Source organism: Marmota monax, unplaced genomic scaffold (assembly GCF_021218885.2).
Source record: "Marmota monax isolate L192 unplaced genomic scaffold, Marmota_monax_Labrador192_F-V1.1 WCK01_AAM20220418_F8-fsc00321, whole genome shotgun sequence".
Taxonomy (NCBI): domain Eukaryota; kingdom Metazoa; phylum Chordata; class Mammalia; order Rodentia; family Sciuridae; genus Marmota; species Marmota monax.
The window spans coordinates 37,579-614,294 of record NW_026694856.1 but is presented as its reverse complement, the minus strand read 5'-3'; the positions used below and the strand labels follow the sequence as shown (position 1 = coordinate 614,294).

The 576,716-nt window shown below is 36.0% G+C and overlaps 4 protein-coding genes, 1 long non-coding RNA gene, 1 other non-coding gene and 2 pseudogenes across 24 annotated transcripts; 3 read left to right on the top strand and 5 right to left on the bottom strand.

Annotated features, from left to right (window-relative positions):
- Nucleotides 1-46,677: 46,677 nt before the first annotated feature.
- Nucleotides 46,678-46,750, bottom strand: Trnat-cgu (transfer RNA threonine (anticodon CGU)). Its single transcript has one exon. It is a non-coding gene; the product is annotated as a tRNA-Thr (tRNA).
- A 43,906-nt stretch (nucleotides 46,751-90,656) lies between these two features.
- LOC124080460 (phosphoglycerate mutase 1-like) lies at nucleotides 90,657-91,392 on the top strand (annotated as a pseudogene).
- Nucleotides 91,393-128,310: 36,918 nt separating this feature from the next.
- Nucleotides 128,311-436,637, top strand: Ppp1r9a (protein phosphatase 1 regulatory subunit 9A). Of its 15 annotated transcripts, XM_058573244.1 has the most exons (23): nucleotides 128,311-128,462; nucleotides 129,161-129,366; nucleotides 130,131-130,245; nucleotides 130,663-132,268; nucleotides 305,618-305,750; nucleotides 313,034-313,154; nucleotides 320,319-320,423; nucleotides 337,560-337,695; nucleotides 342,662-342,727; nucleotides 367,373-367,528; nucleotides 379,068-379,121; nucleotides 381,889-382,118; nucleotides 383,564-383,660; nucleotides 383,765-383,936; nucleotides 398,965-399,122; nucleotides 399,629-399,929; nucleotides 407,675-407,762; nucleotides 407,860-407,943; nucleotides 424,671-424,983; nucleotides 426,870-426,989; nucleotides 427,818-427,841; nucleotides 428,915-429,097; nucleotides 430,456-436,637. In XM_058573244.1, the coding sequence occupies exons 4-23, from the start codon at nucleotides 130,874-130,876 to the stop codon at nucleotides 430,666-430,668; spliced, it is 4,149 nt and encodes a 1,382-aa protein (XP_058429227.1). In that variant the 5' UTR covers nucleotides 128,311-128,462; nucleotides 129,161-129,366; nucleotides 130,131-130,245; nucleotides 130,663-130,873; the 3' UTR covers nucleotides 430,669-436,637. The 15 variants fall into 15 exon arrangements, with proteins under 15 accessions (XP_058429227.1, XP_046282326.1, XP_058429224.1 ...); XM_046426370.2 differs by lacking the exon at nucleotides 130,131-130,245; XM_058573241.1 differs by lacking the exon at nucleotides 130,131-130,245 and having other exon boundaries at nucleotides 130,546-132,268.
- On the bottom strand, nucleotides 296,599-297,140 carry LOC124080464 (small ribosomal subunit protein uS10m-like; annotated as a pseudogene).
- Nucleotides 436,638-438,594: 1,957 nt separating the features above from the next.
- On the bottom strand, nucleotides 438,595-464,239 carry Pon1 (paraoxonase 1). 2 transcript variants are annotated; one of them, XM_046426366.2, is made up of 9 exons: nucleotides 464,108-464,239; nucleotides 458,059-458,129; nucleotides 455,740-455,795; nucleotides 455,190-455,358; nucleotides 451,912-452,038; nucleotides 448,461-448,661; nucleotides 446,361-446,442; nucleotides 442,457-442,585; nucleotides 438,595-439,019 (listed from the first exon to the last, which is right to left on the bottom strand). In XM_046426366.2, exons 1-9 carry the CDS (start codon nucleotides 464,179-464,181, stop codon nucleotides 438,861-438,863), a joined length of 1,068 nt encoding a protein of 355 aa, XP_046282322.1. In that variant the 5' UTR covers nucleotides 464,182-464,239; the 3' UTR covers nucleotides 438,595-438,860. The 2 variants fall into 2 exon arrangements, with proteins under 2 accessions (XP_046282322.1, XP_046282323.1); XM_046426367.2 differs by lacking the exon at nucleotides 442,457-442,585.
- A 19,625-nt stretch (nucleotides 464,240-483,864) lies between these two features.
- On the bottom strand, nucleotides 483,865-518,874 carry Pon3 (paraoxonase 3). 3 transcript variants are annotated; one of them, XM_046426385.2, is made up of 10 exons: nucleotides 518,681-518,874; nucleotides 516,956-517,026; nucleotides 509,287-509,342; nucleotides 505,289-505,454; nucleotides 499,867-499,993; nucleotides 496,492-496,692; nucleotides 495,267-495,348; nucleotides 494,895-495,023; nucleotides 491,895-492,060; nucleotides 483,865-484,395 (listed from the first exon to the last, which is right to left on the bottom strand). In XM_046426385.2, the coding sequence occupies exons 1-9, from the start codon at nucleotides 518,752-518,754 to the stop codon at nucleotides 491,902-491,904; spliced, it is 1,065 nt and encodes a 354-aa protein (XP_046282341.1). In that variant the 5' UTR covers nucleotides 518,755-518,874; the 3' UTR covers nucleotides 483,865-484,395; nucleotides 491,895-491,901. The 3 variants fall into 3 exon arrangements, with proteins under 3 accessions (XP_046282341.1, XP_046282340.1, XP_046282337.1); XM_046426384.2 differs by lacking the exon at nucleotides 483,865-484,395 and adding an exon at nucleotides 486,637-486,863; XM_046426381.2 differs by lacking the exon at nucleotides 483,865-484,395 and having other exon boundaries at nucleotides 491,143-492,060; nucleotides 518,681-518,873.
- A 6,321-nt stretch (nucleotides 518,875-525,195) lies between these two features.
- Nucleotides 525,196-567,406, top strand: LOC124080466 (uncharacterized). Of its 2 annotated transcripts, XR_006847729.2 has the most exons (4): nucleotides 525,197-527,057; nucleotides 527,408-527,544; nucleotides 528,537-528,583; nucleotides 556,864-567,406. It is a non-coding gene; the product is annotated as an uncharacterized LOC124080466 (long non-coding RNA). The 2 variants fall into 2 exon arrangements; XR_009225126.1 differs by having other exon boundaries at nucleotides 525,196-527,544.
- Nucleotides 544,528-574,547, bottom strand: Pon2 (paraoxonase 2). The gene is made up of 9 exons (XM_046426377.2): nucleotides 574,389-574,547; nucleotides 565,188-565,258; nucleotides 556,973-557,028; nucleotides 552,391-552,556; nucleotides 551,736-551,862; nucleotides 549,378-549,578; nucleotides 546,585-546,666; nucleotides 545,764-545,892; nucleotides 544,528-545,152 (listed from the first exon to the last, which is right to left on the bottom strand). Exons 1-9 carry the CDS (start codon nucleotides 574,460-574,462, stop codon nucleotides 544,994-544,996), a joined length of 1,065 nt encoding a protein of 354 aa, XP_046282333.1. The 5' UTR covers nucleotides 574,463-574,547; the 3' UTR covers nucleotides 544,528-544,993.
- Nucleotides 574,548-576,716: the final 2,169 nt, after the last annotated feature.

The following is a 576,716-nucleotide window of genomic DNA, read 5'->3' as shown; positions in this document are numbered from 1 at the left end:
TTAGGGTAATGTTGACTTCATAAAATGAGTTACATTGTGTTTTTTCTAGTTCTTTTTTCTGGAAGACTTTGTATGGAATTGGTATCATTTCTCTATTTACTGTTAAGTACGTTATATCTGGACTTATTGCTTTCTCTTTTGGAAGCTTATTAATTATTGATCAAGTGCCTTAATAAATAAAGACCCACTTGGATTATCTATTTCTATTCATGTGAGTTTGGGTGGTATGTATTCTTCAGCTATTGATCCAGTCCTGATAATTATCAATAAGTGATGACTGTTTTTATTTCCAATGTTGGTGATTTGTATCTTTTCTCAGTTACCCTGGCCAGAGATTTATCAAATGTACTTATTTTATTAAAAAAAAAAAAAAATCTTTGGTTTTGCTGATTTTCTGTATTGTTTTCTTCTTTTCAGTGTCTTTAATTTCTGCTCTCATTTTTAGTTTTTAATGTTTTTAAAAATCAAATCAATTTTTGTAAGTGATACATAACAAATATTTTAAATATTTATGGGGTACCATTGGTATTTTGATATATATATATATAATGTAATATTTAAATCATGTTAAACAAGTATATTTCCTTAATATTTATCATTTATTTGTGGCAAAAACATTCAAAATCCTTTCTTTTAACTTTTTAAACTATATAGTACATTATCATTACCATTATCTATAGTTACCCTGTTGTATAATAGAAGTTCTTACTTCTATCTTACTATAACTTTGTACCCACTGATCAACTCCCGCTATCTTTTCCTTCCCTTTACTCTCCCTAGCCTTGGTAACCATCATTCTCAATTTCAACAAGAGCAGCTTTTTCAGATTCCACATATAAGTGACATCATGCTGTACTTATCTTACTAGGTTTGGCTTATTTCACTTAACATAATGATCTCCAGTTTCAGCAATATTGTTGCAAATGACAGGATCATTCTTTTTCTTATTGAATAGGATTCCATTGGGTATACATACTACATTTCTTACAATCATCAATTGTTGGTTAGGTTATTCACCTTTCTTGATTTTTGTGAATAGTGCTACAATGAACGTGGGTGTGTACATGTCTCTTTGACATACAAATTTCATTTTCTTTGTATATATACAAAGAAGTAGAATAACTGGATCATATGGTCATTTGTGTTTTAAGTTTTTGAGGAACTGCTATAATGGCTCTACTAGTTTATATACCCATCAACAGTATGCAGGTGTTCCCCTTCCTCCATATCCTTGTAAATACTTGTTATCTTGAGTCCTTTTGATAATACCATTCTTACTGAAGTGAGGTAAGAATGTGTTTTCCAGGTTATTTGTTTTGCGGGGGTAAGCGGGGGTTGTTGATTGTTTTGTTTTGTTCTTTGGGGTTTTACTATAGAGTTTTTAGTTCTTTGTATATTCTAGATATCAATTCCTTGTCAGGTGCATAATTTGCAAATATGTTCTACAATTCTATTGGTTGTCTCTTTACTCTTTCTTTCCTTTGCTGTGTCTCATTTTTATATATTTCATTTTTTATTGCTTTGGGCATTCAATGATAATTCCAGTTTTCTTGGACTTGGATCATTACATTTTTTTTTCTTTTATACTATAGGCCTTTAGTCCTTTAAATTTCCTTCTGAGCACTGCTTTTGCTGCATTCCACAAATGTTAAAAAGTTCTATTTTTATTTTTGTTTATTTAAAATATTTTTATAACTTTTTATGAAACATCTTTATTAATCCATGTTATGTATGTATGTTGTTTAACTTCCGAATTTGGGAGGATTTTCTAGCTATCTTTATCCTATTGATTTAATTGAATTCTATTGCAGTGTAAGAGTATGCTTTATGTGATTTCTATTCTTTAAAAAAAAATTAAAGTATGTTTTATGACCCAGATTGTGGTCCACTTTGGTTAATATTTTATATGAGCTCGGGAAGAATGTGTATTTATCTGCTATTAGACAAGAGTGTTCTATAAATGTCAGTCATATCAGGTTGATTTATGGTGCTGCTCTGATCAATTATATTCTTATGGACTTTCAGCCTTCTTAATTTACATAATACCAACTTTCTGTTCATAATGAAGTTTGCAGTAAAATAGTGGATATTTCTTTTTCTCTTTACAGTTCTATCAGTTTTTGTTTCCTCCTGCATTTTGATGACCTGTTGTTGCTGCACACACATTGATTATTAGGTCTTCTTAGGGAATTGACACCTGCACCATTGTGTAATGAATATCTTTTTCTTTTAGCTGTTGATGGACCTTTATTTATTTTTAATTTATTTATATGTGGTGCTGAGAATCAAACCCAGTGCCTCACACATGCAAGGCAAGTGCTCTACCACTGAGCCACAACCCCGGCCCCGTAATGAATATCTTTATTCCTAATAATTTCTTTTCTGAAGTTAGTCTTTTTTTCTTGAAATTAATATTGCTACTGTAGCTTTCTTTTTTTTAGTGTTAATAAACTTTCTCCATTCCTTTACTTCTGTGTCTTTATATTAAAAACAACCTTCTTGTAAGCCACGTATGGATGGGCTTGGGTTTTGGCCACTCTTACAATGTATTAGTTACTGTATTTAAACCTTCCACATTTAAAGTGGTTATTAATATATTTTGGTTAATATCTACCTTGTTTATAACTTTTCTATTTAATGCCCTTGTTTCCCCCTCTGCTTTGTTTTTTCTTCTTCCTTTTTTTCTGGTTTTAATTGAACATTTTATGATTCTGCTTTATCTCATCTTTTAGCAAGATAAATATACTTTTGTAGAAATAATTTAGTAGAGACTCCCTGGAGATTACATTACTAATTTTTAACTAGTGAAATTTTCACCTACAAATAACAAGAGAAAGGAGAAAACAAGCTTCTAGTTTGGGTGAGGCTCAAAAGGTAAGAAATTCCTAAAATTTTAGAAGGATGTTTAAAATTGCTGAGCAAAAGTTGGAGGTATAGCTCAGGGGTAAAGCACTTGCCTCGCTATATGTGACGCCCTGGGTTGCATTCCCAGTAAACAATATTCTGAAAAGCCTAAAGGAATTACAGATTCCTATTATATATTTATCATTTGAAAAGATTTGTCAATGTTTGTTTATCCAGAAAAACTATTCCTTTCCATGTTTCATAATTCAGCAACATAGTTCAGTAACAGACTTCTTTCTATGGAACTTAACCCAAAGGAATTCTTTATATTCCCAAATCACTTTGTACTCTAAAAGATACCAGTCTTCTTCATCTCCTCAAAATCTTTCCTGCAATCATTATTTCTGTAGAAATCTGCATATGCCTTTTTTTCTGGTTCAGCCACAGCAAACTTACAGAGGGCTGTGACCCCGGGCACAACAAATGAAATCATAGACACTTTACCAGAAGGCCTCCACCTCTGAAGTTTCCTCAAAGCACCACAAGTCTTGGTAGTTACTGCCCTCAATATTCTATGTTTTCCCCACCTCTTTGCTTAGTACCTGAAACAGTGAATTTCTTTCTACTTTATTTTCTAGTCATTAGGTCATTCTACAAACACTTCATTCTTCTTTAATTCCACTTTTTGGTTCTTTTTCAAAAATATCATGATGCCATGATTTTGATTTCTAACAATCCCCTCTTATCCAATAGCTTCGTTTTTCAGCATGCAATAACATCTCAAATCTATTTGAAGGAATACATTAAACTTTTTAAAGATCATATTTATTATTCTCTATATTTGCATATCCATTTTAAGTATCTCTCTTTCTTGCTATTTGTTTTTCTCAAAATGCCAGGAAGTTTATTTTTTTGTATTCATCAATGAAGGCCTTGATTCATAAATGCAGGTGTCCTGATCTCTTTGGGCATTTTCTTCTAGGGTTAACTACCCTTCAGAGGGAAGCAGTAATTTATGGGCTCCATCAATGAGGTGGGGAAAAGTTTACAGGAATGTTTCTCACCAGGAGGTAAAGGAAGCAGTTCTGAAGGGCCCATAGGTGAGAAGCAGATAAACAATACACTGCCCACAGTAAAATAAGGAAAGGATCACTGTGGTCCAATTTGTCTCAGCACACAGCTGCGTGGCCTTAATATCGTCTTCATTCCATTCTGAGGGTCACATTTTACCTTTGTACCTTACTTTTCTCAGGAGCTCATGGAGAGTCTTCTTTTTCCATGAGTCAAAAATTCCACTTTAATTCTCCTAGCGGGATTTAGCCAGTGTGCTGCAGAACATTCAGGTTGGGACTGTCCTAACTGTTGCACAATTCTTCAATGGACTGATTCCCTGTTTGGCTGATGGCCAACTCCCAACACCAAGCTGCTGACCCAATGCTTTGCATTCCTCTGAGATTTCTAGCACTCATCCTGCTATCCACTGTATATTTTCAAGAAATTCCTCAAATTCTAAGTATGACAATTACACTCTTGTTTTGTGTCTAGCCCTGCTCTAGATTTGTTCTTTTTCTTCTATCATCCCTGTTTTCTAAAGTGATTTTATGGATGAAGAGAACTCATGTTCATCACCTTGATGTGAGGAGCATTTTGTCTTTCTATCACACAATGGGTGAAGAAATCAATGGGTAAAATTAGAACTATCAAGTTAGTTTAGACTGGATAAAATGAACAAAAATGCACTGGTCTGATTTAAAATGCAGCTTTTTCATTGGTGTATTTGGAATTTGTGTTTATGCCAACAGAGTCTTAGGCATGAGCATCTTTACCATGATATTTTAAAAATGTAAGTTACCATTTAATATTTGTACCATTCATTTCCATATATAAGCTGAAATGTTATTTTCTTAACTCTTTTACAAAAAAAGTCCATTAGCCTAAAAGTATATTTTTTCATTGAAAAATAAAATATTATGTTTATTCTTGAAGTAAATATTAAGTAATGTTTATATTTGTGTATTTTATAAATATTCTATAATAAACATGTATGTAATTAGAAGGAGAAATTTAAAAATAAATGAAGCTGCTTTCATTTAAGTTTGCTGAATAAATGTTATGCCTGTGGTTACACAGAGAAGTAATCACATTTTCAAGTAGCAAATTTAAGATACAGAAAATTTAAAAGCATAAATAGCCTTATATATTGTCAATGTTCCCCAAAGGCTCATTGCTCATGTTTAAAGGTTTGATCCAAATGCAGCAATGTTTAGAGACAGGACTGTTCAGAAGCAATTAGATCATGAGAGCTCTAACCTCATAAATGGATTAATTCATCGATGTATTCATGGCATAATGGACTATTGGGAGGTGGTGGAAACTGTAGGTGAGACCTAGTTAAAGGGAGTGGGTACTTGGGGACATGCACTTTGGGACTATATCTTGTCCTTGGCCCCTTCCTTTCTCTGACATGATATTCTGCCTCACCCCCAGCCCACAGCAATGGGACCAAGCAACTATGGGTGAAAACCTCTAAAACTGTGACAGAAATCCTCCTCTAAGTTGTTTTTCTCAGTTATTTTGTCACAGCAATGGAAAGCTGATTAACACATATATACTGATCATATACAGCTTTTTTTTTCATGTGTACTATAGTAGAACAGGCAAGTTTAAAATTTCATGTATTATTTATTCTCTACTTTTCCTGCTGGCTTAAAAACAACATATTATTGAGATGACTCATAAGAATCTGTGTGAAATAAAACATTACCACTAGAAGTTTTTCCCTCCTTAGATAGCTTAGTACTACTTGGCAATAGTTTACAAAAGCAGAACAAAGTTATAAAAACTATTAGAAACTCATCCTGTCAGCACACTTAAAAGAACTATAAATTTGTTATGACTGTGCAATAAAAGAATCAATGTTAACTATTCATTTAACAATAACATTTATTATGCTGAAGAAATAGTACATCACGAACAGTAAAACCTGAAATGTTTTTTAGTCTTCCAAGGCCTACTGTGGCAAATACAGAGCTCTGTGGACTCCAATATAATTGGGCTAATAATCCCCCCTTTAAATTTTCTATAATATGAAATTATATGCACAAAGATTATTTTATGAAAATATTACAATAATAATATTGACCTTTTTTAATATTTGGAACTTCTATAAAATTGCTTATTTGTCAGGGACATAAAATGGACCAAAATTTGAAAATAATATCAGATATATTTTCCAAATATGGGGAAAAAATGAAGATTACAAAGAATTAACATTTTTATTTGCTACCTAAAAGCAGGCAAAATTTTAAAGTAAGACAAAAGTTTAATATCTTGTTCCTTTAGTGTCACTCTCAGGTCACAGTCACCCAAGTATGATTCTAAGGAAATGATTCTCAAACTTCAAGGTGCATTCAGAATCATCTGAAGGACTTGTTAGATCACAGATTTGTTGGACTCATTCAGGGTTACTGATTCTGTACATCTGGCACGCAGCCTGAGAATGTTCATTTCTAACAAATTCCGAGGTGATACAGATTCTGGTGACTTAGGAATCACAATTTCAAAGCTGCTGATAGGAGAAAATATCTACCTAGACTTAGTAGACATTGTAAAGTAAAGTTCCCAGGCATTAATTTACAGGCTTTCATTTAGCAACAATTGGAGTGATTCCTTCCAGACAAACAGATAACTCAGATAACTGTCCCATCAGTCACTACCAGTTTTGTATCTGACCTAACCATCATATCAAAACATTGGTGTGTGTGTGTGTGTCTGTGTGTGTGTGTTCACATGCATGCACGTATAATGAATTCACAAGTGCTCCTTGAGTTGGTTTTTCATATTCTACTGATTCTCTCGCAAATAAGTGAGTTTGATACCACTTTTTTCCCCATGTTCATGTTATAACAGTCATGATTGTAGTTTGTAAAAATTATACTGTAACATATTTGAGTGATTCATTTTGACTCAATTTTGGTGCTCTTCTGGATATTATATAATTTTAATCACAGAGCATCCAGATAACATCTTTTGATAACATATATTTTAAGTATCTCATTAAATTACTTTGAAATTTCTTTTGGTATTTTAACAAACTTCTGGCCTCAATTTATATGTTTTTTTTTTCATTTTCTTAAAACATTATCAAGAAGTTATATTTCTATAATTTTAACTAGAAATCATTTTCTCTCATTTTCTCTGATGAAACTTATAATCCTTTCCATGATCCATGGAAATATACAAATGACTATGTATGTTCATCATAAAAATAAGGTGGCATCCATTTTAGGTAGATAAAACGAACATATTTTAGCACAGAGAAATAATAACAGAACATGGAAGTCAGGAGTTTATCTGTGCTTCCAGGAATTACATAAACAGATGGGGGATTTATAGTGACTAGTTCCATTCCCAACTTATTAATGATTTCCTGTGAGTCTTGGGGAAACACTAAGCTTATTCATTCTTTTGCATTATTTGCCAAGTATTGTAATATCTATAGGGCTATGATATAGTAATTTATTAAAGATGTAGGCAATGTTAATAAATTAGATGGCCTAGTGAAAAAAAGTACTGTTAAAAATATAAATCTTCTAGGGCTGGGGTTGTGGCTCAGTGGTAGAGTGCTTGCTTTACATGTGTGAGGCGATGGGTTTCAGTCTCAGCACCGCATCTAAATAAATAAAATAAAGGTCTATTGACAACTAAAATAATATATTTTTTAAAAAATATGTAAATCTTCTAAATCATAATGATATTATTCCACATGTTAGGATAATTATTTTTTTAAAAAATTAAAGTGTTGGCAAGGATGTAGGGAAATTAGAACCCTTATACATAGTTGGTAGGAGTGAAAACCAGCATAGCTACTGTGGGAAACAATATGAAGGTTCCTCAAAAAAACTAAACATAATTACTACAGGATCCAGAATTCCCACTTCTGAATGTATATCTGAAAGAACTGGAGTAGGATCTCTAAGAAATATCTGCACACTTGTGTTCATGGCAGTGTTATTCAAAATAATTAAGAAGTGGCTATCAACAGATAAATGAATAAACAAAATGTGGTTTATATATACAATGGATTATTATTTAGCCTTGAAAAGAAAGGAAATTGCTTCACATGCTACAACATGGATGAACCTTGAGGACATTATGCAAAAAAGAAAAATAAGTCAATCACAAAAAGGCACATACTATGTGGTTCTGTGTGTATGAGATATTTAAAGTAGTCAAATTCAGTAAAATCCTGGTTGCCAGGGACTGGGAATAGGGGGAAATGAGGAGTTTTGCTTAATAGGTATAGAATGGGTTTTGCACTATAAAAACATTCTAATATGTACTGCATAACAATGTGAGTATACTTGAAACTTCTGAGCTATACACTGAAAAGCAGTTAATATAGTAATTTCTGTCATTTTTTTTAAACACAATTCAAAGTAGAAAAAAAATGCATCCGTCTTTCTGGATAGAATTAATTTTATGGCTTTATAAAAAGGCAGCCACTGGAGCATGAGCTCAGGCTCACCATAGGATCCCCTGCTCATTGTGTCTCCTTTTTTAGCCTGTTTCGGTCTTAAATGCACCTTGGGGGCATCATTCCTGTGGTTAGGAGCATATTCCCTATTGTGAATAAATACCTAACAGAACCCATAATCAAGAATTCACATTTTTAAGAACACTCATGACAGATTATCAAAAGTGAGCCTTGCTAGAACACAGAAAGGAAAGGAGCAGGAGGGCCCAGGATCTTTGGTGAAGAAATAGCAGGAGTTTCATGGAGCCTGGTTATTTCCCAAAAACCTACTACTACTTAACTCCACACCAGGCCTGCAAAAATATTTTCTCTTCCTATTTCCTGTTGCCCTGGGGAAAGTTGCTGTTGCCATAGAAAAGGGATTCTGTGTGTGTAACCTATGCATTCCTTTCTAGGGGCAGACAAAAGAAACATTGTGAGTGAATTACTTTCACAGCCCTTTAGCTCTGTCCCTCAGCAGGCTCAGTTTTAAGCAGCATTTTTCCCTTTCTCCAAGTTAAACCCCTGATTGACTATTTCTTCTCATTTGCACATCTTCTTTTAATTCAGTGGAGAAACATTATGTTATGATTATTACAAAGGAGCCAGAAGTGCCAATCCATCATGATCAAATCACAGATCTTGTGCTGTGGAACTTATTTCTGGTAGAAACCCTCTTCTTAACTTTGACTTTTTACATATGTATGAAAAAAAAAAGTGATTACCATGGAAACTGGGGAGTAAGGAAGGTGGTAACTTTAACAGAAATGCTTACTTGCTACTGCCAAAGCTGGAATAACAATCTTACATTTACCAGGAGAATACAGGACTTCTTATTGTGCAATTGGCTACTTTTTGTTACCAGGTGCTCCATAACCCTTCAAGTACATTCCCAGTGTGGGAACAATAGTTTCTGTGTTATTGACAGTGGAAAATGTGTGTTGTATTTACATTGCAGTATGAGAATTGGTGGGGGAAAAATTAAATTAAGACAAGACTTATATTAACTTCTGTGTCTACGTCTTTTCTGTCTCTTCTGTGTAAGGCTTTAGAAGGGCATCCTTTTATTTGTAATTAAACATTGAAGTAATCCATTATACAAAATTTGGGGAGCACAATAAAATGTAAATAAGAAAAAAAAAGCCATAAACTCATTATCTTCACTATCAATTTTGGTTAATAATTGGACCTATGTTTTTTCTTAGTGTTTTTTCCCATATATATATATATATATATATATATATATATATATATATATATTTTAACATAGCCATGATTGTTGGTGGTTTTCATGGCAGTTGTAAAAGGAATTGCACACTCCCTGCTTAAATGGTTTGGAAACATGTATAAAGCTGCTTTGTTTAGTTTTTCTTTACCTTTATTCTTCAGCAATAGAGTTTAGCTGAGCCACCAGCCTGTTGCTCTCACTTTTGCCTTAGAATGTTTATTTTCCCTGTTTGACACATAGGTCTTTTGTAACTCTGGAATTTATTGGATGAATAAATACCAACCATATGGGAGGAAACTAAGAAATAGGTTTGGGCCCACAGTGTAGAAGTTTGGATCTATCTGAAAAGTACTCAGGTAAAGGTTGTGGTACTTAAGATGTCAAAATAACATGATGAGGAGATGCAAGTTCTGTGGTTGTACCTTCTCTGAGGGAGGGAAGATTTTCTTTTTTCCTACTTCTGTATTGGCTTCATTGGCTAGGATTTTGTAAGTTAGAACGACAAAAGACAAACTAACAAGAGAAAAATGAAGAAAGTTTATTAACCTGAGTAGCATACATACAGGAGCACTCAGTGATGAGTAACCCAGAGGGCAATTATAGGATCTTAATCAATTTTAGGATGATCAATTTAGAGGTGTGACCAGACAAACAAAAAGGACTTTTGGGTTCCTAGCAGCAAATTGTGGGAAAGTAAATATGTGAGGGGACTGATGGAAGTTAAGGGTGAAGTTAGGGGCTGGGGATGTGGCTCAAGCGGTAGCGCGCTCGACTGGCATGCGTGCAGCCCGGGTTCGATCCTCAGCACCACATACAAACGAAGATGTTGTGTCTGCCAATAACTAAACAATAAATATTAAAAAAAAAAAAGGGTGAAGTTAGTAGGGTTGACCCATTCCCTGGTGCTGTTGCTAGGCTAATTACGGTTTAGAGTTCTCTCCTGCAATTACTTCCCGGTGAAGATAAATTTATGTCAAATAGGACAGCAGACAGCTTTTCTTGGATCCGTTTCTTCATTGTCTTCAGCTCAAAATAATCTGTATGCCAAAGAGGCACACATTAGGGTAGCATATTCTGCACTCCCTTTTCAGTGTTTCTTTTGATACCACCCTGAGTTGTGATTGGCTCTTAAAGAGATGGGGTGGAGGATGTGTGCAACTGAGAATGACAGAAGCCTGGGAAATGCCATAATCAGAGAAAAGATTATTGACTTCTATAAGCTTCCACCAAAATGTACTCTTCATATAAAGACTATCAACGATAACAGCCTTTTTCTCAGGATACTAATACATAGTATTTATTTATTTACTGACTGTGGTATGTCAGGTTTATGACATTTATTATCTCATGAAATCCTCTCAACAGTCCAATAAACTAAGTAGTTATTTTCCTCATTTTAGCAATGAAGAAACCAGGTTACAGAAAAAGTAAATAACTTGCCCAAAGTCAATAGCTTGTTAGTAATAAAGTCAGAATTTGAACGACAGCAATCTGGCTTGAGAGCTCCTGTTTTTAATCATGGGTCCCATCTGGTAGAATCAGATCAATAAACCTTCTGACAACTTCGATTCTTGTCCTCAGTCTTCTGCAAAAACTACTGTTACCAAATGTCAAGCATAAAGAACATTTATCAATATTTAGAGTCTCTTCTCTGAAGAAACTTAAATTCAAACATTTAAAAAATGGAGTTTTTATCATCTGTCATTTGAACGGGACAAAAAGATTATGAATATCTTCAATGGAAAGCAAGGCGCTTGTTTAGCCACACCATCGTCATTACTTGATTCTGTAGGTTCTCTGTAAAATCTGTCTTTGAGCTATCTAATAATTCTTGTAAGTTGTAAGTGACCAAGAGCAATTCATGGATGAATTGTGTGTAGAGGAAATTTAATTGATTTCTCTCTAACTCCCAAGGAATGGGAGTGCTTTACAAGTACTTAAATTCCAGCATATTTACTGCTTATTTATGTGTGACTGGTGAACTTACATTTCAATCACTTATGATATTTATGGCTTCCTCATTAATTAGTGATTTAAATAACAGTCTTTGATGGGTGTCATTTCAAAACTATTTCTGAAATAGTTTCAGTGATTCTTCTTTTTCTGATAAAATATCTCGGTGCAATAATACATTCCTTACTTTAGCAATAATTGGTCTGCACTCGAAATTCAATTGGCTCTGCAGTGGCTTGATGCCTAGTCATATCTCTCCTTCCTTATCTTCCCTGTCTTTAGATATTACTCAGTGACACTGAATAAATAGTTCATCACCTAAAGTTTATACTATATGAAAGTTCAAATTAACAACATTTTACCAATCAAATCCTATCCTCTTATCACACTCACAAAATAATAAATAAACCTGAATGGTCACTAACTTTTATTAAGCAAGCTATTCATAAACTAATTAATAATTGTACTACCCAGCTATTTTTCAAAGCTTTCTTTGATTTATGAACTCACCTTCAAGTTTCTTAAATTCATTGTATTCATTTTTGTATAGTGAATAAGAGAAATGATTACTTCACATTAACATACCCATAATAATATAAATAATGTTTATCTAAAATAGCATTTTAGTACTTTAAATATTTAGAATTTTAATATCTAATAAATTTTAAATCTTAATGACAAATTCAGATTTCTTCCTATTCACTTAAAAATCATGCCGGGCTGAGGTTGTGGCTCAGTGGCAGAGCACTTGCCTTGCACGTGTGAAGCACTGGGTTTGATCCTCAGGGCCACATAAAAATAAATAAACAAAATAAAGATATTTAATAAATAAATAAATAAAATAATAAAAAATAATGCCACTTAATTTCCTTTAAATTATGTAAGACAAAGCCTGCCTTGCTTTATCATATTTTAAAATGAAATGTTTTATTTTGAGACAATTTATGCTAAAAATATATTGAAAGCCAGGCACCATGATGCACACCTCTAATCCAAGCTACTTTGGAGGATGAGATAGGAGGACTGACAATTCATGACCAGCCTGGACAAGATTCTGTCTCAAAATCAAAAAAGGGCTAGAAATGTAACTCCGTTCAATTTGTAGTACCTACCACCAAAAAGAAAAAAAGAAAAAAAACCTTTCAAAATCTTCAAATTTTACCATATTCTTTAAAATTTCAGCCAATTTTTTTTTTAAAAATTGTTGCTATGTAAAATCAAATTTTTGCTGGGTTTTTTTTTGTTTGCACATTGTTTTGTTTTGTCTTTTTTAAAAGAACTCTTTAAAATGATCTCTGATCATTGGTGAAGAATAGTGTTGTATTATAACCATGAAAACAGCAGAACTGTCTGCTTCATAGACTAAGTGGATGAAATTGATTTATCACAGTAATTAACAACATAGAAATCAAGAAGAATAAACTTCTCCTTTGGGCTATGCTACATTACCATTTTGTAAGAATTCCATCAGTGTTTTTCCTTGGTTAGGATCATATTGTGGACAGTAAGTGTATTAACAAATCTCTGGAGCTGTCAACCCATTTTATAAAATGTACAAGCTCAGAAGTTTTTTTGAAATTTATTTATTTGTTCTAATCAGTTATACATGACAGGAGAATGCTGTTCCATTCACTGTACACAAATGGAGCAAATTTTTGACTCCTCTGGTTGTACCCAAAGTAGAGTCACACCATTCGTGCAATCATACAGATACCTAGGGTAATGCTGTCCATCTCATTTCACCATCTTTCCTTCAAAGCCAGTCTCAGCAACTTAGTGAAGCCCATGTCCCCTTCCCCCCACCTTTGCCCCATCCAAAGTTCCCCTATTCATCCCCCACCCTATTATGGATTAGCATCCACTTATCAGAGAAATCATTTGGCCTTTGATTTTTTTTGGGATTGACACTGAAAGCACAGGCAATAAGAAAAAAGTAGATAGGCTAAACTAGATCAAAATTTAAAAATGTGCATCAAAGTACACTATCAGAATGAAAAGATAACCAGGGGAAGGGGAGAAAATATTTACACTTCATCTATCTGGTGAGGGGTTAGTATGCAATTTATAAAGAACTCCTGCAATCAGTAACAAAAATAAAACCTGAATAATGAGCAGACAAAGGACTTGAATAGGCATATTTGTCTAAGTGATATATACAAATGAACAATGAAAAGAGGCTCAATATCACTATTAGGGAAATGCAAGTCAAAAACCACAATGACATACCACTTCACAAGCATTAGAATGGCCATTATTTTTTAAAAAAAATATTATAAGATAAACCAGTGTTGACAAGGACATGCAGAAATTGGAATTTTTGTGCATTGTTGGTACAAATATAAAATGGTGCAGCTGTCATGGAAACTAGTACAGTGGTTACTCAGAATAATTAAACTTAGAATTATCAGATGATCCAGCAATTCCACTTCCAAACAAATTAAAAGCAGGCCTCAAAGAGTATTTTTGTATACCCATGTTCAAAGCAGCAGTATTTACAATAATGTAAAGGTAAAAACAACCCAGGTATCCATCAATGGACTGGCTTATAAACAAATGTGGAATATACGTACAATAAAATATTATCCAGCCTAGCCAGGCATAGTGGTGCAGCCTGTAATCCCAGTGGTTTGGGAGGCTGAGGCAGGAGGATCATGAGTTCAAAGCCAGCCTCAGCAACGTATGAAGCCCTAAGCAACTCAGTGAGACCCTGTCACTGAATTAAAAAATAAAAAAGAACTGGGGATGTGGCTCAATGGTTAAACACCTCTGGATTCAATCCCCAGTACCAAAAAAAATAAAAAAAAAAAAGAAAAGAAATATTATCCAGCCTTAAAATAAAGAAAATTTTGGTATTCTACAACATGGATAAACCTTGAAGACATTATGCTAAGTGAAATAAATCAGTTACAAAAGGACAAATACCATATGATTTCACCTATATGAGCTTCCTAGAGCAGTCAAATTCATAGAGACAGAAAGTAGAATAGCAGATGCTAGGAACCCGGGGAGGTTGTGAGTTATTGTATGAAGGATACAGAACTTCAGATAGAGAATGTGAAAACAATGATGAAGAAGGAGTGCAATGTTGGTGCACAACAATGTGAGTACACCTAATGCCACAGAACTAAATGCTTAAAACCTGGGTGTGGTGGGACACATCCTAATTTCAACTACCTGGGAGGTTGAGGCAGGAGGATCACAAATTCAATGCCAATCTCAGAAAGTTAGCTAGACCCTGTCTCAAAATATAAAATAAGGGCTGGGGTTGTAGCTCAGTAGTAGAGCACTTGCCTAGCATGTCTGAGGCACTAGGTTTGATCCTCAGCATCACATAAAAATAAATAAATAAAATAAAGGTTTTGTGTCCATCTATAAGTTAAAAAAAAAAGAAAGAAAAGAAAAATTAACAAGACTGTAGCATAAAAAATAAACAAGATGTAGCATAGCAGAGTGAACCAATACCACAAAAAATAATATAAAACAAAATCATAAATCTAAAAATGGTTAAATTGCAAATTTTCTGTTATATATATATTACCCCAATGAAAAAATGAGAAAATTCTATCCCAATTTTTTATTCCTGAATTTAGATCTGATCTTGAGGAAACAAAACAAAAAATTATCAGAAAGCACTTGTCATTTAGTTAACACAGGAGCATGGTTACCTATGAGCAATGACTAGTTATAGCTTAATTTCACATAAATGAAAATGAAAACAATATTTTATAATAAAATTAGAAAAAGAAAACAGTTATAAGGAATTTTAGCTTTTATGAAATGATTACTATTTTTAAAAAATAATCAATAACATTATTTACCAGAAGTTACAGAAATTATTCTGTTTATATTCAACATTTCTGTTAAATCTGCAGATTATATAGAAGGTATAAAATTGATCTTGTATTTCTCTTGTTAAAAGCAGACTGTTGCAAGATCAATTTATATTTGAACAAGGAGCAAATAAAATTTTAGTATTCCATTGATTTACTTTTTGGCAGTAAAGAATATTAAAATATTTTTATAAATAAACCCATCAAAATTAAGCAAACTTTGCCATTATTTTAACATATTTCATCTTTTTTACCACACTCAAATATTGTAATTATGGCAAATGAAATTCGTTTTCCTCAAACATTCTACAGCTTTTTATATATACTCAGGTTCATCCCTCACTATATTTTTAATATTCTTGAATAAACTCTAATACTCTAGAACAAATCTATTTGGTTTTCCCCAGCAACCATACCAGACTGCTTCCTGATTGATGAGGGCTGTTTTTCCTTTATCATTTCTCTTATTTCATTTTTTCTTAACTTTTTGTGATTTGTTATATGAACCATTACACAGTTTACTTAGAGAATGTTTCATGATTATTTGAATTATCTTTCTATAATCTTTCTCTTTATCTTAGGTAATAGTCCTTGTTTTGAAGATCTATCCAGTAATGAGAGAGGTGTGTTAAAGTCACCCCGTATTATTGTGTTATGATCTATTTGATTTTTGAAGTTGAAAAGTGTTTGATGTACATAGATGCTCTGTTGTTTGGGGCATAAATATTTATGATTGTTATGTCTTGTTAATATATAATTCCCTTAAGCAGTATAAAATGTCCTTCTTTGTCCATTCTGATTAACTTTGACTTGAAGTCTACTTTATCTGATATGAGGAGGAAACCCTTACTGGTTTACATGATCCATGTGAGTGATATGTTTTTTTTCCATCCTTTCATTTTACGTCTATGGATGTCTTTGCTTATGAGGTGAGTCTCTCGCAGACAGCATATTGTTAGGTATTGTTTTTTAATCCAATCTGTCTTCTGATTGATGAGTTTAGGCCATTAATGTTCAAGGTTATTATTGGGATATGATTTGTTGTCCCAGTCATGTTGGCTTATTTCTAGTTTTAAATTTGAATTAGTTTTTCCTTTTATTTAGTCTAGTTCCTCTCTTTGCTGGTTTCATCTTTTTTTTTTCCACTTTATCTTCATGGAATATTTTGTTGAGAATATTCTGAAGTGCAGGCTTTAGAGTTGCAAATTGTTTTAATTTTTGTTTATCATGGAAGGTTTTTATTTCATCTTCAAATCTGAGGCTTAATTTTTCTGGATATAAGATTCTTGGTTAGCACTCATTTTCTTTCAGCGCTTGGTTTATGTTATTCTAGGACCTCCTAGCTTTGAGGGTCTGGGTAGAGAAATTGGCTGAGATCCGTATTGGTTTTCCCCTATATGTAATCTTATATTTTTCTCTTGCAGCCTATAAGAGTCTATCCTTATTCTGTATGCTAGGCATTTTCATTATAATGTGATTTGATCTGTTATAATTTTGCACATTTGGGGTTCTATAGTCCCCTTATATTTGATTTTCCATTTCATTCTTTAGATTTGGGGAGTTTTCTGATATTATTTCATTGAAAAGATTTTGCATTCCTTTGGATTCTATCTCCATTCCTTCATCTATCCCAATAAATCTTAGACTTTGTCTTTTAATGTTATCCCATAATTCTTAGAAGTTCTGTTCATTGCTTCTTAACATCTATGTGGTCAAATCTATTTTCAAGGTGATATATTTTGTCTTCATTGCCTGAGGTTCTGTCGTCCAAGTGGTCTAGTCTATCGGTGATGCTTTCTATTGAATTTTTAATTTGGTTTATTGTTTCCTTCATTTCAAGGATTTCTGTTTGTTTTTTCAGAATATCTCTTTATTGAAGTGATCTTTTGCTACCTGTATTTTCTCTCTTACATCATCCTTTACTTGTCAGATAAGTTTAACTATGTACATTCTAAACTCCTTCCTTGGCATTTTTTCCACTGTGATGTCAATGGATTCTGACATTAGAGTAATTTGGTTTGCTTTGGGTGATTTGTTCCCCTGCTTTTTCATGTTATTTATGTGTCTACCCATCTAACAGTATGGATCTGAGGTAGTAGAGTTTCTACCCTGTGGACATAGTGTCCCTGAAGTTTTCTAGTACCTTACTGTTCAGGGGGAGACAAATTATAACAAAAACCAATGTAAACAATTTACAGCATTAAACCAAATAATTCCTGCTATGACGTCTACACTGTTAATTATCATAATAAACAGAAATGATGTGATCAGTTATTGCCTATAATAAAAGCAGCAAGTTTGCAAAAGGCTTTACATTTTCAAATAGTGGGCAGATAGAGAACAGAAGTGGTATAGGATGTGATGATTATGAGGGAGGAGGAGAGAAGACAGAAGTAAAAAATTAAAAGAAGAGTGAAAGAGAGAACAATAGAGATTGGCTGTTAGCAGAAGACAAGAGAGAATCAAGGAAAATAGGTAGGACAATATATATATATATACATATATATATATATAGCAAAATTTAAAAAAATAAAAATAAAAGAATACAAAATAAAACTAAAATATACTGATCAAACATCCTAGTTAACAACAAACTAATTTATGTAAAATAACTAGCTTCAAAAATGCTAGAAATGAAAAGAAAATTAAGAAACTGTATAAATGTCTATGTGCCATTAAGGTCACAATTAAACAGTGAAAAAATTTTTTAAAAAAAGAAAGAAAAGAAAAAAATCTTGATGAAAAGTTAAAGAATTCTTTCTGTTGAATTTCAAAATATTCTCAGCTTCTCTTCTCAGCAGTTTTAGGTGGGGTCTTAGGGAGTGTGATGCTCCAACCTCTGGGTTGCTGGAGTGAGAGAGGTAATCCCATAGGCAGAGTTCCTGGAGTCAGGGTCTAGGCTTAGGCAGGCTCCAGGCTCTTCTCTGAATGCTAATTGGTCTGAAGATTTTAAATCGGCACACCTCCAGCGTACAGTACTTGCTGGTCCACGCTAGAAGACTTTATTCCAGCGTTCTCCCCTGAGTTTCACTCATGTTGGGGGAGCCAATTCTTAGTCCCCTACATCACCTGTGGACCCCATGTTTCCTAGTCTCAGGTTCAGTATCCAATCTCTCCTGTCCCCGACTCTCCAAGTTTCTGGTCAGATGCATCTCTCCCAGCCAGTCCTGCAAGCAGTCAGAATGAAGAGGTAGAATTTAGTGGGTTTCTGAGACCAGTTGTCCCCTGTGTAAATCTCTCTCCACATTTGATTTTCTCCTGGTCACATAAGCACAGCCTATGTCATGCAGTGTGTGTTTACTGGGCCAGTATTTCAGGCCAAACATGGATTTGCCAGGAATCAGCTTCCTCAGTTGCCAGCCCACACGCAGCAGCTGCAAAATGATTCCTTCCTTTGTCCTCCACACATCACCTGGAGAGATGGTGGCTTCTTTCCCCATACACAAATATCATGCAGGGAGTCCTTCAGGTTTGTAGGGCAATGTCCTTGGACTCTAAATGCTCCATATTCGGACTTGCCTTGGGCCTCCCAAAAATTTGGGTATTTTTAATTCCCTTATCCCTCTACTATGCTTGTGGAGGGATTCTTTGGGTGGAGCTTCCAGCCTGGCTATGGCAGCAGGTGTGCCACTGATGATTTTTTTCCTTATTTTATTATATCCAACCTCCTGTGTCCTTGGTCTGCTTTGGATGTCCAGTTTTAGTTTCCAGCAAAGTACTCCCACCTTTTTTGTTCACCCACCTTGCAGAGAAGCTGCCTGTCTGCTTTCTGGGTTCATGCCTTGGAGAAGCCAGGGACGGGACCTCCTCTATTCTACCATCTTGGATCTCCAAGTTATAAAATCTAAGGTATTATTAAAAGAAAAATAATGAACATATTTCATATCAACATGTGCAGGATATAACTAGATCCATGTTTAGAAAGGAGTCTCTAGTTTTAAATGTTTATATTATACATGAAGAAACATTCAACACTGTTCTCTTTCCACCTTTGAATCCTAAAAGCAAAAATTAAAACCAAAGAAAACCAAAAGGAAGAAACAATATCAGAGCAAAAATCATTGAAACTGAAAGTAATAATAGAGAAAATTAATATAGCAAAAAAATTGTTCTTTGAAAATATTAATATAATTGATAAACCACTGGATAGAAGACATGATACTTCTGTTCTTCTGGGACATGAAGCAACTTACCAAAGAAAACTCAATATCTCAGTGTTCTAGATAATGTGATTTTGAATTTTAGTGCCAAGACAACTATGGATTTTATGTATTTTCTAATAACTTTATATAAAATTTTTAAGAATGCACAGAAGTTTCTTTATAAACTGCAAATTATGAAGAGGTACATTTTGAACACAGCTCATGAAAAATTATCCAAAACTTTCAAATAAAGAGAAAACAGTCTATTCTCTCAGCATAATTCAATGTTATTAGATCATTATTTAATAAAAATATCTAACTATCACTTTTTATTGTGGGTTACCTTGCTCTTTATTATTTGATTAGAGACCAGACATTTGTGAAATTCATGTTATCATGTAGATTTTTGTGTGGTAGATAAGTCCCAGAATTTTCTTGGGTTTTTTTGTTTACCATAAAGTTCCCAGTTTCAAATAAAACCCAACGATTTTATTCTAATATTACTTTAATTGAGTACTTATAAATATTTCCTCAAAATGCTTTTTGACTTGGCTTTAATCTCTGTGTTAGGAGACAAATCTTCATGAACAGAAGTACTGACTTCTTTTTTCCTGAATGATCTTGTCAACAGTATTTGTATAGCAGCAGCCTTGGAAAGATATACTATTTCCTTCCAGAACAAAGTGCAGTTTGGTTAGAGACTGTGGAAGATATCCATAAGTCTCCCTCCAGATTAGGACTCAAGGATGTTGATTGTGTATATTAAATTTATGGATTATCTAAATTCAGACTTTCTGTCCTGTATTGGTGTCACCCAGTCCTCTGCATAACACTGTGTAGAAGTTATGGCAAAGAACTAGTACCAAATATCCTTATTTTCATGCTGCTTGCTATGCCACAAATAACAAATTTCTTGCTTCTGACCCCAAAGTCTTGAGTCTTCTGCCAGAATCCATGAATCTTTGGCAGGAAACATTTTAGTTTGTAAATACAGTAAAATCTCAGACCCTTCACAGTTCTTATTAGTTTCCTCATTAGTTAAAAATTGACCAAACCCATGGTCATTCTATATTTGTATAAATTGTGTTTCAATTGTGTGTGTGTGTGTGTGTGTTGCGGGGATAGAACCAAGGATCTCATACATGTTAGGTAAGCACTCTGCCTCTGAGCTGTCCCGCTGTTTCAATTATTTGAAAACTATATTTTAACTCAATTGAAGGTCAAACTCTAGGCTAAAAAAGGGGACTTACCTGCTGTCCACAAAGTGAACTTAATGAGCTGATAAAGTATAGGCATGTCTTTTTTAGGATCCTGGAATGATTCCCAAGCAACTATGGGACCTTTCCTCTGTTGACTCTCTGTTTCTCTAGTTTCTATAGTTTTTATTCTTCCTTCCTTTCTTTTTTTTTTCCTTCATTTTGTTTTGCATTCTGGTTCTTTGCCAAGTTTGCTAGTTGGCCTGTGTCATATCTAAGTGGGAGTGGGAGCTAAACTACTTTCTAAAACCAAGGGCAGGGACTGGTGGTCTAATAGGCTGATTTTGACTGCATAGTCAGCTGAGCACCTTATGTGCACAGAATCTCTTTCTGTGAGGACAGTAAATGAATCTTTCTCTCTCCTTCCCCCTACCCTCTCTCTTTCTTTTGTTTTCTCCTGTACTGGGAATTGAACCAAGGACCTCATATGCAAGGCAAGCACTCCACCATTGAGCTACATTCCCAGTCCAAAGGTTTCCTTCTTGATTCCAACAATGATTGGTAATGTTTTCTGGTTTTATTATTTAGTAATTTCTGGAAAGGTGGTGGGGATCTATTCTTTGACAGGTGAGACAACCAAGAATATGGCTTATTTTCTGTTTGCCTATTTGGGTACCATTATTAGGTAAATATTTTTAAGTCCTTTAAAAAGAAGAGCAGTCCTTTGATATCTCGACTGTGGAGTTTTTGTATTTTATATTTACTTTCTCTTGTGCCTAAAGTTTTAGAACTAAGTTTTAGAACTAAGTTTGCAAGCTCTGTGTTTCTATAATTGAGGGAACTCTTTACTTCCTGTTGGGTGATATTAAATATTTTCCTACCTCCAGAAGGAATTAATAAATTAGATAATTAAATTTTATTAAAGAAAAGAGCTCTTCTGGTTGGTTTATCCGAGTTAATAAATTATTTCATAAATCTAATATTCACATAATTGCTAGAAATTAAAGAAACTAAATTTTAATACATGTTAGTCTTACAAAAATTCCTTTTTACAGAAACTTAGTTCAGAATCATTTTTACATAAGAATACAAATCCACGTTATCAAGGTGAAACCTTGGACAAATCGGATAGAATTCATAATTGAAATTTAAATCAGGACTTCTATACTTTGGTTCTGTTGACATCTTAGGCCAGACATTAAAGAATTCAAAACACTAAACTGTTTCAAAAATCATTGCTCATTACATTTTCATTTAAATGCACTTTTTTTTAACCTAAAAAACCTGTGGAAACAAAAATTACTTACTGGACTAATGGAGCTAATGTAGAAAATCTTAAACACTTAAGTCATGAAAAATTAAACTTATATTACCTAAAACACTTTGCTAAAAATTTGTACATAATTTTAATTAGTAAGGGACCACAGTTTTTAAGCTACAATGAAATTACTTCAATTTGTTCAAAGAATTACCAATTTAAGAAATCATTTAACTGATTTTGAGTACAAATAAATATCTGCAATAAAAATATCCAAAATTTGAAAGATTGTGGAATTTTGCCAGAAATGAAGTGCTGAGTTTTTCTTTATATCTAGTAACCACGTCTGTTACTTAAACTCACAGTGAACTTTTCTTCTGAGTCACATTTTGGCAAGGAAAAACATACAAAAGAAACACAAATAATTTAATATTTCCTCTGTCTCTTTTTTTGTTTTGGAAATTTTTAGATTTCTATCTGCACTAGGTATTTCTAAAGTTCACCCATAATGACAGAGCAATATTCATGCACAAAATACTTTCCAGATTCCTATAGAGAACAGAAAAAGGAAGGGAAAGAAGGGGAGAGGAGTCATAAGAGGAACCCAACTCAAGGCGCATATGAAATTATTACTGCAAAAGGCTAATTACCCAAACTGTGCAAGAAGGTTTCAATGAAAGAGGAGCTATTTTTGCGCATACACTCACAAAGAGAAAAAGCTTTACAGCTGATTTAAACAGTCACTAGGGCTTTCGCCATTCCATCAAATCTTATTATTAAAAAGTTGGTACTTAATATTAACACCAAAAAAGGAAACCCTGGGGAGAAAAGGGGAGCGAGATCTCTTATTTTAAAAAAGTGATTTCCCATTTGGACAGACAAGTCAGAGAATCTCCCCCCAAGGTTTTCTTCCCATTTATTCTAATTTCCCTCAAATTATTCATCTTGTTCATATCAGAAATTCCCCACAGTGGCCATAGTTATTCAAATCATTCTTACTGAAGTTAGGTAAGTTATAGAAGTATGCACATGAATGAAGCATGTTTGGTCCCCAGTGCCAAAGAGGACCCAGCAGCAACCTCAACACCTGGGGAGAGTCTGGTCAATTGGCAAATCTTTGTAGCCTTGATGAAATATGCAGCGGTGAGCAACAGAAACTACGTTACCAGATTTGAAAGGTGTTTGAAGACAAAGTGTCCTGTAAGGATGACAGTCTGATGAGACCTTCTGAACCTGTCAGTGCTGGGGGATGCTGGGAGCAGCACTCTCCCTGAGCCTATGCTAACCTTCTCTCCTGTAAACTTTCTCTTAAGGACTCATAGCACAACAAGACCAAAACAGAAAACAGAGCCTATTAATAGCCCATCATTGGCTATTAACAGAGCCAAAATGTTATGTTAATAATGAGGTAGATAATCAAAGGATTCCTACAACAGGAATCCTCTTTCCCAGGAAACAAAATAAGGATGAAGGCGGCAAGGGAAAAGGGAAGTACTGGGGATCAAAATAGAGCAAATGATGGTATAGGCATTCATGAATATGTCAAAATGAACCCCACTACTATGTATAACTATAATGCCCTAACAAAAACATTAAAAAATAAACTCAGTATTAGAGGGTTTCAAAAACTATATTGGACCTCAGACCTGTTATAGGAAGAGACTCCTAAACAGGAGATTCAAGAAGACTCAAAGTAATGTATGGTTTCTGAGCAGAGGGCCTGAGCCATGGCAGCCAGGGGCCTCAATTAGATCTTAAGACCTCCAAGACTGTCAACTTTCAGGTCCCTAAAGTACCATCTGAAAAACCTGTAGACCAAGCAAAGTTAAGTTACCGTAACAAGGTAGAATATCATCTCATGGGTCTTAGTGCTATATCTAAAGGAAGATTTCAAGGAATAATATTTGTAGAACTTATTGAGCTGAAGCTTGTGAAGTATAGGGCAAGTTTTTCATGGAATCAAACTAAATAAAAGAAAATTAGCCAGCAACAGGGGTGCACACCTGTAATCCCAGAGACTCAGAAGGGTGAGGCAGGAGAATCACAAGTTTGAGGCCAACCTCAGCAACTTAGCAAGATTCTCTCAAAAGAAAAAAGAAAAAAAACAAAAAAGCTAGGGGTGTAGCTCAGTGTAAAGAAAGAAAGAAAGGGAAGGGAAGAAAGTTAGAGCTAAAATTTGGATTTTATATGAAATCTATATATGGTTCAAATACTTTTTAAACTTCTAACAAAGCAGCAAGCTATTTAACTGGATGGGACCATAGGTCACCAGCTTATAATATTTGAATTTCTTACATTAAAATCTGATTTTGCTCTGGTTGAGAATTTCAGAATGCTTTTAAGAATCTTTCTTTTTCTCCCCCATATTTCAGGCACAATTACATCTCTAAGCAACAAATCACTTGTCTCCATCAAAAATTCAAGAAAAATTCAAAGAATTGAACAGTGAGGTTCTATTCCCTTGACTACAATTTCATATATTTTTACTATTTGCTCCCCACGAGAAGGGAAGAGAAGTTTATTAGACTTACTGTAACATGGTAGAATATCATCTCATGGGTCTTAGTGCTATATCTGAAGGAAGATTTCAGGGAATAATATTTGTAGAATTTATTGGGTCGAAGCTTGTGAAGTACAGGGCAAGTTTTTCATGGAATCAAACTAAATAAAAGAAAATCAGCCAGCAACAGGGGTACACACCTGTAATCCCAGAGACTCAGAATGCTGAGGCAGGAGAATCACGAGTTTGAGGCCAACCTCGGCAACTTAGGAAATAGAAAGGGAAGGGGAAACTTAGGGGAGGGAAAAGAAAGCAGTGATTCATGTATGTAATCCCAGCAACTCAGAAGGCAACACAGGAGGATGGCAAATTTGGAAGTCAGCCTGGGAGACTTAGCAACACCATGTCTCAAAATAAAATAAAAAGGGTCGGTTATGTAGCTTAGTGGTAAAGTACTTGCCGAGCATGTGTGAGGTCCTGGGTTCAAATCTCAGTACCACAAAGAAAAAAGGAAAGAACCTGAGTGGAATTCTCCAAAGATCAATGATACTTATTTGGAAATAGCTGAGCATTGAAATATGTATGTCATAGGAAATCGTGGCCATATTCAAGGCAGTTGAGGCAAGGAAAAAAATTTAAAGACAAAAATGAGCAGTATTACATAAGATATTATTGCAAAAATAAACCTTGGCCACAAGGATTCATAACCAAAGTGGCATCAGTTTTAGGTTGAACAGATAGTTGCTGACAGATGTTTTTGTAGAAGCACTTTTTGTATAAGGTTGTGGTAGCCTCTTGTAGCCCAGCAGTCTTTTGTATAATCATGAGTAAAGACCCTTACTTCCTTTGGTTAGGATGAACATAAAGCAGCTCCATTTGATTCCAACAACTTGCACAATGGCAAGTAACCAACTATGACAGGCACAAGTTTGATATAATTTGGGATTCATGGACAGAGAAAGGGACTCTGATGAAAAGACTGTGTCAGATAAGCAAGCTCTCCATCTAGGAGAGCCCTCTGTTGTCCTAATAGAAATGTTTATTCAAATGAGCAAACTATTTGCAGGGACAAATTTGGCTTGCAGAAATTCCTTGACTAAACAGTACAATTTACTGTTTTATAGCCTAAATCCTGGGTTAGAGTTCTCAGGAACAAGTATTTGGACCATGATGGCTCCGGAGATCTGAGATTCTCAGAACCTTTTTATTTTGTGGCCTGGGCTATAACTTTCCCAAGGCATACCTGGTAGATACCACTGCCTTAAGATTATGTCCCACATAAAAATCAGTTAATATTTTTAAGAGGAATAATTTTCTTCTGTTGCACCAGAATATATATGCCCTTTCTTTAGAATGGTATTATCCTTTCATTGATCTGGTTACATTTCTGTTTCCATCTTCTTGCAAGATGGGTACTGGTTGCTTTTTAGATGAGAGTTTAAAGAGGCTTTGCCAGAGTTTGGACCTCTGATTCTTTCCACTTTCCTAGACATATAGCCCTTTCAAAGGAAGGAATTTTCTGGTCTACACTTCCTTCACCTATTCCTACTCATATCTAGTAAGAATTCATCAGACTTCCAGGGCCAGTAAGACTATCTTCTGCAGTTATTTCAAGAATCTAGGTTTGAGAAAAATGAGACAGCTTTCCCTTAAGATCCTTTTGAAAAGCAAGTAAGCTGAAGATGTTCCTTCTAAAATAATTGACAAAATAAAATTAAAGATGACAGAATCACTCTGGTCACCCTGTAATATGAGTCATTTTGTTGTTTTAGACCAGAGCAAAAATGTCTTTGCCAGTAGTAATTCTGTGAAACAATTTGAATGGAAGCCTGAAATATATTTGTTACTTTTGCATGTATTATAATAGAGAAATTAAATCCTAAACTTGACTCACTAAATATTAGAAACATTTCTCACACTCATCCCAAAGGACCTTTTAATTTAATAAGACAGGTTAAGAGGCAAATATAGTCAGGTAATACAGATAAATAAAGAGAATGATCATGTTGTACACACAGTGTTAGTAGAAAGATTTATTTATAGCAAAAGCTATAAGGATGCCAGGAATTCAATTATGTATCTTCTAACATTTATAATAACCAAAATTCTAAGTCACAAGTTTCTACTATCCCTAGAAGATAGAATGCAGTATATGATATTATCAAGTCCAAACACTTTTGAATCTAGATAGGAAAATATTTAAATATTTCAGGGGACACAGAAGTGAAAATCCAAAATGGAATGACAAAGCAAGTTGACAACAGTCTTAGTGGGAGCTGTACACTTCTTTTAGAAAACAAAATGCAGACAATTCCTGCTTCATGCAAATAAAATGTCCCTGACAATTAGCACTTGTGCACAAAATTATAAGCAGGACCTGGGCAACTTAGTGAGATCCTGTCTCAAAATCAGATAAAAAGGGCTGGAGATATTACTCAGTGGTAGAGTGCTTGCCTGGCATGTGCAAGGCAATAGGTTCAGTACCTGGTATTACAAAAAAAAAAAAAAAAAAAAAAGTTAACAGGAGCCAAATTTCAATAAACTCATAATATGATAAACATCAACTCAAAGTCTCTAAACAATTTTTTTAAAATACAAAACCCAGTTGCATCTGAGTAACAGTCTATAATGCTAGGATGTGAAATCACTACAAACATCATGTTGTATGCAACAATGCTTTAAGGCCTCTCTACACCGTGGACTCATGAGTCATGTTCCTGTTACTGACTCTAGTATGCTTGTCAAGGCTTCTACACTGACTTTATCATTCTGTCAATTTTATTTGTATCACAACTCAAAGCTTTTCCTAAAAAAAAAAAAAAAAAAAAAAAAAAAAAAATATATATATATATATATATATATATATATATATATATATATATATATTGCATTGAGCTTTAGGGACATAAATATACATTTTTGCCCACATGCATACCAACCTAAAATAATGTATTGAGAAATAAATATGTTTTATGAATTTAGGGGTATTAAAAACCAAGAGGCATCCTGCTGGGAAAATCTTAACTGAAAAAAGAATCAGCTTATGCTTATGTTAGGAAATATGATTTAAATTCATGGACTTGAACTATATGAAATTCTTCCAGCCCCCTCTTAAAGGTACAGTGATTATAAGCAAGACTAAGTTCTAGCCCCTGACTATTGTTATTAAGAATAATTCTAGAAACTGGATGCAATGGCACATGCCTGTAATCTCAGGGGCTGAGATAGTGGGGAGGATAGTGGGGAGTTGTCATTTAATGGGTACAGTTTCAGTTTATAACATGAAAAAGTTCTGGAAATTTTTAGTTACACAAAAATGTGAATATACTTAACATTACTGACTAATACACTGACATGGGAAAGATGGTTAGTTTTATGTTATGTGATTTTTACCACAATAAAAAGGGTAGGGATTATTCAAAAACCTTATCTTTAATGAGTAAGGATCTTTATACCCAAGAAGAATCAAGAGCTATACCCAAAAACTTAAGAAAGTAAAATTTATAGTGTTACTATTTTGCATTAAGGAACCTTGCATATTTGCCACTCTATTTTCTTGTAATTAATTATCTTTTAGTCTTATAATCCCATTTTAGGATTGTACTTACATAATTGACTTATGTTTGTGATATTAAATTCAATTCTTACTAAATTTATGTACATTCTTGAAAATCTAAGATAATTTGAATAAGAGTTAAGTAGTCTGAAAGATTATTTAGTTTAGATGGTCACATTGCTAAAAAGAAAACTGACATTTTAACATAAGATGTTAAATGTAAAAAGAAATTTAATAAACTTAGATGTTGAAGGGGATTTAATAAGATTGTAAAATCTTCCTTTAGAGAGATTATAAAATTTGCTAGACTCTAAAAAATAATTCAAAGACTATAAGATGATTTCAACATTTAAGAAAGAGCCAGGTGTGGTGGCTCCCACTTGTAATCCCAACTGTAGGCCAAGGCAGGAGGATTGAAAGTTCAAGGTCAGCCTGAGCAACTTAACAAGACTGTGTCTCAAAAAGTAAAAAGAACCAGGGATGGTATGACTTGGTGGTAGAGCAACCCTGGGTGCAGCCCCATTACTGAAAACAACAACAAAAAATGGTAAATAAAATATTCATTTTTTAAAAAACCCTAACTACACCTTTATCTCTTCCACACATAAAAGCTGTCCTTGGGAACATCAAAAACTCGCTCTTACACTGATGATGATGATGATGATATTGAAGGTGACAAAGATCTCTCTCTGAACAAATTTTAGACTCCTCTAAACCCTCTCTCAACTAGGCCTCAATCTTGGCCAATAAGGGTTTGAACAAACACTATCAGAGTTTCTAACAACTCAAGGCTGTGTCCCTAGGATGACCTTAACCTTGCTTAGAGCGCCTGCCTGCAAAAACTCAAGACTGCCAAAGAATTTACTGGAGATAAAAAGAACTGTCCCAGCTGACTCCTGAAGACAGGACCCCTGACTCCGGGCCTCTGTGGGAGGATAAGAGCTTGATAGATTTCACATGTGCCCCCTTCTCATTCTGTGATGTTTTCACTTCCCCAACTCCACTGAGCTCCAGCTCATTCCCCTGCCCCCATCATCCCTGCAAAAGGCCCAGTCTTTCCATATGGTAAAAGGTAAGTTCAGTCCATGCTATACTCTTCCTCATGTTGCAATAGTATATTACCGATTAAAATCTGCCCTTGATGGGCACAATGTCACACTCTGCACTCCTGTAATCCCAGGGGCTTGTTTTATTTTGAGACGGAGTCATACTAAGTTGCTCAGGGCCTTACCAAGTTACTGAAGCTGGCTTTGAACTTGTGATAGTACTGGGAATTAAACCCAGGGACTCTTAACCACTGAGCCACATCCCCAGTCCTTCATTAACTTAGTGAGGCCTTGAGCAACTTAGCAAGACCCCATCTCAAAATAAAAAATAAAAAGGGCTGGGGATGTGGCTCAGTGGTTAAGCGTCCCTGGGTTTAATTCCCAGTACTAAAAAAAAAAAAAAAAAAACAAAAACAAAAAAACTGTCCTTACCTCTTTAACTGGTAACCAGCTTTATCTTTGGCAAAGGTAAAGAAGAGGAGAGTTGGGTTGCAACAAGTTAACAAGTAGTTGTTAACAACCACTGACATAGTGTAAGCAAGTCAGGTACCCCATAGAATGAAAACAGAACTACATCCAATGACTGTGGAGAGCTATGGCTAAAAATGTAGATGTAGGGTATTTGTCTCTCTATTTACATTACATTGAATCCCTCCTGGTAATTTTTAACCTCAGAGCCTTTATTCTATTCTTTGTTGTTTAACCAACATACCAGAAGGCAATTTGTGCATTCTGGGGTACGTCTGAAACTGGGGACCAACAATACAAGCAGCCTTGATAATAAGCAGCCTAATTCTCTCTTCTCGGAAGCAGAGTTACTTATAATTTTGCTCAGGTGCAAATGCTGTTTGAAACTGACTCTGTCTCCGACTCTTAAAGATTTTCCCACAATCAAAAATAGATTTTCTTTGCTTTTTAAGTAATCTGCAGAGCACCCTGCTTAGCAACATGTACATTTAATAATTTGGGAGGAAGATAATAAGGATGACCTGGTGTGATACCATTTTAATGAGCCCGTTTCTCTCTGAGTAGGCTCAGGGGTTTGGTACAGATGTGGTGTATTTTTAAGTAAGTCAGAATAACTTATTGATCACACTCTGTGTGTAGATTGCTGTGTTAGTATCACTGACAATTTAAAAGAAGAAAAGAAGGAAAAGACTTGGACTTCAAAGAGTTTCTAAGAGCCTTTTCAGAATATGGAACACTTCTGGGTAAGCAAGGCCAAGGTAACATGCTGCACTCTTGCATCAGCTTCAGGGCACCAGGTTACCCAGCAGAATGAGAGGAAAGGAAATGAGAGCTAGAAGCTGGCTATAAAAATAAAATTTCCTCCAGAGCAAATCTTTGACAACGTTCAAATGGAACCAGAGAAAGCCAAATATACCGCCCCCCAAAGTAGTCACACAAAATATGTCACTCATTTCTAACTAGCCTACCACACCAGCTTCCCCTTGCCAGCATCCTCCAATCAGAGCAGACCTGAAGCATTCTCCTTTGCCCCCACCATAAAGCTTCCTTAGTAGCTGCCTTGGAGTCTCTGCCAAGATATGGTGGCTAACTCCCTTGCTACAGAAAGGTCTGAAGAAATAGCCTTTTAAAATCCTCATTTGGTGGTCTTTAGTTTCCCGTTTTACTGGAGTCCTCACTGAACACATTCGGCACTGCCTTTTCTGTAGACCCCAGCCTTCACTAGGTGCAGTACCAACAGAGGCCCCCTGAGCCTTGCCACTCTGATATGTAAGTCAGCATAGGATCTGAACTCTGCTCTCTTTGAGTTCCTCTGCTATTCTCAGTCTGGTAAGCAGACTTTGTTATTGGTTCCCATTTGTTTGGCTTCATTGATGAGATGAGATCATTCCTTTCGATTGTCTTTTGTGTTTCGGTTTTGTGTTGTACTCTATGAAAGTGACGTTTGTCATAAGAAGGAGAATCACAGGTTGGACACAGGAATAGGCTCTATAAATCTGTTGTTCCATCTGACCTCAAAGACCTGTAAATTTGCAGTTCTTACTGGACAGACATCCATTTGGACACCAAAACCTAGGTGAGTTTTTCCATATGTCTTGATTTTTTTGTCTTGAGAGCTTGGTTTGATTTTTTTTAAAAAGTATTCTCTGGCTTTCTGCCTACAGGGTGTAGGATTAGGGAGGTGGCAGCTGATCATGGTTTCATTTCATGGTCCAGGCCAAGGACCCAAAATGTGAGATGCACAAGGATAACATTTCTATTGATAATTACCAGCTTTCTTGGTGGTGGTGGTGGGGGTCATCTATAGTCATCTATATCTAGATCTCCTCCTTCCTAGGAAAAACTTTCTAACTTAACTCTTGTGCCAGTCTCTCTAAGTGACACGACTTTACCAAAAATGACGTGGGTCTTTGATGACCCCTCTGGGGAACATTTGATATGAACAAAATTATTCATTTGAGAAGCACTTTAGGAAGGAAAGCGAATACTATCTCCAACCCAACTGGCAACATTTCTTGGCTAGTATGCAGAGGCCTGTAAGTGAAATTCTGAATAAAAAATTTCGTCACTAAGAGAGTCTTTGGCCAAAGATAGTGAGCAATTAAGCAAACTCGAGTAAAAATAAACTAGACTTTTTCCCTAGTAAATCTCCCCATTGCTTGTCCTCCAGTTGCATCCTTATATTCAGTTCTCTCTCGTCCCCTTTTATCCTTTTATCTGTCTCCTTCCACACTTCCATACCCCCTTTCTTTTCTTCATTTTGTCCAGACCCTCATCCTTTTACCAACAACTCTACAAAGACCCTGACATACCACTTGATTCAAAAGATCTATTTCTCCCATGAATCAGGTAAGCAAACAACTATGGAATTTAAGCCTTGCAGCCAAGGTGAATTAAAAGCTATTACTATGTATTGTATTTCTCTAAAGATCAGCAGTTATCCACAGAGGAATTTTCAGAATTCTTTTGAGGGTAGGCCTAGGTTACCTGACTAGAGCACATGTTGGTCAGAACCTTAGATGCTAAATCCTGAGTGGCAGAAGTTGATTTGACTAACTAGAAAGAGATCTATGAAATCCCTCTTTAGACAACAAACCTGAAGCTCAGAGAAAAGGCTCAAAAGAGGGCAAAGTCTTCTAAACTCTAAAAGCCATTCCTAGAACATTTAAAACAAATCAAAACAAAACAAAAAAGGACCATAATTGAATTACACAAAGAGAGAAAAGAAGAAACTGCAGGAAATTTTTACACACTAGAAAACACCTCTGACAATATTAGAAAGTTAAAGAAGCAACTGTAACGACAGCCTTTCATCTCCCTTTGTCAATGCAATTAAAACTGAAATTGAGGACACGATTGAAAAAAAAAAATAGAATGGGACCCAGTCTATTATCTAAAGCTATGACACCTGGCAGAATGCTTTGAAAAGAGTTTTGGAACTAAAACCAGACAGAACATGAAGTAACCTGTGGCCCTGCGGATAAAACGGCCAAAGTAGACCATGTCCAACCGATCACCTGTTGACAAGGACACTGTTAGTATTGTAAACTGAAGGGACATAGGGCTAAAGATCATTCTATCTTCCAGAAGAAAAAAACAAAATGAAGAAAACTCCTGCAGTCCCATAATAAGGTGACCCCAAGAAATAGAAAGCACCTAATATCCTGCCTGACCCTTGAACACTCAAGGTGAAAGAACTACAAATAGAGGTGGTCAGCTTCATCAGTTCCTGGTAGATAGGGCTGCCAATTCTTCCATATTAAACTCTTGTCACCCTGGCTCAACCTCTTCCTTGGAGTAAATATAACACAGAAATATATAAAATATCTGTAGACTCCAACCTTCACTAGGTGCAGTACCAACACCTGGGGTTGTGGCTCAGTATTAGAGCTCTTGCCTAGCATGTGTGAGGCACTGGGTTCGATCCTCAGCACCACATAAAAATAAATTAAATAAATGTCTATCAACAACTTAAAAACATTAAAAGATAAATACATAAAATATGGTAGATACTTAAAATATCCCACAGATTTTTTTTTTCTGACTCCTAACCCTTAATACAAACCTTGGGCCCTTGACTGAAAACAGTTCCTTTTGCTATGTGATGTCATCTAGCAAATTGAAAAGGGAAAATACTTACTTTGCAATGGAGTACTAAGATTAAATGCATACTGGAAAGGCTTTGAAGTTCTGGAGAATTCCTCTTCCTAATCAGGTTTTTTTTTTTTTTCTACTCTGGATATGCTTTTGCTTTCTCTATTTCAGATACTTCCAAGATATGGATCATCACGCTGTACCTGGCATGTCATGAGGTAAAGCTTTCACTAACATAAGAAAAATAATTGGGGCAGAAGCTTAAGTTAAATGGGTCCTACCTACCATCATACAAAATTCACTAAAATCCCTGAAAGCAGAAGCAAAGGAAGGGCTCAAATCTATAGTTGAAGTTTTATATTAAAAGTTCTGCACACCAGGTCAGGTAACACTCCCATTCCGCCAATAAAGAAGTCAAACATACATCTATTTATTTATGACCTCAGTCCCAGCAACAAAATTGTTATCCTTTCCTTGCTGGGACCTAACCCAAATATCATACAGTCATTGATTCCGCTTAAAACCACTTGCCTCAGTACAGTGGATCTTTGCTCTAATTTATTTTGTGTGCTTTTAGACCAGGATGGTCAATACATTTTGCCTTTACCTAGGGAGGACAATACTATGTGGACAGCCATATCCCAGGGTTTATTGAAGCCCCCTCCTATATTTCACATGTCCTTAAGCAAGACTTAAAATATCTTAATTTCCCATGTGATTTTTGTCCTGATACAATATGTAGATGATGTCAGACTTTGTTCAGAGAACAAGGAAGCCTGTAAAGTTTCCTACTTACTTGGCCTCAGCCTTAGGAGAAAAGGGACATAAAGTTTCAAAAGATGTTACAATTTTGCCAAAACATAGCTCATTATTTAAGACATGACCTAAGAAGGGGGAAATGCTCACTCTTAAACTCCTAAAGTTTCTCCAAATTTATCCTACAACCCTTACAAAATGGCAGTTAAAAGAATTTCTAAGTTTAACTGGATATTGCAGATATTGGGTGTCAAATCCTTCTGAGTTGGTGATACCTATTTATAAACTGAAAATCTTGCGATACAGTTGGCTATGGAGTTGACTGAACAATCCCCAATCAGTGAAGATTTGCATCTCTAGCCTGCTGTGAATTGGTCAGCCACTCATAAGTGACAGAATGACCAAAGGCAGTGTTGAGAGACTGACTGCATATATCATCAAACAATGGCCAGATCATAAATGCAATCCAACTCTGACCGAAAATTTCTGGAGCAATCATCGCAGAACAATTATAACTTGATCAGTAACTGCAAGTTTTCCTAATTTTTGCCTTGATTTTCAGGATGAACCGAAGAATGTTAAATGATGTCTCTCAGCAGCTAGGTCATATGACGGTTCCATTCTTAATTTCTTGAGGAATCTCCATACCACAAATCAGCCTACCAGAGGGATACAGTCATGTCAATGTTTATAGCAGCACACTTCACAATAATGGACCTTTGGAACCAGCTAGGTGCCCATGAACAGATGAATGGACCAAGAAATGTGATACATACACACAAAAGAGTCTTACTCAGCCACAGAGAAGAGTGAAATCATGACATTTGCAGGTAAATGGCTGAAACCGGAGAACATCAAACTAAGTGAAATAAGCCAGACTCAGAAAGTCAAGGTTCGAATGTTTTTTCTCTTACGCAGAAGCTAGATCAAAATAATGAAAAAGAAAGAAACGAAAAGGGGTGGATGGGATTTCATGAAAATAGAGGACAGATGAATAGAAGAGAGGAAGAGGATTTCTGGGGAGGGAGGAACTGTGGAACGAATCTGACCAAATTTTCCTATGTACATATGTGAATATATCCCAGTAAATTTCACTTTTATGTTTGTCCATAATGCACTAATTTAAAAAAAAAAAACTATAAATAGAAGTTAGATCAGTAAAGTAGGAAAAAGGTAACAGGGGGAGGGATAATGAGAAAAAAAGAGAAAGTACTAGGGACTAAATTGAAGCAAATTTTATTTCATGCTTCTATGCTTATCTCAAAATGAACCCCAGTATTATGTATAACTAAAATAAACTTTAAAAAATGATGGTCCTCTAACCAATCACAAAGCATATCCCATTTCTTTTCTGGTTTTTTTTTTTTTGGGGGGGGGTGGGGAGAGTGTGTACTGGGGATTGCACTCAGGAGCACTCGACCACTGAGCCACATCCCCAGCCCTATTTTGTATTTAATTTAGAGACAGTGTCTCACTGAGTTACTTAGTGCCTCCGTTTTGTTGAGGGTGGCTTTGAACTCGATCCTCCTGCCTTAGCCTCCTGAGCCTCTGGGATTGCAGGCATGTGCCACCCCATTTCTAATTAGCCTGCCTCCAGCTTCTCAAGCCTACAACCTCCAATTGGAGCACACCTGAAGCTGCCCCTTTTTTCACTATAAAACTCTTGCATTTCCTTTCCTTTGGGTCTCTATCTGATGCAAGTCATGGAGCCTAACTTTCTTGCTGTAGCAAATTTTGCTGTTTGTTCTCATTTGTGTTGTCTTTGTTTCTTTCTACATCCTCCATTAAGAATTTTTCCTCTGAAATAATGTTTGCCCCTACCTGTAAATTCTTGAGCACTGCCAGTCATACATAGGCCCAGTGTGAGGATTATGCTACTTAATCCAAACCAGAGGTCAACATATCTCAGTTAAAAGTGCCACTGTCTTACTCTAAAGAAACATATAAACATAGACCACTTATTTGTGCCCAAAATTGCATGGAGACTCTGAGGTTATCCAAAAGGAGGGAGACCTCAATTCAAATACTTTGGGAGCCAAACTGACCACATACTCATCAGCCCTCTTTCTTAGTGAAAGCAGATTATCATCATTTTGTTCTTCAAACTGACCTCTTAAAACTGGCTTTCTCACTCCTAGATATGGATCCTGAGTAGGAAGTTCTCAGTGACTTCATAGTCACTGGATTTTGTTGGTGTTAGTTTCTGGCAGACTCTTTCTGTTTTTAAGGAATTTATTTCTGTTCCTTTTTTCTTTTAGAATTCTAATCAGGAAAGGCTACCAAATTTTACCAAGTGCTTCTTTCATTATTAATTGATACCATCACATGCTTTTGTTTTTTGAAATTGTAAATATATTGATAGATCACCTAGCCGTAATTGCCTTTCTAGTGTACATCCTACTGCCTTGAATAAAATCCCACCCCCAGCATTATTCAAGACCACTTTCTTTCTGGAGACTTGCTTACTATCATTCTGCTCCGCTAGCCTCCCTTATATTCCTCAAAATCAATACACCTTTTTCACTTATTATCTTTGCCAGAAGTGTTCTTTTTCTCGTTCTTCACATCAGACACATCTTGTCCTCTGTATCTCCTTGAACTCACTTTCCCTGCCCAATCTTGTCTAAAGATGATTCTTCCACGAATTCCTCATCTCATCCATCTATTGTCTTTACACCAGATTTTTTAAAAAAATAATTTTCATTGTAGATGGACATAACACCTCCATTTTGTCTTTTTTTTTTTTATTTTAATGTCGTGCTGAGGATCAAACCCATGCTTGTGGACTTGTGATTTGCTTTGGCCTCACACGTGCAGGCAAATGCTCTACCACTGAGCCACTACCCCAACCCCTTTACACCAGATTGTTTTAAAAGCTGCATCTTGCTGTTTCTTGAGGTTTCTTTCGGGGCCAGTGAACTTTTTCCATAAAGAACCTCACAGTAAATGTTTTAGACTCTGTGCACAGAGTCATGCCACTGCTGTGTGAAAACAGACATAAAGCATACATAAACAAATGGATGTGGCCACATTCCAAAAGAACTCTGTTTACAGCCAGCAAGCCAGATCTGCCCCCTAGGCTGGAACTTGCCAACCTTGGTCTATTGTATCCCTTACTCTCTAGCCCAGGAGATGAGAGATTCTATAGCTCTTGTTCACTGTTGCATTCCTCAGTGCCTGTTGAATTAATTGTCTGGTCAATAGTGGTGGTTAATACTTGCTGAAAAACAAATGTGTTATTGACCTGAATTCAGTTAGCTACCTTTTTAATTTGTTTAAAAATTCCAGCATCTATTTTTGCAAATAGATAGTCAGTAGACACTCATTAGTATAGATAATACTAATTTTACAAATAATAATAGTTTTCTTTTTATTTCTGGATGAAATTTTTAGCAATTTGTGATTGTACACGCTTTTGAGGAATTTTTCCATATTTTCCTATATTGTGAATACTTTGAATAACAGAGATTATTCTGATCTTGGGAAGTTAGATAGAACCCAGATCTGAAACTATACAGAGTATCATCTTTTTGATTGTAGATTTTTATAAATGTTTCTATGTACTGAATTTTCTAACTCTCAGGGCAATAATTGTAATGTGTTTTATCAGAAAGCCCCAATTATACCAGATTTTCAGAATTATTTTTACAAAGTAGCTTATCTTTATGATAGATTGCAAAAATGCACACAATTCTTTGCAAGTTTTTCCATTACTAAGAAATGGAAATCTATCTCCTCATTTTTAAAAATTAGAGGTGGACTTGTGATTTGCTTTGGCAGATAGAATGTGACAGAAATGGTGTAATATGAGTTCAGAGCCTGTACTCCAAAAAGATATGTGGTTCTTGCTCTTGCTCAAGGACTCAGGACTCCCATTTGAACACAGTAAGGCAGATAAACAAAGACTGAGAAACCAAGTGGAAAGACACCTCAGTCATCTCATTCCAAGTCAGCTGAGATCTCAAAACCAACCAGCATCAACTGGTCTAACAGCTAATTGCACATCTAGAGTCTGACAAAGACCATGTTCCAATTCAGAACAGAAAAATCATCTGGTTTAATCCTTAAGCCTAAGGATATGGCCAAACTGTTGACAGCGGTTACAGTTTGGATATGAAGTATACCCCCAAAAGCTCCTGTGGTAACACGAGAGCCATAATTTAATTAGTCCATCCTAATTTGAATGAACTAATTGAGTGAAAACTGTGGGTAGGTGAGGTATGGCTGGAGGAAGCCAGATCACTGGGGGTGTGCCCTTGGGGATTATATCTTGGCCCCTCTTGTCACTTCTCCATCTTTCCCTCCCCTTCCTCCCCTCTCCTCTTTTTTTCTCTCTCTCCTCCCCAGCTGCCATGAAATAAGCTACTTTCCTCTGCTCCCTTCTGCCACGATGTTCTGCCTCACCTCCAGCTCGAAGCAATGGAGTCAGCTGACCTTGGACTGAACCTCTGAAAACATGAGCCCCAAATAAACTTTTCCTCCTGTAAGTTGGTCTTCTCAAGGATTTTGGTCACAACAACATAGAGCTGACTAATATATCATCACGTAAATGTGTTTTTTGTAAGCAAATTTCAGTTTGGGAATGGTTTGTTCTACAATAAAAACTAACAAATGTACCCTCTAATTTCAATTTTTACCTCTAACAATTTTCTTCTCCTTTTATATTTTAATTTCCTTGTTTTATTTTTTCTTTCCCCAGTTTGCCAAATTGAATACTTATTTTATTCAACTTAGTATTTCTTTCTCAATGAAGTATCAGGACTTCTGCACGAGGCATTCTCTGCATGAAATAGAGATTGAATTGTATCCTTTCAGGTTTTTATCTGGTATGTTATCTTTTCTATTACTCTCTTGGGGTTTTACATTTCATCTTAAAAATCCTATTCTTGAGATCATCTTAAAGGGTGGTTTTCACTATATAGCAAGTAAGTTTATCCTGTTTTCTTTGTTATTGATTTTAGTTTTTACATTTTAGTGAAAAAGCATACTTGCCAAATTTAGTTTCTTGATTTTTTTAAATATGCTCAGTGTCTGATCAATTTTCATAATGGTCCTATGTGTGTAAGAAAATAAGAAATTTTAGATATGTATAGTGTTTTATATAGGTATAGAATATCATATACATGTATAATTACATTGGTAATCTGTACAAAATCTCTATTCTTTGCTATTTGGTAAACAAATGTTAGTGGTTGTTACACCAATTTTAATTTTATCCAATCACTATAATTACTCTTTGTTGAATACTTTTGAATTCTGGTATATCAATATTAATATCACAGAATATGTGTGTATGTGTGTGTGTGTGTGTGCGTGTGTGTGTGTTTTAATTTCCACTTTCCTAATATATCTTTCTTCCTCCCTTTATTTTACCTCTTGGTTCTTAGTATAAAGATAGATTTTTATTTTTTAAACAAATGTTAGTCTATCTTTTCATGGGAGAATTTAACCAAAAAATTAATGTTCCACCTAAATTATATTTACTCTTTAGCAGACTTTGTTGTAGCTGTCTCCTTTTCCTTCTCCACATTTCTTGTACTCATCTTTAAAAAAAAATGGGTTCCCTCTTTGTAATTTTATTCTGTTATATAGACATATTTTAATAATAGATTTAACCCTCTAGGTGATATACCAAATGAAATTGTGATTATCTTTCTCTGTCATTCTCAGCTTTTCTGATGCTGGAGATTTCTGGCCTCTAAACTAGAAAGCAAAACTGTGGAGATAAGGTATCCACCCAGAGAATATTCCAGGTCTTCAGACCAGTGTGCAAAGAATAGGTTACCATAGGGCCGGGGAGAGGAACTTTCTCCCTCAGAAAGCATCTGCAATGAGAAGGCAGTGTCCAGCCAGCTTGCCGGTTGTTGACCCTCTTCCTGTCAGAGGGCTGTGTGCATTCCCCACTGCTCTGTTCCAGGGCAAAAGGTCAAGCGTTCATTGGCTATGATTAGAGTTGTTTAAATCTTAACATCTGCTTGTAATTAGTATAAATCCTTCCAAGATTCTGATATATGATGAATTCTAATCCTCAGTTTCCAGAGGCATTGCACATATTTTTCTAATTTGTTTTCTTAGATATTTTGTAAGATTTATTGAGAGGGTTTTTTTTTTTTTTTTTTTTTTTGTAGCTATTGAAAAAGTAACACACAATCTTGCCTAAGATTTGGAAAATGCAGAAAGACCCCAAAGATAAAATGCCCTAATCTATCTACATGGAAATAATCACTGTTATCAAATTGTTTTACATATATGTTCCAATTCTGATTTTATATCTATTTTTTTAAAACTAGAGTCAGTGTATTTATAAACTGCTTTTTATTTTTAAACCTATATACCATGAGCATTTTTCATTCAATTAATATTCAGCAAATAATTTTTGTTGCTACTTTAAATTCCATCTAAAATTTCCAGAAAATTATTTTCAAATTTATAAATAGAGTTGTACTGTTATTATTTTCACCTCTTAGTAGTCACTGGGTATGCATATATTTTCTTTCTCATTCTTAAACTTATTTATTTCCTTTTAGTTTGCATTAAATTATGTAGAGACTATTATCTCTTTTTTTATAAACTTGAAAACTTATTTGATGACTTTTAAAAAATATCTTATCTAAAAATCAAATGAGTACGATAAGAAACTCCTATATGCCTATTAGTCAAATTCACCATTATTTACATTTTGCTCCATTTGCTGTGTTACTTTGCATGCATATGTATATGTTCATATATATATATATATATATATAAAGTATATATGGATCTCTACTACTGTTCTACATTCTGCTATTTTTTAATGAGTCATCTATGAGTACATTGAAGATATCATACCTATTTTTCTCTAAACACTTTGGTGTATATTTCCTGGAAAGGATATTTTCCTCCTTAACCATAATATAGTTGTTAAAATTAGGAAGGTAGACATTGGCACACTGGTATAGAATCCATACTCTATATTAAAATCTATTTATATCACAGTCATTTTTATAGCATTGCTTTAATATATTACTTTAATTCTTCTTGAATCTGAAAGAATTCCTTGGCCTTTCTTGACTTTTCTTGACCCTAAAATTGTGAAGAGGGCAGGGCAGTGATTTTATAGAATATGCCTCAATGCAAGTTTGTCTGATCTTTATTCATGATCAGGTTTGTGTTATTCATGTTGGTGCTATTATCACAAAAGTGATGTGGAGCCATTATCAGTGCAAAATATAAGGAGTAATACAAAGTTAGTTGTTTTTTCCAAAGCAGTGATGCTGATTAGCTTTGATCACTCTGGTAACATCTGCAGACTTTCTCCACTTCTGAGTAATTGTTTATCCTTTTGTAATTAACATGTAATTTGACAATTTGAGACTATGTATATATCCTAAATCCCTTGAAACATTTACTTGTTTTAACATTGTTAAATGCTTTTCAAGTCAATCACTCCTTCAAGTCAATACTCTTTCTGTATTAGCATTCTGTAAGGAAGCACGCTAATTCTTTCCCATATACTTATATCTATATGGATTCATGGATTCTTATTGTATTAAATTAGTTATAATCCATTTCTATCGTTATTTCTTTTGATCTCTAACTTATCCTGGAGTTAGCCAGCAAAAGTCCCTTGATGCTGTGTTCTTTTTCTTTAAGTTTCAAATTATATTGCTTTTTCATTAGCTCTGTTAACTATTTCCTGTTTCTAAATTTGTTTTCACATGTCCTCACCAATGTATTGAATTGTGGTTTACAGGAAATTCCTCATGAAATTGCAACCTTTTCCTGAAAGGTATACATCCAAACAACCTTAACTTGTAAAGAAATTTTCTCTATTAGAAAACAGAATTACAAGTGGGGGGGGGGGGAGAAAAAGAATACTTTTTCTATTTACCTATCACTCTTCTCACCAGTCAGTAGATTTTACTGCAGTAGTTTGTAGGAAAGTACCTGTTATTTCTATCTTTAGGTTTCATTTTATGATACAAGAGGAGGACCTCATTAGATTTATTAATGTTCTAATAGGACTTCTTCTGTATCATCCATCACAGACTTGGTTTTCAGCAGCCATTTCACTTTTACTTGCTGTAAGAGTGTGTCTGTAGAGTTTGAGGATTCTCTGTACACTATATGCTTTCATTTGGAAGTGTTAACAGGATCGCCCTTGGACTCCATCAATGTGTCTGGAAGTTATCTCCTCTATGATTTCTATCCCAGGTATATGAGAAGAAAAAGAAGATGAGTCCAGACCTGCTTTGATACATTTGTGAAGAGAATTTCTCTGTTGCTTATCATACTCCTCTTTGTGAATTTTTCTAAGGCTACTTGCATATTTTGGGGGATTCTCTCTTTTGTGGTCTCTATCTTGATTTGCCATGGTGGAGTTTTTGTTAATTAAATGTCATTTGGGATGCTCCTGTTGGTGATTCCGTTGGGCCAGTAATTGTTAGAGATGTGCTCCTATGGAGACTTGCCCAGCAATGCCTCCCACTGCCTGTCTTCCTATATGCTCAGCAGAGGGGGGCAAGGGTTGTGCTCCATGCCTCTGCTCAGGCTCTCTTTTTATCTTTTGATCTGTCTCTAGGATTGTTGAGCATTTGCTTACTTCTGAATAGAATGAAGTAATTCATGCTCATTTCCTAATTTTCCTCCCCCAGGACTGACATCTGGGTTTTCCTAAGGAAACCAGATTTCCTTTAGTGAAAAATAGTACTTAAGATACTAAGATCTGTATGTTACATATGCTCATTGCTATATATATATATATATATATATATATATATATATATATATATATATATATATATATATGTCCTTGCCCCTAATTCCTTTGATAAAGGGACCTGGAAAATCTTTAGAAACTATTTTTATATTTATTTCTATGTCTAACTTAATGAGTTCCAAGTCCAATTCAATACCACAGGCAACATTTGCCTTCTCACCTTTTCAGTATTTTTATGCATATGTTCTGAAGTGAAAATGGGATCCCATTATTCATATTGTTTTGTTTAAAAAATTTTTTAGATGTTGATGGGCCTTTCTTTTATTCATTTATTTATATGCATTGCTGAGAATCAAACCCAGTGCCTCACACATACTAAGCAAATGCTCTACCACTGAGCCAAAACACTATCCCCTCCATATTGTTTCAACTAATTTTATCCAGTCCAGGGAAAGGCATAGATTAGTTTCAAATTTGTTAGTTGGTATCACCAAAAAAAAAAAAAAAAGGTAAGCTTGTTAACAAGAACTTTGTTTATGGGTTGGTTTGTTTTTAAGTAAAATTTATGTACAATAGTTTCTTAAAACTTAAGTCTTCTTTGATGAAATTTGACAAATACATACTTACAATCAACACTCCTAACAAAATAAAGAAAATTTTCATCACCCTAAGAAGTTCCCATATACTCCTTCCCAGATGTAGGAACAAAAGGAAAGGCTGCCCTTCACCCTCTGACTGTTCACTGAATTGAACAGATTAAATAGAAGAAAATATACTTAAGTTTATTATGTGTAGAGAGGCAATTACAAAATGTATTTACCCACTAGCCCAACACAATCCAGGTGTATATATACCTTTTCTATAGAGGAGAGAAGGAATAAAGGACATATATAATTTTTAAAGGGATAATTTAAATTGTTTAGGGAATTCAATGGGCTTAGGGAAAAGTAAGTGGCCTGGGATAAAGTTCATTGATTCAACAGTACAGATACTGGATGGTAAATGTTCCTCTTTGGGATATTAATTGGGACCAAAATGGAAAACCACTAACAGTATACTAGGAAACAAACAGATGAGGATGATGGGAACATGAGGTTAAGAGAATAATTCTATAAAATGGGTCCACTGTGCTGACCCCCACGTGCTTTCTTTTGCAAGAAGCAATTTACCTGCAGCCCTGCCTAGCCTCAGTAGACAGGCTATGTCACAGTCCTTAGCAACCTTTTCACTGCAGAAGAAATGCATGCCCAAATTAAGGTCAATAAGAGGAACCCAAGTCACCCTGAAGGACCAGATCCTGAAACTCTGAGAGGTAAGGGTAGTTCCTCCTAACCATAAATTCTGAAAGAATATATAGTTGAGAATCTAGTTAGAACTAGTCATGGGACTGGGCCAAGGCCAAGGCCATGGCAGTGGGGACTTGAAAGTCTGATGTTACCCTGTTGTCAGTCAAAAGTCAAGAGTTAGGGCTGGGGTTGTGCCTAAGTGGTACAGCGCTTGCCTGGCATGTGTGAGGCACTGGGTTTGATTCTTAGCACCACATAAAAGCAAATAAATAAGTAAAGGTCCATCAACAACTAATAAAAATATTTTTTAAAAAGTCAAAAGGTGGACCTGGGTGGGACTCTCTGGAAACTTATCTGGTATCCCCAATAAAACTGGAGTGCAGGAGAGGCACACTGCCCTCTCCTCTCTGAGAGAACCCACTCTCTCCCTTGAGAGCATCCCTTTCCCTTTTTCTATTCCTTCAATTAACTCATTCTTGTTACTCTGAGCGACTATGTCTGAAATCTTTCTGACTTGATCACAAGAATCTGTGTTTTAAGAGGAGGTCCTTGCAGTGCCTCCCTTTCTTGGAAGGTCCCAGCACTATAACAGTGTGACAAAAGTCTGTCTAGTGTTCAGGTTGCAACTCAGGAAAGGAACCAAAGGTGAGGTCTTCTTTTTCAGCAGGTCTGGACTTTAAGCAGAGAAGGAGACACCAAAGTTAAGCCTCTTCCCGCAACTGCTATTCTCTAAATTCCTTCCATTGAAAATAATCAGCACCCGAGGGTGGCATATTTTGGGTGTTGGACTCCTTCCCTTGTCAAAACTCACATGCAAAAAATACAGGCAAGTATGTTCTGATTTTTTTTTTCTCACCATCTATTTGCTTGATAGAAAACAGCCTAGATGTAGTCCTGCCATACATGCTCTTTTTTATTCAGCTTGTTTAATTCAGCCTATCTGTGAGATTCATTTATGTTGTCATGTATGCCAGTATCAAAAAAAAAAACAAAACAACTTCTGGGTTTATTTACCCTTTTTTTCTTATAATTCAATATTTTCTTTTAATTTCTTTTTTTTTATTGTTGTAGGACTTAATCTTTTTTTTTTAACTGCTTGAATTTAACATTTACTAAATCCACTTTCATTCCTTCCTGCTGCTTCCTTGCTGTGTCAAAAGCATACCCAGAGTTATTGCTATGAATTCTGTCACTGGTTTTCCCTAAGGCTACCTGCTGTATTTGAAAGAGACAAGTATCTTATCTTAGATGTTTTTATTAATACTGTTTGCAAAATACTTTTTAATAACAGTTGCCTCGTGATATTTTGTCCATTCCCACTAAGATTCTACATGGCATTCGCTACCCAACACCAGCACTTATCTCACAACCTGACACATTCATATTCTTCAAAACTCCAGTTTGGAGGCTAAGTGGAATTCTTCAGTTTCTTCTACTTTAATCCAAAACCATCTTATTCCTCACTTGGGAAGGAATTATGATTCAGTTCAGTGTCTACCTTTAATATTGCCCTACCTTTGTCATATCTATTAGAAATTATCTTGTCCATGGCATGCATACATCATTCTTTCCAAGTATTCAGATTCTGAGAAGTTAGTGTGTGGGATAAGCTGAATTTGCTGTGAACAAGGCAGAGACAATCTGATCCAGTACAAAGGGATAAGGTTCTGAAGGGTAAGCCCTCCTCACTAACTAGAAAAGAATAACTCTGAAACAGTCCAAAGAATTGAAGATTGATTCATATATAAATGCATAGGAAGGGAACAGTTTCTGTGAGAACTGTCTCCCTAACCAAGGGCAAAGAGTTTATAAATGCAACTCTAGGGAGTTTCACCAAAAAAGTGGCTAGTCAGCTGAAAGAAGTACTTGGCTTCTTCCTTTAAGATTAGGTGAGTAGAGTGGAGCTCAGTGTACACCAATTTCTGTGACCCAGGTCTGTTTGTGGGTGTTATGACCTGTTGAAAAAATCAGATCCATTAAGTCGAATCAATACGGTACAATTGAGTCAAAATGCAGCAGGCTTTTTTCCTGCTGATTCTGGTCAGTTCTCTAAGAAAATAAAATTGCTCTGATCGCTTCCTAAATTCTATCTGTTCTGTCTCTCAAACCCATGCACCCTTCAAGCTCAGGGTCATTCAGCAAACAAGTCTGTGATTAGAAACTCGGAGCTCAACAACAGTTTTCTTCATGGCTTTGTTCATATTGGAGAGGATTTACAGAGGGGGGCGGCAAATTAGATACTTGAGCTCAAGCATCCCTGTCATCTAAAAAAATGTCATCATGGACATTTTCAACATAATTGAGAAAAGGAGAGATAGTTAACCTATCATTATAAAATCAGGTGCTCTAAGTTAAGTTCTTACCTAAGTCTAGTGTTATTTTCATCTTATATTGATTTTCTTGAATCCCTTGAAACTGATCACTTCTTAGTTATCTTCAGAAATTCAATTCATGTTATAGATGCAACACAGTTTTGTACAGTTCTGATTGTTCCATTGACCCAGTGATTATCTGTTTTGCTTTGTTTGCTATAATTTCCCCATATGTTTGTCACTAATCAAAAAAATGAAATAAACACCTTAATGATATAATTAATTTCTCCTCAGCCCAAACTGTCTTTTTAGAATTTCTCTTTCACTGTGGTGATCAAACAAAAACGGATAAGTTGATTATTATATCTAGGGTATTGCCAATAATAAAGTTATCCATCTAGAATAATCTCCCACTTAAATCAGCAAAACTGTATTTACCCAATAAATGTTCAAATAGAGCTAGTGTAACTTTTATTTATTTATTTTTTTTGTGTGTGGTAATATTGGGAATTGAACCCAGGGCCTTGTGCATACGAGGCAAGCACTCTACCAACTGAGCTATATCCCCAGCCCAGTGTAACAAATTTTTAAGCAAACTCAAAATTGGAACTGAAAGAGGATTTGAAATGAGTAATTCCTTTACATGGAAAAGAATTCCTTTTCTTAATCAAAAGTATGTTTTAAAATCTGAGTTGGAGACATCAACGTAAACTCCTGTTTAGTTTAATATAAATGCATAGATATGTGTGTACACAGTGGTTGGTAAACACACATGTGCTTTTTTGCAAGGTCAGCTGACAGGACCAGAAGCAATAACAACTCAGCAGCAAGGAGGAAACCTAGACCCTAGGTCTTGGTTTCTGATACCATTCTCCAATAAAATCACCAGAGAGAAATGGCTGCTTCTAGGGCTGGCACAGGAAATAGACAAGATGAACATGGATCATTTTGTAGTATCAAAAAGCACAGAAGTACTTAAAATGAAAACAAAAACTCCCCCACATAATGAGGGCAAGTCAAAATGACATGAGCAAACTGAAAGATCTTTCAGTGGTTGAAGCTGTGACAATTTGAGCAATAAAACTAAACAAAGCAAAACAAAAATAGTATTGGTTTATAACACAACATTAAAATAAATATCCATGAGTCCATACTTCCAGAACTCCATGACTAAATATTGAATTTAAAAATGGAGTAGAAGGACAAGTGTGGTGGCACATGCCTATAATTCTAGCAGCATGGGAGCCTGAGGCAGGTGGACCATGAGTTCAAAGTCAGCCTAAACAATGTAGTGAGGCCCTAAGCAACTCAGTGAGACCCTGTATCTAAATAAATACAGTAAGGGGCTGAGAATGTGGCTCAATGATTAAATACCCTTAGGTTCAGTCTCTGATACCAAAAGAAAAAGGCACAGAAGAGACAAATTTCCCATGCATAAGTTTAAATAATTTATATAGATACTCTGCTGTCAAAGAAATGATATAAGAACTCCTCTCTCCTTCTGTGTGGACTGTGCCTAGTAACTTGCTTCTAAGGAATTCATGGGGGTGGGGGATGGAGATGTAACTGCCGGTGGAGAAACTTGGCAAACACACTGCTTCAGCAAGGTAACCAAGGTTAATATCAACAATGATGAGTCATATAAATAGCAAGTCCCCTATGTAAGGTGATGAAAGTGGCAGTTCTCTGTGTTCTTCTTCCAAAACTCGTAATCCCAGTCTAACCATGAAGAAAATATCAAATTCCAGTTAAGAAGTATTCTATTTTAAAAAAAATTCTGACCAGGAACACCTGGGCAGTGTTTAAAACTGCTCATCCAAAACAAATCAAGCCAAGAGGACTATAAGAAGACGGGACAACTAAATTTAATGTGGCATCCTAGATTACATCTTTTTTTTTTTTTTTTTGGTGGGGACAGTACCTAAGATTGATTAGGGGCAGTCAACAACTGAGCCACATCCCCAGCCCTATTTTGTATTTTATTTAGAGGCAGGGTCTCACTGAGCTGCTTAGTGCCTTGCTTTCGCTGAGGCTGGCTTTGAACTCGTGATTCTCCTGCCTAAACTTCTGGGCTCGCTAGGATTACAGGCATGCACCCCTGCACTCAGATGAAATCTTTTAACAGAAATAAGACACTGTCTTAAAACTAAGGAAAACGGAATAATGTGCAGACTTTAGCTAATATATCAATATTAGTTCATTAATTATTAATTATGATAAATAATGTGAGACATCAAGCAGGGAAACCAGGTATGAGGTATAAAAAACTTTGTACTATCATATCAATTTTTCTATAAATCTAAGATTATGTTTTTAAAGTCAGTTTTTTTATATAAAAAGTAAATGTAGAAGAATAAAAAGCTCCAGTGATTTGGGATTATATGTATCAACTATTAACAGTCTAAAGGTCAAGTGTATTAAATTCTCATTTATTATTCTTTCTTTGGTTTTTAGTGGTAACAGCATTCTTTTGATAAAATGATTTAAAGTTATTTACTTTCACTCCCCCAGGCAAAACCTTCCACATATGCCCTTCAATTTGCTATTCTGTAACCTCTTATTGCAATATTTTTAATATAAATTCCTTTTAGAAACAATACATTATAGACTTATGCTTTCAACTTTATGGAGAGAAGGACATTAGTTCTTCCCTTTATAGGTTCAAATAAATCTCACATTCAAACTTCAGATCTCACATATAGTACTTTTATTCTAAAAAGGAAAATGTACCTTGTGCGATAAACAAAATACAGAGCAGTATGCAAACACAGTTGTGAATCTTGTGGACCGAGAGTGACCCTGAAATGAAGGGCTCAAAGCATAGCATGGACAAATTCATCCAGCAATGACTAGTTGATGGCAACAGGGCAAAAAGAAAGTAAGTTATGAAAAATGAACAAAGTACAACATAAATTGAAAATACTCATAAATGCTATGGACAACATTCATAATAAAAGTGTTCACTTTTTTCAGGGTTTCTCACTATGTATAGGAAGATACTTGGGGGCTTTTATATTTTAGTACATTATATTCATATACAGTCAATTCCTGTCTCCCTGCTGTTGGAACATGCATTAAGATCAAGGCCCTTCTCTGACATTAAAATTCTGCACGTCCTGGAAAATTTCTGGGAAAAAAAAATTTCCTCATGCAAGTATATATATTCTGTGATGCTAAGCAGTCGAATTCAAATAGGGAATTTCATTAGATCATGGTAATGTTAGAACTACAGAAAGCAGTCTTGAAATACTAGGGAAAGAAATTAATACTGCTACAGAAAATTGTATCAAATTCTAAGTAGGTGAAAGCCATCCCTGTATGGCATTTCAATATCATATTGGAACATTTTCTAACAGGACTACCTGAGGATTATCTAATTCTCGAGAGGATATACTATTGTTTGATTTACTAGTTATTTTTGATTAAGGGCCAGTTTCTGTGAATTACCTGTCAATGATATAGATTTTTTTCCAGTAGAGGTGCAAATGATTTCTCTCAGAAAAGATAACCTAAAAGATTATAGTTTTATTGCCCTGTAGGATATTAATCAGTTTTGTCTCTTGGTGAGTAAATTTATTTAGCAAGACTTTTCTTTCCTGGCTGACTTAATATAAATCAATCTCAATCTCTCTCTTTCTCAATATCTTTCTCCATCTCTCTCTATAGAAATAGAGAGCTATCTCTACACACATATGCATATATATAGAATATGTATGTGTGTATATAGAGAATATAAGTATACATATGTGTATATTCATATTTACACATGCACATACAAAGTATACCTATAATATAATGTGTGTATATCTCATATGTTCCTAGAGGCACCTAACCATTTTACTGGCACCCTTATTAATAATCAAATGTATCTTTGACACATGTTTATACTACCTTTGTATAAGAGTCATGCTTTAATAAAATGACTCAAAGGTTTTTTACTTGCATTTCCTCAGGTGACACCTTAAGCATGTAATTGTCAACCCTCTAAAACAGGTCATTTAAAAGAGATTTATGCTAAATTGATTGGTTTAGAATGCTACCCAACTGTCCTCATTTATTAATGATTATTAGTAGCACAAGACAGTATCTGTGGGCAATTATCAGTAGTAACAGAACATAAAAATCTTATCTTTTGCAAATTTGAACAGTTTGACTTTCTGATGGGTGAACAAGTTGAATGCCTCATAACCTTTCAAAGCATTTAAGCAGTTTTCAGTTGGAGAAAATGTTTTTTTTATATGTTTACATTTTAGATGAAAACTATTTTACTAATAAAAATCAGTATTTGTTCATCTGCCATCAAACTTCATCCTTAGAGGAATGAATAAATTTCATTCTCTGGATTGTATGTCATATGGAGGGGAATAATAGGACATAATTATTTATCAAGTAATAAATTTTTAATATAATACCTTTTGTGATATGATAACTTCAGGCTATAAGGACATTATATAAATAATTGAAGTAAATAAAACAAAGACAGAATAACTACTACATTAAACTTCATTAAGTAATCCATATGGACAAGTGGTGTTAAGCAAGTAATTTGGCTATTCAGTCAGTTTAAGAATAAAGTGCCACAAATGACAGTCATCTTTGAAACTTCTCTAAATGTAGCTTCTTGGAAAAAATAAAGAAATGTCAGCAAAAGTATCCAGATTGGTGTAACCATTATCAATGAGAAGGCCCTTTATTTAGCAGCCAGCATTTTACAAATAAACGGGTGTGGAAGTATAAATCCTGTCCCAGTAAAAAACCCTTGCTTCTCTTCTCGTATTCATTTGTCAGAATTTTTTACTTAAAGTCTATAATTTTTTTTTTATTTCTGTAATTTATAAATCCCCTTCAAGAGCCAGTAAGTGGTCATTAAAATTTGAATGCAAGACTTAAAATTCTACATCTAGTGCTTTTTCCAATGTTATTTCTGATCCGTGTTAATCAAAACCTTGTTTAATGTTTTCAGGATGGAACAGTATTTTCATTTCCATAGGAATAGGATATGTGCATATATATAAATTCTCAATTATCCATGCCAAGAGAAAACATTAGCATGAAAAAACATAGGCTACCACCACTTGTGAGGTAGGTCCATGTGCTTTTAAAAAAGTGAATGTGTGTTTCCATGTCCATTCATATTTATGTATTTAATAACCAACACTATATAATCTATTCCTGACTATATCCCACATGGTTTTCTGTTCAAAATATTAGTGCCCCCCCTGGAGTCTTTTAATACACACAGATTTAGAAAACTTGGTAGCGGGGGCAGGTTTCTTTTACTGATACACTGTGTTTATAACTAAGGTAAATTGTACTTCTGACCAAAAGGCCAACACACAGAGTTTTGGATTTTTCAGTCAATTTAATAGACATAAAATAGCACTACCATTTAGACAGTATTCAAATATAAATAATAAGAAATAGGAATACTATATATAAAAAAAAGTCATGCGGAAAGGCCCAACAATGCTGGACTGAGGTTTAAGAATTTCGGATTTGAGTAGTGGTCATATTGCATGTATTACGTTAGGAAATCACCTGGGAATGTTTTCCTCAAATGGAAATTCAAGGGCTAGGCTAACTCTAAAAAAAGTCTTTAGTCCTCTTTTATTTCATAAATTCATTTACTCCTCAAAATTTTTTCAAGCATGAAAGATAAATTTCAAATAAAAATATAATTGTTTATTAAAATTAAAACAAGCATCTAAAATTTTAAAAAGTAAAACATAATCATATATTAGTTTTATACTTGCTAAAAAGAACTAAATAACTAAGAAAATGCTTCCTTTATAATACAACTATAAAATCCCGTTATTGGAGAAATGTTCAATTTATTGCAACAATACCTGTAACTACACCAATTGAGACAATCATATATATCTCTTAAACTTGGATTTTATTATTTTTGTCATGTTGACAAAAATGTGACTATAGTAAATACTGAAGATTATAAAACTTTTTAAAATGTCACTTATTTATCTTAAAACATATAAGTTAAAAATCAATATGAATCAACCTTTTAAGTCTCCTTTCCCTGAAAACAAAATTCCTTAAGTATTATCTTCAGGATCATTAATATCAACTAAATGTGCTCTGTCTGAATAATTTGGCACTTTAGCTAAGACCAAAAAAAAAAAAAAAAGTAAATTAAAGAAAGCATGTCTTTCCTATTAGTGTAGACATTTCGGTTTTGTTCCAAGACCCTCTCAAATGTAGCTGAAGTTGGTTTCCATGGTAACTGAAGAATGAGCTCTGATGAGTCTTAAAACAGACAAATAAGAATCTTTGCTTCTTACAAGTGGGCAACAATTTACTTCTTTAATGCTTAATGGAAGACATTTGAATCTATTTTTGTTTGAAACAAAAACTGGAAGGAAGCCAGTTCTGTCGATTACACAAAACCAGAAAGGTAGATATTAGTAAAGTTAAGGTTAGTACAGGATACTACTACATACCCTAGCTGTTATAGCTTTTTTCTAGGTACTTTTTCTAAAAGAAGAATATATTATTATATTAAATATCATATGCTACCAAGAAAAATTTGAAAACTAATTTTCTTAATCCAAACAGGTAAATTACTTGCCATCGTCACTGTTGCCTTTAAATGATTTCTTATACATGGGTTTGATCCCCAGTGTCAGAAAAATAAAAATAAAGATTTCTTATAGAATATAAAATGTGAAGTTGTAGCACTGAAAAAAAAAATCAAAATAGGTGTTTACTTTGCTGTAATTTCTTTTGACAGGGAGGTTAATGGTCAGTACATGAAAGAACAAAACACTTGCAAACTATTGAGTGGAAAAACAGGTAGAGCCTGTCAAAATCAAAACAAAACCCAAAGGCCATGAATTTATAAAAAGAAAATTGGTATTAGTCAAGAAAAAATCATGACCCTACTTGAATATAAACCTGTATAGGAATGATAATAAAAAGATAAATCTACCCTAATCCAAATATAAACAAAAAAGACAGTCAATTCCCTCAAGATGAATCTGTTTCTCTTGGTTATGACCCTGGTTCCCAAGGCAGTGATTATATTTGAGAGTCCCTTGTTACATACCCAAGATCTTGATGACATTCAGTAGAGTCCAAATCAAACAGACCTTTATAAAGGACTATCACACTCTCTACCTGAACCTTAGCAAACCGAACTCCTTTTTCTGCAAAAAAAAAAGATTATTGGAAAATCTGGGTGGAAACTGCCTTTGTTTCAACTGTCCAGAGCAAAACAATTAGAACATGTCTATCTCGTATTTCTTTGCAAACCCTATTTTTTTAGTTTATGAGAAGCATTGTAACAGGCAGGACAGACTCTGCTCACATGGTGTATTTGTGCAGTTCAGAGGATGTGAAGCACTGGTGTTGGGGCCTATAGCAAATGAAAAACTTGGACTTTATTCTCTTATCCCTTTACCAGACACATTAGTGCAGTGTATAAACAGCATAATGGTAAGAGATGGCCCTGTCATAGGAGCATGAGAATATGCAGTAATGAATAGGTCAATTAATACCAAAGCAAAATGGGAATTGAGATTTGGCTTTTAAAGGACATTAGTATTTAAATAAGTTAGATTAAATACATGGAGAACTTACTATGTGCCAGGAATCCTGTGTAAGAAATACAAAGTAGGATCTGAGAACTCTGCACATACCAACTCCACTCACACCCCTGCACCAAAAGATTTGACCAGCCCTAGCATAGGTCCCTTGGGTTATCTCTGTCCATCTCTGGGTTCTTTTCTGAAAAAGCTCAAGGCCGTCAAAAGAATTTACTGCTTTCTGTAGCCAGTACTTGACAATAGGCCCCTGACCCACCCTTTCTTAAAAGAATTTACTAAAAGGTTTACAACTGTAAATCCTTCTGTCTGTCTCTTTGAGATATATATGTTTGTATCTCCTGGAACAGGAAGTCTTCCCTTTGAAATGTCTTCCTCAGGAAAGACACATTCTCTGTCTCCAAGGCTCTGGGAAAGGATTGAATCCTAACTTCAATAATTGCCTGCTGGCCCAGACACAGAAGGCCTAATCACTCTTGCACTGACCAAGCCTCATACCCACTTTTAGTAACTTTTCACTTTCCTCGTCCTATTTAAGCCCTTTCTTGCTCCTTCTTCCTACTCCCCCATTTTCCTTTTAAAATACCTTTTGTACAAATTGGAAGGGAGAACATCTCTTTTTCCTACTACTAATAAAATCTGTTACTGAATAAAATCTATTTTCTTTTTAAAAATTTTTTGTATTTGTTTTAATTAGTTAGACATGGCAGTAAAATGCATTTATGCATTTTGATATATCATACATAGATGGAATATAATTTCTCATTTTTCCGAGTGTACATATTGGTCATGAAGTCACATACATATATACATATAATAATAATGTCTGTTTCATTCTACTATCTTTCCTGTCTCCACATCCCCTCCCCTTCCTTCCCATCAATTCCCTCTACCTAATCTAAGGTAATGCTATTCTTCCCTTGTGCCCTCCTCCTGCCTCCACCTGATTATGAATTAGCATCTGAATATTAGAGAAAACATTTGGCCTTTGGTTTTGTGGGATTGGCTGATTTCACTTAGCATAATATTCTCCAACTCCAACCATTTACTGGCAAATGCCATAATTTCACTCTTCTTTAAAGCTGAGTAATATTCCATTGAGTACTTATACCACATAAACTAATGTCCAGCTTTATCTTTGACAGATCCAAAGAAGTTATTCTATTATGGGAAACAAATATATTCAAAATGCCCATAAAATAAGAATTAAAATACTATGATAGCACATTGATGAGTTAAAGTGAGATTATTTAAAATAAAATCTGCACATGGCTATGAATAATAAAATGGTAATATCTGAGAAGAAGGGAGAGAGCCATTGGACAGAAAAGCAAGTAAATTAGATTTTACTTGAGTTTGACAAGAAGGGAAAGAGCGGGACTTTAATTGAGCTATACACATTTGGATTTGAAGAAAGGAAATAGAATTGAATTTACATTGACATAGATTCATATTACTCCAAAAGATGTAAGCATTATTATAAGCATACCAATAAATTCCACAAGGGGAGACATTTTTTTTTTACTTTTTTTCCAAGTCTCTAACATCAATGAATACAATACGATAGTCTCAACAAATATTAATCAAATTAAAAACTAGATGAAGTCTGGTAGTGCTCACCTGTAATTCTAGCTAAGGAGGATGGCAAATTAAGGCTGATCTAAGCAACTTAGTGAGACCCTATTTCAAGACAAAATTTAAAAAGGGCTGAGATGTAGTTCCGTGGTATGGCACCCCTGAGTTCAATTTCTAGTATCTAAAAATAAAAAGGAGTAGAAGGAAAAGAAAGAATCATTGAAAGACTAAATTTGAGCTAATATGCGATTTATATAAATTGCTTTCCCAACTTTCTGCTCAAAGTCTACACATAATGAAAATCTTATTCCAATATCAATCTAGCTAGGTTCTAAATCTCAAAGTATGTAGACAAATAGCTGAGGCTCCATATTCATAGAGGATAATACTAGGGGGGATGAAGTAAATAAAAATACATGTTATCTTAGTATTAAATAATTATAATTTATTATTAAGAGAATAAATTTTATAAAGATTTGAAAAAAACTTACAAAATAAAATGGAAGAGAATATAGAGACAAAATTGAGAAGATGCTAAATCTAAAACTTAGACAAGCGTTCTCACATGCACAAAATAAATCAGTTTTACGGTTCTTTTTAGGAACAAAAAACTTAAATTTGAATAAAATTTTTCTGAAATACAAGGATAAGATCTGAGATCACATATAAGTTTCACAAAATGAAAAGGAAAAGAATAAACATACAAAGGGAGATGATGCTAGATAGGAAAGTCAGATAACAGAGATTCCAAATATTCCAAATAGATATTCCAAATAGATATTTCTCTAATTAAAAAAAAATTAAGAAAAAAAATAGAAGAAAACATTCCCAAAAGACTTGAAATTTGGGAGTTAAAAAAATTATTATTTAGCAGAAAAATTTTAGGTGAGCATCAAAACAGACATATTCTAGTGTTCAAGGATAAAGAATGTGGTAAATATTCTGACACAAAAAATAGATTGCTTATATTTACATACATATGTACTATTTCAGGTGTTTGTTCCTTTGTAGAAATCCATATTTCAATCTAAAATCCTTTTTATTCTAGCCAAGTGACTCCAGTTAATGTTTCTTATAGTGCTGGCCAGTTGTCTGCTCTCTTCCCAGGACTCTGTACCATGCTAGGCTGTTCGCTGCTCTATGGCAGATCCCTTCATTTGTTTTCTAGTCTTTTTCATCTGTTTCATATTTCTACTGCTGTTTTCAAATTCAGTAATCTATTCTATTGGAGTATCTAATTAACTATAATTCCAATCACTTTACATCTCATCTCAGATATTTGCATTTCTAGAGGTTCACTCAGGTATTATTTTTTAACCATAAAAAATTTCCTTTTTCTCATTATTTCAGCTACTTTTTGGAACATATATAGTGGATTTATAATAGCTGTATAATACCCTTGTCCATTAACTCTATTATCTCTGTCATTTCTTGGTCAGTTGCTGTTTTAGTCAGTTTTTCTCCTACTGTGATCAACAGATAAGAACAATTAGAGGGGGAAAAGTTTTATTTGGGGGCTTACAGTTTCAGAGGTCTCAGTTCATAGTTGGCTGACTCCTTCACTCTGGACCCAAGGTGAGGCAGAACATTGTGGCAAAGAGTGTGCTGGAGGAAAGCATCTCAGGACAGGACACCAGGAATCAGAAGGAGACAGAGAGCACTGTTCAATAAGTACAAAACATATACCCCAAAGCTGCACCTCCCAGGACCTACCTCCTCCAGCCACATTTACTACCCAGTTAATCCCTATCAAGGGATTAATGCACTGATTAAGTGAAGGCTCTCATAATCTGATTATTTCACCTGTAAACATTTTTTCGTTGTTGCACACATGAGTTTTTTGGAGGACACCTAATATCTAAACAACAACTGTTGGCCCTAAGTGGTTTTCCCCTCGATGATGAATTATATATATTCTTGCTTCCTGACATGTCAGGAAATTTTGGTTGAATGCTAGACATTGTTATTTCACATTTTTAAAATATTCCTTTAAAGATCTGAGGGGATGATTTGAGGTGCAATTAAATTACCTATAACAAATTTCATCTTTTTGAGGTTTAATTTTTAAGCTTTATTAGGAAGGGTAGGGAACAGTCTTTAGTAGTAGGACAACTTTTCCCTCCTGAAGAGGCAATGCAATCCATTAGAAAGAAAGTTGACTTGTAAGAGGTTAGAACGTAAAGTAGTCCCACCACTGTGAGCTTCAGGGGTTGCTATGTTCCCCTTTTTTGTTTTTAAATGGGTCTTTCTCAGCTTCAGTGGTTTCCTCACATGAATGTACAAACCTTTATTCAAAGATGACACAGCCACCTGCAGATTTACAGAACTCTTATCTTTTAACAGCCCCATCCTACCCAGCACTCTGAAAATTATAGCTCCCTTCTCCTGGGCTGACTTTCAACTCTCTCTCCTCAACTCAGCTACTGGGCCCTGTGTGGCTTCAGCCTTTCTGTACTAACAAAGATACTAACTAACAAAGTATCTAGAAACTTTTACCAGATAGTGAGCAGTAGGGCTTACCCTTTTTGTTTCTCTACTCTCAAGCATATAGAATAAAATGAACACAGACTCCTAATCGTGAGTTAGTCAGAAAACAGTTAAATGAAATATTTAAAATCTTGAAAGAAAAATTCCATCAAAAATACCATCAAAACTATCTTCCAATAATTAAGACTAATTAGAAGTAATTTTAGGCAAATGAAAGTTAAAAGAATTAATTACCAGAAGACCTGCGTTTAAAAAAAAAAGGTTAAAAATTTCAAACAGGAAATAGGATACCATATGGATCCTGTATGTTCACAAAGAGATGAAAGTTTTCAGAAATGGCAAATTGAAGTACATGAAAAAAACAAACAAGCAAAATGACAGAACTAGAAAGGAAAATTAAAAAGTACACAGAAAATTAAAAAGTACAGAGATTGCAAAACATGCCTTTTCAGTAATTAATAGAATATGTTAAAAAAATCAATAAGTACAAGAGATATATACAACATTATAAACCAAATTGATTTAATTGGCATTTACAGAACACTCCATGCAGCAATAGTAAAATACATATTTTTAAGAATAAATGGATAGAACATTTACTATGTCACTAAGAGAGTTCCTATAAATTACAAATCACATCTTCTGACTATAACAGAATTAAATTAGAAATCAATAATGAAAAGTTTCTAGAATATCCCTAAATATTTGGAAAATAAATAACAGATCACAATAAATATGTTTTTAAAAATTACAATGAAATTAGAAAATATGAAATGAAATTTAAAAATTACAAAATACAACACAATAGAATTTGTAAGATATAACTAAAGCAATTACTTGAAAGACAATTTATAACTCTAAATTCTCACACTAGAGAAAGAAAAACGTCTAAAATCTATTACTCAAGATTTCACATTGAGAAGCTGTAAAAGGAGCTGGGGATTTGGCTCAGGTAGAGTAATTGCCTAACATGCTTGAGGGCGTATATTTAATACACAGTACTTTAAGAAAAAACATTAAACAAAAAAATGAAGCTTAATATAAGTAATAATAATAATCAAAAATAATAAAATAAAAATGAAAACAAAAAATCAATTAAACAAAAATACTGCTCCTAAAAAGACTAATATAGTTGGACTACAGTTAGATTAAACAATAGCAAAAGAAAAAGGTGACTTGAATTGCCAATACCAGGAAAAATGATAGAAATTGCTAATGATACAACAGTCATTAAAAGCATAAGATATTACTTGTAAAATGTGTGGCTGTAATGTTAATAACCTAGATAAAGTGAACAATATTCCTAGAAGAGACAACTATAAAACAGACCCAAGAAGAAATAGAAAAACACAAATGGATGAGGACTTTTCTATTGGAATGACACAAATTTACAAATACAACTCATGAGATCAAATAGCAAAAAAAAAAAAAAAAACCCTACATTTATTAAATAAATGAAATGTCTAATTATATATCTTCCCCCAAAGAAAACTAAACAATACAAAAAGGCAAGAAAAAGAAATAAAAAGTCACATAAATTAGTAAATCTTATATGTAATGACATCTATGTAGAAAATTCTAAGTAATCTATAAAAGTCTATTAAAGTTAAATTAGAAAAAAGTAAAATTAGTAATCTTATAGGAAACAAATCAAGACACATCAATCATATTTCTCTATATGGTAATAAACAAATGAAATATAAAATTTATATCAATATTATTTTAATAATATCTAACAATATGAAATATTAAGAATAAGTTTAGCAAAATAATTGAAAGAAATATAATCAAAAAGCACTAAGCATTGCTGGAAAAAGTCAAAGAGGACATAAATAAATATGTATTTGTTAATGGATAGGAAGACTAAATGTGCTAACCATTTGATTAATAGGTTCAAGGGAATCTATATCACAACTATAGCTAGACTTTTTGTAGACATTGCTAAAGTGATTTTTAAATGTATATAAAAAAGCAAAATATTTTAATAAAAGAATCAAAATATGTTTTTAAATTACAAAGCTTGAGAAATGAAACTATTTGATGTCAATACATCAGAAAGCTGCTGTACATCGGCTTTTGTAGTTACATAGACCAATGAAATTAATAGAATCCAAAACTAAACCCACCCATCTGTTCCTTTGATTAGGGCAAAGGTGCCTAGATAAGTCAGTGAGGAAAACAGTAGTTTTACAATAAACAGAAAATATGAATGCAATATGAATTGAAAGAAAATGTAAAAATTAAAAAATATATCATAACAAAACTTGTGAAATATAACTAAAGCAATTATTGAAAGGCAATTTAGATTTAGAACAATTTGATGTTAATATTAAAAACAAAAACAAGGGGGCTGGGGCTGTAGCTCAGTGGTAGAGTACCTGCCTCATACACATGAGGCATTGGTGGGTTCTGCCATCCTCAGCACCACGTAAAAATAAATAAATAAAGATATTGTGTCCATCTACAACAAACAAACAAACAAACAAACAGACAGACAAAACAAGAACTTGCACCAATAAAAAAAAATAAATTTAAAAAAAAAAACAAGAACTTGGCCCATACTTTACTACATATATAAAAATTAAAATAGATTGTAGTCCTAAACATAAAGGCAAAATTATAAGCTTTTAGAAGAAAATCCTAGTGACTTTGGTATATTTTTATTTAAAAGAACATAATAAAGCATGAACTAAAAAATAAAAAAAATTGACAAGATATACTTAGTATTCAAAATGTTTGCTTGTCAAAACTTTGAAGTAACTTATAGTTTACAAAATTTGCAAACTAAGAAATTAGCCTGCTACATACAGTTCCTTGGACATGGTCATCTAACCCTCCTAGATCTGACCTTTATTCCTCGATGCACCAGAAGCAACACGATCACCATCGACTTATTTACATCAATTCCCTTTGCCCCCAAGTCCCTCAGGAATGAAGCCGATGGGCCTAGATGGTTGCCCCAAAATTCATTGAGTTATATAAGAAAAGAGGAACCAGGAGTTTAAGGAATTTACATCTTTTACCTTGTACAGTAAGCATTGTTTCCCTTCATTTTGGGAGAAGATGTTATCTTTATTACACTGGACAGTCAGCATGCCTGCCCTGTGCTCTAGAGGGAGACATCATCTCTTTCCTCTAAGACTGTTAGCCATACAAGGATCCTTTTTGAAAAAGATAAGTCCAGAGAAACCAGATACAGTGGTATACACCTGAAATCCCAGTGACTCGGCAGCCTGAAGCAGGAGAATTGCAAGTTCAAGGCCAATCTCAGCAACAGCCAGACTCTGTCTCAAAATAAAAATAGAAAGGCCTGGGAGTATAGCTCAGTGGTAAAGTGCCCCTGGGTTCAATCCTCAGTATCAAAAAATGAAAATTTAAAAAGTAAAATAAAAGATTTGTGATAGCAAATATATAACTTTTATTAATAAATAAACCCATAAACCCAATCTATAATCATAAACAATGAACAATAAACTCAATTTAAAAATAAACAATGGGTGGGGATATAGCTGAGAAGTAGAGTGCTTACCTAGTATTTGTAAAGCCTTGGGTTCAATTCCCAGCAGGAAAAAAAAAAAGAAATGAGGTAAAAGAAAGATCTAAATAAATATTTCACACAAAGAAGATATCTGAAGCGATATTAAATTTATGACAATAAGTTCAATAACATTCTATGTCTTCATGGAAATGCAAATTGAAACCATAATTTGTTATTACTTCATATCCACAAAAATGGCTACAAATGAAAACACTACTATCATCAAATGTTAACAGGAATATGGAGCAATAGGAACACTCATATATTGTTGGTAAGAGTACGTAATAGTAAACCATTTTGTCAACGTTTTGGCTGTTTGTAATAACACAAACCATGTGACTTTGTTTAGTATGAGGTATCCCTCCAAAACTCATGTGTAAGACAATGCAAGAAAGTTTAAAGGTGAAATGATTGGGTTAGGATAGTTTTAACCTAATCAGTGCATTAGTCTCCTGATAGGGATTAATTGGGTGATAACTATAATAAGGTAAGGTGAGATAACTGTAGTAAGGTAAGTGGGTCATTGGGACATACTTTTGTGATGAGGAAAGTCTCTCTCTGCTTCCTGATGTTCTGTCCTAAGCTGCTTTCCTCTGCCACACTCTTCCACTCTTCTGCCTAATTCAGGTCCACAGCAATCAAACCAGTCATCTATGGACTGAGACCTCTGAAACCATAGAGCCCCAACGTACTTTTCCTCCTCTAAAATTGTTCTTGTCCGGTCTTTTGGTCATAGCAATGGAAAAGCTAACTAAAATACATGTCCAGTAAAATACTTAACAAAAATAAGACTTCAATGAGAATATGAATAATTATCATACTAGCTAAAATTTGGAAACATGGGGCTGGGGATGTGGCTCAAGCGGTTGCGCGCTCGCCTGGCATGCATGCGGTCCGGGTTCAATCCTCAGCACCACATACAAACAAAGATGTTGTGTCCACCAAAACACTAAAAATAAATATTAAAATTCTCTCTCTCTCAAAAAAATAAAATAAAATAAATAAAATTTGAAAACATCACAAACATCTATTAATAGACAAATTAGTAAATTGTGATATATTCCTACATAGGAGCTGGGAATGTAGCTTAGTGGAAGGGTGCTTGCCTCATATGCTTAAGGCCTTGAGTTCAATTCCCAGTAACTAACACACACACACACACACACACAAATTCCTGTATAGGAATACTATTTGGCCATTAAAATAACAATAATAATACCAATATAACAAACAACATGGATGAATTGTAAAAATATTAGATTAAGCCCAAGAAGCCAGACATAAAAGAAACTGTATTGTTTTAATTTTGCCAAATTCTGAGACAGACAGAATTAATCTATAGGGATAGAAAAGAGATCAATGAATACTCTGGGGATTCAGAGTTTGATTTCAAGAGACTAGGGGATCCTTTTAAAATAACTGAAACACAACTATAATAGAAATTGTGAAAAGAATAAAAATAGGTAAAATAACTTAAACATTTTGAATCTTGATTACAGTGGTACCCAGTGGTATACATTTGTCAAAACACATTAAACTGTAACTTAATATGTATTTTGTTGTATGTAAATTTTATCTATACAGAGTTGATTAAAATAATCTATTTGAAGATATGGTCCATTTACATAAAAATGAATTGAAATAAATTCACAGGCAAAGACATTGTAAAAACAATGTAGTATTAAGATTTTGAATATAGTAAAACAGAATTAAATATAATCAAATCATCTGGTATCTATACAAAATAGCATTGAGGGCTTTTTTGTTCTTTTTGTTTTTTGTTTTAGTTTTTTGTAGTTGTAGATGGACAGAATGCCTTTATTTTATTTGTTCATTTTAATGTGGTGCTGAGGATCGAACCCAGTACCTCATACATGCTAGGCAAGTGTTCTGCCACTGAGCTATAGCTCCAGCCCCAATAGCATTGAGTTATTGTAATTAATATTGGAAAACGCTCAACAGTGCTCAAGGAGGCTCTGTTCCCCTGAACCCTGATATTCAGACTTGCTTATGTCTTAGCATTTCTCTAGGATTGACCTACTCCAGGATGGAGTGGGACAAAGCACATTCACCTGTCACCAAACCAACTTTCTGGTTCCAAGGCTACATCTCTCCATTCAACTAGCAAGAGGACTGTCAGTGCTTTGCTTTTGGGCTTGTCTTCAGCTGCATATTTGAATCCTTGCTTTGCAATAGACCACTCCCTGGCTGCAGACCTCACTCTCCATAGTCACTGGGGACATGGAAAAATTGTTACTTTGTTCATGGGGATGCATCTCAGAAAGTGACAAGGCAATCCTTTTTTTTGGCACCTTCCTCTTTAATCTTTGCTGGGCTTTGCTATTTCACCTATCATGATGTGGGCATTTCTATAAGGCTGTTGCCATGCTGTGGAAGCTATGACCTTTTCGACTTAATGCCTTAAGAACTGGTTGTATGCTCCCTTGTCTCTGCTCTATTATTCCATTCAGCAAACAATAAGGAGGAAATAACAGATAAATCCACTGGCGGACAAGCCTCCTAATCACATAGTTATTTTATAATTTAGTTGTTGAAAAAAGGTTTGAAGAAGTATATCCAATAATTTATGAAACTGAGTTCTGTGTTCTAGTGAGTTAATGAGGTCGTCTTTTAGCTCACAAGACTCAAAGTATAAGTAAAGCTTACATATGAGCTTTTTAAAAATTATTATTATTCATTTATTTGTATGTGGTGCTGAGAATCAAACCCAGGGCCTCACACATGCTAGGCAAGCACTCTACTACTGAGCCACAACCCCAGCCATATATCATCTTTTGCCTTTTAATGTGTCAAACTCTTAAAGAGAATTCAGTTTTATTAATATCAATATATGATCACACATCTGTATTTGTCTTAGGAATAATGGACAAAGGGAACGACTCAATTCATAAGTAAAGACTTTACAAAAAAATTAGACAGTGTTCAATTTTTAGAAACTTTTTTTGTATGTTCAGTTGATACCAGGTACTGATGGTTACATGCCCTAGGAAAATTTAAGATAAGAAGATGCTGAAATCTCAGATTCTAAATCCTGAGAAGGAAAGTGTGGAGAACTTCTGTTTAGAGATGTTCCAGTTAGGGAAGAGGTCTTCCTTGTAGATATATCAGAATATTACAGATTCTAAACAGACTTAACCCTCACATGTGCTTTACTTGTTCTAAAATAATCTGTCTACAAATATAAAACTATAAATAATAAATTATTTTGCCACTGTGGGAATTGCTAGTACAAAAAAATGTATTCTATGAAAATAAAGCACTTTTTAAAACAAAATAAAATTTTATAATAAAAATATTGAAATGAATGATATTAGTAACAGTAAGACAATTCAGTGAGGTAGTTGGATACAAAGTTAATTTTTCAAATTTTGTCTGCTTTGCTATCTAAAGTTTAAAAATGCAACAAAACTCAAAGTAACAATCCAAAAGCAAATGCACTTAGGAAATATAAAAGATAGTGAATATAAAGAGCATATATAAAAATATTTAATAATTCCACTGTGGAATACAAGATATACTTGAAAGACAGTGGAACTTCCCTTCTGATTGACTGTTGCTACATAGCAAACTAAATAGCTTAAAATATTTATCTGTAGATTTCCTGGGATTTAGCTGGCCTTTGAGGAGCAGGGCTATGAAGTTCTACTGCTCCATAGAATTCTTAAGGCTGCCTGGTACTTCTTTATTGTGGTAGCCACGATGGTTCTGCTGTACAGCTCTCTCCCCTTCCTTCTAGCGCTTGAACTAAAGTTGATGTGTTAGTCAGCTTTTTGTCACTATTCTCCAAACATTTTACAAGATAAATTAAAGGTGGAAAGATTTATTTTGTCTCATGGTTTCAGTCCCATTTTTGGCTGGCTCCATCATCCTGGGCCTGAGGCAAGGCAGAACATCATGGTGGAAGGGTGGAAAGGTGGTGGAGGAAAGCTGCCAGCTCATGGCAGCCAAGAAGTGGGGGGCAGGTAAAACAGCAGAGAAGAGCAACCCTTCCAGGGCACACCCCCAGTGACCTATCTCCTCCAGCCACACCCCCACCTGCCTACAGTTACCACCCAGCCATTCCATTCAAACTAGGATGGACTGATTTGGGTTACAGCTCTCAAAATCCAATTGTTTCACCCATGAGTATTCCTGCATTAACACAGGAGCTTTGAGGGGACACCTTATATCCAAACAATAATAATTGTGATGCTGCCTATCAAACTAGGGCTTTGTGCATACTAGGCAAATGTTCTGCACTGAGCTACATCCCCAACCCTATACAAATTCATTGACACTTCTTCCATAAAAAGGAGTCTATGACCCTTCCATTTAAACATGTGAAGCCATTGTAAATGAGCAGAATGTTCAAGAAGAAATACTGTATGACTTCTGAGGCTTCGTTAGCAAGGTCTTTTAAAAAAAGATGTCTCAGTACTTCAGAATGATTATTATTATAGTGCTAAATAAATTTGTTAATTTGCATAATTGTTTGTACACATGTTTTGGTTTGAATGACTAAAATATATCTAATAGTTAACATAATTGTGCTTACCTTTACATTTAAAATTTTGTTTTATGTAAAATCTATAAACAAACAAACAAACAAACAAAAAAAGACAAATAGACTTTTAACTTTGGTTACAAACCTCAGTTTTCAAACCACATGAATCACAATAACTGGGAACAAAAATAAAACAATGGTATCAGAACAGTTTGTTTTCTGGTTATTCTACAAAGAAGTAGTGAGGGCAGCCTAGTGGCTGCACTGTTGATATAAGGCAAAGATAGAGGTGGCTGAAGCTAACAAGTCACTATCCTGGTCAACAAAGTAGGTACACAGAGATAAGTTCATAAAATCCCAGAGGGCTACAGGAGTGGGTGTAGTATGATGGACCTGGAGTTTTCCTCACCTAAACCATCCCCAAAAGTCCTTCATCCTAACAGCCTTAAGAAAGAACTACATTAAGGTTTGAAAATGCAGCCAGTCCACCCACACAGCACAGCTGAATTCACAGCACTATAAGTCAGCTGGCCAGGACATGTGCGAGAACAAATGAGATGAATATTACTAACTAGTATGTTGTACAGAATTAGGGCAGCTGCAAACAGAGCATTCAAAAACAAATTGATACAGACAACACATAAGCAAAGCTTGAAGTAAAACTGCTTAGCAAAAGAATGTGAGGTGAGTGGGCAGAAGTTGACAATAGCAATTGAATTTGCAAAAATTAGAGTAAATATCCTGATTTACCTAGTATGAGCAAGACATGCTGTTGTAAAAATGGAGATTGGGAATGCATGCTAGCATTGAATGTAGAGACTACTGCTTCCCAGGAGGGCAGCATGAAATAGGACTACTTGTTCCTCTAAAACAAAACACAATGATCTGTACACCTTTCTTTATTCTCTTTGCTCAAACTTTTCCTCCAATTTAAAATAACTGCTGCATTCCTGATACCATTATAAGCAAGTCATTACAAGTATTTCCTCTACTTCAGTATCTGACCCAAATCTCTTTTTTTTTTCAAATTATTTATTTATTTATTTATTTTTAATTCTTTCTTTCTTTCTTTCTTTCTTTAGTCATACATGACAGCAGAATGAATTTTAACATATAATACACACATGGAATGTACATACATCAATCATATTGTCAATTCTATTCTGCTGCCCTTCCTATTGACCCAAATCTCCTTGACTCTGCTCCATTTAATCAATCTCTCACATACTCCAACATTTTTTACCAGTTAGTCCTTGTTTGTTGTTGCCGATGGTATTGATGCATAGTTTCCATAATTTTTAATGTTTTTATTAGTGCATTATAGTTATATGTAATAGCAGGGTTAATTTTGACATAATCATACATACATGAAATATAATTTGCTTCATTTCAATTCTCAGAGGGATTCCATTTTATTTATTTATTTAATTTTTTGGTACCAGGGATTGAACCCAGGGGCACTTAACCACTGAACCACATCCCCATCCCATTGTTATATTTTGTTTAGAGACAGTGTCTCACTGAGTTGCTTAGGGCCTCACTAAGTTGCTGAGGCTGGCTTTGAACTCACAATCCTCCTGCCTCAGCCTCCTGAGCCACTGGGATTATAGGCATTCACCACCATGACTGGTGGGATCCCATAATTTTGACAAGACTTTGAACTTCTAGAGGTAAGCATCCAAAGTTCTATTCATCATTCACTATATCCATTGTATTTATTACATAACTCAATACTGGATGTGCTCAAGGATTAATAGTGGCAAACCTTCAGGCATATTTGTGGCACATTTTCAAAGATTGAAATTGTGTTTTTCCAAAGTGAGGTTAAAGACCACCTGCATCAGAAAAACTTCAAGTACGTGTTGGAATGCAGACTCCTGGACTTACCCTAGACCACATTAAACCAGACTCTGAGTAATACTCAGACCAAATTTAAATAAGTTCCTCTGGATGCTTAGGTCTTGTCTAATGAAGAACTACTTCAGGATCTGTTGTGCCCAGAGCCATTTAAGCTACATTTCATGAATAATGAATAGACATCTACCCTGTGCATTAGGCTGTATATAGGACAGGAAAGAAACTTTTAATGATTCTACCATGAAGAAATTGAGGGAGGAGGGAAGGACAATGGTATCCATAATATAATGCAGAATAGGACAAGTGCCATTAAAGATATATATAAAGTATTGTGACAGACTGGAATCTAGATGACCCCCCAAACCAGATAGGAAATTTGGTAAATTCTGAGGTTACTTAAAAGACTCAGAGACTCTTAAATAGAAAGGAATAGTGAAATTTCCAATAGTAACACAAAGTTAGGAGACCAACTTCTGAAGAAAAACGAGCCTACTCTTAATCCAACATAGGTGCTGCCCTCCAAACAGTTGAAATCTGAAGCTAATGCCACCTGAACTATAACCCAGAATGGACTCAGTTCAATTCCTAACTAGGTTGCAGTGATAAATCCCACTCCCTTTTTGCATAATAGGAAAGACAGAACACTTCCTTTCTTTATTAATATAAATGTCAGACTCTGTTAATTTTTATACAAAATTTCTGGCATGTAATAAAAATTCATAAGATAGACATATAAGCAGAAAAGTTTTATTGAAAGTTATAGAAAAAATATAAACAGAAGCATTCTCAAATTGGATCAAGATAACCAATAAACAAAAATTTAAACATAGTTTAAGTAATAAAGAACAAAATATATGCTGTAAAATAATTATTATCATTATTATTATTATTTGAGTGAAGAATTAGACTCTAGAATTGGGTGAAGTGGGGCATGCCTGTAATCCCAGCTACTTGATAGTCTAAGGCAGGAGGATTCCAACTTGGAGTCTAGCCTGGACAACACAGCAAAACCCTGTCTCAAAAAAGAAAAGAATCTATGAAAAGAAGCAAATGTAAATTAGAGAACTGAAAAGCACATTATATAAAATTAATATCTTTCTGGGTGGGTGAATTAGGAGCAACAGAAGATTTGCTAAAGTAGAAAACAGGATTAATAAATGTGAAGACAAGAAAGGGAAAATATGCAAATTAAAGAACAGTGAGGAAAAAAATAATTTGAAGGAACCAAACAAAGAAGGACTTACAGTTTATTTTGTGGGGACCCGAGTGGAAAAAGGAGAGAGCAGTAGAATTGGATAGAAGTAACACTGGACATGGTAATAACTAGGAATTTTCTTAAATTGATGAATAACATAAATCTACAGTTTCTAAAACTGCAGGAAGCACCAAGCAGGATAAATAAAGAACACCACACGTCAGGCACATTACAGTCAAACTGTTAAAAGCACAAAACAAAAACAGACTTTTAAATATACAAAAGAAAATTATCAAGTTATATGTAAGGGAGCCCCACTAGACTAACAGATGACTTCTCAATAAAAATCTTATATGGGCTGAGGTTGTGGCTCAGTGGCAGAGCACTTGCCTAGCACACGTAAGGCACCACAATCTTCTGCACCACATAACAAATAAAATAAAGAAATTCTGTCCATCTACAACTACAAAATTTTTTTTTAAAAAAATTGAAATCTTATAGACCAAGACAGAATAGAAGGATATATTCAAAGTCCTGAAGAAAAAAAAAATTACCAATGTGAATAATATATCCAGCAAAGCTATCCTTTAGAAATTAAGAAATAAAGTCTTTCCAAGATAAGCAAAAACAGTGAATTTATCACCACCAGAACAACATATAAGAAATGTCTAAGAGCCAGGCATGGTAGTGCTCACCTGTAATCCAACTATTGTGGAAGCTTAGGTGGGAAGAGACCAGCTTTGGCAATGTAGCAAGACCCCATCTCAAAAAAAAAAAAAAAAGTTCTATTCTAGAAGTGAACTGAAAGCATAACTATCATCATGAAAACATGTAAAAGTACAAAACTCAATATCAATTATTTATCTTAGAATATGTAGCTTTTAAAAATTAAACATACCAAGCTTCTAAGATATAATGAAGTTAATTTTTATACTGATGAGATTATCTGTATTAAAAATAAACAATTTCTATAATACACCTGTCTAAGCACCATTTTTATTACCTTTTTAAAAAACTAATATTAGTGGATTTTTTTAAGTTGTCAATGGACCTTTATTTTATTTATGTATATGCAGTGCTGAAAGTCGAATCCAGGCAACCATTCTACCACTGAGCCACAGCCCACCCCCATTTTCATTGCTCTTAATTTACATCTATCTACTTTGTAGATTATTAATGATAGATATTTATAGATTATTCTGTAGAGTTATGACATGATGAAGGCACACTCTCTTGAATTTAAACAGAACTTAACAGTAAACAAATAGTAATGTAAATTAAAATACAAAAATGTCAAATTAGCTATTATACTAAATTGCTTTTTTAAAATGTTTTAATTTTTAAAAAAAAAATTTAGTTATAGTTGGGCACAATACCTTTATTGTATTTGTTTCTTTTTATATGGTGCTGAGGATCGAACCCAGCGCCTCACATGTGCTAGGCGAGCGCTTTACTGCTGAGCCACAACCCCAGCCCCAAATGTTTTAATTTGTAAGACATTTATAAAACAGAAAATCAAGCAGCAAAATTTCCTTATTTAGATGTTATATAAAGTTCTCTCAATTGTTGAGTGTTCCTCCAGTATCAAACAAGTATCCAGTCTGTTAGAAGATATCTTGCTTTCATTTGTCAAAAAATTATTATAATATGCTGTTTGTCAGAATAATACTGCTGAGAGCCACAGCCGAGTTGGTATGGCCTCTGGCGTTTTGCCAACAGTATTGGTTGACAGGCGAGGCATTACTATCCGCCTCCGCTGCTACTTTGGAGTTCTCTGGGGATTCCCGGGGATTCCGGAGAGTTCCCCTTGGTTGGGGAAGTGCAGGAGGAGGGATTTCCTTAGGGGATATTTCCAGTTGCTGGTTCCTGGAGGAGCCGCGTGTCCTTTGGCAGATTTCCCGGGAGCGTGTGTGGAGTGTGCTGGTGGAGTTCAGAAAAAAAGTTTGTTCCTGCTTCAGTGGCTCGTGATTTGTGCCCAGCCAGACTGCAGCATAATACACTCTACTGTATCTGCTGCAAGATCATCCTAACCTATGTACAAGTCATTTATATGAAGAGAAAACACAATTATAACAAAAATGGAAACATTTTTCAACTAATAAAAGCATCTACCAGTTGCACAGAGTATCCTGAGATGCAGCTCCCTTGTGTGAGTTTTTAACCTAAATAAATGTACTAGAATGAATCTGAGAGACCTGGCTCCACTCTTCCTCCAGCCTGTCAGTGGTCCTGGACCATTGACACCAAGGTTCTCAAGGCACCAAGGTCCTCACTACATAGCTTCTGGAAAGACAGTAACAAAGCACTGGTGAGGTGTGGCAGTCATGTGAATGCCGGCTCTGCAGGATCTGACTTGGCCACAGTCTGGCTTACCCTGATGCCTACTCATGCAGAGGATGAATTCTCCCTGACTCAGTAACCACTTTAATGACTGTTGCCTTTCAAAGATACAGTTATACAACATGGATGGAACTGGGATGGTTATGTTAAGTGAAATAAGCCAAGCACAGAAAGATAACTATCACATAACCTCACTCAGGCATGGAATACAAAAAAGTTAGATCTCCTAGGAGTTGAGAGTAGAATGGTGATTAGCAGAACTGGGGAAAGGAGATTGGGACCACTGGGAAATGTTGACCAGTGAGTCCTTAGACTACAGATAGATAAGAGTAAGAACAGCTGGTATGCTATGGTATAGCAGGGAAACTATAGGTAACAGTAATGTGCTAATCTACTGTACATTTCAAAAAGCTAGAAGAAAGGATTGTGCAAATTTTTACCATAAAGAAATGAAAAATGAAGGGATAGATAAGTTTAACTGAAACATTATGCAATGTACACATACATTAAAACATTTTACATGATACCCCATAAATAGCTATAATTTTCATGTTTTTATGCACAATTAAAAATTGATTTTTAAAAAGAAATAAAAAGACATGGAAGCCAGCAGTGGGGAAGAGAGAAACCAGATCCTAAGCACATCATTTGATGACCTTTGTTCGGCCCACATCATCTCTGCCTATATTCGAACTTTTCAGTTATTTGAGCCAAATAAAGCTTCATTGTATTCTTTTAAATAATCTATTTTTCTCTGTTTTACATATCCCTTCCATGCCTTAATTAAAACCCAACTCTACCTACTCTTCTAGAAAGCGGAGATTTTTTTCCCCTCTCATTTCATTAAGTTCAGGGTGGGGAGAGGTCTCTCTGGAACAGCATTACATGAACAAAGCAATTCCCTCAACACTACAACACTTTCTCTCGCACCTCATTGCCTTCCAAAATTTTCCACCTGTATATTTTTCATTTCTGCAGCTTAATCTGCAGATGATGATAGGTCTACAAAGTCCAAGTAATTACTCCCGGGACCCTCTAAACATTAGTAAAACAAACTCAATGGGACAATCACAGATGTGTTATCTGGCTTTATTTATATTCCCTTCCCATTTCAAGAAGGCTGAACTCACCCAGCATGACTAGGTGGTTTCTGTTTCATCCCTCCAAAGAAGAAAAAAATCTGTAAGTCTGTCGTGAACATCAAGAAGATGTTAGTAGTTTAGATTTTATTTTCTCCTTTCTATAGCCGCTGAATTGCCAACATGAAAATTTTGTTGTTCATTTTCTTATAATTTAACACCCAGAGAATGAGGAAAGTTGTGGAGGTAGAGACACAAATGCAACTCTGGTCTTGGTGAAACTCAGAAGTTTCTATAGATTTAGGCACTTACATTTGAAAAAACTAGCATCCCACATGCCCAATTTAATAAAAGTTGATGTTGTTTGAAAGTTAAAGTGTCAGAATAAATTTTTCACCAGCCCAAATTTATAATTTCAACAATTTTCTTTTTTCTGTCTTTCTCTTCTTTAAAAAAAAAAAAAAAAAATATATATATATATATATATATATATATATATATATATATATACACACACACACACACACACACAAAATATATGCCTTCATTTCAGTCAATATTTGCTTCAAATATTTTAGAGCTCTAATTTTTGGTGAATATATGTTGACAATTGCTATATCTTCTTCCTGTATTGAAATTTTTATCACTATGAAATGTCTGCCTGTGCCTCTTGGGACAGTTTCTGATGTAATGTCCATTTTGTCTGATAATAAGATAGCCACTTCAGCTCTCTTTTGGTTATTGTATACATAAAAATCTTCTTTCCATCCTTTGACTTTTAATCCACGTGCATCCTTAGATTTCAAATGAACCTCTTACAGACAGCACTGGGTTGGATCCTAGGCTTTTCAGTGTTGTTTCTGTGGTACCAAGGATCACAGACATGTGCCACCTCACCCTACTCTCTCTTTGATACTTGATTCTTTGATTATAATGTGTCTTGATGTGGTTCTTTTAGTTTATTCTCTTTGAAGACTGTTGATCTTGTTGGATTGGTATATCTATGTCTTTCCTCAGGTTTGAAACACTTTTAAGCCACTATTTATTTTAATAATCCTTCTGTGCCCTTTTCTCTTTTCCTTCTGGGGCTAAAACAGTATTTATATTGCTCCATTTGAAAGTTTCCCATACGTCCCCTTCAGCTCATAACAAGATAACTGAGACTGGGTAATGCATAATGAAAAGTAATTTATTTCCTCACAGTTCTGGAGGCTGGGAAACCCATGACCAGAATCTGGCAATGATATTCTTGCTGTGTCAACATATGGTGAAAGTTAAGAGACCAAGAAGGAAACAAACACATTTTTGGAGCCCTCAGGATCTAAACACTCCCTAAAGGTTCTACAACTTAATACTATTAAATGGCATAAATTTCAACATGAGTTTTGGAGGAGATACTATAAATCTTGGACTGGTTTCCTTAATGACTACAAAGTGATTTTAATCAGTCTGTCATTGCTGCAGTCCGGCTGCAGCAAAATAACCGGGGGTGACGAACAACTTGTGTACGTTGATACAGCAGGAGTAGGAGCCCTTTATTGCAGGACAGGAGCAGTATTTATACATTCCACACAGCTTATCTAATTAGCATAAACTAGATACATCAGTCAACCAATAAGGAATCTCCACACTTAATGGCTCGCTTTTGTTACTTCTCAAACCACTCCCTCTGGCATTTTGCCAGGCACCATCCAGACTTGTTTATGAACTCTAACATTCCCCTGGCAAAATGCCAGGTGTTATTTTGACTTGTTTACAGACTCTAACATGTCATTATTTATTTGATATTTCCAAGGGTGAAACAAAGACCTGGAACTTCCTAGTCTACCATCTTGCTGACATTACACTGCCTAAATTAATATTACATGTTTTGTGAGATAGGGATCAAAATCTACTTTTTCTCCATGTTGACTTCTAGTTTTTCTAGCACCATAAATGTTAAAAATATATTTTTCTTCCCATTGAATTTTCTTCATTACTTGCTAAATAAATTGACCATGCACGTATGAATTATATTTCTGACTTTCTAGTCTATTACATAATTCTTCTTGTATATCATTATATGAATATCGAAGTCTTGGCTACTGAGTCTGTATAGTATTAGTTCTCAACTGAGGGCAAATTTTGCCCTTCTGGGTACATTATGCAGTGACTGCAGATATTTTCATTGCTGCAAAAAGTTGGGTGGAAATGCCAGGGATATTATTAAATATCATGCATGCACAGGAAAGCCCCTGCAAAATATTATCTGGCCAAAAATATTAGTGCCAAAGTTGAGATACACTGCTGTCTTAAGGTAATTTCTTTCCAATATAATTTTGTCTATTAACTACCTTTGCCTTTTCCTAAAATTTTAGAATCAACTTGTCAGTTTCTACAAAAATGATTTTTGTTATGATTTGGATTGTATTGACTCTACAAATTAACTTGGAGAGAATTCACATTTAATCAGTAATGGGTATTTTTATTCCTACGCATTATATCTGTATCCCACTTACGTGATATCTTTGTGAGGAAAACATCTGTGAGGTTTGTTATTTTATTTTGTTTAGATTTATTTTTAGAAGTTACCAATGAATCAATCTGGTCGAGTAATTCTGTGTATGGGAAAATTTCAAAGCATACATTTGGATTTTTAAATTACTATAATGATCAGATTGGACTTTTCTCCCAGTCACTTTTGCAACATTATGTTTTACAAGGAATTTTCCTATTTTATCTAAGTTGTTGAATTTATTAAAGTGGTTAATAATATCATTTTTTTATATCTGTAAAATTTGTAATAGTATTTCCTTTTATAACTATTATTAATGTTTAGTCTATTCTCTTTATAATTGGTCTAGCCACTTTATAGACTTTTCAAAACATCAACTTTTGGTTTTATTCATATTACTATGATTTGTCTGTTTTCTATCATATTAATTCTGCTCTGAACTTCATTATTTTATTCCTTCTACATCTTTCAGAACTGATTTGTTTTCCCTTTAGTAGTTTCTAAATCAGGTGTTTTGATCACTGATTGCAAAATTTTCTCATTTTCAATATAAGAATTTAGTACTACACGTTGTACTCTAAATTCTGTTTTATCTATGTCTTAAATATTTTAATATGTTTTCACTATTATTTAGCTTGAAACATATTCTTAAATATTTTAGACTTTTCTTTGTATTCTATGGTTATTTTTTAAATAGCTTCATTGATGTATAATTTGCATACCACAAAAATAATCCCTTCAAGTATGAAAGTGAATGATGTTTAGGAGCTGGGCAACACCACCATAATCTAAATTAAAAATAGTTTTCACTTTTCATCTGTTGGATTACTTTCATTGGTCTTTTGTTCTTTATAATTTCTACATCTCTGATGAGAATTCCCATTTATTTATTCTTTGTAACCATCTTTTCATTATATCCTTGCACATGTTCACATAATGTATACGTAACATATAAACATATACCAATATTATATAACCATTGATGTGGTAAGATAATTTTCTGCTGATTTAAAAATAAGGTCATCTTGATATCATTTTTATTGTGATATGATTTTTCTCTTAACAGTGGATATTCATATTTCTTATCATTTCTATTAGTTTTTATTATGTCCTGGACATTTTCAGGATATGTTATAAAGATTCTAGATTTTGTTATCTTACTTGAAAGATCAATTTTTGCTCTTTCAGACAGCCTAATGCACTTGTAGAAGTTTGATTTTTTCTTTTGTTAAGATGGTTGGCTTTGTTCTTACACTTATGAGAATTCATAGTCCAAGGAAATAATCTTTTATTTTTAAGATGTGTCCATTTCAATGGAAAACATGAAGTGTTTATTAAGCCTCTAACTTTACCTAATTCAAATTTCAAATTCTATCTCCCTTGGAGTGAGTAGAAGCTGAACTTCCTATTCGTCATTTTTAGTCTTTCAATTTTTCCTTTCCAGTAGGTTCTTTAGAATCAAGTTCCATGTTTGTGCTGCTTAATATTGGACCACAGATTTTAAGAAATTTATATACAAATTTGGAGCACTTCATCTGTGATTCTTTTCTTTCTAAGATATCAGCTATCCATTATCCCCTGCTTTATCATCCTGGAGCACAATGCTTTGACCGTAGGAACAATAATTTTTTGCCTATCCTAATAGAGGTCTTATAAATGCCCTCCCAGGAAAAGCCTTACAAATGCATTTCTCACTGAAGAAATTTCTGTACTTTCAAGAATTGATTCTCTTTAGTTTCTAATTACTTCTTCCCTCCAGTTTCTTCCCCAATGGCTCAAATAGTTGTTTTACATATTTTGTCTAACATTTATAGTTCTTATCTAATAAGTTGAATCCAATAAAAGTCATTCTCATTACTAAAATAAGTTGGGTGTTTTTTGTTTTTGTTTTTGTTGTTTTGTTTCTTTGTTTTGTGGTGATAGTGGAAATTGAACTTAAGACCTTCTGCATGCTAAGTATGAACTCCACTCACATGAAGCTATATTCCCAACCCTACAATCAGACTTTTACTGGATTTTTATTCCTAGTTCATACAGAAAAGAAAAATTTTACTAAAATTATTCTAGTTTGGGGGAAATGGTGAAGATTGCTGAAACCCCTATCTAGTAGACTATGCCTAATTTCATTTTCTTTTGATCTGAGCTATAACTACATTGCAGAAAACAGATAGTAATGAAAACAACCTTTTGTTTGTTTGTTTTCCAATACTGAGGACTGAATCCAGAAGCATTCTATCACAGAGCTACATTCTCATCTTTTTTAAAAAAAAAAAAACTTCAATTTTACTTATTTATTTTTAAACAGGATCTTGCTGTGTTATCCAAGCTGGCCTACAACTTGCTATTCTTCTGCCTTAGCCTTGTGAGTCACTGGAATTACAGGTGTGCACCCCGCTCCTTGCTGTATAATTAGTATCATATATAACATAAAACAGATTTTATGGGAGTAGAATTCAATGATTCATTATTCTGAGGATGTTGGCTATTTTTGCATTTATTTAAAATTCATTTCTGATTTTTTATTGTATTTGTTTATATAACTTCTATGAATTCTCCCTTGAACTGACTGTAACATCTTACTATCTTGCAGTTAAAAATATAATTAACATCTTTATATGAGAATTATAATTTTAGCTTTTAAAAAAATATCTTCTAACCCTATTCAAACCATATGTATTAAGCATAATTCACTTTACCATGAAAAAATGTTTTAACAGAGTCACCTTTGAAATGTGGATCACTAAGTATGATACCCTAAATTTAGCTAATGGCTCATAGGTTTAAGCCTCACTCTCACACACAGACACATACATGTGCATCACATACTGAAAAATGTTAAAGTAAATCACCACACAGACCTGAATATATAAATCACTTATGGAAAACAAATGAGGATCTTTTGGTCATTTATCTATTGACCATACAAACATCATTTTACCATCAAATCACTCTTAATTTCAGTGTTATCATCTTAGAAGAAAACCATAATAGATAGCTATTTCACAAAATCCGTGGTTATTATTCACCTTCTTAATAAATAGCCAACAAAAGCATTAGCATCTTGTTATCTTGAATTGTGTGAATTGGTTTGTCAAAGTAGGAGCATAATTGTTTTATTTAGAATAACATTATAAATGAAGCAGATACACAATGTTGTTTCCTTGTAAACAATTTATAGATGGTCTTTTTGATATAATCACAGCCAACTAAATACTGCCTTTTCAGAGAATTTGCTCTCTGAAATCAAAAGAATGTGATAGTTTTCAAATACATTTTAACATGTAAATTTTTATTTGCTCAGTTTATTTTTAGCAAACTAGATTATTTAAGTTAAACGCCCTACCTATCTATATATGAAGAGTAAGGGAAATGAAGGTAAGAACTACTGAAATAATCTGTTAATGTCCACAAACACCTTTATTTCCAGAGGGAATCTCTCTGTCCCAAGAGATAACTATGAATATATTCCCTTTTCCAAAACAAAAAAATAAAAGAAGCAAAAGTATCAATTGAATATGCAACATGACTGAAAAAGAATTCAAAATAATGATCTTAAGGATGATCAGTGACATACAAGAAAATACAGTCAGATAATTAAATGAAAACAGGTAAACAATTCATGATGTAAATGAGAAATTTAAAAAAAGAGATAGATACCGTTAAAAAAATTAAGTAAAATTGTGTTTGTGTTGGGAAAAGTTTGAAGTCCTTTGAAGTGCACAAAAGATTGCTGAGCTCCCTATCTATTTAACTGTGCCTAGTTGTCTGTGCCTTTCATTTTCATGTGATACATATTAAAGTTGTAGAAAACAGACAGTAATGCAAATGGTTTATTTATATAACAATACAAACTGATTTTGTGGGGTAGAATTCATTATTCTATGGATGTCAGTTATTTTTGCATTTATTTAAAACTCATTTCTGCATTTCTGATTACATTTATACATACCTCTTTTATAAATTCTCCCTTGAATTCCCAAATTCTCTCCAAACCAAACTTTTGTAACCAAAGAATACAATTGAGAGTCACAAAAATTGAATAGTCACAGAAGCAGAAGAAAGAATTTCTGAACTTAAAGTCTTTTGAATTAATCCAATCAAATGAAAAAACAACATATAAGAGAAAAAAAAAAGCCTAAAGGACCTATGGAGCACAATTAAATTTTTAAAAAATCATATTATGTGAATTTTAGAGAAAGAAGAGATGGAAAGGCACAAAAAGAATGCTTACTGACATAATAGCTAAAAATTCTCAAGTCTGACAAAAGATAATGGATAGCCATATTTGTGAAGTTGAGAAAAGCTCAATTAAACTTACCCTGAAAAGATCCTTTGCATAACACATTCTAATCAAGCTGCCAAAAACCAACAAAAAATTCTAAAAACAAACAAACAAACAAAATCAAGTCAAATGTAAGAGAATTCCCAATATACTAACAAAAGATTTCTCAGCAGAAACATTGCAAACAAAAAGAGAATAAAATTGAATACAGAGTGCTAAAAGAAGCAAAATGCTATCAAAGAATACTATACACCCAACATAGCTATGTTTCAGAAATTAAGAAGAAGCCAGGTATGGTAGCATATGCCTGTAGTCCCAGCTACTCAGGAGGCTGAGGCAGAAGGATCATTTGAGCCCAAAGGCTCAAGGTCAGACTGGGCAACAAAGCAAAACCTGTCTCTGAAAGAGATAAACAACTAGGACTGGGGATGTAGCTCAGTGATAAAGTGAAAAGGGAAATAAAATATTTCTGAGACAAGCCAAAATGGAGAGATTCATCACTACTAGACTGTCCTTATAAGAAATGCTTAAAGGAATCCTACTTATAGAAATAAAAGGATAATAAAATCACAAGTACAAAAGCATTATCAACTCACTGGTAGATTAGATACACAAATGGAAAAGAGAAAGGAATAAAACTTTATCACTACAAAAAAACAAAAAACAAAATACTCCAGTGCCCAAGGATTAACAAGAGAGGAAGAAATGAACACAGCATACACAAGACAGAAAATAACATGACAGGAAAAGCTTATTGCCTATCAATCATAACCTTGAATGTAAATGCATTGAATTCCCTAAGTAAAACATACAGATTGGCTGAATAGATTAAGAAAAACAAGACCCAACTATAAATTGGCTGCAAGAAACTCTGTCTTAAACAGTTAAGACAGTTAACATAGACAATGTATATGTATGACATATATATAATATATATATGGAGACATAATAACATATATATGGAGGGATACACACACATATATATCCATCTAATTCATATAATTCACAATTATATGAATCAGATATTATTAATATTATTAGATCTAAAGAGACAAAATTCAATTTAACAATACTTGGAAACTTCAAAACCCACTTACATCAATGGACATAATTTAAATAAAAATCCACAACAACAACAACAAAACACATCAACGTTCAACTACACAGACCAAATGAACCTTGCAGAATATTTCTTTTTTTTTCTATATTTTTATTGGTGCATTATAGTTGTACATAGTGGTAAGATTCATTGTCACATACTCATACATGCATACAATATAAAAATACAATTTGGCCAATTTTATTCTTCAGTACTTCCCTTTTCCCTACCCTCCTCCCTACCCTGTATCCCTTTATTCTACTGATATCTCTTCAATTTTCATAAGACCCTCACAACACGTTTTTTTCACCTTTCTCCTCTCTAGCTTCCACATATGGGAAAAATCACAGGACACTTGACTTTCTGAGTTTGGCTTATTTTGCTTAACATAATGGTCTCTAGTTCCCTTCTCCCACAAATGACATAATTTTATTCTTCTTTATGACTAATTAAAACTCTATTGTGTATATATACCACATTTTCTTTATCCATTCATTCATTGATGAACATATACACTGGTTCCATAGTTTGACTATTGTGAATTATGCTGCTGTAAACATGAGGGTATGTATGTATTGCAATAGCATGATGATTTTCATTGTTTTGGATAACCAAGGAGTGGTATAGTTGAGTTATATGGTAGTTCCATTTCTAGTCTTTTGAGAGATCTTCATGTTGATTCCCATATGGGTTGGACTAATTTACAATCCCACCAACACTTTAAAAGTATTCCTTTTTCTCTGTATTCTCTCCAGCATTGTTTATATTCTAATGGCTATCATTCTGAACAGAGCATGATGAAATCTCAGGGTACCATTCATTGATATACGTTTTCCTACTTGCTAATGATGTTGAACATTTTTATATTTATTGGGCATCTTATTTCTTCTTTTGAGAAGCATCTGTTTAGTTCATTTGCCATTTTATTGTTTTTGTTTGTTTGTTTGGCAGGGGGAGTGTTAAGTTTTTTGAGTTCTCTATATATTCCAAATATTAACCCTCTGTCAAAAGAGAAGCTAGCAAATATTTTCTCCCATTCTGTTGCTTCGTTTTCTTAGTTGTTTCTCTTGCTGTGCAGAAACTTTTAAATTTGATTCCATCTCAGTTATTAACTCTTGGCATATTTCCTGAGCTTTTAGGGGTTCCATGGAGAAAATCATTACTTGTGCCTGTATGTTGCAGTGTTGACCCTACATTTTCTTCTAAGAGTTGCATAGTTTCTGATCTAATTTTTAGATCTCAGTTCCATTATGAGTTGACTTTTGTGCAGGGCAAGAGGTAAGGATCTAGTCTTATTCATCTAGAAATGAATAATCAGTTTCCCAATACCATTTTTTAAAAGCCCATCTTTTCTCCACTGTATGTTTTTGGCATCTTGTCTAGGATCAGATGATTATGTCTATGTGAGTTTGTATTTTATTCTGAACCATCGGTCTATGTGTCTGCTTTTATACAAGTACCAGGCAGTTTTTGTTACCACATCTCTGTAATATAATTTGAAGTCAGGTCATATGTGTTTAGAAATCTATCCATTTCTTCTAGGTTTTCTGATTAATCAAAGTATAAGTTTTCAAAATAGTCTCTAATGATCTTCTGGCTTTCTATGATGACTTCTCCTTTTTCATCTAATCTTATCCATTTGGATATTGGTTAGTTTGGATAAGAACTTATTAATCTTGTTTATCTTTACACAGAACCAATATTTCATTTCATTGATCCTTTGCACTTTTAAAACTCTCCATTTCATTGAATTTGGCCCTGATCTTAATTACTTCCTTCCTTCTATTGGTTTTGGAATTGGTTTGTTCTCATTTATCAAGATCCTTGAGATGCATCATCAGATTGATTGAAGGGGACGATCTTCATTATTTTCTTTTGTAGGCACTACTATAATCTTTCCTCTTAGAATCTCCTTCATAGTGTTCTGGAGGTTTTGGCATATTGTATCACTATTCTTGTTTCATTCAATTAATTTTCAAGATTTCTTCCTTATTTCTTCTGTCAGCCATTCATTATGCAAAAGTGTGTTGTTCAATCTTTATGTGTTTTGTATTATTTCTATAGGGTTTTGTGATGTTGGTTGCTAATTTTATTTCATTTTGATTCAATAATATGCAAGAAATCATTTCAATTTTCTTTATTTTGTAAGAGCTGCTTTGTGACCTAAAGTATCATATATTTTGGAGAATATTCCATGAGCCACTGAGAAGAATGTGTATTTGGCATTGTTTTTCTTTTTTCTTTTTCATGTATTTATATGTGTAAAATGAGTATATTTAAGACATTTAAATTATTGGGAGTGTATCATGAAAAAACAGTGTTTCAACACCTCATAACAAAACATGGAAAATTATGCATGCATAGCTGTTATATAGATGACATCCTTAATACCTGGACTTGGAATCTACTCTGCTAAAATCATCATAGAATCTTTTAATTATTGCTAAACTGTAACACTGGGGAAAATCTAATTTTGTTGTATGTACCAAGTATTGTATAAACACTGAAAGTATATTCTGCCTTTTCGAAAAGCTTTATATAATACACAGTTACATATGTATATTTTCAAGTTCGTAGAGTAAATTTGTTGGAAACTATCTATGTTCCTGGTCATCTCCTGTGTTTTTTTTATTTTTAAATTTTATTTATTCTAATTAGTTATATATGACAGCAGAATGCAATTCAATTCATATTAAACAAATAAAGCACAATTTTTCTGGTTGAATACAAAGTAGAGTCACACCATTTGGTTTTTCATACATGTACTTAGGGTAATGATGTTCATCTCATTACACTGTCTTTCCTTTCCCCCCTTTCCCCTCCCTACCATTTACCCTATCTAAATTTTGTCTATTCCTCACATGCTCCCTCTCCATCCCCATTATGAATCAGCATTCTTATACCAGAGAAGACATTTGGCATATGGTTTTTGAGGATTGGCTTACTTCAGTCAGCATTGTATTCTCCAACTCCATCTAATTACCTGCAAATGCCATAAGTTTATTCTCTTTTAATGCTGAGTATTATTTTTATATATTTGTTAATGGTTTGTATATCTTCTTCTGAGAAGTGGCTGTTCAGTTCCTTAGCCCCTTTATTGATTGGGTTATTTGGGTTTTGTTTTTTTGGTTTTTTTTTTGTTTGTTTGTTTTGTTTTTTTTTTGGTGTTTAGCTTTTTTAGTTCTTTATATATCCTAGAGATTAGTGCTCTATCTGATGTGAAAGTGGTAAAAATTTGTTCCGAAATTATATGTTCTCTATTCACCTCACTGATTATTTCTTTTGCTGAGAAGTAGATTTTTAGTTTGAATCCATACCATTTATTGATTCTTGATTTTAATTGTTGCGCTATAGGAGTCTTATTAAGGAAGTCGGGGCCTAATCTGACACGAAGGAGATCTGGGCCAACTTTTTCTTCTAATAGGTGCAGTGTCTCCAATTTGTAGGTCCTTCATCTACTTTGAGTTTTGTACATGGTGAGAGATATGGATTTAATTTCATTTTGTTGCATATGGATTTTCAGTTTTCCCAGCACCATTTGTTGAAGAGGCTTTCTTTTCTCTAATGTATGTTTTTAGTGCCTTTGTCTAATATAAGATAACTGTAATTATGTGGGTTAGTCTCTGTGTCTTCTATTCTGTACCATTGGTCTACAAGTCTATTTTGATGCCAATAGCATGCTGTTTTTGTTACTATTGTTCTGTAGTATACTTTAAGGTCTGGTATAGTGATGCCACCTGCTTCACTCTTCTTGCTAAGGATAGCTTTAGCTATTCTGAGTCTTTTATTTTTCCAGATGAATTTCATAAATGCTTTTTCTATTTCTATGAGGAATATCATTGGGATTTTGATTGGAATTGCATTAAATCTGTATAGTGATTTTAGTAGTATGGTCATTTTGACAGTATTAATTCTGCCTGTATAAGAACAAGGGAGATCTTTCCATATTCTAAGGTCTTCTTTAATTTATTTCTTTAGCATTCTGTATTTTTAGTTGTATAGGTCTGTCACCTCTTTCGTTAAGTTGATTCCGAAGGATTTTATTTTTTTTCAAGGCTATTGTAAATGGGGTAGTTTTTCTCATTTCCCTTTCAGAGGATTTCTCACTGATATACAGAAATGCCTTTGATTTATGGATGTTGATTTTATATCCAGCTATTTTGCTGAATTCATTTATTAGTTCTAGACGTTTTCTGGTGGAATTTTTTGGGTCTTCTAAGTATAGAACCATATCTTGGGCAAATTGTGCTAGTTTGGGTTCTTCTTTTCCTATCCATTTCCCTTTAATTTCTTTCATCTGCCTAATTGCTCTGGCCAGTGTTTCAAGAACTGTGTTAAACAGAAGTGGTAAAAGAGGGCATCCCTGTCTCATTCAAGTTTTTAGAGGGAATGTTTTCAATTTTTCTCCATTTATAATGATGTTGGCCTGGGACTTTGCATAGATAGCTTTTATGATATTGAGATATATTCCTATTATCCCTAGTTTTTCTAGTGTTTTGAACACGAAGTGCTGCTGTATTTTGTTGAATGCTTTTTCTGCGTCTATTGAGATGATTTTATGGTTCTCATCTTTAAGTCTATTTATGTGATGAATTACATTTATTGATTTCCATATGTTGAACTTACCTTGTATCCCTGGGATGAACCCCACTTGATCGTGGTACACTACCTTTTTGATACCTTTTTGTATTCTATATGCCAAAATTTTACTGAGAATTTTTGTATCTATGCTCATTAGATATATTGGTCTGAAGTTTTCTTTCTTTGATGTGTCTTTGCCTGGTTTTGGAAACAGGGTAATATTGGCCTCATAGAATGAGTTTGGAAGTGCTCCCTTTTTTTTCATTTCATGAAACAATTTGAAGAGTATTGGTATTAGTTCTTCTTTAAAGGTCTTGTAGAACTTGGCTGTGTATCCATCCAGTCCTGGGCTTTTCTTAATTGGTAGATTTCTGATGGTGTCTTCTATTTCATTGCTTGAAACTGATCTGTTTAAATTGTGTATATCATCCTGATTCAATTTGGGCAAATCATATGACTCTAGAAATTTGTTGGTGCCTTCAATATTTTCTATTTTATTGGAGTACAAGTTTTCAAAATCATTTCTAATTATCTTCTGTTTTTCTATAGTGTCTGTCATGATATTTCCTTTTTCATCATGCATTTTAGTAATTTGAGTTCTCTCTCTCCTCTTCATTAGCATGGCTAGGGGTTTATCAATTTTATTTATTTTTTCAAAGAACCAACTTTTGGTTTTGTCAATTTTTAAAATTATTTCTTTTGTTTTAATTTTATTGATTTCAGCTCTGATTTTAATTATTTTCTGTCTTCTACTGCTTTGGGTACTGATTTGTTCATCTTTTTCTAGGGCTTTGAGATGTAATGTTAGGTCATTTATTTGTTAACTTTTTCTTCTTTTAAGGAAAACCCTCCATGCAATGAATTTTCCTCTAATACTTCCTTCATAGTGTCCCAGAGATTCATATACATTGTATCTGTGTTCTCATTCACCTCTAAGAATTTTTAATTTACTCCTTTTGCAACCCGTTGTTCATTCAGTAGCATATTATTTAGTCTCCAGATGTTGGAATAGCTTTTATTTTTTATTTTATCATTGATTTAATTCAATTATGATCTGATAGAATTCAGGGTAGTATCTCTACTTTTTTGTATTTGCTAAGAGTTACTTTGTGGCATAATATGTGGTGTATTTTAGAGAAGCCAGAATCCATCCATGTGCTGCTGAGAAGAAAGTATATTCACTAGTTTATGGATGGAATATTTTATATATGTCAGTTGAGTCTAAATTATTCATTGTTTTATTGAGTTCTATAGTTTCTTTGTTCAGCTTTTGTTTGACAGATCTATCTAGTGATGAAAAACGTGTGTTAAAGTCACCCAGAATTATTATGTTGTGGTCTATTTGACTCTTCAACTTGAAAAGAGTTTGTTTGATGAACATAGATGCCCATTGTTTGGGGCTTATATATTTATAATTGTTATGTCTTGTTGATGTATGATTCCCTGGAGCAGTATGTAGTATCCTTCTTTATCCCTTTAGTTAACTTTGGCTTGAAGTCTACTTTATTTTATGTGAGGATGGAGACCCCTGCTTGTTTCCACAGTCCATGTGAGTGGCATGTATTTTCCCAACCTTTTACCTTCAGTCTGTGGATGTCTTTTTCTATGAGAAGAGTCTCTTGGAGGCAGAATATTGTTGGGTCTTTTTTTTTTTTAATCCAATCTGCCGGTCTATGTATTTTGATTGGTGAGTTTAGGCCATTAACATTCAGGGTTATTATTGAGACATGATTTGTATTTCCAGACATTCTTGTTTATTTTTGGTATTTAACTGACTTGGTTTCTCCTTTGATTAGTTTTTCCTTTAGTGTAATACCTCCCTCTGCTGATTTTCATTGCTGTTTTTCATTTCCTCCTCATGGAATATTTTTCCAAGGATGTTCCATAGAGCAGGCTTTCTAGCTGTAAATTCTTTTAATTTTTGTTTATTATGGAAGGTTTTTATTTCATCATCAAATCTAAAGCTTAATTTTGATAGATATAAGATTCTTGGTTGACATCCATTTTTGTTCAGAGTTTGGTATATGTTGTTCCAAGATCTTCTAGCTTTCAGAGTCTGGGTTGAAAAATCTGCAGATATCCTAACTGGTTTCCCCCTATATGTAATCTGATTCCTTTCTTTTCTCTCATGGCTTTTAAGATTCTCTCCTGGGCTGGGGATGTGGCTCAAGCAGTAGCGCACTTGCCTGGCATGCGTGTGGCCCGGGTTCGATCCTCAGCACCACATACAAACAAAGATGTTGTGTCTGCCGAAAACTAAAAAATAAATATTAAAAAAAAAATTATCTCTCTCTCTCTCTCTTTAAAAAAAAAAGAGAGATTCTCTCCTTATTCTGTATGCTAGGCATTTTCATTATAATGTGCCTTGGTGTGGATCTGTTGTGATTTTTGTATATTTGGCATCCTGTAAGTCTCTTGTATTTGGTTTTCCAATTCATTCTTCATGTCTGAAAATTTTTTGGATATTATTTCATTGAATAGATTGCTCATTCCTTTGTTTTGGAACTCTATGCCTTCGTCTATCCCAATGACTCTTAAATTTGGTCTTTTTATGTTATTCCATATTTCTTACATGTTCTGCTCATGGTTTCTTACCATCTTCACTGTGTGCTCTACATTCTTTTCAAGATCATATATTTTGTCTTCATTGTCTGAGGTCCTGTCTCTCAAGTGGTCTAATCTGTTGGTGATGCTTTCTATTGAGCTTTTAATTTGATTTATTGTTTCTTTCATTTTAAGGATTTCTGTTTGTTTTTTCTTCACAACCTCCATTTCCTTGTTGAACTAATCTTTTGCTTCTATCTTTGCTTATGTAGCTCTTTATTGAAATGATTTTTTGCTACCTGTATTTGTTCTCTTATATCATCCTTTAATTCACAGAACATTTTAATTATGTACAATCTGAACTCCTTCTCTGTAATTTCTTCTGTTTGCTAGCCATGGATTCTAATATTGTAGTATCTTGATTTGTTTGGGACACCTTTATCTCTTGTATTTTCATGCTGTTTGATTGTCTTTCCTTCTAGCACTGAGCATCCTCAGTATTACTGTTTTTTATGCTTTAGGCTTATAGTGCCCCTGCAGGGTTCCAATATTTCTCCTGCCCAGCTGGTGCTCCAAGCTGAGAGTTGCCACAACTAAAGATGGCAACTATGGTGGCCCAAGATGGAGTCAGCTGCTTTTAGCGATGGTGTGTCAGGTCGGGTGGTGGGAGCAGGCAGTGGGGTTGGGCAGTGTGTTCACAGATGCAGCTTGGACTCACTGCAGACTCCACGGTGTCAGGGGCGCTGTCCTGGGTCTGCCTGGCTCCACGGATGTCAATGGGCTATTTGGCTATTGTTGAATGAAATATTCTGTAGATGACTTTCAATTCCACTTTATTTGCATGGTTTTTTATTTTTAAGGTTCAAAAAGTTTTTACCTAGTTTATGTCTATATGACCTATCTATTGGTAAGAAAGTGTGTTAAAATCATCCAGTATAATTGTATTGGAATATATTTGAGTCTTTAATTTGAGTAATGTCTCTTTTATATAATTAGGTGCACCAATGTTTGGAGCATAAATGTATTCCATAGTTTTATATTCTTTTTTTTTAAGAGAGAGAGAGAGAGAGAGAGAATTTTTTTAATATTTATTTTTTAATTTTTGGCAGACACAACATCTTTGTTTGTATGTGATGCTGAGGATAGAACCCGGGCCGCACGCATGCCAGGCGAGCGCGCTACCGCTTGAGCCACATCCCCAGCCCAATTTTATATTCTTATTGGAATGTTTCCTTTACCAGTATGAAGTAACCTTCTTCATCTCTTCTGATTCATTTTGGCTTCAAGTTGGCTTTGACAGATATAAGAAAAGCTAGCTACTTCTGATGGTTTGAGGGCTCCATTCACATGATGTATCAATTCCCATCCTTTCTCTTTCAGTCTGTAGCTGTCTTTGCCTCTAAGGTGATTCTATTATAAGCAACATATAGTTAGGCCTTGTCTTTTAATCCATTCTGCCAGCCTATGGAGAGTTGAAACCATTTGCATCCAGTGCTATCACAAAGAGAATTTTATTAATTCTTTATGTTCTGATTTATTTCTAATGTTTAATTTGGTTCTGTTTTTCATTTGCTTAGCTATTATTCAAATGAAATTTGTTTTTTGCTTTTGATTTTTAAATTTCTTTTGTGTGATGTACTTCTTTAAGTATTTTCTGCAGTGCTGGCTCATTAGTCATAAATTCTTTTATTTTCTGTTTATATTGGAAGGTTTTTATTTTCTCTTCAATTCTAAAAGGTAGCTTTGCTGTATCTACCAATAGTAGTTGAGAGTTATTTTCTTTTAGGACTTTGAACAAATCATTAGAAACCCTCCTGGATTTTTTTTTAAAGTTTTTTAGTTGTAGATGGACACAATTCCTTTCTTTTATTTATTTATGTGGTGCTGAAGATTGACTCAGTGCCCCACACATTTGAGGCAAGCACTCTACCAATGTACCACAACCCCAGCCCAGAAGTCCTCCTGGATTTTAGAGTTTATGCTGAGCAATCAGAAATAATATCATTGGATTGCCTTTAAATGTGACTTGACTTTTTCTCTTGAAGCTTTAAAATTCTATCCTTATTCTGTATGTTAGACATTTTAATTATAACATGTCACGGAGAGATTATTTTTTTTATATTAATCTACTTAGGGTTCTAAATGCCTCCTATATCTGGATTTTATTCGCAAGATTTAGAAATTTTTAAATTATTATTTCCCTGAAGAGTATAATCATTCCATTATCCTTAATTTAACGACCTTCTTCAATTCCAAACATTTTAAAATTTGGTCTCTTAATGTTGTATCAGAGGTCTTGTATATTCTGATCAAAGTTACTTTTCTTTTTTTCTTTTTTTTTTTAATTGTCTAAATGCTCAAGACTGGCTGCTTTGTCTTCCACCTCTGACATTCTGTCTTTAGCATAGTCTACTCTATTAGATAGACTTTCAATTGAATATCTGTTTGATTTAGTGTGTCTTTCATTTCTAGGTTTCTGCTTGGTTCTTTTTCAACATCTCTATCTCTTTATTGAATTTCTCATTCATAACCAGTAGTGACTTCCTTGATTCATTCAGTCACTTTTTTATGTTTTCTTGAAATTCATTGATCATTTTTACAATCATTCTTTAGAATTTTCATCTCATAATTCATCCCTTCATTATCTTTGGAGCCAGTTGCTGGTGAATTATGAACTTTAGGAGGCCTCATGTTACCTTGTTTTTTCACATTTCTTGTATTCTCATGTTGAGTTTTATGCATCGGTTGAGAACAAATGCTTAGCACACACAAGGTCTTGTGTTCAATGCCCAGCACTGCAAAAAAAAAAAAAAAAAATGGAGAGGGTTAAAATATCCTGAAACAAATGAAAGTAGAAATATATCATATAAAAATCTATGAAATACAGCAAAAGAAGTACTAAGAGGTAACTAGACATGGTGATGCACAGCTGCAACCCCAGCTATTTGGGAGGCTGGGACAGAAAGATTGAAAGTTCAAGGTCAGCCTAGGAAACTTCTATCTCAAAATTAAACCAAAAAAAAAAAAAAGAAAGTGCTGGGAATATAGCTTAGTTGCAGAGCTTTTACTTAGCATGTGTGTGGCCCTGATTCAATCACCAGTCTCTCTCTCTCTCTCTCTCTCTCTCTCTCTCTCTCTCACACACACACACACACACACACACACACAAGCAAACACACACACATCTAAGAGGGAAATTTATAGTAATAAATATCTATATCAAATAAATAGAAAGGAATCAACACTGTATCCCCATCTCCCACCAAAGCTACCTACAAACTATGCTGATTCTTCCAGTAAGAGTGACTAGGACCTGGAAACCTGCTTTGGCAGCCAGTGCACTATGAGGAGGTGCTATTTTAAAGCCAGGCATTGCAAGATTCTGAGCTGTGAATTTGACTTCTGTTTCATCTTTGTCCAGAAAAGGGCAATCCAGATCCTCTGAACAATGCCAGTGACCAGATGTGGCTGCCAGTGCTGAAAACTGGGCACCCTAATGATGAAGTCTGACTGTCCTCAACAACGCCAAAACTACTGCAAAGCTTTGGGAGTCCCAGGTAGAGATCTGAAGGTGCTCCCAGGATGATTTAGCACTTCAATGGAGCCTGGCCATTCCTTCTACAGCAGTGTCAGTAAAATCATCTCAGTATGTAGACTTCACAGAAGGTGAGCTACTCTCCTGTGAGGGTCTATAGGACACTAGGAGTTCCCTACCCTTCTGGAATGAAGAAAGAGTTCCCCAAATCCAGAAGGGGAAATAGATCCTGATTGCAGCCAATGGAAATAGCTTTTGGGGCATTGGTAAGCATCTGGAGGGCATCTCTAAAGAAGCCATCTTGAAGCTGAACCTGCCAATTTGCATTCTCATTGTCTATGAATTAAATAAGAAATTCAAATCCATCAAGCCAGTGTAATTCCTGGAAGATGGACAGACCTTGTGTAAAGCCATAGAAGTTATGGCTGTCAGATGGTTTTGGCCAAGAAATAAGAGGAGCAGGAATACTACTATCCCAAGGAATACATTCCCTGGTCATCCATTCCTCTTCATCTCTGCCCTACATGTTACACTGACCATCTGAAGACATGGAGGTTTAGTGTCTCACAATTTCATTTCAACATTTTATCTACTGTATCCACTCCCCCTTCATAGACTCTAGTCAGAATAGCACCTGTGATACACAGGCTCTAAATCGTAAACCAAGAGAAGCTCTTCTAATCCCAGAGTATTGAGAGGTAGTAATTCTGGTTTTTGCTAATGTTTGTTAACTGATGACCTGCATGAGTAGGAGATAGAGAGGAACTATACTAAGCATGACCTTTGAGGAGAAGCAAAAGAGGCTATCTTTGTTCACAGGACCAGTCCTCTACTCTTCTATAGTCAGGTCACTCTATAGGGGCTATAAGTTATTCCAGTGGAAGATGAATGTAACCTGCATGATGATTAAAAAACAAACTATGACTGGGGCTGTAGCTCAGTAGTAGAGCATTTGTCTAACATATGTGAGATCCTGGGTTTGATCCCCAGCACTGGAAAAAAAAATGAAGAAAGAAAGAAAGGAAACTATTTCCTCCCTGACCCATCTGATGTAGAGGAGCTTGCTCCAGAAGGTTAGAATAAATCATGTTTGATTTCTGAATCCTACGATTCAAAGACATGATCAGGAAATATTGGCTGTACTAGCGAGGATAGAGTAACAGGGACCCTAAGGTGACTGTGTCCAGGAGACAAGATGAGGTGGTAGACATGGGATATTGCCACAAGAGTAAAGGGACCTCAGCAGCAGAGGTCAGTGCAGCAGGTTAAGTTAGACATACTCTAGGACATGCTGAACATTCCCTTATGCTATAACTGGAACATTGATATATTGTAATTTGATATACTGAATCTTTCCAACTTTTAATAAAACTTCTCTTAAAATTTGTGGGAACTGTGGTTGCAAGGGAAGTAATCGATAATACAACTTCAGTATCAGAAGGGTACTCTTATAGGGAGATTTTTCTAATGTTCTTGGTGAAATTTAAATCAAGTGATTAATTTGGATCTATCTAGTGGTTGATAATTTTTCTTTTGTGCATCTTACCTCCCTAACTAGAATCTTGAATCCTACACTTATTAGTATCCCCTATGATTTAACCATAGTTCTTCATGTTCCAGACAAGTGTAAAATGTATGAATATACACATACATACCCACTACTTATCAACCCTCCCCTTCTTTCAGCCAGGTTCAAAAATATCTCATTCATTTCTCGATTTTCTTGGACATTCCTGCACAAGGTCCAGGAGGATCCAGCATTAAGGCTGATAAGATGGGAGTTGTGTGTATGTTTGGGATGAAGTGTGATAATATGATATAAATGATACCCTTGTTCACTCCTGGGTTCTCTTTTAAGATACCAATATTATTTTTTCTTTAGCATTTGTATGGATAATGATTTGGCTCCATCTATGAAATAAATGGAGGAAAGCAAATGCTGTAAGAGAGATAATCTAATCAACAGAATCACAAAAGTCAACATTGTGATAAAACTGTACAAATATTTAACTAAATTGCAAAACTGTTATGAGTGTTCCCAGCAGGTAATTTAGCATTATAACAAATCACAAGAAAAACCATGTATTTGTGAAATAAGCTGACATCAAATGGGTAAAACTATACAAGGCTATTCATTAGCTCTAAAACAATTGTTTACTTGAATTTTTCATGAAGGATGTTTAATTAAATACGCTCAATATCTTGGGTTGCGTGTCATCTTCTATTTCTTAGTGCTGTTAATATTTCATATTTGAGAACTTTGTACAGCACGTTAAGCTACTCTGAAAATAAGGCTTGGATGGATCATTTTGATGATTCATGAATGACAGACTTTATTGATAATACTATTAAGTAGTTTACCAAATGTTCTTCTGTCCAGTCAACTCTATCTTTCTAAACTATTTTAAAGGAGGAAATGGGATCACTAAAAACTTTTTGGACTGAGGATCACAACAACCTGATAATTTAATAATATATGCTGAATGCATTATACTGCATATACTGATATACTGCTCACAAGGAAGGGGGAGCTTATACAGAATGTTTGTATTCTAACAGCAATAGGATGATATTTAAAGTCAAGCAATATTCTGCATTTTTTTCCTCATCATTATTGTACATAGTGATTGCAAAGCTAGGAAGACTTACTCTCATTGTGTTCCGTTTTCAATTTAGATCCCTGCTTACATATGTCAACATCTGTTATTCTAAATCAATCACTTCTTTTTTCTTTCACTTGTTTTTTTTTTTTTTTTTTTTCTGTACTGAGGAATTGAACTCAAAGGTGCTTTACCAATGAGCCACATGCCCAACCTTTTTCTATTTTTAATCAAGGGCTCACTATGTTGTTTAGAGCCTTACTTACTTGCTTAGGCTGAAACTTGGAATCCTTCTTCCTCACCTCCCAAGTCACTGAGATTACAGGTATGTGCTGCCACACCCAGCTGGCTTTTTTTGTTTTTTAGTTGAGATTTTTTTTAAAAAAAAATTATTGGTGTGTTTCAACTATATATTGTAGTAGGATTCATTATGCCATACTCATACATGAATATAAAATAATTTGATCAATCTAATGCCCCAAGACCTTCCATTTCCCTCCCTCTCTTGGCTGCTAATTGATATATGCTACCTTGATAAAGGTGCTTGCATATTTTATTGTTGTCATTGCCTTTGAAACCTTAAATTATTCTTCAAACAAGTCAGGACATATAGAGATACATATGAAGTATGTAATTCTTACCATTTGTCTCTTCTAGTTTTCTTACAGCCAATTCCAGTTCTGTTTTCTTAGAATTGTCTAAAACTTACCAGCACATATGAATTTGAACATTGGCTTTTTGAACATCAATGTACCACTTATTTTGCTCAATATGTATACAATATATGTACAATATATATACTATGCTTACTCATTTTGCATCCTGATGAATGCAGACAAGTATGGTATTCTAAAATCTGGTTAGGAAAAGGAAAATTAGTCAATTTATATTAGATTTATGAGGAGTGTCACAGATATGGGGAATGCTGTAAAAACAGGAAGTATATTTAATCAGTAGCTGCTAAATGAATCAGAGAACACTTTATTATTCTTATGAAATTTTAGAGTGATGTCATTTTAATTGTCATATAATTGACTTCAATAAATTTTTTAATCATTGGTCTGGTGTCCAAGTATAATTTTCAAAACTTTTTAAAGTTACTCTGATACATATGTAGAATAAATGCTTGTCATAGATCTATTAAGATATTAATGATAGAGCGAGCAAGATGGTAAAGCTTGTTCAAGGACTGTTTTGACCATTTTGAGAAACTGCTTATGGACATTTTGGGAGCCAGGAGGTGGGGAGTAGAATGTTGAATACATATAGGACCTGCTTAAGGTCCCATAGGACAATGAGACCATAGCCTTTGTAGTTACCATTTCTAGCAAGTAGGAATCTTAGAAAGTAGGAGCTGGGATAGTTGCACACACCTGTAGTCCTAGCAGTTCAGGAGGCCAAGATGGCAAGGTTCAGGCCAGCCTAGGCAACTTACTGAGACCCTGTCTCAAAATAAATTTTAAAATCTTAGAAGTCTGTAAGTTAACATATCATTCATACTATCTGAACTCTAGTCAAACAAACAAACAAAAAAATAGCAAAGTAAAGAAGAGCACAAGTACAGTCACTTGCAATAACCCTGGAGTGGGCCTCTCACAGAATAGCCTGTGTTACACTGAAAGTCATAACGCTCCATTCCCCATTTCCAAGTTCTGGAACTTTTTTTTTCTTTAATATTAGTATATCCTCTTGGTTACTATGAGTTACAAAAGACATGGATCAAAACACCAGAGCTGATTCTTTTTTCTCTGTTAGAGGAAAGTAAACTTCAGGAGGAAAGAGCTTTAATCTCCTGTTGTATTATATGTGTGGGTATGTGTGTGTGAGAGAGAGAAACAGACAAACATTGAGAAATGAACCCAGGACACTCTACCATTGAGCTACACTACCAGTCCTTTTTAGTTATTTATACTTATTATTTTAAAATTTTGAAATAGGGTCTCACTAAGTTGTCCATTCTGGCCTGGAACTTGTATTCTTTCTGCCTCAGCCTCCAGAATAGCAGGGATTATAGGCATACACTGCTGCACTTGGCTTGATGGGGCCTTAATTTACCCATCGACCTGGAATCAGTAGTACAGACATCATATTGTCATTTATTTAAACAACAGAAGTTCATTTCTCCTAGTTTTGGAGGCTAGGAAGCTTAAGATCAGTGCACTAGCATGGCCAGTTGCTGATGAGAGCCTTCTTTCTGCTTGCAGATAGCTGCATTCTTACTCAAATGCCTTCATTCTCATACGAGGGCAGAGGAAACTCTGGTGTCTCTACTCCTTCATATAGGAAGAGCACTATTTGCTTCATGACTGTACCCTCATAACTTCATCTAAACCTAAGTCCCTCCCAAAGGCCCTACCTTGTAATCCCATCATATTTTGGGTTAGGGTTTCAACATATGAATTTGGAGGAAGACACAAACATTCAGTCCTACTGTGGGTATTTAAACCAAACCCTCTGAATCAGGCAAAGAATGGGAAAAAGAAAGTCATGGCTATTCTCTGTTTTTTATGATGACTGAGAACACAGAAAATATTGCACTTGTGTTACTCAGATTTTTGTCACTATGAACAAAATACCTGACAGTAACAGTTTGAAAGTTTATTCTGACTTACGATATCAGAAGCTTTTCGGTCCATGGTCCACTGGCTCCTAGGAGTGAGACAGCATATCATGGCAGAAGCTTGTAGTGGAGGAAAGCTGCTCAGTTGATGGCAGCCCGGAAGCATAAAACAAGATAGGAAGAAGCCAGAGACAAGATTAACTCTTCCTGGGTACACCCCCAGTAACCTGCTTCCTCCATCTATATTCATCCCCCCCAATAATCCATTCATATTATTAACCCATGGAATGGATTAACCCACTGGTGAACTTATAGTCCTCATGATTACATTCCCCCCCAAATCCCCACCTTTAGACATTGCTGCACTGGTGACCAACATTTCAACACATGAGTTGTGGGGTGACATTTTAGATCCAAACCATAACAACACTCAAAGTCAGCAAGATGCTGTGATACATTTCAACAAGATTTTCGTTTTGATTTAGTAACTGGTTTGTTTGATTTGACTTCTGGGAGTATGCATTTTTTTTTTATTAACTAGTTGGAATGATTCTGACTTGATTAGTCTCTCAACTATGCTTTGAGAAACATTGGATTAGATGATCTGTAAAGTCATTTAAATATCTAAAATGCTGATTATAAGGTGGGCACAGGAAAACATGCTGGTAAACCCACCAACTCAGGAGGCTAAAACAGAATGATCACGAGCTCAAGGCCAGCCTCAGCAATTTAGCAAGATCTTGTCACAAAACAAAAAATAAAAAGGGCCAGGGATGTAACTAAGTAGTTGAGCACACCTGGGTTTAATACCTAGTGTTTAAAAAAAGAAGAAGAAGAAGATAAAGTGCTGATTATAAAAGTCTAGGACTTCCATAGAATTCCATCTAATTTGTATATGCGCTAGTACATATTATCAAAGAAAAACAGTATGACCTGTGAGTTATGATTACCTGAGGAAGACTTTCTTACAGTCTTTCTTAAAGTCTTTCTTTTGGACTTTTGCTTGTCAAAACAAATTTATTTTGCCTTGAGAAGAATGGATATTAAATGTTAATGGGTCCTCCTTTTCCTGTTTTCTCCTTTTTCTTCCTGCTTTTTCTTATTTACTTATATTTCCCTTGGGATACTAAAAATGCAAGTTTGCTTAATTCCTACATTATCAGTATCACTAGTAAGTATTCATGGCATCTATACATACCAGTTACTATTTTTCCTTGCATTTTTTTTATTCAATTTTATGAAGCAGTCTGGACCACAGTGTAAGTTGTTAAGTTCAAATTGCTTCTAGTTAGAGTATCAGCCTCATTTGCTTTTTTATAGTGCCCTGGAGCTATTTGGTTCCATTAGTGTTAAAAAAAAAAAAAATGGGCCAACATAGAGAAAGAAGTCAGGGCATCTGACTTCTCTAGTCTTGTACAGTCTATAAAGGTACTTTGCATCTCAAATAAGACGGGCTTTTTGTTTGTATTTCTTTCTACTTTTCTGGTAGTATGTACCCACCATTAATAATTTACAAGACACATGAGTTGGATCAATAGAGCAGTATGTATTCAGTAATAGTCTTCCTTTTGCTCTGCTTCTTAATGTTAGAAGAAATGGTTTCTTGAAGTAGTAGCCACATCTACTGTCAAGAGCTCTTGGCCAACTTCCAGGGCAAGGCCTATTAAATGAAGCTTCTGAGAACCCAAACAATTTAAATACCCTGGAGTTAAATTAAGGAGCTCTATTCAAGTAGGCATCAGCAAAGGTGAGAGTACTTCCGAAGTTCTATTAACAATTCATGAATTCTCAGCAAATGTTGATGAGTTAATTCAATCACTATGGTTAAAACAAATGGTGCTTAGATTGAGCTAGTTTTTCTTCATCGACAAAATTTAATTTGCTTTAAAAATAAAAGATATTAAAGAAGAAAGAGGGCTTTGGAATTATAGTGGGCTGGTTCGTGCCCTAGGGGAGGGGGGAGGGGGGAGGGGGAGGAGGGGGAGGGGAGGGGAGGGGGAGGGGGAGGGGGGAGGAGGGGGAGGGGGAAGGGGAGGGGAGGGGGAGGGGGAGGGAAGGGGAGGGGGAGGAGAGGAAGGGGAGGGGGAGGGGGGGGGAGGGGGAGGGGAGGGGGGGGGAGGGGGAGGGGGAATAATAATTTAGTTATGGTGGCACACTCCTGTAATTCCAGTCACTTGCAACAAAACACATTCTTTGTATCTTGTGTATTTTTCCTTACCAAAGACACCTTTCTTTGCATACTTTATTTAGTTTTTTATTTACCCTTATTATTCTTAGTAGTGAATTTACATATATTGTTTAGAATTCTTACCACTTAGTAACCTTAAATTCCAGTGAAAATAAGGATTTAGACAACCGAGAACCCTCATATACCATCATTCTGTAGTAGATTGGCAGATTGAAGAATAAATACACTATTTCATGATTTCTAGAAGCATATTTTCTCGATTTTTCAATGTTGCAAATCAGCATGTGTATTAATGGATCCAAACACCTTTAATCTCTCCATAAAAGTAAGTAGCCACAAGTAGATAAGCTTATATTCAGTAATCAATTTTCACTCTTTGATTTTACTGAGAAATGATATGAATATTCAATGAATATCATTTAACTTAATACAACTTTAAGGTTTTGAGTTATCAATTTTTTTTGGAAACTAATATTAAGCAGACATAATATAAACATTTATTATTAAAAAGTTTATTTATGAGCTTTTGTACTATTTACATTCACTGTTCTTAACAAGGATACTTGTTTGGATTATTCATACTTTCCTGAGCCTTTAGACATAGCTAGCCATCATTTTAGGTGAGTCTCTTACTGACAAATTTTTTTAACAAAAGGGCAAAAACCCAAAGGGTTAAACCATATCTTTTTTTTTTTTTTTTTGTAGCCATGTTTGACATTCATCCAGCAATTTATTTTCACTATACATTTTCTTTGGTTGAATTCATAACTATATATGTATTTTTTCTTTTTGAAGTACTGGGGATTGAATCCAGGGGCATCTACCATTGAGCTACAGTTCACCTTTGGTCTGGAGGCTCACAGTCACCTGTATCACAGTCATCTTCCTAAGAATTCATGGAGCTGGGAGGTGCTCTAGGTAGGGGCTCTATTTTCCTGATTTAATGGCTTTTTCCTCAGGAAGCTACCTGGCTTGTCAAATGACTCACATTACCCTGGGTGGAAATAACACACCTCAGAAGGCGGTTAAGTTTCCTAGGAGTGAAGTTATAGATGAATACTACTCTTTCTGCATCCTTTCTAAATTTGTTAGATCTTCAGGAAGCTGGGGTAAAAGGGCTTTATAATTTAAAAATTTGCTGCTATCTAGGGAAAATAAATTCTTTGTGGTGGGGATCCAGGATATAGTCACAATGTACAATGAAGTCAGGATCTTTGGGGGTTGGACCCAAGCATCTGCATTTTTTATGGTTCCCCTGGGTATTCCAACATGTAGCCAAGACTGAGAATTCCTGTATTAGTAATGATGATTCTCAACCCTGCATACTAGATTAAGCTAAGGAGAGTTCACAATACACAACTACCTGGAGATCTATTTCCAGAGGTTTTTATTTTGTTGTTTTAGAATGGGGCCTGGTGTCAATTTTTTTTCTTTAATTACACAGGTGGTATGATGTATAGCCAGGATTGAGAGTAAACAATTCAATGTGAAAATGAGGGAGTACGTTGAGGGAGAACTTACTTTCAGATGTGAAACAAAGAAGGAGAAAGAAGATCAAGTGTAGCGCTTCACAGCAGAAAAGTCTATTGTATATCAAATGATTAAGAATAGGCACTGTAATATAGATAGGCTAACATTTCGAGCACCCTAATCCTGAATACACTGTCCTGGGGTAATTCATTTCTATTTGAAAAGCTCTAACTAATTCCATATTCTAGGCTTTAAAGAGACAGCTATTTGAACTATTATCAATAGCAGATGTGGTGGGTTGTTTTTTTTTTTTTTTTTTGGTGGGGGAGTTGGGGGGAGGGGTTGGACAAGCACACTTTGCTATGAGCTAAAGTCCCAGAACTTTTTATTTTTTAATTTGAGATATATTCTTGCTAAGTTGCTGAGAATCTTGCTAAATTACTGAGACTGAACTTGACTCATGATCCTCCTGCCTCAGCCTCTGAAGTCACTGGGATTACAGGCATGTGCCACCATGCCCAGCAACACAAGATGTGTTTTAAAATATCATTAAAAATTGTTGTTCAAAGATGTGTGGTTGGCTAGGAAGACTGTTGCAGTTGTCCTGACACTGTATGTGGAAGATATAAGAATTTACCAAGACCAGTGGTTTAGCCTTTGAAACTCATTGTGTATTCTAACACAGCAAACATTTTGTTAAAAGTGCAGTGGTAGAGCCCTTACCTAACAAACTCAAAGACCTACAGAATAATAGGCCTCACCCCGAAACTACTGAAGCAGATTGGCATTTTAACACAATTTGCAATTAGACAAAATTTGTATGTGCTTTAAATATTGAAATACAATGGTATTTGAGTCTGTCCTCTATTCAGCTAAGTAACTTAAAATTTTGTTCTCTGACTCCTAAAATAAGGTTCACTGAACCCTACTGTCATAATATTACATAGAAACCAAGAAAGAAAGAGAGAGAGAGAGAAAAGAAGAAGACAAAGCAGGTTGTTGCAGTAACTAGAAGAATAGAGAAAAGGGACTTCTTGGAGTTGGCAGAATAACTTGAGGCTTATTGCTATAAGTGTATGTTTGTGTGGTGCAATTTAGTCTTACATTTCCTTCATTATAACACATATCACCTAAGAGTGAGATTGTACAAGTCTTTACCTGTAAATATAGGTGGCTGCATATATATATATATATATATATATATATATATATATATATATATATATATATATCTCAAAAGGCAACTGATTTTATTTATTTATTTTTATTTATTTTTTATCTAAGAGGTGATGACCAGCATCTCATTGGGAGGTTCTTCTTCCTACCAAGGAGGGTGTAAGCCACCTGAGAAATTAAAGTCTAGAATAACTAGTGGACAACAAAACACAAAGAATCAGAAATATATTTTCAAAAATGGAGCCCCTGATAGATTTAGTCCACACAGGAGCGGGAACTGGAAAAAAATGGCTCCAGTGGTTTATTGAAGGGGGTACATAAAGGCAGGGTTAAGGTTTCAAGGGCGGAGTCTTGCTTTGTAATGTCTTGCAGTCAGCAGGTTGATTGGCATCTTGACAGCTCACAACCATCTCTGGTGCTGTGTGGGACATGGCAGAGCAGAATAGGAATTCACAATGTCTTACACAAAGGAAATGTTCACTGGAAGTTCCCAGATACCAGCTACAATACACGGTGGCCCACACACAGCCCATGGATGGAAGTGACATATATCCTCAATCCTTTTTATTTTTTATTTTGAGACAAGGTCTTGCTAAATTGCTAAACTATCCTCTAATTTGTGAGCCTTCTGCCTCAGCCTCCTGAGTGGCTGAGATTATAGGCATGTGCCATTGCACCTGGCTAAAAGGAACCTAGTTAATTTTAAATGGCAAAATTGGTTTAAGTTGGTCACAAGGCTAGTCTAATCTCTACCTTTGAAAGACTGAAATATTGAAGTTCAAAGAAATTAGACTCACCCAGGGTCAGTACTAGAGGGCTCTCAGTGCAGTTAAATGGTAGAGTGCATACCATACCTAGCTTGAGCCCTAGGTTCAGTCTCTAGTTCAGCAAAACAAAACAACCCAGTAGGACAAAACCCCAGCTTCTGATTCCCAGGTTCAGTCTTCTTCTTCTTCTTCTTCTTCTTCTTCTTCTTCTTCTTCTTCTTCTTCCTCTTCCTCTTCCTCTTCCTCTTCCTCTTCTTCTTCTTCTTCTTCTTCTTCTTCCTCTTCCTCTTCTTCTTCTTCTTCTTCTTCTTCTCCTTCTCTTTCTTTCTCAGTACTAGGGATTAAACCCAGAGGTGCTTTAACACTGAGCTATATTCCCAGGCCTTTTTTTGTTTGTTTGTTTAAGACAAGGCCTCCAAAATTCATTGCTTAAGTATTTATAATAATTATGCCTTTGTGATGAATTTATCCCTTGATCAATATACAGTGACCTTTTTTCTCTTCTTTAAAAAAAAAAAAAAAAAAACTACAGGTCCTCACTAAATTGCCCATACTGGCCCCAATCCTCTTCCCTCAGCCTCCCAAGTAGCTTTTTTTTAAAACTTATGTGAGCATATTTCTTTAAAAAGCCACTAGAAACTTTATTTGCCTGGAAGTAATACAATTTAAAATAAAGGTAAAGAAATAAACTTTAAACTCAAGAAAACCTTGTTATATTGCTTGCTTAAGGACTTTTTCTAGGGCAGTTTTATGCACAGGCAGACCAGAGGCACCTGACAAGATAAAGTTTAAGAGAATTGAAGGCCTTCCTCCCCAGAGCATAACTTTTTGCCAAAACCTTTTTCAATTTATGTATGACACTTTAAAAATCTGGAGGAAGTCTTGTGTTAGCCGTCTAACATTTCATGATTATGTTAACTGTGCTAAAAGATCATTTTCATAAGTAAAATAATGACTCTCATATAAATACAAAAATGCACATGTGTTAACGATTTTATCTTACTAGTTAATTTTCAAAGGAAAAAGCAAAGGGCACAAAATTATATAGAGTAAAAATACAGATTACAAAGAGAGGCAAAATTGGTTTTTCCACAGAGTCAAAAGAAATTCATCAAAACTCTACTGGACAACAGTTATCTGCAGTTTAAAATGAGTTGCAGAACTGCTAGGCACGGTGGCATATGCCTGAAATCCTAGTGACTCTGGAGGCTGAAGCAGGAAGATCAAAAGTTCAAAGCCAGCCTCAGCAATGGCGAGGCACTAAGCAACTCAGTGAGACTCTTTCAATAAAACATAAATGGCTGGGGATATAGTTCAATGGCAAAGTGCCCCTGGTTTCAACTCCCAGCACTGCAAAAAAATTAATAATAAATAGTAGGCAAATATCTTTGTCATCCAGAAATAATGAAAATATTTCTAAAGAAAATTCAAAAAGTACAAACTATGGGGCCTAAAAGAAAAAAAAAAAAGAATGCTAATACATCAAAATTAGTGGTCAACATGGGCAAAGTCTGAGACATGACAGATTGGGACATGAGATACAATGTCTAAAATCTAAAAGGAGTCAATGAGGAAAAAGCATAGACTCCAATAAAATAACAGGCCAAGAATTTTATCTTTTTCTCTTATTCTAACATGCCACCTGGTCCTAATGTACAGCATCTTGCCTTAATTTATGAGGACCAGGGGCCACTAATATTAAAAGCAACACAAAAAACCTGACAGTTAATAAATGGGCAACTTAGTTTGGTTGGAAACAACAACCAAAAAGTTTCTCTGACCGATCCGCTAGATTGGAAAGTTTTGACAATGGAAGGGAAGAAGCACAAGAACATGAGACACTGTATGGACAGATTCTACTAGGGACAGGAAATGTTTTTGGCAAGAGAAAAGCAGGTCTTTGTCACAGGGAGGGGGAGAGGGGTTGAAGGGCACTAAAAGAACCAGGGAGGCTTCGACATAGATGCAACACACAGAGTTTGCTATCTGGGTGCCCTTTGGCTGCTCTTCCCTGCTACTTACCAGCCTCAGACTTAAGAAGCTACAGCACCCACAAATAAGACAACTACATCCCAAATTGTGCACATACATATTACTTATACTTGTATGGTTTAGCATAACAACTCAAGCACAATATACATTGCTTTATGTAATAAACATAGTGTTACAGTTTGAATATAAGGTGTCCCCAGAAAGCCCATCTGTGAGATGATGCAGGAATGTTCAGAGGGATATGATTAAGTTATGAGAGCTATAATCTAATTAGTAAATTAAAACATTTGATGGATTAATAATTTGAAAGGACTACTATGCTAATTGGTGACCATGGGGAGGTAGGTAGGATGTGGCTAGAGGAAGAGTTCACTGTAGGCATAGCTTTGGGGTTTGTATTTTGTCCTTAGCAAACAGTGCCCTCTCTCTCTCCCTTTCCCCTCCCTCCCTTTTTCTCTCCCTCCCCCCCCCCCTCCCTCCCTCCCTCTCTCCCTCCCTCCCTCCCTCTCTCCCTCCCTTTCTCTCTCTCTCTCTCCCTTTCTTTCTTTCTTTCTTTCTTCTCCTTCTCCTCCTCCTCTTCCTCTCTCCCTCCCTCTCTCTCTCCCCCTCTCCCCCCTCCCCTTCTCTCCCTCTCTTCCTCTCTCTCTCTCCTTCTCTCCTCTCCCCCTCTCCATCTTCTGAGCTGCTTTCCTCTGTCTTGCCCTTCCACCATGACACTTGGGCCCAGAACAATGGAGCTGGCCCACCATGAACTGAACCTCTAAAACAGTGAGCTGAAATAAACTCTTCTTTTTCTAAGTTGTTCTTGTCAGGTATTTTGGTCACAACAATGCAAAGTTGATAATACATATAGTCACCAAAGTTGACTAATACATATAGTCACCAAGCTAAATTGTCCTGATGGAATATTTTTATCATCAATCAACTAGGTCAGCAAATATTGATCTTATTATAAAGTTGTTCCCAAATGAGTACCTTAAGAGCAAGCAGTATAACTATAAATTGTTGTCTAGAGCAAATATTTGCTAATGCTTGACAAATTTATATCTAATGACTCTCTATAGGAGGTCAGTTCAGTAAACCTAGTGATATATTTTGTAGTTCATAATGGAGCATTCATTAGAGTATTTAAAAAATAAATTTTATGAGAGTTGTATTGAATTCATGTATTACTTTTAATATTTCCCAGGTAAAAATAATTATGGCAAGTTAAGTGTGGTGATGCACAATATAATCCCAGTGACAGAGGCATGAAGATCACAAGTTTGAGGCTAGCTTCAGCCAATTAGCAAGGTCCTCAGCAACTTAGTGAAAACCTATCTCAAAAAAAAAAAAAAAAATTAAAAAGGACTAGGATACAGCTCAGTGGTAAAGAACCCTTGGATTAAATCCTCAGTACCAAAAATAAATAAATAAAAAAAATGAGGCAAAGTTCTGTTACTTTCTGGAATAAGTAACAGAAGTTACTGAATAGTAAGAAGATCCAGAATTACTTTTAGAAGAAAATCTTGGTTTTTGCCCACCAAAGGCCCTTGGTTCATCTCTGTTGGAAACGAATTGGTTTTCAGTTCAACTCTGTGCCTCCTTAGCATCCTCAAATTGATACAAGAAAAAATTTTCCTACTTAACAATTAATTGATTGTCAGAGTATATCAATTTGCCTTCTTCAGAAAACAGAATATAGTTATTCCAGATTCTTACTTTCTATTTTCGACACCTTGGGGCTTTCCCCGCCAGGGCTAGCCAGTTCCCAGAGGTGCAAGCACCTGTAAATACACCTTTGAAATGCAAACCAACTAATCCAGAGCCCAGGCCCAAACCATCTCCTTATTGTTTCCACAGAGCTTTCCCACTGTGAGTCACCATTCCTTGCTGGAATCACCTGAGTCAAGTACCTGAAACTAGAGACAACTTTAAACCCAGGACCTATGGAATTTCTTCAAACTAGTCAAACCAAGTAATAATAATGTCTACATTTAAAAAAATTTTTTTTAGTTGTTGATAGACCTTTATTTTATTTATTTTTATGTGGTGCTGAGGATCAAACCCAGTGCCTCACACATGCTGTGCAAGTGCTCTACCACTGAGCCACAGCCACAGTCCTAACATTTACATTTTAAAACAACTTTAGAACAGACCAAAATTTAGCAGGTTTCAAGCTGAGTCTCTCAGTGGCTGACTTTTAGTGAATGATCTTTTCACTTTTGCCATCCACACATGTTGCTGGATTTGCAAAGAAACAATGTGAAAAGTATGATATGAGATAAAATAGAGAAGTTGTTAATAACATAACCAACTATTTATCATCATAAATTGTGCCCTTTATGGTACTGGGGATGTAGCTCAGTGGCAGAGTGCTTACCTACTATGTAGGAGACACTGTTCTCCCCATCCTCCACACCCCCCTCAGGAGGATCTTCAATAAAATCATGAAAAAGAAAATTAGCCTCAAACATACCTAAATTTCATGGTTTGAGTAAAACTTTGTTCAAAAATTTACACACACACACCTACATGCATACACACATTCATACACACTCTTTTAGCACCAAAGTTTACTATGAAAATTTTTATTTAAGGAAAACTTGTAATGAATCTGTTCTCACCATACTCACTATGTATGTGTAATTGTATTCCTTTCAGTAATCTGGGTTTTATGCAGTGTTGGCTTGAAGCAGGGTTCTATTGGCTCAAGAGAAGTGATCGATAAATTTTAGGATTTATATGTTGGTAGTTTGTGCTAGACATATTTTAAATTTTTTTAATAAAATTATTTTTTCTTAAGTGCTGGGAATTGAACCCAGGACCTTACATACGATAGGTAACTGATCTACAATAGAGCTACCCCCTCAGTCAGTGTACCGTCAGTTTAAAAATCAGTCATGTTTACATTAGTTATACAATGGACTAGAATATACTTCGAACGAGAACTTCCCCTATCCAGGTAGAAGAGACAGTTGTTTAATAAGAGAAGAATTCTGAGATGTCCTAAATTAAGTCACAGGCCTGGGAATCCAGGGAGGAAAGAGATAAGGTCATTTCAATTCATAGCTTCGAGCTAAATCAACATTAAAAAAAAAAAGGCGGGGGGGGGGGGGGGGGGGGGGGGCCGGGGAAGAACTTCCACATTCCTTTCCTGTGTGCTGAAGAAGATTATCTATCAAAGCCAAATCACGTTCTGCTTTTAGAATCAAACAACCAAGAAGTAGCAAAACATTATCTTTTTGAACTGTTATCCACTAAGTGAGGCAGGCACCTTTAGGGGCAAACTCCTATACTTGTGGAGAGAATGCTGCTGCCCCCTTTAAAAGACAGTTAACCTGTGCTCATAGTTGTTCTTTTTATTTCAGCTAAAACTCCTTACAGAAAGTTAGAAGGAACCAACCAATATCACTGAGTCACTCTGACTCACTCTCTAAGGCAACCCCAGAGTAAGCTTTGCTCATTATACTATAAAATTCACTGCCTCATGGTGTTTGTATCCACTATTTTTCCATTTTGAATATGCAATTCATGACATTAAACTGAGTATGCTCAGAAATATGCAAGCTATCTTTCCCATTTTAAATTTTTAATTGGTGTATAATAATAATAGGAAGGTGGCTTTCATTGTGGCACATTAATATATATGAACATACATAAAATATAATTTCATAAATTTTACTTCCCAATACCTCCCCAGAGGTACTCTACCACTGAGTTACATCCCCAGCCCTTTTTATTTTTTATTTTGAGACAGGTATCACTAAATTGCCCAGCCAAACCTCAAACTTGTGATCTTCCTCCCTCAGCTCCCCCAACTGCTGGGATTACAGAGGTGGACCATCACACCTGGCCCATCTTTCCTTTTAAACATGCTATCTGGCTTGGAAATGTAAGCTTAGTGGTAGAGCATTTACCTAGCATTCATGAGGTCCTGGGTTCAATCTCCAGCATTGCACATAAATAAATAAACATGTGACCAAATGCTGGGAAATGTAAACCTTAAACTGAGCATGCTCAGAAATGTGCCCAGTCTTAAATAAGCTTTTCTATATGAGTATGTACAGTTTCTTCAATAAAATCCTCATGCTTTCCTTGTTCTAGGAGAGAACTGCTTTGCAAATAACTCCAAACTCTCCTTATTTCCTACAAGTAACAAGCTTCTTTATACTCTTTGCCTGTGTGCTTATTGGTTTTGCACTCATCAAGATGCAAAAATATTGCTGTTAACCTCTTATTCCAGGACTTTGCCTGCTTCATGTTGTCCTTTCCCTCTCATCTGTAGTAAAGGTGGATTAAATGAAACAGTTTATGTTTCTCTCCCCAAATTTGAGTTTATAATATCCTGGTACCTTAGACCCAGTAGACATTTTTCCAACCATTATCTCACCATGTTGCTGGTGGCTTAGGGAATTTGTCCTAGGACCAGTCCTTTTTCCTTTTGGTTAGCATCTGTAACATCCCAATAAATCCTCCTAGTCTAGCTGGGCATGTGGGTACACACCTGTAATCCCAACAACTCAGGAGGCTGAGGCAAGAGAATCTCAAGTTCAAGGCTGACCTCAGCAACTTGGTAAGGCCCTAAACATCTTAGTAAGACTTTGTCTCAAAGTTTAAAAATAATAAAAAGTGTTGGGGATGTGGCTCAGTGGTTAAGTGCCCCTGGGTTCAATCCTCAGTGCCTGCCGCCCCCCAACAAATTCTTAGTCTCAAAAATTTGATTTAACAAATTAAACATATGCCAGCACACCAGTAGTAGTAGTTTTTGTTTTTTAACAAATGCAGCATGATTCCTTAGGCTAAAGTGAAGAGAGTGAAATGAACAAGTACTTGGTATTTTCCATTTAAGGAAATGATTAACTAATATTGTGTGTGTGTGTGTATATATGTTTGAGAGAGATGGGGAGAGTTTCAAAACAGAGGATGATAAGATCCATATGACCCTTAAATTTTATAATTCAAATGAGAGTTGGAGACTTCTCTGGCTCAGATTCAGTGGATTAGCTTCATAGCAGAACTACCAGAGAACTGATTTCTCTGCTTCATCAGAGGAAAGATGAGTCTGAGTTAGGTGGGATCAGTTCAAATCATTCCTTGTCAAGCTGAGCATGGAGGTACACACCTGTAATGACCGCTACTCAGGAGTCTGAGGCAGAAGAATTGCAAGTTTGGGCCAGCCTGGGCAATTTAGCGAGAACCTGTTTCAAAAATAAAACAGCACTGAGAGTGTAGGTCAGTGGTAGAGCATTTGCCTTTCTTGTGTAAGGCCATGGGTTCCCCAGTGCCATGAAACAAACAGCCCCCCAATCCAACCAACCAACACCAAACAAACAAAAGCACTACAAAAGTCAAGGTTAAAAGAGTGTAAGCATTTATATAGTTCCAAAGTACATGACACTTACGTTTTATAGCTCAGCCAAGTTATAAAGTGACAAAAATAAAGAAACAATTTCTGTACTTACTGGAGCATTTGTAAAGCTAGAAATGTGAAAGCTAGCAAAGAGTACCTGTGTACAAGTTACCTCCTGCCAATTAGACAAGTTTGGTGATTCTCCAGGAACCATGATACATGCAAAATGGATTCTCTTGGTTAAAGGTTTACTTCACAGCAATGAAATTACACTTTTTAAAAATTGTGGTCAAAAAACAACATAAAATTTACCATAGTAGAGGATAGGAAAGGTAGCAGAATACAACAGTTACTAATAGGGCATTATGTAAAAATGTGGATGTGTAACCGATGTGATTCTACAATCTGTATTTGGGGTAAAATTGGGAGTTCATAACCAACTTGAATCTAATGTATGAAATATGATATGTCAAGAGCTTTGTAATGTTTTGAACAACCAATAAAAAAAAAGAAGTTTAAAAAAAAATTGTGGTCAAAAAACAACATAAAATTTACCATCTTAATATTTTTAAAGGTAAAATACTTTGCTGTTTACTATACATGTACATTTTTGTGCATCAGGGCTCTAGAAAAGTTTCATTCTGCAAAACTAAAACTCTATGTCCATTGTACAACCACTCCCCTGCCCCAGCCTATGGAAGCCACCATAGAACTTTCTAAGAGTTCAACCATTTTAGATAGTTCATATAAGTAGTGTGTTTTAGTATTTGTCTTTTTGCTGCTGTCTTATTCACTTAGTGTAATGACCTCAGGATTCATCATGTTGTAGCACATATAAGGTTTTCCTCCTTTTTAAAAAAGGCTGAATAATATTCAGTTGTATGCATATACCACATTTTCTTTATTCATCTGTTGATGGACATTTCAGTTGTTTCTGTCTTGGCTGTTGTGAAAAATGCCATTATGAACATGGGTGTACAAAAATCTCCTTGAGACCCTGCTCTTGGAATATATGCCCAGAAGCAGAATTGCTGGAACTGATGATAATTTTATTTTATTGTTTTTTGAGGAACGGTCATACTGGTTTCTAGAGCAACTGAACCACTTTATATCCATACAAACAATGCCCAAGGGTTCCAGTTTCAGCACATCCTCATCAACACTTGCTCTTTTCTGGATTGTTTTTTCTCTTTTGTTGGTATTGGGGATTAAACCCAGAGGCACTTTTTACCACTAAGCTATACCCCCAGTTCTTTTTTCTTTTTAATTTTGAGAGAGGGTTTCCCTAAGTTGCTGAGGATGGCGTCACATTTGTGATCTTCTTGCCTCAGCCTTCTGCATCACTGTGATTAAAGGTGTGTGCCACAGGCCCAACTGGATTGTAGTTCTGTTTTTGTTGCTGTTGTTGTTTTGTTTTGTTTTTTAATGTTAAACTCATATCAGATGTATGGTTCCAAGTATTTCTCCCATTTCATACCTTGCCATTTCGCTCTGTTGAGTGTTAGCTTTTCTGTGCAGAAGTTTTTTAATTCCATTTTCCTGTTTTTACTTTTGTTGCCTGTGCATTTGGAAATAATTGCCAAGTCTAATGTCACGAAGATTTCCCTGTTTTCCTCTAGGAGGTTTGTAGTTTACAGTCATGCGTATAGGTCTTTAATCCATTTTGAGCTAACTTTTATGGGATAAAAGATAAAGATCTAACTCCATTTATTTGCAGGTAGATAGCCCAGTTTCCTTGACATTTTTTTTAAGTGGTACCGGGGGTCAAACCCAGGGTCTCACATATGCTAGGCAAGAACTCTACAACCAAACTATAACCTCAGCCTTTTGATTTTATTTTGAGACAATGTCTTCGAAAATTGCCCAGGGTGGACTTGAACTTGGGATCCTTCTATCTCAGTCTTCCAAGTAGCTGGGATTACAGGTGTGCACTACCATGCCCAGCTTCCCAACATTATTTGTAGAAGAGAATATCCTTTCCCCATTGTGTAGTCTTGGCACTTTGTTAATAATAATTTGACCACATGGATGAGAGATTGCTTCAGTGTTCTCTATTCTGTTCTATTATCTATATGTCTATAATTTTGCCAGTGTGAGATCCCTAGATATTAGTAACTTTATTTTGGTTCTGGGACTCCATCTTGGCCCAAAATCAAAACCTATAAACTGCCAAGAAAAAGAAACTTAAAGATACCTGTTCTTGTAACCCCAACACCACCCCCAAGGTCCCTAAACACACAAAAAAACTGTTGTTACCCAACCACCTGCACCCAAGGTCAATTCTAGCTTGCTCTTATTCCTTATCCAAAAGATATGTAGGCTTCCACTCAAGTGACACTGGCTGCTGCACCTTGCAGAAGGGCAGCCTGGCAGATATTGTCTGTCAATAAACCTTTGCTTGAACTCAGAGCTTGTCTCTCATGGATATTTGTGCCAGCTTCCCTATCATACTATTTTGATTGCTGTAGTTTTATACTATGTTTTAAAATCAGAAAGTATGAAGCTTCCAGCTTTGTTTTGCTTTTCTAAGTCAAGTTACACTTTTAATATTGTAAATAGGCTATGAGATAATCCTCTGGGTCAGCTTCCTATACATTATTTAATGTGTCAAAGACAACTTTCCATTGTGTAATGAAGCTGGGCAGCATTAACTATTACATCATTTCAGCAATTTTTATTTGCAAAATATCTTTTGATAATAAATAGTAACACACTGTTAACCTGTGGCTATGACAGTAATGAGGTGTGACTGAAATGCAATAAAACAAACATAAAGCACACATAATTTATGCATTGAAATGAGTCTTGTCCCTTCCAATAATATGCCTTTTCAAATAATTCTAAAAACCATCACTTAGAGCTCCCCTCCTTTTTTTTATAAACCAGCCTCTGATTCAGTCATTGAGCTGCTTAATAAAAGTAGATTCATTACTTCCATTTCTCATATCATATTTGACTACAAAGGACATTAGATTGTTTATAAGTGTCAAGTTCCATCTCCAAGTATGAAGATGGTCATTACTGATAAAACTTAGGAAATTGCTTTGAGATAAGACTCATTTAGATGCAAATTTGGGATAAATTTGTTTAAAAGTCATTCATATTCCCTGATATATATGTACTTGTTTATATGTAGAAGAAATTTGATGATGAGGCATCTGAGAAAACAATAAAATAAATGAAACTAGTTATTTACAGAGGTTATCAGCTCGTGAGTCCATGAGTTCTTCACATATTCCCTTCTAATTTTTTAAATATATCAAACCAGAAAAAGAATTTTTTCTCTTCTCTTCCTCCTCCTTCTTGTACTGGGGTCTGAACCCAGGGATGATTTACTGAAATGCAATAAAACAAAAGTTTTATTTCCAGCTACAACTCTAGCCTTTTTCTCTTTTATTTTGAAAGAGAGTCTCACTAAATTTCTGAGATTATCCTGGAACTTGGAATACTTCTGCCTCAGCCTCCCAAATCACTGGGATTACAAGCATGTTTCACCATGCCTAGCTAGAATTACTTCTTTATATATTAATTTATATTCATTGCATCCCAAGAAATAATCTTAAGCAAGGTATAGTCAGTTTCATTTCAAGTCACAGAGATTTTGTAAACTCCAATAGAAAGTGAAATTATTGTTCTTATGGGTTTTTTAATATTTATTTTTTAGTTTTAGGTGGACACAATATCTTTATTTTATTTTTATGTGGTACTGAGAATCGAACCCAGTGCCTCATGCATGCTTGGCAAGCACGCTACCACTTGAGCCACATCCCCAGATCTATTGTTCTTATGTTTTGATACATAGATGAAAACATGGTTTTCAATTCCAACTTAGTTGTCTACTTTGTGCAGATTCTCATATATTGGTAAAAATCTGAATTATTGCACTTAGTTTTTGCTTTGCAGTTCTTAAACTATAATGAAAATTAGTCCCAACATGTGCATCTGGTTCCTTAAGAAAACCATTCAGTGATAGACAACAGTGTAGGTCAATAAGGTTTATTTAAAACAGTAATTGTATTAGATCTAGATAATTCATTATGGGGTTGTGGTCTTCAGTATAGATTAACCCCCAAATATGGAGAAATCTGTGCAATTGTTGACCTTTTTATTGCACATAAATAAAATGCAACTGAAACTACAGAGAATATGTGGCAAAAAAATAACACTCTTTGGTTAAAATGGGGAAACTCTTAGCTGGTTCAAACCCAGTGAAAACCGAATTGCAAGTTCCAACCCTGCCTCAGCAACTTAGCAAGGCCCTAAATAGCTTAGCAAGACCCTGTCTCAAATAAACATAATAAAAAATGAACTGGGATGTGGCTCAGTGATTAAGCAACACTGGGTTAAATCCCCAGTACCAGTACCAAAAAAAAAAAAAAAAAAGAAGAAGATTCTTATGTGGTTCTGTCCCAGGAGAAGACATATATCCAGAGAAGGGTCTGAGGAGTTCCTAGAAGGGAAAGGGAATTTGGTTCAGGAACAGCAGGGTACTTGGCACACTGGGTGTAAATGAATTTCATCATGGCCAGCCAAGAGGTTTATTTAGGAGAATAAGAACTATCTCCAGAGTGAGAAACCCTCCTTGGGTTGGGGTCCAATATTTATAGAGAAGCTATAGTTAGGAGCCTCACTGGAGGTGGATCTAGGTTAAAGATGCACAATTCCCACCAGTTTTCCCTGCTCTTGAACGTTTCCCTCATTTTACAAGGGTGCAAGTCTTCTTGTCACTCAAGAAGCACAGCTATTTCTGAATGCTTATTGCATCTCAATAGCTCATGAGCATTCCCTTTTAGACTTAGTATATCTCTCCCTTCATCCTAAATCTCTATCTCAGCCTTTAGTCTTTAGCTTTATCTATTTAGTCTTTTACTCTTTAGCTCTGGGTAAGAAGCATACTCCAAACTTTTGGTATTATCCATCTGACAGCCATAAGATAAGTCTTCCTTGTGACCATACCCTCTCGAAAAGCTTTACGTGTTTGCATATAGCCATCTGTTGAATGTCAGTCTCTCTTTGGCTGGAGGGACAACTCAAAGAAATGTGTGAGCCTGAAGATTTTATTACCTATGTATGTGTTGAGATGGGAAGTAAAAAATAATGGTAACTCAGAATGGTACTAATACCATAAATTTCAGAAGGATTGTTAAATAACAATTGCAGGGGGTCATTGTTTTGAACCAAGCTTCTACTGAACCCCAGCAGGCAAGGCAAAAAGTCAAAATAGACAAAGTTCCATGTGCCAAGCTGAAAATAAACTGAGCTGACCTTCTGAGAAGTCAAGGTTAGAACGATAACTGTTAAATCTAAGAAACAGGCTTCAATTGGCATGATAATAAAGTTAATCCTGACACAGGAGCAGGAACCTGAAATAACGTGGTGTTAACTAATCAGTTATTTCCTATTGTTCCCTCTCTCTGACCACATCTTGTAAGGAAAGTCACTTTAAATCACCAGTTTATTTGCTGTTCTTTAGCTTCTGCTTTGTTAGCCCTTCTCTATAAAACCAACCTCTTCTGTTCAGCCCATCAGAAACACTTACTTTTGGAATGAAGTATTGCCTGATTCTACAATCCAAAAAGGAGGGGGTAGAGCTGGGTGCAGTTGCCCACGCCTATAATCCCAGCAATGCAGAATGTTGAGGCAGGAGGATCACAAGTTCCAAATACAAGGCCAATTTGGGAAATTTAGAGAGACTCTAGCTTCGAATTTAAAAATAGAAAGGACTGGGAGATGAAGGGAAATTGAGGAATGAGAGACAGATAAGCGAGAAATGAAAGACGAAGATCAGGCAGAGATACACATGAGAGATTATTTGTCAGAGCTGACAAATAAAGGCCATCTCTCTATAGGAGAGAGAGGCAACACAGGCTTGAGTTCTGGAACTTTATGGGGGAGGCTCAGGAATCGAAGCTCAGCCTAGTCTTAATACAAGTGGTTAAGGGTTGAGTTGGTGTGAGGGAGTAGTGAGCCTTTCTCAGAAGCGCCCTTGGGCAGGAAAGTGAAACTTTTTCCTTACAATGGCAGCTGTCACTTAAGATGGCCATTCAGATGCTAAGCAAGGAGCCCATAGAATATATATAGGTCCATGGTAGAGTGCTTGCCTAGCATGCAAAGGCCCTGGGCTCCATCCCAGCACCCTAAGCAAAAAAAAAAAAAAAAAAGGCTAAAGATTCCCACCCTCTCATTTATTAAGATAAAACTCACATATCATAGAATTCACCCACTTAAAGCATACAGTTCAATATGTTATTATATCACAGGTTCTGCAGCAATCTAATTTTATTTACTTATTTATTTATTTTGGTGCCAAGAATTGAACCCGAGTATGTACCTAACCACTGTGTCACATCCCCAGCCCCTTCTATATTTTAAATTTGAGACAAGCTCTCACTAAGTTGTTTAGGGACTTGCTAAATTGCTGAGGCTGTCTTTGAATTTGCAAGCCTCTGCATCAGCTTCCCAAGTGGTTGGGATTACTCATGTGTGCCACCACACCTGACTTAATTTCAGAACACTTTTTTGAACCCCCTAAACTCATTAGCCGTCACCACTCACCACCACAATATCTAAGTTCTAGCTTTAAGAAAACACTACTTTATTTTCTGTATAGGTTTATCTGCTTTGGATATTTGGTGTAAATGGAATTATTTACTACATGACTTCTTGTGATTTCTTCTTTCTTTTTGTGGTACTGGGGATTAAGCCCAGGGCCTTGCACATGCTAGGCAGGCACTACCCCACCCTTTTTATTTATTATATTTATTTATATATTTATTTTGGTACTGTTGATTAAACCCAGGGGCACTCTAACACATCCCTAGACCTTTCTAGAGCCTTGCTAGATTGCCTAGGCTGGCCTCATCCTTGCAATCTTCCTGTCTCAGCCTCCCCAGTTGCTGGGATTAGAAGGGAGTGCCACCATGCCTGGTATAATTGTTTACCAAAGCTTGGTCCTAGTCCCTGATGCCAAGCCAATAATGAGGACACAGTTTTGAGAAAAAGGAAATAGAAGTTTTATTGATTTAGTAGCAAAGGAGAAAAACAGGGGACTCCTGTCCCAGAGGTTATGATTCTACCCATCAGCAGGAACAGGGGGTTTTTAAAGAGGTGATTCAAAGGCTACCTTCCATGTGTTCTCTGTCTGGAGTGGTAATTCACTTGTTAATTTGGGAGATAGTCACTTCTGAGATCTTTTGGTACCATCCCCAAAGTCTGGATTATTTCATTCTTAAGGTGGGTGTGTACTCAAGGACAGATAACTCTGCTAGGATGGGGAAGAAAGGCAATTGCATTTCCCCTGAGATTAGGGAAGGGGAGAGATTAGTGAGGAGCTGGGAGAGAGAAAGAGAAAGAAACATGACAATTTAAAAATAAGTTGCAGAGGCAGAGCAGCAAGGGCTATATTCAAAGCATAAAGTGGACCACTGTTACATAATGCATTCTTTCACTTAGCATAATGTTTCCAAGGTCCATCCACGTTGTTGATGCAAAACACAGCTCTGATGCTCCAAAGGAAGTAAAAGATGGTTTATTCTGAGCCGAATATGAATGATCAAGGCCCAGGAATAGATTCAGGTTACCCTGAATAACATGCTTTACCATGGAAGGGTTTACATAAACTCTTAGAGTTATGGAACAAAAGAAAGGCATAATTCAGTGTATTTACTAAAGACATTGGTATTGACATCTGGTAGGATGGCTACTGCAGACTGGGGGAGTGTGTCTTCTATAGGTCTCAGCTATTAGCCTAGAACATTCATGTCTTTACAGTTGGTGAAAGCTGGAAGTCTGCTAGGCTTAATGATATATTCCAAAAGTTTTACCTAGTGGTCACGAGGTTGGTAAATCAGATACGATATAGAAGTTAGTAGTAAATAGCTATTAAAAGGGAATAAAACACCATAATGCAGGTGGGGGACATGTAGGGATGGGAAAGACAGTGAAATGAGATGGACATTATTACCCTCCATACATGTACGATTACACAACCGGTGTTGTTGCCAAAAGCTCAGTCCTTGTCCCGAGTACCAATCCAATAAGAAGGATGGTTTTGAGAAAAAGGAAAAAGACAGTTTACTGCTTTGCTAGCAAAGGAGAAACACAGGGACTCCCATCCCAAAGGCTGTGATTCTGTCCAGCGGCAGGAATAGGGGGCTTTTGAGGTGATTCAGAGAATATTAGGAGAGAGATCAGGAAGGAGAAGGTTAGGGAAAAGAAGATCAGGGAGGAGAATTTTAGGGAAAAGAAAATTGGGAAAAAGAAAAAAAAATGTAAGTTTCAAAGCTACAAGGGATATAGTCAAAGCATCAAGTGAACCCCTGTTACAGTGTGACTCTGCACCATGTACAGTCACAGGAATGAGAAGTTGTGCTCCATTTGTGTACAATGTGTCAAAATGCATTCTACTGCATGTACAACCAATTGAAACTAATTAAAAAAATGAAAATAAAAAAAAATTAAAAAGGGAATAAAACATAGCCCAAGACAATTACTTTTTTTAGTTTTTTTTTTTTTTTTTTGTAGCACAGATTGAACCTAGAGGCTCTTAATCACTGAGCCACATCCCCAATCCTTTTTATTTTTTAATTTTGAGTTTCAATAAGGTTTCACTAAGTTGCTGAGGGCCTCCCTAAATCACTGAGGCTGGCTTTGAACTTGCTATCCTCCTGCCTGTGGCTGTCAAGCTGCTGGGTTTACAGGCTAGCATCACTGTGGCCAGCTCTTATTTCCTTTAAAGCAGAGTTGTTATTTTATGTCAACAATTACTGAATATACTCCATTGTATGGATATGCTACATTTTATTCATTCATCATATGATGGACATTTGTGTTGTTCTTCCTTTTTAGTTACTATGAATGATGCTGTGTGTATCCCAAAGAATTTTTTTCTATGGGTGTGGTACTGGAGATTGGACCCAAGATCTTGTGTATGCCAGGCAAGTGGTTTACCACTGAGCTATGCACTCAGCCTTTTTAAAATTTTTATTTTGAGAGAGAGTCCCTAAATTGCAATCTTCCTGCTTCCGGCTTCCAAGTTGCTGGGATTATATGTGTGTGCCACCATTACCAGTCCAAAGATCCTTAATGTGTTCAGAAAAAAAGAAAGGATTCCTTAAGGAGATCCTGCTGTGTGACATTGTAAAGAGAACATTAAGCTTCAGTGAAAACTATGCATTGTTCAGATGACTCCATCCAGGTATCTGATTCTAGTCTTCCACTGTCTTTGAGCTATTTTACAACTCTAAATTATAGATGGCTGCTGGGTATGGTGGTGTGTGCCTGTAGTCCCAGCTACTCTGGAGGTTAAGACAGGAGGATTACATGTTGGAGTCCAGCCTGGCAACACAGAGAGACCCTGTCTCAAAATAAATAAGATTTTAAAAGGACTAGGAATGTAGCTCAACAGAAGAGTACCAATGGGATTGCCCCAGTGCTGCTAAATAAATAAACAAAAATAGATAGCTGATAACAATGCAAAAAAAAATTCCATACAGACAGGTAGAAGTTCACTTACTTACTTTGCCCCTGTATAGAGGCTACTTTGCTTTTATTTAACATTAATTTCAATATTTCTAAGCATAAATGTGTCTTTTAAAAACTAATATTCTCTGAAGTGGTTGTAATAGTTGCCAGTTTCCTCATTAATAAATTAAATAAATTCATTAATGTTTTTATTTTTATATCTCTATGCGAGTCATTCTCTTACCTTCTTTGTAAATGATCTTTTAGCATTTATCTCAATATTTGGCTGCCTCCATAATTTCTCCATTTGTTGCTGGAATTAGAATTTCTGTGGTTCTGAGACATATCTACCAGTTAGTGTAAAAATTTCTGAAACCTCGGTGGAGGCAACAAACATACTAGAGTACTGTTAAATTTAGATAAATTCTAAGAGACTAAAAGTTTCTTGGGTAGTCTTGAAAATTAAAGGAAAAATTGGAGCAGAGATTCAGAAAGACTTCTTGGTTCTTGGAAGTGTGCACATCACACTTCTAAGTTTTTCTAGCCTACTTGGATCAATGTAGGGCATTAATCAGGATGGTAACTACAAAAGCAATGGTTGTCACTATTAATAGAAAAAGTCAGGGGTAGACTTCCTTAAACAAAAAATATAAAGTATGACAGGGTAGCTGGGGCTGTCATGGCTTCTGATACCTCCTACTCATGGTCCTATAAGCTTTCTCATATATAGGACAACCCTATTACACATGGCCCACCAAATAGTAATTCAGGAATAAGATCTTTAGTTGTCTATTAGATAGTAACTCATTAGACTCAGTTATATCATTTAGTTAATGTTTCCAAAACAACCATCTTCAGTCTAGCTTCACAAAAGAATCACCTTTGGAACTTTCTGGAGTTTACTATTTCTCACACCCAAAGATTCTTATTCAGTCCACCATCATTCCTACCCTCTTGAGTTAGACATCATTATCTTAAGTACATGTATGAAGACATAAGTGGTGTTAAAACACTTTGTGTACAATCAGTGACTTGAAACATTGTGCTCTATATGTGTAATATGAAATGAATTCCATTTTGCCATCATGTATAACAAATTAGAATAAATAATAATAATAATAATAATAATAATAATAAAGATTCTTATTCAGAAGGGTTAGCTAGTGTGGGACCTAGATATCTGAAACTGATGAAGTCCTCTGAGTGATTCTGATTCTCACCCAAGATTTGGAGTCAGTGAATAGGATACTTCTAATAAAGTGAAATATTTTCTAAATTTTGCAATATAATATTTTCTGCTTTCTTAGATTGTTTCCCAGGTATCCTTGGAAATGTTAGACAAAGAAAGCTAACATTCACCTTTAGTTATTAAAACTAAAATATGCTAGGGTATTAAATATAGATAATCAAACTTGGTACTGGGGATTGAACCCAGGGGCTTTCTACTGCTAAGCCCTTTAAATTTTTTTTATTTTAAGACAGGGTCTTACCATGTGGCTGAGGCTTGGAACTTTTGATCTTCCTATCTTAGCCTTACAAGATGCTGGGATTACAGGTGTGCTCTACCATAGCATGCTAGATAATCACACTTTCTATGAGCAAGATTCATAGTGGTGCATGTACAAACATGTAACAACAAACATTATGTACATCATCATTATGAACACCTATAATTCATCAATTTTAAAAACATGGGAAAAACATCTATTGAATAAAGATTTCAGCTGGGCACAGTGGTTTACACCTGTAATCCCAGTGGGTTGGAAGGATCACAAGTTCAAAGCCAGCCTCAGCAACTTAGTGAGGCTCCAAGTAACTTAGTGGGACCATGTCTTAAAACAGAAAATATAAGGTGTTGGGGCAGGGGCTGGAGTTGTGGCTTGCCTAGAATATGTGAGGCACTGGGTTGGAATCTAAGTACTGCATGTAAATAAAGAAATAGAATAAATAATTTTTTAAGGGTTAAAGGAAAAAAACTGAGCTGGGATTGTAACTCAGTGGTAAAGCACACCTGGCTTGGAAGGAAGGAAGGAAGGAAGGAAGGACATAGAAATTCTGCTGGGCACAGTGGTGCACACCTGTAATCCCAGCAGCCTGGGAGGCTGAGGCGGGAGGATTGGGAGTTCAAAGCCAGCCTAAGCAAAAGTGAGGCACTAAGCAACTCAGTGAGACCCAGTCTCTTATTAAATAAGATACAAAATGGGCTGAATATGTGGCTCAGTGGTTGAGTGCCTCTGAATTCAATCCCTGGTACCATCAGCCATCCCCCCCCCCCAAAAAAAAAATTTCAAAGTACCTGTAATTTTGTTTTATTTGACCTAATATACAAAACAGTTTATTTATTTTAACCTTCTAAATCCTGCCAATAACTGTTTAAAATCAGTTGTATACTTGATTTCTACATGGTGAGCTTGTAAGCTAGTAATACATTAGAAATAGTATGAGTTATTTTTATTGATCCCTTGGTCAGTTCTGAATTGCTTGGTCCTTATATTTCTTAGACTTTACATATCTAAACATATGGTTGCCAAGAAGTCTTACCTTCCATAATTGGAAACAATTTCATTTAAAGCAAAATAAAAGTCATCCTAGTAGGCAATAATAACCTTGTGATTTGAAAATCCCACAGAAGAGATCAGAACAGTTTTAGTGAGGTGATGATGATGATGCACAAGTTTTAGAAACTAAGCTTATAAGTAAATATGTAAGTTTCTGGGTGAACACTTAGTCGAGAGTATCTCAGTGTCAATTTTAAGCTTCATGTTAGATTTTTTTTTTTTTTAAATTTTTTATTGTTGGCTGTTCAAAACATTACATAGTTCTTGATCATGTTAGATTTTTAAAGGGACATTTGCTTTTAATAAAATGAAACTACATCCCACAATAAATGACTATTTATTTATGCATCTAAATGCCTCATTTGGCATTGCTCCAACTCTCCTTTGAGTGAGCACGTGGTAGTCTGTCATTTGGTATATTGCTGGCCTTGCTTAATTTCTGAGGCTCTTGAGATGAGTTTTATAAATCTGCAAAATATGAGTACTTTGCATAAATTACATTATTGTACACTCAGACATATAATTTATTATAAGCAAATTATTCAAGTTCCCCCCAAAATGTTAGATTAGATTATTAGATTCTAGAACAAAGCAAAAATTTTAAAAATTCACAAAATTCAGTTTTCTTCCCTTTAAAAGCTCTTACGGATCAAATTTACATTCCTGGCCAAGGTGATATCTTGTTTTTTATAACTATGCAATATAAGCAACTTCAAAAAGTTTAATTTATATCAATTCAATTTCATTTCACATTAATGTGTTTGTTTTTTCTGGGCATTATAAAATATAAATTTCATTTCCTTTGAGGATCCAGCAAATATGAAGTTGTTTACAACTGTTCACTATGCTATTTCTGTATTCACAAAATAAACAAGACATCTACATTTTTGTTTGTGTTTTTGTCAAAATCTAATATGGACAAGGAACAGCATATAGACTTTTTGCATAGATATTTATTACCTTGATGCCTACAGTGTTCCTTAAAAGTAACTTGGCAACGGGGTGGTGGCTCATGCCTATAACTCCCAGCAACTCAGGAAATGAGGCCCAGGCAAGAGGATTGCAAGTTTGAGGCCAACCTCAGCCACTTAGCAAGACCCTACCTCAAAGTAAAATAGAAGGGCTGGGGATATAGCTCAGTGATAAAATACCCATAGGTTTAATCCCCAATACTGTAAAAGAAAAAAATAGATAAAAGTAACTTGATAAATGGGAACAAACATTTGACTAGGAGTCCAGAGAATTATCAGAGGCAAATTCTGAAGAACAAAAAGTAGAGTTCTTTTTATCCTAGGGAATGTAGGTCTAACAGATTCTCAAATTGACATCTTGAACTCTGGGTGAAAACTTCATGTTCACCAAATGATTGCTAACTCATCATTCACTTTATATGGGATTGCTGTACTAAGAGAATCCCACACCACAGAGCAACTTAAATATAGAATCTAATGTGTTTGTTCAATTTAAACAATATCTAATGCAGGATTCAGACACAAGTTTTTCTAAACTCCTTTTCTCCCTTTACTTCTACTTAGACTCTTTATTTCACTTTATCTAAAATCTTATAATTTGTTTGGAAGTTCTTTCTTTCTAACACAGCAAAAGAAACCTAGAAAGGATATGATCCTTCCAGGCATGTAAAATCTAATCAAAGATAGAAATCAAGGAGTGAAAACTTCTGTAGGAGCTTGCTCAAGCATCCAACTAATATTAGCAACATTTCCAGATAGATAATAGTAACCATTATTGTCCCAGGAAGATTTGCCTGCTGAATGAGAGTAAGTACTGGTTCATCATTCATGCAACTCAGAAATTAAATAAGCAATCATGTAAGGCATTATGACATATTTGCAAACTTAATTTGAAAGAATATATAAAATAATGGTAACTGATAAAAATCTACGTTGGAGATCAAGATTATGACTGGTGGGGGAAGAACCTACTGAAAACTGAATAAACAATTCAGAGCAAATTTATTGTTGAATTATTTCTAAGAGCAGATGATCACATATACAAATTAAATACAACTAAACACTAGAATTTGCTTAAAATAATATAAACTAGAATTTGCTTAATACAATAGAAACTTTGTTTAAAATGGGACTATTATTGGGGCTGGAGTTGTGGCTCAGTGGTAGAGCACTTGTTTATGTGTGAGGCCCTGGGTTTGATCCTCAGCACCACATATAAACAAATAAACGAAAAGATCCACTTACAACTAAAAAAAATTTTTTTTTTAAATGGGACTATTATGAACCTCCTCAAGGAGCTTTTATCAGAAGAATTAGACTTGAAAAGGAATAAGATTACAGAAAGCTTTTATTTGCAAATAGAAGTGTTTATTTAATAGCAAAGTCACCAAGGCTAAAGCTATGAAATAGAGAAATTACAGAAATACCTGTTATTCTTTGATTCCTTTCTGTCAGTGTTCACAATTAAGAGTGTTTTGGATAACTATTTCTCCCAGTTTTGAGCCAAGAAGAATGATTCTAGCACAGGGCTTAAGAACTAGGCTCAGCATCTCTAGAGGTAAAAGACTACTGAATATGAGTTGCAGAAAAATGTCTTCAGTTTGAATCTCAATTTGACACATCAGTAACTATTCTTTCCAGGAAGGATCACTGTGCCTCTCTCATTTGTTTCAGTCTTAAAATAACAAATTGTTCTGAAGTCAGATTGACAACATGTCAATCTTAAGAAAGCCAGAGTTCAGGTGCAACTTATAGGTGGAGGACTGGCAGAGAACCAATGGTAGAATCCCTGTTAGAGAGGCTAATCTGCTGAAAGTAAAATGAGCTCCTGTAGCCACATTTAAATACCTTAAGCTTGTATTTAAAGATGCAACTTGCACAACACTGAAAACTAAAAAGAATAGTTATAGCAGCTGTTGTTTCAGCCTTAGAAGCAGTGACAGTAATGAGAACATCATACTTGTCTAGTCCAATAAAACTCTTGTTTATCTGTGTTTTGTGTGGGCAGCCAAATAAACTAATAATGGGGAAGGAGAGGAGGCATCACTATAGTCTAAACACTCTGTAAATCTACTGTGGTTTATTTGCAGAGCTAAGACATAATAACAACTTTAAAATGACCCTAAGGAATCACAAGGAGTTCTACAGTTTATTTCTAGTAGCAAATAAAAGCAAACACTCAAGACTTCCATGGACCTACTTTTAAGTTGAAAAACCAAGATGCTGAATGTGCTGTAGAATGGGATATGGATTAGATAATAGCTAAATTTTCAATGGCTTGACCAAGCAATGAGTGTAGCTAGAAAGCCATGCTGAATTATTCCAATTTATTTGGGCAGAAATAATACCTTAATCTTAATTTTATAGCTAACAGCACAGAATAAGTCTGATCCTAGATATTGCTAACATTTTATTCTGAACATGAACCATGGACTCCATCACTTTTGGAGAAATATATTCTATTTTACAATAGTATGTGTGTGATATAACGAAGATTTAAAAGATGTAAACTAAACTTTTACGCTTAAATAGAGATGGTTGTTGTAAAAGGGAACCTTTAAGAAAACTTCAAGATCAAAGGCAACAAAGCAATGTGAAATAACCAGTTATAACTTCACTACCAATGTGAAATAACCAGTTATAACTACACTCTTCATAAGTAAGTTATCTAGCTGGGTGTGTTGGCTCACATATATAATCCTAGCTACTGGGGAGGAGGATCCCAATTTAAGGCTAGCCTCATGAATTTAGTGAGATCCTGTCTCAAATAAAAAATTAAAAAGATCAGGGATATAGCCTGATGGTAAAGCACCCCTGGGTTCCATCATAGTACCCAAAACAAAACAAAACAAAACAAGGTACCTCATCACTATCAACACTTTTTTAATAGTAGTATTGGTAAGGACACTGTTATGAATAAAATATCCTTTGGTATGATTTGGACCTAAAATGTCCCCCCAAAATTCATGTTTAAAGAGGTGGTCCCCAAAGCTGCAGTGTTCAGAAGTGGAGCCTTTAAAAGGTGATTTGATCACTAGGGCTCAGACTATGTTGGATTAATAATTTAATGGACTATTGGGAGGTGGTGGGTCTTTGAGGGCATGCCTTTGGGGCTATATTTTGTATCTAGCCTCTTTCTCTTGTTCACATTCTCTCTCTTTCTTTCCCAACCATCAGGAGGTGAGCAGCTTTGATTCACCATACATTCCCTGCCATGATCTCCCTCACCACAAGCCCAGATACCAAAGAGCCAAGTGACGATGGACTGAAACCCCTGAAACTGTGAGCCCAAATAAAACTTTCTTCATTTAAGTTGATTTTGGCAGGTATTTTGGCAGGTTAGTGACAGGTGACTAACACATCCTTTTATGCTAAATTATGTGTAAAATTACCTACAGGAATTGCTCTTCCATTACTTTGACTTCTCCATGTAGAATAGTCTAAAGACTTTTAAGTTTGTTCTTTTCTCTTTCTCCATAAACTTCATATAACCAGCAGGTGAATTCCTGTTGTAAACTTAATTGTGATGGGCAGTCCCAGTTTAGTCTTTCCCTAGTCTTAAAACTTGATTCAGGCTGTGGTTAGGCCACTTTCACAGCTGCACCCAATGTTTCACTTACACACATAAATAATTTAACTCTTTGGTAACTCAGAATATCCATTATGAAAACTTTAAAAAATACATTAAGAAAATCCCTTCAGTTTGTCCTATAATCTTGTGGTCTATTTTTACTAATATGTATTTTATTGGTTTCAAAGAGAAAGAAAATAGTGTACAATATTCTACATGATTTTTATTTTTATTTTATTTGTTCTAATTAGTTATATATGACAGTAGAATGCACTGTGATACATCATACTTAAATGGAGTAATTTCTCATTCTTTTGGTTGTACATGATGTAGAAGCCCACTGGTCATGTGGTCATATATGTACACAGGGTAATAATGTCTGATTTATTCTACTATCCTTCCTATCCCCAGTCTACATGCTTTGCAAAAGTCTGAGAAATCATATATGAAATTGTAGACTCCCACCATCTGGAACTCATTTTGAATACTTTGTATGTCAATATGGAGGTTTATCTTTCACATTGGAACACAGCTCCCACCCCTTTTCCAGTTGCAGCAAGTAAAATTGATGGCCTCTAATCCCAAATATATTAGTGGTCTACTGAACCAAGTTAACCTTTCTAAAGTGAATATAGCTCTCTATTTTAAAGAAAGGAAAATGGTGTCTAGAATACCACTGTCCAGTAGAAATTTCTGTCATGGGAATGTTTTATTTACAGTGTCCAATAGGGTAGCCAGTAGCTACCTATAGCTATAGAGCCCTTCAAAAGTAGGTAGCATGGCTAAATAACTAAGTTTTAAAATTTGATTTAGTTAAATATTCACACACATTGGTTTAGCACAGGTCTTGTAGGCCCTTAGAACATTCTAGGAAGTGTTAGAAGTGGAAGGCCTATCATGGACAATCTAAGAAACTTAAGTTATCATCAATGTTTTAAAAACCTTGCCATTCCTTCAGTATAAATTTTTCCAGAAGTTTCACATTTCAAAAAATAAGCCCAAACCAACCAAATTCATTAGGCTGCTTCTCTGTATGAATCATCCTTTTGCAAAGAGGTGTAAGACTGATTTTATTGCCAGCTCTGCCCCCTCTTCTACAGACAGAACTCAGTGATTAGATTCTGCATTTATTTAGGTTATTCTCCTGAAAAACCTGGTTTCCATACTGCAAATAAATGACAGGAACTTTTCCACTAGATTATCCCAGACAGCACAAATGTTCTTTCCAAAAGTGGAGATTGGAACCACAGCCCCCTCATGTTGCCTGTTACATCTGTTTATGATTATTGACATGACATACATGTTGTAGACAGAGAATGGCAATATCTTGGGAAAGGACTGAGAATATGGTGATGCTTAAAGAATAGGAAAAAAAAAATTCTCACTGTTCACAATAAAAGATCCATAGAATTGAGTAGCTAGAAAGTCCTTTTGAAATTGAAAGATTTTGTTCCCAGAGTATATAGATTCTGTGTACAGACTTGCCTGGGCTCAGACCCAGTAATAGTCATTTTTAGCTAAGACAGCCTTGGATAAGTTACAAATCCTAACCCTCAGTTTTCCCATCTGTAAAATGTAATGATCTGTTGGAGAAAACCTGCAAAAGACCTTGAAATGGGGACATCACTGTAGGTACAAGTGCTTTCAGATGGATGTCAGCTCCAGGAGTTTGGAGTTTACTGGTTCCAATTTGTACCTCTTACTAGGCTATTTCAATACTTAGTCAACTTAAGAAACTCACAGTGATGTAAATGATTCTTATCTATAAAAATGCAAATTTTGACTTAGAGGTAACCATTGGTTGCCGCCCTATAGAACAGATAAGGTACCCCTCCCTTATCTGCTGTTTTGATTAACCTGGTTTCAATTATCCTTACCAGCAGTCAAACATGATCTGAGAACATTTACTGAAAACTTCTAGAAACAACTTTTAAGTTTTAAGTAACTTTTATTACAGTATATTGTTAAAATTGTCTTTTGCAATGCACCTAATTTCTAAATCAAGCATTATCATAGGAATGTTTAGGGAAAAAAACCCCAGTATATGTAGTGCTCAGTACTCTGTCAGGTTTCAGGCATCCACTGGGGGTTTTGGAATGTATCCCCAGAAGATAAGGAAGGAGCTATTGCAATACGAAACATTACATTTCAGTGTGCTTCATAGATTAGGCAGTTTTGCCTCTTTCTTGATTGCCTGTAGATATGTGTTCTTCACATTTTCATTTGAATGAGTTGCAGTATATTGCTGGTTCCCTCCCTAGTTACCGAGTCAAATTAAATTTTTGACCTGTGCTCATTTTATATTTCTATAGGAGTCATGTTTTGTACCTTCTTGATACAACAAGCCTATGGGTCAGAACCTTGAGATTGGTTTAAAGGTTCATATTGGCAGTCTTGATCCATTTTATATTTTGCAGGCAGGTATAATACTTCTGACATTTTGGGAGATGGAGAGGGAAGGACTAGCACTTATAAAAGGGTTCAAGCCAGAGCGGGTAGGCTGAAAGCCTCTTCCCAACCAAGAAAGTCAGAAGCCTTCCTTACCCCTTTCCTTTTAGCAGTGGAATCCTAGGATCAAGATGGGTAGTATACTGTCCAGGCACAGTGGCTTAGATAGAGGTCTTAGACAGAGTGGGGCCCTAGGTCTTGGTCTTCCAGACAAGGGCAGTGGCCTAGATTGGATGCCTTGGGGGACATGGAGTTAACTGCCCATGAACCAGGGGCCATAGTACCGGTTGCCCAAACCCAGTTCCGGAACCGACACGGGCCAGGCTCCGGAAGAGCAGGCCTTGTCCCAGGCCAGAGAGGCCCCTCGCCCACGGCCGAGGGGGTGGGGCGGCCTCGCCTCGGGCCGGTGCTTTTCGCCCTCCGTTGGCCGCCAGAGGCTCCCTCTCTCTCTCCCTCTCCTGGGATTTTGCTGCTGGGTTCCCTCTTTCTGCGGCCCTAGAGTTAATCCTATCAGCCGAGGTGAGGCACCTGTTACCCCGGGCCTTCCTTGCCCCGGCGGCCTGTCCTCCATTATACCCCGGCCTCCCCCACTGGCCCGAAGGCCCGGTGTGGGTGACCCTGCACGTGGGCCAAGCCCCTTCCCGGCCGGCGACCCCGACCCCAGGCCGGCCCGAGTGTGCTAGCGCATCGGTGCCCAGCCGCCACCGCCCGCCCGCAATGGCGTTGGGGAGCGCCGAGCGCCTCCTGGGGCCGCCCGCCGCGGTCAGGGCGCGCGTGGGGGCCGGGGCGAGGGTGGAAGCGGCCGCCGTAGCCCTCCGTGCGGCGCCGTGAGGAGCGGGTGGTGGGCACCCAGAGGGCCGGCGCCGATCAGCCGCGGCCACCGCGGGGCGGGGGGCGCAGTGAGCTGGGTGGGAGCGCGCGGCCGACCCTCCCGCCCGCGGCGCTCCCGCTCGGGTAAGGGGGAGGCTGTGCGCGGGGCGAGGAGCTGGGGAGGGAGGAGATGAGCAGGAAAAATATCGGCATGTACAAAGGCTGAGTTGCAGGCTGGGGGTGGGGGTGGGCTGTGGTTGGGGAGCGAGAGGTTGAAGGATCCGAGGCATTATCAGTGGGATCTATTGTTTCCTGGCACATTGGGAGGAAAAACAAAGGGATTTATTATCATTACCCTATAATTTTCTTTCTTTCTTTTTCTTTTTCTTTTTTTTAAATGTGGCCAGGGAGCTCGTCTCTCCCATGCCACACTGGGATCCGCCTGGCAGCCGCTGGGAGCCGCAGCCAATGTGTTAGGACTTCAGGTGCTTCTTGGCACAAAGCTAGACTGCGACCTCCTACCATAGCGCTTGGCGTCACCTGCTCTCCCGGCCCTGCCCCGGGGCCGAGGGATTGCGTCCCGAACCAGGCTTGGGAATCCGCTGCCTCTCAAGTTGGTGTTATTTATGTTTGTCTTTTGTGAGGGCAGGTTTTGAATCCCCAGCGGCCCCATCGCCCCCGCCTCCGCCCCCTCGGGCTCGAATTGGCGGGGGAGGGAATGGGGTGTGTGAGTGGGGAGAGGGGAGGGTGTTTATGGCCTTTAAAAAAAATGTCAGGGTAAAAGGAGATTGTCGATGCTTTACAAAAAAAAAAAAAGAAAGGGGGAAAAAAAAACTGGCACCACACTCTTCAGCCTTTCTTGTTTGTCTGCATGGGCCATGCATGCATGCTGGGCCAGGAAACGAGTTCTGAGACGATTTAAGTGAAAGTGTGTGCTTCCTCAACTGATTGTGCGTGAGGGTGATGTGGTTCAGTCTAATATTAAAACAAAACAAAACAAAAACAAAATGAAAAATCTTTAGAATGGTATTGTCTGCTCTTCAGCAGATCTTGAAGTATTTGATTGCTAGCATATTGATATAAAATCCAGCTGTGGGCTAGAGACCAGAAAGCATGCATTGCTGTTGTGTTTTGAGTTTGTAATAAGTTAGAGGCAAGAAGGAATAAACAAATCAGGGCTGGGAGAAGAGATGTCATGGTATATTTGCTTTCTGATTGTCACATTCTTATGCATTCATTCCGGTGATGTCTACGTCCCACTCCATAATTATATATCCTCTGTTAGAAAACTTCCAAATATTGGCTATAACTGAACTTAGAGTGAAACTTATTGACATTCAAGAACTTCTTTCTTGTTTTGTTCTGAAATTGCACTAGTGTCACTTTGGGGATGCTGTAGATGAGAATATTGGACCAGAGAGACTGAAATAAGCCAATGTGGCATGTTCTGAAGTTTGTAAACATAGATTCCAAACTTTTAACTGTACTTAAAGTAAGTTCTACCTGAGTATGGATAATGCCAAATGAAATTAATTTTTCTAGACAGTTTGATGATTTCTTAAACATACTTGAATTGCCTGTTTCTTTTAGGGTCATTTGCAAAAGCATCCAAAATGGGCTAAAATATTGTTTTCAAATGTACTTAAGTGTAATGTGGGTGGGGAGGAGGTGAGGGGGGGAGAGAGGGAGGGGAGTTCCATAGGGATCTCCAAATTGTGCTTGATACATTTTTGTTACCAGACCAATAAGAATGATAACTTTTAACTTTTTGATTTTTAACTTTCCATTTCAGTAAATAATTTCTTCTGCTTGATATGTGGCTAAACCACTTGGACAATAAAGTGTGTATTAGTTGACTAAACATAAATTCAAGTACATGGATTCAGAAATTCATTCTTTTCTATTACAGATGAACCTCTAGTCTTGCTTTGAAAAAGCCATTTTGTGTAACTATTGACTGAATAATTTCCTAATACATTTGTTGGGACGATCACTGAGAGTATGCCACTTGAGCGGCCCTTTTCTTGACCAAATACTGGTGATTAGAGAAGAGAGTTTTTTTTTTTTTTTTTTTCCCCCTTGATCATTATGAACATTGGCTTTTCACCCTTGAAGTAAAAATGTTGAAAGCTGAGTCTTCAGGTGAACGAACCACTCTGAGAAGTGCCTCTCCTCACAGGAATGCATATAGAACTGAGTTCCAGGCACTGAAAAGTACCTTTGACAAACCCAAGTCAGATGGGGAACAAAAAGCAAAGGAAGGGGAGGGCTCCCAGCAGAGCAGGGGGAGGAAATATGGCTCCAATGTCAACAGAATTAAAAACCTGTTTATGCAGATGGGTATGGAACCCAATGAGAATGCTGCAGTCATTGCCAAAACCAGGGGGAAAGGTGGACCTTCATCCCCTCAGAGAAGAATGAAGCCCAAAGAATTTCTGGAGAAAACAGATGGCTCAGTTGTTAAATTGGAGTCCTCTGTATCTGAACGAATTAGTAGATTTGACACAATGTACGATGGCCCTTCATATTCTAAGTTCACAGAGACCCGAAAGATGTTTGAGAGAAGTGTGCATGAGTCAGGGCAAAACAACCGCTATTCCCCAAAGAAAGAAAAAACTGGGGGGAGTGAACCACAGGATGAGTGGGGTGGTTCCAAGTCCAACAGAGGCAGTACTGATTCCTTGGACAGCCTTAGCTCCCGGACCGAGGCTGTCTCCCCAACGGTGAGTCAACTGAGTGCAGTATTTGAGAACACCGAGTCCCCCAGTGCCATCATTTCTGAGAAGGCTGCAAACAATGAATACTCAGTGACTGGGCATTATCCTCTGAATTTACCATCTGTTACTGTTACAAATCTTGACACCTTTGGCCACCTTAAGGATTCTAATTCTTGGTCTCCATCGAACAAACAAGGGGTTGATACAGAGGATGCTCAGAAGAGTAATACAACTCCAGTACCAGAAGTGGCTCCTAAAAGTACCTCTCTAGCTTCGTTACCTAGTGAAGAGATACAGCAGAGCCAGGAAGCCGAGGACTCCATATCTAACCAGGAGACTCCGGACAGAATTGACAAAGATATTCCTGAAGAGCCTTGTGCTGAAAATAAGGCAATGCCAAAGTCTGATATCCTTTCACCCCAAAACCAACCTTTAGGAGAGGCTGAAGCTAATTCTGTTGGAAGTGAGGCAGCAAAGCAACAGAGGAAAGAACTTGCAGGTGGTGATTTCACCTCTCCTGATGCTTCTGCATCCAGTTGTGGAAAAGAAGTACCTGAAGACTCAAATAATTTCGAGAGTTCCCATGTGTATATGCATAGTGACTACAATGTGTATAGGGTGAGATCCAGGTATAATTCAGACTGGGGAGAGACAGGCACTGAGCAGGATGAGGAGGAAGATAGTGATGAGAACAATTACTATCAGCCTGATATGGAATACTCGGAAATTGTTGGATTGCCAGAAGAAGAAGAAATCCCAGCAAATCGGAAAATTAAGTTTAGTAGTGCTCCAATTAAGGTAAGTTTGTTTTCTAAGTTTTTTAGTGTTGTGGCCTAACTATGTAGAATAGATGTGACAACTACTAGAAGTTTTTTGTAAGGAATTCAATAGTGTCGATGTGTACACCTGTTGGCAGGTGATTTTAAAAGTTTCGGTTTGGAGAAAGATCACATTTCTTAATGTGCTTTGTAGTGGCATAAACTAGTATTGAATGATATGAAAGTTGAAGTTTGTGAGGTACATTCCACTGGATTGGAGTATGAACAATAGAAGCACTGAAAATCAGGAGTGTCAGTTTGAAACAGAACTGCTTTAGCAAGTGTCACTTAATGTTGTCTCTAAATAATAACCTGAATCTACGCACCATAAGATATGAGGTATAAGGTACATTGGGTGAGTTATGGTAACCTTGAAATCTCTTTATTTACTTGCTTAAAAATATCTGAGCTATTACTTACTTAAGTGTAAGTGGATTGTGAAGAATGTTGGAACTTTTTTTCATTGCTGCGTAGTAGTGAAAATTTGATTTATGGAAGCATATTAGTTGACTGAAATACTTTCATTGAAAAGCTATGACTGTAAACAGATTTGATTTCAGAATTTGTTGTATAGCTCTAAAGTGAAATTTTGTGAAAAAAAAGCAAAATTGATTTGCCATTCATGGATTTAGTTTTACCTCTTAAAAACTGGATAAATGCCAGTTGAATTCAGAAGCTGTATTCTAATGACTTCACTTAGTTAATATTTGGTATAAGAAAATAGCACAAAGTACATCAGCAGCGGGTATTGGAACATTATAACATTATTAGTGGATAATGGCAGCAGGGGCAGGAGGTGGTCGGTTGAGTATCAGAATCCCCTGGAGTGCTTATTCAAAGTGTGCTTGCCCACCAGCTCAGTACTCAGATTCTGGCATGCTCTCCTTGGGGAATCTGTGGGGGTGGTGTGTAGGGGGAGTGTTATGGTGGCAAATGTGTAGTTTGAAACCACTTTTTAGGGGCTCCTAGCTTACATCCTGTGTATATATGATAGATTTGGAGTTTGGTGTCATATATTTTAAAAATTTCTCCTGAAAATCTAGAATCGCTGTTATTTCTCTTTATGAACTTCCATATATAGCCATAAGATATAGAATTTACATAGAAATACCCACAGAGAAGTCTGATTGCTTTAGTTATGAAATGCTATTTTGAAATAAAGTCATATTTTATTAACTTATTTTCAGCTGTTGGGAGGCAAATTTTCATTTTAATAGTGTAAGGCATTAAGTTCTGGATCAGAATGGATCATGTCAACTTAAACTGTTTGAAATAAACTTGAATCGTGAATCTAGTTTGAAAGTAAGCTAAGTAGGGTGCTTATCCACCTGCCAGTGTTCTTTTCTTTCCTTCCCATTCCCCACTCTCCTTCCACTTCTAGGCACTGTCCTCAAAGGCATCCTTCCCTAAAGCCTGTCCAGTGAGCACCCAAATTTCACCATTCATGCCCCCTTTGAACATGGTCTTTCTATCCTTTAGGAAGAAAGCAACAGGATTAAATCATTTCACAATGGGCAAAGCAGGAATAACTGAAATAAACTCTTCAAGGAGTTTGTTAAAGCCAGCAACTGACTTTTTAATAGGGGGATAGCAGTTTATGAACCATTTATTAAGTAGAACATTAACCACTCAACTCTCTGGGATGCTCACTGTGTATTTGGGTCCTGTGCTGCACAAAACATAACTGCATGATATTAGATTTTAATTGACTTTAAAGGATTTATCATTGAAATATGTCTGTTCATATCTGGGAAGAAGCCAGCTTTTTGGGTACGATATTTTGAAAGTCAAGTGCTTTTTGCTGCTTTTGCTCATAATAGTGTTTTACCTCTTAATTTTCATATAATAAATAAATTGGATTTCTGAATAGATGGAATGAAAATAGATTATGTGCATTTAGGTTTAATACATTTCATGAACTTAGATCAAGCTTATGAAGCAAACATAACGCCCTGCGTTTTATCAGGCAGTTAACAGGACTAGTTGGAGTGGATTAAGTTTTCAAACAGAAGAGTCATTATTAGCCCTTTTGTAATGAATGAGACAATTACTCTTTCTTGTTTCCGTTGTTTGACATGCAAGTAGATTCACTTGGAAATTTTGAAAACTGCTTTCTGTTGGTGATGGTGGTAGCATTTGGTTATTCTCCAAATAAGATTTTTTTTTTTTTTTTTTTTTGCCTCCGAGGGTGGTAATACTTAATTAAATTTAACAAGTATTTTGGGAAGGCTTATCATATGTGATCTTTCATGCTGCTAGCTGCAGAAGACAGAAAAATCTACAAGGTTAGCCCTTTGCTCTGTGACCTTATAGAGGCAATTCTTAAACACATTATATTTAAAACCCATATAAGAGTGTACAAAACTGTGTCAAAATGTCTAATGTCTGGTGTGTTCTTTAGCAATACATGGATATATTAAATGCGCAGAGTGAAAGGGATTTGATAGATTATTTGGAACAGAGTATATTCAGCTACCCCTGTGTGTGTTTCCTTATTCTTTTCATAAAGCTTTATGGAATGGGAAATTAGGATTTCCAAACAAAATCTTTTCCTTTGAAATTTAAACATACTTTGGAAGCAACATGGTACACATATTCTTTATGGAAATGATTTTTGAAACTTTTATGTTCTTTTCCTGATATTTTATTCCTTACTCAGTAAAATAGTCCCAACATCTTTAGTGTTTTTGTAGTTCTTATTTATGATCTTTGCATGTGTGAATTGTCCTCGGTGTCTAGTTCACTTCTTTTAAAGATATTACCATAATATGTCTTCAATCTGGACCTAGAAAAAGAAAATAATAGCTGATCTTTCCTGGGTAGCATAGTCCCAGTACTTGTTAATGACTTAAAAATAGTCAGATGATATTGTTGGCCAGCAGTTAGTATAACTTCCCTCTGTTTCATGGGCACAGTTCTCTCTTATCGGATAAGTTGATGTCATGGAATATTCAAATGGGATTAATAATAGAAAATGTAAAATCCTCCTTCAAGATATGGACGGGAAGGTGTTATGAATCGAATTAGTTTGAGATGTGGAATTATGCTTTCGTTTTCAGGAATTTCTCAGAGACAAGGGATTGAATTAAAGTAAATGTGTCTAGAGGAATCAAGGATAGACAGAGTGACATTTGTCATTATTTTTTCTTTTACTCCAGAACAGTTACTGAGCCCCTCATAGGTACCAGGAACAATGGGATGTACTGTAGCCTTCCCAGTTAGGAGTCCCTGCTAGGTGGGAGGAGTGTAAACCATGAACAAGGCTTTTCAGGCTCATCTCAGTTCTGCTCTTGGATGACCCTTCTGAGGTTACTGTTGCCTCATGAAGGAAATCATAACCCTTTCACTGTTACTGATAGTCTTTAGATTGGTATTCTTGAAATATAGCGTTTTCTGAAAAAGTAGATTTTCTTTACTTCCAGGAAGGAGGAGAGTGCAGAGTTATTGTTGCTGTGCGTTGTGCTGTACTGGAGTGTTTTCTCAAACTATACAGAGCTTTAGAGACCTAGAGTTCAAAGGAGGACCTACAAGCAAAGTAAGGCTTCTTTAAACCTGCGCGATAGCTGTCAAATATGGATCTCTTTGTATTCTCTCCCACTTTTGGGGCTCCCAGTCTCTTCCTGGTATGTGCAGTCTTTTATTTAAGATGGTATTCTGAGCATAGTTTTTCTGAGATCCAACTTTTTATCTTTGTGGAGGCTTCTTTTTCTTACAGTTTTGTCAGTGCTTCTTAAATTTTAATATGCATATGAATCACTTGGGGATCTTGTTAAAATGCAGATTCTGTTTCAGTAGGTGTTCTGTGGGAAATTACCTTCATGCAAAGGTTAGCCTCCAAATACAGTACCAGTCAAGCACTCAGAGGTTATTGAATAGAAGCATTCAGCACTCAAATTACAATGCTTGAATCTCTCAATTTATCAAATAAATTTAACGCACAAATCCAGAAACAAGAACAAAACCATGGAGTGAGTTAGTTAACACACTTAGATAAGGTGCAAAGTTGGTAGGACTCTACTGCCTGCTTCCTGGCTACATAGTGTTCACCTCCCCTGTCTCTCTTTCCCATTCGTCTTTTCTATTGGTGGTGTGGTTATGAGGACCAGAGTTAATATTTGGGCCAAGATTACACTGATTAATGATGTGGTTCCAGAATGGGACCATATTGAGAATCCTTAGTGGATGGCTTGATATGGAGGTGACATCCATCCGAAATAGAAGGCATAATGTCAGTTCAGACATGGCATAATGATGAATTAGTCTTTTTATCCCTTTCTATTAGTAATCTTTTTTTTTTATCCCCATTGTATCTTTTAAAAAAAAATTTTTTTAAGTTACAAATGGACACAATACTTTTTATTTTGTTTATTTTTATGTGATGCTGAGGATCAAACCCAGTGCCTCACACGTGATAAGCAATCGCTCTACCACTGAACCAAGACCCTAGCCCTCCCATAGTATTTTATTCTATTTTTGCAATGTCATTTGGGCTACTAACTTACCTATTTGTAATATACATATATTGAATTCTGCCTTCATCTCACCAGCTTCCATTCTCAGGTATCTATACTTAACTTGTGAGTGTTGCCTTTTCCTCAGAAGCTGTAAGCTTGCTTACCATCATTTAAATTGATCACTCCGTATGAGTTTCATTTATTGCATTTGTTTCTGTTTTTCTTTTTTCCTTTTATTATTATTATTTTTTTCTGAACCCAGGGCCTTGCATATGTACTATATAAGTGCTTTACCTCTGAGCTACACCTCCAGGCCCCATTTGTTTTCTTGACAGAATTTAATATCCTCAAGTAATATAGCAAATTCATGGAACAGTAGGTCTGGAGTGGGGCCTGAGATTCTACATTTCTAACAACCTCTTAAGTGGTACTGATGCTGTTGGTCAACAGACCCCTTTTTGGACCAAGAGTTTGAAGCATAGTCTTCTGACTTCTGAAAGGGTTGGTTTGGTTTAAAGAAAGACTTTTTTCCCTTTATAGCAAAGTATTTTAGAGGTTTGCTGGCATTTATAGTAGGAAGATTTGAAGTTTCTTTGCTTTTCCACATCATTAAGTATCTTCCTTCTAAACTTTCTCACAAATGAGACTAGTTGTTAGATTCATGGGCTTCTTTAAGATGCCAGATTTTGGGGGAAATAACTTTCTATTATATTCATACATTGTTTACCTTAATAACCCAATTACGTGCTCATCGGGAGTGATTTGATTTTAATCTTATTTGCATTAACTTTTATTCTACCATCTTGCTTTATCACTAAAAAAGGAAAAGAAGTTTAGGCATTTGTAGAAAAATACAGTTAGATGTAGGATAAATTGGGTATAAATGAAACAAACATTGTGCTATTAAACTCTGAAAACAATTTGTTGGTTTTGGTGCCATTATCTAATTGACTTGCTATTCTTTCTTATTTTTCTGTGCTTTTTCACTTTGGACCTATTTTATTTTGTACTTTTGATTATATTGCTTATATTTTACAGTTCTCATTTTGAAAAAAGAAGAAAAATGTTCAAGTTAATCTTTAGTTTTCTCCCTGGTCACTTTTGGTTCCAATCTCTTTACTTTGGTGACACACAAATTTGGAGTTGAAAAATACTTAAAGGTAATCTAATGTAATTTCCCAGTCACTTTGGGAAGCCCTTCAATAGCATATTGCTGACAGATGATCTTTTAGCTTATGCTTGAATAATTCTACTTATGGGAAGTTTATTTCTTTGAAAGGTAAAAGGAAAATTACAAGAAAGGGCAAGCTTGTGTGTGTGTGTGTGTGTGTGTGTACACTTGTTTTTATTTATTAATTTTAATTAGCAATTTTTTATTGAGATAAAATTCAAATAACACAAAAACTCCTTGATTTAAATTGCAAAAGTGGTTTTCAGTATATTTACACTGTTGTGCAGTCATTACTATTATCTAATTCTTTTTTAAAAATATTTAAAAATATTTTTATTTTACACACAATACCTTTATTTATTTATCTTTATGTGGTGCTGAGGATTGAACCCAGTGCCTCACCTGGGCGAGGCAAGGGCCCACCACTGAGCTACAACCCCAGCCCCTATTATCTAATTCTTGAACATTTTAATTGTGCCAGGAAGAAACTCTGTGTCTGTTAGTAGTCTCTCCCAAATCTTCTTCTTCCATCTTCTGGCAAACAGTAGTTTACTTCTTGTCTCTATGGATTTGCTTCTTCTAGACATTTCATATAAATGGAACCAGGAACATGCTCTTTTAAAGGAATATAAGAAACATGATGAGTATGACTTGGGATATGTGAAATTTAAGAATCTCACTATAGGAAAGTCTAGGTAGCAAGGACAAAAGAGTTTTTGTAATGATGACATGGTCTAAAAATTAAATGGCAGGATGTGGGAGCAACAAATGTTGTCTACCTTTTAATGGAATTTCATAGAAAGAAGACACGAAGCCGAGGAGACAGAAGAATCCAAGAAGGAAGGAGGAGATATGTAACTGAGGAAGAAAAGGTTTATGTGGCAATGAGGATGATTGAAACAGCTTCCTTGATTGGGACACTGCATTTCTGTTAACGTAGTCTAAAACACAGCGTGGAGTGTTTGATTCAGCACAGAATTTCTTTAAAGGCAAAAATTATGTTAATACTGATTTTCATCTTTACATTGGTCTTTTCTGGGAAGAAGGAACCCTTATTATTTTTTGGTGATCTGATATTTATTTCTCTCCGATTGCTGTGTGTTACTATTTTTGGTATTACTTTACATTGATTGGAATTATTTATGGGAAAACATTAATCTTTATTTAAAAACTTTTTTTCTTGTTCCTTAAATATGTCAATTTAGATTTCATATGCCCATTTGCTATTATCTCTACTGCAGCCATCTATGAAGATGAGTGATTTGAGGCAGGTATTTATGTAGTTTATTTTATATTGTTTGCTGAAGTACAGTATCTGTTTTACTATTAAATATTAACTAGTCATAATAAAAGTAACACTAAGAGTTACTTGATATTCTGTGAACTTGGACAGATCTGACTCTTGAGACCTTTGATTTCTTGTTATTGAGACTCTTTTACTTGTCATTTATCTAAGATCCTTTCTTAGCTTAGTATTATGTAATTCTCTGATTACATATTTGTACTAAACCATAGTCATGATTGTAGTATACCATAATCATATTTGTACTAGACCATAATCATAAATATTTGTGCCTGTATTTCAAAGGAAAATAAAACATCTTTTGGATATCTTTTGTTGAAATATTAAAATGAAAAATTTATATTAAATTGCTTTTGAGATTGTTACTTATGCTATAGATTATATTAAAAATCATAAAATAGTTTAAGTTTTAAATCCATTGGAGAACATATTTATGGAGTGAATTTTTAAAGCAGCTTAACTTTTGAAAGTATGGGTTGAACTGTATATTCAAACATCCTACTGAGGAACCTAAGAATAAAGAAAGAAATGTTTTGTAATATAGTTGCTGACATATTAATTGCTTCGCTCACTTTTGTTCTGGAAATAGCTTCATAATACAGTTCAACATGATTGAAATATTGATAATTTTTTGCACGATTGCTAAATTTTCAGCCTAATTTCCTATTTCTTTCTTACACACCTGTCCTTACAAAGAAGCCACTGAAATAGCCAGAGTAGAGAGATACTTGGAAATTTTATAGTGTTGAAGGAGGAGAGTTTTGTTCTTTGCTTCTTTAATCTTTTTCATTGGGATTTTAAGTCTTTGTAGAGTTAAGACTATTTCCCACTATTTCCCATGTATTTATGGATGCTGATGATCTCCACATATTTATGGATGATGATAAGTGGTTTTAAATCAAACTGCTGACTGTATCTCCCTAATTTTTAAGTTGGATAATGAGTTTTATACTGGGGAATGTGAATCTTACAAATTATTTTCTGTGCCAGTTGAAATGGTAGGCTACAATGGGATCTACGGTGGTTGGTAAGGGTCAAAAAGGTAAACAGATCTTGGTCTTGGGGGTTTCTCTCCAGGAATGGCCAGGTGAGAGATTTCCAGAGTAGGAATTTGGGGTTTGTCTCTTGATACCTTTGGACTAGCATGGCCCTTAAGAAACTGAGTGACTTTGCTTTGAGTCTGTTACTATATAGTGAGGCGTACTTTTTCTTTTAGCCATGTTAGATTTTTCCTCCCCAAATACCCTTTTACTTCTACTCCTCTTTGAAAAATGTGCACAAGCAGAGCTTTATGAAAGTATATTCATATCAGAAAATTTATGTCTAATCTTGAATGTGAGAATTAAATAGAACTCAAAGTCAGAGGTCCATTTTTAGGCATTCAAAGACTTCCTTCCACTGTAGTGGACTTCAGTAGAGGAAATGGAAAAACAAGTTTTTTTGGTTAGTTTTTAGATCTACTTTTTAAAAGATCCATATAAATATACATGTATATTTATAATGTATTATTAAAAATACAGTATAAAAATGTATTTTTTAATAGCAGGGATTGAACCCAGGTATGCGTAAGTCACATTCCCAGCCCTTTTTATTTTTTGTTTTGAGACAGGGTCTTTCTAAATTGCTGATGCCAGTCTTGAATTTGAAATCTTCCTGCTTCAGCCTCTTGAGTTGCTGGGATTACAGGTATGAGCCACCATGCCCAGTATGTCAATGCTATATTGATAGGTTCTTTTTTTTTTTTTTTTTAAATTTTAAATGTTTTTTTAGTTGTTGCTAGACAATTTATCTATCTATCTATCTATGTATTTATCTATCTATTTATTTATTTATGCTGAGATCGGATCCAGTGCCTCACTCATGCTAGGCAATCACTATACCACTGAGCCACAACTCTACCCCTTAATGGGTTCTTTAAATACTTGTTTCAGATAAAATGGATGTATGAAATTATTTCATAAAGGAAATAAAGACACGAATTTACATTTTTCATTACTCAACTGATAGATAGGGACCATATATATATATGATCTATACACTATCTGTTCATTTCCTTCTAAACTCCCCCCCCCCCCCCCCTCTGGGAAAGTCAGAGCTGATTGTAGGAAAAAAATGTTGTTGGGCATCTCCTGGGGATACCAACATTGGTTCACAAATATTGAAACATCTCTTTGTTTATTTTTGTCTTTTAAAACCCTGATGTTAGCCAGGTACTATGGTGCCGTAATCCCAGCTGCTTGAAAGACTGAGGTAGGAGGATCACAAGTTTGAGGCCAGCCTCAGCAACTTAGTGAGATACTGCCTCAACATAAAAAAATAAAAAAGGTCTGTGAATGTAGATTAGAGATAGAGTGCCCCTGGGTTCAATCTTCAATATCATAAAAATAAATGAATGAATAAAAAAACCCCAAACTGATTGTAGGATGTTTGAATTATCTTTTTATCTATCAATACATAAAATGGGTTTATTTTGTAGAACTTTATTCAGTAGGTACAGTAATAAAGTATGGTAATTTAAATTGTATATCCATCATTATATAATATGCTGTGCTAAAAGCATCTATTTTCTCTTAGAAATTATAAGATTGATGGCTGAGGCTGTCACTCAGTGGTAATGTACTTGCCTGGCATGTGTGAGGCACTGGGTTCCTCCTTAGCACCACATATAAATAAATTAAAAAATGTCCATTGACAACTAAAAAAATATTAAAAAAAAAGAAATTGTAAGATTGAGCATTAAGCCCCCAAATAAACACTTAAACAAGTCTTATGAAAAGTGAAGGCCGGACCAGAAATTAAAATCTGTGAAGTATCAGGGAAAGCTAAATAATGATAATTGTCTGAGTTCATTTTTCATTATTCTAACAGAATGCCTGAGACTGGGTCCTTCATAAAGGAATAGTTATTTAGTTCATGATTCTTTCTGGAGGCTGGGACATCCAAAGGCATGTGTTGGCATCTGGCAAGGGAGTCACAGCATGGCAGAAGGTGAAAGGGCAGGAAAATACTTGCTAAAGGGCAAAGCACAAGGCGTGCTCTAGTTTTTTTTTTCTTTTTTTGGCAACTGGGGATTGAACCACTCCATCACTGAGCTATATCCTCAGCCATTTTTATTTTATTTTGTGACAGCCTGGGCAACTTAGCCTCTTAAGTAGTTGGGATCACAGGCATAGGCCACTATGCCTTGTTAAGGTACACCCTTGGCATTATAATATCATGTTCTCTGAACTACCAGTGATCCCACTTTTAAAGGTTCTACCTGCCAGAGCTATCATATTGGGAATAAAGGTTCTGCATATTACAAACCATAGCAATGATGTACATCAGGTCTTTACTGCCTTTTAAAATGCTACATTAGTATTTAAAGGAAATAACCCTATATACTTTTTTGGGGGACGAAGTGGTTAACATCTAGAATTATCTATGATTATTCAGAATTAATTTCTTATTCATTTATTTTTACGGTACTGTGGATTGAACCCAGGGGTACTCTACCACTGAGCTACATTCCCAGACATTTTTATTCTTCATTTTGAGACAGGATCATGTTAAGTTGCTGAGGCTAGCCTCAAACTTAGAACCCCTTGCTTCAGCCTTCCAAATAGCTGGGGGTTACAGGCATGTGCCAGCAGGCCTGGTTTAGGATCCCTTTCTAGAAATAAAATTATTAGCTAAAACATTTAAAGCCCTTGATGCATACTGCCTGAATTATTATGCAGGAAGATTGTAATAGTTTAAAATTAGCATTGCATTGAAATAGCTTTCCTGTGGTCCTTGCACCAGCACTTAATATTATTTTAGATGCTTTATAGGTTTTCATTTGTTAGGTGAATATGTCTCTCATAATTTCTACACATTTCATTGACTTATTGGTGAGACTGAAAGTATTTATGTGTTTAAAGGCCTTTACTGCCCCCCCCCCCTTTGCAGTGTTAGAGATTGAACTTGGGGTCTCTCTTGTATTAGGAAAGAGTACCACCACTGCATGATATCCCAGACCACTATAGGCTTTTTTTTGGATATGAGTTCTGAGTGTTTTTTTTTTTTTTTTGGTTAATGATTGTTAGTAAGGACTATATCAAACTATTGATAATAATAGAAAGTTAAAGCAATACACATATCCAGTAATAGGGGAGTTGTTTTCTAAGATTATTTCAAGATGAGGAGTATTTTATAATAAATGGACATAGTGTTAATATGCATTTGTATTCCATTTTAATTTTTATTTATGTGTATTTACCCCTGGAACAAAAATTTGAAAACCTGTACATCAAAGTGTTAACTCAGGTATTTTCTGGGTGGACAGAATGAAGGTGATGTTTAAAAAATTATTGATACTTTTCTAGATTTACTAAATTTTCTTTAAGTATTTTTTGTTTTTTTAGTTATAGATGAACACAATATCTTTATTCATTTTTATGTGGTGCTGAGGATCGAACCCAGTGCCTCATACGTGCGAGGCAGGCACTCTACCACTGAGCTAGATACCTAGCCCAATTTATTAAATTTTTTATAAGGAGTATGTGTTAATTCTTTAATCATGTATAAAATGGTGGTGGGGAGTGAAACTGGAATCATCAGATGATAATTTAAGGAAACTGACGAAAGTACTTTTTTTTTTTAAATGCTGCCCAAAATTCTGTTTTCTTTAGGGGACAAGTCACTGAAAAATATTTTGGTTGAAAAACATAGTTTTTTTTTTTTAACACTAAAGAAGGCATTAGTTTAAGAAAAGGGTCCACTGTTTTGTTTTGTTTTACTTTTAATATTTTAGATGGACACAATACCTTTTTTCTATTCACTTATTTTTATGTGGTGCTGAGGATTGAACCCTGTGCCTCACAAGTGCTAGGCAAGCGCTCTATCACTGAGCCACAACCGGAGCCTGAAAAGGATATAATTTTGACAGTTGAATTCATTAAGTGCAGATTTTTAAGCCCTCATTAACATTGATCCTATGTTTGTGGCTAAGGTTATAAATCTTATGAGAGGGGGAAGACCTTATAATTTATTTTAAATTATGACTATAACATTTCCGTAGCTCTTAGATATTTTCCTTGAGTTCAGTCACAGTGTATGCAAAACCTTAATGTGTTACTTAAAATATGCCTTTGAAAACCAGTTATACTAGATTTGAAGTGAAACATAATTTAACGGGTAGTCATATAATAAACATGTGTTTAAAGAAAGCCTAACCATTTTTCCCATGTGAGGTTATATCCTTTCGATTTGTTAGACTATTGAGCCTTAGTAGGCTTCCTATTCGTGTATTTGAGAGAGTGGAGATGTCAAGTTCAGTATCTTACTTACACATAATCCTGTGAAAAAACATGCACACACTTAGTTAAAAACAGGATTTTGAGTTCTAGGCCTTCCCAGAGTTCTTTTGAATGTGTTTCCTCTCCAAAACACCAGCCAGTATGTAGTTTCCTGTTGTTCCCCTTAACAGAAGTATTAAGTGAAAAAGAGATCCATTTGAAGTATGATTAGACTATATTGTAGTATATATTTTTAGTTAAGAGTCAAAGGGTCAGTTCCTTTCATGCACTGGGTAGTTTTCCACCTTTGGGAAGCTTGTAGATAACATTACAGTATGTAAATGATGAGAAACATAGTTTTGTTGATTTGCAAGCATTCTGAAATTAGAAGGGTGAAGTATTGTTTCTGGTCTAGTCAGATCACCTGATAACTTGAATCTTGCTTGTTTGTTTATTGGTACTGGAGATGGAGCATAGGAATGATTTACCACTGAGCTACTTCCTCAGTCTTTTTTTTTTTTTTCCTTTTTAAATTTGAAAAAGGGTTTCTCTAAATTGCTGAGTTTGGCCTCAAACTCTCCTTAGCCTCCTGTCTCAGTCTACCAAATCCTTAGAATTACAGATATGTACCACCATGCCTGACTAAATCTTAAAGAGTTTTAAACAATTCTGGCATTTTATAAGTTCTGATGAAGTCCTAATTCAATTTATATGATCTGATATTGCATAATTATGATTTTTCATTAGGTATGCTTAAAACATGATAAATGGCTAAGAAATTCTCAGTATTTTGTTGAATGCTTAGTTTCTACTAGTGATATCTAGATTGTATATCTCTATAAGGACTATTTAAAGGAAAAGAGGTGATATTAATAGATAAAACATTTAAGATTTTAACTTCATCTATAAAGTGGTTACAATGGAAAAAGACAATAGGAGGAAAAAGATAATATTAGTTATGATTTTGAATGTTTATATAAGTTTGACTTCATAAGTGATTTGAATTAGTGATAACTTTCTTAGCTAATTATGTACCCAACCAAGTTTGAAATGAGACTTGTATTTTTCCATTGGAGATTATGATGCTTGTGGAATTTTTATATTGCTGCTTCCTCCTCTGAATAATGAACTCTTTGAGTAGTACCTTTAAGGAACTGGAGAGTCCTTAGGAGATTGGCCAGTTTGCAGAAGAAACAACCAGAAGAGTTTTAGTTTGGAATTATTTAACTTTGCTCTTATGAAATTTTTCCCTTTAATCTAAAGGAGATCATTGGCTAGAACTGATCCTATTAGAACCATCAGAGTCTGTCCTTTTTGTTGGAGGAGTGTGGAAATAAACTGAGAATATTGCTAGGAGTATTTCTGAAGGTGTCTTTTTTTCATGTCCTATATTTAATGTTTAGTTATTGTATTACTCAGAGTTTGCCAAAGAAACAGAACCAATAGGATGTGTGTGTGTGTGTGCATATATATATATATATATATATATATATATAGAGAGAGAGAGAGAGAGAGAGAGAGAGAGAGAGAGAGAGAGAGAGATTTTTAAGGAATTATCTAGCACACGTGATTGTGCCAACTGGCAAATCAAAAATCTACAAAGTTAGGTTAGGGGTGGGGTTGTGGCTTAGTGGTAGATCATTCTCTTAGCCTATGTGAGGCAATGGGTTCAATTATCAGCACCACATAAAAATAAATAAATGAAATAGAGGTATTGTGTCTATCTACAACTAAAAGAAAATATTTTAAAACAAATACTTAAAAAAAAAATCTACAGGGTTGTTTGGCAGGCCAGAGTCCTGGCGGAGAACAGATGTTGCAGCCAAGTATAAAAGTCATTTACTTGAGTATTCCTTTTTGATTGGGGGAAGTCAGTATTGGTTCTGTTCAAGGCTTTCAACTGATTGGATGAGGTCCATTCACATTATGAGGGGAAATAAGCTTTACTCAAAGTTCTCCAATTTAAATGTTAATCTCACACACACACACAAAACCTAAACAAAAAATAATAATAACAAAATACCCCACCATAGAACCATGAAGAATAGTTTGACCAAGTACTTGGACCCCATAATCCAGCCAAGTTGACAATATGAAAATAACCACAGTCCTTTGCCTTTTCTTATTTCCTTGTACCCTGTGAAGCTGTTCCAGAGAAAACTTATTTCTTCCTACATATCTTGTGGGGATTTGATTTTGCTGTCCCTCTTATCCTTAGAAAATGTGCTGAAGTGGTTCTCCTTTTGGGGAGGTGTGTTGTATAGGATGATCACATAGTTTGGAATAAAACATACCTGATTCAGATCCTGCTGACTTATGCTTGTCTTAAGCAAGTTCTTTAAACTTTCAGGGTAGGAACTTTGTCTTTTTTGTGGTTGTGTCTCCAGGACTGTCACATAGTAGGCGCAGAGTCCATGGTTAACCTGTGATGGCTATCACCAGTGCTCCTTCCCCTTCCTGTTCCTCCCTACTTGCTGTCTGATTGGCCACGTTGGGATGATAGTAATAGTATTCATATACGTGTAATGCTTATATGATTGATTTGTAAGTAAAACCATTCAAGTTAACTGAGGTGAATGAAAGCTGGATGATTACATTACAAATTGTAGTCTTTTCTGGCCATTGCTCTGGCTTACTGAAACTGTTGTGTTCTCTTTCATTTGGGGAATTTCAATCTATTGCCTTATAAGGTAATGGCAATTCATTAAGTAACAGGAATAGTCATTAAAATATGGCTGTGTGAGATATGGCTTGGGGGTGGGGTGTAAAAGGAGAAGGTTATTCATTTTGCCTTAACTTTATTTCTTCTTTGAGTCATCACTCAAGCTTGTAATTAGTTGTAATAGAATCTAAAAATTGAGGCTCCATTGGAAAGTTGTGAAACTATTTAGAAATTGTAGTAGCTTCCCATAGCTTTGATAAATTGAGTATGTGAGTATATCTGTATTCTTTTTATTTATTTATTTAGTTGTTGATGGACCTATATTTTTAAATTTATTTATATGTGGTGCTGAGAATCGAACCCAGTGCCTCACACATGCTAGGCAAGTGCTCTACCACTGAGCCACAACCCCAGCCCCTATATCTGTATTCTTACAGTGAAGATAATTGAAAATCTAATTGAAGAAGGCAGTTAAATTATTGCCAGTTAGTCTCCTTCCTTTTTTATTTCTTGGCCTGTTTTCTATAATGGGGTTTCTTTTGTTCTTTATAGTGATTAGACAGGAATTACAATTTTGGGTCATTTTTGTACCTCTACTCCTTTAATGTTGATTTTAGAAATGCGTTAGGTTTCATTGTCATTCCTAAGTTATAATCTGTAAATATTTTGGTAGTTGGTTGTTTATTCTGAAATCAAGCTCTTGCTGAGTATGACTTTTGTTTATCCAGAAAAGAGTTTTCTATTTTTCTCACTGATTTGTAGGTAATTAGAATAAATTGCATGGGAACAAATAATCCAAGGTCTTAAAATCACATTTTTTTGCCTGTATGTTTCCTCTATAAATTACATTATCTGGAAGATGCCTGACAGTTGTTATTAAGCTGAAATATGAAATGGCTTGGTTTATTTATGCAAATTTGTTTATGTACTAACAAATTTTCCCCAGGCAAAAATTGCTTTTAATAGCACCATAAGAAAGAGAATGTCTAAGCCATTCTCTGTATTTATATTTTTAAATGTACAATAACTAACTATTTGGTTTTAGGTATATTTCTGGAGATGTATTTTAGAAAGTATTTTTTAAAAAGTAATATACATATTGTGGTTGAAGAATAACCATAGTATTTTCAGGGCCCATGATATATAGTAGTGGAACTATGAAGGTTATTGTTTTCCCACTTGTAAAATGGATATAATAAAAGCACCTTTTAGAAAAAGGTTGGTAAGAATGTATGACTTAAGCTTGGCATGGTGGCATACACTTGTAATCCTAACAACTTGGAAGGCTGAGCAGGAGGATTGCAAGTTCAAGGCCAGACTTAGGAACTCAAAACTGTCTCAAAATAAAAAATAAAAAGGCTGGGGATGCAGCTTCGTGGTAGAGTTCCCCTGGGTTCAATTGCCAGTATCAACCAAAAAAAAAAAAAAAAGTGACTTACGAAAGTTTTTTATATTATTTGAAAGAATTGAGCTAGTATGTTAGATGTAATTTTACTATTGCTGATGTTTTTCATTTAGAGATAAATATGATTATAACATTCTGTAATTACTGTGCAAGACTGATAAATCACCTATTATTCAGGTTTTTATAAATAATTCTTATGCTACAGCTGTTTAGGGAAGCATTTTTTCTGAATAGATTGATAATATCAACAGACGTTATTGAATATGCTTAAAATAAGTTGAGCTTTGCTGTCTGCTGTATTGGCATAGAGATACATAAGATAACCCAGGCAGAGTGATGAGCTGCTTGGGAGGCTGAGGCAGTAGGATCACAAGTTTGCCTGGGCAACTTCACAAGAGTGTATCCCAAAATAAAAATCAAAAAGGGATGAGTGAAGTGGTGTATGCACGCCTGTAATCCCAGTGGCTCTGGGAGGCTGAGACAGGAGAATTGCGAGTTCAAAGCCAGCCTCAGCAAAAGTGAGCTCTAAGCAGCCCAGTGAGACCCTGTCTCTAAATAAAATACAAAATAGGGCTAGGGATGTGGCTCAGTGATTGAGTGCCTCTGAGTTCAATCCTTGGTACCCACTGCTGCCCCCCAAAAAGAGGATGCAGCTCAGTGGTAGAGCACTAGCCTAGGCTAAAGGTTCGATTCCCCACATTGCAAAAAAGAAAGATACATAAGACAAACATTTGCTCCTCAAGAAATGTCTTATGAAGGAAGTAGAGAAGAAAACATTTGTAGGATGGTGTAATAAATGTTGTTATAGGGGTATATACATGGGAAAGCATATATAATTGTCTAAACTGTTACTCTTGACAATAAAAGGGGAAATATTAATGATTACAAATATTTGAAAATTAGGTTACTATTTTTAAAATAAGTACATAGACAATTACCATAGATTAGTCTTCCCTGTGTATCTTGTAGTGTCTCTAGTGACCATATAATCTGTTGTTAAAATGGGGACCCTTTGAGAGTGAAGGGGTGGTATAATACTTAGGTGGGGGCAATATGCATAGCCTAGGACTGACTCAGGGAAGCCAGTACATATGGTCACCTTAAATGTATCAGCTTGCATTGATGTTCCCGAGAAGGGACATCTACCTTTATCAGCAAGAGAAGAATCATGAGTACCATAGAGGAAATGATATTTGAATAGAAACTGTGAGGATAAAGATTAATTATGTAGAGAAGTGGAAAATCAATTCTTTATTTTTGGGGTGCTAGGATTGAACCAGAGCCTTGTACATGCCAGGCGAGCACTCTACCAATGAGCTGTAACTCCAGCCCTACCAGTTTCTTTCTGCTTACTTGCTGGGTTCATTGATGTCTTCTGTTTGCTGGATTGAACACATGATGACTGATGCTCACCTGAGTGATTCTGGCCTGCAGACAATTCAGTTGTGTGCCCTGACTACTCAATCTCGCCTAATTGAGTTGTAAACTAAGGAGCTGGTTAGGTATATTCCTAAACCTATTTATATCCAATTTATTTGTCTAAGTGTGTATTTTCTTGAGTATCAATGTAAATTGATAACACGTAAGTGTGAAAAGAAAGATACTCTTCCTATAAAAATGTGAATTAAATTCTTTGGAAAGATCTGGTAAAGACGTCATTTAAAAAATCTTACTGTTAAATTATATGAGCATAATATGGATGACTGCAGCAGTTTCAGCATATATCTAAAAGGATTTGCTACTCTAGTAATTTTCAAGTTTTTATTCCACTTTGAAGAAAGCCAAACTGGCCACAGGTCAATGAATTATGTTAGAAAAATAATGCCAATAATTAATCTGCCAATTAATTCTTAAAGAAAAGACTTTGGGCTGGGTGCAGTGGCGCATACCTGTAATCTCAGTTGCTTGGGAGGCTGAGACAGGAGGACTGTGAGTTCAAAACCAGCCTTAGCAATGGTGAGGCACTAAGCAACTCAGTGAGACCCTGTCTTTAAATAAAAGTAGGGCTGGGGATGTGGCACAGTGGTTGAGTGCCCCTGAGTTTAATCCTTGGTACCAAAATAAATAAATAAATAAATAAATAAAGAAGCAGAAGAAAGAAAAGAAAAAGCTGTGGTATGATATCAAAAGATCAGTGAGTGAATGTATGATTAGGTGTCTTACATCAATGCAAACCTGTTAAAATATACATGAATTTTTTAAAATTTCTTTTTGGCATCACTGGGGATTGAACTTCACAGTGTCATGCATGCTAGACAGGTGCTCTACCACTGAGCTACATCCTCATTCCTTTTTATTTTTATTTCAAGACAGGGTCTCACTAATTTGCTCAGGCTGCCCTTGAACTTGGGATCCTACTGCCTCAGCATCCTGAGTAGCTGGGTACAGGTGTGCACCACCACACCCAGCATTGATGGGAGTTTTGAGCTTGGAAAGGCACAGTAGGGTTTGAGTGTTAGACAACTCTGATGCAGAGTGGAAGACAGACTGAAAGGGCAGGTGTGTTCTGGGTATGTGGTGGCCTAAGTGAACATGGATAATATGTAATGAAGATTTGTAAGAATTGGGGTCAAAACAGGCAAAAGGGAAGGCTGGGCAGACTGGATTAGGCAGATGATGAGAGGTATTATTTAGTATAAATTAACTTTTAGTTTTTAATGTTTTTTTAGACATTGATGGGTCTTTATTTTGTTCATTTATTTGTATGCAGTGCTGAGAATTGAACCCAGTGCTTCACATATGCTAGGCAAGCACTCTACCACTGAGCTACAGCCCTAGCTCCAGTATAAATTAACTTTTAAGTACAAAAATCATATGCAACTGTTTATTCATCTATTTATTTCTCCTTTTCTTATCACAAAAGATCTTGGCTAGGTGCTTGGCTTACTAACAGATGTCAACAAATGAGAGATAGTAAAGAAATTAGCTAGGCATAAAGAGCAAATTGATTCTCTTTGATCTAACTATTGAAAATAGGATGGGGCTTTAGAATCAAGGCTGTGGATTTGAGTATTAGATATGGATTATCTATATCATTGAGGTGATATGAGAAAAGATAAGCATAAGGGGTGATGCATGATGAAAGTGTTGGGGCAGCCCTATGCGACAGGCCCACATTTTGGAGGAAATAGAGCTTTGAAGAAAGCTTGGAAGAAGAGAAGATTAGGGGCTGGGGTTGTGGCTCAGTGGTAGAGCGTTTGCCTCCCACATGTGAGGCCCTGGGTTCCATCCTCAGCACAACGTAAAAATAAATAAACAATAGAGGTATTGTGTCCATCAATAACTAAAATAAAATAAAATAAAAAAGAAGAAAAGATTAGAAAGATTTTAAGAAGGATGAAAGTTTAGGGGCTGGGAGTATAGCACAGTGATTGAATGATTGCCTGCCTACCATGTGTGGGACTCTGGCTTCACTCCCCAGCACTACCAAAAAAAAAAAAAAGTTATAAAGATTTAACAAGCTTGCTGGTAATAGATGAAATAAGGAACTTTGAGGAAAGTTAGTGGTCAGTTTGGATTGAGGCTAGGGAATGAGTACTTTTTTGGGGTGGAGGGGTACCAGGGATTGAACTCAGGGGCACTTAACCACTGAGCCACATCCCCAGCCTTGTTTTGTATTTTATTTAGAGATAGGTCTTACTGAGTTGCTTAGGTGCCCCCTTCAACACCCCGCTCCCCTTTTTCTGAGGCTGGCTTTGAACTCCAGATTTTCTTGTCTCAGCCTCTGGAGCCGCTGGGATTACAAGTGTGTGCCACCCCGCCCAGCTAAAATGAGTACTTTTAATCAGGAAAGGGAATGGAAAAACAGCAATTTAAAGCCCCTGACAGATATTTATTTCTGGTAAAGTAGGATAGTATTATTAGATCATTTAAAATATGTAATAGCAAGTCAGGATTGTGAACAAGATTAGTAGTCAATTTGGAATCAGAGATCAGGTTCTAAAAGAACCAGTGCTGAGCTCTCTCTGTCTTATAGGTTAAACTATACTGTTGTTATTATTTTTTTGGTACTAGGTATTGAACTCAAGGCCTTAAAGATGACGAGCAAGCACTCTATTTCTGAGCTACATGCTCAGCCCTTTTTAAAATTTTATTTTGGGACAGGCTAAATTTCTAGTCTTCTTGCCTTGTTCTTCTGAGTAGCTGGGGTTATAGGTATGCACCACTGCACCTGTGTAGAATGTTAATATATTGATATAAAAATATATACACAGTTTTTTTGTTTTTGTTTTTGTTTTTGTTTTTTGTGCCGGGGATTGAATCCAGGGCCTCGCGCATGCAAGTCAAGAACTCTACCAAAACAACAACAACAACAACAAAACCAAAAAAACACAGAGCCAGGCACTGGTGCACACCCTAATCCCAGCAGCTTGGGAGGCTGAGGCAAGAGGATCACAAGTTCAAAGCCAGCCTCAGAAAAAACAGGGGGCTAAGCAACTCAGTGAGAACCTATCTCCAAATAAAATACAATATAGGGCTGGGGATGTGGCTCAGTGGTTAAGTGCTCCTAAGTTCAATCCCCGTACCATGCCCTGCCCCCCAAAAAAAATTAGGTATGGGGATTACTGTTACTTTTTGCAGAATTAACTTTGCATGGTAAGCTGGAAGCCTTTCTTTTTTCTTTTTCTTTTTTTCACTTGCCGATTTTTTCCAGCATTTTTCACCCTCTGTAGTATGGGGTTTGTAATAATCCTAAGCAAAACCTGCAGGGAAATATATATGAATATTGTTCTTCATTAGCAATATGCCAAAACAACTTCTCTTCCAATCTTAATTTACACTGGGGAAAAAATGTTCTCATCAGTAAGATGTTTCATTGATGCTTGCTTTCTGAAGGCATGGTTAGCTTCAGGTGGTATTACTATAACTTCTAATTTATGACTCAGTTGATTTCCAGCAACCATTCTTTGACATAGGTCACTTTAAATTAGTTTCTTATTGGCCTAGTCTCACACAGTGAGCTTTTCTTCCTGAAAATAAAAGTCACATTATTTATATGATAAATAATTTGTCATGAATTAAATCCCCCTAAAGTTCATCATGAAAATGAATAAAAATGACATACAACATATATTTGTACAAATACTAAGTATACTAACCAACATGATGATAATGTACATGTTTGTTTAAGAAATCATTCTGCATGAATTAGACTGTGGTTTCTTAAAATACCATTTCTTTGTGACCTCTGAAGGTTTGAATGGTAAATGAGTGGGAATGGCTATTTTTGTGACTCGCTCTTCTTTGTGAGTTTTTGGGCTGATTCTTCACTGACCTGACTCTTGGCATATACTTTGCTTGAGGTAGGTATGGGGCTAGTTGGTAGCCAGTTTTAAAGGCAAGCTTAGTTTTCTTTTCTGTTACATAAGATAAACTGGCAAGTGCTTATAATTAAGCATTTCTACCTTAGGGGTGACCAGAAATAGATTACTTAGTGCTGCCTCCCCGCTTTTTTAATTAGACCTTTATATCCTGACAAACTCAGACATGAATGGAAGTCTATTTCAGTTCACAATCCTTGCTTTTCCCTTCCAATTTTTCTTCTTTCCTCTGTCCCTTCTCTATTCTCCTTCTTCTATTCCACTAGACTTCCTTTTGCTTATCTATTAATTTGTATTTGGTTGGTTCTTTATGTTATCCTATCTTTCCCTTCCCCTTACCTCAATTTTACCCTAGCTTCTGCATATGAGAGAAAATATTAAACCTTTGAGTTTCTGATTCTGGCTTATTTCACTTTAGCATGATATTCTCCATTTCCATACACACATATATGCCATAATTTTATTATGTATGTTTTATGATTTCATATATATAAAATATACATCACAATTTCTTAGCCCATTCATCTATTGACAGGCATGTGGGTTGATTCCATAATTTTGCTATTGTGAATTGTGCTGCTATAAACAGCACAATTGGCCGTTGTTTTTTTTTACAACATTATTGTTGTAGTGTGCTGATTTTAGATCTTTTGGGAAAACACCCAGGAGTGGGATAACTAAGTCATATGGTGGCTCCATCCCTAGTTTTATGAGGAATCTCCATACTGCTTTCCGAAGTGGTGATCTGAAATCCCACCAACAGTGTACAAGTATATTTTTCCCCCCATAACCTTGCCAGAATTTACTGTTTGTATTCTTGATTGTTCCATTCTGACTGGACTGGGATGAAATCTTGGTGTAGGCTCTCTCTTTATACTCTTAATTGTTTCCTTTTCCAGCACTGCTTTTCTTTAGAAAGAATGGATTAGGATTGTTATTTTTTTTAAATTAGTATTTATCAGTGAAAAGATTCTTTGCCTGTGTGTGGTTACATTTTTCTTTATGATTTTATAAATTGTTTCAAAAAGATTGAATTGGCTGGGCATTGTGGCACACACCTGTAGTCCTGGGAGGCTGAGACAGGAGGATTGAAAGTTAAAAGCCAGCCTTAGCAATTTAGCAAAGCCCTACTAAGCAGCTCAGAGAGACCCTATGTCTAAAATACAGAAAATCGCTGGGGATGGGCTGGAGTTGTAGCTCAGTGGTAGAGTACTTGCCTCACAAGTGTGAGGCAGGCACGTGGGTTTGATCCTAGCACCACATAAAAACAAATAAAGGCATTCAGTCCATATACAACTTCACAACTTTTAAAAAAAAAAGGGCTGGGAATGTGTTTCAGTGGTTGAGTGCCCCTGGGTTCAATCCCCCATACCAAAAAAAAAAAAAAAAAAAAAAGATTGAATTGGTACCAACACCATTTTTGAATTCTGTAAAATGAAAGCTGGTTTAGATGATCTTTATATCCTGAAATCTCTTCTGAATGTAAACTTTCAAGCTTTTATTATAGCTTTCCTTTTAGTGTGCTACATGAATTGTCAGACCCCTTATTTTTGTAAATGTTGCTTTGAGGTGTGAATTTAGAGTTTGTTAAGTTTTTTCAACTGAGGGAAAATTTTGGAGACACTCTGAAGAGAGCTAATTCTGGAAGTTAAATTTATGCCTAAGTTAAAATTGAGAGAATACATATTCAGTGCATTTGTCCTTGAAATTATAGGTAAACGTAGTGGAGAGGAAGGAAAATAGGGATGGTGGGACTCAACATCATGACAGTTCATGAATTACCTGCCATTCTACCAATAATAATTATAATACATTCTTTTTTGTATGCTGCTTTTCTGCTCTAATGGTGGAGAGGGAGATTTCTGCAACCTGGGCATACTCTTTTTTTTGTCAGGAGTGATAATAGGGTTTTGACCTGTTCTCATTCCATTATTTGATCTCCTTGTGATAGGTATCACATGCCTGTGAAGCACGTGGTTTGGAGTATATTATACATGCATAGAACAGAGTAAACAGCACTATGTGACTATGTATGTGACTGTGATTAAAAGTCAGGAAAGTGGGGATGAGGCTGTAGCTCAGTGGTAGAGCACTTTCTTAGCATGTTTGATCCTTAGCATCACATAAAAATAAACAAATAAGGCATTCTGTCCATTCACAACTACAAAAATTTTTTAAAAAATAAGGAAAGAATTAACTGTCTAAAAATAGGTACAGACACAGATAGAGATTTTCTTTGATATGTTTGTGTGCACACATTTTATGTGTGTGTGTGTGTGTATGTTGTTCTGCCACAATTCAGGGAAATTTCAGTGCTTTAATTATTAATTACAGGTATGTTATCAAACTACAAACTGAAAGATTGTATGGGAGCAAAGCCTGAGGATATAGCTCAGTGGCAGTACAATTGGCTAGCATGCATGAGATCCGGGTTTCTTCCCAAGCACCATTAAAAAAGAAAAAAAAGGAAATTCTTTGGGAACATAGTTTGTCATGATTTCACTTGAAATGTGCAAATTACAAGAAGATTAACAGACATAAAGTTATTATGGTTCAGTTTTTAACTAAGGCTTCTCCCTCTCTGAAAAATGAAGTTAAAATATTCTGAACTATTTGCAGAAATGCCTATGAAACATGTAAGTATCAAAGTGCTTCTTAAGTCATGACTGAATTTAGGTAGACAGGCAGAGAGATGAGAATAGAAGGTGAAGTGGGAGGCATTTTCCACCCTTCTCCCAGCTGTATTGGAGACAGCTCCAGTGTGGTGAAAGGAGGAATACTCAGTTACATGTTTTTAATGCTAACTCTTCTACCTCAAAAGAAAACAAAGCTTTTGTTTTCTTCCTGAACAAATTTTTACGTTGGATATTATTATAACTGATGATGATGATGATGGTAAAAGTGGATAATATTTACCATGCCAGGAACTATTTAAAGGGTGTTATTTGTGGTAATTCACTTAGTCCTTACAAGAGCCAGCTCTCTCTCTTTTTTTTTTTTTTTTTTTGAGCAGGGGAAACCTGAGCACAGAGGCCTTCAGTACTGAGCCCATGGTATATATCATGGATCCAGCACCCAGCCTGTGTAGACCAGCTGATACAGGGCTTTAGGTCCTTCACAAAAGGTTATCATAGTTCTGTATTTTTATCCATTTGGAAAATATTTTTAATGCTTTTAAATGTTTTTTAAATGAGTTTAAAATGGCATGTTACTCATGACATTGAGTAACATGATCTTAGAAATTGAAAGTGTATGTTCTCAATTTAGGATGAATAAAACTAACATTTTGATTTTTTTCTTTGATAATGTGCTTTTTTTTTTTTTACTGGCTAGTCTTTGAAAATTTTTGTGAAATAGTTCATATTTAACAGATGGAAAACCAAAGGCAGTGTGTTCATTCCACAAAATTAGAGTAAATTAGGCAAGTGCTATACCACTGAACTACAGCCCCACCACCAAAATTATAGTAAATTAAGAGATGACCCAGGAGTAATTTGAATGTAGAATTCTGTTTGGGCAACATCTTGGCCTTTTGCTGGATATACATTTTATGACCAGAGGTGAGCACTAGACCAAAGGTCAATACTGTGTCTTCCTTATATCAGACTCACTGACAGCTCAGAAAGTATATTGAGTCAGAACAGCACACCCTTAACAATTTAGACATCAAATACTTGCTTTGAACATATTGTCCTTTGTTTAATCTTCTCTAATGTGACCTTTCAAGATCTCTCACATGTGGTATGAATTTGAGACCTTCTCAGCCTTAACCACTAAGATCTAGTCTGAGTTTTATCATCTAAGTATTACCCTTTATGTTTATAGAATTTTTTTTTTTCTAAAAGGACCTGGCCTTTGAATTCATAACAGATTCAGAATAGTTAAGAAAATACATCAAAATAAGTATAGTCAGCAAGTTACAGAACCTCTATGGTCTATTATCTGAGGCCTTGTCATTTTTTTGTCCTTTATCTTGTTTTCTAGGTTATCTTTGTAAAAACACGTGTTTCTGGAATAGTGGATATACTTAAAAATTTTTTTTTTTTTAGTTGTAGATGGACACAATACCTTTATTTTATTTATTTATATGTGGTGCTGAGGATCGAACCCGATGCCTCATACATGCTAGGCAAGCGCTTTACCACTGAACTACATACAGCCACAGCCCTGGATATACTTTTTTTGACAGTAACAATTCTAAGAGAATATTATGTAATAAAATGTGGAAACAATTGATGTAATGGTGTGAACTTGACATACAAGCTAAATATTCATAAATAATGTACATAGCTATTTGTTCTTTAGGGAGCACTGAAGAGTTGTTTCTGGGATTAAATATATTTGGGAAACTTTATACTCATCCAAAAACTGAATTACAGCACATTTAAAGATCTCGATTGGCTTTATCTTGCAGTTCTAGAATCCAGCAACATTTCATTACATAAAATAGAATTAGTGTTCCTTGAGCTGAGGAGAAGAGCTTGGTTTTATAGACAGAGAAAAGCTGAAGAAAGCAGAAAAAAACAACAAAAATTAGATTGATCATTTCAAAGTTGCTTACCGGGTAGGTAAGAGACTTGGAGACAGATAATAGTAAAATACCTGATTAGTTAATATCAGTTTACTTTTAGGTTACTTTTTTTGATGTAAGAACTAAAGCAGAGGGAACTTCATTATAATGCCATTTGAAACTGGTCTGTTTGATTTCTGAGAATGTAACTTAGTTTTGGTTTGGTGACTTGGAACTTCAGCATGAATGACTCCGTTTTAAGCTTTACTCTGGTTTGTTGGGGCCTAAGGACCTAAAACAAAAACAATGGCCATCTATAATTATATTTAACATGTCATGCCTTCTTCTTAGAGAATCACAAGAATATTAATTTATTCAAAGCTCTTCAGAAGCCAGACTAGTAAATTTTTGAGACAATTCTCTTCTTGCTTTGTTCTTTATGTATTTGATATTATTTAGCATTCTATGACTTGTCAAGTACACTTTTGGAAAATTAGTGTATAGTTTTTAAGAAAGAATTATTCTTTTGATTTTCATTTCTAAAGTTCACTTGTTCTTATTGCTATTTTCTCTACCCAGTGGTTATGCCCAGTCTGAAAATTTATAAGGAATGTTGGGTTATGATGTAGTTGTTTTGATTAACAAAAAGCACAGCTATGATAAATAATTTCAACTTTGAGTAAAGTTGGTTGACTGCAGTATTTAAATAGACTGTTCTTGCCATTTCATTTTAAATTTTCTTTTAATCTTTTGAATCAGCCTGAATTATAACATGCTATATTTTCTGTCTCATGATAACCATATTGTGAAAACATTCTGTTTTGTTTAAATATTGATAAGAGTGAAGTAATTTTAGGCTATGTTTACATTTGGAAAAGAAGATTTGAACAGCAATTTCCCCCCTAAAGATAGCCCATTTGGATAATTAAACCTAAATTAAAGTAATTTTCCTCAATAAAGAGGCTTAAGTGTTGCTGTGTGGGTATGGAGAAGACAATAGCCTTGGAATGGGGATACTTTCAGAATGTCCTAGCTGTATTCTCCTATTGGATTTTCCTGATCATTAGCTATGAGTGATCTTTTTATGGCCTCCAGTTTCCTTTTTTTGTAGAATTAAAACATTCTAGTAGATGATTTTTCCAAGATCTCTTTCAACTCCTAGAGTCAGTTTTATTTATATCCCAAACAATTATTCTAGATCTCATTCTTATTTTTCCTGCAAAAGTTTTTAACATCAAATCAGGTTTTGGCTAACAACTTTATTTGCTCTTTAGTAACACTGGAGATCTGGTAGAAAAGCTTCTGTTTTCATCTTTCTAGTTTCTGTCTTATTTCGTGCACTTGTATTCATTATTTTATCCTTATGTTATTTCTAAATGAACCATTTTATTTGTGTAGGATTATAAACAGAGAAACCTGGGCTGGGATTGTGGTTCAGTGGTAGAGTGCTTGCCTAGCAGTGTGGGGCCCTGGGTTTGATGCTCAGCACCACATAAAAATAAAATAAAACAAAATAAAGATATTTGTCCATCTACAACTAAAATTAAAAAGAAATAAATAGAGAAACCTGAGCAAAGATTATATAAATTTATATAAATGTTTTAAAGTATCTAAATAATGTTAAAATTGTTTAGATCAACACATTAAAACCTTCCACTAAGTTCAGGGAGAAGGTATGTATGCATATATTTATATTTTTTGTTTTCCCCCCCCAAAAGTAATCTAAAACTCAATTTAGCATTCTAAGAATACTGGTGGAGAATGTTACTAGATGGTAAAACATTAATTCTTTAATATGATCTGTTTAATAAAAGACCAGCCTATGGTTACTAATTGCTTCCTTGATCTTAGGCACATCATCTCTTCAGTTCTTGTTTTTTTTGTGCTGCGGGGAGGGAGGCTACCGGGGATTGAACTCAGGGGCACTCAGCCACCAAGCCACATCCTCAGCCATATTTTGTATTTTATTTAAGAGACAGGGTCTCACTGAGCTGCTTAGCCTTTCGCTATTGCTGAGGCTGGATTTGATGAGATCCTCCTGTTTTAGCCTCCCTAGCCACTGGGATTACAGGCGTGCTCTACCACGCTGGGTGTCCTTTCTCCATTCCTTGGTTTTTTTTTTTTTTTTGGTACTAGGGGTTGAACCCAGAGGCACTCTACCACTGAGCTAAATCCTTTGTCCTTTTTATTTTTATTTCAAGACAAGATCTCACTAAGCTGCTGAGGACCTTGCTAAATTGCCGAGGCTGTCCTCAAACTTTTGATCATCCTGCCCTAGCCTCCTGAGTTGCTGGGATTATAGGTGTCTATCACCATGCCTGACTTCCTCATGTATGCTTAGAATTAACTGAATAAATTGATATAAAGTCATTATGCCTGTGTGAGTTGTTTTTTTTTTTTTTTTTTTTTTTGATACTGGGGGTTTAACCCAGGGGTGCTTTTACCACTGAGCTATGTCCCCAGCCCTTTTTTTAAAAAAAAAAAATTATTATTATTTTTTTAAATTTTGAGACAGGGCCTCACTAAGTTGCTTTTAGCCTTGCTAAGTTGCTGGGGCTGGTATCAAACTTGCCATCCTCCTGTCTCAGCATCATTTTAAATAGTTCCTTAGCAGAAATATTCCATAGTTTATTATTTACTTTCCTTCAGTAATGGATATTAGATTGTTTCAATTATTTTTGCTGTTATTTCTGCATTTTAATATAGTCTATGCAAGTGCTGTTTTGTAGATTCCTAGATATGGTACTATTCAGAATCCTTCCCGGTCTTCAAAGTGGGGTTCTGTCTATCTCCCCTAAACTTCTCAAAGCTCCCTGTGCATCCCTCTTCTGTGTCCTAAGCTATATTTTATTGAAAGTAGCAGGCTCTCCCCTACAATGAAAGTTCACAGGAGACAGAGATTGTTATTTCTTCATTGTTGTAATACCTGCACTGAGCACATGATAATAAAAAATAAATTTTATCTCAAATTGAAACTTGCAAATTGATATCCAGCTATGCCAATTCAGTACTGCCCTCTTTTACAGATTTCATTAGCATGCAGTGATTTTGTTGTCTAGTGCATGGGGATGATAACATAGCTCTCCTGAAGTCTGTAGCCATCAACACATAGGGTAGCTCCTCTGTTTTATGCAACTTAAGTTTCAGAAACTTGTTACACAGGTGTAGTTTCTTACAGAATGAATGTTTTACAAGTCTCTTGATAATGTTCCCAATTAGAACTAAAGAATGATAACTTTTATGTAATCAACATTGTGTTAGAGGGAAAGCAATGCAGATTTTGGAGTCAATTGTGTGAAAGCATTTTCTCTATGGCATACTACAGACATTTACTTAGGACAAGTTTGCTGAGTTCTGTGAGACTCAGTTCTTTAGTCTGTAAATTGAAGGTACTATTAAATATTAAGATAGGGTGTTAGAAGAAGTAAAGGAAGTCTTGAGTGTGAAGTGCCTAACATGAGACTTGATCCATGATATGTACATGGATTGGGGCATGTTAATTTTCTTCCCCAGGTTACCTTTGGTATTTTCAAAACTTAAGGGGACCTGGATTGACCACACAATCCACCATAGTTTTCTTTTTTTCTGAAAAATTGTTGGTGCTAGGCAAGTGTTCTGTCACTGAGCTATATCCCTGGCCCCACCATAGTTTTCTATACTGCTAGGATACTATGGTAGAATAGAAGGTTGCAATAATTGACGTGTATTTTGGAGATTTTAGATAATTGCTGTTCAGTTTATTGCCATTCAGGCATATCTGCTTCTTCCCTTATCCTTCCCCTTCATCTTCTTCTTCTTTGAATGTGTGACTATGGATGGCACTGCCATCATCTCTAGGAGAAAAGTGTTTCTAATTTGCTTTGGTTAATGACTTCATGTTTTCATGGCTGTTGTCTTTTTTTTTTTTTTTTAATGTTGTTTCTTTGTCATCTTCTTCAGTTCAGTTTATTTGAAAAATTTCCTTGGTTGGTTCTGTTTCACATTGAGTTAGATTATGTTGGTCAAAAGATCACGAATGGTCCTGCTTCTCATCTTTCTTGATCAAACCCATTTTTAAACTTAATCTGTGAATTTCATGAGACTGTGTGAACAAATAGTAAAATGATTTTCAAGAGCATAAAATAGCAGAGAGATAATCAGTTGTTTCTCCTGTAAGTTAATTTCTTCTTTTGGGGATGCACAACTGAAATATACCATTTTGGATATAGCTCTGGAGATTGGAAGAGTTTTGGTAGTAAATGAATATGAATTTTTATAACCAAAAATATTATTTGTTTATTGATACAGGGATGCTAAGCCAGGAATTCAGTGAAATATGAAGAAGAAGAATCACTGTGGAGGCATTGAAGTATAGTTATAAAGGATGATGGATTTAGAGTGAGAAGATCTAGGCTTGGAACTTCAGCTCAGGTGCTTACTAGTTGAGTGGCTTTGTTTAAATCTCTTTCCAGCCTCATTTGATTCATCAGGAAAAGGGATAGTAATACTCTTTCACAGTTTTGTTTTGGAAATTAAATGTAGATAATTTTAAACTTAAAAGCATTACTTATATTGATAGATATATATTGATAGATATATATTGATAGATATTGTATTATTATGACAGCACCTAGAGCAGTGCTGCTAGATAGTGGGGTGTATAATAAATACTTGTTGAACAAATGAATAAGGGGTACATTAAATGAAAAATTTGCTTAATACAGATATTCAGGTTACCACTACCCTGCTCTCTTTTATTTATTCATTTTGCTATTGTGTTTTGAACCCAGGGCTTTGCCCATCCACGTGCTAAGCAGATGATCTACCATTAAACTATATGCCCAGCCCCTTTTATTTTTATTTTGAGACACAGTGTCATTAAGTTGCCCAAGCTGGTCTGTAACTTGGGATCCTCCTACCTCAGACACCCAAGTGGCTGGGATTTTAGGTGTGCATCACCATGCCTGGTTGAGATTACCCCTTTTCATTTTGTATGTTCCAAGTCAAGAAAAGAAACGTTAGTTTTCTAGCATATTGCGTACTTTAGTGTGCACTTTAATCAACCAAATAGAGTATACAAATTATATTATTAAATAGCTTGCATAATAAATAAGTATATTACTCAGGGTACTCCAGAAGAACAGAACCAATAGAAAGTATATATAATTGTAAGAGGGGATTTATTAAATTGATTTACCAAATCAGAGGCTGGATATTCCCACAATGACCTGCAGGCTGGAACACCAAGGAAATCAGTAGCTGTTCAGTCTAAGAAGCTAGACTTTTCAGAATAAGAGGGACCAACAATGCAGCCCCAGTTTGAGGCTAAAGGCCTAGAAGTTCCCTTCTAGGAGAATTGTTTGTGCAAGTCTGTATTCAAAGGCTGAAGAATCTGCAGTCTGTTGTCCTTAGGAGGTGACAGCAACAGAAAAATGCACTAACTCAAGAAGAGTTGAGTGTGTGTGTGTGTGGCCGCTTCCCCTTCTACTTTTTGTTCCATCAGGGTCCCTAGCCTTTTGGAGAGTGCTGTCCACATTCAGGGTGGATTATCAGTTTGCTGACTCACATGCTAGTCTTCTCTAAAAACAAGTCTCATAGACACACCAAGAAGTATGCTTTACCAATTTTCTAGGTGTCTCTCAACTCAGTCAGGTTGACAACTAAATACAGTTAAGTATCTATTGAACATACCCCATATTTTTAGAATTTAATTAGTTAAGCATTGGTGGATGGCATACTATGTTTTCAAATCTGAGGGATTGTATAATGTAACAGGAACAAGGCTAGTTTGCCCAGCCATATAGATAGGCAAATACATTGCCTCTCTTCTTCCTCCATTATCTTGATCTGTCCTGATGACTGCAAGCTCTACATGTGCAGAGTTTTGTTTTATTCACATCTATATGATCAGTGCTTGACAGGGTGTCTAGTATATGATAGCTGATCAGTTATTATTTGTTGAATCATGAAAAGATGAAGGGCATGTACTAACAATATTTATATAGAAAAGAAACATAATCATGATGGAAAATATTAGCCCTACAATATGTTACGTCCTATGCTAGGTAACTTATAGGAAATAACTCATTTAATCCTCTCATAATACCATGTGGAGTCTACTGTTAATATTCATGTTTTCCATATAAAGAATTGGAGTCTCAGGTTAAATAGTTTACCTGATGTCATATAGCCATCTCTCATTTCTTCTCTCCTTCCATTTAGGAGGATTAAATCTAGTGTAGGGGCTTCTTTACAGTGCAGAGAGTTTAACTTGACCTTAACCCATTTATGCAGTTGTGTAACATCCTCCTTGATACTCTTTCCCTTCCAACTCATTTCTGGTTACACATTCCCAGGTATATTCTTCCTCTAACTATTGCTCAGCCTATGAGTTTGCGATTAATGTTATATTTTTATAAAGGAAAGGGGAAACTTTAAACTTTGAAATAAAACTAACCAGTTCTGTTAGCTTTCAAAGTACATTCAGAATCCCTCTGAATGTCTTCATCTACTTTTTTTTTCTATTTAAATCTACTTCTCTTCAAAGAGCAGAATGCAACATAATAAAGTACCATACATAATATTGATTTTTAGGTTCACAGAACTTTAAAACCAGAGACAGAGCTGGGGTTTCAGTTTAGTGGTAGAGTGCTTGCCTAGCATGCTAGAGGCCCTGGGTTCAATCCCCAATACTGCTCAGCAAAAATATGCACATACACATGCACACATTAAAAAACAACAAAACCGAACAAAACAAATGTGGAGATAGTCTTCCTTCCTTTCTTCCTTCCTTCTTTTCCTCCCTCCCTCCCTCCCTCCCTCCCTCTCTCTCTCTCTCTCTCTCTCTTTCTTATTAGGAAAAGTCCTTTGTAAATTAAAAAACTTAGGAAAAAAAGATAGAAAATTGAAAGTTTTAGTGTTAAACTGCCTCAGTGTACCTTGCCCCACTTGCATCTTTCTGTAATGTAAGCCATGGAGTCTTTCATGATGAAGAAACATTCCTTCAACAGCAAAACCAGGACAGAGCTGAAAATTTGAGGAGACTTTATACATGCTGTCATTTTTTTTTTAAAGTTGAGAAGTAGCAGGACAGACAGTAGCATGAGACAAGTAGAAGTAGAGGAAGAAGTTAAAGAGCAGTGTCATTTAGATGTCATTGCAGAAACCAAATAGTACAAACAGATTTGGGGTTGGGATAGAGGGACAGAGATCAGTTTTGCTAAGAAGGGATACTGTGGTGAGAGTGTGTATAGGTGGCAAGATTGTCACCTAAAGTTTAGTGAAGATATGGACATTGGACTTGTGTTTTTATATGCATCTATCCCTGGTGACTCAATCTTTCTGTACTTGTGCATCTGTGACAGTATGAATCATTGAAATTTCCAACCTAAAGTCCTGTTAAGAATGCAAGAAAGTATGTCTGTAAGTTTTAGAAGAGTTTATGTAAAAGTTCTTAAAATACAATTTGATATTGACATTGTCAATGATTAAGCCTCAGCTTGCTTGCTTGCTTGCTTGCTTCCTTCCTTTCTTCCTTCCTTCCTTCCTTCCCATTGCCCAAAAATAAAAGCCAGCCTTACTTGGGGTCTGATAAGCTTTTGTGGCCTGACAGGTATGGGGAACCCAATTTCCATTTAAATCTTGATCTTTGTATAAATGTTATAATTTTTGTGCGTCTTACAAATAATCTTTTAAAAATTGTCTTGATGATAAAAGTTGGAATCCTATCTGTATTTTTAAAGGAAATGACAAAGATCATTGAATATTTAGAGAAGCAATATAGTTAACTGGATCATGTTAGCCTGTTTTAGTTTTAGTTTTCACATCCTTTGGCTTTTTTCTTCTTCTTCTTCCTGTGCCAGGGATTGAACCCAGGGCCTTGCACACATTTAGCAAGTGCTCTACCACTGAGCTACATTCCCAGCCCTTTTATTGAATTTTATTTTAGTCACAGTTTTTGCTGAGTTAGTTGTCCAGGTATGCCTGGAACTTGTGATACTCCTACCGAAACCTCCTGAGTCCCTGGCATTACAGGTGGGTGCCACCATGCCTATCTTCTTTGTGGTCTTTGTTTGATTCTTAAGTTTCTTAATCTGAAATCAGGAATAATTTTAAACATGTATGGTTTTATAGAGTATATGAATACATGAAAAGGGCTTAGATTTTTGTGTGATACTAAATACTCACTGAATATAATTTTTCCTATTTATTTCTTTTCAGCTGGATGAGATAGTTTTCTTTGATTCTGAATCCCTTGGACCATTGAGAAGTATAGTGGCACTAAGTCAGTTTTTCTAGGCTGTAGGGGTCTGAGTTTATCCTGAGCTTCAAATTAGTTCTCCTTTCTTCTGCCATAGGAAGCAACTACTTCTAGACTTGGCGGGGGGAATAAAGAGTATGAACCCATCTAGGAATAAGTCAGCTATCTATTAAAAGGCAATCATCATAATTGAATCATTGAGAAGAGAGGTTGGCAAATTGGCTCTGGGGCAAATCTAGGTCTGTTTTTGTAAATAAAGTTTTGTTGATTATAGCCACAATCATTTCTCTAAGTCCTGTCTATTGCTGCTTTCATATTGCAAAGGCAGAGTTAGCAGTTGTAACAGATTGCGTAGCCAGCAAAAACTAAAACACGTACTTCCTGTCTGGCTTTCGTATAATGGGCTTGCCTAGAAAACTGTTAGTTTCTCTGGGTGAATATTCCTGACAAACTTTGGTTGAAATCACATTTGAATAATTGTTAATTTTCTCATTAAAAACTAACATAATTTCAGGGAGTTTGCTGCACTGAGTCTAGGTGAGCTAAACACAATCTGAAATTCATAGATCTTAGTCATCAGTCCTGGGATATTTAGTGTTTTTGAATGGAACAGGTGTTTAGGACTCATTTTTCATGTGTTTTTTTCAGGATTTCAAGGTTACTCAAACTATGTAGAATGCTGATTAAAATAATTTTGTAGGCATTTTTATTTATATCATCTAAACATCTGTTTTCATGTCTCTGGGATAAGCAGGGGCCATTAGATATATCCCCAGAGAGATGTAACTTTCTGTTGTTATTAAAATTAGATATTCTAAATCTCTCCAGAAGATTGTTGGCACATAGGTTAGAGTGTAAACAAAGACTCTGAAATTTCTTTCCGTAAATAATGCTCTATATTTTCACCTGGAGATTTCCTAGTTTATACCATTTCAGATCTGAAGAAATTGCACAAATGTTTATCAGTGAATGGGTTAGGGTTCTTGGTTAGGTCTGTTTTTCAGAAAATTTTCTTTATCCTCCCAGGGTTATTTTATAGTTTTCTAAAGGGAGAGACCCTAAGAAAGTAAATCTGGATGACTGCCTGTGTCACCTTGAACTATTTATCTATCTTAAACAGAGTTCAAGATAAATTATAGGAGTGGGGTAGAAATAATATTTATTGAATATGTTTTAGCTATAAATCTAGGTCCTTGTCCATACTGACATCTAAGAAAGTGGGTAGCTCAGTGGTAGCAAGCTTAGCAAGGCCCTGGGTTCTATCTCAGCACTGGAAGGTGAAACAAAACAACATAACAGCAACAACAGAACATTGTAGCATGATGACATCTAAGTAGCCATGATAGATAGTGACAGTTTATAAAAGAGGTTAAAAACATGTTGAGAATTCAGATCTTTTATGGTATAGTATGGTGATGAGAAAATCTGTAAATGCCAAATTGTGACAGAATTTTAGCAAAATTGAACATTTATTTTTAAGATATAATCAATGTTCTAATTTTTTGAGTTGGCTGTTTCCTTTGTTTGTAAAATATGCACTACATTCCACCTATATGAGTGTTCTGCCAATCCTCCAAGTCCATTTCCAGGCAAACCTCCTGCTTGAGTTTTTTCTGCCTTTGCTACCCTTCCCAGCACTACCCACTTTGATCATTTGCTTCTTTAGGTCTCACTGATGATATTAAGAGTAATAAGGCCGGATAGACGTTATCACCGGTAGCGCTTCACACCACTCACTAAACATTTAATATATAATTAAGGAAGTAATTTTGGACTTCAGTGGAAATATGCACCACTTAAAAAAAAAAAGATCATTACTACTTGTTCCTTAAAATTCATTCATGTCTGTTCAGATTGGCCAATTTTTGCTTAAGGGGGAAGAAGTGCCCCTCATTTCCTAAACCTGCAGTTAAAGTTTAGCTTTGACTGAAGCCAGAGCAGTGATCTAGTGATCAAAGACATTTTCTTTGACAGATTTGTTATTTGTAGAAATTCCAATCTCTTTGCAGAGTGTTTTCTGTAGCTACATTTTGTATACTTTGTTGTACTCTCTGATTTATTTATTTATTTTTTTCAAAATAGCAGATTTCTTGGATTTACTATTACAGGTACTTCTGGAGAGGATTTTGAGGGCTCCTGTAGAATTTTGATTGAATTCTTTTATTTCAGAGCATTGGGGAAAATGCTTTTCAGGTATGCGTGGATAGTTAGATTCCAGGGATTCAAAAAAAAAAAAAAAAAAAAAGGAAATTCTTAATCAAATTTTGGATTCTAAGTCTAGATTTTCCGGCTGGTTCTATTAGGATGATTCTAACCTTTGTGTTATGAAGACTGCTTAAGGGAATACTTTTTGAAAAGGTATGGTAGCCCAGAGGCAAACTTTTGCTCCTGAAGAGCAAATGTACTCTGTACATGAATATGCATCTTTACTTAACTTTCATAGGATATGAATAAACACACACACACACACACACACACACAGTATCTGGGAAGGATGGTAATAGAAACATTTAGGTTAAGTCCCTCATCTCTTGCAAGCTTGAGTAATCTCATGTCAGTGACTTAACCTCTGGTGTTTTTCTTTCCTCTTACAAAATGAGGGTGATTATTTAGTCTTCTGAAGTAAAGACTGTGAGACTTCATGACATGTACAAAAGACAGGAGTTCTTAAGGTCAAATGAACACAGCTAGGGTTATCTGGATAATTAAGTCTGAAAGCCTGGAGGGGGCATCTTGTGTGGGTAGAGGGACATGTTTTAGGGAGAGTGTTTAAATAATTTAACTTGATTCATTGTACTTGTCCCAGTTCACTGAAAAATTGCCAATCTTTCATTTTGTTCTGTATGAAATTAGCATAAAACTGCCACTGTAGTCATTTTATATTTATGCCCAGTTCCATAAACATTCTCTTGCTATTTAGTCACAGTCAAAATACAATAATATTCTATTAAAGTATATCAGTTGAAATAGGCTAAAATATTTATGAACATATGTTTTAAAATTTAGAAACATATTGGAGGAAAAGAATTACTAAAGATATAAATTTGTTTTGCTAAAACAGTTTGAATCTTTCAAATATTTTTCTTAGTAATCTGACTTTTTGACATGCAGAAAGCACTACAAATAGAAATAAAGGAACTTGTTAACAAAGGTTTGCTTATTATACTTATGTGTGGAACTTATTTCATGGGTTTTGTTTCATTATTCTGAATGTTTTAACTTATTTTACTAGAGCAGTGGTTCACATAATAATTCTGGGAACTTTTTGGTCTTCTGAGAGCTAACATGATACTGAGAACACAAGAGGGCTTTTTTTGTACACTATTTTGCCTTAGTAACTATATTTTAATTGCTTCTACAAAATGCAGTGTAAGGGAAGATGTTTGTGTACCATCTTGAACTATTGCAGTCCTAAGAAAAATATGTGATTCTGTGGTTTACCTGGGGGTATCTTATACCCTTCAGGGTCCTTAGAAAACTCTGACCTTACCATTCTGGTCAAAGCATGGCCTAACATTTTTTACTTTAGTTTTCCTTAAGCACAGCTGAAATAAGCCACCATTTTCAAAAAGAAAATTACTAAAGGATATACTAAATACTAAAAATACTAAAGGTAAAAAAGAATTTAAAAAAATGAGAAATATATTATAGAAGATTGCTTATCTCTATCCAGTTTTGATTGATATGAACAGAATTAACATAGAGGGATTTTGCCTGTGTTTGAGCTTTGTTGCATTCACTTGGGCTAACTCAAGGGCTGGCCCTTTATCTCTGGCAATTTAAATATCTGTTTTTCTCAAAACCCTCTTAAGCCTTTTGTTTTCTGCTCCCACAGACTTCCACCATTCACTCCTTCATACAAGGAGAATGAAAAATAAAAGGTAAATTTTGTGAGGACCATCAGGTTTAGTAGTTATTTTTTGTTTGTGGTGTCATAGATCAAACCCAGTGTTCAGGAATGCTGGGTAAGTGTTCTACAACTGACCCACATGCCCAGCCCTGAATATTAAGAAGGTTAATATTCAGCTGGACCTCACTCTGGTTGGAGGTATGAAGCAGGAATGGGACACTCTGGTCAGTTTGAGAAGGGATACAATAGTATCCTCAGATTTGGGGTCAAGTGTCATAACCCCCACGTGAAACAGAATGGGGTTTACTTAAAGGCTATTGTAATTTCTTTTAAGGACTTGGAAGCCTCTATTAGTCAAGTTAGACAGTGGTGAGAAATTTACTGAAATACGTGGAAGGTCTCAATGACAGCGTTCTAGGGACATCCAGCTCTGGAAAACTTCCTCATAAAACAGGGCCAAGGGACTGTGTGGGGTAGTGATGGAAAGAACATGTTAGAGAGGTCACCCCTAAGCTATAATGTTGAGGCAGATTGCTGCTTTCCATGAAAGCACTTCTCCACTAATGTATGTCTTCTGGCTGTGGAGGGGATTTTTCTAGATGCTTCGTGTTTCAAAATACATGGTGCTTCTCTTCAGTAAGTCCTATACTTAAAAGAGGTGTGCCCATCTTTCTTTTTCTTTCTCTCTCTGTCTGTCTTTCTCTGTCTCTGTCACTCTCCTTGTCTCTCTTTAAATCAATAGTTCTAACATTTTGGTGTCAGTGCTCCTTCACCTAAAATGTAACCAGGATTCTCAAACATTTTTTGTCAAAGTGAATTATATGTATTGTACAACGGAGATACATTTTCAGTGGAAAGTGTCTGTCTCTACGGTTTTGTCTCTTTCTCTTATCTTCAGTAATGAAACATTTTTTGTTTTTCTCAAAAACTTAAGAAGATGGAGAAAGTGTGAGGTTTCTATCTATCATTCTCATTTTTGGAGTATGCATAGAGGATATTGGCATTTTTCCAGTTGCATATTTTATTTTTGGCATAGTGCAGAGTTTGGTATTGTGCAGAGAGCTGGGTTGCTTACCTAAGGAAGTTCAGTAAGCCAGTTCTTATGTTTATTTCCATGTAAACAAAAATCTGTTTCTGGCATTTTTCTGTTTTGTTGATTTATTCGTTTCATGTCTATATTACAACTGACTTTGTCAATTTGTATAAATTTACCTATTTTGATGTAGATAGGTTCGAATTCCCCCACTTATCCTACATTAAGAGAAACTAAGATATTCTAATCCCTTTGTTTATTTGTATAATACAGAATTAGCCTGTGAAAATGCTCACAGAACCTCTTTGTAGTTTGATTGGAATTTCGGTGAATCTAAATCCAGTTTGAGAGAATTTTTAAAATAAGTTTTCTAGTCTTTAATTGTGGGAATAACTTTCTAATTCTTTGGATCTTCTCTTATACTTTTATTATATGTTACATGAGTTGAGATATTGTATAACTTTCATTTAAAAACTTTTAAGTGATATTATGAGTGGTGTTTTGCGGGGGGCCATGAATTAAAGGCAATTAATTTTTAGTATTGTTCTTAAGCCTTAAAAATAATTTAAGCCTTCTAAATTACTATTAATTATAAAAATTTGCCTGGGGATTATTTTAGATTTTCTAAATAAATTAGCATGTAATCTTTAAATAATGATAGTTTGTTCTTTCTTAAGAAAAACCTATACAGTGCCTTCTTTTTTCTTGTTTTACCTGGACCTCCCTTAAAATGTTGGTCAACGGTGGGAGTATTGGACTTTTTTGTCTGGCTCTTGATGTTAATGCAAGTGAAGTTAATATTTTATTACTAGCTATGGCATTTGGTGTAGATTTTTGGTAGGTAGATACACTTTAACAGGTTAAGGGAGTTTTCTTCAGCTGCCCTTTATTTGCTGTTTCTTAAAAACATTGTGAATGGATATTGAATTTCATTGACCTTTTCAAATTTAGATGATCATATAGGATTTTTTAAAAAATTCTTTTTTCAAAAGCTGTTTGTTGGGCTGGGGTTGTGGCTCAGCGGTAGAGTGCTCACCTGGCATGTGCGAGACCCTGGATTCTATCCTCAGCACCACATTAAAAAAATAACTAAGTGAAATAAAAGTATTGTGTCCAACTACAAACTAAAAAATAAATGTTTAAAAAATAAATTATTATAATTGCTTTTAAAAAAAGTTATTTGTGATGTTAAACAGCTATTGCATTTTTGGGATAAGTCTGGTTTTATTATATTTTTATTCATTGATTGCTGTATTTTGTTTAGGAGTTCTGTATCAATGGTTGTGAGTGCCTTATGCTCATAATTTTCCTTCATCTCTCTCTTCTTACTGGGTTTTGGGATATAGACTATACCAGTCTCGTAGAAACCTAGGGAGTCATCCTCCCTGTGATGCGCTGCAAGAGTTTGTGTAATACTGGATTGTTCCTTGAGTTTTCATTCAGTCTCTTGTAAGACCATATAGACATTCTTTGTTTTGTGAGATTTAAAATTTTTTAAGATTATAGTACTCCTAACTTTAAAATCATTTTTATTTATTATTGGCAAGTTATATTTTTTAGAAATTGGTCCATTTTGTCTATGTTTTCAAAGTTACTGGCACAAAGTCCTTTAAATGCAATTTTTAACATTTCTGCTGTACCTATGATTGTTAACTTGTTTATTAATTACGTTTTCAGAGATATGCCATTGTTACTCTTTTGAAAAGAACCAAGTTTCATCTTTAGTGATGTTGTTATTTTTAATTTTATTAATAACTATTCTTTTAAAATTTCATTTTCCTTTTTTGCATCACTTTCCTTAATTCTATGATTAGCTAATTTAAAAGTCCTTCTTTTCGAATCTAAGATCAAGACTCAATTTTACTTTAATGCAATAGCTGAATCTCACCAGTTTCTTTATCAATATTTTTCATCATCATCATCTTCATTATTTTGCATGGTACTGGGGAATTAAACCCAGGGCCTTGAGCTTACTAAGCATTTACTTTACCTCTGATCTACATCCCCAGTCCTATTCTTCATTTTTAAGTGTGTTCTGATTTCTTTTGTGTTTACTTCTTTTCCTGAGAGTCACTGAGAAGTGTTTTGAATTTTCCTAATCAATGTTTCTTGCCATTTATATAACTGAGTTAGTTAGCTTTCTGTTACTGTGACAGATAAACAGATAAATCAATTTATAAAGAATAAAAGTTTATTTTGGCTCATGTTTTCAGAATTTGCAGTCCATGGCCAGCTGACCTTTGTTACCCTTGGGCCTGAGGCAAGGCAGCATTTCAAGGTGAGGAACACATGATAGAACAGAAGCACATAACTCTTTGGGTCTTGGAAGCAGAGAGAGGAAGCGGGAATAGTCCCAGTATCTCCTTCAAGGGCTTACTTTCAATGACCTAACTTTCTCTAATTAGGCTCCACCTCTTAAAAGTTCTCTCACTTCCCAATAGCACCATTGGCTGGGTGCTTAAATTTATTTTATTTTTTTAGTGTGTGGTACCCAAGACCTTGTGTGTATTAGACAAGTGCTCTACCACTGAGCTACATCCCAGCCCTTTTTTAATTCTTATTTTGAGATAGGGTCTTACTAAGTTGCCCACGTTGGCCTTGAACTTGTGGTTCTCCTGCCTCTGTCTCCTGTGTAACTGGGATTATAGGCCTGTGCCATCATGTTCAGCAGGACCAAATTTTTAACATATCGGCCTTTCATATGCAGACTCTGGAAGTTTTTCTTGATTTGAACCTAATCTGCATTATGATTAGAAAATATGCTCTATATAACACTGATTTTTTTGAGATTAAGACTCTTATAAAAAACTTGGTTCATAGCCATTTTTCTTTCTTTTTTTAAAACATCTTTATTTTATTTATTTATTTATTTTTATGTGGTGCTGAAAATCGAACCCAGGGCCTCGCACATGCTAGGCAAGTGCTCTACTACTGAGCCACAGCCCCAGCTCATGGCTAATTTTCTAACTATTTTCTGTATGCTTAGGAGGAGTCTGTGGTCTTCAGTTCATGACTATAGTTTTTATATGTAGTAAATAAACTCAATATTATTACATATTTGACATTTATGTCTCTCCTAAGTGTTTTATTATTAGCTTTAAATATCAGTATATATAGAGAGAATTATGTTAATCTTCTTCTACTGACAATTTTTAAATTTATATATTTAGAAGCTATTTGTTAAATGTGCATGAATTTAGGGTTTCATCTTCCCTGATAGTCTTTCAGATCATTCTTTCCATATGTTTGTATGTACCATTTCCTTATTTCTACTGCAGGTCTATTATGAATAATGCAAATATAGCTATAGGAGCTTTCCTTTGAAGGACTAATATATCTTTTTTAAAAAAAAATCTTTTAGTTTACAACTTTGCATGTCCTTATGTTAAGCATTTCTTAAGAATAACATAGCATTGGATTTCTTAAAAAAATCCAGACATTTTTTTTCTTTTAATAGGGGATTTGGTTCATTTAGATTTATTATGGTTAGTAATATTTTTTGTACTCTTTTAACTTGTGTGTGTATGATTCTTATGTTTGATGTTTCTCCCTTTTGTGTGTGTGTGTGTGTGTTTGTGTGTGTGTGTGAATTTTTTAGTTTTTACTTCTCATTTGTTTTGTCCCATCCAGTAGTAAGGAAGTTATAAAGTTATTTTTAAAATTGGTTTTTTTAGAAATATGTTTGTGGGGCTGGGGATGTGGCTCAGTGGTACAGTGCTCACCTAACACGTGTGAGGCACCCTGGGTTCAATCCTCAGCACCACATGAAAATAAATAAATAAAATAAAGGTATTGTGTCCAACTACAACTAAAAATTAAATATTAAAAAAAGAAATATATGTGTGTATACCTATGTATGTAGATGCATCTTTTTCTTTCTTTTTTCTTTTTTTAGATGCATATCTTAACAAAATCTAAAGTTATTCAGTATTTTTAATTCTTCTGCTGAGCCATACAAGTAATTTATGTTATTCCCTTTCCTGTATTCACAAAATTTATTTATTTAAATATATTTAGATCATATACATATAAAATTTTAGATCATTTTAAAACTTGCCAAATGAGACATTATTATTATTGTTAAAACAGTTATTGTTCATTTTCATTTACAAACCTGTTTTTCATCATCTATTCATATATTCTACATTTTCCTCTGGAATTAGTTTCATTTTTCCTGAGGTGTACATCCTTTAATACAGAGTTATTGGTATTAAGCTCTACATCTTTTTTGTCTGAAATTTTGTGTTTAAGGAATCTTAAATAGTATACTGTCTGATTCCTGTTGTTCAAAGGAAAACTTAAGCAATAAAACAAATTTAGTACATGAATTTTACTACTTAAAATGTATAGTAGTTTATGCATACCCTCTGTTCTTCTTGTGGTATGGAGAATCAAGAACAACCTGTAGGAGATGGAGAATATTTTCTCTTATGAAATTGACCCAAAATAGTTCTCCTGCTTTAATTCCTGCTAGGTAGTACATTTTTTTCTTTCTCTAATTGGTATCCTATAAAAAACTATCTGAACTTAACTTTTGTTAATTTTCTTTAGTTCCTTAAAACCGGGTGCTGAATTTCCTCATAAAAGAGTAACAGTTACTCTCAACATAACTCATTTATTGCAAATTTGTTGTTTGTTCTAGTTTTAAAAATTAGTGCTTATTTGAGACAGAATCAGAAATTAGGGATTTTTCATTTGCATATTTGTATTTCTGATGTTGTTGTAACTTTCAAGACTATATATCAGCAAGGTTTATAGATCTATAAACTTGGCTTGCTTTCTGAGTCAGTCCTGATTTGGCTTTTGGGATCAGTACTGTTTGGAGTTGGGAAGTAGGTGTTTTGTGTCTTGTCACAGAATGGGGTCCCTCCATTGCTTTCTGTGCCGCAGCCCCGCTGGCTGGGCAAAATAACCTGGGGGTGACGAACAACTTGTGTAGATTGATACAGCAGGAGTAGGAGCCGTTTATTGTAGGACAGGAGCGGTATTTATACATTCCACACAGCTTGTCTAATTAACATAAACTAGATACAGCAGTCAACCAATCAGGAATCTCCACACTTAATAGCTTGCTTTTGTTACTTCTCAAACCACTCCCTCTGGCATTTTGCCAGGCACCATCCAGACTTGTTTACGAACTCTAACATTCCCCTGGCAAAATGCCAGGTGTTATGTTGACTTGTTTACAGACTCTAACATTTCTGAATTTAGTATTTTGCCTTTCATGGTACCTCTGCAGCTTTGCCAGGGATCTAGCTGACTGCTGCCAAACCTGCCTGTCCACCTGCCAGCCTGTACCTGTGGCAGTGCCACTCCCTCTGTCCTGTTGCCTGAGGTTATATTTTCCAGTTACTGCTGGGCCCCAGCTTGGATGGATTCTTTCCATTAGTGAATGCTGGTGAATAAACTTTCAAGCTTATCATTTTAGTATGTATGTCCAGTTTTCCCAGACAGCGTATTTTGTTATCTGATCCCTAGTCCTACAGTACTTGTATTTCAGAAGGAACTCAAGCTTTCAAGAGAAAATTAGCTGTAAGTCAAAACCTTATTTATTTTCCTTGAAAACATATTGTGTTAATATTCTTTGCTTGTAGTTTATTTCCAAACAAAAATAGAGCCACCACCATAGGCCTTAAGAGTAGAATTTTAGATCTACTCTTTCCCAATCCCCACTCCAAGGTTGCTTTACCACTGATCTACATCCTAGCCCTTTATTTTGAGAGAGGGTCTCACTAGATAGCTGAGGCTGGCCTAAAACTTGAGATCCTCCTGCCTCTGCCTTTGGAGTAGCTGGGATTACAGGCATGCACCACTGTGCCTGGATCTAGTACTTCTACTTTCTATGTATGGTTTCTTCATATTATTCTTCATTTTGTATTTTGTATTGTTTATAATTTGACAAAACAAATGGAATGATTTTTCTTATAGAACCAAAATATTCCCACATTGATTTTTTTTTCTTTCATTGTCTGGTTGCTACCTTATGATTATTTTCTGTAAATCAGTGTAAGTTGTGCTGTAGTATGATTGGATAAAATTTATAGTAGGAAATTTCATGAAATGATGCAGCAGTGGATAAAAAAAGTGTTTTTTACAAAATTTGATTTTATCCCTATTAGCTGTATTTTCAAGTATAAAGGTCTGCAGTAAATACATTAGATTTGTTTTCTCAAATCATTGAATTGGTATCATGAAATAGTATTTCTTTTTTCTGCATTCCCATACTATCTAATTTATGTTAATTTTCTTGTGTGAACACCCACTTTTTACTTAAGCTAAAAAATGTACATGGTGGCAGCTTCCTAAAGGCAAATCTTATTTTTTTAAAAAATTTCCTGCCCTAGTACATACCTGTGGTGCATATTAGGTACGTAGTTAATATGTGAAGAGGAAATCAATCAGATGAGCTAGTATTAAAGTTTAGTTTCAGAATTTTCATTTGTCAATATTTGCAAAGATTATAAAATTATAAGATAACTGTTTCTGGATATTCTTCAGAATCCAGCTGTGGATATACATGATCAGATTGCCTTTTCACAAATCAGGTGTTAAACATCAAAATGGTTTCTACTAGATTTGACTATATCTTTAGAAATTTAATTATCATTGTACAGTTTTTTTTAGTGTATATGGAACTTATGAAATAGAGTTCTCAAATTTTATATCTTATTTTGGAACCAATAGAAAATTTGGTTCCTTATGTCCTTCTGTTTTAAAAACTATGCCACAGCAATTTTTATCAGCTAATCATATACTTATCCTTGACAGTATTAGGTAATTGAAGGGAAAGACCTAGTTTCTGCCTAGTCCTTCGTATATCATGTAGCATAAAGCCACATGTAGGGTAGCCTGGACTTCAAGCTAGCTACCCAGCTATTACCCATGATGAGGTAAACCTCAAACTTCCTATCTCTTTATTAAAAAAATTTTGTGTGTGTGTTTCTGCATTCAACTCTGGCAACATTACCAACAGTATTCCTGGAATTCTGTGTCTTACTAAAGGAAGAATTTTGAAAGTTAGTGACTTTGCTAGATTGAAAGTAAAGGGTGTTATTGGAAAGTACTGAGAGAGTGATAGAAGCCAGAATTTTAGGAACAGAGTGATCAATGGGCAAACAGAAGTGTCTAGGTTGGCAGGTGTGGCTAGAACTGTGTTCCAAAGGTTAGGAAAGTGAATGGGAGATTTTCCTGACATGGATGTTTGTTTAGGCTTTGGGTTTATTCTGTTATTGGATGTGGTATGCATTTTATTTTTTACTTCCTAACATAAATTTGATTTATTAATAATGGTATATTATCTTTAATTTCTTTTCTAATACTGTTACCTTTGAAATTATCTGTATAGAATTTGGGAGTTAACTTTCATCCTTAAACAAAAGAAGGAACCTGGATGATTATTCTATAGGTTGCTTTCAAAGCACCCTACAGTGACTCTGTTTGGTACAGTTAGATATTGGTACCTGGGAGAGCATACTTAGCCTGCATTGCTGTGACCACTTTCATCACACTTCTATTTGTAGGAACAACAGGTATGGTACCACACAAAGATCGACGATTTTAATTTATTTTGTAACTTTGACCAAATAGTCATGAGAAAGCACCTATATTTTTGATAGGCCTGTTAGGATTTCTGTGTAGAAGTTTTATAAGCAGTTAATATTCATTTTTAGATTAGAAGTGGTTTAGCAGATAAGGTATTAGTATTAGACTCTTCTATATATTTGTTATTAATCTTTAATCAACCATAAGGTGTAACTTGTAACTGCCCATTGACAGAGACATAATATGTACTTAGTATGGAAAAAAGCCTCATGTGGTTACTGGTCTCAGTAGATCCAGCACCTGCCAAGAACACAGTTGAAACTGGTAACTTTTGTGAAAACATCATGTGCTGGAAAGCTTGTACATGGCCGGTTCCTGATACCCAGGTCACTGCCTAAATGTCGTTTCCTCTCAGGCTCTTATCGTATCACTCATTTTGTTCCCACAGTAGAACTTATCATTACCCATTTTCTTCTTCATTCATTTTTTTTTTTTAAGAATTTATTTTTTAGGACAGTGGAGATCATGTCTCTTTTATTCTCCTCTTGAGCTCTGAGGCTTAGATCAGTCCCTGGCACATGGTAGGTGCTCAGACAGGGTTCACTAAATGAATACATTCATCTTCTCATTAATGTCTTCTTTCTGTTTGTGGTTATTTGTTATGATGGTACTCTTGGCGTTATAATGGAAATAAAGATTTGAGTCCTAAAACAGTGAATAACCATATTAAACACAGGCTCTGAGAAAAAAAAAATAGTTTCATTAAGTCATCAGCAATTTAAAATTAAGCCTTGAGATTGTATTTGCTTTCTTGTTATATCAATTAATGCATTTATTTCCATTTATAAATATTGAAACTTGGCTCAAATCCCAAATTATAGAAACAGTTTCTTTTTTTTTTTTTTTTAATTGACTTGGTTATTATCAGAGAAAAAAGAGACAGATTCTCTGAAGAGTTTTTACAGCAGTAAAATTGTAGCCCAAATTCTCTAAAGGATTTTTACAACAGTGTGGCATAAAATACCAAGGAAGAATATTGTTACATATTTTGCAGATTACGAAATTGGGGAAATAGCTAATGAACAACTTATAGAAAGCTAATGGAAGCAGCTAATGAATAACTACTTGAAAGTAGGAAAAAAGTTTTCATTTATATCCAAACTAAATCTGGAGTGTTCCTTATTATTATACTCCAGATTTAGTTTGGTTATAAATGAGAACTCAAAAAGTGTGTCAAGATTAGTACATACTTTATTTTACTTGTACAAAGAATCATTTATTTATATGCCTAATATTTAATGCTCAGTTGTGGTTGGAGGAATTCTGTGAATTCAAGTCTATGAAAAAAAAATCCATTTTTAGTTTTTTGTTTTTTGAATTTTAAAATTTTGTCATTAAAGTTGTTTTATTTAAAATAAGTTATAATGTAGCTGGTGCTCCTAAGCTAATTGCTTGTGGGCAGAAAAAATTAAAAATAAAAAAATTATCCAGAATTTAAAAATTAATGTTAAATGTATTAAAAATGTTACAAATTCAATTACCACTTTGGATTTTAAGCTCAGCTTGTTAATTTTTATCGCTCTAACCATAAATTTTAAAAATATTAGGGTGTTTAAATGATAGTTATATTTAACTTTAAGTATTTAAAATTCTATTAATCTAATATATTTGATTTAAGTACTTGTGAACTGAAATAATTCTTACATATCTCATAAACTTATACGGTAATCCTGGTGTTCCTTTAAGTTTTTCAACACCATGTACAGACCTAGTAAGATTTTTACTTATAATCATGAATCTAAACTGCAATTGCTCAATTTTAAATTTTAATTGGAATTATAAAGAATTTCTGACTTGATACTCTAATAGCTCATTTTTTTAATGTGATAGACACTTAACATACAATTGATTTTGGCTACCATCAAAGAGTAATGATTTTGATTCTTCTAAATATTTTCATATTTAATTCTGAATCTCCTCAGTATATATTATCCCAAGTAGTCTTCTCCAGTATTTGAGATTGCATTAAGAATTTGAGGAGGATTCTCACCAGATTCTTGGTAGTTTATTTCATGCATACATTACAATTTATTTACTGATAATGGGATAAGTTAGTTCTTCTTATCCATGTGATGCACATCTCTATTCTTATGTATGGAATGTTTTGTGCAATACTTGATTGAGTAAATTTTGTATTCTTTAGCTCATAAGACAATTCAGTATATTTTCACCAAGCAAAGGTCTTTTAACCTAAGGGAATTCTCTTTCACTCCTGCCCCCCCCCCCATATGTTCTTTATATCTGGCAGAAGCACAGAAATCTTAATAAATAAAAAATATCTGATTGAATTCTGGCATTCTCTCAATACTTTGTTCGGTTACAGGTCTTGAGGTCATTTGTCTGATTCTAAGGGAAAATGATCAGTGAACTCTTGTTACTCCCTTGGCCCTTCTTCAAGGGTTTGTGTGTATCTTCTGTCCTAGGGGAACCAAGTTAGTTCTCTGAAAGGTACACTGAGACTGACTACTCCTTGGTAGCATTTATATTATAAATGATAATCTTTGATTCTTTTGGTTTAGATTAAAATAAAACAGAACTTCTGAAACTCCTTTTGAAAGTAGTAAGGGAAATAACACTGAATGCCTACATTTTGCCAGGTGTTTTACATAGATTAAATTCATTTCATTCTTACCATAATCCTGTTAAGTATTATTAATCCTTCATAAAGTTTATTTACAGGTAAAGAGATAGTCATTTAGTGAAGTTAACAACTTATTAGGATTCATAACTATTAAGTGATGGAGACAGAATTTGAATCTAGATATCTGTATTTATATCTCTCTCCAGATCTTTTTCCCTGCCTTTTCAGAAGATAAATTAGAAAATTATGTTCATTTAAAAAGTGTTTTTGTTGTTGTTGTTGTTGTTTTCTGTGGTTGGTGTCTTTCCTCACATTTGCTTGTTTTCTCTGTGAGTATGTTTAGTGAAAAAACAAAGTTCCAATGCATTTCCTAAATTGTCCCAAATGGTTTTGTAAACTCCTGTGCTGGCAGGGAATGGTGCATGTACATATAGTGCTGGCATCTGCTTGCTGGTTTCATAGCCTTTTCTCTATGTAAATCAGTTTGAACAGGTAAAGGTGGGAGTTGAGTACTGATATGACATATTCAGTTTAGAAGGGAAAATCCTAAATTCACTAACTTCCCAACTGTGATTTGCCCTCTTCTTCTTCCTCTTCTTCAAAAGAAAGCAAAACTGGTTAGTAAAGTGACAGATTTGCCATAAAAGAGAAACTTGAACCTTAGGGAGGATATTTCATTTTTTCAGATAACTCCTGTATCTTTTTGTTCTATTAAATGTTTTGTCCTTTTCAAAAGGTTACCATGATTAATAATAGAATATTATTGAAAACACCCAATAGGTTATCAAAATAATAATCCAGGCATTATTTCTATTTTATTAATCAGTAAATAAAAAATAGATGGGATGAGTTATTTGCACAGAACTAATTCAGAAGTGAAATTCTATAATATTTTAAACAAAAGACATGACTATGAAGTTCTTTATAAAAATAAAATTAGATAGATTTAGAAGTTCTAGATGATTGCCTTTCTAGGAAGTTGAAGCATCTAAGGAGTTAAGGTTATTTTTAGAAACGATTGGAGCTCCTTTGCAAAAACTGTTCTGAAATATTTTACCCATCTCGGTAGCAAATAGTGCCATATTTGGATACAAACATCCTCTTGGGCAGCAAAATAATGTTTAAAGTATGAGTTAAAGTTTGGAAAATGTTTGCTTTTAGCCCTTTAACATACTCTTGATTTACTTGTGCTTTGAGCGCCCATTCTGGAACAGATTCCTTTTGATCCAGCCAATATATTTGGGCAGATCCAGAGCATCAGTATGTCTAACGGATAGTTATTTTGCCTTATTTTATGAATAATGATATTACAGAAATATTTGATTGTTCATTTTGCAATTAATGTGTCATATGAGAACTATTTTGTTCTACTTTTTAAATCTTTGGATTTGGGGGTGTAAACCTACTTTTTTGTGGGAAGGGCACTGGGGATTGAAGCCAGGGGCACTTTAACACACAGCTACACCCCTAGCCCTTTTATTTCTTAAGTTGAGACAGGGCCTAAGCTGTGATCCTGTTGCCTCAGGCTCCTGAGTCAGTGGAATTATAGGTGTGTGTGTCATCATTCCTGGCTTGGAAACTTATGTTGTTTCAAGTGAATTTTCTGCAGATCAATTAATCCCTTAGTCTTAACATAAATCTTAACATCAGAAATGACAGAACTTGTTCCCCTAGGATCATTTTTTATGAAGTTCACCTAGGTATTGGTCCTTTATATAGAATAAGTTTTTTTAAAAATCGATTTATGTCTAGTCCATCCTCAGATTAGCTCATGTTGTGTTTCTGAGCAGTTTACTCTTCCCCAATTTCAAAATCCACAAAAATGTGCTACTGCTAAGATATCTGTTAATTAATTTTATTAAGGATCTGCTGTTAACTCTGGTGCATTAGTGGCTTTTAGATTTTTAAAGAACTTCCTGATAAAAATAAAGTTTTTAGATATTATTGTATTGGGTTGTCAGTTGAAATTAGTGAGTTAAAAAAAACTCCACTCAATATTTTTGTAAATGTAAAATATTTAAAAGAATTTTCTCCCCATAGTGCGAGTTTATGACTTATGACCCTAAATTGGAATTCTTTACCTTTTCCTCATATGAAAATCTCACTTTTCTGTTTAAAGAAATGTAGAAGTTTTTCCTTATAAGGAAAAAATCTAGAGTTCTATTTATAAGCATATGCTATTCAACCAAAAACTTAAGTTGAAAATGCAGATAAGTAGCTAGAAAAATCACTTTTCATTAAAAACCTACTTTGAAATGGTGCATGTATAATCTAAAAAATAAATATACCTTAAATGCAATGGAATCTACCTTAATTTTAGTCTTGATCTTGGGAGTCTGAGTGACTACATTGTCATTGACTTGAGCATAAAAGGACTAAGTATATTCCTGCTGGAGTCAAACTCTTGCATATTAACACAGCCTCCTTTGAATTTCTGTATCTGTGGGTTTCAGTGTAGGCAGAAGACTTGCCATAGAATAACAGGATAATACAGAGTAGCTCTTAGAGAAAGAAAGTTCTTTTTATGTATCTGCTTACTCTTCATATATGCTTTATTAGTGAAATGACTTACTTTTGAATGTATGAATTCATAGCATTGAAATTCTAAGAAGAAATTGCTTAGGTATAGCAAAATCATCTCTTTATTTAGGATGTCTGGAGAGTCAAGCATTCAGGATTATAGAACCCACCTAGCCTTTACATGGACAACCAACTTTCAAAATATTCCAATGATATATTTAATATCAAAACTTCTTTGAGCAGGATTTTTAAAAATATTTTTGGATGATGTAAATATGGCATTGTAGGCATTTGAATTTTAAGTTTACCAGCTAAGCAACACTTAACTTGTATTAGTAAAGCATGGAAATGAAAGTTTGTGAATAAGACTTTACAAATTCTAATATGCCATATAACTGAATTTTTAATTATGATTACTATTTTTAATACTTTACTGAGATATAATTCATGTGCCATACACAATTGTTTGTATACATATCAGGGATCATCCATTAGTGTGTATTAGAAATGGGGTTTCTGGTCCTGGCTCTAGCATTTAAGTCTTATGTACCTCTAATTTCTTACATAGCAAGTGAGGGTTGTATTGGACAATCTCAGTGGTTGGTCTATCTCTTAAGCTTGCTCTCACTGTTTGCTTTCTCATTCAGCAAACACTACCTTATGGCAGAATTTGTGAAGGAACTTGGGAATGGTGTGTCTATAGAGGAGCTCAGAGGCTAGAAGGAAGGTGGGGAGAGAGAAGAGAAAAAACAAGCAAAACTCATAAATCAACAGTTAGAAGCCAACATGATGAGTGCCCAGGGGGTGGTAATTATGGAGCATGCAGGTCTTGGGAGACTTCTTGGTGGAACTGATACTTAAGCAGCCTTTAGGAGGTCAGCCAAGTGGATTAATGGGTATGTGGCATTTTATGACAAAAGGTACTTGGTGATCATTTTGCGCTTAAAATCTGAGTCAATGCATTGTTAAAGTGTCCAAGCAAGAAAAGATTGCAGTACTTGTTTTCTTTACTATTATTGCTAGACTCTCTAGTTATATTTCTCACTGAAAAAGAATGTGAAACAAGCTGATTAAGTTTAAAATAACTCAGTTCTTATTAGACTATTCTAGTCACCTTTTAAAATGATTTGGTTTTAGGGTGAGAGAACTCAGTTTTGTATTCTTTTTCTAGCAGGAGAACCCTCTGTATGGGGCAGTTTCCAGCAATCATAGTTTTTAGATAGGCGTGTTTCCAAGTAGTTACAGGTCACTGGAGAAACTAAGGAAAACAATCACCAAAAAGTTGTGCTGAAGTTGCTTTTGTAGCACATAGAAACAATTATTTGGTTGAAGTATTTTAAACATCAGTTCAGTGCTATTAAAAATACAGTGTATTTTACTTTGTTTTTCTATTGAAATTTTGAGGAATTTTAGATTGTCAAGATACAAGAATTTTTCTTCATGGCCAACATTTTCTCTGAAACCTGATTTAGGCCTTGCTTTACAGAAATTTCCATTATTAAAATCCCTTCATGCTATTATTTTTGCATATTCCGTTTAACTTATTACCAAGTTTGTATTTTTATAATGAGTTGGTTCTACATTAAAGTGCAGAGAGATTTTAACAGCCATGATGACCCAGGCACACACATAAGGTAGTTGTGGGACATGAATGAAAATGCCTAATTTTAATTTATAAAAGCAGTTATTCCTGCCTCCCGCCAGAATACTCTTGATTTTGTACTGTACAACAACCATGGTCCTGTTATTTTTTTTATTAAGCAGTTTGTCTATTCTAAGTTTTAGTTTCAGATACATAAGTGGGTAAGATTCATGCTGACTTTAGCTTTCATGATTTATTACATTGATGCAAATCAAACATAGACCAGAGAGAAGGGAAACCACCTTTCCTAGATGAAGCAATGCATTCCTAACATATGCTGTTAAGACTTTTTTTTTTTTTTTTTTTTTTGTTACAAGTGTGACAGGCTGTTCATTCTCTGGCAGTGACCTCTACCTTGGCCTGACTTAGCTGGTATGATGGTTCTTTGTGCAAATATTTTCTCAACCTTCAATTTGTCACAAGTAGCTAAGCATTATCCCATGAATAATAGATTTATGATTTTTCTAGCATTAGCAGAACAACTAAAATACTAACTTGTTCCAGCTGTGTTTCTTGGATTTGGTTTTTCTTCCCAGGAACTGGTCTTCTGAGCAAGAAAAAAATGAATGGCCAATTAAATAGATTCCCTTTAGGTATGTACTGGCCTCGCTCTGAGAAAGATAAATATGAAGATAGGTTGAGAGCACTGGAATATTTTAGGTTTTTGGTGATCTGAACATTAACTGTTGCCAAGTTTTGGGGCCAGGTTACTGGATGGGAGACTGAATCTTAGAAGGGTTTGCCAAAAGGTCATCCTGTTGTGAATTGAACACATACTTTCTTACTGCAAATTCCATGTTCTTTCCACATCTGTGTAGTGTGGTATATAAAGACTAATCAAATGAATAGATTCTTTTATTAGGAGAACATTATAATTATACATAATATTTGGGTTCATTTTGACAAAATAATACATGCAAGGAATTTGGTTTCAATCCCCATTCCTCACTTTCCCTTCCCACCTCCCTTCCCCTATTCTCCCTCCTCTCTGGTATTGAACTTCCTTTCACTTATTTATTTATTTATTTTTGATTGCTATTTTCTACACACACATACAGATGAAATTCTGTTTACTACTCTTATATGTGTATGTAACATGATATTGTAAAGTTAATTCCGTATTTCTTCCCCTTTTTATTCTTTCCTCACTGTTTTCCTTATTCTACTCTCCTGATCTACCCGTATCTTTATGATATCCTATCCCCTCCCCTGCCACCTTCTTTTTCCTTATTTTGCTCTAGCTTCCATATGTGAGAGAAAACATTTGGCTCTTGATTTTCTGAGTCTGGCTCATTTCACTTAGCATGATTTCCTCCATTTCCATCCATTTTCCAACAAATGCCTTCAAATGAATTGATTCTTATTGGCAAGAAAATACTTCCTGGAAGGAGTGATTAAAAAAAAATAATAAAATAGAAATTACTCACTATCTTTCCAAGATGTTTCAGTTGTTTAAAACCATACTGAGATTGCATTTCCTTGAGACTTTTACTCCTTTAATTTCCTTGAGATTTTTACTCCTTTAATATGGTGGGGGTGGGGGTGAGGAAGGAATGTTTACATTGCATCATAAAATGAATGTGTTTGCATATTTTGGTTATTGTCATTTACTAAGACATTTTGTGCATTACATTATAAGATTCTAGAGTTGCTAAAGGCCAAACCAAGTCTTATACTATGTGTTCAAAGAAATATAGAATTTGGATTGGTAAAGTGGAAGGAGATGATCGTCTTAGATGTGATAAGTAGCTTGGGCAAAATCATGTTTGGGGAACAACCATAATGATCTTAGACTAACTAGAATTAATTCATTTAATGTAATTGATGGGGCTTGAATGCTAGCCTTGGGATTTGGACATGATTTGAGGCATAATGATTTGAGACCCAGTCTTGACTATTGAGTGAAGGAGTGATTTTTCAAAAGTGCTTCAGTAAGATTATTGTTTAGGAGAAGTAGAGTGAATAATAATAGGCTTGAAGAATGTCTTTAATTATAATAATGTGATGTGTTGGGTAAGAAGGGAGTTTGTGGTTTAAGTTTTCTCTGAGCAATATATTAGAGTGAAGTAGATTCTATAGATTTTAGGGAATTGTTTTTGGTGGTAGAAAATATCAGACTAGGATGATTATTGAAGTAGGAGTTAGCACTCTGAGTCATCATTTGTAATCATAGTAGGGGATTCATGTGGGATGAGAGAAAGAGTGTAAGCGTGTATTAGATCAAACTTGGGATGAGATTATAGACAGATTTGGAGCCTTAGAAATTAGGAAGATGAGTTTTTTACAAAAAAGGATTTCTTTTTTTCTTCTTATTTTTGGGTACCTATCTGAAAGTCTTCCTCCTCAACTTAAACAACAGCAAAAAGTGATATAGAAAGAGAAGTTTTAATTATGGTGTATTAGTTAAGACAAACTATGGATCAGAGAAAACAAAAAAAAATGATTTAGAAATTTTAATTTGAGAAAATGAGGTACTATTTAGGGAATTGATTGTATTTTAGGTTCCTGGATTCTGGTAACACTGGGATTGGAGAGAGGGAGGATATGATATTAGATGAACTCAGTGAGTCAAGGATGAATCTAAGGTAGAGGTTTTCATATCTGAATGGGTATTAGGACCACCTGAGGCACTTATTAAGCATTTTCATCCCATGAGGCTCTGGTTTTGGAAGGATGTCTAGAGAGCAGAAATTTTCATTTTTAAAGCTAGGTAAGGCAGTTCTGATATAAATGATTAAAAAAACTAGGATAATCATAGATGGATACATGAAAGTTAGGGGAGCAGCTTTGTCAGGTGAGTTTGGTTTTGGATAAATTGAGGGTAATAAGTTTGGTTGGATAGCCAGGTGGAAAGAGTGATCCAGTAAAAATAGATCTTTGCATTGTATTGAAGTGCATATATTTGACTGTGAGAGTGGATGATGTATCAGAGAAAGATGTTGCAAAAAGAGCAAGAGCATAGCCTTTTTTGCCTTTGTGTTTTGCCAAGAAACACCAGGGTACGGATGGATTTCTTTAGTTAAGTTAGCTCAGTGCAACTTCATTCTTGTTTCTCTTTTAAAAGAATATTGACATTTCTCATTTTATTTTCTCGGTTCCTAGGAAATGTACATAAATGTCTTTGGTATAGTCTGGTTGGTTTTGGTACAGCTACCAGTGTTTTAGACCATTGTAGATATCTGTTTAAGCAGTGTAGTAGAGATACATTAAAGTCATAACTAAATGAAGCAGTGCTAATAATGACACCACTAATTTTTGACATTGTCAGTGACTTTCTAGGCTCATGCCCTTTACTCTTCATTACAAATAGAGCACTTAATATATCCTTATTTATAAGTAATTCCTTGTACATATTTGTCAGTATCCTCAGAGAGCTTTTCACATAATTTTAGCACACATTTAAAAATTCTCAGAAATTCTTATTTCTCTTAATTTGTAGAACAAATACTGCATTGCACCATTTAAAACAGTCAGGGTATATAAAAGGCTTTGGTCTTCAAATCAAATAAGCAATGACATTGTACTTCAACCTCAAAATTTATATGAATCACAGTGATAGAGGAAGTTTAGTCTAGTCCATTCACAGACAAAAAAAAGAAGCCTGGTAGCTCGAAAGCCTTCTTTAGGGCAGATTTTATAAAATGTTAAACATGTCCATTTTCTTCTGGACAAGCTGGAGGTCTTTGAAACTGCACCATCTGAGTGGAAGAGGCCTAATGGAAAGTGACTCATTCCTAAACATATTCAGCAAAGCCATGGGCCAAATTGAATCCCCTGAAACCTAACCTATATACAGACAGTTTCCAGCACATGAGCTGGTTGTGTTTCAGAAGTTTATGTGTAAGGCAGCTGTTTGGAACACAGAACACATTTTTTTCCCTTACGGAAACAGTTTTTAAAAAAATAATACTGGCTCTGTTCCCAGGCCAGCTCACAAATCTTTTTAACTCAAAATGTATCTTAAGTATTAACTGTACAATTTCACTTTATTAAAATGATATTTTTGTTTCTGTGGGAAAGTAGATCCAAATCAATTGAAAGGAAACAGTTTATCTTTGCTTAGCTGGGTTAGGGTCTTTTCAGAAGATGTCCCTGATCCTACTGGGGACCAGAATTTATTAACTGTACATTTGTAAATTACTTCTTCCCCCAATTATAAATGAACATTTCTTGGGGGTTCATTTCCCAGGTGCTTACTATTTCAGAAAGGTGGCCCCAGTTTCCCACTCTTCCTTTTTTCTCTTACTTCCCCTCTCCTCTTCTTTCCTTGTACACCATTATGAAGTGTATGTTCATAAGCCAGAGGTTGTTTATACAGGTTTGTCTATAAAATGGCTAGTGTTCCTGTATTTTATAACCAATATTAGTTAATAAGATTAATTGCTTTATGAGGGTAAGGATTGGTAATGATTGGTGTTATACATGTCAAAAAGCTGAAATACTTACTAAATTTCAATGATAAAAATTATATGAAAAATATTTTTTGTTGGTACTGGGCATTGAACCCAGGAGCATTCTGCATTTTAGCATATCCTCAGACTCCCCTGGCCCCTTTAAAATTTTATTTATGAGAAGCTTTTGCTAAATTGCCCAGGTTGACCTTGAACTTGTGATCCTGCCTCAGCCAGGTGTGCACTGTACTTGGCTGAAAAATTTTATAGCATTGTTTATTGTATTGTATTGGAATTCTTTGAACTTTGGTGAGCCACATATAATTATCTCTATTATAATTAAATGTTTTATTATTAATCTTTATTTAGTTTTGACTTGTTATGATTGGTGAATATATGCTTTTTTGGTGAATATGTGCTTTTTAAATAAAAAGCTTTCTGTGTAAGAATGATTAAGTCTGTTTAAACTTCATCATTAAGGTGTGTTTTTTACCTTGATGAGATTGCTTTTGTCTTAAGTGGAATGAAGGATCTGGAACCGCTCATTCAGTCATTTAATCATGTACTCTATACACATATTGACTTCTATATATCTTTATCTCTACTGTGTGTCAGACTCTATTCTTGGTGCTGGAGATACAGTGACCAAGCAGATATGATGTCTTTGTATGCAGTTTATATTCTAGCTTGGAATACAGAGAATACACAATAATTGAGTAAGTGAATATGTAGTATGTTGAGATACATTGTGAAGGTAGATCCAACTTGGCTAACAGATGGACTATAATGAGAGTCAAGGATACAAGTAACTGGAAACTTATACTTGTCTTTTCCTGTTCTGGGAAAGACTGTAAGAGATAGGGGTGGGGGAAGGATTAAGAATATGGTTTTTACATATTAAATTGGAGGTATCTGTTAGACATTCAGATTGAGGTGTTCAAAAGGTAGTTCAGGGAAGAAGTCTGGGTTGAATACAGAAACTTGACAGTTGTCACTAAAGAGTAAATATGGGAAAAGAAGAGTTGAAGGTGTAAACCCTGGAGTTCTTCAGTTTTGAGGGAGTAGAGAAGATAAGGAATCAGGAAAGGAAAATAAAAGGAGCCAGTGCACTTCAAGAATAACCAGTGTAGATGATGCTTCCAAAACCAAGTTAACAACAATATTTCAAGAAAAAAGTAATTAATTTGTTAAATGCTGTGTTTATTCTCAGGTAATATGAGAATTAACCATTGATAGAACAACAATTAAGGCATTGATGATGTCTGATGGACAGTCATTTTTATGGAAAAATGTTTGTTAATCTGTAGAAAGTCAGTAGAGAGTTGCAGAGAACATGTGGCAGTATTTTAGGAGCTGAGGAAGGATAGGAGATGAACCAATATAGGAATACAAAAAGTATTGTGCTGACAGGACTAGATGGTGAAGGATGACTTGGACATCCTGGGTTTCTATGGTTACTCATGATGTGTTTAGCCCCAACAGTGTTTAAAGTAGATTGTGATGCAAAGCTTGTGAATGTGGAGGGAAAGGGAAAGATGGGTATCTACTCAAGATCTTAGAAGTCAAAGTTGCCATCTTGACCTTGGAGAGTAAAGTAGTTTTTTATAGGACATCTTGCTAAGGAATAATCTGGGAGGAAGTAAGTTTCCCTGAGATCAAATTGTACGAAAAGACCGAACTATAGCTATCTAGTAAATATAAATTCTGTATGTTTTTAATGAAGTTTTGATTATAGAGTAGACTAAATTTTTATGTGGCATACTCTTTCCATTTATAGAAAGAATAAAAGGTTGAAAGACAATAAATGTTACAAGTTCTCCCTTCAGTAAATTTCTGAAAACCTGATGAATAATTTTAAGTGTGAACAGTATTTTCCTATAAGCTTCTTTTCTTGGAGGCTGCTTAAAAATTCAACATTTCCAGTTAATTCCTCAGGATTATTTTTATGTCTTGATATTTTTTTGTGGGACTGCATTCACTTTCATTCAGGTTTTTTTTTTTTTTTTTTGGAGTGCTTCCCTCAAAATAAACACCAGTCATATTTAGAATGAAATAATGATCCAGTGTAAGTTTTCTGAATACTACTATTTAAAGTTTTCAACATTTCTGGAAATTCTAGGCTGATTTATTTTTCAGTATCAATTTGATTTAGATGTTCTGGGTAGTGTTTCTTATAAAAACATCAAAATTTTTAATGATAGAATTCGGGTATTTAAATCAAGTTTATGGAGTTTTCTGGGAAAATTCTGAAGGGAAAGAGTTCATTTATTATTAGAGTTTACTTGTTTGAACAAACCCTTACTGTTTTGTAAATCAAACCTGTTGTATATTTGTAAGTCTAGATCACATTTTCAGTTTTCAGCAATAAATTGCATTAATTTCAGTTTATTAATGATCAGGCATATTTTATATATCTCCATCAGTGAGTTGTTGTAAGTCAGTGTAACCATGAATCAGTGTTATCTCCTGTGAATTTTGTTGGAGATCTCTCAATGGGATGTGTGGTTTGAGTGTATCATCCTTGTATTTTTTTTTTATGCAAGCTAATAAGCACTAATGTTAAATGCTACTCAGCAAATGGATTCAAAGGTCTGACAGTAATTTTAGGTTATGTCTAAATACTGTGGATTTAAAACAATTTTTTTTTAGAAAACTGTTTTCAGTTGACTTGTGTTTTCTTGTAATCTGTTATTATTACAGTCACCCTTCAGATATACCCACTGAACTATGTGTACTATCATAATGTGTAGTTATTACTCTTAATTTTCTACAGAGTACATAACAGATTCTCTGGTAGTCAGGTAGAAGAGCAAGTTGAATTACTACTTTTGTTTGGAATTATGACTAGGTAACTATCTTCTTTGTCCCGTGACCAATTAGTTATCATAGTGGAAGCCAAGTTCTAGCTTGATGTTATATAGGCATAATTCTCAATTATCTAATAAGAGGAATGGAATAATTGTATATAATTCATTTTGGTTGACAATGTGAAAGTTTTGCTTTTTTTTTTTTTTTTTTTTGGCTTCATTGGACCTGTTAATATTTATCTGTGAAGACTGAAATTATATTAGATCTGTATATATAATACCTGTGAATTGGTATAATTGAATTGATGCATATCTTACTATTGGTGTGATTGTCTAGATCAATACTTGTTTAAAAAATTGACCCCAAATTATTATTCATAATAACAATTCATTATGCACTCTAACCCAGTGTACATTTGTTTTCATATATCTGTATTAACAGTTGTTATAGTATATTGTATGTTTTATACATGAATGAAAAATTTAATTAAGCTTTATATTGTGCAGTATGTTTTTCTACTCTAATTTTTTAAAAAAAAACTGTCAGACACAATCTAAATTTTTTTTTTTTTTTTAATTTTTAATTTTTTTTTTTTTTTTAAGAGAGAGAGAGAGAGAATTTTCAATATTTATTTTTTAGTTTTCGGCGGACACAACATCTTTGTTTGTATGTGGTGCTGAGGATCGAACCGGGGCCGCACGCACGCCAGGCGAGCGCGCTACTGCTTGAGCCACATCCCCAGCCCGGACACAATCTAAATTGATGTTTCTTTTTATTTCTTTTTTCATTTTTATTTTTGATGTACTGCAGATTGAACCCAGCACCTCACACATGCTAGGCAAGGGCCCTATCTTGAGCTATATCCCTAGTGCGTTTTAAATTTTATTTTGAGATAAGGTCTAGTTTAAGTTACAGTCTGTCCTCAAACTTGAATTCCTCTTACCTCAGCCTCCTGAGTAGTTGAAATTATACATGCACCTTCAGGCCCAGCCTAAATCGATTTCTTAACCCTTACTGAATCATGGCTGATTGACTGAAAAGTCCTGACCTAGCTGATCTCTAAGGTTCCACACATTGTGAAATATTTTACTATCACAATATACATAAGAATAACTTGTTGATGTTTTTGGTTCTTATGAGAATGGTGAAAGTATTGAATTTTGCTCAAAGCCCACTGACACTAAGAAAATGATCTTCAGCATCAGATAATTTAAGATATGCAGATGGCAGGTTAGTTATTCATTCATCTCATCTTTATTGCGTGACAGCTGTGTGTCAAGCTCTGAACTAGGCACTGTGTATTTGAAGGTAAACAAAGAGAGGCTATCTCTATTTCTGAATAACTTCCAGCGTGGTGGGAAGATATAGAAGCAAATAAACATTTGTGAATTGCTGTTCTGATCAGCTAGAAGATGATGTGAGACTGTTGCTTGCTCACTGTTGTTGATCATCTCATTTGTGTATAGCTGAAAGAAGAAAAGGGGAGTGAAAAGCCTAGGTTTTTGGTTTCAGTACCATATTTATTTCTTCTGAGTGTTCTTGCCATATGCCTCCTTAGGCAGGGGGCGCTCTGTACAGTTTTTTGTTTTTAAAGTTTATTACTACAGATAATTTTCTTTTGAGCACTCTTTCATTTTGTTTTATAGTTAATTTTCTTTTCCGCCTCCAGTTGGTGTTTAGTATTTCCAGGTAGAATCTCTGTCTTAGGCTGGTTGCCATTATTAACTTATACATATATATCTGTATATATTCCGATAAAATTTCTATTTTTAATCATTTTAAATTAACACCTATGTTTTCATTAAGAGTCATGAAGGAAAATTATGTTTGATAGAAATTATGGATATTAGAGAGGAGGGTTTCTCATGATTGAAGGCATTTGCCTGAATTTTTTCCTATATTTCCATAGAAAATGGAGTCATAAAATATTTTTCCAGATTATTAAATATTTTCAATGTAATTCTAATAGCAGATGCTATTGCTTTGTATGGACAGATAGGAGAAACTGTTAAAGAAAATGAAATATTTATCTTGAAGATGTTTTTTTCAGGTGGGAGAAGGGTGTGCTAAACCCTTTTGAAGGGTGTTCATTCAAAGAGGAATCACATGATTTTTTAAATATTTGAACATAAATTGAGACCAGCAGATAGGAAATATAATGGAGCAAATTTTTATGGATTGGGAAAACTTTATAGCCTTCAATTAGTTGAATTATATTGAATATGTTAGGTAGATTCTTTAGGGAAATCTATTGTTCCATTGCTCAAGTTCTAATGTGACTTGTCCTGTCCTGTTTTATCCCCCCTCCCTTTCCTAATATTCTTGTCTACCAGCCTTCATTCTCCTTTACAATAAATAATTAAAGTTGTCACAGATGGATTCAAAGATCCAGAGATGAGATTCATGATTCTTTTAGATAGAATTAATGCTTTTAAAAAACATTTTTAGTTGCATATGGATACAACACCTTTATTTTATTTCTTTATTTTGATGTGGTGCTGAGGATCAAACCTAGTGCCTCACACATGAGAGGCAAGCACTCCACCACTAAGCCACAACCCCAGTCCAAATTTATACTTATAAAAAGATGATGCTTCTAGTTTTAGGCAATTATGATTGTTTCCTCATTTATTAGACTGGCTTACGTTACATTTTTAATGCTGTAAAATTACCTCTAGTTTCCAATCATATGTGAGATGACCAATAGGATTTGGGGATTTTCTTGTCAGGGCATCACTTGGGCTCCCTTCCCCATAACTCTGAAATGTAATTGATGATGTGAACAGCCTGGGCCCTTGGTGACTCAGAGTAAGAGGCCAGTGAGGCTTAGCAGCAAAATGAAATATCTGCAAATGGCCAAAAGTTGTTGAAATATCAACCATGAGACAATATTACATGGTTGATAAAGTAAGGAATAGTTTTCTTATTAAAAGCCTTTTTCTCTTTTAAATCTAGCTTTGACTATACTTCTCCTGTTTATGCCACATACAATGGTTCATTTTTTTCTAAATAGCATCTCAAATGTGTTTCAAAGGAAAAAAAATGTTAATTCAGTGGAACTATAAAAATGGTTGAAGATTTAGAAATTAATCCTATTTAAAAAACAGTATTATAGCTATATAGATGAAGTAACACTCCTTTTGCATTAAGTATGGCAACAGGTGATAATAGGAGTAGAATTACTTCTCCATGAAAAAAATTAAGGCATGCTAATATCCTTTGAGCCTAGTAGGCCTACTTTTTGTAATGCATACTACATAAATAATCCAAAAGGAGGAAAGTTCTCTTTAGTATTAATTATGCTTGTAGATAGTTATATCTGTCTTAAAAATGCAGCATTTTAGAGATCTTCCATGAATGCTATTTTTTTGCAACCATTGAGAGGTATGTTTATAGAATTATTTATACAACATGGAACATGTAATAATGTTTTTATAAAACCAAATTGATAACGCTCTTATGTATGAGCTGTTTTTTTTTTAAGTCTGAGAAAAGCATTCCTTCGTGAACTCATTTTTAGAATAGTTTTTTTCCCCTTTCTGACATATTTGCTTACTTGTTGTTTTCATCATTATTTTAATAGTTGCTTCTTATTCTATTACATACATTTAGGTTGTTATTCAGATTTTCAGTGTCCTTTAAAGTACAGCTCTTTTGTCATCTTTTGTTCTCTAAATTGCTTAGTATTATAGCTTAAAGGTGAGAAAACATATCCCTCTGTGTATAGTTTTTTGTTTGTTTGATTTAAAAAATAGCTAGCACAGTAAATATTTGCAGTTGGATAAGGACCTTGGACACTTGTAGGAAAGATGCCTAGGAATTTGTCATCTGTTTCCAGATAGGAAACTTTTAACCTTTTGATGTTTGGTCCTCATTATAACTAAAATACCAGAAAATATTGTCAGAAGCAGATGTTGGGAGTATGTAGACATAACCCTGGGGAAATAGCTTAGTCCAAACAACAACAACAACAACAAAGCAAGCAATCAAACAAAAAAAAAAGAAAATCCCCACTCCCCCCCAAAAAAGGTGATTAAAAGCCCTTTATAATTTGGTGACAGAACTTTTATGTTTTCCCAATACACTGGTGTTAATTTTAGATATTTTAATTTAGTATTTTAGAAGAAACTTTTCCACTTCTAAAAAATCACTAAGTATAATACTAGCTTAGCAGTTTTGTGATTCTTTTTTAATAGTTTCCAGTTCGTAACACTGTGCATTTAAGTAATTAGTGAATTGGAGAGAAAGCCAGGTGAGATAATGTCTATTGAATATAAAAACAGTACTTGAATATTTGAATTACATAGATATTTACTTCTGGTACATTTTGCTAACCTTTTTTGAAAACAACGGGAAAAGTGGTATTATTTATATACTCATTTTCTTTATTAAAAATGAAAAAAGGAGGGCTACAGCTATCACTCAGTGGCAGAGTACTTGCTTAGTAAGCACAAGACCTTGGGCTTAATCCCCAGTATTGCAAAAACAGAAACAAAAGTCAGTGAAAATAATTGTTGAGAGTATACCATTTTTTAGGTGTAGAATGGCCAAGCTCAGCTTTATAATAGATTTAACTCAAATATTCATAATCTTCCTTATGCTAACATCCTGGAGTTGATTGATACCCTGCCTCCCCTCTTCCACTCCAGGCACTGCTGTCATATAGACTGATTTGCATCATCTAGAACTTAATAAAAATGGAAATACAGAATATGTGCTCTTTTTTTCCTGACTTTTGTTGAGCACAATTATCCATAGTGTGCCATTTCTTTTTATTGTTGACCAGGATGCTGTTTTATGGCTACACCATGGTTTGTTCCTCCATTTACAAGAAGATGGATATGGGGGGAATTGTTTTCAGTTTTACAAATAGAGCTTCAATAAACATATGTATATAAGTTTTTATAGAAACATACTTTTCTTTTGGGTAATCATTTAGTAGTAGATTGACTGGATCATATGGTAGATATATGTTTAACTTTTAAGAAACTGTCCAAATGCTTCCCAAAGTGATTGTTCCATTTTATGTCCCCAGGAACTTGAGAATCCCAGTTCATTTACATCAATACCAGCTTTTTTTTTTTTCCTCCTTTAATTTTAGCCTCTAATATGTGGGAGTAGAATGTTATTATGGTTTTAATTTGAATTTCTCTTAACAACTCTTGATATTGAACATCTTTTAAGATGCTTTTTTTTTTTTTAACCATTCATATATCTTATTTGGTCTGGTCACATATTTCCCTGATTTCTGAAATTATTTGTTTTTTTAATTGTTGTTTTTAAGAGCTCTTCTTCATATTCTTGGAACAGGCTCTTTGCCAACTACATGTTTCTGCAAATAACTGTACAGGTCTGAAGTGTGTCCTTTTGTTTTCTTAACGTTTTTTGGATGGAAGATTTTTATTTTGATAGTCTGTTTTAGCATTTTGTTTTCCTTTTGTGAATCATCTTGTTCTGATATAGAAGAAATCTTTGTTTAACCCAGGGCCACAAAGATACTTTCCTGTTTTATTCTACATTTTTGTAGTTTTACCCCTATCCCCCAAGCCCCCAAGCCCCCAAGCCCCCATGCTGGGGATTGAGCCTAGGAGTGCTCTACCACTGAGCTACATCCTCAATCCTTATTTTATTTTTTAATTTTAAGACAGGGCCTCACTAAATTGCCCAGGCTGGCTTTGAACCTGTAATCCTCCTGCTTCAGCCTCCTAAATCTTTGGGATTATAGGCATGTTCTAATGTTTCCAGCTCTTATAGTTTACTTTTAAACGAATGATACATTTTGAGTTAACTTTGTTTGATAAGAGCACTCTCTTTCTGCTGAATTGCCTGTGTCAAAAATTAGTTGTCCATATATGTATGAATCTATTTCTGGACACTCTATTTTGTTCCACTGGCTCTTCATCTTATATTGATGTCAGTGCCATACTGTTAGTTGTAGTAGCTTTATAATGAGCCTTAAGGACAGGGAGAGTTAGCCTTCCAAATGTTCTCCCAGAGTTGTGTGGCTCCTCTAGGTACTTTGTATTTCTGTGGGCATTTTGGGATAAGTTTGTCAATTTATACAGAAGAGACTGCTGGTATTTTATATTGTTTTGAATTTGGATCAATTTGTGAAGTATTGACATCTTGGCATTATTGAATTTTCGTGAACAAGTTATAGCTCTCCATTTGTTAGGTCCCTTTAATTTCTTTCATCAGTGTTTTCTCAGTGTACATGTGTTGCACATCTTTTGCCAAATTTATCATTAAATATTTTATATTATTGCTGCTCATGTAAGTGGTGATTTCTAAAATTCTTATTTCTGGCTTCCAGTATCTAGAAATGCTATTGATTTTTGTACCTTTATCGAGTATCTTTTAATCTTGCTAAACTCAGTTATTGGTACCAGAAACTAGCAGATTTCAATCAGATTTTTTATATAGATTATCATGTCACTTGTGCATTAATAGAGTTTTATGTCTTCCTTTCTAATTTGGATGTCTTTTCTCCCTCCTTGTGTTATTGCACTGGCTAAAGCCTTTAAGTGAACGTTGAATAGAAGTGATAAGAGCAGACATCCTTGTCTTGTTCCTGATCATAAGAGTGTAGGGGAGAATAAGTAAAATCTATTGTCAGTGATTGCAAGAGAAAAACTGACAAGAGAAAAACATAAATTTTTTTAACCAAACTTTTATGTGACCTGAGAGCCTTCAGATACAAAGGTGAAAGACTCCATACTGTATATTTCTATGCTTAAAGTTGATGAAGAATGGACAGTTCTGTGGAAGTATGACTGGATCAAAAGGGTGTAATTTAATGGTAATAAATGAGGCTGGGGGAGCTGAATAAGACCCATTTGTTCAAACTCTTCTCTGTTTCTGTGATTTCATTCCTTTCCTCTGGGTATGGAGGAATAGATATATCATATGAGGGTCTTCAGAGGAAAAGGGAAGGAAAATTATTTTTTATGGCTGCAGGGGAGAAAGTTGGCAGTAATAGAATTTCCTTTCTGCTCATGCCAAGGTGCCATGTTTTGGAGTATCATGGCTGAGTCATGGGATAACATTGAATCTTTTAGCATTAAGTATGATGTCATCTATAGTTATCATTTTTTTTAATGTACAAGTAATACCTATTAGTTTAACTTAAAAATTTTAAACTTTACTATGATGTGAAAGCAATACACATTCAGTAGAAACCATATTTTGAATTTTGATCTTTTCCTGGGCCAACAAAATTCATTACTTAGCAGCAGCTGTAAACTACAATTCTCAGTTGGCTATATAGTCATGCGGGAAACAACTGACACTCCATATTGTACTGTGTCGCTAAACTTTTCTTTGAGGTTAGTTGTATTAAATGCATTTTTGATTTATGGTATTTTCATTTACCATGGTTTTGTTGCGATGTAACCCATCATAAATTGAGTAGCATCTGTACTGTAATTAAATTGAAAAGTTGCTTTCTATTCTTAATGGAGAGTTTTTAATCAGGAATGAATATTGAATTTTTTTCTATGTTTATTCTTCATCTGCTAAGAAGACACACTCTCTGTCTTTACACACACACACATACACGGTTAATTTAGTAAATTATATTAACTATATTTTTTAAACTGTCTGATTTTTGATTAGTAAACTAACCTTGCATTTCTGGCTTAAACTTAATGGTTATAAAATTTCATTTCAGCATTCTGCTTGATTCAATTTGTTAATTATAATGATACAATTTTAAAGCTTTTCTGGGGGAGGAAGGGTACTGAGGGATTGAACTCAGGGGCCCTCAACCACTGAGCCACATCCCCAGTCCTATTTTGTATTTTATTTAGAGCCAGGATCTCACTGAGTTGCTTAATGCCTCGCCATTGCTGAGGCTGGCTTATGCACTTAAGATCCTCCTGTGTCAGCTTTCTAAGGGGGTGGAATTATAGGCGTGTGCCACTGCTCCCAGTGAATTTTTAGAGCTTTTGAATATCTGAAAAAAGTATTTTTCTTATCTTTTGAAAGATATTTTCACTGATGATAAAATTCTAGGTTGATACTTTTTTGTATTACTTTTAAAATGTTGCTGTATTATTTACTTGCTTGCATTGTTTTTCATGTATAATTATATTTCATTCCTATTTTTTTTCTGTTCTTTAGAATTTTATCTTTATCACTGATTTTGAGTAATTTGCTTCTGCTATATTACAAGGGCTGTTCCTTGTGTTTTGGTTTGGTTGAACTGCGTGGACCTATAGGTTTATTGTGTTGATGAGACTTGAAAAATTTTTGCTGTTATTTTCTTCACGTTTCCCCTCTCTACACTTTTTTCTCCTCCTGGGACTCAAATCACATGTATGTTACATTGCTTGATGAAGTTGTCTGATATGTAACTGGTGCTCTTTTTATTTTAAAAATTGTGCTTCATTTTGGGTAGCTTTCATTATGTCTTAAATTTACGAAACTTTTCCAATGTGATTTGAAATCTGCTACTTATTCCATATAGTGTATTTCTTATCTCTGATGTTATAATTTCCACCTTTATTAGTTTAATCAATTCTTGTTTAACATTTCCATACCTTTACTTAACTTTTTGCCCCAATGATGCGTGTAATAGTAATGGTTTTATGTCCTTAACTATTATTTTTAACAATTTGTGTCAATTTTCTGATTGTTTCAATTGATTGTTTTTTTCTCAGTATCACAGTTCAAATTTCTCTGTTTTCTGCATTTTTTTAGAATTTTTGTTTACATGTCAAATGTTGTAAATATAGCCTTTGGGTGATAGATGTTTTCGTATTGCTGTAATTATTCTTGAACTTTTTTTTTCTTGAATTAGTTTAAGTTACTTAGAAACCATTTAATCCTTTTATGTCTTGTGTTAAAATTGTTTGGGCAGGACAAGAACAACAAGTGGTACATGACATTATTCTTCACAACTGAGGCAGGGCCCTTTGAGTATTCAACCCAATGTTCCATAAATTATGATATTTTTCAGTCTGGCTGGAATGAATGTATATATCTTGGGGAAGAAATGTACCTTGATCTCTAACTCATGCTATTCAAAAATTAATATGTGATGAATTATAGACCTAAATAGATAGCTGAAAGTTTACATTTCAGAAGAAAACATAGAAGAACATTTTTGTATCCTGAAGATACAGGACAAACACTAAGCATAAAAGAAAAACTGATAAGTTTGACTTCATAAAAATTAAAAATCTTCTTATGAAAAGGTACTATTAAGAAACATAGGAAAACTAGGGACTCGGGAGAAAATATTTGCCCTACACATATATAACGAAAAGTTGTACATAGACTTTTAAAATAACTCCTACAGCTGCATTGACTTTCTCTTTATTGCCAGTTTTTAGTAATAAGATATTGATATGTTCTGTTATGGTTTTCATTATACATAACTTAATTGACCTTCTATCTGTGAGTTTTTTTAAAATAAAAATTTGGAACTCATTGGTCATTATTTCCTCAAATGCTTTTTGTGACCTTTCTCTCTCTCCTTGGATTCTGATTACACACACCAGATTGTTTAATATTGTCCTCCAGGTTACTAAAGTTCTAATCATATGTTTTGCAGCCCTGTTTCCCTCTCTCTTTCATTTCTGTTAGTTTGTATTAATAATTTTTTAAACTTTTAAAATTCTTTTTGTCTCTTTGACAGTCTAAGCTGAGTGTGATGGTATATACATGTAATCCTAGCTGCACAGGAGGCTGAGGCAGGAAGATTGCAAGTTTGAGGCCAGCCCTGGTAATTTAGTGTTTCCCTGTGCAACTTAGTGAGACACTGTCTCAAAAAATAAAAAGGTTTGGGAATGTGGCTCAGTGGTAAAGTACTCCCGGATTCAATCCCCAGTCCTCCCCCCACCCCCAATCCACATCCAAACTACAGAAGGTCGGAGACATCATAAGTAGAAACCACCATTTGTTTTCCTGGCCCTGTGGATGGGAGGTTGTGAACTTCCCAATGCTCTGCCCCAGTATGGTACTGTTGGAAGCTCTGGGAAAGAAGGATTGACAACATAATGAACCACACTAAATCCTACCTTTCCACAGCCTTGCTGCCCTGTGTGCCAAGATGCTGCACTTCTCTTTACACCATGTATGGTCATAGGTGTCCTGATTCTGCTGTTAAACAAGGAACAAGGAAGTTAGAAGTCTCTGGGTCCTGAAGGTACTCTTTCTCATCCAGCCTGACTTTCTAGGACCTTGCTCTCTGAGAAGGTGGTATACTACCGACATCTTTTTAATTAAATGGATTTCTACACAGGACCCCAGTATAGAAAATAGTTAAAACTGCATTTGCTATCCTTTAAATGAAGTTTAGAACTCTCTTGGTGTTGACCTATCCCTGACTCAATCTGGTCTCCTAAAGACCAGTGACCTACTTACCTTTCTCAATTTACATATAAGGAAACTAACTTTCAGAAGGGTGAAATGCCTTGTCCTAAAGTAATGAATTTTAAACTCTCTGGCTTATATGAGTTTTTCCAGCATTTGAAATAAGATCTCTTACCCCCTAACTCAGTGTCTTATTTTCCTTAGCTTGATTAAAAAAAAAAAAAAAAAAAGTCTGATTTTAAGCTGGTTCAGCATGAGATTCTTAGACAACTTCATTTCCTGTTAACCTTTGTGTAATGCATTGAGTTCACATGGACTCTGTTGTAACTTCTAGTTGTTCAATCAGACTTGGAATAGTTTAATCTTAAAACCCAGATCAGTCTAAGGATATTGCTCATTGGCATAGCATTTACCCAATACCTACAGGACCCTGGGTTTGATTCCTTGCGCTTAAAAATAAAGAAATAAATACATAAGATTCAGTTCAGAATTTTGGTTTATTCTGCTTTCTCAGCACTTAAGTATTTAAGATTTTTGCTTGTCCATTTTACAAAAACTCTGAAAATGACCACATACATCTTGTTTTATTCCTTACTCCTCTTAAATTACTGTGGCTTAGGTTATTTAATCTCCTAGAAACTACTTGGACTATACTCTGAAGAATGCTGTACTTTGAACTGTAAATATTGGATCATTGATTATGACCTTGAATTGTTGGGGAAGTTTTCATATTGAAGGAAACAGGGAGTGTCAACAGCTTGCTCTGTATTACTTGGCAGAAATCTGCTTTTTGTGCACCTGGGGCTGTCTGCAATCCAAATGTAAGAGATGACAGTTTAATGATTTGATCCTGAAAGCCATCCTGTGTTTAGCCACTGCCTTATCAGTGTGGCCCATTTTATAGCAATTGGGTAACCACTGTAGATTGAGAGGAAGAGGACAGATGTAGCATTGCTTTAGTCTACTGGCTGTAGTTAGACTGTAATATCGATGAATTAGGTTGTTCCTATTCTGTTATTCTATTTTTTATTCTTTCTTAAAAAGAAAATCAACAGAAAATACCAAGTAAACTAGTTATGCATATGTTCTTATATAGTCTTAGAGTTAAGATTACCTTTGAGAGGGCCTGGAGTTGTAGCTCAATGGTAAAGTGCTTGCCTAGCATATGTGAGACACTGGGTTCAATCCTCAGCACCACATAGAAATAAATACATAAAATAAAGATATTGTGTCTATCTACAACTAAAAAATACTTTTAAAAAAGATTACCTTTGAGACATATTATACTGGCTGTTAGGGACTTAATAAATATCTGTCCTGTGAATGAATGAACTAAATCCAATAAAACCAACAAAATATCCCCAAATAAATTGATGAAAGCATATAACTATTTGATTTGTGGTACTTTATAGAGCAGGACTAGGATGATTTTTTGGCAAAACCAGTTGAATTACCTTTTGTATCTTAAGGCTTATTATGCAATTTTGATATATCTCTTATGTCATTAGCGCAGAAAAATTTCCTCTTATTTTTCTTTGTATCTTCCATACCTAATGTGGTGCATTACATGTAATATTTACTCAGGAAGTAGTTGTGGAGTCTGTTTGATGGCATTGTAGTGTTTGCTTAGCATAGGCCTAGCAGATTTTGACAGCTATTCTTTTGTGGCTATTAATAATTTCTTTTCTTTTTAAGTTTTTTTTTTTTTTAATTTTCTATTACTGAGATTGAACGCAGAGGTGCTCTACCACTGAGCTATGTCTCCAGCAATTTTGACTTTTTAAATTTTAAAACAGGATCTCACAAAGTTCCTGATGCTGGCCTTAAACTCAAGGTCCTCCTGCCTTAACCTCCTGAGTAATTGGGATTACAGGCATGCACCACTGCTTCTATTTCAATGTGTATTTTTGCATACACACTTCACATACATATACATGTACTCTCTAATTATAATATGTATTAGTAGCCATTTCATTTCTAACATTAATTCATAATAGTTTGGTTTTTTAAATTTTATTTTCTTCAATGTGGTAATGGATACTTTTTCTTTGTACTTTTTTTGTAGACTAAATAACTGAAACTTATTTGATTGTTTTTCTTTCCCCAGATGAAAACTGCCCATCTATTGGAAATGTAATTTGTAGCTTTTGGACTGATTGTAAAAGGTTTTCATGCATATTTGCTTCTTTAGTTTCTTTTAGTTTCTTTTGTTTCTTTGTAAGGTAGGTAGGCAAGCAGGGTAAGTAATGTGGCTAGGTTGTTTCTCTGTAAGTTAAACAATTAAGTTTCAGGGTTAGAACTCTTTATACTATTGATCATACACTGTCTTTGGATATTATGTATAGTTCAAAGGTTATAATCTATTGGACTTAATCTTTATTAGAATTTTCAGTTTCAATTAAAGAGAATGGTAAGAAAATGACACTGTATTTAGTGAAAATGCAATTTTGAAGGTTGTCTGTGATTTTAAAAAAAAATATAATTGTAATTCTCATGTCTTGAGCTCTGTGTCTTAGCGTTCTTTTAATCATTTGTTTCTGATATAAGCAGATGATGAGAAAACAGTGATTCCCAGATCTGTTATTACTACGGTGGTAATTTGATGTTTCACAGATAAAATTTTTGACTGTTGAGAGGCTGGTTTGGAATTCACATGTCTCAGGGGACCCATATTATTTGGATTTGGAAAATGTATTTGCACTTGGATTCAGAGATGGCTGTTATAAACAAGAACTTGGTCTGGAATTATAAGTAAAATCTGAATCTTTATGTAACTATTCCTTTGGGCTATTTGCTGGGGGAGAGGGTGGCGGCAATCCAAACCCCTTTACCTTATCTTTAATATAGACAAATCAAAAAATTTTTTGTAGTATTTTCCCCTCTCATGTTGGATAACAATTGTAATGATAGATGTATATTCATATAAAAGAGCAGGAAAGTTAAAAGTACAAAAAGTATTAAATATTTTCACTAAATAAGAACCTTTGTGTCATATAATACGCTGAAAAGAAGTTCTGAGAGTTTTAAAAGATCCAACTGTCATGTTATTCCCACAATGTTATCTTGTATCAGGAGAATAAAACAATGCCTTGAGGGACTTTTGCAAATTTTATTTTGACTCATGAGCCGTATTTTTTATAATTTAGCCAATTACCTTTCATTTTTCCTATTCCTCATCCTGTGGATTGCTGTTTCTTGGTCATCATTTAAAAAGGAGTTCATTTTTACTGCCTTCTGAAAACTGGAGCCTCCATTAGAAGTCTTCTGAACTGAAGACAAAGAAATTCATTGAAATTAGATATTAAGCTTTTGCTTTCCAGAGGCATATTTAAAAAAACAAATGAGAGAAACCTCACAACTCTAAGTTGCCTTAATTTGGGATATATTTACTCAAAAGTTTAATCATTTATAAAATTATTTGAAATGTTTTAGTATTTGCTTTTTATTTATTTTGACTCTCTGTTGACCTACCTACCTACCTACCTATCTACCTACCTACCTATTTTTGGTACTAGGGATTGGCCCCAGGGGTGTTTTACCATGGAGCAACATCTTTATTTTTTATTTTGAGATAGGGTCTTGTTAAGTTGCTGAGGCTGGCCTTAAACTTGTGATCCTCCTGTATCAGCCTCCTGAGTTTCTGGGATTAAAGTTAAGCACCATCATGCCTAGCACAAACCCTGTTTTTTAGAAACCAGAACTTGGTAATAAATGTTCTCACTGTAGACATTATAAAGTGATCTCATTTATGGTAAGAGCTGGTGCTGGCCTTTTGAAAGTGAAATAGCCCTTCGGAGTACCATTGTGAAAGTGAAAATTTGCTTTCACATAAAAAACCTACTAACCCCCACGGGTCAAAGTGAGTCTTCAAACTGGTCAGAATATATTATTAAAAATATGATCATGGCATTTAAAATTATAATATTATAGAACAGTATTTCTTAATACACTGAAGGTCTAAAATATTGAGCTCAACTCTGTTCCTTTTTAGGAAGGTCTTTGAAGCAGGAGTTGGGATTATGAGCTATCTGGGAGTTTATCCAAGTTCTGTAGGTACATAGGAGGAGTTGAGGGGTTGCTGGAGTGAGGCACTGGGTTCGATCCTCAGCACCACATTAAAAAAATAAAAAAATAAATAAAAAGTATAGGGTGGACTAAGATCAGAAGTAGAATGATTCAGCAGGCGATAACAGTGAAAGAGGAGATACCATCTGCTAGGCAAATCAGAACAGTTGGGATCACAAGAAATCAGTCTTGTCTTCAACTGGGATTAACTATGGAGGGCGTAGTATGGGTGCCTGACTTACCTGTGTTTGGTTTATGCTCTTTAGATGTCCTCATGCAGTGAAGAAAGTGCTTATATGCCTTTACTCTTGTGTAACCATTCCATCTGTGATAGCAGTAATAGCTGTGCTGACCTCAGGGAGGAGTGATCTCAGAACTCCTTCATTGGCCACACTGCAGGGATACCTGTGGATGTAAGTGTGGGAACCCAATCCTGAGGCCTTCTGGTTGGAGAGTTGCCAGTGTCATCCTAGCTCATAAAAAAGCTCCATCCGATACATGTAAAGGATGTGTCTTTTACAAAGTACAATGAATAAATCAACTGCAAATTGTCTTTTTAAAATGTTGGTGACTGTTTCTTTCCTCTCTTTAGATTCTTTAATAAAGTGTTTTAGTGAGATGTTATTCTTTATGACTAAATAAAACAACTGCCTCCTGTTTTTAGTAGTCAGATTCAAGACTGTTATAAAAAACTTTAGAGTATTTTCATATGTCTCAATTAACATGAAGAATCATGTGGAAAATATAATCCGTGCTTATCTCTAATATGAACAAGGAAATAAAGTTTCCTGGTTCTTTTAATCGCTAAAATCAGTGGATACTTAATTATTATTCTGTATTTTGGGGAAAAATGTTTTCTTGTTGATTGCAAGAGAATAATTTAGAGGTTAAAGTATACAGAGTAGAGTATAAAACATGATTTTTAAAGGGAATTCTCCTTTATTTTGAAACTCTCTGATGAGGAAATAGCAATATAATATTGTTTTGTGCCTTAATCCTCAAACAAGAGCCTTTTTTGATGAGAAGTTCTAGTTTTAGTTTTTATAAAATTTCTACAGAAATGATTTTAAGTAGGGAGAGGTAAGCCAAACATAGATCAGATAGCCCCTCATTTGTTTGACCTATGATGTTGGTTCTCAACCCTGACTGTTCTTTAAAACAGCCAGGGAGCTTCTTAAAATTATTGATGTGGTGCCATCCCAGGGATTCTGGTTTGTTATTGGTCTAGGGTAGGGCTCAGGTATGACTAGTTCCTTAGATAATCTAATATATAGTCAGAGTTGAAACCACTGCCTGAGAAATGTGCAATTGAAACTTCTGGAGTATTTAAATGCTGTCAGAAGGGGGAAGAGGAAGAAAGCAACAAACTGCAGTATAAGCTACCCATATGTTTTTGTTCTAAGGGATCAAGGTAAAGGAGAAGATAAAGACCCGGATTTTGCATCCTTTGTACCAGGACACATGTGCTGGTGTGCAGTACTGGATAGTAACATTCTTGAATGTTGCCGTGTGGTAGCATTTCTTGCCAGGACAGAAGGGTCAATAGATTGTTTTTCTTGTTCTGCTTGACTTTGAGTAAGAAGCTGACCATCTTCTGCTTTTTTTTTTTTTTTAAATAGCAGTTTAGGAAACAAAAACAAAACAAAAAAACAAGCAAACAACAACAATAAAAATTTAGTGGGTAATCTGCCAGAAAAATATATGAATGAAATAGATCTGTATGTATCATTTCAAACCAAAGAAGTTTAAAAGCATTCCTTTTTGCATCCTAGCTAAACTGTGACAGCACGATCACTGGTAATTTTGTTAAAAAAAAATTTAAACAGAACAGCCACAAAAAACCTTATTGGAAAAAGAAGAGGACACAGCTGGGTTACATTTCAACTCTTAAAATTTATGAGAAGTGTTTAAAATCTTTAAAGAAAGTATTTTGTCATTATCCATTTCTGCTATGCATTCTATTTTCAATTATAGTGTTGCTACTTGCCTGGATATGCTATACTTCTTAACAAACTTAATGTAATATTTCTAAATTAACTAGTTATTAAATATTTATTGAATGAGTTCCATGTATTTGGAACTCTCTGTAGATTTTGAAAAGAAATAGGAATCTGTCTTATTAATAGCAATTCTGAATTCTATATGCCTAAATTTTTCTTTTTTCTTTTATGGCCATTTCAGAGAAGTACACAGTTTAGTACATGTCAGAAATTGCTATCCTGTAGACATTACTGAAATATACTCTTGGAGACAGATGGATGCACCCACTTCATCCATTTACTGCTGCACATTGCCATGGTGAAGGGAAGTACACTAGGAAAGGGGAGTCCTTCTTACTGGTGACAGTTTTACCCTCTCAGATATATTGGAGGGCTCTCTATGGAAACGAGGGAATGCATTTCTGATTATTCTTGAAAGAGATAATGGAAGTAATTTTTATGGAAGACTCTGCACTTTTGTTACTCACCTTTGTTAGGATTGGCATGCTGTTGGCTGGATGCAGGACAACTAGAGTATAGCTCCCCAGGGACAGGCATTTTGTCTGGTTTGCTCACTATTATATCCTTAAGAATGCTCAACATTTTTAATATTTTAATAAAGCCATTTATTTACTTTTAAATTTTTTCATTCCCCCTACTTATTATTCACTTTTTAATTATATGATATTATCCATTTATAGTTTTTTCCATGGGGCTCAATGTGGCAATATTTTATAATTTATTAGGGACACTTAGTAAAGCTAATGTTTTTTGAATAATTTTATGCAGAGTAACAATGAGAAAAAGTGATTTGAACATTAATGTTCACTTTTATAAAAGTTTAAACAAGATTTAAAAGTGATCCAAGGCACATAATAGAAAACATATAAGGAAATGCTTTTAGAAGCACACAAGAGTAATTTACATTTCGCGCAGGATGGTTTTAAATTACAAACTCACCCAAAGAATTTGAATCTAATTTTATTTTCAGAAATTAAAATCTTAGATTACTTTAGGATCATATATAGTATAAAATATGGTCAACATCTACCTGAAAAGTTAATATATAATTTCTTTAAGATCTTCGTTTTAGAAAAACGTCCTGGCTGTATTTATACAAAGAACCCTATATAAATAAGTGTTGTAAACCTTGTCAATCCATAATACTTGTGAATTCTTTCTCCCCAACTAACAGATGCTCATAGAAAAATTAATTAGCTATTTTCCTCTTATCTGGCATAAATTATTTTCATCTAAGATACACAAGAATTGATGATAAGCAGAATTGTAGTTTTAGAGATACAAATGTTTTAGAAATCTATATTATTTTCTAGCATTTTGGTTATAGATTGTAATTTTGTAAAAACTAGTGATATTTTTGTGGAGGGAGGTTTTTTTTGTTTGTTTGTTTGTGTGTGTGTGTGTGTGTGTGTGCTTTAATGGTTTTATGGTAGCCTTGTGGATTTTGCTAAGAATCATCTGAGTTACTTGGTCCAATTTGTAATTGATGTCAGGATAAAAATAAAATGAGATCTTCACAATGTTTTTATCCTTGTTTTTATAAGAAGGTATTTGGATAGACCTATGAAAAGAAGGTCCTAAATATTATAACTGATGTTTAAAAATATTTCTACAACATAAGAAATTTACTTTTCATTGAGTAGGATAATGCCTTCTGGTATCTTTTGAGTGAAAAATAAAATTTATTACATTTATATTCTACTTTGAAAAATACTTTGCCAGATCCCTCTCCCATATCAATTCTGATATATTGTGCTGGAGGGTCAGATAGGGTTTATTTGCTAATAGCTTCTCAAATAGTTTATTTATCTTACTATTGTCCTTACCCTTGTGTGCTTTTTAAATTTTAATTGAATGACATTATAAATTTTTAAGTGAATATCCTATATTTTAGGTGTGTCACTGGAGTAGAATCTTGCCCTAGATTATAAATTATTCTAGGGCAATATTTCTCAACATAGGTATTGACAGGTGACAATTCACTAAATAATTGTTGCAGATTTTATGCCATTTTTTTTTTTTGCAAAAAAGTGGGTTTGTGACCATTATGTGAAACTTTTTTTAAAAAAATTATCTGTATTACTTAAAAATAATTTATTACTCAACTGTTTTTGGTGAAAGATTAGGATGAATGGCATACTCATGAGTATACATTTAAATTGAATGGTTCAACTCGATGCACATCATTTTTTCATGATAATTTAGTGAGCATTTTTTCATTCTGAAAAAAAAGTTAACATTAGTTATTCATTTGTGCATTATAGTTGAAATATCACACTTGAGAAAATTTACTACAGTAAATTATGTAAAGTATGGACTTACAAAATGTAATGTTTTGGGGCTGGGATTGTGGCTCAGCGGTAGAGTGTTCGCCTAGCATGTGTGAGGCCCTGGGTTCTATCCTCAGCATCACATAAAAAATAAATAAAGTTATTGTGTCCAGCTACAACTAAAAGATAAATATAAATAAATAAATATGAAATAAATATACAATTATAAAATAAATATAAATGAATAAACATAAAAATGTAATCTTTTGTATCTGAAGATTCTGCATCGCTCTCATTGGTTTGGTTATCTGATACAACATTCTCAGAGCAACTCTTGTAAGTACTGCAGTAACTTTTGAAAATATACTGACATGGGTGCTCAGAGTTTAGGCAGTTTCCTAGTGCGTGAGAAGAAAAATGTGCATCCATGTACCACTGGTGAATTGCTGCTCTATTTATCTTTTAAACAGCATGATGAACAGAATTATACTATGCAAAGATAATGTGATGAAAAGTTTGGAACCAATTTTTTGTACGGAAAAAACTGTGTAATGATTATGTGATAAAGTATGGTAATTCCTTCTTGTAGAGGACTGTCTGTGCACTATAGGGCATTTATCAGTATTTCTGTCCTTCATCCATTGATGCCAGTGGCATCTCCTTTCCTAATGTGTGGTAACCAAGACTATCTCTAGACATTGCTTCTGAGGGTAAAATCTCCAATTGATGGCTGTGCTCCAGAGAAAGAAGAAGGATCTTTATATTTTCCACAGAGGTGCCCCTTAATTAAATACAATAAGTATAAAACTCAATAAATATTTCCTTAATTGAAATAGTAACTTTGTTTCAAGTCTTATTATACTGTATTGAAATAGTAATTTTTATTTTATAGTTTGCATATACCAACAAATAAATGAAAAATTGGAGAGGAAATATAGTGAATTCAAGTATGGCATAAATAAGAGAGTTAGCTTTGGGTGTTCATTAGATCATATTTAAATTTCATCCTTAGTTTTATTCTGTATGTGGCTGTTACAAAATTATTGCAAATGTATAAGCTTTAATTTTTTTTCTTCTGTAAAATGGAAACTTTTATCAATTTTATGCTTTTGTTCTGAGGATCAGATTAGATGATAAATATGGTGGACTAAGATCAGCTGAAATTAAGATGCCTTTGGGGTGGTTGATGACACCCTTATCCCTCATTTTAACATGCATTCCCTGATTTATATAAGGAATATTTAGCAGAGGAAAACCCTCCTTGAAATTTCCCTAGAGTTGGCATTCAGATGTATATGAAAGTTTACAGTGCTTTCTAGTCTCCTTTCAGATTTCTTTATATATTTTATGCAAGGAGGATCAATGAATGAAGGGATTCAACCTTACTGTGGTGTCTTGTTTTAGTTAGGGTAAGCTATGCTGTAGTAAGAAACCTAGTGTTTAGTTGATTAATTCAGTGAAGTTTAATTCCTATTTATATGATAGTCCTTGCTGCTTCAGGTTGGAGGGAATTCATTCAGAAACTGAGGATCCTGTCCAATGGAGTCAACCATGTGCACTGTAAGCTTCTTTGTTGTCCAGCTGGTGGAAGAGGTGCCACTGCTCTCTTAAAAGAAGGCATATAAATTCTGCTTATATTCTATTTGTTTTTCCTTTGGTGAGAATTTAATTTCTCCATCACATTGACTCCACTGAAGAATCAGAGAGAATGCATTTGTATTTTGTCTTGGTCTCTTTCCCCCTACCAAAAGAGTTTGCTACCTACTCTCTTGATACTGTTCTTTAGCATCCAGATGTGCTGGAATGTTTTACCCCTTGGCCATAAAGCGATGGTTGGCTTCCCAATGCTACTAGTGTCTATAGAACTTTTAGGGGAGTTTTTTGAGTGCCAGTTTTGTTTGATTAGCACCATGAGGGCTGGATCTTGATGACTTGCAGGAGGAAATGGATATCAAGATCAGTCAGTTGACTCGTGGAAGAGCTTCATTTGATTCCTGAGAATACTTGGATTTGTACAACTCTGCTAAATGTCAGGCTTAGTATTGTTGGCCAAACAACTAGGAGTTTAGAGTTATTGACAGCAAATTAAAATGAGGTAAATAAAAATACATTCATAGGCTGGTGAAGCTGGTTACTTACATGTAAAGAGGCTAGAAGAGTACAGATGGCACATGATTCCCTCCTTCCATAGGCCATATAGCCCAGCGAGGTGTAAAGAAAAGAATGATTTAGCAGGAAAGCATGTTCCTCTCCAGATAGGTGAAAGACCCTTTAGGTTTTGTAGGCATGGGCAGGTAGGCAGCAAATACTGATTAAAAGAAAAACAGAGAGCCTTCATATTAAATCATTTAATGAATGATGTATCCTTGACATACTGGAAGTCTTATATAAACACGTATTTAGGATTTCTAGCGCTATATGCACACTAACAGGGTGTAAATTTTTAATAGTTTCCAGAGTGTTATCATCAAAGATTATTTGCAGATACTAAATCTTCTTTTTCTAAATGCAGTCTGATTTCTACATTTCCATTTTTCTTTGCAAATTTGATAATTATTGTCTCTGCTTTTAAGTGACAGGGAATTTGTTATTTTAGTTTTACTCATTCTTTTTGGTTTCTATCACTGACTCCAACACATAATGAATTTGTAGCAGCGGGTAGGGGAAGATTATATATAATATTTGAGTTGAAGTCTGTTTTACTGTAGTTAGAGTATTGAAAGAGTATTGTGAACCAGACAGATTAACACCTTATGTTTAGAAGGCCTTGGGACAGTTTTTTTCTTGCCCTCTTCTTTGGTCTACCCTAAAATATAAAACAAAGGCACACTTTAAAAAGTTCCACATTTTTTTTTCTTTTGGCACCAGGAATCGAACCCAAGGGTGCTTACCCACTGAGCCACAATCCCCAGTCCATTTTTATTTTTATTTTTTATTTTGAGACAGGTCTCATAAAGTTGCTTATGGCCTCCTTAAGTTGCTGAGGTTGGGTTTGAACTTGTGATCCTCCTGCCTCAGCCTCCCAAGCCACTGGGTGTAGGTGCTTGCCACCATGCCCGGTCCATGTGCTATTCTTTTATAAAATTTATTTCAACCATGAATAACTTCATCAAATTCAGAGGGATTATATTCAAAGATACTTGAGAAATTTGAAGAAGTTTATTCCCTGCTTGAGCCTTCAGTTGTTTTACAAACAACATTTTATAATTTACAGATAAACAGGAAGATTTGTTAAGGGAGCAATATTCTTGTATTGATGCTCTGCATTTAGTTGTGTATGTTACTGTTCATAAGAATACACAAATACCATTGATGTTGGCGTTTCACATAGTAAGTGGGAAAAATGAATTGGATTCTGCCTGATAAAAGTGCAATCTGAGAGGGAATTTCTCTCTTTGAATAGAGCTCTCTTTACTTGGCCTGCATTTCTTTAAGATAACAATGCTCCTTTTCAGAATGTATCCTTTCTCTAAGGATATTTTTCATACCAGCATATTATGTCCAAAATGCTTTGTGCTTAATATTTTGTTAAATTTAAAGTAGGAATCAAACATTAATATCTGAATTAAGTGTACCAAATTAATTTGATATTTTTAAAATTTGAATATAACAATAAGGCTTTCTTTCATGAGGTTGATTTTTAGATTGTCTTACAAGCAAAAGTGTCTGAAAAATTTTGGCACACTTGGTCATTCTTAGTAATTGTGTCTTACTTTTTATAGGGAAGTCTTGGCAGATTGTGATCTGATTTATGAGCTACTATTTGTAGAGGAAAATAAAGATGCTATTTATTTTTGTGATTTTCTTTAAATGGAACAATCAAGTTAAAACCTAAAATAATGTTTCAAAAGTAATTGCCATGTATATTTATTCTCTTTTTTCCTCTGAAACCTCTTCCTATTCCTTAATATTTTTAATTTTATGAATTAAAAAAGTTTAATCACACTTTTACTAATCAGGAATTATTATGAGGACTGCATTTAAAGAGTGCTGTACTAGCCAGGCATGGTGGCACATGCCTGTAATCCCAGTGGCTCAGGATGCTGAGGCAGGAGGATGGTGAGTTCAAAGCCAGCCTCAGCAAAAGTGAGCACTAAGCATCTCAGTGAGACCCTGTCTCTAAAGGAAATAAATATAGGGCTGTGGATGTGGCTCAGTTGTGGAGTTCCCCTGAGTTCAATTCCTAGTACCCAAAACAAAAATAAAACAAAACAAACAACAACAACAACAACAACAACAAATACAACTGCTCTACCAGAGGGAACAACTGTTCTATTAAAATAATTCACAGTTGGGTGGCTAAAGATTCCAAAAGATGGTGTACTTCGTGAGTCAGCGCCAGTGTGGCAAGCAAAGAGTTCTTTCACTAAGCCTGTTCCACTTTCTTATGAACGACTTACAGGAAGAGATGCAAAGCAAATTTATAGGTTATGCAAACTGGAAAGGGATACTAATACGTTGGATAAAGAAATAAGAATTTAAAGTTATCTCCAGGTGCTGGTGTCATAACAGAAAATATGTTAATATGAATGAATGCACATGCTTGCATTTAAAGTCAATTTCAAGAAAACTCAGCAAAATGGTTTTAGTCAATTACATGATTTATACAAATAAAAAATATAAAGAAGCTGCTAAATTTTCAAATAATGGGCTCATGTAGCTGTTTCTAAATCAGAGTTTCCAAGGGTCTCATTGAACTTTTGTTAACTGCTCATCAAGGAAACCCCTGAGATATTTATTCCATTATAGATATAACAGATGTAAAGATGTCACAGATGCAGGGATAATTGAATATTCAAAAGAGGTAGGAAGCAGATCATGATTTTAGAAGTGACATTTTATTTGCTGTGTATGGCATGAGTATTGGGAGACTTGGTCTGAAGAAAAGACTTCTGGTAACAGGCATAAAATCACTACGTCAGGAATAGGGTCACTGAGCAGGTAGGAATTTTAGGCAGGTACATTTATTAATATGTAATGATTTAAAAAATTAGAGGCACTTAATATTGGATTGATTGGTCTGCTTTCACATTGAAGGGCCAAATTGAATGGCCATTAGTCTATATAACATATACACAATACACACACACACACACACATACACACACACATAACGTATAGTGTGTGTGTGTATATATATATATTATAATATTGTAGAGAAGGAAATAATTACTAATTAATTATTGGCCCCTACTATCTTTTGGAATATGTGGTAGAATTTATTGGCTACTTGGGAGACTTTTGCAGTGGTGGTAATAGCCTTTTAGTTAATACAATTCTTCAAAATTAGAATTAGGGAAGAGTTGATATGGAATTGGAGAAAGTTTCATGATGTAAGCAACCTGATTTCCTACCCCATGTTGCCATTTTTTAAGCCCAAAAGCCATTGCCATTGCCAGTTCATAAGTAATTGATCCATTAAAGGTTTTATTTGGGGGATAAGGGTCTCTCTTTCTTCCTGCCTCTCTTTTTTCTCCATTTCCCTTTTTAAATTGAGAAGTTACAGTTAATCATTACCTTTTAAATCCAAATATTCAACTATGCATTTGTTAAATCAAGAGCATTCTCTTACATGAGCATAATATAAGCATTAAAATTAAGAACTGAATATTGATGCAGTTCTGTTATTTATTTACTCATTCCTTATTCAGATTTGACAAATGGATCTCATATTGTCCTTTATATGAAAAGAAAACAAAATTCTGATTTAGAATCTGATCCAGGTTCAGGCATTAAGTTTAGTTGTTGTGTCACCTTTAATTTGGGACTGTTCCTTGGTCTGTCTTTGTCTTTCATGATGTTGATATATTTTGAAATGTATAAGCCAGTTGATTTACAAAACTTCCATCAGTTTGGGTTTGTCTGCTGTTTTCTCCTGATTGGAGTTCAAGTTATGCAGAAGTGGCAGAAATACCGTGGAAATGTTTGTTTTCTTTTATAATGTATCATACCTAAAGACACATGATAAAAATTTGTCTCAATTTTGATGACATAAATTTTGGTCATTTTGTTAAAGGGGTTTCTGTCAGTTTTCTTCACTATGATGTTGCTACTTTACCACTCAATAAATGTTTTATGGGAAAATACTTTAATACTTTAAGATTTCCATTTCTCACCAAACTGGAACACACTAGTTTTAGCATCCATATATTCTTGCTTGAATCAAGCTTTACTCTGATATTTGTCACACAATGATTTTCCTAATTCTATTGCTTCTGTATATATTAATTGTCATACTCCAAGGAAAAACATTTCCTTTCTTTATGACTTAATTATTGAATTACTTACCGAACTCATCCATGAATTCATGGATTCTTATTTTTGTCTGTGAGGTACAAGCTGTTACTGTGATTATTTAATTTCTGACTCAGATTATCTCAGATTTTGTCTGTTGAATCCCCACTGGATGGCTCCTGGTTTGTGTTCAGAAATCCCCGTCATTCTTTGAACTTTTTCTTATCCTATGGCACAGGATGCTTTAGATTCATTGTTACTGATCTATCCCTGTCCAGGAATATATGCTTCTCCAAGAAGCCATAGTTTGCTTTACTTGAACATGATATTTAGAAACTAAGATCTTGTTCTTCATGTGAAAATTTACATTAGTCTCCTTGCTTCTATGTGTTCTCAGTGGGTAAACATAGAATATGTACACATATACATAGGAATATTTTTTTCTGTACTGATCTGTCTGTATTTTAAAATCTACCATGTATACAATCATTGGCCATATCTTACTTGCTATACAATAATTATAGAAAACTTTATTCAAAATGTTTTTATTTTGCCTTCATTTCTAAAGTTTATTTTTATAGTATATAGAATTCTGAACAAAAACTCATTGGATAGATTCAATAATAGACTGGATATGGCAAAGGAAGTGTCAGTGAACTTGGAGATAGATCAATAGAAATTATTTAGTTTGAAAAATAGACACAAAAGATTGAGGAAAAAAATGAACAGAGCTTTAAAAACCTGCTGGATAATATCAAAAGGTATGACATTATTGTAATTAGACCCTTTGAAGCAGATGGATAAAAGATTGATTAAAAAAAATGTTTGAAGAAATTGGGGGTGAAAAGTTGCCAGATTTAGAGAAAGACAAATTTAATGATTCAGGAAGCTCAGTGAAACCAGTCAGGATAAATTCAAAGAATATCTTGTCTAGATGAATTGTAAGCAGTCTACTGAAAACCAAAGACAAAGACAAAAGTCTTAAACATCTAGATGAATATTATATGAAATGAAAGGATGATTTAAGTGACCACAGATTTCTCACTGGGAATCATGGAGGCCAGAAGAGAGATCTCAAGAAAAAAGAGAACAAAAATTATCAATATCAGAAATGAAGGTATTACAGTAGTACCATGGACTTTGAAAGTATTTAATAAAAAAAGCACTATCAACAATCTTATGTCATCAATTTAACAATTTAGATGAAATACATTAATGTTTTGAAAATTATACCTTATCAGAATTAATGCCAGAAGAAGCAACCTGTGTGTGTGTGTGTGTGTGTGTGTGTGTGTTTATTTATTTATGAGTACCAGGGATTGAACTCAGTAGCACTCAGCCACTGAGCCACATCCACAGCCTTATTTTGTGTTTTGTTTAGAAACAGGATCTCAGTGAGTTGCTTAGCTTTTGCTGAGGCTGGCTTTGAACTCATGATCCTCTTGCCCCAGCTTGCGGAGCTGTTGGGATTATAGGCGAGCCCCACTGCACCTGGCTGCGTAGTTTTACATCTATTAAAGAAAATGAGTTGTCCTGATGCCAAAGCCAGATAAAAACATTGAAAAGGCATAAAATTGGACAATTCTTTAAAGAATGTATATGCAAGAATTGTAACAGAATATTAGCAATCAAATGGATAATATATAAAGAGTCATTATAAAATATATAAAATACACGCTCAAGTAGGGAGTATCCTAGGAATGTAAAGTTTATCTAACATTCTAAAGTCAATTAGCATAACTTTGTAAGAGAAACCACATTATAATTTGATAGATGTATGTAAAGTATGTGACAATATCATTCGTTGAAGAATAAATTCTTCAGACTGTGTCTCTGAAGAACTACAACTTACACTTAATGAAGAAAAACTTGAATTCTTTTTCCCTGAGAATAAGAAAGAACAAGGCAAGGATGCCTGTTTTCACCCTTCCTGTTCAACACTGAAATGAGGTTTTAGTCGTTGTAATAAGACAGGTGTTATGGCTTGAACTAGTTTTCCCAAAAGGATATGTTTAAAAAGTCCTAACCTATGATGACTGTTTCCTTATTTGAGAAGAGGACCTTTATAGGTGTAATCACGTTAAAATGCGGTCATGCTGATTTAGGGTGGGCTCTAATCCAGTATGACTTATATACAATGTAAGAAGAGGAGAAAAGACCCAGAGGGGAGATGGCCATTTGAAGATGGAGGCAGAAGTTGGAGTATTATTCCTCCAAGCAGGGAAGGCCTTGGTACTGGCAAGAGAGGATCCTTTTCAAGAAGCCTCAGAGGGAGCTGCCCTGCCAACACCTTGATTTTGGACTTCAAACTTTCAGAACTGTGAAAGAAGAATTTCTGTTGTTTTAAGTCATCAGTTTATGATACTATGTTACTGTAGTCCTCAGAAACTAATGCAGCGAGTAAAAGAAATGAGAAGCATAAAAATGGGAAATAAGAAGTGATAGTATCACTGTTCACAGATTTATGATTATTTAAGTGAAAAAATCCCAGTTACTATAAAACAACTGTTAAAACTAATAGGTGAATCTCCATGATGCAAACTACTATCAGGTTAATATACTAAAATCAGTTGTTCTCTTACATTCTAACAGCAGATAATTGAAAAATGAAATTAACAAGAATTACATCTATAGTAGCACCATGAATAATAAAATATTTAGGTATACAACAAATGATGGCCAAGACCCCTATGCTGAAAAATACAAAATATTTCCAAGAGAAACTACAGAAGCCTAAATAAATGGAAGGATGAAGCCATGCTCAGAGACTGGAGGACACAATATTGTTAAAACAGCATCTCTATTAAAGTTGATTTATAGATGCTACATAATGTCAGAGTTCTAATAGGGGCTGTTTTGGGTAGGGGAGAAGAGTGGAGTAGAAACTGGTAAGTGGATGATAAATTTGTGTAAGTTCAAAAAACCTGGAATAACGTTAGAAGTTTTTAAAAAAGGACAAAGTTGAAGAACTTATTCTACCCGATTTGAAGATTTACTATAAAGCTACAATCACTAATGCAATTTGGTATGATAAAATTACGTACAATAGAGGATACAGATATAAGTCCACTCACATATGATCACTTGATTTTTTAGTAGAGATACCTGTTGTGAGACAGTTTCTCATGGTTCTGTGATATTTCTACACATGTTTTGAGCAATTTCACAATTTTATCCCATTACACACTCATTATTACTTACTCATTTGAGCAAGATGCATTGAAATCTTTGCTCTGGACTATTTTTCCCAAGATGTTTGTATAGCTGATGGCTTTGGGAGATAAAGACGATGTCTTTCTCTGGGGAAGAAGGCTGGTTTTTTCTTCTCACCAGCATAGTAAGTATGATGTCTCCCACTGAAATGAGGCTTGGGCAGATTTGTTAGGAGCCTTTTTTTTAGAGTAAGAGTTAAAGAAGTTTAGAGTTCCTTGGCTGTGACATTGACCCACAGTGCTTGCCTCTGCCTTTCCCCTGTGGGACTTGGGAGTGGGGGGAACCAATACCAATGCAAGGCTCCCACTGCTTAATATGCTGACAGTAATAAAGTGCTTTTTTTTCTAATTTAGGTGTTTTGGTTCTTCTGCCAGAGTCAGGGAAGCCATGGCGGGTTAACGTGTAGTTTACAAGTAAGGTGAAATCTCAGATCCTTCATAGTTCTTGATAGAACTTAGGTAATTAAAAGAATAGAGGAGAAAAATCTTTTGAGAAATGGCCTTGGATCAACTTGATGTCCCTCTGGAAAACAATGTGCATCAAATATTATAGTAGACATAAAAACTCAACTGGATCACAACTAACGTGTGAAACTTAAAGCTATAGTTTTTATGAAAGATAAAGTATATCTTAACATTGTGCCCCTGGAACATGACACACAAAAACGTAAGAATGGGAGAAAAGAGTTGCAAAACATGTGTCATACAAAGGAGTTATGTCTCCAATGTTTGAAATGTACTTTCACTTTTAGTATAGTTTGAGCATCTCTAATCTGATAATCTAAACTGCTCCAAAATCTGAAACTTTGAATGTTAACATGTTACCACAAGTAGAAAAAATTGCACTTGACTTTATGTGATGGGCCACAGTCAAAATGCGGGGACACTAAAAATATGACATATATTGACCTTCAGGCTATGTGTATAAGATAAATATGAAATAAATCCAAGGTATCTCATTATGTATTTGCAAATATTCCAAAATCCCAACAAAACAAAACAAAAATTTTCCAAATCCAGAACACTCTGGTCCCAAGCATTTCAGATAAAGGTTAAAGATAAACAGTATAACAACAACAACAACAACAACAAAAAAGGGTAAATGTTTAAACAGGTACTTTATAAAAGAAAGTACATACAAAGTTGAGCATTATTTGTCATCAGAGAAATGCAAAGTAAAATCACAATTTTATCCCACTACACACTCATTATAATGGTAAATGTGTAGGGTAACTGAACTTTTTTACAATGTTGATGTGAATGTCAAATGAAAACCAGGATATCAAACAGTTTAGCAATTGCTTAAAATGTTAAGCATCTACCCTCTAAGCCAGCCATTCTACTCCTAGTTATTTATACAAGAGAAGTTAAACACAAAGACTTGCACATGAATGTTGGTAGCAGTTTGATCTGTAATAGTCAAAACCCCAAACAAACAAAATGCAATTAAGAGATGACTAGATAAGTCACCTATACAGAGGACTACTACTTGGCAGTAAAAAGGAATAACTGGTAATCTTAACCATCAGTCTCAAAATAATTGCACTTAAAGAAGCCAGACTGGAAAAGAATAGGCATCTATAATTCTGTTTATATATACAGTTCTTGAAAATGCAAATGAGTCTGTACTGACATAAAGCAGATCAGTATTAGCCTGGCAAGGGAGGGAGAGTGAGGAATAGACTATAAAAGGTCACAAGTTCTTAAGAAGTTCTTAGGGTTGGTAGAAATGTTTGTCCTCTTGATTGTAGAGTTAGTTTTATGGTTATATATAGGTCAGAATTCATCAGGTTGAATACCCAAAATATATAAAGGTCTATATATGTGAATTGTCTCAATAAGATTGAAAAGGGAGACAATTTTAAATTTTAGTAATACAAAGTTGGATAAGTAGGAAAAAAATTAAATGTTTGTTTAGAATATTGTAAGTTCAACTTTATCATACGAAAGAAAAACATTTTGATTCATATCATGTATTTTTCATGAATGATCATGAATGATCTGTGTGTTGACTTCTAACCCTTTAGGTGTGTTTATTTTCATATGTCTAGGTTTTAGAATAGCATTTGAGCATTTGTATTTCAGCGGGCTCCACTTTCCTCAACTGTAAATTTAGGATCATATTAGATTACCAAAGGTTTTTCTGTCACTGAAGTTCTGTATTGTGATCGTGGATAAAATTGGCCTTTTGGAATTCAGAATCATCTTATAATAGAATACTGTGGTGAGATTAAGAATATATAAATCAAATCAGGCCACATGGTATGTCTCTGTGGTCCCAGCTAAATAGGAGGCTGCAATGGGAGGAACATTTGAGCCCAGGAGCTCCAGTTCAGTTGGGGCAACATAGTGAGATCCCTGTCTCAAAAAGAAGAATCATACAGAGTACATGTATGTTGAATAATCATACAGAGTACGTTTAATCTTCTTAGATAATATTTTGATAACTTTAGATCAATCTAGTAATACAAAGTTGGATAACTAGAAAATAAGCTGCTGAAAGATGAAAATCGAGTCTGGATGAAAATCTAGTTGGACTTTAATCAGAAGTAGAAGTGAAATGTAAAAAAAAAAAGAAATTTTCTTTAATAAAATTGAATTTGTGTTGCTTAATCTGTATTTGGAATAATTTAAAATAGCAATCTCAAATGTTCTGCTGAAGGTAAATATAAAAATCAAAACATTAATATATTATTCCTATAATTATACATACGAACATATATTTTATCTGGATAAACTTATGTGATGGTACAAATATCAGATAAACTTTCTAGGGCTAGAGGAAAGAATATGTGTTCAATTTACTGAATAGAAGAATGTGGAAGATGAATGGGGAGATTCAAGGTTTGTAAAAAATATTTTTAGGATTAAAGAAAAAAAAAAAACCTTCCGTGAAGTTTAATGACCTTAGGACCTGCGTATAAGTTTTACTCTGATATGCTTATTACATGAAGAACATCCTGTTTAATTCATACAAATTTCACAGACAGATGTTCCCTGGTGACAGAAATGAGATGGGTACAGCAGTTGTTGGAGGCTGGCTTGCATTGCCACAATAGCGCTCTTTAAGTGGAACCTGCAGCAGGAAGATAGCTTTATTGACCAAACGTTGTGGTTTCACTCTTTAACCATGCTTGGACAAACAAGGAGGTCAGTGTGAACAGTCTATTTGTGGGCTGGTCTCAGAAGAAATTCTCAGAAGTTATTTTTAAAAAGCCAAGGAAAATAGAGCTCCTGTTTTTGGTGCATATGTCACAGTTGAGCTTTTCTGTTTGAAGAGCTTCATTTAGTACTTCCTGCCTTTTGGAGGGTAAGCTCTAGACTCCATCGTAGACACTGTGGCATTGATAAATGTTAACATACACAGGCTCTGTGTGTTCTTTGCACCAATTGCTTTCCTTCCTCACAGTGCTCTGTCACAAATCTTTTTCACAGGGCGAGGAAATATTTTATGGATGGCCAAGCTAGTTTTCAAAAGATGGTGTGAAAACATTGGTTGAAATGTATTGGTACTATTAATATTTTTGTTGTTTGTAAGTTCTACATTCATGGAACTTTCTAGTATTCTGGAAATGTAAGCAAGTTTTGTGCCCTTTCAATAAGTAGGTGAGATTTTGATTTAGAAGATGTATCCAGGAAAAAAGTTAGGAAAATTGCAATTGAGATAATATCAGATGATAGTTTACGATGTTAAAATGCTAAGAAATTAGATAAAATACACACTGAAGTGGTACTCATCTGTTAACTATTAGTGAGTGAAGGGAGCCAAAAGACCTGTTTAGTCTGAAGTAATAACAAAGAAGCCATGTGCATTTACCAAAGTGAAAATTTTTTCTTAATAAATTTGATACAGAGCTATTAGGTATAGCTGACTTATAATATCCTACTACTAAAATTATTATAATAAATTTACAAATGTGAGTTTTATCAATAAGTCACAGGGGAAGAAAATCCTATTTTGAAACATGTCTTTTCTATCATACTCATTAATTGTTTTTTGGAAAATCATTTTAGACATGTTTGATTTTTTCTTTCTGATGAGTGTTTTACTGAATCAGAACTGACAGACGTTATTCTTTTAGTTGGCATTTAGTTTACAAAGTGATGGGTACCTTTCCTACAGTTACCTGTTGTAGTCTTAAAGTGGCAGCAGGCTTAGCCTTAGGATGGTGGCTCGTGCAGGGCTTAGGGCTCACTCTTGCTTGCTGTGTAGTGGGTTGAAGTGATAATGGACAGTGCAGGAGAGGTTCCCTCAGAACATCCTCTTCCGAGCTCTTCATTTTATCCCTCGGAGCTTATCCTTTAATTAGAATGTTACAGTTCTTTAGGGAACCGTAACATTCTAATTAAACTATAACATTCTATAGTTCTTCTTTTGTGCTGTCCATAGTACATAACCCTGTGCTGGTGCTCTTTTTTAAATGTCGATATTTCAGTGTTTGAATACCCAAGGTTGGGATTTAAGTTATCAGCAGAGTAATATTGTTTCCTTATCTTTGAAACAGAGACAGAATATATTTCAAGATAAGTGGTCAGGTTCAAGTGAGAAGTATTTCTCTAAAAATTATTAATATCTAAATATTTAGGAAAAAACTTTCATAAGAGCACTATTCAAATGCTATTTTTCTATTTAATCAGCACATTGAGTTGAGCTGATAGCCTTTTCAGCATTTCATGGTAATCTAGGTAGATACTATTATTTTTTAGAAAAAATATTTGGAACCAGGAATATTTCCAAATTTTGGAAAATTTGCATAGACTTTACCAGTTGAACACCAAAAACTTCTCAATTACAGATTTTGGAGTATCTCCTATTTCCAGATTAGGAACGCACAACCTGTATTTCATTAAGTTCCTCTGAAATAGTAGTTAGGGAGAAACTATATATTTTAATATGTGATGTTGGAAAATTTTTTGTAATTTTTTTTCAAAAGTTGAAGTTGGGAAAAGAGACGGACACATGTCTTAAATATCTCATTTCTTAGAAGCAAATACCTTGTCCTTACTCTAGCAGCGTTTTCTGGTTCAAGTGTTAGTTCTGTAATTCGTATCTTTGTAAATGATAACAAAGGAGAAATAAGTGGTAACCCAGAAAAAGGCAAGGAGTGACTATGGCTATCTACTTATACAAAACTTCCAGTCAGTCTGATCAGTTCAATCAACAAGATAGAAAAATTTGAAGTTAGAACCATTAAACTTCTTATTCTTTTTTTGGAATGCAGAATGTACAGTAGTATTCCCCCTTAGCAACAGTTAATACTCTCCAGGGTGTTATGGTTTAGATACGTGGTATCCTACAAAAGCTGAGGTGTGAAACAATGCAAGAAGACTTAGAGGTGAAATGACTGGGTTATGAGAGCTTTGATGCAATCAGTGAATTAATCCCCTGGTAAGGATTAACTGAGTGGTAATTGAAGGCAGATAGAGTGTGGCTGGAGGAGGTGGGTCATTGGGACCATGCCTTTGGGGTATATTTTGTCCTTGTTGAGCAGAGCTCTCTTTCTCTGCTTCCTGGTACCATGTTCCCAGCTGCATTCCTCTGCCACACTCTTCTGCCATGATGTTCTGCTTTATGCCAGGCCCTGAGAAATGGACTCAGCCATCTGAGGACTGAGACCTCTGAAACTGTGAGCCCCCCAAACAAACTTTTCCTTCTCTAAAATTGTTGTCAGGTCTTTTGGTAACAGCAGCAATAAAACAAAACAAAAACCTAAAACACACAGTTTCATTTACCTTTTGCAATTATTAGGAGGAAAATTCTAGAAGTAAACAACTTACAAGTTTTAAATTGTGTGCTGTTCTGCATAACATGATGAAATTTTGCACTATCCCACTCTGGATGTGATTCATCTCTTTGTTCAGTGAATCCATGCTATATATGTTACCTGCCCACTAGTTACTTAGCTGTCTCTATGATCAGATCTATTGTCTTGGTATTTCAGTGTTTATGTTTTAGTAACTCTTACCTAGTAGCCTAATAGTATGTCACAGTGCCTATGTCATTGTAACATTTCACATCATCACAAGAAAAACAAGGATAAGTATAGTATAATTAGGTATTTGGCTATTTGTCTCGGGGGGTGTAGAGAGGGAGAGAGGAACACATATTTGTATAACTTGTGTTATAATACAGTTTCCCTTGGTGTCCTTAGAGATTGGTTCTAGGACCACCACCACCTCTGCTTGATGATATCGAAATCCAAGAAGGCTAGAGTCCCTTATGTAAAATTTCATACTATTTACATATAACTTACTCACATCCTCCAGTACCTTTTAATCATGTCTACATTATGGTATCTAATACAGTGCAAGTGCTATATAAATAGTTGTTATACTGTATTGTTTTAGGAAGTATTAACAAGACTTTGGGGATGTAGCTCAGTGTAGAGTGGTTGTCTAGCATAGGTGAGGCCCTGGGTTCAATCTCCAATACTGAAAGCCAAAACAAAACAACAAAAAAACCAAAGAAGAAAAAAAAGTCCATGTATGTTTAGTACAAATGCAGTTTTTTTCCTTGAATATCTTTGATCTTTTTATCTGGTTGAATTTGTGGATATGAAATTTGTGATATATAAGGCTGACTGTTTGTTGTTATTTATTCTATTTTATTATTGCTTATTGTTGTTACTCCTTACTGTGCCCATTTATAAATCCTCATCATATGTATGTATGTAAAGTAGGAAGGTATAAAATGTTACCTTTAGTAAATGGAAGTATAGGATCTGGTAAAAACTAAAATATCATTTGAATCCTTTCATAAAGTGATGATTTTAACTCATCTTAGGTATAATATTGGGTTTTTATTTACTTAGGTTTATTATAAAAGCAGTACTGAGAGTATAGGACCCTAGGTATTATATAGTTTTAGAGGGACTAATATACATGTACTCATAGATAGGAAAAGAACCTTAAATTATTTCTACAGATTGGCTTCCTCATCTGTACTCTGTCATTCAGCTGGTAAATGGCTGAGCCAGGACCTCAGATTCCTGTCCCCTGTGATTTTGCTGTATCCAATTTTTACTCAGAAGCAATGGCTGTCTTTCCAGTCTGTCCTTTTCAAATCATTTTGACCACCATAATGATATGTCACCTTCAAGATGTGGAAATTATTATTTCTGTTTATAATTTGAAGTAACTAAGGCCCAGAATTTCCTGGTCCCCATCTAATTTCACTGTTTGTACTAGTTGATGTTAAAGATGCTCCTCGTCACTCTCCCTGTGAAAACAGCCACAGTGATCCTCTGTATTTCTCTGGGTTGCTTAAAGATCATAGTACAGTTCATCGAAGGGCCAGAGTTGTAAATGATGTCTCAAATGTACAGGTTGCAAAAGCATATCACCAGGGAGAGAAAACTCGAAACTTGTGTTTTTACCACGGTGTAATCCCCCTTTTAAAAAATTGAATGAGAAAACTGAGATCCAGGGAAGCAAGCTCACACAGGAATACTTTCTCATTAAACTGAGAGTAGAATTAGTAGAACTAATTGAATCCCTTCCACAGTGTACCTATATTTAAATCTTATCCTGTAAGATTCAGACCAGTGCCATTTCCTCCATGTAATCTCTGGAGAAAGAAATATATCTTATTGCATTCTACCTATAGTGGTCAGCTTGACTCTGCAACAACATATTTAAATCTAGAATTCCATGTTTGTTTGTTTGTTTTAAATCCCCTGTATTGGGGATTGAACCCTTATCCTTTATTTTTTTATTGGCTAAATTGTCTAGAATTTAACAATCATTCTGTCTCAGCCTCCTGAGTAGTTGGAATTATAGGAATGCACCACCATCCCATCTAGAAGTTACATTTTTAAGGGAATCTATATTTTGGGATATATAACTTTGGTTAACTGGAAAATTGCCACTATCTTGTCTTTCAGTACACTTAAAAATCTTTTTTTTTTTTTTTTTTTTTTGCAGAGTAATGCATATACAAAAGCATCCAAAACAATTACACTATATATATGTAAATATCAACAATTATAAAAATAAATACCTATATTGCTAGCTACCTCCCATGTCAAGAAGTAAAATACCACCAATCACCTTGGAAATCTGTATAATTTTCGGAGCTAACCGTTGTTCTGAGTTTGATGAAACTATTTTTTTAATAAAACTATTTTTTAAATAAAACTATTCCTTTTTAATAAAACTATTTTTCAATTCTTTTATGTAATTCTAAATAGAAATTCTTGTTACTTTTGAAGTGTATATTGAAGTCCTTTGTTCATTTTTGCTATTGTTGTTCTACCAGGCTGTCTTTTCTTATAATCTCTACAATTTCTGATACATTTTGTCCAGAAACTCTTTTTTTGTGTTTATAGGTCACCATATCCTTTTGAGTCAGTACTGTCTTATCACCTTGTGTTTGACACTTAAGAAAAAATTTCTTTTTGTTTTTGTTTTGTTTCAAAACAGGGTCTCGCTGTGTTGCCCAGGCTGGTCAAGAACTCATGAACTCAAGTAGGACATCTTGCCTCAGCCTCCAGAGTAGCTGGGAATATGGGCACATGCCACTGTGCTCTGCTATTGTTTTATGCACATTTATCAATTATTTCCTTTATGATTATTGCTGTTTTCTGAATTTTCCCTATAATGAGATCACAATGATTTTCTGTATTCTAAATGCTTTATAGCTTTGTCTATGTTCATGTTTAAGGCCTGAAAACTGACCAGAAGTTAGCATTATTTTTTTAAACTGGCTAGTATGAGGTCAGTTTCAGCTTTTCCTTTTCCCTCCTATGGGTATCTCGTTGTCCCATAATTGTTTATTGAAAATTCTGTCCCTCCCCTACTTCTGTAATGTGCAACTTTTGTCCTAGATTAACTTTACCTATGGCAGATAGTCTTCTAGTTCTGTAGTCTGTCCTATTTGTCTTTTTTATGTTGCTATACCAGTACTGCTTAATTTTAGTGGCTATTTGTAATAACTCTTTATATCTGACAGAGTGCCCATGCTTTGTTCTCTTTTAAGATCATCCTCTCATTTTTAGTTTTCTGTATTTCAAGGTACATTTTAGAATCAGTTGGTCAATTTCCATAGAAACTCTTTTGTGATTTTAGATTGAGATTGAACCCATAGCAATTTGGGGAGAATTGGATTCTTCATAAAGTTTATTCTCCAGTTCATATAAATAGTATATATCTTTATTTAACTAGGTCTTCTTAAATGTCTCAAAATTTTATAAAGGTATCTGTAGAAGGTTGTCTATATCATTTGTTAGACATAGCAGATTTTCTGGTATACAATGTTAAAAAAAAGTTGTATGTTTATATCATAGCAGCAAACGAAATTTAAAAATGTACAACTTGCAATGACATTTATTCTAAATATATTTAAAATTAGGGTTTAATCACTGTACTTTGTGCTTTAAACTGTGAACACTTATTATATTTGATTCTACAAATACTTTGGTGTCCCACTTACTCACCAGTTACTTGTATAGTTGTGTCAGTTATTCAGAATTGTGAAAACTGATTTAAGAAGTAAGAGATATTTTATAGAGTTATTTTATAATGTTGATAGCTTTACTATATTCTTTTGTATACACTATTATTTAATCATCTCAACAGTCTTATAAGTGCAGCATTATGATTCCTGTTGCATAGCACGTGAAACTTAAATACAGAGATGTTACTTTATGTGCCTGATAGTGCAGGGCTAAAGTCTAGTGATTGTCATGAATTAGGTCTCGTCTGACTGTGATGTTTTCACTTCTTTTTGTCATGTCTCTGTAGCTCCTGAGGGCAACACAGTATTTCAGCAGGGGAAGGTAACTGATTATGATAATATACTTGAAGCACCAAAATACTAATTAATTAATGAATCTTTATTTTCTTCTGTTTTATTAGATAAGAAAGTAGATAATACATTTTGTAGAACTTTCCATTCAAAACATTAAATAAAGTTTAAGCTTTCTTTATTATTAAAATAATTAAAAACCTTATTATCAAAATTTATATTTTTCCAAAGTAGGAAATATATATAATGCATAAATATAGTACTTATTAATGGTATGTACTAAAATAAAAATGCTATATTTAAGGACTTTACTTTCTATACAGAGCTCAGTTTTTTAGGATAGAAAATGTGAAAGTTTAACTTATATTTATATATCTTTTCTCCTTCTGTTAGTGACTGCCACCTTGCCAAATCTGTGGGAGTTTTATGATCTGTTATCCTCTGAGATCTGTGGATTCATTTAACATTTTGCTGTGATTTTATTGGTTTTGGAATCAAGAACTGAAAACTGAATATAGTTCACTATTCATATAACAAGATTTAAGGATGTTTAGTTTTTAAAAGTTCCTTTGGTCCCCATTAGATTTATTTCTGTTTGAGTAGTGAGTAGATGGAGGAAAAAAAAATCAAACACTGCATATAGTTTCTGGCGGTATGTTTTACTAACAAAATCAAGTATGGTCAATGAGAGCTTTCAGAAAATAGTTTTATGAAAAAAACTTGTATTCTTAAAGATCCAGTTTTCCCCCAAACCTTAATGTCATTCATACTACTTTTTCTTTTTCTTATTTAGTCTACATTTTTGTTTATTTATTAAAATATTCCTTAGCTGTGTGGAGACTTTTCTGAGTGCTGTCTCCTACTTAGGTCAGCAAAACACTTTAGATTGTCTGTCTTGAAGGCTAAGGTAGAATAAAAGAAAAATAAGTAAATGTGGCTGTGCTATTCTGCTGTATACTGTTAACTCTCTTAGATCACGGTATGAGCAATGTTTTTTAAATTGAGTTTGCAGCACACTGATGAATCATGGATAGATTCATATCATTGCAATCAGCATTTTATTGAATGAATAGATATATAATAATATGAAAATGAATTTAATATATATATATATATATATATATATATATATATACACATATAAATTTAAGAAAATGTTAAATTGGATAAGGAAAGTAGGAAAATTAGTGTTTCTCAGATAATAAAGGGAAGTATTCATTAATTTAGTATCAATTCACAGATACACACAGATATATCATATAGTGAATAAGTTAGAATTCAGTCCAGGAAACAAATCACATGCATTTTAAACAGGAAGATATTTACTAAAAGGGAATTGTGTGTCTTTATAATTGTTGGAAGGTCTAAAATATGGTTTCTATTTCTTTGCTGCTGGAATGACTTCCAGAGATCACAGAACTAACCCATTGAAGAACTGCATATGCCTAAGATGGTTGCTGGGCTATGAGTTTAAGAATACACCTCTCTGACTGCAATCTAGTGATCAGGAAGCCAGAATTAAACTGGTGCGTATGTGGTCACAAATACCCCTTGACACTGAAAAAATTGGAGAGTGCCGCAATAAGCAGTGATGTGGAAAACCTCACATTTCTTTGTCTTTATCTGCAGTTGGAACAGCCAAGAGGGTGCAGGAAAATGGACTGTATTTCACTTTTGCTTTCATCATCTTAAATGAGTTGCTTCTATTTGCAGAACCTGATTCTCATCCAGAATTCTAAGTGCAAGAGAAATGTTTTTGGTGTATTAACCTCTCCAGCTGTCTAGATTGAGGGTAGGAGGGCAGATAAAAGAATCTGTACATAGTATTCAACTCAGTTCACCCAATTGATTTCTCAGCCTCCACACACACTTTTCTACTTGTTCTGAGATTTCCAAAGATAACAATAGTGGCAGAAGCATGCTGCTATCACTCATACATAGGAAAATGGGCCATTTCTTCCCCAAAGGGGGTTAGAGCAAAGTCACTGGACCCAGGGAAAAGACTTTGCTATGCAGGAGAGATAAGAGGCTAATTGTTGTATTTGCATTTGTTTAATGCTTGTAATCCCAGCAGCTCTGGAGTCTGAGGTAGGAGGATTCCAAGTTGGAGGCCAGCTTCAACAACTTAGTGAGGCCCTATTTCACAAATCAAAACAAACAAATAACAAAACAAACTACTCTGAAGGAAAAAAAAAAATGACTGGCAAAAATGTTGGTAATTACTAAGGCTAAATTACAACTAGTGGCCCATTATTTTTCTCTTTTTTTTTGAAATATATGTTTGAAATTTTCCATAACTAAAATTTTAAAATATCCATAAATGTATATATTTGTGCCTGCTTCTTTAACTGAAAAAACTGGATTTTACTCTTGGGAAGAAGTCATTGATGGAGCACTGAAACAAAGAAACTGAGCCATGGCAATAAAGAACCATGTAAAAGAGCATCAGTTCTCTTTGCTTTCTGAAATTTTTTACTTTAGTCCCTGCATTCACAAACATAAAGCCTTGCTATGCTTAGCCTCTTATTTTGAATGAAACTGCTATCTGGGTTATAATAATAATTATTAATGCCCACATGTTATTACCAAAAAGTGATTTCACATCCACTTGAGTGAAGTAGGACTAGAGGGGTTAAATGATGGATGCAGCGCATTACACGTGAGAAGTCTCAAGGCTGGATAATACTAGATTTGCACTATGGTAATATACTTAATTTGTTATCAGTCATTAACACCTTTGAATGTGCTTTATACATTTTTTCCCCTTACTCCTTGTGGAGAATGAAGATCTGAGAAAATTGTATGTGTATGTGTGGGTGGGTGGTGGTGGTGGGGGTTGTCTTCAACATTGTGTTAATATGAAAAGTGGATTTTGAGACTTCTAGTCTCACCTCTGACATTTCAAGACCTTGAAAGTCGTAAAGTTCTTACAACACAAAAGAATTGGATAAACTAAAACAATCAGTGACTTTTCTTGGACCGACCAGAGAACTGAGGTTATAGAGCAAATCACCACCCTGAAAACTGGAGAGACAGAGGTGTATCCAGAGAGTACTAGCCAAACTCAGCTTGCCTGAAGAAGCTGCTAGAGCCGCAAACTAGTAGGAGTGTTTAAATGGTATTTTCAGGAGGCTGGGTAGGCCCTAGGTGAGAGTAACTTTTGCTGTCTTTACCTATAGGGGCCTTCTGTGTTCTCACAGTGAAGGTCTGAGAATGGTCTCCTCTCGTGGTCTGGCCATAGAGGAGTGGTCAAGTAATCATCCAAAAATATACTCAGAGCCTTCTCCATAAAAGCTACTCTCCAGGGAGAAAGACTATCAGGGTCTTATCCCATGCCATAGGAATAGGGTTTTCCTCTTATGTTCTCTATAGCCTTGCTGCCTCGCCCAAGGAGGTAAGGGAAAAAAATATCCATGATGAAATAAAGGTCACAGGCCAGAGATACAGGCCACAAAAAGGTTTAATCAGAGATTATAGAATGCTCCTCTATGCCCACGCTTCACTACCATACTAACCGGGCTCTGGTGTAGCAACAGCAGACTAGTCTTGCAGACTACAGCTAGAGGAACTTGCAAGGTACAGCCCTCCTCGGAGTAAGAGCGAAGAGGGGAGACAAATAGGGCACTGGAGGAATGATGCATCTAGCATCTATGGCCACAGCAAACAGTAAATAGTCCATCGAATAGCCAGCTGAACATAAATCCTCACACTAAAGGTCTGTTTACCTCATTCCAGTTTTCTAACACAATATGTCTGCTTTCTACAGAAAATTATAAGGAATGCCAAAAGGCAAGAAAAAATGAAATCAAAGTCCAAAGAAACAAAACAACCATTAGAACTACACTCAGATAATATGTTAGAATTATCATGGGACAGGAATTTAAAATAACTTATGAATATGTAAGGGTCCTAATCAAAGAAGTAGATAACATGTAAGCAGAGATGAGTTACGTAAGAATGGAGATGGAATCTCTTGAAGAATCAAAAGGAAATGCTAGTCATCAAAAGCTGTCACAAAAATGATGAACACCTTCTGTGCATCAGTAGATGGTAATGTGGCTGAGGGGGACTGAGTTTGAAGATAGGTAGATAGAAGCCTTACATGTTGAAATGCAAAGGAAGAAAAAAGAAGAAGGGGAAGGAAAAGCAGAATAGTGCATTCAAGAACTGAGGGACAGTTTTTGAAGGCTTGTTACCTACCCACAATTGGAATGTACAAGGAAAGAGAAAAGGAGAAGAAGGAGAAAGCTGCAGAAAAAATATTTGAAGTGATAATGGCCAAGAACTTTCCATCATTAATGACAAAAAAATACCAGAGAATACCAGCTGGCATAAATACCAAAACCAAATAGAGAAATAAGCAGAAACAAAAGACCAACAACCCATGTCATGTTCAACTGGTCAAAGTCTAAAGAGAGAAAATCTTGAAATAAGCAAGAGGGAGTAAAAAAACTCCACTTTACCTATAGAGGAACAAGGATAAGATAGGTGATTTATAAAGGAAGGATACATATGTTTAATGACATGTATTTATACTTCAAATCTTATGTGGATATTTTATTTTATTTTTTTTATGCAACAAACATTTATTGAGAACCTGCCTACTTGCTCCAAGTGGGACACTGGGCTAGACCTGGAGAATATAGAAATGACCACAAGGATCTCACAGTCTAGTCAGGGAGGCAGACACACATGAACACAAACGTTTAATGCAACATCAGCAGTCCAGAAGATGTTATAGTGGGCCATGGGAGTCCAAAGGAGAGTGGGTGATCAATTCTGGGGAAGACAAGATGGAGCAGAAGCCTTCAAGGAAGTAATGGTATTTGAAAGGGTTCTAAAGGATGCATAGTCCTCCAGATGGTGAGGCAAGTGTTCAGGCTGGGGAAATAGCTTGAGCAGTCGTGCAGGGGAATGAAGGACACAGGGCAGAGGCACTGGGGCATCTCCGCAGGGGTGTGAAGTATGAGACTAGAAGCGTCTTGGGAATGACTGGGAATGACCAAACCTTTCTACACTGGTCTGCTCAAGCTCCTGCCCTGAAGTCAGTGAAGGGGAATTGCCCAAGAGCTAACAAAGGGGGCTTTCGGGTGGGGTTTCCCACCCAAGTTCAAGAAAAGGAGCAGACATCTGTATCACTGGATGGCAGTGTGGCCAGGCCAGCCTGGGGCTGGCTTTGGTCACTGTGGGTAGGAAACCTAGATATGCCTTTGTATGTCCTTGTTTGTGTTTTGTTCTGGTTGTTGGTCGTTTCCTAGGAAAGTTCCTTGGCAAAACTCCAAGTTTAGCTTGGCTGATCCAAGGGAAAAGGAGACTTGTTTGCACTTGTGTGGAAATCAGAGTGTTCAAGGGCAGGACCGAGGTTGCAGGGCAGGACCAAAGCAGTTCTGGGTGGCTTCATTGGCCACTGTTCTCTGGGCAACTTCCTGGACCCCTTACCCATCCTGCTTCCTTCCACCACACCAAAGGCAGTGAGAAGCTTTGAGAGGAAGCCCCAAACATCTTTTAACCTTGCCAAGGCTGGGCCCCTGCCACAGGGGAGCGCAGGCCTTGGTGGGAGAAACACTGTAGGCTAAGTTCCCTATCAGAGCTCTCCCAGGGCACAGGCAGAGGAGCTGGCCCCTGCTGAGCTCAAGGGAGATGGACAGGGACCTAGGGTGGCATAAGCAGGTGGAGGGGCTGTCAAGGCCGAGGAGGGAGTAGGGCCTGGTTGAGGCAAGGATGGGGATGTAGGGTGAGGATAGAAGCGGGAGGGAAGGGAGGAAGGTGGAGTGGAGGCCACCTCCCTTGCACTCCTGGCCCCTCGTCCTGGAGACCAGTATCGGCTTCGGAACCTCCGCAGCAGCATGAGGAATGTGATGACCAGGAGGTCAAAGATGAGCTCGGCCATCTCCACCACAGACAGCACTGAGGAGCCAAACCACAGGCTCCACTGGCTGCCCAGGTTGGACAGGAGGGTGACCATCGTGACAGAGGGAGATTCAGAATTGGTCTTGTAGTTCAGCTCCTTGAAGAAGACGTTGAGTTTAGCAACTTTATGTGGATATTTTAAATGCCTGACTTATGGTATGTTTTAGGAAAGGTGATAGAGTAAAAATAAGATCTAATATCTTCCTTCTGCCATAGCCAAGTAGTTAAAATCTAGTAAAAGAAAGTAAGAAAAGAATATAAATAATAATATTAATAGTAACAGTGATAAGGCATCACAAAGAGGTACAAAAAGAAAAGTGTTATATAGGGATTAAAAAAGATAGCATGGCTGGGGGGTCAGGAAGATCTTGAATGATGTTCAGTGGTTATTTTACTTATTAGCAATCAAGCTTCCTTTTTTTCTGTTGTGCACAGGACATGGTTTGTCATTTTCTTTGTATCTCTTAAACTTGTCATCTTTTCTTTCACATAAGTATTATTTCATTGAGAAAATAGTGACCATAGAGCATTTAGGCCATCTTTATCTCCACCCTTTCCCTCATGTTACATCAGTTTTCACCAGGCACTTTTTATTTTCTGCGGAAATTGACGTTTTCTCTGTTTCTATTCTACAGTTACCACCTCAAATCTGGCTTGTCTGCATGGTGATTTTGATGATCCCTTTATTTTTTCCCTCACCATTTTCTCATCATCCTATGCATTCTTCACGAAAGAGATTAATCCTATCTCCCCCTGCTTCAAATCCTCTACACTTCTCACGTTGCCTATAGAACAAAATCTACCTCTTCAGCTTTTCTTTCAAGGATCTTCATCTTCTACCCCAGACTGTGTTTTGTGATTTCTGAGAGGTTATCCCATGAAATATTTTCCAAACTTATTGGACAGAAATATCCATTTAATGTCTCCTGGGTCTCTAACGTTTTGCAGAGTACAGTTTGGGAAATGCTGGGCTTGGAAGAAGAATGTGAACATTTGGAAGTGGGAACAGGAGGGAAATGCATCACTAGGTCGTCTCAGTAGTAATAAGCATGGAGAATAGGCCAGCTGCATATGAGGTCATGACATACATTAGTAGACAAGCCTCAAAATGCTGGTTTCTTCTCCAAGATTTTTAGAGTGATCCCCTGTGTCTGTTTATAATCTGCAAAGACTCTGTCATGCAGAAAAATAGGAGGAAAAACCCTTCCGCTCTTAATCTCAGGAGAAAAAAGATTTTAACCATGTTTCTGGAAACTTGCATTGGCAGAATTTAAGCTCTTCCAGAGAGCTCAGTTTTATTTCATTTATAGTTATATTTCATCTTGACAGTGTGAGCGTAGGATTATTTGGCAAATTTGAGAAGAATAATGTGTTTTCATTTCTTATGAATTTTTATGCTGCTTTTTATAGCCTCCCTAAAACATTATTTACATTGATCCAATTGCCACTCTGAAATATGAATGTATACTTGGTAGTGTAGCTATCACAAAAGCTCTGGCTCATTCAGTATTCTTTTATTTGTAATTTCTTAGACTGGAAATCACTTGTTTTACTGAAATAAGAAAAATTGAGTATTCATTGTCATGTCCTTAAGGAGTACTATATTACTCCAAAGTGACTTATGACACATCAAAACTGTTAACTCTAGATTATTATTACATATTATGTTTTAGTTAGTATATTATAATAACATGTTGAAAATAATTTAAAATTCTTTGTTTCTTTATTTTTGATAAGACTTCCAGAACCTGTGCTACTAGGCCAATTTGAGAGGCTGACCACTCACACTGGGTGGTACAAATAGAAGTGATAACCTTTTACATAGGACCTCTGTGTAATTAGGGGCAAAAACACATGGCATGTCATGTGAGACATCAGTAGGATCAGAAGACTATTTCTAGACTTCATGCCCTGGGAGGGCCCTGACATCCACCTGGTTCCAGGCATGGGTATTGCTGAGTCTGTGGGTAACAGCTGTCACCTGGACTCTCAGAGAGGGCAAGTAGCTAGGTGTGCTCTTTGTATTCCCAAGGAGCTCCCAATCTAGTTGTGTGTGAAATGTACCTAATGCTTGAGCATCTGACTTTTTTTTTTTTTTTTAAAGAGAGAGTGAGGGAGAGAGAGAGAGAATTTTAATATTTATTTTGTAGTATTTGGCGGACACAACATCTTTGTTTGTATGTGGTGCTGAGGATCGAACCCGGGCCGCACACATGCCAGGCGAGCGCGCTACTGCTTGAGTCACATCCCCAGCCCAAGCAGCTGGCTTGTAAGATCATACCCTAGATATTGACTTTTCTGAAGATGTAGCATCCACATGAAAATTGAGGTAGGAGTGTTTAGGGAATTCAAAATGCAAATGTGCAATTTTTCCCTCTGAAATTTGGCTTAAAAATTTGAAATTACTATTATGTTACTACTTTTTGAAACTATTATGCTTTATTAGAAATGTTAGAAAGTGGGCTGGGGCTGTAGCTCAGTGGTAGAGTGCCTACCTCACAGGTGTGAGGCACTAGGTTCGATCCTTAGCACCACATAAAAATTAATAAATAAAGATACTGTGCCCATCTACAACTTAAAAAAAAATATTTAAAAAAAAAGAAAAAGAAAAAAAGAAATGTCAGAAAGCATGTCTCTTTAATAAGTTTTTTTCCCATAAAATGAGTTTAAAAATGCTTTCTTATGATATTGTTTTGTATTAAGGTATCTATACCATTTTTAGTAATCAAATGAGAGAATCACATTTGGGTAAAGCCATGCTTCATTTAGGATGCCTTGAAAAACAACCACACAGTATGATTTATTTATATTTCAGACTGCTGTCAGTTTTTTTTTTTTTTCCCATTATGCCATCTCCAGGTACTCCTGTCCCACATACCTGTTCTTCACAGTATATAATATTGGAGACCTCACGATATCTTCATTTGAAGTAAAAACTTCTTGTTAATGTTGAATTCAGTCAGTTTGTTGTTCATGTTATTTTCATGATCAAGACAAACAGGTAATCAAGCTTCAAAAAAAAAAAAAACAATACTTTCAGCATGATCCACTTGTTGAAATGAATTTCATATTGAAATAATCTACATGTTGAAATAAACAGTTTAGATGATTAACTCTAATTTTGGAATTACTATATTTTCTAGTACATAAAAAATACACTTTGCTGAAAAATGTTTCTGTTAGAGAGAGAAAAACTCCTACTCTTTGAAGATTGTATAATTGAGTTTGTGAAATAAAGTGACAGTAGACAGATTTATAGGGGAAAAGCCATTTTAACTATGTGCATATGCATGGGAGCCCTACAAAATAGGAGACTCAAAAGAAGCAGATGGTTGAAGTTTATAATAGCATCCTGAGCCACAGAAAGGAGTAGGGCATGGGGGCTTCTCTGGGGGGAGTGATCACAAGTTCTGGGAAGGTGAGGGGAGGAAATGTATGGGTTAATAAAGTTGTTGGAATTTTTTTTTTTTTTTTGGTGGTGGTTATGCAGATCAGTCTTTCAGGTAATAAAAATTGTCCAGCACAACCCTCAGGAAAATAGGCATTGCCTGTGACAATTTTGTGGTGTTGATTGATCTTCACTCTCTTCTGGGATCTTTTCTGGTTGGTCAGATTTCCTGGGAGGGGAATCTTGATAAATGCATTCTGTTTTGGAGGATCTATCTTTAGGAGCTCCCAAGAAATCCCCTTTCTGTACTTCTTCCTGGAAGAAGGAAGGGCAAGACAGGAGGAGAGAAGGTACCACCAGAGAACTTGGTTCTCAGGAGGCTTCTCAGGTCCTTCAGTCTTAGTGCAAAATTAGTCAGCATTAGCATTCCATGCTTTGTTTTCTGAGTCCCAGATTCTTTTAGGTCAGATCCCCCACTTCCCCATAATATATCTCCTACACAATTTCATTAAAGAACTATATTTTAAAAGTCCTTTTTTCCTTCATAAGAAAGAGATAGAAATTTAGCTTCTGTTGGTCACAGTAACTTGTATTTTTTTTTAAAGACTGCTAAATTAGGTCTTTTCTTCACTTTCTTTAAAACTATATATATATTTTTTTGTTCTTTCGGGATATTTCCATCACTTAAGGGAATGAGATTTCCAATTAAATTCTAGAGAGACTTAAATTCCCCTTGGGTTTTCTTTCACTTTAGGTATGCGTATGCTATAAAGTAATTAGTGGTGCCTCATTAAGATAATACTGGCAGAGTTGTAGGATTTACTTCTACCTTGAATAACTTCTGAGAAAAAACAGGCACATTCTACTAACTACTCTGTTCTCTGTGCTTCCTATAAAATTAAAATATTTTGGACAGTACATACATAATATGTAGCACATATGAATGAAAATCTATGTCTTGTAATTTGTCTAATAATAAATGGTTAAAACATAATTTCTAGACCTGGACTTAACTTTTCTACCACCCACTGGCTGCCCCAAGCCATTTGTTTTCTGCTCAAGATTCTATTTTGCTTCTTAGTAATTCTTCCCATTTCTGTCCTTTAATACCTAAGCTTCTCGTTCACTAAATTACTTGGGTTTCAAGTAATTCAGAGTTAAGATTTAGTGGATCACTTTTTAGCTTGACCAAGATTTAAATTCCACTTAAAAGAAAAATAACTCAGAGACATTGTGTATCAGACTTTGACTGAAAAGGAGAAAAATCAAAAGAAACCTTGCTAGGCGAGGGGGGAAATGAGAAAGTTACTGCCTTTTAGTTGTTTGTAGTTAATTTCCGTCTGGATTCCCCAGTGACTGCTTTAAACTGCTTCCCCTCTCCTCAAGTCCTGAAACCACACTTTATCCATCATCCTCACTTCCTATTTACTAAAAGATTGAGGCCACCTGAAGTGAATTCCCTCTCTTTCCTTCTCTTCCACCTTAGCTGTTGCTGTATATCATCGCTCATGCTTTTGTTCCCTCTTTGTACCATGTGTAAATAATTGTAGTTTAAAAGAAAAAACATGGGCTTCTGTGATATCACTTGCAAGGACAAGAATATTATCTCCATTTTCTGTTGTCAATCCGAAAGGTTCTAGTAAGATTAAAAAAAAGAGCAATGTGAAAATGGATTTTAAAGAACTGTGCAATAATAAATTTTCCATTGTTTGATTTTGATAGGTTTGAGTCAGTTTTTGTTGGAATGGATTTGGTTTAAAGGGTGGTAGCAAAATTTGAGTAGATTCAGTAAAGATCAACAAAACCCGTGAAAAGAATAGAAATAGGAATTAAGGACAAAATTGAAAAGGTTTCGGACTTAAATTAGGTAAGATGTTTAACACCTAACTTCTTCAAGCGTATGAAATAATATATTGATAAAACTGCTTTATCTCCTCAAAAATCAAGTGGAGAAAATGGGTTTTAATTGGAGCCATAGAAAATAGTTTAATTTTAATTTCTCAACAAAAAGGGCTTATATTAAACACTATAACAGGCTGCTATTAAAGGAGACTGTAGAATTTTCTTGGATACTCTTTTCTGAAGGCAGATGACTTGATGGCCTTTTGGATTGTATTTTACAACACTGAATGGACCACCACATGAAGCACTTCCTTTTTCTCTTCTGTTTTACTTGAATTCTTTCTTAATATGCACATTTTCTAAGATACATTTTTAGAAAATACAGAGACTTGCATGGGTAATAATTGGGTTGAGTCCAGAGGATTCTCTGTCCTGAAATTGGTTTGGGGGGACATTAGGTACTTTTTACTTGGTATTGCCTTTTTTACTTGATTTTCACCAAAAGGCCAAGAGCTAATGTACCGACTAATCTATTCTTTCTTTTCCATTTACCAGTTTTCAATTGCTTGTTTGTAATAATCTACCTCTTTAATTAAATGAGACCAGTGATAAGAGCCCACAGATCCTCAAATTAAAAATCAGATAATCTGGTCTTCTGATTCCTGCATTCCAAAATTATTCTCTAATGTTTATAACCACTTTAGTTCATAAAGTCTTCTTTCCTTGTTCTGTCTTGGAGAAACAATGATCTGCAGCCACCTGTGATCACTGAGCCAAATGTATTGTGATATTTGTAATTGAAAGCTTTTTGTATGTCTTGGTTGTGGTGTTGGCCTCTCTCCCAGATTTGTGGATTCCAACAATGTCGTAATTGAGGAGAGTAGAGAGGAACTAGTTAGAGCCCTCCAGAGGCAGTGTAACACACCATTATTGGCAGTCACAGTGAGTTATTTCACATTTACCTCCATAGGGGTTATGGTGGCTCCAGCCCCAACATTAAAATCAGCATGCTATCTCTTTGCATTGTCTTTAGTGGCTTTTTACTTCTACAGTATTTGCGAAGAAATGAGTAGGAACTATTGTATTTTTTTTGGGGGGGTGGATAACTATTTTAGAATACATTTTTAGTTGTGTACTATGTCAATTATAGAGAGCCACCAATACAGTTTCGGTCTTTAAATGATAATCTTTTAATTCTCTTTTTCCAACTCATTGTAAACCTTTTATTTAAAATTCATTTCTTGGACCATAATAGCTTCAGTTCTCTAGGATCTGCCTGTTTTGAATAAGCTCATTGTTTATTCATTGTAAAGAATGATTCTGATACTGTTTTGTTGTGAACATTGTTGAGCATCCTAACATGCTTGTTGAACCCCCATGAGTGCACCCTCTGTTAGCTACCATTGCTGAAGCTGAGGAAGGAGATTGTGAAGTGTTTTTTCTGTCTTATCAGGTTATTTTAACTTCCTTAAGTTTTCCACATGGATTTGCAATGACTTTGGCCAGATGTGGAGATGGATTCATTGAGGTCTATTTTATCTTTTGCCTTGTAGTATGAGGCACACATTTAAAAGGGACACATTGTTGGGGCAGCCTTGGCAATTGGAAGTAATCCATACAGAAGGCATTGGAGGGTTTTTATTTATTTATTTATTTAATTTTTTTTTAAAGTATGCTGTTGACTGAACAAATGGATCAAACTATAAGTATAAAAGGCCTGCTGGTTAATAAATCTGTCCTGGTTTGCTTAGATAGAATGCATTTTTATTTGTATGATTAAACTATAATAAGACCTAAGTTATATTTTTCCAGGTTGAATTTTTATTTTAAAAAGAAACAAGTTGTTTGCAGAACGAAAAAGAGGACTTCATTTTATTGTTTTATTCCTTATCTCATTTTACTTAAAACAAAACATACACTAAATGAAGTTTGCCACAAAACTGGCTATAGTACAAATATTGACAGTTATTTCTCATTGACCAAGATGATAAAAATTCAGGAACATTTTCCTTCTTAATTGTTGGCATTCATTAAATCTAGTTTAGGGCTTCTTGTATCATAACCCATTTACTTATCATTTTTAAAAGTATTCAATAAAAATTATGTGACTGATAGTTTCAAGATAAATAGGATTCTGTTTACCCACAAAAAGATTATATGAGGGACTTGGATGTGAAAGATAAATGCTGTATAATAAATACAATAATAGAAATATTATTATAGCAGTATCTTGGAAGAAATTAACCAGTTTCAGAAGTTAAGGGACTGCTGTTTCCTGAAGAAATGAAAGTAACATGAGAATTTTTTTCCACCATGCAAGCTATTTTAATTATTTTGTTTTTATTGATACAAGTGTATAAGTTATTTAGAGTATTGTCTTTCTACCAGTTTATAAATACTAAAAGTAAACATGGCTAGGGCAATTCTAAATCATGTCCTAAAATGTTTTGAATAACTGGCAAAGAAACCCAAAGAAAATAAAGCAAACAGAAATAAACACAAGGATAAATTTGTCAGGCCCTGAGCTAACTGTGACTTTTGGCTGTTTGGGTGTATCATCTCAATCCCGTGCCATTCAGGAAAGGGACTATATAGCAGGATGCAGAAGGTCACATGTAAATTAACCTTATGTTTCCAGGCCTCAGAAATGAAAACTTTTTATTTTAGGAATTAAGACCAGATAGAATCATTCCAATTTATTTTGGGTAATGGAGGCCAATTTCTGTTCCCAGGGGATGAACCATTAATTTGGGAAGTTGAGTGAAAGAATCTTTTCGTTCTTTTTTTTTTTCCTCTTTCTCCTCATGAAATATTCTTTTTTTCCTCCCTCCTCCTCCTCCTCCTCCTCTTCTTCCTCCTCCTCCTCCTCCTCTTCCTCCTCCTCCTCCTCCTCCTCTTTGTCTTCCTCCTTGTCTTCTTCCTCCTCTTCCTTCATTTTTTAGAGCAGTTTTAGATTCATAGTAAAATTGAGTGGAGAATTAAGAGAGTTCCCATATATCCTCTGCTCCTGCTTACTCTCAGCCTCCCCCACTGTCAACATCTCATGTCAGAGTGGTACATTTTTTACAGTCAGTGAAACTACACTGATGCATCATTAAGATTCATAGTCAGTAGTTCACATTAGGGTTTCTCATGACATTGTACATTCTGGAGGTTTTGACAAATGTGCAGTGACATGTGTCTACCATTATAGTATAAGAATAGTTTTATTGCCCTAAAAATCTTCTGTGCCCTGTGTATTCATTTCTTCCTCCCTTAATCTCTGATAATCATTGATCTTTTTACTGTCTCCTTAGTTTTGCCTTTTCCAAAATGTCTTATAGCTGGAATAATATAGTATATGGCCTTTCACTTTGAAATGTACTTTTCATGACTTGATAGTTCCGTTTTTTCCCCCTAGTTCTGAATAATATTCTATTGTATGGATGTACCACAGTTTATCATTTGCCTACCGAAGGACATCTTGGTTGCTTCCAAGTTTTGGCACTTAGGAATAAAACTGCTATAAACCTCCATGTGTGGGATTTTGTGTGCACATAATTTTTTGGTTCACTGTACAAATACTAAGGAGCATAATTGCAGGATATCAAAGTAACAGAATATTTAGCTTTTGAAGAAACTGCCTAGTTGTCTTCCAAAGTGGCTATAACAGCAATGAGTGAGTGTTCCTGTTGCTCCACATCCTTGAAAACATTTGGTGTCATCATTGATTGGGTTTCAGCCATTCTCTTACATGTAGTAGCAGCACATTGTTTTAACTTGCAGTTCCCTAATGACAGATGATGTGGAGCGTCTTTTATCTGTTTATTTTTCATTTGTATATTTTCTTTGGTAAAGAATTTATTCAGTTTTTCTTTATATGTTGTTCATTTTCTTATTGAATTTCAAGGTGTTTCTTTTAGAATACAGTCATTAGATATAGCTTCTGCAAGTATTCTACTAGACTATGGCTTTTTGTTTTCTTGATATTTTTTTCACAGAGCAAAAGTTTTACATTTTAATTTTAAACTTTTTAATTATTTCTTTCATGACTTGTACTTTTGTGGTGTATCTAAAAACTTATCATCACACTTGAAGTTCTCTAGATTCTCTCTTATGTAATCCTCTAGGTGTTTATAATTTCATGTTTTACATTAGATCTATGTTCTGTCTTAATTTTTTTTTGAAGGGTGTAAGGTTTGTGTCACAATTCTTTTTTTTTTTAAAGGGGGAATCCAGGTGTTTCAACACCATTTGTTGAAAGGACTAACTTTTCTCCATTGGGTTGATTTTGCTCCTTTGTGAAAGATCAGATGAATATATTCATGTGGGTCTGATTCTGTGCTGTCTCCACTGATCCATTGTCTGTCTTCAACTAAGACCATGGTGTCTTTATTACTAGTGTTTTATAGAAAGCTTTGAAGTTGGATAGTGTTAGACCTCCAGCTTTGTTCTTCTTTAATATTGTTTTGGCTATTCTGGGTCTTTTGCTTCTCTATATAAATTTAGACTCATTTTGTTTATTCCTTAAAAAAAATCTTACAGGGATGGATAATGATTACCTTCAATCTATAGATCAAGTATCAAGTTATCAAGAACTAATACCTTTATATATTAGATTTGAAAAGATGGATTGAATTCTCAAGTAGGATAGAGGTAGGAAAGGAATTTTAGTCAAAGGAAGTAGCATGTATAAATTTACTGATATATGATAAAAATACTGTTTTCTGGTGTTACCTGATGTGGTACTATTGGAACATGCATTGTTCATGGGCTGAAGATGAAACTGAAGATGTAATTGGAAGTAATTGGAAACCCAATTAAAGATGTCAAAACAAAAAAATTTCAGCTGTGGCCACAGCTATTCATTGAACATCTACACAACCAGATGCATTTTATATCCATTGCCTCTTTCCTTTATTAAGGAAAAGTCAGGAAGTCAAGAGTTTTATATTAGGGGAGACTTGTGAACTGGCTTGAAAATTATTTTGTCAAACGTGTAGAGGGTTGTTTGAAATAAAACAAGAATGAGAAAGTGGTCAAGTTAGGAACCTATTTTAGTAGTTCAAATAAGAAGTGAGGATGACCTAAAGTAAGACAGCAACAGAGGGAATGGAGGAAAGTGCAAATATTGAAGAGTTAATTACAAGGTGAAACGGGTCCAGTGGTTAGGAATTAGAGGACAACAATTGAGTTTGATTTATAGATAGGAAAATCCTGTGGATAGCATTGGCATCTTGTAAGAAAATGATCATAAGCAAAATAAATCAGGATATAGGAGAAGTTAATGAGTTTTATTACAGATATTTTGAATTTTAGGCACTTGTTTAATAGCCATAAGATTTCATCTTGGATCTACTGCTAATTTGGAAAGCTGAAGCAGATTAATACTGGTCAATATGTAATAGTTTCTGTGTCAGGTGTTATACAAAGTGTGAGTCATATATATTGCATTGTTTGATCCTCCAACAGTCTTGTTGAGAAGGTGGCAGTGGCAGTTCTACTTTACAGATGAGAAATGGAGATCTACAGAGATTAAATTATTTCCTCTGGAGCTCAAAGATGATATGTGGAGTAGAGATTAAAATTCAGGTCTTTTGACTTCCAAAGTCAATCTCTCTAGGCAGTGCACTCAATCTCTTCTCCAAGAAAAAGAATAATAAATATTTATGATCTAGGTTTGTTCCATCAACTTTCACTAATTCCATTTATAACCCACTTTCTGGCTTCTGAACTGGAGTACATTATTAAACTAAAACCTTTTTTTGCACCGGCTTCTTTCCCTTGTAATCCCTGTCCCATCTGAATACCATCCTGTTTTCTGGTTGGCTGGCATATGAATATAAGAATCTCTTTGGCTTTCTTCCATTAGCATTTTTAAATGCATTATTTCCATGCTGAAGAAGTTTTAAAACAGATATTGGCAACTCACATACTTCTTTAAAAAGTCTTAATTTATAACTTACATATACAAATGATCATGAAAGAAGATCTTATTTGAAGCAGTATTATAAAGGAAAATAAGAAATGAATGAAAGCCAACAGCTCACTTTACATCTCAGTCTTTTCAGAAAACCTCTTGGAGGAAGGCACATCAGTGATTTCTACCATGAATGTGGGTGGCGGATAATTTTAAGGGTTGTATAAACCCTGGTGTTGACTATAGGTTAAATTAATCATACATGACTCACATATGTATTGCTCTTTTCCGGAACTTTGTAGAAGCTGTCCAATTCAATGAATTGCATTTATACAGTTAACACATTCATAGTAACTTTTTGATCATTATACCCCGTCTCAGTCGCCTGGTGTGTTCACCATCAAGTGCACTTTTCTGTATTTCTGTTAAGCTCCTGCTAGTTTACTTCTCAAAGAGTTTATCCTGCATGTTCTCACCTCATGTCAGAATATTATCTTTCCTATGAGTCCTAAATATTGACTTCTCTTTCAAAATTAAAGTTTTTCTGTCATTATTATGGTGGCCAGCTGCTTTCAGCCTGGGCTCTTTCTACCTTTGTGTTTTCATCAAAGGATTTTCATTTCATTGTCTCTGAATAGTTTTATTATGATATCAGCCTGTGTCATCTTATTAACCCAAATTGTGTTTGCTCTAAAGAAATAAGATCCTTTGAATGATTAAAAATTAAACATTTGTGACTGATTCAAAGCAAAAGCAGTTCATAGAAGTATAACTAAAAACATTTTTCTGGAAAATGTTTATTTAATGATTGAAAATTTTGCACTAATGCCTTTTTAGGAAACAGTTCATGGAGACTAGCAATAGTTTCAATTTACTTAATTATTTTATATCACTGTGTTGGCATTTGGAGAGTTAGAAGTACACATAAGAATTTTTTTGGGAATGTGTTTGTCAGAATATGTTATTTGGTAATGATGGATAAAGTGTCTTATTTTTTTATTAACAAACTATTTGCTGTGGTGCTTCTTTTATAAAAGACCGCAAGCTTATGTTTTTTTTTTCTTAGAATAACAATATTGGTTAATAGTTTTCAACATTTGATAAATAGCTAAATCAAAGATATTAAAGTCAGTATAATTTCCTTAAAATCTGGAAACTCTGCTAGCTTGCTGAGCATAGCAAGTTGCTACAGAGCTTAGCATGGATTTAGTGTTTCAACTATTTCATTTTCTCTCTTTGTTCTTTTCCTATTGAATATACTTGAACTAGCCAAAATACCTAGATCATTAAAATAGTTCACAAGATTTGGCATCCCCTACCCCCTTCTTTTGGCCTGCATTTTCAAAGTATTTTGTTGCATATAATTTGCTAAGTTTGACTTTTGTCTTTTGATTCTCAGACTGTGGGTGTTAGAAGCTGTAAGGATATGGACTTAGCATTTATGTGAAAGGATTTAAAAATATTAAGTCATTAAATTTCCTCCTCCTGCTGGATATGTCTAAAAGGGTGTTCTGCCAATGTCTCCTCTTCTCTCTGAAGTCCAATTCTTCTGCTTTTTTGGTTATGGGCATCAACCAACAACCAGGAACTTACGAAGGTCATCTTGGAATTATTTTCTATTTTCTTCTTCCCTCAACTTGTGTGTCCAGTCTGCTGTCAAGTGCCATTGGTTCTACATGTGCAGTCGCTCTTCTTCCCCCACTCCTTTCTCTTGCCATTCTCTTTTTGTGATGCTCTCTTCTTTCCTTTCTACTCTGGAAGAGTGCAGAAGACTGTGACTTGTCTGCTGCTTCTAGACTCCCCTCTTCCAACTCATTGGCTAAGCCCCAGAACAATCTCGTGCATCAGAAACCTGCTGTCAGGTTTCTGTCAGAGGCTGTGTGTCACTGCCGTGTGGTAGAGTTGGTGAGACTGCTCTCCACAGCCCTCACAGGAAGGGGGCTGAAATGTTCTTAGTAGCTATAGTCTCTGCGTTAAAATGGATGTGAAAGGACTCGTTATTTAGAGGAGAGCAAACAAATCTTGCCAAAATCAAATCTGAGGGAAGGGAATGGAATTGTGTTGTGCTTCTCACCTACCAGTAAGACATTGCAATGGGCTTGTCATTATTTTACATAGCAGAGGGAATTGAGAGTAGAGTGAATGTGGCACTTGAACCTCACACGGAGGAAGTATATTTACATTTTTCTCAAGATACATTTGGCTCTGGGAGAATCCGATTCATGTGTATGAAATATTGCAATAAAATTCAAGTTTTTAAATTTCTCAGGACATTAAAAATAAAAATACCATTTAAAGGAACAAAGAGAGCTCTTAAAATGTCCGCTGAATCCAGAATCTGTGAGCTACTTGTCAACTGTTCTGTGTGTTAGTATGTGATGTAGGCCATAGAATCTTCCCCCATTTAGGCTCCTGCTGCTCTTGTCAAACTTTGGAAGCCTCATCAGCTGCTCTACATGGGTAGCAGGCAATAGCTTAGAGAAATGAAAATGCATGCTTTGGAATGCCCCTAATGAAATACATCACGGACCAGAAACATAGGACAGTTCAACTGAGGTAGGCATTGAAGATAGGAAAGTCCTGTAGGGAGATCATAGTATCATGTGTAGTCTAAAATAGTGGAAGCTCAGGTAAAAAATGGATACAATAACCATACATGGAGAGCTTACATTGGGTGTGTAGAGAAGTGTGACATTTTAGAATATGCATGCTGACCAGGTCAAATAGTTCACTGTGGCTTTCTCTGATGGTTTCTCACTGTATTTTGGACTTAGTTTTGCATTACCATGTTCTGTCTTACCATATGTTGTCTGAATTAGGGTGACCATCTGATTTATTGTCCAAATTAGAAGCCTCTTCAGAGTGAAAGGAAGTACTAATACCTAAGGAACAGGAGTCCCCATTCCTGACCTACATAAATTCTTATGTATGGTTACCTGAACTATAGGATCCTATGAATCTTAAATTCCTGGTCTCTGCTTGCCTCTCATATCAACTACTACTTTCCCCAAGATCCATACTGGTCTTTTTTCTCTTTACTGACTTAGGTTTGTATTTATCTTAGGACCTTTCTGTACTTTCTCTTTCTGCCTGAAATACTTTGCTCCTGTCTTTACCCATGGTTAACTTCTTGTCATTAAGTTCTTGGTATAATTATCATCTCATCAGTGAGCTCTTCCCTGTCCACTCCCGAGTGAGCTCTCACTCTTGCCAGCACTTCAGTCTTTGTCATAGCACTCAACACTATTTGAATTTTTTTCATGTTTGTTTACTTTTTTTTTCTAAAATGAAAAGCAAAGATTATGTTAATCTTGTTCATGACCCTGCTTTCAGTGCTTAGCAAAGTGCCTGCTTTGTAAGGTTCAAAAATATTTGTTGAATGGAAAATCAGATTAACTACTACAATTTAGAAGGCCAATTATTGATAAGTTATGTATCACAGTATTTAAAACAAAAGTTATTATGGAGGAAGAGACTTTGGTACAAAAGGCTAAGGGATCTCATTTCTTGTATTGCCTCAGGCTTTCACTGACTGCCCTTCCTTCCCTGAACCTCAATTTCCAGATGTGTTAAGTGAAGATAATACCTGCATTTCGCATTTCATCCTTATTAGCATAAAATAAATATTTGGGAAAAGGTCATACTAAGTGATAGAGGGCATTTTATAATTAGTTGTGTTACTGTACATTTTCTTCTTGTCCCTCTAGATAAAATACTGCTGTTTTCCAGCTTCCCATTTGTATTGAGCCTAAAAGCTTTAGAATTAACTCCACCCATGCTTTCATTCTTGACAAGGAGTTAAGTCTCTAAGCCATGTTAATTCTTCCGTTGAAACATCTCCAGTTTCAGTTTTTATTGCTACTACTTAACACCCAACTCTAGTCTCTCATGTTTTTCCTAGATTGCTATGATAACATTCAGCATGTTTGTTTTCCTCATTTAGCTCACTAAAAGCAAGTTAATCTTCCTTAAAAGTCATGTTTACCAGTAACCTTTAGGGATCCCCCAAAGCCTGTTTGGTAGTATCTGCAGTTTTAAGCCTAGCCTTTGGGCATAATGTCAATCTCTTTGGTTTCTTATTAATATCCTCATTTATATGTTTTTCTTAAATCTTGTTTCTCTTTCTGCCTCAGAATGTCCTTCTACTCAGGTATCTTATCCTCTAGAAAGCCTTTCCTGACACACTCTGTATTTGATTTCAACATTTACAAAATTTTTATTCCACTTATTTTCTGATACCTTGTGTACCTACATATTCCACCTTTTACCTATTAAGTACCACTATATTCCAGAAATAATATGCTAAATAATATACTAAATATTTTGAGCATTGGAAAATCATTACAAGGTAACCCAAAATAGATGTCAATGCAATTATTTCCTAACACAGTTTGTTATTTGACTGTTGTATATAAACATATTTTCATCGTAAATATTCAAAATCTTTTTTATTAATTTTTTTTCAGTGCTGGGTATGGAACCCAAGCACTCACACATGCCAGACAAGTGCTCTTCAAAAGCTTTCCAAAGGCCTGGCCCATGTCTTATGCTTCTTCTTCCCACTTGGATATACTATTAGCAAAATTAATTTCTTACTTGTTGAAATTATATGTAAATTTTACATTTCCCAAAACCCATCTTTCCTTATGTCATATTTAATACCTATGAATTTTTGTGCTAAAGAACTTTAATGGACCAGGAAGTTCTTATCTAAACAATTAAATCAAATGACAAAAGTTCAGTAAATTTGCTAATTGCCTTGCAATTTTTCATTGTCCAGGAACAAGTTTATAACCATGGAATTTATGTGGTTTTCACCCTTCCACCCAACAAATCAACACTAGTTTGAAGTTATGCAAAGATAATTTCAGTATAATATTGGAATACTTTTGAGTAACACAGCACACATTTTTTTTTCTTTTGATACTGATTACTTCAAACCCTGGAGCTCACAGTGCTCTGAGTTTAATGAAGTGTTGCATTCTTATTAACCATGGTAAGCTTATGGTGTACAGAATAACAGGCTTTTCTTGCCATCTGATTCCCCTCCATCATATGATTTTGCTGCAGTTTTCAGTTTGTGAATACTGCCTGCATTATTTTACCACATTCCCACAAGTTGCTTGGTGATTGCCAAGTTTGCCTGAAGTAATACATATGGTATTTACAGCTGTGTGTAATATCAGTTCACTTCATGAAACTTATCACTGATCTGTTTAAACCAAATATTTTAGCAGGTATCTGTGTTACCAGCAACTCTTAAGAAAAATAATCTTGAAAATACCAAAATCTAAATGAAATAATTTATATGTGGACATTTACTATGTAATTCGACACCATTACTAAAATTTGTGAGACAATGTCAAATTACACAAATAATTGATTGTATTAGTAGTATGATTTACTGCATTTAAAATATTGGTCAATTTTGATCGCTCTCCCTCTCTTTCTTTCTTTGTGACACAAGTGTTGTTTGGAGATTTCACTTATAAAAGAAAAAGGGGAATCTATGACTTCATCAAAAGCCTCATTAGGGAATATGTTTGACTTTCGACTTTCATCCCCCCCCCCCACCTTGGCTATTGTTTGTTCCCAAGAAATTTAATTTTTGCACTCACAAAATTTGAGGGATTTCAAATACTACATCATTGAGTCACAGCTGTTTTAGATATGGCATAAAATGTAGTGTATAAAATTGATTTTTTCCCCTGAGTCTGGAGACAAAGCAAAGAATACAGAAAAGAAAAGGGAAAATTTAAACTGTCTCCACAGTAATCAAGTAATTCATGCAGCCAAAATGCTGTAGTTCAGTAGTAACTACCTTGCTTTTAATGGGACATCAAGTGCTGATGGTTTGTATCTCATTTAGCATAGATGTGGAATATTTTACATCTCTACAATGGTTTGTAAGAAATTTATGGTCGTGGTAAAAAGGTTTAATTTGGGTCTACTTTGTGAACTCAAGGCCTTTTTCCTAACAAGGAACTAGCAGATGAATTTAGGTAAATTAAAGAAACAAACACCAAAAGCTCACACCACTTCTAAAACTCGGAAGTCACCCTTCTGTTTTATTTATTTTATCCTCTCTGATGTTGTTTGTAAATTTCCCTCTTCTTACACATTTTTATCCTTTCCACTTTATTGCAAGTTTTCTACTTGATATATTTTTTTCTATGACAACATTCATTTGATTTCTTTTTCCTATACCCTTTTAGTATATTACTGAAGAGAAATTAATTATATTCTTGAATTTGTTTCACTTACCTCCTCCCTAATTATTCATTTTTCTTCTCATTTTGAACTTTAGGAATGGATAGTAGATTAGGAATTGGAATTACTTTGTTTTGCATAATTGTAATAATCATATTTGCCCGGTACCTCCAGCAATGGTTATAAACCTGTCTTTGGGGTACTAGAGATTAATGGAGAACATTTGGAAACACCAATGTTGTACCCAAACATTGATATTGTATGCCCAAAGTGGCCATGTGAATCTGTGCTATAAATAATGGGTAACAGTGTTGTTTTTAAGTCATCTCAAATAATACTCTAAGGATTGGATTAAAGCAAAAGAAAGTCATTTATTACTTTTTAGATTTACTCCTCCAAAGTTCTATTTTTTTCTGGTCATTCATTATTTTTAAATTTTTTCCAAAGTCCTATCTTTATTTGGACTGTTTTGGTGGCCTATACATAAAGAAGATGACATGGACTAAATTATTATAACTGATTTATTTACAGATCCTAGGTATTAGATGTTATACTGGGTAAAGTAGAGAATTCAAAGAATTAGAATGTATTTTACCTGTGAAAAGAAAAAAACAATAAAAAACACACATCAGAATATATATATCTGGACAGGAGATATAGGTTTAAAGCGGAAGCTTCTTTGTACCAATTTGAACCAACTGTTGACTAGAGACTGGGGTGGAGAGATGTGGGAGGAGAGATGATGGCTTACCCTAAGGCACTCAGGAAATATAGCCATAGCTTTCTGTTAAAGGGGAAAGGTCAGAAAGGGAAATGTGAAGCAATCACTAGACAGGTGAAAAGAAGATGAGAAAGATCCATCAAAAGATATATCGTGATGTTCAGAGCCACAAAACATTTCAAGGGGGGAATAGTCAAATGGTGAAGCTGCCATAAGAGGTCAAGTAAAAGGAGCACTAGAAAATTGGCTTTACAAAAAGGAAAAACAGGTAGACAGGTTGAGTAAGGCAGAGGGCTCTGATACCAAGTAGTTTTCAAGCTTTTTTCAGGTATGATCTCTGGGGTTTTGTTTGTTTGATTCCATGCTATTTTCACTCTTTTTCTTTACTTTTTTTAAAGGTGATATTAACATAGTTAAAATAATATAGTTTAAAAATAATAAAAATTTTATGTGTAGGTGTTTTTGCTGAAATTCATTCAGTGATCATCCCTGGCTGCTTCTATCCCTTTCACCTCACTGCTGATTATAAACAGCCATTCTTATTAGTAACTTCTGTATTCTTTCTTGTTTCTTTCAGAGTCCCAGGGAAATCTTCACAATAGCTTTTGATCCTGTGAATAGGTCACTCTTTATTCACACTTTTCAGAAGCTATATACGAGAGAATAGCAAAGCAGTAGTGGGCTCCAGGGTCTCAGCCCAGATTCAGAAAGCCTTGTGCTATCTGACTTAGTTAAATGCCAAGCAAATGTCCCAAAATAAAGTAGCCTGAGTACCAAAGGTGGTCCTAAAATTCATATTTTATTTATTTTAGTTTTTCCATATGTGTTATTCCTGGAACATTAGCCTTGGCCTTTTGTATGAGGTTGAACATAACAGATTTTATAAATGCACATTAAGATGGCTTTTAAGGACAAAAGGACCTTGTAGCTCAGTACACTAGCTCTTAGATTCGAATTTGAATTTTATTTAGGTTCCTTCATTCCTAATGTGTGCTATGTCATTTGGGATTGTAGAGACCTTGGATCTTGATCTAGACCTCTTTCAGACCCTTAGCTCTTGTCTTGTAAGACTAGGAGGGGAGACAGGAATATCAAGGATTCTGAAAAATGTGTGGCCCAGATGTTTTGCCTCTGTTGGGAGTTGTTTAATGGTGCAGGAGGAACTGTAGGCTGAGAGAAATTCAACAGACAACTTGGCAATGATCCTGGAAATGGATAAACTCCTGCATATAGACTGTGTTTCTCTAAAGCCTGCCATCCCCAGTCCTCCACAGGAGAGAGTATGCATCTAATTCTAAAATACCAGCTCTGTAAGTGCTGTAGCATCTTCAGATCTAATTGAGCTACAGCTCAGCCTTTCCTGTGTTACTTAGTAACCTTTCCTAAGGTTTACTTAGGAAACTGAAATCTAGGGTTCTTGCCACATAATTACTGGAGTCCTACAAATAAATGTCTGAGTAGGGTGAATATCCCATGCTGGATATCACCAGCAGTGGAAATTAGAGGCAGCCATGCAGTTTGGCAAGGAGATGGTGCAGAGTCAGGGATTTATATACATTCAGCACATGGAGTAGAGGAACAAGGTACAGATTATGAATTGAACTTGGATACTAACTCGTAAAGAACAGATATAGAGAAAGTTGAAGTGATCATGCCCAGAGCCCCTTTCACCAGTATTGGATGAGAGGTTTTGTTCATGAGTAGGAGTATAAACTGAGATGTGGTGTGTGCATAAATTTGATAATGGAATTAGTCTGGTTTGTTACTTACCCAGCTAAAGAAATAGGCACAGAAGCCCCCAAACTTTCACCACAAGTTATAACTGGATTTTGGTGCTGGCATCATCTACAACTGGTTTTGTAAACCTTCTTGAGTCGGGTACTCAGAAGGATGGGTAGTATTACCTGATTAGCTGTAGGGGATTTATATTCCAATTTAGATACCACTTTAACATAATAACGTGCACTGTGGGTCAACAAGTATATGTACATTGCTTGTATAGACGCTCTCCAGATGTGGCCTCTGGAGTAAACATAAGTATTCCATTAATTTCAGCATAACTCAGATTTTTGAATGAACAAAGGGAGCTATTCCTGGATTGAGTTAGATGACTCAGAAAAGTTGGGAATTAGAGAAGTGTGACTGGGATATGTGGAGTGGTGATGGGGTGCACAGGTGGAAACATTATCTCTAGTTTCAGAGATATGTACAAATCAAGACATTAAATTATTGCAATAAAATCCCCAGCTAACATGAAATAAAAAAATTCACTTGTATGATAAGATGAGTTCTAGGTCCAAACAATCAGAAAATAAAATACCTGGAATTTTGGGGACTTCTTGCCTTCCTGAGTTTGTGCTAGAACTCAACACAATGCCATCAATGTGAAGTTTCCTATGGAAATCTATTGGAAGTATTTAAATGATCTTGTCTTTTAGCAGCATTTATACAGAGTAATTATCAGTCTTACCCAAGATACAATAAAACTTTATTAACATACTTCAGTGTACTTGAAAATGGCTTGTGAACTAATGGCTTTAAAAATAAAAATAGTGACATATTAGGCAGTAAATGTAGATTTGCTTAAAATACCTTAGCAATTTGAACAAATCTGGGTTACATTGAAAAGATGTTATACCAAGGCCTCAAATTCTCTTTTAATTAAACCGTTCAGGCAATTTAATCAAAGAGAATTTCTTTAGCTTGCATTGCCTGGTAATTGTTTCAGTTTTCGTTTTCCTTTGACAAGGGCAATTGTGTGGATCTTGAAGATGGAAGAGAGACTCCTCTGAACAGCTGACAGGGTGCTTGGAGTCAGGGAATGAATTAGGTGACCTTTCAGGGTGATTGGAGCAATCTGGCTACCATGCCGTCCGTTATTATACGGATTCAGAAACCAGGGTCTTCAGACTCTATGTCTCACCGTATTTTTATGAAAAACAAATGATAATTAACATTTGAGAGGGCATAAGAAGGGGCTTACAAACCCCAGCTTCCTCAATTCCCTGTGCAATGGTGTGAAATAGAATAAAAACATGTTCTTTCTTGCTTCAAATAGAAGCAGCTCACCTCATAGATGAGTGACTTTTTCCTTTCAGTTTGTATTATTATTTTACACACACACACACACACACACACACTTATTTATTTATTTATTTTACTCCCTTCCCCTTTGGGGGCTTCTACTAGAGCCATTTAATGATTTTTTTTAAAAAAAATATGCACTAGAGGCTTTGCATCCCAGAGTACTCCTCTCTGTTTCTTCTTTTATGAAAGGAGGAGCGTTGCTTAGTAGCAGTAGCAGCGGTGGGTGTTTGATGGCAGATGGGGGACTGCAGGGTTGCAGCTGCAATCTTGCAAATATTGTTAAAATAAACTTCCATTGCAAATTGACTGGTCAAATAGAGTGTCGTTGTGATGAAGCAGAGCTGAAAGTCTAATGTGAAAAAGAGCAAAAGCATTTATCTGAGCCATGGAAACTTTTATGCAGAGCAGTGTAGTGTTGATGAGGTTTCTTGGCAGGGAATCTGTGGGCTGTAACCCTGAGAGGACTCTAGGGAATGATTGGAAAAAAGTGTCACTAATAGAGCATTTACGATGAAAGAGTAAGCAGTTCCATTATTTATTGTAAGAACATTTCATTTCCCCAAGTAATCTCATATGGCTCTGTATATGTGCCTTACTTAATTAAAAGTACATTTTACCTGTATCTCTTCATTTGCCACAGATTATTATGTGTGAATGTGCTGTGTGCATATTGGATGTTACTTGGACGTGCACTGTACATTACAATCATAGTTTTCTTAAAACTGCAAAAAGAACCAAATGAATAAATGGATGGTTTTTATCAGGAGAGCTGTGGAAATTTATGAGGGATTCGTAGTTGAGTCTGAGGTATATGCCTGATGAAATACATATAATTTTATCATAAATTATAATCATCTTCTTTTTCCTTTATATTACAGGAAAGGCCTAATAATTTATTGTTTTTAAATTGTGTGTGTGGGTAGCTTTCATCTGGGAGTTCATTTCAAGATAGTAAAGAGGGCCTTACAAAATTCACAACATGGGAGGCTTTTGAGATCCACTTAATTTGGTAATGGTTCACTAAGATTTCTTAAACTCTTTAACTCTGAACATTCAGGAGAATTTCTTTCATATTATCTTTTAACGTATAGTACTGTTATTTGTAGTAGTCATGTTGTAGTTATGTTCTGGAAAGTCATAGTGAGCACTGAATTAGTGAACATGGATCCATTTCTTGTAGGTGAAATACAGCATCAGTTTTTTTTTTTTTTTTTTTTTTTGAGTCTCTGGTCACCACATTTTCATCACTGAATCATTATATAACCATGTGTGTTTCTTTTTGAAAAACACTTTGATATATATTATTGATTGATTAACATTGAACTCATGGCCAAGAATACCGCAACTAATGCCCAAGCATGCTTGGGGAAGTGTATTTTCTCTAGAACACAGATGGAACACTCAAGCACACTAGCAGTTCTTCAACACTATGCATTTAAACAGCAAAATCATCCCCCCGCCCTGCAAAAAAACAAAACAAAACAAAACAAAATAAAACAAAAAACACCAAAAAAAACAAAAAACCCACAAAGATGCGGAAAATATGGCATTAATTGTAATGCAAAAAGTACACTTGCTTAGAGTAATGAGACCTACAAGAAGGTGGAGTGCACCTTATCTAACTTCCTCTGGGAATGTGTGTATTGGGCAACTGAAATTTTTTTCTACTTGGTGCTATTCTCAGATGACCACAAACATGCTCCCTGTACTGATTTTGGAGTACCAATAAATTTTAACAAGTAAGGGAATTTGCAGACATGGAACCCGCAAATGAGAATTGACTGTAAATAGTTTTGATAATTATGGTATTACTTGTGTCATCACTGAAACAGTCATAGAATCTTCAGAACTAATTAGAACTCTGATGGCATTATCACCTATTTTAATGAGTCTTGCCTATAAAAAAATCTCATTTTAAAATAATCAAATAAAACACATTTGTAGAATGCCTTATAAAATTTTTGTAGTACTTCAAATACATCATCAATTGTATTTTTATTTAAACTAAGATTCTGACACTTTGACTTTCACAGTTATCTTTTTACTAATATGTTTTGGAAATTAAACTAGAACCCAGTGTTTTGACTCTTAATTCATTCTTATTTTCCCTCTCTCTAGATTAACTAGTTCACAATTATTTTAAAGATATACAGCTTAGTAAGTATAGTCATATAAAAGTATTTTGAAGACTTTAACTTAAATAATTTTCAAGATTGTTAGGTACATGCCAGTTTTCAGTGGCTTATGCCAAGAAAAAGGTTTTATATGTTGTAAATAAAACCTACTACTGGATGAAGTTGATGATAAACTATCATTATCCTTCAAGAAATACCCATCTTCTGCACAGAATAGAAGTTTTAAACTAGTTATTTAATTTAGATGCACAACTTGGTTCTGTTTTAGACTGGGATATAGAAAACTATATCATTTACACTTGAACAAGAATAAGCATAGATAGCTATAAAATCATTTTAAAAAATCCACTGGTGGCATCCAAGTATACTGAAATCCAAGAAAAACCAGTCTCTTTCAAGTAGAGATGAGAGCTAAATCCTGATTCATCTGGTGATTGCTTTATCTGCATACAGTGAGATACATCAGTTAAGAGCTGTGCCCTTCCAGAAGGCTTATTCAGTCAGCTTTGCAGAAATATGAGCTGGATGGTTTATCCCTTATCCTAATCTGTGTTGGATCCCCATGCCCTAGCACCTCGGAATGAGATGAATTTGGAGATATGGCCTTTGAAGAGGTGGTTAAGTTAAAGTAAGGCCATTAGGGTGGACTTATCTAGTTTGACTGGTGTCCTTATAAGAAGAGGAAATCTGGACAGGCGTAGAGACAAGTAGGAACATATATGTACAGAGGAAAGACTATGTGAGGACACAGCAAGGGGACAAAATATGAGACAGAGAAACCGACACCTTGATCTTTGGCTAAGATTCCTAGCCTTAGAACAGTGAGAAAATCAATTTCTGTTGTTTAAGCCACCCAATCTGTGATACAGATTCCACATCCCTAATCTAGAAATCCAAAATCTGAAATGACCCAATATCTGATATGTAGAAGATCTTTAGATTAGGGATGCTGAACCAGTAAAGTCCATGCAAATACTCCAAAAGCTGAAAAGCTAAAATCTAAAACAAATGTGGCTTAAGCAATTTAAATTAGGTGTACTGTATTTTAATATGGAAGCCCCAACCAAAAAAACAAAACAACAACCACCACCAAACCAAACCAAAACAACAACCACCACCAAACCAAACCAAAACAACAACCAAAACCCAAACTAAACCAAAACAACAATCAAAACCCTGTTCTCTTAAATAAGTGTGTAGAGCTGTGTGTGTGTGTGTGTGTGTAAGAGAGAGAGAGAGAGAGAGAGAGAGAGAGAGAGAGAGAGAGAGAGAAATTGAAGAGACAGGAGATAGAGTCGCTTCCTCTACCATGTCCTTGTGCCTCACCGCAGGCTGGTAGAGTTGGCCTACCATGAACTTTTCTTCCTTTAAGTTCCTTTTGTCAAGTATTTTGTCATAACAACATAAAGCTGACTAATGTGTTAGATTAGTAACAGTCAAGGTTCTTTACCTATATGCTGTTTCTTTCTTTTTGGGTGCCGACAGTACCTTGAATTTATTTGCAAAAGCTTTTTTTTTTTTTTTTTTTTTTAAATCTGGGAATCCTCTTGTTAGTGGCTGATTGAATAGCTGAGAGACAACCAGGATGTAAGGAAGCAAGATTAAATAGTACTTCTTAGGTGTTAGAGTCTTTCACTTTTCATACTGACAGTGCAGGAAATATTATATGCTATGCCCATGGCCAGTACAAAACAAAATGTTGTCTTACTCTTCTGAGGCTACAACCATAAAGTTCCCTTCCATTTGTGATTGTGCTCAAGCTCCATTTTTATACATAATAATTTCTCTTTGGGCACAAATACTTTGTTATTGCAGTGGAACTTTTTCTAGCCCAGTTTACAGGCAGTCTGCATACCATGGTTTTCCAAGCTATCAGCTTGCTTGGTTCTCTTTGTTAACCTTGATCTAACATTCACTGGTGCCTGAGTTTGTCTAGAAATTATTCCAAAGTGTGTAAAAAAAAAACATACATGTCAACCTCACATCCTTGCAAGCCTGTTTTCTTTCATTATATGTCACGGAAGGACCTTTTATGTCAATTAGAGTTGATTTTTTGGTTTAATTATGTTTGAAAAGAATATTGTTGAGTGGAGGTACAGCTTAAGAAAGAAATGTTGAAATAATTGCTTGAGTAAACATAGACCACCATGACCTTATAACAGTTTCCTGTGAAACCATTCAATTAAAGCAAATTTAGGCAGTTACTGAACACTGGTGGTCAAAGAGAGGAAATGAACTGTCAGGGTTTTCTATTTCATAGGTCCAGACAAAGCACACTGCTTGATTGACTAATGCTTAAATTTAAGTTTCAATCATTTTAATTTCTGATAGACATGTATAAGATGTTATTTTTGTTTATGAAGTAAAACTGTTTTGTCAGAGTTCATGTATCTATGAAATAGTAAGTTCAGGTTCATGATTACTAATACTCTGATTCTTTGGAGTATTTGATCAGGTTGTGCATTTTATCTACTCTTCCCTTCTTATAGTTATTCCCATTTCTTCTTGTAGAATTGGTATCTATGCTCTTTCCAAAGAATTATAAAATCTTTATGCAAATTCCATCTATATGAAAAAAAGATTATTAATAAATAATGGCTGCTTCTTTGAAAATTTGAATAGTTAGGGAGAATGTCCTTAGATGACCAGGATAATGATAACTGGCTAAGAAAGACAAGAGAAAACTGTATTTTTGAATGTCAAGTTGGAAAAATAAGAGGTAGAGACATTTGTTTATGGTTTATCTCAAACTCTAAGCTGGTTTTCAACTGTGACTGTAAAGAATTTTACCTGATTTTCTTAATATATTAAGTGTATATAAAAATACGTCATGGTGGGTTGGGGATGTAACTCAGTGGTAGGGCTCTTGCCTAGGATGTGTGAGGATTTAGGTTCTATTCTCTGGACAGCCATAATTTTTTTTTCTTTTTTTTTTTTAAGGCAAAACTTGGGCTAGTGCTGTAGCCCAGTGGCAGAGCACTTGCCTAGCATGTGTGAGGCACTGGGTTTGATCCTCAGCACCAAATAAAAATAAAGGCATTCTGTCCATCTGAAACTACAATTTTTTTTTTTTAAAAAGGCAAAATTAAACCATCATATTTAGAAATGATTTGATGCTATTATAGCATCTGATAGAATTAGGAAGTACCTCATACAGCAGGTTCCAAGTATATTGGTGATTTTTTTTTAAACAAAGAATTATAAAGTTATGAGATTTTAGGATGTGGAGAATTACAAGCCTATCCTTTTGGTTGTGAATTAGCAATAGCTTAGAAGAATTTGTAATATATCAGGACCAACTAGGAAGAGGATGAGATTGGGTAATATCATGTAGATTAATGTCTTTCCAGAGTTCCTTGAAAAGGTAAATAATACTGATATTAATCCTTGTCTGGGAGTTTTTAAATTTAATTTTTGCAGGTACAGTATCTAGTTGAGTATTTTTATGAAGCAGTTCTAGGAGTATCAAAGAAATGTGGCAAAAGGAATGAAAATCTTAGTTCAACTCATCTTATATTTTAATTGACAAATTAGTGTACACAAAAATATTATATACCTAACATTGTTATTTTGAATATTTAATATTTTTAAATATCTGCAATATAAATAATTTTAATATTAAAGAATATATTTTATAATAAAAGCAAGAATATGTTTATTGTAGAAAATACAGAAATAATATAAGCAAGAAAAAACATTTTTGCACATCCATTTCTCAGTGTTAATTATTGTTATAATTTTAAATTAGATTTCTAGGCTTTTTAAAAAAGGATCATTAGATCTACCTTATAGTCTTTCTCCATCTAATATTTTAAATAGCATTCTGTTTTGTTAAATATTCTGTAATATAATTTTGTGACTTTGTATGGGTGAACCATAATTTCAAGTTTTACTAAAATAAGATTAATTTTATTAACTAGATTTACTATAAAAGAAATATGTATTCTTATGTTAAATCCATAATATATTAACTAACCCTGTTATCAATTAGGGTCTTTTTTTGGGGAGGTGGGGGGCGGATGGGGAAACGTTCTTTTGAAATTTAACATGTATTTGTATTATACATGTAACTTTTTCCTTAATAAAAGCATATAATCTTTTTTGATGTTTCAGCGTTTATATTGTGAATTAATATTGTTTTAATTATAGTGGCATATATAGGAACAGGCATATAGAGAACATAGCAGAAGATTTAGTTTGGATTTGAATGTGGTGTAGTTCTTTCAGAACTTGCTTTTCTGAAAATAATTCTTGCTAAGGATTGCTTCTTATTAACTTTGTGTGTCTCTTTTGTAACTGAATAAAACACTGGTAGCTACCTTTCTTTAAAATTAACTGATGCCTATTTCAATTGCTGTGCTGTTCTGCTCTTTCCTTTATTGTCAAATCTTGCTCCCCTGTAGAACTACTAATAAATTTTCTTTGCATTTCTCCAGAAATTTTATATGCACATATAAATACATTTATGCAAATGAATACTTCATTAAATTAAAAAAGTATAAATACACATGCATATATTCATAAGTACTATTAGTCAACATAAATTTGCATCTTAAAAGATACACTGCATGAATAATTGTGAAGTTAGAAGTTTAGTATCTCAGTATACTGCTGGGGTTGAAGCCCAATTTGTCAGTGACCCTTTGGGGAAGATATTCAGCATCTTTGCATTCCAGTTTCCTCATATTTAAAATGTAGACCAGTGTAGATTAGTAGTAGTGTTTGTCCTACCATGTACAAGGCCCTAGCTTTGATTCCCAGCACTGGCAATTAATTAGTTAACTAATTATGAACAATATATCTCATAGAAATATCAAATAAGTTGATATTTACCAAGGTTATACACAAAAAGTACTTAGAACAGTTTCTGGCAATACAGAACCATTGTACATTAGCTCTTTTCTTTCCATGTAAGGGTGTGTAAATTTATTTTGTTATTTGTGATATATTTAGAATATCCCATTTTAATATTATTGTAATTTATGGATTTGTCCCCATTTTGGGTTATCCCCCCCTCATTTTACATTATTGAAACTGTGCTGCCAAGATTGTCCTTATTCTTATAATTTTGAACTTAGGAAGAGAATATATAGGTTAAGATGCTGAAAGTATAATTCCTGTGTCAGAAACTACATATTTTAGGTATTCATATTTATTGCTGAATGGTTCTTCAAATTATGAGACTACTTTTCTCCTCTAGTCCTCTTCAACATTAAGTAATACTGATTTTTCCTATTATGATTGGTGATGAAAGCCAGTGAACTTGAATATTCATGTTTTGGGGATATTCGTATTTTTCCTCCATGAACTACAAGTCCATGTAATTGGTTAAATTTATTAATGGCTTATCAGTGTTTTTTTTTTTTTTGTACCAGGGATGCTTATCAATACTGAATCACATCCCCCCCCACCACTTTTTTTTTTTTTTGAGGGTCTTGCTAAGTTACTTTTTTTTTTTTTTTTTTTGAGAGTCTTTCTAGGATTGCACCAAGTTAAGTTGTTGAGGTTGGCTTTGAACTTGCAATCCTCTTGCCTCAGCCTCCCATGTTGCAATTGTTTTCCTATTACTTTTTTCCTTCATTTTTTAAATTTTTTATTCTAATTAATTGTACATGACAGTAGAATGCATTTTTAGACATCATACGTTAATGGAGTATAACTTCTCATTCTTCTGGTTGTATATAATATAGATTTATACAGGTCATGTAATCACATATGCATATAGGGTAATAATGTCTGATTCATTCTACTATCATTCCTACCTCTTTACCCCCTTCCCTCCCTTCACTTCCCTTTGTCTAATCCAAAGTACCTCTATTTTTCCCTTGCCTGTCCCCCCACCCCTATTGTGAATTAGCATCCACATATCCTAGAAAACATTCGGCTTTGGTTCTTTGGGATTGACTTATTTTGTTTAGCATGATATTCTCTAGTTCCTTCCATTTACCAGCAAATGCCATAATTTCATTCTTCTTTAAAGCTGAGTAATATTCCACTGTGTATATATCACACAATTTCTTTATCTGTTCATCTGTTGAAGGGCACCTAGGTTAGTTCCATAGTTTTAGCTATTTTGAATTGTGATACTAACATTGATGTGGCTGCATCACTGTAGTATGCTGATTTTAAGTCCTTTAAGTCATATTGCTTTTTAAATAACACTTTACTTAAAATAGCCATTTGTCATATTACAACTTTTTACAGGTTTTTATTTATTTATTTTTGTACCAAGGATTGAACTAGGGGGCGCTCAACTACTGAGGCATATCTCTAGCCCTATTTTGTATTTTATTTAGAGACAGGATCTCAGTGAGTTGCTTAGCACCTTGCTTTTGCTGAGACGGGCTTTGAACTCGAGATCTTCCTGCCTCAGCCTCCCAAATTGCTGGGATTGCAGGAATGCACTACTGTGCCTGGCTTTTTTTCAGTTTATTATTAACTTTTGAACAATATTTTTATTGCTTTCCCTGTTTTTGGCTGTTTTACAGATGATTTCATTTTTATGTTGTAAGCTTCGTATCTTTTTTAAAATTTGTTAATGCCCCAGAATATTATGCCATTCTTTAAAAGGTCTTTCCCAATATCAGATTGCATTCTAAAAGATTTACTCATTGATTTCTTTAGTGTTCTTTAATCTGACTTTTACATTTGAGTCTTTGACCCACTAGAAATTTGTAGGGGAGGGAAAAAACCTCTTCCTCTATCCTCTTAAGTTCAGAGGACAGAGCCCACAAGCCAATCTAAGATTGACATCAGGAAGAAAATATTTAATTATGTATATGTATGTAGAAGTTCACAGAGAAACATGACTGAAGGAGGGGGTTAGAATTTGGGGCATATATGCCAACTTACAAAGGCTGATAAAGCATGAAGCAATGGCTAGGCAGAGGTTGGGGGTTTGGGGCTTTTATGAGGTATGTGTGAAGATAACTCATCCAAAGGTAAAAAGAGAGAGAGAGAGAGAGAGAGAGAGAGAGAGAGAGAGAAATGTGTCACAGTAGATTGGGTAGAGAGAGGTGATGGGAGGGGAGGGGAGGACAGGGGGGATAGGAAGGGCAGCAGAATACAACAGACACCAGTATTGCTGTATGTATACACATAGCTGTATAACCAATGTGATCCTGCAATCTGTACATGTGGAAAAATAAGAAGTCATACCCCATTTGAATCAAATGTATGATATGTCAAGATCATTGTATTGAGCAACTAATAAAAAAAATTAAAGTTAGGCTTAAAAAAAAGAAAATGTATGGAAGATAAGGATCATTCAGTAAGGTATTTATGCAAAATAGGAATGATCCCTTCCTCCAAAAAAAGTTAATTCTTTTCTTCCTGGTACAAGATAGGGGCATTATATGTTTGACTTGGCTTTTTCTGATCTTTCTATTCAGTTTCATTAACCTATTTACTATGAACTCTATTAATAAGCAATATGAATTGTACATTTATAATACTTTTTAAAAAATTTTCCAATACTATTTGTATTTCATTCTTTTTTTTTTTAATATTTAATTTTTAGTTTTCGGCAGACACAACATCTTTGTTTGTATGTGGTGCTGAGGATCGAACCCGGACTGCACACATGCCAGGCGAGTGTGCTACCGCTTGAGCCACATCCCCAGCCCATTTTTATTTCATTCTTGAGTGTTTTTTTTGCTGTTGAACTTAAACACTGTCATATTTCAAAATACAAAAAAAATTGTATTAGTAATTTCCTGTTTTTTTTTTTCAATAAATAATAATATTTGTAGATGTTTTAAGTGAGAAATCACTGGGTTTTTGAATTCCATGAGATTTAATATCTTTAATTAGTCAATGGAACTTAATTCTTTAAGTAATCATAAGTGGGATATTTTCTTCCATCAGATTTTCTGTCATGTTTACATATGATAAAACTTTCATTTTATGTATATTAGTTTTATAATCTAATATTTTCTAATGTTTTTAGATATTATTTACAAATTACAGTTTTGTCTTTTTCTTTGCAATAGTTATTCTTGTATTCCAATGTTTATACCTTTTATTTATTTTTCTTGTCTCATTATGTAGGGCAGTTATTTCCAAAGTGTACCATTTTCCTTTCAAAATTTTTGAGAGACTTTATTCTAAATGAACCTTTAGTACAAATATATAGTTGGTTTTTAGTTTTTAATCTAGTATGCAATTCTCCTGTCTTTAAATAACTGACTTTGCTCAGTAAGCAATTGTTTTTATTACAATTGTTAAAACTTATTTTTACCTTCTTTCTTTGTTATATTTTTTATTTCTAATGCTTCCTTTGCTTTATGGTTTTTGTTCTACACTGAATGCTTTTGTTATTTTTACTTAAGAGTAGTGATTTTTAAGCATTTACTTATGTAATCTGTGATTTTTTTAAAAAAGCAAGTAGATACTACTACTATTAATGTTACTATGAGGATATTAGTTTCATTTCTCTGTCTCCTGACCTCACATATTTTTAATTTTCCTTGTTTAGTGTGTTCAAAGATAATATTCAGAAAAATGTAAAATTATATATCTTTTATACAGATTTAAGAATGAACATGCATAAAATAATGTATTTTACTGTAGGGGAGGAAAAAATTAATTTTACCTCTACCTTTCTGGATTTTTAGTTGGAACCATTATAGTAAGTCTAGATTAATAAGAGAAAAACAAGCACGAGGTTATTAACATGTACCTCACATATGTGTGGAAGATTCCGAGGGGAAAATGAGTAAATCGCAAAGAGGTAGCTTTGAATTGAGGTTTAAGTACCACTTTTAGCAATGAAGAAAGAAGTTTGGGTGTAAGGCCAGTTATGGTTTGGGGGGTAGCAGTGTCCAAGAAAAGTATTTAAACAGTGGTAAGGTTGATAGGCAAAGTTGGTGTCTTCTCCATTGAGAAGAGGCTCTGTTTTGGTCAGCTTTTTTTGCTGCTGCAACCAAAAGACCTGACAAGAATAATTAGAGAAGGAAAAGTTTATCTGGGGGATCACAGTTTCAGAGGTCTTAGTTTATAGGCAACTGACTCCATTGTTTGAGGCATGAGGTAAGGCAGAACATAGTGACAGAATATTGTGGAAAAGGAAAGCAGCTGGAGGTGTTGCACCAAGAAGCAGTGAGAGGTAACTCCGTAGTCCAGGGAAAAAACATACACCCCAAGGCAAGCCCCCAGTGACCACCTCCCGACATACCCTACCTGCCTTTAGTTACCACTCAGTTAATCCCTATTGGGATGATTCACTGATTGAGTTAAGGCTCTCCTAACCTAAACATTTCATCTCTAAACCTCGTTTTCTCTTACACGTGAGCTTTTGGGGAACACTGCGTGTCTAAACCATAGCAGGTTCTTATGATTCCGTCATCCTTCTCTTCCTGTTACAAAAAAAGAGACACTCTTACAAATAGATTTTTTTCTTCAGAAATGTTGATTTACTTTACAAAAGGACTTTCTACTGTCTTCAGAATTTCTCCTATGTCTGCTGTTTCTCAAAATAATCAGTTCAAAATAATCCTCATGCAAAAGAGACATATTTTTGTATGGCATGTTCTGGTTCCGTACAGAACCAACTAGATGTTATAATAGGTTTTCAGAAAGTCAAAACAGCACGGATTTATGTGAGGTAAAAAACAATGTTGAAAGGACTTGTAAATGGAAACTAATTTTTCATTATGAGGTGGGGCATCAATTAAAACACTGTTACGCAGATTAAAATTTACATATTTCTTAGCTGTATTTTACAAAGAGTTGCAAGATTGTTCAGAGACAGTGAACAGGACTAGATTATTAACCCAGAAGGTTTATGCATAGTTTTCCCTGAGAAATTTTTTATATAATTTATGTTTACACAGGAAATGGTTATGACATTTATTTTATACATTATTATTCTTTAATTTCCAGGGTTGTTTAGTCTTCATTCTCTGATACCAGATGTTGGGAAAACTTTTCTATACAGGGCCAGATAGCAAATGATTGAGGCTTGGTGGAATACATACAGTTTTTATTATATATTCTTTGTTTTATGAATTTTGTTTTCTTTCTGTACTCTTTCATAAATGTAAAAACCATAATTAGCTGGTGGGCTATCCGAAAACAAGCTGTTGACCATATTTTTTTCTGACCTCTGCTGATTATAAATGTTTTGAAGTTCACCACCAGTTTTTTTCATAGCATTAATTTCCAAATCTTGAGATCTTTGTTTTGTTAACTCTCTTGGTTGACTGGCACTCATTTTCAAATATATATATACACAAACACACACACACAATTCCTGGAACACTCATTAGTACAGTGCTGTTGCTTCCCATTGGTCTCTGAGTGTTGCTTAGTGCTTTTATGTGATTCAGTGGCACACCAGAGGCTGGGCAGTGGGCAGATGTGCCATGGCAGTGGAGAGGTGCGTTACCTGTAGAAACCTTAGAACAGTAATAAAGTTGAAGAATTACAAGTTCATTTGAAGACTAATTCAATTACTGCTTCTCTGAAGGATGAATTTATCTTCTCCTTGGAACATCAAATAAATGGGCATATTGTATGAAATTGTAGCGGCAAAAACACTGGTTGTCAGGTAGCAAAGTGCAGTGATTCCTGAGAGATGCAAACAAACAAACAAACAAAATACCTGAGCTTGACAGTTGCCCCAGTTTTACCTGAAGGCAATTGTAGGAAGATGGTACAATTAAGCAAAACCCAGGTGATGCTTGGAACTTTCACTGAGGTGAAATGTCAGCGGCAGAGAAAGTCAAGACAGTGAGGACGTGGGGCAGAGTACCATGAGTAGAGAGCTGCAAAGAGAGAGAACTCCAGAAGTCTCCAGAACATCTTCCTCAAAGGTAAGATGAATACTGATCTTTTCACATGTAAAAAAAATTACCTGAGCTCAGGTGAGGAAATACCAAAAAATTAAAAGGAGCAGTGCTCAAATGTCATAACCAATGTTGAGTAGTATGGCACCCTGTTCCCCCCTCCCCAAGTTCCCCACCCAGTGCTGAGAACAAAACCCAGGGCCTAGGTATGCTAGGCACGTGCTCTATCATTAACCTACACCCCCAGCAAGGAGTGCCTCTTCTCTGCAGTCAGTGTGAAAAACCTCAGAATTCTGTAGGTATCAGTTAGTGTACTGTACCAGGACCTGCCTCCCTAAAAACTGAATGTAGACAAAATATAGCATAGTTTCCTCCCTTTCCCCAACAACATTTGAAATTAAGGGAGTTCATAACCCACTTGAAGCAAAGTGTGAAAGATGATATATCAAGAACTATGTAATGTTTTGAACAACCAACAATAAAAAAAAAAAAAAAGAACTAAATGGATTAAGTATTTTGAAGCAATATGTAGCCATTTCTGTTTCAGTCAGCTTTTTCACTGCTGTGACCAAAAGACCTGACAAGAACAATTTTAGAGGAGGAAAAGTTTATTTGGGGCTCATGGTTTCAGAGGTCTCAGTCCTTAGATGGCTGACTCCAATGTTCTGGGCTTGAGATGGGGCAAAACATCTTGGTGGAAGTGTGTCGTGGAGGAAAGCCGCTAGGGACATGGCACCAGGAAGCAGGGAGAGTCTGAGCTCAGCTCACAAAATATAAACCCCAAAGGCACGCCTCTAGTGACCCACCTCCTCCAGTTACAGGCTACTTGCCTACAGCCACAACTCAGTTACTCTGCATCAGGGTATCAACACACTGATTAGGTTAAGGCTCTCAGAACCAATCCTTTTACATCTAAGCTTTCTTGCATTGTCTCTTAGATGAAATTTAAGGGGATACTTTAGGTCTAAATCATAACAGCATCCCAGAAAAAAACCTCAAGAATATTTGTATAAATACAAATATATCTAACAAGACAAAATTCACAAATCTAGCATTCAATAAGAAATTTTCACCCATTTTAAGAAGCAGGTGTGGGGAAAAAAGCCATTTAAAAGAGAAAAATCAGCCAAAACTGCCTCTGCAATGACAGAAATGAAAATATTAGTATATAAGTATATTAAAATTGTTTGCCTCTGTCCAGGTGTTCAAAGACAAAGAAACAGAAACTCTGCAAAAAGGGAAAACAAAAAAGATTAGTGGAGAAAAAGTCCTCAGAAAAGCCACTTAAAAGAAAGTGAGATATCTCTTAAGTGGTCAGGTGTACATGTACATCAGTGGCGTGATGGAGTTAAGGGCATTTGAAAATAGTCTTTCATTAAACGCAACACTAAGAAAGCTGGTCAGAATCAAATTTCAAAATCCTGGAAATTAAACAAAGGTTTGCAGCAATTGTGAAGCATTGATTCAAGAAAAATGGTTGATAATCCCAGAAAGAACATCTTTAGGGGCACTTTAACTTACTTTGTTGTACCTCCACTCCGACTACTCCCAGACTCGCAGTTGCTGTGGTAGTCATGAAAACCAATAGCTGAAATCACATGGTGGAAACCAAACGTTGGCATCCACCGTAGGGGGCATTTGGTTCTTCAGAACCTCTTCTGTAGAACTGCCATTATTTGCCTGATCCTGTGGTTTTCTTGGATGTTCCCACTCAAAAAGGTAGTTATTTGACCTGACTTAGAGCTCTTCTGTTATAAACAGCTTATTCTGGTGGCCGTTAGGGTCACAAAACATAATTGTTTGACGTTCCTTCTATCTTAGCAGTATATATCAGTTGGCACAAACAATATAACCAAAAACTTAAAAGGAAAAACTGGGAAAGATGATGTTCATAGGGACTTTTAAAGGAGCTCTGACATATTCCTGGGAATTTAGAAGATCACATGCTATATAAGGCTATGGGCAAATGCTTGAGAAATACTTAGAAGGCCCTTAACTCTCTCCTTTGGCTGACCTTGAGACTGTACCAGCAAGAAGTGAAGGCTAAAACAGAGGTGTCTACTGCTTGGTGTGTGTTGAAAGTATAGAATAGAAAAGATTTCTTTTCTCACCTATCACAAGGTTCATGACTGAAATCTCTATAACAAAAGACAGGTTAAGATGAGAAAAACATACAAATTTATTTAATATAAACTTTATATGATCCAAGACTATAAGAAGTGAAGACCTAAAGAAACAGGAATCTGTCTTTCTTTAGCCAGTTGTGCAAATGTGGGATTGGAGAACAAAAGGGTGTTTGCTGTTGTAGCAAATGTGAGGGAATTTAGCAATTCCTGTTTGGTCAGATTCTTCTTGGCATTCCTTTTCTGCAGGTGTAGGACAAGATACCTCAAGGGAAGGTGTTAGAAAGAGAAGGTCAAAAAGTTCCTTCCTAGTTTTGTGGCTTGCTTCAGAGAGAATGGTGAGGGGAAACTATGAGTGGCCTTTTTGCTTCTGCCATTTCCAAGATGCCATTGTAGGAAGTTTACCCTAACATACAGAACTCTGATGTGGAGACTGGAAGATGTGGTGCTTCTGTGTGGATAGGGAAATCTTATCCAGGTGTTAGCTAACTGCTAAGCAACTAAGTGGACTTAAATAATTACATGCCACAAAGAATTAGTCTAGAAAGTCACTAAACAAAATCGCTATCACTACTACAACAAATGGCAGCAAGAAACACAGTCTTCCAAATGGAGCAGGGATAAAAAAAATATTTGAAGAAATAATGCTAAATTAAAAGAAAAAAATGGATGAAAACACTGAGTTCCTAGATCTAGGCATTCCAATGGACCCAACTAAGGTACATCAAAGTCAAATTGATTAGCATCTGTGATAAGGGGAAAAATTCGAAAGTGACTAGAGATAGAAGAAGCAATCACAGACAAAGGAACAAAAGTCAAAAAATAACAGCAACTTTCTTCTCAGAAACATTGTTAAGCTAGAAAATAGGGCACAACATCTTTTTAAAGTTCTTAAGGAAAAACTGTTCATGGTATATAGCATGTATATGTCACAGGCTTCATCTTATTAAAATAGAAAAGAAAAATGTGTTACCATTCACCAGTATACCGACACAAAATTTAATGCCTATGTTAAAAGTTCAGGCAAAATTCTGTGTTATTAAAGGTCAAATTGGACAGAGAAGTCAGTTGGTTGTTGCTAGATATGTGAAAGATTATGTACATAGGGCTGAAAATAATTAGAACAACACAATGAAGTAAAATGGAACTTTAAAGAAAACTTGGGAAAAGAGACTAAATGTCACTAAGAAATTATTTCTGCCAAGATTTATCTTTATACATTTTCATGATAATGAATGTGAACATAAAGAAAATATACAGAGACATCTTAGGTACCCACCATTCAGCTTTGTTAAATATTAATATTGTTAGTTTTGCTTTGGTTTTTTTTTTTAATTTAAAGAAACTGAATATTATAGTAGATGCCCACAGTGCCCATCACCCTATATAAAATAATCATTCAGCACTTCCCACAAGTAACTATTCTCCTGAAGTTGATGCTTTTAAGTTACCAAGCATTAGTATTCCTTTAAAACATATAGTACTTGTTTACACTTTGTAAATGCTATAAGATAAATGTACTTTTTGGTGACATTCTGAGTTTATTAGTTTGAGATTTGTTCTTATTGATATACTTGGTTTTGATCTATGTAGTAAGTACATATATTCTATTGTATGGATAGTGTAGGATTTATTCAAGGAAGTTACGATTGTTTGCATTTGATCACTACCACAAATCCTACTGCAGTTAACAGTGGAGTAGCCAGGTCTTAACTTTATGTATTTTTACCCTGAGGGTGTATGGCCAGATTACTTATTTTGAATTCCTTTGTAGCATGTTCAGTAGCTGTAGGTTTTGGTTATATAAGGAGTTGATTATCACCAAGGGTCCATTATAATCAGTTCTAAATACTAGAGTAGGGAATAAAGGTTTCTCCTAAAACCTACTTCTAGTTTCGCTGCACTAGGCCATTGATTCTTTTGTTTATGTTTTTCTACTGTGCATCACTAACAAATATATCCATTAAAATTTTGAGGGGTATATAATACAATCGAGATTGGTTTAAGATCAATGATACTAACAAGCACATAATAGCAAACATGTAAAGCAGTTGATACTTTAGATAAGAAGTCGGTGAAATTCATGAAAATGTTATCTTGGTACAGAAAAAGTTTGCAATTTGAGACAACCGAAAGCACAAGACTTATCCATTATATTGAGAGTTCCAATTATTGTAATTCCATTCTGAGAACCCACTAACACAATTATTGTAGTTGTGCTAAAATCATGAATCTGCCTTCTGGAACATTTTCTCACTCTTTTTTTTTTTTTTAATTTTTTATTGTGGGTTGGTCAAAACATTACAAATTTCTTGACATATCATATTCCACACTTTGATTCAAGTGGGTTATGAACTCCCACCTTCACCCCATACACAGATTGCAGAATCACATCAGTTACACATCCATTGATTTACAAATTGCCATACTAGTGTCTGTTGTGCTCCGCTGCCTTTCCCATCCTCCACCTTCCCCCCTCCCCACCTCTCCCCTCCCCTCCCCTCCTCTCTCTCTACCCCCTCCACTGTATAACCCTGAGGGTCTCCTTCCATTACCGTGCAATTTCCCTTCTCTCTCCCTTTCCCTCCCACCTCTCATCCCTGTTAAATGTTAATCTTCTTCTCCTGCTCTTCATCCCTACTCTGTTCTTAGTTACTTTCCTTATATCAAAGAAGACATTTGGCATTTGTTTTTTAGGGATTGGCTAGCTTCACTTAGCATAATCTGCTCTAATGCCATCCATTTCCCTGTAAATTCTATGATTTTGTCATTTTTTAATGCAGAGTAATACTCCATTGTGTATAAATGCCACATTTTTTTTTATCCATTCATCTATTGAAGGGCATCTAGGTTGGTTCCACAGTCTTGCTATTGTGAACTGTGCTGCTATGAACATCGATGTAGCAGTGTCCCTGTAGCATGCTCTTTTTAGGTCTTTAGGGAATAGACCAAGAAGGGGAATTGCTGGGTCAAATGGTGGCTCCATTCCCAGCTTTCCAAGAAATCTCCATACTGCTTTCCAAATTGGCTGCACCAATCTGCAGTCCCACCAGCAATGTACAAGTGTACCCTTTTCCCCACATCCTCGCCAGCACTTGTTGTTGTTTGACTTCATAATGGCTGCCAATCTTACTGGAGTGAGATGGTATCTTAGGGTGGTTTTGATTTGCATTTCTCTGACTGCTAGAGATGTTGAGCATTTTTTCATGTACTTGTTGATTGACTGTATGTCCTCCTCTGAGAAGTGTCTGTTTAGGTCCTTGGCCCATTTGTTGATTGGGTTGTTTGTTATCTTATTGTCTAATTTTTTGAGTTCTTTGTATACTCTGGATATTAGGGCTCTATCTGAAGTGTGAGGAGTAAAGATTTGTTCGCAGGGTGTAGGCTCCCTATTTACCTCTCTTATTGTTTCTTTTGCTGAGAAAAAACTTTTTAGTTTGAGTAAGTCCCATTTGTTGATTCTAGTTATTAACTTTTGTGCTATGGGTGTCCTATTGAGGAATTTGGAGCCCGACCTCACCGACTGTAGATCGCAGCCAACTTTTTCTTCTATCAGACGGCGTGTCTCTGATTTGATATCAAGCTCCTTGATCCATTTTGAATTCACTTTTGTGCATGGCGAGAGAAAGGGATTCAGTTTCATTTTGTTGCATATGGATTTCCAGTTTTCCCAGCACCATTTGTTGAAGATGCTATCCTTCCTCCATTGCATGCTTTTAGCCCCTTTATCAAATATAAGATAGTTGTAGTTTTGTGGATTGGTTTCTGTGTCCTCTATTCTGTACCATTGGTCCACCCGCCTGTTTTGGTACCAGTACCATGCTGTTTTTGTTACTATTGCTCTGTAGTATAGTTTGATGTCTGGTATCGCTATACTGCCTGATTCACACTTCCTGCTTAGCATTGTTTGTGCTATTCTGGGTCTTTTATTTTTCCATATGAATTTCGTGATTGCTTTCTCTATTTCTACAAGAAATGCCGTTGGGATTTTGATTGGCATTGCATTAAACCTATAGAGAACTTTTGGTAATATCGCCATTTTGATGATGTTAGTTCTGCCTATCCATGAACAGGGTATATTTTTCCATCTTCTAAGATCTTCTTCTATTTCTCTCTTTAGGGTTCTGTAGTTTTCATTGTATAAGTCTTTCACCTCTTTTGTTAGGTTGATTCCCAAGTATTTTATTTTTTTTGAAGATATTGTGAATGGAGTGGTTGTCCTCATTTCCATTTCAGAGGATTTGTCGCTGATATACAGGAATGCCTTTGATTTATGCGTGTTGATTTTATATCCTGCCACTTTGCTGAATTCATTTATTAGCTCTAATAGTTTCTTTGTAGAGCCTTTTGGGTCTGCTAGGTATAGAATCATATCATCTGCAAATAGTGATAATTTAAGTTCTTCTTTTCCTATTTTGATGCCTTTAATTTCTTTCGTCTGTCTAATTGCTCTGGCCAGTGTTTCGAGAACTATGTTGAAGAGAAGTGGAGAGAGAGGGCATCCCTGTCTTGTTCCAGATTTTAGAGGGAATGCCTTCAGTTTTTCTCCATTCAGAATGATGCTAGCCTGAGGCTTAGCATAGATTGCTTTTACAATATTGAGGTATGTTCCTGTTATCCCTAGTTTTTCTAGAGTTTTGAACATAAAGGGATGCTGTACTTTGTCGAATGCTTTTTCCGCATCTATCGAGATGATCATATGGTTCTTATTTTTAAGTCTATTGATGTGGTGAATAACATTTATTGATTTCCGTATATTGAACCAGCCTTGCATCCCAGGGATGAATCCTACTTGATCATGGTGTACAATTTTTTTGATATGTTTTTGTATCCGATTCGCCAGAATTTTATTGAGGATTTTTGCATCTAGGTTCATTAGAGATATTGGTCTGTAGTTTTCTTTCTTTGAAGTGTCTTTGTCTGGTTTAGGTATCAGGGTGATGTTGGCCTCATAGAATGAATTTGGAAGTTCTCCCTCCTTTTCTATTTCCTGAAGTAGCTTGAAAAGTATTGGTATTAGTTCTTCTTTAAAGGTTTTGTAAAATTCTGCTGTATACCCATCCGGACCTGGGCTTTTCTTAGTTGGTAGTCTTTTTATGGTTTCTTCTATTTCCTCAATTGATATTGGTCTGTTTAGGTTTTCTATATCCTCCTGACTCAATCTGGGCAGATCATATGACTTAAGAAATTTATCTATGCCTTCACTATCTTCTAATTTATTGGAGTATAAGGATTCAAAATAGTTTTTGATTATCTTCTGTATTTCTGAAGTGTCTGTTGTGATATTGCCTTTTTCAGCCCGTATGCTAGTAATTTGAGTTCTCTCTCTTCTTCTCTTCGCTAGCATGGGTAAGGGTCTGTCGATTTTGTTTATTTTTTCAAAGAACCAACTTTTAGTTTTGTCAATTTTTTCAATTGTTTCTTTTGTTTCGATTTCATTAATTTCAGCTCTGATTTTCATTATTTCTTGCCTTCTACTTCTTTTGCTGTTGTTTTGCTCTTCTTTTTCAAGGATTTTGAGATGAAGTATGAGATCATTTATTTGTTGGTTTTTTCTTTTTTTAAGGAATGAACTGCAAGCAATGAATTTTCCTCTTAGAACTGCTTTCAATGTGTCCCATAGATTCCGATATGTTGTGTCTGTGTTTTCATTTATCTCTAAGAATTTTTTAATTTCCTCCTTGATGTCTTCTATAACCCATTGATCATTCAGTAACCTATTGTTCATTCTCCAAGTGATGTATGCTTTTTCCTTCCTTCTTTTATCGTTGATTTTCAGTTCATTCCATTATGATCAGATAAGATGCATGGTATTATCTCTACTCCTTTATATTGTCTAAGAGTTGCCCTGTGACATAATATATGATCTATTTTTGAGAAGGATCCATGTGCTGCTGAGAAAAAAGTGTAACTGCTTGATGTTGGGTGGTATACTCTATATATGTCAATTAGGTCTAGGTTATTAATAGTGTTATTGAGTTCTATAGTTTCCTTATTCAACTTTTGTTTGGAAGATCTGTCCAGTGGCGAGAGAGGTGTGTTGAAGTCTCCCATGATTATGGTGTGGTGGTCTATTAGACTCTTGAACTTGTGAAGAGTTTGTTTGAGGAACATAGCTGCACCATTGTTTGGGGCATAAATATTTATGATTGTTATGTCTTGTTGGTGTATGGTTCCCTTAAGCAGTATGTAGTGTCCCTCTTTATCTCTTTTGATTAACTTTGGCTTGAAATCTATTTTATTTGATATGAGTATGGACACGCCTGCTTGTTTCCGAAGTCCATATGAGTGATATGATTTTTCCCAACCTTTCACCTTCAGCCTATGTATGTCTTTTCCTATCAAATGCGTCTCCTGTAGGCAGCATATTGTTGGGTCTTGTTTTGTGATCCATTCTACTAGCCTGTGTCTCTTAATTGGTGAGTTTAAGCCATTAACATTTAGGGTTATTATTGAGATATGGGTTGTTCTTCCAGCCATATTTGTTTATTTCTGTTACTAAACATTGTTTGTTTTCCTCTTTGATTGTTCCCCCCCCCCCTTTACTGTCCTACCTCCCACTGTTGGTTTTCATTGTTATTTTCCATTTCCTCTTCCTGTAATGCTTTGGCGAGGATGTTTTGAAGAGATGGTTTTCTAGCTGCGAATTCTTTAAACTTTTGTTTATCGTGGAAGGTTTTAATTTCATCCTCCATCCTGAAGCTTAATTTCGCTGGATACACAATTCTTGGTTGGAACCCATTTTCTTTCAGTGTTTGAAATATGTTATTCCAGGATCTTTTAGCTTTCAGAGTCTGTGTTGAAAGATCAGCTGTTATCCTGATTGGCTTACCCCTAAATGTAATCTGCTTCCTTTCTCTTGTAGCTTTTAAAATTCTCTCCTTATTCTGTATGTTGGGCATCTTCATTATAATGTGTCTAGGTGTGGATCTCTTATGATTTTGCACATTTGGCGTCCTGTAGGCTTCTAGGATTTGGGATTCTGTCTCATTCTTCAAGTCTGGGAAGTTTTCTTGTATTATTTCATTGAATAGACTGCTCATTCCTTTGGTTTGGAGCTCTGTACGTTCCTGTATCCCAATGACTCTTAAGTTTGGTCTCTTAATGTTATCCCATATTTCTTGGATGTTCTGCTCATGGTTTCTTAACAGTCTTGCTGAGCTGTCTATGTTCTTTTCCAGTTGAAATACTTTGTCTTCATTGTCTGATGTTCTATCTTCTAAGTGTTCTACTCTGCTGGTAGTATTCTCCATTGAGTTTTTAAGTTGGTTTATTGCTTCCTGCATTTCTAGGATTTCTGATTGCTTGTTTTTTATAACCTGTATCTCCCTCTGTAGTTGATCCTTTGCTTCCTGGATTTGTTTGCGTAATTCGTTGTCGAAGTGATCTTTCATTGTCTGATTTTGCTGTTTAATGTCTTCCTTGATACTCCAGATCATCTGAAGCATGTATATCCTGAATTCTTTATCTGACATTCCATCTGCTGCAGCTGTTACCTCTTCTAGAGTTGCGTTGACCTGCATTGCTTGTGGTCCTTTCATTCCTTGTCTTTTCATACTGCTTGCGTATCTTTCCTGCAGGTGCGGGCGGCGGCTCTGCTCTCTCCTTATTCCAATTGGGGTGTCGTGGCTACCACGCCGGCAGGTCACTGGGCCTGTTCTGGGAGCTGGCGGCGGCTCTGTTCTGCCCCTACTCCAATTGGGGTGACGAGTGTACCACGCCGGCAGGCCACTGGGCCTGATCCGCCGGTCGGTTGCAGGTTTGCCTACCCTGCAGGCGCGGGCGGCAGCTCTACTCTGCCCCTACTCCAAATGGGGTGACGTGTCTGTCGTACCGGCAGGCCACTGGGCCTGTCCCGCTGGTCGGTCGCAGATCTGCCCACCTTTCGGGCACGGGTGGAGGCTCTGCTCTGCCCCTACTCCAATTGGGGTGTCGTGACTACCCCGCCTGCAGGACGCTGGGCCTGTTCCTGGCAAGGGAGGCGACTCTGCTCTGTCACTACTCCAATTAGGGTGGTGTTTGTACCACGCCGGCAGGCTCCTGGGCCTGATGCGCTGGTCTGTTGTAGGTCTGCCTACCTTGAAGGTGCGGGCGGCGGATCTGCCCTGCCCCTCCTACCACGCCTGCGGACCCCTGGGCCTGATCTGCAGGTTGATCACTGGTCTGCTCACCCTGCGGGCACAGGTGGCGGTTCCGCTCCGCCCCCACTCCAATTGGGGTCACGTGACCACCACACCGGCAGGGCCTGATCCGGGCGTGGGAGAAGGATCTGCTCTGCCCCTACTCCAGTTGGGGTGACGTGTGTACCACACTGGCAGGCCACTGGGCCTGACCCGCCAGGCTGTCACAGGTCTGTTTACCTTGCAAGCGCGAAGGGCGGCTCTGCCCTGCCCCTCCTACCACGCCCATGTACTACTGGGTCGTGGGTCTGCCCACCTGGCGGGTGTGGGTGGCGGCTCCGCTCCGCCCCCTCTCCAATTGGGGTCACACGGTCACCACGCTGGCGAGCCGCTGGGCCTGCTCCGGGGGCTGGCGGCGGCCCGGCTCCTCCCCTCTGGCTCGAGGACAAATTGAGGAGACTCGGGTGACTGAGCCTCACCCCCCTTACCAGGAGACCAACTGCTTATGTCACCGCTGGTATTGATGAAGATCTCTCCTCCACCGCTTTCTGGTGACATCAGATCTCTGCCATGTTGGTATCCTATGCGAATGGCAGCATTTCGTTCCCCTTGCCGGGCAACCCAAGCAACGGGTGAGTCCTGACCGGCCCTCAGCAGGACCCGGACCGAGACGCAGTTTCCGCGGGCTCCTAGCCCCGGTCCAGGGAAGTTCCGGGAGCCGGAACTCGGCCGCTCCGTGCTCGGTGTAAGCTCCTATAAGTGTAAGCTCCAAGAAGCAGTCCCCGCGGGCTCAGTTCCGGGAGCCGGAATTCGGCTGCTTAGTGCTTGGTGTATGCTCTGATAGTAGCAGGGTCCAAGAAGCAGCCTCCGCAGGCTCCGCAGCCCTGAGCCAGGGCGGTTCCGGGACGGTTCCGGGAGCCGGAACTCGGCCGCCCCGCGCTCGGTGTTCACTCCGATAAGATCAGATTCTAAGAAGCACCCAGGCGCTGAACCCTAGCAATCTGTCTGCAAGCCGCAGGCGAATTGCAGCCTGAAATTACCTGTTCTATGGCTGAATGAGCTGCGGTCAGTCGAAAACAGGTATGGTGACGTCAGTTTACCAACATGGTGGCTGCTGGCCTCCTCTGTGGTCTGACCGGTGTGGAGAACCGAGATGGACCGCTTCCTTCCCCCGTCTCGAACCCAGAATTCAGCCCTGAGTGCGGTGCTTGCGCGGCTGGCAGAAACTGCAGCACTGTAACCCTGCGTCTCTATCCCAGCGCGCGTTGCAGACTCTAGCCGCGGGGCGATTTGCTGAATAAGCAGTGTTACCCTCCGTGCGACAAACCTTCGCGTTTGAGTCCCCGTAGCCGATCCTCGTGCGATGGAAATCCTTCCTCCAGGTTCCGGCGCACCCCACTATTGCTGGAAATTCCTAACAAGATATCCTTTAGCCGTCCTGACTTGTCATACTCCCACACAGTGAAGCAGCACACGGGGGTAATGCACTCCCCTCGCCGCCATCTTCCTTCGATCCCATTTTCTCACTCTTTGAGTCACAGGAATAAACATAATTGAGGTGTGAATGTACAGTACCTAAGTGTTTGCTTTTATCTCATTGAGAAATTGTTGACATGTTTTGAATTCTTGTTCTCTAGTCATGCATGGTTTTAATATTTAAAGAAAAATACATTAATTCTTGAAATGTAAACGTTAACTGAGGCTCATTAGAACTTTTAGGCTGATTATTCAAATTTTATTTTAAAGTACAAATAAAATATATTTTCTTTATTCAGAGTACTTTGAGCCCGTCTCTTTGCTAGATCATGGAGGACTTATAGTTTGATGGGCAAAAATGAAGCTTGACTCACATGCACAAGGCCCTGGGGTCGATCCCCAGCAATACACACACACACACACACACACACACACAAAGTGAAGCATGATGAAATATTCATGTAACAGGGATAGATGTGTTTCCATGAAATTTTTTAGTGGTTACAGGTAAGCAGTAAAAACATGTTCAAGTATGTTCAGCCAATGCTATAGACCTTATAAAATTTTTAAGAATATTTTTCTGTCCTTTTTTTGTAGTTACGAATCTTCTGTGAGGCTTTAGTATATAATAAACCTCTTTTTGAATGTAGTGTTTAATAGTTCCCAGGTGTATATCTGGGGAATCACCAGATTGTATATCTGTATTTCCAGGCATATATTTGCATAGGGGAGAGGGTTCACCAGATTGTAAGAGTATATTGTAGAACTTGAGTGGAAGAAGCTCCCAACTCCAACCATGTCAAGAAACCTTGGGAAGTTTTGAAATTGAAACCAAGAGAGAGGAAAAAAAGGCTCTTTAAGGAAAGCAGAGTCCTAATGAAATTTGTGTTTTTTGAAGACTAACTGCTCTTCCACTTGTGTTACAATATGACAAGGGGATGATGACAATATGAGAATTGAGATGTCAAAATCAATATAATTTGGCAATGAGAAGAGCATGTATGACCTTGGAGAAGAGAAAAGGAACTCAAAGTTTTTTAAGGAGATGGAATATACAGAACCTAAACCTCTGATTTCTACTTGGAGAGACTTAATGGATGGTAGCGCCCTCAGAAGGCATTCTGTATTACATGCTTTCTAACTTTAAAGTTAGAAATTTGACTGAAGTTGCAACATTCAGGAAATACAACACAATCAAGGAAGTTTAAAGATAGAGGAGCACAGCTGGACATGGTGGCACATATACCTAGTCCCAGTGACTTGGGAGGCTAAGGCAGGATCCAAGTTAGAGGCCAGCCCTAGCAATTTAGAAAGGCCGTTCATAAGCAACTTAGGGAGACTTTCAAAATAATAAATAAATAAAAAGGGCTGAGGAAATGGCTCAGCATTAAAGAGCCATGGCTTCAATCCTTAGTTCAAAACAAACAAAAACCCCCACTACAGTCATAATTCCAATTGCTTGTGTAACTGATTAATTCTGTTTAGAGTTTGGAATTTGATAGTTTTTCTCTAATTTTGACCCATTTGGGAGGTAAGACAAAAGGTAGAGCTGTAGAGATCAAAGTATGCCCTGTTAAAGACTAGGTAAGAGGATGTTACAGGCCCAGTTCCTTATCTCAGAAGGACCAGCCAGATAAGGAAATCCTTGCCTGGCATGAATGAGGACCTGAAGACAAGCACTAATCAATGTTCCTTTCTAGTAAAAAATAAAGTCTAAGGAAAAGTGATTCTTTCTCCCAAACAATCAATAAACTGCTATTTTTAAATAGCAGATTTACTCTAGGTAGAGTTTCAGAAATTTAAGATCTGGGAGACAATTTACTTTACTTTCCTTATTTTTACAGATGAGAAAAATGTGGGCCTAAAAAGGTCAACTTACTTAAGATAACACAAGTGGAAGAGCAGATTTTCTGAGTCACCATGCCACATCTATTTATAACTAGGAATACTATTGGATTGTTTTTTTCCATAGAAAATTGGAGAAATTGCTCCTTTCCTTTTTTTGTGTGTAGAAAACCAAAATCTGAAACTATTAAAGACAAAGAAAATTAATAATCCAGCTACCTTAAAGAAGCTACCATCATTTTACATGTTTCTTTTCAAATGTTATTAATGCATACAACTTAATATGTGAAGTATAACGAGACATCCAAATTTGAATGTTTGAATATTTGAATATTTCTGAGAAGGGCTCAGTTTTACTTTTTTTTTTTTTAATAAAAAATCATCCTAATGGACTATAAGGTAAATGTCAATAGTATTCTGTAACATATTTGGAAAATTTTTTTTCTAATATGAATTTTGAATAACTGTGAACTTGAACCCCCATTATTTAAAATAAGGATTAGATCAGATATGGCAAGTATGTCACTTTTGTCCTTCCTCCTTTCCTGACCAATTAGAAATGACTGTTCTGAAATCATGCAGGAAGTTAGCTGCTCTTGCCGAGTATTCTTCACCTGGAAAATCCACCACAAGGAGTAGAAGTGCCTATGTGATGGTTATGATCCCATCTGGTTGATGAGTTTGTGACTGTATATTTTAGAAGCTACCTTTTTTTCAGACCTAACCTAATTTATAATATTGCTGAGTTTAAATAAAGTTTTTTCTTCATACCTATCAACGTTCTATAATTATCTGTAGAAGTAATTCAGGACTACTTCTGTTTTCATATGATGATAAAATTATTCCACATAAACCACGAACACAAAAAGCCATTGTGCACCAAGTCCAGAAGACTTTAACTGAAGCATGGTATCTATCTATCTATCTATTTATTTCTGCTCAGCATGAGCAGCAATTTTCCACTGAGTAGGGCTTTAGACAGATATCAGAAAGAGAAAGTACAGTTGATGGAATTTCCTGTAGTGTATTCTCAGAATTAAAATCAAAATGTCCCAGCATCTGAACTCTCAAAGGAAGTGGGATCTTAGATCTCCTTTGTTACTGAGGATCAAGCCTTTGTTTGTAAAAGTATACAAGGTCAAAATTCACTATTTTTTTTTGTGGGGGGGGGGTTTCAATGACTGCTTAACTGTGAAGGAATTTCTAAATTGCTTACTGAATACATGCTTATTATATTAAAAATTACACTGTGATTGTATTTTGCATTTAATATTTATAAAATATAAGTGTTTTTGTTTCTTGGCTCATCATTGTAAGCATCAGTGTCACTATATAACATTGGGAATGCTACTAAAATATATTTTAAATTAACATAAAGCTAGACACACTTGATTTTACAGTATATGGGAAGATTTGATCATTCAAGGTTTTGTAATAACATTTTAAAGATAACACTATAATTGTCTTTTGTTTACCAGAGTGTTATATTTTTAAAAACTAGGAAACTATAAATGATGTGAACCATTTATAATTCTAGCACCCAGAAATTATATATCTATATATACAATTGAAATGATTCATATTGTATGTATATATGTGTATATATATACAGGTGTGGTTCTTTAATCTTTTACATACCATACATTTGAAAATTTTCTGTGCTACTAAATAATTTTATAAAACATAGCTTTTATGGTATGTTTCTGTATAAGAAACAGTGATAGCTATATCATGGATATGTATAAGGGATATATACCATTACTTTTTTCCTCTTCCTTCTTTGAAAATTTAGATTGTTTCTTTTTTTTTCCTTTTGCAGATAACACTGATTAATGTCAGTGTGCATAAATATTTTTGTGATCTATACTTTCATTTGATTAAATCATAAGCATCTATTAAATGATCAGTTCATCCTACAGTTTTTCAAGATTTTTAACATATTGCTACCTAGAAACTTACATCTGTTTAAGTTTCACTCACAGAATATTAGAGTGACAATTTGTCTATCTACATGCATTTTTTGAAATCTTTATAAGTAAAAAATGACAATGTAATTTGCAGTTCTCTAGTTAACTAGTAAGTTTGACACGCCCCCCTCTCCGCTTATTGGCCCTTTGCTGTGGAGTGTGTGGTTATGTGTGTATTAATTCAGCATAGGGGTGCTTATTTTTGGTGTTTTTAGGAATGTTTCTTGTAATAATGCTGTATGGCTCAAAGGATAGAGCATGAGTTTTTTTTTGGTGGTGTGGGGGGGGGCATTTTAAAAATGTTTGGTTTTTATCCTGGGATTGAATGTAGGGCCTTGTACATGCTAAGCTGCTAAGCTTACATTTTATCACTGAGCTACATTCACCGCCCAAGCATGGAATTTTTTTATTGGTGCATTATAATTGCATATAATAATGAGATTCATTATTCCATATTCATAATGCATATAACATAATTTGATCGATGTTATATTCCAGTACCTTCCCTTTTGCTCCCCTCTGCTCTTCCTCTAATCTCTTTCCTAAGCATGAACTTTTAATTCAACCAAATTAGAGCTTTGAATTTCAATTGTTACATATATGTATTTTTATTTCTGTTCTGCACTTATATATTTTCTATATGTCTTTGGACAAACTACCTGTCATCTATGAACTTTCAGTTTACTGACCTGCAAAAAAAGATGATTATGAATTTAAAAGGGCCACCTTCCATAGAAGAATCTGAATGGTAGGTAGCTCCTCTTTAACATACTTGTTATCACCTACTTGTCTTTTCTCTGTTTAGACATTTTTTAATAGAATAGAAAAAAGGGTCCAATAGATGAAGTCTGTTCTTTGCCTATAAACATAGTGGGAGGTTTTCCTCTATCTACCTGATGTCACTGTTGAAATTTTCTTTTCAAGACTTATCATGGAGCTGTTGGATATGCACTTATATCTGCAGTGAGAAAGGAGTAGAAAGAACTAGCAGTGGAATAGACTGGCACTCAGAGAAGTAACTTTTTCAGTCCTGTGTCTGATATTACTTACTTTTTTTGTTGTTAAAGGCTCCTTGTTGTTTTTTTTATGCTACCTACAGCTGTTGCTTGAATCTTAGGTACTCTAATACTAGTGTGTAGAGTAGAAGCCATCAGGGTGGATCAGACACTGAGGAAGATGCCTTATTCATACTGCCAGCATATAAGAAACTTGTTGAACAGCTGTTTTGATGAATGAATGGAGTCCTTGTCCAAGGGAGTTAAGTTACAGAATTTCCAAAAGAACTGCATTTATCAGGCAGTCTTTCTTATAAGACACTTCTAACAACAATCACCTGTTGAGAAGACACCCTGTGTCAAGCACAGTGCCAAGTGTTAGAGATACTATAGGGATAAGACACCATTCCTGTGCTGAAGGTGCCAGGACATAAGTGCCAAGCACTGGATTAAGGATTCCAGGAATCTGGAGAGAAGTCATTGAATATTGGAGGACACTGTCATAGTGAGATTCCAAAATATTCAAGAAATTGAGACTAATATTTTGGAAGTGTTTTGGTTTCTCCCAATTTGGAAGGGTGAGACATAATTCCCTATATTAAACTTTGTTACTAATTGCTTTATGTGTATCCTGGAAAGGGGATATTTGAGTACATTTACTCTTTGGTTTAAGATACAAAGGACACACATATACCCTCCTGATGTCAGGATGGCATGTGGGGATGACATGGGTACAGCCTTTGACAGACCTGAGGTCTTATACACTGGACTGTTTGTTTGGCTTGGGAGAAAACAGACAGGCACCAGCAGATGGAGATTCTCAGGAACAGCCTGCCATGACCAGAATGTAACACAGTAAAAGTGACTGCTGTATTTTAATCAGCAAATCTGTCACAGTTGTGGGGCATTAAGGCCCTAACGGACTCCTTATTTCTTAGGGACAGGTGCTGCTCTCAGGGATACAAAGGAAGCCAACCACTTTTACATATTTACATATTCAAGTTCACTCTGTCAAGCATCGAAATGCTTTTAAACATTGAAATTCTTTCCACCAGTCCCTTATTTCAGTCAGAAATCATGGTATTAATATCATATTCCTTAAATGATATACTTTTATAATCATTATATTTAGTTATCCTTTACTATAATATTTGTAACAATATGATTTTAATGTTTCAGAATACATTGAACAGATTATGAGTTTCTACTAAACTGACTTGTGTACATAAACTGATCAAAAGGGGAAGGGAGGCTGGGGAGCTTATGCACGCCTGTAGTTCCAGCAGTTTGGGAGGCTGAGGCAGAAGGATCACGAGTTCAGAGCCAGCCTTAGCAAATTAGCAAGGCCTGAAGCAACCTAGTGAGGCCTGAAGCAACTTAGTGAGACCCTGTGTTAAAATAAAAAATAAAAAGGTCTGGGAATATTGTTCAGTGGTTAAGTTCAATACCTAGTACCTCCCCCCAAAGAAAGAGAGGGAGTTGGGAGAATTCTAAGTTTTCTTGTCAGTCCTTTTAAAAAAAGGAGCCCAGAGGTCTTTTATCAGATTATCTACAATAGGAAATAAAATTAGTTTTAGTAACACATGTTCTTTTTTTAGTGATACTTGATTCCTGATGTAAACAATCATGAGGACCATGTTATGAAGTCAGCTCTTCTGGAGTATAGCCTTGCAAATGATTATGATAATTGGCTATTTTAATTGGTTTATTTGGCTAGTGGATTTCCATATAATATTATTCCATATAATATGTATGTGAGAACTGCTTTATTTTGAAGTTGTTTGTTTTATTTTAAATACTTTTTTTTTTTTTTTACCTTTTGAAGATTACTATTCTTTTGCTCAGAAGGAGTTCTCATTTAGGGTACAACCATATATACTCACTGACAATTATGAAAGACCCATCAAAATATTGTCCTTTGAATAGTAGACGATATAAAGATGAATGAAACTGCCTGACGGGCAGCCACTCAAACTAGAGCCAGATCCTGGAGGACTTTGAATGAACCTCCTTCTAAAGTTCAAACTCTCTTCTCCAGCTAATGGAGCACATTATGAAGTCTTTTTGGAGTGTCTTCCCACTCCATTAGGAAGTAATCCTTCAATATGGAATTTGAAAAGTATGAGAAGACTTACAGAAAAATGTGAAATCAAAAATCACTCACAACTTCACTTTTTGTCCTCTCACCTCAGTTCCTTCTCCCATTGTTGTTTTCTGACCCCAGTGACCAGGATGGCACTAAGCTGTGATGTATCATTAGTAGGAGAAATTTGAGATAGAATGCAATAGTTCAGTTGCACGATGACATAATTATTGGGGGCCTGAACAGGCAAGGGGAATTGAAAGAAGTGAGTATAGAATCCTTTTAGAGCTAGAAGCAATAGGAGATTTTGACTAATTTCATGTGGGTGGCAGGGGGAGAAGAGTAGAAGGAATTGTTATGTGACCGATGGCCCTTTCAAGCCCTTGTGACAGAAGGCTTCTGTTGGCTTCAAACATGAGAGACCTTTCAGAAGACAGAGTATAGTTGGCACTGTAGTTTTCCTTAGGGGCACTTGGGGTTTGAGGTATTTCTGAGGCACCAAGCTGGTGTGGACTTTCTGTACAGAATCAGGAGCCGGTAGGAGTGCTAACAGTGTTTTCTGTTTACAGAGTGTTTGCCTATTTTAACAAAGAAAATACCACCCAGCTTTGCTGTGGTACTCTTTTGTGAAGAAGTTTCTGAGGTTGTAGAGATGATCGATTTAAAAAGTAGAGTGGTTCTCACAGTATTTACAAAGCCATCAGTTGTATCACAAGATATATGAGGTCAAAGTTAGTGTGATTCAAGGGTCAGCGATTCCCAGATGTGACCATTAATCCCATGGTAATGGAAATTGTGGCAGCTTTCACTTCAAACACACCAAGGATGATGAAGGATGATGTGACAACACTGTCCTTCACATTCTGACAAAGACCACTGATTATTTTATTTCCAGTAAAACTCTTCTGCTTTTTAGGTATTGTCTATATATAAGGGAAACATGAGACAGATAGCATTTGTAGACTTAGCTGTAAATTGACATTTTTAGTGATGATCCAGAATTGGTGAGTTACATTTGACTATAGTTCTTAGAGAAGTCTAAATGAAAAGGATGGTTTGTTTGTAAGAAAGCAGAGTTTTCCCTTCTTTGTGGGGTGACATGATTAATTTTAACATGGATCACAGCTGCTCACAGTGTGGTGGAGGCCTTTTGCGTCTAGTCTTAGGTTTACAAGTTCAGCCTTGTATCATAGCATCAGTGTCCTCATGTGCATAAGCAGCCCCTAACAATCAGTTGTTTGTGCTTCAGTCTTGTTGATCAGTTTTTTTTTTTCTACCATGTGATGTCTGGCTTCAGCTTGCAGAGTTTAAAAATTAAGCATATTTTACTTTGACCTTTACTGAAATTAAAATTTTCTTTTGCACTATGTAGATCTCAGCTGGTACTAGAAATGTTTACAGAAACATTTTCTTTCACCTCTGTTAGCATTTGGCTGTGTTTGAGAGTTTGGAAACTGTACAACCTCTGTTTTTATTATTTGACCCTAGTAAATGGTACTAAACCCAAGTACGAGTCTCTCCAGAGACTAGCATAAGTGCAGAATTTCAGATAGATCTTTACTATGTATGTATTCGACACAATTTCACCCTCAAGTGTTACAGATCTATTCAGCAAAGGTAGGGCTTTTATTGATGTTGTCACTCATGTGCCCCTTCTGTACCTAACTGACCCTGGAGAGGCACTCTTGTCCCCAGTCTCTTAGTTTGCTCATGGACCTTCTGAGATTGATGCTGCTTTTACTGTTTGCTTCAGTCCCTTTGCAAGGGTACTATGCCGCATCCCAACCTGCCTTCTACTGTTGTGTGAATGACTGGCCACACCCCAGGCCACTTTGGGAGAAGTCTCTTACCTCCAGAGGACCTCAACTCCCTTAAAGGGCCCCCCAAAGGGGCGAGGACAAGGAATTCTCAGAGCTCCTTATTTATCTCTTTCCTTAAATTCTCCTCTAATCCTTTTGATAAAGTCCCATTCTCTGAAAGAAAAATGCTTTGTAGTGACTCTGTGTAGCATGTAATATTTATTCACACAGATTGACCATCTGTCACAAAGCTCTGCTACATACTTTTGTCTGATGTTTACCATTTATTTACTGTTCCAACCTCAGCCATATTGAATTGCTTCCTATTCTGTACTTCTGTTCTACTCTCTTATTTTCACCTTGCACATGCTTCTCTTTCCTTCAGGATGCCGTATATCTCCCTTCCTGTAGATATTATCTGCTGACTCTAACCGTAGCTGGTTGAGGACTCTGTTTCTGAAGTAGCTCAGGAATTCCTTCCTTCCTTCCTTCCTTCCTTTCTTCCTTCCTCTCTCCCTCCCTCCCCCCTCCCCCCCCAGTCACATTCATAGCCCTTTTTTTAAAATATATTTTCTTAGAGACTAGTTTTGCTGAGTTGCTTAGGGCATCGCTAAGTTGCTGAAGCTGGCTTTGAACTCCTAATCTCAGCCTCCTGAGCTGCCGGGATTACAGACATGCCCTACCACACCCAGCAGGAAGTCATTTCTTGTTCACCTCTGATGTTGGTTAACAGTGACAGGTGTGAGATTAATAATCAGTAACTGGGACACTTGTATTCTCTGTTTTGACTTTTTAAAATTATTTCTTAGGTGCTAATATTCTTTTAGTCTCCAAATCATCACTATTTAAATTGGACATGGTACAAACGTGTGTCATGTATGTTTATTTGAAACTGAAGGTTTGAAAGTATAGTATTTACTCTTACTACTTGAATGAATGCTGATATCTTATATTCTGTCCGTTTCTATTTAACTTTTCTCAATGCCATTTCTAACCTAGTAGATCGATTTACAAGTTTTGTAGATCACAGTTTTGGTCAGCAGTTTAAAAATTATTGCTCTAAATAACTGTCCTTTTCCTACAATGAAGAGTCAAAATGTTAGTTTATCAGTCAAGATTCACTCAAAGAGCGAACCAGTAGAAGATGCATATTAAGAGAGTTTCTGCAAGGAATTAGCTTATGCAAATTGAGGAGGGGCTGGCTATGCACATTTGAAACATTTTGTATTTATTTAATTTTTATTTGTTCGTTTTAGTTATACATGAGAGTATATTTTAAAAATAGTATAGATACATGAAGTATAACTTCCCATTCTTGTGGTTGTATGTAATGTGGAGTTACAGTGGTCAAGTGTTCATGTAAGAACCTAAGAAAGTTATGTCTGATTCATTTACTCTCTTTCCTATTCCATCCCTGCTCCCTTCCCCTCATGCCCTTTTGTCTAATCCATAGTACTTCTATCTTTCCCCCACCCCCTTATTGTGTATTAGCATCTGCCTATCAGAGGGAACATTCAGACTTTGTTTTTTTGGGGGGATTGGCTTGTTTCACTTAGCATTATAGCCTCCAGTTCCATCCATTTACTGGCAAATGCCATAATTTCATTCTTCTTTATGGCTAATTAATATTCCATTTTGTATATATACCACATTTTCTTTATCCATTCATCTATTGAAGGGCACCTAGGTTAGATCCATAGCTTAATTATAGTGAATTGATCTGCTATAAATATTGATGTGGCTGTGTCACTATGGTATGCTGATTTTAAGTCCTTTGTGTATAAACTGAGGAGTGGGATAGCTGGGTAACTGAGGAATTTCCATACTGATTTCCAGAGTAGTTGCACTCAAAAACAGAGCCCTTACTCAGCTATGGTTGGAGTCAGCAAATAATATCTACAGGAAGAGAGATAGGTGGATGGCATCCTGAAGGAAAGACAAGCATGTGCAAGGTGAAATTAAGAGAGTAGAACAGAAGTACAGAATAGAAAGCAATTCAATAGGCTGAGGTTGGAATAGTAAATAAATGGTGAGCATTGGACAAAAGTAAGTAGCAGAGCTTTGTGATAATTTTAAATAATAATTTAAAAAAGTCGAACCAGAGAGTGCAAGTGTCTCAGCTACTGAGCCTGTGAATGATGACTGCGGATGCAGAAACAATTTCCATTGTAATCTCATCAGCAATCTATAAGTGTACCTTTTCCCCCATATCCTCACCAACATTTATTATTTCTATTCTTGATAATTGCCAATCTGACTGAAGTGAGATGAAGTCTCAGTGTAGTTTTAATTTGCATTACTCTAATTGCTAGTGATATTGAATATTTTTTCATGTATTTGTTGACCAGTTGTGTTTCTTCTTCTGTGAAGTGTCTGCTCAGTTACTTAGCCCATTTATTGATTGGGCTATTTATTTATTTATTTATTTATTTATTTTGGTGTTGAATTTTTTATATATCCTGGAGATTAATGCTGTATCTGAGGTGCAGGTAGCAAAGATTTTCTCCTATTGTGTAGGCTCTCTCTCAACATTCTTGATTGTTTTCTTTGGCAAATCTGAAATCTTATGGTCAGACCATAAAGCTGGTAGTATGGAACACCAGGCATGGGTCAGAGTTGCTGTTACACCAGAACTTCTTTTATCTTCAGGGAACCTCAGCTTTCTGTTCCTTAGGTTTGTCAACTGATTGAATCAGGCTCTCCCAGATTATGCAGGGTAATCTTCCTTACTTAAGGCTAACCCATTTTGTACTCATCAAATCTGCAAAATACTTTCACAATGATACCTAGCTTAGTATTTGATTAATTGGAAGCAGTTTAGTAATGTTAACATATCAAAAGCCAATCAGAGTGGTAAGAGGAGTCTTGTGTCAGATTTTTTTTTTTTTTTTTAATCTAAGGAGGCAGAATCAATTTTAATTCATTGACTACTAGGATGCTTTGTTGTCACATTCCCTTTTCTCTTTGGACTAATGTTTACCTTGTTGAGGTCTTAATCCACTTGTTTAGGTAGTGCATTTGTCCATTTAATGTTACTATAGTGAATAACCTAGGGCTGAGCACTTTAATAAGAAGGGAGGCTTATTAAGCTCATAGTTTGAGGTTTAAGGGCATGGCACCAGCATCAGCTTGACTATGGTGAAGTTCTCAAGGAGGATGGCATCTCAGAGGTGGGAGTGCATGTGAGAGGGAGAGAGAACATTGCAAGACAGGAACCCAGAGACTGGGTATCCCTTCCAAAGGCAGTGCTCTCAGTTGACCTAGGGACCTTCTACTGGGTCTGCCTCTTAAAAGTTCCGTGGCACCTCCCAATACTACCACTCTGTTGACCAAGCTTTCAATACATGAACCTTTAAGAGACACACTCAAACCATATCCTACCACAGCAGCTGGTAATTCAGTCTTCAGCTATGTTTTGTCCTTCTTTTCTACTTTCCTAGGTCAATGCACAATTTCTGAGAGTTCTAAAGTTCCTGGTGTTAGGAGCCCTTCTTCCTTTAGCTCACTCTTGTAGTTCTGAAAAGAATCAAGTTTTTTTCAAGTTTGTTTCATTCTCTTCCCAGACACAATGTTGGACTGAGTAGCTCTTCTCAAGGTTCCAAAGGCCTCAGTGTTCAGTGTTGTCTTTCATGACACCTTACATAGTCTCCATCAGAGGTGTGCTTACCCTTGGGGATTTCATATGGGAAGGTGCAGCCTTACTGAAGAGTTTACAGGCTTCCCTTACTGTGCTCAAGAGATGCTCTCAAACATTCTTTCATACAGCTGACACTCCTTTCCTGCCTTTGACCTACACATACACTGTAGTACTGCTCTCTGTCTTCCGGTTCAGACAACTCATAATGATCTCCCTTCACGGGCCTTTGGAAACACAATGCTGGCACTTGTAGTGGGATAAGTAAGTACATTGCCCCTTCTCCCCAAGAGGTGCCAATTGGGCTAATTAGTCAAAATTTTCTGTGATGAGGACACCTCTCCAGTGGGAGCTGGACCATGGCCACCAGTTTATTTCATGCTGGCTAACAGCTGTCAGTTTGTAAAGCATATGTCTCAGATTTAAACTCAAAGTCTGGCTGAACTGAAAGAGAACATTGTTAATTTCTCATGGATATATTTAATTGTTTATAATAATTTGAAAAACACCGAGGAAAATGTGAACATCAGTGGAATTTCCCAGTTCTCCCTGAAAACTATCTTTTGGAAAAACTCACTAATTTTGGCTTGATTATCTTAGAATTTGTTCAAAGTTGGAATGACCTGAGTTTATTTGTGAAGGAATTTTTAAAACTGAATACTTTAGTAGCATAAACTATTTTTGCAAGAGCATATTTATAAAATGTTTAAAGTACTTTAACACTATGTATTTACAGATAACTAGTATTAATTATCATTTGACTCTATTTTATTAAAAATAAGAGATATAGGATCTTCCAGTTTTTTATTTCATTGCTAATTTCTGTGTGTGTAAATAAAACTCCACTTATTTTGAATATTATTTGATACACAAGATTTAAAAGATATATATACCCAATATATAATACATATATATGTATATGATTTTCCACAAAGTCAGTCATAGATGTTCTAAATTTGAAGAGTTTATAACTTCTGTATTTGGTTGTTAATTATCTACAAGTATGAGATGGTCAATGCCAGTGACAATACAAAACTATATTCTTGATTTTTCCTGTGTTCTTGTATGCTTTTCATGAGTATACTTAGAGATTATTTATAGCATTCAAATAATAAAACAAGAATATTATCAAGATATGCATTAAAAAGTCTTAGCAGCATAACTCTCCTCCCTCCCAGTATCTCCACTGCATACTTCCTTTTTTTGCATATATATATATATATATATATATATATATATATGTATATGTATATGTATGTATATACATACATACACACTTTTTATAGTACTGGGGATTGAATACAGGGTTTCTCTTTCACTGAGTGACATTTCCAGCCCTTTTCTTATTTTGAGACAGGGTCTCACAAGTTGCTTTGGCTGGCGGGCTTCAAACTTCCTATCCTCTTGTCTCAGCCTCCCCAGCACCTGGGATTATCTGTGTGCTATATCATGCCTGTCTGTTCAAGTTTTTTTATATAATAATGTATATAAAAAGAATAGATAGAATGGTTCTTGCTCCATTTCCGTCTGCCATTATGGTTCCATTCTCTATTCTCAACTGAACTAGGCAAGAGGACTCAACAAAGCAGTGAGCAGGACTCCAGATTGTCTCAGCTGTAAGCACTCTCCATTCAAACATACACATCTGGCCCATTCTCCTTTCAAATCCAGGCACGAGTGGTTCCCTGAGGCTTTATTACTTGCTTTCTTCTTTTTCCTCTGGTACTGTTTCCCATATTGGCTCCTTGATGTGTTCTGGGAACTGTTCTGTCTTTGTTACTTCCATGGCAACTCCTTCAGGTAAGTTTTGCTGAGAATATTCCAAGTAGACATCTGCTGTGCATCTAGTTAGATGTCTAACTCTAAACATCTGCAAAGCATTCTCATTTCATACTGAACTCTACTTCTTGAAAATATGCACTGATTTGAGAAGAGTAAATCACTGTGTTCCTTGGAGGTTCATGTACTTTAGTAGAGAGATCAAGTTCTTTAACAGCAAGCACGGCAAAATATTCATAACTGTTCATTACAGCCTTTATGTGGCCTTTTAGTAAAATTGACAGGCATTCATACAATGTATCAATTTCATCAGATATGGTTATCATTTGGTCAAATCCTTCGGGACATCAGTGTGTGGGTTTGAAAACTGTGCCCACTTCATGTAGGTACTAGGAAGAAAGGCACCATTATTGACTGTACTGCTCCTTAAACTGTTTATAGACAAATTCCCAAGCTCTGCCAGAGGTGCTAGCACACAAGCCTCCAATACATACTTCTGAAAACCATTTTACTTACTCTTTCTGTAACCTTTAATTGGTTCTGAAAACTGTCCCTCTTTGAATTATATAAGGGAAACAGTATGTGACAGGTAGGTCTTGTGGAAGGCATGTTATAGGATTCTTGAGGAGAAACTGGGGTGCAGACTGAGAACTCTAGAATGGGAGATGGTATTTAGTCACTTTCCTGAGATCCTTTGGGACTGAGCTTTTAGAACTGGCTGATTTGGCATAGGAACAGATAATAGAGCTCCTACTTGTCATTAGTGCTTTTAGGACTTATCACTATTTTCACTTGAATTGAGGTGAAAGGTTTCCGGTATTCACATTCTTTTCTTGGCCCTAGTTCTTATGTTTTTAACCAAGATAGGATCTTTGCAGTCCCTAATCATAGTGATCAATCATTTCTTTTAGATGATAGACTGATTAAGAATAAGCGGATTTCTACTGTATTAGTAATTGCCCAGTATCTTCTAACATGTGTATTCTCACTCATGCTACATGTCCATTGTAAGTTGAAGGAGAGCTCTTTGTATTCATTGTAGTCAGTCTTTAGACTTACAGAGACTCCATTTCCATCATACATTCTTTCCAGATTGCAGCGGCACAGCAGAGCAATATGTAGTGAAAAGAATTTGAACCCCAGCAGGCTGAATATCAAAATTGAGCCTGTCTCCTTACACGTACAAGCCAGCAATTTCTCCAAGCTCTCAGTGCATGCAGCCAAGTGCTTACTGCCCGCTGCTCTTCATCAGCCTGCCATGTGCAGGTTCCCCTCAGCACCCTTCTTGGCTGCAGTTGCAGCCAGGATGGCTTCTTCTTTTCTTATCTAGGACTTAGCCATGCAGATAATGATGTTATCTATGTGAAATACCTTAATGTGTCAGGAGTATCCAAGTAAATATTAGATATAAACCTGTGATTTTATATCTGCATGTTTTTTAGGAAACTATATTCGTCTGACCATCTTGGTTAAATGCTGAGAAGTCCAGGTTTTGTGTTCAGAAATAGTTTGAAGAGCTTTGTGATGGCTTATTTTAGGTGCCAACTTGGCTATGCCAAGCTTGCCAATTCTGGGCAAACATGATTCTAGATGTTTCCGTAAAGGTATTTTTTAGATAAGATTAACATTTAAATCAGGAGGCTAAGGCAGATGACCCTTCATAAAGTGGATGGGACTTATCTGATCAGTTGAAGACCCTTATAAAAAGTCTGACCTCCGCTGAAGGATAAGGAATTCTGCCAGAAAATTGCGTTTGAATTTGAGCGTCAGCATCAGCGTCAGCTCTTATGAGGTCTACAGCCTGTGGCCTGCAGATTTTGGACTTGCTGGCCTCCCAGTCATCTGAACCAGACCTTAGAATAAATTCACTTTATTTAAAATAAAAATACTTTATTTTTAATGAATGAAATAAAAATATGTTGCATATATAAAATAAATATGTCTACATACATCCTATTGGTCCTGTTTCTCTGGAGAACCCTGACACAATACAAGCTTTTTTTGTGCTGCCTTTTGAACTGGCATGTGCTCCAACACCTGTTATGTAGTGTGTATTTTTTTTTCTTTTTACTTCCTGTTCTTTTGTAATCCACACTAGGCTCATGTTTAGTGAAATGACTTATGCATTTATAAACTTTGTTAGTTATCCTTATATTCAGCATGTATATTGTCCTTTGAACCTCAAGTTTTTCATGTAAAAATATGAAAAGTGAACACACTCTTTATCCTTTTTCTGCCTTAGTAGCTACCCTCCCAACCCTTTTTTATTTTTTGTTTCAAGACAGAGTCTTACCAAATTGTGTAGGGACTTGTTAAATTGCTGAGGCTGGCTTTGAACTTGAATTCCTGCCTCATCCTCCCAAGCCATAGTATGAGTCTTTCTTTCATTATAACAAGCTACAAGAACTTAGAGGAGGAGATTAAAACTCTTACCTATTTATAATCTTTGGAGACTACCAGTGAATGCAGAATACCTGATAATTACAAACTCCAGTTTGACTTGCTTTATTTTGCATCAGGAACCTAACATAGTCCTTGGCACAGTGGGCATCAAGAAACTATGTAATTTTTACTATTGTAAGTCAGTGAGAAAGCCTGGGACGAAGAAAAGGAAATTTGATATTATATACTGCTCCATGACTGTCAAGGTCCTCCTTTCCCAGTAGTGGTTTATGGCCAAATTTGTTTTAAAAACCTGAAAATTGTGGACTGTCTTCTCAGGCTTACTGTTGGTTTCAGTTTAGAGTATCTTGAGAAGAGCAGCTAAAATTACATGCAGGTGAGGTAGAGTTCTGCCTGGGAAGCTCGTGATGAGTGTGTCCATTTGTGGGAGCATGTGAATGCTTGGCTTATCTCCAGTAGTACACTGTGCCCAGCCAGCATCTGAAACTCAGCGTGCTAGAACCTGGGACATTTTCCATCTTTGATGTGTCAGGAAGATTAAGCAGAACCCAGACTACTGCGGGAACTGAGACCTGGTGGAAGCATTGTGGGAGATTCCTTCCAGTCAGTATTTACAGAGAATGCTGACTTTATTTTGACATGCATTGATTAAAGAAATGTGTCATAAAGAAGTAAAGGAAATGATTTTTTCTTATTGTTGAAAATGTATTGCTGTCATTTTGAAAAAGTGTTGTAGCTGAGACTACCACAAATGTAAATAACATGACTGTATTTGAAAGCTTATAATAAGCTAATTTTTGTTCTATTTGTTTTTCATAGCCTTGGGTTGCTGGCTCAGAAATGTCCTTGCTAAATATGATTGCAAACTTGTTACCCTGGAAAGCAGGACTCCACTGCAAAGCAGTGCATGAGGTCTTGTTTTGTTTGCTTTGATCAGGAACAGAATATCACTTCTTGGCTCTGAAACAAGAAGTCTTAAATTTAAACATCCTTTTGTTTGCTTTTTTTAGTGAACTAACACAGGAACAACATAAAGGTGACTGAACTAAAAATATATGTATCTTGATGGCATTGATTATTGGGGCCCAGGATGCTATTGGCCTTGAGAGATTTTTTTGTGCTCTAGTAATACCTTGATGAGGCTGAGATTATCATTTGATTAATTATCCATATTTTTGTAGAGCACCTGAGGTAATATAAATGTAAATAGTAGAAATACTATTTTAAAATTAGGCAACTCAAGACAATATAGATGAAAGGGAAGGTATTTATCCATGTGAAACTTCCTTTCATCTCTGAGGTTCTTCCTGATCCAGCAGAACAGACAGCATGGTAAGCAGTGAGCCATTATACAATGATAGTGCATTGTTCTGGACAAAGGTTGGGATTTTGGTAGACCAGTCTACATTATAATATAAAATTAGTTAAGCAGATTTTGTTTAAAGGGCATTAAGAATCATAGTAGATGAAATATTCAAAACCCATTCATAAAAGAGCATGTGAATGTAAGTGTCTGGGGAAATATTGTATTATTTATTACCCTGGAGGATTATTTCTCTTCCTATATTGAACCAAACACAATTATATGGATTATACCATTTCACTTTCACAACTATTTTATAGGGTAAAATTATTATTGTAACAGTCATTTTGTATGTAAGGAAGCTGAGACTTTTCCTGACTTTATGATGTGGCAAAAGCCAAGTTGATTTTGAGCTAAGAAATTTAGAAGGTTCAAAGTTAGCTTAAAATTCATATTGTATGAATTGGGTTGGGTTATAGAAATTGGAAATATCTTTATCTGCAATGTGCTCTTTTGGTTTAATGATATCTGTATTATAAGTAATTCATGTCAAACTTGTCATCCTGCTGCCTCAGCCTCCCAAGTAACTGGAATTATAGATGTGCATTACCTGCCTGATTGTATATGTTATAATTTTGCAAGCCAGTTTCTTTATTGATTAACATTTAGGTAATTTTCCACTCTGGGATATTAAAAATAGTGCTATAATGAACTTCCTTTTACATATGTCTTTACACATATACAGGTATTTCTCTAAATACTTAGAGGTAACATTAGCTCAAAGGCTTTTACATTTAAAATGTTGGTTACTGTTTTCAAATCATGCTTTTTTTTGGTCTGTTTTTAAGTGGCTAAAATGTTTTTCTTATATCCGCACAAACACTGGATATTGCAGTGTTTTTTTAAAAACCATTCTTATGGATGAATACATAGTGTCTCCTTGTTTTAATTTGCATTTGCTTAATATTTAATGAACTTGAGCATCATTGTGTGTTTTACTAGGCATTAGTATTTCTTTGTTGAATTCGCAGTTAATTTCCTTTCTCTACTCATACATGCAAAATTAGTTGAGTTGAGAAAGCCCTTTATATATTAATATTCTCTCCTAATTTGTGACTTTTCTTATATTGTCATTATAGATATTTTGCTGTCTAGAAGTTTTTAGCATTAATTTTTATTTATATTATTTTTTTGCAGTGCTAGGGATTGAATCTAGGGTCTCATGCATTCTAGGTGAGGGCTCCACTGTTCAGCTAAACCTCCAATTGCTTAGCACTGAGTTTTAACCAGATAGTTTATTCATTTCCTTTAGAACTTGTAGTATCTGTGAATCTCTCTCTAATGTATGAAACATTGCCCCATTTTTGTTATAGGTCTCTTAAAGTATATATAGATGGTTGGTTCTCTGTGGGTTCTATATTTATAGATTCAACCAGCTACACATTGAAAATATCCAGAAAGAAAAAAGGAACATATATAGATCATTTTCCTTACCATTATTATCTAAACAATACAGTATAAGAGCTTTTTATGTATTACCTATATTGTGTTGGTTATTATAATTAATCTAGAGATGATTCAGAGTATATGAATGGAGTATATATGTATGTAGGTTATATGAAAGCATGCAATTTTATGTTGAGGGGCTTCAGCAGCTGCAGATTTTGTATCCATGGGGAATGAGAGGTCCTTGAATCAACCCCTCACTACACTGATACTGAGGGACAAATGTGTACATTTTTATTCTTAGCTCATCTGAATTCTATTTTAATTTATGACATGAAATAGGAATATTCTTCAGATGGATATCTAATTCTTTCCATACTGTTTATTAAATGACCACTGTAACTAATTTGAAGAGAAAAAAGAAAACAGTGAAACAGAATAGAGGATAAAAATAAATCTGCCTTAGGGCCAAAACTATATTGTCTTAATTAATGCAGTTTTATTGTATATTTTGATACCCAGTAAGGCAGTAAGGCTCGTTTCCATCCTTACTGTTCATTTTCAAACAGCCTATTAGTTTCTCTCAAAAGTATGGTTGGGTTTTTAATTTTGATTGCCCTGAATTCATCAATTAAATTGGTATAGACTGACATTTGCAGAGATTCAGGTGCATGGATATCTTTATAATATTAAAAATTTTTATTTAGGAATAATATGACATTAAACTTACAGCTTATTGTGTTCTCGGTTAAATTTTTATTTAGAAGGAAATCTTTGTACACTTACAGCTAGTAAATTCTGAGTATTTTACGGTTTATTTTTTGATTTATTGATGTTTTTATATATTGGTTCATTTAAAATGAACATTGCTTTACTGAACTCTTATTAGTTGTAATATTTTTTTCTATTGAATTTCTAAGATTTTCCAAGTAAAAATAATATTGTAACCTGAAAATAATGAATTTCTGACTTTTCCTTTTCAATTATTTATGGCTTCTTTTTCCACATGCTTACATAAGCAAGCCAAAGATAGAAAGGTATCTTAGGTTATTTGTTTTCTACAGAATGTAATGTTGGTATAGTCATCTGATTGCTTGATGCCCGAACAAATTATCATTTTCCAATATGGAGTCTTATAATTTTTTCTTTAATTTCAGGATATCTAAAAATGAACTTTATAAACTAGCCTAATTGAGGGAGAACATTTTGATAACAATGTTTAGGACTCTGAAAAAAAGGAAAGTGTTCATTTATTTAAAGCAGTTCTCTCACATGCACACATACAATATCTCTCTCTCTCTCTCTCAGTCTCTTACAAACACACACACACACACACACATATACATTTATTTACTCACTATGTTCTAGTAAATATTAAGAGTGAATATCATTTAAATTATTGTATTGTAGTCATATATTTGGACCTATTAGCTGAAGTAGATGAGTAGCAAATGTTAATGAAGTAATTTCCAGTTGTATGTGCCACTGATTTCCCGGGCTTGTAAGACCCTAGGTATTCCTGCCTATAGGTATCAACTAGTTAATTCTTATCAGTGGATTAATGCACTGATTAGGTTAAAGCTCTCATAACCTAGCCATTTCATCCCCAAACTTTCTTTCATTGTCTTATGTATGAACTTTTGGGGGACACCTCATATCTAAACTATAATGGTATGTACAGTTGAAGTTTACTTTGTTGGGTGTGTTGTATTGTGGTCCATCCACTCAACTATCAATTTTTTCCCCAAAATACCTTCTATCTATCTACCTATTTTTTTTTTCTTTTGTGGTGTAGGATCTTATATTTGAAATTCACATTCCTCCTCTTCTGCATTTGAATATGTAAATCCCTTTCTGTTCTTTGAGGTTCAAAACAAACACCCTCCCCTCCACAAGATTCTTTTCTAAGGCAAAAAATTACTTGATACATTCTTCTGTTAAAACAGTTATCACATTGTACTATAATTGTTTATTTTTATTTCTGTGTCCATCATAAACTATGAGGTGATTGAGACTGTGCCTTCACCAATATCTAGCAGAATAGCTGGCATAGAATTGGTAATCTGTACATTTTTGTTGAATGAATAAATTTGAATATGTGCTTACAAAAAATTATAAAGTGAAAGATAAAAAAGGGTATGGGGAAGTCGCAAGTCTAACAGTATTAGAGGTTTCTATGGAATAGGTGTTGGAAGCATATTTTCTAATCAGATAAATAAAAGTATAAACTTCAGTTTAGAGATATGCATTTTGATATAGTAATGTTTACTATAGGTGAAGATTTGTTAGATTAAGTGAAGATCCAAGTATGTGAGGCTATGAAATCATGTTGAAAGTCAGTAAGAAAAACAGTGTCCACTCAGGTACAAACCCTCCAAGGACACAATTTTGAGACGGTATGTACCATTAGAAAGTACATTGCAGTTGCTTCTCTATAGGTAATATGTATTATTGGCTTACAGGTTACCATATAAAAAATTTAAGAATTGCTAATTTTCCAGTTGCACATGTAAAGCTGGACCTATCAGCTTGAGTGGCAATAAGTATGTTTTCTTTCATTTCTGACTTTTTATTCTGCATTTTCATTGTATCAGAGATTGAACCCAGGAGCACTTAACCACTGAGCCACAATTCGAACCTTTAAAAAAATATATCTATTTATTTATTTATTTTGGTACTGAGGATTGAACGCAGGGATGCTTAACCACTGTGTCACATCTCTAGCCATTTTTGTTTTTTTTAATTTTGAGACAGGGTCTCCCTAAGTTGGTTAGGGTCTTGCCAAGTTACTGAGGCTGGCTTTCAACTTGGTATCCTCCTGCCTCAGCCTCTGGGGCCACTAGAATTATAGGTGTGTACCACAGGACCACCATATGTTCTATTCACACCTAGATTTTAAGATTTTGAGGGGCACTCATGAAGCTTTTCCAGGCACCATTTAGATGCTTAATAATTGTTGAATTTAATTGAAAATGTCAGTTTTATTATATATATTGATTACACTTGATGACTTATATATTTCTTGTAAATACTCTTCAGTGTTATCGAGAGAGTGATTTGATAACCAGTCCAGTTTCTTTTCAAATAAAATAAATACTTCAACTGAAATAAGGATGATCTCTATAGCAATATCTGAAGGCCACACTTAGTACTCTTTTGAATGATTTAGGTAAAAATAAAGATTTACCAATATCTTATTTATTCTAAAACTTTTAAGCAATCTCTTGAAATGTCCTATGAAATTTTGATTTAAATTTATGTACAAATAAAATGAGAGATGTCAGATAAGAATAGTTTAACACAACCCAAGACAGTATATGTTAGAAATCAGGTTCAGTGGTTCCATAGTATTGATGATCTACACTGCTAGGGCTAGCAGAGGTCATTCCATAAGAAAGGTATAGGATGGTAGTTGTTTGGGTTGCTTCAATATGTTCTAAACTTGGTTTACAATAGCATATTGCAGTTAGATGGTATATTCTGATTATATAAAAGGTGATGGATACTGTTTTTCAAATAATGTATTATATAGAGATGTTGACTCTGAAATTATTAAAATTGACAAAATTATTCATACATATTTTTAAATTAGTAAGTTATCTTTATTCTGATTTAGTTTTTCTTTTCCTAACATCGCAATTAATTTTAAAAACAGAAAATTACTAAGAAGATACACCACACTGTTTTCTTTTAAAAATTTCGTAGTTTTATCCAGCCAGTTAAAAAAAAATTTAGAAAGCCATCTTTTCTGTATTAACATTTTGGTTTTGATTTCTTGCTACAGGTTTTTAACACATACTCCAATGAAGACTATGACAGGAGAAATGATGAAGTTGACCCCGTGGCCGCATCTGCTGAGTATGAACTTGAAAAGCGTGTAGAGAAGCTGGAACTTTTCCCAGTGGAACTAGAGAAAGGTACATGAGTGCTACAATGTTCACAACATCATTATGTGGCTGTGCTAATAATATAGGATTGGTTTTACAAAGTGTAGTCTTTTTTTAAGGATTGAATAAAGTTTTAATTCTCACAGAAGATCTATTTATTAAGTTTCAAAAATAGTTGATATGGATTCTAATAGTTGATTGGATTGAAAGACTCCCTACCTCCTACTGCCAATTGAAACCCATCCTCTGTAGCTGTTTGGGATGGTGGTTGAGATGGAGGGAGGAATGAGTGAGGCCTAGGCTTTGTCTGTATTTCTAGAAAGAACTGGTGCAGGAGAGAGCCCAGAGAAAGATCTATAAGTGAGAGTGGGGAGAGTAGGTGCTATTTTTGGTGGAGAGAGAGTAGTTATGGTTAGGCTCAGAATGTGAATGGGAAATGCCTTTGGAAAATTATAGACATTTTGGATCGAAGGCAGTAGGATTCAGAAAGATTTAAATGGTAAGGTTGTTTATCTTCCCTGTCTTTGAGGGGAGTAAGGAGAAAGAACAAAGGGGCCTCATCCTGATTTCTCTCCCTGAAAGGACAGCTTCCCTCATGTATTAACTGTTGACTCATGATACCAGAGACTGCCTCATTTATCATCATATAATATGTGTACCCAGGAACTGGACTGTCATCCAGTGAACATTAAATTAACAAATCTCACAAGGCTTTGGAAAAAAAAGAATGAATAGATGATAACTTGAATAACCAAGAAAGAATATTCATTAAAATTTTAGTATTTATTTATAGTATTAATTAAGAGATGTTCCAAACTAATTCTCAAATGACAGAGTAAATATCCAAGAAAAATCAGCACCAGTATGTAAATTATAGGCCACAGAAGGGGAAAAGACAATGGAGGAGGAGAGACAAATAGTAATAGAAGAAAGTTTTTTTGGACTAGAAAAAAAAATTTCTTGGAATAAAAGAAAAAAGACCTGAACTTCCTGTTAGAAAGGACTTATTTAGTTGTGACTGAGAAGACTTACACAAAAACAAAAACCCAAACTGACCCCACACTTAGGCATAGGCTGGGAAAATCCTAGTATTCAAAGATAACTTAAAAAATATAAAATACCAGACTTAAAAACTCCAAAGTAAACAAATCAGCAAAAGGATTTGATGGGCAAGATGTTTATATTAGTGTCAGATTTATTTTCAACTATAGGAACAGGGAGATGGAGGTATAATTTCATAGGCCACTATGAATAAGAAGGATGATAGTATCCCCTCCCCATCCCAGAGAGCAGTTGCTTATTCTGGTGAAAGAAAGAAATGTGCTGACATGTAAGGATTTAAAGAATACATCAAGTACATACTTTATCTGTGTAATATACTTCCCAATTACTAGGGAGGCAAAGAAACTTGTTTAAAACAGTAAAGGGAGGAAAAATAGAGGTGAAAACTATGTGAATATTAAATACAGAAGTGTCCAGATGGAGAAAATATAAATGAGAGCATTAGTCATTATACTGTGCATGATTGATTATTCCCATTAAGAAACTTTCATTTGGGGTTAAAGTGAATTAAAGAGAGATGCCTACATTTTTTTATAGATTTAAAATTGTGGAAAGCATTATAACAGCTAGAATTGACTGTGTGTTTTGTATTGCTAATAAAAGCCAAAATGAGAACAATTCAAATGTTCGTCAGTGGTAGAAATTGCCTATAAATTGTAACATATTTAGTTAATAAAATATTACTCAGCAGTGAAAATGAATGAACCACACAGTTTACATGTAGCAGAATGTGTGATTTTTGCAAACATGAAGTTGTGAGAAAATTTAAAAAGCAATTGAGAGAAGAAGTCATGCAATTATAATTTCCATTTATTTAATTTTCAAAACTAGGAAAAGTTGAACAGCTTATTATTTAGGGATGGGCACACAGTGTTTTTTCTTAAGTATTTTGAAAAGGAGAAATGATTAACATAATGTTTAGGAATAAGGAAAGAATTACAGTGTCAGGGAAGGGTACATAGATGATTATTGCGTGTTGGTAACATTCTGTGTATTTGTTAGTAAGTGGCTGTTTAGTTATTTTTGTTCCTCAAATATAATGTTTTGTAGATAAATGTTTTCATAAGTTCTTGTATATATGCTATATTTCATACTAAAAATTAAAATAGAAGATAACAAAATGCAATACAATTATCAGAGAGTTTAATGCACTTTCAGAACTAGAGAGATCTGTAGACAGAAAACAAAGATATTGAGGAGTGGATAATCAACTCAATTCAAAGCTGTCTTCAAAAGAAAAAAAACTCTTTTCCCTTAAAAAAATTTTAAACCCCTTTAATATCATGAGAATTTCAAGGTAGATGTTTGATTAAATAAAAAATTAGAACTATTGTTCCAAACCATCATGGAATGGATTATTTAAAAAACCTATATTTATATATTTAAAAAACCTATATTTATAATTTCTATATTTTTGCTTTCAGTATTCTTCAGTCAGGATTATGAAGGATTGATATATTTTTTCACTAAATTTCTTTGACAAAAATGATGAATACCTAGAAGTAATTTATTACTTCCTAGCAAAATAGGAGTTACTAAAATCAATTCAAGTTAGACAAATTGCCATAGAATAAATTAGAATGATGACTACAGATAAAATATTAAAAACTCATCAGAACCAGATGAGTTTAAAGGCTGTACAAGCCTGTGTGAGACTATTTTATATCACAGAAAATGAAGGAAAATTCTTTCAAGGATACATGGAGCTAGGCACAGTGGTACAAGCCTGTAATCCCAGTGACTCAGGAGGCTGAGGCAGGAGGATCACAAGTTCAAGTTCAAGACCAGCCTCAGAAATTTAGCAAAGTCCTAAGAACTTAGCAAAACCCTATCTCAAAAAACAAAAAGGCTGAAAAGAAAAAAAAAAGATAACATAAATTTTTAGTTTACACTAAAAGTTAATAATGCTACAAAAATGACTATAGGACAACTCAGTATAAATATATGTTTTAAAATTCTAAATGAAATAAAATACTAAATACAGAAATATTTAAAGAAAAAAATGCATTAAGACTAAACAGGATTTTAGATAGGAGGATATAGAGTAGTTCATTATTAGGAAATTTATCCACATAAAATTTTAAGGAAAAAGTCTGTAGTCAAGGTTAAGAGATATTTGATAATGTTTAGTTATTTCAAATTAAATACTCTATTCCTGAATATTATACAAAATATAGATCATAAAGAATTATATTTTTAAATTGAGGAAACACTATAAATATTTCAGTTAAAACTGGGAGGCAATTTCCTTTGCATGAAATGATCAGTCTAAGAAAAGAAAATACATAATGAAATACCTCCTTTTGCTGATATATCTATAACCCTATCTGTGTTAGCTTTCTGTTACTATAATACAATTCCTGAGGTAATAAACCTTAAAAGAAGAACAGTTTATTTTTGGCTCATGTTTTTGGCCATGATCAGTTGGCACCATTGCTTTTGAGTCTGTAGTGAGGCAGTATATTATGGAAGGAATAAGCGATGGAGGGACTTGCTCATCATGACAGCCATGATGTAAAAAATAGAAAGGGATGGAGTTCCAGGATCCCACTAAAGGGTGTACCCTGAGTGGGCTCTCTCCCTTCCACTAGGCCTCACTCCCAAGCTGAAGAAAGCCTTTAATACATGGGCCTTTGTGGAACACTAACACAATGTATAATGATATCTATGTCCACCTTGGAAACCAAATTAATTCAATTTAAAAATATTAGAATTGGTAAGATAATTTGTAAAGGAGAAAGTCAGATTCAAGATGCCTATAAAACTTAAGTTTTTTTCCTCTGTATTCACAGTAAGAACTAGAAGTAGAAATGGGAAAAAATGTTTCATTTGTAATAGCACCCAAACAACAAAATACTTATTAAATTCATTACTAAGAAATAGGATTTATCTATAGAAAATAATATTTTTTCTTTGAAAAACATTAGATTTAAGCTAGTTAAAAGTTATACTATGTTCTTGGATGGGAAAACTCAGTTTAGAAGCATGTTCATAAATTAAGATATACATTTAGTATAGTTCAAATAGAACTGCCAACAACGTTGAGTTGCTAGAAGGGATTGTGTAGGACAATCTTTAATTTTATATGAGAAATTATAGATGTAAGGGAAAAAGGAAATAATACAAAGGGCTTAATTTACCAAATATCTGAACATAATGTTAAAGCTTCTGTAATGAGAACAAATTATATTTATATAACAATGAATTGGTGCGACAAAATAGAAGATCTAGAGAAAGATATTAGTCTGCAGAAATATTTAGTATGGCACACATCTTATAGGTAATAGCACATTTTATAAATTTTTCTAGCATAACTGAGCATCTATCTGGATGAATATAAAATTGGAGCCTGCATTATATCATATTTAAAAAACCTACATAGATTAAATAATTAAATTTTAAAAGTTATTGATATTTGAAGAAATTTTTATAAAATTCCATTTATCAGCTTGGCTGGTGGGAGGATGACCTTAACCCAGAAGGGAAACCCAAAGTTAGAAAAGATGAATCAATTTAATTGTCTAGATTTTTAGCTTTTAAAGGTAATTATCTCAAACAAAATTAAGCAGGTGATAAATTGCCCTCATTGTAGATGACAAAACCAATGTCTACAATATGCTAAGAACCTCTGAAAATTATCAGGACAAGAGAGACAGGTAAAATTCAATAGAAAAAAGTGGTACTTTTCAGAAGAGGAAATCTAAAATGGTCTACACTGCTTTACACTCTCATCACTATGAGGGAAATGTTGTACAACATAGGCTTCTTACCTGAGAGAGAAAGTCAGTGTTGAGCAGTGTGGTGATAGCATCTTCCATGGTAGCATAGCCTCACTGTCTTCCACATCCTTGTTGGCTCTTTACCCATTTAGAGCCTTTGCCTGTCCCTAGGAATGTAGATAGAGGAGGATACAGGGACTGCTTGCTTCTTGACAGTGCAGCCCCAGGAATCAGTGGCCTTCAAACATGTAGTTCTGAATTCCATCCATCTCCCTCTGAACAGAGAAGAGATGAGATGCTCGGGAACATCAGTCACCTGTCTCTGTGCATCCATTGGGTTCTTCCTTGTTTCACCCTCAGTCATTGCCTCCTTCTTATAGGAATTCAGTATGGCTCAAGTTAATTTTGCTTTTCTGCTACTAGATTTTTAGCTTTGAAAATCTGAGTGATTTTCTCACTAGAGCAATGAGAAGCACCATGGAAGCAAAGAAAAGAATAAAGACAACAAAAAAAATTTTTAGGGAGGCCTGAGTCCAGGCAGGAAAAGTGATTTAAAAACCAAGAAGTAATTTTCACACAGAATAGTTGCTGGAATTTCCTCTCATGACAGTAAGAGATTTGACATTTGAGAGGACCTTTTGAATGTATATTGGAACATTTTGATCAAAGTATAATATTGGTTTTAATAAGTTGTAATGAAGAGAAACCCTCTAAGTATAGTGAATGTGAGGAGGAATTCAAGCACAATGCTAATACTCTAGAGATTTAGCTCAGGAAACAAACCTTTAGTGTGGAAGAGCTACAGTGATCATCTCTTTAAACCACAGGAGAAATACACTGGCTATGCATGTGGATGTGTACATGGTGGGAAGGCTTTCAGTAACCATTGCAGGAACAAATTCACATGCTAGAGAAACTCGATGACTGTGATGAGTCTGAACAAGAATTTAGCCATCAGCTAACCTTGATATATACTAGAAAATTCTCATGGGAAAGAAGAAATCTTAAACACTAACCATTGTGGAAGAGCCTTCAACACACATATGACCTTCATGTACACAAGAAAACTTATTCTGAGGGAAATCTTTAGCAAAAGAATAAGTATTTGAACCAGAGAAGTGATTTCAATGAAATTAATATGAGAAATCATATGTATGTAAACGTTCTAAGTGGTGATCACTCAGACATTAGTTAGTTGTAAAGATCTGACACTGGAGTGATACCTATGCCTACAATCAGTGTGGAAGTGCCTTCAGCTGGTGTTCATATGCAAAAACCTATCCCGGGAAAACATCATAAAAATTCCTTGTGGAATACCACTGAGCAAACAAATCACACTTTGCCAAATGATTTGTTTTTGAATGTATGTAGAATAAAGATGTAGGGTTGTGATAGTCATAGTTAAGGCAGAAGATAACATATAATAATCAATGAGATAAATCCTCTTCAAAGAATTGTAATTATGAATATATAGTAATGGTTATTGCTAAAAACTGTTTTAAAACACCAAGCATCCTATTGAGTTTGTGGGGCTAGTTTTCCTTTAATAATCCATCACTGTTAGTTAGCTAGTATCAGTTTTTTATGCTGCTGATAAATCATGATTACAAAGACTTTGAGGCTATCAAAAAATAACCTTGACTATTAAGCAAAGCACATAGGGTACAAAATAGTGTGTCTTTTAATTCACTGTGTTGAACTATATATGTTCTTGGAAAGGGAAAATGGAAACATGAATAAACATATAAATATTAAGTAAATGAAAAATAAAATAAATGTCAGTATTGCTTATAGTGCCAAAACAAAATAAAAAATTGAAACAAAGGTGAGTGCCTGACAATAGAGAAATGGTTTAATATTTTTGATATCATCTTATCCTGAAGTATTATACAATCATTAGAAATGATTTAAAGCTATGTAAGTTGATATTCATAAGTTATCATTGAATTTTTAAAAGTAAGTTGCAATAGACTATGTAACGGAATGTAAAAGAAGAAAAAAACAAATCTTCTGTGTGTGTTTATATATTTAAACTTTTGTTTAATGTGTATACTTGTGTAGATAGCACAGATGGAAAACTCAAAGACACATACTGTCTTATTTTGCATAAACAAACAGAAAATGTGATCACATGATTAAAGAAGAAATTCCAAATCTTACGGATCATATTCATTTAAAATTATGCATGCATTTTAGTATGTGTGTGTTTATGCCTAAATAATTTAAAGGATTATTTGGAGAGTCTGTGTTTAGGTAGATTGACTATTCAGTAACAAAATCATTAGCTTTTCTGAGACCAGAATGAATTACCAACCTCAATTTTAAAATGATGTGACACTCCTGAGCCCTTTGGGGAATCTTATTTGATAATCTTTTTCATCCTCTTATAAAAAATTTCTGCTGATACAAGAATATCATGTGTCCTGTTCATAAAGAAGAACAAACTAGAGGCAGCAATAGGCCTTACCAACTAGTTATATCAGCTGGACCAGTGTAAAACCTTGGTTACTTCATTCTTTTTTCTTTTTATAGATGAGGATGGTCTTGGTATCAGTATTATTGGAATGGGTGTTGGAGCAGATGCTGGACTTGAGAAACTGGGAATATTTGTCAAGACAGTAACAGAAGGTGGTGCTGCTCAGCGAGATGGCAGGTAAGCTAATTATAGTTGTTAGTGACTTAAAATCCTAGAAAACTGGGGATTTCTTTCAGTGTTATCTTTCTTCTTTGTTTCATAAGGATGGAATTTCAGAGTGTTTCTCAGATGTAGAAAATATGAAAATGCTTGAATTACTTTCTCATTTGTAGGCAGAATATATGCTTTAATGTATATTCAATAAATGAATGGATCTGTCTGTATCTGTCTCCCTTTGAATCTAGCCATTCATTTATCTGTCTAGTGAGAAATGGACAAAAAAATCAAAACATGTATAGCTGAAGAACATTTACAATGGAGTTGAGCATGTGGTTTTACTTCAGAAATAGTGAGACAAATGATAATAGTTCTGGCATTTTTGAAAATGATAGAAATGGCAGGGAAATTAGGAACTCTTCTTCTTCGTTGATGATAATTCTGGAGATAGGGGCTTCTCTAAACATGTTCTACCTAAATATGCAGATTCTTGAGCACCACCTACACCTGTACAATTAAAATTGCCAGTAGTGGGCTCTGATAGGGTGCACTTAACACATCCTCTTTGGATAGTTTTGATGTGCAACATAACATCAGGTCATTATTTTTTAATGTTTTATCTTTCATCATCTCAGGCTACATATAACTTTATTGTAAAGATTTCAATTAATACACTAACCTTATGATGTTTTGGGTTGAAACTGAAAGTAGAACCTTGGCAACAGAAATAAAAGTAGACTCCAAAATATGATAGCCAAATTCAAAGAAATACCATCTTACTTTTAGGAACATTGAATAAATGGCTTTGATTTTTTTTCCAGTATTTTTCTATATGCTTTAGCCATCTTACCTACCACGAAATAATAAAGCACGTTGAAAGTAATTTTTGAATCTGTGTTGATACCCAGAGGGTATTTTTTTTTTTTTTGGTAATCCTAGAAACACATATTGATATACAGAAATATTTCCCCAGGAATACTAAATTGATTTATGTAACTAGAAAGTTGTATCTTTGTTTTTTTTCTGTGTATTTAGGGCCCATACCTTAGTCAGTTGTCTTGTTTGTACTCCCGTAGCACTCATTATAATACTTTGCACAGAGAAGGTCTGAAGTGGATCTTTCGAGTGAATGGCCAGTGGACTGCATGTGTTTCACACTTAATGTGGAATGTGGATATTTTGCCTTTGAAAGTAGTTTAGAGAGTCTTTATTTTCAGAGTAGTAAAAGAAATAACCTCTCTGACCCTTTAATCAGTTACATAATGGTAATAGTATTTTCAGGTATTAATTTAGCAACTTTCTTCTAAGTAAGCTATAATTTATTTGTAAACTCTACCTTGTTTGTACTAATTTCGTTGAAAAATTTAAAAGGCATTTCTAGGTGATAGGAAATAGTTTTTATAGTTAGTATTCAAGCAATTATAAATTGTTATGAACCACCCCTCTTAAATGAATTGACTTCAACTCCAAACCAAAATATTAATTGTTTTAAAATCACAAAGGATAAAAATTTTTCATTCATTCATATTTATTTTTGACTTTAAAAAAAAATTAGGTTTGTTTTCTGTTAACCTATTTACTGATGTTTTCTTCTGTGTAGTTTCATTATTTATACTGACATTAGACCTTTGCTTTGTTAGTTTCAGTGTGCATTTCCTCAGTTCTTTTAAATAAGTATTTACTTAGTATATCAACCCTGCTATTGTTATAATAGATACATAGTATTTGTATCCCCCCTTCTTGTTTCCTGTCTCCATATAATAAACTTTTATATTTCTAATATTTTACTCCTTCAAAATGGCTTGTAACCTCTAACTGCACTCTTGAGTACTTCAAAAAAAATTTGTGTAGTCACTTTCTATATCATCCAGTGTAGTTGAAACATTTTAGATCTCTCTTATTCTTTCTTTTTTTTTTGGTGAAGATTTCATGCCTGTACCTTCTTATATGAGGCCTTAAACATAGGGAATACTCAAAATATTTCTTACATGAGTGAATCTTGTGTTTTATTCACTTTGGGTACATTTATTTGGGCCTAATATTTATTTATTTATTTGTTTATTTATTTATTTACTTATTTATTTTACTCTTTCTTTCTTTCTTTTTAAAAGTTATCTCTCTCAGGGTAACTTGTAATTTATCTTAAGGACATCATAGCCCCTTCCATCTTCTCCTTGAGCTCTAATTTTTAAATAAAATAATATTATATATACTAACCATTAGTTTTTGTTTCCCTTAATGTAGATTATATGATTCCACACAGGAAACTTTTTTACACTAATGATTTCTTCAGACCTCTTTGGTGTTTCTATTAAGCAAAACAAGTTTCCTTTCTGGGCACACTCTTCTAGTCAAATTTTTTGCTTTCACCCTGACATTGCTGTCTTGATATGTATTTTCTCATACATTTAAATGTTCACTGTCTAGCATTTTAGGGAAGAACTCTGTTTACCAAAGTTCATTACTGTTGCTCCAGCTGGTCTCCCTGCCATTCATGCCTGGTTCTTTGTTGACATATCTCTGTGAGGTAGAGTTGTTTTTTCTCTTCCCAGAAACATCATGTCAATAAATAATTATCTAACAACATTAAACCCCAGAGAGCCTAACATATGTTTTCATTAGCTTTATACCCATTAATTCTGGCTTTTTAGGTTAAGGATTGAGGATTCTCAGCAATATCAGGCCAAGGCTAAAGAGCAGTGTTATTGCACACTTTTGGTGAATAAAGCGTAGGAAAATTATGGCGGAAATGCCATGATATGATGGCTTGAAATGAGTCAGGTACATTCCCATACATTGCATTCCAGTAGAGATTGTTTCCAGGCAAAACAGGCTGTTTCTTCTGCTATTCTGGAAACTTTTGGAAAGGCCAGATAATCTATAGATATCTCTGGGATACAAAGATCTGTTTACATATTTTTTACCACCAAGAGTCACCCCTTTTTTTGTGTGCTTTTAATTATAGGCAAGATTTGAGAGAGCTTATTAGTGCTATTATCTGTGAGGTTGTGGCTAACTGTTACTCTTGGCCAGGCATGATGGCGCATGCCTATAATCCTAGGAGGCTGAGGCAGGAGAATCTGTAGTTCAAAGCCAGTCTCAGCAACCTAGTGAGGACCTAGACAACTTAGAGGACCCTGACTCAAAATAAAAAATAAAAAGGGCTGGGGAATATGGCTCCGTGGTTAAGCGCCCTTGGGTTCAATTCCTAGTACCCAAACAAAATCAAAAACAAAAAAGCTCTAAAAGTTATCCTCTCTCAGGGTAAGAGATTCAAACAGAGTGAGTGTCAGATACTTTCCTACCATGATAATCATTGATAAATAAGATAATTAGCTGGCTCATGATCAAGTAGATTGTAGCAATAGTCTGTGGTAGAATAAACCTGAGCTCCAGTTGTCTTTGCCTCTCCCCCTTGTGCTCATTTTTAGTTTTTTAAGCTTGTCTTCACTTTAATCACCACACATTCTGACTATAAAAAGATAAATCAAAATGCCCCTCAAATAGCCACTCCCAAACCTCGCCTCCTCCCTCCCTTCCTTCCCATTGTTTAATAAAATTTTTTTAAATATTTTTTTAGTTGTTGATGGTTCTTTATTTTATTTGCTTAATTATATGTGGCGCTGGGAATCAAACGCAGTGCTTCACATGTACAAGGCAAATGCTCTACTGCTGAGCTACAACCCCAGGCCCTAAAAAAAAAATTAAGGTGGTTTTTATTTTCTTGGTTTTTTAATAGTGTATCAGATTTTAAATTTTTCTTTAATGAATATATCACTTTTGAAATGAGAAAAGCTTTTTAAAATAAATTTTCTTGTAAAGAAAATAGTAATCAAATAGAGTTGTGCTTTCTTATTTCCCTTAATGTTCTCTGTGTTGAGGCAGACAGGAAGAACTATGTAGAATCTGCATTTCAATCATAGGATCCCTCTTTTTCACACTTGGCTCTGAATGCAAAGAAGACACCTAGTTGAACATCAGTTGTCTGTTGCTGGGTGCCCTGCACTTGGCTTTCCTCTCAGCACTTCCGGTGCTCTTCATCTTTGGTGGAGATGTACATTTCTACCCAGTGTTGCGCTCCTACTGCATGAAGGACTTCCTTTAACATTTAATCACCAACACTGCTGCTCATGAATTCTTTAACTTTTTTTTTTTCTTTTTCAGTACTTTTTCCAGACTTATTTTTTTCTGTTTTGAGTCACTTGGGTGTGCACCAACAGAAGTGTTTTTTACAGACACATTACATTAGAACATGCTATAAATATTGGTTTTCTGATTATAAATTAATTGTATATGATAGGCATTGTGAAAATCCTGTTGAAATATAGCAGCTTCAACTCATGTAATAATTCTCCCTCTCCCTGTCATTGAGAATGTGCCCTTTGGGCTTTGATTTAAATTATAGATTGAGTTCAAACACTTTAGATGAAATATTTTGTTGTTAAACACACATGTATATTTTATAAAGAGCAGGGAACTATAACATTTCAGTCTAAAGGAAAACCTTTTTGAATATATCTCTAGTCACCGTAAAATGTTATCAATGGTCAAATAAGTATGTACAAATGACATTTTAAAGTTATAAAGGTAAATATGTTACCTTTATAGTAGTTCATGGGTAAAATTTTGAAAAATGTGACAAAATATGAAGAAGAAAACAAAACTAGCATTTTGTTGCAAGGTATTGGTGAGGTCAGCATTTTTATATAAAAATCATCATGAACATTTCTTATTATTTTTTTGGAACTAATTCCTAGGACTATAATTACCACATCAAGGTGTATTGCATTTCAAACACTTTAGAAATACTTTGCAAATCTGCCCTTTTGAAAGGTTGTTTAGTTTGTACTCAGGGTCTAATAGCCTCCTGCCCCCTCATTCAGGCCGAATATTGTGTAATAAAAATCTTTAATAATTTGGCAATTATTAAATACATTATTACTTTTAAATTTTAATTTCTTGTTTTTGAGCCTTTCCAAATGTTTACTGGCCATATTTCTTTTATTCTTTTTAAAATAAATTATTTTGTTTGCTTCGTTCCTGTTGCACATTTTACAACCAAGTTATTGACTGTTTTTTTAGCACTAATCTCCATAAATGTCATACCAACTCCCCTGACTATGTGACCTCACAGAACTTTCTTCCCTACTCCCCCACTCTCACAAGTATGAGCAAGTACAGTAAACAGAATTAATATGGAACTCTAAACTTACATATAGAAAATTCTGTATTTTTTTCTTGTTCTTAATGTTCCAATTTATTGCTTTCAAAATTAGAGACCTACCACTTTGAGACATCCAGGGGCCTTTTCTTAGACTACTTCCTCTGTCTTTTTCAGCGTCATAATAGGAATTCTATTTCTAGTGAGTATGCTCTCTTGTTTGACATTTTCTGGGTTATCCTTTATAGACCCTTTTCTCCTTTGTTGTTGTTTTCTTGTTTTAAATTCTATATTGTAAGAAGGTACAGATCCAGAACCAAAATGGCTGAGAATCAGAAAAAAGAAAAATAAAAAAGTACAAAATTAGAAAACAAGCAAACTTCCAGCATACCTGATTGGTAGCAAAGAAAATTTCTATTGCTTTTTGAGAATTATACTGATGACTAAAAAAATGACACCTGTGTTTACATAACTTAAAGTGCATTTCTGTGGTGACACAGTTTAATTAGCTTTGTGAGTCCTCTTGGCCATCTCAGTGCTTCTTCTAAAACTGTGATATCCATTTAAGCTAATACACAAAGAAATAAATCGATGGCTTATAAAAAGAACACGTATGAAAGATTCTGTTAAGCTCCCTAGAGAATTAGGAAACTAGCATTAGAATTAGGAAACTAGATATTAAATATGGTTAAAAGGGTATTTAAAAACTAGATATTTCGGCTGTGGATGTAGCTCAGTAGTAGACTACTTGCCTAGGATGTAAGTCCCTGGGTGTGATTCCTACTATTGAAAAAACAAAACCAAAACAGTCAAAATAATGTCAGAAGAACACAGCTTAGCTCAATACAAAACTGCTCAATGTTCTTTACCTATATGAATGACAATATTTAAATACCAAGTATTTGTGAGATTGTAGTTTGTCAATTTCTAATATTATTGGAAATACTATATTCTTTGACTCAGGAATTTCACTCCTAGGTGTATGTTCTGGAGAACTCATATATGTGTATAATGAGGAATATGTAAAATTGCTGATTATATAGTATTTATATAGCTAAAATGGAAAATATCGCAATTTTCCATCTACAAAATAATGGATAAATATATTTGATATATTTATAAAAGATAAACTGTATAGTTAAAACAAATTAGTTGGAATTACATTTATAGTAGTCAGAGATAAATATCAAATACAATGTTGAGTCAAGTAAACAGTTGTGAAAAGAGGCATACTTTATAATTTTTTAAAAAATATACAAAGCATATATAATGTGCCTAACCATGCACACATATTATTCTGTTTCAAAAAAATCAGTAGAAAGGCTAAATATACTTTAAATATTGCAGAGTGCTAAAATGTGATAAAGTTGGGTATTGGAGTATTTATTATCTAATTCCCATTTTTCCATTTTTGAGATATTTCATTAGGAGAAAGAATATATATATATTATATGTTTCATATAATATATGAAACATACAAATTTAAAACCATTATGCACCAAACTTTACTAATACAGTTTGTCTCAAAAATAAAAATAAGTAAATACATAAGCAACATATTAGTATATACATGTAAGCACACACATACATTACTTATTTGAAGTATTCAACTTAAATAGGAAGGATTTCCTGCAATGCCTGATAATGTTAACTTGGAGATGGGAGGTGAAATGGATCCTGGGAATTGGGTCCAATGGTATTTCAGCTTGATCTGATATGCTTTCATTAAGAACAAAAAAACTATTGTAAATATGTCATACACTTGCAGTTTTCAGTTTTTGTGAAGGGAATATGGATGTTTGGTAAACTGAATCTTTGGTTAAGTCTTACTTATTTTTGTCTTTCAAAACAGTTTCTAAAAAACATTAAACATTTGACTAAGATCTGGGGCTTGTATGTAAAAGTTAAATTTTGGATCAATAAGAATATTCTTAAATTCAAGTATTTTGTCAACTAATTTAATGAGAATGACAGTGCAATTATCAAATAAATTAATTGTGGGTAATTTTTTCCTTTTTCTAAAGAATACAAGTCAATGACCAGATTGTGGAAGTGGATGGAATCAGCTTGGTGGGTGTCACACAGAATTTTGCTGCAACAGTTCTCAGAAACACCAAGGGCAATGTCAGGTAAATATGTGGCTTCATATGTACACAATTTGGTCACTTCATATTTTGTTGAATAATAGTTTCCCCTTGTTTTACTTATAAATATATGCAATTACAATGAAATTTTTATTTGAACACTAAAAACTCTGAATCAATATAGTTAATTATTGAGCTATTTTAATACGCCTTATTGCTAATACAGCAAGAGTTTCTAGGAAGATAGAATTTCTAGTTATAGCCTCAATAAATATTAATTTAGGTCCCTTAATCCTATTAACAAAACCAGTTATACAATAAATTAAAATTGAAGTAATTATAAACATATTCAATGTCATGTATTATTTAGACAAGTAAGCTATAGGATTTGAAGCTAACTGCATTTTTAGATCTACTTATTTGTTTTAAAGAATTAGCCAGGACCAAGCATAATGAACTATAACTCTTCCAACCTAATAGGACAGAGGGGACATTTTTTCAGACCTTGAAATTTATACCTGACTCTTGGGTTGTCAGAATTCTAGTCTGGAAAACAAATAAGAAAGGAGTCCTAAGCCAGGTAAGGTCAAGGTTGGAATAAGTTTTATTTGGTCATAGGTTACTTAATTTTTTAAAAGCACTGTTTATTTCTTATCCTTTTTCAAAATGCTATGAATGAACACATTAGGGAACCATTATTTAGTATGTATAATTATGAAAGTGGTTTAGTGTTATCATTATCAGAAAGAAATTGTCAAACATTCTGAAAATATTCGTGAATTAGCATTGCTATAAAGATTCATCATTAGAATTTCAAATCAAATTTCAGATCAAATTTTAGGGCCTTTCAGTGGGAAAGTACCATTTGATGCTGAGGAGATGTTTTAAGGAATACAACCTAAGTGATTCATTTAGGCAGTTTATTGATGTTTCTAGAATACCCATAGTCTTGTGAAAAATATGTAAAATAATTGGAAAAAATACAGGAAAATATGTGCAATGTTCTCTGAGCTTCATGAGTGAGCTCATCTGTAAATGTGATTGTCCTGAAGGTTACCTTGTGTTCTTGAGACAGCACATTCCTATATCAGTATAGCTGTTTATTAGGCTGTAAGATAAATTTTAATATTAAATAAATAAGGTAGACACTCAACTTGTAAGAGCATTTCTTAGTTGAAAGAGAGTTTGTAGTGACACAAACTCATAGCCATCCCTTTCTGTTTTGACTATTGGCCATATAATTTTGTGTTGGTTATTTCAAGACTTGTACAAATTTCATATGGCCTCTTAACTGGTCTTCCTGATTTCACTTTCTCCCTTTTTCATTCTGTCCTAATCATTAACCCCTAAAGGAAGAACATCATTGCAGATTTCAAATGTATGAAGGGATATTGTGGAAAAAGGAATTGACTTTCTGTTTATCTCTAATATTAGAAGAATCATGACTTGAGTAGTAGAAATTTAATAATTCTGCAACAGTCACATCCATCTCTCTTCAGAAACCATCAACAGCCCTCCCTCCATTCTGTGTAGAATATAAGCTTTTTAGTTGTGTTAAACATCTTCCATCCCCTGATCTTTTCACTTGCCTCTCTTTGTTCATGTCTGGTGCAGTCATGTAGTCATCACCCTTGAGACACGACTTGTGTATTAATTATTTCTCTACATTTCTCCTTGCCATTTTTTCTTCTTAAAATACTGTTTCCTGTTTAGAATCTACATATCTTGAAGAACATATTGCAACTCTTTTGCCCTCCAGGAAGTCCTCCTTATCCTCCCTCTCTTTTCTGATCTCTTCTTTCTCATAATGCTCATAATTCATAAATACTTTTTTGAACTTGAGGTTACAGAGTGTCTACTTTTTGTCTTTAAAATGCATATACTTTATTTCCCCACTCTCTTGGCAAAAATCTTAACCTACCCATGGGCTTAAGATCCTGGGCTTCTTCCAAATTATTGAGCCCAAGATCTTAATTTACTAAAATTATACAACACAGGATCTTAATTAACTGCCTTTAAAGAGAAAACTTTTTCTCAATTTTAACTTTTCAAAAATAATATTTGAATTCTCTGAATTCAAATAGTAAATCTTCATAAAATACTAATACAAAAATAAGCTCCAAAACCTAATCCTGTGATAACTTTTTAAACTGGTGTTTTACAATATATGTCCTTCTGTATTTTTGTTCATACCATACTTAGTGGTTGTTAATTTTATCTGGTATATTATCAAGTTTAGCTGGACTTTTTCTAACTACTAAGCACAGGCCTAAAAGGATTATGTAGAACTCCGGCTTTAAAGATTTGAAACCAGAGGTGGTGAAAAATTAAAACTGAGATTTGAATTGAGATTATTTTTTTAAGTATTAAAGATTAAGTTTTTATTTATTTCCTGGAAATGTACATGAAATATGTGTCAACGTTTGCATATTGATCAGATGCATGTTAAAATCTTATGACTTTACCCACAAGTTTAGAGAATCATTTTCTTGTTTCCTCATGTGCTTTGTTTCATTAATCTTTTAATGATTATACCTGAATGTAGGAACTAATAGTATGGATAAAGACCCCATTAGTATGTTGTAAAGGCATATATGTTTTTCAACCTTACATTATTTAAATGATATAAAGCATATTAGGCCACTTTGAAAAAGTGATTCAGCTCAATCCAGGTTATGTTCCTGGGGAATATTGGAAACTCATGGCTCAAAGCATTGGTATGCTATTATTGTTTCCCTCATTTTATTGACATCACTTAAAACTAACTACTCACAATGACTGCTAGTCATATTAATTTCCGTAAATATTTAGTTAAAGAAAAACCTCACAAGACTGAAGCAATTTACACTCAATGTGATGACAGTCACAGGAGAAAGACATGAAAGTTAGAAGGTAAATATGGATGACTCAAGCAACAGTCTTCCTTTTCTTCCTCTATTGGGACTCATAGGAACCATTGCTCTCCAGATTTTAAATCACCACAGTCATATGCCCAAGTCACCTTGGTATTAAGGAGCCCAAAGTCTGTGTGTGGTAGGTATCCCTCATAGTGAGCTTGTCACATAGGTACATTTCCACTTCATGATTAGCTTTGACCATTGAAAACTCCAGGGTGCATTTATTTCTCAGTGTTCTCCTAAGAAACAGAACCAACAGCAGATAGTTATAGATTGATAGATTTGGGGAGTTGGCTCATGCATTTATGGAGATTAAGAAGACAGATGGCAAATCCAATGGGTAGATAGTACCAAAATGCCCATTTTTTAGATGAGGGAACTGAGGCACAGGAATTACTTGAGTAAACTCACATAGCTTGGAACTAGCTTGGAACAAATTGGAGAGCTAGAAACTGAGTCAGTGAGGTCTAGCGTCATGTGTAAAAAAAAAAGCACTTATCCCAGAAATCTGTCCTTTGTACCTGGTCCCGAGACCATAGAGACAGTGAATATATTCAATATTATTCATAGTTTATAAAAGAGTCAGCTTTATGATACTTATTTCTTTTTTTGTTTGTTTGTTTATTTTGGTGTGGTGCTAAGGATTGAACCCCCAGCCTTGTGCATGGTAGGCAAGTGCTCTACCCCTGAGCCACACTCCAGACCCTGCTTTTATCTCTGCTAGCTCTAATAAAATTCAGAACACATATTTTTTCTCTTATTTACAGAGATTTAAGACAAGAGACTGAATCAGTTTTGTTTAAATGTGAGACATTACTGATAAAATGATAGCAGATAAAGTTGTATTTTGTATTCAAAAATACTTGTAGTTTTGTATAACTTTAAACAATCTGTAAATATCTATTGATTCTTTCTATAGGTTTCAATTGGTTTTTATCCTTTTCAAATTACTTTATATTATTGTCTTTTAATGAGTTTATAAATTCTAGTTTAAGATTAGTTTTCCCATAACTAAACATGGACCAACAAACATAATTTGGTTTTAAAAGATCTCAAAGAAAAACATCATTTAATATATTATGAACTGTGAATAGGTGGGTAAAACTGCTCATATAACATTCTGAGTCTAACCTGTTTTTAAATTATCTTTATGTAATACAGAACCTGAGGATGAGAACAGAAGTTTATTGTAACTTGTTAACTAAATTACATTAGTGAAGTCATATCCTGTCAATACCACAGAGACTGTAGGTTTTTAAACAACTCTTAAAGCATTTTCTTTAGGTTTGCACCATGAATCACTAAATACATAATAAAAACATATGAAATAGTATTAGTCTAAAGTCAAAAGAAGAGAGCTGTACATGCATTACATAATTCATATTGGAAAGCATTAGTTAATATAGATTTTATCTGGATTTATCAAGTGCTTATTTCAGAGTTATCCAGAGTGTGATATTGATCCTTGATGAAAGTATGAAATATATTAATTAGGGATGAGGCAAGGTATAGCAGCCTATTGAAATAGTTTTGAAATACTAATTGGATTTGAAACATATACCTGGATTTGGTGTATAACAAAAACAGAAGAGTTAATATGTCAAATTGATTGGGCTAAGTTATGCCCAGATAGCTCGTAAATCATTATCTATATGTGTCTGTGAGAATGTTTCTGGAAAAGATTAGCATTTGAATCAGTCAACTGAGTAAAGATCACCCTCACCAATGTGGGCAAGCATTATCTAATGCAGAGAGCCCAAAAAGTTTAAAAAAAAAAAAAGATTGAAGAAGGGTGAATTCAAAAACTGTGTTTGAACTGGAACATCTTCTGCTCTTGGACATTGGGACTCCTGGTTTTCAGGTGTTTGAACTCATTCTAGGATATACCCTATTGGCTTCCCTATATCATATGATACACACTTGGCCAGTTACTGTTTATCAAGTCTCAGTTCATAAATCATTTCTTTAGTGGATGAGTTCTTCTCATATTATGCTATTTATGTTGTCTAAACCCCAAGTCAGTCTCTATCATATTATTATTTTTTTCCAAATAGTGTTCATCTCATGCTACTCTGTCTTTCTGGTGTTGACTCTCTTTTTTGATCCCCTAACAAATCAATTCCCATCTAGGCTGTGTGATGATTAGAATAAGGAGGAAGTAATGATCCATGATTTCCAAGGCTAAATTATAAAAGACATTGTGGCTTTCACCATGGTCTTTGGGTTGCCAACTCCGAAGAAGTCCAGCTGCCATGTTGAGAAGGCATTCAGAGAGCCTCTGAAGACTGTTCACACAAAGAAGAAATTAGGCCAGCCACTAGCCAGTACCAACTTGCCAGATTTGTTATGTAGGCCCCTGGGAAGCACCTCCTCCAGCCTTAGTAAAGCATTTAGAGGACTACAGCCCTAGCCTACATGTGGTTGAACTCAAGAACCAAGCCTAAACTGCTGAACCAAGACTCCCCTAAATTCTTGGCTTACAGAAACTGTGGAAGATAATAAATGTTTATAAATTTTGAAGCAGTCTGTACTAACAAATACAACTTACACAGTTTTGGTGCCTGAGTTTGGGCTGTAGCTAGAAGAACCTGAAGATGTGAGAATAGATTTGGGACTGGATTATTAATGAAATTATGAGAAGAGTGTTAATGAAAACAAAAAAGAGACTGATAGCCTTAAAGAAGAAAAAACAAAGTGTTATTGAAATGGGAAGAAAAGGGATCTTTGTTACATAATGACAAAGTGTAGCAACACCTTTTGTCACCTTCAGTAGTATAGAAGGTAGAAAATGTATCTTATAAACTGACTAGGACTTTTAATTCATGAGATTTTTAAGGCAAAAAGAACTGAAGGAGCTACCCAGCTTCTTCTTTTTTAATAATTTTTTTAGTTATAGATGGATGCAATATCTTTATTTTGTTTATTCATTTTTATGTGGTGCTGAGGATCGAACCCAGTGCCTCACATGTGTGAGGCAAGCGCTGTGCCACTGAGCCACAACCCTAACCCTCTGCCCAGCTTCTTCTTGATGTATAGAGGTAAATATGAAAGAAGGTAGACAAGCTAAAAGAGGAACTGTCAACTTTTAGCTCTAAACTAAACGTAGGTCTAATCCCACATATTAAGACCTAAAACAAGCTTCAGAAGGATCTGTCTCCAAGTAACTATCCCAGAACAATATTCAAGAATATTAGGACACAAAAAACATTTCAGTGTCCAGCACTAAAATAAGAATTGTAAGGCATATGAAGAAAAGGAAAATATGACATGATTAGTGGAAAATTAGTTAAGGAGAGACACCTCAAGAAATGTTAGAAATGATATATTAGTATATAATTACATTAACACAGTTATTGTAACTAGATTACAAATATGAGTGTAAAAGAAGGACTCAGTATCTGTAAATGGGTGAAAAATTATTTGCTCACCTCAACAGATATAGATTAAGAAAAAACTCTCAAGAAACAGCAGGGTACTTGCTTAATGTAATATGTATCATCTAAGTGAAACTGATAGTTAATATCATATTTAATGATTGGGATAAAGTGATTTTTCCCCTAGAATCAAGAATACTGCAAATATGTCCACCTTCACAATTCCTATTCAATTTTTATACTTAAAACAACAAAATACTTCTGAGAAAATATAACAACTTAAGTGTGAGAGGAAATAGAACATGTTCATACATCAGAATACTCAATATTTTTATGATTCCAACTTTTCACAAATTAATCTGTACATTAAACATAACCCTAATGAAAATCTCAGCAGGTTACTCTTATAGAAATTATTGTTCTTTAAAAATATCAGAGTTAAAGGATTTTCACTGCCTGAAAACTATAGAAAACAAGGCACTCTGGTTTAGGCATAAGGACACTCATATAGATTAATTGAACAGAATAGAGTTACATATATATTCTCAAAAATGTAAAGAAATTATTTTTTACAAAGACAATAAGGTAAGTCAGTGGAGGCAATTATAGTCTTTTCAACAAATGGTACAGGAAAAATTGGATGGCCTCATTAAAAATGAGACAAACAGATTAAAAATAAACAAAAAACACTTGACCTTCCTGTTATCACATACATAAAACTTAACTCTAGATTACTTACAGACCTAAGTGTAGCAGCTAAGACCCTAAGATCTCTAGAAAATAGGCAAAAAATCTTTATGATCTTGAGCTAATCAGAGTTTGGTTTTAGGACAGAAGCAGGAAGCATAAGAAGAAATAATGATAAATTAAACTACATCAAAATTTAAAACATGAAAAATACTCTTAAGAAAATGAAAATACATCAATTGAATAAATACTTAAAAACATTTACTGAAAAAGTAGTTATAGAGAAGATCTATAAAAACTCTTATAAGAAATAAAGTTATTATGGTAGTAACCATTAATATGATTTTTATTTGCTTTTCTTAAAATATGCAAATCACTTTAAGAAAAAAGTTCACCAAAGCAGATCTACAATTAAGCACAAGAAATTCTGTTCAACATCATTAATCATTAGGAAAATGTTAATTAAATCCAGAGTGAGGAACTACTATACAACTACTAGAAAGGCTAAAATTTAGAAGACTGATAATTTTACCTACTGACAAGCAATGTGTAGCAACTTCAACACTGATTCATTGCTGATGGAAATGCAAGACAGTACAGCCACAGTTCAACAGGTTTTTACAAACATATATCATACCAGACAGCAGTTCTACTCTTAGCTATTTACTCCACAGCAATAAAATACTCATACTATACAAAGATTCATATTCAAGTGTTCATAGGAGCTTTAGTCATAATAGTAAAAACCGTAAACTATTCAAATGTTCTTTAACTGATAATTTGGTGTATAAATTGTATTATATTTCATACAATGAAATACTTCTTAGTGGTGCAAAGGAACAAACTATTGACACATTCAGCACCGTGTATAATTCTCAATGCCATTATACTGAGTAAAAGAAGCCAGACACAAAAGCCTTTATATTATTGCTTGATTCCATTTATATAAAATTTTTAAAAATGTAAAACTACAGTGACAGAAAACAGATCTGTGGTTTCCCAGAACTACAGATGGAGGGAGCCTGTAGAAGAAGGAAGAAACATTTTGAGGTGATAAAAAGTTCTATATTATAGTTATTATCACACAACTATATAGACAGTTATCAGAAATCATCAGATTATCCAGTTTAAACTTGGTCAGCTTGTTATATAATTTTTACCTCTATAAAATTGAATTTAAAAATGTGTGAAAATAGCTGTGACTAACTCACAAAGCACCATATTAATTAATTATTGTTAATGATGCTGGTAATGTGGAAAGGAAGATTTGTCTCTTTAACAAGCGTAGATGTAATCTAACTGCATTTCCTTAGCAGTCGAAAGAGTTGATGGTGCTGTGTGCTTTTATTTTAACACTTTGTCCCAGAAAAAAAAAAGTTACATCATAAAATTCTCTGTACCTGGACCTTTTTCTTTATTCAAATGTGGATTTGCAACATAATTTTAAGAACCTTTGTTTTCTTTCATGTGTAGCTTTAAGCAGCACCTTGCTTGTTTGTGTACCTATGTTGGATAACATTATCTCAAAATTTGGTGACACCATTATTACCTTGTTATTACCTTGTGTTTTTTTGAGATCTATTTGTAAGTTATCTCATGTGGACTTCTCTACGGGATGAATCACAGAATGGAAACTGGCTTCTCCACTCATTCATTGAAAGGCGTTCTTAAGCGGTAGAACAATGGCCCATATCTGGAATCCCAACAGCTCAAGTGGCTGAGTCTAGAGGATTGCAAGTTCATAGCCAGCCTCAACAACTTAGTGAGGCCCTAAGTAATTTAGTAAAACCCTGTCTCAAAATTTTAATAAAGACCTAGGTATAAGCTCAGTGGTTAAGCTTCTCTGGATTCAATTCCCAGTTCCCCTCAAAAAAGAGGTCCGATGACAGAATCTCCCATCTTCTTATAATCTAATATCTAAAGTGACATTACATTAGTTATACTGTGCTTTATTTGATTAAAAAAAATCAGTACCTCTAGGCACACTGAAAGGGAGAGAATTACACAAGCCATGAATATCAGGACTCAGGGATCACTTCGTCTATGTTAGAGACTGTCTACATTAATGCTGGATAACTACTTGAGTGGATGGTTGTTTGGTCAAACAGATTGATATGCAGATTAATTTCATACCACAGTATAGTTTGTTTAATGTTACATACCTACTTAAGAAGAACCCTGAAAAACTTGAGATTATTTAGGAAAAACTGACCAAATGTAAGAGGTATAAACATTTTTCCTTCTATATATAAATGTTAAAAGTTTCTACAGCCTTTTGCCTTAAAAACAGAAAATTTAAGGAAGACATGGTAACAACTGTAAAACATTTGAAAGAGGGAATTTTAGAAAAAGGACTGGATACTCTATGGACGGCCATCCTGGATTTTGTTTCAAATTTCTAATGATTTGTGTGTTTGCTATTCATTGTCAGTCACATTAAAATTTAAATGCTTTTTGGAAAGTACCTGCTACCCACAATCAATAATTATGTATTCCTTGTGATTTTATCCTAAGCATACAGATTAATTTATCATATGGAGCTATATATCACTTTTGGAAATCCAGGATTTTATACCTGTTGTAATTACACACAAAATAATCTGAGGCTTTTAAATATTTATCCTTTTTGGAAGAGGTTATAATATGCAAAAGAAATTATAATTGAACTACAAGTGAGTTTTTTATGGAAATGTACTGTTTGTATTTGGATACATATCTGGGCATGTAATTCCTAAATTTGGAAGTTTTTGTTCTATTTTTGCTTAAGATCATGGAAATATGTTAAATCTTGAAATGATTTTACTTTATTTAAATTATTTCTATAATGTTTATGTTACCATTATAGTATATGGGGCAATTGAGAGTTTCACATTTTATGAGCACCTTTGATTTTGGGATTGTGCTTGATAGAGAATTTCCATATACATGGAAATTGATAGTCATTTTTGGTCTGTATTTACTTCTAAGACTATCCCCTGTCTCTCAGACAAGAGGAGCGCAATCACTGTGGATTTGTGACCATGGGTAGAATATTTTATTCTTAAAAATATAAGAAGAGTAGCGAGGCATAACAGTGTATGCCTGTATCCTAGCAGTTTGGGAGGCCAAGGCAGGAGGATCAAGAGTTCAAAGCCAGCCCCAGCAACTTGGAGAGGCCCTAAGCAACTTAGTGAGACCCTGTCTTGATATGAAATATAAAAAAGATCTTGGGATATATATATATATATATATATATATATATATGATCAACAAAGATCTGGGGAGATATATATATATATGAAGGATCAACAACTTCTAGTGTTAGAAGATTAAAAACATTGGGGATTTCAGAAAACTAATTAAAGGGGACTGTGGCTTGATGAAACATTTTCTGGTGTCACTACATACAGATTAACATTTTGCAAATTACCTTTTTAATGTTTATATGCATAAATATTTAAACCTGAGACATCAAAGCTAACTTAGAAATGTTATTTCTGGAAGTGATATAGAATTTTTGGAAAGTATCTTCTGAGTTTATACCTTTTATATACTATGGAATCCTTGAAATAGCCTGTGTTAGGCAAACTTTTTAAAGAACTTTTATTTATTTTACATTGAAATATAATATAGAAAAAAACTTATAATTGGTACTGGATTAAATGCAAAATTCATTTCAAAGGAATAATCGTAAATGTTTAGTTCTAGCTTTTGAAAGGAAACATTTTCATAGAGGTGAATTAAAAATTTTAAATGTCAAATATACAGTTTGGCATATTAGTCTAGCATGTTATATAGGGAGGAAAAATGTATAAGTGTATGCAATTATAAATAAGGGCACAAAGCTTGGTTGTTTCAGTTTTTAATCCCTCCCTATTATCAGCAAACTAGTGAATGTGGCTGGAGATAGATTTCTGCCACTTGTTCACTAGAATTAAGTTAAATATTTTTAAAACTCTCAATTTCAGAGAAAAGCTATATATATACATATATATATACACACACACACACATACATACATACATATACACATATATATGGATATGTATATATATTTCAGTATTGCTATTATTTGTTATATATATATGTGTGTATATATATATATATACACACATCTACACACACATAATATGATCATACAGAAAAATATGAGACACTTTTTACAAAAATCTTTGAAAGCATTATGTGATCTTGTGACCCCATGGCTCACAAGGGTTTTGCAATGGGATATTCAAGTGTCAATTCTGTGTGTCTATTTATCTTTATGTTTTTTAAAGATAAGTGTTTGATATTTGATGTATAATATTTGTCTAAATTATATTTTAATGGAATAACTGAATGTATACGAACTAATAATTACATCCTGGTATAACTTTTCCATTAGCTTCATTCTACATTAAGAATTTTTAAATTTCAGCATTGTTTAACTGCTACTGTTGACTAGCATTACCACATTCATTGGAACTAAAATTTATGATGGAAAAATGAGGCATTCACAGACTGTCATTTTTTTCACTTAACCTCTCATATTAGTCACACAGGACATGGGATATTTGTGACTTCAGTTTTGCAAATTTAAATGCATATTTATTGTTGTTTACTTTTTGTTTGATAGATTATGAGAGAATTTAATAAAACTAATCAAATGAATTCCATATAACATAGATGTCTAAACTCCAAAGGACAGTACATGGACATTGCTTGGTCTGATAATATATGAAAAGAAAAGAAATTACTGATTTATCCACTTTTATTTATTATATCTCAGTATGATAGGGAGCGTGAACTGTTCTTAATGGAATAATTCACATTGAAAGAAGGGGATTTTGGTTTCAGTAGTGCTATTATTTTTTATGCATAAGCATGGAAAATACTCTTTTTAATATAAAAATCTATTCAGGTTTGGTTTTAGCTACCTAATTCTCAATAGCTAAAAATAAAAGACCTCACCATCTCAGGTTGAAGCAAAGAAAAAAAAATTTAAATGACAAAAAGTATTTGTCTCTTAAAGGCACTTTATCAGTAGACTGATTTGACTACATATTTTATTATTGCAGCTGGAGATAATGTCTAAGATGCAACTTGTGCAGAAACATCAGTTTATTTGATCATGTGCATTTAGAGAAACTGACTGTTGCTGACTTAATTATTACATATTTCAAGGTTTTAAGAGTTCAATTTAAAGTGGTCATGTAATTAATACTCTTCTATTTTAGTGACAATGGAAAATAAAAATTTCAGAACGTCTTTTTCTTATAGTTGATTTATTTCATCCTTTTCCTATAGTTGACTCGCAAAAAACTGCTTTTAAAACTGTTATAAAATAGGAAGTAATTGGACAGTGTGAACAGTAAGCACTTTTAAACACATTCCACCTTATCCTGATAATAACAAATGCATAGTCTAGATAAGAACAAGAGCAAACATTTATTAAAAGACTTTCTTAAGCACTAGATACTTAGTTAAGCTTTATGTGGATTATACAATATTTATTTATTATGGTTATTATGCTCATTTTACAAATATAGAAACTGAGCCTTAGAAATATTAACATATGCAAGGCCTTAGATTCAATAAGTGGTGTTTACAGTTAGATAGATTTATACTATCAAAGCCATTTCCCCATTTTATAGGCCCTTTTAACCCCTGAATTGTACTATTACAGCATATCTGTACTCTGGATCCTTAATTGAAATAATAACCTTACCTTAAATTTGACATTTTATGCTGAATCCTATATTTGCTAGATAGTATGTATAATCTTACTTATAAATGAACTTAAAATATTGAGAACATATAGAAAAATAATACAAATGCTATACATGTTTCAAACACTTTTCAGTTTTGTCATAATAATAATGCAACCAAGTCCCTTTATGTATGTACTGCATTTTATTCTTCAATCACCCCTTTGGACACATAAGGTTAGATACTAATTTTCATGAGGAGAATACAGCTGAACAACAAGTAGTTTGTTTCCACTTTTCTTACTTTTCCTCTGGACTGTACTTATAAGGATGACTTTCTTTTACTGTAATCCTGTACCATAAATTATATTAGATTGCAAGGCTTTGAAAATGTATATAGCTGGGTACGATACTGCTGCTCCAAAAAGGTGCCTGAATGAAGGAGGTATGGGTTATTTTAACATAACATGTTTAAAAGTGAGTCTGTTTCATGTGATGAATTATCTTGTCTTATATGCAATTGCAAATCATTTCTATTTTGTCATACTATAAATCAATTTTGAATATACCCCAGTATTGGGCAAATAGCAAATTATGTTAAATTGTATAGACAAATTCAGAAAGCCAAGCTGTGATTTGAAGCAACGGTGTTTTTAAAATGCAGTTTCTTTAAGATTTATGGAATAGTTCTTATTTCCTCTGAGACTGATTACACATACACTCATTTCTTTGAATTTTAGCATTGCAAATAATTCCAGTTTGGGAAGTAAGGATCATTTTTTTGAGGTCAGGAAGAATTTACATATGATATTAAAGGTTTTGATCTATTGTAGTATATTATGATTATATAATTTCTTACTATAATACAACACATTATATTATTGTTTGGGCTCTTGTTTTTATAATTGTATGTTTTAGAGTATTTCACAAGGTCTTTATTAAGACCTCATTCATCCTTGGAATTAACGGCAATAGTTCCCAATGTTAGGCAAGTATATAATTTCTACATCTTACCTTTCTCTCTTCTGAATTGCATTGAGTAACTTTAAAGACTTGTCTTGCAGAGAAAATGAAATTCTCCATTCTTAGAAAAAAACTGTTGAACTAGAAAATCTGACAAAAATAACTTATGACTTAAATGTAAAGAATTTATGGTTTAAATGAATCTGAACTCTTAATTTACCTTTTACTTTGAACTTGTCTGCTGTTTCTGTAAATATGCATTTTGTTCATTAACTCTTTTTTTTTCTATCTCCTGTCAACTTTATAGTAGGTGAGTGATACTCCCTTAAACCTTACACTGATAAATTTAAAGAAAGGTAAAAGGTCAGTATAGACTTTGTTAAAACTACTGTTCTATGGTACAAATTTTTTGAGCTCTTTTTTATATGCATCACAAGACATAATTTTTCACATACATATATTTACTGAAAACATAATGAATTTGAAATAGTAACACATGTCTAGATTACTTTAACATAGTCAAGACTTTATGTATCTTCACCCATCATATCTCCAAATGAAATTACCCTGTGTATCTCTGGGCTTTTCAGAACTCATGTTTTAGAGTAGTAGGCAACAGAGTAAGAATGTTTATTCTTATACCTTTTTAACGTATTTTGGAGGTCTTAGCCAGTGCAATAAGGCAATAAATAGACAAACAAATAAAATAAATAGTAGGAAATAAGAATGCTTTCTTCATAATGGATGCAATCTTTAAATAAGAAAATATCCTAAGGTATTTACAAAAAAGGCCATAGGATTAATGAGTGAGTGTAGTAGCAAGGTCACAGATTCTAAGACCAGTATTAAAAAATCAATTATGTTTCTATACTCTAGCAACAAATAACTAAAAAATTAAGTCTAAAACTAATACCTCTTACAATAATTTCAGAAAATCTGTCATATTTTAAGATAACTTAAACTATAACTTAGACCTGTACACTGAAAACTGCAGTGTAGTATTCTGAGAAAATAGCGAAGATCTAAATAATACACATACACCATCTTCCTGGACCAGATGAGTTAATATTAGTAAGCTGTCAGTTTTCCACAAAATGTTCTGTAGATCCGAAGCAACGCCAAACCCAATGGGCTTTCTTTTAGAAATTGACAAGCTGTTTATAAAGTTTATATGGAAATCCGGGGAAAAATATAGTTGAATAATTCATATTACCTAGTTTTAAGACTTACTGAGTAGTAATGAAGGAAGTCTGATATTGGCAAAAGTACAAACGTATCAGTGACTAGATAGTAAAGCCTACAAGTTAACCCACAAATACATGGTCCACTCCTTTCAACAAATGTATCCAAGTAATTCAATAGCGGTAATGAATTATTTTCAACAAATGTTGTTGAAACAACTGATTATCCATTTGAAAAAATTTGGAACTTTACCTTTGTCACACATCATGCATAAAAATTTATTCAAAAGACACCTAATATAGAAGCAAAATATTAACACTCAAAGAAGAAAAATAGGAGAAATTAGCAATCAGGCAAATATTTCTTAGAAAACAAAAGGCATGATTTTTTTAAAAAAGTGATACAGCAGGTTTCCCTTGAAAGACACACAAAAGTGAAAAGGGAAGGCACAAACTGTAAGAAGAAAATAGATTGAACACATATACACGTGTGATATGTATATATATTTGCAATACATATAGACAAAGATATGTATCTAGAATATATAAAGAGCCATTACAAGTCAGTAACAAAAAGTCAGAGAAGTCATTTTTTAGGGACAGGCCAAAGATTTGAAAAGATATTTCACATAGAAAAGAGATATGGTCAATAAGTCCTTGAAAAGATCTATAGTTAATATCATCTGTCATCAGTCCATTAGAAATTAAAACCATTATGAGATACCATTAGATACCCACAAGCCTGGCTGAAATTTTAAAAGGCAGTGTTAAAAGTTAGAATATAAAACAGCTACAACTCTCATATGTTGCTATTAGGAACATAAAATGGTACCATCACTTCAAAAAACAATTTGGCAATATCTTTAAAGTTTAACATCCACTTACCTTATTACTAATCAGTTTCATGATTAGTAATTTGCCTAAGGGGAATGAAAACTTAAGGACACAAAAACTTGCACATATGTTTCTGGTAACTTCATGTCTAATATCCAAAATTCATGTAAACATCTATTAGTAGAAAAGTAGATCAACCAAATGTGGCATATTTAGTACAGTGAAATACTTAGTACTCAGTAACAAAAAGAACAATTTACTGATAGTTGAAACAACATGGATAATCTCCAAACCATTGTAGTGAGCCAAAGAAACTAAGATTTTCTATGATTCCATACATTTGAAACTCTGGAAAACAGTTCTTTGTTCCCAGGCTAAAGACAATTTACTGGAAAGAGATATAAGGAAATATTTGGGGTTGATGGAAATATTTTATATCTTCATTGATGTATTAATTACAGTTTTATATATTTGTCACACTTAATGACAGTACATTTAAAATAGATGTATCTTATTGTGTATAAATTATACTTCAATAAAGATGAGAAATTAGGTTTTGGTAAGTTCTATTTATACTTGATTCTCAAATGAAAATAACTCAAAAGATCATGATCACTCAAGCTTAATCGAAGTCTTGTTTGAAATTACATAAAAATATTTCTGAAAAGTAAATGAAGAACATTAAGGTATAAAATTTTTGTCCTTCAGTGAGTTTGTACAGAAAATATTAGTCTATGTTATTTGAAATGCAATATATAAAATATTATAATCAAAGGAATTATTAATTAAATATAAAAATGAGATTAAACTCAGAACATCACATTCAAAAATGATATTAAGTGATACTTAGAAACTGCATATATTATTTTATTATTTAATTTGTTGAGCAGAACACATTGAATTGACAAGGATGTATCATAAGTGATGTAAATAAGTAAATATTTCCCTTAGACTTTTTTCCAATAAGAATTAATATTAACAGACATTTCCTTTTTTTCCTTTATTTCTTGAACCACATACTTCCCCAAATCATCTTTTCCCCCAAAAGTGGTAATCAATTGGAGTTTTTGCTTTTAAAAGCAAAATTTTTGATAGTACTTCTATTTCCCCTCTTACCACCAAACTTTTTAGTACCTTAGCAGAAGTCTGTTAACAATATAATTTATGCCATGCTTTGAAAAAAATTTTAAAGCTTTTTGTGTTATAAAGAGGATTTTTTTATGGGATTGATTCTTAAGTTCAGTGGTACTTAAAATCATATGCTTGCTTCCAAACTTAATGCAACTTAAATGTGTACAATACTGCAGAATGAATTGTATCTGTTAGGGCTTCTCCCAAAGTGATAATTTTTTAATGGTCCTTTACAGTGTCCCTTTCTTTCCTTTATGAGCTGTGTCTGTAAAAATCACTTCTGTTGCTCAGCTAAGCTTTCCTATCACTCAGGCGCTCCACTTGAAGCATATGGATGATACTACTTTGTTAAGGCTTGATGGGCTCTGCCGAGATCTCAGCTTAGCTACTTTTCTTAGCCCTCCTCTTTACTGGAGAGTCACGTTACTCTTCTGTAACCTTTCTACAGATTCGTTATTGGACGAGAAAAGCCAGGACAAGTGAGTGAAGTTGCCCAGTTGATAAGCCAGACGCTGGAACAAGAGAGGCGCCAGAGAGAGCTGCTGGAGCAGCACTATGGGCAGTATGATGCTGATGATGATGAGGTAGGAGTGCTGCCAGCATTTCCTGTTCCTTCTCACTACATGCCCACTGCGGGCAACCCTCACGCTACTGTGCAACAGCAAGGCAGGCTCTTTGCAGTTTCTTAAAGAGGATAAGTCTACATTGAGCCAAAACTCAACCTCAAGAAGAGAAATGCTACTTGCATCTGATATTAAGTTGTGAATCAGGTCATGGTATCCTATTTATGGTCTGAAGGCTGGAAACATATCAGTCTTTTATCTTACTATTAAAAGAAATTCATAGAAACAAAAAGGATAAAAACACCAAAATGTGAATTATGGCTATTTTTATTGATGGAATTAGATAGTTTTCTCTCTCTGGTTTATATTTTTTTCAATCTTTTCCAAATGGTCTACAATAGTATGCTTTTCAAAAAAAAAATCAGTAAACATTTTAAGTGAAAAAACACACTCATAATACAGAAACACACACACACACACACAAATGCTGATTTCTGAGTGTTTCCAGAGGGTTTTTCCCCCCTCAGGAAGAGAAAGTTCTTTGGATCTGCTCACTATGATTTGTGCTAACATAATGCAGAACAAAGCTTTTCCACTAGCACATGTTCCATAGCGTAGATACATATTGGAATAATTTTACATCCTGCTCTCTGTAGAAGATCAAGTAAATGAATAGAAGCTAACCCCCAAGTGAAAACGGCTCTCCGGAACCCTTGTGTGTTGTAATGTAATACAGATGCTGGTGTATTTCCAATGTCAGTGCCAAATGTACATTGATATGATGGGACAACATGCTTTATTATAAACACATTCAAACATGCATATGTTTCATATTGACTTGTCAAAAGATCCATCAACAATTTAGTTGTAGTATTTCATACTTCATCAACTAGTAAATATTCAGATAAAACAAATATTCTTCTTTGTGTCAGCTGATACAATATAACCACAGTGAAATTTCATGTGTTCACCCTCTACTCATCTAAATATATTACTTTTCCAGAACTTTTTTTGGTGTCTAGCCAGAACATAGAAATTATTAAAAATATTTTTCATGTATTTTTAATCTGGGATATTTTAACTAAAATGTATATTGTTTTCATGTGTTTGTAGTATAACAAGGATGTAGTCTCCATTTATTGAGTAGGAAATTGAAAATGGTATATCAATTAACTTTGAATTAAGGATAGTACATTAGAAAGCCTCTCATGAATGAATTAGTCTCTTAGAATTCTGTTTACTTTATTGGGTATTTTTCTTGTTGTGATTGCTTGAAAAGACAAGTTTTTTTCTAATTATACTGAGATATGAAGTATGGAAATATGTTATCTCAAAATTTGAAACTAAAAAGTGGTTTCTTCAAATATTTGAGCTTGCATTTTACCTAGTTTTCAATTCTCTGCTCCACTGTTTTATGTTTTATTAGAGATGTTGATTTGCTTGGCTACAAGCCTGTTTTAGAATTGTCAAGTCAGTCACTGCAGGCTTGGTTTTTACCTCCCCACTCCCTTAGATTTTAGATGTGAAGTTGAGGGGAGTACGGTGACATCAAGTGGTGGAAAGGCAGGAGGCCAGGCTTTGTTGTCTGTGTCTCAGCGTCCTTGGCTTTCAAGTTTGAGGATTGGGCTAGATCGCTAGATTCCTTCTAGTTTCTAGCATTCCATAAACACAGAATAAGACACCAGGTTGAGCAAGAAAAAGGGGAAAGTGAGATAGCCTGATTTTAAGGCTCCCCACGTAAAACTTTTAGATCACATTTACATGTTTCCTTCAATTATTGGAGGAATTTTTCACATTTATCCCCAAAGTTTTCAACTCAAGCAGCTAAAGCATGTGTAGAGGTATGGGGGTAGAGGGGTGTCTATTCTTTTGAGCATGTGCATATGATTTTCCTCTATTTGATAATCTGAGTAAATGAAAAAAAGAATATTTTTTATTTCACATATATATATTTAGGATCATATCATATACCAAGTGGAAGATTATGGATTTATTTGTCTGTTTTTGTAAAGAGACTAAAGATCATTTTCCATATGAGCAAATATTTTTAAGAGTAAGAGGAATAAGTCTGATAGTGTCAGGCACTTTACAAGGTGCCTTCCCTACATGTTCTCATTTAATCTTTAAAGCATTCAGAAGAGGTGTTTTGTTTTTGTTTTTTCTAGAAATGTAGCAGCTGAGGTTCCCTCCTACCCAGGTATGACTTAGCTGTCAGAGTTAGTATTAGTGTAGAGTCTTTGGCCCCAAAGCCTACTGGACTCTGCAGTTGTTCAGTACTGTTGTTGAATGGAGTGTACAGAACTTGCCTAACGGGCCTGCGTATTCAGGCACACACAAGGTAACTGGGAACAAAAGATGTTACGAGGATTCCTGTTTAGAGTGATGGAGCTTCCAGTAATACTTCAGTTCCATAATTCTTTGTTCTGTATTTTTAATAACAGGGAAATTGAAAACCTGGAGAATATTTTAGACAGCAGTCCCTAAGTATTGTCTTCATGGAGTTTAAAGGAAAGAATAACAATACACAAATGTTTTACCAGAAAAAAGAGTTGAAGTTTTCACTAAACTTAGAAATCAGAAATTAGAAATTGGAAGCTTTCTATTGTGTTACTTCAAGTAACCCCCATTTTCTTGAGAGGGTCAAAGAGTGTTTTCCTTTGTAGTTTTCTCTCATCCTTCTCTGATTTGTGTGTAACACAGTGTGTTACTAAATAAAACATGTCCAGGTAAAACCAGTTTAATTATCTGTGCAGAGGAGAGGTGAAATCTGTACAAATAATGATAATTCACTCTAGTATTAAGACTGCCAATGTTATTACTCGATTCAAAAATTTGTAACTAACACTACCAAATATTATTAAAATGATTGATTTGAAAAAAAATGATTGATTTGAATATTCTCTCAATTTTCTATTTACTTTGTTTCTCTGTTGATGGAAAGTAAAATGTTCATAAAGTAACAGAAATGAGAAGAATGAATATTGAGTATCCAATGGTTAAATGGTCATTGAATAATTGATTTAATTTTATATGTAATTAAGCAATGTATTGATTTACATATATTTGTTAGAACAGGCCCTGAATTTGTGTAATCAGTCACTTGGCTTTTAACTTTCCTTATAATTTATAGAATCATCTTTTGATTTCAAAGTTAGAATTACTTTTATTTGATAATATCCCCTGTGACATTCCCTGGACCTAGCCAGGGAAACCTCTAATTAGATACAGAGCAACTGAGTTCATCCAGCTAATTTTCAGAGCCAGTTCTTAGATCAACATTGTCTGCCAAAGGATAGAGAGCTTCTGTTTTTGATCAAATCATCTAAAGTTGATTCTAATTTGGAACTTGTCACATGGACAGATGGAAGTTGCTTGCCTGAATTGGCTACATGGAAAACATCACACTATAAGCAGTATATCCTGAAATTGTAAAAGTACAGTGGTCCGCTCTAAGAAGGAAGAAAGAGGGAGAATGTTTAGGAATAACACCTTATCATGTGTTACTTATGCTTACATATATCTATTTTAATGCTCTAGGAGATTCTAAGTCATTCTCTAGTAGAATTGAAATGTATAGTTAATCTCAAACTATTTAAATTGCTGCTTTTTCTGTTTTGTCTCCAAATATTTAAACTAGGAATAGTTTAAAATAAGCAAATAGCCAATTCCATTTTAATTTGCATTCCTGTTTCTGTTCACTCTCTGTTAAACATTCTGATTAAAGAAGAAGAAGAAGAAGTAGTAGTACAAAGACTCTGCCTGAAGGCTGAAAAATAAAAGGGAGGATCCTATAAAGAAAGGGGGATGAAAATCTAAACCACTAAAAAATTTTAATGTACATCTGAGTAATCTGTGATGAATGATTGCATTTCTGGATTTAATAGAATTACTGTGCATTTGTTTTTCTTTTTCTTTCTAACAATCTGAAAGGTAACTGTAGAGGATTTCAGTAAACCCCTCAGACAGTCAGCACTATGCCATGGTATTCTGGGGGTATGGTAAATTTTTCAACTAGATTTTAATTTTTTATAACATCTAGTCTTCTGTCATAATCCACACTATTATTTTAGCCTTTAGTAGTGAGATGAAATAACTCTGTTGTATATTTTTTCTGGCCTGTTTGTATTTTATGGGTACCTTTCTGTTAAAAAGCATATAATTTTAACTGCTGTGGGCTCAGATTGGAATATAGTATCAAATGGTGCTATACCTCTTTTTTGAATTAGAAAATGAATATGGTCATGAAATTAAAATGAATAATTTTATACCTTTTTTAAAATTATGTGATTATTTGGCTTTTTAAAATATTCTTTTAAAACATGATATTTATTATATTGTAAAGTTAGTGGTTATAAGTCACATTTAAAAAATCTCTTTAGTCTAGTTCATAGCAAGTTTAATCAACACTGTGGAGTCTGAAGCCCCTTCTCTTAAAATACAGCTTGTTTTTTTTTTTTTATAATTTGTTTTCAATACTGAAAATTAGTATCATTATACCAATATCACAACAGTGTTATTTTTAGAATCTTTTGAAGTATTTGATACAGTTTAAAGCAGCTACCTCCACAGATATGTCTTTCAATTGCTTGTGTTCACATGTAACAATCGAGGCAAAATTATAATAGATGCTGTGATTTGTGTAAGTATTAAAAGGTTCACAAGATTGTAATTTTTATGTGAAAAGCATTCATGGGACTACATTAAATTTAACTCATGCTGTTTGCTGCTCCTGGTTGAAAACAGCTTGTGCTATGTGCGCAAGATTGTGTTTATTTATGGATGGGAATTTAATAATGTGAATGGACCATATTCTGTGTCCATGATATTTGAAACAGAGTGGGAGTATCTTACCAAGGTCCAATGGCATCCTCTTCATATTTGACAGTGTGTTACAGCAAGCACCTGAACTTCAGTGTTTTTCGGTCCTTTTTCTCTCTATTGAGGGGCTGGGGAAGCCTTCTTTAATTGTTTTTGTCAACCATTTTAGAACACTGTGGCTGAATTTCAAGGAGTATCTGCCAACTGCAATAACAATAACAACTGTGTCCTTAAGGTTTGTTTTATTTTTTTTTTTGATAGTAAATAATGCTTTTTTTTTTTTAACCTTCCTGCTTCATGTGTGGAATTAAATATTCTGTTTCTTATTAACTATGCTCTGAAGAACTTCTCTAGAGCTATGTTTTTTTGTGTGTTGAATAATAATTTGAAAATAATGATTTGAAAAAATATTTAATTCTGAAATGGCATATAATTTAGTTACAGTTTCTGTGGTTTGGACTCACTTCCTAATATTTAACCATGCTTGTTTTTAATTCCTAACACTTCAAATTGAATTTGTTAATTCAAGTTAAAGGGGACAAAAAGATATCCAATATCAAGGCTAAATGTTAGTTACATAATACAGTATATAGTGATTTATATTGTCCTTAAGTCCAATATTTATTTTTTAAAGAAAAGAATATTCTGATACAAAGTTTTTAGTTTTTCAACGCTAAGTATATATCTTTAAATTATGGCACTATTTATTTGCATGATTTCAAGGGTTGACATACCAAAACATCTAAAAAGGTACTGCACTTTAAATAATGAAATTATCTCAGTAATAGAGATAATGGAGCTTAAAATGAGGTCAAGTGTGTTTAAATGACAAAATGGTTGATGGTGATAAAGAGGAGCCTGAAGAAAACGAGAAATATAAAATCTTTTAAATAGATGTTCAGAGACTTCTATTTGATCTTTAAAAAACATTAAATTTAACTATATACTTTGGTTTATGATTCTCATATTTATAATAATCATCATTGTTATTGAAACTGAAAGCCATAACGTTCTGGGAACACATAGTGGAAGACTGTCTATGGTTGATCTAGCCTACCAACTGTGTGTACACGTCTCTCTCTCTCTCTCTCTTTCCCTCTCTCTCTCTCTCTCTCTCTCTCTCTCTCTCACACACACACACACATATACACATTCTCAAACTATCCCCAGGAGGTGGACAGCCTCCTCTATTTTAAAGGTACCCTCTAGGGATATTACTTGTATTTATAACACTGAACACAGGAAGATGATAGGATCAAACAAAATAGAATTAGAATAAGAACTTCATCTAAACCAGGTCATCTCTTAATAGCTCATTTTCTTTGTATGATTACATTTTCTTTCATTTATTTGCTTATTTATTAAATTTATGATACTGGGGATTGAAGCCATGGTGCTCTACCACTGATCTATATCCCCATCCCTTTTTGAAAATTTTTTATTTGTGTTTTTTAAAGTTTGAATTTTTTATTGGTTCTTTTTAGTTATGCATGACAATAGGATTCGTTTTGACATAATTATAAAAACATGGAGTATAATTTGCTCTAATTCAGTACCCAGTGTTTCTACTTCCTTCTCCTCCTCCCTTCTCCTGTTCCCTACCTTACTCTACTGATCTTTCTATCTACTTACAGTTTTTTTATTTTTTGGCCTGGGGAAGCGGGTATCAGGGATTGAACTCAGGGACACTCAGCCACTGAGCCACATCCCCAGCCCTATTTTGTATTTTACTTAGGGGCAGAGTCTCACTGAATTTCTTAGCCCCTCGCTTTTGCTGAGGCACTGGATTCGATCCTCAGCACCACACAAAAATGAATACATAGATAAAATAAAGCTATTAAAAAAAGGAAAAGTAAAATATCTGTTAAAAATTATTTAAAAAAGAAAGATATTGTGTCCATCTATAACCCCCCCCCTCCCCGAAAAAAAGAATTTTTTGAATCATTGTTCATCAAGGATATTGGGCTGAAGTTTTCTTTCCTTGATATGTCTTTGGTTTCGGTATCAAGGTGATACTGACTTCATACAATGAAATTGGCAGAGTTCCCTCCTTTTCTATTTCATGAAATAATTTGAGGAGGATTGGTATTAGTTCTTTAAAGGTCTGATAAAACTGCACTGAGAATCAGCCTGGTCCTGGGCTTTTCTTTGTTAGAAGGTTTTTGATTGCTGCTTCAATTCCATTACTTGATATTGATCTGTTTAAGTTTTCTGTATCTTCCTGGTTCAGTTCGGGTTGGTCATATGTCTCTGGGAATTGTCAATATCTTCAAGATTTTCTAGCTTATTAAAATATAAATCTTCAAAATAGTTTCTGATTATTCTCTGGATTTCAGTAGCATCTGTGGTGATATTGCCTTTTGCATCCTGGATTTTGTTAATTTGAGGTTTTTCCTTTTGGTTAGTTTGGCTAAGGGTTTATCAATTTTACTTTTTAAAAACCACCTTTTGTTGTGGTGATCTTTTTATTGTTTTTTAATCTCAATTTTATTAATTTTGGCTCTGATTTTAATTATTTCCTGTCTTCATCTGACTTTACTGTTTCTTGTTCTTTTTCTGGGACTTTGAGGTGTAATGTTAGATTATTTATTTGGTATCTTTCTGTTCTTTTGGTGTCTGAGTTCACTGCTATGAACTTTCCTGTTAGTACTGTCTTAGTAGTCTTCAAGAGATTTTGATATGGTGTATTACTATTTTTATTTACTTCTAAGATTTTTTAAATTTCTCCCCTGATTTCTTCTGCTGTCCATTCATCATTTACAAGTGTATTATTTAATCTCCAGGTGTTAGCATGGTTTCTGTTTTTGATCTTATCATTGATTTATAATTTTATTATGATCTAATAGAATGTAAGGTATTATCTCTTAGTTTTTTGTATTTGCTAAGATTTTTTTGTGACCTAAATATGGTCTATTTTAGAAAATGTTTCAAGTGCTGCTAAGAAGAAAGTGAGTTCAGTTGTTGATGAATGAAATATTATGCAGATATCTATTAGTTTCATATTATTAATTGTAATTTTTAGTTTTGTAGCATTTTTGCTTAGTTTTTGTTTGGATGATCTATTCAGTGGTGAGAGAAGCATGTTAATGTCACCCAGTATTATTGTTTTGTGATCTGATTCTTAATGATGAGAAGGGTTTGTTGACATACATAGATGCTCTGTTGTTTAGCATAAATATTTATGATCATGATATCTTGTTGATTTATGATTACCTTAAACAGTATGAGGTAACTTGTCTCTTGTGATTAATCTTGGCTTGAAGTTCACTTTATCTGATATAAGAATATCTACCCCTATTTGTTTACCAGTACTGTTTGAATGGTATGTCTTTTCCTATCCTTTCATCTTCAGTCTGTGAATGTCTTTACTTGTAAGGTAAGTCTCTTACAGACAGCATATTGTTGGTTCTTGTTTTTTTATCTGGTCTGCTAACCTCTGTCTTTTGTTTGTTTGAAAAGTTTATATCATTTATATTCAGTTATTTTTGAGAAATGGTTTTTATTTCCTGTCATTTTGGTTTATTTCTTATATTTAAATTGGACTTCATTCTCCTTTAATTGACTATTCTTCTAATATAATTTCTCCCTATGTTGTTTTTCATTTTTATTTTTCATGAAACATTTTATTAAGTATGTTTTGTACTACAGGCTGAATTCTTTTAGCTTTTGTTTATCATAGAAAATTTTTATCTCTTCTTCAGTTCTGAAACTTAATTTTTCTTGGTTGGTATCCATTTTCTTTCAGAGATTGGTATATATTTTTCCAAGACCTCCTGGCTTTTAATGTCTGTGTTGAGTAATCACTTAAAATGAAGATTGGTTTACATCTAAATGTGACACTTTTTTTTTTTCTTGCAGCTTTTAAAATTCTATCCTTATTCTGCGTGGTAGGCATTTTCATAATAATATGTCTTGGAGTGGATCTATTATGATTTTGTATATATGGAGTCCTGTATACCTTTTGTATTTAAATTTCCATCTCTTTCTTAAGGTTTGGAAATTTTCCAATATTGTTTTATTGAAAAGATTGTGAATTTCTTTAGTTTGTATTTCAGAGCCTTCATGTTTCACAATGAATCTTAAACTTGGCCTTTTGATGTTGTCCCAGATATCTTGACTTCTCAGTTCATGGTCTTTTAATATCTTTTTTGATCAACTTTATTTTCAAAATTATATAGTTTTTGTCTTCAGAGTCTGAAAATCTATCTTCAAAGTGGCCTGATCAATTGGTGATACTTTCCATTGAATTTTTAATTTGGTTTATTGCTTCTTTGATTTCAAGAATTTTTTTTTATTCTTTTTCAGAATCTCCATCTCTCTATTGAACTGATCTTTTGTTTCCTGTATTTTCTCTCTAATTTTATTCTTTACATATTCTTTTAGCTCATAGAATAGTTTTTTAAAGATAATATTATTATGGTTTTTATACATTTATTTCATTTATTTTTATGTGGTGCTGAGGATAGAACACAGTGCCTCATACATGCTAGGCAAGCGCTCTGCCACTGAGCTACAATTGCAGCCCTCATGGAACAGTTTAACTGTGAACTTTATCTAAAGAAGATATTTCCTCCACTGTGGTATCAATGAAGTCTATTGTTAAAACATTATGGGCTGTTTGGGATGGTGTGTTCCTTTGTTTTTTCATATTTGTATGTTTGCCCATCTATTGGTATAGTTCTGATTTCTTCCTTTTTTAAAATATTTATTTTTTATTTTAGATGGACACAATATCTTTATTTTATTTGTATGTGGTGCTGAGAATCGAACCCAGTGCCTCACGCATGCTAGGCGAGCACGCTACCACTTGAGCCACATCCCCAACCCTAATTTCTTCTTTTAAGTAAAGGACTACTTTGTGAGCTTCGTTATTTTAGGAGCCCTGGGTTAGGTGACCATTCAGATTATGATAATTTAAGTGAATGTGTGACCTCCAATTCCAATATCAGTACCACTTGAAGGCATATCATTGAATCCTATTTACTATAATCACTTCAGAGCCATGCCTTATTCTATTTATCCTTGATAAGAAATAAAAATGTTGTAATTGTTCTCTAAGGCTCCTCAAATTCAAGTATAAACCTATATTAAAGTTCTGAAATAGGTCAAATAATCAGTTGATAAATGTAATAAATGTATTATTTCTTTTCACAATTTCATCTTGAGCTATTTACTCTGTTTTAAGGATCTTTCTGTTATGTGAGGGCTAAAAGCAGGGAGGAGGAAAGCTTAGGCAAAAAGAAAAGGGAAAGAGTGTGAGAAGGGGGGTGGAGGGAACGAATATAAAAGAATTAATTTACACCAAGGTAAAAAGGAGAAATAGATGAGTGGTTAGTATTAGAGGTAGTAACAGATAATGCAAGTGGATGAATAAGGGGTAAGAGAAGCAAGTATAAATTAGACCCAGGAAAACAAAGATAGGAAGATTAAATCCAATTAATGCCTTAATCATTAGATGAAATACATTCAAATGGTTTGAAGGTACAATGTGGGCTATAGAATTAACAATTATCATTCAAGTTGAAGAGTTATTTATATGATCAAAATTGACATTAAATTATTTATAGTAACCCATGTCAAGGTGAAGAAAATTCTTAGTTTGGATTTCATGGGGGTTTAGACATTTAGCAGATATCCATCAGTCTTTGGTTGTGGATCTCTCCAGAGTTGCAGGGGCACAGCAACCAGTTCCCTAGTTGATATGAACCTCCTACCAGCAGCTTCTGGTTTGACTGCTGGGAGGGTGCAGTGTTGTAACTTGGTTATTTCTATCATATGCAGTAGTCCAGGTTTCAGACTCTGAAGTGTCCCTGTGATTGCTATGGGTGACCATGTACCTACTTCCCCCATAGGTTTCTTTTCATAGTAGTAAAGATCTTGATCTGTGAGTGCAGGAACTCTGGTTGTGAGTTTTCTGTGGGTGTTCTGTGGTACAGAAGTAGTTCCCTGGCCATTGCAAATCTCTGAGTTACTATTATAAAGGGTCTCCGGTGGTTTACCTGTTCCATTCATTGCCTCAGTTTGTGAATGGCAGGTATAATTCTCTCTATTGATTATGTCTGATGTAAGATCCTTCCAGTATTCAAACAATGCCCTTTCACTTGCCAGTTGTGATCATGAGTCAGACTGGGCACCAGTTAAGGTTGGGATCAGACTCTTCTTCCTGCACAGCCTCTGGTAATTTCCTACTGGGTGTCTCTATCACTGGGTGTTCAGGCAGCTGCCCTCTTAGTCTTTTGCAAGTATATTTGCCCCAATGTCAATGATCTGGGCCTGGGGAATCTGCTTCTTCTACGGGGGCCAAAGCTGCTTCATTGCTGTCTTTGAGTTCAGCGAGTACATGCTGCACAAGGCTTTTTGGGTCACAGAGGCTGAGTGGGGTTAGGTGTAATTCCCTGCACAGGGCCCCGTCTTCCATTCCCCTTGTTTGTGATAAGACAGAGGGACAGGGGTTTCAGCATTTTGGGCTAGTAGTGGTCTTTCTAGTTCTTTCTGGCCAAATTCGTACAATGTCTCACTGCAGGGGCCTTCCCTGTGATTTAATTTGGAGCTGCCTGTGCATGGAAAGATTTAAGCGGGGGTAACTGACTAGTTAGCTGAGGACTCCACAAGATGGCTTTCTTTTCACAATTTCATTTTAAGCTATGGACTGTTTTAAGATTCCTTCTTTTACCATCACATTTTAAATTTTGTCTGTCTTTCCAAATGTTTTTAAGCAAGTGAGCTTAAGAGATTTTCAATCCCCCCTTCCACCTCCACCTGGCTTTCTCTCTGTTGTCCCTCCCCCCTTCTCATCCCCAGGTTCTGGTTGGGATTAGGGGACTCTGAGTTTCTTTTCTACTCTGGTAACCTATTTTCCAATCTCTCCAGGTCTCAGACTTTGTAATATTGAGTCTTAGAACATTTATTTTGTCACCTACCTCTCAATTCTGCTTTTCCTTCACTGCCTCCTTTCTGAGTTGTAAGGAGATTGGGACTTGCTGCCTCATTTGCTTCTGCCATCTTCCTGTCCCCTAAATTTTTAATTTTGAGACAGGGTCTTACTAAGTTATGGAGGCTGACCTCCAGCTTGCAATCCTCTTGCCTCAGCCTCCTGAGTTTACAGGCATGTGCCATCATGCTCAGTTCTTTGTGTAAATTTATAATGCCTGTGACTTGAATATGTTTGCTTGTTAGTTTCTTTTCAGCTTCCACATTGTGGTATTATTTTTTTCTTGAGGTAGATACAAACTACCAAAAACCAAACAAACCAAAAATCACCAAACCAAAAACAAAAACTATTAAATTCCTTTGAAATTATAGACTTTATTAAAACTCCTTGGAAATCATGCTAGAATAATTCTATATTACATGGATGAGCCACAGAGCTTGTAGTATTAAAAAAATGACATGGAAACAAAAACACAAATGACAATATTTTTCTAGCCTTAAAAACATTTTTTTTCCAATAAGTTGAATATAATTCTTTATCAGAAATTTCTTAAATACTAAAAGTCACAGAATCAGTTTATTAGCATAGGAAGCCAACTTATCTCCCCATGGATAGGGATTCCCTGGTTGCACCATGCCTTTGCTTTTCCTGTTTTCTCTACCTTGAAGCCATTTACTACCCACTCTTTGTTGCTCTTGAATACTCACTAAATCCCATTCACCTTTCGGGGTTCTGTTTAGGTTTCATCTCCTCCATATATTTTCTTTTCTCCATAAAGAAATTTTTCTCCACAAAATTGTTGGGCTCTCAGCTAAGTTAAGGGCCCGTTTTTTAATGAGTCAATAGGACTATGTATATCTATATGTTTACCCATAAATTTCCTCCATTGCCTATCATATCTTCAATAACAGTGACATGTGGATCTTTAGTACATACAGGGATAAGCACAGCATCAGGCAGATTAGGGGAAGCCAGGAAGTTGAACTGAATTGAAACCCAATACATGGTATAGAATACAAGAGTAAAATCAGTGTCAGAGCTAGTAAGATAGAGATTGGAGATAGCGAAAGGACTAAAGGAATAATCTACATGTAGCTCTTTCTGTGACCTTTTGTTTGCCATCACATTATGAATGTCTTGAGAAACCAGGGATTTGGAAGAAAACCCTATCTCTGTCATACTATGTTGAAATCCTTGGCATGTGAAATCAGGAAAAAAAATGACTATGTACATTTAATCCATTGAAAATTTTGGAACTTTGAAAATATCAACTTAGTGACTTAGCTTGACATGACTTCTTTTTAGTCATAACTGAATAAACCCACCATAGAAACAGAATAGTGAGAATAGCCTAAATTATGTCAAGATCAATACTGCATAAGTGGCCTTCTTCTCCTTCCTACCATATTAACTTAGAAATAGCCTTCAAGCATAGAAATACATTTTCATGAGCAATAAAGACTGAATGACAACTTGACCAAGGATTAATGTACTAAAGCTGTCTTATCATGAGGATTTGTCAGGTTTGATAATGGCTCACTCATTTTAAACTGATATCGATGCTACTAAGTATGGTAAAAACTCTAATTGAGTTCTGGAGTTCCAGGTCCTTAAGGGATTTAAAAGGAATTATTAAAATAAAATTGACATAGTGTGCACAGATCTTATAGGTGTAATTCAATTTAAAATCATATTTAATGAGAAATAATCTATATATGATAAAATACACCAATTCTAAGTGTATTTAAGTTAACAGTTTGGTAAATAACCACTAATACAACTAAGATGTAGACCATTTCTGTTATCCCAAATAGTAACCTCATGTGACTCTGTAGTCACTTTTAAGCCTGAAGCAACCAGTCTGCGTTCTGACACTATAGATTAATTTTACCAGTTCTGGAATGTCACTTGAATGAAATTGTTCTTTTTTATGCCTGACTTCTTTTAATCATCCTACCTTGTTTATCCTTAATTATTATGATGCTTCTTTTTTTAATTTATTTTTTTATTGGTATTATGATGCTTCTTTAATTGGTATTACTTTGAGTTATGTAGACAACTTTGATATTGGTAAATTTACATGCAGCCCTTGGATGGTAGATTTCTATCTACATATGTAGACAACTCAAGGCCTTTCCAAAATGGGATGTCCAGTTGGGGAACCCCACCATAAAGCCAGAATGTCATGGGCCATAATGCATTATAGATAGAAATCTACCATCCAAGGGCTGCATGTAAGTTTACCAATATCAAATCTTAATGCTGAGTGGGAGAGAAGAAAAATGTACTCTGAGAAGTCATTATCACAAGGAACCTGAATGTATTCTGTATTTCAGGAGGGGGGAAAAAGCATATCCTTCCTTGGGGCATACACATTTATCAAAATCTAAAAGCTAAAGTTTCAAGAAATATGAGTTTATAGTTTCAAAGTACAAAATTCACAGAAATAAAACACTGAGTAACAAATCGCCTAAGAAAGAAAGAAGGGAGGTAGGAAGAAGGGGGGAAGGAAGAAGGGAGAGAAAAGGAAATACAGAGAAAGAAGAAAGAAAAGATAATTTCAAAATCATTTTATTAGCCATTATATCAAACTGGAATAAATATCTCCATTAACATATAAAGATTCAGAGGACATACAAATAAGACTAGTATAGCTTTGATGCCAGGAATACAGTGAAACCTTCAGTGTGTAAGATGTATGAGGTAATTAGGTATAACCTTGGTACTGAAACCTGATAATGATGAGAAAGAAGATTATAGGTCCATTCCATTCATAAAAATAATACAAAAAATCTTAAACATTTAACAAACTAAATCTAAAACAAATAAAAAAGATGATGTCATAGCCAGATTGGGTTTACCCAGGAATGCAGGTATGGATTAACATTTGAAAATTAGTCACTTCTTGTATTTGATATTGTACTAGACGGCATGAAGAAGTAGTTAAAGAAACAAATTGGAAAAGAAGGATAAAAGTTGTTACATTCATGTATAATCTTAAACTCATATATAAGGTTGTTTTTTAATAGGCGATGAGAATGATCATTTACAAAACTTTTAAACTACCTAAACTATTAGAAATAAAGACATCAGCAAGTTTTCATGATCCATAATTAATACAAAATATAATATCTATTTTAATGTTTCTATAAATGAGAAATATAATTTATAACTTACCATTTATAAGGTATCAAGAACTCAAAGATGGCCAATACTTTGTGGGGAAAATTAAACTTTAATTGAAGCATTTTAAAAAGCTTGTATGAAAGTACAGTGAAATCTTGTTTATAGATTGGATGATTCAGTAGCTTAATTGAGTCAGTTTTCTTCAAGTTGATTATATATTTAGTGAAATTCTAGTAAAAACAATCCCAAAATATATTTAAATAGACGTTAGTACATTGTTGCTTAAATATATGGAAGAATAATTCACCCAAAATAAGCACAACATTTCTTAAAACATACCTTAAAAGAGAAGTAATGATCATTAAACTTTAGTAATTTAGACCATAGGGCAAAGAAGTGTACAAATTGACCAAGGAATTCACAAGCAACCCCTCACTTATAGAAAATTTTGATTTGTGATACAGATAACACTTGGTATCATTAAAGAAATGTTTGTCTTTTCCATTAAGAAAAAAATTGTGAAATGAGCCCCCATCTCAACCTATACCAACATTCCATTCTAGATGGATTGACTATTCAAATATGAAAAGCCAAACTATGAAATTCAGAAGACAGTGTAGAATGTCTTTTTGATCTCAGTGCAAGAAATAGTTCCTTAAAATGAGACACTTATGCAAACAAAAACATAAAGGGAAGGATTGAGAGAACTGACTATCTTAGAATTAATTAAGAGCTTCCGTTTATCAAAAGAATACTTTTAAGAAAGTGAAAAGGTACAGCAGAAGCTGGAAGAAAATGTCTGAAAAATAAGTAATTGAAAGAGAATTATATTAAGAGCATATTCATGAGTTAATGAGAAAAGACTGTGTATGGGCCATGGGCTCAAACGTGTGTCACAGAAGACACCTCAGTGGCAAATGATGCCCAACACTAACAACAATCAATCAGGAAGTGGAAATTAAAAACCAAGATGAAATACAATTTTATACCTACCGAACTGACTTACATCAGGTGTTTTCATTTTCAGGAAGGTGGTAAACTAAGGGAAAACTCTTTATTTTCTGCACATGTGAAAATACATTGCCCTAACCACTTTGAAAAATTATTTGGCACTGTATAGTAAAGCTGATACACTGATTTTATTTCTTGGTAAACACCTTTGTAAAACCCTGATATACACGAACCATAACACTCATGTATAAGATTGTTTTTTAATAGAAAAAAATGTAAAAGTACTGACACACTGTTACATAAAAGTATAGTAAATTTTTTTTAAAAACCTAAGAATGAAACAATTGATCAATATTCCTTCAGAAGGGTCAGTGAGTGAAAGGGAGTCAGGAGGCTCAGATGGGGGACTGCAGTGGAGCAATACTCCTGTTTCCATGAATTTAAGCTAATCAATGGTAGTGTTACAATATTTATGCACTATGTTTCTTTATTTTATACATAGTCTTTGTGTCAACTCAATACTTAATAAAATGTAAAATCCTCCATGTACAGTATTCTGTATTTAGCAGTCATTGCTCTAAAGTGAATATGACATGGTATCCTGAGGACTTTAAAAAATGGCTTAAAACTCTTTGAAATTCACCTAAAGGTGAGAATCTCCTGGTACTTCTTTAAAAATTCAAATTTCTCCACTTAGCCTCAGACCTCCTTATTCAGTATATATATTGTAGGGGACTTAGAACTGTGGGTTTTGTTGGAAGAGGTTCAATGCAGTCAGTGTTGGGGTTATTCAATTTAAAGATGCTAAGAATACCAAGGTGAAAACTTTTGAGTCTTGAAAGAAGGAATTGCTGTTGCAAATCACAAGGTAGTCATGTGAGGGAAGGATTAGTGTTCACCCTGGAAGGAGAATATAATATTGAGATTATATTTATCATTAATCTATTTATCATGCACAAAAATACCATCATGACATTTTTGTTGATTTCATTTTTTGTTTTCATTTCACTTTAAATCCTATAGATTGGATTCTCTTTGATGATTTACTATCATTTTTGCAATCATATGAATTGATTTTTTTTTTTTTACAAATACACCATATGTTCTAAGATTCTATTAGGTGTGTAATTATAGTATTATTAAAATAATAACATGTGCCACTTTGGTAACTGTAGTTGTCCTCTTCTGCAGATTAAAAATTCAGGGAATACAAATCTCTCAGTCTCTTCCCACAGTTCTGCTGGCATCAGAATAAGTACTTCATTGTTTCCTTGGCAAGTAAAATGAAACTCAAGGAAGACTGCCAGTTTGAAATTGCAGTGTGACATTTGAATTATAGAGGTCTACTTTGGTCTGTTGACTATTTAGTTCAGGATCTTAATGGGAGGAAGAGGGATCACTTGTATATGTAGAATATATCTATTAGAAATTTAAAGACAATGGCATTTATCTCTTGGTTAATTACATTTATTAAAAGTAATTAAGAATGTTGGGTCAAGGAAAAACTACATTTTATAGTCACAAGCAACTTTGCTATTTTGCTGTGAAAACAATAAATAAATGTGCTACAGAATTTAAATAATTTAAAAGGTGGCCTATCAAAAAGGCCAATAGCCATAGTATAAAAGAATTGTTTGTAACTAAGGACACATGAATTTTAGGTTTCTGATTTTAATTTTTGTTTAAAAATTGGTTTTTTGTTTGTTTTTCTGTAGTACAAGAAGGTGGGCAATACAGAGTGCATTCAAGAAAAAGACACATTTTACCTATAGAACAGAGTATATAGAAAGCAGTAGTGGTTAGAAAGGTTTTGTAAAAGTAAATTGAACAATATTGTTTAGACTTTCTAAAATAAGCAGAATTTCTAGACATTTTTTCCATTAGATAATCATTGGGAAATAATTCTCTGCAGGTCCCTCACATTTCTGAGGCACTGGCTGCCCTTTGTTCTTGGCTGTCTTTTCAAGTGTTTGTGTAGTACACTGCCTGGGAAGATAGAGTCTGTCCCTCCAGATCAAAAGACAGTCATGCTTTGTATATAAAAGACTCACTTTACCTAAACTCTGAGTTTCTCTCCTGACCCGTCATCGACATTCCTATGCGGGACTCGTCAGGCCCTCTTGTCATCACTCTTGGAAAATTGTGGCTTGAGGAACCAGCACAAAAATGATGGTGGTTTGTTTCAACTTGTATGAAGACACATCCTGGCTTAGAGGAAGGTTCAGACCCAGTTGTTCTGACAATATTTACAGAAACACACACCTACATTGAGCATGAGGGAAGTAATTTCAATCACTGTGGTCAGACACCTAGTGACTCCTTAGACTCTGGCTGGTTCACTGGGGAGATGATAAGACCGGTGCATAGCACTGGTTAACAGACAGTTGGGCTCTCTGTTGACTCAGCCCCTCCTCCATTCTTTTGTGTTTGTCATTCCAACTTCAGATTTATCCAGATAGCAAAAGGTCTCAAAGTTCTTTGCAGTAGGTCCTTACTGCTATACAGGAATGTTGGCCCTGTCAGGGAGATTTCTCTGAGATAGACACACCCCTGTGGAAATCCTAAGTAAATATTTGGGCCCTCATTGCCTTGGACTGCATCTATACTCCTGATGAAGGTAATGCACTGGAGGATGAAAAACTGTCAGCCTCATCACCCTGGAAAACTTCTCTATCCCTTATGTTAAAATCAGGCTTTAAAGAGATGCTGTCATGATAACAGGGCAGCAAATGCCTGTTAAGATAGACTCCATAACAGAGTTCCTGCTGTGGAAGTCAAGTTTAGGATTGCTGAGCCAAAAAGACTCCCCAAAGCTAAATAGGTGGTACCAGTGATCCTGGCCCACTTTATAATGTGCTTTAGGTGCTTGTCAGTGTTGGAGTTAGGTTAAAACATGAGTAATCACTGCATTGCTCAGAACTAAAAGCAAATGTGCCTATGATTGGCAGAAAGCTGCTCTCTGCCTCCCTACACCTGATACCACCTTTATCCTGACCTCATTTGCTCTAAGATGAAAGATGACTAAGGGTGGGCCTGAGATCTGTTTGTCCTCCAGAGAGACCAGTTACTGTGTAATCCCTTGGGGTATACTGGAGAACTTTGTGGAGTGTTGGCAGTTAAACTTCATGGTTTTGTGGATACTGGCTCACAACTCACCATCTCACCTGGTACCGTGGTGAGAACATGATGCATTCACAGTGAGAAGGAAAGTGAAAATGGCTCTGTGGAAGGGACCCTTGGGAAAATTCAATGTAATTCTGTGGCTTATAATGGAGCTCATGTATTGCATGCCTGCATTTCTTTGTCCCATTAATATCAGTAGGATTTCTCACCTTCAGAGATTGCCACATGTAGAGCAATAATACTGGGACATGTAGATCACGCTCCATGTTTTCTCTCTGGTAGTCAAACAGAATTCATGTAGAATTCCAGAAGGAATTATTCAGTTAGTGGCTGCCAGAATACTCAGAGAATTTTCCAACACAACAATTCTGCTTGCTATATTAGACACAACCCCTTAAAAAAAATGCAGCTACTAATCTGCTAAGTATTCTCTGACTGAAACCGAATGTCCCAGGTTCTCAGTTTGAGCTGGGTCTACTTGAATTTGTGACCAAAAAAGCTTGCAAGAGCCCAACCAACACACTTTATTAAATAGAAATGACAGATTCAAGAAAACTGCTGGAATGGGGGTATTTACTCAGTGGTGGAACACATGCCTAGCATGTGCAAGGCCCTGGGTTCAATCCCTAATACAGAAGAAAAGAGAGAAAAAAAAAAAGAAGAAAAAATAAACTGAGCTTTGCCCAATAGTGTCTCAGATTTACATGAACAAGTGGCTGTTTTGTGTTTGGGAGATTTTGTCTGCCATCTTTTTTCTGAAGCAGAACCTGTCACTCAGTGGTGCCTCCAATTTATAGGATTTTTTTTTTTTTTTTTAATGCCTGAGTTTGGTTCACTGGTGATCATTCAACCAGGTTGTCTGGTGCTAACTACTGGGCTTTTCAACTTCTGCACCAGCTATTCAGACCCACAAATGGACATGGTCACTTGCAGCATAGATAGGACTCAAGGCCATACTTACAGCTCTGGCCAATAGTCCCTTTGATAATCCTTGTTATATTTTTCCTGGCCCTTTGGACTATTTCCAATGATCTGTTTGGTCTGTCCATTGGAAAATTATAGACTAATAGATTAAAGTTTGCAGATTCAAACCATAGAAACAAATTATGGAAACATATCAAATTCTTTGGGCCTACTTCTAGCTATATGGCATCAATATTTTTGTGTACTTAAGGAAAGATTTTTGGTTTTTTGTTTGTTTGTTTGTTTGTTTGTTTGTTTTCTTATGGTACTTGGGATTGAACCCAGGGCCTTAGTACATGCTTGGCAAGCACTCTACCACTGAGCTACCAGAGAAAGACTTTTTAAAGAAGTCCTTAAGAATCTGTTATAGAATCTTTAAAAATGTTTTATGTATTTAAAGAAAGTCCACCATTTGATCATGTAGCCTTCAGCTGATTGTAGTGATCCCTCTGAAATAAGGCTATCCAAGACTACTTGGAGCAGCTTTTCCTAAGGAATAATTGATAATAATGATCCTTATGATTGTACTAATTTAACTAGACAAGGTAGTGCAGAATTTATTTCTAACTGAGGGAATGTGATCAGCTGCACTGCCTAGATCCTAGAAGGTACTCATATCAGCCTCAACTTGCTGACTAGAGTTTTTCTAGAAAACAGAACTGCTCTAGACCCTAAGCTTCTTCCTTGTGTCCCCAAAAGTAACCCTGTGTGTTCAGTGATACATCCTGTTGCACTTAGAATAATCCCTTAAGCCAAGTGGAAAAGTCAGTACAGAAGGTTATGGAGAGATGCTAGACTCTGATGGGGCTTCTTTAACCAGTTGGTTCTGGGAGGCTAGGAAATATAGTTGATCCCAGCACTGCAAGTTGGACTAATTCTGCTGGTTGGAGTCCTATTCATAGTAATTTTAATTACGTGCTGTGAGATTGTCTGAATGGATTTAGTTCTGGATGCCCTAGGTCTCAATGATCAGTGTGGCCATAGGAGTGTTAAACTCATGAGAAAATTTACCACAAGTCATAAACAATGTAGATATGAGCATGGATAATGTTGAGAGACCATTCCCCATGGATCTGTCCTCTGCATGTCAGAGGCATGGATGGCCTTTGTTTCACATTATCTTTTTGGTGATATTAGTATGATGAATAGCCTTGGAAAACAGAGATAGTGTCTCTCTTAAGGGCAGTAAGAGTCTTTATTACTCCCCACTATATAAAGTTGGGGTTTCCTAATTTCAGAATTCTTAATATTTTTGATCTTGTCCTCTGCTTTTATACTTTGTTCTCCTAGTAGTATCTCAGACTTGAACGTTGTTTGAAAGCCATTTTTTTTAAATTTTAGACTTATATTTTTAAAACTTTCAAAACCATCAAGTCTTAGTTCCTTTCTGTTTGATAGTATGCTCATTCTATCCATGTCTCTCACATTTTACCATAAGCATTGAGAAAAATGGCAGCATCTTCAACACTTTGGAAATTCACTTAGTGAGATTAGCAGTTCACTAGGAACATTTCCTGCTTTCTGATAATGTTGCTTAGCTTTCTACCACTATATAATAAGTACTTCACCTTCCAGATTTCCACTAACAATCTGTTCAAGGCAGGTTAGGCTTGCTCTAATGCACTCTTCACAATCCTTTTAGCCTTTGTTTACTACCTGTTTCCAAAGTCACTTCTGTGTGTGTGTGTATTTGTTATGACAGTACCCACCTTCTATTGCTGTATAACAAATTACCACTAAAACATAGTAAGTTAAGAAATACTTATACCTTACATTATCTGTGAGTCAGTTTAACTGGTGCCTCTGATTCAGAATCCCTCCCAAGGCTACAAATAAAGCATCAGCCAGAATTGTGGTCATCTAAATGTTCAATTGGGAGAAGATTTGCTTCCAAGTTTGCTCACAGCTGTCGGCAAAACTCAAAAGATCCACTTCCAAGATCCTTCATGGGACTGTTGGCAGGCCTCAGGTTCTTGCTGGCTGTTGGCCAGAAACCTCAGTTCCCTGTGGTGTGTAACATGGGCCTCTTCATCCTCACAATATGGCAGTTTGCTTTCCAATAGTGAGGGCTCAGACAGAGCAAGAGCCTGATGAAATGCAAGTCCACATCTTTGTGTACACTCATTTCAGAAATACGTTTATTATATTCTGGTTGTTATAAGTGAGTTTCTAGGTCCATCCTACACTCAAGGGGAAGGAATTTACAAGAGCATGAATAAGCAGGAAGGGGTCATTTTAGCATCTATCTACCATTGAAGGAAATATTGTTCCTGTTTTTGGAGTATGCTTTCTAAAAGGAAGGGGATTAAAAATTAAAGAAAGCCCTGAAATACTATAAAATGCTAATTTATGAACTGTTTAACACAACTGCTAGAAAAACATTTAAGAAGGAAAACATGAGTTTGGATAGTTGGAAAGATGTATTGACAGGTCTAACCTCTAGAATTTTAGGAAGAATAATTTGTAAGCAGTGTTACCACAAAGGCAGGAAACAGAGGGCCCATGCGTAATCTAGATATGGAGTTCAGCTGTTTCTTTACTTGGACGATAATATGGTAAGAATGGAGTGAAAATCCAGATACATTTTGAGAACAAAAGATCGACAAGAAATTTTGAATGGCATGATAAATGGAAGTGAAATAAATGCATATGAAAAGCTAGACATTAAATATTTTGTGTATTTAGTTCTTTAAAACCTTTCAATATCCTATGGGGTTGGTATCTTTTATACTATTTTATAGAAGCAGAGACTATAAAAATACAAAATAAGTAGCACGCTCACTATAATGCCTCTGCAACATTGAGTCTTTTCTCTTTTGGAGACCTAGTCTCTCCAGCCCCAAAGCCTGTGCTCTTATTTGTTGCGCTACTTATGGCATTGTCTTGGAGAAATAAGGGGTGATGAAGACAATCATAGTTCTCAAGTCATATAGTTATCTAGCATGTTCTAGGCACTGTGATGAGCTCTTTGAATATGTCACTATTGTAAATTCTCATAGCAACCTCATGAATAAAGTGTTATTATTTATATTTTATAGGTGAGCAGACAACATTCAAAGAGATATCATGGCCAGACATTACAGAATTAGGGCATATACAAAAAAGTCACTGACAAATAGTGGAAAAAGAGATTCCTTTGCAGAAAAAGGGATGCTTTTGCCAAAAGCCATTTGGATAGTTGGTGCACAGTGAGGAATTTTAAACCTTAACATCTTAGTTTGTGATCTTTCTCCTCCAGAAAAGAAGCAGCTCTCTCTATTCTCTGAGAACTGAGTCTGAAAAATATATATAACCATATTCATATTCTGTAAACAAATTCCCACAAAAACTGCACAATTAAGGCTATTTTTATGATTAGCATCATTTGGTTTCCCTGAATTTACCAGAGCAAACATTGCTGCAGCAAAAATTACTGCTAATGGTTGAACCTAACAACAAGAGAAAATCCCCCAAAGGGTCATTTAGGTCCCAGCTGCAGCTGCGTTTCACTATATTTCATACTGAAAGGCTGAGATTAACAGGAAAATCGGGCTCTGCCGTACTGTGCAGATGTGGCTGCAACTGTCTTAATTTATTTATTCAGTAAACATTTGTTCAGTGCCCACTACATGCCAAACAGTGCCCTAGCCATGCTGGGATTGCAGGGATACATCATACCTCATGGCCTCCAGGAGCTCGTAGATGAAAGAAGTTGATGGGAAAAAGATATAAAAACTTCAAAGTGTTATTAGTGATATAAGGCATACAGTGGGAACATAAAAGAGCAGATTACGAAAGTCTTAAGAGTAGGAACTTCATAGGATTTTCCAATGAAGAGGGATATTCACCTTGGACCACTCTGGTGGGTGGAGGCTGGGCAATGAGGAGCATGGATACATGGAGGTTTCCCAGGGGGCAGGGTTGGTAGAATCTAGTGTTTGTTGAAGAACTAGGAATATAAGAGGAGCTGCTTTAATGAAAGGAAAGTTTTACTTCAGAATGACCAATTTGCTTTAAAAAGATGCATGCATCGAGATCTTCTGCAGAATTATATTTTTGAGACCAAAGCTTAGCAAACATCCAGTTACAAGATGGGGACTGGAAAGGCTCTGGTGTGTCACCATTTCAGCAACAGCAGCAATGAATTATTTTGAGCTCCTATCATGTTCCAGGTCTTGTGCTAAGCACTTTACAGGCGCTCTCTAATTTAATTTCATGATAACTTTGTTATGCTAAGTATTTCTTCAAGTTGTCTTATTCTATAGATACAGAAATCAAAGCTTCAGTCTAGAATGTCTAGACTAGAATGTCAGTTCTAATGTCTCAGAGCTGGAATTTGAACTTAGAGAAGTGACCACAAAACCAAGGTTCTTTCATTGGCCTCCACTTCGCTAACCCACTAATACAACCGATACTTAATGCTCCTTCTGTAAAGCCTAGACCAACACCTCCAACTCTCGTGTTTCGGGCCCTGGTGTATCTACCCACTTTTGCTCCCACCAGTCAAAAGTTTGGTGTTTACAAGACATGGAATCTGTCAGCACAATTATTATAATGCTATTTAGTAAAATATTAAGTGCTCTGATGTAATGTGAATGTAAAGAAAATTGTTTTATCTATGAAAACTAGATATATTATTTTAAAAAATAGCTAAACGAAATTAGGTTTGGGAAAGAGATGTAAAAGATAAGGGCACACCATAAACATCTAGAGGAATTTAAAACTCAGTTTTTCTTGCTAGAATCATTTTTATCCATTTTAAGGACACTGCAAAATTTTTATAGATTATATGTTATGGTTGCGGTTTTTATAAGAGAATGTGTGAAACATCAGTCAGCAGACACTCATAAGCCAAGAGGAAAACTTGGCCCTGCAATTAAAAGATAGGCAAGTGAATGAATAATTCTGTGATTTAGGGTAAGTGTAAATATGTTTATGTTTGGTTTTCACTGATTCTTCTCTTTATTTTGCAATTTATTCACCCATTACTGTTCCCTGTCCTTTCAAAGGAGACTTCTATATACTTGCCTCAGGGTCATGATAGAATAAAAGAGGACAGTAAACACAGGTGCAAGTCTTCAAATGAATTGAATGACAATGTTCAAATTGTGAAAGGTGACTCCTAGCACAATAGCATTATGCAAAAACAGGCTTTTGAGTTGAGGATAGGTGAAAGGAATATATCCTTAACATTGTTTTTCTGCAAAGCTTTAGTTTCTATAAATCAGAAGCAGCATAACATAGAATAAAGAATACAGACTTTGAAATGTTTCGATATAGCTTCAACACCTTAACTAATTGTTCTTGGTAAAGTCTCTTGAGTCTCTGTTTCCTCAAATTAAGATAGCATATTAATATCCATATCAAGTAGTTGTTAGGGAATATACAATGTTGGGTACATAGTAAATTATGAAAGGATTGTTATTCATTTTTCTCCTTTTCATGGGACTATTCAAAAGTAAAAGATGTTAATTAAGAAAGTAGATAGGCCATGAAACATTTACTATCTGTATTTTGACTCTAAGAACTATTCTTGACACATTGGAAGCAAATTTGTAGGTTGAGACAAATAATGTCAAGAGTCTCTGGTATTTTGAATTTTTTTTCTTTTATTGATGCATTATAGTTGTACATAGTAGTTGGGTTCATTTTGACATAACTATATATGCATGGAATTTAATTTACTCCATTGATCCCTAATGCCCACCCTCTTTGCCTTCCTCCTTACCCATATTTCCATTCTACTTTACTGGTCTACTTTCCATTTATTTATTTATTTTAAATTGGTAGTATATATACACACACACACACAAACACACATAAAGGTAGAATTCACTGTAATATATTTATGTGTGCACATAGAGTAATTTTGTCAAATTTATTCTGCACTTTTTTTTGTCCCTTCTACACTGTTGATATTCCTTCTACCTTTGAAAAACTTTAAATTTGACCAAAAGTAGAAAGAGTTGGCTATGAATGGAAGTACTTAATTGTAACAATTTTTTTGTACAACATTGTCCATCTTCCTCTACAAATGACAGGCTCAATCCAATCTAATTTTGAGATTTGCTAATTTATCATTCCATGCTATAAAAATAATTTTCATTTTCAATAAACAGAATCTGAAAGACTTATTATTCTTAGTCCACTAAATGTAATTCTTTTGTTTTCAGATGTTTAGGAGAATTGATAATAAGTGCACTCTTTATTCTGAAGTCTATTCAGGGTGGGAATGGTAACAAAGTTTTTGAACACTATCTATAGCCTATAATAAGTAAAAAGTATACTCAAAGCACTAAAAGATATATTTTGCCCTTAGAATGCTTTAAAGGCTAATTGAAAAGAGAAAATATTAGTAAATGGAATGATGAAATGAATGATAAGAATTTTGGCACAGTTGCATGTAATTTGGGAACTAGGAAGGAGAAGAAACTGGAAAAGTCAAAAATAGAAGCAGCAAGAAGAATTCTTGATAATTTTAAAATTTCAAGATAACTTTAATAAATTATATATGGATGATAAGGCCAAAACTGTACTTAAATGCAAGAATTGTCTATGTTGTATATATCCTAATCCTGTGTTTTTTTAAAAAAACGTGTGTGTAACACAATATTACCTTTTTAACAAATGACTGCTTGTTTTCTTGATATTACGAAAACTTCCCTAGGAAGTTCTAGATAGTACAATGCAATTGTATTTGTATTTAAAAAGTATTTGTTAGATCTTATTATATGTTAGGCCTCACCCTAGTCTCATATTTATATTAATTCACTCATACTTAGTTAACAAGTATTCATTTTCAAGCTGGCAAAAGCAAATCAAATCATTTTTTTTTCAGCTCATGTTTAAAATGTACCATATTGTTATGGTTTAGCAGACTTTAAATTTTAGCTTAAGATTTTCGTGAGCCATTCAGCTACTCATCAAATTGATTATATAGAACTAAATTTTATATATGAGTTTAAGCTTTAAAACTAAGATTTAGCTTTGCTACTAGTTGTGATTATAGGGTTAAAATTTTTGACATTTTTATACCTCCACAAGAAAACTTTTAGCAAAGTATCTTGAGATTCTTTATTTACTAACCATGCCACATTCCCATTAGTTAACATCACTAGTATTTACAAAGTACCTGCTGGTTTTAAAAACATATAAATAGGAAATAGATTAATTTACAGAATACCATAAGAACCATACCAAATCTAAAATTAAAGCCCTTTGAAGATTTGTAGAATGTAATTGTACTGACAAATAGAAGCTATATGGAACCAACCAGTCCCCATCTTCAGCTACCTTACCCTGCCAAGTGCCAGAGACACTTAAAATTGTATTTGTAGTTTAGACATTTTCAGATTGGTTTCTAAAGGGTCCTAAATTTCTAGGACCCTTTGAGATTGGAACACCCAGTCTCAAACTATTTCCCCGCTTTCAGTCAAAGCATCTCTGATTTTATTTATGTGGGGTGGGGCAGGGAGGTGGGGAGTTCTAACTAATCTGTAACCAGTTTGGAAAAAATCACTGCTCAATGTGAAAGATCCTGAGCTTACTTCTCTACACAAATGCCTCCAAAGTCAAGGTTTTTATGATAATAGCCTCTGTGGGGAAGTAGAGACTGAGGGATACTGAGGCAATATATTTATTGTGGTCAGTGGCCCCCAATTTGTAGAAAGTGTGCCTTCTTCCAGCTTCACAACTTGGAAGAACTTGGAGAGAAGTCAGAGGACAATTACAAAGACAGTTACAGAGATTCTGACCTCTTGAGAAAACTAAAATAATTTCATTGAAAAAAAGAAGTCTGAGGCAATTAAGTAATAAGTCTTCCAGACAATAAGAATCATTACACTGAGGTTAATAATCAGATTTCCTTCATGTGCAAACATAGTTTAAAAAAGGGATATATACCGAAGGGGAAGAAAAAAAAACATTTTAATGAATAATGGCTGAATACTAACCAATTCGAAGACATTATTATACACAATCAGGAAGCCTAATGAACAAAGAGATCCACATGGAGACACAATTCAGTCAAATAGTTGAAACTCAAAGAATTTAGAAACAAAAGACAAGTTACCCTCTCATCACAAAGGCTCCACCATAAAATTAACAACTGATTGCTCTTCAGAAACCATAGATGCCAAAGGGTAGTAGGATGGCATAAGTCCTGAAAGAAAAAGACACCAAAAATGACAAAACCATCTTTCAAGAATGAAGGACAAATTATTAGTAAAAGCTGAAGGAGCTCATCACCAGCAGTCCTACTCTACAAGAAATATCAAAGGGAGTTAGTTCTTCAGTCTGAGATGCAAAGACAGTAGGCAGTGAATTGAAGCCATAAGGAAAAATTAAAAACACTGGTAAAGGCAACTATATAGGTAAATGTAAAATCCAGTATTATTGTAATTTTGGTTTGGCTTGTAACTTAGCTCTTTACTGTATAATTTAGTAAGAAAATGTGTAAAATAATGATTCTAAGTTTGTAAATGGGAATACAATACACAAAGGTATATTCTGTGACAATAACTGTGTGAAGGGAAGGAAAGGGGGAAAGGGGGCGTGTGCAGCTTTAGCACAAAGAATGAAGTGTAGAACAACAAGAAAAAGCAGCAAATGCTGAGCCCAGTTAATCAAAGGAATACATCATTCAGGGTTCTCTTTATGAAGGTTTTTTTGAAGGCAGTATGAATTCCTATCAATGTTTTATGTATTAAACCACTACCTGAAGGAACAGGGATGAATTAAAAGAACTTGGTCCTTTTAACCTTGTGAATCAGTGATTTATCTTTAAGTTTTATCATAAGATAAAGATTTCAAGCACTTATTTTGAATTATAGCCTCATAGTCTGATGCTGCCAGGAGAGGAGCTACTTTCTAATAATGTTAAGGAAGTTAGTAGAAAAGAAGAACATCTATTCCAGGGGTCATGTACTCAAATACCTACAGGGACCCACAGATGTTATAAAAGAGTGAAGCTAAGAGCAGAATGATGTGGAGTTTGGGAAGTCTAGTGTATTAAAAAGTGAGTGACTGCCTAAAATGGGCAATTACTGCAGTCTTTGGCCAGTTGTTATTATGTCACAATGTGTCTAAATTGACAGATCTTTGGCTTTCTCAAAAAAAAAAAAAAAAAAAAAAACTGGAAATGTAGAATTTTACATGAAAAAAATGTCATATTGACCAAAAACTCAGTTTTATTAAAGTAGTGTGAAAGCAGAACTATATGCATGTACATTCTGTGAGTTGGAAACTTCAGTTTATCCTTTAGTTCATTAGTTAACCACCACAGTAATTAACAAACAAAATAGAACCGATTCAATTCCAAAGGTTAGAAGAGTTAATCTACTTAACAATTATAAGGTTTAATTAAGGTTCCTTCAAACTCTCTGAATCTTCAATCTCTGTTTCCTTCCTATACTGGGTAACTTGCTCCCAATATTGGGTTTCTTATTCACATAGGAGGGTGAGTATTTGAAGGAATTACTTACTTCCCTTAGCTATGTAATTTTATTTAGTAAAATCATCACATGCTCAGATCAAAAATCAGTTCATCCTGTTGCTATACTAGAGAGGCTATTGATTCTATCAGATATTTAGAAATGCACATGTATGTGGCATAGACTTGTTCCTTTGGATCTTTGAACTAACATTTGTGTATAACACTGGCTGCATGAGGCATGCTCAATTTAAAAATTGACTTACACACTTTTACCATTTGGTGACATCTTTTATGTCTCTTATAAAATGTTTTCCAATAACCCTCCTCCACCTGGAGTAAGGACAGCTGGATTTCTGAAATCCCCTTACTTTCAGACAGGAGAATATGCCACAGATGAAGAAGAGGATGAGGTAGGGCCTGTTCTTCCTGGTGGTGACATGGCCATTGAAGTCTTTGAGCTGCCTGAGAATGAGGACATGTTTTCTCCATCAGACCTGGACACAAGCAAGCTCAGTCACAAGTTTAAAGAGGTAAGCCACTGATCTGCAAAATATTTATATGTGTCTATTTCATTAGTTAGTGTATGTTTTTGTTCAAATAAAATATTAAGAATAATCAATTTCCCAATGAAACTTTTTAATAGAAGATTATATTAAGTCTCAAATTTCAAAGTAAAATTTAAGTAGATCTCATTTCATTATCACTGATTTAAATGCTTGATATTTGTCATAGTGGCAGCTTGCAATGTATCTAGCCCATAATTTCAAACTAGAGTGTGCAAATTCATGATACATTCTAGCTGTGTTTTTTTTTTTTTTTTTTCAGTTGTACAGATTTTTTTCCCCCAATGATGAGCTTTCCTCTAAGGCAGTGTTTCTAAAAAGGCTCTTTTTTTCTTTCTTTTCCTAAAATAGAGTCCTAATAAGAATCAGATGGCATACCCAAAGGGTTTAATTGAAGAGTTTAATGAACAGACTTTGAACAGAGTTGATAGAACTAACAAGGGATGGTGACATGCATAGGGACTGGCAACAGCAGGAAGCTGTCACCATGTTTTGGCTTAATGGGTAAAGAGAAGGAAAGAGATTCTCTTTTTGAAAGAGGGCCATTGAACACCTGCAGCTTTTTAAGATGCAGCCACTACTAAAAACTGCATTCTCTGGGCAAGTGTGATATATACCCATTTCCCAATGCTGTTTTCTTCCTTGGTGGGGAGCATCCCCACACCCTCACACAGTCACCTCCAGCAGTGGGAACTTGGGTAATACAAAGTCTGCGGAAGTCAGCTTCTGAGGAAAGGAGTGGTCAGAGAAGGGCCAGGAAAAGATCCTGAGTGGGTATATATGTATGTGATCACATAAACTCTTTTTTTAAATTAACCACTCAGAACCCCTGCAGGTAAAGTAGAAACTGTGATGAATAGGGCCTCAAGCAACTGATCTTTCATTGTTTGGGGGGAGCATCCTTCATTGTTGAAAATGAAGGTGCCATTATTTATCACCTCTTCCTTTCTTTTTTGTTTGTTTTTTCTTGTGATGCTGAGGGTTGAACTCAGGGCCTCATGCATGTTAGCAAATGCTTTACCACTGAACCATATTCCCAGCTCACCTCCTCATTTCTTATAAAGACCTTCTGTATTAACTGATATCTTCAAGTCAAAGAGCACTGGAGAAAAAGAAAAGTTCATAGGTAGTGGCTGAGTGAAGAATTATTATCTAGATGCATTTTTTTCTTATTTGTTCTAAGAATATAAGTTATCTAATGGAGTTTATAGAACATGTGTTCTTTAAGAAATCTCCCCTGAGCATCAATACAATTTTGACAAGTATTGGAGACAGTGACATATGGTAGTGTGCGCTGGTAAAAAAAAGCCTTTAATAGGGCTCTTTTATAATGTTGGGTGAGTCTGACCCTTAGTCACTAGTAGATAATGGAGTTGAAGAATGTTTCATATTCTTATATAGGAGCTACAGGGCCTAAAAATCAGAGATAGGATATGGAAAATTATACTCTGCATTTTCTGAATTGAGCCAAGGAATCGATGCTCCAAAAATATTGTATGCACCATTATATGGACAACTGTCTCATCTAGACCAGATTAGAGGTTAGCAAATATAACATTTGCCAAATCTGGTTTATTGCCTGTTTTTGTTTTTGTTTTTGTATTTGTTTTTTCTTTTTTTGTAGATAAAGTTTCATTTGAACACAATCATGCCCATTTCTTTAATATTTGTTTGTGGCCAATTCCATGCTTCAACAGACAAGTTGAATTGTTGCAGACTCTGTGTCCTATAAGTCCTAAATTATTTGCTCTCTGCCACTCAACAGAAAATTTTGATGACCTTGGTGTAGACAGCTTCATGATCAGGATCCATTTTGTATATTATGTCTGATTTATTTCTAGCCTGCTTAGCTGAACTTATAGTTTGCCATTAATTTTGGTGTATAAGAATTAGAGGTTTGTCTCAACCTTAAAAACAGGCAAATATTACATCATTTCATTTGTAATCCTTTTATTCTGTTTTGTTTTATATTTAGCTTAGTGCTGTTTTAATTTCTTCAGGAGATTGCTCTCAGAAACAATTGTGTTGCACTCTTTCATAACAATTCTATCTTGTATGCTGCCACTATCACAGTCTTAAAAGTTTATTTATGTAATTCACAGACATCCAAATACTGTATATAGTAGTATTTTTCAGAGGATTATGCACAGAAAAGGGTCATATTGTATTGGAGTCTTTGCAAAGTCTCATGTTACAGGGTTCTCTTAATTTTGTTTTAAGCAAAATTACCTGTTGTATTTCTTAGGCAAAGCTCATTAGGCTGACATATTCCCCATCAGTCCTGCTTTCGGCCTGTTACATATGTTCCTACTAGACCCTGAAGTGCTCTGTTTTTGCTCATGACTGTATCTTTACACAGTTCTTGGCATATAATTCGTGGTTAAATATTTCATGAATGAATGGTATCAGAAATGTACGGAAGAATCATTGTACAATGTACCTAATTTAATTTTTCCAAGTAGTTGACAAGCTAGTCAGCACTTAAATGCTCATTTGCCTGTTCCCCTCTGGTCAAAAAGCTGCATTATTGTCTACAGAATTTGTGTCTATAATTTTGGATTGCTTTGTGCCTTCCTACTGTGTTCCATTTTTTTCTCTTTTCTTCGGTGTAACATTTTTAGATTACATATGAGCATTGATGGAATAAATCCGATACATCTAATTTTCTCTTTTAAAATTCCTTTACTTTTTTTAGCTTACTCAAGAAAATGTTTGGATCCCTTCTTTAATTCCCTAATAATGATTTTCTTTGCATTTTTATTGTAATTAGATTAAACTAGTAAGTTAATTTGTGAAGAACTAACACTTTATCATATTGAATCTTTTAATCTAAAGTTTATGGATTTTATCTATTTAAGTCTTTTTTTTTTCTTGTTCCTTTCTTAAATTTTATGGCACCCTCTATTAGTTTCCTAAGTGTCCTGTGCTAAGTAACAGAAAATCTGACTACAGTATGTTAATCAAAAGCTGCTTAAAGATTGTTAGCCTCAATATAGATTAGTAAATTTTTCCTATTTTGCTAATTTCATAAATGACTTTTGTTTAAAAAAATGATTTATATAAGTGAAATTTCTATTCTCAAAAGTTTTCTATTACTCAAATATAAACCATCTGTGCATTTGTGGAGGAAGTTTTTAGATACTTTTTATGATAGCTATTACTCTGTTAAAGTTTTTAAATTTTGGGGTGCCAACTGTGATATTTTGCTTGGTTTTAAGAAATTTATATATTTAAATTTTTACATTTATGAACTTGTTTATATAAAATAATTTTGAAATATTATAACATGTGCATTCTAGTTACCCTTTTATAGGCTTTCTTTTCTTATTTGGGTAGTTTTGCTTCTTTCTTAGTTGTTTTCCAGAATTTTATCTGTCATGATTTGACATAACTAGTGGTTTCTTTTTAAATTAAAAAATAATTAATTTATTGTTTCCTTTCAATATCTTCATTTTTCTATCTTTCTTTTTGATGTTGTTGTTTTGATCAGTTGTAGCATCTTCCTTCCTTCCTTCCTTCCTTCCTTCCTTCCTTCCTTCCTTCCTTTCTTTCTTTCTCATTATTTTTTTGGTAATGGAGATTGAACCTAGGGGCACTACCACTGAGCCACATCCTCAGCCCATTTTTTATATTTTATTTAGACACAGGGTGTCACTGACTTGATCAGAGCCTCGCTAAGTTGCTAAGGTTTTCTCTGAACTCTCAATCCTCCTGCCTCAGTCTCCCAAGCCACTGAGATGCACCACTGGCATGGCATTAATTTTTAATAGGTTGTACATTCTGACAAGTATATTTTTTTCTGAATATTGCTTTCTCTACATGTCAGTTTTTTACATGTAGAATACCATTGTCATTTATGTCATGTCTTATTTCCTCTTCAACACAAGAATTATTCTGTGGGTTTTTTTCCCCCAGACATGTAGAACTTTATTTTGTTATGCTTTCTTATTGGCTCTTAACTTTCTTGCACACTATTCAGAAAATATATTTTATTTGTAATAGCTGTCTTTAGAATTTTTGAGATTTTTTTATAACTTGATTCATAAACAATTTTAATATTCCTTGTGTATGCAAATGGCACACATTTGTGTCTGGGTGCAAAGTTTGTATAGTTTTCATATATAAAAATAAAATTAATAGTGCAAACACATACACACATATCTTTTATAATATGGGTTAGACTTTGCTTGATCTACCAATTCAGAAAAGCGTATATTAAAATCAGCAGCTACCATTGTTTATTTCTTTCTATAATTTTATTGGTTGTACTTTTATGTGTTTTGAATCTTTGTTGTTAGCTTGCATATATGTTCAGGATTATTACAGTTTCTTGATTTATTTTAATATCTCTCCGTCCCCTATGAAGCATTTTGCACCAACTTCTGTTTCATTTGGTAGGAGAATTCAACACTGGCTTTCTTTTGCATTATATTTGCTTCACAGCATCTGTATTTTCCATCTCTTTATTTTCATTCCTTCCATATCTTCTGGTTCAAATATATTTCCTTTAGGCAACATGTTCCTCAATCCTACTTTTATTCTACTCTGGGAGTCTTTGTCAGTTAATTGGAGTGTAATTTATTTACATTTACTTTTATCATCTTAGTGTTAAGCTTATGCCTGTCTATTTCATATTTTCCACTTTCCAAGTTTTCTTCTGATTTTTAACTATTGCCCTTTGTATTAGATATGTCAAATTTTCATCTGTTGCTTCAAAGTTAATATTTTTATTTTATTACCCTGACTTATATTTACTTAGTCTTAAGTTATCTAGCAATATATAAAGCTGATCAAGTAACCATAGCATATCCTGCCTCTTCTCTATTTTTTTTGTATTTCAGGAATTTTCGTTAAGTATACTTATAGATGTGCCTTTTACAAAATGATTATTTCCAACTCACCTATGCTCCTTTTTATACTACTATAATGGGATTGCAGTGATGTTCTGGTATTAATTCACTAATATCTCTGGCACTACTATTTTTCTCCCACCTGGCACCAAAGGTTCCTACTGTATGAAGCAGAGGTTAAGTTAGTAGCTGGGAAGTCACAGCTTCAGGCATGGAATAGGTAATTCTTGATTTACCTCCATATGCACACTTCCCAGGTAACATGTGAAGATTAAAGTTTAACTAAATTGCTGTTCCCTATTCCTGGTTGCTGATATTCTCCGGCCCCAGATCCTCAGCTTTCTAGACATCTGGACGTGCCTCTGTTCTTCCTGAAGTACCTCTGTTAACTGATGCTTGAGAGCCTGAACCCATATGTGTTCCTTTATTCTCTTTTGGCATCTCCAAAGTTGAATTCAAGAGGGGCAGGAAATAGCTTTTGTTAGTTTGCAATGCAGGTCTAAATTGGAAGTTTTCCCCTAACTAATTCAGCCATTTCTGCCTTTATCTGTTTTTAAATTAATTATTATTATTGTGTTTTCCTTGGACATGTTTGATGTTCGTATTCCAATTTCTTGCCGTCAGTGCTTAATTTGCCACATTTTGTTGTTTAAATAGACAAGCAGTTAAAATTGTGAAATTCTCTCTTATTGTGCCTTTTGCCACATCTTTTATATTCAGTGTGCATTCTTGTTACTGTCATCACTTTGTAGTCTATAATTTTCATTTTCTCTTTGATTTGAATAATTGGGGAAACAGTTTTTAAGTTATTACATTTTTATTAATTAAATGTTTTATTACATTGTAGTTAGATAACGTCTTTTCAAGTTTTTTTTAAATGATATTTTTGTTATAGATTAATATGGGTATTTGTGACAAAAGTGATTCTCAGAGTATAGTTTTAAGTAGTTTGTTAGGTATTTGTGGAAGATGTAGTTTTCATGAGCTTTTCATACCAAGAATGACATTCTGATTATCATGATATGGAAATGACCTGTGTTTTAGACCTTCTGAATGTTTTCTCATTTTTCCTAACTTAACCTACTAAACTGAGAATATGAGTAAAATTATACCTCACTATTATTGTTTGTGTCCTCTGGCTATGGTTATCTCTTTTGATGTTATGCTGAAAGTACATCAAGTATGACTTAAAGTTGTTGTTGTTGTTTTTAACCTTTACATGTACTTCATCTGATGTTAATATTCTGTCACTTTTGTTTGAGTTGCTGGGTGAACACACAAGCATGAGAATGTGTACCTACCTTTAACATAAACCTGGTCACAGTATTTTGTTTTATTGTAACTTTACAGAATGTAATCTTGGAATTTATATCTTTTACTAAAAAAAAAATAGCCAATTTAAACATTGGATAATTACTCAAGGTCTAATAGCTCTAGTTTTGTTGTCTGCTATACATTTCTTTTTTGTTTTTTGGGGTTTTATTTTTTGTTTTTTGCTATAGGTAATCTTCAAGTTTTTAAGAATTATTCTGCATTTCTATAATTTTAAAAGTTAAGGACAAAACAATACCATTTCCATACGAAAGCTTTTGATGCAATCTTAGGTTCCAAGACAGATGTTATTATATTTAATTGTTACCCTTTTAAAAACTTTTTTTAGATAGCTTTATAATACATTCATAACTAATAGTTATACTCTCAGATTAATCAATTTTCACTGTTATACCTTTACAGTACTACTTTCGAGTTCTTAAATTCTGAATTGTTTCTAATTTCTCAGAGTATATCCTTAAGTAATTCATTAGCTATTGGGGAAGATATGGCTTCCAAGAGCTTCCCCTACTGAGAATGGCATTCTAATTATTATGACACAGAAATGATATTTAGTTGGATTTAATATTTTGATTGGGAAGCTTTTTCCTGAAAATAATAGGGCAAGCATCATTTTTTTTTAAGCATATCTTAAAGGAAAAGTCTAATGTCAGGCTGCCATTTGGGTGCTTTTGTTTTATTCAGGCTTGGGCTTTGTATATATATTTTATCACAGATTCTTAAAGTAGACCTTTTCTCATTCATCTTCCTTCTAATAGTCTTTTTGTTTTGTGTTTGTTTTTGTTGTTTTGTTTTCATTTTAGTTCATTAACAGTCTCATCAGTTTGCTGTTTCTTTCTATTCTGTTTCTTTTTTTTTTTTTAGAAATACTGTCATTCAATATTTATTTTATGCCTTTATTTTATGGCTCTATTTCTTTGTGTACATTTTTCATGTCTGGGATTATTTCTCAAATTTGTCCTATCATATCAATATGATTCCATTTTCTATGTCATTAAACATGCTTTAAACTTCAAATTCCTTTTTTTTTTGAGCACTTATTACATGACTTAGTTCTTTTATTAAATATTTAATTTTCTTTCTCTTCATTCTTTATTCATGCTTCTTTACTTTCTTTCATCCTAGTATTCTCAGGAACTACTTTAAGATATCTTTTTACTCATGGAGAGCATCATTTTCACTTTATTTCTTTACCTTGAAGTAGGTCTAGATATGATATTCATAATGAAAAAAATAAATAATTATTAAAACCAAATGCAAAACTCATTGTCTCATTCCACGACAAATAAGGGAAAAACAGACAATCTTGGGCCTGTTAGCAGACTCTGTAGGTCACCGCTGTCTGTTTCACTGTTTTGGGGGTCTGTGGCTGAAAGGATGCAATGTACTGTGTGATGAGGGCCTTGGCTGCCTTCCTGCATTCTTTCCTAATTCCGATAGTTGCTGTTTGACAAATGTGGGATACTGAGAAGTGACAGACCTGATTTGAGGTCCCATTTCTGACAAGACAGTAGAAGTTGTCCCCCATTCTTATCTGGACAGACTAGATCTCAAGCAATCAGTGAAGATGGTACAAAGTGTCCAACTCTCATCAGAGCGAAGCTTAGATGATAGTTCTTTTCTGTTTTGATTTGTTGTCTGGTGAGTTTTTAGAGCCCAGTTTTGAGCATTAGGTGAGGTCTGTATAGATTTTTCTTAATTTTTTATGATACAGGGGATTGAACCCACTATGCTCAACCACTGAGCTACCTCCCTGGACCTTCTTATTTTTTATTTTATTTTTTATTTTTTGATACTGGGGATTGAACTCATGGGCAATCCACCACTGAGACACATCCCCATCCCTATTTTGTATTTTACTTAGAGACAAGGTCTCACTGAGTTGCTTAGCGCCTCGTAGTTGCTGAGGTTGGCTTTGAACTCGCCATCCTCCTGTCTCAGCCTCCCAAGCCATTGGGATTACAGGCAGGCATGCGCCACCATGCCCAGCCTTATTTTTTATTTTGATACAGGGTCCCACTAAGTTGCAGAGGCTGGCTTTGACCTTGTGATCTGAATTCAATTTCATGCCTATTTCATATTCTGCTAATGGTTAGTTTTAGTTTTAGTGACTTTTGGGGGTTGTTTTTCCTCAATGTTGTATCATTAGTAATTTAGTGGGATGTAGAGTGAATTTACATGAGGAACTGCTTGACAGGTGCCTCCGGACTGAGTGCCCATTGTTTGGCACTCACCACTACTACTCTGGAGTCAGGCTGTTAGCACTAGTAAAAGCAATTCCTCTTGAGAGAAAAACAAAGTTTAAAAGTTATATTGTTTTATCTAAGTCTACAAAAAAATCCGGAAAAGTCATAAATGCATTGGAGAATGAATAAAGTAAGTTATCCTTATGGAACTTTTTGTTAACAAACAGAGAAGCTATACATTGTTATCTACTTAGTAGTAAACATAAATTTATTTTTAAAGGAACTGTAATTATAGGCTCTCAATTACATCCAGCATCTTCATCATTAATGCCAGTTTCTGAGTCCTGACTTAGAGGGCGTTCCTTGTTAGAGAATCTCATCCTGTGCTATGTATCTTGCAGTTGGTATTGTCATTCAGGTCAGGTTATGCTATGCTCAGTAAGCCTATTTCAGCTTATTTTGTATACACTATTCTTTAAGAAAAGAAAGACACCATATATAAATCTTTGAGTTGAAATGAAAAAAAAAAAGTTTCATTTTATCAACACCAAAATGTCAGCAAAATAAGTTTCAGTTCCTTCTTTTGTGGTGCTTACACTATTGTGGGTAAATAGATATCGCTCCAATACTCAGAAAAATAATTGTAAAAATTCTGATTCCAGTGCCAAACTATCTTATAAAGTTACATTCAAATACCAGTTATTGTTGCTCTTGTAATGTCAGATCAAAGAGTGTTACTCTTATCTCATTAGAAAATTTCTGGTACTAGAACTAAATTTTTCCTACTAAAAGTTTTCCTACTAAAATAATATTTTTTTACTTAAAAATGTTTTTGACCCTTATACAGAATAAGTCAAGAGAATACGAAAGTTCAATCTGATTATTTATGTTTCTGTATAAGAGTGTTTCTATTTCTAGTAGTTATATTTGGATTACATTGATTCAGCCATATGCATACATGCTCCATATTTATCTTTTTAAAAGCAATAAATAGAAAGTATACATACAGACTGTTAAAAGTGAGCTCCTGTTCTTTGTAAGAACTGTATATTTATTTGGGTTGATATCCTTGGGTAGGTTTCTGTGGGAATCTGTGGCATTCATATTAGACATGACAAAAGAGATGAAAAACACTGGTTTTGAAAGTTCAACGACACTGACCTGCAATCTTGTTTTTATTTATGTCCTCCAATCCCAAGACTTTTCTCCAAACCTAGCTCTCTCAAGCCCAGAAGTTCCAACAGGCATTTCAGGTTCTGATTCCATTCATTTTTTTCCTGCTGTCAGTCAGCTTGACCTTCTCACAAATACTTGGTCCTTTGGGAAATTTATTGGTCCCTGAAATAAATCTCTTAAGCAATGAAAAAGAGAACTGCTTTAGAATAAGAAAATGCAACCTTTAGCCAATTATGCTTCTCTTGTCAAGTTTTCTTTACCCTTTGTGAAGCAGTTTTCTCTTCCTCAGGAAATGGGGGAACGTCAGGCCCATTTCCTACTTTGCCTTGAAGGTGGTGAGGTCCACTATTGGATTTGAGACATAACAAAGACACCAAAGCCAGAGACCATCTGACCTGGTTATATGGGAAAAAGATTAATCAAGCCTTCCAGAGGCAGATTCCCAGTGCCCTTTCTGTCAGCATCATCCTTAGAACTTCTTTCAGGAAAGATAATTTATTAATCTCCCTAAATATATATTTCAAAGGGAGATTCTATACCATGTTCATGTATCCTCAGACCAACACATACTCTCATTCACTAAGTGCTGGCTGAACCAGAAAGATGGTCTAAGTTCTGCTCATAACAACAGCAACTAATTGAGCACCATTTTACATTCTGTCAGAATACTCAGAGATTACTCAAAGTAACCCTATGGTTTCCAGTCAGATTAATAATTTCTCATCTGAGTGTGACAGTGATGACATATGCCTCAGGGGTTTTGTAAGGATTAAATGAGTGAGAAATCCCAAAGCAACTGATTCCATTAGACACATGATGAAGGTAAGAAGCAGAGATAGGGAGAGTCAGACCTGGGACTGTTTCCTCTTCTCCTCCTACTTGTAGTGGAAACTTGAAGAAGCTATGTTACTTCTATGAAAACAGGTTTTCTTATAAGTTTGTGGCAAACTAATTTGGTGGTACAAACCTGACAGGATACTATTTATGATCTTTATGTACTTCATTGAGTCGGAGTATTCATATGCTTGGTGGCAGAAATATTCATGTGTTTGGTTGCAGATCCTGTGTTGGGTAATATGGAGTTTATGGAAGATGCATCACATTACCTTTCTGAAATTAGAAAATTGCTGAATTCCTAAAACATCGAGCTCCATGAATTTCAGAGAAGAAATTCTGAACCCATAAGTCGTTTTCATTAAATTTGGGGGTGTTCGTTTATGCCTTAAGGAAATGAATGATTCATTGATTCTTCCTCCTTTACAAAGAAAAGAGTGGGGGAGGGGAGAAGCAAAACAGACATAAATGGTGACTCTTACGCTAGGGAGCTGTAGTAGAAGCTTTTTGAGGTCTGAATCTTCAATATGAGGGGGTCTTCTGGAGAACAGAAATCTGAATAAGTACCACTTCTGAAATTAAAAAAAAAAAAAAAAAAAAGGAATAAAAACCCTGAGGTTTCTCTATGAAACTGCATCTCCGTCTTTTTCCCTTTGCAGCTGAGCTGCTTCATCAGAATGTTCCAGGGACTCACAGAACCATAGTGCCACCTTTCTTCCAAATATGGAATTAAATCTTCACATTGCTCCTGCTCCGTAGACTCACAGGCTTAAACCTTTCTGTTGGCCTGACTAAGCAAGGAAACATTGCTTTGACAGTCAAATCATAAAGGAAGATCTGCAAAGAGAGCAAAAAAAAAAAAAAAAAAAAGTGTTTTCTTCTCTTTGGTTCCTGAGCAATAAACAGGTAACCTAATCTGATGTTAGGGAATGTGAACCATAAACCCCATGTTTAATTAGTTCACACCCAGTAAGTCATTTTACACACTAGACATTTTAATTTACAATCTTCTGCATTGCAGCACTTTTCTAGGCTTTTTACTATGTGATAAGGTATTCTTGTAGCTGGTGAGACTTTAAAAATACAGATACACTCTCTTAGTTCAGATATTTTCTTTTCAATTTTCAGTTGCAAATCAAACATGCAGTAACAGAAGCAGAGATTCAAAAATTGAAGACCAAGGTAAGCACCAGTACATGGTGTTTGAATTGTACTCTTTAAACTTCACATACTATAAATAAATTCAACCCTAGGACTGAAGGATTTGTTCCTGTGCATTTGAAAGAATACAAATGTGAGAGATTCATTTCCACCATTAGATCATAGACAAACATGCTGGTGAGAACAAGCATTCATGTACTCCTCAGGGAAAATAGCATGATATTTTAAATGTATATATTTATGTGTTTGCACACATGTAGTCAATTTCCTCAGAGTTCCTCAAAAAGTAATGATTTTAATGGTTCAAGTGTCTGAAGTATGTTTAATAAATTTTACCCACTAATTTTTTCACTTACCTTATTATAGATTTTATCATTTATTTATTTTTAGTTTATTCACCAGAAACAATGTATTGTTTTAATACAGCACATTATTTTTGATAAAAACAATTTTTAAGAATAAGATATTATAAACTTAATACAAGTAATTAATTTTAGGTGCTAGGTGCTACTGGAAATTTTTAGGCAAGTTTAATTCACATTTTTAAAAATTTGTAAGGGAGGAAAAGTCTTAATAAAAGGAAATAGGTATTTTTAGTCTCTATACATGAAATAATGAAGGATTCAAAAGGGCATTTTTAATTGGTAAATTGTAAGGTACTTGTTTGTATGAGTTATGATTCTAGCCATTGTGATTAGTCTTAAATATGTAATTTCATATTTAAAATACCTTTTGAATTACTTTAAAACAATATTTCTTATTGTTCCTATGATCTTTTAAAAATTAAGACATAATTACTCCCCCACTACTAATGATCCGTTTTCTCATTCACACTGAACACTTGTTTTGGTTTTTCCATGTGTTTTAAATGGAGATGAATTAGCAAGGCTATTTTGGTTAAATGGTATTCTCGCTCTGGAGCTCTTTAGTCAAAACATGTCTATACATCATTCATGGTGTCAGCCCAGCACTGTGAATAGTAATTTTTACATTAGTAGTGGTTGATAAATAAACAACTTGATACAAAATGTTTCTTAATAAAAGATATTGTAAAAAAGAGAAAAAAAAAAACTAGTCCTGTTTTAAATTGCAATTGTTTCTTGACATAGAAAAAAAAAGTGGATTTTTAAAAACTGGTTACAATTAGGGAAAAAAGATTCCCCTGTGATTATAAATGCTTCAGTGGAGCTTATGTGTTAGACTATAAACATTTAACTTAGAAAATACTATAAATTAGTATTTATATTTTTCTTATTATTACATTGGCTTATTATATTCACAGATTAATTTACTATCATGGTTATTAATGTTAATAATATAATTCCTAATTTTGAAGTACTTTGGGCTACTTTTTAACTTTGTAATTTGTTTTATAAGTATGTTTAGTTAAAAATTTGTAGCCAATTATGGTGGCACATGCCTGTAATCCCAGTGACTCAGAGACTGAAGCAGGAGAATCACAGGTTTAAGGTCAGCCTCAGCAACTTAGTGAGGCTCTAAGCAATTGAATGAGACCTGTCTCAAAATAAAAATGGAAAGGGCTAGGAATGTGGCTCAGTGGTTAAGCACCCTTGGATTCAATCACTGGTACCAGAAAAAAATATATATATATACAAAACACACAAACACATGCACACATACATGCACACACATATGTGAACATATATATTTCCATTTGCTGAATGGTAGGTGATTTTAGAATATCTTGATTTTGAGAATTTATAATTTATAATGATTCCACAATCTTTCTGAACTTTAAAGAAGGTATAAGAAGTAGATAAAGCACTAGACGGAAAGCTTTGCAGTGATTGTGAATAAGTGACTTTTAAGCCCTTACCTAAGTGATCAGTCTTAAATTTCTGTAGAAATGAAGGTGTTAGAGAGGTACATTGTCAATTCCTAAGAGTACCTAGAAGCAGAGGCTACAGAAAGCTGCCTTTCTGTTCCACTGGAGGGATTAAAATTAATCAAACCAGCATTTACATTTTCACTTACCCACCTTTGTACGTTTATGTGAATTGAGATTTATAAAGATTTGGAAATTCATAACACTGACTGTAATATAATAAGCTACAGACTGTGTTCATGCCATTGAAATAAAGAACATAATAATATCATCAAAGGGGTTAAAAGAAAAGTAATAATATCTAACATTTATCAGATGATTATTGTCCCCAAGGAACTATTCCAAGCATGCCAATGTGTTATATCACCATTCTGTCATAGAGACGATAACATCGACTCTTGGGAAAATCTAATTACTTACCAAAAGTTTAAGAGCCAATAATGGCAAAAATGAGATTCAAATCTAAGGTGAATAATCCCAGAGTCCCCCTCTTAACCATTGGGCCATCCTGTGATTTTGCTGTTCTCTCTCTGCCTCTCTTCACTCCCTTTTTAGTTAATTTTTGCATATCATTTTACATTTAAAAAAATACCCCCCAAAAAAACACTTTGACATTTGTTAGATAATCATTCAAACTCTAAAATGTCATTTCCTGCTTATAGAATTTCAGACCACAGGATATGAAGGAAAATTCATGGGATTTGGAATCAAATCCGTGTTTTTTATCAGATGTATCACTTTGGACAAATAATTTCTCTTTTGAGGCTTCCATTTTATCCTTTGTGGAATTATGGAAATAATACTTGCTTTTCTCATCTCAAGGTGTTTTGATGATTGAGTATATGTAATAATGGAATTTAATCTAAAACATGCTATAAAATATGAGAGACTTTGCTGCAGACATATCCAAATTATTCTTGCCTTGATATTTGCTTTCTCCAGTTGCAGGCCGCAGAAAATGAGAAAGTGAGGTGGGAACTAGAAAAAACCCAACTCCAACAGAACATAGAAGAGAATAAAGAAAGAATGCTGAAGTTAGAGAGCTATTGGATTGAGGCTCAGACATTATGCCACACAGTGAATGAACATCTCAAAGAGACCCAAAGCCAGTATCAGGCCTTGGAAAAGAAGTACAACAAGGCAAAGAAATTGATCAAGGATTTTCAACAAAAGTAAGCAGCTTTTCATGACTAAAGAGTAGTTATCTGTGTCCAAAACAGAGGCTTATATCCAACACTTTTGTAATATCTAGTGGAATAGAAAAGATGATCTCAAGCTTTTCCCTTTTGGTAGTATAGTGACCACCAAAGAAGTTATTATGTTCTGGAAACCACTTGCATCAGTTTTTCATGTTAGAATGTATTTTGCATATTTTGCCATTTTTTCACAATCATTTGCCTCCTGGTTTTCCTTTTTCTTTTTTCTTTTCTTTTTTTTATGGTTAATCATTGATAGTAACTATTAAAGTATTTGAACTTCTTTTTTCTTTTGGAAACCTCTCTATATCTCTGATTTAAAAACAAGAAACCTGGCTAAAGTCTTGCAAAGTGACTGGCTATAGTACTTGCTAAGGAGCATTTGGGGTTGGATCATGCTGCTTCTGTCTGAATCAATGACTGTAGAATTTCCCCATGACAGGCAGCGTAAATATTGACTGAACTGAATCACTGGGCCCGCAGTTCACTACAGTGAGAGAGACCATCACTACACTCCACTTTTGAATTCCAGCAACTCTTTCTGCTGCTTTGCTTCCATCTCTTGAATTTTGTTGTAATATCCGAAGGAAAGACTAGGAAAATTTTTATTATATTTTTTTCATCAGTTACTTCCTATTAGCTAAAACTAAAAAGAAGTAGTACCAGTACCTTTTCTGGTCCTCAGGTCAAGCCTTAGAAGTTACGTATATGTGTAAGATTCAGCATGTCTCTACCTCTTATCATGGAAATAATATTTTGAATATTGAAAAGAGAGTGCTATAAAAAATTTGTGGCAAAAGAAGGGTAATTGCTCTTTGTTAATGTGAATTCAAGACATCACTGTTTTAACCTTTTTGCCAAAAATATCATACCTAATTTTCTTTGTAATGATTTTATAATAAAGTTTGCCAAATTTCATATCCCATTCTAGCCTCTCAAAATAGAAATATTTCTCTTTCTTACTATATTATATTAGGTGTGTGAGAAGTACTCTCACACACCCATTCCCTTCTCCATGATAATTCAGAGAAAGAAATCTTAAAATAATCACCTTTGAAACTCTTACCATCCATTCGCATCAGTTTACTCATGTACATGACATTAAAAATAGGGAGTCATTTTTACCTGACACACAATTAAATTCTCCACAAAGTTACCCAATATATGGGTACTCTAGAATCAGGAGCTACAAATGAAAATTGTAATAAACAGAATCAAAATGCTATTCTTTATTTTGTGACACATTAATGATGTTTTACTTTTTTTAATTACTATAAACATTTCCTCTAACTACAGTTGATTTTTGTTTATTTAAATAGCTCTTTGTTTATCCCATTGTGAGATTTATTGTTCGGTAAGAACTCTCATTACCTCACCTATTAAGTGTCTGATACAATCATATGTATTATTTTCTTCTTAAGAGAGCTTGATTTCATCAAAAGACAAGAAGTAGAAAGAAAGAAAATAGAAGATTTAGAAAAAGCTCATCTTGTGGAAGTTCAAGGCCTACAAGTGCGGGTGAGTTGTATTCTCAAAGCTTGGAAACATGTGATAGTTTTACCTGGCACTTGGAGAGGAGTGCTGGTTTAGAGTTTTACAGATGGATATTTTTGTTTTTCTAGATTAGAGATTTGGAAGCTGAAGTGTTCAGACTACTGAAACAGAATGGGACTCAAGTTAACAATAACAACAACATCTTTGAAAGAAGAACATCTCTTAGTGAAGTCTCCAAAGGAGATACCATGGAGAACTTGGATGTCAAACAAACATCTTGTCAGGATGGCTTAAGTCAAGGTTCGTGTAGCCTAGCCTTGAAAATCACTTTTAAACTACACAATTTGGACTCACATTCTTCTTTTCTGATTCAGAGAATCCAGAGTTGTAAATGCCTTCCTACTTTTAGAAAGCAGAAAAGTCTTGTTAGAGTAGGACTCCATCATTTTACCTCTAATCTTATCAAAAATAAATGCCTTAATATAAACAATTAACAAAATCCCAACTAAAGATGAACTGAGTATTATTTTTAAACCATTATGTTGACTAACTTAATAATCTGCCTTAAAAATGATAGGCCATCTCATCAAGAATAAACCACACTACTTTGTACTAATGAATAAGACTTAGAATTTTTCAGTCCTTAGAATAAAGATCATTTTCATAATATCAGAAGGCCAACTATCTGCTTCTGACACTTGGAATTCATTTAGTTAAGATGATTAAGATGCTGTGTTCAGTTTTGTGCTTTTACCTTAGTGTCCCATGTGTGCCTCTCATCTTTCCTGTCAAAGACCAAATAAGACCAAAACACTGGATTGGATAGGACCATGAATAAATCCTTATGTTCTCACCCCCACACATCATATATAGATTGTGAGTATATGAATACAAATGAAGGTTTCATATCTATAATGCATTCATAAATTAGAAATTGTGTGAGATTTGTATAAACAGGAGAACAGAAAACATTTTATTTCATCTTCTTTAAACACACACATACACACAGAGAGAAAGAAGTCCTTAGAGAATAAAAATAGAAGAATATTGTGCAGCAGATTTTCATGATTGGACCAACAACTCATAGACAGCAATTTGACATGTAGTAAAACCATGCTAATAAAGAGCTGTTGAGTTTTTGATGATCATTCTCACATATTAGAATGTCTTCCAGTGAGATTTTTCTTGTAAATAAGTGTTTATATCCTGTCATTAACTTAAAACTAACCTTACACATTAAAAATGAAAAGGATTGAAAATTTTCATTCAAAATTAAAGTGATATCTGAAGAGATGCATTCATTCATTAGGTTTATGTCTTTCTGATGGATTTTCTCTAAATCAGGTATAATTAATAAATGACATCTCCCAGGCAGCTGAAAGAGGGGGATTTAGCCCCAGCATTACCACCAACCTGGAAGCTGTGTGACTGCAGGAAGATCACTTGACTTCTCTGGGTTTATTTTACTATGTATCATGCAAAAATACTGACAATTCTTTCTGTACCACTTTATTCTAGGGTATTTTGAGGCCACCTGACTTAGTCTATGAGCCCAGAAAAGTAATTTTATTAGAGTTTATGGAATTATGATTTTTATACCTGAAACACCATATGATTGATATCTAAAGAAAACCATCAGAAATCAAACCAATGGGGTTTTTATTCATCTTTTTGAATGCTTAAAATTTATTTTATTTTATTTTAAATACATGTTCCTGCTGTGGTATATACAAAAAATATGATCAGTAACCAGTAGCTTTTCATTACTATTCATATCTTTCAGTTTAGAAATCTGTATCTTGTCAAACATATAATTAATGGTATTTATTAAATTATATCACTATAAAAGATCAACAAACTATACTATTAACATGCTGATTTGGATCAAAACCTTACATTTCTTCTGAACCTTTTTTCTTTTCTACACCCTCCATTTTGCCACATAATTATCAGTTTCCCTAGCAACACTGTCGGTTCACAGTGAGATGCAGAGACTACTAATTCTTACTGAAGCCAATCCGTGCTTGTGCGGTAGAGGTAGACTCAGTCATCTCAGACATTAGCAGCATACATTATCAAGCACTGCTCTTCCAGTTCTGCTGCCGAGGACAGGCAGTGATAAATCTCCTTGAATTTCAATTGCTTGATCATATAAACTAAAATGGCTTGGTCAGTAGCTACACAGAATGCTCTGGAAAGCACTTTTCTAAATTGATCCTTTGCTTCTGTTGCTAGGGAACGCTAAAGTACTAGAGTTTAGAAAGGCGGGTAAGCACAGGCCATTCAGCCTTTAAAGATCCCCCTGCCACCTTTTAGCGAGGGCATAGAACAAGGCTTGCAGCCAGCCCCCTGGTTGTGCCCGTTAGGTGCCACATCGTCCTCCCGACCTCTTGTGACCATCCAGTTCTGATAGGCTTTCTGAGCACTGGAGTGTTAAATGAGCAGCTTAGCATGTTTGGGGGCCTTGAGGCCACTCATGAAGCAAAACATTTACAGTTCAGTGAAAAAATGTATCAGATGAAATAGTGAAAGAGCGGGAAAGGCAAGAGGAATAGAGGAGGCAGACAGGAAAGAGGAGGAGAGGAAGAGCCCATAAGCACCCATTTCTTCACAGGGTCTTGTGCTCTTCTAGAACAGAGCTTCCTGACTGAGACTGGATGGTTACATGACTCTCAATGTTGACTCATTGTGCATTTCAAAGAACAAAATTGTTTTTCAAACCATGCAAAACTTTATCACAGTTAAAATTAAACTTGAACACCATTTTGTATGTTTCTCTTCTATAAACTAAGCCAACTTAGATATGTCATTGAAATTTTGATAAAGTAAGTGCATACAGTGCATTGCTTACTATATCCTAATACTTTTTTTCTTATTGTAATTACATGAAATAAACATAACAAGTTTTTTTTTTTCATATGGAGGTACTCTAGACCCCAGATCTCTTCTAGTTTACACCAACATGCAAGTCAAATTTAGTTTCCATGTGTACAAGGGTAGGAGAAAGGATCATTTTGCCCTTTTGCCGTGTTTCCAGTTTATTCTTGCTTAATGCTTGAATACTACTGTTGTATGTGATAGTTCTCTGTCTTGTATCCAAGCGCCCTAAAATGACTCAACATGTATGGCTGCCCAGCTGTTAAGGTCAGGCTTAGAATAGAAGCAGAGAATAAGTCTGAGAAATCTTGGTAGGTAAAAGGGTTGTAAGTTTAGTTTGATACAACTTTATAGAAAAATTGCTAAACTATAACATGTTTTTCCTGCACTTTTAGATATTTCAGGAGCCTTATGATACACATTTCAGCTTCAAATATTATACAGACTGTTTTGTTAGCGAAAGATTATGCAGATTCAATAGAGATTGAAAGAAAGACTACTACTAAGAATGGAAATTACATATGTAGGCAGATTAATATTACCCCACTTTGAGAGGTAAAGAGTAAGTAGTATATCATTTAAAAAGTTATGTTGAACACTAAATACCTGCTTCCTGGCATTCTTCAGGTAGCACTCTAATTTGTGAGGGAAAGGGTGACTTCTAGGTAGAAAGGAAGTACTAGACTTTAACCATGTATACAACAAGGTATATAATTTGTGAAGTGGCTGGGATTAAGCATGAGGAAGAGGAGGGTTTGATAGGAGACAAATAAATAGAACCTATGGCACAATATAGGTATCTTAAGATGAGAGAGTGTTCAAAAAGGGAAAAATTAAATAATAGTGATTTTCTTTTCTTGTTTCATAGACCTCGTGTTAAAGTTATGGCCATTTGAAGTAGCATAGAGTGTCCTTGAGTGAAAGTGGGAGTCCAATGTCTGAGGAAAGGTTGACGCATAATTTTGTAACTGTTGGATTCCATTAACAGTTAGGGTATAACAAGAGCTGAGTCACCTGTAGGTTTGTGAGGTAATTCAAAGACCTCTGTGAAGCTTGAGTATTGCTCTTCTTTCTCACAGTCACCTACTCAGCCAAACAAATCACAAGTTGCGTGTTACTTTCCTAAAAGTATGAACATGGAAGGTTACATTAAGTATTTTATGGTTCCTTTAATTACTTACTGTATTTAAATACCATCTCTTCCACCTATTAATTGTGTGACTGTAGAATGTTATTTAATATCTGTGGTTTGGGAAAAGTGAAATAATTATAAAACTAAAATTTATAGAGCTGGTGTGAGGATTAAGTGTGACCAAGTTAAATACTTTGTGCAGAACCTAGCACATAGAAAGATCTTAACGTCGCCATCACAGTAGCACTGATAAACAAAGGCTGCCTTGAGCATTTTAACTGTCCCTCTCTAGTGATCTGTACATAGCTCTAGAAGCCAAAAGACAACTTTAAATTCTTTATTTATCTTAACTTTTCTATGAACCCCATGAAGTAATGAAATGTGGCAAGTCCTGGCATGGTGCCTTCTATAAGTTGCCCACTTATAACGCCAGTTTTGGAGGGAAGAGATCCTCAACCATTTCCTAAATAGTTATTCTCTTCTCAAAACAAAGTAAAAAAGAATAAAAGAAAAAAAAAAAAAAAGATTGTGCTCTACCACTGAACCACAACTTCAGTCCCAAACTCTAGCTTTCTTAACTTTCAGACAGAGGTTTCCCTGTTTTCACAGGGAAATTATAAAAAACTTAAGATCAATGCTAATTGTAAAAGTTGACAGTCATACCCACCTCCTTGTCCATCAGGAATTTGGTTTAATAAGATTACACCTGATGACACGAGATAAATTGGAAGTGGCCATTTGGGATTCTACATAATTTATAGAATAGTATAAACAAAACAGCCACAATAAAACATTAAAAAGTAGCTAAGTCTATTTTTTTTTCTTTTTTAAGAGAAAATTCTGTGGCACAGGTACCTGAGACACACTGCTCTCTGCTGTATTTTGTAGCTAGATTTCTATAAGTGGGATTGCTGGGTTAAAGAGCAAATGACTTAAAAACCTGAATAATCCCAAGTGAAATAAGTAAAAAGTGGCATACTCTCAGCCACTTTTAAACTCAGCCACAAGTAAACCAGTACAACAGGACAGTGCAGAAGCAGACTGACACACTTGTGTCAATGTGGGAATATTACAGAAGTACACTGTGGACCTGTGGGGTAAGGGGGGACTGAGAAATGATGCCAGGATGAAAGTTGATGACCCCACCTCACATCATCATGAAGTAAGTTCTAAATAGATTAAAATCTCAAATACTACAGGCAAGATTTAAAACTTGTGATAGGAAACATATAATATTTATATGATTACCTGAATAAAATATAAAAATTCCAAAGCATAAGGAAATTTTGATAACTATAGCCATAGTAATAGTAAAAAAATCAAACAAATAAAAGACCCTATAAAATACATGGAGAGAGAAGCCAAAACTTGTCAGAAGATATTTATAGTAGAACATAGTATCTGTATAGATTGATAGATACAGTTAGTTACCTGAAATATGTTAAAGAGGTCACACCAGTCATAAGATACAACTTAACAGAAAAATGGACAGAACATATAAGTAAACATTCAGCTTCACTAGCAAAACTGAAATGGGTGGAAGAATGAAGGAAAACTCATACAAACTTTTTGTTCAAACAATATGGTACTCTCTAGTGAAATGGATGTACAAATTCTGTAATCCAATAATTTCACTTTGATGTGTATGTTTGCCCTACAGAAGCTCTTGACAATGAGTACCCAAAGACATGTTTGAAAATGTTCACCATTAGGACTGGGAGTGTAGCTCAGTTGTATACTTGCCTATCATGCTCAGGGCCCTAGGTTCAATACTGGCAAGGCAAAAAAAAACCAAAAAAACTTCACAACATTATTCATAATAGCTGCAGTTAAACATTAGTCCTAGTCACATCTTTCAACATAAAGTTGAACAAACAAAAATACAGTAGACTATTTTATACAATGTATTACTGTATATATAAATATCAAAGAAGTAATACTAATCAATATATTCCTTAGGAACACGTTTATAGAATATGTAGAAGAAAAAGCAGGGGCTACAAATGAAAATGGGCATTGAAAGGGTTTCAAAATCACTAGTTTTATTGTTGAGACTTGATGAAAGTTACGTGTCTTTTTTGTTTTCCATTTGACGTGTGTGTATGTACATTTTTGTCTAAATAAATTTTTAATATATTTTTAATTGTAGATGGGCACAATACCTCTCTTTTATTTATTTAATTTTACATGGTGGAATGGAATTCAGTGCCTAATATGTGCTAGGCAAGTGCTCTATCACTGAACTACAACCCCAGTCCCCTAAATAAAATATTTAAAAATAGGATTTAAGTAAAATAATTGAAAGGTGAAGAATGAGAAAAGGCACATGGATGCACATGTGTACGCGTGCACACACACATACACAAATTAAGCTTGATATCATCAGTTTAAGATTTAGTAAGAAAAGCTAGCATCATCCAGAAATCTATACTGATATGGAGGTTCCTGGGGTCACCAGATTCCTCTAAGAAATCATTTTTGTTGTTCTTTTTTTCCTTTCTCCTGAGCCTCAGTGTTCATGACTCTTCTCAGCTACCTGGGGATTTGAGGCCAGGCCAGACCCTTACCACCATGTCTGATTTATTTACTGATTGATTTTGAGAATACATTAAACATTCACTTTGAGCATTGGACCCAGAATTTTAAAATAGGGTTAAAGTCATGATTCAAGCCGGAATTCATTAAACAGAAAGTCATTAAAAGAAGAGGGAACGCTTGCACTGTTTTATCAGGAGTGTCACACACAAGAGCATTAGATACAGGGCAATGAGGTAATTATTCCAACCTGTCACATTGTTTAGTTCAAAATTGAGGTGAGAGGAATTCTGGAGTTGATTCAAGCTTAAATCATGCATACAGAGATAATTTCTTGATAAACTTTCGTAATTTTCATTTTTCTGTAAAACAAATTCTTTTTAATCCCTAAGTGATAATTTTATCAGTGAAATGTTACTGAATTTTCACTAATTAAACAGTGAACATTCCTGGTAAATCACTATGGAAAATTTTAATGAAAAGCCAAATGAATGAGAAGTTCATAGTTATGGATTATTTAGGGGTATATCATAAAACCATAATTTGTCCATTCACTTAAAAGGCAAAGCACCTAAATTGCCTGTCTAGTACCATGCAAGTTTTCAATCTGTCTACATGTAAACCATTAAAATTTTGGTTGCCAAAATCATGAGACATTCAAAAGGATGTATTCAGTTGTAAAAGAATGGCTCTCCTTGGCCCACATTTCTCACTCATCTCCATAAGTTCATAGCAGTCACCAGAGCCTTCAGGCGTTCTGTGGTATACATTAGTATCAGAAGACCTCTAAAGTTATTTTAGTAGGAAATATGAAGTGATTTTGTCAGAATGATCTTTAACTTATTAAAAAGCTCATTTTCTCTTCATTTTAGGAAAAGTGGACTACTTTATATTTTGACATTTGAATTTTATTTGCGTTTAATAGAACTCTAAGGCAGGTTATGATGTAGAAGTAAAGATAATTTTAACCCAATGGGTAATTCCAAGGAAACTTCACAAAACAGATAATATTCCAGAGTTTTTCTTAACATTTAACTATATGGTCCAGTTCACCAAGGAATTATAATTACATAGATTGGAAGATAATTCTTAGTTATGTTAAGGTGAAATTGACTAAAAGAACAGGCTGAGAAATCAGGGTAGAAGGATCTAAAAATAGGAAGGAGATGGTTTGTATATGAAGTGTTGCCCAGGACTCCACATGTTTCACTTAAGATATCTAACAGCCAAGAGGGAAACATGGTCAGTCACAGAGGTTGAAGCATTTGTAAAATTAAAATGAGAACAGATGAGTTACTATTTCTGGAGTCAGGACCAGAAAATTCTCCTGTGTATATAGTTCTGAAAAATGTGCCAACCATACTGGTTCTATAATTACAGTGTAAAGATCCTTGGGGCTTTTTCTGTTAATGCAGGGACTAACATCAAGTTATGATTGAGTTCTTTTAGGTGGACATAAAGTAATTTGCTTAAGTAGTGTGCAGTAATTATGCCAAGATCTATAGGAAATAAATCCTTGCAAGGAAATTTAAGAAACATTAGAATGTAAGTACACTGAGAACTATGTTGATTGTGAATTTTATTCATGATACCAAGGAGGTTTTGGAAATTCAATCAGGTATTTGCTTTGGTTTAAAATTAATATTTGATTTATTCAAGTTGCAGTATCAAAACCTAGTTTTTAAAATTTTTAAATTTGGCTTGCAAGTCATTTTTAAGGGATTTTAAACCATATTTAGTTCCTGTTTACAAAGTTAGCTAAACATCTCTAGGCATTTAAAATTACATTTATGAATTTTTTATATTTGATTTCCAATGTAAGTACTATTATTGGCAAACTGACAGTCTTCTAAAGTACTTAAGAAATTTTTATGCGTTGATTCTAAGTGTATTTTATAAACATTGTGAACCCTAAGTTTTCTTCTTTCTCTCTCTCACTTTTTTTTTTCTTTCTTTTTTTTTTTTTGTTGTTGTTCTTGAGCAATACTGGGGATTGAACCCCTGGGGCACTCTACCTCTGAGCTACATATCCAGCCTCTTTTATTTATTTTTTTAATTGTGAGACAGAGTATTGCTAAGCTTCTGAGGTTGCTCCCCAATTTACAATCTTCCTGCCTCTGCCTCCCATGTTGCTGGGATTACAGGTGTGCACCACTGTGCCTGGCTATGAATCCTAAATTTTCTTTCTCTTTTTTTTCTTTTTTAGAAAGAGAGAGAGAGAGAGAGAGAGAGAGAGAGAGAGAGAGAGAGAGAGAATTTTTTTAATATTTATTTTTTAGTTCTCGGTGGACACAACATCTTTGTTTGTATGTGGTGCTGAGGATCAAACCAGGGCCGCACGCATGCCAGGCGAGCGCACTACCGCTTGAGCCACATCCCCAGCCTGTGAATCCTAAATTTTCTAATGCTGCTCATAACACAGTCTTCTCGTGGTTGAAAGATAACTTTCCCATTTAGCAAAACAACTCTCATTTCAGGCAACTGAGTTTACTTTCTCCTAAAGCCATAAAATCTGATTTCCCCTGTACTGATCAAGTAAGTGATTAAATCACATTATGTAATTGTGGAGGTTACCTACTTAATTAACATGCATATGGTCACAGATATACACAGATTTTGGCTGAGAAACTGATTAGAGTCCTGAAGGAAACTGAAAATGAAAACGCAGATGTTTATTGTTATTGTGTCACAGACACTGCAATGTGAAGACAAGAACTTTCACGTGTCCTTTCTCTCCAGACCCAGCTTGTACCCACGACCTCATGGTTCTACTCACAAAAGTCTGTCTACAGCTAGTTTGTCATTTGAGTAGATATTACATTTCCTTTGGCTTTTAGGCTATGAAGATCTCTTCTATCAGATTCCACAAACAGCTGACAGTGAAAGAATCCTGAGATATTTAAATGCCTTTCCCTTTCATCTGAATCCAAATTCTTTATCTTCCAAATTCTCAGTGTCAACTCTTCCTAGAGTTTCAAAAGACATTTGATTGAATTTAAGATATCTCATGTATTCTCTTATGATGGGCAATCACTACCTCTCTAATAGTCTGGTGGCATTACTGAAAAGCCATTCCTGGAATATAAACAGCAGAATTTGGACTTTGCACATTGAGTATGGGAATACAGAATGATCTTAACCTAAAGAAGGCTAAGTTAGCTGTTTGGCTGCATCAAGAAAGCACTACACTAAAACAAATAGCAAAGTTATATTCCAAAGGCCATATAGATAGTTTCAAGATTGTATGTATACAGAAGTAAAAATGAATCACTTAATATTCTTTCAGTGATTATCAAATGACATGTAATTTATACAACAATAAATTCAAATTTAAGAGATTAGAAAATAGTCATAATCTCTATTCTGAAATGGCAAGAAATCAGTTTCCTAGAAATTTTATAAATACTACTTGGCACAAAATTGATCAGCCCTTATAAAGAAAACCAACTATTAATAGAATTCAAAGTGAACCCCATAGGCAGATTCCTAACAAAAATGCTGTCAGGGGTGGAAGTTATGTAACTTGGTCTCAAATTATCATATTTGATTCAGTCCATCTTCCCCATACAATGCTAAAACAAAGTAGTAACTGGAAGGCAAGCCATAGGGCCTTATTTGAATCATCTGGCAGTCAGTATGGTGTCCAGTCAGGCAAACAATCACCATGGATGTAACACAGGAGCAGCTTTCTTGTGTAGGGAGGACTCATAGTCACACAGATTTCTACAGGGTTCCCAGGGCTCGAATGAACTTCTGGAAATCTTAAGTCCTGAAACAACAGAGCTAATCAAATTAAAATGGAATTAAGATGTCTCTAAAAGAAAATATACCAAATATGTTGGGGTTTTTTTCCTCTTTTTAAATTAATTCTAAGTATAAAAGTAATATATAAATGCATAAGATTACATAAAATATGTAATATGAAAAAAATTCACATTACACATAAGATTAAAGTACCTTTTGACCGACATCCCCTAATCTAATAGTCTGTTAGGAAGTGTGTCTCTACAGTTTTTCTAAGCAACTATTTACCATTAGGAAATGTATAATCTTTAATGTTACTGTTTTGTGAATATTTTAAATGAATGATACATGTTGTTTTACAACTTGCTTTACTCAGTGACTTGCTAATCTCTGTATGTCAAAAAATAAAGACATTTGAGTGCTTATTATGTAGTAGTCACTCTTCTAAGCACTTAGATCTATTAATGCATTTAATCTTCATAACAATGCAGTGATTATGTTGTGCTATTATCATTCAGGTTTGCAGTTGAGGATCCTGAGGGACCTCTGAGAAGTTAGGTAAATTGCCCAATTTTGTGGTAGAGATGCTTGTTCTGGATTCTATTCCAGGAAGACTAACTCCAGGTCTACTCTCAGAGTAACCATTTTACACTATCTCTGTGAGTTTCATAAACCTACCTCCTGAATGCAGTACGCATCAACCCAAATCCCAGTGGACCCATCTTTAGAACTTGCAGTGACTGTGAATAATATGCAGATACTGTTCAAGTTTTAAAATGGCACCGAGTGCCTCATTATGCTCCACTTTTCAGTTGACAGCAGCATAAGTGAGGTATGACTGTTTTTGAGGGGAATAACGCACATATGAATGCGGAGCAGACCCCATTGTTATGCTCCTCCATTCCCCTGGTTCCCTTGCTGCTGTATCTGATCCTTGGGCAACATTCCATTTACGTCAAAAATAACGTCAATCCAGTGAAAAAAACTGAATGACTCACAGTATTACTGTAGGGAACTGGTCTCTGTGTAATATGATATATAACATCCTAATTTCATAGAGCATTTTTCATAACAGCTGCTTAAATCATAATCAAATCCATTAAATTCTTTTAAAGACTCCAATTTGAAACAATATTGAAACTATTCTAAAAATGCAGGTAAGTGAGGTCCTGCCCACACAAACCGCTCCATCATTAACTCCTGCATATCTCCTCAGAATGTATCTGCCTGTATCTATTGATCACTTGAGTCTGCTCCTCTTTTATATTTCTAGCTGTATTTGAGTCAAAGGCAGGTTATTTAACTGACTAGAGGATCTGAAAGATAGAATAAATAAGAAATCAGAGGAGGAAAAGGAAATTTTTCTCTTGACCCTCATGGACAACAGAACAAGGTATATTGCAAAGAAAGGAGGGAAAAACTGAGGTCTTGCATTTGGGGAAGCAGTGTTGTATTATTAAGATCTTTCTCTAGGGAATGAGTGACAATGAGGAACATGGCTACCTAAGCCCTTACATCTAGCAGCACTTAACTTAGAAATATTGAGCCCGTTGTATTTCTCCTGTCACACTGCCATCTCCAAAACTGACAGCTAATGTTTTTTAATAAGAATTTTATTCCTTTGATAAATACAAAGCCAAATAAAATCCCTGGATGTTTTTTTTTTCTTTCCTGTTGCTATATAATTCTGTGAGTTTATACAGTTAGTCCCTGACATGTATTTTTCTTCAGAACATAAAACCAAAAAGAGAATTCAAGGAAAGCATAAGAATGTGTAGTTTATTTCCATATGTAAGAATGACCCTCCAGAAAGAGCATAGGTTTCTAGGCATGATCACTTTCCAGTCTCTTCCATAGATAACTTAAGGTACAAGTTAGTAAACAAATGAGTAGCCTTCTCTGAGCCTCAGTTTTCTTATGTGAAGAATAAGCTTGGACCAGAATCCCAGTGTTCTCTTGAGGTGTAACATTCTGGTTCTTATATTTCATGGTGGCAAAAGATAGACAGATCACACTTCTGGTTACCCAGCAGCATAAGTCTTGTGCATTTTCCTCCCATCTACACATATCTCTTCTAATACTCATTAGAATGTTACTTACAGTGTCTTTTGTCTATGCATCTTATGGATAGTGCTCCTTCCAGCTTCATTCTGGTATAAGTGCTGTTGAAGTCAAAGTTCTCAGCACCATTTCATTTTCCTGGTTCTCAAAAAGAAAAAAGAAATTCAGAATGGAATATAAATTACTGGCTTGTAATCTACAATCAGTGCTCTAAAGTGGCTCTGATATTTGCTTTCAGACTCTCAAAAACTGGTAAGTGCATGCAATGTTTTGTAATGGGTTTAAGGCATGCTTTTCAGATGCCAGTTAAACATATCACTAATAGACATAATTTTGTGAGTGCGCTCAAGCAGTTTGCACCTAGTCAACTGATGTTAAAGCAAATACACCATACTGCCATTTTGAGTTGTCTAACAGCAATACCAGGGAAATTACTGAATATTAGTAGAACTTGGAATCTTAGAGTAGATTCTCTGCAATCTTAAGTCCTGCTAATAAGACATTTTCATTTCTCCTCATTTTATTTGTTCAGTAGCCAGTGATGGAGCAGCTACTGCAGTGCAGTCTTGGATGTGGGTGTTCTGCTGGGTCCTCTAGGGTCAGAAATCCATTGCAAAAGGAACCATGTTTACAAAAATGAGACAGACTTCTTCCTTGGGTCTATCAATCACCAAGTAACTAGTTATCAAATCAACCAGACATGAAATCATCTGAGAAGTAGTTTGTTCTTTAGTTCTCAACATATCTTTCTTTTTTTCCTAATAAATATATGAAAGATAAATGGCAATATTCATATGTAGACTGTGAAAGATCTGAGTTTCCTAGATTAGTCACATCTTGTGTGATTTTAAAACTTAAAATACTGGACTCTGGTGGCATTAAAATCTTAACAGTAATAACCTTTCAACACTAGTTAAATTGGAGTGCGTAGCCAGTAGCATGGGAGTCAAGATACCATAATCATCATGGCTGCACAGCTAGCTTTGTAGAGAAGGGTAAGCTACTCTGGTTTTCTCAGCTTTGGGAGTGGAAAATATCCACTTGCATTCTGTCTCACAAAGCTGTAATGAGAAACAAATGAGGTGAAGAATGTGACAGTATTTTGTATTGTAGATCATACAATCCAAATATGAAACAGAAAAGATGTAAAACGTTTATGTACTGCAGCATTTCTAATTATATTATTGCTTTCTTCTATGTGATGTTCTGCATTTTATATGTAAACAGAGCTTGCAAGGTTGACTTTCTCCCAATTATCACAACTAATGAACTCTTAATGGGCAGCTGTGAATATAGATTTTATTGGAAGGAGGAAATTAAAGTGATCAAGGAGATAATTTTTTCTCCATTGGCATGTAAAAAAGTAAAGAGAATACTAATTAGAAAATATCTAGTTGTTCTTTATGTATACTTGCATGGTCTGACTTTTCTGATTACTCTTTTTTTATTCAAGTATAGCAAATGAAAAGTCAAAACCTTGTGTAAATGTCATTGGATGGATATATCTTCTGGGTAAAAATATATTTACTTGTATTTGTTTGAACCGTATGCCAAATATTCCATTTCATAAATAAGAGACACAACATGAGGTGCTTCCATGTTTTAGTTTTATTGTGTAGTTAGAACACATCTTTATAATAATGCTATAAAAGAAATTATCTGGGCTAATGTTAGAGGAAGAATTTGTTTTATTCTGTTAATACCTTTGCATATGTTTTCTAGAACTCAGGTTTTTTTCTTATTTTTAATAATTTAAATCCAGAAGCACTTAGTTACTAATTCCTTGAATCTGGTTTCATTTGATGATTGCCATCCTGAAAAGATTAAATAGTATTAAAGATCAAAATACTTTATTTTGAAGGAGTGATTCCATATGCAGATGTAAGAAATAGTAACATTCCAAATAAATGCGGGCAAAATATGCTTTCTGAAACTAATACCTAGGTATGTTCATGAGTAAAGTTTCCTTGTCCCCTTTAGAATATTAATTTCCATGTCCTGATTAAAGTCTAGGTGGCTCAATTAAAGGTGGTAAGAGACAGACTAATGAGGACCACATTGGACTCTTCCTTTATTACTTCATTGTCTTTCTGTTCCGCTTTCTCTCTCTCCCACTTCTTCTTTCTTTTCCTCCTCCTCCCCACCTCCCCTTTTGCTCCCTCTCCCCTTGGAGTATTTTTATTTAAAGACTTAAACATTTTCCTGGAAAACCAGCATAGTTTCTGTTGAAGAGAGAAAGTATTCAGAAAAATAAATGAGACAGAAACACAGACAAATAACCTAGAAAATAAACTTAGAAGTTAATGAAAGAAAAGAAAATGTTTTTCCTACTGCATCCATAATGCTAGTACTTATGGTTGTTTAATTTTTATTCATGTAGCCAGATCTGGTTTTATTTCTTCAACTATCTTAAATTTTCTGGTTAAATCAATTTTGTAATTCTGTTCTGATCTTTCTACAGCATTCAAAGAGAAACAAGTTAGGTTTCAGAACTGGGGTAGTAAAATATATTAAGACCAAAGTGATACAGCCTATCAGAAATTTGGAATAGAAAATTCATGCCCATGGTCACCTGCTATTGCCCACACATGTTCTTTGTAACCTCACTTTTTTATCTGTAGGATTTCTAACATCTACCCACTTTGATACACTTTCACCTGATAACTGTGACTACAAACACTCCAACATGCATACATGTAAATGAATGCAAATCAGTGCTTTTTATAATTATGTTGTAGGAAAATGTTATGCTCTTGGGATGTTTGATTTTCATTATTGCCTTGGTCGTTTTTAGTGTTGGTTTCTCAAATTCTCCTAAACCCCACTAATTTCTTTGTTATCTGTGGGCTATCAGGCTGTAATGGTTATCACCTCTTTCCTGGTTGTTATTGATAACCTTGAGATTTTGTTTTCAGTGTCTGTGGTCTGTCTTTTCCAAAGGTTTCTCTCACTAATTATTTTGCATCGTTCTTTTCTTAGACTTGAACGAAGCAGTCCCAGAAACAGAACGCTTGGATTCAAAGGTCCTAAAAACTCGAGCCCAGCTTTCCGTGAAGAACAGGCGCCAGAGGCCCACCAGGACAAGACTCTATGATAGTGTCAGTTCAACAGATGGGGAGGACAGTCTAGAGCGAAAGGTGGGTATCCTTGACAGTTCTCAGACTTGTGCTAGACTCTTTCATAATTCCTATAGCTTACTGAAGATAATGGTTCTTTTGCAACCAGAATCTGTGCCCTAGCTGGAAACAACTGGAATAGCTCCTGTCTTTGTCTCCTGAATTTACACAACTTCTTATATTATCATAATTCAAACTCTTTTCTCTATTCATTCATCAAACTAGCCATGAATGTTATCCATATTGTCATATTTCATGATGGTGCTTTTGATATTCAGCTGTTAGTTTTACCTAGTAGGAAATAATGAGTGTATAAGTAATTGTTTCTGTATGTTTTAGGTATTTGTGTAGATTCAGCATTAATATGGTGAATTGTTATGAACGATGCCTTCCTTTTGGTAAACCAACAAACAAATATTCCTTTTCATGGGTATTCACTAAAAAAAGGTTGGTCTTATTTCAAAGTAAGTATTGCATAGAACTGATCACAGTGGCATAACCTCCTGTATAATCTCTTATACCAACAGCCTTCAAACAGTCTCTATAACCTCATGCATATTACCAAATCAGTTCCGCCCAAGGGTCTGAGAACTTCTTCTCCAGAATCAGATTCTGGGGTTCCACCCCTCACTCCAGTGGCTAGCCATGTGCCCTTCTCGCCTGACCACATAGCAGAGTTTCAAGAAGGACCAATGCACCCAGAAAGGGGGCCTTTATCCTCTGTTTGGGGAGACACTTCGCTTTCCTCTCCTTCAAAATCTGATCATGATATGGAAGAACCTCCTTGCCCCCATCAAGCTACCAGAAAGAAAATATTACGAGAAAAAGGTATTGTTAATTTTGTTGTTGTTCTGCTTTTGCTTTGTGTGACTTAGCTAACACTCCAATTTGTGCAGTTTAGAAATGACTTGTCTCATTGTCATAAGTCTTTTGTCTTCCCACAGCTAATAATATTACTTTCCTTTTACCTTATGGGATAAGAGAGATCTCTACTCCCATGTATTTTGTGTTATTTGTTTTAATCTTTTCCTGTTCATTTAGTGTTTTTATTTCTTTGGCTCTCTACAAGTTTATTATTGAAGGAAATTCTTTGAATGACCTTCTAAAGATTATGTAGAATAGCAGCTCATAGTTTCAATAAACACTAACATAGTCATAGAGAAAAAATGATATATATTGAAGATCAAAGTGATGTAGGTCACAACCCATTGATTGATTTTTATTCCAAATACTTTTCATAATAACAATTTATATTACAGTGAGTGTAATAGAATAGCTGTGATAAAGATAACACAGGGAGGCTGGTCAAATAAATTAAATTTTTAAAATAGGCTCCTAGAATTACACCAAAATTTTATAGCAGCATTAGTAGACTTTTGTCTTTTTAATTATATATTTTACTTTATAGAAACAATAAATTATTGATTAAACAAGCTAACCAGTGTTGAGCGATATAAGTCATAGGTTTATTCTCCTTCCTTGTCTGATGTTTTTCTTTAAAGTAAACTAAGTAAATTTGGTTGTATTATCTTTCACATCTGAAATGAAATCTACATACACACATTCAAATACTTTTTAACATATGTAAATGAATAAAATACACTGAAATATAACAATAGGGATGAATCTCTGGAATAAGACATCAACTAAAAAAACAAGTTACAGAATATATATAGTTTTATTTACATAAAGTTAAACAAAACTATTTAGGTCATCAGATTCTGGTGTTCCACCCCTCACCCCAGTGACTAGCCATGTGCCCTTCTCGCCTGACCACATCACTATACAAACAAACTTTTGAGGTCCAAATGGGAATGGCAGGAGAGGTCCTTGGGAGGGATGTGCCAGGGACCCCATTCTTGTCAACTGCAGTCCATCAGGCTAGGTGACAAATGGGTGTTTTTTTTTTTTTTTATTGATGTTTGCTTATATTCTCTGCCTATTTTATAAGTACTCTCAACTTCTGCAGTCAATAAACAAACAAAAAACTTCACATACAAAGGTGAGTGGCTGGACTTTATCTTTAATATACAAGTAGTTCCAAAGAACTGATTTTTTTAAATGTAAAAAATAAGCTAATGATAGAAACTCTTAAATCCTTGAAGATAAAATGCACATTATTTATAAGATATGAAAAGATAATCAACCTCGCTGATGATCAAGACATGATCATTTAAATTACATATCTAATTAAAAAAATTTGTCAGAATGCTAACATCTTCAGACTGAAATTTGATTAGTCAGTGCTGGTAACAGTGTGAGACACTCATACACTACAGGTATGATTATGCATCACCACAGTTTTTAAAACTCTACTGATTTTTCTCCACCAGATCAGAAATTGTAATCTTTCCACAAACATTTTGTAAACATAGAAATACAGGTGCCTGTAGGGCTCACATTGCTTCATAACTTTTGGTCGTGTTCAATTGTTATTCCTAATTTTTTTCTCCTTGGTTCCCTTTCCTGAACCTGTGAGCTGCTACAGTTTTCTTTCACACACTTTTCCTAACTTCAGCTCTTCTTGAAGGAGGCAATACTTGAGTATTAGGGAGTGCAGAGTACCAGTGGAGCCTGTTAAAGCAGTGGTCAGTTAACTGTGATGCAGGCCTACTCTCAAAAAAATTAAAGACTCCAGAAATTTTTATTAATTAACCCAAAATATGGGATTTGGTAGCACTTTTATAGAGGTACAATTGTAGCAAGCTCACTATCATCTTTTCAAAAAAAGATATGTATAGACTCTGGTCCATAAACAGGCAAAATAGCAGATGAACATCCTTTGGAGCTAATAGTTAATAATCTGTGATCCACTGTGTGAATTTATAAGACATGGCTTGCTATCTGAGGGAAATCATATCGTAGTAACACGTGAAATCTCACCCAAAGATTTTTATAAGTAGTTAAGCCCTGTCTAGATTATTTATTTCTGCCTTTTACTTCTAAGTTATTTACGATTCTTTGAGGTTAGTAGATATTTCCTCTCAGATTGGACAAGTAGTCCCTGGATATGAATTGTGCTTTAGGGTCCTTTAGCAGTAGCATAGCAATAAAATATGAGAATTTCACCTCACCTCTGATGCCTCCCTTTCTTCCTTTGGAATTTAGCAGGACAAAAGACAAGAGGTGGAAAGTCTCTCTTTTCCAGAGACCAAGTACTTGGGCTTTCTCATTTTCAGTTCTGCTGGGCTGGTCAGAGTTATATATAACAAAGCAGGAGCAGTGAATTGAGCTTTGATAAAATACTAACTTTATAAATAGTCAGTGACTGGTATGGTGACCATTGCTAGGTACTAATGGTGGATAGATGAAAGCAGTGTCAAAGCCTCCCATTCTCTCATAACCTTGATACAAGTTTCCAGCCTCAAAAGAGTTTTCTGTGCCTTCCATGTCCATTTGACATTAATCCAGTTATTCAAGTGTTCACTCAGCAGTTGCTGAGTTCTGGCTGTGTCAGGCTTCATGGTGAAGCTGAATATACAGAAACAAACAGGATTCTGTCCTTTCCCTCAAGGAGTGTGCCTACTAGAGACAGTCTGTCTGCTGTCATCTCCTCCCCCTCCTCCCCCTCCTCCCCCTCCTCCCCCTCCTCCCCCTTCCACTCCCTTCCACTTCCCCTCCCCAACCCTTTCTATTCTGGAACCTCCTGCTAGCTTGCTCCTCTGGTGACCTTGCTTCTATGAACCCCCACTGACCACCACTGGCAACAACTGGAAGACACTATGCTTCTTGTCTTTCCACACTTGAACAGTGTCAAAGAGGGAAACCATTCAGCCACTGACTCAGACATAGTCCTGTTGCCAGACAGTGCCTTGGGGAGTTAAGGGTCTGACCTCAGTTTTCTAAATCCAGAATCCCAATAATGTACCCAGCTTCACTCAAGCTCAGGGTGACTGATTCATGCTGTTCAAACCTACAAAACACTGATTCCCAGAGCAGAAGGCTGATTTACTTTAGGAGGATCAGGTGACTTATTAACAAACATCCTTTATTTGTTTTGTTCTGTCTTGTCTAGTTAATAGGTTCAGAAAGTTGCTCAGTGAACATAAAATTAGAGTCAAGTTTACTGGATGTGGACACAGATTATGGCCATTGGCCTATGAGCATGCTGGTGACCTGCTTGTTCACTATAAGTACCACTAGCCTGCAGCTCTCCCACAGCCCTCCCACCTAGTTTCCAAAAAATGGACCTTGGTGTCATTCAGACTTTAGGGAAATCCCGTGCTCCCTTTGTTAGGATGTTGCAGAGGCTGATGCAGCATTGATTAACAGAGTGGGATAATGTTCTATAAAACCCTTGTGCTCCTTGCTGTGTGAAACTGGTCTGCTATTCTGACCTGGACTCAAGCTGTGTCAAAGCTTCACATTCTCTCATTACCTTGATATAAGTTTCCGGCCTCAAAGAGTTTCCTGTGCCTTCCATGTTCATTCGACATGACTCAAGAGAGGTTAGGTATGGTTAACCTATGGTTTCCCTCTTGGTGTATGTTTATGTGTGTGGTTCTTACAACTCATTAGTTCATCAGTGAAGAAACTAAAAAAGGACGTAGTGATGTTCACAGGGACAAACTGGATCTCATGCTTACAATTTCATCTAACACCACACTCTAGGAAAATCCATATCCTTCTTCAAAACCCAGTTTAATTCTCACCTCATTAATGAAGTCTTAGGCCCAGTCACTCCATTTCCAGGCAGAGTACATTATTCTTTTCTCTCTGATTTTAGAGAATTTTTCACTGCTACTTCTGCCTCCATCACCTTATGTGCAATAAGTGATTTAGGAATCAATGTGAGCCAAAATTGCCTCACGTATTAATCCTTGCATTTTTGGTCCCTAAGGGAATATGACCTGTAAATGATATTTCGTAATTTTCTGGATGAAGTACTGTCATACTCCAGACTACTAAAGCAGCTGTCTAGGACAGGATCCATCAACCGAGCCCTGCTACTTCCTGGTTTGTGAATGAAGATTTATTATAATGCAGCCATAATCTTCCAGCTACATAGGCTTACTTCCATGCCACAGTGGCAGAGTTGAGTGGTTATGACGGAGACTGTGTATCTCACCAACATAAAATACTTACTCCCTGTCTCATTATAGAAAAATCTTCTTGATTCCTAGTCTAGAAGTATCTTTCCACTCCACATTGCTGGATACACTCTGAAGATGGCTTAGTCACTGGTTGCCATTTATTTAGAATTTTTAAATAATATTCTCAATATGCTCAAACTGGAGTTGGGTTTTTCATAAATTTTTGTCAGTACCACAATGGCATGTCATCATTTTTCCTCAGATTTGAGGGCCCATAGAAGACACTGAGATAGAAAGAGTCCCATTATAACTAGCTCAATGATAAATCTCTAACAGAATGTCAGTTAAATTAGAGGAAGTAAAGATTTTTTTTTCCTAGAGGTCTGTATAACAGGATTTTATGGCAATAGGAGCCATAAAAATACTTTCCTTATTCCTCTTCTATAAGCACCTAATAATAAAATTTTTGTCTCTAGGCTTGCATAGCAACGGACCTTTGACCAAAGTTAAGTAAATTAAACATTATCAGTTTTCTACTTTTAAATACTAGAGATTATTATTCTAAGCTTATATAGTTAGTAGCACATTGCCTGACACAGCATGCCTTTAAAAATCTTCATTGAATTAATACATGGTAAATAGTATTTAGCTTTCTAAAAACTTTGCAGGATTCACTTCTTGTTAAAATATTACACTAGGCCTCTGTAATGATAAATATGGTAAAACTATATCATTGCTTAGAGGAGAGAGAGGTGACATCCAGCTAAGGTTGGTAAATAAAACTTGACAAATAAAATGCAACTAAAGTAACCACTGAAAGACTTTAAAAGAAGAAGAAAGAAAGAAAGGCTAGGTAAGGAGGGCATGAAAGGCAGAGTGAGTGGACATTCACAGAGACAGACACAATGACATAACCTGCATGAGAAGGTTGGTGCTATCCTAGCTGGCTGAAGCAGTTTGTTTATGCAGGGGAATTGTTGAACATCAGAGTGAACAGGTAGTAGGTTAAGTCTATAGCTCTAGAATTTAAATATCAGAGATACCTTCAGATTACTAGGAAACCACAAGTTTGTTTTGAGAAAAGGAAAGGGTACTAGGTATCGGAAGGCTAAATGAGACACACTGAGAGGTGATAAACTATAAAGAAGATCCCTTGTCAATAACAGGACAGAAGGATGCAAGAACCCTTGAAGTATAAGCTGACTAGATAATAGGGGGAAGAAAGTGAGTTATAACTAGTCATAGGGTTTCTAGCCTCAGAGCATAGGGTTTGTCATTAACAGAAAAGAAGAAAAGAGACTTTACGGGGGGAAATATGGTTAATTCTTAAAAAACAAACAAACAAACAAAAAACATTGGAGGTCATGAGCTCAAGAGATAGGCCAGGGCAGGAAGGTAGATTTGGGTGTCCCCATCATAAAAGAAGGGACAGTCAAGTATCTTTTTGCAGTGAGATTGAGAACAATGCAGACCAAGAAAAGTCCTCAGGATTTAGCCATAGATAATTTATTACCTTTGGAAAAGAAAGCTATATGTGCTTACTTGCAGGCCACAGTGGCAGAGTTGAGTAGTTATAACAGGAGACTGTCATAACCAAAGCCTAAAGCCAACCCACTCAGTTTGGGGTCTCAGACTTCTAAAGAAGTATTAGAGAAATTTCTAAAAGCCTAATGGAAGTCTTAATAAATAAGTTTTTAAAATGTGACATTTATCTTTTCCTGAAACAAGGCCAATCCAGTATTGGTTTGTATATGGATTAGAAGTTCTCATGTGCATTAAAGGTGAATTTGATTAATTTAACCCTACCTCTTCAGTGTTCCTTGGAATACACTTTGGCAAATGTGTCAGATAGTGATGTTTGGTTGCCTAGCAGCAGTTTCTGTGATGGCCAGAATCAGGCTTTTAGTCCTAAGATGTCCAAATAACTGTAACACTAATAGGTAAAGAGCATTTCTATGTACATTTTCTCAGCTGGCCTTCTCTTCACTCATTAAAATACCTCCCAGCTACCTGTAATTCAGAAAATAATTAGGCAGTATTCTTTTAATTTTGCACAGTCCTAGACTTTAAGAGTTGCTTTAGGATTAATCTGGAAGAATTCATCACTTTATTTTCTTCAGCTTCTATTAAGAAAATTGAAATCCTGCTTTTTTAAATGTCCATTAGCAAAAGCACCCTAGAAGGCATTTGTGCCATGTCTGTGGATATTTTTTTATGTGTGTGTATGTCACATTGGTGGCTATTTAATTCAGTTACTCAAAGAGTAATGATGCAAATATCCATAATAAATATTTTAAGCTAGAAGTGGATTTTGACACGACATATTTCTAACTCTTGTATTTCATTATGCATATTTTCAAGGAATTGATTATTGTAATCTGAGTACCATTAACTAAAAATATGAAATGCTCATTGCTAAAAATCCTTGGAGTATTTGTCAGTGTCCTGTGCTGCTTAAGAGCTTTGAAGCTAGACTCCTAAATGAGAACTGTGTGTGCACTTCATATTTTTTAAGGATACATGTTGTTATCTATTTAAAATTTCTCCTGAAGTGTACAAAACTCGTAAGCAAAATTAACCTGCAAGGTTAATTGAACACTATCTTAAGAGGCCTGTTCTATCTATGCTTCATGCTAGAAAGTTCCTAAAATTCAAGAATTTAAAAGTTAGAGACAGAAACCAACAGGCAATTAGGAAGGAATAATATCACACACAAAAACAGGTGGAATAGTGCCACAGTTGACATGGAACACCATTTGCAGGCCTCTCTTCTGATTAATTTTTGGCATCCTTTGGAGTGTCCCCATCCCCCAGCAGCTACTGTCCCTTTAGAGTGCCCATGTAACTCAAAGAGGTAAAGATCAGGCAGCTCCAAGCACTGAAATTTGGGTGTCTTCCACATCATGGGAGGCCAGCCAAGTTGTGTTCCAACCCAACTATTAAGAAGGACCTTTCAAAGATATCTTTTATAGCTGGGCTCCTGTCTAAGAGTCTTCCCCGTGTTCTACCCTCACCTGTCCAAGGCCATGAGCAAGTGAAAACTTTACCTTTACTATCACTGTAAGTCTCTTAGACTCTCAGGTGATACTTTCTTCTGAGCTTTGAGGACACAGAGAAAGTGGGTTGAGTTTCTTCAGAGGCTACAAAACCAAAGGCTAGGTATGGAAAACAGAGCCCAGGCATTCAAACCAAGAGTTGGAGCCAAAGAAAGGACAAAAGGAAGATCTGCTTTGAAGCAGAGGACAGTGTGATAGTGGTTTTTGTTTTTTGTTTGTTTGTTTGCTTCTCTCATTCATTCCAGTGGGATTGACACTAATACTTTTAGTGGTGAGTATTGGGCCTCTGTCCAACAGGACCTCTCCTGCTTAAGTGACTGTTTTTCAACATGGCACATGCCAATGTCTTTTGTAAAGGGCATCCATTATCTTCTTCCACAGTTAGGAATTTAGGCAAATTTCTTAGATTCAGATATGCACTGATTTTTGATCCATGGTTTTAAAAAATAATAATTTATCCTTTTCATATATGTCTATATCCTAGATGATGCCAAATGTCCCAAATCACTAAGGGCATCCAGTTCATTGGTGAAACAAGGAGGAAAAATTAGGCGGAAGTTTGTGGATCTGGGGTAAGCACTTCATGATGTAAAAAGCAAGCCCTCTGTAAAAGGAGTATTAAAGAGGAAATTTCCACTCCCCCTTTCTGACTGTATGCTGTCATTATAGGGCACCTTTGCGAAGGAATTCCAACAAAGGAAAAAAATGGAAAGAAAAAGAAAAAGAAGTCAATAGGTTTTCTGCAGGTAGCAGGTATGAGTGGTTGATTAAGAACATGTATTTATTTCTATACCTGAATTTTGTGGCTCCCTCTTCAATTGCTAACCAAAATCACGAGTCAGCATCTCTGAGCCTAAGTGATATTCCTAGAGTTAAGATGAAAGAAAAATTGTGCAATGAGTTTATATTTGTCTTACTTTAAATATAGCCTACATTTGGCCTTGGGCATATCCATTGGTCCGTAACTGAAGAATTATGTTCACATGAAGAGTTTCAATAAATGTTTTTCTAAATGCAGTATAAATATATCTATGTAATTCTGTAGATCTATTTCAGATTCTTTGCCTAGCTGCCCACAATGCTAGTGCCTTCTTTTTGTTAACTCTGAAAGAGTAACTTTGCCCTTAAATACCTTGTTGGGATCAGGACTGTAAACATGCTTGTAAGAGCAGCCACCTTTTCTTTCTAGACTTGGGTATTTAATTGATTTGCAGGTACTGTCCACTGTCCTTACTTTTCAATAAAGGCTTTCCTATAGAAGTAAGTATTGAACAGCATGTCATCAAATTTTATCAATTTTATTCTAAGATTACATGATTTTAAGTTTAGGTTTATATAAGAAAAGAGTAAAGCATCAAGCTCTGAAATCCAATTGCCTGGGTTTGAATTGTAGCTCATAAACCTTTTAAACCTTGGACAAATTACTTAGCCCTCCTTACCTCTGTTTTCTCATGTAAAATGAGGGTAATGGTACCTACATATAAGGTATAAGGATTAAATGAGTTTTCATGTACAGCATTTAAAATAATACTTGGCACACAGTAGGTATTCAAAAATAATTGTAATGATAATAGTTTGCTGCTATTATTATTATTTGCAAGTTACAAAGTGGTTTTACATTTACCATTTCATTTGATCCTTATAATGAGATCGGGAGGATAGATGATAGTGCCGTAATTTATTGATAAAGATCTGTACCTTCATAAAATTTAATTGGTTTGCTCAGGGTTATGTAGCAGGCTGTTAATGCCAACCTGGGCTGTGCTTCCTGTCTAGATGTCTTTCCAACCCACCATGCCATTTCCAGTTAGTGATGCATCTATTGATGCTTAAATGTCTCTGTAAATTTGGGGAATCATCTCAGAATTATAGACTATGAAAGAAACAGACAAAATGCTTAAAGTAAAAGATGTAAAATCATTTATCCACTTCATAGTTTGTCTCTGCTATGTCCTTTTCTTTCTTTCCCTCTCTTTTCTGATACCCTCCCCGCCACCATATCTTTTCTTGATTAGAGATTGTACAGTCTCCTTGGTATTAGAACAAAATGGGTGGTGGGTGAAGAAAAAATTTCCCAAACTAATTACTTTGTTTGGCTGGTTTTCCTTTATGCTGTACAATGGAGAAAGGGTAGAACACCTTTATTACATTGAGGACAACAAATCTCAGGAAAAAATAAAGTAAATCTGAGGTAATATGCAACGCAAAAGCAGTTTTTAGCTTTGTGAGGCTTTGGAGTAAGAAATTGCAAAGAGTTTACTTTGTGCTTTAAAACTAACAACAACAACAAAATACTCGGGAAAAAATAACAAGGCCATTTAAAGAAGAGAGAGGGAAATGCACAAAACCCAATGGAAGAGAAACTCCCATGCTTCTGGAACGACTGTCCTTCCATTAGTCCCTGGGCATCGTAGGCTGTCACTACCTCATCCCTTTGAGACTCCAACCGAGAGAGAGGTGTGAACCCAACAGGCTGTGTGGGAGCAGTGTTTGGATTTCAGGTGAAAATTAAGCAGATCTTGATGGTATTGGTGAGTGCTTGCTGTACCATAAGCAAAGCCACAGACAGTCTGGAGAGGGTGGTCAGTGGTCACCACAGCTAGCACAGCTCTTGAACCTGCAGCAGGCTGCTTCCTCTATTGCCTGGCCACTGGTACCCTTGTAGAACATTAATTCTGGATTCTCCCTACTTCTGTAGTCATAAATAATTCCTCACATACCAATGCTACAAAAGAGTTTTCAATTAGAATCATAATTTTATAATTATTTATAATAGAATTTTGCCAGCATGGAAAGGAGTTCATGATGAGAATAGAAAAATTTTTTTCTGTTTCAAAAAAATTATTTTTGCACAATGGGAGTAATTGGGTAACACTAATCAAATCTAATGACAGCCTCTGTTCTCCTAATATGGAATGATAATGGGCCCAGAACTTAAGAAAATGTATTCCAGGAAGAACAGAATCCCTGCCCAGTAGGAGCTTAATGCAGTGAGTTGGCTTCACAGGTCCCATGCAGGTAGGTGGGCATAAGTATAATCAGCTACAGGGTCACACTGCAATTACAGAAAAGAGTCTGGAACAGACTCCTCACCCCATGCCACTTTCTCAGATAAAAGAGGGAAAGATTCACAGATTGGGTTAGTAATCTTATCTTTTAGGCTTTTCATCCACTTCTTACTAGGTTGTTAAAATCTGTTGAGGTCATCAGCCAGTTATAACCTGTGGCTGTTTGATTTTTAAGAAGGATAGACATTTGCTAAATTTGGTTTTGATTTTAGATTTTTCCTCCCTTAGAGTACAGTTTACACTGTTGTGTTCCTTGTGGAAAGATAATGACTCAGATACATGACCAGCATGAGACAGATTGAGAAAATAGATGAGAATAATAATCATAATAAATAAAACCAACAAACGAATATGATTTGGTTCTATAACTTTTTAAATAAGTGCTCCATGAATATTCCAATTTAAACGGGAAGCATAGAAGCTACCAAAAGTAGGAAGCATTTAGTCATCAGAATTATTCATCCCTTAAAGGACACACCTGAGGGTCAAATAAAATCCTGTCCTCAATTCCAGAACAGGTGACCACTGTTACCAGTGGAGTATCTCCTTGGAGCTCGTGGAGAAGCTCTGTGAGCGAAGGTGTGTGTCTCTGAGCGAGATTACATGCCTCTGTGGAAGTGAATTTTCATTCACTTTGAATGTGTGAACAGTGGAAAACACACTGAACTGAAATCCAAGGTGGTAGTCCTGACTTTTCCAAAAGTAAGTCACCTTGGTTTCCTAAGAAAAAATTAATGGGTTGGGCTAAAAGTGCATGGCCCCTGCTCCCTAGTCCACCTTTATATGCTTTGTCCAGTAAGGTCACCTCTGGTCAGATATAGTTCCTGAGTTATCTGTGCTGAGATGTACTAGGGAAGAAATGCATGCAGTATTCAGACAGTATGAAAAAAAGAATGTGAAATATCTTATTAATTTTGTAATATCGATTATGTGTTGATAGAACATTGTGCATTGGGATTAGATAAAATGTATTAGTATTAAAATTAATTTACCTCTTTTTTCATGTATCTACTAGAAAATACACATGAGATTCATATTTGTATTGAATAGTGTTGATCGATGTGATTCTATGAAAAATCCTCCTTTGATTTCTAACTCATTACCTAGCTGGTCTATAAATTATCACATATTCATGTGTTTATTCTTTTATTTATTTACAGTCTGCTCCTTTGTTCCAAAAATAATTTGTTTATATACAAAAGTACATGGTCTGTATAACATAATTTTTAAAAAATAAATTAAATAGGAAAAATAAAGTAAAAAGTAAAGTTGGTACTTACCTACATCATCTTCAACAATACCTTCATAGTAAGTGTCGTAGTGGCCTTTCAGTGAGAGCCAAGAGCATAATAGTAAATGGTCAAGAACTTGAGTTCAAATCTTGGCTGTGCTGTTTACTTTAGACGAGTTATTTAACCTCTCTGTACCCTAGTTTCCTTATTTGTAAGATGAAGAAACCCTCACACGTACACACACACACACACACACACACACATCATGCAGCCCTCTTTGAGTGTTGGGAAGATTGAAGGGATCACATTTAAGCACACTTTAAGTCCTTAATAAACATAAATGGCTATCATTATCATTTACACTTGAAGCAAGTTTGCTGGGATGGATTTTAAAAGTATTTTCAATCCATATTTTGCTGGCAGTCTTGTTCATCCAAGAAAGACTTTTGTCATCTTTGGAATGAGTGGGCTATAGGGATTATACTTCAGGCAATCCTTCAAGATGATTTTTCTCTCAGAGGTTTTAGATAAATCAAGGCATGACAGTGAATTTTAGATTATATGCTATGACAAGTACCTGGAGGGCAGCTCTACCCTGTGGCTGAGTAAGGCAGGGCCCCACTTACCAGTCATTGGGCTGGGTGGAAACACACCTTTTAACAAAGTTGGGGATTAAGATGCATACATGTGTCTGAATAGAAAAGCGCCTCACTTTTGCCTGTGCCTGGCCAGCAAAAGCACTTGCTTTCATGTGATCTTTGGGTAATGTCAGCTCAGCTCTATTGAGGAGATTTATTCAGCCTAGAATTGGCCCACTTTTAGCTGCATTTAATATTCAGTTTTCATTTTAAGAACTTTAAATGCCCGAAATCTAACAGATTGACATACCCAACAAGCAAACACATTTACATGTTTACAAAAACTCTCAAAAATATAAGGCTGGAATTATAACTTTTTTAAATAATTTTTATTGTTGGTTGTTCAAAACATTACATAGTTCTTGATATATCATATTTCACATTTTGATTCAAGTGGGTTTTGAACTCCCATTTTTACCCCGTATACATATTGCAGAATCACATCGGTTACACATCCACTGATTTACATATTGCCATACTAGTGTCTGTTGTATTCTGCTGCCTTTCCTATCCTCTATGATCCCCCCTCCCCTCCCCTCCCCTCCCCTCCCCTCCCCTTCCCTCTTCTCTCTCTACCCCATCTATTGTAATTCATTTCTCCCCCTTGTTTTTTTTTTCCCTTTCCCCTCACTTCCTCTTGTATGTAATTTTGTATAACCCTGAGGGTCTCCTTCCATTTCCATGCAATTTCCCTTCTCTCTCCCTTTCCCTCCCACCTCTCATCCCTGTTTAATGTTAATCTTCTTCTCATGCTCTTCTTCCCTACTCTGTTCTTAGTTACTCTCCTTATATCAAAGAAGACACTTGGCATTTGTTTTTTAGGGATTGGCTAGCTTCACTTAGCATAATCTGCTCTAATGCCATCCATTTCCCTGCAAATTCTATGATTTTGTCATTTTTTAATGCAGAGTAATACTCCATTGTGTATAAATGCCACATTTTTTTATCCAAGGAATTATAACTTTTTGACTCTAAATATCCCGTTACTCTTATCAGTGTGGTTAACTAATTTCATATGTTAAAAACAAATCTAAAATGAGTTTTAGAACATTAAAGTGATCTTTAATGAGTTTAAAAATCTTAGGACAGAAGGCTTGTGGTATAGCTCAGTGGTAGAGTACATGATTAGCATGCCTCAGCACCAAAAATCACAATAAAATAAAATTTTAAGACAGAATCAATAGTCAAATTTCTCTTGCAGATTTCTAATGGCACAAATTTGCTTAAATGCCTAAGCAATATATTTATTAGTCCTAAAGTTAATATTTATGTTTTGAGAGTATGGTTTTATTAACATGATTCTTTTACTATTTCATTTTAAACCTTCCCAGTTTGTTGGGGATGGGTGGTGATTAGGGAATATTTTCATCATCTCAAATGAGTTGAACACTCTACAGTGTCCCATCAGAGACAGACTGCTGGTTCTTCACAGATTTAGACAAGAACTCAGGTCTGGGAGAAATATATGTCCAGGACAATTGGCCCTGAGCTATTATTACCCCTAAGAACTGGCTTTACAACCTGTCTCCTGAGTGGATGTTGGAAACTTACAGAAGCACTTCATATGATTTAGAAAAATGAAATCTGTAGCTCTTTCTCTGGTTGCAATCATCTTTCTTTAATTTCCTTTACAATCTGCTTGAATTCTGTGTTCCTTTAATACTTCTTTTGTTTTGTACACTCTAATGATATATTGGGGGTGGGGGGTACAAAGGATTTAACCCAGAAGTGCTTTACCCCTGAGCCACATCCCCAGCACCTTTATTATTTTTTTTAATGATGCAATATGGGTTTTGTTGTTGTTTGACACAATACATTGATTGATTAATTGATTGGTTTTTATATAGTGCTGAGGATTGAACCCAGTGCTTCACACAGGCTAGGCAAGTACTCTACCACTGAGTTACAACCTTAGCACCCCTTTTATTTTATTTTGAGACAAGGTCTCATTAAGTTACTTAGGGCCTCACTAGATTGCTGAGGCTGGCTTTGAACTTGTGATCTTTTTGCCTCAGCCTCCCAAGTCACTGGGATTACAGGTTTGTGCCACCATGCCCAGCTCTAAATGATATTTTGATGATCACCAGTTAGATTCTGAATAGTTCACATACCTTGTATTCAAATTTGAAACTACAACAACAAAATAATCACTGTGGAATTTTTTTAAGTTATAGATGAACCCAATATCTTTATTTTTATTTATCTATTTTTTAATGGGGTGCTGAGGATCAAACTCGGGGCCTCACACATGCAAGGCAAACACTCTACCATTGAGCCACAACCCCAGCCCTACTGTGGGATTCTTAACTGAGCAATTTAATTTGGGGATGTCAGCCCCAGGATAAATTGTTTTCGAAATTGTATAGATGAGTTAATTGCTCTATATGTTTTTTAGCTATAAACCATTTAAATGCCAGTGAGTGCTACACCCCATGTGACACCTTTGGATTGGGAAGACTGAATATGAAGCCATTCTTTCTTCTGGTTCCTAACAATAAAATTAGCAGTGATATAGCAGTGACTTGTGGATCTGTTTCCAAAAATGATCATAAGCCATTAATGTACAACTTAAAGAAAAGCATAAGGAAGTACAGAACACATTTTTGTTTTGATCCTATCGAAATTATTTTTATTTATTTTTATTTTTATTTTTTTTAATTTTTTATTGTTGGTTATTCAAAACATTACATAGTTCTTGATATATCATATTTCACATTTTGATTCAAGTGGGTTTTGAACTCCCATTTTTACCCCGTATACAGATTGCAGAATCACATCAGTTACACATCCATTGATTTACATATTGCCATACTAGTGTCTGTTGTGTTCTGCTGCCTTTCCTATCCTCTACTATCCCCCCTCCCCTCCCCTCCCCTCCCCTCTTCTCTCTCTGCCCCCTCTACTGTCATTAATTTGTCCCCCTTGTATTATTTTTCCCTTTCCCCTCACTTCCTCTTGTATGTACTTTTGTATAACCCTGAGCGTCTCCTTCCATTTCCATGCAATTTCCCTTCTCTCTCCCTTTCCCTCCCACCTCTCATCCCTGTTTAATGTTAATCTTCTTCTCATGCTCTTCGTCCCTACTCTGTTCTTAGTTACTCTCCTTATATCAAAGAAGACATTTGGCATTTGTTTTTTAGGGATAGGCTAGCTTCACTTAGCATAATCTGCTTTAATGCCATCCATTTCCCTGCAAATTCTATGATTTGTCATTTTTTAATGTAGAGTAATACTCCATTGTGTATAAATGCCACATTTTTTTAATCCATTCGTCTATTGAAGGGCATCTAGGTTGGTTCCACAGTCTTGCTATTGTGAATTGTGCTGCTATGAACATCGATGTAGCAGTGTCCCTGTAGCATGCTCTTTTTAGGTCTTTAGGGAATAGACCGAGAAGGGGAATAGCTGGGTCAAATGGTGGCTCCATTCCCAGCTTTCCAAGAAATCTCCATACTGCTTTCCAAATTGGCTGCACCAATTTGCAGTCCCACCAGCAATGTACAAGTGTACCCTTTTCCCCACATCCTCGCCAGCACTTGTTGTTGTTTGACTTCCTAATGGCTGCCAATCTTACTGGAGTGAGATGGTATCTTAGGGTGGTTTTGATTTGCATTTCTCTGACTGCTAGAGATGGTGAGCATTTTTTCATGTACTTGTTAATTGATTGTATGTCCTCCTCGGAGAAGTGTCTGTTCAGGTCCTTGGCCCATTTGTTGATTGGGTTGTTTGTTATCTTATTGTCTAATTTTTGGAGTTCTTTGTATACTCTGGATATTAGGGCTCTATCTGAAGTGTGAGGAGTAAAGATTTGTTCCCAGGATGTAGGCTCCCTATTTACCTCTCTTATTGTTTCTTTTGCTGAGAAAAAACTTTTTAGTTTGAGTAAGTCCCATTTGTTGATTCTAGTTATTAACGTTTGTGCTATGGGTGTCCTATTGAGGAATTTGGAGCCCGACCCCACAGTATGTAGATCGTAGCCAACTTTTTCTTCTATCAGACGGTGTGTCTCTGATTTGATATCAAGCTCCTTGATCCATTTTGAATTAACTTTTGTGCATGGCAAGAGAAAGGGATTCAGTTTCATTTTGTTGCATATGGATTTCCAGTTTTCCCAGCACCATTTGTTGAAGATGCTATCCTTCCTCCATTGCATGCTTTTAGCCCCTTTATCAAATATAAGATAGTTGTAGTTTTGTGAATTGGTTTCTGTGTCCTCTATTCTGTACCATTGGTCCACCTGCCTGTTTTGGTACCAGTACCATGCTGTTTTTGTTACTATTGCTCTGTAGTATAGTTTGAAGTCTGGTATCGCTATACCGCCTGATTCACACTTCCTGCTTAGCATTGTTTGTGCTATTCTGGGTCTTTTATTTTTCCATATGAATTTCATGATTGCTTTCTCTATTTCTACAAGAAATGCCGTTGGGATTTTGATTGGCATTGCATTAAACCTATAGAGAACTCTTGGTAATATCGCCATTTTGATGATGTTAGTTCTACCTATCCATGAACAGGGTATATTTTTCCATCTTCTAAGATCTTCTTCTATTTCTCTCTTTAGGGTTCTGTAGTTTTCATTGTATAAGTCTTTCACCTCTTTTGTTAGGTTGATTCCCAAGTATTTTATTTTTTTGAAGATATTGTGAATGGAGTGGTTGTCCTCATTTCCATTTCAGAGGATTTGTCGCTGATATACAGGAATGCCTTTGATTTATGCGTGTTGATTTTATATCCTGCCACTTTGCTGAATTCATTTATTAGCTCTAATAGTTTCTTTCTAGACCCTTTTGGGTCTGCTAGGTGTAGAATCATGTCATCAGCAAATAGTGATAATTTAAGTTCTTCTTTTCCTATTTTTATGCCTTTAATTTCTTTCGTCTGTCTAATTGCTCTGGCCAGTGTTTCGAGAACTATGTTGAACAGAAGTGGTGAGAGAGGGCATCCCTGTCATGTTCCAGATTTTAGAGGGAATGCCTTCAATTTTTCTCCATTCAGAATGATGCTAGCCTGAGGCTTAGCATAGATTGCTTTTACAATATTGAGGTATGTTCCTGTTATCCCTAGTTTTTCTAGAGTTTTGAACATAAAGGGATGCTGTACTTTGTCGAATGCTTTTTCCGCATCTATCGAGACGATCATATGGTTCTTATTTTTAAGTCTATTGATGTGGTGAATAACATTTATTGATTTCCGTATATTGAACCAGCCTTGTATCCCAGGGATGAATCCTACTTGATCATGGTGCACAATTTTTTTGATATGTTTTTGTATCCGATTCGCCAGAATTTTATTGAGGATTTTTGCATCTAGGTTCATTAGAGATATTGGTCTGAAGTTTTCTTTCTTTGAAGTGTCTTTGTCTGGTTTAGGTATCAGGGTGATGTTGGCCTCGTAGAATGAATTTGGAAGTTCTCCCTCTTTTTCTATTTCCTGAAGTAGCTTGAAAAGTATTGGTATTAGTTCCTCTTTAAAGGTTTTGTAAAACTCTGCTGTATACCCATCCGGTCCTGGGCTTTTCTTAGTTGGTAGTCTTTTGATGGTTTCTTCTGTTTCCTCAATTGATATTGGTCTGTTTAGATTGTCTATATCTTCCTGACTCAATCTGGGCAGATCATATGACTTAAGAAATTTATCTATGCCTTCACTATCTTCTAATTTATTGGAGTATAAGGATTCAAAATAATTTTTGATTATCTTCTGTATTTCTGAAGTGTCTGTTGTGATATTGCCTTTTTCATCCCGTATGCTAGTAATTTGAGTTCTCTCTCTTCTTCTCTTCGCTAGCATGGGTAAGGGTCTGTCGATTTTGTTTATTTTTTCAAAGAACCAACTTTTAGTTTTGTCAATTTTTTCAATTGTTTCTTTTGTTTCGATTTCATTAATTTCAGCTCTGATTTTCATTATTTCTTGCCTTCTACTTCTTTTGCTGTTGTTTTTCTCTTCTTTTTCTAGGATTTTGAGATGAAGTATGAGATCATTTATTTGTTGTTTTTTTCTTTTTTTAAGGAATGAACTCCTCGCAATGAATTTTCCTCTTAGAACTGCTTTCAATGTGTCCCATAGATTCCGATATGTTGTGTCTGTGTTTTCATTTATCTCTAAGAATTTTTTAATTTCCTCCTTGATGTCTTCTGTAACCCATTGATCATTCAGTAACCTATTGTTCATTCTCCAAGTGATGTATGCTTTTTCCTTCCTTCTTTTATCGTTGATTTTCAATTTCATTCCATTATGATCAGATAAGATGCATGGTATTATCTCTACTCCTTTATATTGTCTAAGAGTTGCCCTGTTTCATAATAATGATCTATTTTTGAGAAGGATCCATGTGCTTCTGAGAAAAAAGTGTAACTGCTTGATGTTGGGTGGTATATTCTATATATGTCAATTAAGTCTAGGTTATTAATTGTGTTATTGAGTTCTGCTCCTGTCCAGTGGCGAGAGAGGTGTGTTGAAGTCTCCCATGATTATTGTACGGTGGTCTATTAGACTCTTGAACTTGAGAAGAGTTTGTTTGATGAACATAGCTGCACCATTGTTAGGGGCATATATATTTATGATTGTTATGTCTTGTTGGTGTATGGTTCCCTTGAGCAGTATGTAGTGTCCCTCTTTATCCCTTTTGATTAACTTGGGCTTGAAATCTATTTTATTTGATATGAGTATGGACACACCTGCTTGTTTCCGAAGTCCATATGAGTGATATGATTTTTCCCAACCTTTCACCTTCAGCCTATGTATGTCTTTTCCTATTAAATGCGTCTCCTGTAGGCAGTATATTGTTGGGTCTTGTTTTGTGATCCATTCTACTAGCCTGTGTCTCTTAATTGGTGAGTTTAAGCCATTAACATTTAGGGTTATTATTGAGATATGGGTTGTTCTTCCAGCCATATTTGTTTATTTCTGTTACTAAACATGGTTTGTTTTCCTCTTTGATTATTTTCCCCCCTTTACTGTCCTACCTCCCACTGTTGGTTTTCATTGTTATTTTCCATTTCCTCCTCCTGTAATGTTTTGCTGAGGATGTTTTGAAGAGATGGTTTTCTAGCTGCAAATTCTTTTAACTTTTGTTTATCGTGGAAGGTTTTAATTTCATCTTCCATCCTGAAGCTTAATTTCGCTGGATACACAATTCTTGGTTGGAACCCATTTTCTTTCAGTGTTTGAAATATGTTATTCCAGGATCTTCTAGCTTTCAGAGTCTGTGTTGAAAGATCAGCTGTTATCCTGATTGGCTTACCCCTAAATGTAATCTGCTTCCTTTCTCTTGTAGCTTTTAAAATTCTCTCCTTATTCTGTATGTTGGGCATCTTCATTATAATGTGTCTAGGTGTGGATCTCTTATGATTTTGCACATTCGGCGTCCTGTAGGCTTCTAGGATTTGGGATTCTGTCTCATTCTTCAAGTCTGAGAAGTTTTCTGGTATTATTGCATTGAATAGATTGCTCATTCCTTTGGTTTGAAACTCTGTCCCTTCCTGTATCCCAATGACTCTTAAATTTGGTCTCTTGATGTTATCCCATATTTCTTGGATGTTCTGCTCATGGTTTCTTAACAGTCTTGCTGAGCTGTCTATGTTCTTTTCAAGTTGAAATACTTTATCTTCATTGTCTGATGTTCTATCTTCTAAGTGTTCTACTCTGCTGGTAGTATTCTCAATTGAGTTTTTAAGTTGGTTTATTGCTTCCTCCTTTTCTGGGATTTCAGTTTGTTTGTTTTTTATTACTTCTATCTCCCTGTATAGTTGATCTTTTGCTTCTTGGATTTGTTTATGTAATTCATTGTTGAAGTGATCTTTCATTGTCTGATTTTGCTGTCTGATGTCTTCCTTGAGACTCCAGATCATCTGAAGCATGTATATCCTGAATTCTTTATCTGACATTCCATCTGCTGCAGCTATTACCTCTTCTAACGTTGAGTTGACCTGCATTGCTTGTGGTCCTTTCTTTCCTTGTCTCTTCATACTGTTCGCGTTTCTTTCTGCTTGGTGAAACTTTGTGCTATTGAATTTTCCCCCTATATATTTATATTGGTCTTGTATAGTTGCAAAGTCTCCCTCGCAGGCGCGGGCGGCGGCTCTGCCCCTCCTCAAATTGGGGCAATGTGCCTACCAAGCCGGCAGGCCACTGGGCCTCTTCTGCCGGTCGGTAGCAGGTCTGCCTACCTTGCAGGCGCGGGCAGCGGCTCTGTCCCTCTGCGCATCGCTAGGCTTGTTCTGTCGGTGGTCGCACTTCTGCCTACTTTGCAGGCGCAGGCAGCGGCACTGCCCCTCTGGAGGCCTCTGGGGCTGTTCTGCCGGTGGGTCGCAGGTCTGCCTACCTTGCAGGCGCGGGGGGGGAGGGCGGCTCTACCCTTCCGCAGGCCACTGGGCCTGTTCTGTTTGTCGGTTGCAGGTCTGGCCTGTTCTGTTGGTGGTCACAGTTCCGCCTACCTTGCAGGCGCGGGGGCGGGGTGCGGCTCTGCCTCTCAGCAGGCCGCTGCTCCTGTTCTGCCGGTGGGTCACAGACCCGCCTACCTTGCAGGAGTGGTTGGCAGCTCTGCCCCTCCGCAGGCCACTGGGCCTTTTCTGTTGGTGGTCACAGTTCCGCCTACCTGGCAGGCGTGGGGGGTGGGGGGCGGCTCTGCCCCTCAGCAGGCCGCTGGGCCTGTTCTGTGGGTGGTCACAGTTCCGTCTACCTTGCCGGCGTGGGGGGAGGGGGCGGCTCTGCCTCTCAGCAGGCCGCTGCTCCTGTTCTGCCGGTGGGTCCCAGGCCCGCCTACCTTGCAGGAGTGGTTGGCAGCTCTGCCCCTCCGCGGGCCACTGGGCCTTTTCTCTGAAATTATTTTTAAATTCATCAGGAATTCATTTCTACCAATCTTGATTTATTTTTAGGGGGAGTGGGGGAAAGAAAAAAAGGAAAACAAAGTGTTACAAATGGAAGGAAGGGTAGAAGCAAAAAAAAGGAAGGAAAGACGAATTTTGTATTAGTAATAATTAGGAAGATTTTCTCAACAAGGTGAAACAGATGGAGTGGTCAAAATAAAATCTGCTACCAAATCTTTTCTGCTCCTTTATAGGCCCAGTAGTTCAATTTATCCAGGAAGAAACTGGTATTCATTCTCCAAAAGTATATGTTGGTAGACTGATAGGTTTCTAGTTTTAAAGTAATATAATGGGTTTTTATTTTCTTTTTTTGGTACTGGGGATTGAACCAAGGGCACCTTACCACTGAGCTACATTCACAGTCCTATTTATTTTTTATTTTAAGATAGGATCTCACTAAGTTGCTGAGGGTCCTGCTAAATTGCTCAGGCTGACCTGGAACTTACAGTTCTCCTGCCTCAGCCTTCTGCATTGCTGAAATTACAGCATGTGCCACCAAACCCAGCTATGTTTCTTTTTTTTAAATGAGAATTCCATTTCTGTAGGTCCAACCAAATGGAAGCATGCCTCTGTTCAGTTCATCTGGGGTGCCAGGAAGCACACAATGCTCCATTAGTCATGGAGTTTTAAAGTCACAGATTAAAAAATGAGGGAGTTAGGAGACAGCCTCACAGGGACACAGCCAGGCCTCATGTAAAACACTCTTCAGAGTATCCCAAATATGGTGGTATGCAGTTATAGAGATAGTGGTTGACTCCTTGGAAGTGGTCTTTCAACAATTTCTACTTGCTTGTCTTCTATTACCTTGGTGTATGAAGTGGCATAAGAAAGCTTCTGGGTATCAGCAGAGGCTGGGGTTCCATGACCTTGCTCACCACAGATTATAAGAACAACATGGCCTCAGGACCTGTCTTAATTGCTGGATATACAAGTCCACATGGGATTATTAATCTTAAATATTTTCCTGTTAGAGATAATTTTATCAAAGTGTTTACTTAGATGTAGCCTTCAGATTTTTTTTTCCCTCCTAATGTTGTCCTGCCAGGATCTGTACTATCAAAAGTCCTTTTCAAATAAAGCAAAAGAATAACACTTTAGGAAACAATATTCTTATTTCTTGCCTAATTTTTTTTAAAAAAGGAAGTGGTGGTGGCCTAAATGCATTGTTACAAAGACATTCACTTGGAAGTAGGATGAGATTGTCATGCTGCTGTTAATTATGGCCTCTTTATAAACTTTAAAACAATAGCCATTTATTTAAGCACTACCAAAATTTATTGGAATTATGGATGAAATTCTTTTTAAAATTCCCTTGATTCAGAAACTGATAGCCAGAGGTGATTATGATGTTAAGGTCTGGTTTTCCTCAGATATGCCCAATTACAAGAGTGAGACTGCAAGAGTCATATTTTTAGATATGTTTACAGAGTATTTTCAACATTTTTAATGGAATGTGGGATCTACGCTAAAAGACGATCTTAGATGTTAAATTATGACCGGATAGATAGAACTGCAGAGAGATTTACCTCTCCAGAGGTATGTGGTCACATCTTAAGGAGATGAGGGAGCAGGAGGAATGAGATGATGGAGCTCCATGCAGGCACTGCCAGGGCTGTAAAACTGGAGTCACTTGTCTTATCTTCAACCTAGAAGCAAATATTTACATTCCAAAAACTAAGAATCCAAGGTCCTTCCCAAATTGAATTCAAGGATATTAAGATGATACGATTTCCCTCTCCTCTCTCTCAGAGGAGTTGGGGAGACAGCTGTCCCTTTCTTCTGTAACCTAGATTTAAAAGTTCCCCAACTGCAGTAAAGACCAAAGTTGGGATGGCATCTAATTTTCCTGGTGTCACGTGGAAGGGGGAAATTCAGGCATGGGGAACCAGTACAACCATTTTCTATCAGAAAAAGTAAAATGCTTTTCTCCTTCTTCCCAAATAATTATATTTGCATTCTGGATAGTATTAATAAAGTATTAAAAACTTTGAATCAGATCAGACTGGTTAAAATACAGATTCCAGGTTGACTCCTCTGCCGTCCTCCTCTAATGCTAATTCATTGTCTGGGTGCCCAAGATCTGAATGGAAACAGCTGCACCAGATGGTTCTTATCAGACTTGTCCATGGCTAAGGGATTAAAAAATGCTTCTTACAGACCAGTCTGCCTCTGCTAGCATGCTTTCTTGAGTTCACTCCTGTGTCTTATGACATACGTATTTAGATTTAAGGATACTTTTTTTAAATTTAGACTTGAAGATGAATTTGATGTTTGACACATCTCTAGTTGATATTTATCTATTATCCTTGAAGACTTCCTACTCCCATTTTTTTAAATACTCTATTAAAAACATCAGATCTTTTGAAATCTTTAATATGACCAACAATTTTGCTCACCCAACTGCTGATCTCTATGTTTTCCCAAAACCACATTGACTTCTCCATTATCTTTAGTTGTCATTCTTCTAATCACTTTATATTTGTATACTGCATTCCAGTTTATAAAATGGTGTTTCAGTTATTGTCCCATTTGATTCTCACAGTATTTGTAAATAGCTGGAATTTTTAGGAGTTAAGCTATTTATGTCAATTTGAAATATATTTCAAAGTTTGTTTGAAATGAGATGTGAAAAGACTAAAATTCAGAATACATCTGGGACAGAAAGTTATCTAGCTATGGTGTTCAGCTTCTTTTAATTGAAGGGAATCTGTTGTGATATTAACAGCTATCAGATAATAGACATTCCATGAAATAACATTTGGACATATTGAGGCAGACTCTCTTCCATGACACATGTAAACTGTCATCTATTCCTACTTTGGTTCCTAATAATTATTTTTCTCTTAACCAAAAGATAAATATAAATATGAAAGTAACTGCATTAAGGGAACTGTTTTCATACTGTGTTCCTTGAATGCCTTTAAATCCTTTAAATGTTAAAAAATAAACAGAGAATTTAATATTTTGATAGTTTTCAAAGCACTTTCACATATGCTATTTAATTCTTAACAACCACATATGAGAGACATAAAAATACACCTTTCATAGATGAGCAAATGGAAACCGAAAGAAGGCCCAATGCCACATACTCAGGAGGTGCAAGGCCTTGGACCTCCAAGGGGGGTACCAGGACATCAAGTCTTGTCCTGCTCCTTTGAAGAAACACCAAGATGATGAAAAGCCAGTAGGCTACATGTTTTTCTCAAAGTATCACAAGCCCTGAAGTGTTCAAATTATTTAAATGAATCCTTTTCTAAAATGTTAGATACTTGAGAACACAAGTCCTGAGCAAGGCTAGAAGGGTGCTATTTGGGAGCTGCTGTGAGGCACTGATGTACCTACCAGGTAAAGGAGCTGCTGTGATGGCCCAAGAGCAGTGCCTGCAGGACCGCCTCCCTGGTCTTAGTTCATCTGCATGCACTTAGAGATTCATTTCAAAAAATTCTCCATGGCAATAGCAGTGCGAGAGCTTTGATTATTGTCATAGACTTCACTTAGATACAAAAAAAAAAAAAATGTAACTATTGAGGTTAGTGTTACAGCCCAAAATTTTACTCTGCTGAGTGGAACAGTTTCTCAGGCTATTACTACTGAAGCTATATTGAGAGACCTTTCAAAATTTGCTTCAGGAAGCCTTTTGCCTTTCTTTGTCTAACATCCATTCTTTTCACAAAACAGGATCTTCAGAGGCAGGCTGGAAAACTGGAAAGCCAAGCCGCCCTCCGCAGCTCAGGCCTCCACCCGCTCCCCTTGCATGCCTTTCTCCTGGTTTAATGAAAGCTGGAAAGGATCCTATTCCTTCAGGAACCTGCCTTCACCTACAAGTCCCCTTCAGCCTTCTCCTGAGACTCTAATTTCAGATAAAACGGGGTCTAAGGTAGAAAACACATGGATTGAAAAAGCAAACAAGAAAAACCCAAACCCCTCCTCCTGTTCAGTCTCTGGAAGGCGTCCTCAACCTGTGTGTGCTCTGGATCCACGGAACCGTGTGGTAACACCGCCACAAGCAACGTGTGGTGTTTCTTGTGTGAGGAAGAGAAAGCCTCACTTAATCATCACCTGCTTTAACACTGTTCCATTCTAGAGTGTACATTTCTCTTTGGTTTGCCTGTCTTTTCACGTACTGCTATTTAATCTGAGTTTGACAGTTAAGCCATGCTGGGAAAAGATACATTCAAATCATGAAACAGTATGATAGATCTGTTTACTGAGTAATCTAAATTACATTATAAAACTATTTTGCTATGCTCTTTAAGATTTACTGGAAAACCGATAAATTCGGCACTGAATATGTGTTTGATACATCTGAGTGAAACTCCTTAAAACAAACCAGTGCTGACTTGGCACCGTACTTCCTCCTCCTTTTCATATCAAATTTCCATGCTGAACAGCTGTTGTAATTTTGTCACCAGAGTTCTTTAACTTTCACAGATTTAGGAATTATATGCATGGGTGTGATTTGTTTTTAAATGCATGATGGTTATTTCCAGCATGACACTGCAAACCTTATCTAACATTTTATTGAAACACATATATATATGGTGGCTAACTTTCACACGTCGTTTGGTCTCCTTTTTTCTATGTTCACCTTTCTTTCTCAAACAGATACGTGTAATTAATGTTACTTGAATTTAATTCTTTCCTTGAGGTTAACAGCTCAAAGGGTTTTGACTGGGGCCTGAGTTTGTGTCTCCATTGACAATACCAGATGGTGACGTTCTGTGTTAAAACACCCTGCTGCTTAAATGTTCTACTGACCGAGCTCCATGTGCTCTGATTTAGTTAGACTTCTTTTCTGAAGTTTTAGCAAATCATGGAATTAGTTTGGCACTAAGTATCCTAGTCTCTGATGTAGTGTTTATTCTGGATAATCAACTTAACTCAATACAAGGGAACCTAATGGAAAACTAACAGTCCAAGTTCTAATGAAGTAGAACATGAAACTAGATGGTTGTTGGCCAAGTTGCACAGAGTTCCTGGGAATCGAGCCATTCTATTTGCATTAGCAAAAAGTTTTGACAGCAGTAGAGCATCTGGGCCTTTTACTATCGGATCTGAGGCATTTAAACGTTGTTTGAGTAATTCTACCATCATCATGCACTGAGGAAGTCTCCAGATTTGGTTTAAAATGTTTCCATGAATGCAGCTAGGTAGCCATTGTTAAGTTTCATTATAATATTCTCTGAACATGTTAATGATGTTCCAGGGAAGTCTTGTTTACATATTCTACCTCCCCAGCCCCAGCTGATTTCCAGCCCCATGTGTCTGTTCTGTGCCCAGCCTCTTTGGATGTCTGCTGGTGCCATGAGAGTTTAATTCCAGCATGGAACACGCAGAGTGTTATCAGACTGTGTCCTCCCCCAGAACTCATCATCTTGAAGGGTACCTCCAGGAGAGAATCTGCCACTTCTCACAGTATTTATCACGGACAGCCGCATGCGCTCCTTCCCAGGGGTGCTCCAGCTACCTTCCTGATAGGAATCACCATCTGTTCCTAATAACTCAGCCTCTCCACACCATCTTGTATTTTTACTTACACTGTTACTCATCACGATTAGGGTCAAAGAAGATAGGCTTATTAATATTACTCCTCTGAGCAGTAGCAGAGGATAATGAATTCTGTACCCTTGGAGAGAGATTGAAGAATCATCTCTCTAAAACACCTCCCCTTTCATCAGATGGAGAAAGCACCAGAATTCTCAATTAGGCACAAAAGACACAGCATTCTCAACCACTGGCCGGTTGAAGGTCATTACCAAACCCAGTATGAGTTTCTTCTGAGATGGCTTATAAAGAACCTCTGAGAACTTGGAAACACACCTGCCTCTGGTTCACTTGTTGTGCCCCTTTAACACTGAGCTTCCTTTGTTTTTCCAGAATTTTACCTTCAACGATGACTTCAGTCCCAGCAGTACCAGTTCCGCAGACCTGAGTGGCTTAGGAGCAGAACCCAAAACACCAGGGCTGTCTCAGTCCTTAGCACTGTCATCAGATGAGGTACTATAGTGGCACTATGATCAGACAGTTGTCTCATAAAATATACTGGGAAAATGGTTTTTAGGATAAATTATTGCATAGAAACCAGCAGGATCATGGCTTTGTATTTATGTAAAGTCTTCGTGATTTCGCTCCCTTTCTCTCATCGAGAGAGTACTGTGTTGTTTTCAGGATCACTCACAGTGGGGAGGCTGGGACCTGGAGAGCAAAAACAGCTCAGCTCATATGGGGGTTCGCAAATTGTCCATTCCCTTTTTCCCTTACCTCTGCCACGGTCACACCAAGATTCTCCTGTTCCTTCTGGTGTGGATCCTGATGGAATCATTGCTATAGTTCTGACAAGGAAGGAAAAGAGGGTGAGAACCACTTACTTAGAAGCAAGGGTCATGGTGAGCATTGCTAAGAATTATTAGGAGATAAATGTTTATAAGAGAGGCAGGAAATTACATTAAGGATTGGTTTGGTTCCCCAAAAGGGGTGGAGGTGAGCAGACAGACACAACGTAAGTAAAGATATTTTTGCTCTTACTTAAATATTCATGCTTACTTCTTTCTTGTTTATTTATTTTTATGTGGTGCTGAGGATCGAACTCAGGGCCTCGCATGTGCTAGGCAAGCGCTCTACCGCTGAGCCATAACCCCAGCCCCATGCTTACTTCTTTCTAACATGATTTTTGTTTGGTAAAACTTCTGTTCCCTGTAAACTTTTCTGCCTGTATTCTTCAAGCCTGGCATGATTTTAAGTTTATTAAAACTGTGTACTGTTGATGTTTTACGACCTGTTTCTATAACCCTTTTCTTCTTGATTCCTTTGTTGCCCCTCACTCAGAGCCTGGATATGATAGATGACGAGGTGAGCTGTCAGTGGGTTGTGTGGTGCCTTATGTGGTAGTGTTTGAAACTGCTTTTTTATCCTTACGAATTATTTAAATCAAACAATACAAGAACACTTCCTCCATAGTAGGGTGTTTCTTGTCTTAAGTAGCTTTGCTCCCTGCCTTTGTCTATATCTTAGCCAAAAGATGTTCCTGAATCAAGAGGTTCTAACTCCCACCTCCAAGTCCCTCTATGTATCTCCCATCCCCATTACCTTGACTCCTTTCATTCTTTAACATCTCCTCTGCCTTCATCTCAGCTTACCCCATCCCCTCCTCTGTGTTCCTCATGTGTGTCACCAAGGTGACTCCTGTCTTTCCTCTGAAGCCTTTCATTGCCTTCATCTCCTCTCAGCTTAGCAGTTGTAGGAAGCAATCTGCCCCTTTGCACTATGAAAAGCAATATTATACAGTGGACAGAGCCTGTATTTTTTTAACAAACCAGTTACTGTTGTGCTCTGCTACTTACTGTGTTATCTGGAACAAATAATAAAGACTTTCTGAGCCTCAGTTTCCTTGTGTATCGAAAGTAATTGTGGATATTACCTGCCCCATGTTCCTCTCAAATCTGCTTGCTGCTCAGTGAAATAATAGTTGGAAAGTTTCCTATAAGAAAGTTTGAGGGGTTAATGCTCTCCTCTTCCAAGTGAAAGATACCTCAATATTTTAAATGTGTTTTTATAAAACTTTAATGTCTTAGCAGAGGATAAACGCAGAGTGATGCATTGCATGTAGAGATTTATGAAATATTTGTTTTCTACATCTGCTATTTCCAGAGTGTTTTGATATAAAAGCTTGCAACATTATTTTTTTTCAATATTAAACTTCCTACATTAATAATGTGCTTTATTTGGGGGAATTTTTTTAAATTTCCATAGACCTAAAACCACATAAGTAATAAGCATATTTCTTTTTAACAGTATTAGAAACATTATCATTTTGTGGTTTAAAAGTAAGTGTGGCTCTAGCAGGTTAAGAAATTCCTTTTGATAGCATAATAGGAACCATAGCATTTTGGTCCTTTAACAACACTGCAACATTCCTATCTCAGATCCTTGATGATGGACAGTCTCCCAAACACAGTCAGTATCAGAGTCGGGCCGTTCATGAATGGAGTGTGCAGCAGGTTTCTCACTGGTTAATGAGCCTAAATCTGGAGCAGTATGTCTCTGAATTCAGTGCCCAAAACATCACTGGAGAGCAGCTCCTGCAGTTGGATGGAAATAAACTTAAGGTAAAGAATTATTTGTCTGTGTTAGGTTACCAGGTATGATTTGTAGTACTTGTAGTACCTAAAATGTTTTCTTTAGCCCAGAGCCTTCTGCATATTGGAGAGACAACTTCCCTCAACAGTCAGTAGAAAGGATGATGAATTATTTCTGAGTTGGAAACAAAGTTTCAGAAAGTCCATCATCGGTTCTGAAATGAGTTGTAGGCTACTCATGAGTGCTAGGGACTCACTCCATTGCTTCACATGGCAACACATGGCCCATTTATTAACTCTGCTTACTTCCCATGTAGTATGAGTTTTAATAATGGCCACTGTGGACTTTCATCATATTGAAGTTAAGACCCTGATCCATGAATCTTCCTCCCCTTGTTCATTTCTCCTCCACACTCCCTCTTCCCTACATGGCACTCTAAAACTGGGATGATGTTCTCCCCAGAACTTTCTTCCTTAAATATATGCAGACGGTGTCTTCCCTCCACCTGGATCACACTCTTTTCCACTAGGAGTCTGGCCCATCTCAGAGACTGAGGTGGCACCCACCTCTGTGGAAAAAGGGCAAAAAGAGCATACAACCAGCTCCATACACCCTCTGCTCACTGCCCCAGCCCCCTGCTAGGCTGACCAGTAGATGAGTATCTCTTGACAATCTTGAAAAGGTTAGAGATCAATCAATAGCTTGTGAATATGAAGGCCCCCTTGACAAGGCTGTCCCTGTTGGGGAAATGGAAACATCCTGCTGTTGATGCTGAAGGTCATGAAACATTTAAAGTATGCAACCAACTCCCCTTATTCTGAACTCTAGGCTTACCGAGCAACCTCATTACAATCAGGCTTCCCTTGCAGGTCTACCCACGGGGAGAGAATGGCTGGTTATGCTGATATGAGCATTCTGGCCCCAAAGACATTTTTGGTTTTCCTTGTAAATGACTACACTGGCAGAAAGGAAACCATTTCAGTTTTCTCTGTCCTTCTTGGAGCCCTCTGTGACAGCCGGTGCCCATGCTTACCCTTTGAAAATATTGATGAGTTTAGCAATACTTTTGCCTATAAATGTTTATAGCGCAAAGGTTGGAGAAGAAGGATTGTATCTTTTTTCATTTATTCACTCATTAAAAACCAGTTGGAAAGCATTTTCTTAATGAGCTTTAGGGTGTATTTTGCAAGGGACTTCATAAAATAAAAGAACAACAAAAAAAAGCACAAACCCCCAATGTACACAAACTTTGAATAAATAATATCAACTCTGACCTCTTCTATCCATGTTTCAGTTATGAGTTTGAACATATTGTGGTGTTAACCTCATAATAAGCAGAGCAGCCATCAGTTTTCCCATTCAGTTTGTGCACGTGTTTCCTTTGCAGGCTCTTGGAATGGCATCATCACAGGATCGAGCTGTGGTTAAAAAAAAACTGAAGGAAATGAAGATGTCTCTAGAGAAGGCTCGGAAGGCCCAAGAGAAAATGGAAAAACAAAGAGAAAAGCTGAGGAGGAAGGAACAAGAGCAGATGCAGAGGAAGTCCAAAAAGTCGGAAAAAATGACATCAACCGCAACAGACGGCCCTGGTGAACAGTAGCACACCCTCCAGAGGGTGAGAATGCACAAGAGAAGGCTCACCTCTTCCTGCCCTGTTCTCCTCCAGAAAAAGAAACTGGTGGTTGGGTAATGCTGCTGTAGACAGACTGAGGAACCGTGTGTTGAATGACTGCATTTTCTGCAATAATAGAATGCACTCCTAATTTTAACCCCTGAAAGAACCCCAAACCATCTTTGGTTTGTTAACAAACCAGAGATCTCATTTGGGAGAGACACAAAGTAGTTGTGTTGCTCTCCTGTCCTACTTACCAACATCCTGTGTTGTGTTGGGTGTGTTGTGTCACGTGGAAAACCAGCATGACCTGCCACGAGAACAGGACACCCCCCTGGTGTTCATGGAGCACTTGGAATTTTCAGTGTAGGATCCTGAAACTAGGCCCTTGCACGTATTTGTGTGGCAGAGAGCACCCTGCCAATGAGATCTGGGACTCATATTTGCTTCTAGGGCTGCAGAGTCCAGTCTGGTGTGTGGGAAGAGCTCCCCCTCGGTCCTGGGTCTGGGCAGAGAACAGCACCATTGTGGAAGCATGGGTGTTGTGCCACATAATTTTGTCCTAAGGGAAAGAGCAAGCACACAGTCCTGCTTGCTGGGCATCAGAAAAAGTGAAGAGAATCATAGTTATTCGTTAACTGTAGAAGAGAGTAAAAGCCTTAATAATGTGGATGTGGGTATACCTTGAGGTTTGAAGGTAACATTTATCCTCCAGATGTTGCTGAACAAAGAAGAAAAAGTCAAACTTTAATATAGCCTTGGGATGTTGGGATATGTTGTTTACTTTGCTACCACTGTATGTTCAGTATTTCAGCAACACTGGCAAACACAACACAGTTCCTTTGTCCCCCACACACAACAAAGTGAACAGGAAATTGATTTTTAAGGAAACCAACATTTTCAGGTTTCCTCTCCTGGGGAACATTCTGGCTGGTCTTCAGCCTGCCTATGACACAGTCAGGAACTTGTCACATATTTTCTACTCAGAATTTCCCAAGTGGGCTCAGTTAGTGTTTTAACAAACTCACTTTTAAGGAAAATAGAAATACCAGTTAGAGAAAATTTAGATTTGAGTAACATTCAACCAGAGAACCAATTTTTTTGAGCACACAGAACGTTCCTATAAAACAGAGCTGTCAGTTAGTTACATTTTAGAGATATTTTGAATGGTTTTTCTGAGCCATTCTCTACCATACTCCAGAGATTTCCACTTCACAGTTGAAGTTTGTTTAAGGCAGTACATAGGATACATTTTGGTAGTGGAAGAACTTATGCTTATTTTAAAGCCAGTATTAAGGACTTCAGTATTTCACCAAACTTAGTTGAGTGTAGGAGACTAGGGCAGAAAGAGGAGAAGATAAACTAATCGAGAAATTTCCAATGATGAGGTTTTTTTTGTTTTGTTTTTTTTTTTTTTTTTTTTTTTTTTGCTTTTTATGCTTATGTATCTTGTTCTCTTTGCTGCTTTGGCTCCAAAAATGAGGTCATCCACTTTCCAATGGACAAGTTACAAAGTATGACTTGAGGCCAGATAAATTTTAGATAAGTATTTTACCTCTTTTGTGACACTGGGTCTTGCTCTGTCCTCAGCGTTGTCCATGCTGAAGTGTTGTACATGCAGAGCACGGGAGATGGCTCTTGAGTATTACAGTAACAGTCAGTGTAAGGGGACTCCTGCCGTATAGCCCCACCTAATATTGTTAACATTGTGAAATTTAATTTTTATTATTTTTAATATCCAAGTTCTGGAATAGTCTGAACTAGAAATGTATTGTCTTATTCTTTTCTCAAGGTCTGATTCCTTTTCTGCCATAGTATGGTCTGGTCTGCTAAGCTTCAGTGATTTTGTCACCAGGTACAGATCATACATTCACTCCTCAGAAACACTGATATATAGTAGCTTTTACAGTTAGGAGAGGCACTGTTAGGTTTTTCTGTCTATCTTCATTTGGGATATGAAATGAAACTGCCATACTCAATACTTATAATATCTAGAAATGTCTGGTGCTTCCTATTATTAACATCACAAGAAACCAGGAGCAACTATTAATGAACTACAAAATTCAGCAAATCTTTCCTCATACTTCTAGAAGATTAAATTAGTAAAAATCTGGTAATGCTTGTGCTTGCTATTGTAAATTTTTGCCATTTTCGCTTTCTTTGAAGAAAAAGTAACCTGGATCACACTGGAGGTTTCACTGTATTCAAGAGTGGTATGACTATTTTAAGTTATGTTTACACTTCAGTAATATTTGAAAATGAATGTATATATTGAAATGTCTATAAGTCTCTGTCTTTGCCCATAATTTATGATCTATTATATTGTATTTTCTTAAATGTCTTAGAAGTACTGTTCTTTATTATAACTTTATTTGCATACTTCAGTGTTTAGATCAAAGTCATACTGATAATGTTAAAAATCAAATTCTTATTCCTCAAATCATTTAGTGTATATTATAACCGTTTTGATTTTTTAAGTTTAATTGTAGTAATTTAGGTCTAAATGCATTATTTTAATGTTACTACTTAAAACTGCTAAAATTGTAAAAGGGACTTGATTTGATTGCCCAACAATGAAATATAAACTGATTGATACAAGGGTATGAAAACAAAGTGAAGGACCTCAGATCTTGTGAGCATTTTGTTTTACTATTATTTTTTTGACTATAGTGCATGGTGACTAATTGAGGTTCTGGTGTCTTGCACAATCCTCCTTTAATGCTAGTACTTTTCAGTGTTCATACACTTTAATGCAAAATTGTTATTTCATGAACCTTAAAGACTTTTCAGTTTTTTTTTTTCCTTATCAGAAAATGAACAAAAAGGGATTATCTGGTTACCGTGTACTATATTTTAGTAAGGGACAGCTCAGTATGACTCTAACTATAGCCAAAAGTGTTTTGGGGTATGGGTGATGTTTTGGAGGGAGGGGGTATAAATAGTGAGGCTAAGCTGTAGGTAACACTATGGGAGCTGGATCAGGATTTCCACTAAAGAACTTTATAACAGATTACTGTGCTTAAGACCATTTCCCTTAAAGTAACTCACAGTTATGGAATACTTCTCTTGTTCTTCACCCCTTCAGCGCCCCCCCACACACACACACACAATGAATCAGAAGTGTCCTTCTGTATTCAGTTAGGCCAGAAACCTGTCCCCACCTGCCAACATCACACAGCCTCTTAACCACAGCAGTCAATAATTGCAGTATGATAGGTGCCAATGCCAAACTCAGCTTTCAGTGGGCACAGAGTGGGAACATCCACCTTGTGCGCATTTGTTGTTGGGAACAAGGTAGCAGGAGGAAAAGTGAGAACCAAATAGCCCTTCCCGCTGCCTGTGCCCCTATAGTCATTTAACCTGAAATCCCCAAATACCTCAGGTCCAACCTAGGAGACCTCCACAGGTCATTTGACCTGGCAACTCACCCCATGGCTTTCCCTGAGGACAAAGAATTCTCACTGAAGTTCTTTGTGTAATAGGATTAACATGTGCTTAAAGTTTACATTGTAAACAACAACAATAACAAAAAAGGTAAATTAAATGCACATTTTTGTAGATGTGCTAATTCATTTATAAGTGTGGAAGATTAGACTAAGCTTCAAGAGGATATTCAGTGTTTAACAATAATGTTCAAGAAAATTCTGGAGGAAGGAGTCCCAACAATTATAAGAGAAACATCTGCACTTTGAATGTGTCACAGCCCTCTCATTACATTGAGATATTTAAGAATTTTCAAATGCCACTTGTCATTAAAGGTACTCCCAACACAGCTGGAGTAGAGGGGCACTTCATTTTGGTGGACAGTGGTCACAGAGCTTTGTGGCACCTGCTTTAATGCAAAGGGTTCATTGTTCTCTGAAGAAAAAAGGAAGATGGAAATGAAAAGCTCAGCTTTCCATCTTTTTTAATTTGCCTCTTTAACCCTGTGTGCAGTTATAAAGCTAAGCCATTAAGGATAAAGTCCATCAGTAAAATGTCCATGTCTTCTACCAGAACTCTTCTCATGATGGTAGGACAGGGGAGGGTACATTCTCCAAAGAAAGTAGTGTTAGGGGAAATTTGAATGTGCTCAGTGATTCACTCCTGAAAACCAGCCTGGGTCTGCTAGCAGATTTTGTTTGCATTTGTCTTGAGTATTTAAAGTCTCAGGAAATTTAGTCTTGATCCAAAACACTGGGGAAAAATTAACACCAAACAACACATTTTCATAACTTGAAGAAGCAGCGTAGAATAGGCCTGAGAAGCTGGAGAGAAAAGAAAAAGCCTAAAGAATAAATTTTCCCCAAGAAGTGAAAACAAGATCTATTTATGGTAGACAGAGGGTCTGACAATAAACTGTGGGTTTATTGAGAGAATGATTTTAACTTGAGGGTTCACATATGTGAGCAGCATGAACCAAGCACCACTGTAACCTGTCTCCAGATCCTCAAAGTTAGGGAGGAACAAAACAGGATGCTTTCCAATCCTTGGCCCTACCCAACCCCAAAGCACTAGGGATTCAGCAGTGTTTATGAGGTAAGGAACAGAGAACAATAGACTACTCCACAACATGCATGCCACTGCATAGGTATTCAGAACTACATCTGTGTGAATCTATCTTCCACCATACCCATATATATGCAGCAATTACAAGGCGTAAAAAATACTGTATGTGGAACTTGGTAATGCCAGTTAGGAGCTATAATCAGAGCCTTATTGCCACTTTTTGCTTGTCTATACATTGAATGGCTCATAGATTTAAGAGGGTTTTTATTTTAATGTAGGTATTCCTACTAAATGCACTTACCTTTCTCTGTATTTATATATTTTGATAAAATTGATTTATTAAATATTTAGTATTTTAGTAAGCTAAAATCTTCTCAAATGTTTGGTTAATGCTTTGGTGTGGAGACTGCACTTTTTTCTTTTTCTTTTTCTTTTTTTTTTTTTTTTGTAGTAGAGCTCAGAAGACATTTATGTAGCTTTGGGCATTTTCAACGGCAGACTACAGTTTTCTTGGCTAAAAGTTGCACTGTGTGTTCTTGTGCATTGGCTCACACTTCCAAAATGACATAATCTGTAGCTTTAGTCACTAACTACTGGTTCTCTGATGGCAGTGTTGCCCTCACATGACCATTTATTGACTTCTTGTGCCAAGTAATGGCATTTTGGTCATCTCGTGCTGATAATGGCATTTTGATTGTCACCAAAAATAATACAGGTGGTTGTGAATATATATTGTTGGAAGATGTACATGTCTGTTTCTTTCAGCTCTTTTATTCATACATCCAGGTTTTCTATTAAGGATGTGATCAGTCGACTGTTCATGAAAGAACAATTGGCCAGAGATAATTAAAAGTGGGAAGACGCACTCCAGCTAGATGACACCTCCCAACAACATCAAACTGAGTTAGTGCTTGGTGAAATTCCTTACATACATATGCAGATGCATCCTTCATTATTATTTGATGTCACAACTACCGCTCTTGTATTTTTAATGGTGTTGCAGTCAAACCACTAATACACCTGCTACATATTACAAAACTGGGCAGCTGAAAAATGAAAGATAATAAAGTCTGTTCTCCTGTAAGAATTTGATTCATTTTCATCTTTCTTTATATATCAATAAGAAAAAGTTGTTTGAAAATAATTTTGAGTCCAGCAAGTGTGGGTAGCATGTTACCTGAAACTTTTAATTTGTACATTTTGATGTCTATTCATTTATTTGCATGGAAGAGACAATTGTGCCATGTCTGAATTGTTCTCTTGTGCTTGGTTAATATGTACTGTTTCAAATGACATTCCTTACTCTTTGGTTTTCAGAGGCATTCAAAGCAAAATGTAACAGTGGTCCTTTGTTTTCTGACCAATCTAAAAATACCTGTGTTAAATTTAATTTGTTAGTGTAAATAAATTTCTTGCCAATGAGTATTATTGTTGTTAAACAACGAATGCAATAAAAAGAGAAATACTGAGATCGGTCGCATAATTTTTTTCTTCTTCTTCCATTTTCACCTTCGACTAAAACAAGCCTTGACTGGGTAAACCTGTATTAACTGTCAAAACACATATATCAATCAAGAGCAAAGTGCACATTTTTCATGGAAATGAAACTAAAAATAACTCTGGTAAAGTGTAAATTGGCAGCTAGAATTACATTTGAAAGCCCAATTATGGAACTGGGCATAAAGTTAAAAGAGTGAAGCCTCCAGTCAAAGCTCCCTCGCCCATCTTCCTGTTCCCCTGTCACGGCTTCACCATCAAGGTTTCTGATACGTCTCAGCCATAGAAAGGTCTGAGACAATCCATTAACCAGTCAGCCGCACACAGCAAGGAGCACACTAAGCAGGAATGAGCCTGTCCTACAGTACAGGGTGATTTTAAAGTTTACTTCAAGACCTTCAAGATTCAGGAGACTGGGCTGTAACAAATGAAGAATATTAAAGTCATTCTTTCTCATACATATAACCTATCTAGAACTAAACCTTTGACAATACAAATATTTAGATGTGGGCATCACAGAACAAATGAGAATTAGGCAGTTTTCCTCTTTCTATGAGTGTGTGTTAAACCCCTAACCAAGGGATGTCCCTTTCTGAACTTGAATCTATGCTATGTGATGTTAGGTTTGGGTTTTTTTTTTTTTTTTTTTGGCAGAATCTTCTTATTCCATCAATAATTAAAAAGAACAGAATATGGTTATTTTATTGAAGATGCATGGAGGCTAGGTAAGACATTCTTTTTGAAGGAAATATGTGAGGTTTTTATTTATTTCCTAAGCATCATTTGTTGACAAGCAGTACTTCCTGGGTTGTGAATAGATGGTATCACTGAGTAATTGAGCACTCATAAGGCACTTGGTGTTATGCTCCCTGAAATGGTGGCCAAAATAATGTGAATCCTGATTAAAGTTTTTTTGATCAAAACAAAAATATTTTTTTATTAAATCAGAGGATCAGTGGTCTCAAACTGTTGGCAGTTCTCAACTTATTGGCAAAACATTTTTCCCAAAATGCTGGACCAAAATCACAACACCAACAATAGGACAAGTGCCTTAAAAATACTTTAAGTGACTGCCTTAATGTCCAGAGAAAGAATCTGGCCTGAAAGTCCTATCTTCAAAACAGACAAACAAATGAGGTGTGTTAACCTTTTTATGTCAGCGTTCACAACAAAATGATAGTCACGTTTTATTCCTAGCCATGTCCTTGAACAATGACAAAAAGTGGTGGTTGATCTTTCCTGATTTTTGTTTGTTTACCTTTTCCTTTTTTTTTTTTTTCTTTCTCAATTTCCATAGCAAGTTACAATAGGGAAAAATAATAACAACAACAATAAAAAATAAAAATTAAAAAAAAAAACCTCTTCCACCACTGAATAGCAGTATTGACTTTGGGACACTTAACATTACCTGAATCAATTACTACACTCTGTGCCCAGTCTTTGCAGTGAGCAAATTCCCTCCTTCTCCAGGGCAATGAAATCTAAAAGATACTATTGGTGCCAAGATAAAAGACACTCATAATTTTAAGGTGTGATACCACTCCCTCAAATTTTAAGATTTTCCTATGCGCCATTGCCACAGGAGAATTGAAGAATAAAAGGAGAACGCTACTAAAATTGGCCACTGTTTCCTGAGAAAGTCACATGAGCACGGAGTCAAAGAGGGGAAAACAGGGCAACTCTGATGGTGCAGGTTCCCCAGTGGCTTCACTGAGGAGGTGTGTGTGGTGGGGGTGGGGGTTGCCTTGCAGAGCACGTGCATGTTCTGGCATGTGACCTGCAGTCCCTGAGAACTGGAGTTGTGACACAGCTCATCCTGCTCTCTGGTTCTCTGAACATGAATTAGCGAAGCAGCAAGACACTTTCATGGAATCCATTTTAGGGAAAGTTCCTAATGAGTAACATACAGTAAGATTATTTAAGACCTGATAATTGTTATAATAAATTTAGCCATTTTAATAATTTAATTATTATTAAATTATTATTTAATAATAATTTTCCACTGGTAAATGAGATTTCCAAGTATTCCAAGACTAATTGGATTGTGTATTGTCAAAAGAGCCTCACTCTCCAGATTTGCTCTCAGCCTCATGATATGCAACTGACATCAATGGAGATCACTGCAGCCCCTTAGACTGTGGCAATTGGTGGAAATGATGGGCCTCCGCATTCTATGACTCTGGCAAGTCGTCCTGTTAGAGTTCACAGTAAAGCGCTTTGTGATACACGGTGCCGATCAGCAGTTTCCCCTTGTACACGGAGGCTACTGAGCAGCCTTGCAACACTGTGCCATTTTCTGCATAAACCAGTTTCACTTTGGGTTCTTCTGTTAAGATGTTCTGGATTCGAAGCACCTACCAAAGAAATAATGTGAGCTTAACATTTTTTAAAAATTACTTAAAACAACTCAAAGCATGGAGCCATTTCTCCATAAGAAACCATATTACCTCATAGAGTTACATCTATGGTATTTTGTACCAAAATTACTCTATATTTATGATAACCTGTTTCCCCATTTGAAAACTGTCAGTTTTTGATCATGTGATCTTTAACAAGGGTAGTGAGCACACAGACCTACAGGGACTAGACAAGAAATGTGAAAGAGAAGCATAGCCTGAGTGTGAGGTGTTAGGGAAAAGTGGAGACCATTACTCAGCAACAGTGGAATGGTTACCATGCTGGAATTCAGGTATGTGTTTATATAGTTTTAGATGAGCTAGGAATTTGGATGCTTACCCTTAATTCCTGGCTTTTAAATATAGGCAAGGGGCAGAGGGTAATATGACACCCTCCCGACACCAAACCACCTTTCTGTACCACACTGAACCATTCTTCTGAACTTAAGGTCCAATCTCCAAATGTATAAGATTTTATAAGTTCAACTTCCTTCACTTAGTTAAGAATTTGCACCATCAGCACCACTGCGGCATTGTATTAGACTCACATGAAATACAAACATTTGATCATTCTTGCTGGCTGACAAAAATAGCCATTTTATATGATTTGACCTAATATGGAAAGCATTACATTGAAGGGGGAGACCTGGGTCATGTCTTGGATCTTCTGCTTACCATTTGTTTCTCAACTATAGAAGGAGATGGGTGAGACTAGATTATTTCTAAATTCCCTTTCAACTAAGATAAAGTATGATTACTTGAAGAAAGGATGTCTACACACAGAACACCAAATATGGCTGTCCAGGTAGGCCAGTGCGTGAATATGAAAGGATCAATGGGGGCATTCAAAATGACTTCTTTAGAATAGCTGGCACCAAAGACAGATGTCTTTGGAAATTGCCATAGTGTTTAAAATACAGTGTTAACTTCAAGGAAATGGTGGTGTACCCTGGCTTAACTCAGTTTCTTGTTAATAAGACTAAATTGCTTTTCGGTTGGGAAGAACATTAGATAATGGATTGTTATTACCTTTTGCTATTCCTCACCAGATCCATCATTAGAAAGGAAACACTTTTTTCCAGGAAACAAACCACATCCATGGTATAGCAAATGCCCCGAGTTCACCAAATGAGCTAACAAGCAAGAACATATTAGAATCTAACATTCTGTTCAGTTCTAAACAGTGAACACACCCCGGCATACATTCCTTCAATTCTATGTAACACGCCACTCAGCAATCCTAATAGCTAAAAATGAGTAAAAGGCACAAAGGATTGACATTAACCATGATCAGAATTTCCTGTAAACCTAGAAAGAAAAGATAGGAAATTGGAAATCCACTTTTTTTAATGTTTGTTTTTTAGTTTTACGTGGACACAATATCTTTATTTTATTTTTATGTGGTGCTGAGGATCGAACCCAGTGCCTCATGCACGCCAGGAGAGCGTGCTACCACTTGAGCCACATCCCAAGCCCCGGAAGTCCACTTTTAATACTTTTTTTTGGTTGTCAATGATCTTTTGTTCTATTTATTTATTTATATGTGATGCCTAGGATCAAACCCAGAGCCTCACTCATGCCAGGCAAGCGCTCTACCACTAAGCCACAACTCCAGCCCTGGAAATCCACTTTTGTGGGTTTTTTTGTTGTTGTTGTTTGTTTGTTTGTTTGTTTTTTAATCCAGGAGATACAGTCATTTTTCCTTCCTTTTTTGGTTGGGAGACAGACTTAAACCTAAGCTTTTAAAACACTGAGGTAGATAAATGTCAAAAAACAATATCATGTATTCAATATAAATAATAATGACACTTAGCATATGCTGAAAACTCAAAATAGAAAACACCAGGTAGGTGATAGTCAAAGTCCAAATGCCTATGGTAAAGTGAGCTTCAGATTCTTATTATTTGCACTGCAGAATAGTCTGCTAAATAAAGATCATGGACCAAAAAAAAAAAAAATGGAATCTTTCAGTATTATAACAAAAGTGGAAGAAGAGGACTTCTAAGCCAAAACAAATTCTAGCAAATGATTTATGTCCCCATCTTTAGGGAATATTCTGAGAGGATGGCTAATTGTGCTTTTAGGACTGGTCCACTACATTGACTTGTATGTATACAGCCTTCCATATCCCTGGATTCCATATCTGCACAAATCCAATCAGCTTCATATGAAAAATATTGGAAAAAAATAATATGTCTGTACTAAACACATAAACTTTTTTTCTTGTCATTCTTTCCTAAATAACATAGCATAACTATTATATGGCATTTATATTGTATTAGCTATTATAAGTGATCTAGAGTGATTTAAACTACATGGGAGGATGTGTATAGGTTCCATGAAAATATTTTTCAGTTTTATATAAGAGATTGAGCCTCTGTGAATTTTGTAACCACAGGGTCCTGAAGCCAATCTGCCACAGAATTGAGAGAGACAGTTCTGACACCCAGGAAGGGGGAGCTGAAGAGGAAGGCAGGTAACAAAGAGTTAAACCATTGTAGTGTGGCACGATTATGTTTTTAAAACGATTGAGAATTTCCAAGCTGGAGAAACTCATTACTGAAATAAAGATATGGACTCATCCAATGCTGGGGTTCCTCAACCCAGCCCTAGAGGCCACACCCCACTCTGCTCTGACTTGTACCAAGGCCTACTTTGAAGGAGACTCCTGTGCTCTTAGCCTCAAAGCAGCAGCAGTGGTCAGACTGAGAGGGAGCTGAGGTAATTACGCTCAGCCACCTCCCTGTGGTGTTGCTGCTGGTTGGCTACATCCCTCAACCACAAGCCGTTCCTCTCAAATGACCCTCTCCACACACCACACCACACCACCACTCCTTTTTATTTTTATTTTCTTGGCAGTGCTAGAGATCAAGCCCTCTACTACCAAGCTACATCACCAGTCCACTGCTCCTTTCATCTTTATTTTTTTAAAATAATTTTTAGTTGTAGATGGACACAATATCTTTATTTTTAGTTATTTATTTATTTTAATGTGGTGCTGAGGATCGAACCCAGGGTCTCACATGTGCAAGGCATGCGCTCTACCACTGAGCCACAAGCCCAGCCCCACTGCTCCCTTCTTGTTCTTGATTTTTAGTCATTTCCTTCCCACTTGCTAGCCCTGAGGTTATCCCTGGTTAATGTCTCTACACTATGCCCACCTCTTTGTAAACAACACCTTTATTAAACTCCCCTCAAAATAACCAGTTTAAATGTACCATCTGTTTCCTATCTAGACCCTGAGGAAAACATGTCTGAAAGTCCTTTTTATTTCTAATCAGTTGGATCACCTATCCATGTCCCCTTTTTTATTGCACATAGAATTGAGAACTATGTTTGCTGCAAAACAGTAGCTGGAAATAAGGTCATTGATCTACTTCGCTTTTCAAACTAACCTCTGAGGCAGGAGGATTCTCTGGGTCGTAGAAGAAAATCTTCATGCCATTGGGATGGCAACCAACCCAAAGGTCCCCCGTCACGGGATCCACGGATATGTTATCCACAAGTGTGTCAAAGTCGAGGGACTTCCAAGTTTAAGAGCAAGGAAAGAACAAAAGATAGGGAGTGAGAAAAATTGAGAAGTGGTGCAGCAATATGCCAGGGAAAGGTATCCTCTCATACTTGGTCACTACATGGCTGCTTCTGGGGACACAATAATTCTATACCATTCTAATAGCACTCAAGGAATTCTTCTGATTCCTCTGGCCTTCTATCTATACTAGTATTTTGTTGGTTTCCAGGACAGATGGGGAAAGATTCAGAAAGCAAAAAAAAAAAAAAAAAGACTGTTAAAAGTTAAATAAAATCATTTGTACTAACATCTGTGCCGAAATCTAAAACTTTTTTTTCAAGTTTTAAGTGCAGCATAAAGCAATTCCTTCTAAAATGGCATGTGCAAATGATATTTTTGTAAGAATTCATAAAACAACCAGAAAATGTAGATCCATTTCTGATGTGAACATGGATGAAATGTAGGGTCTTTCATGGCTAATCACAGGCTGTGCCGCCATCGAAGAAATGATCACCCAGGGTCTAATTTTTGCTTTGGAGTTGAGGAAAAGTTTGTTCTTCAGTTTCTTAATGTTATTCAGCTCCCTGTTCTTCTGCTGTTTATTCTCTAAATATAAGTTGCAAGCATGTGATGACTGCCCAGATTGCTGTCGAGGCTTTGTACCAGTATCATAAATAATAGCAACGATTCTTAATTCCACCCTTCATCATCTTGGCTGCCTTCTACCAGAAAGAAACCCCATCTATTTGTTTACCTCTAACTCTCATCAGAGAAACAATATCTACTGCGTACCTTAGTGCCCAGGGACCCCGTAAATAACTGGTCGTGACTCACTGCAAAGGCCAGAGCGTGGGTAGGCAGCTGCAGACCTGCAGACAGCCAACAAGGCCCTCTGCTTCCTACTGAAAATGAGAGCTGTCCCCACATGTCCTCAAAGGGATTAGAGGGCTCAGCAGAGCTTCATTCTCACTGCCACGCAGGGTCGGCACTCCCTACTTAGCCTGGAAACAGGCAAGATTAGCCAGAGGAGATGGCTGGGCAAGCACCCCCTGGTCAAGATCAGCTCCAGACTTCCTCTTCCACCCTCCCTGCATCTGTCCCAATGTCAGCACTCTGCCCTGACACATTAGATTGTTTAAGTAAGGAAAACGTGAGTCTCAGCGATCCATTATTGTCTTTGGATGGGGTACAGCCAATTGGCAAATTCCATGGTGCTTGAAAGCCAGGTGAAATGAGAGTTGGAGGTGAAAGTCGAGAAAGGACCCAGGAGCCTGGGGTCCCACCCATTCCACACAAGGACTGAGCTCCTACCACATGCTCTGTGAGGAGCTCAGCACCTGGAGAGTACCCAGCAGTACCAAAGAAGAGCTGCTGGTCCAGCGGGAAGCTCGTCCTGGGTCTGTAAATAAGCTGTTGCTTTGCAAACATGTAATACCTAGCCATCCCAACTCATCAGAGTGGGCATGTGTATCACACCTCAGAGTCTCATAAAGACAAGTGGAGAAGATTTTCCTCTCCTTAAAACAAATTATTCTCTGTGGGAAAAACCGTATTCTCTGTTAATAAATATCTCAATTTTTAGAAAATTGAAGTTCATTGAGGTAAGACTAATTCATTGAGTCTTATAATATTTTTTGGGAGGAAAGGGAGAATTATTTTTATTGTTATATATATATATATACATCATTATATCTATCTATATATATCATTATATCTATCTATCTATATCTATCTATCTATCTATATATATATATATATATATATATCATAAAATTTGCTATCTTGACTTATATGTGTACAACTCCATGACATACGTATGTTTACAATGTCATGAAACCATCAGCACCATCCATCTTTAGAACTTTAAGCATCCCAAACAGAAACTCTGTAACCATTAAACAATAACTCTCCATTTGTCTTCCCCCCCTCCCCCGAGCCCCTGGTAACCACCATTCCACTTTCTGTTTCTATGAATTTGCCTGTTATAGGTACTTCAGATCATTGGAATCACAATATCACTCCTTTAATGCCTAGCTTATTTCACTTAATGTCTTCACAGTTCATTCAATTCACAGTGTAGCATGTGTCAGAAAATCATTCTTTTTGGTGGTGAAGCAGGTACCAGGGATTGAACTCAGGAGCACTTGACCACTGAGCCACATCCCCAGCCTTATTTTATACTTTTTATTTAGAGACAGGGTCTCACTGAATTGCTTATTAGCACCTTGCTTTTGTTGAGGCTGGCTTTGAACTTGAGATCCTGCTGCCTCAGCCTCCTGAGCCGCCAAGATTACCAAATCATTTCTTTTTGAAGCCAAATAATCTTCCATTGTGTGGGTATAACACATGTTGGAAGGACATAAGCATAAACATGCTCCATCATAAGCTTTATAATTGGCCTCAGCTACTTTATCAAATTATGTGGCATTCTGAGATGTTAATGAATATGATCATTCAAGAGAAAGATCAGCATTATGTTTGCGGGGTTGGCCTCTGCTGGGTTGGTTGCTCTGAAGTGAAACAGGCATGGTCTGTTGCCCAAAGTGGGATCCCAATCTGAAAACAAGGCTTGCCTTCAACCTGGCCTGGGCAGGAGCAGGACCCAACATTCTGTGTGGAATGTGTCTTGGATTGGGTTCTGCTACAAAATTCTTTAACTTTCAGCTTACAGAAGTACCTACTGTTAAACCACAGTCTGTTTTTATTCCCTCAGCCAGTATAAGTGTGCAAAGTTCCATTTTACTTCAGCTAATACTGAACTAGTCCTGCCAGTGATTTTTAATGTCAAACACGATGTTACTTTGAAGTCGTTTCAAGGTAATTTTCTCGGAGTGAGGCCTGTCATGACAGCGCTTGAAAGTGTTGATGGGCACAGTTCTAAGACTGGCGGTGACAGTGCTTCACTCTGTGTGGGCAGCAGGACAGCAGTGCCAGGTGGTTTTTCAGGGCTAGAGCTGCTGTCAGAATGGTCCACCTTGCTCATAGTTTTTCTTTCCTCTCCTTTGTGTTTTTTACCCCTTTTGACCCAAACCTTCAATCTGGACCAGAATTGATGGGGGCAGAGGGTGAACCCCTCACCCAGCCCTATCATATTAATTGAACAGGTATTTGTTGAATGTCTACTGAGTGTTGAAAATTTTTATATAGAAAGAAAAATAAAATCGGTCCTGGCGGAACCTACATTCTTGAGTGTGGGGCAGGGGGTGGGCAGATAATAAAGAAGACATGCCAAATGTACACTATGTTGGTAATAAATGCTGAAAGCAACGATAAGCAGTAGAAGAGTTAGGAAATAAGTGGGGGTGGGTCCCAGGTAGACTATCTGATGAGGAAGGGTCTTGCTGAGATGACATTTCAGTAAAAACTGGACAGAAATGACAGAGGCAGCCATGGAGATATGTTCCCAAGCAGAAGGAACAGCGTCCTGTCCTGAGGCTATTTCTTGGCTTTTCCATCAACAGAGAGGATAAAAGAAAAGGGGAGAGAAAAAGAGAAAGAAAGGAGGAAAAGGGAGAGAGAAGGGACCTGTGAACGCAATCCAAACTTAAATTCACTAGAACAGAAAGAATCAAAGTCTCCCAGGTGAGGTGCGGCCTGCTGTTTTCGCTCTGCAATTGAGTCAAAGTGAACAACAGACACAAAATGATGCAGACGGCTCTTAATAACGAAGTGAAAAATGGGTTCTCACCCACTTCAATTAGACAATTCTTTTTTCCTCACTTTTAATTTCACAAATCAATTAGAATCTAATTATCACTTTGCAAACTTATAGTGTTAATACATCTTACCTTCAACAGAGTTAAAGTCCAATTAGCGTGCTTTTCATACACATGAATCTTATGAGCCAGCAACTCGGATATGTAGACATACCTTCAAAGAAGCAAGAACTGCATCAAAGTGCTTGAGTTAATGTAATTCAGAAGGTTACAGGGAGTTGTAATAACTCTTCCTGGGGAAGAACTTTGCCTAGAGACTGGAAAACGGCACACATCTCAAAGCACTAAATTCTGAAAGAGCTCAATGAGTTCACAGCACACAAAGGGGTTTCATCTCTGAGAAGTTAATCCTAAAAGTGGAAACCTACTAATCCCTGATCAGCCCTAACACGAGCTCTTAATTTCTGGGAGCAACAGATAACTTTCAATGTAGAGGTGAGTCCCAGGTTCTGTATTTTTAAACTTTATTTTATTTTTTTTTTAGTTTGAATAACCATATGTATATTTTCACATATATATTCCTACATATGTTTATATAAATTCATATGTCTATGAGTATACCCCCACAGCAACCAAATTCCTGCTCAGAAATTTTCATTTATATTCAGTTTCATAATCATAAACTATAACTAAAACAAATTGGAAACATCTATCTCAAAAGAAAAATAGCTATACACAAAGTTATATCCATTTAAATACTTTCATGTATATTTTTACATATATTCATATTTATATTCCTATATATGGATGAAAATGTTCAATTCCTAAACTAACCCTATTTTTCTACATTAGTACTATGCCTACCAATACACTGCAGAGAAACTAGGTTCTGCATTTTAGAGGACAGAGTGTTGTCCCTCCAGGAAGCTGCAGAAAAGCCCCTCAGCAGCAGTCCCTTGTTTTAGGCCAGAGAAAATATGAGAGAAGTCAGGATGCTTGGCCTGGAGAGAGAAAAGTCTTCCACACCCTTTGTCCTGAGCCTGTCCCAACCCTGCGGGCTTAGTGTTTTTCAGAATGAAACACCACATACCCAAAAGACTGCTGGTTAGCAAAGCACAGTGCACCCCAAAAACAAGAAGAGATATGATGGCATGATTGTCTTTCATTGTTAAAGCCAGGGGACAATATGAATAATTGAAAGCGTCCGTGCTTCTTCTTCTAAGAGAACACTCTGAAATCCTTGATGATACAAGATGAGGAAGGGTGTAGATGGCTGGATGTATCTTATATATTTATAAAATATATTGGATGTGTGTGTGTGTGTGTGTGTACACACACGGGTTAAGATATTTTACTTTTTTCCTAATTTCATGTATATATATCCATACTGTGGATGACCACAGTGTGGCCCCTAGACCTATGCTTCTCTGTGCATCATTGCAAGGTTGCCATGAGATAATATTATAATATTATAGGTAATATTATAAATAATATTATTATATATTATAATATTTTCATTGCAAGGTTGCCATGAGATAAGCAAGCTGCTGAGTTAAGAAAACTCTTTCCTTTCATTGAAGACTCTCTTGTTGAAGAAAGCAGTGCTTAATTTACATTTTGATGTTCCTCGTCTTGTCGCAGAGCATATATATATATATATGTGTGTGTGTGTGTGTGTGTGTGTGTGTGTTCCTATGTATTGTTAATTTTGTTATATACTCAAAAATATTCCTTCAGGCTGGGCAAAGTGGCTCATACTTGTAATCCCAGCAGCTTGGAAGGCCGAGGCAGGAGAATTGTGAGTTCAAAGCCAGCCTCAGCAAAAGCAAGGTGCTAAGCAACTCAGTGAGACCCTGTCTCTAAATAAAATACAAAATAGGGCTGGGGATGTGGCTCAGTGGTCGAGTGCCCTTGAGTTTGATCCTAGTACACACACACCCCAAAAAATCTTCCTTCAAAATAAAGCTGTTTGGGTAATATTAAATGTTTATTATGGTTTCCTCTCTTGAAATGTACTTTTTCCCCCTTAAATAAAACACAGTACATCTTCACAAAATGTAAATGTTTGATCTGATAAATTTTACTCTCAAAGGATTAAGATATTTTACTTTTTTTTCTAACTTCATCTTCCTAAGACAATATGTATCAAGTCATTTCAAAATGACTACAGCATGCTAAAGACATCTACTGAGAACCCAGATAAATCCATTACGATGTAAAGAGTGCACATACTTGCCATCAGGTGAAATGTTGATTCCATTAGCAAAGTCAAATCCTTCTGCCGCCACTCGAACTTCATCGGGACTGTAGTAAACCACATATGACCAGGCTAAACCCAAGTACATCTCCCAGGATTGTAAGTATGGGTCAATAAAATAGTGATCATTTGTGGCATAAAAATGCTCAGGTCCCACAGCGACGATATCATTCAAACTGCAGTTCAAACACATAATATATACAGGTGAAGGTGCTGTACAGTGCAGGCTTGGGAGCTGGCATTCATTCATGTCTATTCCTAAATCAAGATATGGGATGAGCTTTCACTCTAGCTATAATGGCACAGAATCAATGTGAAAGCAGTCCTACTTCTCCCATCCTCAAAGATAAGAAATTGTGGGCTGGGGTTGTGGCTCAGTGGTAGAGCACTTGCCTAGCATGTGTGAGGCTCTGGGTTCAATCCTCAGCACCACATAAAAATAAATAAATAAAACAAAAGTATGTGTCCATCTACAACTAAAAACTGTTTTTTTTTTAAAGATAATAAATTGTTTTATGAACTCTTAAAAGGTCATTATAGCACTGTAACATAAAAATCCTATGAGCTATATCTTAAAAGAGGAGGCATGGTGTGGGTATAAATTCAGTGATCATTTAAATTTGTCCATAGCATAATTGTCAGAGCAAGATGGAACTGGCTCCAATCAGTCCTTAGATTAAGGCAATGAAAAACAAACAAACAATAACCCGCCCCCCCCCCAAAAAAAAAAAAAAAAACCACTGAACTGGCAACACATTTTAGTTAAATCTTTGCTGCCTTAGCTTTGCAATCTAGGGAAAATCAATCCTTCACGTGTCAGGGCCTCAGTTTCCTTATCTGTGAAACGAGGATGATACACTGGTTTATCTTCCAGCCTTAAAGTTTTATGATTCTCAATGGAATAAGATGTCCATGAACAAGAAAGTTCAGAAATAGGATGCTTGCCTATTTTCTTTCCTATTAGGATTCTCTCTCTGTTTCTGAAAATGTAAGATATATGAGTCTATTTTTCTGCTTTAATAGGTACAATAGCAAACACATAAGTGAGTCATTCTTTGCTGATTGAGGTGATGGAAGTTCCCCGGGGCCATGATCTGAGAGAAAATTATCCTTGCTCTATTGCAGGGTGCGTAATGGCCAGTGTATCAGCTCTGACGCAGCGCTGGGCTCTGGGGCCAATGAGACAAGCATGCAGAGCCTCAGTTTTCTCATCTGTTAAGAGAGGTTAAGTGATTTTCCCAAAGTCATACAGTTCATTAGTAGAAGACCAAGGGTCAAAATCTTAATTTGTGGAGTTGCAGTGGGAATTACAATGAGACAATGCCTGTTGTGTGCGTTGCCAGGAGCCTAACACCCAATAAATCCTCAATCAGTGGGAGTCACTATTACTACATGAAAAAGGGTCTAGGGGTTTAGGATTAGTACAGGCTCCAGACATAAATCTGCAAGCTGGTTCTACTTTCTCTTTTTTAAAAAAAAATAAATTTCTGAAATTAGTATGCTTTCCTACCGTTTGCCTGCTTTTCATAAAGAGCAACAGAATGGAATGGTTTAGAGCAAGAGCTTTGAAATCTGATAAACTCTGCTTGAGTCCTGACCCTGCTTGCTATCATCACAACAGGGCACCAGAGTGTGTCAATAAACTTTGAGCCACTTCTCGGAATGTCAGTTTTCTCTCTGTACCTTGAAAGGCTAGGGTAAGAGTGAAATAAAATGAGTATAAAGGCCTTGTCACCATGCCTGGCATATGGTAAGTGACCAACAATAATAATAGTTGTGACATTACTAATAATAGCAGGCTGAAGTAATTGGAATAGTAATAGCATAAACAACCATCAACCACAGAGCAAAAGTACATGTGGCTAAATTCTATTTAATTGTGGCACTAGAGTTACTTTTAGTCAGGTTCTATGCTGCCGAAGACCAATATCTTTGCAACTTGACCAGAAAAAAAAAAAAGAAAAGAAAGAAAAAACTCCTAATCTGGAAAAATGGACAAACATGAGGTTTCCAAGATTAAATGTTGAAACAAATCAAATAATTTTTCACTATTTCATAGACGTTCAGGAAAGTACTTTAGAACTCACACTGTCAGGACCATAATCTCAGCTCCACTGTTGACTAATGGTGTCTTTGGAGGCATCTTAACAAATCCTCTAGCCTCAAAGTTTTTAAATCCACAACGGGAATGATAATAGCACTCAATTACAGAGAGTTTCATAAAAAGTCACTAAAAAATCAGTTCAAATTGGTTAGCGCGGGAACTGATTTAGAGCTGAAGTTTATTAAGTTGTGATTGCTATTATTGTCATTCAGCTTTGCCATCCTACTTATTTTCCTTATGTTAGATCTTGCCATACTTTACATTCTTCAAATACCCAATGATCTCATTTCTTTACAAATTATCTTCTCTGAATGAACTCTTCCACCCCAAATCTGTTCTCTGAACTTTGAACTCATCTAGGGGTTACAGAAGAAGCCCCTGGCCTTCCTTTCTACTTGGCTGCTAACTAATTGGTCAATCTTCATGCAGTAACTCAATTTCTCTTAAGTCTCAATTTTCTCATCCTCAAAACCATCAGATAAGAAAGGAGAGGAAGAGGCACTGGTTTCCTATGTGCCAATCCCTTTCCTAGGTGCCTGCAAAGAGTACCACTCTAGGTTTACAAATACTGAGGAGGTTGAATGCTCTACTTCAATTATGCAGGAATTTGGGGATTCTAAAAAATTGTAATAATTAGGAAGTAATCATTGTTTTGGAAGGTAGTGTGAGATTGTTGTGCTAAACCCATATTAGCCTCAAAAAACAAATATTCATAAGGCAAGTGAGGAAGTTGACTTTGGATTGGGTTGACCAGGATTGAGAATCCGTGGGTGTTTCTCTTTCTCCTGGTGTTATATTGTGGAGGAGTCTAGTACAGTGCTGAGTGTCCCCATAGATCTGCTACTGCAGGAGTTGGGCCCAACCAAACAGCAGTTGAGCCAACAAAGGCAGGATTTAGATGCACTGGATTTGGGGTCTTCTCTTAGATATGCATTTTGAATTTGTAGAAACTAAGACCATATTTTTTAAAAAATAAAAACAAATAAATAAGCTCAAGATGTGGAATTCGTCTATAAAGCCTCTTTGGGTTTGGAATACTGAGTCTGGGCTTGGAGAGGGGCAGAATTTTTTCTTTGTAAAAGCTTAGATGGAGATCTTAAAACCAGGAGCCAGGAGCCAGCATCCAACCAGCCTGAGAAACGAGCTAATAAGAGAATGGGCTTCTCTGAGGGGCAAGAGTTGTTAGAATATTCTGCAGAAAAACACTCTTTGTGGTTAGGGGAAGGGAGAGTTGAATATGCCCTGGTCACAACGAAAAAGTAAACGTGGATGAACCATTCACTGCTGCTAAAGGAGAAGACAAAGATGAGCTATCTCAGCACCTAGGCAGAAGTTTGTGCCTAATGGTTTTCTGATGCAAAAGTGATTTTTCTTCTTCTTGAAATTTAAACACCTCCACCGTGGACTTGAAATCTGGATGGTTCACCACCAGCAGGTACACAGCATTATCTGAGAGAAGATTAAAAACAAAAATTGAAACATTAACTGAGCTTTCAGCTGTCAGCTCTGTCTCCAAAAAGCAATTTCAACCCACCTCCAACTAGTACTTAGGATGTCAGGCAGATGGAATATTTTCATCTCTTGGTAGAGAGAACATTCGTGATTGCTCCAAAGAAAAGTGGCTAAAGGAGGAACAAGTGACAGTCTCTAAAAACTCCAAACTCTATTAGAGGGGGAGAAAAACTCTCAATTTAAGAATGAGCATCACTGACACTAAAACTCCAAAGAGCGTAATAAGCTTTCTAGTCCAAATGGCCTCTGCAAAATACAGAGTTGACATAGAAGGGATAGAGATGTGGAAACTGTCTAGGAGAAGGTGGGCTCAGGTATAGTTTATACCGTGAAAGAAGAACATCACAGAGGTGGTAGGAAATGGAAGCAACTTCTGTGCCTCTGTGGGACTATGGGACATGAAGGACACTGGTCTAAAAGGTCAAAGAGGTGTGATCAGAGTCGGTAAGTGATGTGAGATTCTGATCTCTACCTTATGAAGCAGTAGTAAGTCTTTGGAAACCTCTGACATGATCAAATTGGTTGAACTGTAGAGATCTGAACAGAGAAGCCAGCTAAAATGATGTTGATTAACTATTCAGCCAATAAGTGTTTATATTCAATGCTAAATGTTTATGTGAAATGCTACAAAGGAAAAACGAAGCAGGATAAAGAGATGGGGTTATGAGACGTGTTCTTCTTAGGAGTCAGGGATGTTGTTTCTGATGAAGTGATGTTAGAGCAAAGACCTAAATGACATAAAAGAGCAAAACACGAGGATGTCTGGGGAAAGTGTGTTCCAGGCTGAGGGAAGAGTATGTGCAAAGACCCTGAGGTAGGAGCTTCTTTGACACATTAACTTAATAGAGAAGCTATGATTGGAACAGAGAGAAAGAAAGAGAGAGTAGCAAAGCTGAAGCCATAGAGGTAGAAAGGCAGGATAAGCCTTGTCAGAGATTAGGTGAGGATTCAAGGCTTATTCCTTGGAGGCTTGGAGTCAAGGAATAGCATGATCTAAGACTACAGCAGTAATTCAGGATTGTAGAGAAGAGGGGCTGGACTAGGAGGTTGAAACTGAGAGAGACGAAAGGAAAGCACATAAGACCCTGGTGAGAGCTAGTGAATGAGTTGGTCAGAAATCAAATACAAAGAAGGATGAAAACCCGGATTCCTATTTCTTGCAGCAGATTTTACTTCTAGAAATTCATCCCAAGGAAAGAGTCACAGAAGATCCATGTATAAGAATATTTCTTTTGCTGGGTGCTGTGGCGTACGCCTGTAATTCCAGCAGCTTGGGAGGGTGAGGCAGGAGGATCACAAGCTCAAAGTCAGCCTCAGCAAGTTAGTGAGGCCAGGCAATTAGCAAGACCTTGTCTCAAAAAAAAAAAAAAAAAAAAAGAAAAAAGAAAAAAGAAAGAAAGAAAGAAAAAAGAAAAGAAAAGAAAAGAAAGAAAAGGGGGGTGGCTATGGATATGACTCAGGAGTTGAGCATTCCTGAGTTCAATTCCCAATACCAAAAACCCCACAAAGTTTCTTTCATCACTGTTTGTAATGAGCATAAACATGGAAATCAGCTAAATAGCAAATGGACTATATTACTGTTCTTCCAGCTGGATCTTGAGTGGCCATAGTGAACTAGCTCTAAATGCACTGGCACAAAAAGGAATCATGATGCAGTGTTTAGTGCAAAAGCAATTTATAGGAGAATCTGTGTAACATCACCCCCATTTTATTCTAAAAAGCATACCCATATCAAACATTATATTTCTTTGCACCTGAAAATTTTTTTTAAAAAAATTTAATAGTGGTGAATGGGTGGAGAGACCATAGAAAGACCATGAATATACATATTTATTTTTCAACACTTTGAATTTCAAGTGACTTCAAGAAAGGAACCCAAACAAGTATGTATTACTACCTTCAGTGATGGAATTGAAAACCTGATAAGAAAATAGCAATAATAACCCATATTTGTAGATATTCTCCTAGAATGGCCCTGGTCTAAAGTTTTTGAAATAGAGAAAGTAAAGCGGCAAGAAAAAAATGAAATTGAACCTCTGGGGGCGACTGCCCAAAGAACCAGCAACGAGTGGCAAAACCAGGAGCAAGAGAAGAAAACCCTGGTAGGGACAGAGCCAAGACAGGTGAGTGGCAAATCAGGGAGGGACAATTCTCTTGAAGGAGAAAGCGGTCAACAGTGAAAAGTGAGGTGGAGGAAGGAAGGAGGGAGGGAGGAAAAGGATGTTTGTTAACAAGGACCTCACTGATGGATTTCAAGGCAGCCATTTTAGCCACCCACAGTGGGGACAATCAGGAAGCAGCGCTGAATGAGGGGCTATCTGATGAGGAAATGGAGGCAGTGAGTACAGATGTTGTCATCACCTGGACATTTTTTATCACCTGGACATTTTTTATCACCTGGACAACTTTTAACAAGTATTCCTTCCCAGACCTCCCTCAGACCAATGAACTCAGAATTTCTTGGGCCAGGGCCAGGGCACCTTGACGTTTTTTTTTTTTTAACTCCCCAGGTGTTTCTGGGTGCAGCTGAGGTTAAAGATTATTATAGAGGTCAAGGATATGGCAGCACAGTACACAGGAAGGAAAAATGGGATAAAGTCACAAGGGAGGGGAGAACATGCTGTGCTGAGGAACAGCCTGAACAGAGTCAGCAGGGGCAGAGGGCACTGAGGGTGGCAGGGCTGAGGGAAAGCTGGCCCTGGTGACCTTCTGTCCCTGGATCTACATGTCACAGATGACTGACCTCAGACAAAAATCTATTCCTGTAAATAACCTGGGCCTTTCAAAGTGTTTAAAATAAATAAAAAAAAAACTATAATGATTAAGGCTGAATGTTATAATAGTTATAGATAATGTAAATGTTGGTGTTTTTTTTAAATTAGGAGCTTTGCAAATCTTAAATATTTTAGCATTTTCAAGCATGTGTCTTTCATATATTTAATTAACATAGAGAAATGGTTCAAAAGCCCAAATATAAGAACTTTATTCATAATTAAGCTTTGGTTGCATGAGAAGAAATATTCATTTGCTGGCATGGGTTTTTTTTTTTTTTTGCTTTTGATTTTCAGTCAACAGTAAGCATTGTTACCTTCATCTGTGAATGTGCTAATCCCATGAGGGTTAAATGAAGACAAATCTGATTTACTTCCTGTAATTTTCAACTCCAACACTGCTGGATCTTCTTCATTCAGGTCCATCAAAAGTATTTTCCCAGGTTTATCGGGCTCAAAACTCTTTATGCCAGGATATTTTAATCCCTTAAAAGCATGGTGGAGAAAAAGCAGGCACATTACTAACATCAAATACTGACAAGAGGTGGTGGGAGGCATATGGATTCACACTCTCTGCTCTGGGCCATAGGGCCACACAGGAAGCCTCTTAACTGCCTGGTGCAATAGGTCCACAGAAGACTCTGGAAGCCACGTGTTGCACCAGCTCACCCCACACAAAACCTCTCATCACCTGTAGCAAATGCATATATGACCATGACATCGGGGTGGGAGATGTCATCTGGGAAAGCCAGATGACTCCATTTTACTTGAAAGTGGACATTGGTACATAGAAGGCCTAAGTGAAAGACTTAAGTGACCAGTCCTAGAAATTGTTCTAGAACACAATAATTGAAAGAAAACACTCACGGAGCTGATGAAAGCCAGCCCATTAGGCAGTATCTCTATGTCTTCAGAGCCCGCTTCTGCAGAAGAGAGTATAGTTTGCTCATATTATTGCAGAAAATTGAAGATACATTTCTTCAACACTTTTGATTCAAAAATGAGGATATATATTAGATTTTCTTTGATAGGTTCAGAATAATTCGTCCTTTCATTCAAATTGGTGAATTGATGCAACTGTATGGAAATTTATAAAATGTTAATATTTGTAACAAGTGTAATTAAAATTTACTTGATGTATTTATTTCAAATGATGTCCTAGAACTTTGTCTTCAGAATCTGAAACCTCTTAAGTAAAGCTCATGAACATTCACAAAATGTTCAAAAGATGTGATTATTTGAAAAAAGCCTGTGGTCTTTTTAAAAGATGCAAGCTATAAATATATATTGATACTTTATAGCTCCTTATTAATAGCTCCAATATCAATTAAACAGTTTGAGAACCATATTAGAAATATATTATCATATAAATACATTTTATTAGAAATATAAAAAATATTTTTACTATATCATTGTTATTAAGTATATTTTAATAATGTAAGAAATATTTTAATATATTACTATAAATATATTATATTAGAAATACAAGTAAATTCCAAGTGCTTGATTAAATTTTAAATGGGGATACATTTTATTTATTTATTTATTTTTTAAAATTTTTTATTGTTGGTTGTTCAAAACATTACAAATTTCTTGACATATCATATTTCACACTTTGATTCAAGTGGGTTATGAACTCCCACCTTCACCCCATACACAGATTGCAGAATCACATCAGTTACACATCCATTGATTTACATATTGCCATACTAGTGTCTGTTGTGCTCCGCTGCCTTTCCCATCCTCCACCCTCCCCCCTCCCCACCTCTCCCCTCCCCTCCCCTCCTCTCTCTCTACCCCCTCCACTGTATAACCCTGAGGGTCTCCTTCCATTTCCATGCAATTTCCCTTCTCTCTCCCTTTCCCTCCCACCTCTCATCCCTGTTAAATGTTAATCTTCTTCTCCTGCTCTTCGTCCCTACTCTGATCTTAGTTACTCTCCTTATATCAAAGAAGACATTTGGCATTTGTTTTTTAGGGATTGGCTAGCTTCACTTAGCATAATCTGCTCTAATGCCATCCATTTCCCTACAAATTCTATGATTTTGTCATTTTTTAATGCAGAGTAATACTCCATTGTGTATAAATGCCACATTTTTTTATCCATTCGTCTATTGAAGGGCACGATTGAGAATATGCAGTTGCAATTAATATGTCAATAAAATGTGACTCCCTTCAAATTTGTCATGCTCTCAATAGACGTAAAATTTTCAAATTTTAATTAATCTAGGGACAAACAAACTACTTGTTTTTGTATTCATACTTTTAACAGAGATGTATGCTTTTCAAATGCCTTGTGATATATGATATTAATAACATATTTTTCTAGAAAAATATTGTGCCCTCAGATATCTGGCCAAGTTTAATGATACTAACTGAATGAGTGTTCTGGCATTGCCTTCTGAACTGTAGTCAACTGAGATAAATAATTCTAAAAAACAAACAAAAACACCACCCACCCAAAACAATAACCAAAACGTGAATTAAGCAAACTGTCCTCAAATAACAAAGCCGGTTGGTTGAAACCAGATGAGGCGTTGAGCTCTGGGACACTCTGTGGGTCGCTTTCTCCTGGTTCTCTCTTTTTGCTGACAAGCTGGCCTCCCACAATGGAGGCCAATAATTGCTTTCCCAGCTTCCTTTGCAGCTAGGGCCCCAGCCTGTCCTTCAGCTCTGACTAATGAGATCTAAGGGGAAATCTGCTGAGAGGTTCTGGGGAAATTTTCCTTTCCAACTTTAAAAGAGATACATGAGGAGAAAAGCCTCATGGTAATTACCAAGGCCTGTGAGAGCTTAAAAAATGTATATATATATATATATATATATATATATATATATATATATATATATATATACATTCTCTACTCACTTTGTCTTCCTCTTCTTTCCTTCTTTTGTTTTCTGCTCAGGTTATATTACCATGAAATCATACATGGCTCTGACTATTGTTTCTGCTCTATTGACCAAACAAAAACAAACAATCAAAACGGCCAACACATTGGCAATATGTTGGGGAAGACAAAAGTCAAAAGACATGGTATTCTGTAATTAACTACTGACTTAATAAAAATCTCCTGGGTCAACAATGTTTTTTTGAACAAAATTAAACAGGCATACGGACAAAATAAATAGCAAGATGATATACTAGCAGTTCAGATGAGACACCTTCTCTTCTCACATACATACCGACTCCTTTAACAAAATTACAGTTGGGAAGTTCCACAGGTTTCACTTCACGGAAAGCATTAAGTCGTTCTCTAGGAGGGAGAAAGGAATGAACAGATGAAACTCTCAGAATTAAACTGCAGTCCACAAAGTTCTTCTTAACTGCTCTTCGTCTTGGAGGCAATCCCAGAGTCAGCGGTCCCCAACACCCATAATTCTACCATGCAAGGTCAGAGCAGTGGGGAGCGTGGGATACAACATTTAGTTGGGTAAGGGCTCCTATGTGCAGAGATGGACAGATATACAAAGGGGATATATAGTGTCTGCTTCATGCACTTTTGTAGGAACAGGAACTATTTTAATTGTGTAAGAAATACAAGGTGGATAGTTGGGGTCAAATGGCAACATGGTTCCAATTTCACCCATGATATTTTAGAACAATTGACAGGTTTCCTATCCATTTGCCCAGCCTGGTTTCACAGCTTGGACTGTGCATCTGCTTTCAGACTAATACTTGAAAAATGTAGGTGTATCTAAAGGCTTTGTCACTTCATAAAATCATACCCAAGTCCAGCCTATAAAAAAGCATTTCTCTCTCTCTCTCTCTCTCTCTCTCTCTCTCTCTCTCTCTCTCTCTCTCTCACACACACACACACACACACACACACAAGCCTGCATGTATGAAAATGCACACATTTACACACAAACAACTTATTAAATACAAGCACATAAAAATCATAGGGGAATATTTGAATGAAGGACAAAGGAAACATGAACAGATGCTAGAACAAAGCACCAGCAGCCTGCCTATACATAGCAAAGATATGAATGAGACATTTGAAAAAATTGGACCATGACATTAGCACAGCCAAGAGATTAATATATATATGAACAAATGATATCATATAGTCACAGTCTCACAGGGTGATGGGCTGGAGGTGACCAGACACTTTGGGTAAAATTCTTATCAACATGATACAGAATGTAAGAATTTGAGGGCAATTGATCTTTCATTTGTTCATTAAGAAAAAGATTTTAGATGTTCCTATTATCATGCCATTGACTATCAACTCTACCCACCTGCTAAGATTGTCTGGCCTAATAGGCTAGGAAGGGAGCCCATAAATCCACCGTGTAAAAGCACCACAGTTCTTTATTTTAATATTTATTTATTTTATTTTATTTTTTTAGTTATCAGCGGACACAACATCTTTGTATGACACAACATCTTTGTCTGTATGTGGTGCTGAGGATCGAACCCGGGACGCACGCATGCCAGGCGAGTGCGCTACCGCTTGAGCCACATCCCCAGCCCACCACAGTTCTTTGGATGCACAATTGGTAGAGAACCAGTAGGCCAGGTGCTAGAGATACAGAGATGAACAAATAGGAGAGATAGTTTGGCCTGCTAAGAGACTGTGGCTCCCTGAGTGATAAACATGAAATTAGAAAACAGACTTCAAAGAGAAGTTGGGATCTGCCCTATGACCTAGGAAACTAAAAAGGAAATCAGAACTGGTCACAGTGGAGCTTGCCTGCAGTCCAAGCTACTTGAAGGCTGAAGTGGGTGGATCACTTGAGCCAGAAGTTTGAGTCCAGCCTAGGCAACATAGCAAGACCCAGTCTTTAAAAAAAAAAAAAACAACCCAGAAATCCCATGTCATAATCACAAAAGTTTGCAATAAAGGGAAAGTTAAAATTTATAATAGAGTAGGGGCTCACAAACTTTGCAGATTTAGAATTGTATTAAGAAAAGCATTTTACATGATACAAACATGCATGTGTGCGCATGCTCTCACACACACACACACACACACACATACACACACACCCCTAAACCAAGTATCTCAAAATGATACTTACCCTAATCTATGTATGCATTCTTAACTTTTCTACTCAAATCTACTTCATTTATTTAAAAATGTTGATCATGATCTACTACACTGATTTTGAGAGCTGTCACTACGAAAGACACTAGTCTGGGGGAAACATAATGAATATTCATGGAGTGCCGCCAAGGAACCCCAATGATGATGGTAGGGTTCAAGAGGTTAAGGGTTAAAGTCATACCAAGGACAACACAGAGAGTGACATAGGAGGAGGGATCCAAGGATATGAATTTGTTGAATAGGCCAAAACTTGTGAAAAAAGCCCAAGATAGCCAAATTAACTTAAAAAAAAAAAGACTTAAAACCACACAGGAAGGAATAAGCAGGCTGCCTGGTTCACAAGGTTTGTTAACTGTGATTGGTTCACTGAGTATGGAGAAAGGTAGACCTGTTCAGCTATTTTTCTAGTTCAGGCTTCCCTCCCCCACCCCGCAGATGCTCTCTAGCTTGGAAATGGCAATAATCACAGTTAGCAAGAGCCCACAGTAGGCAAGGAGGTGTTAAACCTGTTCCCAGTTGCCTTGGGCTCCAATTTGTGACCCAAAGGAGTCATATCACAACAGGATATCACTGACACCATAGTTCAGGTGCTGTGCATACCCTCATTCAACCTGCAAACACCTCCCTAAGGGGTTGTTTTCCTGGGTTACAGATGACTAACATCAGTGGCTTTCCAATACCATATAGTTATGTAATGTCTAAACTGGGATTGGAATGCAAGTACAAATGCAAATCTACACTCAACCCCCTAACAAGGCAAAATTTACAAATAACAATAGTAAACAGCTGGAAGAAGCCCGTTGAGGTTCATTTGGCCTGTGTCACTGTAATTTAACTCATGTTGTTCTATCTTTTTCTCAAATTATCAGGAAATATCTTGATTAAGTTCAAATGTTCCAGGTCAAAGAGATAAAGTTCAATACTGAGATATGTCCTTGATTCACAAGCCTCTGAACTCTGTCTAGAAAGCACACAACCTTTACTGTGAACTATTCAGTGCAAATATACCCTGGCTTCCAGCCAAAGAAAGCAGGAGTTTTCCTTGTGCATTAAGAAACCCAATCTGGAACTCAGGCCAGTCACCCTTAGCTGTCAATTTTCTGTAGCTTCATGGCACACTCTCTGTTCATTCAATAATTCCATTTTAAGACCTACTATGCACCAAGCCCTGTGCTAAGAGCTCTCACACACATACTTCCTCATTTAATCTCCTTAGCCACGTTTGAGACAAAGATTTGTGTTTTCCTTGTTTTATAGGTAAGAAAACTGAGGTACAGAGAAGCTAAGTCATTTACATGTCATTGCTTTGCTTAAAAGAGCAGAGTTGGGATTTGGAATTAGGTGACATGATACCTAGGACTCTGTTCCCTATATCCCTTTCATACCCCTTTTCATTTGCTCACTCTTTTCCCTCCATCCAAGGAGGCCCTTTACTTCCTTATCTATGGGGACACCCAGGATCCTCATAACTTTCTACAGCTTCTTTTATGACAGGATTAGTAACTCCTAAGTTTATGCTCATGAACCTTCACCTTCATATCTCTCAAGTCTCTTGCTCTGTTGCTTTACAGTTATCAGTTTCTGGTCTTGTTGCTCCCCATCCACTCTGAAATCAGTGAGCAAATGCTTTATCATATTGATTTCTATGACTTCCAGCACAATGCAGCACTTTGCAAGTGGGAGGGGTTGGCAGATGTCCACTGAATTGTTTTGTGGCATTGCTAGGCTAGAACATCAGATGGAGAAAATGCTGTGGATGCATTGATAGGGGAGACTGGAGGGTTTGGTAGGTTATTTATCCTTAGCCTAGGGTTTCAATGAGGTAAGGTAATATTCAGGTATCATTCATTGGATTTCCTAAGTGAATTTTTGAAATCATATATGACAAGTATAAAAGCTAACAATTATAGGGCACTTATTTTTAAAAATATTTGTTTAGTTATAAGTGGACACAATACCTTTATTTTATTTTTATGTGGTGCTGAGGATCAAACCCAGTGACTCACGTATGCTAGGCAAGCACTCTACCTCTGAGCCGCAACTCCAGACCCTATAGGGCACTTATTAAGCAGCAGATTTTATATATATGCTACTGCAATGTGGGTTATTATTCCATAATTTTCAGGTGAAGAAAAAGGCTCAAATTTTCTTGGTGTAAAGTGGTAAAGTGGCTTGAAAGTTGGAGAAAGGAGATCTGACTCAGGGTCACCACCCTCTATCCACACAGTGTGTTGCCTGTAACAAGCCTGAGTGGCAGAAATGCATTGAAAGATTCATGCTAGCTTTGTGGATTCCTTCTAAATAAAGGAAACAGTGGATTCATGCATCATGATGAATCATTTAGGAATGAGCGCCTCCAGGACCTGCACACGAGGGGTACTATTTCTGTCTTGTACTAGGCATTTCCTGGGCTTGTGCAGTATGTACCTCTCAAAGTTATATGCAGCTGACTACAATGACGGGTTAGGGATTCGTGCCCCAGAGGAGCATTCTCAATTTCTTCTTCTGAGAGCTCCCACCTCAGAAGCTCAAGAAATCCCTGCAGGCATCCCTTGTATGCTTCCACAAGTTTCCCCCTGTATAATTTCTTGTGAGTCCCTCCCGCTCCCCAACACACACAAACATATAGCCATCTCTGAATTTTAAAGGTTGTGCCTTTCTGCGAGTTTGGCTTGCTCCTGATGAAGGCTTCAGGACATCATTGCTTCCATTTTCTATGTTGGGCAGATTCATGATTTTTCTGGAGACTCAGGTACCTTATCTCTAAAATGAGGATAAAGGTCATTTATTGATTGTCCTGGATCTCTTGCTCTGGTTCTAGCATGGACAATGACAAAATATGAAGAGAAGTGCATAAAAATCTCCTGGGAGTTCGTTAAGTAACGCTGATCAGATTCAATAGTATAAGGGAAGAGGGCACTGAGATTCTGCACATTCAGGAACTCCTAGTTACCACCCATGCAGCTAGCCCATAGACCCTTCTGAGTAGCAAGGCTTTAGGACCATCTGGAGAGAAGTGCAGTCTCCTTTTTTCCCCTGACTGGACTACTCCAGGAAGCTCGGTACCCACTCTATATCTCTCTGCATAAACCCATTGGCAGCAAACAGTACCGTGATCAATGAAAATTCACATGCTAATTTTTACATCTTCTAAAAGCCTGAACTACTAATTACACTTTTTTCAAATACTTTTCTAATATTTTGTGATTTCAAAAATAGCAGTAATTAGAAGAAAATTCCACAATAATTCATAAAAACCTATTCTGAATGTAAGCTTCTATGTATTAGTCTGTAAGGTGATAAGATATTTTAAAAATCCAAAAGATTCCATTATATTAATGTTTTACTTCAGAGTAAATAAGACTTATTTGACTAAGCCTCTGGGAGTAGGATGATCTGTAAACTTTGAACACCTGCAAAAATTTACCATCCTCCATAGCACCTTAATGCCTTATTAAATAAAGAGAAGCAGGGAACTCACATTTATTGAATAGCTACTATGTCCCAAGCTCAGTGTTAGTTGCTTCCTATAGGAGTGTGTATTATCAATTTCAATTTATTGAAGCAGCTGAGATTTAGAGATGTGAAGTGATTTGTTCAAATTCTCATATTCAGAGGGAAGATCTAGAACCTAGGACATCAATTGCAGCATCATGGTTCTCTCCTCCCTGCCTGGCACCCACTGGAGCAGGTGGACCACTTCAGGGAGCATCTGCTCCTACCTACCTAGGTCTGCGTGCAGATTGTCCCCCTCCATGTGGCTTCCAATTGAGATTTTCCGTGGCCAGAAGCTTTGTGCTGTGACCAGGCAGCCACCACGGGGGGGTGTCCTTTCCCTAATTCATGAAACACCAACCCTTATCCCCCTCCACCCTTTTTTTAAAAGCCAGGTTGAGAAGTCAATCTGTAGCCAAAGCACGCAGATCTTCATGACACTGACAACTTGACCCACTCACCACTGCCAATGACTTGTCCCATCTCTCAGACCATGAGCAAGGGTATGTTTACAAGTGGCACATGATAGCTGGACAAACATTGATGAAACCTCTGTAGGACATGTATCCAGCCCAGGTCTGTATTTTCTGTTAAGAGCCTGGACCCTACTTTGGGAATGGGGGTGTTACCACACTGGGGTTTAGGGGAGGGACAAGGGTTGCAGCCCTCACCACGACCCAACTTACTCGTAAGAAGACCGGTGATCTCTGAAAAGCGCCAGTCCCAGCCCCATGAGGGTGAGCACCGTCAGCTTCGCCATGGCTCTGGACAGACTAACGGACAGATGGACTTATGCACGGACCGAGCCAGGTTCGGACAGGACCGGGATTGGCCGGTCGCGCCCCGCCCCGCCCCTTCCCGCCCCATCCCATCGCTTGCTGGGCAACCGCAGCTGGACTCATGCTCAGCGCCTGCAGCCAGGAGTTGTGTCCTTAGACCCAGGACCCTCCTGTTTCCTCAGACTTTATGGAGAAAAGACCGGGAATAGATTAAGAAACCGAAATCAAGCAAGTTAGAGAAAATCGGCGTGGAAAAGAAGAGCCAGTCCTTTCGGAGCACTCAATTCTTATTCAAAAGGTGCTAATACTTGTGGCTCAAAGAGGTTCTGTAACTTGATCATGGCCACAGGCAAAAAAGGGAGGAGGGACTGCGGTTGGAGTTCCTAAGACCTAATTCTAATTCTGTTCTCACCAACCACCTGTGTCACTTTCCAACATCTGGGTTTCAAGCATCTCATTCTCTCAGTACCCCTCTGACTTTAGAGATCGCTTAGGCACACTCTTCCCCTATCCATTCATTCCCTCACTCCGTTGACATTTACTGAGTATGTGCTGTGTTCCACACACTGCTCTAGATGCTAAAAGACACGACAAATGTCTCCATCAAGATTATATTCTATTGACCACAAAAGCAACAGCAAAACACAACGCAATGGTGTAGATAACGCTAGGGGCAATGCATATTTTTATTCTACACACAAACATACACTATGGACAAAAATAAGCAGGGAAGGTAGAGTGGGAGTACTAAAGGTGTCATTTAAGAAGGGCGAGTTAAGAAGGGCCTCACTGATAAGAGAAGTGAGCAAAGAGGACTGAACAAATCCATGGGAGTGCCTCTGGGTACTCCTGCCAATCTTGCACTGTGAAGGAGTGTCTCTTACTTCACTAAATGCCAGCCCTCCCTTTTTCTGGATCCCTTTTCTTCTCTTTGGATCCCAGTCACACTTCTCTTTTGTAATATCCATCTCTTCCACTTTTCTGTAATATTCCCATCAGTTGCTAATATGCTTGAGTTATCACCCATAGATGTCCAGGAAAGTCCTTTTTAACCTGACATTCTAGCTATTGCTCTGTCTCTCCGCCCCCACCTAGCATACTTTATCTTAAACTTTGAGCTTCTGTGTAATACATCTGACCACCACAGCATCCATGCAAAGGCCGTGAATTCATGGAGGGAGGAAATGGCTAGCTAAGGTCGAACTCCTAGCCATCTCTGCCAGGGAAGCAGACTTATGACATAGGAACTGTGTACCACTGAGGAACCCTAGTCCACATTGTGTAGAGCAGAAGAGTCTACCTGAGAGAGAATAGGATCACAGAATCCGAGAGAGGAAAGTACATGAAAAAATGAAGTGGTAATCCTTGTCCAATGTGTTTATGAGTTGAATATGATCAAGACAGAGAGGAAACTGCTGGATTATGAATGACAACATGGCTGCAATGGGTGGTTTGATTTTAGCAAATTCTGTAGTTGAGACAAAGGAACACAAGCCAGTTTAGAATGGATTAAAGAGAGAAAGAAGAGTGGAGATATTCTCCAAACCATTATTTACTTATGCTCATAAACAATGATTAAGGAGTTAGGTCAGGGCTCAGCAGGCTATCTGACGGACATTCCTACTGGGATGTCTAATAGTCTCTTCAGAATGTTTCTAAAGAACTTTGATCCCTCTCCTCCATGTGTTGTTTCTCAAGTTCTCTACACTTCAGTGAATTGCACCACTACGAGTTGCTCAAGCCACAAATCTAGACATCTTCTTTCATTCCTTCTTTTCTCTCACACCCTGTTTGCACGTAATATATCAGCCAGTCCCATAGATTACTCCCTATTATCTATTGCTGTATAATCTAGCCATTAAAAACAATAACATTAATTAGTTCAGAGTTTCTGTGGATCCAGAATCCAAGTTTAGTGTAGAAATCCTTGAAGGTCACACAGAGGTTGATAGCCAAGCTGTCTCTTCTGAGCATTCAACTGGGATAGAGTGGAGGAGGTAAGATCCACTTCCAAGCTCACTCCCTTGTCAGGCTTCAGCCCTCTGCCACATGAATCTCTCCACAGAGCTGCAGCAGACGGAGGCAGCTGACTTTCCCTAGAGTGAGGATGGAATGAAAGAGCATGCCCCCAAATGGAAGCCACACTCTAGTAATAACCTATCTTAGAACTGACGTCTCCTACCTTCTGCCATATTTTATTTGCTAGAAGTAACTCCTAACTCCAGGCCACATTCAAAGGGAGAGGAACGAAGCTGCACCTCTTGAGGAAATGCTCATGGAAGAATGTGTGCACATAGCTTCAAAACCACCTCAACAACCAAAAAATCCTGATTCAGCCCATTTTTCTCCTTTTCCACTACCATCGTTGTGGGTCAGGCCTGAACATCACCTCTAGGCTCGAACAACCCCTACACTGTTCTCTCCCTAATCCCCCAATTCATTCCCGCTGCAGCCCAAGTAATCTGTTTAAAATGTAAATCAGATTATATCATTTTCCTGCTTAAAATCCTCCCTCCCATGGCTTCTCATTTTACTTTCTTATTGTGGCCTAAGAGGCCCCATGAGATCTGGCCTGTACTTAACCATCTGACCTAATTTACTATCATTCCCTGCATAATATCGCAGCAACATCAGCCTTTTTTGCCACTCTGTACAGATGTCAAACTTATCACACTCTACTGTCTTCACCTTTACTGTTCTTTGGTCAGTTTGTTCCCTTGCTTGCTCCTGGACAAACTGTTCCTCGCGTTTCTTTTCCTTGCCATTCAGATTTTAGCTTGATATCACTTCTTCTGAGAGGCTGTTCCCAACATCATCATCTATAGTAGTTTGCCCCTGCCTCTTGTCCCCATCCACAGCCATTAAACCTCCAGTGCTGGTATCAACCTGTTATGGTTTAGAAATGAAGTATCCTCCCAAAGCTTATTTGTGAAACAATTCAAGAATTTTCAGAGGTGAAATGATTCAATTATGAGAGGTATAACCGAGTCAGTGGGTTAATCCATTGATATGGATTTACTGGGTGGTAACTGTAGGCAGGTAGGGTATGGCTGGAGGAAGTAGGTCACTGGGGATATGACTTTGGGGCTTATATTTTATCCCTAGTGAGCAGAGCGCTCTCTCTCTCGCTCTCTCTCTCTCTCTCTCCTTTCTGGTGCCTTGTCCTAGCTGTTTTTCTCTACCATGTCCTTCTGCCATGATGTTCGGCCTCATTCGAGGCTCAGAGTTATGCAGTTGGCCAACCATGGACTGAATGAAGCTTGAAAAGCCAGAACCAAAATAATCATTCCCTCCTCTACGTTGTTCTTGTCACATCTTTTAGTCATAATCACACAAAGCCGACTAACATGCAACTGAATGATTGCCACTGACACCGTTACTAATTATTAGCTTAGTGAGCTGTTTCAATACTGTTGGTAAATAGCCACTTCCTCTGGCCCCCCAAAGGTATCTCATAACACAGACCATTCTGTCCGCTGGGGAACCCCCATCACTTCACCATAATCTAACAACTATGAGGTCATGGCCCAGCACAGGAGGGTGTCCGTGATTCTTCCTCCAAGCAGTGCTTTGTTCAGCTGAGACTGATGGAGGCTGCGCTATATCTCTGGTTAAGGATTCTGGCTGTCACCCTGCCTTCCTCACACTCTTGACCACAGCATCTTGCTCATGGATTTGTTCACTTGCACGTACCCTACCTTCCTTCGTAGCATGTGAACTATGAGAAGGCACTCACTAATTATGAGACTATGAGATTCTCACTAATTTGCTAACTACCTTCTCTTTAACTTCTACAGCAGTTTCTGGAACATAGTAGTTGCCCAAATATTTTAAGAAGGAAAGAAAGCATGAGTGGATGGCAAAGAGTGGGGAATAAAGGAAGCATGAGGGGCAAGGAGTGAGGGTGAGGTGGGGAGTACACAAGAGATGCTACTCTTTTCACCTCTGACCCAGTGTCCTGTGGTCACTAAAGAACCCAAGTTGTCTTTCTGGGACAACTTTCATGGCATTTGTTTTTTACATGCATCCATTGGTTGTTTGCCTTTTTTGTGCCCCTTTCATCTTTTCCTCAAGCCATCCTGTTTTCCTTCCCTTTCCTCACCTGATTCTATCTTTCAAATCCCAGAGCAAAAATTTCCCAAGTCAACCCACGGGATATGACAAGGTGAGATGACATGCCAAGATAGAGATCACATCTTCTGTTGACTCCTGTGGTGACCTGAACCCTGAACCTTACTCAACACCCTCCATCTCCCTAACTTCCCACAACATTCAGAGATTGATTCACTATGTGGAGAAGGAGAAAGGTGACTGCCCAAATAAAAATGCGTTTTCTGGATCCTGATCCTAGTCTCTTACTGGGGAAAAAAAAACTTCTCAGGATTCTAATTTTAGTTGATCTTGAAATTTGTTCCTCTAAATCAGGGCCTTCAAGTCTCTGTTCCTTGGTCCATTAGGAGACATATCATAGGAAAGGCCCTAGAGGAGTAGGGATGTCTCATTATTTCCCATCCTTCTTTCCATCTTGTTCTCTTTCTTCCCTGAGGTTTCCAAGCCAAATATATCTATCTACTGCATATGAGGTACATAAAATGTACTTGCTTCCAGAATCATAAGAGGTTGTGTCAAGTATTCTTTGGAGGAGCTGGAGTCCCTAAAGTCAGGGATAGAAGAGGTAAATGGGGAAGTTTGAATAATGTTCAGGGTCAACTTGGGCTCTGGGGCTACGTGGGATACAGTAGATGAGGTGACCAAGTTACTTTAGACTGATACTTATTTTCTAAAGGAGAGTTATGCCCAATTCTGGATGGAAGAAAAGAGGAGGCATTACTATTTCAGTAATGGAATACTTATTGCTTCTAAGAGTAAAATATACAGAATAGCACTTTTAACAGCTAGAGGCCACTGTCAAGAGCCAACACGTGACCAAACATAGGCTCATAATAAAAATGCAGTAGATATACATGATAGAATAAGAAATTAGGAAAACTACCCCATTCACAATAGCCTCAAATATATATATAAAACAACAACAACAACAACTTGGGAATTAACTTAACCAAAGAGGTGAAAGACCTCTACAATGAAAACTACGGAACACTAAAGAAAGAAACTGAAGAACACTTTAGAAGATGAGACAATCTCCCATGCTCTTGGAGAGGCAAAGTTAATATTGTCAAAATGGCCATACTACCAAAAGCACTATACAGATTCAATGAGATTCCAATTAAATCTCATTGTCATTCCTTTTAGAAATAGAAAAAAGAGTCATGAAATTCATTTGGAAAAATAAGAGACCCAGAATAGCCAAAGCAATCCTTAGCAAGAAGAGTGAAACAGGAGGCATCACAATACCATACCTTAAACTATACTACAAAGCTATAGTAACAAAATGGCATGGTATTGGCACCAAAATAGACATGTAGACCAATGGTACAGAATAGAAGACACAGAAACAAACCCACAAAAATGCAGTTATCTCATGCTGAACAAAGGCACCAAAAACACACATTGGAGAAAAGATAGCCTCTTCAAAAAATGGTGCTGGGAGAACTGAAAATCCATATGTAGCAAAATGAAAATAAATCCCTATCTATCTCTCACCATGCACAAAACTCAAGTCAAAGTGGATCAAGGACCCAGGGATTAGCCCAGAAACCCTGGGCCTAATAGAGGAAAAAGTAGGCCCAAATGTTCATCACATTGGATTTGGCCCTGACTTCCTTAACAAGACTCCTAAAGTGCAAGAAATAAAATCAAGAATTAATAAATGGGATGGACTCAAACTAAAAAGATTCTTCTCAGCAAAAGAAGCAATCAGTGAGGTGAACAGAGAATCTATACTTTGAGATCAAATTTTTGCCACACGCACGTAAGATGGAGCATTAATCTCCAGGATATATAAAGAACTCAAAAAACTTAACACCAAACGAACAAACAAACAACCCAATCAGTAAATGGGCCAAGGAGCTGAACAGACACTTCTCAGAATAAAATATACATTCAATCAACGAGTATATGAAAAAATGTTCAACATCTCTAGCAATTAGAGAAATGCAAATCAAAAACTACTCTAAGATTTCATCTCACACCAGTCAGAATGGCAGCTATCAAGAATATAAACAATAGGTGTTGGTGAGGATGTCAGGGAAAATGGCACACTCATACTTTGCTGGTGGGACTACAAATTGGTGCAACCACTCTGGAAAGCAGTATGGAGATTCCTTAGAAAACTTGGAATGGAACCACCATTTGACTCAGCTATCCCACTCCTCAGTCTGTACCCAAAGGACTTAAAATCAGTATATTATAGTAATGCAGCCACATCAATGTTTATAGTAGTTCAATTCACAGTAACTAAACTGTGGAAGCAACCTAGATGCCCTTCAATAGATGAATGGTTAAAAAAAAAACAGTGGATATACACAATGGAATACTACTTAGAATTAAAAGAGGATAAAATTATTACATTTGCAGGTAAATGGATGGAGTTGGAGAATATCATGCTAAGCAAAGTAAGCCAATCCCAAAAAACCAAAGACTGAATGTTTTCTCTGAGGGGGGTATGGGAAAAGTGGAGGAACTTTGATTGGACAAAAGGTAAGGAGGAGTGGGGAGGGTGCATGAGGGCAGGAAAGATGGTGGAATGAAATGGACATCATTACCCTAGGTACATGTATGATTGCACAAATGATGTGACCCTACTTTGTGTACAACCAGATAAATGAAAAGTTGTGCTGCAGTTGTGTACAATGAATCAAGATGCATTCTGCTATTATATATACCTAATTAAAATAAATTAATTAATTTTTAAAAAAGAAGGAAATCTTGTCATTAGCAACAATATGGTTGAAACCAGAAGACATTATATTAAGTGAAAAAAGTCAGGCCAGGCACAGAAAGAGGAGTACTTCATGATCTCACTTATATCTAAAAAGTTGAACTCACAGAAGTAGAATGGTGGTTACCAGAGACTGGGAGGGGATTTGGGGAGATGTTGGTCAAAGATATAAAATTTCAGTTAGGAAGAATAAGTTCAAAATATCTGTTGTATAATGGTGGCTGTAGTCAATAGAAAGATACTATTCCCCTCACCCCAACCCTGGTTCTGGGGAATGAACCTAGAGATGTTGTATCACCAAGTCACATTCCCAGCTCTTTTTAAATTTTGCACTTTGAGACAGGGTCTTGTTAAATTGCCCAAGCTGGCCTCAAGCTTATAGTCCTCCTGCCTCAGCCTTCAGAAGACCTGGGATTACAGGTGTGCACCACTGCACCTGGCTCAAGATACTGTTTTTGTTCTTACCTGCTCTTTTGTCTAAAACCCCATTTTTTAATCATTTCTCTATTCTTCATTTTTGACATTACTATATCTTCCTTGTCCCTTCAGATACCAGTTGGAATTTATTTCAGCTGGTATTTACTGATACCTTTCTCATATCTCACATTGTGATATCTCCCTTTTATTATTCTTAGTACTCTGCATTGATAATACCTTATTATTTTCTGTTTCTTTCTAGATTATACAACAATACCTTGTTTATTGTAATAGCTGATGCCTAAACAGCACCTCACAAAAGCTGGGTGATCAATAAATACTGTCGAATGAATGAATGAATATTTGAAAATCACTACTACAAGAGCCTCCAGAAAACTTTAATATACCATGTTTCATTTAATTTAAGATATCTTTATGTTAAAGGCACAATTATTTATTGTTATTTTATTTTATGTGTAATTGGGTAAGGAAAACTATCAATTGGTCTATAACACAATTTCCCCAAGCTATTACACAGTTTCATATTACAGAGGTGTTAAAATGTGCAAATAAGAGCATGAGTCCTTAGAATATGAAAGTTTAAAATATATGGAAAGTTACGGAGAATGGGTTAAACTTAGAAATTCTTTTTATCACCAGAAATTTATAACCCAACATTAAAATGTCATAAAAAAACTTGGATGTCACCTTGATTTTTATAATTTCTCCTTTATTTCTTTTCCTCTCTCAGTCCTAATTTCCTTTCCTCCCTCAGTCCTCATGTGCCAAATATTTCTTTGCATGTGTTCAAATATTAGTTTCTAAATATATTGGGCAAAAAGCACATCTACTCATTCTTTCATTTCCCCGCCCCCGGCACACACACACAAAACCCTGAAGGCACTGAGCATTCAGTAAAAATTGTCACAGATTTGGTAGAGAGCCAGAGCCAAATTTGCCAAGTTCAATCCTGTGCAAGCAGGGAAAGGCCGAGTTGGTGGCTTCTCTTGGGATTGTTCTGCAGCAGATGCTGAACCTTGCTGGCAGAAGTTGCAACATTCTCAAGTGTCTGAACATGTGAAATTCTAGTGCCCTGAGAATGTCAACAACACTGTCCTGCATGAAGCAGCTATAGTAAGAGTTGGAAGAAAAGCACTGGATTTCCTGAAACTCTATAGTAGCAGAAATAACATGTGTAAACCGGAGATCATTCCTGTGGGTTTGCTTTATGAAATAAAAGAAAATATCTGAAACCACCATGCAGACACGAAGCAACTAGAGTGCAAACTAGGAAGTTCTATCCAAACCCAGAAGTAATTTGCAACATGCATTCACCTTACATAATCAAACAGCCTGGAGAAAATAGGACCAATCTTATTATCTTGTTTTATACAAAAGCATCCATTCAGAAAGTGTAGGAGCCCCAGGTTTGTGTGACCAGATCTGGTGATCCCAAATTTACATGTACCTAAAAACAGAACATTGAGTACATTAATCAAAACTAATGAAACTATACTTCACTTATCTAAACATTTATCTCAAAACAAAAACAAAACAAAAAATAACCTTCAAAATCCAAAGGAAGCAGAAGGATAGAAATAATAATGGTAATAACCAACAATCAAAGAAAAACAAACTTAGAGACCAACAACTGTGTGGAATATTATGCAGCCATATAAAGAATGGAGCTCTAACACATGCTACAACATGGATGTACCTGGAAGTCATTATGCTAGGTGAAAGGGGCCAGACATGAAAGACAACATATTCTAGGATTCTATTTACACACTTAGCTAAAATAGGCAAATCATGAGAGTCAGAAAACATTCTAAGTTGCCAGGGACTGGAGGGGGGAGAAAATGGAGAGTGACTACTCAATAAATGTGGGTTTCCTTCTGGGGTGATGAAAATATTTTGGCACAAGTTAATGGTGAGGGTTGCCCATTATGAATGCTATTGAGTTGTCCACTGTGAAATAGTTAAACGGTGAGTTTTATGTCGTGTGAATTTCATCATGATAAAAAATTTAAAAGGAGAAGACAAAACATTCAAAAGTTGATTATTGAAAAGACTAATACAGTGTATAAACAAGGAAAGCTGAGAGATGGAGGGAAGGGAGAGATAAAACAAATTCTATACCTAAAAAATGAAGAGACTATTATCACAGATTTTAAAGCCACTTAAAAATAAGAGAAGGATAATATTAACTATCTTATTTCACTAAATTTGCAAATGTAGAAGATGAAAAGAATGAATTTCTAAACTTACCAAAACATACACAAAGGAGAAACAGAAATTCTCAATATTGTAATATTTATTAAAGAAATTGAATTCCTAAAAGAAACCTTCAGTCCTAGATAGCTTCATGATTGGTTTCTTCCAAACATTTAAGGAAGGAAAAGTACAAATTTTATATTAACTCTTCCAGACAATAGAAAAAGAAGGCATACCTCTTAACTCTTTCTAGGACAATATCACCTTGATACTCAAACCTTATTAGTTAATTAGAAAAAAGAAGAACTAAAATTACACACAAGTCTTTACCATGAACATGGGCATTAGTATCTCAAGCAAGATATTAGTTGATTGAATCTATAATCTAAAACAATATCATAACCAAGTGTGTGCCTAGTATGCAAGTTTGTCTTAAGGTTTTAAATCAACAGAGAAATAATTAACAAAGAAAGCAATATGATCATCTCAATAGATGCAGAAAGTTATATTATAAATTTCACACTCATTTATAAGAAAAACTATTATTAAGTTAGAAATAGAATGCAAATTTCTTAATTAGATAAAGAATATCTATCAAAGGAAAAACTAGCAGACATCATACTTCATGAGAAGCTGAAGGCTCTCATTAGTAATTGAGAAAGAGAAAAGAATATTCACTCTGATAACTTATACTCAATATTAAACTAGAGATTAAAAAAATAAAAGATTTCAAGATGAAAAAGAAGATCTAGAACACTCATCATTCACAGAAAACATGATTGATATAAAGATAATCCACAAGACTCTATAGGTAAAGTATTAAAATTAATGTATAAATTTACCTACGTGGCTAGCTACAGGGTAAGCATATAGAATCATTTGTTCTGGAATAATAAATAATTCTAAAATGAAATATTAAAAAGATACTATCTGTAAGAGCATCAGAAGTGCCAAATGCTTAGTATCTGATAAAAGATGTAGAATTCTGTACCCTGAAAACTACAAAACTTTACCTGGAGAAACTGAGGGAGATGTAAACGGACATGTACACCAACTTCAGATGTTAGAACATTCCAAATTTAATGTCCCTTTTCCTTGAGCTGATCTATACCTTCAATACAATTCCAATGAAAATCCTAGCCAGATTTTGTATAATTGACAGGTTGATTCTAAATTTAAGTGGAAATGCCAGCCATAGATAGGGAAAGGAGAAAAATTTTAACTTGTTAATGGAGGATACATGTGTCTTTATTATTTCCAATATTTATGTATATATTTGTGTGAGAATAACTTTTAGTACATGATATGATCATCTTGAATATCTGTGGGCTTCTCTAGAATCCATTCATAAACAATTTATTTTCCAAGATCTCCATTGGCATTCCACCACCTTCAGACAATATTCAGATTCACTGCAGATGCCAATATTTTTTCTGTAGTGAAAATTGGTAACAGCTCACAGAAGGCACCATCTGCACTTCATTTAGGTTTCACTTCTTGATGGAATCAGTCATTCTGTGGTTTCTGCGATTCACCAGTTAGCTGTTAGAAACCACAAAACTTCTCTGATGTGCAAAGCCTGAAGCTTGATGACCAGAATTTTGTGCTAAGTATTCATTTCATCATTTCCCAAGTCATTCCTCATCGTCTGAGATTTTTCTGCTATGGAAAATGTAGAGAGAATGAAACTGAGTATGTGTAAAATGTCCATCATATTCTCTGTTCCTACTTAAGGCCAGTCTTCTTGGTTTTCCTCAATCAATGCTTGTCCTTGGCTGTACTAATTATGGTCTTTTACATCTCCGATGAGTTATTCTTCTGAACAACCACATTGCATGGTAAAAATGTTGTGACAATGAGTAAGTGATTTGTTTTCTTGCTACAGACAAATTCCTACAGTCTTGTGACACAAATGTGCCAATAACAGAGTGTGCACCCAGGTCTTCCTTCAGGGATGTGAGGTGAGACACCAAATCAGCACCTTCAACCTTTATTCCAAAATCCTTTGGGTGCAGTGTTTCAAAACCCTACCAACATATTAGAATCATGTAGAGAGTTTTTATAAAATATGAGTACCTGAATCCCAACTGAAGGGTTGGAGTCCACTCTTGTATTATGTTTATGTACCTTGCAGAGGTAGGAAGAAGTTGTATTCCCTAGACTCTCTTGAAGCCAGAACACAGGGTATAGTTTTGTGTCTGTACGTCAGCAGGACTTGAGCAAACCTAACACTTGGAACTACTTGAGTAAGGAAAAAGGCAGTTTATTAAGCATCTGCATTTGGGGGGTAGACTGTGGCTGCAGGAATGCCTCTGGAGCCTTTGATTCTTGAGATTCCTGGAGCTCTGGATCTTGCCTGTCAGGACTGCAACTATCTACACTTCCACCCACGAAGAAAGAGGTTTCCTGTATCTCCACCTTCTCATCAACACTTGGAAATATCAAGCATTTTAATTCATGCTAGTCTAATGGGTGTAAGGTAATTTAAAAGTGCTGTTTTAATTGGCACTTCTCTCATTACTGAAGATTCCAAGCATTTTTCATGTGCTTCATTTTTTTTCTCCCCTTCTGAAAATTGCTTCTTCACACCATTTGCCTGTTATTCCTTGGGGTTAATATCCCCACTTTGTTATTTTCAAATGTTCTTAATATATTCTATTTATTAATACCTTGTCAGTTTAACATTGCAAATTTTTTCTTATTGTGATGTTCATCTATTCTCCTGGCCAATGTTTTTCTTCACTAAATGAAAATCTTTAAATTTGATGACTCAAATTCAATCAACTTTTTTTTTTTTTAACTTAATCTTAGCTTTTGTGCTTTTTAAGTTTAGTTTCAGCAGTCTTTCCCTACCCTGGTGTCATAAAGATATCTTCTACCTTCTTCTCTCTCTCTCTCTCTCTCTCTCTCTCTCATACTGGGGTTTGAACCAAGAGTGCTTAACCACTGAAGCACATCCCAAGCCCTTTTTTTATATTTTATGTAGAGACAGGGTCTGGCTGAGTTGCTCAGGGCCTCTCTAAGTCGCCAAGGATGGCTTTGAATTTACAATCCTCCTGCCTCAGCCTCTGGAGCCGCAAGGATTACAGGCTTGTGCCTCGGCACCCGGTTCCTGCTTTTAAGTCTACAGGTTGTTCTTTTCTTTAGCTCTTTAACCCACCTCAAGTCCATCCTGCTTAGGTAATGTTAGGTAGAATATAAGTTCATATCCTCCATACAGTGAATTCATCCTCCTCTTTCCTCCTGCTAGGCAAAATACCTTTTTCCTATTGATTGATAATATAAAATCTTATGTTAATTTCCCATACACAAATATATCCTTTTCTGAGCTCTCTGCTCTGTTCCATTTGCTTTTACTTGTAAAAATACTAATTTTTTTTCTTATTAAGCCTCTACCTGCCCTTTATTTTTTATTTTTTGAAATTGACTTTGTACTCACATTTGCGTAGAAATACATGATGAAATAGATATACCCAAGAATGTACCAAACATATATATGCAGTTGTAGGATAACTATAAGACAGTCATCAATGTAAACCAGCATCCAGGTCAGTAGATAGAGCATTACTAGCGTCCCAGAGGCTGCTCCCTTTCCCCCTATCTGCAATCCCTATTATCCCTAGAAGGCAACCAATATCCAAATTCTTGTGATAATCATTACATACTTATTCTGTCTAGTTTAACCACCCAGGCATGCATGCCCAACAACATGGTTTAATTTTGCCTGTTTTGGAATTCCCCCACAAATCAAATTATACTACATGGATTCATTTGAATTTTCCCTAGTTCAACCATATTTGTGAAATTCATCCATAATAAGGCACATATACAAATTTCCCATACGAAAATATATCATTTTTTATCGATGTACATGTGATATACATTGTTGTACAGGATTTCATATGTAGTAAATTTTACTACAGTTGATTTAACCATTTCTATGTTTATGGGCATTTGCTTGTTTCTAGTTTTTAGCTTCTTTTAATGTAAATTGTTTTATTACTTATTAATTCAATGTCTTTAATGGCTGTAGAATTATAAAGATTTCTAAACTCTTTGAGTCATGTTTAGGAACCATGATAGGAGTATCAGCTATGTTCCTTTCAGTTAAGTAATCATATGACTGCTCCTACAGGCAGAACTTAAGTGTAATTTCCAGGTTGGTCCTGAAGGCATGTTGCGTATCTCCTCACTCTTTCTCCTTTCCATGGAAATCCAATGTGAGGGTGAGTGATTTTAGACCATGAAGAGAATAGCAAGGTGCACAGAATGTTTGCAGCTGAGCAGAGAGCCCTTCGCCCCTTGAAGTACCACAAGGATCACAATTTTCACTCTGGGTTAGAAAACTCATTTGAGATCTTTTATGTGAAAAATGAAAAAGTTTTTAAAATTAGCAGACACAGCACAGTCATGTAAAAAGCAGTGTTCTACAAATCTTTACTCCTCACACTTCAGATAGAGCCCTAATATCCAGAGTATACAAAGAACTCAAAAAAATTAGACAATAAGAGAACAAACAACCCAATCAACAAATGGGCCAAGGACCTGAACAGACACTTCTCAGAGGAGGACATACAGTCAATCAACAAGTACATGAAAAAATGCTCAACATCTCTAGCTGTCAGAGAAATGCAAATCAAAACCACCCTAAGATACCATCTCACTCCAGTAAGATTGGCAGCCATTAGGAAGTCAAACAACAACAAGTGCTGGCGAGGATGTGGGGAAAAGGGTACACTTGTACATTGCTGGTGGGACTGCAGATTGGTGCAGCCAATTTGGAAAGCAGTATGGAGATTTCTTGGAAAGCTGGGAATGGAGCCACCATTTGACCCAGAAATTCCCCTTCTTGGTCTATTCCCTAAAGACCTAAAAAGAGCATGCTACAGGGACACTGCTACATCGATGTTCATAGCAGCACAGTTCACAATAGCAAGACTGTGGAACCAACCTAGATGCCCTTCAATAGACGAATGGATAAAAAAAATGTGGCATTTATACACAATGGAGTATTACTCTGCATTAAAAAATGACAAAATCATAGAATTTACAGGGAAATGGATGGCATTAGAGCAGATTATGCTAAGTGAAGCTAGCCAATCCCTAAAAAACAAATGCCAAATGTCTTCTTTGATATAAGGAGAGTAACTAAGAACAGAGTAGGGACGAAGAGCAGGAGAAGAAGATTAACATTAAACAGGGATGAGAGGTGGGAGGGAAAGGGAGAGAGAAGGGAAATTGCATGGTAATGGAAGGAGACCCTCAGGGTTATACAGTGGAGGAGGTAGAGAGAGAGGAGGGGAGGGGAGGGGAGAGGTGGGGAGGGGGGAGGGTGGAGGATGGGAAAGGCAGCGGAGCACAACAGACACTAGTATGGCAATTTGTAAATCAATGGATGTGTAACTGATGTGATTCTGCAATCTGTGTATGGGGTGAAGGTGGGAGTTCATAACCCACTTGAATCAAAGTGTGGAATATGATATGTCAAGAAATTTGTAATGTTTTGAACAACCCACAATAAAAAATTAAATAAATAAATAAATAAATAAATCCAAAAAAAAAAAAAAAGCAGTGTTCTAAGTTTTACTGGAAACAGCATTTAAAGAGGGAGTGAGACATGGATCAGGAAGTCAAGTTAGCTTGAAAACTATGCTCCACAATGATTCCTGAGTGTGTTGCTGGCACATGGCTTTTTAAATCCTCTTACTTTTAATCCTTTTTTAATCTTCTTGGGTGATAGTTACTATTACTACCTCAATGTTAAAGATTGATTCATGTCTGTAGGTAGCAGTTACAATTATTACCTTAAATTTATGTAAAACTGAGGCTTAGAGAAGTTGCACAGTTAGTAAGTGACTGAACTGGAATTCAAGTGCAGAAAATTGGTCCCCACCATCTATCCTTTTACCTATTATGATGTAAAATCTTTCATCAATGTCCATATTCTTTAAGTCATAATATTTGAGGTCTCTGTTTCAACCACTTAGTGCAGCTTTAAGCATAGAATTATTTGGGCCAACGATGCGGCTCAATGGTAGAGCACTTTTCCAGCATGAATGAGGCTCCAGGTTTAATCACCAGTAACATAAAAGAAAAGAGAGAGAAAGAGAGAGGAGAGAGAGAGAGAGAGAGAGAGAGAGAGAGAGAGAGAGAGAGAGAGAGCCAGGCACCATGGTGCATAACTGTAATCTCAGAGACCTTAGAAGGTTGAGGTAGGAGGAACACAACAAGCTCCAGGCCTCAGCAACTTAGTGACATATGTCTCAGAGAGAGAGAGAGAGAGAGAGAGAGAGAGAGAGAGAGAGAGAGAGAGAGAGAGTGAGATTGATTAGGGAGGCTGGGATGTAGCTTGGTGGTAGAGTCCCACTGGGTTCCATTCCTAGTACTACCAAAAAAAAAAAAAAAGGAAAAGGAAAAAGGCAATGTGAATCTAGAATAAATCTAGACGTGGGTTCTAGAAAACCTTAAACGTGGTTAGACAGAGTTGAGGAAATAAATGTAACACATAAACTGCAGGACTGGGCATTTTTGTAATGCCATCATAAAATGTTTAACAAAACCAGTTTATTTGGTAACTTGAAAGCTTGACCCTTTATCCAGAGAACAACCAGCACATTGATGTAGGTTGGCTATTCCTTGAGGCTTTATAGCAGAGGTCAGTAAGAAGATCATGTGCTCAGGTAAAGAACTAGTGGGCATAAAGGAGAAGACTATAGGGAATGCATAGAGATTTGGTGGTGGTCCCAACAGCAGGAGGTAAGTGTTATAGCTCAAAGTCTTTCCCAATGCCCCCTAATCAGCAAAACTAGAGGATATAGCTCTACAGAAGATCAAAGAGAGGTGTTGCTTCCTCGTACCCATTCATCGGGACAGCCTCAAAAGAAATAGCATTGAAAGAGGGAGTGAGACATGGATCAGGAAGTCAAGTTAGCTTGAAAACTCTGTTCCACAATGAATTCTGAGTGTGTTGCTGGCACACAGCTTTAGCTGGAAGTAAACAGACCCAGAAGCCTATCGAGTTTCCAAGGTATTTATATTTCAAAAGCAGCTACAAGCCTGGCCTAAAATGTCCTCAGACTCTTGAACTGATAGCTGTAGGAAGCAGCTATTAAAATTACATGGTCTTTTCAAGACCTAATTCAGATATGGCCTTAAAGCATCAAGGACTAGAAAGAAAGCCCAAAGCTCAACTTTTCAAATAACAGGACATGGGAAAGTACATCAATGCCAGCACAGAGAACTATCTCAATGCGCCTCTGGTGAAATAATCCAATTGCTTGCACCAGAGGTTGCTGAGTGTATTCTATTCATGGTTTCTCACCACCCCCACCTGACCCCACCCCCCTCCATTCTTCCTTTGTTTTACCAGGACTGATTATTGTAACTATTCTGATCATATTCAATTATTGTAACTTGGATACGTTGGAGTCAATGATTTTATTTTCTAGGATTCTTCTACACACAGCCGTATCTGGACCTAATATGGAAGTCAGAACATCACTGAGAGATCTTGTACTTTGATCTGGAATTAAATGGGGCTTTCAATGATATTGCTTGGTGAGGAGTAAGGGAGTCAATGTATGGGAGAAGGATGCAGATGCATATTTGGTGGCCAAACAGTGGACTGCAGCACAGGCTGATAGTTATTCACTAAGATTTATTCTCTTTCTCCTTGAACATGTCCCTCCAGTCATTTAACATGACCGGTTTCTCTTTGCAGTTGGTTAGGTGTGGCCATGTGATTAGTTGACTATTGGAAGTGTGGCAGAAGCCATGCGTACCATTTCTGGGCCTAGGCCTTACGACATGGAATATTTCTCTGCATCCTTCATTTTCTTTCTTCTTACACTTTGATGGAACATAGGCACGCTGGCGGCTCTTATGGTTTAGATACTGGGTGTCCCCCAAAAGCTTATGTGTGAAACAATGTAAGAAAGTTTAGGGGTGAAATGGTTGGGTTATAAGAGGTTTAACCTAATCAGTGCATTAATCCCCTGATAGGGATTAACTGGGTGGGAACTGAAGGCAGGTAGTTTGTGGGTGGAGGAGGCGGGCCCATGGGGGCCTGCCTTTGGGGTTTATATTCTGTCCTGGTGGGGAGGGCTCTCTCTGCTTCCTGATGTGATGTCTCTAGCCACTTCTTTCCACCATGCTCTTCTGCCATGACAGTCTGACTCATCTCTGAGGAATGGAACCTCTGAAACCATGAACTCCCAAATGAACTTTTCCTCCTCTAAAATTGTTCTTGTCTTGGTTTCATCAGTGAAAAAACTGAATAAAACAGTACCTAGCTTCCACCCTGCAGGCAATAGTCACCCAGTAGGTAAAGCAACGTGGAAAAGCCATTTGCTGCTCAAGATGTACTCTCTTAGCAACTCCCCATTGCTATGTGCCCTTCAGGCTTTGTGGACTGCACCAAAACCTCCCTTGTCTTCTGGCTTCCAGCTGGGAGAGTAGAAGGAGAGTTAAGTCAAGGTATTTATTCCTGTGACTTTCTCTACTAAATTGACCCACGTTGACTGCATCTTCTTACCTGTGGACACAGCATCTATTGGGAGAGTCTCCACTTCAGCTGCTTTCTGTTCATTTAAGTAACAGCCTCCACAACTTGTTTTTTCACACCTGGGAGTAAAGAGTTCCTTGTCCCCCCAGACTTTTTTTCACTCACTCCATTGCTAGCACTGGAGTATTGTTCTATGTCTTGTTAGTTTCCCTGCACAGACCTGCACTCAAATCAAGCAGGTGTGCTCACTGCACCCGGCTCACCAGTATTTCTTTACATTCACCTGCTTTATGTTTTATGCTAGAAATATCAGAAATGAGCTGGGTGCAATGACGCACACCTGTAATCCCAGCAGCTCAGGAGGCTGAGGCAGGAGGATTGCGAGTTCAAAGCCAGTCTCAGCAAAAACAAGGCACTAAGCAACTCAGTGAGACCCTGTGGTTAGAAATAATGGTAGAATGTGAGGGACATTATTATCCAAAGTACATGTATTAAGACACAAATTTGTGTAAATATACTTTGTATACAACCAGAGATATGAAAAAATGTGTTCTATATGTGTAACAAGAATTGTAATGCATTCTGCTGTCATATATAAATTTAAAAATTAATTAAAAAAAGAAAGAGGATTAACAGAAAAAAAATACAAAATAGGGCTGGGATGTGGCTCAGTGGTTGGATGCTCCTGATTTCAATTCCTAGTACCAAAAAAAAAAAAAAAAAAAGAAAGAAAGAAAAGAAAAAAGAAAGAAAGAAATATCAGAAATCAGTAGGAGACTATGTCAATGGGTGAAGAGAGGAAGAGTTATATTAGTTGAAATGACACTGCAGATAACTAATTTCTTCTTGCATGCACATAGGCACATGGAGGAGGTTATAACCTTTTATAACAGAGCCAAAGGGAAGTACTAAAGGAATGAAAACAGCCCAGTTCCACCTATTTCAGTACCTCCAAAATTCAGGTCTTAGCTCCATTACCCGATTATGCACTTTTATGGTTTCCAGAGGCAACACTTCTGCTGACTTCTTGGTATGTTTTATATTTTCCATAAAATTATCTTGGGTGTTGCTGAGTGCTGGGAGCCATTAGCCAAGTAGGTATGACAATTTCCTTGCCAGCGTACCCCATGTTGCTGACATGTTGCAGTGACATTGAATGTAAGTGACCTTGCTCAAGGACCAAGGCAGATTAGGGTGTTCCCGGTTTTAAGATAATCGTGTTTAGGGCGTTCCCGGTTTAGGTTCCAGGTTTAAGGTTTAAGATTATTCCTGCTGGGAATAGGGCGTATCCTGCTGCCTGAGTTCCCCTTGAGTTCTCACGGGATTTAGACAATATATTTTGGGAGATAGAAGCCCAGTGGAGGTGGATTTGGGAAGAGAACGTGGATTTCCCCAGAACGTGATTGTAGACGGCTGGTGTGAGTTCGGGAATAAAGAGTTGCTGTTTGAATCTACAAGCTGTGTGGTGGCTCGTGATTGTGTGCCCAGCCAGACTGCGGCAGCTGAGGTCTTCATTTACCCACAGCTCCTTGTTTGGGCTGCATTGTGTCTTCAGGTATTTCTCTCTGCCAGTGTAGAATGTGCTGAGGTTAAACTTCGGGTAGACTCTGAATGATGTCTTTGTAAGGGGTCCTTGGAACAAACTTTATCACCTAGCACTCAGGACTTTTACTTGAATCACAAACCAAAAACAAGCCCACACTTTATTTAGGCCATAAAACAGACCCCTAAAGTAATTAAATATCCAAGGACTTAGCTGTTATCTTGGCCAATGGAATTTTATATCACAACCATTTTAATTTAGGCCATTTGGAAGGGGTGGCTGGGTTGCTTGTGTTCTATCCAGCCCTCAATGTTTTTAGTAATAAAATCTCTCTCTCTCTCTTTCCCTCTTCCTATCTTTCTCTCATTATTGGCATATGCTCATCCCTCTTACAAAGAGATGGCCAAGGAACTGAATTTGAGCCAAGGGTTTCAGGGTAGAGGTTGTGCTTCTTTGAGAGATCCTTAAAAGAGGGTGTTGAAATAGCTGGGAGGCTGTTACATTCCTCCTCCTTTCTTCTTCCTCTTGACTGGAACATGGATTTTGGAGCCGGAGGTACAGCAGCTGTCTTGTGACCAGAAGGCAATGTTGAGGATGGAACAATAGAGAATAACGACAGGACACTGGCGTATGGGTGGCATGCTTAAGCTTCCAGATCGGCTTTGTACAGCTACCATCTGAATTCATTTACGTGAAAAGAAAATAAAATCTTGTTTTGTTTAAAAAAAAAAAAAGTTACCTTAAAAACTTCCCTCAACCCTCCTTTGGAGTGTGACTTCTCTTGCCTGCAGTATCTGACAGGTGGGGTTTTTGGCCCGATTGGAAGTGGCTATTAACTCCCCTAACCACTATTACATGAAAGCAAAATACGCATCCATGTGTTTTTAAGTCACTGAATTTTATTCTGCTTGTTATGGTAATTTAGCCTTACCCTAATTAATGATGTAAATTACATTTTTCTAGTTTATTCATAAAATTCTCAAACTTTGTTGCCATAAAGTAATTTATCAACTTCTCTTTATCTCTTTAATGTCCATATTTTCTGTACATTTTATTTCTAATTTCTGATGTTGGATGTTTGAGCCATTTTTTTTCTTATTCATCTCATTAGATGTGAATTATTGTTATTAATCATTTTAAAGAGTGAACCTTTAGCTATTGTTGAATCTTCCCATTATATGTTGGTTTTCTGTTTCATTAGTTCTACTAGTTGTAATTAGCAAATTACTCCACTACATAGCATCATAAATCAAAACTTTTATGAAGCATGGTCTCTGTGAGTACGGTAAAAATGGCAGGGTTTTAATGTGACCTGGTTTCAACAGTCACACATCATCATTTCTAGAAAGTTTTATTAGTTGCACAGATCAACCATATTTGGCCTGGAAGGGGATGATGTACGGTGTGAGTACTAGGAGGTAAGGGTCAACAACCAGGACATCTTAGAGCCTTCCACCATATTTGTTTTTGCTCTTATCTTTATTATTTTTCTTCTTGAACATTTTGGGGCTTATTTTGCTGTTCTTTTCTACAACAAAACAATGAATGCTTAACTCTTTAACTTCGGTCTGTCTTTTTCTCTACTACATGCTTTTAAGAGTATAAATTTTAAGAGTATCAATTAAACTTAAGTTTAATTTTAACAGCTTCCTTTAAGATTTCATGTGTAAAAATTTTTTTTCAACTAAAATCATTTTCCATTTTTTTTCTTCTTTGACTCATGGATTATTTAGAAATGTTAACTAACTTCTAAATACATGTGAATTTTATAGTATTTAAAAAAATTAAATCTAAACTCTATTGCATTGTACCCAGCTACCATTATTAATACACTGTTATCAAGGTTTGCTTTATGGCCCAGTTTAGAATCAGTTTTTGTAGATATTCCTTGTGAACTTGAAAGAACGTGTGTTTCCAATTTTTCGTACAATATTCTATATAACTCATTAGATCAGGTTTGCTAATTGTTTCAATTCTCTCTGTAGAGAAAAAAAATAAGTCTCAAAATAAAACTGCAGATGATATCATTACATGATGTATACAAGCTAAAATCAACCACCATGATAGTTTATCTGTATTTTTATCTTTATAGTTCTATAAATTCTTGCTTTATATAGAGGTTGTATTACAAATAACATACACTCAATGCCATTATATTATCTGGGTGATCTTTTCTATCTGTGGCCATATTTTTTCTCTAATATCTATTTTTATTAATAAGAGTGTAGCCCTTTCCACCTTGGTCTTTGAATTTGATGTTCTACAGTGTCATTAAGATGTGGTAAGGTGTAAATTTCTATTTCTTTGCATTATTACTTAAAATAGTTCTCCTAACTCAATTTTTCCCCTTTCCTTCTGGGTCCCTAATTTTTCATTTGTTAGATCTTTTCACTTTAACCTCCATGACCCTTTTAGATTTTCCATCCCTCAGTTTCTCTGAGTTGTATTGAGTATACTCTCTCATGAACTTTCATTTCCATAATGTATCTCTTCAGATCTGCCTTATGTATTAAATCCATTAAGTTTTGCCTTTTTCTCCCTCTCATTTTTCCTCCCTTCTTTTTGTCCTTAGTGCCCTAATACAAGGTAATGTATTATCCACCTTTAAGAGGTACATTAATGGGCGTTGAGTAACTACCCCAAAGCATTTGACTGGAGCCCTCAGGGTTTTAGAAGTCACCCATCCCTACTAGCCTTTCCAATGGAGAAATACCTTGTGTTGCTTTCCAAGTAAATAATGAAAACTTTCTCTAAGACTGTGAGGCACTTTGTGAATGCACATTTGAACCATTTTCAAGCTGATATGCCTCCTCAAGAAGTTTCCTGGTTATCCATTAAATTTTCCATTTCAATTGCTTCATTTTCATTTCTGAAAGTTCACTTTGATATTTCCAAATCTATCAAGTCAGTTCTTAACATTTTACTATTCCCTGAGTTTAAGCCTATCATTTATTTCTTTAAATGTTTTAAGTAGAGTTTTCAAATGTATGCATTGTCATCTCAGAATCTGGAATGTTTGCGAGTCTATTTCGGCTGTCATTTGTTTTCCACTGGCTCTCGTTTATGTTACCTTATTTCTTTGTTTATTCTTTAAAAACTGCTGCTCATTTTCCTTGCAAAATTATTTATAGGGGTTTCTTGAAACCTAGAATAAAATCCAGAGAGGATTTGTGTTCATTCCTGTCAGATGAGTATCGACAGTACCAACCTATCATAGTTTGACACTAAATTCACAGCTTGAGATTTTAAAAAATTGATATGTAAAAACATAAAAACTGTACATATTTATGGGGCACTGTCTGATGTTTTGATACACATATACATTATGTAATATTTAATGCAGGGTAAAAATGTCTCTGTGCTCAAACATGTATCATTTCTGTATGGCAAAAACATTCAAATTCCTTTCTCTTATCTTTTTGAAACATAGGGTGCCCTGTTGTTGTCTATGTTCACCCGTCCATGCATTAGAACACCAGAATGTCTTACTTCTATTTAATTGTAACTTGGCACTATTGACCAACCTTTCTGCATCCCTCCATCCCTGCTACTCCTTCCAGCCCCGACTCTCAATTTCTCAAAGCTTGAAATTCTTTTTTGACCAATTAGTGGGAATTTGGGCTCAAGGTTTGAGTGACGATAGTCAGGCACATGGTTGTCACTTCTCAGAAATATTAAATATTTTTCTTCTGCTTTTCTCAGTGCCAAGACAACTCTCTTTTTATGCTTCTGGGAGTAGACTATGGGGCTGGTTTACATTTATTTCAACCTTAGCTGGATATTTAGTTCTTTAGGGCCACAGGGTTTTGGGGTAATAGAAGGTGATCCATTATTAGGCTCTTCAGACTGACTTAGGATTTAACTTTTGACCCCCTTCACCTGCGAGACCTTAATTTCCAAAGCTTGAGTTTAACTAGTTCAGAAGAAGCTTGCAAGGCAAAGTCTACTTGATTCAAGTCTACTTGAATCTCTGAAATTTTTGCTTTCACTCAAATTGTGTCTTGGTGATGTCATTTAATCTTGTAAGATATTTGATGCTTTCTAAAATACTTTAAAATTTTTTATCTATTATTATTTTTTGCTATTTTATTTTATTTAATTTACTTATTTTGGGTACCAGGGATTGAACTCAAGGGCACTCAACCACTGAGCCACATCCCCAGCCCTACTTTGTATTTTATTTAGAGACAAGGTCTCACTGAGTTGCTTAGCGCCTCGCTGTTGCTGAGGCTGGCTTTGAACTCGCAATCCTCTTGTCTCAGCCTCGTGAACTGCTGGGATTAGAAGCATGTGCCACTGTACCTGGCACATCTTTTGCTGTTTTAATCAGGCAGTTTGGTTTTTAATTATTTAACCTACTGTATTACAAGAAATAAAAATTTCCTTGTAAACTTTAAATAAGTGTATCCTAAAAATTTTCTATTGGATTTTGAATTTATAGACTAATTTGGAGAGAATTTACATCCTTACAAGTTTACTTTATCCAAGATCCTAAAATATATACCTGTGTATTCAGAGTATTTTCTAGAATTATCATGGTTTAGATCTGGAATATCTTCCAAGTGCATTGTTGAAGGCTTGGTCCCCAGTGCAGCAGTGGGGCCTTCAGGAAGATGAATGGATCATGAGGGTTCCAGCCTCATCAGTGGACTAATCCATTGGCTGACTCATAGCATGGACTACCAGGAGGTGCTGTAAACTCTAGGAGGGACCTAGATAAAGGGAGTGAGTCACTGGGGATGTGCCCTGTGAGAGTGTATCTTGCTTCCAGGCCCTTCCCTGTCCCTCCCTTTCTTTCTGCTTTCCAGTCACCAAGAGGTGAGCAACTCTGCTCCACTATGCCTTCTCCACCAGGCTGTTCTTCCTCAGCGTGGGCCAGAGCAATGGAGGCCACTGACCATGGACTAAAGTCTCTGAAACCAATCAGCTAAAATAACTCTTTATTCCTATAAGTTGATCTTCCCAGGTATTTTATTACAGTAATACATTTGAGTAACACAAAACTTTTATTAAAATTTTGATTTTTTTCCCGTAAGTTCTTGTACACTCTTAACTTATTTATTTTTGGATATTATATAGATTTTGTCATCATTTTGACTGATAGATTGTCTTTGATTGAAATTTATAGTTGTCATTGCTGATGTAGTTGACTTATATACGACAACACTATTGAATATTCTAGTGTCTTATCTCTTGTTTCTATTGTTTTATTTCTAAGAAAATGATCCTGTCACCACAAATAATGAGTGTTCTATCTCTTCCTTTACAATATTTATGGTTCTTAATCATTCTGTTGTTTTACAGCTTTGGCCAGGACTTCTGATCCAATGAAAAGCAGCAGTCAGGATGAGAATCCTGTCTTACTCCCAGTCTTAATGGGAATACTTAGGCATTTTGTGAACTTTCTGCTGCACTTGATCACTTTTTTTCCTTAAACTAAGTAGAGTGGTTTCTGCCACCTGAAACTGAAACCTCTTAGCTATAAAATGAATGCAGAATAAGAATATTCCTATGACCATAGCATCTAAGGCCTCAAAGATTAAAAAAAAAAAAAAAACAACATAGCACCAAGTATATCCCATATCCTAAAAATAGTTGAAATCATTTGTAGGCAAATATTGCACTCATTATGCAAGGCTCCTGAGAGAGCTCAGCTACCTCCAATCATAAGGCTAGTATCACCAACCTACATCTCTGACAATATGCAGAAAGACTGGGGAAGGGAAGAGAAGGAACCATCAAACTAAGTCATTGGTGAAGTTCTTCTCAAGCCTCATAAAGAGGCTCAGGACAGAGCAATCACATGAAAGATGGGACTGTTCACAAGAAGGGGAGGTTGGTTTGGATGACTGTCCAGACTACTGATAAACATACTGCCTCCTCCTCAGAAGGAAACAGAACATAGAGAGGATGATAATGAGGCAACCTACACTCCTATCCTTTGGCAAGACTAGGTAAGTTGCCTAATCTAGGTGAAATCCAAGTTTTCGTCTTGCCAGGCTCTCTTCTGAAATGGTAACACATGAGTGAGAGGAACTCAATGCCTCAAGAGTGAGAGTGAGTCGGGGGCAAAGTGTACAAGAGGTTAACTGGAGCTGGGTCTTCCATTGGCATCTCAGGAAGCATCCAACTTAGTAGCCAGTTGGTCTTAGCTACAGAAAAATCAATGAAAGGTTGTAACCATGTGTCCATTAGCTAAAGACTTCTGTCTTTTCTACTTTGTACTGCTCCAACTGTGAAAAAGCTAAAACCATAAAGTATATCAGAAATTACTTTTTTTCCCGTAGCCTCATGTAATTTTAATTTTGAGTCCCCATACTGAGTGGCTGCAGAAATCAATTTATAAGACAATTCCACAGTTCCCTGCCAATCCTTAGAGTTTTGTCTAAATCCTAGGAGGCTTTGTGGATCTGTAGCTTCATAGGAGACATTTGATCCTTGTTGTTACCATCTAATTTCCTGTCTTCACTCTAATCAAATGCCTACCCATCTTTGCCCTGATAGGAAGTCCTTTATAGATCCTAGTTCTCTCTCTCTGCTAATACCCGTTTCCCTATCGGGCACATGGAAACTTGCTTGCTTCTGTGCCAATCTGAGTGCAGGTAATATTGTGATGCGTTTTCAGAGCTTCTCTGCCATGCCAAGTGAACTATACTGGCATTTCTTATCTGCTTTAGCACTGGACTAGTCACAGGGGAACCCCAGGACTTTGTTACTTCCCCAAGTACTGCCCAAGGAAGGACATAGTGGACTTTCAGCAATCAGATCCCTCAAACTTCTGGGGAGATTTTTTATCACCCAGATTTTCCTAACTGGGGAGAAGGCAGGGCAGAGTCAATTGACAGGAACCCACCAATATCTTAATTCTCTTAGTCCTCTCAGTGCTGATACTCTACATTCTGTCCTAGTCCGGTAAGCTATGTAATTCAGTGGGTGTGAGGGTAAGGGACAAAAACAAACAAATAAACATTATTGTATACATGCCCTTAATTTCTATTTTTTTCTGTGTCCCCTGGTGGCTATGATTTTGAAACTTAAAATATGATGACTCACTATAATATTATGCTGGGCCATTTCTCTCTTAATGAAAACTACAAAGTCTTACCATCTACTCTGCTACAAAATTTTTCAGCAAAACTTACGTCTAGCTGAGCAATGTTCTTTAGGATATAAAGAGGTCTCCACAACTCCCCATTCCCAGGGGAGGAGAAAAAAAACATCAACCAACCACCTGCTTAATAAGGAGCTTGAGTGCACTGATTATCTTTAATGATTTGTCAAAGGTTGTCTTGATTTTTGTTTTGTAAACAAGAAAGGGATGCTTGTGTTTACTGTTATCAAACTAAGGTTGGGTTGGTTCTTAAGATGGGACTTTAGATCAGAACCATGTGACTTTTTCAGAGACGTTAGTGCCAAGTCCGTAGGAGGATGCTTAATAAGTGTTTATTGAATTAACCTGTAGAGCAAGCTGAGAGCAGTGGAAAACAAGTGCCCTGAGCTCCCATCTCATGGTTCAGAGTCAAGCAGCTCAGGAACACTTGAAATACAGGTATTGGTACAAATAGTGACCTCATACAGGTAAATACATCTCCCCTGTCCTTGTCCTAAGCTAGCCAGTGAGGCTTTGCTCTGTCAGATTTCCCAGAATCTGATTCCCTGTGTGTCTACTGGGGAGAATGCATGTTCAAGCAGGGCCTTGGGTAGTCTCATGATGCCAGTTCTTGCTTTTTGCTGTAGACTGGGACACTTGAGTAACATTTGGTGCCCCACACAATTGGGGGAAGAGAACAGGAATTATAAATGCTTGAACATTAGCTCCTCTCCTGATGTGGACTGTAGGAGACTCAGAACGTCACAGCTTGTAGGAGGCAATTGTGTTACACAGGTTCTAAGGGGCTATAGGTGATCTAGAGCCCTCCATGGCCACAGCCCATGTATTTTACTGTAGAATGATATTGGGGATGCTTGAAGAAGAGTGGAGCAATCTGACTTCTAGTTGCACTGTCATTAGGTGGCTTGAGATTTGGTGGATGTTATGCAATCAATTCTGTTCTTTCACCTCTAGCCATAAGAAAAGCAAGGCACACCTTTGATGGTATGTGTTATTTGTTTACAGTTCAACTTATTATATAATTGCACGTTTACTTTCATCAAACATGTAGATTCTTTAGAATACCTGCAATTTAGAGTACACAGTAGAGAGCTTTGTGAAACACTGTGCCTATGAGAATTTTTCCATGGTATACAGAAGCCACTGACGTCCCTTGAAGCACAGAGCCATTATTGGCATAGATGGTGCTCACCCTGGGCTGATCAGACAAAACATTCTGGATGCGTAGTACCTGTCAAGACAAGATCACTCATTAGTATATTATATGGGCAAATGGCTATCTAGTGATATTTTCTTTTCCAAATATACCAGGAAAAAATTTTTTTTCAGAAATTAATAGGCTCAAATCTGTGTATATTAAATAATCTTCCATCTTCTGACAATAGCGTTAATGTCCTAAGAATATCTAGGTAATAAAATGGATTGCTTATCTGACATTAGCCAAATTATTCAATAGAGAGCTTGAAAAATTGTGGTAGTTTAGTCGTCCCCTATAGAAGGAGGTTAGACATAGCGAACACTCTTATCTAACTTGCAAGTGGGCAGTGGTTTTCCTTCTGTTGGGGAGGGTCTTGCCTTTGAGCCTAAAGCATGAGGAAGATAACATGGGACAAAACAGAAAAGGAAACCCCAGTCGGCCACCGAAGTCAATCTGGTATGGGGGTGGTAGGTAGTAGTCATCATGGCTGGACCCCTTCACATCTCCCAAGTGGCTAGGGAGCACAAAGAACGCAGACTACTTTGGAATCCCACCTAATATATTAGTGACTAGTGCTGTTATTGATCCTCAGGGTGAACATCCTTAACTTTGCTAATCAGTAAATAAATAAGCACTCAGGTTTCCAAACAGCCTGGATAAAGTTCATTTAAGCAGAACATGACAGAAACTAAAGGAAAACAATCAGAAATTAGTGAGTGAAGAGTCTACATAAATACCTCCTGTTAAAACAAAGTTTAGGGTTTAGTTTTGTTTCATTTTAAGGAAGATCCTGCAACTTCATCTCAAGTTTATTACACAGCACTCACTCAAGCTTGGATTTTACACAGAAAAAAAAGGGACTCTACTGAAAGGAAAGGGTGTCAGCAACTGTGAAGAAATAAATTTTATCTAAAATAAACAAGTGCTCAAACTTGAAAACAGAGATGTGAAAAAAGATCCTCCTTCCCAATCATTCTATGGATTCTATTTGCACTTCCTTAAGGCAGATGTTGTGGCTGGACTTTTGTCACAAAGTTATTTATATCTGTCACTTGGGTGGGAGTGGCACCGGCACAGGACACACACCTGAAATAAAGATAGCTTGCTAGCTCAGTGTAAGGATTCTTCAGATTTGAAGCTGAGGCTGGAATTTAGTTTCTTTTTATATTTCTTGGTGCTTCCTTCACCCCCCCCCCTTAGTTGTTTTATTTTATTTTTAAATTTTTTATATTTTCTCCATGTTTTTTTTTATTGCTGCATTATAGTTGTATCTTGGTGCTCTTTTTAAGAAGCAGTGACTAATGTTTTAATTTAAAAGAAAACAATTTTAGCTGAAAAACAGCAATATTCTTTAGCAGAAGTAATTGTATGTTCTAATTTACCCACTGGGCCAATTACCAGGCTAGGATTTAAATTTCAGTTTCCTAATTCCCCAAACCTGTATTCAAATGTTGTATCTTCCTCCAAACCATACCTTCTCAATGAGGTCAATTCTGATCTCTGTATTTAATATTCTTAACAGTGGTCTACCTCATGCTTTGAATATAGTCCTTGCTGCTCTGCCACTGAGACTTATTTTAAAATGGACATTTCCCTCCCCCCTTTTCTCTCTTTCCCAAACTAGCAAGTGAATTTCAACCCCCCCCCACCTCTCCCATCAGGGAATACCTGGAATGTAGCCTTTGAATCACCTCTTTAAAATTTCTCTGTTCCCCTTGATGAGCAGAATCACAACCTCTCGGACTAGAGTTCCCTGTGTTTCTCATTTGCTAGCAAAGCAAAAAAATCTTTTTCCTTTTTCTCAAAACTGTGTCCTGGTTATTAGATTGGCATCAACCCAGGCCTTGTTCACAGAAATCCTGACCCTCTTTGCCCTGCTGTTCTGTTTTGCCCATAGAACTTCGAACTTATGATATAATTTACTTATTTCTTATGCTTGTTGTTCATTGCCTGCCCTCATCTCCCTAAGAACAGGGATCTTTGTATGTTTTATTTTCTGACCTGTCTTAGGTATAAGAACAATGTTTGACATGTTACAAGTGCTCAGTAAATGTCTGAATTAATCAGAGGATGTGTGCCAAGGATTTGTAGCTCCAATTACATTCACTGGAGTTGTTTTTTTTTTAATTCTTAAACTCAGTGCCACAGAAAATGCAATCCTTTATGCCATTGCTTTTAATGCTGTAGAAAATTCAATGACTTAGGTGATTGTTTTAGAAGAGATTTTTTTAAAAAATATTTATTTATTTTTTTTAGTTATAGGTGGACATAATGTCTTTATTTTATATTTATGTGGTGCTGAGGATCAAACTCAGTGCCTCATGCATGCTAGGTGAGCGCTCTACCTCTGAGCCACAATCTCAGTTCTAGAAGAGATTTAAAAAAAAAATAATGCAAATAAAACCTTTAAAATGAGACATTATTTGACATGATCGTATCTACAAGCAAAAATTCATTTAATTTTGAGACTTTCATTTAAACACTCTTATTTCAGTCTCATGTTAAGGAGTCTGAAAGACGATACTTCCATACTCATCTCTCTCTTTGCCTAAGCAGAGGACCTTTTCAGAGCCCACCTTTTGGTTGGAAACACTATACAGCCATTTGGATCTATATGAATTATTAAGCTCATGTTTTCTCATTACTCCCAGCAGCAAATCAAACCCTTGCAAGGATGAAATACGTTGCCTGGCATTAATGTTATATTGGTACCTGGTGATGTGAAAGGACTATTCTGCCCAAATCTCTACACTTTTCATTTGTAGAATTTGTTCAGTTTTGGAACATCAAGTATGACCCACATCACCTCAATAAATTGTTCATTCTTGCAACTTTACCTGTGAGCTCAGTGAAATATAAGCACTTACTTCTGACCCTGGGGGATCCTCAGGGTTATAGTTCAGCAACTTCATGGCATTAGGATGGCATCCTGCCAAAATATCTCCAGTGTCAGGATCAACAGTTAAGTTATCCACCAAGGTGCCCAACTGTATTACCTATCAACAAAGAAGAAGTTGTGGAGACAATTTTCAGTGTCATTCCTATTCTCCCCACCTCCTACAAGCTCTTCCTGAAACTTGAACCTGGCATTGGCTTTGCTATTTCACTTGCAAAGCAAAAGCACAGTCTCACCAGCATTGCTCTAAAATAGTCATAGATGCTTCAGTCAAGGAGCACACAACTGGGTGGAGTGTGAGGGTTAAGCATACCATGTTGTAGAGCAAGCTAGGGTATTTTACCTTCAGTTGAGTTAAATCCCAGTTATCATTCTTTTCCAGTATGTGAATGTTCTTATCTGTTACATCAGCTACATAGATATACCTTTAAAGTAAATAAAAAATTTACATTTGAGCAAGTAGTAATGAGATATGACACTAACTCTTTTTTTGGAGAAGAGATATAAACATTCACATTAGTTTGAAGTACCACTGAGATGCTTTTCTAAATTACAGTAAAAGAAGATGATGAAGTGGTATTTTTAATATTCTTGAAATGTTTTAAACAGGCTTTGAATATGAAATAACAAAACTGGTGTTTTAGATGATATATGGGCTCAATTTTCATTCTGAAGAGTTGCAATTTTTTCCTTACCTCGAGTAGAGGTAAAAAGACCTCTTATAAGACTACAGAAAGACCAACGCTTGAAAAAAAGTCTCAGGTGACCATGAAGCTCAATCATAACTTTTTTTGAAAGTGAAAAAATACTTAGAGGTATTTTTCCACTAAAATCATCTCTGTTTATTATCTCAAATTTATATCTTCTTATATTCTTGTTACTTCTCTTTTGTAAAGTCTTCAATTGTGGGGGCTGGGGATGTAGTTCAGTGAAAAAGCACCCCTGGTTTCAATCCCCCAGTACCACAGGGAAGGAGGGAGGGAGGGAGGGAGGGAGGGAGAGAGAGAGAGAGAGAGAGAGAGAGAGAGAGAGAGAGAGAGAGAGAAACCACTTCATTTTAAAAATGCTTATAAAGAGTGTTTCCTCATAAAATTTCATGCTGCTTAAATTAGTCATTGAAAAGTCCACTGTTGTTAATCAGTAATCCCGAAAATTACATAATCATAATGCGCAATCTAAGGTGGACCTCCTTCTCTAATGAGAGCTTTTGGGTAACTGGACATAGTATTAATGGTTAAATACCTTCTAGCCTCATCAGGGTCAGGAGTATTTCATACTTACTCTGCTTTACAGTGTATTAAAAAGTATATTTCTAAAGCCATGTAAGAATTTGGAACAAGAAGGAGTCTTTTTTTTTTTTTTAATGCTACTCCTCCTCTAGTAAGAGAGAACTTGAAGCACAAGAAATATGGTTTGCTTGAGATTACACATTAGTGTGTACCCTGGCTACACCTGATCCCTCCATTCATATACTAACTCTTCAAGCCTGAAGAAACAATTTCCTCTTAAGGGAAGAAGTTTGGCAAAATGTCAAGGGCAAAAGGTAGAAAAATTATAAGAGAGCATACTTATGGTCTAGTGAGGCTGTGATTCCATTGGCAGAACTAAATCCTTTGGCTACCACTTTGACCTCTTTGGGGCTGTAGAAAATAACATGAGTCCAGTGCAGATCCAAGATCATCTCCAAAAGTGCCAAGAAGAAGTTGGTGAAATAGTGGTCTCTGGTGGCATAGAATTGTTCTGGCCCAAGAACCACAATATCATTCACACTAAAAAGAGAAACAAAAAATGGTGGAGGGATGCATGGAGTACTTGAATATCCTGACTATTGCTGAAATTGCTAATATCAACAAAGATGAATATGTTCCTTAGTTTCAAAAAGTAGACATGAATTACTATGGATTACAAGAATCTCACAAAAAGTACATGATTTTGCATTGCCATGATAGTTTTTTTTTTAAGCCACTTATTATTTTCTCACCATACCTTCCATTTCTTTTGGTAAAAAGAAAGAAAATATACAAATAAACCTCAAACTCCAAACTCTATTGACTCATAAGTGTGGATAATGATTATCTGTAGCAGCCATAATTGTCATGGTTCTGCTCCTTTAGGAATTAGACTTCTTTGCATCACTTGAAGTTAGGCACAGACATATGACTTGCTTTGGCCAATAAAATGAAATATGTGTGGCTTCCAGATGGAAGACTTTGGGAGCCAGTGGGTGACCCATTATGTTTCCATAGTAATGAGCAATTTTTCTGATGATAGAGAATTGTGATCCTCCTATAGTCCTAAATAAGAACAGTATGAAACTGAGTCCCTTAATCAGCAACATTGGGTACGAAGCATGAGGAGTTAGGAAACAAAAATAAAACAAAACTATGTGGTTTTGAGCCTAAGTTTTTTTTCCTGTTATCATATCCCAACAGAATCCATCTTGGTCCTTATATTTTTCCCTGAATAGAATGAGTTGCAGGTGATATTCCTTCTTTTGACCTTCAATATCATTAAAATTCTTAACTAGAGCAAGCCTTATGCTTACAACCAGTAAAGATGGTAAAACCATTTCCATTTTGGAAAAAGAAAAAAAAATAGTGACTTGAAAAAAAAAAGAAAGATTAAAGATTTTTAGATTAAATTTTAGGACAGGAAATTTGGGAGGAATTGGGAAATTCTTTGAGGTTTTGAAGTATAATAACTTTTCCAAGGTCAATGGGCTTTTCATCTTTCATATCTCTGCTTAAAGGGTCCTTCTTCCAAAAATCCTTGCCTGACACCATAAATTATGTTAACGTCTTACCTGACACCATAAATTAAATTCCTTCACAATTTGTTTCCATAGCTCTCTGTTCTGCCCCCTTTACTTACTTGGTCTATGTGGGTATCAGGGTACCTCCCATACTCCTCTTTACCTGCCTTGTTCCAGCAGCAGAGCTCTACTTCAACCAGTTCTGTGTGGGATCTAACAGGTTGCCCACAGGGGCAGCCTAATTACCTCATGCCTATTGTGGGCCTCTTGCCTCCCACTTCTGGCCTTCCAACATGACATCAGAGCACAGGATATCACCTGACTAGACTTGCATAGGCACAACACGGAAGGTCATGGAGGTAAAACCCCTTAAACCTATGACTAATGGGAGATGAGGCGGGTGGATAAGCTCTTTTCTCTTTCTTATCTTCGCCCGATTGTTCTGAAATGAGGCTTATGTTGCTTACTAGAGATAAGCCTATCATTTCAAGCAGTCCATTGTATTTAGCAAAGGCTGGATTGAAAATGGATTTGCTACAGTTCTCCCCATATATGAGTTTCCCAGTGCTGTCATGACAAGGTACTACCAACTGGATGGCTTAAGACAACAGACATCTTTGCCTCACATTTCTGGAGGTTAGGAGTCTGTAATCCAGGAGCTGGCAGGGCCATGTTCCCACTGAAGTTTCTATGGAATGATCTTTTTCTGCCTACTTCAGCTTCTGGTAGTCCCTGGCATCCCTTGTGTATCTGTCTTCTTCCAAGGATACCAAGAGTACACCCCACTGCAGTATGACTTCACCTTTAATTGCATCTGCAATGACCCTACCTCCATATTCTGCGATACAGTGGATTAGGATTTCAACCTATCTCTTTTACTGAACATGATTCAGCTCATAACATTCCCCCTGTCTTGCTTCAGGTGGGTCTTTGACATGTGCGTCCTGGAATTGAGCTCCCTAATAAAGTGGTCACATACCAGGTTTTGTCTTCAGGCTGTGCTTTCTTGAACTCTTCCTGTGAGTTCATTTGCTATTGCATTTGATCCTCACAATCCACAAATTAGATAAATCAGGTCAATGAGAGAATTCTCATTTTATTAAGAAAATTGAATCACCAACTAAGTTCCTTGTCCACAGTTTCCCAGCGACCCTGTGAAAGTCCTGGTCCACTGTGGCTCAGAACCTTGCACAATGCATTATGGGAAAAGTTTAAGTAATAATCTCAACTTCTCTAACTTCTTCTGGCCTCTGCTTTTATTGCCTTCAAATTCCATAGGGAGAAATTCACAACTGATGTTGAGAAAAGCAGCAAAGGAGAGGAAAGTTCCTCTTTTCCTTTCCTTGTTTTTCTGTCTCATGGAGAAGTCAACCTTTATTATTTTAAAACCAGTCCTTTAGCACTGAGCCTATTTTACATAAGAAAAATTCTTCATTGTTTTGTAGCACACTTAAAATAGGTAGCCCATCCCCCCCCCAAAAAAACCACCTATTTTTCTCAACATAATGAGAAAGACATTCATTGCTGCAATTGAAAACTTTGCTTTGAATTCAGATGGATCTAGATTTGCATCATGGTTATGACAGCTTTAAATTGTATAACTTGAGAAAGTTACCTATCCCAAAACTTCTTCAAGACTAGATTCAGTTTCCTCATGCCTATGACTAAAAGCTATTAAGCTGTTGAGAGAATTAAATCATGTCTGGTACACAGTCAACTCTTAATAGATATAATTTTATAAGTGCCTATGAGCTTTTCTCAAATTCTACTTGAAAGCTCTGATTGAACAAAGAAATGGCCCATCTGGAGGTTGGTTATAACACCCAGTGGGTGAGGCTCACAGAATGCAACCTACCCAGACAACTGGAGAAGGGAGTAGGTGTTTAAAGAGAGCACAATGGAAGGTATTGAGTTGCTGTGGTAAAGAGGATGAAATTAGAGCTGGGAATCTAATTGAGCACCTTTATGGGATTAAAATGCTTTCAAAAAGTTGGAAAATATAGGGATATTCAATACTGAACACAGCAATTTCTAGTGAGGTTCTGGGCAGTGTCACCATGGGAATCTTAAGAGAGCTTTAGAAAAAAATGCTACAAAACAAAAGTTTAAGAAATCCTGCAGAATCAAAGAAAACAAAGCATACAGTGGAGGTACAAAATAAATAGAAGTACACAATACTTTAATTCTATACCTCTTGAGAAGTTCGTGCTTTATGGTTTTCAGGTGTATGAGAGAACGTTGTTGTTCTTCAAATTTGAATATCTCCACAGTGGACTTCATGTGGGGATGATTCACAACGTAGAGATACACCGTGTGGTCTAAATGGGAGAAAAAGCATAATTTTCCAAGAGGTTTTCCTATATTGCAACCATTATTAGACTTGTTTTAAAACTTGATCACCTCTGAGGGTTTTTGTTTTCAGATGGGGTCTTTCTATGTTGCCAGGCTGGTCTTGAACTTCCAGCCTCAAGTGAGCCTCCTGCCTCAATGTTTCTCATGGCTGGGACTTCGGGCATGTACCACTGTGCCTGCTGCATAGATTTTCTTCATGATATTGCTTTTGGGCCTCACAGTACCTGATTAGTAATTAACACAAATACTAGAATCTCTACTTTTTTTTTTGTTTTTGATTTTGGAAATGAAGCTCAGATAAGGAGTGACTCAGCAATTTCACCATCATCAAGTGGCAGAGCCTATCACAGATATTTGTGCAATGATCTCTTGAGCCTCACATGTATATACTAACAGGAAGGTACAGAATGACAATGGTGCATAAACATGGGTGTAGTTTCTCCAGGTGACCTTCAATAAGTGAGTGCAAAAAACAAAACTTTACTGAGAAATGTCTATGTGTGTGGCAATTGTCTATGGTACAATGCAAGTTCAAAAAATGTCAGGGCAGTGTAAATACCTTCAAATAAGCAACATTTCCCATCTAGACAATGACCTTCTGTTACAAGTCAACTACCTGAGGTTGCAATAACAACATTTAGTTAACCCAATGGACATGGAATGTAAATATGAAAGTCGAAGAAAAACTAGCCTATTCCAGGTATTACCAACCTCAAGAATGTTAGCCTACCTGTTTTCACTTTGGAATGTATGATTGAGGGTAGAAAGCTGACCTCAAAGAGCACTGTTATCGGACCGTCAGGAGCTCTAAGTCTGATGAGCTCTGGATTTTTAGAAGGACTGGCTCCATTCTCCCATTACAGGACCTGTTATGTGTTCATCTTCCCTATTCCCTTCCTCAATGCAGTTTCCAATCACATGATGGAGCAAGCCTAAACCTGAGATGCAAAGTTTATACTCAGGGTCTCTGAAACAAGTTGGGCTCTCTCATGCAAATTAAGGAAAGGTGCACCCTCACAGGTGAATCTTTTGGTCTGACCCAGATGTGTTTCAAGACTTGGCAAACAGAACATGGATTGGATTTCAACCCTCAAACAATCTTTTGATTGAATCTTTGAACCAGACTCTCTTGTTGGACAGAATTGTGAATAACTATTCATGCTGTCTTGGTTTTACCCCTTTTAGCACCTCTACTTGAGCCTTCTTTCCATATAAGTTATGCTTAGTGAGGATACTTTTGTTCTCTCTCTCCTCATTTCATCCCTAGTTCTATGTATAACGTTTTGGTCATATGAATTAAATACAAAATAAAGGTAGGGGACTAATAAATAACATAGGCTGTTAATCATAACACACTTAACTTCTGGAAAATTGATTATATGACTAAGAGTTAATCTATTCACTGGTCTCATAACAAAACAAAACACCCCTTACCCCCTCTTTCTCCCCAAAACTCTACTTCTAACACCATCCTATGCAGTGAAGTAGCTCCAGGCTAAGTTCATTTAGGACATCTTCTCCCATGAAACATCTTATATGTAGCACAGTATCAGGCAAAAGTGTTATGGTTTTTGGATTATTTAAATAGAGCTTGATGCCCTAATTCACCCCAGTAAAAGATACAGGATTAGAAGACAGACTACTGATCCCAGTTTTCGATTGGCCAGTTACTAACAATAGAAATGAAGTCACACTTCATTGCTCTTCTCTCAATTCCATTTTATCCATCTATAAAATTGAGTAGTAACATGTGCTCTACCTGTCCTGCAGGATCCATTCATTTATTCTTCTAACACATATTCACTGAGTACCTGCTGTACATCAGATAATGTGCCAGGAATCCAACAATGAACAAGTAACCCGTGCCTTTATGGTGATGGTGATTATAATTTAAAGAAAACAAGGAAAGACAAAGATAAACAAAAGACAAAGAACACTAGAGTGCCTTCTTCATAGAGTGTCACCCACTCAAGAGTGACTATTAAGCTTGGATCTGAAGATGTGAAGAGGTTTCTACAGAGCAATAGCAGGAGAAGGAAAGAAAATTTTTGTTTGTTTGTTTGTTTTTCTGTTTTTTTACATTAGTGATCATTTTGATGAGTGTTGAGAAGAAATATGATAGGTATGCAACCTGAACCAAGATGGTGGAAAGGCTTCTCTGGGAAGGCAATATAAGCTGAGACCTGAATGATGAAGAGGAGTAAAGCTGGAAGTGCTGAAAAGACATTCATGGCAAAGGAAACAGCAGATGAAAAGACCCTAAGGCATGGGTATGACTAAAAGAAATTCAACTTGGCTGGTCCAGAGAACCTGTATCCAGTGAAAATGTCTCCATCTTCAGCACACAGATGCCAGAATATGTAGGGGAAGCATCCAGGAACCCAGGTTGTTCTGGAGATTTGGGATTTATCCTCAGAGTAATGGAGAGTTTAAAAAAGGGAGTGACAATCATATTTGTATAGAAATAAATCTTGCTAAATGTATGGAGGAGGTACAAGAAGGAAGGTACAGTAATGGAGTTAATGCAAAAATCCAGGGAAGTCAAGTTCAGAGCTTAGACTGGGCTGATGCAGCAGGATGGGGAGAGGTGGGTAGATTGCAGAGATATTTGAAAGGTACATCAGCCAGAACATTATAATGAGTTGACTGAATGGGTCAGAGAAAGATAGAGTGTCAAGGTTGGGCCCAGGATCTTATTTTTAAAAATAAACTAGAATAGATGAAAATGCTTTGTAAACTATAAAGCAATGCAAAACTGTTGGGCACAATTATCTTTTAAAGAAAGGCTTGTTAATCAAGTAACACAGAAGATTTCAGGGATTATTTAGCCTACTTACTAGCCTAGTGTTCAAACATTTTAGAGGTCTCCGTTTATTTGAAAATGAACAAATTTAGTCTGGGTTGTGGCTCAGTGGAAGAGCACTTGCCTAGCACATGTGAGGTACTGGGTTCGATTCTTAGCACCACATTAAAAAATAAATAAATAAAAATTTTAAAAATGAACAAATTTATGTTAGTGTAGACCAAAGGAATTGAACAAAGATACATTGAATGAGTGTGTAGAAACAATCTTTGATCATTCTTTTTTATTCATTAAAATCACCCTCAGCAAATTTCCACTTAGCAATTCATTGGAACTCCAGTAGATATTTGGAAAAATTAAAATGTTTTTTTTAAAATTCTGAATTATACCTCTTCAATTTGGTCTTCTCTTCATGCAGACACTATTAGTGATTTATTTTTTTTTTGGGGGGGGGACAGGGATTAAACTCAGGGGCACTAACCACTGAGCCACATCCCCAGCCCAATTTTGTATTTTATTAGAGACAGGGTCTCACTGAGTTGCTTAGTGCCTCACTGTTGCTGAGGCTGTCTTTGAACTTTTGATCCTCCTGTCTCAGCCTCCTGAGCTGCTGGGATTACAGGCGTATGCCACCGTGCCCTACTTGCTAGTGATGTTTCACCATTCTTTTTTCTATCGCTTAATGGAAACACACATACATAAAATTTAAATTAGTTTGGAATTATGAACTATGAACAAGTCAAATATAATATTGAAAAATGCTATTTTTAAAGTATCACAATGGTTTAACTATGCTGTGCTTTTATAATTATAATATAATTCCCATATCATTAGATTTGGTCTTTTAAAATGTAAAATTGAGTGTGTTTTAGTACATTCACAGAATTGTACAACTGTAATCACTATCTAGTTCTAGAACATTTTTATTTCCCAAAAAGAAACCACATACCCATTAGCTGTCACTCCCTATTCCCCACTCCCCTTGCCTCTGTCAACCACAATGTTGTTTCGGTCTCTATGAATTTGCCTATTCCGCTGGGATTGTAGGCATGCGCCACTGTGCCAGCTGGGTACAAGTTTTTGTGTGGATGTTTCCACTTCTCTTAGGCACACACTGAGGAGCAGAGCTGCTGAATCAAATGGTAACTCTATGTTTAACATTTTGAGGAACTGCTAGATTGCTTTCCAAAGTGGCTGCACCAGCAAAGTGTGATGGTCCCAGTTTCTCCACGGCCTTGCCCATACCTGTTATTGAAGGTCTTTTTATTATTATTATTATTATTATCATCATCATCATCATTCTATGGTTGTGAAGAAGTAATTCATTTTAATTTGCATTTCCTGAGTGACTTAGATGGTGGACATCTTTTTACATGCTTATTGGACATTTGCATAGCTTGTTAGGAGAAATGTCTTCAGATCTCTGTTCCGCCCATTTTTTTTTTTTTTTTAACAGAGCCTCCTTCATGTTAAGCACGTGTTGTACCACTGAGGTACATACCCATCACTTCTTATTTTATTTTGAGACAGGGTCTTGCTTAGTTGCCTAAGTTGGCCTCAAATTTGCCATCCTCTTGCCTCAGTTTCCCAGATAACTGGGAGTATAAATGGACACCACTGCACCCGGCTCTGACCACAATTAAATTGTGTTGTCTTTTCGTTGTTGAGTTGGAAAATTATGTATTCTGGATACAAGATTTTCATCAGATATATTATTTTGCAAATACTATTTTTCATTCTTTTCACTTTTTCACTCTCTTTATGGTATTTCTTTTTTGCTCAAAATAAATAATTTAATGTTTTCTGAGAACATCATAGATATTACTACTTCCATGCCTTTATTCACACCCTTTTCTCTACCTTCTCAAATATTTCCTTTATACAGCCCTTCTCTGAGAAGCCACCCTCAGCCACAAACCATCAGTTAAAACCTCTTATTTAATCCAAAATGTGTCAAATGCCATTTTATATATAGAAAATAATGAATCACTACTGAAACTCTAATGAATATTATAACTTACCCAATATTTATTTTCAGTTTTATTTATTAACTTGCTAAATGTTAATTATTTAAGAGAAAAAAATCTTGATGGTGTTTTTGAGGCAGAAAGGTTTTTAATTTTCATGAGTCCAATTTATCTATTCTTTATTTTATGTCTTTTTAATGCCACACAATTGTTTTCAAAAGGGCTTCAGTTTATGTGTTAGATTTCTGAGAACAGTATACAAAGAGGTTATGGTAGTCAGATAAGTAAAGAAGTAGATAGGTGAGAGAGACAAGGACCGGAGCCCTAATACTAGTCTTCCTTCTTTGATGCACTGTTAAAAAATGTTTTTATACACATTTAGACTTTTACAAATATTGTATAGCATCTGCCCTTTTCTTTAACATAAATGTAGGTAATGCATCAGTTCTAATTCCTTAATTTCCCCTCATCCTTAATCATTCAGGCTTTACCTTTGTCGATGAAGGTACTGATCCCATGTGGATTAAAAAATTTTTCGTCAAATCCATCACTGATTTTCAGTGCTTGTGCCCTTGGGTTTTGTTCGTTCAGATCCATCAAGTAGATTTTTCCTGACGCATCTGGTGCCAAATCTGGCATGCTTGGATATTTTAATCCCTTTTAAAAAATAGAGAATAGGTATGCACACATATACATATTAAAATAACATTTTCATGTGGAAGCTAAAAATCTCAAAGCCAAACAAAAATGTTCAGAGTTCTACATTCATTTAGATATCTGAGGTTTTCGACATGGTCAGCTCTTGCCCTTATCTGATTTGTGGGTTACCAATGTCATCTCAGCATTGGCTATGGATATGCGAAGAACCGTATTCAAGATAAGGAAACATTTTTAATTTAGAAAGGGTAGGACAAAAATTATAAAGCAAAAGGCCAGACTGCTTTGTTTTGTGTATGTCCCTTGGCAAGCCTACTGCTTAGTTTCCTCATTTATAGAGGAAATTGAAATTTGTGGTTGCTAAATATTCCTTATTCCTCTTTATTTTGAATGGATAGTGTTATCTCCTACTCTTCTAAAAAGACAACACCACTTTTTCCCAATTACCTACTTTTTCTCTCGGTTTCTTCAGTTTTACCCATTCTCTTCCTTTCTCCCTCTTTTCTCAAGGAAGAAGCCTCCCTCTTCTATTGTTACATTGACATCTTCCACCTATTTGCTTGTTCCCTGTTCTCTAGGGCCTGTCTTTAGAAATCATGACTTCTCTCTTTCTCTTGCTGTATTACTCATTTTTCACCAATAGCTTCTTCTTTGGCCTGAAAAAAAATTCTCATATTTCTCTTTCCTTGAAACAAATCTCCTAAATTTACTCCAAATACATGTTTATTTCTCTTCCCTTCACCATCAAATTTTTCAGAAACATCACCTGATTTGCTCCAATCCTCAATTCCCTGAAATCAGCATTCTGCTCCTGCCAGCTGTAAAAATGTCTCCATGAAGTTCTACCAATGGTCTCCAAAATATTTTACTTGACAGCCCTTCTATCCTTCCTTCCTTGCATCTCTGAGGTACTTGACATTATATGTCAAAAAGTCAAAGATAGAGTTTAGAGATAGGAATACTGCTTCCATTCCTCCCCGCTTGGATTTCTTCTTCCTTCTGTCCTCTTCCATCTCTTTTCCCTTCTTGCTCTTTCCTGGTAGGTCTCATTCGTAAGATTTCAGGTATCTCCTCTGCACTAATGACTTTCAAATGCATGTTTACCTATAACCTGTCTTTTTGGTGCTCTAGCAAATACCAAATACCACCTAAGGGCAGCTCAAAATCAATTTGTCAAAATCCAAGTAAATATCCTCCTGTTAAATTCTTTCTCTCATGGATATTTATTCTTCTCTTAAGGACATCACCATTCTTACAATATCAGGCATTCATAACATTCGATCTTCAAGTCCATTCTATCTCCAGAGCCAATTGTCTCCAGGCCTAGTAGCTTAGAGAATGGGAGCACTGGAAGAAGAAGAACGTGAACATCTAGTCTCTACGTCCCCTTTCACCTGAGGAAAATGAAGTGCAGAGAAAAGATTTGCCTAAATCATCCTGATCATTCACTGTACTGCCTTTTTCTGCCAGGAAGAAAAGTTCTGCCTCTTTCTGCAGGAAGAAAAATTTGAGAGTGGAGAATATTGCTCAGGAAGATACCTCAAGTACACCTCTGTAAACACCTTGGTAGCCTGGAGACAGACGAGGGCACTGCCTACTAGGGGAAGGACTAGGTGCTCTAGAAATGACTCAGCCTGAATTAAGTGTAACAATGAATAAAACCCTTCTGATAAAAGGCCTCACACTCACCATGGTTTCTGTTTAAGGTAGGTGAGAATTAGTGGCAGCAGTCCTACTGTGTGCTAGTGATGAAAGGTAACTCTTTGCATACTATAAATAAACCCATGGAAATGGTGACAATCATCTGGAGATGCAGGCAGCTTGTTTTCTACAACAGACTACAGGTATGTGTGGACAATCATCGAAATCCTCCACTATTCTCATTAACCACCCCATGCATTCAGGAAAATTCAAGTACCCACCTATGCCAGGGGGTGTGTTAGGTGCTGGGTATGTCAATGACCACTTCAAAGTCCCGGTTCTATGAAACTTGAAGTCTAGTGATGCAGCAACAGGCCAGTACATCAGGATGTATGGCATATGAGAGCATTAAAGTTCAGAGGACATGGGGGGCCATAGAAGAGAGTCCATCCAGCAAGGGAGTGCTATGGAAGACTTTCCTGAGGAGGTAGAGTGTCACCACAGTGAGGTCCACGAACAGGAGTTAGCTGGCAAAGTGTGAAGGAGAGTAATCTTGCCGGCAAAGAGAAGCATGCCAAGTCCCAAGTCAGGGAAGAAAATATCTTGTTTGGCACCTCTGAATAGACTAAAAATATCTACTGTGCAAAATTACTCCCTAAATCTGTAGCTTCCAAACATCTGGGATGGCAAGAAGAGGTGAAAAGGAGAGACCAACAAGAACAAGATCTTGAATGTGTTACAGCACAGAAAGATTAGAAATAACCAGAGCATGATCCTTAGCCTCTAAGAATAAGTTATTTGTTAGTGTGAAAAAAGAGACTCATTATTCAGAAATTCATGTTAACATTCCTCATGTAATATTTGAGATGAAAATATCTTCTTTCTGCCCAGTAATAATTTTGAAGCTTCCTTACAGTGAAAACAAAACAAACAAACAAAAAAGAATACAGACAATATGATTGATGTATGTACATTCCATGTATGTATTATATATCAAAATTCATTCTGCTGTCATGTATGACTAAAAAATAAATAAATAAATAAAAATTAAAAAAAAAGAAAAAAAAAGAATACAGGAGTAATAACAAACATTATTTCCTAATAGCAAAGAAATTTCCTAGCTACAGAATCATCATTTTTGAAGGTCTGTTTGGCATAACACTAAAAATTCAGCTTGACAATAGGAAATTTAGGTCAACAAAGTAAAATCTTTTCTTTTTTGATTTTGGAAGAAAAATAAAGAAATAAAATCCCAACCATAAATGCCACCACCAGCGGTTTAAAATCCAAATGAGACCTCCCCTGTACTTTACCATGCATAATTCAGAATTTAGAATTTCAGGACATGGTTACATAGGTGCCTCATTTTTGTCCAAATATGTTTAGATTTAAAATTCATGTTCTCTTGTGATATTTTTAATGGCCAAATGGAATATCAGACATTTAATTCTAGCAATAAAAATTCATTCACATTAAAAATATGATAAATCCACTTATTCAAAATCTTAAACCCAATTCCAATATGTACAAGTGCATGATAATCTCAAAACCCATTCCAACTTAACAAATACATGATAATTTTCAACATTTCACAAGGATGCAATGGTTTTGCTTATTGATTTTCAGTCGCTGGCATAATTTCGAGATCATTCCAAACTCAGAAAGGTGGTATTAGAAACAAAATGTAGGTTCTTCTCTACTTCTGTTTGAATGACGTGGAAAGAATGGCAAAGACTCTAAGATGAAAAGTGCTCAGGGTTTTGAACTGAGTTAACATTCAATCCACTAACACAGAGCTCCAAACATAAGCAAGCAAAAAGAATACGAGTTTGTGAGAAGATGACTACCGGAAACAGACCCAATCCATCAGGGCAATGATGGAGACGGTCAGCAACAGGACAGATCTGAAGATCAGCCTGGGAATCAAATGGAAATCAATACACATTTATTGAGATCGTAGTGAGTGTGCAGCTGACCACAGGGAACTGCCCTGCATGGGGCAGTCAAAGCTGGGCATTCCTGTGGTGTTCTAATTAGCCCTCCAGATTCCTATTTGGGCTTTTTTAGTTGACTTGTCTACCCAGAGGCGGGATGAGAGTATGGGGTCCATCTGGCAGCCCTAGCTGACAACATTAATGCACTGTCTATACAACTATTGATGTGAGCATCAGAACAGCCTGGATATACTCACATTGGAGATAAAAGCCAGCCCACTAGGAAGTATATCAATATCTTCAGAGCCATTTTCTGTAAAGAAAAGAAAAGAAAAAAAAATCAGAAAGATGCATATATGAAGGTTTAAAAATAAATCTCTTAGTCCAAACTTTGAATGTCTTTTAGAAAGTACACTGACTTTTCAACCATTTACTTGGGAAACTCTAATATAGTTTTAACTTTCAGGAATCCCACAGGCATGCTACTGTAGAAGAACGCCTGAGTCAGACTCCTCAAATACTACATTCTTTTTTTAGAACTCATTTTCAAGATAAAAGGTAAATAACTAGAGAATAAATTTCTATCTTAGATTTATCTTTGAAATAACAATTTTCAGGCTATGTCCTGAGAGATTCGGCTTTATTCCACATAGAAGGCTTGTCTACAGACTGAATGATAAAATCTGGAAAGTCATAATTGAGAAGTTCTCTTATAGGCCTCTCTCTGAAGCATTCCTCCTCTTTGAGCTTGTTGAGTCCCCCCAAATCTATCATTATACAGCATATTGAGAAATTACTAAATAATTATTTTCTGTTATAAACAGCTATAGGTCTTAGGATAAACTATTGAGTATAAATGAATTTGAAAGAATTTAATCAGATATCTCATTGAGAACTGCTCTTGAGCTTTTTTTTTCTCATGGAAAGAAGCATATAAGATAGAAATTTTGGTTGAGAACAAGATGAAAAAGGGGCTGGCATGGTTTATGGTAGGGAGATAGATCCACTCAAGACCTGGTCCTAAGCAAGCAGGACTGATACAGAAGGCAATGGGCATCTAGGTTGGTGAACTATATTCTACAAATATCAGAATCAATGTGTACCATGGGCATATGTTCTTAAAAGCGTGAGGTACACCCTCTTCCACTAAGAGATAAGATCTATCATCTCTCCCCTGGAGCCTAGGCAGACCTTTGTAATTGCCTTTACAAACAAAATTAAGCAAATATAATGCCATATCCAAGGCCAAGTATCCTAGCCGTAGCTGCCCAAGGGCACACACACTCATGGTCTTTCTGTATCTGTATGTCTATCAATTCTATCTCTTTCTCTCCTAAGGCATCTTGGGATCCCTGAACTGAAATGTAAGAAATATGTTTATTCTAAAGCTACAGAGGAAAGAATGCAGAGAAACCACACAAGGTGGAGAGAGAGATATCACAGGAGCCCCAGAGGACTCCTGTTCCCAGCTCTTGAGTTGCCTTCGTGGATGCAAATAGAGCAGGTGAAATGTCCCCATCAAGTCCTGTCCAAACTGCAGTCATAGGGCTGGGGTATAGCTCAGGGAGTAGAGCACTTCGCTAACTTAAGCAATGTCTTGGGTTCAATACCCAGAACCATAATAAAACTATGAATTATAGTCATAGTGAAATAACTGGTTTTTTTTTTTTATGTCACTAGGTTTTCAGGTGGTTTGATACACAGAGATTAGAACTTGTGGAAAAAGGTTACCCAGGGAAATGGATTACTAGGTTGTCACTTGGCAATTGAAGGAGAATGGGGAGAATCTAGGCAATGAAAGTGGGACGAAACCAAAAAAAAAAAAATGCAAAGTTGAATCAATAAAATTATGAGTAATAGGCATTGAAAACTAGAAAAGAAAGATTTAAGTTTATTCACTATACTGAAGGTCAAAACTAATCCCCAATTAGAAATATGAAAAATAAATTAACTAGATCTTTCCATTCCCTAAAAATGCTGGTTAATCAAGATTTACCTGTACATAGTATCTTGGTGCCTGGAAGATTTAGTGCTATTTCACATGGAATGACATAGACATTGGGAGAATCCACCACATAAAAACAAAGGAATTTTAAGCCAGGCATGGTGGTACATATCTGTAATCCCAGAGGCTGAGACAGAATGATTGCAAGTTCAAAGACAGTCCCAGCAATTTAGTGAGGTCCTAAGCAACTTAGAAAGATCCTGTCTCAAAATAAAAAAAAAATAAAAAAGGGCTGGGTTGTGGTTCAGTGGTTAAGCACCCTAGGGTTAATCCCTAATTAAAAAAAAAAGTCAAATTTTAAAAATCACAGATTATTTACTTTTCTAGGGTTTCTTTGGCATCATCACATACTCCTACTTGGTTTGTTTCACCTTAATCTCCTCCCCACCTCTTTCCTAAGTATCCAGGATCTTTGATTCTTTCTCATGGCAGAGCACACATGCTATTTGCATAGTTCACTCCAGTCCCATGGCTTCAACTTTCACCCACCACATGCTCTTGATTCTCTTATCTCTACATCTAGTTCATCAAGTCCATCAAGTCCAAACCATTCTGTAAAGTTCTGTGGTCATTTGTATGTTGAATATTTCTCTTTTCTTTTCTTTTTTTTTTTTTATTCAACAGGTTTCAAAATGATTTGGAATAAGTTCCATTTAACTGTTTGTTGTTGCTTGTTTTTTTTTTTTTAATGCCAATGAATGGCACGTCTGTCTCAAGTACCCAAAGCAGAAAATGTGAAGCAATCTTTGATGCCTCCCTTTTCCTTAATACCTGTTATGGTGATACAAGGCGTCCCTAAAAGCTCATGTGTGAAAAAACACAAGAAAGTTCAGAGTGAAATGATTGGTTTATGAGAGCCTTAATCTGATCAGTGGATTAATCCCCTGATAGGGATTAACTGGGTGGTAACTGTGGTCAGGTAGGGTATGGCTGGAGGAGGTGGGTCACTAAGGGTATGCCTTTGGAGTTTATATATTTTTTTTGATAGTAAGGGGAGGGCTCCCCCTTCCCCCAATTTCTCTCCACCCTTCCTCCTGGTTGGTACAATAGCTTCGCAATAGTTTGGCTGTGTTCCATACACCCATTCTCTGTGTAGCTGACAGTCATATTTCTAAATTGCAAAGTTGACCTTGTCATTTCCCGGCCTGAAAACTTCCAGAGGCCCCATAAAGAAGCAGTACAAATCACGAGCTCCTTGATCTAGATCTCAATCCCCCACATCTGGGACCCCGTCTCAGTTCTCCCAGCTCCTGCCATCATCTCTGCATTCCAGCTGTGCTGTGGCACCTCTGTGCTAGTGAGATGGGCCAGAGCCACCTACATACCTGGGCACAGGCTGCTCTCCCTTCCCATATCACCCCCGCCTCTGGGCCAAGATCGCAGGCTCTTAGAAGGGGCATGGGAGGCAGTCCCTCATCCTTCCCAAATTTTCCTGGTTTCCATTTTTACTTACTAATACATCCACTTTATGTACTAAAATGGACACCGGTGACCACCTCCACTATGACGTTTCTCACACGAGGCAACTACCCTGTATTCATTTGTTAATTTCCTACTAGACAGAAAACTTCCTAGAAGCAAGTACTGTATTTTATTCAGTGTTGTATCTTTCCATCTGACACAATACCCACCTTTTCCAATGTAGACGCTTTCAATAAAAATTGGTTGGCTTAATAAGCAAAATAAACATTTATAGGTTTTTTTGAATTTTTTTTCTCATTTTGAAGTTCAACTTCAAGGGAATGTTATTTTCTAAATGCAGATGATGCCCAATTTAATAATAGTTTGAATTAACAAATGGTGCACAAGGGATAAGTGTTCAATAGAAACCTTACTTTGGATTTTGAATTCTGAGATTTTCCTCAGCTGTCTCTCCAAGTTGGGCTGTGGCAGTGAGCTGCAGCTCCCCCTCAGTCACTGGGTCATGAGGGGAAACAATTGACATTGCATGGGGTACTGTGTAGCGAACACAAGACATTCAGTGGGTTGGTGTATGGAATGCATGTTGGACTTGGGATATTTCCAATAGGTTTCTCAAGCCTTAACCTGCATCATAAGTCAAGAAGTCACTGTACAAGATATTCCAAGTCGTGTGCTCTCTGGTTGGGCTCCTTTTCTCTTCCAAACACCACTTCACATATCTCCGAAGACAACATAAGTCTACTTCAATAACTCAGTTTTTGGAGGTATTGCGCTCCTTCCAGAGCACAAGGAAGTTGGTGCTCTGCATTCAGAAGTATAAAAAAATTACCAGTTCATCTACTACCACCCTCCTTAGCCCTGCCTATGCTGCATCTGCATGATGGGCCCAGTTCCTATGAGCAACAGGGGCTCCTGTGGGAGTAAGAGCTCCAGAACAGTCTCCTCTGAGTTCTCCCCACACACTCATTAATCTGCACACAACCATCATTAAAACCCCACTGCTAAGCCAAAAAAATCTGTCTTATGAACAGTAGGGTACCCACTGTTTTCTAAGCTATCAATCCTACCACGACTTGGCATGATCTTTAATCTTCTTCATGTCTTTACTCATTTCCTATAGGCACCCTGAGAAAGGGTCACAGCAGAATTTATCATCACTTAGTTTTATAATTATTATTCCTCTGTTTGGAGAGAATGTTATGATAGCCGGCTAAGAAAACAAATGGAATCCACTATAGAGTAACAGCAAATCTTGTAGACGGGAGGCTACAGAGGAGAAAAAAGGTGGAAGGGAAGATGGGAGGCCCCAAATTAAAGGCTGCCCACATCAGCCCTAAGAAAGCTTGTTATATTTCAAGTGAACATTTGATCAGATGCCAAGGACAGTCAAGTTACTTCCTGATTAAAATAATCCTTGACCTTCAAAGCCATGACGCAAAAGATCAACAGTACAAAAAGAACTATGGGGTATACTTTCTGGAGGAATAAATATTTCACCTTTCAGTCTTTCCTCCAAGAAAGAATATTAGGGAAGGAAAACAAAAAAGGAAGAGTTTCTCCCATATATAAAATTAACCTCCAAAGTCTAGTCTTGAAAAAACACATATTAGTACTTCCTTGAGCTCTGTTATTCCTGTCTACATTCTACCTAAAGTCGATCAGTAGTTCTCCACCACTTCATAAAAACTACCATCAAAGAATTTTGTAACATTTCTGTTACAAAATGTGTTGTGAGTCAATAAGACAGAATTGGGTCTCAGCTGGGCATGGAGGCACACGTCTATAATCCCAGAGGCTCAGGAGGTTGAGGCAGGAGGATTGCCAGTTCAAAGCCCAGCCTCGGCATTGTAGGGAGACTCTAAGCACCTCAGAGAGACCCTGTCTCAAAATATAAAAAAGGGATGGGGATGTGGCTCAGTGGTTAAGCACCCCTGGGTGCAATCCCCAGTCAGCCTATATTTAGTAATATTCCAGCTGCTAGTATTTTCTGTTTTCTTCTGCTGCAACATTTTCTTGGAGCTTCTGTTACAAAATGTGTTGTGAGTCACTAAGACACGTAGCATCACACGACATTGAGTATGAAGCCACAGAAGAAAACCATCCTGATTCCCACTTTAGGTCTGTCACCTTCTAGTTCTGGACTTTTGGGCAAGTAGCCTAATTCTTCCAGGTGTCGATTTACTATTCTGTACAGCGCAGACAGCAGCACCTACACTACAGATGAGTGATGAGGATTCCATGGAGTGCATTTAGGCTCCAAGCCTTTGATGAGCCAGCTTTTTAATTGTAGATGTATATGGGTATTGTCCTAGTGAAAAATGACCCATGGTCAGCCTAACTTGTCTATTTCTTCAAATATAACATGTAAATATATACAGTAGATATAAAAAGCAGCACCACATTATTTTTTTTCTGCTGCTTCTATCCAGCTTCCATTTATTTTCTCATTTTCTTCAAAATATTTGGATAATCAGAACACTGACCTGCGACTCACAATATTAACTCCAGTTTTAGTTTCTGGAATTTGGTAGAGTTTTACAATCTAAAAGTCAGACCAGACCTTAGCAATCATCTAGTCTAATTATCCCATTAAATAACTCGGCAGGCTGCTGTCTTTTGAGAGATTTATGTGCAGTAAGTATGATTATTATTCCTCAAGACAGTAAACAAATATGTAAATGTCACATTTCTTTGTTCTTCAAATACAATTAAATCTAACTCTGATCCTCTATTTCAAGAAGCTGATGGGAAACTGAATGTGAGGCATTACTGGGTCTCTGGTAGGATTGTGCAATGATCTTGGTGGTGGTTCTTAAAATCAAGCAGTAAGTTTGCTCGCTGCCAGGACTATGGGGACCCTTTGATTTAGACAATTCTGCCACTTGCACAATTCTGCTGTGCACAGTGTCTTTGGTCTAGCCTCCCTAAGGATACCTTGTATCCCTCCTTCTGAGGTCCTGCGCCTCTCCAGAATGCTGTCAAACAGTGGGGCAGGAGTCCCTGCTACTCAAAGAAAGCCACATATTCTCATCCCTTTTCATCAGAACCCTTCAGAGGCTCAGGTTCTCAAAATCAAATATCAGCAAGGGGTTTGTCTTTCATTATGCCTTTTGGCTGGCAAAACCAACCACTTCTAAGATGGGGAAGAACAAGGTCCTGATGACTCCTTTATAGAAATTCAGTGGGAAGAGAAGTAGAAAACCCAAACCAAAAGAATCCCCCTTTTTTTGTTTATTTTTGGTTTTTTAAATACATATAGCAAGAAAAATAAAATACAAATTCATATCAGAAAATAAACTTTCCTGTCACATACCAATAAATAAGTCACAGTCCTTGACCTTAGGGGTTTGCAAGCCGAGAGTGAAAGCGAGTATTTGTTTTGTAGTGTTAGCTACAAAATAACGCATGTGGTAGATGCTGTGAATGAATCAGAGTCTCTGAAGGCTGTGAGAACTCAGAGGAAAGACATGAGTAGCTGATTTCAGGCAGCAGAGATGAAGGCTTTCGTAACTAAAGGTAAAGAAGCAATGAACACGTTCCCAGGGAGGTGAGCAGATTCTATCCTGATTTTTAATTATTTTCCAGTAGCCATGTCAGGAAAAATTAGAGGCTTGGATCCCAAATAAACAGTATGAGGGTGACTAGTAGATGAGATCGGCCCCGTAGGGGTACAGAAGAGACACGTGCCCCTGAGTCTTATGGGCATCCTGAGGGACAAGGGGGAAATGAACGGTTCCTGGGTTTTGAACTAAGCCTCTTGAAGATGGGATACCACACACAGAAGTCTAGACGATCTGGCTATGGGTGGGGACATGACGGGAAACAACAGAGATGTAAAATAGACTTCTTCGAAGATTGAGTCAAAAGCATAGCTACCCTTTAGTTGACGGGAAAAGAAGGCCTGCTGTTTGAGAAGTTGGGGATCTAACTGTGGATTTTAGAGTAATTTTTTTAAGAAAGACATCTAGGTAGGCTGAGGTTCTCCAGGGTAAATGCTAAGTCAAATTCCTCATGGTACTTGCTGGTAAATGTAGAAGGAAATAATACCTGAAGATAAGACTCTCATCAAGGAGAGTGAGGGAGGCAGAAAAAAAAAAAGGAAAGAATAGAAAAGAGAAGGAGAGGAGGGAGGGAGGGAGGGAGTAGCACAGGAAGGAAAAGAGAAAAAAACTAAGGGCAGGTAACAGAAGAAAGGCAAGAGAACAAAATACCACACAAGGGGAAAGAGGGAACATCAGCAAGAGAACAGCCAGGGAATAGTCAAATATATTCTTCAAATGACAAGAGATATGTCATTAAGGAAACAGGCTGAGAACAAGTCCTAGATATTGGTATTTTGGAGACTTTGCATGGTATAGCTTGGGTAAAGTGGGTGATGCAGCAGCCACATCACGAGTGTCTAAAAAGTAAGTGAATCAAATCATTTTTTTTCAGGCTCAGTTAGGTGGATGGTGACCAAGAAACTGTACGAGCCCCTGTAGGTGCTGTCACATACATACCAAGTCCCTCTATGAGATAGCAGTTCTGGAGTTCTACAGGTTCCAATTCTCGAGTTGCATTAATTCTTTCTCTGTAGAAAACAAAACCCAATACAGATGTCAAGGTACTTCAAGAGTGGTTGACTCTTCGTGCTAGTTTATGAATGACATAACAAACAAGTAGGCAACTCCTTTTATTTATGTCTTTCCCTAACATGGGCTTTATATGAGTAATGTGCCCCATCAGCTAACTTTACTGTTATTGCTGAAAGACTAAACATGATTACACATGGTAAATACTTGCTGTCCAAATAAAAGACACGATTGAATGGTATGAGTAACTGAATGATATTATTAATTTAAGTGCACAAAGTTGTATTATTTAATTTTCTAAAGTATTATCTATTATAATTGTCTGCATTTCTGCCCTTCGTCCTTTATGGTCGTGCATTTTTGGATCTCCACCCCCACCCCCAGCCTCTACCAAATGCTTCCATAATTTCTACATAATTTGTCTCTGAAGAGTTAAACCTCATACTTTTACTTTCATCGTATTATTTTTAAGCTTATACTGACTTAGTTTGCAAAACTGTAAATTTATTCAGCTGACCGCCATTTAAACAATTGGCCAAATTATTTTGGGGTCCTGTGTTCCTATTTCCACAGTGAAGCATTCTTCTAAATATTATGTATTTTACTAAATAATATTTGGAAAGACTACACTTGGCTTATCTTTTAATACTAAGTAATATTTGGGAAGACTACACTTACCTTTTAATTACTTACAAAACATACCCCTTAGGGTTGGTGGTATAGCTCAGTGGTAGAGTGCTGCCTAACTCTACCCAGCACCACCCAGAAGAAAAACAAAAATCAACCAAAAAAAAAAAAAAAAAAAAAAGCAAACAGCAGACAAAACAAAAAACCCTTAAATAGACTTTATTGTAATTTTATGATTCCATCATTTGTTTACTCTGGAAATAAATGTAACAATAAACACTTCAGCTAAACTAGAAAGTATCGCCAACACGCACCAGACATCTCAATAGATTGTGAACGTGAACTTCTGAGAAGAACAACTACTACTTAGGAAAAGAAATGAAAACAAAACAAAACAAAAAACAAACAAACAAAAAATCCAAAGACAGCTGAAGGCAAGCAGAGGATTTAGATCCATTCAGGAACATATACGTCGTGTCACTACTTGAAAATTCTTTCGAGCCCAATGCTGACTCCCTGAGACCTTAGAGAAATAGGGAACACCTCGAGTTCTTCCACTTCAAAAGGTCATATCCCTCCAAAATGCCAGTTACCACCTGCAGGTGTTCCAACTCTTCTGTGCTGTTGATCTCGCTCTTGGAACCCGGGATAGGCCCTGTAACTTAGTACTTCTCAATGTTCACTCAGGTGTCCAATGACTGTGTCAGCACTAAAGAGGCAGCTGGTGGCCTGTCCCCTCCCCCAAGTCCGGGTGCGTCCCCCAGGGGTTTGCTTTTCCACAAGCAGAGTGTTGAGGGTGACCTGGGAAAGCAGGACGTGGTTTTCAGAAAACAGATGTGGGCGTTTCTGCCCCATCGCCCTGGGAAAGACAGACAGCTCACTTTTCACAGAAGTGATTCTCGGAGCACTGGATGGGATTGAGGAGTGAGGTTTCAAACCTGCGCCTGCCATCGGGGCCGCCCTTGACCTAACTTGGACCACCAGAGAAAGAGAGCCAAAGGAGCCCCCGTCGAGATACCCACTCACCTAAATGCCAGTAAGCGCTCCCCGATCAAGGCCAGGCTGGCCCCCAGCAGGGTCAGCACCACGAGCTTCCCCATGGTCTCGGGGTGCCCAGTGGCGACCAGCGGGCGCCGCGGATTTGCGCAGGGTGCCGTGGCAGGCTCGGTCACAGACGGTGATAGGCGCCTGCCGGACCCCGCCTGCCCGCCGGTCCTGGGGGAGGTGCGCTGTACGGGGTGCGCTGTCAGGTGCTGCGGGCTCCGCGCCTCGCCGCCCAGGTTCAAAGTCACCTTTACGAGCAGAGTTCAAGGAAACCTTTATTCGTGGGGGTTCAAGAAACTCTTGCTCGGTTCCGAAGCCACCCTTCCGCGCGCTGTTCCTTTCCCCATCTCCACTCCAGGTTTCAGTGACAGAGAGGGAGACAGGATCCGCCAGTTCAGGATCAGCCAGTTCAGGGTTGTGGTTCTCTTGGCAGCTTTGGCAAGAACGCACCGGATCCTGGACAGATGCACTGAGTTTGCTCCTAAAAACCTTGGAATTTAACCTCGGTTCTGGACTGAAGGGGGGCTGAAGGAGCCGGGGAGGGTGGGAAGCTAAAATTCATAGCCCCAAACTTGGGGTTTCTGGCAGGCAAGACCTGAGATGAGATGAGCAGAATCTCTCTGGAGACACTGAGGAGGAGAGAAAATAACTGGAAGCCAAGATCTTAATCTCATTCTTCTCTGAGATTTGGGGCATAGGACCTTGCCTTCCAATGTCCATAAACGACATCAGAGAGCTGAACGTCAGGGGTGTCCAGTTCCAGGACTTGGACTGTGAATAACAGTATCTGTCTCCAACGTTGGTGGGATAAAGAAAAGTCAGGAGAAGAGGAGGAAAAGAAATAGGAAACCAGAAGATGAGAATGGAAAAAAAAAAAAAGTTTTCTTAGGAGACTTTCAAAATTTTCCTTGACCCTTGTTTCTAGGATTTCAGTTACTCCCAGGTGAGGAATACACTTTCCCCTTTTCTAAAGATGACTGAGTTGGAGGAAAATGGCTGAAGAAGGGAAAGACGTGGAGTTTAGGCAAAGTGTCATTTTCTGGTGTGATCTTATTTTTATTTATCAACAAAAAGAAATAGTAGTCCTGTTGCATTCAAGTGAGTAAAAAAAAAACACCCATTTTTTTGAAAGATTGAGATTGTCTAGACTTAAGGATATAAAGAAGGATAAGGTGATCCTTGATCTGTGATACATAAGTATAATATGAATACATTATATAAGATGAATAATGAAGCCTTTCACTTGTGCACCACTTAATTATGTGCTGAGTGTGTGCTTATAACCTTATTTATGTTAACTTTTCAATTCTCAGAATAACCTCTTAGTTACATAGCATTACCCCTTATTTTGCACATGAGAAAACTAAGGCACAGAGTGGTTGTGAGATTTGCCTTAGGTCACACAGCAGATTAAGTGGCTGAGTCCAACAGTCTGGCTCCAAAATCTGTGCGGCCTCCACAATGCTGCATCTATTAAAGCTATGGAAGAAGGGGGATGCTAAAAGCACATTAACATCTGGAGTTGTAAAAATAAGACTATTCTCTTTAAGATGAGTTATTTACTTATTTAATATTTTTTATATTTCTGGGGATCAAAGCCAGGGTCTCACACAGGCTAGGCATGTGCTGTACCACTGACCTATACCCTCAGCCCTAAGATCGATAATTCTAAGAATGCAAGCATAGGAGGGACTGGATGTTAGTTCCACGGTGACTTGGGAGAAGGAGGGCTTACAGAGCTGAGGACCCAAGGGGTGTGATACAGGTTTGAGTGTCAAGCTTCCTGGGTTTGGACTAGCTTTAGTTAGGCACTTAGCTTGTTAAAGTTTCAGATTCACCTTCTGTAAAAGGGCATCAGCTTTGTAGGTGGCTTAAAAGCAAGGGTGATAATAAATGTAAAGTGCTCAGCACCGTGCTTGACACATTATAGAATTCCACCAAGATCAGCCTGGGTGAAGTCTGAACCACCTCGAGGCTGAGGGCTTCTGTGGGAAGAGACCCTGCCCATTGACCACTGGATCCTCCAGTGCTTTCCACTCTATGCTTAAAAAATTATTTCAATCAATATGACTAAATGAGTGGATCGGAGGAGGTGGATGGATGTTGAGAGCCACAGCCTGAGGGGCCCCAGCAAACTTCCAGCTGCCAGCAAACTTCCAGCTGCCGGCTGATGATTGGCTCACAGCAGCCCCAGCAACATCTAGCTGATTGGCTCCTCGGCCCCAGCAACATCTAGCTGATTGGCTCCTCTGCGGTGATGCTCATTGGACTGTTTCCCTGCCCTTTCAGACCACGGAGCTGCTCATTGGGGGACTTTTTTGGCTCCGCCCACGTGACCCAGCCAATCGGCCTCAAGAGCAGGAGGATTGTGGGAGGTGAAGAGAAGCTTGTGTGGGAGAGAGAGGCTTGGGGAAAGCCGGTGGTGGCAGTTGAGGCTCTGAGGGTTTTTCCTGAGAGACTATTTTGTTTGTTGTGTGTGGTTCTAAAAATAAAGTTAGTTTCTTTTGACAAGTGGCTCCTGATTGTGCCCAGCCAGACTGCGGCATTTGGTGGCTCGCACGGGGAGCGACTGAGGGTAAGTGAACTGCTCGCCCCTGAGGGCAGGGCGAGAGGATGGGTAGCCATTTTAAGATTCTTCTTTTGTTATTTTGTTTCACTTTTGTTTTAAGTTGCCTGTCCCTGGAGATGTGTAAGATGGAAGAAAAACCGCTCACATCTGAGGAACAGATAGGGAGAAAGGACGGATGGACATTTCAGGAGGCTATTATAATGATTTTGTGTTGTTCCAATTTTGTTTCACTCAGTTTCAGTTTTGTTAGGCGTTATCTTGTTGGGTTGTATTATAGTAGAAATACGGGATCAGAAATTAGTAAAAAACAAACTGAAAGAGTGTTAAGTAAATTGTTAGAGGAAGGAGGCATCTCAGTAAAATCAAGAACAATCAGGGCATACGTTGATACAATACAAAAATGTAGCCCATGGCTTTTTAAGGAGGAGTTGTTAAATATATCACAATGGAACCATCATGGTGAAGATTTAAAAAGAATAGAAAAGAAAAGCCCAGGGACTCTGCCAGTTGGCACATTGCCATTGTGGACATTCGTATCTTGTTTGCTTAGTCCAAAGCCTTCAGTTCAGACAATGGTAGAGGAAGGAGAAGACATAATGATTCAAGTAAAAGAGAAGGTCTCTCAAGTTAGTCAGACAGAGGAAAAGATTCAAGTAAAAGAGAAGGCCTCTCAAGCTAGTCAGACAGAGAAAGAAAGTGTAAAACAGAAAAAGCCATCAGGGGGAAAGTTACAACAGGAGACTGCTACTAACACCTTTCTATCACCAGAGGGTGTAAGTGTCCAACCAACAGCACCACCTCTACAGGAGACTGCTATGGGCTACTGGATACAGGTGCAGACCTTAGCATCATCTCTCGTCAAGAATGGCCAAAACATTGGCCATTACAACAAGCCACTCAAACGCTTCGAGGCCTAGGAGTGGCGACTAATCCCCATAGAAGTGCAATGGTATTAGATTGGAAGGATCCTGAAGGATGTGAAGGAACTATACAGCCATATGTATTGGATCATCTTCCCGTAAATTTATGGGGACGAGATGTCCTAGATCAATTAGGTTTGACATTAACAAATAACATCAACCAAAATGCACCCACTATTATGACTAGACAAGGTTTTAGGAAAGGAAAAAGATTAGAAAAACAAGAACAAGGTATAGCAGCACCAATACAAATAGATCAAGGAACAGACAGACATGGGTTGGATTTTCAGAAAGGGCCACTGAGACAATAAAAATTACTTGGAAATCAGAAAGACCAGTATGGGTTCCTCAGTGGCCCCTGACTAAAGAAAAGATACAAGCAGCCCATGACCTGGTCAAACAACAATTAGCAGAAGGACATATACAACCTTCTGTATCTCCCCATAATACTCCCATTTTTGTCATCAAAAAGAAATCTGGTAAATGGAGATTATTGCAAGATTTAAGAGCCATTAATAATGAGATGGTTATTATGGGACCTGCTCAATCAGGGATTCCTCAGTTGTCTGCTTTGCCAAAAACCTGGTATGTTTTAGTTATAGATATTAAAGATTGTTTTTTTTCAATTCCAATTCATCCTGAGGATAGTCCACGTTTTGCATTTACTATCCCTGCACTGAATCATGAAGGTCCTGATCAGAGATATGAATGGAAAGTACTCCCTCAAGGGATGGCTAACAGCCCAACTATGTGTCAAATTTATGTTAACAAAGTAATCCAGCCACTTAGAAATCAAAATCCTGAACTACAAATATTTCACTATATGGATGATGTATTATTAGCACACAAAGATAAAAACACATTGCTAGAATGTTATGCCACACTTACAAACTTATTAAAAAATTATAATCTAGAGATAGCAATAGATAAAGTACAATTAAATTTTCCAATTAATTATTTAGGAGTTCTACTATCCTCAACCATGGTCCGTCCACCAAAAATTCAAATACGAGTAGATCAACTCAAATCACTTAACGACTTTCAAAAGTTATTGGGAGACATAAATTGGATAAGACCTTATTTAGGTATACCAACAGGAGAGTTGGGACCTTTATTTGATATCCTAAAAGGTCCATCAGATCCAAATTCACCCCGAATGTTAACGCCTGAAGCAAGAAAGGCATTAAAAATCATTGAAACATATATGGAAAATATGCATTTGGATAGAATTGATATAAGTTTGCCTTTATTATTTATTGTACTACCAACAAAAAATATTCCTACAGGAGTATTTTGGCAAGAAGGTCCATTATTATGGATACATTTATCTTATTCTCCTAACACTATTCTTACTAGGTATCCTGAGGCTGTAGGACAATTAATACTCAAAGGAATAAAAGCAGCGAAGGGAGTGTTTGGAATTTCTCCCAATAAAATTATTACTCCATATACTATGAATCAAATTGATGAGTTAGCTAATGAGTTAAATACTTGGGCAATAATCATGTGTAAATCTAATGTTTCATTTGATAACCACTTACCATCTAATCCTTTATTGTCTTTTTGGTCATTGCATCCTGTAATTTTTCCAAAAATGACAAGAAAAACACCTATCATAAATGCTCCAAATATATTCACTGATGGGTCAAATAATGGTACAGCAGCAGTAGTTACCCCTGATCAAACTTTTACATTTTTAGTACCCAAACAATCAGCTCAAAAGGTAGAGCTTAATGCAGTTTTACAAGCTTTTGTGATGTTTAAAGATTCTGTATTTAATTTATTTTCTGATAGTCAGTATGTAGTTAATGCTATAGTATTTCTTGAAGATGCTGGTAGGATTTCCCCTTCTTCTACTGTTTTCTCTTTGCTTTCCACTATACAAAGTCTAATCTGGGACAGAAAAGATCCATTCTTTATAGGACATATCAGGGCACATACAGGATTGCCTGGAGCCCTTAGTTTGGGCAATGATTTAGCAGATAAAACTACACATGACATACATATTTTCTCTACACTAGAAGAAGCTATAAATTTTCATAAAAAGTTCCATGTCAATGCTAATACTTTACAAAAGCGTTTTAAAATAACTAAGGAACAAGCTAGACAAATAATAAAACAATGTCAAAATTGTGTGACCTTTTTACCACAAGTTAATCTTGGAGTCAATCCTAGAGGATTGATACCTAACCATATTTGGCAGATGGACGTCACACACTTGCCAGAATTTGGAAAATTAAAATATTTGCATGTTACAGTTGATACTTCTTCTGGATTTTTGATGGGCTCCCTTCATGCCGGAGAAAAAACTAAAGATGTTATAGCTCATTGCTTACAAAATTTTGCCACTGTGGGTGTTCCAAAACAGTTAAAAACAGATAATGCCCCTGGTTATACTTCTACCTCTTTTAAACAATTTTGCTCAACATTTGGCATTACTCATATAACAGGAATCCCATACAATCCACAGGGACAAGGCATAGTTGAAAGAGCTCATCAAACTATTAAAATGTACTTATTAAAGCAAAAAGAGGGAATTGGGAAGGGGTATATATTCCCCAAAGATAAACTTAAAATAACCCTTTTTACTCTAAACTTTTTAAATTTGGATTCATCAGGACTTAGTGCTGCGGAAAGGCATATGTGTCCAAAAAATGTACATAAGCCCAAGGTACTTTGGAAGGATATTCTAACAGGACAATGGAAAGGTCCTGACCCAGTAATTGTCTGGAGTCGGGGGTCTGTTTGTGTGTTTCCACAGGGAGAACAGCAGCCGATTTGGATTCCAGAGAGATTAACCAAGGTCCTGACCCAGTGATTGTCTGGAGTCGGGGGTCTGTTTATGTGTTTCCACAGGGAGAACAGCAGCCGATTTGGATTCCAGAAAGATTAACTAAAGCGATTTCTACAGACCAAAAAGAAGATGATTTGGCTCAAATCCATAACAACTGATATCCAAAACTCCAGTTTGGCTATTCTTACATCTGCAACAGAACCAGGATGCTTTTTTCAATATCTATTTTATTATTGCCCTTTGCCATATCATGAAGTTCTATTTTGTTTTTTGAGCTCATACAGACCTAGGTTAATGTTTTGCTGATCAGTTCTATTTTTTGACTATAGAGTTTTTAAACATTGCAATGGAGATTTCACCTGTAAAAAGTTATAAGGCCTTTACTATAATGTTATGTGTTGTATGTATTATATTATGTGTGCACACTTGTGTTTTGTGTTATATGTTTGAATGTACGTATGTCCATATATCATATATGATGAGCGCTCATGATAAAATGGATCCAAATATTTTTTTTTCACATGATTTATATGGTTTAATTTAAATTGGGTAAACAACTGTTGAGGATTGTTTTAATATGTAAACAAAAAAGAAGGTTAACAGATCTGTTTGTTTACTTTTACCTTTCCTTTTCATTATATTTAATAATTCTCTTAAAGATAATGTAAATTGTTAAGAAAATTGTTTTCTTTTAGTGCCTTCTGTAATGTTACATAATTTTTTCTTTAGCCATTATTGCCAGAATTCCTATCTTCATCCCAGTGCTGGTGAAGACAATGTAAATTGTTAAGAAAATTGTTTTCTTTTAGTGCCTTCTGGAATGTTACATAATTTTTTCTTTAGCCATTATTGCCAGAATTCCTATCTTCATCCCAGTGCTGGTGAAGTCAAAGATAAAACCAATCTACAGCTTCTACAATAGCCATCACTGAACTGCTTGCAGAACTTGCCTGGACACATTGTGAGCTCACCTGTATGCATTGTGAACTATCTGTTGGTGCAGCGACTTATGGTAGTGTTGGGGTATTTTTGCTGATGATGTCACCGGTGGTACAATTTTTCAAAGGAGCCCTCAATTGGCTTAATGTCATGCATCCTCCTCTACTAGTGATGGTCTAAAATTTGGGGGCCAACAGAGGTGAGGCAAAGAACCTCACCCCCCCACAGGTGCAAAGGCCTATCCACAAGTATGGCTATATGCTGGACCGGTAGTCAGTGACGGGTATGATCCAATTGCAGTGGTACCAACCTAAGACAGGAGGCTGACGCCTAGAGGTCAGTTCATCCGATGACGGGTAAGGACCATATGTTGAATTGGACTGCCTAACAGGCACGGTCCCTAAGCCACATGCTTGTTGTTTAAACAGAGAGGGGGAGATGTTGAGAGCCACAGCCTGAGGGGCCCCAGCAAACTTCCAGCTGCCAGCAAACTTCCAGCTGCCGGCTGATGATTGGCTCACAGCAGCCCCAGCAACATCTAGCTGATTGGCTCCTCGGCCCCAGCAACATCTAGCTGATTGGTTCCTCTGCGGTGATGCTCATTGGACTGTTTCCCTGCCCTTTCAGACCACGGAGCTGCTCATTGGGGGACTTTTTTGGCTCCGCCCACGTGACCCAGCCAATCGGCCTCAAGAGCAGGAGGATTGTGGGAGGTGGAGAGAAGCTTGTGTGGGAGAGAGAGGCTTGGGGAAAGCCGGTGGTGGCAGTTGAGGCTCTGAGGGTTTTTCCTGAGAGACTATTTTGTTTGTTGTGTGTGGTTCTAAAAATAAAGTTAGTTTCTTTTGACAAGTGGCTCCTGATTGTGCCCAGCCAGACTGCGGCAGATGGAGAAACTTGGGAGAAAGAAACTTGGAAGAACGAACACAAACAGATGATGAAATCGTGATAATCGGACCATGAGCTCAGTGTTTTGCCTGCCTCATCACATGGCTCCTTGTCAACCTCACTATACAAAGAAGAAAACAAGGTTCAGAGAGGTTAACTAATAACCCTCTGGCGGATCCAGGTCAAGTGACTCCAGAGTTCAAGTTCCTTATCTCTGTGTTTGCCACTCGGTCGCCTGGCATGAAGAATGGGGTAAGGAAAGAGGCATATTCTTAGACAATTGATTAGGATGCCTTGTTATCTATAATTTGTTTTAAAATTCTTCACTTTAAGCAGAGAAGTGTGTGTGTGTGTGTGTGTGTGTGTGTGTGTTTACATTAACTTTAAACCTTAGAAATAGTAATTATTTGAATATCATAACTAGTAATTCAGATCATCAGCATGGTAAATTAACACTACAAACTTCCAAACTTTGGGGCCACCCCATCAAGTGCCACTTTCTAAATCTGTGCCTGGAGAGTTCTCATTAGCACATGAGATAGAAATAATTATTCACTGTGAAGCCAGTTACATTCCAACTAAGTGGATTGCCAAACATACAGCATTAGGCAGCTCCAGCTCTGCCCTGAAGAAGAACGAGGGTGAGGAAGTCAACATCCCAGGGGGTCTTGGACCTAGAACACTGCTATGTGCTATGTCCACATGACTAACCCAAGAAGACTCTGCTTTCTGACCTAAGGTGAGTGAATTCTCCATGTAGGTCTCTGTCTTGGACTGAATCTTTTTGTGGAGTATATGTGGAAATACCTAAAATGATAGAGCTGAGACTTCACTGAGTTTGCAGAACAGATGGTACGATGTTTTCCATGCCTCCTTGGTAGTAATCATTTGTGGTAACAGATTTGACTTGAACGTTGTGTTTGTTGGACTGTTCCACCTGGCAGTGAGATTATGGGAAAAGAACCTGTAGTCTCCTCCATCTCTAATCCCTGAGACCGCTGTTTGTCAGCAAGCAAAAAGACCCTGGCAATAGGCCAGATGGACATGGATGAAAGGCCAGAGTGCATCAGTGAGGTGAAAGGGGTTTACTGTTATTGAATGAGTAGGACAAGTGAATTCTAAAGTCCTAAATTCAAGTTCTGGTTTCATTTGAAACTGGCTCCTCAAACTTTAGAAATTAGCTATTGACTCTGGACCTTTTCCCCCCTCATTGTTTAGAGTTGGACATTGTATAATAGGTGGCAAAACACATCAGTCCAGTTACTCCTATACCATTGATAGCAAAACACCATTCAAGGGAATGCCGAAGGCAATATGGTGTAATTCTTCTGTATAAAGAGTATGGGGGACTGAGATTGTGGCTCAGTGGTAAAGCACTTGCCTACCATGTGCAAGGCACTGGGTTTGATTCTTAGCACCACCCAGAAAGAAATAAAAAAATAAAGTTCCATCAACAACTAAAAAGAATTTTAAAAAAGAGTATGGGCATTATATATATTATATATCTGTGTGAATACACATAAAAACAATCTGGACACAAACAGAAAACTAGTGACTTTAAGAGGAGAAAGTTGGGGTGACAGAGAGTGGGAGGTCAGTGAGTGTGAAAGAAGCCTTTGCTTTTATTGTATGAACTTTTGTAATGTTTGAAAAATTTAAACCATTTATCTTGATCACAAAATGTAATAATTTTTTTCTTAAATATTGTTCATATTCGTGATTCTTGCCCAGAAAAAGAAGTAGTGAAGGAGGGAGAGAGCTGTAAATCACGAGAGAATGTGAGTATCTCTTCATAATGTTGTCCTTTAAAAAATGAATATAGATTTTAGACTATTAGGAAATGTCCAGAGGCCAGAGAGACAGATGTTTAAAAGCTGGGTATGGACAACTACATGCCTTGATAAGAGTCTTGTACTGCTTTGGGGAGAAAAAGCTGGAAGATTACAGATTTCTATTATTTCAGGAATATGATATGCTTGAATTTAAATAAAATCCTCATTTCCACTTTGAGGATGCATCTAATAGTGAAGCCAAGCCAGAACAACATCTGATACATTGTTCACTAAACTTCTTGCAACCCACCATGATCAGCCCCCACTTGGGACTTCAGATGCAGCCTAAAATCTGCTGGGAGTCACTGTGCTGAGTGTATTTAGCAGCAAGGGGCATCAGGGTCCAAGCAGTCTCATGTTTCACTGTCTAAGGGACAAATGAATTGGGGTCACACTTTGCCAGGAAGGACCTTTTTTTTTCTTTTTTTTGAATTTTATTTTATTTTTTTATTATTGGTTGTTCAAAGCATTACAAAGCTCTTGACATATCATATTTCATACATTTGATTCAAGTGGGTTATGAACTCCCATTTTTACCCCATATACAGATTGCAGAATCACATCGGTTACACATCCACGTTTTTACATATTGCCATACTAGTGACTGTTATATTCTGCTACCTTTCATATCCTCTACTATCCCCCCTCCCCTCCCCTCCCATCTACTCTCTCTACCTCATCTACTGTAATTCATTTCTCTCCCTTGTTTTTTTTTTCCCCTTTCCCCTCACATCCTCTTATATGTAATTTTGTATAACGATGAGGGTCTCCTTCCATTTCCATGCAATTTCCCTAAGAGAATATACAGTATACTACCACACCCTCCAAGAAAGTAAAAGCTTCACTCTTATTCACGCCTCCTGTGGGCCTCACCACATTTTCTTCTAACTAACCCTACTTAGAGTCATACAGTCAAATAAGTCCCTGTTAGATCAAATAGTGTAATATGTGGCTCTACCTAGAGGTGTGATCCAAACTATAGTCATAGAGGAGCTGTAGAACATTGGTGAAGGATCCTTTGAACAGTTAAAGTGGAGTTCACCCAAAAAGGTCCTTCCTGGAAGTCTGGCTGGGCACAATTCAGGAGCCACTTGTCAAAAGAAATGAGCTTTATTTTTAGAACACACACCACACCACACAGCTCCTCAGGAAAAACCCTCAGAGCCCAACTACCACCACTGGCTTCCCACAAGCCTCTCAACCTCCCCCACTCCTCCAGCTCTTGAAGCCGATTGGCTGGGTCTCATGGGCGGAGCCAAAAAAAGTCCCCCAATGAGCAGCTCCGTGGTCTGAAAGGGTGGGGAAACAGCCCAATGAGCATCACTGCAGAGGAACCAATCAGTTGGCAGCTAGAAGTTGCTGGGGCGGCTGTGAGCCAATCATCAGCTGGCAGCTGGAAGTTTGCTGGCAGCTGGAAGTTTGCTGGGGCCCCTTCGGCTGTGGCTCTCAACATCTCCCCCTCTCTGTTTAAACAACAAGCATGTGGCTTAGAGACCATGCCTGCCTTAGGTTGTCCAATAGTACATATGGTCCTTACCCATAATTGGATGAGCTGACCTCAAGGCGTCAGCCTCTTGTCTTAGGTTGGTACCATTGCAATTGGATCTTACCCGTCATTGACTACCGGTTCAGCATACAGCCACACCTGTGGATAGGTCTTTGTAACAGCTGGGGGGGGGGTGAGGTTCTTTGCCTCACCTCTGTTGGTTCCCAAATTTTATTTTATTTATTTTATTTTTTTTATATTTTATTTTTTTAATTTTTTATTGTTCGTTGTTCAAAACATTACATAGTTCTTGATATATCATATTTCACACTTTGATTCAAGTGGGTTATGAACTCCCATTATTACCCCATATACAGATTGCAGAATCACATCAGTTACACATCCATTGATTTACATATTGCCATACTAGTGTCTATTGTGTTCTGCTGCCTTTCCTATCCTCTACTATCCCCCCTCCCCTCCCCTCCCCTCTTCTCTCTCTACCCCCTCTACTGTCATTCATTTCTCCCCCTTGTATTATTTTCCCCTTTCCCCTCACTTCCTCTTGTATGTACTTTTGTATAACCCTGAGGGTCTCCTTCCATTTCCATGCAATTTCCCTTCTCTCTCCCTTTCCCTCCCACCTCTCATCCCTGTTTAATGTTAATCTTCTTCTCATGCTCTTCTTCCCTACTCTGTTCTTAGTTACTCTCCTTATATCAAAGAAGACATTTGGCATTTGTTTTTTAGGGATTGGCTAGCTTCACTTAGCATAATCTGCTCTAATGCCGTCCATTTCCCTGCAAATTCTATGATTTTGTCATTTTTTAATGCAGAGTAATACTCCATTGTGTATAAATGCCACATTTTTTTATCCATTCGTCTATTGAAGGGCATCTAGGTTGGTTCCACAGTCTTGCTATTGTGAATTGTGCTGCTATAAACATTGATGTAGCAGTGTCCCTGTAGCATGCTCTTTTTAGGTCTTTAGGGAATAGACCGAGAAGGGGAATAGCTGGGTCACATGGTGGCTCCATTCCCAGCTTTCCAAGAAATCTCCATACTGCTTTCCAAATTGGCTGCACCAATTTGCAGTCCCACCAGCAATGTACAAGTGTACCCTTTTCCCCACATCCTCACCAGCACTTGTTGTTGTTTGACTTCCTAATGGCTGCCAATCTTACTGGAGTGAGATGGTATCTTAGGGTGGTTTTGATTTGCATTTCTCTGACTGCTAGAGATGGTGAGCATTTTTTCATGTACTTGTTAATTGATTGTATGTCCTCCTCTGAGAAGTGTCTGTTCAGGTCCTTGGCCCATTTGTTGATTGGGTTGTTTGTTATCTTATTGTCTAATTTTTGGAGTTCTTTGTATACTCTGGATATTAGGGCTCTATCTGAAGTGTGAGGAGTAAAGATTTGTTCCCAGGATGTAGGCTCCCTATTTACCTCTCTTATTGTATCTTTTGCTGAGAAAAAACTTTTTAGTTTGAGTAAGTCCCATTTGTTGATTCTAGTTATTAACGTTTGTGCTATGGGTGTCCTATTGAGGAATTTGGAGCCCGACCCCACAGTATGTAGATCGTAGCCAACTTTTTCTTCTATCAGACAACATGTCTCTGACTTGATATCAAGCTCCTTGATCCATTTTGAATTAACTTTTGTGCATGGTGAGAGAAAGGAATTCAGTTTCATTTTGTTGCATATGGATTTCCAGTTTTCCCAGCACCATTTGTTGAAGATGCTATCCTTCCTTCATTGCATGCTTTTAGCCCCTTTATCAAATATAAGATAGTTGTAGTTTTGTGGATTGGTTTCTGTGTCCTCTATTCTGTACCATTGGTCCACCCGCCTGTTTTGGTACCAGTACCATGCTGTTTTTGTTACTATTGCTCTGTAGTATAGTTTGAAGTCTGGTATCGCTATACCGCCTGATTCACACTTCCTGCTTAGCATTGTTTGTGCTATTCTGGGTCTTTTATTTTTCCATATGAATTTCATGATTGCTTTCTCTATTTCTGCAAGAAATGCCGTTGGGATTTTGATTGGCATTGCATTAAACCTATAGAGAACTTTTGGTAATATCGCCATTTTGATGATGTTAGTTCTGCCTATCCATGAACAGGGTATATTTTTCCATCTTCTAAGATCTTCTTCTATTTCTCTCTTTAGGGTTCTGTAGTTTTCATTGTATAAGTCTTTCACCTCTTTTGTTAGGTTAATTCCCAAGTATTTTATTTTTTTTGAAGATATTGTGAATGGAGTGGTTGTCCTCATTTCCATTTCAGAGGATTTGTCGCTGATATACAGGAATGCCTTTGATTTATGCGTGTTGATTTTATATCCTGCCACTTTGCTGAATTCATTTATTAGCTCTAATAGTTTCTTTGTAGACCCTTTTGGGTCTGCTAGGTATAGAATCATGTCACCTGCAAATAGTGATAATTTAAGTTCTTCTTTTCCTATTTTGATGCCTTTAATTTCTTTCATCTGTCTAATTGCTCTGGCCAGCGTTTCAAGAACTATGTTGAACAGAAGTGGTGAAAGAGGGCATCCCTGTCTTGTTCCAGGTTTTAGAGGGAATGCCTTCAATTTTTCTCCATTCAGAATGATGCTAGCCTGAGGCTTAGCATAGATTGCTTTTACAATATTGAGGTATGTTCCTGTTATCGCTAGTTTTTCTAGAGTTTTGAACATAAAGGGATGCTGTACTTTGTCGAATGCTTTTTCCGCATCTATCGAGATGATCATATGGTTCTTATTTTTAAGTCTATTGATGTGGTGAATAACATTTATTAATTTCCATATATTGAACCAGCCTTGCATCCCAGGGATGAATCCTACTTGATCATGGTGCACATTTTTTTTTGATATGTTTTTGTATCCAATTCGCCAGAATTTTATTGAGGATTTTTGCATCTAGGTTCATTAGAGATATTGGTCTGTAGTTTTCTTTCTTTGAAGTGTCTTTGTCTGGTTTAGGTATCAGGGTGATGTTGGCCTCATAGAATGAATTTGAAAGTTCTCCCTCTTTTTCTATTTCCTGAAGTAGCTTGAAAAGTATTGGTATTAGTTCTTCTTTAAAGGTTTTGTAAAACTCTGCTGTATACTCATCCGGTCCTGGGCTTTTCTTAGTTGGTAGTCTTTTTATGGTTTCTTCTATTTCCTCAATTGATATTGGTCTGTTTAGGTTGTCTATATCCTCCTGACTCAATCTGGGCAGATCATATGACTTAAGAAATTTATCTATGCCTTCACTATCTTCTAATTTATTGGAGTATAAGGATTCAAAATAGTTTTTGATTATCTTCTGTATTTCTGAAGCGTCTGTTGTGATATTGCCTTTTTCATCCCGTATGCTAGTAATTTGAGTTCTCTCTCTTCTTCTCTTTGCTAGCATGGCTAAGGGTCTGTCAATTTTGTTTATTTTTTCCAAGAACCAACTTTTAGTTTTGTCAATTTTTTCAATTGTTTCTTTTGTTTCGATTTCATTAATTTCAGCTCTGATTTTAATTATTTCTTGCCTTCTACTTCTTTTGCTGTTGTTTTGCTCTTCTTTTTCTAGGATTTTGAGATGAAGTATGAGATCATTTATTTGTTGGTTTTTTCTTTTTTTAAGGAATGAACTCCAAGCAATGAATTTTCCTCTTAGAACTGCTTTCAAAGTGTCCCATAGATTCCGATATGTTGTGTCTGTGTTTTCATTTATCTCTAAGAATTTTTTAATTTCCTCCTTGATGTCTTCTATAACTCATTGATCTTTCAGTAACCTATTGTTCATTCTCCAAGTGATGTATTCTTTTTCCTTCCTTCTTTTATCATTGATTTTCAGTTTCATTCCATTATGATCAGATAAGATGCATGGTATTATCTCTACTCCTTTATATTGTCTAAGAGTTGCCCTGTGACATAATGTATGATCTATTTTTGAGAAGGATCCATGTGCTGCTGAGAAAAAAGTGTAACTGCTTGATGTTGGGTGGTATATTCTATATATGTCAATTAAGTCTAGGTTATTAATTGTGTTATTGAGTTCTATAGATTCCTTATTCAACTTTTGTTTGGAAGATCTGTCCAGTGGCGAGAGAGGTGTGTTGAAGTCTCCCATGATTATTGTATGGTGGTCTATTAGACTCTTGAACTTGAGAAGAGTTTGATGAACATAGCTGCACCATTGTTTGGGGCATAAATATTTATGATTGTTATGTCTTGTTGGTGTATGGTTCCCTTGAGCAGTATGTAGTGTCCCTCTTTATCCCTTTTGATTAACTTTGGCTTGAAATCTATTTTATTTGATATGAGTATGGACACTCCTGCTTGTTTCCGAAGTCCATATGAGTGATATGATTTTTCCCAACCTTTCACCTTCAGCCTATGTATGTCTTTTCCTATCAAATGCGTCTCCTGTAGGCAGCATATTGTTGGGTCTTGTTTTGTGATCCATTCTACTAGCCTGTGTCTCTTAATTGGTGAGTTTAAGCCATTAACATTTAGGGTTATTATTGAGATATGGGTTGTTCTTGCAGCCATATTTGTTTATTTCTGTTACTAAACATGGTTTGTTTTCCTCTTTGATTATTTCCCCCCCCTTTACTGTCCTACCTCCCACTGTTGGTTTTCATTGTTATTTTCCATTTCCTCTTCCTGTAATGCTTTGGCGAGGATGTTTTGAAGAGATGGTTTTCTAGCTGCGAATTCTTTTAACTTTTGTTTATCGTGGAAGGTTTTAATTTCATCCTCCATCCTGAAGCTTAATTTCGCTGGATACACAATTCTTGGTTGGAACCCATTTTCTTTCAGTGTTTGAAATATGTTATTCCAGGATCTTCTAGCTTTCAGAGTCTGTGTTGAAAGATCAGCTGTTATCCTGATTGGCTTACCCCTAAATGTAATCTGCTTCCTTTCTCTTGTAGCTTTTAAAATTCTCTCCTTAATCTGTATGTTGGGCATCTTCATTATAATGTGTCCAGGTGTGGATCTCTTATGATTTTGCACATTCAGCATCCTGTAGGCTTCTAGGATTTGGGATTCTGTCTCATTCTTCAAGTCTGGGAAGTTTTCTCGTATTATTTCATTGAATAGACTGCTCATTCCTTTGGTTTGGAGCTCTGTACCTTCCTGTATCCCAATGACTCTTAAGTTTGGTCTCTTAATGTTATCCCATATTTCTTGGATGTTCTGCTCATGGTTTCTTAACAGTCTTGCTGAGCTGTCTATGTTCTTTTCCAGTTGAAATACTTTGTCTTCATTGTCTGATGTTCTATCTTCTAAGTGTTCTACTCTGTTGGTAGTATTCTCCATTGAGTTTTTAAGTTGGTTTATTGCTTCCTGAATTTCTAGGATTTCAGTTTGTTTGTTTTTTATAACCTCTACCTCCCTGTATAGTTGATCCTTTGCTTCCTGGATTTGTTTGTGTAATTCATTGTTGAAGTGATTTTCATTGTCTGATTTTGCTGTCTAATGTCTTCCTTGATACTCCAGATCATCTGAAGCACGTATATCCTGAATTCTTTATCTGACATTCCATCTGCTGCAGCTGTTACCTCTTCTAAAGTTGAGTTGACCTGCATTGCTTGTGGTCCTTTCTTTCCTTGTCTTTTCATACTGCTTGTGTTTCTTTCTGCTTGGTGAAACTGTTGTGTTTTTGAAAAATTTTTCCCCCTATATATTTATATTGCTCTTGTATAGTTGAAAAGTCTCCCTTGCAGGGTCGGGCGGCGGTCTGCCTACCTTGCAGGCGCGGGCGGCGGCTCTGCTCTGCCCTTACTCCAATTGGGGTGATGTGTCTACCATGCCGGCGGGTCACTGGGCTTATTTCGGGTGCGGGAGGCGGCTCTGCTCTGCCCCTCCTCCAATTGGTGTGAGGTGTCTACCACGCCCGCGGACCCCTGGGCCTGTTCTGGCAGTCGGTCGCAGGTCTGCCTACCTTGGAGGTGCGGGCGGCGGCTCTGCTCTGCCCTTACTCCAATTGGGGTGATGTGTCTACCATGCCGGCGGGTAGCTGGGCTTATTCCGGGTGCGGGAGGTGGCTCTGCTCTGCCCCTACTCCAATTGGGGTGACGTGTGTATCACGCTGGCAGGCCACCGGGCCTGATCCGCCGGTCGGTCGCAGGTCTACCTACCCTGCAGGCGCGGGTGGCGGCTCTGCTCTGCCCCCCCTCCAATTGGTGTGACTTGTCTACCACACCTGCAGACCGCTGGGCCTGTTCCAGGCGTGGGCGAAGGCTCTGCTCTGCTCCTACTCCAAATGGGGTGATGTGTCTGTCGCACCGGCAGGCCACTGGGCCTGTCCCGCTGGTCGGTCGCAGGTCTGCCCACCTTTCGGGCACGGGTGGCGGCTCTGCTCTGCCCCTACTCCAATTGGGGTGACGTGTGTACCACACCTGCAGACCGCTGGGCCTGTTCCGGGCATGGGCGAAGGCTCTGCTCTGCTCCTACTCCAAATGGGGTGATGTGTCTGTCGCACCGGCAGGCCACTGGGCCTGTGCCGCTGGTCGGTTGCAGGTCTGCCCACCTTTCGGGCACGGGTGGCGGCTCTGCTCTGCCCCTACTCCAATTGGGGTGACGTGTGTACCACGCCGGCAGACCGCTGGGCCTGTTCCGGGCGTGGGCGAAGGCTCTGCTCTGCTCCTACTCCAAATGGGGTGATGTGTCTGTCGCACCGGCAGGCTGCTGGGCCTGATCCGCCTGTCTGTTGGAGGTCTGCCTACCTTGCAGGCACGGGCAGCAGCTCTGCCCTGCCCCTCCTACCATGCCCGTGGACCGCTGGCCCCCAATTTTAGCTGAACGACCATGACAAGCAGAAGGGAGGAAGATACACCAAGCCAATTGACAGCTCCTTTTGGAAAAATTGTACCACCAATGACACCATCAGCAAAAATACTCCAACACTACCACAAGTCGCTGCACCAACAGATAGTTCACAATGCATACAAGTGAGTTCACAATGCATACAAGTGATACATAGTCCAGGGAAGTTCTTCAAGCAGTTCAATGATGGCTATTGCAGAAGCTGTAGATTGGTTTTATCTTTGTCTTCACCGGCACTGGGATGAAGATAGGAATTCTGGCAATAATGGCTAAAGAAAAAATTATGTAACATTCCAGAAGGCACTAAAAGAAAACAATTTTCTTAACAATTTACATTATCTTGAACAGAATTATTAAATATAATGAAAAGGAAAGGTGAAAGTAAACAAACAGATCTGTTAACCTCCTTTTTTGTTCACATTTTAAAACAATCCTCAACAGCTGTTTACCCAATTTAAATTAAACCATTTAAATCACGTGAATTAAAAAAAAAATTTGGATCCATTTTTTCATGAGCACTCATAATATATGATATATGGATATACGTACATACAAACATACAACATAAAACACAATGTGCACAGGTAATATAATACATACAACACATAACATAATAGTAAAGGCCTTATAACTTTTTACAGGTGAAATCTCCATTGCAATGTTTAAAAACTCTATAGTCAAAAAATAGAACTGATCAGCAAAACATTAACCTAGGTCTGTATGAGCTCAAAAAACAAAATAGAACTTCATGATTTGGCAAAGGATAATAATAAAATAGATATTGAAAAAAGCATCCTGGTTCTGTCGTAGATGTAAGGATAGCCAATCTGGAGTTTTGGATATCAGCTGTTATGGATTTGAGCCAAATCATCTTCTTTTTGGTCTGTAGAAATCACTTTAGTTAATCTCTCTGGAATCCAAATCAGCTGCTGTTCTCCCTGTGGAAACACACAAACAGAACCCTGACTCCAGACAATTACTGGGTCAGGACCTTTCCATTGTCCTGTTAGAATATCCTTCCAAAGTATCTTGGGCTTATGTACATTTTTTGGACACATATGCCTTTCCGCAGCACTAAGCCCTGATGAATCCAAATTTAAAAGTTTAGAGTAAAAAGGGTTATTTAAAGTTTATCTTTGGGGAATATATACCCCTTCCCAATTCCCTCTTTTTGCTTTAATAAGTACATTTTAATAGTTTGATGAGCTCTTTCAATTATGCCTTGTCCCTGTGGATTGTATGGGATTCCTGTTATATGAGTAATGCCAAATGATGAGCAAAATTGTTTAAAAGAGGTAGAAGTATAACCAGGGGCATTATCTGTTTTTAACTGTTTTGGAACACCCACAGTGGCAAAATTTTGTAAGCAATGAGCTATAGTATCTTTAGTTTTTTCTCCGGCATGAAGGGAGCCCATCAAAAATCCGGAAGAAGTATCAACTGTAACTTGCAAATATTTTAATTTTCCAAATTCTGGCAAGTGTGTGATGTCCATCTGCCAAATATGGTTAGGTATCAGTCCTCTAGGATTGACTCCAAGATTAACTTGTGGTAAAAAGGTCACACAATTCTGACATTGTTTTTATTATTTGTCTAGCTTGTTCCTTAGTTATTTTAAAACGCTTTTGTAAAGTATTAGCATTGACATGGAACTTTTTATGAAAATTTGTAGCTTCTTCTAGTGTAGAGAAAATATGTATGTCATGTGTAGTTTTATCTGCTAAATCATTGCCCAAACTAAGGGCTCCAGGCAATCCTGTATGTGCCCTGATATGTCCTATAAAGAATGGATCTTTTCTGTCCCAGATTAGACTTTGTATACTGGAAAGCAAAGAGAAAACAGTAGAGGAAGGGGAAATCCTACCAGCATCTTCAAGGGATATTATAGCATTAACTATATACCGACTATCGGAAAATAAATTAAATGCAGAATCTTTAAACATCACAAAAGCTTGTAATACTGCATTAAGCTCTACCTTTTGAGCTGATTGTTTGGGTACTAAAAATGTAAAAGTTTAATCAGGTGTAACTATTGCTGCTGTACCATTATTTGACCCATCAGTGAATATATTTGGAGCATTCATGATAGGTTTTTTTTCTTGTCATTTTTGGAAAAATTACAGGATGCAATGACCAAAAAGACAATGAAGGATTAGATGGTAAGTGGTTATCAAATGAAACATTAGATTTGCACATGATTATTGCCCAAGTATTTAACTCATTAGCTAACTCATCAATTTGATTCATAGTATATGGAGTAATAATTTTATTGGGAGAAATTCCAAACACTCCCTTTGCTGCTTTTAGTCCTTTGAGTATTAATTGTCCTACAGCCTCAGGATACCTAGTAAGAATAGTGTTAGGAGAATAAGATAAATGTATCTATAATAATGGACCTTCTTGCCAAAATACTCCTGTAGGAATATTTTTTGTTGGTAGTACAATAAATAATAATGGCAAACTTATATCAATTCTATCCAAATGCATATTTTCCATATATGTTTCAATGATTTTTAATGCCTTTCTTGCTTCAGGCGTTAATATTCGGGGTGAATTTGGATCTGATGGACCTTTTAGAATATCAAATAAATGTCCCAACTCTCCTGTTGGTTTACCTAGATAAGGCCTTATCCAATTTATGTCTCCTAATAACTTTTGAAAGTCATTAAGTGATTTGAGTTGGTCTACTCTTATTTGAATTTTTGGTGGACGGACCATGGTTGAGGATAATAGAACTCCTAAATAATTAATTGGAAAATTTAATTGTACTTTATCTATTGCTATCTCTAGATTATAATTTTTTAATAAGTTTGTAAGTGTGGCATAACATTCTAGCAATGTGTTTTTATCTTTGTGTGCTAATAATACATCATCCATATAGTGAAATATTTGTAGTTCAGGATTTTGATTTCTAAGTGGCTGGATTACTTTGTTAACATAAATTTGACACATAGTTGGGCTGTTAGCCATCCCTTGAGGGAGTACTTTCCATTCATATCTCTGATCAGGATCTTCATGATTCAGTGAAGGGATAGTAAATGCAAAAGGTGGACTATCCTCAGGATGAATTGGAATTTTAAAAAAACAATCTTTAATATCTATAACTAAAACATACCAGGTTTTTGGCAAAGCAGACAATTGAGGAATCCCCGATTGAGCAGGTCCCATAATAACCATCTCATTATTAATGGCTCTTAAATCTTGCAATAATCTCCATTTACCAGATTTCTTTTTGATGACAAAAATGGGAGTATTATGGGGAGATACAGAAGGTTGTATATGTCCTTCCACTAATTGTTGTTTGACCAGGTCATGGGCTGCTTGTATCTTTTCTTTAGTCAGGGGCCACTGAGGAAACCACACTGGTCTTTCTGATTTCCAAGTAATTTTTATTGTCTCAGTGGCCCTTTCTGAATGGCTCCTGAATTGTGCCCAGCCAGACTTCCAGGAAGGACATTTTTGGGTGAATTCCACTTTATCTGTGCAAAGGATCCTTCACCAATGTTCTACAGCTCCTCTATGACTATAGTTTGGATCACACCTCCAGGTAGAGCCACATATTACACTATTTGATCTAACAGGGACTTATTTGACTGTATGACTCTAAGTAGGGTTAGTTAGAAGAAAATGTGGTGAGGCCCACAGGAGGCGTGTGTATGGGGGGGGCGGTGGCGCGGTGGGGGTGGGGAATTTGCAAGCACTGGGACACTGGGCAACAGCAATGACGTCAATCCAGTGTGGTTAAAGGTTCTCTAACCTCAGCAGGCCTAATGGTCAGTGGTGTGCTTGCTGACACACATATTGCTGGGTCCTGCACCCAGTTTCTAATTTGTTAGGTTTGGGGTAGGACTTGAGAATCGACATCTCTGATAAGTTCACAGATGCCGCTAACTGCTGATTCCAGGGCCACATGGGACATAAAGGACCTGGGGAAGAAAGCTGAGAAGTCAGTCTGGAGAGGTAGGCAGGACTTTGTAGGCCAAGCTCAGGAGCTTGAATTATGCTCTAGGGAGCACTGGGAAAACCACTGAAGTTACATGGCCCAGTAGTAGTTTTAGGAACCTCACACCACAGGGGTGAGAATGGATTGAGGAGAGGTGAAGGACTTGCCTGTCCCGGAGCCTGAAGACAGTTGGAGGCCTTAGTCTGTGTGGGTAGGTGGTGGTGGCTGGAGAAGCTATGAGGATTATTTCTTATTGTCCTTAGAATTGTAGGAATTTGAGAAATTTAGGTAGTAATATTGGCAATTTGTAGGATGTGGGCAGAGAGGTGGTAAGGAAGAGGAAGAAATGAAATAATGTATGTAAGGATCCTTTAAAGAGGGCTGTCTTCATGGATGTAGGGACTGTAGAATAGAAGGGTCATGGACAAAACAGGGAGTCCCTTTAAAGCTGTGCCTTCCCTTGATGCTCTAAGAGAAATCTTGTAGTTTTCTTCAAAGCGGAGTGCAGAAGTCATGTTGTCATGAGCATTACTTTCAGGCTTAAAATGAAATTTATGTAATGAGTTTATTTATCATTATCATTTCTCTATGACTCATTATCATTAGTCTACAACCCACCTAGGAATGTTTTGTTATCTAATAAGACCCATTTTTCTGGCTGTAGAGTATACCAACCATTGAAGTTTTGCAAGAGTTCATTCTCAGGGCCGCCAATCATGGAGGTGAGAGAATCTTGAATCTACCTCCCCAAGGATCTGGTTTGGGAATATTTATGGGATAAAGAATCAGGGTGAAAATCAATCAGAAGTGAAATAATCAGTTGTCTGCACACGTGTTATCCATCCTCATGACTTTCCGTGGAATGCATGTTCAGATAATGAAGGCCTTAGCATGATCCTAGGGCAGAGGCTTTGGCTGTCTGATGATAAAAGGGCTTTCAACGAAAGTAGCCTTCAAGTCCCTGAAAAAGTTACCTAGGCAATCATTATCAGGATCCACTCAGCAGAGGTCTGGTCTACAGCAAAGTTCTTGGGAGATTGGTAGTATATTATTCACCTGTGTGACCTATAAAATTAGTGATGTTTAAAGTCAGCTAAAAGCTAGTAACTAAAAGCAAGGGATGCTAGAGACTTTATTTAGTTTTCTTCTTGATTTTAGTCTGAGTAATCTCTCACACTCAATGCTTTGAAAGTTTAAAAACTTGTGTAGAGCTTTCAACTCTAGTCAAAAACATCACTTCCTTGTGCTTTCAGACCCTAACAAGAGTGAGATGCTGAGGGTGCAGCTCAGTGGCAGAGCACAAGGCCCTTGGTTGATCCCCAGCACTGCCAACACACACACACACACACTAAAAATTAAAAAAAAAAAACAACCCCAAACCCCAAAACAACATTTAAAACCCCAACGACAACCAAAGAATTATGTAACTGATAATTTGCAGTTATCAATGGAAAAACAATTCCACCCTTTATGTGTAAAGAACTCTTCGATATTTATAAGAAAAAGGTCAACATCCTTTAAAGGGAAAAAAATGCCCACTGAAAAATAAATACCAATCTATATATGTATTGAAAGCATGTTTAAACTCACTTTAATAAGAGAATGAAAACTAAAACACATTGGAAGAAAATTGAAAAGCAGGAGCAAAGGCTAAGAGAGAGCTTTACTGGCATCCTCGCCTGCCCCCACCCCCTCCCCACCATCCAGGATCTCTTCATGGAAAGCTGGATGAGTAAGTAAGGAAAAGTATTAAATAGCCGAGGGACGGTGGCAGTGGGTGGTGTGGTGATGGGTCCCAGTACTTCTCCTTTGCTTTGCTGGATTGACATTCACCAGCCTACATAGGCTGTGGCTCCAAAGGAGGACTCACAATGAGCAAATAGAAATCTAGAGGAAGGATCATCCTTAGATTAGTTTTCATGTAGGATTAATCCATGCACAAAATGGAAAAAAATCCACTTGTAATTTATATTTAGTTTTCTTTTCTCCCTGTATTAAGTATTCATATTCACATATGATTATTATAAAATAGCTGGGGGCTTTGTAAGAACGAGGATATTGTTATTTAAAAGGATCATGAATTTAAAAGAATTAAAACACACCCACAAACACACACACACACACACACACACTTGCACACACCTCTCATAAGACCTACATAAACTTAGTGGTCCCATATCCCAATTGTAGTTTCAGTTATTTTAAATGACAGCCTCTTAATGACCAAATTGTTCACCTCAGTATATGATCACAAAAAGATCATTATAAATAAATGTACATCAAACTTATAGTTTGATAAAAGAGAATCTTTCATGGTCCATGGAAGCCAAAAATCAGAATTTAATTTTTTTTATATTTCAAGATAAACAATACATGTACTTACTAACTTATATCTACTTTTGCCCAAATTTTCCATAAATAAAATAGAAAACAAGTTTATTTTATGCCCACTGTATTCTGGTACATTTTATAAATGTGGCTCTTTAGATATTAGATATTAAATATCTAAATATTTAAATATTTAGATTTAGATTGATTTTCCCCTAAAAAACTCTCAAAATATGTTAATTCTTAGTTTTGGATTTCCAGGTGAACAATATTTAATCTTGCTTTATTCATCTGTGACAAACATTTTTTTTTTCACACGGATAATGGAAACTGCAAAAAATAGTCATTATTTTAGTGTAAATAGATCCAAGTCATTATCAATAGACATTTAAACACATAAATAAAAACTGTCCAAATGGGCAGAGGTCAAGTTTAAGAATACTTTTGCCATTTACATTTGAAAGCTATCAGATGAAACAGAACTTGAACTGATATTTTAAAAAAAGAAAAACCAACTATATATGTCAGGAAAGGAAAAAAATATGAAATACTCATTTGTTCTATGGCAGTACCTTTATGTGGCTGTTAAGGGTCTAGGCTCTGGCATCAGAAATAGATTGATATCTACCCCTTGTTAGGTGTGCAACCTTGAACCTCTGCAAAATGTTAACTATGATATAATATCAATACCTATTCCTGAGGCTGCAATTAGGATTAAATGAAATAATGAACATAACCTTTTCAGTGCATTCTTGGGCACAATGTAATTAACTCACAAATATCTTAATGATCATGATGAAGATGGGAAGAGAGTAGGAAAAGTATGCTGATAGGTTACAATGTAAAGAAACACCTAAAATTCTCTCTCCAGGGCTTGAAACAGTTTTACAGAAGGGAGAGTGAGTGGGTGAAATCTTCCCCTGGTGATTTAGGCACCTAGCACTGCTGCTGCTTGACCACATGTTCTCAGACACCTGAGTGCATCTCTCCTGGCTTCCAACACATTCTGTTCCACGAGCAGGTGAGATGACCTGACAGCTCCAACTTTTTATCTCCCCTTTGAATCCAAGCTGGGCTCTCATTTAGGAGGAGAATAGATACGACAGTCCCTAAGAATTGAGAATTCGAATTGCAGTATTTAGTTGATTTCGTTGTTGTTGATTTATTTTTTTCAAATAAAGAGTCCCTTGATACTCAGCTCTCAATAAGAGAAACTGATATGGCCATGCCTGCCTATCCCAAGGAAACCCCATAGGAAGGCTGCTTTCCCACACCCCCCAGCCCCGCCCCAGAGCAGGCATTGAGAATTAAACACAGAGAGAACTTGGATTTCAGTTAGTCTTTAATATAATTCCAAGTCTTTAACAGTACACAAAGATGTTAAGTATAAAAACTCAAAACACATTATCAATCAGTAGTTCTGAACACTCACAGTGGTCACAATGTGGGAACTGAGGTCACTTACATCTTAAGGATATAGCACTCACACTGTTTCAGTGGACTCACTTTCTGCAGATGGAAGGCAAAGGCGAGGCTTATTGTGCAAAGTGTCTTCACTTTATGGAAAAGCAGCTTTCTTCTTTCTTTCTTGGCATTTAAAAGAACTGTTCATTTTACTTTTAGGTTAAAAGTGCTATAAGAACTGAAGAGGCCTCTCCTTACTGAACTAAACTATATATGTCACACACATTTATGGGTCAACATTGCTGGTTAAATTTCCTCAGAATTAGTAATTCATAAAAAATTAATAGTTAGGAGAAGTTGTCACTCTTGCACACCAAAAATACGATTTAGAGTTCACAGTGCAAAGCTCTATGGTACAAAGTGCCTATAAGTAGTTTCCCATCATGTACTGCAGCCACAGAACTTCCCTGGAGGACAGATCCGTTGTTGGCATAAACTGTAGTGACCAGAGGCTTCTCGGATAGGATGTTCTGGACGCGGAGAACCTACTCAGAAAATACAAAGTATTAATAGAGCCACCACATTTGTATGTCACTCAACCACCAACAATTCCTGTCTTCCACAGTGACTAAGAGGATATGCTGTTGAAAACAGCAGTTACCAATCTTTTTAATGTTTAAATTACTTTCTCAAACCTTCAAAGAAAGTACTTTTAAAAACCATCCAGTTATGCCATGCCAACACTGGATTTAGTGTTATTATTGCAATTCAAGATTAAGAGAAATACGTTCACACTAATGTGCCTACTTTCACACTTCTTCACTGTGAACAAACATCATGTCATGCGGTGAACTGACAATAAATGGGATATTTTAAAAATTTACAGTATACCGCACAAGAAGGACACGTCTTTATAAAAATGCCTTTTGACTAATTTCCACCATAATTTAAGACATCAAAAGATTACCCTTCTTAGAGCATTTGAACAATGCAACATTCTGCCAATTATTGGCTTAAAGCAATTACAAAACCACCACACAAGTTTATTGGATTATTGGTTTAAGAGAACTAACAAATCATCCCTGTAACAGTTCATTGGAGTATTAGTTCTAAAGGACTTGAATAATGAGGGTTAAAAAACTCAAACTATAAACACCTCTGATGAGGGAGGATTGTTGGGGTCATACACAAAGAGCTTCTGGCCATTAGGATGACAGCCTATCCAGATGTCCCCCGAAGAAGGATCAATAGATACATTATCCACCAGTGTGTCCAACTGGAGTACCTAACAAGTGAAGAAATGTCAGTATCTAAATGACATGAGCAACTTAATTAAATAATTCAGAGCTAAACTTTCCTGCCTCTATGCATGTGAGGAAATTATACACATCTTCCTATGAAACACCAATATTGCTTAAAATAAATTTAATAAATTGGTTTGGAACCACTCTTCGTCTTCTCTGAAATTAAGAGAGTTAGGACGATGCTCAATCTCTCAAAAAAATGAATTCCTTTTCCTTTAAAAGATGCACGATGATCAGTTAGCTCAAGGAACTCAAAGCAAGAGAGGAAATTCTTAATCAACCTAAAATATGTGTTGCAGAGCAGGAAGAAAATAATAATGGTGTGGAACCCAATTTCTACTTTCATTTATTATTGAAAGAACTGACACCATGCATAAATCTTCATTTGAGAATTCATCTATTAGTCTTCTCAATTGTGAAAATTCTTATTGGAATTCATCAAATGCCATCAATACTTCATAGAATGAGCCCTAAATCTGATGCAAACATCACTCTCAACCGGCTGCTGCATGTAATCAGAGTTGGTCTTTGTGATCGCTGGGAACATGAGATTTCTCTCATAGGGAGGTAATATCTAAAAACACAGAACTGTTACACTAGCATCCATTTGTTCTAAGTGTGGTATTGGTATAATAGATGAATACTTACTTTATACATAAAAATAAATATTTACCTTTATTTGAGTTAAGTTCATATTAGGGTGTTTTTCCAAAACATGAATTTCATGTGCCAATATGTCAGCAACATAGAGATACCTTAGTGGAAAGGACATACTGGTTAGGGCTTCCTGCCAATAGATAGCTTCATTAATACAGTATAAAAGAATAAGTCATAATAACCTGCCAAGGAGTTAATCAATGATGGGTCCTTGAGGAATACTTGATAAAGGTCAATTTTTATTTAAAAAGTAAAGCTTTCAAAATCAATTCAGTGGTACTACAACAATCACGGAATTATTAAATTATTTCTCAAAAGATTTGTAAGGAAAAATAACATAGGACATCAATTTGAATAGAAAACCCACGATATTTCCCACTGAAATGACAATATAACAGATGTTTGGTTTCCTAAGAAAACCTTCTACATTCCACAATGTAATTTGACATTTTTAACTATCACATAGAAATATATGGTACAGAATATATTTTATTAATGCTATTTACTACTACTTATTAACAGTTAATAAAATATCAGTGCACGGAGAACTTGAAGAGTAAGAGATAAGTATCAATTCAGAACAATCGCTCCACACCTGTGGAGTGTGAATTAATGAGCCACTCTGGATAATTTCATTGCCTGAACTGGCTGTTCCGTGGCTACTGTTGCATTGAGGAATCATTACTCGAACTCTGCGATGGCAGATTCAAACGTGAAGTAGACACAGCCTTTCTCCCCAGATGTTTGGAATGTGTTGGGAGGATCAGACTGGTTTGTACCTATGAAATACCTAAGTTTCTATTTCATGTCTAGAAACTGAAAAAAAAAAAAAAGTCTAATTCCTGAGAAGACAAAAAGACTCACAAAGGATGGGGCACCCACATGCAGCACACAGAAGTAGAGGTTAGATCTGACTCACCTTCCGCCCAAAGAAAACACATGTGCCAAAGAACAGGGGCAGAAGTGAGGAAGGGTTGTTTGTCAAAAATGAGTTTGTTGTCTAAAACATGGAAAGTATGAAAATAACAGAAAAAGGCAGGGTGGAGCAAGTCATTTAAAGAAAATCCAACCCTTTCCTGCCTTGATTTGATGAATAATTGGATTCCACGGGAGTTTTCAAACAACCAAGTGGCATGATAACAAATGGTGAGCACAGTTCAACAATTACAGAGCATTTGCTCTGCTCTCGGTGCTGTGCCTCCGTGTGAGGAGTCAGAGAGGAAGACAGAGCTCCCATTGTGGGAGCCCTTAAAGGGTAATGAACCATAGAGAGACAAAATAGGCAAGAGTGCAAAAGATGGAAGGAGGCTGGAAACTACTTGGAACAAAGTCTTCCTAGACAGAGAGGATGAGAGCTGAGCCAGGCAAGCAGCTGGGAAAGGAGGGTGAGTGGGGGGAGGGGCATGGGTGGAACCAAGGTGAGTTGCTCATTGGATGGACAGGAATGGTGAAGGGGAAGGAGTCAGAACTGAATTATTGTCCTCCTCCTTCTTCTTTTTATTATTATTATTACTACTGTTTAGCCTGAGTGTCTGGAAAGTTTGTTGTAATAGAAATATGAGAGTTGGAGAGAAAAACAGATTTGCTGGAGAGGTTGAATCAGGTCAGTTAGAGACAATTTAAATTAAATGATTCTACATTGCTTTTCAGTAAATAACAAGAAAGGAGAAATTGCATTGCAAAAATAAGGACATTTGTTGTCAAGGAATGCCAGATTTATTTCCTGTTGTATTTGTGGTAGTTTAAATTGCTCAGTGTGCTAAGGCAGTAGGAGAGAAAGCTGGTTAAGGATTTAATATCCTTTCTTGTAGATTGTTGTTGCGCACACAAAAAGAGTGAGAGAATTTCTGCAAGTAATTAGGCAATATTTATTACAGTTAACGTTTTATTACAGTTAACTGAGCAACTGGTTCTATTTCTAAGGGCTCAATCTATAGAAATACTTGTACAAATATACAAAGAGATAGGACTCATAATGCCATTTAGCCAATGTCTTAGTTGGGATTTGAATGCAGGTCTGTATGAGTCCAAAATCTGCAAGTTTAATCATTATGCTTTAATGCTCTCTTAGGGAGTTTTCCCCTTAAAAATATCTGGATAAGTTTCAGTGGTAAATGAGAAATACAGAATGGCCTTTATGCAGAAAAATAATATTAATTAACATGTTCATCAACAGACAATTGGTTGAATTAGTTTAGGATCATCCTTATAATGGCAAAATATATAGTCAATAAAAGAAAGATATATTTGTTTGAAAGGAAAGATCTACCTGATATTTAATATGCATACATAATAAGATCCCATTTTATCAAAATTTACATTTATAAAATTTATTATTGTTACTATTATTATTTTGGCACCAGTGAAAAACCGTTAAGCTATATCTCCAGACCATTTTAGTTTTTATTTTGAGACAGGGTCTCACTATGTTGTGTAAGGCCTTGCTAAATTGCTGAGACTGGCCTTGAACTTTTGATCCTCTTGCCTCAGCCTCCCGAACTGCTGGGATTATAGGTGTACCATCACACCTGGCTATAAAATTAAATTTGACAATGATATATGCCAAAGTTTATATATTGTATGTATATACATAACCTATTAGCATAAATACATATAATTATGTATTATATGTAAATATGTCATATATAATGCAGACATGAGATTATATAAAAATATCGAGGAAGTTATTTTCAAACTCGGGAAAAAACAAAACAAAAAGCAAACTAAAAACAACAACAACAAAGAAACCAAAGACTTTGGCTAGCCTTATGACTTAGGAGAAATTAAGATATTCTGTAAGGGGCCATACTTTTTATCAGGGGAAATATTGATCCCATTTGCTGAATCAAATCCATCTGCTACCACTTTAACTTCATTTGGACTATAGTAAACAACATTTGCCCAGTGTAAGTTCACATATGTTTCCAAATACTTCAAGAAAGGATCAGAGAAGTAGTGGTCATTGGTGGCATAGAAATGTCTTGGTCCGATAGCTACGATATCATTTACACTGAAAGAGAAAAATAACATGTGAGAGAAAACAACAGCTTATTGGTATCCATATTAAAGATTAAATACCCATAAGGTTTATACAACATGTGCTTTAAATTTTTGATAAGAGGTTTTCTAGGAAAAGATGAGCTAAATTCAGTGGCTACAGTCATGTAATATACTATAATATCAGCAAGAGAACAGCTTTGGACAGTAGCAGGTAATCTGAAGATAGGTCATTTAGCAATTATGACAGAATCATTATTAAAGAACTTGGCACCATCAGGGTGTTTTTGATGCAAGCAATGTAAGGTTTAACAATTACACGTAAAGACAGAACTATCCAGAGTACAGAGCTGGAGAGGGTCTGATTGACTGGTGAGCTGGTTAGGCCGTCAGTAACATTCACTTAGCCCCCGTTTACTCAGTTGCTGGATCTTCCTGATGGCCCATGCTTAGTTATTAGTCAAACTAAGGTTGACTGTTCAATTTCTACCTGCCTCACAAAGTCGACATGCTGAGAATGAATAGGCACTCAATAAACACTTGCAGAGAGATGGATGATGAAATTGCCATAGTACAATGCTTCAGGTGAGAGATTGATATGCTAAAAACAATTACATTTTAAAACCAGTTAGGCAAAGGTGTTATTAAATTTAAATTCCAATTACCCTATGCAAAAATTTCTGAAAGAGCTGCTTTCTTCTTTGTCAAATGAAAAATACAGAGCTACAGGGAAGGTTGGTTTCCTTCTTTCTGAAAGAGCCCTATAATACAGAGGCTGCCTGAATAGTATTTATGCTCCTATTTATTATAAAGTGCATCTTGGGGAAAAAAATGATGGGAAGTTACATGCTTATGCCCTAGATAAGGAAGTAGAAATTAAAAATATCCATCAAAATTAAACTAAAAACAGTAGGTGAATGCAAGCTGAGCTGGGAGGATATACATGGTTCTCTTTTAGCCACCTTATCTGCTAGCATTATGTTCTTGACGTGGTAGTGACCCACTTCCAAATTGAATGCTTCCAATTCTATGGGGCCATTAGCCCACAGCTGCCAACTAACCACATGAGATCACTTTGTAGAAAAGCCCCATACAAAGCATACAAGCCCTGTATAAAACAGGCTATTCTCCCTTGGCAGGACAAGTGTTTGGGTGCTGAGTCATCTAAGATGAGGGCAACAGCAGGAAAAAATGGTAGGATGTGTCTTTATTATCAAGATGTGCCTGAAGAGTATCGCCCTGTAACTTAGCCTTTTGTCATTCTCAAGGAAATCCTCCAGAACACTGATTATTGTAAATAGAGCCCTCAATCTTCGTATGCCACGTTCTCCATGATCTATAAGGAAACTATACCACAGGTGTGTGTGTGATCGAGTGTGTGTATGTGTGTGTGTGTGTGTTTAGTGGTGTGTATACAGGTGAAGTAGCCCTTATCCAAAATACTTGGAACCAGAAATGTTTCTCATTTTTAAAAATTTGGAGTATTTGCATACATATAATGAGATATTTTGGTGATGGGACCCAGGTCTAGACATGAAATTTTTTTGAGGTGGATATCAGGGACTGAACTTAAGGGCACTAGACCACTGAGCCACATCCCCAGCCCTATTTGTGTCTTATTTAGAGACAGGGTCTCACTGAGTTGCTTAGTGCCTCACTTTTGCTGAGGCTGGCTTTGAACTCATGATCCTCCTGTCTCAGCCTCTGGAGCCATTAGGATTACAGACTTGTGCCACTAGCCTGGCAAAATGAAATTCTTTTATGTTTTATATGCATCTTACACATATAGCTAGGAGATAATTTGATACAATATTTTTAAGATTTGTACGTGAAACAAGTTTCATATTTAGATGATACACCTGACTCATGTCCAAGTTTCATGTTGAACTTTTACTTGTGGCATCAAATTAGGACTCAAAAAGTTTTGGATAATGGAACATTTTGGGTTTCAGATTGTTGAATTAGAAATGCTCAACCTGTATAAATATACATGCACATATAAACACACACGTATAAACTCTTATATTATGGGTAATATATATTACGTTTTATCTATAAGCTCATACATATGTATTAGCTCTTATAAAAGGTGAGAAGACCACTCATTATGGGGAAATGTTTGAAAATGCTAGAGAGAAACTAGAGAATGAACAAAAGAAGAAAACAATACCTTGGAAGAAGCTCATGTCTGATTGTTTTCAGGTGTAACAGAGAATTTTCTTCTTCTTGGAATTTAAAAATTTCCACTGTATTCTTGAATTCCGGGTGGTTTACAACAAAGAGATAAACTGTGTCATCTAAAGAATCCACAGAACAGAGTTAATTTGCAAGACATAACCATAGGACCTCTGGGTAGGCCCTGACATTTAAATACCACGGGCAAGGAAAGGTTGAATGTACAGCTGTTAGACGACCTAACAGATCATTCTTCTTCCCAGGCTTTCCCATCACTGTCTGGTGTTATTTCTGATCATTGGTCCTCTGACCTTTAAGAAAGAGTGTTTCCCACTCCGTATGCAGAATTCATGCATAATCTGTTTATAGTTTAATTCAGAAATATATCTCTTTTTAATACAATAATCATAGGTATATGAAAAGGTTATGAAATCTAAACAATTTTTCAGGTGTTAGCTGTTAGAAATTTCAAAATGTAGCATAATTTACTGCCAGCTGAAGAGGCAAGTGAACAAGTTGCTTATATGAAGATGCGGGAATAATTCATGAGAAAATTGTTTCTTTCCTATCAATAGGATCCAAATCTGTTTTCCACAGTCATCTGTGGGCCACTTCATGTTTCTCAACGTCGGTAGCTCATCAGCTCTTACCGTCATCTATGAAGGTGCTAATGCCATGTGGATTAAAGGAAGCCAAGTCAAAACCCCGGCTGATTCTTAATTCCAGTGCCCTGGGTTTTTCTTCTTTTAGGTCCATCATTAGTATTCCTCCAGGCTTATCTGGTGCAAAGCTGTGGAGTCCTGGATATTTCAGACCCTTTCCAAAACAGTAAGAAAAGTTAAATACAAAGGCTTAAGAAATTTTGCGGACTAAAGTGGGAACTGCACATGAATGATAAAGACTTTTTGGTTAAATGTGGTGGCATCAAGCCACAGAGACACAGGAAACAAGAGAAGACGAGAAAAAATTAAAAATTGGTAGCTGGAAAGCTGAACAATAAGGATTTTGCTGAGTTGAGATGGAAGATCAGGGATTTATTCTTTTCAAAAGGTACCAGGAGGTTGGTGGATGGGGAGATTCCAGGCAGAGCTGGAATCTCTGCATATTAACTGTGGAGACCCTCAAGCCCCTGACCAGTACTCTGCCTCCACAATGCTAGAAGTCCTCGTCAACAGTCCGTCACAATTCCTTTCGTTGTCTCACACCTCAGATCCAATATCTCAGCAAATTCTGTTGGCTTTGCCTTGAAAATGTATCCCTTCATATAAACATGAAATGTTCTTACCACCTCTTCTATGACTTCCCTGGTCCACATCACCACCATGTTATGGCAATCACCTCCTAATTGGCCTGGCTGCTACTGCCCTTAATACCCTATTGTCTATTGTCACCTCAGCTTCCAGATTGTGTCAGATTATATGATACCTCTAATTAAAATTCTGTGTGGCTCCCCATCTCCACCTGATCATAAGCAAAAGTTCTTAGAATACCCAGAAGTTGCCATATGATTAGCACATCTCACCTTCCTCACCCAGACACCCATCTCTTTCCTTCATCTACTCTGACTTGTCCTCAATTTCCTTAATGTTCTTCAACAAGACAGCCGGTTCTTGCTTTGGGCTTTTATTCACTGTTCAATATGGCCAGAAATGCCTGCACCCTACCCCAAGATATAGGGATCCTTTCTTTGGTTTCCTTACGTGTGTATCAAATGTCACCTTTTCAGTAAGGTTGTCCCTAACCAAAATACTCACCTGATCTGGCACATCCTGTCCTCCTTCTCCTGTTTTACTATTCTCCATTGCCTTCCTTGCCATTTGACATACCTACATAAATACTGTTCAGTACTTAGTATAGTAAGGGGTTAAGACAGAAATAGACTGAGATGACTACTGACCTCACTCAGGGCTCAAGGGCTGCTCTTCTTTCTGCCTGTGAGTCTCTTCTCTCCAAATCTGCAAGATTTATGCCTTCCCTTCCAATTGATCTCTGGGAAATGTCACTTATCAGACAGACCTTATCTGCACCCTCTCCAAAATGGCAGCATGATGTCACCTTCACTACAGATGTCACTCTCCATACTCCACCTTACTTTATTTTTTTGTTAAAGCACTGTCGCTGTCCAATACATACTCACAAAGCCCCACTGGAATGCAAGCCAAGACTTTGTCCTGTTTGTTCCCTGCTACATCCCACAGCCTGCAACAGTGTCTGGCACATATTCCATTCTCTTCCCATTTACTGGAAACATTACTTTTATCATGTCTTGGATCCCCATTTACTTATTGGTCTGTTAGGGGACTCTCTATTTTGTTCTTTATCTATCTCATGCCTATTCTTGTGCCAATGCACCACTTTTAAAATTACTGTATCTTTATACATATATTGCATATGTGCATGACATTCATATGGGAGACTAAATTTCTGTTCTGAATGGAAGAGTCTATCATTGCGTTTTGTTTTCTTCGACTCCATGGGAAGCCACAGCATTTGATAAGCTTATTTGAATCCAAACATTTCACTGAACTCTCCTCTGAGTTCTAATGGTCTGTTCATTGAATCTCTTGGATTGTCTAAAAAACAAGGAACCATATTATCTGGGAATAATGACACTTCTGTCTCTTTTTTCCTATCTCACATTTCTTTTCCTTTTTTTTATTAGGTTATTAAGAATTCTTAATAGATTATGGAAGGTTACAGTGGTACTGGGCACGTTCATCCTATTCTAAACATTAATGGAATGCTTCACTGTTAAAAATGATGTTTGCTGCAGGTTTCTGGGAATTTTCCTCCTATTTCTAGTTTGCTTGGAGCTTTTAACCAGGAATGAGTATTGAATTTTATTTAATGTTTCTTTTGGCACTCTAAGTCTCTCTCTTTTTTTAATTAGTTACTTCAGTTTTCTATTTATAAAATGCTGATTCATTTTTACATTCTTAAGGTAAAACCTCATGGGTGATAATAAATTTTACTAGACTGCACTCTTTTAGTTTACTAATACAATGCAGTTTTATTTTATGCAAATTTAATGGTACAATAAAAAACAAAGCCTCACTTCATGCACATAATTGGACACTTTAAATTTTTAAAAATCTACAATTACATACCTTCAAGGCTGGCAGGCAGAGTAAGTAAAATAAATTGGAATTATGCTATTGCTACATGGCAGTGATATTTTAGCTCTTAATAATCTCCATTCTTTAGTAATGTCCCCCCCCCAAATAGCATGGTTTACATGCACAGGAAGAACTTCCAGATGGTGATAATTCTTCATAATTATTTAAATAATTTTTTTAAAAATCCTTATTTCTGATAAAATAGAAGTAACATAAAATTCAACATCTTCACCATTTTGAACTGTACAGCTCAGTAGTGTTGGGTACATTCACCTTGTTTAAATCTTTTTAATATTCTATTCTGTGCTGTCCAGTTTCTCATCAAGTGTGATGCTATTCTCGAGGTGACCCTCAAATCCACGCCTGCACAATAGATGGGTTGAATGAGCTAAAATATTAGGAAGAGAAGCAAATCTTACGATGTATGAGCCATTCACTTAGAAGAGCACACTTTGAGAAGTGTGAGACACATCGCTGAGTAAATAAAAAATGCGACAATAAGGGAATGTTGTGAGGACAAAGGACAATTAATAGAGAAAAGCAGAAAAAAAATTTCTGTAGATGTGGCTACAAGACTATTGTGACTGTAATGTGCCCCTCAACCAAACTGGCTGTGGATTTATGTGCTTAGAAATCTCACTGTTTCTCCTTAGAATTTATCCCTATGGGGGTAAAAATCCTGATGAGGTAAGTTTAAAGAACACACCCATGCAAAAACAAACAATAAACATAGGGGGGATAGTAGAGGATAGGAAAGGCAGCAGAATACAACAGACACTAGTACGGCAACATGTAAATCAATGGATGTGTAACTGATGTGATTCTGCAATCTGTATACGGGGTAAAAATGGGAGTTCATAACCCACTTGAATCAAAGTGTGAAATATGATATATCAAGAACTATGTAATGTTTTAAACAACCAACAATAAAAATAAAAAATAAATAAATAAATAGCTCATTCAAAAAAAAAAAAAAAAAAAACAACAAACAAACAAAAAAACACCCCAATGAGACTGCTTTCTACTTTATCCAGGAATTTTGCATCTCAAGTTATGAATAATTTTGATTAGTGGTTCTAGTGGTTTTTTCCCTAAGCCTCTAGATAACATGCTTCCAAACAAACCCAGAGCCCTACTATAAATATCACTTGATTCATTAAATAAAACTTTTCTTTTAAAGCTGAATATACATTTTGGTGTATATTAACATCCATGGTATTTCCTTTTCCCTCAGGGGCACTAACAGTGGCTCACAATCTTTCATATAAAATCATCAGGAACCTGAGGAGTGTTCCAACCCTTATTCTCTTCCAAGCTGAGTTCTCTCACCTTTCCCATAAGTCTGACAACTATTTTATTAGTGTTGCATCTCTCTTCTAAACTATCTCCAAGTTTTCACATGCCTCCTGAGTCTCAGAGCCTGAAAATAATGGATATCGAGGGGGAACAAAATAATTAAAGTTAGTCTGAAGAATCAGATACTTCTTCTTCCAGAAAAACTGGACCCATGAAAGTCTTATCTCTGCCCAAACTTGAGAAGTGGGGTCAGAAGCCCTCATCTGCCTACTTGTCTGGATTTCCAATTACAATGGATAATGAAGAAGGCCAGCATCATGAAGGCTAATCAGTTTTAAAGTCTTTCTATGATGTGCTCAGAAGGGATATTATTTTTCAGATGATAGGAATTAAGGCAAAAAGGAAGAGTATAAATAAACTCAGTCAATGATTTTCCACTTAGGATAGGCTCTTCAGGGAAATAAAGAAAGAAAAAGCACTGGCCTTGTTTGGGAAAGTATATTGCTTGAAATAAATAACAAATATGAATATGTAAGATTGAAAATGCTTAAAACTGAATATGTAATGGAAAGAAGGATAGATCCTGTGTTTAAGACAAAAAAATGGTAGAATCTAACATCCACGATGATACCACAAATATCCTTTTTAATAACACACTTTAAAAACACACACTGCACTGGAATATTCTAACGTGATCAATCTTTTTTTCAGAACATATTTTGAAGAGTGAGGCATGTTTAAAGCAAGCTATTCCTCTATGGGCCTGAATAAATGCCCTGTCTCTCCTCTACTGCACGTGGAGAAATGAGATGGTACTCACCACACTAAAGAAAGCCAGGCCATTGGGAAGAATGTCAATATCTTCAGCACCAGCTTCTGTAAGTTCAAGTAAGTGGAGAAATATCATTTTCAGATTGTTATTCATTAGAGATAGCATCACTGGGACTTTGTTTATTCTATCAGAGTGTCTGTATCTTTATGGATGGTTCCAGTTTATTCCAGGACCCTATTCTCTTTAATAAATGTCAGTCTAAAACCTTTCCTAAACTGAACTTCTGACTTTAAATGTTAGATGTTTTATGTTTACTCAAATCAAAGTCAAGTTATCACCACATTTCCAGCTATGATATAGAACAAGCTGACATCTGTACACACTTATGATAAACATCCAGATGTCTGGATAAAAGTAATTGACATCAGGGGAATATTTCCTTCAGAAACCAGAACTCATAGTCATTTAACCATGCAAATTTCCTTGTCCTCTTCTCTGCTCATCCAATCTGCAACAAAAAGACATCTCTCTCATTAACGGAGATAAAACACCTGGGATTACATATTCCTTCTTTTACAAACAGTGCCTACTTGTTCTCATAAGCAAAGAAAGCTTTCTATTTAGGCTTTAAATTATAGGAAAGACTAGCAAAAGAAAATTAATGAAAAAATACCATGCACCTAAGCCAGTTGAAGCTTCCAACTCCCATCTCTGAGGCAGGCTACAATTACTATTGATTGTTTATTGATTGTCTGCAGTACACTTCACATAGCACTGCAAATAATTAGACATAAGGCCTTCCCAGCGGTCTCACTGTATAAATTCCAGAGACAGATAATAGACCCAAACACAAGAAAAGAGAAATAAAAATGGCTTAGATTAAGCCAAATCATGACACATTCTTTGAGTCCACAAAATCCAATCTTCCTGTTTAAGATCTCTCCAAAGGATTTTTCCAAGATTATTTCTAGGTTGTCAAAATCAAACAGCATCTATCTATACAGCCATTTTGGTTTTGATTTATGAGTTCGCTTTTAGCTGGTTACTTCTTCCACTGTTGCTTGTTCTACTATCATTGTACAGAGAAGCAAAACAAAATAAGAATGCCAAGAACTCTACTTTTAAGTGCCTATTGCTCAGAAAGAAGGCACATCTCAATAGCCTGAGCATGGTGGAGTGGACGGGGGCTGCGTGTCCCTAAACAGCCACAGATAGGCTTCACAGAATCTGTTAACCCTCTGAAATTCTATGCATGGCAAAATGTCTTATATGTAGAGATGAGAACTTTCCCTGTGAAAAGGACTACTGAAGATCAGCAGACTCAAAAACTACTAGCTTCTAGTCACAGGGATTCTCAACTGGGAATGAGCAGGGAGCAGAAGAGCTCTGTACCACAGATACACATAGACACATGTGCACGCATGCACACATACACAATTTCACTCCAAGTTTTGCTTTTTGGGCCCATCTAATAGAAGCTCAATTAATCCAAAACTTGTTTTTCCAGTAAAATTACTTAAGAAATTTTAATTTCCATGTGAACATGTTCATATGTATTAAAACAAGGTGAAATAAAAAATAATGATGTTTCTTTGAGGAGCAGAATTATGAGTGGTTTTCATTCTTTCTTTCTCTATATATGTACACATATAAACAGAAGAACCTTAAACAAATGCAAAATATAAATTATTTATTTAAAGTGTTCTGAGTATGTGCAAGGTCCTAGGTTCAATCACAGTAACACACACACACACACACACACACACACGGCTGGGGGGATATAGCTCAGTGGAAAGTAAACACTTGAGACCCTGTGTTCAATCCCCAACACCATAAATAAACAAATAAGTAAAAATGAAATAAAAGATAAAGTTTTCTACAAATAATAATCAAACAATCCAATATTTTAAAAAGATATTTTTATTTCAACCACATTATAACTTCTCATTTTACCTCCTCATTGTAACCCCCCCATTTTAATGAGGAAAAAAAAAGTCTTATCTGTACCTTACTTTGGCATATTTTCCAGATTTATTCATTCATCTTTCACTTCTAAAGTGAACACCACAATTGACTTTTATTATCTACATCACTTCTTTGATATGATTATTGCAAGAGTAGCCAATCCTGGAGAAATTCTTTTCTCCTCTAATTCAATAGTCATGGTAGGAATAACTACTAACATTAAGTACTCACAAGTACCAGGCTCTTTGTAAGTACTTTGCATATAACATTGCATATAATTTTATAACACTAAGAGGCAATGTTATTACCCCTTATTTTAGATCTGAAAATATGGAGGCTTTGAAAAGCAAATTGTTTAAATTACAAACCGGGAATCTGAGATTTGAATCATCTGGTGTGACTTAAAGCACATGAAAAATATTCAACCTAGAATTTAATGAACTTTTCTCTGTCAGAACCATCCCCTGGTTCCTCTCTAAAGATACTTCACTTTGTAAATTCAACTATGGTTAATTCCATATGTTGGCTTTGCCCCCCCCCAAAATTGTTGCTTCCGTGTTTCTCACAGAATTTTTCACCAATCCATATCCTGCACTTTTATTTAAAATCCTTTCTCCAGAAAGTCTTCTAGCTTAATACATCTAATGTTGATCCCTTCTTCTTACTTCAGCAATTATAGCTCCATGTCAGAGATGGCCAAATATCCCCCAGCATCCATGCACCCCTCTACCTTCTTAGCAATAAGCACAAAGCAACTTAGGTACAGATGACACTTCCTACCTTTTCTTGCTGATAGATGGTGACACATACACTATACGATATGTAGTCAATAACTTTTATTTATTAAGTCAGAAAGGCATGATATGACATGATATTTGTATAAAGCTCCCAAGAGTTGCAAAGAGCTCATTTCCAGTGGCGGCCAACGCAGCCCCATAGTATGTGTGTGCACACACACATGTGTTGATGGGGACAAAGGCAAGGGGGAAGAAGTCTTACCTCTTAGGGGTATTAACCTCAAGTGTACAGCCACTACTGTTTCCAAAACAGGAAATAAAAACACAGTCCTCCTGATCCTTACTGCCTACTATAGCTACTTGCCTTTGTCTATATGAGAAGGTATGTTCAGCACATGGTGTTCCTTACCATCAAAGACCACTGGACAAGCAACTGTAGTTAAAAATATATAACCACAAGTTATTATTAACCATTGTGCATTGCTAACATGGCACTCAACAAATGTTCATATGGTGTGTACTAACCACAGGGCAAAAGCAAAAAAAAAAAAAAGAATGAAAGAAAAGCACACTTCTAATTAGATCTAAAAATGTATCCCAAATGTGCTTCTAATCACTCATCTTCTCCGCTCTGTTGCCTTTTGAAGTGCCTCAGAGGCATTAAACACTTCAGGAAAAGGGCCAGAGGTGACATATTTCCTCCTTCTTTCCAATTCCAGACAGCAGCTCATACACATCACAACATAAAGGTCACAAACATAGACAGACGACTGTTCAGAATACAAATGCTGCAAGGCTTGTTTTTTCTCTGAGACGCGCTCCATCCCAGTGAGCTGTAACAGGAATACACTTGGCAGTTTGTCCTGTAATGTATCTGGTCGTGCCCTATTGTCTACTCTGAGACTTGAATTCACAGAAGGTGGGCTTCATGGGGCCAAGGGCTGTTTAATAATGTGACAATTATTAACTCAGTAGCAAAAGTCAACTAAGAGATCACTGACCCAACCTCCTACTCTTGTCCAATATCCCTCACAGATGCCACCTGGCTTTTGCTGGACCGGTTCTGAGGGGCTCTTCTTGATGGAAGCCAGAAGGCAGGATAAAGCTGTCTAGGTACTGGGGACTCTAGAACTGCCTTAGTCCTAGAGCTGTCTGCATTATCCAGCAGAGATCTAGTTGACCAGGCATTTGATACTGTGTTCGCATCCTCCTGGGAAGCGTTGGGGGAACTGAAAGAAAGAGAAGCTCCAGGATAGTCAACCAATCTGGGAGGAGGGAGATAGGACTAGGAAAATAACAAAAATAGCAATGAGAAAAAGGAAGCCAAACACATTGCAAAGAGAGATGTAAAGAACAAGAGGCCAGCAACAGGTCTGGAAAGGCACGCTTAAGCAGAAAGACTGCTCTAACAATGAGGGTTTGCTCTTGCTAACATTGCACAGTAAACCCTGTCAGGTATGAGTGGGGTTACAAATATGAGGTAGCTAGTTTATTCGTGTTCCCAAGTTGGGGAAGTTTATCCATGACTATCAAAATTTTAAACATAGATCCTAATGACAACAACCTTATTGTTAGAAAGATTTATTCACAGACATGCAAATGTAAGAGCAATGATGGTCACTGATTTGTTTGTAATTGCAACATCTACAACAATAGAATTATAAAAAACCAAGAAGCCTCTGCACAGCAAAGGAATCAATCAATAGGGTAAAGAATGGAAGAAAATATTTGCAAACTATCTGCAGGGGTTAATATCCAGAATATATAAGGAACTAAAACACAGCAAAAATACCCCAAATCATCCAATTTGAAAATGGACAAATAATCAGAATACACATTTATCAAAAGAAGACATACAATAACCAACAAGTATATAAAAAATGCTCAGAACACTAATCACCAGGGATATACCAATCAAAATTATAGAGAGACATTGTTTTACCCCATTAGGAATGGCTGCATCCAAAAAGACAAAAAAGTAACAAATGGAGGTGAGGATGTGGACAAAGGGAAACATTTATACACTATTGGCAGGAATGTAAACTGGTGTGTCTATTAGGAGAAGAGTATGGAGGTTTTTCAAAAAACTGAAAATAAAACTATCTCATCATATAGAAATACCTCTATTGGATATATATCCAAAGGAAATAAAATTCCTATTATCAAAGAAATAATCACATGACCAAGATCATTGCACCACTGTTCACAAAAACCAAAATATTAATTAAACAAGATGTCCATCAACAAATGAATGGATTTATAAAATGTGGTATATAGAGTCACTGGAATATTATCTAGCCATAAAAAAAGGACAAAATCCTTTCATTTTCAGCAATATGGATGGAGCTAGAGGGCATATTAAGTGAGATAAACCAGGCACAGATAGACAATTAACATATGTCTTCACTAATTTGAGGAAGCTAAAAAGTTGACCACATAAGAAGAGAATTGAATAGAGGTCACTGGAGGCTAGGAAGGGTAACTGAGACATGGGAAATAAAGGGTTGATAATAGTGCCAAAATACAGTTGAGTGAAAAGTAGTTCTGAAATTCTGTTGTATAGTAGAGTAATTGTAATCTATAATAATTAAAAAAAAACAACTAGAAGAAGAAAATTGAAGGTTCTTAACACAAAGAAACGGTAATACTTGAGGAGACAGAAATGCTGATTGCTTGATCTTATTAGATACAGTGTATACATGCATCAAATTATAATACTGTACCTTATAAATAAATATAAACATGTTAAATAAAAAATTAAAAAAGAAAAGAAAAAGAATCTCAAATACACATGTTTGATACAATCACCAAACAAGGCTTTATTTACTGTTCCTTAAATATACTGATAAGACTAAGAGAAGTTAACTATATTGCTTTAAACTCTCATTCCATTATTAGATTGTACCACCTATGGTAAAACATAAACGAATGTATACTTTTTCGCAAATTGTATAATTATCCTGCTTTAGCACAAGCATATTGCATTGCACTTTTCTTCTTCTGTTAAAAGCATTAATCTGGTTAAAGTAAATATTCAGGAATATGGCATAACTTTTTTAGACTGAGGGAGATCTATATTGTCTAACTGACTGAGAAGCAAGCAGTGCAATGGGAAGCTAAAGCAGGGACTCCTTTTTAGAAAGCATTTATACAAAAGTTTGCTGTCCTTATATTACAATTCATTTGGAGGGATTTGGGGCAGTCTGATGGAGGTCATATGAGAATTAAAGCCTTTGGCCTCCATCCTGGCAGGAGGGTGTGCCTAATTCATATTGGACATTTCTTCAGTTTTTAAAATACCAGGGACCTCCAAGAAAGAAAATATCCTGGGCCCCTTTTGACTTCTGAGATGGTCTGGGGAACCCATTTGTCAATTCAATATGACCCAAAGGAGATTCCTCTTGGAAATATCCAGAAGAACATTATAAATGTACGAGAAAATAATTAGCAAACCAAATGCCCATCAACAATGAAGGGATACATAAAATGTGGTACATACATACAAGAGAATCTTACTCAGCCTTAAAAAGGAAGGAAAGCCTGACACATGCTACAACATAGATGAACCTTTAAGACTACAGAGAGAAAAAAAAATCAGTCACAAAAAGACAAATACTGTATGATTCTACTTACACAAGGTATCTAGAACAGTCCAATTGATAGAGACAGCAGAATGGTGGTTGCCAGGAAAGAAGAGAATGGGGAATTATTGTTTAGTGGGTACAAAGTGTCAGTTTTGCATGATGGGAAAGTCCTGGAGATGGACATTAGTGATGGTTTCCCAACAACATAAACACACTGAACATTACTGACCTGTACACTTTAAAAGCAGCAAAATGATAAACTTTACATGATATGTATTTTACCTCAAATAAAATTAAAAACAAAAAAACAAAAACAAACAAGTAAGATAATCCTGCACCAAGCCAAATGTGCATTAAGTGATCAGTTATATAAATCATGGAATGTGAAAAAATTAAAAACGAATGAGGTAAACAGACCTATGAAAAGCTGTTCATGCCATGCTAGGAATAAAGCAGGTTGTAAAACATTTATACTAAGATGCCATTTGTGGGAAAAAAATGTATTTATATGCATATATGTATTTGCATGTACACCAAAAAAGAAAAAAAAAAAAGCTTTATATCTGGGGTTACTTCTGTGGGGGAATGGGGAGTTTGTTGAAAGATTTTTATTTTCCATTTTAGATCTTTCTGTACTGTTTGAACATATAATGTTTATGTGCACTTTGCACAGAATATACTGTGCGGTTACAGAAAAAAGATAACTAAGCTAACGTAAGTTTCCAAAAGATAGTATTAAGAACAAAAAGGTAGTTTAGAAATATTATGTATAATTTGACCTCATTTGTGTTTTTTTTTTTAAGTCATGTGTGTGAAAGTATTCCTAAATAGGCCGGAAAAGTATGTTCAACAATGTTACTTATTAGGAGGAGCAGAATGCTTCTGTGCAATCTGGATTTCAATTTCTTGAAAACAAAACAAAAAATTGAAAGGTCTCTCCCACCTCTAGATGTTGTTACATAAGGACTAGAAGGGATAAAATGTTAGTTTAGTCATTTCTACACTGTAGTTTACAGAGTCAGATTATAATTAAATTTCCCAAGATCTTTTTTGGACTCTAAAAACTTCTAGCCTAACTAGAAACTCATCATTGCAGGTGAAAAATATGAAAGGCCATGCTTTGCACCAGTTCACATTGTATGTGTGTGGCAGGACCACAGCTAGACACCAGGTACTGCTCCCCCCTGCCCCTTTCCAACCGTAACTTATCTCACTAATAATGCAATAACAGTTACTGAGAGTCTACTGTATAGTAGGGACTTTGGTATATGGAACAAGGTAAAAAGCAGCAAGACACAGACTTTGCCTGGAAGAAATTACAGAGAATCCACAGAGTTCCTCAGTGCGAGGAGAAAGTCTGAGCAGATCTCTCATCCTGTGCATCAGAACCAAACCTGTTTGTTCAGTTCTGAGACTCAGGCATTGTGGAGCATCCTGCATGGAGTCATGGAGACAGGGACACCCCAATCATTGTTCTTCCCTCTGTAGTCACCACATAGAAAACAAATACAAACAAGTATATTTGATGCTTCATGAAATAAATTGAACACAAATATACATTAGCTATCAGAAAAGATGCTGGTTCCAGAGTAGCAGCAAGATAAATGCTGTTCCTGATTACAAGGAACTTACGTTCCTTCCAACTTCAGTAGTGGTGAATAGGACAATGAACTCAGGATGCAGAGGCCGTCCACAACAAACAGAATTTACAAATGAAATTCAGAGGAGTCATGGAATAAGCCATAAATCAAATAGTAAGCAAAGGATTACATAAACAATTAATAAATTACAGTCAGCATAAGAAAAGAGAAATACAGGATGCATAAGATCAAAAGAGACAGACCAAAGAGGGTTCTGCTGATCATGTGGTTTAATTGCTGAAAAACACTAATTGCTTGCCAAAATACTGTTAATGAGTGTTTTAATGTTGGTGGTCCAACACTGTAATGTGTAAAACAAGCATTTTCTCATACATACCAATTCCTTTAATCAGGTGGCAGTTTGGAAGATCTACAGATTCCACTTCTCCGGTGGCTTTAAGTCGATTTCTGTTTAAAACAAAACAAAATAAAACAAACTTTGTTTATACGTTCCCTGCTTTGTTCCAGAAAGGGTTTAAAGAGGCTTTTAGCAATACATAAAGCAGCATAAACCTAAAGCAGATGAAAGTGAAGACAGAAAAACAAGTGTAGGAACATGAAACAGCACCAGAAAGAAGTTAAAACAAAAAAACACAAGGCGCTGAAGTTCTGCATATGGACAGGGCTCTGAGAGAAAGCCCAGCACTCGACAAACACAACTTGTTTATAATATAACAGAGCACCAGGTCACATTTCTTGCAGCTCTGATGGGAAAAGACCTCAGATGTAGCTCTAGGAGCCCTTTCCACTGAAGAGCCAAACAATGAAACATGGCAGTCTCACTCCATGTCTGAAAAAGGCCAAGAACAAAGGGCACCACTCAGCACACACCCACAAAGAGTTACTAAGGAATACAATGTGTACCAGGGTTGGAAGTTTGGAGAGCACCATCTAACTTTGGCAAATTACTGATCTGGTTGTTTTGGGAGGCAGGGAAGAAGAAGAAATAACTAGGGAATGTTGAACTCCACTAGGGTATCTTCTCCCATCATTTCCACCCTAGAGGACTACAAGGCAGTTTGGGCCAAAACATGTGGAAATGACAATTTTGAAGTACACATACTGCGGGCTTTTTCTTCTCTTTTTCTCACCTCTCGGTTCTCTGGAGCCATAAGAAACAGAAATTGTATTTGCAGGGAACTTGGCAATTTTTAAAATGGTTCCACACACAGTAATCTGCCCCTCGTTCTCCTATTTGAATCCCTGACAGCTTCTGACTTCCAGACACTGAATATGGGAAAGGGTACTGGTTTCTTGGCAAAATAGGGCCTAGGTCATCCAGAACTACTAACTGGTTGGGCTAACTCTACATTCTGACAATTCATATCATAAAGCTTCTAAATAAAGTGTTAACCAGTAAGTATTTGGAATCATACAACTCAAATAATATTAAATTTCTTGAAATAATACATCAATGAAACAAATAATGTATAAATATAAATAATAATAATGTATAATGCAAAAACAAAATACATTATTAAAAAATTTAAATCAAAGTAACAAAATACAACAAATCTCACTCTTACATGCCCCAAGAGTAATTTAAAAGGAAAAAAAAAAGAGTATATAAATTACATGTAGTGGTAGCAATAGGAATAATGATGAAGACTATGCTGATGATAACCATGAGTGGTGAAGGAAATCAGTAATACAGCAGTTATAATTCACTGTTGTTTTAAGTCTACTATGGTTTTAAGTGATTTACCTCAATGATTTCATTCAATTCTTCAAAGCAACCCTGCAAATTAGGTACCATCATCCCCATTTTAGAGATGATGAAACTGTCTTGAAGAAGAAAAGCAGTTTCCCTGGAGGTCCACTCAGTGAGGAAGCACTGGAGCCAGCTATCACACAGAGGTGGCCCTTGCCCTACGACTCTGTGCTTTCCTCAGGAGCACTGAGATCCGTGCTGAGTCCCAGCAGGAACACTCCATGATCCTTGGCAGATCAGTGAGTCTCTGCAGGCCTCAGTTTTCCATATGGATACAAGAAGGATGAACCCGAAAGACTTCCAAGATCCTGATAATATGTGGCTCCAGAAACAGATGTACATACAAATCAATGGGTCACAGCTGTAGTTTGTACGTGAAGTATCATGTGTTGACTTGGGTGTCAATTTTATATAACTTACCCACTATGTCTATTTGACTATACAGAAATAGGGATGATGACGATTACCTCTACTTTTTCAAAGATAAACTGTATGATTAAATACAATCTGTTCTACGTGAATCCGAACCCACAACAAGGAAGGGAAAGATAGAAGTTCATTGGACTAGACAAAGGAGAATGAAGGGGGAATGGAAATAGAAAAGACAGTAGAATGAATTGGACATATCTTTTCCTATCGTATTGATAGGAAATTATGATGTGGAGTTATATTGGTATTCACATGACCAATATAACTCCACATCATATACAACCACAATAATGGGATCCTAATTGGAACAAGTTATACTTATTCTATGTATATATAATATATCAAAAATAAACTCCACCTATGAAGAACAAATTTTAAAAAATAAATAATAAATATAATCTGTTTAAAGAAACATGCTCAGTTGTATTTGAATGGTTTAATATGAGGTATTTATTTCAGTCAACTTAGGTTTGTATAGATAGCTGCCTGATGATGCACTTGGCTAAAAAGAGCAATCTTCAACTAGTTTAGTTGTACAAAATCACCTTTGGAGATGCAGACTACCTGCTATTAATATTGAAGAGCTACATAAGGGCTGTGCATGATTTCCAGTTACTCAAATAAGTTTTTCCCTTGGCTTTCCTTTATTATGAAAGAAAAGGAGGATTTTGCTTCAATCCGCTTTGGCTCATCAAGTCTTCCAGACTCCCTTGGTAGAAAACTGCTAGACTTTCTCCCTGGAATCATACAGCTCAAGTTTTGGGGAAAGGTACTTTTGTTCCTGATAAAAATGGTAGACACAAGAAGAGAGAGCTAGTGCGCACCTCCCCTCCTCCCTTCTTTGTAATTTGAACACACACACACACACACACACACAGAGTCCTTGAGAAAACAGGAACAACAGCAGTCATTCCATTCTCGACAAGCACAAGGCTGTAAAGTCAACAGTGAAAGGTCACAGCATGAAAACAGAGAACCCAGTTTGTTGCTGTGATCACTGACTGAGAATATGCCCTAGCTACAGTTTTTGTCATGTAAGAAAAATAAGTCCCTATTTGTATAAGTCACCATTAATTTGATGTATGTTACTTGCAGCTGAAAGCATTCCTAAATAATATCAGATTTAAGCTTGGAGAATAAAGAAAGCTATGCAAACCTCTTTGAATTGGCAGATCAAAAAGGCTATCATTATTCATGTAAAAGTATAAAATACATAGTATAAACACAAATACCATGAGATGTGAAAAGGAAAATCTTTTTACTTTTGTACGGAATGTTTGCTCTCTAACACTTCATGTCCATAGCAAGCTTATGGTTACTGTAGGTCTGAGATGGCATGGCTGTTGCCACTCTGCTGTCAGTACTCTGCTGTCATGCAGACATCACTAATCAACCACAGCATTCCTTCCCTTCAACCCAGAGCCAGCCTCAGACACTTTGTTCCAACAACCACGACAATGTATTAAAATAGATGCTCAAGATGATAACTCTTTGCCTTCTCTGCTAGAGGTTCCTTTTGTTTTTCTTCCTTTTCTTTTTCCTTACAATTCAATTATTTTCCTTTGAGTTACAAGCCTATGGCAGGATATAAGCTGGCTTCCCTTGGCTATCAGCAATCATTCCCAGATGATCCCATTGGAAATCATGCATATTGGAGATCTTAATCTGGGGTCCTAGACCTTCAAGGAATCCATGGGTAGAATTTAGAGACTCATGACCTTGGGTGGGGGAAAAATACTACTGTAGTTAAACCTCTAACTGAATAGAGTACTCTTTTTGATAATGAGTGGGAACAACAAGCCACAGTACCTCTTATTAGCAATACCTGTGACTCTAAATATCAACAATTACAGGTACTGCTGCCATCACATTTCAGTTGCTATAGCCATCTCCAAGTGCCATTTACACTCATCATTACTTCAAACTATCACTGTTTGACATTTACCCACCTCTGGATCTCATCAAAAAATAAAAATAAAAACAAACTTTTTAAAACTCATGTTATTATTCATAAGTTAGATTTTAAAATAATTTGGTAATAGTATTTAAGTATGATTGGTTCATTTTGTATCCCTATGCGTTTTATTTTATTCTATGCATATAAAAATACAACGCCAGGGCTGAGGATGTAATTCAGTTCAATGTATAATGTTTGCCTAACATGTGTGAGGCCCTGGGTTCAATCCCAGCACTGCAAGAGTTTCAATGATGCTAAGAAGAAATCAAGGCTACTTTGCCAGACTACTAATAGATCTACATCCTAAAAAGTCTAAGAAATCTTGCACAAACATCATTGTCATCGTATGTAATTTTTATTAAGCTTACTATGTGCTTGGCATTATTCTAAGCATATGATACAGGTGACCTCATTTATTTCTTATAATCCCAGAATGGAGCAAGTGGGTGGTACTCCATCCTACAGATCAGGACACTACTGCACAGAAAGGTGAAATAACTAGTCCAAGGTATAAGATAATAAAGATGTTAATAAATTCAGGGTATCTTACCACACAACACATGAATTCTTAACCAATAGTCATTAACATGATATCAATCTCTATTTCTTCTATTTCTAGTATTTATCCAGAGTGGAACACAACAACGACTTCTTGTCACTGGCTTACTCATGGTAGGGAGCATAGAAGGCAAACCATGCAACAGTGTCAATATACTTCAAGCAAAGTTGGAACAGGGTTACTATGAGCCAGTACTTTGGGCCATATGGCACTGCCTTCCAGCTTACAAAACATTGGTGGGGCTTTGTCTTCCTTGTGCAGATATATACAAACATGGGCTTTATCTTTTATATGTAGATATAAAAATCTTTGGAATTCAGCTTCTAGGACCTTGCAACGTTTGCACAAAGTAACTAAGAATTTGTGTGTAGGCATGCAAACCTGGAGAAAATTTGTCAATGGTACAGAGGGTTGGAAGTGATGAAGAAGTTGGAACAAACTGGAATCAGAAGACCTGGCATAGCTAACAAGTCCAGCACTAATTAATTACCTGATGGCCTAAGTAGTTAAGCTCTCCAAACCTCAATATTTACATGTGTAATAAAGAAAAACAAAATATCTGCACACAGATATATAAAATGAAAGCATAAAAACAAAAGGATATTCTTTCAAAATGTTGATAAATTGTACATTTTGGTTTCATATAAAGAACTTTCTACACTTGACAGTGACCAGCACAGAGTAGATAAGTGATAAGCAGAATGGTAATTAAAAAAGAAAAAAAAAAAAAGCTGCCTCTTTTGAAGAGTTTCAAAACAGATTCCAGAGTCGCTTTTTGGAGCTGTCATAAAAGTCATCAACCATTAAGCAAAATGTCCAGACACTTGTTTTGGGGGTTTCTGCCCACTCTTGGATCTCTGATGCATTCAAGTCATCTCATGACTCATCCAAACAAGGCTGTGTATTTTGCAATAGGGAGTAAAAAGTCTGAGAATGTTTGTTTATCTCTATTTTCTTATTTCTCAACTAGGGAAGGGTAGAAAAGATGGGTGGGGAATGCCATCCTCTCCTGGGAACCTCAGTCAGTTACAGTTCCAAAGGAAACAGACAATCTTGATTACATTTATCCACCTGGGACATACTTACACTAAAACTTCCCCATTGTTTATCTGAAACACAAGTAGAAATTTAAATGGGTATCCTGGGGGAGCCAAATAACTTGGTTGCTAAAGTACCATCTGCAATAACTAATTAAATAGCAGACACCAGAGTAGAGCACAAAAAACAAAGTTTGTGTCCTTTCACCTTCCTTTGAAAAGTCTTTCTTTATGGGAAGCTGGGAACATGCTGCTTTTTGTCAAGGTATGACAGGAGAAATGCCATAGATCTGAGCACTCAATCACACTGCAGAGAGTAGACACCCGTCCTCAAACACAGTCACCAGATACCACACAGGGTGCCCAGTCAAATCTGAATGTCAGACAATGAATAATGTTTTAGTACAATTACATCCTAAAGTCCATGCTTATACTACAATTAAAGTATAAGAATTCCACACTAATATTAAAAAAATGATTCGTTGTTTATCTGAAATTTATATCTAACTAGGCATTCTGCATTTTTGTTTGCTAAATCAAGCCACCTCCCACTTACCCCCATCACCTATCACCTCACCCCATATTACCTCACTGCCTTTGGAGCTTCAACTAGCCAATAAAGTTACCAACCTATAAAATCACTGCTCATTAAAATTTATCACAGTCAAATCTTTGTAAAGAAAAGTTGCATCACACTGTGAACTATTTATTGGGTACAATCTATGTCATTAAGCTTTATTTGCTTTGTCTTAGGTTTGCAATTATAATATGTATCATTCAAAGGGACTTAATTTCAAAACTTGAAGATTAGAAGGGAGGAAAATTGTTAAGAAAATTTCAATTTGTGTACAGGCAATTTGAAAATTAGTGACAACTTAATGAGCCTGTGAATTTTGGTGGTCTTGCTTTTAAATCAGAGTTGGAAAGATCATACAAAGTCATCAAAACTCACTAGGTCTTAAAAGCACAGGCAACGAAAGCAAAAACAGACACAGCAAAGGAAACAATCAACAGGGTGAAGAGACAACCTACAGAATGGGAGAATATTCTTGGAATACATCTGATAAGGGGTTACATCCAGAATATACAATGAACTCAACTCATTCATTCATACCACAAAACCCCAACAATTTGAAAATAGAGCAAAAATCCTGAACAGACATTTCTCAAAAGAAGATATATAAATGGCCAATAGATATATGAAAAATATAATCAACATCACTGGTCATTAGGAAAATGAAAATCAAAATTTCAACAAGATACCCCCTCACTCTAGTTGGAATATCTATTATCCGAAAGACAACAAAAAATAAGTGTTGGAAAAGTTTTTTTTTTTTTTTTTTTTCCTTTTCTTTTCAGTGCTGGGTATGGAACACAGGCCCTTGAACCGGCTAGGCAAGTGCTCTATCACTGAGCAACACCCTTAGGCCATAAAGGGAACATTTGTTTACTCTTCTGGAGAATGTAAGTTAGTATAGCCATTATGGAAAACAACATGGAAGTTCTTTGAAACAGTAAAAATAGACCCAGAAATCCTACTCCTGGGTATATATGCAAAGGAAATAAAATCAGTATGTGGAAACATCTGCACTCTCATGTTCTCTGAGGCACTATTCACAACAGCCAAGAAAGAGGAACAGCTTAAGTGTCCAGCAGTGGGTAAATGGATAAATAAAATAAAACGTGGTACAATGGAATACTATTCATCTACAAAAAGTGACAAAATCCCTGTCATTTAAGATAAACCTGAAACATGTAAGTAAAATAATTCAAGCACAGAAAGACAAATATTGCACGATCTCATTCATAGGAGGAATCTTACAAAGTTGATCTGTAGAAGTTGGAGTGCAGTAATAGTTATAAAAGGCTAGGGAGAGGGAGAGATGGGTACAATGGGTACAATGTTACAAGTAGGGTTACAATGTTATTGCACAATAGAGTGACTAAAGTTAACAAGAGTAAAGTATATTTCAAAATAAGGAGAAGGATTTGAATGTTCTTACCACAAAATTTTATAAATGTGTAAGGTGATGATAGCTATGCTAATTACCCAGATTTGATCACAATAGTACACAAAATATATATTTTATCTCATAAATACATACTTATTATTTGTCAATCAAAAATAAAACTAAAGAACAAAAAAAATATCATTCAACTCAATGGTTCTGCACAGAGCATTTACATAACATGATAATTAAGATCAACATGTCCATTTCCTATCAATGAGCATTCTTTCCTCAGTAAAACAAACGCCTGCATTGGTTATCAGCAGATGAAACTACAGCTATGGGACATGGAGCAACCGTGGAAAGCTATGGTGTCACTTTTGATCTTCCTTCCTTGGATTAGAGAGTTTTGGGTCCCGGTTCTCCTCTTCAAACCACTGTAATACCTTAACTAGTTTCCCTATGTTTATACTCTATTCCAGAAGTTCTCAACCCTGAGAATTATCAGGAGAGGATTTTGTTTGGTTGGTAGACTGGGGTTACTTATTTATTTATTTTTTTTGTTGTTTGTTTGCAGTGGTAGGTATCACATTCCAAGTCTCATACATGCTAGGTAAGCACTCTATCTCTGAATTACATTCCCAGATTATCAGGAGAGGGTTTTTTAAATAAATAAATAAATAACCAAAGACCAACTAAGTTATTATCTCTAGGGTGCTACCCAGAGACCAGCCCTTTAGGAGATCCCAATGTACAGATAACCACTGCTCTATCCTTGCAGGTTCATTTTCATAAGGCAAAACTGGTTATATCAGGTTCTTACGGAACAAACAAAACCCATCAGACCTTCTCTTTGCCCATCAAAAAAGGGCCAGGTTTTGAACTTATTCAACAGCCTAAAAGCCCATCCTTCCCACTACCCCTACTATTCTCATTCCTTGACTTTATACTTCCTTCAAACTGGTACTCCAATTCTCATCTTAGACCTTTGCTCAACTGCACTTTGAATCCTCAAAGGACTCCTCCATCACCACACTTACAAGCACGGTCACTTCAAAGCCAATGTCAATCTCTCTTCCACCAGAACTCCTTCAGGGGATGTACAACTACCTGGGTTCCATTGTACCGGACCTGGGCATAGTAATTCATATATTTATTTTGTTTCTCTCCTCCCCTATATTAAGGTAAACTCCATTAAGGTATAAATTTACAATAGTAGCCTGCCCAGAAGAACACAGCATACATACCTAGTAGGTGTTTAATATTTCCAGAAGGCTTTCTCATGAGGCTTATAAAATTTTAATCGGTAATTTAGAAACCTTGATGTCTAACCATCATGCTTCCAATATAACTAAAATATGAGACGTGCTTCTACTGTTTGGCTTTCTGGCTTCAGGGATCCAGGGTGAATAAGGAAGTGATGTAAGAACAGTAGCTTTGTCAAGTGGCTTTGATCTACAGCGCCAAGATGAGAAAACAGAAGTGTTTCTCCAACTATGCAGGGGAGGGATGGAGAGAGCAATATTAAAGAGGGGTCTGGTTCAGGCAACAAAGGGAAGCAGCACCAGTGGCCTGAAATAAATCTTTATAATTAAAGTTTCAATGCATGAGTAATAGTTTTGTTTTCAAGTGAAAGCACTAGTTTTGCCCTTGAGTAATTGCAAAGCACTCCCTTGTCAACTTAGGCAGAACTTGGTAAGCAGCAAAGGCTTATAAACTTTTTAGAAAGTATCCGGGTGGGGGTGGGGTGGGCCCAGCTAGCCCAGGGAACCCAGAGCCATCAACAGCTCTTCACTCCGCCCACGATCCCCCGCCCCGGAGAATCTCTCCACCCGCTGGCGTCCGCTCCCGCAGCCTGGGGACCCTCGAGGAGGGGCGCCAGGAAGCCCCACCTACCTGAGCGCCAGGAACCTCTCGCCCAGGAGCGCCAGCGCCATCCCCATCAAGCTCACACTCACCAGCCGCCCCATGGCGCGGGAGCTGGCCGGCCGTGTGGCTCGGGCCAGGCCAGGCAGCACCGTGGGAGGTGCCAGCTCACCCCACCCGGCGCGCAGGCCCGCCCCGCCCGATCCCGCTACCAAGCCGCCGAGGCTCCGCCCTGCGCTGGGCCTGGCCTTTGTCTGCGCGAACCTGCTGCCCAGACACCTTCCCTCGCAGACCTCCCACGACCTAGTTAGTTTAATGGCCCCAAACCTTGAGATCCTGCTGTCCTTTCCCGAACAACCCACACAAAACCTTTCTGCACACCTTTCTGAACTCCCCACTCGTCAGACGTTCCTTACAGAAAGTTTCCTACTGAAAAGTAAGAAACTTTCAAAGTTTTACAAAGACTTTTTTTTTTAATTGGAGAAAATAGTAATGGGGCATATCTTGTAAATATATCATGTTGGAATTACTGCTTTTTATAATAGGATGCGGATGGGAGGAAAACAATATCCTGATTCCAGCAAGACTTCATCTACACTAGAAATCTAAGTACTTTTTTTTTTTAACCCAAACTCAATTTATGGGAATAAGAGTAGGTCTTTTTCCTTCTCTCTCTCTCTCGCCTTATTTTCTTCCTATACTCACAATATGAAGAAAAAACATACATAAATATACATATGTGTGTGTGTGTGTGTGTGTGTGTGCACGCGTGTAGTATGTATATATATGAAACACCCATCAAGACAATTGAGATTCTAAGGAAGGAACATCCCAAGTTCCAGGCCAGCCTTAACAACTTAAGGAGACCCTGTCTTAAAATTAAAAATACAAGGGCTAGAGATATAACTCATTGGTAAAGGGCCCCTGGGTTCAATCCCCAGTACTGGGGAAAAGAAAAAAATCGAGACGGTTACAAACAAATGACTACTTCTAATGGTTTTTAGAGTTGAATTGCACAATATGTAGACAGAAATGGTCAAAATTTGTCAGTGTTTAACAAATATCAGTTTCATAAACAACCACTAAAGAGAAGCAGATGCCAATTTTCTCACCTACACCTTTCCAAAAATGAAAAGAAAAAAAAAGAACTTATATATATATCTTCTGATTCTATATATCTCTGATTCAGTCCTAAGGGTAAGGGATATTGTATTATTCTGGACAGAGAGCTAAGTAGTTGTTCTTTGAAAGTCCAGGAAGCTTTATTCTTCTTTTGTGTGAAGGACCCCTCTAGCAGTAGTGACACTTAATAGATACCTTCTCAGAATAACTTTTTAAAATACAAACAATAAAATATATAGGACTGCAAAGAGAACAGTTTACAATTAAATACAATTGTCAAAGTACTTTAAAAAGAGATCTGTGTACTGGGGTTGTTGCTTAGCAGTAGAGCTTTTGCCTAGCATATGTGAGGTTCTGGGTTCAATCCCCAGTGGTAGAAAACAAACAAAAATGTCAAGTTTGTGCTACAGTAATAAAGTACTATAATGTGTGCTATGTTATTTGACACGTTAAATAACAATATCTCACAGCATTCTTTCAGTGTTGAAGAGCATAAATTTTGTTTCAAACCTCTGTAACAGCTGGGCACACACCTGTAATCCCAGCTACTCTGGAGGCTGAGGCACCACAAGTTCTAGTTCAACCTGCTCAATTTAGTGAGACATTGTCTCAAAATAAAAATAAATAAATAAATAAATAAAATGGGTTAGGAGTGTAGCTCAGTAGTAAAGTGCCCCATGATAAGCACTTGCTTATCATGTGTGAGTCCCTGGGTTCAAACTCTGGTATCACCACCACCAAAACAAAACAACCCCCCTCCCACAAAAACAACAACAACAAAAAAAAAACTTTCTAGCAACTGTAATGAAACTGTTACTTCCATTGGAATCAAGGTTACAAGTAGTGCTAATGTTTCTGAGGTGTGTTTCTTACTTTTATAAATGAAATACTAAATTTTGTTTGAAGTCAAGATCCACCCTGAACTCCACCCCGCCCCCATCCCCCACCCCCCCCACACACCCCCTCCCTGCCTAGTACCAGAGACTAAACCCAGAAGTTTATACATGCTGGGTAGGGACTGTACCACTGAGTTATACCTCCTGCTCCTCTTGAAGTGATGGACCACTTGGATTAAGAACCTTGAATTAGGGTAAGGCTATGACTGTATAAATGGAGGGGGATTCCCCTCATATCTGGTACTAATAATTGGGGAGGAAAAGAATCTCACAAATGCAGTCAGACTTTAGGTGGTGGATGTAAAACAGGACCTGAGACTATTATCTGGGACTTCTTGCT

Coding starts and splice junctions, on each gene's coding strand:
- Ppp1r9a (XM_046426370.2), top strand. CDS start 130,874: ATGTTGAAAGCTGAGTCTTCAGGTGAACGAACCACTCTGAGAAGTGCC. Junction 132,269..305,617: donor TTAGTAGTGCTCCAATTAAG/GTAAGTTTGTTT, acceptor TTCTTGCTACAG/GTTTTTAACACATACTCCAA. Junction 399,930..407,674: donor GAAAATATTACGAGAAAAAG/GTATTGTTAATT, acceptor TCTATATCCTAG/ATGATGCCAAATGTCCCAAA.
- Pon1 (XM_046426366.2), bottom strand. CDS start 464,181: ATGGCGAAGCTGACGGTGCTCACCCTCATGGGGCTGGGACTGGCGCTT. Junction 448,662..451,911: donor AGGCACAAACTTCTGCCTAG/GTGCTGAGATAG, acceptor TTTGAACTGCAG/TTTGAATGATATCGTCGCTG. Junction 446,443..448,460: donor AACATTTCACCTGATGGCAA/GTATGTGCACTC, acceptor GCTTCTTTGAAG/GTATGTCTACATATCCGAGT.
- Pon3 (XM_046426385.2), bottom strand. CDS start 518,754: ATGGGGAAGCTCGTGGTGCTGACCCTGCTGGGGGCCAGCCTGGCCTTG. Junction 499,994..505,288: donor CAGTACCTTCATCGACAAAG/GTAAAGCCTGAA, acceptor TCTCCCATTTAG/ACCACACGGTGTATCTCTAC. Junction 495,024..495,266: donor GGGATTTAACTCAACTGAAG/GTAAAATACCCT, acceptor CTTTGTTGATAG/GTAATACAGTTGGGCACCTT.
- Pon2 (XM_046426377.2), bottom strand. CDS start 574,462: ATGGGGCGGCTGGTGAGTGTGAGCTTGATGGGGATGGCGCTGGCGCTC. Junction 565,259..574,388: donor GAGAGGTTCCTGGCGCTCAG/GTAGGTGGGGCT, acceptor TGTTTTAAACAG/AAATCGACTTAAAGCCACCG. Junction 545,153..545,763: donor ACAATCCTCCCTCATCAGAG/GTGTTTATAGTT, acceptor TTTTCTGAGTAG/GTTCTCCGCGTCCAGAACAT.